General features: G+C 34.8%; 2 protein-coding genes, 1 long non-coding RNA gene and 2 pseudogenes across 9 annotated transcripts; 4 read left to right on the top strand and 1 right to left on the bottom strand.

Annotated features, from left to right (window-relative positions):
* Nucleotides 1-75,643: 75,643 nt before the first annotated feature.
* Nucleotides 75,644-159,291, top strand: COL9A1 (collagen type IX alpha 1 chain). Of its 3 annotated transcripts, XM_036219137.1 has the most exons (32): nt 95,629-95,856; nt 97,434-97,508; nt 97,840-97,875; nt 97,999-98,061; nt 104,130-104,183; nt 104,445-104,480; nt 106,389-106,412; nt 106,776-106,829; nt 108,128-108,181; nt 108,812-108,844; nt 109,569-109,625; nt 111,041-111,094; nt 115,438-115,491; nt 118,204-118,257; nt 121,178-121,231; nt 122,615-122,668; nt 122,808-122,861; nt 122,982-123,035; nt 123,462-123,515; nt 124,801-124,845; nt 125,903-125,956; nt 126,054-126,107; nt 134,826-134,879; nt 135,496-135,567; nt 136,111-136,146; nt 137,026-137,070; nt 138,442-138,474; nt 141,568-141,714; nt 141,940-141,994; nt 143,671-143,859; nt 150,420-150,497; nt 158,764-159,291. In XM_036219137.1, exons 1-32 carry the CDS (start codon nt 95,779-95,781, stop codon nt 158,946-158,948), a joined length of 2,043 nt encoding a protein of 680 aa, XP_036075030.1. In that variant the 5' UTR covers nt 95,629-95,778; the 3' UTR covers nt 158,949-159,291. The 3 variants fall into 3 exon arrangements, with proteins under 3 accessions (XP_036075035.1, XP_036075033.1, XP_036075030.1); XM_036219140.1 differs by lacking the exons at nt 95,629-95,856; nt 134,826-134,879; nt 135,496-135,567; ... (5 more) ...; nt 150,420-150,497; nt 158,764-159,291 and adding exons at nt 75,803-75,816; nt 76,336-76,409; nt 77,652-77,729; ... (2 more) ...; nt 95,148-95,231; nt 95,941-95,961 and having other exon boundaries at nt 126,054-126,064; nt 143,761-143,821; XM_036219142.1 differs by lacking the exons at nt 95,629-95,856; nt 104,130-104,183; nt 104,445-104,480; ... (24 more) ...; nt 150,420-150,497; nt 158,764-159,291 and adding exons at nt 75,644-75,816; nt 76,336-76,409; nt 77,652-77,729; ... (3 more) ...; nt 95,941-95,961; nt 98,975-99,829.
* On the top strand, nt 123,593-123,711 carry LOC118605166 (annotated as a pseudogene).
* Nucleotides 159,292-160,990: 1,699 nt separating the features above from the next.
* COL19A1 (collagen type XIX alpha 1 chain) lies at nt 160,991-457,131 on the bottom strand. 5 transcript variants are annotated; one of them, XM_016157628.2, is made up of 50 exons: nt 456,831-457,131; nt 443,950-444,076; nt 433,801-433,875; nt 432,888-432,987; nt 406,711-406,834; nt 405,177-405,452; nt 401,370-401,450; nt 395,070-395,195; nt 393,891-393,953; nt 370,604-370,648; nt 368,220-368,264; nt 327,152-327,205; nt 318,091-318,144; nt 316,457-316,492; nt 290,969-291,022; nt 257,432-257,485; nt 230,591-230,635; nt 225,452-225,514; nt 221,120-221,155; nt 220,151-220,186; nt 220,001-220,054; nt 219,270-219,323; nt 217,769-217,822; nt 216,981-217,070; nt 216,155-216,199; nt 215,967-216,044; nt 214,405-214,440; nt 214,246-214,299; nt 214,091-214,144; nt 212,786-212,827; nt 209,215-209,319; nt 209,080-209,133; nt 208,768-208,821; nt 205,222-205,275; nt 203,764-203,817; nt 201,453-201,497; nt 199,439-199,489; nt 199,316-199,360; nt 198,849-198,875; nt 195,824-195,877; nt 191,411-191,455; nt 188,171-188,215; nt 188,002-188,064; nt 183,631-183,666; nt 183,451-183,495; nt 181,065-181,235; nt 179,418-179,484; nt 174,417-174,545; nt 168,287-168,364; nt 160,991-168,108 (listed from the first exon to the last, which is right to left on the bottom strand). In XM_016157628.2, exons 1-50 carry the CDS (start codon nt 456,939-456,941, stop codon nt 167,981-167,983), a joined length of 3,516 nt encoding a protein of 1,171 aa, XP_016013114.2. In that variant the 5' UTR covers nt 456,942-457,131; the 3' UTR covers nt 160,991-167,980. The 5 variants fall into 5 exon arrangements, with proteins under 5 accessions (XP_016013114.2, XP_036075015.1, XP_036075004.1 ...); XM_036219122.1 differs by lacking the exon at nt 456,831-457,131 and adding an exon at nt 455,885-455,995; XM_036219111.1 differs by lacking the exon at nt 456,831-457,131 and adding an exon at nt 444,988-445,184.
* Nucleotides 224,169-224,287, top strand: LOC118604812 (annotated as a pseudogene).
* A 144-nt stretch (nt 457,132-457,275) lies between the features above and the next one.
* LOC107517188 lies at nt 457,276-486,550 on the top strand. The gene is made up of 4 exons (XR_001598465.2): nt 457,276-457,343; nt 465,730-465,859; nt 466,835-466,933; nt 485,899-486,550. It is a non-coding gene; the product is annotated as an uncharacterized LOC107517188 (long non-coding RNA).
* Nucleotides 486,551-486,767: the final 217 nt, after the last annotated feature.

Below are 486,767 nucleotides of genomic sequence, written 5' to 3'. Positions count from 1 at the left end.
TGATGCCTTGTAGGTTAGGCAACATGGGGAGGAGGTTTTGTATATAACCTCTGGGTTTTCTTCATTTGATTATGTATTTTTAACAATTTTAAGTGATCATTGTCCTATGCTAATCAGTCTATGTCTTGCTTTCCTGGTTCCTAATCTCTTTGTCTTTTTTTTAAATAGCCAAATACCATTTTACTATCCTCTCATAAGGGTCTTCTTTGTTGTTCGTCTTGTGATTTGAATTGTAGCCTTAAAATTGAAAGTGTTTTTCTATTATTTTTGTTCTGTCTCAGGAAAATATACTAAATATCCAGTTATTTGCATTTCTAGAATTATGCCTTCCCTAAAAATACACTCTGTGTCAAGATTACTTCCCTGTTACCTGTTCTTTTTTATGCAAATCACATTTTAAAATCATCTATGTGTAGTAATCTTGGAGGATACCAACATGAAGAAAATGAGTTGGATGGAGTTTTTTCATAATTACTTCATGATGGGATGGTGTAGTGCGGAGATATGCACATGGGGAACTACTGGAACTCAGGAGAAACATTAATCCAATTTAGGTTGGGAAAGGTCACGAGTCAGGAAAGAATTCCAGGAAAAAATGATTTCAGAAAGTTGAAAGTGAAGTAAGGCGGGGGGGGGGGGGTTGAGTGTGTGTTGGTAAAGGGGGTAGGATAAAAGAAGAAAGGGATTACTTGAAAAACCATGCAATGAGAAACTGATCTTTGCACAGAACTAAAACTAAGAGCAGTTTGACGTGTTAATTTGGGGATGTGAATCTAGTCAGCAAAGGTCACATCACGGTGAACCTTTGAAGGATTTCAAGGAAAGATCAATTTAACTAGTATTTTTGATTACCTATTCAGTGCTTACAAGAACTGTATTAGTTACTAGGGTACAACGAGGATTAAGAGTCAGTCTCAACTCTGAAGCAATTTACAGTCTAGCACCTCAAAAGTCAACAAGTTGTACTAACTAGTTACACTTGGGCACAAGGTGTTTGGGAGCCCAGAAGACGAGCACTTAACTAACCTAGAGATTTAGACAAAACTTCCTGGAAATTATTGATCCATAGAAGAATATAAAATAATCTCAAAGAAAATTAGAAAAATATCTTCTGACATGCAGACTCACTAGAGTACAGAATGCATTGATTTAATTGTCAGATTACCTAGGTTAGTGTTCTAGGTTCTGCAGTAGTACTAAGGTTCTTTGGAAATTTCATTCTAAATTTACTTCCTGTTTATCTCCTCAGGTTTTGAGACAACTTTATGCCGCTAATGAAGATTTTTGGTCATATTTAATGTACATTAAGCTAAGTCTTGTTTATGTCATTTTCTATCCAAGTCATGAGGGTTCAAAGAATGCAAGGTTTGGGATCCTTTCCATCCTATAGTTGGTTTACATTATTGAACTTTGGTATAAAATGTTTTTGAATCTTTATTAAACCACTTTAATTGGAGTATTAAACTGAAGATCAGGTTACCTCTCCCCTACACAGTTGTGCAGTCGAAGCTCAGCTAAAGATTGAGATACTAAAAGAAATGAATATTGCAAGTTTGGAAATAGCCTTATGGAAAGATGTCTACATTTATCTGTTGCTAGACATGAATTCGCAAAGAAAATAAACTTGCTTTTTCCCTTCCTAAAATACTATGACTTTTAAAATATTCCTGTTGCTTTAGTAGGTCACTATCAACTTTAAAACTTTAAATTAAAAATAAGATAGAGTCAAAATTGTTCTACGGTTTTTTCCAGGAATGCGATTCTTTTGACATTCTATACAGGAAATTCTGAGTTTCTTTTTTAATCTTTTGGTAAGAATTGGAGAATTTTCTAATTAATAGAATATTGTAATATTAGTAAAATTCCCCCTTTCTGGGGCAGTCACTCTTGACTCCATGCAAATTATAGATTTAGTCATTTGCAGACACTTGGATGTGTGCCCACAGTTCTTAAGAGTAAGTTATTTAAAAGTTATATGATCTTAACAAATATGATATGGAACATAACAAAGTTTTATTATAAAACTTCCTTCCTGGGTTAGTAACAGCTACAAACCAGAGAGAAAATGTATTACTTCATAATAATATAATATTACTTTATGATTTAATAGCCATGGAACCATGATATAAACTCAGTTACTAGTTTTTCTTCCTTGTAATTTTTTTTTTTTAACTGATAATGTTGGTTGCTTCTGAGAGGGAAACTTAGAGCCTGGGGTACTTGGTGAGGGGAGGAAAATAAGACTCTTTTATTCTATGTTTTTCTGAGTGTGAATCTAGTGAATATATTAAAGGAAAAAATATTTGAATCTATGAAAAATCAATAGTTTTAAAAGTGCTTTACTGTAGTCTTTAATAATGATATTACAGGGAAAGAAAAAAAGAAACCCTGATAGCTACATAATTAAACTACAAACAAGTTTTTTATATACATTGTGAAAGGGGCAGTGAAACAGATTCTCTGGATTTCCCAAAGACAAAGTGTCTGCTTGTATCATTTGGAGAGAATCTGTCAGACAGAAGTTATTCCTCCTACCACCATCCCACTGAATCATTCCTGTGAATTATAATTATCTCTTATTGATTGACAGTAATGAAATGATATCTGAATTATTCTCTTCCTTATAAGCTTGAAGCTTACCATGTTTTTTTTTTTTTTTAAATAATATTTATACTAGTTACCATTTGATCTGTGATAGGAAACATGTTAGGGCAATTATCTCAGTCTTCCAATGGCTCACACATTATTATCTTGAGTCCTGATCTAAGTCAGCTCCAGTCACATAGCTTCTGCTTCATATCAGACCCTGTCAATTAGATAACCTGCTGACTCCTCTAACTCATCATATCCCAAACTAGACTCACCCTGCTCTCCTTTCTCTGTTATACACAACTCTATCTTCCTCCAAATCTTCTAGTTTTTCCCTACTATCCTCTCTACTACCTCCATTTATCTAAGCCTAGAACCATACAACCATATTAGTAACTTTATGAACTAAGCACATAACCAAAAATTGAAACATCTTTTTAATATCTGTGACCTTATATATTTGCATAATTTTCTTTTCCAGCTTCCTGATCTGTAATATGGGTATTATAATATAAAGCTGCTTAATGAGGATGTTGTAAAAATTGGTTATTACAAAGATCTTTTACACCCACACAAAAAGGATAAACATTTCTAATTATTCCTGTCACTGGCAGAAGTAATGAGAAGCAGTAATAGATCGACAGATCAATTGAATTTATAATTTCAATTTGCAGATCTCCACAGAGAAAGTAAAATTAACGTTATGTTTTAAAATCTCCTCAGCAGAAAATCTCTTCTTTAGTTTGTGCATTGGGAATCTTGATGGGAACACAGTAGAAAGGGGGAAAAACTACAATATTAAGCTATTTTTTAATATTACAGTTATCATTATGCTTTGTTTCATGGTCAACAATCAAATTTATTTACCCTTAGGTTTATTTGAAATGTGACAAATTTATCTTGGGTATGGAAAAAAAAGCTGCTTTGTTTTAGGAAGTATAAATTTCATTTATTTTTTTCATTATGTCTCTAAAAGCTATTTAAATTTTTTTTCCAATTTATCCAGCACAATAAAAGCAATTGAAAATGATGTGGGTGGCTAAATACAAGAGGTCAATGAAACCAAGAACTGGTTCTTTGAAAGAGAAACAAAATTGATAAACCTTTCAGCAGACTCATCAAGAAAAAATAAAGGGGACCCAAATAAATAAAATCGGAAATGAAAGAGAAGCAACAAATGACATCACAGAAATGCAAAGGATTATAAAAAATACTATGAATAATTATATGCCAACAAATTGGACAATTTGGAAGTAACGAATACATTCCTAGGAATATATACTCCTCCAGCACTGAATCAAAAAGAAATGAAAAATCTGAACTGAATGACTACTACAAACAAAATTGAATCAGTAATCAAAACACTCCCAATAAACAAAAGTTTATTGGACCAGATGGCTTCACAGGTGAATTCAAGGAATTAATACCTACTTTTATTAAAAACTATTCCAAAAAATATAAGAGGAAGGATGGCTCCCAAACTCATTTCATGAGGCTGCCATTACTGTGATTCCAAAAGCAGACAAAGACATTATAAAAACGTATATATGCTGATATTCCTGATGAACATAATGCAAAAATCCTCAACAAAATATAAGAAAGCTGAATTCAGCAATACATTAAAAAGATCATACACCATGATCAAATGGGATTTATTCCTGGGATGCAAGTTTAGTTCAATATGCAAAATCGACGATATACCACATAAACAAAATCATATGATCATATCAATTGATGCAAAAAAAAAAAGTGTTTGACAAATCCAGCATTCATTTATGATCAAAACTCTCAGCAATGTAATAAAGGCCATATATGACAAACCCACAGCTAACATCATACTCAATGGGGAAAAGCCCAAAGTATTTTCCTTAAAGATCAGGAATAAGACAAGGAAGTTCACTTTCACCACTTTCATTCAATAGCATGGTACTGTAAATTCTAGTCATGGCAATCAACAAGAAAAAGAAATAAAAGACATCTGAATTGGAAAGGAAGAGGTAAAACTGTAATTATTTGCAGATGATATGATACCATATATAGTGAACCCTAAAAATTCAGCCCAAAAACTGTTACCACTGATAAATGATTTCTGTAAAGTAGCAGGATACAAAATTGATATTCAGGAATCGGTTACATTTTTATACATTAATAATGAGCTATCAGAAAGTGAAATTAAGAAAACAATCCCATTTACAATTGCACCCCCCCCCCAAAAAAGAAAAAAACTAGGAATAAATTTAACCAAGGTAGAAGACCTATACTTGGGAAATTATAAGACATTGAGGAAAGAAACTGAAGAAGATACAATAAATATAAGCTTATACTGTGCTCATTGATAGGAAGAATTGACATTGTTATAATGTCCATACTACCTAAAGTAACCTGTAGATTCAAAGCAATTCCTATCAAAATGCCGATGTAATTTTTCAGAGAACTAGCACAAATAATCCAAAAATGTATATGAAACTATAAGATTCTGAAGAGCCACAGTAACCTTAAGAAAGAAGAACAAAGATGGAGGTATCATCCTACCTGATATAAAACTATACTATAAGATTATGGAAATCAAAACAGCATGATACTGGAATAAAAATGGACACCCAGATCCATGGAACAGAAAAGAGAGCCCAGAAATAAACTCACGCCTATATGGTTATTTAATCTATGGTAAAGGAGGCAAGAATATACAATAGGAGTAAAGACAGCCTATTCAATAAATGCAATTGGAAAAACTGGACAGTTACATGCAAAAAAAAAAAAAATCTGGACTATCTTTTTACACCATATACAATAATAAACTCAAAATGGATTAAACACTTAAATGTTAAGACCTAAAACTACAAAACTTCTAAAAGAAACATAAGCAGTAAACTCTCTGACATTGCTCTTAGTAATATTTTTTTTCTAATATATCTTCTCAGGCAGGGCAAACAAAATAAAAATAAACCATGGGACTACACCAAACTAAAAAGTGTTTGCACAGCAAAGGAAAACATCAACAAAACAAACAACCCACTAAATGGGAGAAGATTCTTATCAATGATACTTCTGATAATAGGTTAATATCCAAAATTTATAAAGAACTCGTAAAACTCAACACCAAAAAACAAACAATCCAATTTTTAAAAAATGGGCAAAGGACTTGAATAGGCATTTCTCCAAAAAAGGACATACAGATGGCCAATAGACATATGAAAAGATGCTAAACATTACTAACCATCAGAGAAATGCAAATTAAAATCATAGTGAGATATGACTTCACATCTATCAGAATGAGTAACATCAATAAATCAACAAACAAGTGTTGGAGAGGATGTGGAAAAAAGAGAACTTCTATGCACTGTTGGTAGGATTTCAAATTGGTACAGCCACTTTGGAAAACAGTTTGGAAGTTCCTCAAAAAATTAAAACTAGAACTACCTTATGACCAATCAATTCTACTTCTAGGCATTTTTCTGAAGAAAACCAAAACACTAATTTGAAAAGATATATGCACCCTTATATTCAATGCAGTACTATTTACAATAGCCAAGATATGGAAGCAACTTAAGTGCCCATCAATAGACGATTGGATAAAAAACAGTACTACATACATACAATGGAATATTACTCAGCCATAATAAATGAAATCTTACCATTTGCAGCAACATGGGTGGAACTAAGGGTTTTACACTGTGTGAAATAAGTCAGACAGAAAGAGACAAATACCAAATGATTTCACTCATATGTGGACTCTAAAGAACAAAGTAAACAAAAAACAGAAACAGACCCATAGATACAGAGAACAAACTGATGATTGACAGATGGGGGTGCGGTTGAGGGGCTGGGTGAAAAAGGGGAAGAGATTAAGAAGTACAAATCAATAGTTATAAAATAGTCGTGAGGATGTAAAGTACAGCACAGGGAATATAGTCGATAATATTGTAATAACCAGTGTCAGGTGGGTACGAGACTGATGGGAAGATCACTTTGTAAATTATATAAATGTCTAACCAGTATGCTATACACCTGAAACTTATACAAAATTCTATTGAATGACAATTGTAATTGAAAAATAAAAATAACAAAATTACGTGCACCCGAGATTCAAGAACTTAGATGAAATAAATGAATTTCTAGAAAAACCTGAATTACCAAAATTCACTTAAGAAAAGATAAATAACCTGAATAGTACTGTATTTATCAAAGAAAGAAATTGTATTAATAGTTCAAAACCTTTCAACAAGAAAACTCCAGGCCCATATTGCTTCATTGGCATATCCTATCAAGCATATAGAAAAGAAATAATGTAACTATATACTAACTCTTGAAGAAAATGAAAGAAAAAATACTTCCCACCTCATTTTATGAAGCTAATATTACCCTGATATGAAAAATTAGACAAAAAAATTACAAGAAAACTATAAACCAATATCACCCATGAGCATAGAATCAGAAATCCTTAACAAAATATTAGCAAACTGAATCCAACAACAACATGATTAAAAGATCATGTGGCATTTATCCTGAGAATGCAAGGGTGGTTCTATATTCAAAAATCATTGTTCTCAGATAGATAAGAAAAACCATATGAATATCTCAATAGATTTAGAAGAAGCATTTAACAAAATTCAATGTTCATTAGTGATGAAACTCTCAGTGAACTGGGAATATAATGGAATTTTCTCAATCTGATAAAAACCATCTGTAAAAAAATTCTAATGCTTAATGGTGGAAGGCTAAATGTTTTCCCCTTGAATAAAAAACACAGCAAGGATGTCCACTTTAACTATTTCTATTCAGCAGGTTTATAGGCAAGAAAAGGAAATAAAAGGCATCCAGATTAGAAAGGAATAAGTAAAGTCTCTATTCATAAAATATGTTTGTATGGAAAATTTCAAAGAATCTACAAAAATGCCACAGAAATTAAGTGTGTTTAGCAAGATTGCAGGATACAAGATTAACATTAAAAAAATTGTATTTCTATATCCTAACAATGAATAATTGGAAATCGATATTTTAAAAATAATATTATTTACAGTAGCATCCCAAGCCATGTAACAATTAGGTATAGCTCTTACAAAATGTGTTAGGTCTGCATGTTTAAAAACTTCAAAACATTGATGAAATAAGTCAAAGTATACCTGAATAAATGAAGATATTAGGTACGTTAAAAAAATAAAGTGATTTGAGTGGTGAGTAAATAGATTTTGTGTATTTGTGCTTGCTTTTACAAGTTAAGGGAAAATACTGCCGATGGTTGCTTTTCTTTTTTGTTGCTTCATCACCATAGAGAATGTAACAATTAGGAGTTGACAGAGGATTTTATTAAGATATTCCATTAAAAAAATCTAATTTTTTTCTTAGTTTAAAATGATCATATGAAACTGCACTGTCAAGACTAAAATTTGTAGCTAAAAAATTTACAATTTAAGAAAAACTGCATTCGATGTTTAAGAATAGTTTTTTGAGATATAATTGACATAACTATAGTTATTTAACATGTACAATTTTATTCATTGATACTTATAAAATCATCACTATAATTAAGATAATGAATATGAACATGAAAAGTTTGCTCGTGCCTCTTTGTAATCCCTATATCTTTCCCCCTTCTCTAGGCAAGTACTGTACTGATTTATTTCATTATAGGTTAGATTGAATTTTCTAGAATTTTATATGAATGGAATCAGACAGTACACACTTTTTTGTCTGACTTCTTTCACTTAAGATAATTATTTTGAGACTCATCTACGTTGTTGCACATACCCATAGTTTGCTCCTTTTTATTATTGAATAGTAGTCCATTGTATTAGTCAGCTCTGGGTGCCGTAACAAAATACCACAGACTGGGTGGCTTAAACAACAGACATTTGTTTCTCACAGTTACGGAGGCTGAAAGTCCAAGATCAAGGTGCTGACCTATTCGGCTCCTGGTGAGAGTTTTGTTCCTAGTATATGGACAGTTGCCTTCTTTCTGTGTCTTCACATGATGGACACAGAGAAGGGAGATTTCTTTCTTTCTCTTCTTATGAGGCCACCAATTCTATTGGATTAGAGTTCCATCCTCATTATCTAATTTAACTTTAACTGCCTTCTAAAAGACCTGTCTCTAAATACAGTCACATTGAGGGTTAGGGCTTCAACAAATAAATTTGGTCTGGAGGTTGGGTGCGTAGACACGATTCTATTGATAGCATCCATTATGTAGATATACCAAACTTTATCCATTCACCTGATTTTGCATTGTTTACAGTTGTGGACTATTATTAAAAAAGTTAATATGAAAATTTTTACATGTATTTATGTGGATATATGCCTTTATTTCTTTTGGATAAATACTGCCTTAGCTACATGCCACAAATTTTGATGTTTGTTTTCATTTTCATTCTGTTCAAAATACCTTCTAATTTCCTGTTCCATTCCATCTTTGCCCTGTGGGATACTTAAAAGTGTGGTATTTAGTTTCAAAATATATGAGGATATTTGTCTACTGATTTATAATTTTATTCCATTATGGTTAGAGAATATACTTTACATAACATGAATCCTTTTAAATTTATCGACTTTTTAAATGGTCCAGAATATGGGCTATTTTCATAAATATATTGTGTGCACTTGAAAAGAATGTGTACTCTGCTATTATCGGGTGGAATATTCTAAAAATGTCACTATGTCAAGTTGATTGATAGTATTGTTGAAGTATTCTATACTCTTATTGGTTTACTGTCTACTTTTTCTATTAATTATTGAGAATTGGGTGTGAAATTTCTGATTATAATTATGGATTTGTTATTTCTGCCTGTAGTTTTAACAACTTTTGCTTCCTATGTTTTAAAGCTCTTTTATTAAGTGCATATATATTTGGGATCATTAGGTCTTCTCCATGAATTTATTCTTTTATTTTTGTGAAGTGGTCCTCCATTGTCCCTAGAGATTTTTCTACTCTGAAATCTGCTCTGTCTCATTAATGCAACCATTCCAACTTTCTTTTAATTCGTATTATCATGATATGTCATTTTTATCCTTTTACTTTTAAATTATTTATGTCTTTATATTTATAGTAAATTCCTTGAAGTTATCATATTGATATGTATTCCTTTTTTATCTAAACTGACAATCTGCCTTTTAATTGACGTGTTTACACCATTTGCATATAGTATAATTATTGACATGGTTGGGTTGAAATTTGCCATCTTGATGTTTATTTTGTCTTTGTGCCATCTATTCTTTGTCCATGCCCTTTTTTAGTACAATCCATGAGCTAGGAAGAGTTTTCACATTTTTAAAGGTATTTTTAAATTTAATTTTTTGTTTTAAGAATATGTGATGGAAATTTTAAGTGACTTATAAGGCCTAAAAAATTTACTATCTGGTCCATTGGAAAAAGTTTGCTGATCCCTGCTCTAGAATTTTGTTATTGGTCTTTTTTATATTGCCCACATCTCAATTTAACATGTTCAATATTTCCTCTAGTTTTTTGAGTAAAGTTGAATAAAGTTACTATAGCTCTTTTAATATATTGTCTACTAATCTGTATCTTGTCATCTGTATTGTTTCTTGGTTAATTTCAATGGATTGAATTTTTCTCCTTATGATAGGTTGTATTTTCCTGCTTATTTGAATGCCCGATAATTATTTATTTGATGGCCAATATTGTTAATTTTACCTTATTGAGTTTTGACTATTTTTGTGTTCCTGTACATATTCTTGAGCTTGCCTTGGGATGCAATTAAATTACTTGGAATTTAGTTGGAATCTGAATTTTTCGGGGGCTATAATGATTGTATTTATGGGGTAATCCCAATGCTTCATCTGTGCTATCCTTGAATAGGAAGACATTCATTTTACATTGAGTGTTTCTGGTATACATGTTAGCATAAAAGTTTTTTCAAGGAAGCAAACATGTTTTGCCCCTCTCTGTCTGGCATAGTACCTTGTACAAAACAGACTTCAATAAATGTACTTTACGTTTATGCTTTTGCATAATAAAACAACCATTAAGAATGCATGTTAAGATAATATTTAATTTAAAATTCTAGGAAGCCTCAGAAAAAATTTCAAATAGAATTTACCTTTTCTAATCCTTAAATAGTTAATCTATTATTTTTACACTTGCTAGATACAGTACAATAATAGGGTCATAAACTCAGTCATCCTTGAAATCAGTTAATGAATCCTTTGTAAACAAATTAATAGTCTGCTTTTCTTACATGAGGACAAGAGCATAAAATTCACTGTTAGATGATTTTTAAGTTGAAACAAAAGTATTATTACTTAGTTCATCTTCTCTTCTATCTCCACAATACAAATAAAAGCTTTGACATTCCTGAACTGATATGTTCAAGACTCCTTGAACATTAACATTTCTCTATTCTGTATTTTATTTCACTGATAACAACAAGGCTTCAAAATAGCTCTCCTCCCCTCCCACTACTCTTCCTTCTCCTTCTCTTCCTCCTCCTCCTCCTCCTCCTCCTCCTCCTCCTCCTCCTCCTTCTTCTGCTTCTCCTTCTATTTTTTTTAGCTTACTCTGGATGTCTTCTGCTTCCAGTTTATACTCCTCCAAACTATCCTACAGACTGAGTAATTTTTTAAATGCAACTTTTATTATGTTATCATGCTTATGATTAAAATTATTTGGTGGCTATCTAGGATCAATGGGAGATTTCCTGGCAGGCTTACAGAATTTGCATCTGGAATGGGAATAAAACTGGCAGAAGGAGAAAAAGTTGCCTAGAGCAAATTAAATAGAAACAGGAGGAGTGTTTAAGTAAGGTGGCTTGAGGCAGTTTTTGCAGACAGACGAACTAGTATTTGTTATTCAGTAGAGATCAAGGTTATTATTTAGACAAGAGTATTTTCAAAGTACCAAAACAATGGAATGAGCATAAAAGACAAAAATGAATTATATTTAAGAAGTAGAACCTCCCTTTGTGTAGTGGGTGTGTGTGTGTGTGTGTGTGTGTGTGTGTGTGTGTGTGTGTGTTTCGAGTTTAGAGGAGGGAGATTAGTGGATACTTGATCATTTTAGCTTATCATAGGTTGCTGGACTATTAGGCCATATCTTTATCCAGTGAAGAAAGAACACCATTTGGAGATCCTTGATTCTGAGTTGAATATAGTGACTGAATGAGATTTCGAATTGTCTTGGGGAGGGAGTGAGTAGCTCTGTGTAGGAAGAAGAGTGTAAGGTTATATGGTGGCCAGAAAGATAGACTCAGCATAGGCTGGTTAGCTGTTCAAACCCATGTCTCTCTTCTCCTGGCACACAGATAGATTAAATTTCCAGCCTTCTTTGCAATTAGAAACAACCACATGACTAAATTCTAATTAGAGGAATGTTAGTGGAGGCGATGGGTGCCACTTTCTGACCTAAGCCATCTCAAAAATTTTTTATGTATGATCTTCTCTGGCTCTCTGTTTGCTGGTTACTTATCAATCTCAGGGTAGCTTTGGAGGTTATGTAGCGAAGATGGCAGAGACTCCATCAGCCAGAATCTCTTAATGATCACTGGACAGTACATCACATATAAGCCTCCTAGAATTACCCTCTCTTCACCATCTTGACACTGCCACTAGTTGGACGTTACAGGAATATTTTATTAAACTACAGAGATTCAGAGTTTCTCTCTTATAGAAACTAGTGTTCCTTTAAATAATACACTAGATAATATTTTTAAAATCAAGTTTAAAAAATATCCACTTACTCTTTGTTTACTGTGGGTGTTTAAAATATCAAGAATTTGTGTTAAATTTATTAGGTACCCTTTTGAGATCAATTTTAATTTTCCTCTTTGACCTATAAATGCCATGTGTTGTATGTCTAGCTGTTTATATTAAACTTTCCTTCCATTTCATGAGAGTAAAATTTCCTTTGTGGGGTTGATTTTTAATATATTTTTGAATTTTATTTAACATTTTCTCCATCTAAAATTATAAACAATATTGTGTTTAATATCCTTTGCTTTCTTCTTTTCTTTCTGTCTTCCTTCTTCCACTATGTCCCCTACCTTCTTTTCTTTGTATTTGTCATCTATTAGTATTAGCTTTGTATTAAATTCGCAAAATAAATCAGGAAGGTTTTTTTTTAGTTTTATCATGTAAGATTATAAAATAATTTATTGTTGAAATCATCTGGCCTTAGAGTCCCCACCCTCCAAAAAAAATGATCTGCCTTTTTATAAATATATTTCCAACATATATAAATATGTCAAACAAATAAAGATATAGATGGAAATGAAAGAACACCCGAGCCCTCACAACCCGTCTTTGTCACATCTGAATGTTTTTTTTCTTTATGACTTTCAGTGAGATCACTGCCTTTGAAACTAATCTGATTTTTGCCTGTATTAGGAATCTTAAGCATGTTTTGATAGTTATTTTTAATTGTCATAGAATGTTTCCTTTGAAAATTTCATTGTCTTGTGATTTTTTAAAAGGTAAAAATTTTATATTAAAACAAATTATATATAATATACATATATATTTATATATAACACAACTATTGTAAGCCAAGATATGCAGGCTACATGCTAGTCATATTAGTTTTATTTAGTTACTCTAAAGGCAATATAATATACTCACCAAGAGTTCTGGCTCTTTAAAACAAATACAAAAAAACAAACAAACACAAATAAACAAACAGACAAACAAAATTTTGGTTTAATTTTTGGCTGAGCTGTGGAACTCTGGGCAAGTTGCTATCCTAAGTTTCTTCACCTGTAAAATGCTGAAAGAATGGCAATTTTATGGAGTCGTGAGCTTTGTTGTGAGCAAAAGTGTGTAAGGTGCTTGGCTCAGCATCTACTATTGCGTGGCAAGCAGTCAATTCAAAAATAACTCTTATTTGAATTTAAGAGAATTATTTTCCTAAAGATTAAATTTCTTTGAGTCCTTACATTTAGGAAATTAAATTCTGTTCATGGTGTTTTATGAATTAAGAGTATTCTCAGCTCCTAAATAGATGATAACTGATTATATTTGCCCCTATGAAAAAAGGGAAGTGCCCAATTGCTGTGTCTCTTTAAACCTCCCTCTACCACCCCTACCTCCTCCCCTCCAAGTTCTCTTTTGAATCAAGTATATGCCTGGATGGAGGGAGAGATGTCATAAAATCCTATCACTTGGTGTTGTCACCCCACAGGCTACTGTATGGAAAAAGTAGCAGGGAGTCTAGTCTTTCCCTTAGTGGAAGGAAGGGCATATATATGTTCCAGGTGCTGGTTGTTTTTTTTTTTTTTTTTTTTTTTTTTTTTCAGGTGGAAGAGGAACCGCTGAGTTTTCAGTCCTATTTAATCATCATAGACTCTCGTTTTCAGTTTCCCACTACCACACTCCCTAAATTAGGATGCTACTCTGTGCTTTAGGGCAATACTTCACAGCCTCATCAAAGTGGAAATGCAAAAACATTTATTGACCTTTTTATAACCAATGAGGCAATGTAGTTTAAAAGAAAACAAAAAATGATTCTGTTGACAATGCATCTTTTTGTCTGTTAGCCATGATGCTAGTGTGGTAATGGAGATGTGGTGGCAAACTTTCCAGGGCATTTCAGCTTTCAGGCAGATTAGTAGTTTGCCGAAATATGATTATAAAAACACTTGACTCAACAAGTTATTTCCTATAATAGTTAGCTGGGCGGAGGCTCACCAAGTTAATAACTAAACCCAACCTTCAAGTCTGTTGGCAAAGGGCATATTTCAGCTTAATTACTCTGTATCCACCCAGTAAGATAAAGTTGACTGGAAAGAGAAACATGACTCAGTAGGCACCCAGGATGCTGAAAGAGTGGCCTGCATTGAAAATATTTTGAAAGGTGAGTTGAAGTACGAAACCAGTCTTTCAGAGACTGCACAACATCAAGCCTGAGGCAGATGATTCAGGAAATAAGACTTATAAAAGAAAGAAAATCTTGTTCAAGAAAAACAGAGGGCAGAGCAAATAATCTTTGCATTATGAACATGTGAGTCAAGAGTTATGATGACTTATAAAAACTAAACACCTCCACGACTTTAGAACGTTTCCTATCTCACCATATTATTAAATGACCTGAGGTATGCAAAGCATCTAGTGCAGTGTCTGACTGCCATATAGTGTCACTAAATATGTGTTTCTTCCTTCGATTTGTGATCTTTGCTTTTTTCATTTTTTTTTAAGAGAAAGAATACTTTAAGATGTATCTCTATATAGTTTCATGCAAATTCATGTTTCTAAGGTATTAGTGTCTAAAGTCTATCCTGCTCTGTTGGTTTTACAAGTAATAATAATGAAATATGACAGCAAATTTAGTCATCTGTATCAAATTTTTGCCTTTTGGTTGAGATATTATTTGGGGGAACATTTTAGAATGAAGACCGTTAGTTCACTTTGGTATACTTATCATTATTTTGCACGCCCCCCCCCCCCAAAGTACTCATGGCCAGAACATAGACTTTTAAATATCACTGGTAACTCCAAATAGTTATTAATTTTTGAATGCTAACCTACTAGTGTTGAGATTTTTAATTCACAGCCAATCTTTCTAGTTCTTTCCCTGAGAAAATAAACGATGCTTTGAAATATTAACAAATTAGAGAAACTTTTCAGCTCTTTTACAATAAATTATTTCTCAGGCTAGAAAAAAAAGGTTCCATAAGTACCATTAAAAGTCATCTCATTCTGAATCAGGGTGACAAACACTCTCGTACATAAAACCAAATATATGTAAGGAATGGACAATCTAAAATATTTGAATGCTTCTTGTTCAACTCCACCCAGTCACCTATTTTATGTTTCCTTAACGTGTACAGGTAATGAATCTATATATTTAGGACTTTAACTTAAGTATATGAAATAACCTCAAAATAACTTTTATCAATAACTTTTAATCAAAAATCTCTCACTTGATAGTTTATTAAAGGTTTTCTCTCTAGCGTATGCTAATATTGCTATCTTCTAGAGCAAAGTATCACTAAAAAAAAATCGTGAGGATTTACTCGACTGAATATACGTAGAATTTTGACAGGCTTGATTTTAACTCTTTCGAGAATCCACTTTCCTGTTTCAGCTCCTGCTCTGTCCCAAGCCCCTCTGATCCAACACATACCCTTTTGGTCAAGTTTCACTTCAACAGATACAACCTTGTTGTTGGATCAGTCTGTTTATAGACAGGACGTAACTTGTAAGAAGGAGAAGCACTGGTGTGCCAGAAAGATTGAGGCTGCCAGCCAAGTGGCAAATCTTCCTCTTCTCTTTCTTTTGCTACCCAGTATCTGGGTTCCTGCAGAAGTAGGCCATTCTAACTCAGGAGCATGAGGAGCTGTGCCTGATAACAGGCTCTTTGTAAGGAAGAAGCAAGAATACAGGATGCAGGGTAATTGAAAGGCAGGAGGTGCTTCCCAAAGGAGGAGAAAAGAGCCAGAAAGGGTGGTTCAAAAACTTCAAGGATTTGGTAACTTCTTACCTAGAGTCATTGTGTGTGCATGTGTGCATGTGTGTGTGTGTGTGTCTGTGTGTGCATGTGGGAGCATGCCCATGTGTGAATGCATATACAGGAAGGAACTAGCATTGTGACACGTCCCCAAGCACCACTCATCAGCCTCTCTTTGAAACACAACAATAAAAACAAACTACTTTAAATAATCTCATAACAGGAAATAACACACTGGAAACTGAAGAACTGTGATGTGGAAAAATCTAAGAACTAGAACAATAGAAACTAAATAATTTATTAAAATGGTATATATAATTGAAGTTGAGAATAAATAAAAAGGGAGTTTTAGGTACACAGTTTAGTTTCTAGACATTAAACAAGATAATGAAAGCAGCTAAGTGTCAATCGCACACTAGGATTTCAAATGAATTAGTAGATTTTTAATACTCAACTCTTCAAATATAATTTTAACTTAAGTCCTTTTTGCATTGTTACTTTCTTAATTTCAAATAATGGTAGTAAAAACTGACAAAATAATAATTGCAAAGGTTTCATAAAAACAAAGGTGTTGGTAATTAGAAAAATGTAACTAGTAAAATGAATGGGTTATTGTAGAATTAAAAAGACATATTTTATATTTCACTTTAGTCAAGTTAGAGCAAGTTTCTCTTATAATTATGAGTGGAGATGTCATGTGTGTGTCTAGTTATTAGATAGACATTGGTTTTTTGTGATGTGATTTCTACTAAGAACACACAATTCTGAAAATCATATATACCCACATCTAGATAGTTATAGAAAAAGGATGGTAAAAGTAATAATATACACACAAACAATACCATGATGAAAAATGTTAAGGAACAAGGTTCTTTTCCTATTAATTTTAACTAATTTACCATCTTCACATTCTATCTTATGTCAAGACCTGCATTTTCCTTTTCTTTTTTTTAGACACAGAACACCTCTGTTGTCTTATTATGAACTCTTTCTCAAGTGGCCTTTAACTTTTTTCATTGACCTACTTCATTTTGAGATTGAATGTCAAAGAAGGAAGAAAGTGGGGAGAAACGATTTGAAGTTGTGCTGCTGCCAAAAGCAAATTTTCTCTCTTTTCCGGTTTTTCTGGTGGGAAGCCTCCTAATTATTTGTACTGCCCTTTCGGAATTAGTGGACGTGTATAAGAAACTAAAGTCCGGTGGCAGCTATTCATAAACTTATTGTTTAGGATTCGTTTATTCTGAAGAATTTGCCTTATAAATTTTGTTTATAAACTGCAACTTGCTATTCTTATATTAATTCTTTCTTTATTATTAATCTGGATTCTCACTTTTTTTTCTCTCACTTTGATTTATTATCCTTCAGCAAAGAGACTTGTCCCTCATCCACTGACCTATTTCTTCAACAGATTTTTTTTTTTTTATATTGATAACTTACTCCTAGTCAAAGGAGCGGGAAGAAGGAAAGTAGTGGTTCCATATATTAGGGAGATTTACTACTAATCCTATGACATAACGTTGTTTTGTGAATAATGTGTGAGGTATTAAACAAATTCTATTTTTGAGGTAATCAATGAATATATTGGCTAATTACACTCAAAACAATTTACAACAAACTACTAAATACTAAAATTGAACAAAAATGCCTTTATCTATATGAATCACTCAAAATAATTAATTTATAATTTTCTGTCATGCTTGTAGTGCACTCTGTGAGAGTTTTAAACCATTCAGGTAGAGGATAAAAAAGTCCTTCAGACTTTTATGTAAACTGTGAAAACTCAGGTATGAGACTGATGTTTCTGTGATTAAGCCTTGTAATTTATGTAGCTTGTTATATAATCAGTTATACGATCTTTTAGAGTAGCTGGAATAAAGGATATTAAAACAATAATCTTTCCTTTCCCAATGACTATCTTACATGTTAATCAGCATATTTTAAAAATTCCAGGAAATACTTTCCGTTGTATCTATGAGATATTTTATTATTGGATTAAAATCCTTTCAGTAGACAATAGGGACATAGAGACATGAGGCAGGGTACAGGTATTCTGCATCATAAGCCAATACTGCACTGCCAGGTAAATCTTGAAATAGACTACATTTATTTTCTACTTTGTTTTATGGTAAAAGTAGACATGTTACAAAGTTTTCACACTACATCTTATCTCAAATTCTCCATCCTGAATCAATCAAACCATCTTGTTCTTACATTCAGGACATAGGAAAATTTGTGGGGAAAAAAATTCTGTAAAACATTTCTTATTTGTAGTAATATATAATTCATATTTTCATTAAATTTCTGTTGAGTCCTTAATGTATTTTTTTGTTTTTGTTCTTCATGTGATTTTTTTTTTAGAAGGCACACCTTTAGACACTCTCTTATCATTAACCATTCCTAACTCTCACAGCTCCACAGATGACCTTGCTTTTACTTCATAGACAAAACCGAAGCACCAGTTGCGAATTCTTTTCAGTTTTATTACCATCTATAAACTTATCTGTTTCCGTGCATTTTTAACAGTTTTCTTTCTCTGTCAGTGGAAGGGGTGTCCTTTTGATGAGGGCTAACACATTCATCTGTGCTCCTGGGTCTCTGAAGTTTTTCTACCTTTGCTCCATCATTTATCCTCTCTCTTGACTTTATTTTCCACTGTTCTGTGCCACAGACCTTAGTCCTATGCCCAGCCCACAAATGAGGATGTTCCACAGGTTCAGGTCTCACTCCTTTTCTTCTCTTATGTGTACACCACAAAGGAGATTTTACCCATATCCATGGCTTCAAGCTTACATTAAAGGCATCTACGTCTGCCTCTAGCCCTGACTGCTCTCCTAAGATACCTCAGTTTTAAAAATGTTCAAAATGAATCCTTTATAATTGGGAAAATGTTTTAATAATCTTATTTCTGTATTCTTGTTATGAATGGCATTACGATTGTCTAATCTTAAAACCTAGAAATCATCTATCTCTTCCCTATTTCTGACTCTCCCACCTGTTGAATTTAATAATAATCAATAGTGCTTAATATGGGCTAGGTATCTTTCTAAGAGGATTGCATGTATCATCTCATTTAATTTTCAGAGTCACCATATTATGCAGCTGGCTATTATTATCTTCATTTTAAAGGTAAGAAAACTAGGCACTGAGAGACAAAATAACTTTCTGAGGTCACAGGGTACTAAAGTGTAGAGGTGGGATCTAAACCCAGGCAGTTTAACTACAGAGCTGGCCTTTTAACAACCACAATATTTGCCTTCCACTATGTCAGGATACTAAACATCCCTTGGATCCATTTCCTCCTATTCTTCCTCATTTTGGCTGACTTGGTTCATGGGCTTCCTCATTTCTTGCCTATGTAATTTCTTATAACTTCTCACCCCAAATCCATTTCCAAACATATGTCTGATTAATCAGTCCTAATCATATTTTCTGGAGTGTGGCTAATCTATGTCTTTTTAATCTATAGATTTGAATCTTTATTTCAGAAAAATTTATTCAGATACATATTTGATTTTTTCCTCCATTGCATGTATTTTCTTTCAGAATAGTGATTGTATGTTATTCATGTTTATCATCTTTTTGTAATTTTATGTTTGTTCCTTTCTATTTTGTTATTTTATCAAGCCTATCCTTTGTGCCTCTGACTATATATTTTATCCATATATATTTTACCTTTTCTTGATTTTAATAAGAAGTTCACCTCTGTAATAATTTCATTTTTATTACTCTATTCATTCCTGAGCTCCATAAACTCACTTTTTCATCTCCTGTTTTCTTTTCATCTAATTTTTGATCTCTTGTTAGACATTATTTTTAGGAAGGACAACTTGCTTTTAGTTTCTTTGAATTTGAAAACTATTTGTTTGAAATTGACTTTTTTTTTCTAGGAAAGGCCCTGAAATAATTCTTCTTTATTTAACTTTATTTGTTTCCTCTAATTTTTCTTCAGTATCTGTCTCCACCAGCAAATGGATATTTCAGAAAGAATAAAAGATAAAGACAGATGATGGCTTCTGAAACTAAAAAATCAATATATATAACAAGGTTTGGGAGACAATTTTGTATATTTCTTAATTTTTCCCCTAAAGCTGGATGGCCTAGCATATAGGTTTCTCATGTAGTATAGAAAGGCTATGACTTCAGCCAATGGTAGTGAAAATTTTCATAATCTATAAATGGTAAGCTTGCTTTCTGACAGTGGAAGGAAAATATGACATAAAGAAAGTCAAAGAAAACATTGCTTAGTTTCAGGCATCTAAAGGAGGGGAGAGAGGAAGGAGGGAAAGGTTTTGAGAAATGCATGTCCTCTTTTTATATCAAAGTTAGTGAAAGAAATATTAATAACCTAAGATATGCAGATGACATCATCTAACTTGCAGAAAGTAACAATGATTTAAAATGATTTCTGATGAAAGTGAAAAAAAGAAGTGCCACAACAGGACTGTATTTAAACATCAAGAAGACAAAAATCAGGACTATGGAAGAAATGCACAACTTAACATAAACAATGAAGACATAAAAATTAAAGATTTTGCTTACCTTGGTTCAGTCATCAGTTCAAATGAAGCCTGCAGCCAATAAATCAAGAGAAGGTTAAGATTCAGAAGGGCAATAACTGAATTAGGAAAGATCATCAAGAGCAAAAATATGTCATTAGAGACCAAGGTGAAGATCATCCTCACCTTTATATTCTCAATTACTATATACAAATGCAAAAAGTTGGACAGTGAAGAAGGCTAATTGGAAAAAAAAATAGATTCATTTGAAATATAGTATTGAAGGAGAGCGCTGTGGATACCTGGGACCATCAGAAAGATGAATAACTAGGTCCTAGAGCAAATTAAGCCAAGAACTTCATTAGAGGCAAAAATGAGAAAATAGAGACTGTCCTATTTCAGGCACATCATGAGAAGGTAGTGTTCTTTGGAAAAGACAGTAATGCTGAGAAAAACAGAAGGCAGTGGGAAAAGAGGAAGACTAAGTGTGAAATGGATTAACTTCATAAAAGAAGGCATAGGCAAGAGTCTACAGGATCTGAGCAGGACTGTTGAGGACAGGACATTGTGGACATCATTCATTCATAGAGTTGCCAGGAGTTGGAGTTGACTCAACGGCATGTAACACACACAGATTTGCATCTATTATTTAAATTAGGATAACAATGAGGGTGAAGGAGTAGAGGGCTCTGTCTCTGTTTCCTGCTTAGGATTCTGAGAGGAGCATACTTCTCAGACTTCCCTGCAGAAATCTGGGGCATGGCCACATCAACTGAAGCACAGCAGGCTCATATATTTAGAGGCTCTTAAGTTTACTTTCCCTATTGTCTTAATGTGTGCCCTTCCACAGGCAGACCCACTTAAAGGATTTGGGTATAGGAGGATTTATTTGGGACATGTTCCCTGGAAACAGTATTTAGGGAACATACAGGAACCCACCCAGAGTCACTTCATCACCTATGAAATTACAAGGATTCCAGAAGCCCTGCGTCAGGGAGGGGTCGAAGACCAAATATTAGAACAAAAGATGTTCCTAATGTTTTTATTGCTTAGAAATTTATAAGGGTTTTAAGAACTCTGTGGCAGGAACTGGGAGCAGAGACCAACGTGCATATTTTCTATTATCTCACAGGTGTGCTATCAAACAAGTTATCACTGTGGGCAATTGCAGTCTAATCTGCTCTGGTGCTCTGAGGAATAATTTAGAACACATCCCCTAGGATATCCCACACCAAATGTGAAGGAGCTAGAGTATTTATCACCGATGTTCCAGACAATCATTGGTTGAGGGCTGCTTCTAAAGGAGCTCCTAAAGTCTTTGGCATTTCTAGCCTGTAGTGTGTTCAGACTGAGTAACCACTGGTGGCTAGAGAAAGCCTTCAGGCAAATAAGTCAAGGCATTGGCAGAGAGAAGACAGACTGCAGACTGGTGTATATGGAAACGGTAAGTGTGGGGGATTATTAGTGGGCCTTGACAGTATCAGATACACCTGGTTTTTGAGTTCCCAAGTGGCAAGGATGCTGATTCCACATGACGTTTGGTTATGTGAGCCAATCAACTTCTCTGGTGGTAAGGCCCTGCGACACCAACGCAAAGGCAGAGAGAGGACCAAGCAGAGATGTGGAGGTCTGTAGCCAGGAGGGGCTTAAAAGAGGTTGTATGGGCATGACCAAAGCCAGAAGGACAAAGCAGGAATTTAAAAGCTATATAGCGTAACATCACAGCTCAGTTATGCTGAAAATATGTAATTTATTTCTATCTATAACAAATCTGTTTTTTTTTTCCCCCCAAAGCTCCTAGGTTCTGGTTAGTAGAAAAAAAAAATATTAACATTCAAGCCTATGACATTTAAAACTTACTCTAGCCCTATAACCTAAATAGTTTTTCCAGATAAAGTTCAGTTTCATGGAAGAGATGCTCAGTCTCTCAGGTGGCTTCCATTCCCACATCTATTACCTGTGACTCCCTCCATAGGTCATATCGAGGTACCTAGAAAGAGAGGTGCACCTTTCTTGACCTCCCAATGGTGGAGGAGTCAAGGTCTTGAGATCTGATATCCCCTTGGTCCTCTGGTTCCCAGAATGTTGTCATTTATATCCATGTAAGATTGAGCTAAGAGATGTATTTCACGTAGCCACAACCCACAAGCTACAATTAGTTATAATTCTTTACTGGTTTTGTACACACTAATACATATTTTTATCTGCTCGTTACCTCTTCCCTTCTCTCTCAACAAAGTCCCTAATTCTCCAGCCATATATATAGTCATGTGATCTTATCAAAGTTCTTCACCTGCTAATCACAGTGGTTATTAATTTAAGAGACAGTCTCGTAACCCACACTGGCCCAATCAGAGTTCTCATCAGGATTTTTCAATCTGAAATGAGAAAAAATTGAAAGAGGGTGAATGTGGAACTACAGACAACGATGCCCCTTCCTTGATGGAAAAACGGTTCTGTGAGAATGAGATCAGCATTCATTGAGAAGCAGAAATGAAAACTAGAGGAAAAGTCCTAATGAAATTCACGTTTCTGCTTCCAATCACATCCAAAGCCAACTCTACCGTTTTCCATTCTACAGTTTGGTTATGTGAGACAATCAGTTTCTTTTTTTAGAGTTTGCTTCTAATACTTGCGACCAAGACAATCAACAAGGGAAAGTTAATATTCTTGCTTTATTTGCAACTGAATAAGTATGGATGAAAATAAAATTCAGATATTCAAGAATATAAACATCTACAACTACTTTAGAAAAACAATTCAGCATTACCTGCTAAAGTGAAAAGTATGCATACATATGATCTAAGAATTCCACTCCTGGATATTCACTCTAAGAAACTTTTGCCCAACGGCACCAGGACACATGTCTAAGGATGTTTATAGCAACATTTTTTCCCTAATAATAATTTTTTAAAAATCCTCAAATTGGAAACAACCCAAATACCTTCCATATGAATATAAGAATGGGTATGTTATGGCATATAGTCATATAATTGAATATACATCGAAAATGAATATAGTACAGACACATTTATCAACATGGTAAATCTAAAAAATGTGATGCTAAATAAAGCAAATTTATTGAAGAATACAGCTACATGATTTCATTTATATAATGCTTAAAAACATATATGACTAAACAATGGGCATAATTATACATACTGCATACATGTGGTACAACTGCAAAGAAAAGAAAGGAATGATATTCATAAAATTTAGGATAGTGTTTTCTCTTATCGGGGACATAGGAAACAAAGGTTTTGGTTATGTTCTTTATCTTAAATTGTGTTATTTATGTGGGTGTTTTAACAATTATTCTTTAAATTGCACAATAAATTACACTCTTATTTATACAATGTATTTTATTAGATAAATCCAATTAATTACTTTTGAAGTAGCATATTAATAATTTAGGCCTATTTTCTGGCTTCAGATAATAAATCACAGGAAATTAGAAATATTTTAAGAATTCATTTGCGTGGACACAGTTGTCACCAACTCTGATACCAAATTGTTTTTATTTTGAGTTTCTAATTATTCTGTAACTTCAAACAAATGATACAGTACATATGGACACACTATTCAAAGCAGTCTTATCTAGAAGTCAAAATAGTGCCAACCAATTCAAATAATGGAATGATAAACCAGAGCTACTCACTATATTTTTGTCCTCTAGTGTCTTGGTTAAAGTTTTAGTTTAGTTTCTGGCTAAACACATGCAAAGCAAAATAAATGCAGGGATATTTTCAAAGAGGCAATATGATAACCTTTGCCCTTGTAAAACAGAAGATTACTCATCTTCTCTTTTAGGACCTATATTATTTCTCCATATGTGTTTGGGAACCATAGAAACTATGGTTGAAACATTGTTGGAACAAGGAAACACGGCTATTTTAAGACTATGATGATTTTGAATATAATCAACCATGAACTAGTAAGTTATATGGAATTAGATTGCCTATATATTTAGTGCTAAATGGATCCTGGCAACCTCTGATTAAATGCATTGCAATTAAACATCACATCGCCTCCAGGTGTAATTCCTCTGGGACAGCGCACAGATAAATATTTACACAAACCTGCCGCACAGCAACTCTGTTATCCTGGTAGTCCATGTGCAGAGACAAATCAAAAGTCTATAATAGGAGTATCTAGTGCCTCCTTTGGGTTTTATTTACTAAGTTTATCTTTTGAAAACTCTTTTAAAATTTGATCGTGACATATACATATACAGAAATGCATAAGACACAAGAATAGACTAAATTATTTTAAGTGGCGTAACTACCACCCAGATCAAAAAATAGAACATGGCTAGCACCCCAGAAATCCCCCATATGCCTTTCCTCATGGCAAACCCCTGAGTATCCTGGATCGGAACCACTACTCTGGTACTTTTGTTAATTCATTTTTTGCTTTCCAGTTTTGCCTGCTAACTAAGTATTCCTAAACAATATAGTTTGGTTGTGCCTGTTTTTAATCTTTACAAATAGAATCATAGAGTTTATGTTATTGCATCATTTCTTTTGATCAGCATTATGTTCCATTAGCTCCATCCATGTTATTATATCTAGGTGTTCTTGCAAACCTCCTTAATCTTATATCCTTTCTTATTATCTGCCATGCTTTGTAATCTCTACAGCACTCTAGTGATGGGAGGTACCAATAATTCTACTTCGGTGTGTATATAATTACGGTCTCCCTGGCCCTCCCAAAATATAATATTTTTTTTAAATGGTAACACTTATTGAGTATTTACTATGTACCAGGACTACATGAAACACTGTTCCTATAATATTGCTAAACTCAGAGCAATTCTATGTAGTATGTAGGTTTAGCATACCATTTTAAAATAAGAAACCCAAATTCAGAAAGACAAAGTAAGTTCTGGATATAGCTTTTCTGAGATTTGGTTATCAGGAACACAAATCCTGTTATTATTATTGTTATTATTATTATTATTATTATTATTTGCAATATTAATCATGTTAAGTGAGTAAATGAGTAAACTTGCCACTTCATAGTAGTCTCTGTTTATCTCACCAAGCTCTTGGCATTTTGCCTTAATGTTCCATTGGTGCTTACATTGTTTGTACTCACTTTAAAGTACCAGGGCTTTTTCCTAATAGTCACGCAGTGATAACTTTATCTGGTCTATGGCACCTACAGAATACTGTCTGTGAACTTCCCTTCTTGGGAGTACTAGAGAGGTGACCACCCCCGGTGTAGGAATCCAGGAGGAGGGCAGTCTAAACTAAGCAGGCAGGGCGTCAGGGTGGGAAGAGCGCAGAACTGAGGGACTATGTCTATTCTACACATGATTGCCATTATCCAGCTATATGACCTTGGGTAAGTCATTTAACCTCTTTGGGGCTCAGTTTCATGTATGAAAGGATTGGTCAGTAATTTTCAAACTGGAGTTCAAGGACCATTCAGAGTTTTGATTTTAAAGGCAGATTTTTGGGTCTTTCAGTGTAATGAAAACCTTCCAGTGTGGAATCTGTATTTTTAACAACCTCCATGAGTGATTCTGATGCTCACCACGAATGAGAATCAATGAAGCAAGCAACGGCCCAAGTCTCCTCTGATTGCAAAATTCTGGAATAAAATTTGAACTTTTGGTACCTTAGTATTTTTCATCAGAGCTAAGTGCCTACTTATTTCAAAGAGTTCTGTTTGCATTTGTTAACAAAATTAAAATCAAATCCATTAAAATTCAAGATGCTAAGTAAATACTGGCTATCATTGCTATGAGTAAACAACAATAACACAGTCTAAGGTACCAGATATCAAAACGGCTGGGGACTGTTTGGTGTTCATAAACTGAATAAAGAATGGCTGCTCCAATGGAGTTGTATCATATCATTAAGAACTATTAATGCAGTGTAGCAGGAAAAAGCAGCATTGCCTGTCTATAGGACACAGCAGTGTCAATATGACTGACAATGAAAACTATATATAGAGAGAGTGCTCTGTAGTCTTATTAGAAAAACTAAGTAGTCATTTAGACTCTAAAACAACTTTAAAAGTCAGCTTATTTAATTGTAAAATATGCTAAATATATTACCCAACAGATTGAAGACGGTCTGGTGGCTGATTTATTTTTACTTTGATATTGCATTCCTTAATGTAGTTTTCAAATTCTTTTATCTGACTATTTAGGGGGGAAAAAATCTCCTTACATTACTTAGTACTTTCCTGAGGCTATTCTTTATATTCTGAGGAACTGGAGTCACCAATTTATTGCTCACATTTTTTGTATGTGTTTTCTTTTTCACCAAGAATAAGTAACCTGAAAGTTCCGCCTTTTTCCACCTAACCTATTTCTCAAACCCACCTAAGGCAAGTGGTGCACTCATCAGTGAGAAGGCCCTGAGGGAGGTGATAACAGAATCTCCAGGAGTCTGAGTCACAAAGAAAAGCTCTCCAGGTATATTTTCTATCATTTAAATTACAAAGCTATGTCCAAAACCTGTCAAAGAGCAATTGTTCATATACTCAGTAGAAGGCTAGACACCTTTAACACGGGAGTTGTTATGCTACTGTAAAAGCACGACATTATTATTTGAAGTAAGTAGGAAACTTCAATATCAAAAGTATAAAAATGCATGGTCAAGAATGGTACTGTTTTCAAAATTATATAGACATTGATCTCTACATTAATATAGACATTATTTATTTTCTTAACCATTTTCTCTTTCCACCTTTCTCCTCTTTTTAGCCCATTAATAAGGTAAGATAAAACTGTTTAGTAATTATTTCACTTACTCTTTCTCCTCTTTTTTCATAGGAGACTTAGAAGGTAACTTGGCCTTGAATGACAGGTGCATTGATTACTTGAGAAAATGCAGGTGTTGTATTGGTGAGAAGGAAGAGCATGCTCAATGGCTTGGAATTTAAGAACATTGAGAAGTCTATCTTGGCTGAAGTAGGGTAAGTGGTAATTATGGGAAGTATAGAGAGGGCTAATCCTGGTCAAATGTCAAATGTCATGCTCAGAAGAGTATAAGAGAGAGTGAGGAACTGTCGAAGTTTTCTTTTTTCTTTTTTTTTGTGCAAATATAAATTTTTATTATTTATTTTTTAAATTGAAATAAAATTATCATAAAACATTATATCAGTTTCAGGTGTACAATATAATGATTCAATATTATATATACTGAGAAAGAATCACCACAATAAGTCTAGTTAACTTCCATCACAGTACGTAATTACAAATTTTTTTTCTTGTGATGAGAACTTTTTAATATCTTTCCTCCTACTGAAGTATTTTGAGCGGAAACTCACATGAGGTAACTGGCATTCTAGAGGATTAATCTGGCAGTAAGATGGAGTATAGCTTGCAGAGAAAAGCAAGCAGAAGTGGGGGGAGTAGCTGGGAGGATTGAAAGCAGGTCAGAGTCAAAGAAATCTTGACAAGCAACTGAGGAAAAAAGAGTCAGTCTTGAACAGAATTTGAATGAAATATCAATAGGACATGTTCGCCTATTGGATAGAGAAGAATTAGATGCAAGGTCTTCAGTCTGCCACATTTCCTTTGATCCCGCCTTCCTTCACAGTTGCCCTTTTATTTCTTTCTTAACTGCCAAACTTCTTAAAAGAGTTGTGCTGAAATGCTGTCTTTGCAATCTTACTTCTGCCCCCACCACTCTACTGAAAAGGTTCTGGCAAAGATCACCAATGACTTGACTGCTAGCTGGAGTGGCCTCTTTTTAATTTTCATTCTCTTAGCCCACTCTGGAGCATTTGGGAATGCTTGCTTGTCTCTAAATTTTAACATAATCCTTCCCAATGGCTTTTATAATATTATATTCATTTGATTCTTTCCCATACTTTCAGTTACATTTCAAAATGTTTTAAGGGCTCCTATCACTCTGTTAATGCCTTATATATTGTGGGTCCCCAAAATTTTATTTTAATCTTCTTATCACCTTATTCCCTGAACCACCCACATTACTGCCAAATTCTAACTTATCGACTTCTATAACTTTGCTTGTCATCTATAGTAAATCCCAAAGTTACAGCTTATGCCTATATGGCTCTCCTGAACTACATAATTGTGTTTCCATTGCCTTCTGGATATTTCCACATGGATAACTCATAGATATTTCAAAATTAACATGTTCAAAATTGAATTCAATATACATCCTTCAAAACTTGCTTCTCCATCTCCATACCTGTTAACAATCTTGCTGTCCAATTACTTGGCTAAGTTAAATCTATCCATGCTTTTCCATTAATATTCACATATGGTTTGTTTTGTGTCATCTTGTTGGTTCTTCATTCTCTTTGTGCCCATGGCCCTTGCCTTTGTTCAGGGCCATGTAGTTCCCTACTGAGATGCTTCCTAACTCATCCTAGTCCATCCAGTATCTCTCCAACTAGTCCTCCACACCATCGATAGATATTTTTCTAAAACCAACTATATTCTTCTACTGCTTACAAAGAGCTTCCACTCTTCCTGGCATTAGGAGAGAGTCCAAACTTTTCATTATGCATTCCAGGGGTGATCTGACTGCTAACCACTTTTCCAAACTTACTTCCCAACATTACTCAAATGCTTAGTCTCTACTTCATTTATATTGAATGACTATGTGAATACAACACTCCATTTCTTGCCTCTGTGGTTCTCACATTGTTTCTTCGGTGTTTCTCCTGAATTCTTCATCTAATAAACTCATTCTCTTATCAAAATCCAACTCAATTTATCTCAGAGACTGGTCTGTTACTTATGCTGGACCTCTCATTTCTATGGATTCAGAGCCTGCTCCTGAAATTTTCTGAGCATTCAGATTCAAGCTGATTGATTCATATCACTTACATTCACAGAATTCACAGAAATATAACTTTGAACCAATTTATTAATTTATAATGAAAAGCATAACTATGAAGCAAATTTAAAAATTCATGATCACTATAAGAAGTGAGGAAACTCTCTACGGGGAGCTACATTATAATCGGGTTGCTACTTGAGCATGAAATCAGTGCAAGAAGACTTCAGGTAGGTGATCCTAATGGTTGTTGCCGCCAATTGAGACAGCCTAATGCATCTGTCTGTGTTACAAGGATATATGTGCCAAAAAGAGAGATGGTATGTGAAAACATAGCCAATGTTAGGCCTCTCTTGGGTAATTCTAGAGACAGACTAAAAAAGTTATTACTCCCTTTTTCTAGACTTCACAGTACGCTCTGTCTCTTTTGGTCCCACACCCTTTCTCTATAGCCATGATACTTGAACATCTTAGGCTTTCTTTTTTTTCTTTTTAGCCGTGACTATCAATGTAGTTATTGTGATTGTAAAGTCTCCAATAGATCCTCCTGTCTCCCCACCTTGGGAGCTTCTAAGAATGCTTACTTGGGTTTATGCATAAGCCTTAGTCATCCCTCTATATCATCATCTGTAGCTTTCAGACATTGGTATTTCCAAAGAGGAGCAGCTCCAATTTAGAATTTTCTGCTGTCTATATAGTAATGAAATTGCATATCTATCACTTAATGACTACAGCTACCAAGATTTCTTGCCTGAGGTATAGCATCTTAAAGGTCTCCCTTAGTCCACTCTTACCCTCCTATAATCTATTCTCCATATAGCAGCTCCGAGGTATTACAGGTTTGATTCCAGACCGTCTCAATAAAGCAAAAATTGCAATAAAGCAAGTCATATGAATTTTTTGGTTTCCTAGTGCATATAAAAGTTATGGTTATGTTATGCTATAGTATATTAAGTATACAATAGCATCATGTATAAAAACAATTCACATATCATAATTAAAAAATACTTTATTGCTAAAAAAACACTAACCATCATCTGAGCCCTCAGTGAGTCATAACCATTTTGCTGGTGGAAGGTCTTGCCTTGTTGATGATGGCTGCTGACTGATCAGGGTGGTGATTACTAAAGGATGAGGTGACTGTGGCAATTTCTTAAACTAAGATAGCAATGAGTTTTGCTGAATCAATTGATTCTTACTTTCATGAGAAATTTCTCCATAGCACTCAATGCTGTTTGATAGCATTTTGCCTACAGTAGAACTTCTTCCAAGATTAGAGTCAATCCTTTCAAACACTGTCAATGCTTTATCACCTAAGTTATGTAGTATTCTAAATTCTTTGATGTCATTTCATCCGTCTTCACAGCAGCTTCACTAGGAGTAGATTCCATCAACATCAGGACTTACTGCTTTACCTTGCACTTTTATGTTATGGAGATGACGTCTTTCCTTAAACCTCATAAACCAACCTCTGTTAGCTTCTGCAGTTTCCACACCTCTCTCAGCTTTCACAAAATTGGAGAGAATTAAGGTCTTGTTCTGGATTAGGTTTTGGCTTAAGGAAGTGTTACGACAGGTTTGATCTATCCAAACAATAAAACATTTTTCATATCAGCAATAACAATGTTTCACTTTCTTATCATTCATGTGTTCACCACAATAGCACTTTTAATTTCCTTTAAGACCTTTTCCTACGTATTCACAACTTGGGTAACTGGTGCAAGAGGCCTAGCTTTCTGCTTGTCTTAGTTTTTAACATGCCTTCCTCACTATGCTTAACCATTTCTAGCTTTTGATTTAAAGTAAGAGACATGCAATTCTTCATTTCACTTGAACACTTACAGGGCATTGTGGAGTTATTCATTGACTAATTTTAATATTATTGTGTTTAAGGGAATAGGGAGACCCCAGGAGAGTGAGAGAGACAGGAAAACAATAGGTCAGCGGAGCAGTCAAAATACACATATTTATTGTCACCATCTTCTATGGGCATGGTGGCGCTCTAAAACAATTGTAATAGTAATAGTAACAGCAAAGAGTACTGATTGTAGATCACTGTAACACATAATAATAATGAGAAAGTTTGAAATATTGCGAGAATTACCAAAATGTGGCACAAAGTAAGCAAATACTGTTGTAAAAATGACACTGATAGACTTGCTTGACACAGGGTTGACACAAAGCTTCAATATGTAAAAGTGTAATATCTGCAAAGCACAATGATGTGAAGGATGCTTGTAATTATTTAAATTCATGTCAGGTCATGTCACTCCTTTGCTAAAACTTTTCTAATGGCTTCCCTCACTCAGAGAAAGTTTTTGTCTTCTGTTATTCTCTCCCTGGATGACTCTGCTCTGGCCACATTGGCCTCTTGCTGTTTTATGAACACACTAGACACACTCTCGCCTTGGACCTTTGCACTTGATGTTTCCTTGGCCTGGTATTCTCTGTCTCTGATATCTTCTTGGCCTTCCCTGCTCACTAAATTTAAAAAGCAAACTTCTTCTCTGAATTCTTTTCCTGCTTTATTTTCTTCATAGCACTTATGCCATTAATCCACCGTATGTATTTTTTTATTTGTCTATCACCTGCATCTTGGCACTAGATGATAAACTCCACAAGGTCTGAGGTTTTGTCTGTTGTGTTCTCTGCTGCATTCTCCATGAAAACTGGGACAGTGAAGGCTCTGTCACGCAGTAGGTGCTCCATAAGCATCTGTTGAATAAGCGAATCCAAGGTCTTTGGTTTCACTCTTTTCGTGAAGATGCAGATTGTTGAAAGTAATCATGAGACAGGTACTTCTCTCTCACTCTCTCTCTCTCTCTCTCTCTCTCTCTCTCTCTCTCTCTCTCTCTCTTTCTCTCTCTGTTTAGGAGGAAAAACATACTAAAGCAAGAAAGTATTTATTTTTGGTTTCTGTATTAGTCTGTGTTCCCCAGAGAAACAGAACCAATAAAATGTGTGTATATACATATATATGAATACACAAATATAGAAATATAAAGAGAGAGAGAGAGGTATGAGGGAATTTGCTCATGTGATTGTGGGGGCTGAGAAGTCCAAATCTGAAGGGTAGGGCAACATGCTAGAAACCCAGGTAAGAGTTACTCTTGCATTTTGAGTCCAAAGGCAGACTATAGACAGAATTGCCTCTTCCTCTGCGGAACCCCAGTCTGTTCTCTCTTAAGGTCTTCAATTGATTAGATAAGGCTCATCTACATTATGGAGAATAATCTGCTTTACTCTAAATTTACTGATTTTAATGTTAATGCCATCTAAAAATACCTTCATAGCAGTATCTATATAGTACTTGATCAAAAACCGGGGTGTCATGGACTAGCCAAGTTAGCACATAAAATTAACCATTACAGTTTCTCACTATTGCATCTCTGGCACTTGCATTTACCTGAAATCTACTGGGAGAGAGCCATTATTTTTGCAGCTGAATATTGCTAGTAGTTCATATTGAACCTTGTACTTGCCTTTTATTTTCATCTGTATCAGCAGAAAATGTATTAGTTTACTAGCCTACTACTTTATTAATTACTAACTTGCTCCTACCTTAGCTTACCCAATTTTTTCTGATAAATAGCTTATTTATGTTCCCATAACAATGAATTCTTAACTCATAGAGTCTTATAAACTAATTTTAATATAGATTACTTTTTGAAAGGATAGACTTTTAAAATACACATAGACAGAACTTTAGGTTTAAAAAATACATTCAAAATTATTTCATCAAAGCTATCTAAGGTTTAAAAGCAATAACAAAAAAGTATTTTGGACATGATTTGAAAGTAGGAGTTTATTTTATATTCTGTTTTCCATACAAGCCCTCAATAATATATTTTTATTTTCTGAACTGCTGTTCATCTTATCATTATTCTTAAAAATGCTTTTATCTGAGCAGTTACTGGTTGATCATCAACTCTTTTGATTATAGCCTAGCAGATGCCAGGGTCATGAATTCAATTTTCACATAGTTTAATAGCCCCGGTTGCTTTGAGGTCTGTGGCACCCCTCCTAGGCCATCTCTAGCCATTGTGCAAATTCATGTTTGGGGGCCCACAGGGCACTGTCCAAAAGAGTGGATTGGTGTGTGCAAAGCTGTAGTTGTTAATGAAACGTCAGTTGGAAATCTGTCATCCACCTCCCATTAACAGTGTGGTTCAGTAGCATACACAAAAGCACTTTGAAAAAAGAGGATGCTTTTTTTGTTGTCAATTGTTTACTTGTGTTTTCCTCCTCAAAGACAGAAGAAAAGAATTACAAGAGAAATTTTCTTTTTATATTTCTTCTCCCAGACATTCTGAATATTTCTCTAACAATTTCATGTATTTTTTCAGAGTGATTTTTTTATATGTGCATGAAAATCACGATTTCTCAGATTTTCCTTCTGAATCTTTGAGGTAGGTAGGATGTCTGTGAGATACGTGGAAATAAATATGACTTTGTCTTGTGCTTCTGGGACACTTTTAGATTAGATCATGCTTTTGGAAAGCTTTGTGATATCTGGCATACAAATAAGTAAATTTCTCACTATGTTTTCCTTTTTTTTTTTAAATGATGTTTTCAAATTATGACTAATAATCTGATAAATGGTTGGGAAAGTTTTAGTTGGGTGTTAGAAATTTCATTTATGTGTTAAATAACTTAAGGTGGTTTGAAAGGGGTGATTAAGAAATGAGAGAATGGATAATTATTTGGTATTTGAACTTTAGGTTGTGCTCTTAACAGTAATTCTTAGAACAGATCACTGTGCCCTGCTTGTTCACTGCTAACATTACAACAAAAGCACATCAGACTTTAAAGGTTTGAAGTGAGGGTACCTTATTAGTACTACCACATCAGCTAATCTCTTTCTAACTTTCTTTTTTTTTAATTTATTATATTTTTAATTTTTGATTAAGTTTATTGGGGTAACATTGGTTAATACAATTATATAGGTGTACATTAGTGTACATTATCAAGTGTACATTACCATTTGACATCTGTATATTCTATTGTATGTTTACCACCCAAAGTCCAGTTTCCTTCAGCTACCATATATTTGATCCCCTTTATCTGCTTCACCTTCCCCCTAAACCCTATATTTGACACCCTTTACCCTGTTTACCTCTCCCCTTCTCCCCCACACCACTAGTAACCACTAGTCTATAGTCTTCTGGTAACCACTAGTCTATAGTCTATGTTCATGAGTCTCTGTTTGTTCTTTCTAACTTTATGATAGAGATCTCTTCTCAGATTTTATCAAGGTTGGGTGAGAAAGAGCTCTGAACAGTTCATTTTTTTTGTTGAGAACTAAAACTCTGATGGAATCTAGAATTCTCTAATTAACACAGCTGTCCTTTTAGCAGTATTTAGATAGATCTTATCCTTTCCCACTTCAATGAAGCAAGTAACTGTTGGGACTTGCAAAAGTTCTGTGTCAGAGTTTGGTAGCATGAATTTGTAGACCATTAGCTGTGGTTCCCACAGACTCATAGCTTAGCAAACTGAGCAACATTATATCCTTGTCTTCTGCATCTGCTTTCATATTAGCACAGTTTCTTGTAACGTAGTTTTTTCTTTTTTCATTTTCAAGCTTTTCTTCATATTGTCCTTAAGTAATTAAAAATATGTTTAATTATGAATTAAAAAAATACTCTTGTAAAAAATTGAATTTCAGACGTTATAGCTAAAGCCCAAGTTCCCCGTGACCATTGCTGTTCCTGATGACGTCTCCGGAGGCAATCAATGCTGTTATCAGTTGGTGTGTCTTTTGGTGCTCTTTCTTCACGGATTTACATATATATATGTACAGGCTACATATACGTACATACTTAGGAGTACAGTATGTGTGGGAACATGCAGTTTAAAAAATGTATCACGTTGTCCTTGTTTCTAGTTTAGATCTTCAGGTGCCAAGAATATTTATTATTTGAGTTTTGCTACACTTGGTTAAATATCTCTGCAGACTTTGTCACATTCCAGACTTCCTTTTCCTTATCAGGTTCCCACACATTTCTAGTGATAGCCATTGACATTTTCATTTTATTTTGGCCCCAGGATATAGCACAATGTGGTAACACATTTGTAGTGCTCATATACCACATCTTATCACCAAACATATTCTAATCTCAGCTTGCAAACCAGGGCTGGATCAAATAAAATTGGCCAAAAAAAATGTCATTTCTATGGTTTTCAATCTTAGTCTGGTGGCCATCATGGAAGTTTTAAGTGGCATGGAATGTCAGTTAGGGGTAACTGGAAAAAAGCATTATAATTTTTAAACTTCTTCCTTTTCCTAGAGTCACAGAGGGTTTTATGACATTGGCAGTCTGATGTAATCTTGAAATGCTCATATAGAATCATTGTTTCATTGAAATGGAAAATATAGCTTGGTTCGTCAACAGTATCCCCCAGCCATCATCCTACAGGTAGATCTTGCAGTAGATTTGTTGCTAATAAAAGTTAAGGCCAACATTTGTACGTGGCGTCATATTTTAAGTGGAGTAGTAGAGTGTCATAGCCAGGAATTCTTGCTGCAAGATACCCATCTGAACCATTAGATTCTTGAATTGAGTCCGCACATTCTTTTGTTGCTGCTTTTTGATCTACTACTTCCTCTTGCCTTTGTACTGGCTTTGCCTCTCTTCCCCCCAACCCTAGCCTGCTACTTGCAATTGCTGCTCCCCTATAACTATAGAATGTACTATGCTTTGTTTTGCTGTGGTATGGATTCAAGCTCTTTCTCCAGAACTTTTCAGTTCCAGAACCTAACATGAGGAAGATTCTTACTTTGTCCTTGTTCTATCAATCTTTTGATGTGCCAATAAATTAGCCAGCCATGGTTAATCTTTGTCCAATTATGTGTGTCTTGAGTAGGGAATGAAATTACACTGTACAGTCATGGCTATCTGGACTGATTCCTTGGGTATGAAACAGTTAAAAGTAGTTTGCAGAGATAGAGGCTGTGGATGGGACAAGTACCCCCAGACATATCTGCTACTAGGAGCACCCACAACCATTCAAACAAAAAGCCCTTTGGTGAATATGACAAAGTAGATGATTCTTTTCTTTAATCTTGGAACAATGTTCAGTACATAGCACATTAGTGCAACAAACTATGTATCATTACTAGCAGAGGCGTGGTGTGATTACAATTATTGGAATGCATAATTTGATATGGCGATGATAAGATTCTTCAGAGAAGGAAAGAGGGCAACAGAACTTTCCTTCTATTTTAATTTCAATCCAGTTACAAAATTTACATTTTATCTTCAGTTTTACAAAAATATAAGTGAAAATTTTATTTTATAATTTAAGACTTTTTCATGAATTTAACTTTTTCTTTTCTGTTACTTGTAAATCTGACATTTCAGCAAGAACTTCTGATTCTACCTCTACAATATATCCTGACTTTGACCATTTCTACCATATCCACTGGTCATTGTTATTCCTCTGCTTAAAATCCTCTAATATCTAATCACTGCAATTAGACTAGTACCCAAACTCCATATCAAGGTGAACAAAAGCCCATAATCCCATCTCAGCCTATTTCCCAGACTTTATCTCCTACCACTCTCATTCCTATCTACCATGTTCTATCCTGTGTAGTCATCTACCCTTTCTTCCAACAGCTAACCTTATTCTCATCAATTATGTTTTTACTTATTTTGCTTTTTCCCTCTTTCTGGAACTCTCTCTTCCCAGATCTTGACATAGTTGGCTCCTTCTCATCTTTTTTTGGCATAAATGCAAATGCCACCTTCACATACAGATGTTCTCTGACTCTCTGAGTCAAATAGCCCCTCCTCCTCACGGCTCTTTATTTCATCATCCTTTAAATTTTCTTCATAGCTTTTTTCACCATCAAAAAACTATTATTTTATTTTTAGGTACTTGTGTTGTCTGTGTCTATCCACCACAAGGAATGTTGACGAGTGTAAGAATTTTTGTATTGTTTATTGATGTATCTTCAGTGCCCAGGATAATGTCTAGTATATGATCATCGCTCTCTAAATATTTGCTGACTAAATGAATAAAAAGAAGAAAAAGTGAATGAATATTGTCATGTTTCACCTTCATTATGTTTCTTAGAGTTATATGTATATCTGTATTAAAAAATTGGGTGGGGCACACATTTCGAAATAGGAACTCTTATTTGTCCCTGGACCTCTTTAATGCAATAACTGTAAATCAAAATCTGGTCTATATGTTTATAGACATATGTTTTAAATGTTCGTTGGAAAATTTCATAAATTACTACTATATCCGGAGAACACAATGAAGAGGCCAGCAAAATTTTTCTTGGAATCAGACAGCTGTGGGTTTGAATCCAAGGTTGGTAGCTTACTGACCTTGCCACTTTAGTCAAGTGGCTTAACGGATGTGAAATGACTGGTACAATGCTCAATAATGTGTAATAGTTGTTCTCATTGCATTGCACATCAATTTTATTAAATAAATTTGTGAGGCATTTTGTGTGTCCTCTGCAGTTGCTACTAGTAGATTAGGGTCAAGTTTGAGAAAGATGACTCATGAGAAAATTTTTAAAAATGTATGCAAACTTGACCATTCAGTTAAGATGCTGTTTCTATATAGGTACTCTTCTAAATGAGTTTCTTTATAGTAACGACTTTTATCGAGAGGCAATATATATAGCTATAAATAAGAATTTAGTATATTTTACAGTATCACATCTTATAAATTTGAGAATTTTTTAATTCAGAAGTAAAATGCACAAAGTGAAAATGAAGGTAGAGATACATAAACTTGTTTTTGAAAACAAAAAATGATTAAGTAAGTTTGTATGTTTGCTCATTAATTTATCAGAAAAATTTTCAGTGTCTATTGAAGGTAGGTATAGTGCTATATTGAAATTACAAACTCATTTGAAATGTATAAATGAATAACCTTTGTCTGTTTGAGTTCAATAAAGCATCTGGAGCAATACCTCTAAAATTGCTTTCAAACACATGCAAATTATATAAAATATATTCTGTTGCTTGGATCAAGACAATTCAACACTTGGGCAAGTCTTTTGAACAAATGGTGCTGGGGCAACTGGATATCCACATGCAAAAGAAAGAAGTTGGACTCTTACTTCATACATATAAAAGTTCATTCAAAATGGATCATTGACCTAAGAGCTACCACTATCAAATTCAGAAGAAAACATAAAAGCAGTTTTTTGTGACATTGAGTTAAACAATGGTTGCTTAGATATGACACCAAAATCAAAAGTGACAACAGAAAACATTAAAAATTAAACTACATTTAAAAACATATTTTGCTGCAAAGGATGCCTTTAAGAAAAGTGAAAAGACACACTTAAGTATGGGAAAAAGACTTAGAAATTATAAATCAGAAAAGGAACTTATAGCCAGAATATATAAAGGCTTCGTGGAACCCAAAAATGAAAAGACAAATAAGCCAATTAGAAATGGACAAGGAATGTGAATAAACATTTCTCCAAAGAAAATATACAGATGGCCAATAACCATATGAAGAGGTGCTTAACGTTATTAGGCATTAGAGAAATGAAAAGGAAAGCCACAATGAAATACCACTTCGCATACTCTAGGGTGGCTATAACAAACAAACAAACAAACAGACAAACAGACAAACAGACAGACAAATAACTTATAGAAAATAGTACTTAAACACTTGTGTATTGCTGGTGGGTTTATAAAATAGTGGAGCTGCTGTGGAAAACCTTCTTGCAGTGTCTCAAAAAGTTAAGCATGGAATTATATGACCCAGCAACTCTGCTCCTAGGAATATACCCCAAAATTTGAAAATAGAGATTCCGATACTTGTACACCTATGTTCATTATTCCAAGTATGTCAAGTATCATTATTTGTAATAGCTAAAAGCTGGAAACAACCCCAAAGACTATTAACTGAAGAATGGGTACAGAAAATGTGGTATTATTGGTATATAATAATATCATATGGTACAAAAAATATTATGTGTTTTCAGCCATTAAAAAGAATGAAGTTACCATTGGGAGAAACTGTGTAGAGGGTATGTGGAATCTTCTTGTGTTATTTCTTATAACTACATGCAAATCTACAATTATTTTAAATAAAAAACTTAATTAAAAAAAAGGAATGACGTTCTGATACATACTACACCATGGATGAACTTGAAACTATTTGTGCTACATGTGTGAAGCCAGGCCACATATTGCGTGATTTCATTTATATAAAATATCCAGAATAGGCAAATCCATAGAAACACAAAGTAGGTTAGTGCTTGCTGAGGGGAGTGGTAGAGGGTTTAGATGTCAACAGCCAGTAGGTACAGGGTTTCTTTTAATTGAGACAAATTGTCCCAAAATTAGATTGTAGTGATGGTTCCATAGCTTTGTAACTATACTGGAAAATATTGAATTGTACACTTTCAGTGCTTGAATTGTATAATATGTGAATTTTATCTCAATAATGCTGTTAAAAAATGTTTCTTGAAGTGAAAATTACCCTTGGGACTTATAAATAAGGAGTTGCATTTAAAGGCATTTAAATTACTCAGTATGCCACCAGATGGTTTCAATTAAATTCAACTAATTTATTAATCATAAGTGTATGTTCTTAATAGTTGCATACATATAAATATCTGTGTTATTCTGAAGTGGATGGAGGGGAGAACTATAGTATTCCATTACTGTTTTTTCGGCTATAATATTTATCATAAGGAAAAATAGATAATTCCAGAGAAAATAATTCTTTTCTTTTTTTTAAAATTAATTAGTTAATTAATTAATTCTTTTAAGGTGGCATTGGTTAACAAAATCCAATGTTTTATCTGTACATTTTAATAGTAAGGCATATATATATATATTTACACGGTGTGTTCAAGTCTCATAGTTAGATTTTTTTCTGCCCCTACATATTTGACCTCCTTTACCCCATCTACCTCGTCTCTCTCTCCTCCGCCCTCTCCTCTGTTAACCACTAGTCTATTGTCCATGTCTTTGAGTCTGTTTGTTTGTCCTTTCATTTGTTGCTTTTAGGTTTATATCCCACATATAAGTGATATTATGTGACTTTAACTTTTTCTGTCTGGCTTATTTCGCTTAGCATGATTATCTCAAGGGCCATCCATGTTGTTGCAAATGGTAGTATTTCATCTCTTCTATGGCTGAGTAATATTCCATTGTATATATGTATCACAGCTTCTTTACCCAATCATCTATAGTAGGACCCTTCAGTTGCTTCCATGTCCTGGCCACTGTGAACAATGCTGCTATGAACATTGGTGTGCAAATATGTTTTCAGATATGAGGTTTTCAAGTCTTTGGGGTAAATACCCAGTAGAGGAATTGCTGAATCATATGGTAGATCAATTCTTAATTTTTTGAGAAACCTCCACTCTGTTTTCCATAGTGGCTGTACCAATTTGCAGTCCCAACAGCAGTGTATGAAGGTTCCTTTTTCTCTGCATCCTCTCCAGCATTTGTTATTACTTGTCCTATTGATTATAGCTATTCTAACAGGTGTGAGATGGTATCTCATTGTGGTTTTGATTTGCATTTCCCTAATAGCTAGCGATGTTGAGCATCTTTTTATATTTGTTAGCCATTTGTATATTTGTTAGCCATTTGTATATTCTCTAGGGAGAGTGTCTGTTCAGTCTTCTGCCTGTTTTTTGATTGGATCATTTGTTTTTATTGTTGTTATTGAGTTGCATGAGTTCTTTGTATATTTTAGATATTAGGCCCTTATCGAAAAACATTTCTGTCTTTCACCACTAATTTTCTTTCCTACTCCCATGTATGCCAAATTGTAAAATTCCAGTATCTTATATATTCACATGGGAAACTATCTGGTATAAGGAAAGACTCATTAATTCTCTTTTTCTTCTTTGACCCAAAGTATTATAAAGTTTTTTTCTTTATAGTTACCATTCCCATAAGAATTTTATGTTTTATTTTATGTTTGTTTTATTTCAACTATGCAATTTTAGGCCAAGACTGGATCTCAAAGTTTTTGCCATTCTTGTGGCAATATTGAAGAAATACTTGTTTCCTATACAGCTTTAAATGTATGAATGTTGGTAGATGTCCACAAAATGTCATGAACCATCAGCAAAATAATGACTAATTTTTATGATTGCTCTTTAATTTAAAACACTTAACTATGCAAGTACATAAAATTTTTATGACTTTATCAGCCTTTTTTCTTTGATGTTGACTGCTTGAAATACAAAATCTGGAATTTAAGATATACTAATTTATTACTAGTTTCTAATCACTTATTATTGAGGTAGACTGGTTTTTACAAAAACCTTTGTTTGCAGTGTAAACAGAAGATAACTGAAAAATTTGTTAATTTTTTTCCATAAAATCACCTACATTCAATCTTAAATTCTGATATATACATATAGTAAATGTTGGTTATGTTCACTAATTTAAATTAAGCTTTATTTGATTGAATATATCTTCCCATATGTGCATAGTGATAGATCTCTATATCAGGGATGATTTATATGATGGATAAAAATTATATTTGTCATGTTAAAGTTCAAGAATACGATGTCTCGTTTCTTATAATATGTAAAATCCAGTGTTGGTATTGTCTTTATCTATTGGCAACATTATAATAAAGCTATTTTAAAACTGTTTTATAATAAGTATATTAATATTTCATAATAAGCTATGCTTACTTCAGAGTGATCTACTTTTATAAAATTGGCAGCATAAAACTTGATTTGGATCAGCTAATTTTATTCCATGACAGAGAAATACATCTTTGTCGAAAGTGGAAAATGCCCAAGATTAGTTTAAAAAGTGATATAAAGTGCAATTATTTAAAATAAAAATGAGGTGATTTATTTACCTTGTGAACTCATTTTAGCTCACTTCTAAATAAATGTTAATTTACTTTTAGGAAAGTCATGTCAGACATGTAGGCAACATATTCAGTAATAACTTGAGTAGGAATTTTTATTAAATTCTGCTTCCAGCTACTCAGCTACAGCATTTATATTCAAATGAACCAAAGTCTTATTGTAGATGAATTTAGAGAGGATAAGCTTAGAACTTAATCTTCAATAGATCATCCAGTTTGGAATTGACACTGGCAGACTGAATCTTTCCATCTCTTTGGAAAATAGAATAATTAGCGTGTGTGTGTATTCATAAATTATAAAGTTGTTCATCTTAATAGGGTTGCACAGGGGGAGGAGTAGAGAAACCAGTGAACACAATATGGCTAGTGTATCTTTTTTGTGCCTAAATGCTGTTGAGTAAGTGCTGCCAAGTTCTCTTATAACTAATTTTTCATAATCCTAAAATTATGGACTGCTAGAGTTTTAGGACTGGAAGGGAACTTAACAAGTCCCCAATATTTCTGAGCCCAGCTGCATTCTGGGAGGTGAGGCCATCCTTTTTTGTTGGCACACACCAGCTTATGGCTATGTGAACCGGGATGGGGGCTGCCATACCAAACCCTCTGCCAATGCCCACATCAAGACAATACTCCTCCTTTTTCTGTTGTCTTGGTTCATGTACATCTTTGCCAACTCTTTGGGTACAATTAACCATCATTTTCCACCGTTGAATTTCCAACAGAAGTTTGCTGGATGCGCACATGGAAAGTAATATTTAAATTTTTTTCAGAAAGATAACACAATTTTCCCTTTAGAGGCCTAGTCATTTGAATGCCAGGGCCAGAAAGCCAGCTGCATTATTAACTGAAACAAAGAAATCTGTATTAAAAAGGACTGTGAAAAGAAAAAGAGTGAGTAATGTAAGAGTGTAGAAAAAAATGAAATGTTAGGTCTTCTAATGGAAACATAATTTCCATTGAGGCTGTTGTTTGAAAATTTTCTCTTAGGAGCAAATATATGGGAAAAGAAGATGTCCTTATGAGATAAAAAGTAGATTGTCTCTTTGAAGATATCTATTACTAATAAGAAGGAAGAGGAAATTCAGGAAAGGACTCAACAGGTGTCAATAGAGAAGTTATGAAAGTATCTGGAAGAGACAGCTGTCTCTGAAGCCAAACCAAAGTACAAAGCAGGAAGAATTTTTAACAGTTCCCAGAAACATGCACAAGCCAGAAGGAAAATAACAGAGTATAAATGATTTTGAGCAAGAGAAGATTCCTAGTGACCTTGGACTTTTCTTTAAAGAATCGGGCCACCAGAGTCATTACCACTTGGTGACAGAAGGGGGTAGCAGAGAGCTATCAGGGTGACCTGGTTGAATGGAAGAATTTAGCAGGCGAGAAACACGAGGGAGAAGCTGAAAGGAGAGCCAGAAAGCCTCCCAATGATTGTTACCGACATGCTAGCTGGGTTGATTAGGTGGTTAAGATCTGCAGAAGCAGCTACCAGCATGATTCTCTAGCCATAGAACGTCTTTACTTAAAGGACCACTTAAATACCCACTTTAGCATGGCTGGGCAATGAATGGCTTAGGTTCTAAGAGAGACACCAGACTTTATCCAGAGCCTATTATTTACATTTAGTCACATTAAGGGCAAAATACCGGTAGTGATTTTAATAGTGGCAAATGAGCCTCTGTCTCTAGCTTGTGAATGTCCCCAGGCTTTCGTATAGGCTCCTTTCATTACTCAGTACCGTCTCTAGATGTTACACTCAACTTTTATTTCTGTGTTGCTGCTACTGAACTTCTATTTGTCTGATCTCAACATAATTTCAGAAGCAAGGCTGGGCAATATGAGTACTCTAAAAGGAAACTCTCCATCGTTTCTGGCCAATGCTTTTGTCATACTTGTTCCTTTAAGTATACTGGGCAGCACCACTGTCAGGACCAAGGTTAGGTTCAAGCTAGTAAGCCAAGGTAAGGAGGAGCAGGCTAGTGCTATTGTTCTAGAAAGGCACAATAGTTTAGTCTCTTTATATTCTTCTATGAAGTGCAGCACTTTTAGCGAGATAGATTAACAATTTCATCTTGTCTGCCACATGTGGGCAGCTCTGGCTCAACCATTGGCTGAAGCCAAAGGAGGTTGAAGGCTCCATAAGTGGTGGTTGGTTTGTTGTAGATGGATTCATTAGGTGCATACTGAAGACTAATAGAAGTAGTGTGCTCGAACCAGTTTGTACTGACTCCTAAAGGCCAATTGTTAGCATCTCAATTTTATCACATTGGTAGCTTGTAACTGGCCATGAAGAGGAATATTTACACCACGGAAATTGGAAAACCTTACACTTGAGCTTCCCTCCTTCCTGCCCTGAATGCTGGTTGTTAAACATTTACCAGGACACCACTGACTAGGCGCTAGGCACAGTGCTAGGTCTTAATTCTGGTATGGGCAGAAATGCGAGGATTACCTCACCCTTTCATGTTATCTCTACTTTTTTTCTTATTACAATCTCCAAAACTGCTCAGTATTATAAACTAGTACAGTGACAGGTGATCATTTTCTCACCTACCATCTGACTTTATCGTCATGGATTTTTTTTCCCAAATGCCGAATGGTTTGGATCTTGTCTGCTTAGAAGAGCAGACAAGAAAAGCAGTGTTTCCTTTGCCATTCATTAACTTGGGTGAGATAAATGCCCTCCCAAAAGATGAGTTTCTTAGTCTGTAAAATAAAGGATCTTGGTCTAACAAAACTCTGATTTTCTGAATTACAAATCTAATTTTCTTTTAAATGTCAAGTATCTATATATTTAGAAAGGGTTATCAGTCATCATTTCTAAATAATTTGCCCCACACCTCAACTTGTGCTAAACCATTTTTTGCTTCTCCAAACATGCTATATCAAGTCTCTCTGGGCATTTGTATGTAATGTTCCCTTTTACGTAATGTTCTGCCTTCCCCTCTGTGCATCTGACAAAAATCCTGCTCCTCTTTGAAAAGTCAGCTTGTGTGACCACCACTGTGAAGCATTTCAGGACTCTCTCAGGACTTTTAAATGCTCCTTTTTCCTGTTTCTCAGAGTCCCAGCAGTACTATCCCACTGGTACAGCTGGAGGCTGTGTAGTCAGGAGTCTGGCTATATGTATGGGCACTCCAGAGTTTCTCTTTCCTGGATCCATTTCCTGTTGATCCTCTTGAATTCATTTCCTCTATTCAGCTTGCCTGAGCTTTGGGTTCCGCTATGGCTTGATTTTCACTTCTCAGACCATCATTCCCCTTGGGACTTGATGTGTTAGAGGACCCCTTTGGAAACTACTTTTGTTCCTCTTTTGTTCTTGACCCCTGTAGACCATTTCTCTTACCACACTCTGGTACCTTATTCTTATTCCTGAAATACAAAGTCTAGCTACAGACCTAATTCCCTACCTGTCTGAGAGGGGAGTTCTGATAAAAACTTGGGAATTCTTTTAGGGAAGAAACTGTTCTTACAGCCATGTGTCCTCAATGACTTTATTTATGTCTGGAATGTACATGTGCTCAATGAATATTTATTAGATGAATTAATTACTGAATAAATAGGATGAGGAGAACTAGATCTAGCAGAAGATCCTACTGAGGGGCCACTAGTGAAATGTAGGTTTGATCTTACTTCTTAAATGTTGGTCACTGAGTTTGGATTTTGCCACATAAATTGTTGCTTCACAACCTTTTTTAGGGCCTCAAGAAGGATATTAAAAAACTGGATTTTTTTACCAGCAAAATAATACACAGCATATAAAAAGTGCACAGAATTTCAGTGCCTTAAAAAGTCCCCTAAAGCCCATCTGCAAATGTCAGGTAAATAACCTCTGTTACTCACATTGAAAGTTTTAAAGTCTAGATATGACATGATAAAAATAATGCTTGAAGGAAGGGTTCAGAATAGATTGGAAGGCTGGGATCTCTGAAGAGCAAGAGGATCTGGGTACAAAGTGATGAGGGGCTGAGGTAGAGTATGATCAGCATAAATGAAAGAAATGTGCAGATATAAGAAACATTGAAGAGGGAGACTAGACAGACTTGATTATCAATTTTATGGAGCTACAAAATAATAATTATTCTGTGCTCTTGAAAAAAGGTTTTTAAAGTTGTTAAAGCCTGAACTACTGATGAGACAATTGATATAACAGTCATTGGCTGTTTTTAAAGAGTGATACTGGCACATGTAAAATAAATGAATATTTCCAAATCTATTGACTCATTTGTTCAGAACAGTGAGTTTGCATGCCCGATTATTCAATGACCTAGTCATTATTGCTTTAGAAACTTAGTAGGAGAGAGCAGAAACAGGAAGTAGCTTACAACTTACCAAAATTTTAGAACTTACACCTTTCCCTCCTTCCATCCTTTACTTCCTTCCTGTCTTCTTGTCTCTTTAATATAAAGTAGAACACACTTTTGTGTAAATTACATTTTTAGACCATTTTTTTTCAAGTGAAATATATATTTTTTCTTCTGTTTGGTGCTCAATTCAAACAAAATAGCTTTTCTAAAATGTACATAATGTCATTATACTCCTATTGAGTTCTGGTTGGTAAACTTATACCTCATTAATTGCCACCTTTAATTTATGATATTGCTAGTGTGAACAGAGCATAAGTAATTCTGCCTCAAATTCATTAATAGCATGTAAGATTTAGAAGATATCAGGCTTAGCGTGAATTAAGACTCAGTATTAAGTGTGGTTTGTGAGGATAAAGCTAAATAAATTTAAGCATGCGAGAAAAGATTAATACAAGCTCAATCATCTGGAAATTCATTTTATTACACTTCCATCAGAAGATGGGCAAAGGTGATCCATCTTGCTGTTATTGGGTTTTCTACAACATTTAATCATTTCTCCTCTAATTTCTTTGTTTTCCCATTTTACTTTCCTTTGCTCTTGTTGCTGAGCAAACATTCCTCCTAAGACTTATCTCTGTGTCCTTAATCTTAGTCTTTCACTTCTATTTATGAAAACAGATTCATCTATTGTGTCCTTTCTTCTTTATGTTGCCGGTTTCTTTCTTCATTGCCTCTTTCTCATGTGTGTGCAAACAAGCTCAAGTGGGCTCAAATGGGTTCACTATCATGTCATACAATTATCCTTTCTTTATCTTACTTTTTTTTGGTGAGAGCCTGTATAGCCTACTTTTTTATTTTGCCTCAGCCCCCTGACTATTTTTGCATTAATCAAGGTGCATTATAGTTTAATGATAGGTTAATAAGTGCTGAACTCTCAGTGGCTGAGCAAAACAGAGATGTGTATCCCTTCACATCACAGCCTGATACAGGCTGGTGGGCTGCTTCTTCCTCAGTGGCAGCCCAGAGACCCAGGCTACACCTAGCTCAACATTGTCATATTAGAGTTGAGTGCTTTCTTTCAGCCACACAGCCAAGGGGGAGAATGTACATGTTGGTGATATACTTGATTTTAACTGCCTGGACCCGAAGAGACACCTATTTCCCCTTATGTTCCATTGGTGAGAGCTAGTCACATGACACCACCTTAATGCATGAGGGCTGGGAAATGTTAAAGAGCACATGGGTATTTGATGAGCACTAAGGGTTCAGCTCTATCTCCATTTCTTCGATATCATGTTTCTGTTCTCACCTCTCTGAAGGCGTGAAAGAGCAGATCATGACCTGGGTATACTCTGTGTCCAATATGCTGCGCCTGGATAACCTCCTTGTCCTTCAGGCTGCATCTAACCAATGCACTGGATGGTAGGGTTATGGATACTAATTAAATGTAAGATGTAAAATTTTAAACTCGCCTACATGGAACTGAATTGTTTAATATTCAAATTGACCAAAAAGCTATGCAATCTGCCTGAGATGTTGTTAGGATTCAGGAAAAGGAAATTTGACAGTTTTTTGAAAGCAGTGACTGGGAAAAAATAAAACCTTAAACGTTTGCACCTTTTTGGTGCAAACCGTCCAATATAGAACCTGTGTTTAGTTTTGAGAATAATGTAATTAGATATAAATAAAATTATGTAATATTTTATTGTTAAATGTAAGCTCCATAAAACTAATAAAGTGATTCTTTTGTCTTTGAATAAGCTTAGACAGTGACTTTACTTCAGTCTAGATAACAGAAGAAAACTTAATCACATTTTAAATTAAATTCAAAGATAGATCTAAAAATAATTGAAGTTTGGTGAATGCTTTTCTGCTTAGAGTGCTGTAAAACTCTCGTAATTAGATTAATGTGTTTAATTCCCCTGGAGTGTTGCAGTGACTGTGAATTGGCAGCAATCATAATGTACATCACTTCTAAACAAAGTAAATGCTCTTTAATGTCCTTTCAATGACCTCCTGAGTGGAGTTTTCAAATTCTCATAAATTCTTGAACACGTTTTTAACTCCTAGGGACTTAAACATGAATTATAATATAAAGATAGAGTTTAATTAATAATGTATGCCCATGGATAATTAAAAAGAACTCTTCTTTTATGGAAAAAATACTTTAGGTATGAAGAAAACATCTCAGATAATGTTCAGACTGCTGGAATGTGCCTGATATGTTATCTCAGACCTCTTTTGTCTTAAGACATCTCACCATAATGCATTGTTTTTAAAGACCTCTAGGGAAAGATTTCAACATCACACAGTTTAACCATCCTTTTGGTCACAGAACTAAACCTGTATATTATTGATTATACTGAACATTCTTTATTATATATTTCTTAAAGTCAAGCCTATTATGTTCTTATAATTTTTCTTATTATTACTTGTATGAATTTTTTCTTTATACATGAATACTTTCAAGTCCCTTTCGCCTCCTGGAAGACACAGCCTTTATTTGTTATGATATAGAAAATTGTTGAGAACTAAAATAATGTTCGGATTGGAAGGATATTTGTCACAAGATTTTAAAATCGCTTAATTGAAATTTCATTTGATTAGTGGTAGAGCTGGGACTACACTGATTCTCAGGCTGATAGTTTGTGCCTTCTATAATAATTTCTTCATTGTGTACACCTTTTTATGTACATAGAGTGAATGGTAAGGCTGAGTTGGGATCTAAGCAAGTAAGATTAATATCAATAACTAAAAAGTACTGTGGACAAATTGCTTAGAGGGTATACACAAAAATTTTTTTGTAATTATACATTCATTTGTGATTATTTTATTTCTATTCGTCTGACCCACTAAACTGTAAGCTCCAAGACAGTAATAATTATATTTTAAATTATATTTACAGAGCAGGCATATGGTTGCCATTTCTTAAAGAGATAGTTAATTTGGTAACTTATAATTTCTCTAATATTGTAACAACAGTTCCATAGATAATTTTCAAGCTCTGAAATTTATGAATTTTATGAAACTTTTTAAAAATAAAGTCATTCTTAAAAGTAATTGTTGAACTTTATATTTCTAAATTGCATCAGAAGAGCCACATTTTAGCACTCTCTATTGTTCTTAAGGATCTTTTTACTGCAATACTTGTTAATTGAATCACTTTAAAGTAGACAGGTGGATTGATGAGACATCTTACAAATTGGGAGTGAGTATTGATGAAGCTGTCTATCGATGTCTTTCATTGATGGCTCATTGAGTCTGCAGTTGTCTAATTATGGAGTTTAAGAGATAACTGAAGATATCACTACAAATAAATTATAGGCCTTTTTTGTTATTTGGCTTTATTTTAAATTATAGAATAATACATTAATATATTTTATACAAAAGTTAAATAAAATAGTTACAGAAAAAAACTAAAATTCCTCCTTAATAACTTTACTAAATACCATAGACTGGGTGGCTTAAATAAGAGAAATTTATTTCCTCACAGTTCTGAAGGTTAGAAGTCTGAGATAGGGTGATGGCATGGTCAGGTTCTGATAAGAGCTTTCTCCCTGGCTTGTAGATGGCTGCCTTCTCACGTGTGCTCACGTGGTAGATAGAGAGAGCAAGGTCTCTGCTGTCTCTTCTTGTAAGGGTACTAATCCCATGAAGAGGGCACCACAGTCATGACCTCATCAAAACCCAAGCACCTCCCATGGGCCCCATCTCTAAATACTATCACATCAGAGGTTAGAGCTCCAATATATGAATTTAGAAGGAATACAACTCAGCCCAGAGCATAATGTTGAAAAGTATCTGTGTAGTGTTTGCTAATTTGTATGTGTATTATGTGCCAAAATCTATCCTAAGCAATACTTGCACACATAAATATACACGTTTTACAGCAGAGGAAACTGAGGGATCTAAAGAAAACACACTGCTCATAAGTGGCAGAGCCAGGGCTTGAATTAGGAGGTTTGACCACAAAGTCTATGCCTTAAACACTACTCTATACGATGCTCTAAGTCCTTACTCTTTTTGTATAATCCTCCTCACAGGTAACGCTGTGAAGAAGTGGTAAGAATTCTTCTGAGGCCATTTATAGACCATTTTCGGCTCTTTTTGTGTGTGTGTGTCATAAAGTCCATCAGGAGAGTAATGTAGCAGTGTGTGGCATACAGAACAGGACATGCTAAGCCTTCTAGGCTGCTCTCTTCTCTGCATCCACCCCACCTGCTTAAATCCAGGCCCACCAGTCCTTCACATTTCAGCCTAGCAACACTTCATCATGGAAGCCTTCCCTATTTCCCACCCCTTTTATTCTAGAGGAAGAAAATGAAATCCAGAAAGGTAAACTGATTTTCAAGAGGCTGCCTAGCCATTTGGTATCAGAGCCAAGTCTAGGATTCGTGCCTCTTGATTTAGCTGAGAGGTCTCTTTCAGCATACCACTTTGACCTTCTGGAACTCAAACTCACTCCTTATGTATGACTCAAGGGAGAAATTTGTAAGAGTACTACAGTCTTGTAATTTGTCTAATTTTGGAGAGGTACACTTTAGATGTTGATTCTATAAACTGATTCTTTTAAAAAGCAGCAGTAAATAATAGACCCCATTCTAGTTCTCAGCACAAGGCACAAAATAAATTTTTGAAATTACTTCTGTGAAAGACAAGATCATTTAAAATGATTTTGATTTGAAGTACATGAAGGTATAGAGGCATTATTACTATACTGTTAGAAAAGCAGAGAGGACCAAATTCTCACAATAATTTAAATTAACTACATAAGTGATTTTATATTAGTTGCCTGTTGTTACAAGCACATTATCACAAACTCAGCAGCTTAAAATAACACATTTATTATTACACAATTGTAAAAGTCAGAAGTCCAGGAGGCTCAGCTGGTTCCTTTGCTATGGATGCTGTAAGTCTGAAGTAAATGTTTTGGTCAGTGTAGGATCTTACCTGGAGGCTCTAAGGGAGAATCCACTTTCAGATTCACTCAGGTTCTCAGCAGAATTCAGTTGCATGTAGGTATTGCACCGAGTTCCTCGTTTCCTGCTGATTGTTAGCTACTGATAGTGCTCTACTTCTACAGGCGTCCTGCATTCCCTGGCTTGCTGGCTTGTGGCCTTCCTTTTCCATCTTTAAAACCATTAATAGTTGGTCCAGGATTTCTCTTCGACTTTTCCTTTTGCCTTTTCTTTTCTGCTGCATCTCTCTGATTAACTCATTTTCTTCTCTCTCTTTTAAGCACCTTGCTTAATAATATATTGGGCCCAGCTGAATAATCCAGGATAATATTGCTATTGTAATGTACATAATCATACTGACAAAGTGATTATATCTTCCATTTTGCCATATAAAGTAACACTGTTCTGGGAATTAAGGTGTGGAATCTTTGGAAACTCATTATTCTGCTTGTGACAGTCCATCTTCTAGCCCTGAAGGTTCATGTCCATCCCACATAACAAAATACATTCGTCTCATTCCAAGATCCCCAAATATTTCATCTCAATACGCCATCAAGTTAAGATAAAAATCTCAACAAAATTTCATCACCTCTAAAGTCCTAGACCTACTTACCTCATTTATCTAAATCAAGTATGAGTGAAACTCTGCGTATAATTTCTTGAAACACAGCCCTCTACTTCTTTAGACCTGTGAAACTAAAGAAACAAGTTTTCTGCTCCAAACATATGATGATGTGACAGGCATTAGATAATAGTTATAGACATTCTGGTTCAGAAGAGAGAAAATGGAAAGATGAAAGGAGTTGCTGGTGGCAAATAATTTTGAAATCTGGCCATCAAACTCCATTAGATTTCCAAAGTTCTGGGGAAGAGTATCTCCTGTGGGTCTTGGCTATACCCTCTGGGCTATTGGTTCCTTCCTCAAAGTCATGCTTCCTTTTTTATGAAAAGCAGCATGTGTTTGCAACCGAGTAGTTTTATCACTTTGTTTCCTACAAGTAGAATTGTGGGGGTCTGACATTCTCTTTTCATTTTGTTCTCTCTCTGCCCTTTACAGTCCTAGCTGGTAGTGTTTTTGCTGTTATAATATTCTCAATAGCTTAGTGAGTCTCTCATGCATGTCGTGGGGGTTCACCTCGTACACAGATCTTTCCTAGATAAGCTTATCTCCATTTATGGCTCCTGCTGATATGACTGAAAGTATTTATGAATCACTCCTTTAGTTTTCTCAAATAGCCCTTTGTGAAACTGAATATTTTGACCATTTGAACTATGTAAGGTATTAGCAAAAGTTTTTACAGAAACACTTGGCCTTCTCCTCTATAACATATCTTCCTGACAAGAGTGTCTTTTTGAAGCCAGCAATGGTGGGTCAAGCCCTTCTAAGGTTTTGAATCACTGCCTATTGTTTTCTTTCTCATCTTTCTGACTGATCCAGCTTGAGAAATTTCTCTACTTTTAAGTGCTCCCGTGATTAGACTGGACACATCTTCATAATCCAAGATAATATCCCTATTTTAGGATCCACAATCTTAACTGCATTTTCAAAGTCTATTTTGTCATGCAGTATAATGTTCACGGGTTCTGTGGATTAGCATGTGGTAATCTTTGGGGGACCATTATTCTGCCTACCACAGAATATACCTTCACAAATCAAATCATGTGTAGGAACAAGAGAGGGGAGGTAGGAACTGAAGAGAAAATATCTTCTAGGAGCCAAAGGGCTCCTCAGTGTCTTAGGGACCTGAGGTTTCAGAGTAGCTACATAGGCTGGTGGCCGAGAATATAGAGCAACTGCTTAGTAGCCTGACAAAGCCAGAAAATTCTTTCTGGTTTGAATCAGAAAGGCAAACTAGGCAGCAAGGAAGCCAAAGTGGAAAAAAAAATCGATCTTCATCTTTAGTCGTCACGAACAAGTCTGATTATGAATTTAACAGTATGAGGGTAGATGGACATGGTAGCTTCATAGACCAACACTGAACTACTGCTGTTTTATGTTAACTAAGTGTTTTAATTTAGTTCTATGTTAAGAGTATTAGCATGCTTGTCTTATATTGCAGATATGAGTGAGAGCCTGGGTGTATAATAAACCAATAGCATCAAATACCCTGAAACTTTTTACTTGGAGTACTCCCATTAGAACATAGAGCCATAACAGCTACTATCACTTATCAGAGTAACAGCATGGTAATTGTATATTTATTTTTTTCTGCAGTAGAATTATTCATCTGAATCTAACCTGGTAGCTCCATAGAAGTAGCAGATATCCACAAGTAAATCATATTAAGATAGGCTATGGTACTTAAATAAGAGACTTTTGAATCCCGGAAGAGTGTGCAGAGTCCTCTAAAGACTGTCATTTCCATCTGCTCTAATTTAAATTGCATTGCCAGTGTGATGTTTAAACTATCTTGTATTAGAAAATTAATCAAAGGGACTCATTCATCTCAGTTTGCTTTTCTGTAGTGTTGGCTCGCAAGTACAGAAATATGATGAGATACCATATTTAGCTTAGCACTTAAATCCAGGTTACAAGGCTCTCAAGTATATACAGTGACTTTAGTGTGTTAATATTCCTTTTCCTGCTCTAATGGCTTGCTTTCTAAATGGGAGTCTTTCCAAATCCCTTACATAGGAGAAATAAAAGCAGTTTAGACTTTGAAATGAGCCAGCATCTAGTAGTCTGTACATGTTTAATTAGAAAGCTAAATCTTAAATAAAAATTTTATTCCAATTATCAAGAATTTGGACTTAGGCAACAGTAGTAACTGAAAGATTCCTTTTTCTTTCTTTCTTTCTTTTTTCGTGATAAAATAAAGACCAGGATCTGATGGTGAAATTGTGTGTGTGTGTGTCTGTGTGTGTGAGTTTCTCATTTATATCTTTCTTAAAGATGTAGTACCTAATACTTATACATGTTGGTATTTAAACCTTGGAATATTGTATTTGAACTCTGTCCTAGAACACCATTTAGTGTTATGTAGAAGTGACTTCTTCACATGCCATCATCGCTGGGTACAGTGTGGAATGAAGGCGGGGAATGGGAGAGAGTTTTTCTTTTTACTTACCTAAATTTATAGCCATTTAATTTTGTTTCTCCTTATCATTCCCACAGAATGGTATACATTCATCTCCTTTCCTATGTCAAAAAATCTGGGCCCAAAGTTCCATTTTATTCCAAGGTGAAGGAATTTAACTCACAGGCTTCAGAGACTTAAGAATTATGATCACTGCTTAGAATTTTGTTGGTGTCAAACAGTCTCACTTGGTGACACTTACCATCTGTTTCTTAGCATGTGGCAGGGGCCTCTCCAGTTAGTGTCCCTTAGTCACCTCGGGCACACAGCTCACATCACTTGATGGCAGGAGCCAGAAATTACTTGAGAAAACAAGAAGGTAATGATAGATTTTAAAAGTTATTTGTGGAATGATGTGAGAGGTGACTTTTTTCACATGCGCCCACCAAACCCCTTGCCTCTGCTCCAAAACCTCCAGTCAATTCTACTAACCACATGAATGCTCTCTGTGAGTGGGCTTTTTTTTTTTTTTTTTTTTGGTGGAAATTGGTGAAAGGCTTGTATTTTCTTTCCAAATTGATGCCTAGTGAAGTAGAGACACACTTGTGCATGCAGAAACCCTAGAGTAGAGGAGGCCTTGAGAATATAATCACCTGAAATTCAGCAAAGTCCTAGGAAGGGCTTTGGACTTGCAGGGCAATTCCATTTAGACCTCAGGATGTGAGGAGACTTCAGTTACGATCTGTATTATACATGTTAACACAATAATTGTTTAAACGTCGCTATCAAAACATATCATCAGATATGGTATCAGTTGAAAGATCAGATCGATAGAAGCATTATCCCTTGCAAAAGAACACAAGTGTGATCTTTGCCCTTCCTGATAGACAATTCCAGATACTATAATTCAGTCTAGGAGGACTTAGAAAAGTCAGACTCAGGTCATCTTTCTACTGCCTCTATAAATCTAATTCAAACCCTCATACCATTTATTTCCTTCCTACTTTTATGCCAATCTTACCTGAAAACCATAGAAAGCTATATTACCTTTGTCTCTCAGGGGCGGACCATTAATTACAACTTACTGCCCCTGAAGGGGAGGCTGCTGGTTGGACAACCATAGTGCGGTGTAACTATTCTTTGCCAGGTCTTTGCCAGGTCTTTGATATCAAATTGGCAATTTTGCAAGCATATTTTTTCTTCATATCATCAACATAGTCCAAAATATTTCAGGAAATCTGCAATTTCAACACTGAAGATTTGTTGTCTCTTCAGCATCTGTGAGCGCACACATCTGAGAGCAAAGGGTCTGCTACTTGTTTGCTTTTAGGCAACTGTACAGTGAAAGTAGTTTTATATATAATGGGGGCTCTGAGTTTTTAATTTCTCACTGAAAGAAAAGCATTTTGCCTCTCGCCTTGACCTACTTAGACTTTACCGAGGAGACATTGCTAGACAAACAAGAACTTGCCTTGTCTGCTGTTGAGGTGCCAGAAAAATGATGAGAAGAGCACACCAGGTCCATTTATAAAATGAAACTATTTCAAGCCACAACTAGCAGCATTCCTATTCTGATTTGCCAGACTTCATGTATTTCTGTAACATTTGAAGGAATATTTTTATAACAGATTAAAAATTTCTCTAAACTCTTAAATTTAAATGTTTTATCATTTGGTACTGTATTGGAGATATAAAAAGAGAGAATTATTATTTTTTGTGTGGTAGTCACTGGTTTATTTGAATATCACATTAAGAAATCTTATGAAATGTATAAAGTTGTGGCTATAAGTATGTTGTTTTTAGAGCTGGGTATGTCATTGATGAACTCTGCACATCTTGAAATAATTTGAAAGAGGATAACCTGAAATGGTATATTTGTTTTACCTAACTCTCCTGTGCTACCAAGTATGGAAATTAAGGAAAGAATAACACCATATTAAGAAAGACAAGGTGAATACATAGTCAATTTTTTTTTGAATTTTGGTGGAATCACTCTGTATTTAAAGTCTTAAACTTTAATGGTGAACAAATTTGATTTCAGTCAATATTATTGGCTCACTCAGTATAAATTATTATAACCTCATCCTGTTTTTTTCAGCATTTCCTATATGTTACAATTTTTTTTTTGTTAAAATATTACTTTAATAATAACATCTAACATGTACCGTGTGCTTCCACATGATGGGCATATGCTAAGCCCTTTAATGCATTATTTCACTGAATCCTTAGAGTTGGAGTCAAACTCTGGCTTAACAATTTATCCTCTGTTACTCCTCTCTCTCATTATTGGGTTGATGTGAAGATTCAGTATGCTACATTATATGCCATGTAAATCTTAGCAATTGTGATTATATCCCCATTTCACAATTTACTAGCTTTATGATCAAGTTACCTAACCTCATACAACCTGAATAATTTCATCTGTCAAATAGGCTTGATATAATCACAATTGCTAAGATTTACATGGCATATAATGTAGCATACTGAATCTTCACATCAACCCAATAATGAGAGAGAGGAGTAACAGAGGATAAATTGTTAAGCCAGAGTTTGACTCCAACTCTAAGGTTTAAGAATTAACTATGACTATTAAGTTATAAAGGTGTGCTGTTTGCTATGATGCCACTACCCACATGTCACAATTAATATTCGAATTAACATCTTTAAAAAGTTCAGCCGTTTAGTTGCATTAGCTACACTCAAGTGCACAATAGCTATATATGACTATTCGCTACTATATTGGACAGCACAGATTATAGAACATTTCCATCATTGCAGAAAATTCTATTGAAATGTGCATTAGACTTTATACTAATGTTTTCCTGATGAAATTTGAGTGAAATAATGTGGACTCCAAGAAAGGATTTGGGAAACACTTAAGTTTTATTGCCAACACATGAACCAATCATCATTTGAGGTGGACTAATTTTACTGATGACTCATTGGATTAATTTTATTTTTCTTCTCGTTATCATAAATTCCATGAGGGAAAAGTTTCTGATTTCATTCCTAAGTTCTGGAAATTTTGGATCCTTCTTTTGGATCTGTGGCTCCCTTTTCATGGGCTACTTAACTCCTAATAACTTTCCATTTGGGAATATGAAGTGTTTACAATATTTTCAAGAAGACAAGAGGTACAAAAGAGTACTAAAAATCCATTTAAAAAAAAAGGAATTCTTCCAATAGTAAATAAATTTACAGATTTCTTTGCTAAGAAAAATAATGCTGTTTAAATGAACTATTTTCCCCATATTGCATTCTATTTCATCATTTCCCCTGCATCGCATTTTATTTAGTCATTTGAAACATACTTTGTCTTTCTTATATGTTGCTCTTTTTAATGCTGTTTCAAAAATAAAATAATCCAAAAGAAATGTTCTTACCTTGAATATCTTTGTGTTTTTATATCTGTTGGGTTCCCGTCGTTTCTTGACTTTCAAATAATTAAATAAAATGAGAAAATGCAGCTTACTGACTAAATACTGATATTCTGAATACCTGTTGGATTCATTATAATTTATAAAGGTGTTCTAGATGATAATTTCAAAATTTGTTAGATGCATTTCAGATGGAGACCTGTTTCTATGGCAACATATTGGGTTTACAGACTAAAACATGATTCCAAACGGCATTAAGCAAAATTACATATGCATAGGATAAATCCTCTTTGTCCCTAGAAAACTCATTAAAAGAAAAAAAAAAAGCTAAACCAGGCCAAATCCAATTATCCAGTCACCTATAGGTTGTACTACCTGGCTCTAGAAGCAATTAATTTCAGAGCCAATATGTGCTCTCTGAGGGGAGGGGTTTCTTATCAGAGCAGTACTAGAGTGCCAGTACTAGTGAGATAAGGAAGTTGTCATTGGTAGGTTACTGTGGGAGCATCTCGACAGGGGACATGAGTGAGGCACATGAATCAGAGGTATATCTTAAGATCTGAGGCTGGGACTGAATAGTTCAGGCACCAGAGCAAAATAAGACTGAAGAGAAGAACTAGACTTAATATGGAAAAACCATTAAAGAGCACAAGGAAAAAAATGGGGCAATTTGGGACTGGGTTGATGACTGTAGGGTTTCTGAGGAGGATAGTGCTATGCTGTCCTAAGTTGCAACTGGGGAGTTTTAAAGAAAGAACTGTAAGCCATATCTCAGTGTGAAGTTTTAGCATCTGGTCAATGTTGAGAGGTAATTCTCCATGGTTCTCTTTTCTGTACATTTTATGAGTAGAGTCACTGTCTGCTTATCCTAGATTTTCTTTTCAAAGATTTTTGTATAGTGGACAGCCTTGGAAGATAGAGATAAGGTCTCTATCTGGAGCAAGGTCAAGTTTGTTTACTCTCCAGTATAATAAATATGTCTCTCTCAAAGGCAAGATCTAATAGGCTTACTGACCATTATGAAAGATTATTTGGGTTTCCTAAGCATTCCAGCAATATACCACACTATACATGCAAGTATCACCTGGCCTTCAAATCACCCTGTGGGAATTGGAGCTCAGGAAACAGGTACAAATGCTGAGACTGGGTTTAAACTATGAATAGTAAACTGTCCTTTGTCTCTCAGCCAGGAATCTCATGTCTTTTGACAGCATCTATGTATCTTTGGTAGTCTATCTTGTCAGCTTGGTAGTAGGGTAAAATTTTAGACCCTTCACAGGTCTCAACAGTCAGAATGGTTTGGAAATGATCTGATCTTCCTCAGCTTGAACCCCGAAGCAATTTAAAAGATACTATTATCACCTAGAGCATCAACCAACATTTGGCTTCAGCTTCCTCACGTTCTCTTCACTGCAGGGGAGGTGCTGGGTTGAGTAGAACCCTCGACCCTTTTGACTAGGTTTTTAAGCATTTTTTGCTGTCTTGTTTCCCAGTGTCTCTAGTGTAAAAGATAGAGAAATATAATCTGTAGTTACACATATGTGTTGGCTTGCACTGGATTTTGTATTTAGTAATAGTGCCTAGTTTTAGCCTTATTTGTCATATTTGTACATTTATGCAGAGGTGCTCAATGATTATTTTGTTGTTTTGTTTCAATTATTTATTTTTTATCATCAGTGGCCTCTGCTATCTCATTTGGATACTGACACTTACTTTGAATTGAGTTTGAGTTTTCCGCTCTTCCTTTGATTTGGCTGCTAGGAATTGCCATTCGATACATATTATATGGCTTACCTGGGCTTGATACTGTGATGAGCCACTCCTAAGAGACTGTTATGACACAACTAATATTCAAGATATGGAGGATATTTATATGACAACTGAGAAAGATTAGAATTTTAATGATAAAGTCAAAACTCTCTAAATATCAAGAAAGAAACATTATTAGATTCTGATATCACTTCCTGTTTTATACTCCTCCAGAGGATGGATGGATGTATAGATGCATAAATAAATGAACAAACAAACAAATAAATAAATAAATGTGACTCATAGTTTGCTGCTAGTAGATATAAGATGCTTTTGAGAATCTTTCAACCTGTTTTTGACTTGTTTTGTTATTGTTAAGAATTCCAAGACACCCGATCCAGGATTCTTCTGGATTATCTCCTCACCTACCTCATACCACTACAGCTGCACACACAAACGCCTAAGTTTCTGAAGAAAAAAAAAATTGTGTAAAAGTTTATACAAAATGAATACTGTAAAAGCCAATTTCTCCCCACTCAACAAACAGCTGGAGAGTTATTTCTGTTCTCATTACATTCCAGTTTCTGTGTAACAATGTAACCTTTTAAAAAATACACCAGTTAGTAGTTTTAATATGCAATTTCATTCACACTACAGAAATTTGGGAATTCTAATGGCATTGGCAATTAACTTGTCCATTTGTGCCCCGTTTTGTCTTGCTAATGTATAATGATTGGTACAAAAAAGAGCAGAGCATAGGTAAATAGGAAACACGATTTATAATTTATAATTACACATGCCTTGCATTGAATTTGTATTTAGAAATGGCTTTAACACTTTGAATTGAGTTTTTGTTCAAAAGATTGTTTAATTATTTTAGAGGATTTCATGACTCAATTTGTATCACTATTCAGAATGTCTATCAGTTCATGGGTATTATAATAGTAAAATTTGGTTTGCTTTGATTTCAGATTTTCTTTTCCTTTTTACCTCTGATAGTGCAGATGAAGCAGTAATGAGAATTTTTAAAAAATCTGGCATTACTATTAGATTATGCTAAATCCACATAGTACCTAATTTAAAGTAAAAAGAATCAAACCCTTTTCTCTCACTCTTGATTCTTTTGTGTTCTTCATCAGCTGATTGAAGAGTTCCCAGCCCTGACTCTTTATGATCATAAATACGAGTTTAAGATGCCGTGAGAGCTTTTCTTAGTCAGTTTGGGCTGCTATAACAAGTTGCCATTGACTGAATGGCTTACAAACAACAGAAACTTATTTGTTATAGTTCCGGAAGCTGGGAAATTCAAGATCAAGGTGCCAGCAGATTCAGTGTCTGATGAGAACCCAATTCCTGTTTTTATAAGGGCACTAATTCCATTCATGAAAGCTGTCCCTTCATGACTTAGTCATCCCCCAAAGTCCCCACTTCCTAATATTATCCCAATTTCAGCATAGGAATTTGAGGTGAGGGCACTAAAATTCAGTCCATTTAAGAGTTTATTTAATTTACACATGGAGTTCAAAGTAAGTCATCCTTGCTACCAGGGACTACTGCACATCTCTTAGAGAATATCTAACCTAGAGAGGCTAAATTACATCCATTATAATGTATCACGGCCAGTTGGTAAAAGTTACCTAGGAATACTCGAATACATTTTTGACAGAGATTAACATTTCGATGATTTCTCGTTTCCACGCCAACATAAAGGCTATACAGGTTTACCTCAGTAAAAGATCTTTAAAGAAAACTAAAATGCGCTACATCCTGAACCTCTCTGATATCTAAAGGTATTTAAGAGATGAAAGGAAGTGATATCCTAAAGATGGTCTATTAAACTTTTCCAGATGTCAGCAGTGTTTAGTAAACCACAATATTAGAGACTTTGAAAATAACTGAGGCCTTGAAAATTTTAGGGGTTGTTGCTGATTCTGCCACTTGTAATGCTGGTTGTCTGACACATTTAAGAGTATTTAAAAAATTGTAAAGTTGCTGAACAACCTTAAGATGGTGTGATGTAAGAGCAGACATTTAAAAAATATCAGTTAAAGGTCAGCACCCAAATGTCTACCTGGCTGCCATTCTATTGAGAGATTCTCATTGGATCCTGCCCTTAGTTGTTGCGCATTGTCAAGACTCACTGTTGTTAACACTGATGGATGTCAATTCCTTTTCTCCTCCCTTTGATGTGCACTTTTCCAGAGATCCAGTGTAAGGCAGCAAGCAGATAATAGGACTGATATGTAGGGAGATACTAGGAGTATGCAAGAATGTCAAGTAAAAAACAACAGACAAGAATTGCCTTAGGAATATCCTTGCAATGCTGTGGGTCCAAAAACATGTGCTGATTGAACTCAGATTGAATATATGCTGAGGAAAATTCTCATAGTTAAGATTTAAATTATAAACCAGCAGTTTCTTGCCCCTTTCAAAAGACAATTCTTCAATAGCAGCTTTATGATCCTGTTTCATGTGTCAGCATGTAGGATAAATCAAAATACAAAAAATATAAGCAAGAAATCATATTTATACTAGACATTATTACTCACTCCAAGGAGAAATAATTAGAAACGAAATATTTCATACATTTGAATAGCAAATTCTTTTTGCTTAAGGTCTTGGTATTTTATTTGAATACTTGAAAGGATGTTATAAAGAATCTTATGAATTTGACTTTGGGCAATTTGTAATCCATCAATTAGCTGCTGGTTGTCTTATTTGTGACCTATTTTTGATTGAATTTATATAGATTGTGATTTTTTTACTTCCATTCTTCCTCTATATTTTATTACTTGGCTTTTCTTTAGCACTTATAAAATCTCCTCTTTGTAGGTCTTCTTAAAATTTATTATTGTTGATGGACTTCAGAGTGCAAGAGGCGGAGAGTGAAATAGACTGAGCACAAGCTGTAAAGACAGACAGAACGAGGCCCGAATCTCAGCTCTACCACATACTACTAGTGTGGTCTTGGCCAGGTCACTTAATTGATCAGAGCCTATAACATAATTTCTTATGTCCTTGAGCAGGTCATTTAATTTATCAGAGCCTCAATTCCCTTATGTTATAGTATTGGGACAATGACAATCATTTTCCACAATGTTAGTAAGATTCCAGATAATACATACAATGCACAGCAGTGGCTCTTACATGATGGCTGGTGGTATCTGTCTAGCCCTCTAGATGGATTTGTTTACCATTACCAGAAAAGAATGCCTGGCCTGAAAGATGGGTCCAAAGTCTACCATACTGGATTCTGACTCTTGCTGTTTTTGGGGTAGGGGACCGTTTTAATCTGTCTGGAACTGGGATAGGAGGGTGGTGCTCAGGACACTAGATTTTCAGTGTTAAAACTGGGATAGTCCTAGGCAAACTGGAATTAGTTGGTCACTCTAGATATTTTGTTTATGTATTATTGAGGATGAAATGTGAATTTTTTGCAAAGACAATGCGTGTATGTGTGTGTGACATGAACCTAAGGCTTGAAGTTTTATAGGACAAAGAACCACTCAAACTGAGTGTCATGAGATTATGTCTCACTGCATATTACATATTGCAGGAAAAAAGTTCTTACACCTTGAGGAAAGTGTCTCAATCTAGTTGCCTTACTTGAAAATGAAACCAACTAGGAATGAAATGTAACTGCAAACAAGACTAAGCAATTGAGTAGAGACTGCTTCTGCAGTTATCACATTATTAGAACTTTCAAGCATGATTTATCTTAGTTTCTGCCCTCTAAATTTGGGTGTGATTGGGAGTCTTCAGTAATTGAAGGGTGAAAGGTTTTGTTGTTTTAAATAGGAACATACTGTATTCAGACCACCCAAACATTGATTTATTTACATACTTGGAAATTAGGAATTGAAGCAAGGAATGCCTTTTTCTATCCCAGAGCTCCCCATATATTCTGGAGTTCAAGATTAGAGTTAAAGAATCCCTTTGACTAGAAGATTTTTTTTTTACAGTTCTGTCTTGTCCAAATTATTTTCAACAGACTATGCTTCTTTGTTTTCTTGACTCAGAGTCTTATTAGCATGTAAAGATAATTTTTTTTTGTTATCCCAAATGACTTTGCTACCTCATTAGCAAGTTTAGAGATGTCACATACAAGTGGTATAAAGATAACTGGGTCAGATTGCTTGGTTAGTCCCTTGAGCAGCCCTGGGAGTCCGGTTTTAGCTTAATATTTATGTGCATGTTTATAGGAAAGGAAGAGAGAATCTGGTGAATAGCTTTGACTTTATTTTAACCTCAGATGCAATCTTTATCTTAATTAAAAAGAAAATAAATGTAGAATATATTCCAAGATCCAATAAGGATACATATACGTTTAACCACCACTAAAGCTCAGTTTTTGGACTGGCTCTATACCAGCCGTCCTCAACCTGGCTATCCTTTAGAATCATTGGAGATCGGGGTACATACAGAAATATAAACTTAGGGAAATATTATCAAAAGTCTGGGCTTGGTTGGGTTTAATTTTATTCCCTTTAATAAAAGAGAACACACACACACACACACACACACACACACTCACAGAAGTGCTAGATAATGGAGGGAAAAGAGAAATATGTTACCATTCTTAGTCTCGGGAAGCTAACTTTCTTCTTGGAAATCTTATTTTTATATGGAAGAGATAAAGAACAATTTAAAGACAGAATATAAAGCACTAAAGTGATTGCCTATTTCCATGTTGTTTAGTTTTCTGACTATAAAGGTGATAATGCCTACTGCGGAGAAGTTAGGAGTAAAGAAAAGTATAGAAAGGAATGTTATGATCACCTCTAATCCCTGAACTCTTTCTCTTTTGAGTTCCAGTGGCATCTTTCCTCTTGTCCTCAATTTCTTTCTCTGCTATGACTCTTTTATCTCAGCCCATAAATGTGGTCAGCTTTCCCCATCTCAGTTTCCTCATCACTACAGTGGGGATAATTGCACCTACCAGTTATGACTGCTGTGCGATGAAATGAATTGATATAAGTAAAATGTTTAGAACAGTAGCATGCAGTATACGCCATACAATTGTTACTTTTTAAATTATTTTTAAAAAATAAACAAAAAACCTTTTGCTATATCCTGTCTTCCTCTAAGCACTGACTTAGCCTTTCCCATTCCTTGGCTCTCTGACCTCTGTTGACACTATTCTCTGCTTGTTGTGATTAGTTTTCTGCTATGGTCTTGCAGAAACTTCTAACCTTACATCAATCTCTACTAGAGTGCTTACCGAGCTTAGCAGAATCTCCACATTCACCTCTACTTCCTCTTAGCATCTATTTGCCTTATAGCACTGGTCAATTCAAAGCCAGATCTGGTCCTTTTGACCTTTTCTGGAAATTAAAACCTGTCTTTGAAAATGAACTCTAAGCTCTAACATCTGTCGAACTTTATCTTTGAGCATCTAGGCCTAAGTCTTTCCATGTGTTTATATATACAGGCCTACTTCATTCCCAGAAAGCACTTTATTTACAGGGTTTATTCATCATCTGCCTTGTATTGACATTGTTGTTGTGTGTCTGTCTTTCCTGCTGGACAGGTGACAGTGACCCACTATATTTACTTTTGTGTCTCAAAAGCCAGTTTTACAGATGTTTGTCAAATTGAGTTCAAGTTCTGTGGGTATTGCTTCGGGCAGTTATTATTTATGGCTCTGTGTTTAAATTATTAAGGTATATGTCTTCACTTATCTGCTATATTTTTAAAGTCCTTGAGAGCAGGGAATTTGCCTTCTTCAGTTGTAATTACTATGCAGAGTTCAAAACTATGTCTTGCATATATAGTTGCTCCTGAAATATTTTTGAAACAATAATTACTTTTGTAGAGTATTTTATATTTTACCAAGTTCTCCCATATTTATTAGCTCATTGAGTCTCACAGTAATTCTCTAAGAAAGTCCCTATTTGGCAGAAAAGGAAGCAGGCTCAGTGGTGTTACAAGTCTAAGGAAAGGATACACATTGGTGGAACAGGAAGGGCTCGAGGCCGAGTATTCTGACTTGAGATGCCCCTGCTTTTCCTACTAACCTCTCCTGCCTGTGAAACTGAATGTACGTAATTTAATGTAAGTAGTTTTTCCTAGGAGTGATCAGAATGGAGAACATCTGACTGGAGGTACAGGGGAAACTTTGTGGAAGAGATGAAGCTTACTTCAGAAGGGCATGGAAGTATGGAAGGCAGATAGAAGATAAAAGATGTTTTAGAAAATATAGTACATAAAAAGTCCTGTATTAAAATTAGTCTCGCTATTTCTCATTTGAGAAAACAGTAGTACTTAGGTTTGGCAGAAAGCATTTATTTTTAAAGGGAACATGAATCACAACTATACAAATTAAAGTTGAATTTGTCACCAGTGTAACTGGACACAGAGCAACAGGAACGAATGTGGTGGGCTCTCTAGGCCACACAGCAAAACTCTGAGGCTTTTTATAATCTTCCAATTTCTTAAACATCTTTTTATGGTTATTTATAATCCAATGAGGGTCAATTAACTTGGTGTTTTTTTCCTTTATAAATAACTGCTCACAATAACACACCATGGGTCTATCACTTCATTTCCTGATATAACATCAAAGTTATTTATTTCGTGCCTTCTGTGTTTATAGTCTATATTTATGGACAACTTTATTATGGCACAAATCTGTAGCCAAATGACATTTCCCAATATTGTACCAAGAGACAGATTTCTCCTGGTTACTCCCGTGATTCTTGTAATAACATTTTACAAGTTCTTCTGGCTTTCCACGGTGTCCTGTCAGATAACATGGCTTAAAAGAACATCTACAACGATGAAATTCTTGTGGGGCTGCAATTTCTCTATCTGCTTCTGAAACCAACCCTATGTAGCAAGTTATGCTTGGTGAGGCCAATAATTCTAGGTCGTTTATTATTTTATTGCTTCTTTACTATTTTGTTCTACTTGACTGAGTAGGTCTTAGGAAACACGCCACGGGCATGCTGATTTCCATTTGAGTTGCTGCAGCTGCACTCTGCATTTTTCCCCATCTCCCTCTTGAGCTCCATTTGAAAGCTTATTTCACTGTTCAGAGCAACTTCAATTTCAAGCCTTTTTTCTGCACATAACACATCTCCCATGCCTGGCTCTGTGCCTTCGTTCTCGCGGCTTGAAGCCATCACTTAGGATGTGCTCAGGGTTCTCTTGTACCTTTATTTTTTAAACTAATGTATGTGTTTATTTGCTACTCAGCTTTTCTCCAAGGAAATGAAAGCATTGTTAGCAGCTTATGCCATTGACCCTTCCTAGCACTTTATGTAAGCTTAGTAGCCTATTACTAGTATTAAAATGAACTGTAATTTAAATGGTAGCAAGTAACTTTTTAGGTCCTAGTGAAGGCTTCTTGCCTCTTTTAACCTTGCTACTGATACTAGGGCACCTGGCGTTCCTTACGTCTCGATGGACTGCCCAAACTGAGAACTCTCTGCAGACAAAAAAAGGTTCTCCTAGAACTGTGCTACTCTATAAACGAAAGTCTTATTTACATTTTCCACGGTAGCAAATAGGTTGCTCATTTGTTTCTCAGTGGCAAAATATTAATGTGATAGGCAGCCTAATATAAGATAGTCATAAACATTGTTAGACCCATTATTTATTTATTTATTTATTTATTTATTTATTTATCAAATGGACTTTAATGATACTAATTGTAAATTAGTGATACTAATTTTCTCAACCCCTGGGTTAACAACAACACACAAATAACATTTTCAAAAAGTTAAGTCATGCCTTTGACGTAATTAAGTACACTCCTTGCATTATCATGCCTCGGAGGTTTTGCTCTCATTATTCCGACTGCCTGGTAACACTTTCTGCCTTTCTCTGCTTAGAAAATATGATTCCTTCTTCAAGGCTCAAGGTCAAATTAAAATGTCACTTCCTCTGTGAAATTCTTTTGAATCCTTCTGAACAGTATCTATTACTTTTGGTTTTCTATCTAGAACAATTTGTTTATGATTCTACTTATTTTCTTTCAGGGTTCCTTTTAGGCCAAAATGTGCTTTGCAGTTTGGGGGTGTGTGTATGTGTCCTTCTTCCTTGAGGACAGATAAGGCATTATTTGGTTCTGGAAATTTCCTTAGTACCCAGCACTGTGTTTTAAACATAGTCTTGGGTGAACATTTGACTCCCGAAGAATTTGCAAAATGATGACTGTAGTAGGGAATAAAGGAGGTATGGCAGAGATGATAAATCATTGAGGTCCTTAATCTGTGAGAGTTTAGAATCTGAGACAAATTTTGATAAAGATAGGACCACAAGAAAATGTAGAAACAATCTTTACTACTGTTATAAAAAGCACCATTAAGGTAAGTCTTTGGACACAGCTCACTCAATTAGGGCACCAGGTTGGTGACCAGTACGATGGGCAGATCTAAACAACTCTTGTTGGACTTCTTCAGCTTGGGAGTTTATAAAGAAAAGAAAAGACAAGAATAGCAAAGGCTTAGGCGCACAGTGGACTGGAAAATGTACTTAAGCATATTGTGCATTGTGTGCATGCGTGCGTGTGTGATTGTGTCTATATACTGAGAAACAGCAAATTATAAGAACATTGGCTTTACTGTCAGATAAATGTAAGCTTAGTTTTGATCTGCCATCTGGAGTTTCCCTTAGTATCTTATTTAACATCTTTGAGCCTCACTTACCTCACTTATAAAATTGCAATGATAGTGAGTTGTATGGGTTAAAGTGAATAACATTTTTTTCTTTTTTTAACATATGAAGCACAGTTCCTGGTATCCCTTGTCCCATTTTTTCCTTAACTTGCATTTCTAGAAAAAGTCCTGGAAGCCCTGAGAAGCTTTTGGACAAGAGAGAATGGGGTAATAGTAGTAGTGTGATCCTGAGCTTCTGTCATCATCCTGGTACTTCCTGTCTGTCTGCTCTTGTTTCCCTCCTGGTCCATCCTGGACTGACGACTACCTGGAATTACTGACTGTGCTAACGTGAGAGACCTTCAGGTTGTAAGGGCTCTATGGTCAGTCCTTATGAACAAAGGCTCTTCATCACCTGCCCACGTGTCAGTTGCTATTGCTACTCTTGGCATTAAAGATGCTCTTGGGGATATTTGAAATGCCAGAAAAGCAGGCGGCAGAACTGGCCTGTGTTCACCCTTTAGTGCCTCTGGAATGTCTACGTATGCCCCTGCTGCCTTGTGGTAAGGTGGTTAGTTGGAGTTTATAGTCCCACATGACTTTGGGTGAGAAAAAGAACATCTTCCAAAAACCACCAGCTGCCAGAAGAATCTCCCCCAGTTACTCAAATGTTTCTTTCTTTGTAGTTGTTTTCCTTTTTGAGGTTACAGTAGTTGGAATTAAAATTTGTCAACTTGACTTCAACGCAAAGTTCTTATACCTGGGCTTTGGTATCTATTTTTTATGTGCTGTATGATTGCTTTTAAATCTTTGTGAAAGAAAATAAGTACTTTTAGTGATATGCATTTATGGAAGCTGTAAAACTATGTAGAATATGACCACAACTTGTGCATAGAGGGAGGACTGGAAGAAAACATTCTAAAATATTAATGGTGAGTTGTCTGAGTGATCTAATCTAATCTGATCTAATCTAATCAGTAACACTTTCTGGGCAGGAAGTGTTATCTATCTTTCTATCTATCTATCTATCTATCTATCTATCTATCTATCATCTATCTATCTATCTATCTATCTATCTATCTATCTATCTATCTAATCATCTATCTATCTAATCTATGTGTGTGAGAAGCTATTTCATCGTTTCTACAATGATTAGTCTAGTTGCCTTTGTTTTGGTTCAAGATTCAGTCAATAGATTAGGTATCTCTTTCATCACTAAGTAACCATGGATTTATGCAGTTCTGTTTCCTTTTCACCAGAGAAACAGGGTGGTCACCAGTATCTTGTTGGATTGTTGCAAGGTACAAATGAGATTCTGATGATAAACATTTTTGAAAACCCACAGAACATTATGGAAGAGATGGTCGTATTGATTCTGGGGTGAGCTTAAAGGGCTTATGAAGCATAGTTTTATAGGAGGAAGAATCAAAAATGTAGCAAACAACCAAAGATTTGAGTATGGAAGGGAGTATGATTTGAGTATGGATTTGAGTAAGATTTGAGTATGGATTGATTGACTTTGATATCTATATCTGAGTTTTTCCAGTAGTCGTATATTGTCTAAGAGTTTTTAGCTTCCAGCACCACCACATCCTTTTTTTCTAAGGACATCTAAACGAAACACTATTTACTGTAGCAGAGTTGGGTAGAGTGGGAGAATTAAGAAGAGGAAAGCAAGTTGTAACGACAAGAAAATTTGTAGCTAAAACTTATTGAGTTTCCGTCACCATTTTAAGCTCTAGTTTAATTCTTATTATACTATACTATACTATAATACAGATGATTTTATTCATATTTATAGTCAAGGAAACTGAGTCACAGGGATATTAATTATGTCTCCAGGGTCCCCTAGCTAGAAAGTGGTGGGCTGAGATTTGAACTGAAGCAATCTGTCTCCAGAGCCCACACCATTAACCTTGGCGATGCCTTAAGGCTCAAATTGGGGATGACAAGGTTGGACAGAGTGGATGGTTTGCCTATTAGGGCAGAGTTAAATTTAGTTGTTCATTTAGTGTCTCTTCTTTTTCAGACTTTCATGAACAATCAGAGTGCATTGTATTGGCATATTTTTTTCTGAGAGCAGCCCTAAAATGGAATCAATTATAATACTTCAATATCTACATATGAAAAACAACCAAGAATGGAATATTTGCATAAAATCAAAGTTATCTACCTAAAGACTGGAAATCAAATTCTAGTCTGATTTCTTTGCTTAGGTTTCAAATATCAGGATTACACTGCCACCTAGTGCAGAAAAAAAACATTTTCATGGAACGTGAAAGCTAGTGACTGCATATAAAATTTTATAGGACGGAACATAAAAACAATGTTTAGTTCAGGGTTCTTTCATAAAAGAGAAAGAGTGATTTCAGAATCAAGTATCTCTTTATTTTGTTGATAAAGAATAACATGGAATTCAGGAACACACTTTGTATTCTTTGGTTGGTAAATAATAATAGTGAAGAAGAGAAACTTTCTTCATTCTGCCAAGTAAATTTCTTAATACATGTCCAGTAAGGAAATCAGTGTAATATTTTTCATGAGCACAAAAGTTCTCAGTAGCTCTTATGGGTTCAAATGCTAGTTATTTTTAAAAATGTACACGAAAAGCTACTAATGAACAAACAAAGCAAGTAAACGAACAAACTCATAGATATGAACAGCAGAGGGGAAGGCGGTAGCAGGAGGATGAAGAGGATAAAAAGGGTCAAACACATGGTGAAAGAAGGAGACTAGGTTTTGGGCGGCGAACACATAATAGAATATACAGATGTTGTATAATAAAGTTGTACACCCCCAATTTATATAATGTTATTAACCAATGTTATCCCAATAAATTTAATTAAAAATTTATTCAGCAAATACTTCTTAAACACTTACAGTTTGCAAGTCAATGTCAGTTGTAACAAAGGATGGATAGCTTAACAGAGTTGAAAACATGACCCTTCTGGGCAGCATTTTTCACTGGACCAGCAGGATTAGCATCACCAGTTAGAAATGTAAATTCTCAGACCCACTTTAAATCTCCTGAATTAGAAACCTGGATGGAGACAGTGATGCTTTCTTTTAACAAGCTGCTACAAACTGAAAATCCACAAGGTAGCAAATGTAGCAACAGCTCTTGGAAGCACGTGTGCCATAGAGGAGAATTGATTTCTCTCTTCCTTGGGGGAAATGGAAATGCTCATATTTCAGAGAAAATAAAAGTAATATGATTAAAAGCTTGGAGGTGGGGGTGGGGTTTGTGTTAAATAACAATCTTGTGTTAATGGTCCATGGCAAGAACACATTTATTTGTGAGTGATTTCAGAGAGAAATGTCTATCATCATGGGGCTCTGTTTGCTTGCTATGTATGATTAGGCTACAATTACAAGTATAAAACCAAAATAACCAGATTAAAAATAGAGCTTTGATTGTGGTGAAATTTCTTTACAGTAAAACTGAACCCAATGCAAAACTGTGGGAGTCCTAGTTTTAGCAACTCTCTGATTGTTAATTAGCTTCTCAGCCAGAGATTTCTACAATATATTTCAGTCTCTAGCTGTGGGTAATTTGCAGCATCCTCACACAACTGTTATGTGCCACTAGGCATTCTGGGTCTTTTATTTTTAAAGAAAAGATAGACAGAAGAAAGCTTAAAGCTAGATACTAGTAAAAGACTCGTTTTTAAAGTGCTGTTTATTTTAATCAATAAATAAGTAAATATAGGAGCCATGGTATCTTTAATTAATGTTCTAAGTTTATGACGACTTCACTTCAAAAGAGCACTTTCAAAATAATATAGTCGTGTTTAAACTAAGGAACTTGCCCTACTATTTTGAGTTTTATGAGGCATCCCAAACATTGTGCCCATACCAGGCAACAAGAGATAAGATATCTTTTGGCATTTTTAGTGTCTATTGTATTCTAATTCAATGTTTTTAAAACCGTGGGTTGCAACTTATCATCTAGAATTGTTGTCAATTTATTGAGTTGGTCACCATCACTACAAAATGAAATAGAATAAACAGAAATCAGAGTGCACCACATTTACATGGGTACGTATTGTCTTCTGTAACTTTTGTTTCAGTTGTGCGTATGTATACATATTGATCTAATCCATTCAATCCATCCTTCTGAAGACACATCTAAAGAAGAAACTGTTGTCCTCAAACCCTTCTCCCACGTTCTGTAACAGCCAGAATAAAGGCAAACTCTTTCAAAGGTTTAAAAGATCCTCTACTCATCTCCTTTCCAGGGTCCTCAGATTTGTCATTTTAGAAAATGATATTGCCATCTACTCGGTTGCACAAGCTCGAAACCAGGTAGTTCTACTTGCTCCTCCCCTACTCCTTTTCCAATCTACCCTATGGGTCTTACTTCTTAGTCTCATCTGAATCAGAGTTAACCTTGTCAGAGCCTTCCCTGAGCTCCTCCATCTAGATCAGCCTCTAAACCTATCCCTGCCTTTCTCAAGCACACATTGCCCTCTTTTATTTTTTTATAACACTTTCAATTGAAATTATCTTGTTTATTCTTGTAAATGTATTTAGTATCTGTCTCCCCACCAACATGTAAGTTCCGTGGTGGCAGAGACTTGGCCTTTCTCTGCTATATCTCTGCATTGAGATATGTTCAGGGCTTATGGTAGAAGAATCACCAATAAATATTTACAAGTGAAAGAGTTCCTGAAATAAACCTGGGGTTTCTAAAATATTCTTTTCTACCTTTTTGTCATGGTACTTGCTGTTGCTTCCACTCCAAATGTACTGTATCCACTTGTTCTCTTGGTAGACTTCTATTCATCCCTTAAGATTTCACCTTCTTTATGCAAAATTTCCCAGTGCCCTTGGATTGCGTTTATACTTGCTTTCAGTGATGCCACAGCCTTTTTCATTCACTATGTTGCAGTCATTTTCATATTGGACTTCCCCACTGGGCCTCGAGCTTCTTCATGGCAAGGCTATGTTTATTAATGCTTTTTATCTCCTCAACTCCTAGCACATACTTGATATACATAAGTTAGTTAATAAGTGTTTGCTGAATGATTGGGTAAACAAATGAAAGAAAGTCGATTATCAAAAAAAGATGATTATTTGTGATGGTGTTCTCTGATGTAAACTAAGTAAATAAAATTCTGGATTTATAGAAAGGGAAAGATTTGTGTGTATATATGTCATACAGAACAGTGTATGTGGAGGAAAAGATTAAAGAGAAGTAAAAGCATAATTATTCTGTATAAAATACTTCTATTTACAACATGGATCATTTTAAATATTAAGGTGTTTTCTTGTATATATGATCCAATAGGATTGACTAGATTTCATTTCCCCATGGTTTTTTAAGAACAGGACTGTCAGGTACATTGTTAATGATGAAAAAGCTTACATGCCTATGATTTTAGGATGCAACCTGATCCAGACCAGGATAGTTTAGGGCTTGCACTGTTCTCTGTGAGACTCTAATATTATGTTAGGAAATATGACTGATAGAAAATGGAGGAGGAAGGGGAAAAATTTGTCCTTAAATACATATATAAATAAAATGTATATATAAATGTGTGTATATGAAATAAAAATATCTTGACTTACATTTTTTTTTGATAGAGCTGTTGCTTGCTTTTCACCATCTTAAATAAAACAAGCTAGAAAGAAGCCAAACCACCTAGAAGCAAACCTATTTTCTTCCCCATTATTTTATCTTTTATTAAAAACTCCCTGCCTCATTTGCCTTCAGATTCTAGCTATAGAGGATTCTTTAAAGTGGGGTGGGAGGCAAAAGCAGAGATGAGATCTTTAAAACACTTAGCAAAAGTTTTTCTCAAACTCTTAATTATATATAAAAATCTGCTTCTCTTCTTTTTGCCTCAGAATAAATAATATTAGAGGATCTGTATTGCAAATAAAGAACTTCAGTAGAGAGGGTCCCTCTGGAAAATGCCCTTTCCCCCATGGATCCAGGGCTGACTTGTCTTGTGTGATTTCAGAATGTCAGGAAGGACCTACCTGTACAATTTCTCCTCTAAAGTCCTACCATTGCAGGTTCAGTTCTTTGGGTTAATAAACCACTCCATTTAAATAAGCACCAGGAGATTTACAAGAATAAGCTAGACTATAACCATTAGTAATTCTGTGACTTAGCCAAAATGGCTGCCCTAGGGAATTTTAATTTTGATAGATGGAAGGAGAATGACAGGGTCTTGTAGAAAACTCCAAAGGATGTGAGGAACTGGATATCCCTATGCCTGGAGGTGACAGGACTTTAACAAGTAGGTTATGAGTAGAAAAGGAATCATGAACAAATGATATAGATGTTCAAATTTGCCAGATTCACAGCTCATTAGGGCAAACTCTCCAGTGAGCTGAGGGGAGCAGAGAGAAAAGGAATTAAAAAAAAATAAACAAATGAAAAGAAACACTTTATTTTTCACTTAAATAAAAATTATATTAATAAGCAGACTAAAGAAATTTCAAGGAAGCAAAAACACTTTATGCTAGTTACCATGAGTTTTTAAGATTATTGAATCTTCTGACTATGAATGTCCCTGTTTTTGGATAGGTGACTCATGTCCCCCAAGATGGAGCCAGAAGCAGGGCAATTCTGAGTGGGTGGGGTGTGAGCTCACTGTCTGTCTCTGTCTCTCTCTGCTCAGGTTCTGGAGAGAGGATCAGTACGTGTGACACAGTGCTGACAAAGTCTCTCTCTACAGGTCTGTGCTCCTTGTAACTTGCTCTCCACTTGTTTATAGAGGATAGTATATTCTTTATTTCCAAGAATATTCAGCTTAGCTCTGGTAATCATAGAGTTTAAGAAGAAATAAGAACTAGGAGGCTTGATGTTACATTTTATCAATATTTCCGGCCAATAAATAGAGAGAGCTAACATGTATTGAATAATTAGCCATGCAATTTGGGACAAGTTACAAGTTACTTCATTTTCTGTGTCTCAGTTTTCTCATTTATAGATTAGGAATAGTTTTAGTCTTATTTTATAGGGTTGTGAGAGTTAAATGTCACTAGGCTTCAAGCATTTTTAACAGAGGGGCACATAACAAAATGTTAGCTATAATGATGATAATATGAGGAATAATGACTCTTCCGAGGCAAGCATTAGATTCTCCGATTTCCTCTCTTGTTTAATTCTCAAAACTGTTTTAGGTAACTATTTTCAATCTGTTTTTCAGTTAAGGCAACTGAATGACAGATTAACTAACTTGCTCAAGGATATACAACCAGTAAGGTTCAGAACAAACAGGGATTCAAAGCTAGTTGGATGGGCACCAAGGCTCCCACAAGTTCCCACATCCCTGCTTTCCAGTGAGCCCCTCTTTACCTCAGTTCTCTGAAAGCTTTCACTGTATTCCTATAGCAGCTTGCCTGGGTTTTTCTGGTGAATTTCTCCACATCCTGATTTTTTTTTTTCCTTTTCAGCAGACTTTCCCTTGCTAATCCCTCCTTCAGTGTAACCTCATTAGCTTTGGGGACACACCCCTGGCTAGGCCTGGGCTTACAAGGCTGCCTTTCCCCACCCCTTCCCTCTGCTTTGGTTTAAAGTGTCACCAGATGCCTCTGGTTCTCTCCCTTTGCTTTTAGCCCTCACAAGGGCAGGAGGAACAAAGGCTGGATCCAAAACACATCAGTCCTGGAGTGACAGTAAAGGGGTCTTGTGGGAGCACTGTCTCCCCTACAGCTCTTTCTGCATCAGGACTGTTGACAACAAAGGAAACTGGTTGGGAAAATGAAGAATTTCTGGTAAGACCTTGACAATGGAAAGAGTAGCAGGGATACTGGGCTGGGGTCCCTCGAACTGAGGGTCTGTGTTTTCGCACTGGTGATAAGATGAGAATTGATGGGGGAATTGAGAAGAGAGAGACAGACATAAGGATGAGAGAGTGAGACAGAAAAGAGCAAGCATGAGAGACAGAAGAGAGACTCAGAGAAAGAAAGAGAAAGAGACAGCCATTGAAATGGAGAGCAGAAAAACTAAGATAAAAGAAAACAGAGATAAGGAAATAGATATAGAAACAGTGAGATATATAGAAATGAGACAATGAGATAGAAAACAACAACAATTTCTTGATTGTTTTAGATTAGAAGCTGGAAGCATGAGAATTCATTAAATTTCTCAATCAGATTTTAAACTCAAAATGAACGAAATAGATGACTGAGATTTGCTCACCTACATCAATTAAGTTTACTATGTTTGAAAATATTAAAGTAGTCTCCATCTCCAAAGACTCCTGTTTGAGTCATTTTTCTTCTCTCTTCCAGGAAAATTCCAGTTTTCTTCTTCATATGCAGTTTCTTGGGACCCTGGGCATCTGCGACTGTCAAGCGTCGCCCAAGTAAGGGCCATAGTTTCTATATTTTGAAATATCACCTGTTCCCAGAAGGGATCAGGCAGGGAGGGCTGTGGCTGAGTGAGAACTGAGTGAGGCATCCATTGTCCTTCACACCTTTACTCTTCAGTTCTGCTTTGACCATGGTGTATTCTATAATTCTGTGTGTGTTGGGGGGGGTGGACGGGGAGGTCAGTGCTGAGCACAAAAAAGAAGGCCTGGCTATTTCCAAAGTTGGCAGGAAAGTCAATCCATGTGATCCAGTGCCTAGCATAGTGCCTACCTAGTTCAGATGGTGATTGAATGGATGGATGGATGGATGGATGGATGGATGGATGGATGGATAGAAGACAGTTATCTGGGGGTTGGAGGAGATATAAACAATATATTTGATTTATGGGGATGGCTGGGGCAAAGCTTTTGTACATGTAAGATGCTTTTTCTGAAGTCTAGAAAGTCTCTGTCATCAGGTGAGTCTCAGCAGGGCACTGGGGTTGAACAGTTATATTAGGCTTTCCACGGTGGTGAAAAAAAACACTGTCTCCCTGCAACCTTCCACTTGTGTAAAGAGCACCGAATTTCATTCTAGGATTCCTCATCAAATTGAACATTTAATCTTCCTCATGGTTTTCTTCTTCTCATTAATCTTCCCCATTTTAGGATGCTAGCAATAGTCTAGTTTGGACCTTTTTTTATCTCTTAGAATGAATTTATGAAATTAAATGTTCTCTATATTTGTATTTTATTCAGGATTAATGAGTTTTCTCCCTCCCCACAACCCTTTTTCTATCTAACAAAGTCTCCTAAGAACTCCATTCTCCAGAAGTCTCACTGAATTAGCTCAAAGGTGGCTCTGGATTTTCTTAGGAATTCTAAAATTTGTAGTATTTAAAGAGCATTTTCTAGCCCAAACCATCAGAAGTTTTCCAAACAAGTTTCTGATACTATGCCATTAAGAATGTCATGCAGCTTTGGTTCTAAAAGGAACAAATTCCTAATTTCCCCAAAAGGAACATTTTCCCAGCAGAAATTATTAGAGTAACTTTGTGTCTTGCCACCTTTCCAGGATGAGTCAAGATGAATGAATTATAATCTTAGAGTCATAGAGTAAAGTCAGATACACTACTTATTAACAAGCTGTTTGGTATGATATTATACTTTAATAGTTGCTCAGCTCTTCTTATTATTGATATATCACCATGAACCCCATAAGAGATGAGGGAGGATGACATATGATCTCTTTTGCAGGATTTCCTATCAATTCAAATTCTAATGGTGGAAATGAACTCTGTCCAAAGGTCAGGATTGGCCAAGATGATTTACCAGGTGAGTAGCTTTCTATAAACCTACTTGATAGATTCTTTTATTTGAGAAGGTTGTGGAAAAGAATAAAACCAATCTCATTTTAGACTTTTTATTTTGCATTCCCTTTTTATAGGATTTGACTTGATCTCTCAGTTCCAGATAGATAAAGCAGCATCCAGAAGAGCTATTCAAAGGGTAGTGGGATCAACTTCATTACAAGTGGCTTACAAATTGGGAAATAACGTAGACTTCAGGATTCCAACCAGGTGATATAAAAAAATTTTAAATCTAATTGTTTGCCTCAAATGCATTTTTTAAATGAAAAGCTAGCCAATGTTAGAGCATCTTCTCATGTTTAATGTTTCTTGGATCATGATTTTATTTAAAGATGAAGGAATTTATTTACCGACCTATCTGCAGTGCCTGAATATGTGAATGCTCTTCATGTTTTCAGTATGTAATTTACTTTCCATTCCAGGAAAAAAAAAAAAAACCACCGAGACTATTATACATTGATTCAGGACATGTTCTTATTACTTTACTCTCTGTTTTCCTGTAATTTGTCTGGTTTTAACTGAAAGGACCCTCTGTGAACAGTGCCAGAGGTTAAGCATAAATTTAACTGGGAACCACAGAGTGGTTAGAAGACTCACAATGGTGCTGTTCAAGCATCTTGGTGCTGAAATAGAACCACATATCCTGGCAGGAACCAAACATAAGCAAAACTAGAATAATGATAACAGAAGCAATGATAGTGATAATAATTTTTTTAAAATCCTGCACTTAACTTATCTCCTTCTCTGGAACTCATATCCTTTAAATTATTCATAACCAAATGTTTTAGTGTGTGTGTGTAAGTGTTGAGTCATGTCACTGTTATGAATGAGCTTCAGGGTTTTCAGTTGTATATCACCTAAATACCTTATATGTGATTATTATGATTATTTTGTGTTTTAGTGCATTGCAAAAAAATAGAATTAAGATTCGTTTGGTAGGTAGACGAGAAAATTAGGGCTTTGATAGAAATTAATATGTAAAGGTAAGTAATGATGAATCAAAACAGTAAAAGAATATTACAGAAACTAAATGTTTACAATAATTAAAATTTTGATCAAATTAGAATATTTTCATATAGTACCAGATTATAGATAGAAATTCATGTTTTGAATATATCATATTTTATAAAACAATAATAGTGCACTGTATAAACTCCTTTAATACATTTCTCAAATAGCATCAGATCTCATCCTCATCTTGACCTTGTGGTAGGGACATCATTATTCAGATTTTATAGAGGTGAAAACTGAAGCCAGAAATTTTAAGTTACTTGCCTAAGGTCACAGGGTTGGGAGGCGCTGGGAGAGATGAAATCCAGGCGGATTGGCTTCAGAGGCTGTGCTTCTAACTCCTATTCAATACTGACCCTGGAAAACAATGCGCATTTGGAAAGATTAAAGGCATGATAAGGGCTATTGATTTTTTTGCTCATAATTTCTTTTCGTGCATAGATGTGCTAGTTGTGTTCTTAAATAAACTTGAAGAACTTTTATTTTTTTTCTTCCTTTAAAAAAATAATTAAATGTGACACAAAACCCCCTAATGCTGACCTAATTTTCTCTTCTACGATTTAAGGTACAATCTGCACTGTGATTAACTCTAAGTTCAGAGATTGAGTCCATATTAGACCCCTTCCTCCTGCCCATCTTGTTTGTCGTTCTTCTCTTAAGTACCTAGAGCTATCACTTAATATATTTCATAGGCTATAACCGATGTCCCACATTCTCTATCTCTTTGACTCCTTGCCCCCACAAGCACCAAAACTCTCATTTTACTATCAAGACTTATTGAAAGATAGAATAAAAGGAGGAAGAAAAAAAGGGAAATAGAAGAATGAAATTCAAAGAGAAGGAGGAGAGCAAAAGGGCTGAGTTAGATGGGGTCCCAGATACATAACAAAATCTATTTTGGGGCAAGTTACTTAAATAATCTTTGCTTCAGTTCTCTCAGTTTAAAATTAGGAATAACAACTGTGTCAAGAGTTGCTATGGGGAGTAAATGTTAATAAATATAGAGGGCTTGAATAGAGCCTGACATGCAGTGGTATTAGTTAAGTGTTGTCCAAAAGCAGTAGAGAGCACTAGGAGAGAGTGTGTGCAGATGGGAGTCTTTTCTCCTTAGCGGATTCTTTCTTTTCAAGATGCCTTCCAAGTCCTACTCATTCAAAAACCAGTTGGTAAGAATGGCAGGGACTGGAATTGCTCTTAAATCTGCAACGAGTGTACTGTCTTGGTTTTAAAGAGAATTTCTATGCTGGAGAATACAGGCTCCACAGGAGTGAAAATAAACTATTAGCAGGATCTTTGTGGGAGTACGGCATATGGAGCTAATGTGATAGTCACAATTTACTGTTATTTACCTTTTTTATTTTTTGAAAGATTATGAAACCTTTTTTGCTGCTTTTTATTCTTTATTTTAGGCAGTGTAGTTTCACATTCTCAATTCATGCTTAAACATGTTGTGTTTGTTTGCCTTAACACATACAATCCTTCGGTTTTCTTTGGGTTAAGGTCACAAACAAATGTTTCAAGGTCTAAAGACTTCTTATCTTTTATTCAAACTCTTATGAATCTCCTTTTAAGATACTCTGTGTGGATTGTAACATAACGGAATAAATCATTCATAGGTTCAGCTTCTTTTAAATTACATATGCTGTCAAGTTTACTTATCAATATGCACAGCATATTTGCAAGAACAGAATCTCAGGTGTTCAAAAAAGACAATGGGACTGACTGTTCTATAAATTAGAATTGTGAGGGCTTTTAAATAGTCTTAAGTATATACAAATGCTGCATATATGTTTTATTAGTTTGAAACTGAAATGAATTTTCTCCTTTTATCATATTGACAAACTGTATAAGCCTAGTTTAAAATAGTAATAACATGATAATCTTGATTATGTTTATATATGCCCGTAAGCACACACACACACACACACACACACGCGCGCACACACACACACATATATGTATGTATTTAATCTTCATGTATATAAAGAAAGACAGACCAATACTCTTGAGGTAACAATATGTCTATAAGTGAATTGTACTTCTAACAATTTCAACCACCATCCCAACTAAAAAAAAAATTGGCATTATATAACTAAATTAGAAGTAAGTGGGGACATTATGTCCTTCCCTACCTTAAAGATACTATCTTTGCTCATTTAGCAGGAGAAATCGAATAAAGCACAAATTGGGACAGATCTTTCAGTAAATCTCATGATGTCTTTGCAAAAGAGTCACTCAAGCAAGTTACTGTGACTTCTAAAATCAAAACAAAACAGATTTATTTTTTATATCCTAGGGACTAATGAAATTCTACAGCCTTGTTTAGTACATATGTAAACAAATAAATAGGTAATGTAAATTTTTAAAAAAAACTTATAAGAAAAATGTTTTAAGGTAAAGAGGAGGACAAAGCATTAGGATTTACCTTCCTTCTATGAAAACCTCACACTTCAACTGTTAACTACCTTCAACAAAAAAGAAAAATAAATTTTTTAATCATCTGATTAAGTCTAGCTTATTAAGTGAAAATAATATTAAAATAATCTATTTATAATTTAAATGGACACTTGTCAAATTTTACTATTAAATAAAAGTTTTAAAACTTGTCTCCTAGCTCCAAATTAATTGAGTTCAGTTAAATAAGATGTATGAACTTCTATAAGGTTTTATATTATGCTGTCATTATTAAATCTTAGTTTCTTCCCTAGAAGTTATTTTGTAATGTGTATATTCTGAAAACTCTAAAAAATCTAAAGGATATATGACAAACAGAATCTATATTAAAAACAAATATTGAAATAGATGTGGTAGACATCTCCGTTCTGGGGAAATAGTTCTTGCATAAATTTTTCTTCTTTGGCTTCAAACTGAATCTTTTAAAATATACTTGTTAAAACCTCCTGTGCACTTGACAGACATAAAATATATTTAGGAATCATTTAAGAATGTGTATTCACAAAAGAATTCACCCAGTATTATAAGTAAAACCAAAGACCTTTTAGAAAATAATGGCTAAAAGATGTACTTGTATGATAAAAGAGTACTCGGATGAAAAGTTTCACATTTTTGTTATTTTAATAAAATTAACAAAGCATTGAAATTTGTTGAGATAGTTGACCCATTTCATTGAAGGTTTGAAAAAGTATTTGCAGTAAAGAGTTACCTTATGTTTGTTTATATTATTATAAGGGATGACAAAGTTTTATAGTTAAAGTGAAAGTAGAGATAGAAAATCTTAGGGGGAAAAATAGTAGATGATAGAGGCTCTATTCATCCCTCTGGTGACCAAATCAAGGAAACAAGGAGCAAACAGCAAGGAAAAATCTCGTGGGATCTACATGAACAAGCCATACCACTAGGGAGAAATCTAAGAAATCACGCTACAACGGCAGAAGGTAGGACGGGGCAAGGACGCGAGGCTCTCTGGTCTGAGCAGCTGAGTGAGATGGATGCTGTGGCAGCGGCAGCTGCAGACGCCTCTTAAAGGAGCTGTGCGAACTTTCGTGGTGAGGCACCTGCTGGTTCTGGGCACCAGTGACAGTTAGGCTGTGCACAGGGGGTACCAGGGACTTACAGGGAGATGCTGAGTTGTTGGAGTGAGGGCCAAGTTGAGACTTGCTCCATACAGAAGTGCTGGTGGTATCCATTGTTCCTCTGTTGAGCCCCCACCCCACCCCACCCTATCCCAGTGTGCAGAATCAGCACCGCCATAGCCAAGAGGTCATCATACTGGATAACAGAGGTCTCTCTGTCCAGAACATTCCCTGAAACTCCACCTCCCCCCAACTCGCCACCCCATCCAAGCCACATCCAGGTGTATCCTCAGCGAGTCAGGTGCTCCTTGCTGAGCAGCACCTAGGTCACACTGGTGGCAGCTGACAGCAGTTTCTGGTGTGGCCTCTTGAGGCAACTATAAGCACAGCATCTGTGGATTGCTTGCTGAAACTTAATAGGTGGCCCTGGAGGGACAGAGGCTTGGTCTAAATTTGGCCTGCAGCTGAAACCCTCTCAGGACCGTGCCATTGGACACCTACTACCCACTAATTAATCCACACTAATAAGACTGGGAGACTTAAGAGCTTTGCTTAGTACATAAAAACAAACAATTGAAGGCAGTTAAAATGGGAAGACAAAGAAGCAGAAATCATATGAGAGAACAGAACAAAGATCCAGAAATAATGGAGTCAAGCAATTTAACAGATGCAGAGTTCAAAGCACTGGTTATGAATACGCTCAATGAACTTTTGAGAAGTGTAGATAAATTCAGAAAAGATAAAAAACATAAAAATGGAAATGGAAATTATAAAAGGGAACCAGTCTGAAATGGAGAACATCTTATATGAGATGAGATGTATTTTAAATGGAATAAACAAAGTGAATAAAGAAGAGGATCAAATGACCTATATAAAGGATGGAAAAGCCAAGGACTCTCAATCAGAATGGCAAGAAAAAAGAAGCCAAGACTATAATAATATTTAAGGAGCCTATGGGACACTGTTAAAGGTAAAAATATGTCTCATCAACATACCAGAAGAAAAACAAGATGTTGAAGAGCTATTTGAAGAAATAATGATGGATGTGAAGAAAATAGACATACAACACAGGAAGCTCAGAGAATCCCCAAAACCAGGAATCCAAAGAGGCCCACAGCAGGGCACATCGTAATTAAAATGCCAAAGATTAAATACAAAGAGAGAATTTTAAAAGCAGCAAGAGAAAAGCAGATATTTACCTATAAGTGAGCATCCATAAGACTGGCAGCTGATTTCTCAAAAGAAACTATGCAGGGCAGAAGGGCTTAGCACAAAATTTTTGAAGTGATGAAGACTCAGGATTTACAACCAAGAATACTTTACCCAGCAAAGCTATCAATTGTTTGTCATACATCCAGTGACAAACAACCAGCTGCTAGTTAAACCACACTTTGAACTCCCTGGGGGCGGGAGGACATCTTAGTGTGAAGGAGCTTCTGAAGTCCGCACAGTTACTGATTCTTAAAATGCTTATGTGGGTCTAGGACATAATTATGGAGGGGAATACCCAAGCAATTATGGAAATAACAAAGAACCCTAACGTGTTATATTAAAATAAAATATTTAAAAACTGCTTTAATTAAATGGTGTCATAAACTAGTAGAGCTGATTTAGATTCCAAATGATCTCTTCTTTCATTTGTAGAAGAAATGTTGCCAACAACTTTGCAAGAATGTATTTCTTGGCTGAGATGGATTGCTGAGCAGTAGCTCTTTAAGTAGCATAACCAATAATATTGTTGGGATTATGCAGCCCTGGGAACCCTACTTAGCTTTGAGGGAGGGCTTTATTTTAATGTGTATCTTAAGATGGAGCATTAATGTACCTAGTTTTTCACACTGTAGCTTTCCTGTAGGTCTGGAATCTAAAATAGCATAATAAGAGAATATGGTAATATGCATGGTTACAGAAAACCAGATTTATATTTACTGTTTTAAAATTTTACTCAGGCATTTATATCCCAGTGGACTGCCTGAAGAATACTCCTTTTTAACTACTTTTCGGATGACTGGAAGTACACTTGAAAAGAACTGGAGCATTTGGCAGATTCAGGATTCCTCAGGGAAGGAGCAAGTTGGCGTGAAGATTAATGGCCAGACAAAATCTGTTGCATTTTCATACAAGGGACTGGATGGAAGTCTCCAAACTGCAGCCTTTTCAAAATTTCCCTCCTTGTTTGATTCCCAGTGGCATAAAGTTATGATTGGTGTGGAAAGGAGTAGTGCTACTCTTTTCGTTGACTGCAACAGAATCGAATCTTTACCTATAAAGCCAAGAGGCCAAATCAATGTCGATGGCTTTGCTGTGCTGGGAAAACTTGCAGATAATCCTCAAGTTTCTGTTCCGGTAAGTATAAAACCATATACTATGGTAGATTAAATCAAAACCAGATTGCTAAAAATTAATACCTCAGAGATATCTGGTAATCATCTGAATGTCTTAAACAATGAACAATTTTTCATCTTTTTATTCACTCAAGCACTTATTCAAAAAGCTTTCAATGTCTATTTTGTGTATAGTGTATAACAGGTAGAACTGGGCATGAGAGGAAGTTAAGTAAATGGTTTCTTGTCTGGAGGTGCTACTTGGGAGATGCTACATGACTGCCTGGAGCACCCACAGTCCTTCTGAGGCAACTTAAAAGAAACTGATAACTTCTGTGGTGCATGTTGTGTATAAATAACTAATGAAAATAGCCAAAGTATGGTTAAGATGAATGGTAGATTCAGTAAGTCAAGAATTCTGTGCTTCTTGGAAGCAACGAACCTTGATGTAGAAGGATTCAAATTAACAAAAAAGAGGAAAAAGTGTATTCTAGCTGGAAGAAAGAGCATTAAAAGAAAAAGAAGCAGAGAATAAGTAGGCCAGGGGCCCCCAACTCCCAGGCCAGAGACCAGTACCAGTCTGTGGCCTGTTATGAACAGGGCTGCACAGCAGGAGATGAGTTGCAGCAAGCCAACAAAACTTCATCTGTATTTGCAGCTGCTCCCCAGCACTAGCATCACCACCTCAGCTCCACCTCAGATCATCAGGCATTAGGTTATTGTAGGAGCACCGGTTGAGGACTGCTGAAGTAGGCCACATTCAAAGATCTGAAGACTGGCTGGTTTGGATGAAATGTGTATGTGAAAATGTGAATGAGTGTGTGAGCGTGTGAGGGGGTGAGAGCTATTAACTGTATAGTGTAAGAGATAAGGTGAGGAAGCCATGTGGTGTCTGATTCACAAGAATGAAAATTGCATAGTGGATACAATATTTATTTATTTACAAGTAGGTGTTGCATGGAATATTATAAAAGCAAAAGGATTTTTAGAGCTCTGTTCATGATTTTATGATAGATATCCATGGATATAAAGGTAAGGAATTATATGATGATACATAATTGTCCCCATCAGTACCATGTGATTCTATTTTTTTGAATTGTTAAACTTTCACTGAGCAATTCTTTAAAAGGGTATTTTATAGCAACATGACAGGAATTTTAAAAATATATCTTAGAGGACAAATGTTCTTTTGCAGGTAACTAAAGAATTTACAGCTTAATAAATACGCTATTGATGTCAATCTCTCTCTCTCTCTCTCTCTCTCTCTTTCTCTCTCCTCTCTTTTTCTCTCCCCTTCCCTCCTTACCTCTCTTGGAGCTGTTAAATTCTAGTCACAAAACTCATATCATGGAGTGTAGCAAGGGTGATACAATGATTCTGAATTGTTTCTGTGCCCTTCTCCAAATGGAAAAAGAAAAGGTTATCAGGCATCTCAGTAATGGAATAGTTCAAATAACTTATTTCCAAGGGAAGAATTGTGATTAGTGTGAAAGACAGTGTGAAATTTCTGTATTCTGTGATGGACAGGAAGTAATTTGTAACTGCCACATTGCTGTTCTAGCTTGTAGATACTTGAGAAAGTATTTCTTCAACTAATGAGTTATCACACCTCAACTGGCTGAGTTAGAAAGCCAATGGGACAACTGTTGTGCCATGTTTAAATGTTAGGCAGTAAGATCTTTGCAGTGGTACTGAAGTGGTTTTCAGACAACACCAAATTTCTGTAATAACTGTCATTTCTGGACCCTGGAGGAAGAAGAAGAAACTATAGCGTATCCCTTCATTGTGGTGAATACCAATCAAGTACTTGTAAAACTGATTTATTGGTTTATTGGCCTTGAAAAACACTTCAAGTCATTATAATTCTGAATTCTGGAAGCTAGGACGTTATTAAATTGTCTGATTGCAGGAGCGGTAGAGTCACAATATTATCCATTATGTTATAGTCTAGCTGATTGTAGGTTTTCTGCCATCTAGTCTTATAGCACAGTAGAGACCAGTTAGGACAAGTTATTTTCCATTTTATTCTGCCATATATAGGAATGCAACAAAGAACCTGGAAGCTGGTGTTATCGTTTTGCTGATAGTCCACCAAGGAACTTTTCAGTCAGTACACTGTAGCTAATGTTAAAAGTAATTGAAACAGGCATGCAAAATTTTCCCTTCATACTGAATTTCGACTCCCCCACAAAGAAACACAAGGGACATAAGCATAAAGCTTATAGGCCAAAAAACTTTATACTTACATGCAAGGACGGACAATGACAATGCCAAACTTAAACTTGTCACCAAAATGTATTCCTCAACATTCACTCTGTGTAAGAAAAAGTAGAAAACACTATGTAAGAAAAACGTATTTATGCTTTTAAAAAACATTTAATATGCTTAGTATAGCAATTTAACATTTTAAAAATTATTTTATTCCCATTAACTTATTTGATCCTTGCAACAATTTTATTAGATAGCAAATATAGGATTTTCTTGATTTCTCGGTTGAAAAAATGACCTCAAACGAGTTTCTTGGCTTGTAAGAAACAGTGTTAGGCATAAAATTTCCAATCTGCTTTATTTTCTTCTCTGCCAATTAACTTTCCTTTGATAAAAAATAAAAATATGTGTAACTACATCTTTCCTTATAAAGCTTCTTATCATTCTCATTTTGGAAGATATTTGCAATTTGCATAGAATTTTCAGAATTTACTTTGCAGGACAAACAAAATAAATCTTTCTTTCTTAAAAGAAGAAAGATCGTATAAAACATGTCTTCAGATATTCATCCTACTTGTTTATTTAGTAAACTTCCTTTGTGTGCTTATATACTGCATATACAAAGTTAAGTAAATCAAAATCTTGTATTCTTCAGTCTATAAAGGGTGAGGGGTTAAGGTAGTAAACAATGAGACTATAACATGATAAGGACCATGATAATGGATAGAAGCACATGGAAAAAAATCCTCAGATCAGGGCGGGGAGGCATGAGAGTGGAGTTCAAGGATGTTTCCTAAAGGAAACGATGTCTAAGAGGAAACCTGGGGATGAATAAGAGTTGTCCGTGGAAAGATAAGTTCCAGTGTTCTAGGTAAAGGGACTCTCATTTGGCAACTCCCAAATGTATCAATTTCTTTTTCAAGCTTTATTAATTTTCCCACACTGCTCTTCACTTTTCTAGACTAAGAATAGTTAAATACATATCATACAAGTCCACAGACAAAGGCCAAGTGCCCACAAGTTGTCCCTACACCCTTGTTTTTATTTTATGACCTATGATTTCTCACCAATTTGGCTGAAATATGAAGATTAACTGTAACTAACTGTCCCTTAGGAGATGTAGAGGGTGATGAGTAGTGGTATTTATATATTACGGGAGGTAGAAGAAGTACAATGATAGGGCACTCTTCTCTCACTTTGGAGACAGCAAATATTCCATATTACTATGCGACAAAATTTAAATTAAAATGAAATGTGCCAATAGCATGAAAACAATAAGGAAGAGCATATTTTCAATTTTTCTTCATGAAATTAGATTAATTGTAATCTTTGACATTCTGCATTAATTGAACAACTTTTCAGGATCAATACTTGATTTTCTTTAGTAAGTAAATTAAAAGCAAACATCCGTTTGAAAGGTATTAACAGATATCAAAAGGTACCTCTAGGAGCTGTGTAATAAAAAAGGCAATTGAAAACATTTGATGGAACATTAATGCTAAAAGACTCATTTACATTATACTTGTTTGTGATTTTCCCCTATCTATGCCATCTTTTGTCTCTTTTCCTTTTCTAAATTGGAAAAGGAAACCAATTTCAAGAGGTTTTCAAAAGGCTTGCAATACAGCTGCTCACGTGGTCTACAATTCAAACACCTTCTCATCATTCATGGTTATTTAGTGGCCTCAGAGCATTTAATATTTTTTCTCAATGTACTGCTGTAATACATTGTTAGTTTGATTTTAAAGCAATAAATCCCCTATTTCCTATTCTTCATTGTGCCCATATTTTAGGATGGTGCCATTTATCCCATCGCAAAGCTTAGTTTCCTGGCAGCGTATCATAAAAACATGTTATTTCATGACAGGTGTTTTATTGTTTGTTGTCATTGTGATTGCCTAGGAGAGTTATTTGGTACAGCTCTATTAGAAAACAAAGTTAGCCTTTTTCCCTTTTCAGGGATGTACACTAGGGGTTTGGGCTTCTTAGAGGAAGGATAAAAGTTTATATGGCTTTACAAATATACGATTCAACTCCTTTTTCTTTTTTCCCTATGCATATTCCAAATAAACAATGCTGAACATGGTTAATCAGACAGATATAATGCTTTTAACAATATATTTAAAATGTGTTGTTAAATAACATATAGAAAATGTGAGAACAAATAGAACCAACAAAACTGTTGGTGTAGGAACTATCTGCCCTTTTCTCTGCTCCATAGAATTAAATCATACTAACCTCCAAATGTAAAAAACAATGCAAGTTTCATGAATGATAACATAAGAAAATCCATTATGAGTTTGTGGTTAATGTTATTCCTGGCATTTAAGAAATATTCTGGGAAAGTTATGTTTTTCATGATTTAAGACATGCATAATATCTACTATGTATAGTATCTAAATCATTAAGTTTGCTTATGAAATTGTTTTTGACAAGTACACCTTTTACAAATACTCTTCCACTTGGAAGTAAGAAATACAAAAGAAAATGGAAATATTATTTGAACATATCCATAGAAAATATCTTTTATAACATTTTGGTGTGATTTGCTTGGAGCATTTTTGAACACTGACTGTCAAAACAATTTTTGGGAGATAAAACCTAGCCTGCTGCATTGTAGACCATATTAACTGGATTTTCCACTAGGTGGCAATGATAGGAGCACATATGGAAAATAGCTGCTAACATAGTTATCCACAGTCCCTTCCTCCAAGCCATCATAACTAGGATAAAAACTAAATGACGGTCAAACTTGTTTTTAATGGAAAGTTGAAAACACTAAAAATTTGTATTGGCTTCAGCTGTTCCTGTACTTTTTTTTTTTTTTTTTAATTTTAATCAGTGCTATTAGTTTTCCTATTTCTATTAAATGTGTATGGGCAGCTACTAAGCAAAAGATTAATTCAGTGGCCTTTTCCAATCTCTTAATATTATTATGTCTATGGTTAGTTTGATTACAATGTGGTGTCAATAGAATCACGAACTTTCAAAGTTAAAGGAACCACTGAATGAATCTTGTCTACACCTCTCAGTTTACGCATGAAGATATTGAAAACCCAGACAGGGGAAGGGGCTTGCCTCAACTTACAATCAAACCAGAAGAGAAATAATATTAATTTTTTCTTGATGACATTTCTTATCCATCTCTATCTATTCATTAACATTAAATGAAGATTTATTAAATATCTGCTAAGTTATAGACAGAAATTAAAGCTTAAATGGAGCTTGCATTCATACTGTGGAGAGGAGATGGATACAAATGAATAAATGAGTAAATGTATAGTATGCCAGGTGGTCATAAATGCTATGGAGAAAAATAAAGCAGGAAATTGGAGTATCTAAAGAGAGGGCCTCATTGAGAAAGGAGTTGAAGGAATTAGCATGTGAATATCTGGGGGAGGAGGATTCAAGGGAGGGAGAACATGGAATGTTGGTGTTGTCGGCTATGTTTGAAAATAGCATGGGGACCAGTGTGGCTGGAATTAGACTGAGAGAAGTAGGCAATGAGAGGTAACATGACACAGTGAGGATGGGGAAATCAGATTTCTTGCTGTAGGAGATGGGAAGCTAGCGGATGATTTTGGATAGATAATTAACACGTTCTCATTTTTAAAAAGTATCTCTTTGCCTGCTGTATTTTGAGGAGAACGGAATCGTCAACCCTCTCAAATGCTATAGATAGAGCAACAAGATGAGAACTGAGAGTTGACTGTTGGATTTAGAAACCAGTGAGGGCAATCTTGAGAAAAGATCACTGGAGTATTGAGAGTAAAAGCCAAACTTAGAAAGGGTTTATGAGAGAATGAAAGAAAGAGGAGTTGGAGGCAAGGAATATAGACAACTCTTTTGAGTTTTGTATGAAGGAGAGCATAAAACAGGCAGTTGAAGGGGTATGGCATGAGGGGAGGATTTTTTTTTAAGTGATCAGATAACTCAGGATGCCTCACCATAGTTCAGAATAAAACACTTCTTGATGCTCTACTACATCAGTCTCCTTCTGCCTCCAAGGATCAGGCATTTATTATCACATGAATCTCCTTGAAATGCTCTAAACCAGGCCATCCTTCTCCATTCCTAGTCCTATTGCAGAAAATCCTCTGATAAGAAACCAATAATTAGCTACCCAATATTATTCACATTCCTTAGCTTAGAATTTAAGGGGGGAAATTTGATGTCTCTTCTTTGTAACAACAAATCTTATGTCTTCTTTATATATCCCTTTCCACTGTTATGTCTTGTGATTGCCACCTTCTCTCTTCAGAACTCTGTTACCTTCCTCATCTGTGCTTATGAAAATCTCAATTGCTCTTCAGAGCCCTACTCACAAATGATATTTTATATAGTTCCCTCGTTGATGACCTTAGCCATATCACATATCTACTGCAATAGTATTTATTATCAAAAACATTTTTTGCCTTAGAAAATGTCCCATATACTAAACATTTTTGTGTCTTCCACAGTATTAATATCAAAGCGCATGAATGTGTTATATAAAAATATGTTGGATAAAAAGGTGAATAAATTACTACATGCCAGGTCTGCTAACTTCAAGTCTACTTCTCTTGCCTTTCACCATCTGCTCAGCCTTTAGTACAATTCAGATGACTGTCGCCTGCTCATATTTAACTACAATTCTTAGCACTGTGTCTGGAACTCCATGGCCTCATCTACATAGAGTTGGGGAAATGTCTGATTTTAAGGCAACTGAGAAGCTCAGCAATCAAGAAGCTTCACTTGGAGAACATCCCTTATGATGATACAAAACCAGTCATAAACTGAAAAGAAGAATGAGATCTGAGAATTCAAGTATTTCTTTAAATATTTCTTGCCACCAAGTAGACAAAAGCTTAATGAAACATTTCTCTTGTTAAAAAATTATCTTTAAAAAGCTAGCTTTAGGTATTTTCTATTTGGAAAATTTAATCATAATTCAGTTTGGAAAAAAAATCAAGTCTTGTGCCATTCTCATTAATATTGAACCAAGTTCCATAGTTTGTCATTAGAATTCCCTCTTAGAAGGAAAAGAGAGTTGTCTGTTATTAGTTTCTGTTTAGTTTTTATGAAGGGCTTAAATACCTTATTAACCTTTCTCTTCGACCTGGCAAAATAAGTGGAAATCACTAGTCCTATTGAAAGAGTAGAGAGTTGGGGCCAAAGTTACTAGTTTTAATGTGTTGTTAGATGGATACTATAGCTTTAAGGATGAAATTATACCTTAGTTTCCTAAAGAAAAGAACTGGATAATGCCGTTCTAGGCATATGTAAGGGACCTTGCACTCACACAACTCAGTCTCCCTATTATGGTGAAGTATTTTATGTTGAGAAGGTTGGATTGTGCTGGGGCATTTTATGTTCTGTTTAACATTTGTTTAAATTTCTCTACTTGTGGAGAGATGAATATCTTTGTTTTCCCTAGAATGGTTCCTTAGTGCATGGCTTATATTGGGACTTCAAAAATGTTGACTGAGGACTAAATTAAACTATTTGTCACATATAGTTTGTCAGTGCATATTCAAAAAGAAAAATGATTCCAGGTATGAAAATGAGAAATGTGTGAAAATTGCATTTTAGATGTATAATGAAAGTGACTTTTACCAAGGAACTCTGCCAATCTTCCTTCAAAATAATTAACATGCAAATTGGAATTCATATTGCATGCCAAAAAGCGGTTGTTGTGTAGATGATTATTAGTGCGTAGGTGGTGTTTATGTGGATGCACAGATGTCTTCAGAAACCTCTGATCTATGTCACACTATGAACAACGCAGCCCGTATTCACAGATGAATTACATTTCATTCCCCCATTATCCTGTGCTACAATTGCAGCTCATATATTTAAACAGGTGTACCAGGTTATCCAGAGAGAATCATATTTTTGAGAAAACAACTTAATGAATCACTTTGCATTCGCAATAAGCAACTTAAATGAACTATCAAAACAAAGGATATAGATTTCCTGGTAGCTGTATAATTAAAATTTCTCAAGGTGATTAAGGTATGAATTATTTTGAGAATTAAAATATTTCATATATATAATCCAGTTCTAGTTTGTATTACCAATTCACAAAGGATTTAGTGAATAAAATTGTATGAATGGTCTCTCTTATTTTGAGAGTTAGAGAGTGGGGAGACATCTTTTCTTATTCTGGTAATATTTTTATCTGGTGATTGAAAGATTGAGAGAAAAATTTACAATTCTCTTTTCTATGTGATATTTTATTATACATATAAATACAGAATTGCATATAGAAACAGCTGTCAGTTTTTGGAGGAACAATAGAAATTTTGCTTCTGTAACAAGCATGCAAATAAGGAAAGGTTTGAATTCTTATGGAAGTTTCTGAATCTAGCAGACTTTGGAGACTAGCTTACACGGTTTTAATTTCTGATAACTCTTCTTTTCTAGTCATCTTTAACAAAAATGTTCAATCATCAAAGGCCTTGGTTACCTCTTAGAAATTATAACTTATTCTGTATTCTTTGGGGAGACTGAATAGGGTAGTAGAGAAAGCCCTTATTTTAGAGTCAGGCACATTTGAAATGCTAGCTAGCTCTGCCTTTTACCAGCTGTATGACCTGTGGCAAATGATTTAACCTCTGCTCGCTTTACCCCTCTGTGATCTGCTTCAAAGAGTTGTTTGAGGCATTGCTAGATATTTAGTATTTATTAAAGAAAAGGTTGTTCCATTCTTTATTTTATCTTCCTTTTCAAATTTCCACTGCTATTTAGAACAAAACCAAAATTAAATCTCTTCCAAGCAAACAAGAGTGCTCCAATAAAAATAGTATTTGATTAAAGTAATTTCCTTACCTGCAAGACATTGTGTGGTTTGAAAAGCAGTTTTTCCGTAGGATGTCGATATACTGTTTGTTGTTAAATAGTTCACACCATGAAGACATAGATAATTTTCATACAATTTGTGGATAAATTTCCTTCTTAAAATATGTCTCGATTTAGCTTTTCACTTTCTTTTCATCCTGTTTAATGCATTTTCCAGGTGTCCACATTTTCTGGAAAAAAAGGCATGGTAAGGTTGAGAGAAACAAGAATAATGGAGAAAGAGAAGAAGACTAGGACAGTTAGAATCATAGGAGAAGAGGTGCCAGTACAGGAATGTGAAAGCTTGTTTTGTCTTATTTTCACCCTTTTGTAAAATAGAAAACATTTTTTTTTTTTTAACTTTCCCTTGATGATGGGCAGAAGGGAAGGAGTTCATCACTCATCCTCTCCAATTTCGATCTTCTATTCAGTAACCTGAACTCTGGACATTTCCAGAGCAGTGGAAAAAATGTATCTAAATGTAATTCTAGATCCAACGGATCTAGAGTCCATTTGGCCAGTAGGACGGAGTGTATATCAATATTGGATGAAAGAAAAGAGTTAATATTTAGATTTGGGACCTGAATACTTAACTATATATTTGCATAATGCCAAGAGAATCAACTGACCAAGTAACATGGATCTGATTTGAAACGCCTAGGAAGGAACTTCCTGATTCAGACCTGGCCACTTTTTCTTTGTCCTGTTTCTTTTCTGTTCCTCTCTTCTTTCTCCCTTAGCACCTGCTAAAATGTAAGAAGTTGCCAGGACATATTTGGATTTCAAGTGTCTAAAACTTTTACATTTTTTCAACCGATGAATAAAATTATACCAAATTTAAATATTTTTTTATTATTTCGTTTTCCCCTAATTCCTAGATTTCTCTCTAATTCCCACCGTTTCTGGTCTTTCCTATTTTCATTTTAAACTGTGACCACTCCATGCAGAATGTCTTCTCTAGTATGCATATTTCTTCCAGGACTAGATTTTCTTTCCTCTATTTTATCCCAGGTGCCACCTCTTTGGCTGCCTCTGTCTCTAATTTTCTCTCACGTAAATTTAGTGCATATGTCCTCAGTGGAGTTCAATAGGCCTGGGTTCCAATCCAGACTCTGACGCTTACTGGCTTGTAACTAAGACAGTTTCTTGTTCTCTCTTATTTTAATAGAATCTACCTTTTTGGGTTGGTGAGTACAGAAATACAAAGTCACTGCCAGTGATCTCTTTCCTGCCTAGGGCTATGCTGAAGCAATGCAGAGCTAAAGACATTTGCATTCAATGATCAGAGAAACTTGGGAAGGGCTCACTGCCCATTTCTAGTGGAAATTTATATTCAAGGAACAACAAAAGTACTGGTCAAAAATTCAACCTGTTCAAGCTGGTCCCCAGTCACTTAGCAATTGGATCACACTTACAAACACATCTCTTTCTTAAATGACTTGCTTCTGTTCTCCAAATAAACCTGAATTGTCTGCTCTCTTTGTCCAGTTTGAACTTCAGTGGATGCTGATCCATTGTGATCCACTGCGACCTAGCAGAGAAACTTGTCACGAACTGCCAGTCAGGATAGCGGTGAGTTCCTTTTACCATCTGCAAAGGCCTTCCACCCAGCAGACTCCTCCTCGCCCTACCTCCCCACTCTTTCTCCAAAAACTCCAGGCTTTGCCGTACAAACCAGGTAGACATTGAAGAAGTACAGGTTCCACCCCACAATCTGGTGGGTAGAAACCACCCCTGGGTGTCTGGTTCTACCTTTGGTGTGCTACACACAGTGGCACACAGGCACTCGAAGAGGTTCGAAGACAGTGAGAGGTGGGCAGAGGCAGAGTAGCCGTGCTCAGGCCTTGCCTGTGCAGCAGCGGGGAAAGGGTTAAGGGGGACTGTTGTCATTTTATCCGTCCTCCCGGCCCGCAACCTATCCTCCAATCCCCAGGACCCTCTCCAGGGCCATTCATAAACAGGAGGAACTTACGCCTCCCAGGCCGGGCACCTTTGCAACCACTACTCCCGGGGGGCGCTTTTTGAAGGCAAGTGCGACTTGTGCGCGTGCGGAGTCCGGAAGCCTAGCGGGGCTGCAGGAGGCAGAGTCTGTCCGGGAGATTAGCATAGCCTGGCGGGCATGGCCTGGACCTCACAGGAACACCGCACCCTAGGGCTACAACTGCTGTTGTCAGGGCTCTGCTTGTGCGCAGCTCAAGTAAGTTGTGCAAGAGTGCTGGGTGTGGGGGTGTGTGGGGGGAGGGGGCTCCTTCTCGCTTTCTCCCTATCTTTTCCTCTCTAGCCCAGTCAGACCCCTAACCAGGTAAACTGGGAGAGAGAAGTGCTGGCATTTTTCAAGCGCACACAGGAAAAGGTGGGGGCTCAGCCGTCTGGGGAGCCGTGCGGAAGGCTCGAATTATCCCCAGGGCTCTGGGGTCCAGCGCTCCCTCCAGCCTGGAGTATCTGCAACAAGTACTGTGGGGTCGGGGCCTCAGATGACCCCTCGGTCCAGGTCCAGGAAAGGACCAACCTGGGCCCCCAACCTGGGCTCTAAAGCTGCAGGCTCAGGTGCTGAAAGCCATAGGTGTCTCGAGACAGGGGTTTAATTTTTAGCCTGTTTGCTTCTTACCTCCCCTCCCCCTCTCCTGGTCACAGTCAAAAGCAGGCTGGAGAAGCAGGAATTCGGGCAGGCGGTGCTAAACACCCTCTCCTTCAGCCAGCGGTGGCAGCACTAGGACGTGAGTCCTAGCAGTGCCCGCAGCTGGGTGATTGGAACCCAGCAGTCTTGGCTCCCATCAAAATTTCAGCAACTTCTCAAAGGTTTCTGCGTCTCCTCCATCTCGCGCAGAAGAGGACAGGGCGGGGGCTGGTGAGCCCAGCCGGGGTTTGAGGTTTCTCTTACAAAGACCCCATTGTAACCTGTCTGGTCACTGGAGTTTAGAAAAACAAAGTTTTCCTTGATGAAAGCAGCTTTTTTCTTTCCTTCTATTTTTAAAATCAGAAGGGGAGGAGTGGGTGGGGGCACATTCTCTAAGCAATATGCTCAGACGCCACCAGTCCCTCCAACACCATCAAAGCTTAGCTGTGAGAGATAAAAGGGGTCACCTCATAGGGTCAGTCTAAAATTTGGTGTAGTTTTGAAGCAAGGTGCAAGGACCTCATGCAAGAGAGTGTCACTACAGGTAAATCTGAAATGAAGCCAGGCGCCTGCTGGGTATCAGGGCTCTTCTGCTTCACTCCTTCCCAATTTTCTTCCTCAAACATATTCCCCTCAGATTTCTACTGGGCATAGAAACATTTAAAAAATGATACTGTAACCGATCTGGTGTGCAGTACCTCCATTCCTAGCTGTTCCATTTTAGCTAAAACACTGACTTGCAATTACTGATTCAATCGAGGTATCAAATGACAACCATTTTCACTATTGAATCTCTTTTTAAAAAAAGCATCAGACCCTCCCCTTCTGTACAACCCGCTTTTGGTTTAACGCACTCTGTAGAGGCGATGGCCCCCCGTGACTCCTCTCCCCACTTTGGGGACGTAGATCATGTTCTAATCGCACAGTTTAGCCTCATTCGGAATACCGCAGAGTTGAAGCAACCTGTGCTTGCTTGGAAGTTTTGTTTATTTTATTGGGTTTTAAAAACCTGGCCTCCACAGGGACTGTCTGTGTGTGTGTAGGGGGTGGGGGGTGGGGGGTGGAAGGAGGTGAGGGCTTCAGTCCTAAGACATCACTCTCAGTATCTCCTTGCTGTCCAACATGCTCCACTAACCTATGTGTGCTGTTTTTGTCAGAGAGGTCCCCCTGGCGAACAGGGTCCTCCTGGGCCTCCAGGCCCCCCTGGAGTTCCGGGCATCGATGGCATCGACGTAAGTTTCTCTGCTCCTCCAGTCCTGTTTTTTCCTAGCCTTTCTCCAGTGGGTTGGAGGGTTTTTTTTCTTTCTTTCTTTTTTTTTTTTTGAGAGGGCCCAATGCCCCCACTGCCATAGGATTGGGCATGACTAAGAGTTGGGATTTGGATCTTAAAAGCCCGAGGATTTTTTGGAGGGGGGAGGTGGACCTCCGGCGGTCATGAACCTTCACCATTTAGCCCTTACCCTGTCCCTGATCTGAGTGGTGAACACGCGTGAGATTCTCCCACCGGGATCTCCAGTGCCTTCCACTCATATACTGCTCTTGCTTTCTCTCCTACCCCTCCAGGGTGACCGAGGTCCTAAGGGTCCCCTGGGTCCCCCGGTAAGTTGATCAACGTATTCACACTCCTCTTACTTCCTTTAGACATAGTGTGCAGTCATGTGCTTTCAAAGAGTCTCAACTTTGTATCTTTTTTTTCTTACTGCTTCTCCCTCTCCTGCCTAGGGTCCTGATGGAGAACCAGGAAAGCCAGGAGCACCAGGCAAGCCTGGAACTCCGGGTGCTGATGTGAGTAGGTGCCCGAGCAGGGTCTGCGTGTGTTTGGGGGGTGGGGGGAGGGAGACGGCAGAAGGGAGGGAGAGAAGGAGGAAGGGAGAGACTTAGAGATGTGCTGGACAGGTGCTGGGGGTGTGTGTGTGGGGGGGTGGGGAGCGGTTGAGATAGACCCAGCTATAACAGGGCTGTGGCCATGAATTTGACTAGCATGTCATGGAGGTGGCAGTTTTCTGCAAAGAGACCTGCGAGTATGTTGATATCTCGAGATTCTCTGGGGGAAGCACGCAGCGCTGGCATTTGCACCTCTCAGAAAACAGGAATGGGTACCTGGTTCGTGCCTCAGACAGTATGCTCTGTTCACCGGTGACTCTCACCTCACTTCGTGGCCCAGGGGATGCTGGGGGAGGAGGAGGAATCCTACTGGTCAGTGCTGGGACTTTGCAGCAAATTGTCTTGCTCTTGCTTTTTCACGGACACTCCCTAAATTAATTTAAGAAAAGAACTTGCAAGCAGGGAAAGGGGCAGAGTACTTCTGAATCCCCATGAAAAGAAAAAAGAAAGATGCTCTTGAAGGGTGGGACTGTGGTGAGTGGGAATGTCTGGGGTGGAGGTGTGGGGGGGGGGAGCGGGAATAGTCAACACACATGGATAGGAAATTTAAAACTAGTTTTCTCTCCTTCCATGGTGGTTTCTTAGCTGGCATCATAGACAGAAATAAGCTGCCTATTTGATGATTGGAAACAAGCAAATTTTCCCTCCGTTTTCCCATCTCTATACCCTCCTTTCCCCATCTGGGGAAAGCTCAGATACTGAGTTATATGGTAAACCTAATACTAAATAATATTTCTTCATAATAAAATTACTTCAGGACTCTCACCATCTCTCTCCATGCATTTGACTAATTCTTACTGAGATCCCAGTACAGGCGAGCCCTTGACTTTGTTGCTGGGATGCAAAGTGGTGTAACACATAGCATCTGTTTTCAGAGAACAGTCAGTGGTGCATTCAAATTATCCTTCAAGTTACACTTTATGTGGTTTCCCAAAACTAAAGACTTTTCTAACTCAAAGAAAGCACCTGAAAACCTATGTTTGGAATTTCCAAGAATTTTTGCCTAGAGTTTAAGACAGAAGCTTCATTTTGAGAAAAGAAAACTAGCTAGATTTCAGCAGTTATTAAGACATTTTCTTTATCAAGATTGTCATAATGGAAGTTTTGTCTACGCTATTTATGCTTTGCAAGATACACTTTGTTTTACATTTCAAAGCACCTATTTTGAACTTTCCATGTATGCAAAGTGACAGTGTATGAGGCCCCCAATGACTAATATTTGGAAGATACAAACCAAATATCAAACTAATATTCTTATAATGCAAACTAAAATTATATAGCTTGGCTATCAAGCTCTTTTGGAAAACATTGTGAATGACCGGAAACTATCACGTGATAAAAAAAGTCAGATAAATACAAGGCCACTAAATCAACTAATAGCCCAGTATAAGCTGGATTTATTTTTTCATACCTTTGAAACTTGGAGCTGACTTTTGTGTGAAAAGAAAATTTATAATTCAATTATTATAAATTTTTTGTGGTGCTTGAAGCACTGAAGGCACGTCTCGCTATTTTTTTTTTTTTTTTTTGCTATTGAATTGCTGTAATTTCAGGCAGAGGGCCAGACCAATCTGTGCCTTAGTTTTACGGTGCTTATGTAATGTGCTTAAATTCTTTACCATTGACTATAAGGCCATAAAGAAATGCCTGGTTTGCTTTACAAAGTAATTTCCCCACTTAAACAGAAATTTTGAATAAACATAAGAAGTATTTCAAAATTTTCCTAAGTACAATGTAAATAACAATTACAAGTATTTTTTTCTTTACGTATAGTTATAGTACAATAGTGCAGAACAAACCAAATTTCCAAAGTTAAAAATATAAGAGTAAGACTTCTAGAAATTTGATCCTGGAAGGTCCTCAGGGAGAAACTGATGAGAGCATTGAATCAGTCTCCTGGGATTGAGAAAGAAAGCAAGAGATAAAAAGAGAAAGGAAGGAGAGAAAAAGTAACAAATCCATGTATATGCCAGTATTTTAGGCAATTTACTAGAACTAAGCAAAAATTAGCTATACTAATTTGCATTTTTGTAGAACTTTTTTCTCAAGCACCTTCACAAATATTATTTCTTTTAACCTTCAACAACCTGGAAAGCAAGTTTGGCTAATATTATTCTCCACAGATAAGGAAATTGAATAATTACGAGGACAAATAGTTTCCTCAGGGACCCAGAGTTATATAGTGGCTAAGATAATGAAAGAAACCAGATTTCTTTGATTTTTAGCCTGACTCTCTTCCAGAATGTTTTGCCTCATTCAAATACAAATGAAGTTCTAAAATAGATGAATAATCAGAGAAAATAGGAAGGAAAAGAGTAATTGTGAATTTTTAGTATCTGAATTATTACCCAAAAAAATGATATGGGTAATTCAATGAATAATAAAAATAATTTATAATTGATATTTTATAATTATTTGTAAATATTTATATGGTTCATATTCACCAAATTTTGAAATGGAGCCACATGGAACTTATAAGATTCTGAGATGAAAAGTTTTCTTACTCCATCCTTTGGCTCATTTGACATTTTAAACAAATCTTTTACCCTAAATTGAGAATAGACATTGAGAATAACGAAATACTAGTAAGTAGATCAGAGTTTGCTATTTGTTTAGCCCCCAAAATAAAGGAACTGAGTAAGTAGGAAAGCTTCAATAATCTTTTCTTGATATGTGAACCCGAGTGTGTTATGTTAGTAAGACCTTAAACCTCCAACTTCTTTGTCTTCTGCTCGTTGGGTCATTGCAAAGCTGTATTTTTTGGTAATATTAACAAATAGTTAATTGGATGATGTTTGGAAGAAACTGAAAGGAACATGGTTCAAAGGTAATTATCCTTAGTTGAGTGGATTTTTGAAAGAGAAGAAAGAGTCATGGCAGCTATGCTTGTAAAATTATTCCTTGAGTCTCATGAGATGAGTCATTGGAATGCTGGAAGAAAATTATAATGAGGGCTCCTGTTCCCTGCCAAGCAGCAGCATGAAAGTTCAGAGCACAGTCAGCTCCAATATCATCTCACATAGAACTTTATCTTCCTAAATATTCATAAGAAAGCAATTCTTTCTGCTACTGATAATATTTTCCTCATTCATTTCTTTGGTAAATAAGAATTATTGCAAATTGGAATTGTGTGTGTGTAAATGTGAATGTGGAGAAAATAGGTAAATAAAATCTTTCTTTTTCCTGCTAAGACTTTAGTTTAAGTTCTTTCCCCTTATACACATGTAAAATTAGAGACATCAGAACTTGGTTATAACTTTGCACCCAAAGCACAACTGTATTATTATCATCAATAATATCAATAGAGAGACATTTTCATAGGTACTATTTGCTATCACATGCTTAGTAAATAATATTCTACTTATTCTTATAGCATCAATCTAAGATAGGAAAAAGAATTAGAATTAAATGTAGTTAAACCATACCACTTTTTTACAGGAAAATATTAGAATATCCTTCGAATATATACAACAATAATCTGTTGCAGATGTATGATTAAGATAGTGAGTTATTAAGAAATTATTCTGCAAGTTCAATGAAAGTGGAAATAATAAAACATGAGGAAGTAGTAGACATGTGAGGGGTCCATGAAGTACAGTGCTCTAGATTTTTTGTTTGTTTGTTTATATGCAGAACCCTTTCTGAATGAGGTTGAAAGCTCCTAGAGGGCAGGAAACCTGTCTTATACCTCATGTTAACTCTTCACAGCATCTAGAATAGTGCTGACTATGTAATAATGAAGATAATCAAAATAGATAACGTTTATTTAGGGTCCACTTTACCAGGCAATGTTGTAAGCCCTTTGTATGTAATATCTCATTTAATCTTCAAAATTGCCATATGAGGTAGATATTGTTATTACACCTATTTTACAAATTAGAAAGCTGGAACACTACACAGTTAAGCACCTTAAGAATGGTTGCACGGGTCATAAGTGACAGAGCTGGGATTTAAATAAAAAATAAAGATATGTGGAGGGACAAGTGTAATATCCTTCCACCAAAAAGACTAACCTAAATTAATTTTATTCCGTAGTCAGGTATTGAGTATATGTTAGATGACAGGGGCAATGTTCTAGGATTGAATGGACATGCGGCCCTTGTCCTCATGGAATTTATGCTTTTCTACACAACCATTTTATAACAGAGTTCACTGTGACATCTGACACCAAAATGTATTTTCAATTTAATTCGAATCACTCCCTAGGGATAGATGTACTTTATCATGTCCTATGGAAGGTACTACATAGGAAGTGACCTGGAAGTAGCCTCCAGGTTATCCAATCATGCATTTGGTTTTACTTTATTATTATACAGGTCAAATTCTACCATGTATAGTAGGCACTGTCTTACAACCTTGTCAGTTATTCCAGTCACAGATTGAAGATGGTTAGTGGGCTACGGGTATGGCAATTGACCAGCCTTGGTATTGGAGAAAATATACATGAAGTGGGAATTAGAGTTTCCATTGGTTAAACATGCCCCGAGGTTTACAAAATCTATGTGCCATATGTGCTTCCAGACAGTGTTCCTGGATATATGGTTCGTTTGGTGAAATACAAAAGCCAATGTTCCATGACTTATAGGTATCAACAACTAAGATATTGGGGCTTGTTCCTTAATTACAGTGTCGCAATTACACTGGGGAGACTGAAAAATCAGTCTGTCAAAAATTCTTTTGTTTGTGTGTTTAATAACTTTCTTCTTTGGTAAATTTCCAGTAATTGACATTTTGAGCTCCCTTTTTTTTTTTTACTTTCTTAAATTTGCTCTAAGGGGTTATAATGTAGGAAATTAATTGATGAAGAGAAATGCAAAAATGTTGGCCAGCGAACTAGTTTTTTATATAAATTACAGGAAAGTACTTTATTGATAATTTTGCAAACTATGATAGATTAAATATGAATTTTTAAGTAGGGTTTTCATATTTTCAAGAACTCCTTCCCTTGATGAATACCATTTGAGTCTTTTTTAAAATCTTGATAATGGGTTTTATAATATATTTATGTATGCATGCATTATGTGTACATGTACATATACATACATAATACAGATATACATATATTTATCTTTAGCAAGGTACAATTTCAAGATTACATGATAAATGACAACATCTAAAAGTGTCAGAGTAAATAAAAAATTAAAAATATAAAACATGCATCTTCACCGAATTAGAAGATTCAGGTATACACACATTTTCTATTGAGAATGATTACAAAATAAGTACTGGTAGGGAAAATGAGAATGTTTGAAGATGTCCTTTAATAACTACTTTAGTATTAAATATAATAGTTACAAATGTGTTTTATAGTAACTGGAATGGTATATATGAAAATATGTACTTAATTAGAGCTATTTTTACTAAGGAAGATAATGTAGAAATATGCATGTTCTCAAAAGTTTCACCTTTAAAAGTTAATGTTCTTAAATAAGCAATTGTCTTTGCTAGAAGATGGCTGGAGGGCTTTAGGTGACTGCAAGGCAATAATGAGACTGATTATTTTTTATTCTTATTGAAGAAACATTTTATTAACTCTTGAGATATTATCAGAGAGTTATAGAGACGTATAGTATTTTTATTTTATAAATGAAATAAGGGAAGTATGTAAACATGGGTAAGTGATAGAGCCAAGACCTGTCGTCCTATCAGATTTAGCTATTAGAATGCTGTAATTGTTTTATAATATAATTTCAAAGCAATGACAAAAAAGGCTAAATTATTGAACCCTGTGATAAACAATGCAGTTAGTAGGAAGTTAGGAATATGATATCATTTATCAACAGAAAGTAACCAAATGATGGTATGTTAAACATTACCTTTGAGTGAGAATATAGAAAGTTATTTCTTTATAAATATTTGCATCATACATAGCTAACCATCCTGTACATAATTAATAAATAAAATGAAATTATCCACTTAGTGTTTGCCTAAGGATGCTACAATAGTTCTAATATTATCTTTCTTTTTAGGGATTAACAGGACCTGATGGATCCCCTGGCTCTGTTGGACCAAGAGGACAAAAAGTAAGTCCGCCACGTGGTATTAATTGCTGGTATTAATTAGATGCTGAAGTATAATTTTATTATAGTGTTTGCAAATCAACTAACATTAATTATGGAGCAGATGAAACACACTGTTTAACTAAATTTGTGTTTTAGTTGAATTAAACTAAATTAAAAACACAAAAATTGAGTATTTTAATGATTTTAATATTTATCCAGTTTGTATATTTACATATTTATGATACAAAAAGCTAGGTACAATAAAGTTATTTTTATTTTTAGGGAGAACCTGGTGTGCCTGGATCTCGTGGATTTCCAGTAAGTGAATGTAAAGCGACAGAATTGAAAATATCCTATCTTTGGGTAAAATTCTGCCATTGTGGAATTTCTAAATGCAGTTTTGTCCATAATATACATCACATAGAAGTTTATGATTTATCTGTATAGCAAGCATTCTGACTATAAGTAGAAAAATTTTAGAGAAATTTAAATGTAAATGTAAAATACATATGTCTGTTTGCAGGTAGTATTTCCGAAGAGACATTTCCCCCTCAATCCAAGTTGATAGAAAACATTCCTTGCCTAAAAGCAGCAAATCTAAGTATTCGATGTTTAGCTCATGGCATCACATCACGTTCTTCGCAAACTGGTTTTCTCTCTAATGAAATATCAGGCATCAGATGTTATTGACCACCTAATTCTCTGGCTAGTCTTTTCCTACCCTAACATTCTGGCAGATTTATTATTTCTATCTATCTGTAGGAAGTCTAGATTCTCAGGCTGCTTTCCCTTTCTATTTTGCTCTTCATTCCTCTTTTGTTTTTGTCATTAATCTGTATTTTCCATCTTGTTTTCTATTTGCACTGTTTTCTTTGCCATATTTCAATGACTGTCAACTTTTCCATTAAAGCCTATTTTCAGAAGTGAATAGCTTGCTGGCCTTTCTTCCATATTTTTTTCAAATCAGAGCTCAACATCTTATAGAGATGGCTTTAAAAAGATGCAGTGAAATTTATCAAACATCTAGCCTCTGATAATGAAATAACTTATTGATTACTTTGGTGTTTTCAAGCATAACACTTATTTCCCAAATTGATCACATATTAAAATGTTTGAGTAGGTGTAATTTTTCAAAGAATGCCTTGGAAAAGTCCCACTTATTAAAACGCAGTACCCGTATCAAATTATTGCTTGTCTTGGCTGCCTAAATAATTATAAATAATAATATCATTATCAGAAGGTGTATATTGATTCCATTGGATGCTTTATATGGCTATTTTACAAAAGAAAGCCTAGAATGAAAGCTGACATGAATATGCAATCAGAAATAGCTGTGAATAAAACTTGTTAAAGCCAATGTAGGAGGGAAAAGAGTAATGAAGAACCTCAAGGGGGGGGGGGGGGGGCGGGACTGAACCTGGAAAGCAAAGAGAGAGAATAAGAGATTCTAGGCAGTTGATATTGTTTTATTAAATTCAACAAGCATACAGTTGGGGTTTATTACATATAAGGTCCTTGTTAGGAACTGAGGCTAGGAGGATGAGTATAATGTGGTTTCAATCCTTAATTATACACAGTTCGATGTTGCTAAAGAGATATAAAGTATAAAGGAGAGAGAGATCAAATGACTAGTTTTAAAATCAAATTCAGCATATTAAATTAGGATCCCATCATAAGTTGTTTCAGAGATGACACCATTTTGTTTTTAATATCTACTGGATTTGGTGTAAAAGAGAATGCATATCAGACTCCTTCTTCTTCCCTGCCTCTTTACGTTTAATATTTGTTTTGGGGAACATCCCAACATCATATAAATTGTAAATCAGTTCACCATACTGCTATAATATAGGTTTCTAATAAAACATGAAAATGAAAACTCTTTAAACTGTTAGGCTGTGACGTATCTCTTTGTGAGTAATGGTGAGTTCTCCTTAGGGCAAAAGTGGATGACTTGTTTACTTTGATTTTCTCTAAGAAAAAGTTTGGAAAAAATATTACTGGTTAGCTTAGACATCAAAGGAATGTCTGAGGAGCTGACACAACTTCTGCTTCCTTTAGAAGTAGAGCCATGTTTGCTTTTCTTTGCCCAGTGCTTTCTTTAGAATGAGGAACATGTATATATTTAGTGATAGCGTTTATAGTTTATTTTTGAACTGAGTTAGGCCTGTGTCTGTATTTATACCAAATATACATCATGTCATAATAATTTTTATTTCAATCTTTTAGGGCCGTGGTATTCCTGGACCCCCTGTGAGTATCATCTCTTGGTTTATTTTTATATAGTCTACAAAAATGGCCTATTTCTCAGATCCCAACATTACTCTCCAACTAACACTCTACTTAGTGGTGTTTATGGTATCCTACTTACATGCTCTTAGATGGCTACTGTGACAGAGCCCCTATTATGCTAAACAAAGTAATTTATAAACTTGAGAAATTTTCATTCTATTTTAAGTAGCTAAAATTTGTTCAAATGAGTTATTGTCTCACTGGAAACCAAAACTAGTAAAGATACATAATTTTAAGTTGGGCGTTTATCCTATTGGATATAATTTGTGATAGATTTTAAAAACATTCACAAATCACCATGTCCTTTTAATGTGTTGACTTCAGGGTCCTCCTGGGGCAGCAGGTCTTCCTGGAGAGCTTGGCCGTGTTGGACCAATTGTGAGTACCACAGCACCTTTTGACAGACATTTGCTGATTTAAAAGACAACATTATTAGGAAAGGCAAATTTCTCTAACAATATGTTTTTTCCCTGCAAATCTAAATAATGGCTAATGAATTTGATTCCAGTCCATAATACTGATGGGAACCAGGGATAATAATGCTAGCTTGTTTTTGCAAAGTTATTTTAATTTTTTTCCCAAAGTTTTCAGCTAACATTTCCTTCCCAGCTTCTAGAATTAGTAATCAAGTCAGGTAGTGTCATCTCCATTTTATAGACTCAGCCAGAGTAAGGATCCAGTGTCTTTTGTATTAGACTCTCTGAATAGAATGAGAAGTCTGTAGCCTAAAATTTTTACCATGTGTATTTATGTTAGGATCTTTACATTATAATCTAACCAATGTAATTTAACTTTAGGCAATAAAGAGCTGAACCTTATAGAAGAAATTGCTGGTAATAAGTACTTGATGTTAATATTCAATAAATCAAAAATGTTGAAGTAGTGATGTTATGTGAAGGATAGATAATTTGTAAACTCATTGGGAGTACAGCCACATATTATATACTTTTTTTCACTTTTCTATATGTGCTTAACTATTTGAAAAATTTATTTACTTAACAAATGAATGAATATGAATGATTATAAAATTAAATCTAAGATGCTTTTGATTTCTAATGGTAGAACCTTAAGAAGGAAAACATATGCCACGAGGAAACTCTGGATATTAAGACTAATTCGAATCTATTTTCATTTGAATGGCTTACTTGAATTAAGCCATCTTTAATCTTCTGTCTTAACTGAAAGAGAGTGAAGTGACAGACCAAGTGATAGCTTGTGGGTGACTAGAACCAAGGAGAGTCTGGCACTGCAGGGGTTAACCTTTCATTTCACAGCTTCAGGCTGGGTGCAAGCCTTCTTTTGCTACCAGTACATAGATAGCACTAGCAGTATTGACTGTCCAGTTCCTCTGTAAATCAACTAGAAATATATGTCGTGTTTATGGTTCGTTTTCAGGATAGACAAAGTGATCATTCTATAGAGAACTGGCTTAGCTTTTTTTCCTTAGTCTCCCTCTGCTTTGTTTAATTATTTTGGTGAGATTGGAACATTTTTATTCTTCTGGTTTTGTGGAGCTAACTGGATTATGGGCCACCCATTGATTTTGGTGGCAGGTCTATGCATGGCTGAGCTCTGTAGGGGATCTTAGTAATATTATTCTCTCATGCCTCACCAGTTTTATACACTGTGTTTTGACATGTGTATAACCATTGTGTCACAATTTTCAAATAATTTAGGGTGACCCTGGGAGAAGAGGACCACCTGGCCCCCCTGGCCCCCCGGGACCCAGTGTAAGTTATTTGCAGCTTGAATTTCTCAACATCTGAGAGTCAGGATTAAAGAAATTTCAGAACCAAAAAAGCAAATATCTGTTAATCGAGTTATCCTAAAATTCCAAAATAGCTACTTTTTTTTTTTTTTTTTTCACCTATTCAGAACATGGGTCTTTTTAGGTTAGAAGAGCAGGGGAATCATAGTAACTTAAAAGGCATTTTTCAAAGGGAATGGCTTACTCATTATTTTGAATCCTTTGATGCTTGTGATTTCTCAAAACTTGGATATATAAAAGGAACATTCTAAATGAACTAGTTTTTACAAAGGATTTACACAGTAAGAAATTACAAAATAGGAGTTTAAGTAGGAGATAATCCATATTTTTAATTTATGATTCAGAGTTCCCTATATTTTCTGTTGTCTCTCATTTCGTCTCTCTTTAATCCTCTAACAAAATCTGCTGCAAAGAAAATATACCCATGAGCCAAGTTTTTAGAATATTAGCATATTATATGCTGCTTTGTTCCTTATATTTTATTGAACAAATATATTTATTATATTTTTTTTGTCCAATGAACATTCTGTTATTTGTAGGTTTGACTTAAATATTTAACTATATTCTTAACTTTAATATTTTCCTACTTTAGGGAACGATTGGCTTTCATGATGGAGATCCATTGGTAAGATGTTTTCCTTCAACAAGATACAATTTTAAATCAAAGATCATGTAAAGAGATGAATTCTCTTTAAAATTATCTTGCTGGAATATGTTGTATTTCTGTATTTTACTTTACTCAGATGGCAGAGCAATCTATGGCACTAGTGAACTGGTGGCTTTTAAATGCTCAGACTGTAACCATTTTTCATTATAGAAATATCTTTATTTTTCCATAATCTTATTTATAACTAAGATGTATTTTATACCAGAGCACCCCAATTTTAAAAGGTAAAAGCCAAATAACTTTCTGAGACTCGTTTTACTTATAAATTAATATTCAAATGATGTTGGTAAACTACATTAAAAGCAATTTTGACCCATTCGATGAAAGAATGTGAACCTCAGGACAGAGGGAGTCCAGTGGAAGGGTGAGGGAAAAATGATCAGGTTGTGGTATAGTGGGTTACCTGAAAACATTTTATTTTTTCAATAAATTAAATCTGAAATAAGTATAGGAAAATATTAGCATTTATTAAATTTGGATGGTGGATACATGGGGAAAAGGTTAGATATATTGTCTGTAGTTTTCTGTTTAAAAATGAAATAATAAAAATGGAAAGGTTTATTCTGAGTTATTTAGTGAATATAATTGCATTGGGGTTCTGTAGCTGGAATTTGTAAAAATACATCATTTTTCATAAAGTGGAGGCTCTGGTTTATATACTCTCTGTCTCTATCTTTGGCAGTGTCCCAATTCCTGTCCACCTGGTCGCTCAGGATATCCAGGCCTACCAGGCATGAGGGTAGGAGGATAATTTCAGTATTTTATTTTCAAGAATGTTATCCATAGAAAAAACATAGCCTTTCTGTTAAGCACTGGCCTTCCTGGTGCAGAGACCTTACTTGATGGATTAGGCAAGTCTGTGTTTGCTTATTTTGTGGTTTAATCTGTGGTCCTTATTCAGTCCTAGAAGTTCCTGCTGGTGCCCCTGACAGACCTTCCTACCCGAGTCGCAGATATTTGATTACACGGTGCTTTTGTTGTTCAGGGAAGAAATATCAATAGAATGTTTTGAACTGAGAGAATTTAGAACACCAAATTAAGTTTCAAAAGTTTGCCTCCTATGAAGGAGAGGGGCAATTCTGCATATAATATATTTGAAACTATTTTTGTTAAAAAAAAAAAATGGAAAACTACAATATAGACAAAAAGAGAGACTTTCCCAAAGCATTTTTCTCTCTCTCTGCCATCATAATCACTTCAAATTTCCCATAAAACAAAACAAAAACAAAAAACAAATACTGGAGCTAAATGGCGCTCTCTCTCTCTCTAATCTGTGAGTCTGAAGTGATTTTGAAAAATCCCAGACCAACGAAGTTCTGTTATGATCTGAAAGGCCCCAAGGCACTAGTTTTTCATTTTTGGTTTTCTCTAAGTTTAGTTTTGACAGATTCCCACAACTGCAGAAGATTTATGCCTGGACTGGTGTCTTATTTTTCATAAAGACTTGCATTCTTGGCACAAGAATGGCTCTTAGAGTGAATGCACTGATGTTTGGAATGTTCTTTCATATTTGCCTCATTTTAGTGTCCAAAGTACGCATATGCTTACAACAGGTGACCTGACAAGAAAAGATAGGGATCTTTTCTCATGCTATGCAGCCTTCACTGACTGCTCTTTAGAGATTTACTTTTGCATTTAAGATAGGGTAACAAGAAGAGTCAGAAAGTTGTGCATCTGTAGACGTTCACTTCTTATTCCAGACCTTCTTTCAGCTCCAGGAAGGAAGATGGGTATAGAGGAGGCAAGAAGGGTTTTCAGAGAGCAGAGGATAACAGTAGATTTGAGCCAGGGCTGTCACATCCAGAAAGTAAGTTACTGGAAAAGAAGTTGTTTGGGATGGAGGGATCTAGGGACCAGTATGCAATATATCATGTTGCTAAACCAGGGAACGAAGGTTTGTTATGATAGAACAGCATGTTTGTATTAACTAAAACTAATATGGCAGTCACATAATACACGTGGAGTTATTAAGGTCATTTAAAGTAGTTACGCAACCTTTTTCTCAGCAGTACTTTGTCACAGATTTGGGAAAGCAAGATCGTTTTATGAGACTTCTGACTACTTCTCACACTTTCTGGGTCAAATCGAATAAAACTGTATTTTATTTGTTCATTTCTGTGTATATATTTATTTATTTATTTTTGTGTTTGATAGGGTCATAAAGGGGCTAAAGGAGAAATTGGTGAACCTGGAAGACAAGGTCACAAGGTAAGAAAAATGAGTATTTAGTGGGTAAATTGTGATTACAAGATAGTGATCATTTTTATTATAAGGAATGATAAGAAGTAATCAAACATGATATTTTACCCTTCCTTTTCAAATGATGATAGACAAGTTCTCAGTAGATGCATCAATAATCTGACTAAGCATAATATTCTAATGTTCAGTTATAAAAAATAAAGAAAGCACCATACATTTTTATTCTTTTCTGTACTGCTACCCCTTGCTTTCTCTTTCAAGTCAGGCACACTCAGCTTTTTTCCTTCATGTTTTTGATAGTCAAACATTATTCATTTTTTTATTCTACTAAAAATTTTATGACAAGTGTTACTAGCAGAAAGAGAAGTTGGCAATTGGCTGATAGTTTTTCATCTTAAGCTCTGAAATAATTTATTTGTCTATTTCTGACTTTATTTCAATATAACTTAGATTTGACTAATCTGGAAGTTTAGTCTTATGCTATGGTATGGATAGAAATATGAAATTCATGGCACAACTTGCATTGAGGCTGGCATATCCTGAAGAAAACCAAGGCTGAAATTTACAGCAAAATGGCTTACTTGCCCTTTTTTCATCTATTAGTGTAATCTCCTTTAAGTGTCTAAGAATTCTACTGTAGAGTAGAATTTTTGTCCCTGTTAATTCTATAGTATTTTCCAGAGTCAGACTATTCCTATTAATGCAGGTCCTCTAGATTTTGTTGACTATGTCCTTCTGCACCTTTATTGGGTAGTGGCAATTTATTAATATCTTCAGGTATTAATACCCTCAAACTCCTTAATAAAAATTAGTCTACTGCACAACCTCAGGCAATTAGGATAAATAAACTAATTTCTTTAATCTTATTATAGTTTTAACATTTATTTTTAAAGTTTTATTTTATTACTTAGGCTTCTAAATTTGTTATTTAATTAAGGCATTTTATTTATCTGGAATATAACAGTTGGGTTCTTAAGGTCTAATTACAGAAAACAGAAAAAAGTTGAGTAGTTTTGAAATTTTTCTGCATATCTATTCCTCTATTGAATCTTAAAATTTACAATTTTAAAAATTCAAGAAATATTTATTAAGTACCTGCTGGGTGCCAGTGTTTATTCTAAGTGAAGGAACACAGAAATGAAAAAAAAATATTTCCAATCACAGGAGACTGGCTAAAGTAAGTGTGACATATTCATATAATAGAATATTATTTTATCACAAAAATAGGTATATAAGAATATTAAATTGCACCAAAAGATATTCACGAGGTAATACCTGTAGTAAAGGAGATTTAGACTTCTGTTATTTTCGATGCCATGCACCCCTTCCTTCTTCTTTTGGTGATCCCTTTTCTTTGGGTAACTTCTACTCTCCCATCCCATGGGATCTGGTGATGAAGCTGCCAATTAGAATATCTCTCCACTCTCTCCAGGAACTCAGTATTTTTGATACCTATGTAGGTTAATTATCTGGACTCTCAAATTTGGTTTGGCCTTTAATGAGGAACCTGCAAATTGTTTTGGTATGTAAGGTAATTGGCTTAAATTTCCATTGCAGATTACTGAAAACTCCTTTAATTTATTTCACATGTTTGTGTCACTTAAAACTTTCAGTGGTGTCTTTGAAAATTGAGGTGTGAAAATAGGATGACGATAGCTTATTGAACAATAAACTTTGAAAGGGCTAATAGATGCATTGAACTATAAAATTGAAAGTAGAATGATGAAGAATTAAGAGAGTAGGGGACTGAAGTTTACATTCAAATTCACAATTCTGCCTTGAATTTGCTCAATAAATTAGTATTTTTAAAATTGATTGTGCATATAGGAATGAATAGTCAAAACTTTTTTGGTAAAATGATAAATTGCTACTTCTAAATTTGTTATTTAACTTCATGGTATTGATTAGTTGTGTGCTGGTCACCTACTGGTGAAATATTTAAATCAACACATTACTCTCAGGTTTATCAATATCCCAAACTCTGCTAATGAAAATTTATGGTGAACGTATCAATCACTTTTGTTTTTGTAATTAGGTAGGGAAATATAAGTAGCATTTAATTACACACATCTGTTGATTATCCACTCCATGAACTAGCTAATTCACCAGCTTTCCCATTGGGACTACCTCTCTTTACTGTCAATCATATGTTCTTATGGAATATAATCTGAATATAATTATGACACTAAAACCACTATCTAAGACTCTCATAATTCACTCAGAAATCAAGTATAAATTATTTAGGTATAACAGTTCTTTGTGTCATATGCTCAAAGAAAGAAAGAGACTTATTATACTTTATATTTTACATCTAATATTCTATATTAACACTTTTGTTAAATTTTCTGTATCTGTGTGTGTGTGTGTGTGTGTGTGTGTGAGAGAGAGAGAGAGAGAGAGAGAGAGAATCTCTAAATACATGGTATATAGTCTGTGGAGCAGCAAGAATATTGTGAATCAAAACATGAAATAAACAATAGAAACAGATTTTTCTTTAACACTTTTACATACTATTAAAAATGAAGAATTTTTCTCATAATTAACTCCATAATTTAAGATTCCTATTATCACAGAACTGTAGGGAAGTGTATCTATTGTAAAAAGTAAAATCCTTGTCAGAAGGAAAATAATTTTTTTTTTTTTTCAGAATCAATGCAAAATTTTTTTTCTATAAAAAAAGAGCAGTTGAATTTCCTTTTGGACTATATTAACATTTAAAAGTGCATAAGAGGTTGTAAAACTAATATCAAAAAGTCAAAACAATAATTATTTCGAAAATGTAATAGAAGATTCCATTGGCAATAGCTACTAGTCACAATACCTTAGAAAAAATGTAAGAAATATTTAACACTAAGATGAAGAAAAAAATGAAACTTTATTGATGAAAAGGAAAATAAAAAAAATTGACTAAATAGGAAGATAAACCGAATTCCAAGATGAAAAAATTCAGTATTATAAAGATTCTAATTCTCTACATATTAATCTATTAATTTAATTCAGTCTAATTACAAAGCTAGTATTTTTGTGAAGATCTGGCCAACAATCCTTAAGTTCATCTGAAAGAGTAAACATTTAGAAAAACTGAAATTTAAGAGTAATTGTAAATGAAAAATAAAGGTAAAGGAATTCTTTCTATCTGAGATTAAGATATTTTATAAAACTTCAATAATTAAAATGTGGTATTGGTAACATCATACAGCAGATCAGTAGAGTAGAATAGGAGGTCTAGAAAAAGTATGTTTAACAATTAGTATATGTTAAAGATGAATTCCCCAACCGACGTGGGGAAAATCTACTATTCAATATGTGATATTGGAGCAAGTGGCCAATTACCAGGAAAAAAGAAAAAGAGATTAATATCTTATATTTTACATCAAAATAAATTACTGATAAAGATTTCTATTTATAAAATTAAATTTTAATATTTCCACAAGTAAAATGTGGAAAAATATTGATATCTTGGGGCAGAGAAAACTTTTCTATGAATGACATCAAAGGTATAAACCATGGAAAGAAAGACTGATTTAAATCCATTTAAAAATTTGCATATGGTACAAAAGTTATAAGAAAAGTTAAAAATAAAAATCATGATTAAATAATATTATAATTTATGGAAAAATTGTATAGTATGATCATATTTTCCTAATAACCCCTTGCTACACACACATTTGGAACCTGAATGCATACTTGTTTTCCCCTGCTCCTCCCCCCATCCCTTCCACCCCTGTTTTTAGAGAAACATCTAAAACGTTACTGGTATTCAGTCATAGGCTTTCACTAATATGCAGAAATTAAGGAACAAAAAGAATAAAGAAATCGAAGACAGACTCACAATTGGGACAATTGGGTGATGGCGGTGGGCGGGGTGTGAGGGCTGGGAGAAAGGTGTAAAGGTTTAAAGAAATACAAATAAGTAATTGATAGAAGGTCACAGAGGTGGGGATCATGGCATAGGGAATGCAGTCAGCACTAATGTAATGGAGAGGTGGAGAGCCAGAGAGAAGATTGAGTAATCATGGGGATTGTTTCATAAACTGTGCAAATGCCTAGCCAATGTACTGTGTATTTGAAACTAATAAAAAAAAGATTCATACATGAGAAAAATTTTCTTATTAAAAAATGTTATTGGTATTTATAATCGAAAGGTGAATTTTGGGCGACTTTATACGTATATGTCTCTATTTTCTGAATGTTCTACAACTAATATGGATTTTCATGGAAATAACTTTTTATAGTATATTAGAATAATTCAGGGGATGCCAAGTGAATTTAGAATATGCTGGTTTCAACTGAGTCTACTTCTATGTTCATTTGCTAGAATAATACTTGGTGTGCTTTCTGTTGCTTTTTAGGGTGAAGAAGGTGACCAGGGGGAACCAGGAGAAGTTGGAGCTCAGGGACCTCCAGTAAAGTATTTTAAAAAATACATTTAACTAGATATACACATATTCTTTTCTTCATTCCATTTGGAATATTTTCTGTTTAGAATTTGGATTAACAATATTATATTAACACAATATTCTCTATTTTTCCACCAAGGCAGCATTAGAAGATTATCATTTTTTTCAAAATGGGAAGGGGCCCCCATTGTACATTCAAGCACTGTTTTAACAGAAAAATTCTACTTAAAATTACATACATTCATTTACTAGATTTCAACACTAGGCAATATGAAAGAAAATATTGAACACAAGAGGATGATATATATTTTTTTATGTTCTGTGTTACTATCATGTGATATAATGAGAAAATTTTGTGTATCCTGAATATGCAGCAGGTATATCATCTACTGGATTTAATGTAGCTTATGCCAGCATGTAATCATTATAATTAGAACATTCTTAATTGCTCAAAATCATGTCTTTTAATAAAAAGTCGATCCCTTGTGCTTTGGCACATTGTTACAATAATATGCACAGTGAGATAATTGGAGTCATAGGCATACTTCAATTTAAAATGTTTGTTAAATCAGAATTTTCATTACTTTTGCATACCAAAGTGGAATGTTACACTTTTTTTTCTTGTTACAATGAGTAATAACAATTATGAAAATAATAATTTCAGAATAGTCATTGAACATTGCAGCTAGCCAAGGCATGGATTGTGTAAAAAACAAGCTTGGGTCTCGTTCAGAGAAACTAGAGTTAGAGAAGATAAACATAGGGCTACCCTTCCTTCGCCTGCTCTGCTCTCTCTGCACAACTGGCCTTTTATAAAGGGTTCAGAGAGCTTATGGGAAATCAAGCTAAAGGAAACACTGCTGAGAATCCGTAAGAAACGGCCTCGGCTTTTAAGCCACATGAAAACTTTAAGAGAATCTGTAGGAGTCCAAAGTGTTCCAGAAACTTCCCTTCCCAGAGCCTTTGATACGAAACAATAAGGAGATAAACTGTTTGGCAGGTGGGAGATAGAGCTAGTGTAAGAGATGTATGCTTTTTTTTCTTTTTTTTTTTTAATGAAAATCTGGTAGGAACTTAAAAAGTTATTTTTAAAGCCATTTCTAAAGGATTTTGCAAGCAGCATTTAAAAAAGTGTTTTCATGGATTAAGGATCTCTGTAGATTGCTACATGACTCGGGTAGTCCATTGGGAAATATTGTTAGTGCTTGCTAACCTTCTGGTGTTTGGGAGTGAATATGCCAAACTGTTTCTGTAAGATTCACAGATTTTTACTTTTTAAATGTGAATCTATATAATCACAGATTTCTTTTTTTAAAAATACTTTTGGGAACATTTATACACAAGCTCTGCCCTTCAAAGTAGTCACCTCGAGAGACGATATGTGGCATTCTCATGTCGCTACTATGAATCAAATATTTTTGGAATTCATTTTTGTAGCATTACCTTCAAAAAAGCAGTTTTAAGCTGATATTGGAGTCATAGGCATACTTCAATTTAAAGTATATCCTAAGTGGATTTCCTAAACTGGATCATCCTGGACATTTGTTTCTCACGTCATTCTCAAATGATCTACACGGAATTTGTGACTGACCTGGATGCATAGTTGGCCATGGAATTGCCACATTTTCTCCAAGTGACAACACAAAGGAAAAAACTGGCCTACAGTTACTTTGTCTTAAGCTAGCTGCAGTGGACAGTTAGCAAGTTGTTCAGAAGTAGCTACCTCACTTTCCCGATAGAGCGTCATCCACTGTGGTTCCCAAGGGAGCTCTTAGGCTCATCCTTTACAGTAGGGTCCCCAGCCCCCAGGCTGTGGACCTATATGGTCCATGGCCTGTTAGGAACTGAGCTACACAGCAGGAGATAGGCAGCCAGCAAGGGAGCGAAGCTTCATCTGTATTTGCAGGCACTCCTTAGAGCTAGCATTGCCTAGGCCCTCAGCTCTACCTTGGATCATCAGGCATTAGATTCTCATAGGAGCACCAGTACCAGGTTCAAGAAAGGTTGGGGACCGCTGTGCAGGATCTGTTGTTGGAGCCCTGCTACTCTGCGGCCAGAGTCAAGAACATGAACATTTCAGTATTGAGAGGGGTACAAGAAATCACCCCCACATCCTCATTTTTACGATTAACCACTTCCATGCCTGAGATGGGGTGTTGCCCCTAGCTGGAGGTCGGAATGCCTTTATTATAGAAATAATGTAATGATTAGTGACTACAAGTGGTTAATGAAGACTCTTGCTCCATTTATGGGTCATAAGTTTTGTCAGTTAGCCTGGGAACCTAATAGCTTTTAACGGCCTATGTTGGGGATGAAAAATTATTTCATGATCTAAAATCACAACCGTGTTACATGTAATCAAGTTACAAACCATGAAGGAGGTGGAAATGGCAGTATATTCTGTATATGGGTTAAAAGATAAGTCAAATACATTGCCATAATTCTCTTATGCTAATGATATTTACTTTTTTTGTTGTCAGTAATTGTTCCAACTCCATGTTTGTATAAATTTTCAGAATTTTAGAAAAGGGTTACCCATCAGAAGAATTCTCCTTGAATTTTTCCCCCTAAACTAAAAATGTTCATCTATATAACGGCACTGTTTCTTAGTGTTACATTTGGTTATGATAACTTCTTTTTCTGGATCAATTTTCGTGATGAGGTAAATAAATGTGTGCTTCAATTATAATAATTTACTTTTCTTTTTTACGTTTCCAGGGAGCTCAAGGATTGAGAGGCATCACTGGTATAGCTGGGGCCAAAGGGGAAAAAGTAAGATGATCATAATAACATAATATCAAAATGTGTTAATGTTTAAATTTTTCTCCATTTAAAAATATCTTATCTTCAGCAACATCACTTTTTACTCTTTATTTGGTGCTTTGTTGAAATTTTGGTTAGGTTCTTGCATTTCTATTATAAACATAGATGATACATATGAGTATTATACACGATACTTGTCATGTATTACATATTTTAAATAGATACATAGGAATAAGCTGGGCTTTTTTTTTTTTATCACTTTATCATTATCCATAGTTTATACCAATAGCACTGATGTGGTACCTGGAGAGCGAGGTTAAGATAGACTATGACAGAAAGGGATGAGAGAGGGCAGGACACCGGCAAGGACACTAGGGGCATTAGTGGCTCTCCTGTCAAACTAATCACTGAGCTCTGCCCTCAGTAGGGACCATACACTTTTGGTCAGAGTTCACTAACCTGTTCTTCACCTGGTCTCAGACACCAGAGTCTCCTAGCATTTCCATAGCAAGACACTTTGCAAGATGTTGGGGAGATTCAAAGAGGAATAAGGACTTGAGCAAGTTTGTTATGTATTGGAAGAAAACAGATAGTTAATTACAATGAAAATGAGAGAGACATACATTTGAGGGAAAGTGGTATGAGAGAGTGAAGACTATGTGGCTAACCTTGATGAGGGAACTGGGAGGGATCACGAAGGAGGTGGCATCAGGAGAATGTCAGGCCTAGAAGGATGAGGCATTGCCATTGGCAGAGGATGGAGACCAGGGAATGCTTGCCTGAGTGAGTATCATAAGCAAAAACAATGGAAACCTGAAGGTTCTTGATGTGCTCAGGAATGGTTTGTTTGTTTGTTTGTTTGTTTGCTCTGTATGTGCATGTGCTGTATAAAGGGGTGTGTCAAGCTTCTCCAGCAGATTTTAAGAAAATGGTTACCACTTCTTAGAAAATATGTTAGGAAATCCAATTTGCAGGTACCAGAAAAAAAAAAAAGACACTTTTATCCATCATCACTTCTGATTCTCATCTCATTTTCTTTAAAAGGTTTATGGCTAATTTGTGTCATTCCATGCAGAAGCACAGAGCCTTTTATTAACGACTAAATAAGAGTAACTTGCACATTGTAGGTGCTCAGTAAATAAAAATTAAATATTTTTTAAAGAGATGCACATTTTTGTGACTTAAAAGATTTTATGAATAATTTCTTCAATTTCATTTTTTAAGCCTCTTTCTTTGTCTCTTCTAGGAATTCTCATTTTCTGCCTGCTTTCTCCTTACATTTCCTCTGGAATATTTCTTTTCTAAAAACACTGTACTTTAAAAATATGTTTATATTTTTATATTTATCTTTTCTTAAGTAACATTTTTTATGTAACTCTTCTGTTATTAAATAACGGATCCCATTCATTTTGAAGTTGCAGACACCTAGGCCTTTTATTTTTCTGGGTTTAAATCATCTCCTAATATATATGACCTCTCAGTTTGAAACCATTACTGTTCTTGAGATGCTCTTGACTCGAGGTATTTTTCTACTTGGTATTTTTCAAAATTTCTCATTTCCTTTGATTTCTGTCAAATTGCTTTTAATAATAATAATAATAAAAGCTCTTCTCATGAACTCAGACCCATGGAGTGGTTACCTAGTAACAGCAGTTTGAATCTGAGCTCCTGCTGAACAGCAATAAGAGAGAGAGAGAGGGCGAGTACATCAAAGCTGTTTCTATAATGCAAAGGCTGGGTGCCGCTCTCACAGCTCACGGTGAATGATGAATTCAAGGTCTTTTTTAGGTCTTCCAAACCTCTTCTTCCCTGGTGAATGTGGAATGCCTTCTGCTCTGTTCTAGTGTTTAGGGATCAAAGAATTTCAAGGCTCTGTGGTACCTCTGCTTCAGTTGTGTTCTGTCTTTGATTCTACCTGTGTCTGAACCTCCTATCAAAGATTTTCTAATTTTTAATTCTTACCACAGACACTGTCCATCTGGTTTTCTTGGCCTGACATCTATCCGATATTCTTTTGACTGTTTACCATTTATTTTATTGTCTCCCCCATCTCAACCCTGTTCTTTAGGAGATGGCCTGCTCGCTTCAGTTACCCTTCTGCCTTCTCATTCATTTAGTTGAAGAGAAAAAGATTTAAAGAAGTGGGTTGTATTTTGTCATGTAGCATATGTAGAGAACACTAAAAAAATCCCATAATTTTGTTTCAAAATCATATTTTAATTTTATAATGAAAATGAGGGGGATATGTACAATATATATAACCAAGTTAAAGATAATTTCAAGATAATTAGATTTATAAAACTTCGTAGTTCTTATGCTGTCATCACTTGGCAGGGTAAATTTGTTTTTAAGAGAATAGATCAACTACTGTATGCAAACGGAACTTAACATCTATTCAGGTTGGAAGAGGGGATGCTCAAATTCTTGTTACAATTCGTCCTTCCAAATCACATGGCTGGATTTCTTACTCTGATTCTTGGTAGAAATGGAAAGTCCCAGAAATCCCTCCCATGGCTATAGCAGCAGTAGAGTCCATGGCAGCTTTTTTGGATGTCTCCTTGGTCTTCACCATTAATAAGTTCCCATAGGAATCCTGAGAATCCTGGAGGGTGGCTGCCAAACCTCTTGTAGGTTTTACAAGTTCCCTAATTAAGTACCAGTGTTTTTAGTTCATATTAACAACCAAGAATGGATGCAGTGTTAACTTAAAATATCCAGAGTGGTATCAAAGATTGGGTGTTTTTGTAGGAAGAGATATAAACTAGTGTTTACATAGTTCACATGTCTTAACTACTCTTTGGAGTTCACTGATGAAGAATATATGTTACAAACACAGAACCTCCTCTTTATCTGGCTATTGAAATTCTTTAGAAAAACTGATGTGCTCCTTTAACATATATGACTAATCTGAATTTTTTTTTTTTTTCAGGGTGCTCGGGGCCTAGATGGAGAACCTGGGCCTCAAGGTATTCCTGGTGCACCTGTAAGTTTTCTTTTTACAAAACCTAATGATAGGGTTTTTTTTTTTTTTTTTTTTTTTAGCAATGATCAACAATAGATTTTTTGCTATATGTATGTGTGTGTGCAAGCATCTTTTACATCTGAGTAACTGAAGTGGAAAAATGAGCAATTGTTTTTATATGCATTAAAAATTTTTTAATTAAGGAAAACATCTCTTTCTTAGAGAAAAATGTTTCTCTGACTTCATATGGGTTTCGTCTTTCTCACAGATGAAGTTAAATTGTTAGGTTGTTATATTTGCTGTGTTTTCCTTGTGTTTTGGTTGCCAAGATGCTTAGAGTCACAGTAACTATCTCATTTCAAGTTCTAGGTAGTTCTATTCTTTGTTTTTCTATATTATTTCTGATCTCATTATTCCATATTTTGACTGCCATGTGTATATGTGTCATTATTATAGGCTGCCTTATGCTTCTTCTGGAAGAAAATAAGTAAAGTCATTCATTAATAATCACTTATACCACATAAAAAGTAGACAAATATTAGTAAACTAGAACTTCCAACTATTAAGGTTCTATGGTCTTGTGGGAAAGCCAGAATATAACTAAACCATACATTATAAGGTCAAGCACTAGAGCATATAGTAGAAATAATCCAAGCAAGAGGACGTTGGAGGAAGGTTGGTTTGGAAAACAGCAGAGTACAAGTAAGAAGAAGCACTGTTATTATGCTGGAGTAGGGGCTGTCACTCTCTGAAGTAGAAAGTTTCTGTTGAGAAGGTGAAATTGAAGGTAATGTAGAAACACATTGTGGAGAGTGTTTAATGCCAATCTAAGCAACAGGAACTGATCTGGTAATAATAGGAAGCCATTCCAGGTTTTAGAATAGTTAAACAATTTAACTAAACCTGTATTTTAGGAAGACACATCCTCTTATCTGTTGCCACCTATACCATATGTCAACATTAGCTTGATAACTTTAACAAAAACCATTATTATCAACTGAGGAATGAGATAATATGGAGAAAAGATTGTCAGTGACTCCAAACCTGCACTCATCATGATGGTCAATGAGAGTAGCTGATATGTAAACAGAGTTACTAATGTCAAAGTTACCTACAGAATGGATCTTAATTTTATTACACCTATACATCCAAAGAGCACAGAAGCGTTATGTATTTAAGATGAAATCAAAATACCTGTAAGCCTCAATGATCCCCATGGCAATATTATTTTTTGAGACAGTGTAATTTTTATAAAAATATTTCTTGAGCTGGGCATCTGAGATAGAGCAAAGCCATTGGCATGAAAGAGCAATAGTAAGATAATATGGATGGTGTTTTATAATTTTGAAAAGTCTATCGATAAGTAATTTTTGCTTATATTAACAAAATTTTATTTTCATACAGGGTGATCAAGGACAGCGAGGACCTCCAGGAGAAGTAGGGCCCAAGGGAGATAGAGTGAGTTCAAATTAATGTTATTCACTATAAGCATCGTGCTTTTCAGTGCCATCTGCTGATTTTGCTCACCTCTTTGATGTGTCCTAAGTATTGTGATAATTGAACATGTCTTGTCTATCCTTTTCCTTCTGCCCTGCAGGGGGCTCAAGGTTCTAGAGGAATTCCTGGCCTCCCTGGGTCCAAAGGAGACACGGTACGTCCTGAGCTGTAATCATCAAGCACATTTTTCAAAGTGATTATTAACTCATAATAAAACTTTAGAAAAGAATGTGATGGTTTTGGAGAGACAGTGTGTCTCTTTGTGTGTCTTTAGGGCCTGCCTGGTGTGGATGGCCGTGACGGGATACCTGGAATGCCCGGAACAAAGGTAGATGTGTGACTTAGTCTGAGAGTGAATAGGCCACCTCTGGCCTGGCCAGCCAAGCACAGCATTTCCATTACTACATTACTGAGAAATTTAGTTAGCTGGTTTGGGTTTTTTCCCCTCTTATTTTTGAATTAAGCATCGGCTCAAAATACTTATTACGATAGTATGTTTGCTTGATTTCTGGAATTTAGGAAAATTGTCCCGTTGATGAAAGTAGGCTGAAGGAAAGTGTGTATTTTGATTGAATTTATGTTTTAAGTCCTATCCCATACCCACCCTCCACCCTGAACTAGGTCACATTATAAAACTACACGTAAGGTCAGCTGTAGGGATAATCCTTTTACTTGGAAGCTCTTTGTCCTTCCTTTCCTTAAAAGAAATAGCAGTTCATATAGGCTTAATGATGTGATAAAAACTTTTTTTCAGGGTGAACCAGGGAAACCTGGGCCTCCTGGTGATGCCGGATTGCAGGGGTTACCTGTAAGTATTTATTTTTTTAAATGTTTATTGGTTTATATGCATACATTGATATACATAGATATAAATTTGGGGGAGAGGTCTATGGGAATGCCGCCCTGAATGAGCTTGATCCCATCTGATCTTGGACGCTAAGCAGGGTCGGGCTTGGTTAGTACTTGGATGGGAGAACACCTAGGAAGACCAGGTGCTCTAGGCATAAAAAATTTAAAAAATAAGGGAATGTAAGCTGTCAAAGTCCTTGCAATCTGTAAGGTCAACTAAGGGTTGCCTCGCCTAACAAACAAACAAACAAACAAATTTTGAGGAAATACACATTAAATAATCTGATAAGTTCTGGGTAATATATGATGCTATAATTTTACATTTTTACATTTACATTTTTGTACTTTTTCTCTGTTACTAATTATTTCTCTAACAACATACTAAGGTTTAATTTTACATTTTTCGTCTCTCTTCTTTCTTAGGTTCACTCAATCTTCCTTATGTCTTTTTATTAACCCTGAGCTGTGGTCCAGGGTCATATACTTTCTCCTACTTTTTACCTGTCCTGAAGTTCATGTTAGCCTGGTTGAGCCATAAGAGGGTTGAGAGTATGCTCTGGTACAGTGTGAGAGATAAGGTATTACGTTTTGATTATGTGCTATTTTAACTTATTCAAATTGATGTTTCCCTGCATTAATGTGGCTGAGAGTTCATATATATTATACTATCTGTATTCTTGGCTCTTCGGAGGCAAATGTTTCAAGTTAATCAGGAATATTTGATAATACTGAGGACCGGCCTCTAGTTTGCTATCTGACACTTTAAAAAATAATCAGTTAGAGACTATGAGGACTCCCACTAGCACCAAATCTTACACCCAGCATTCTCTTGTCATTTCATTTTTCTTTTTTTTCACTTAAGCTTAGGGCTTTTGATAAATACTTGTTTTCTTATCCTGTACATTAAATCATGCTGATAATAGCTCCCATTGATCTGGAAAATGGTACTAGATTATCATTTGGGAGTTCATCCTTAAAAAATAACTTTAGTTTAGAGGTAGAATTTGCTTTAAGGGCATTCAGATTTAACAAGCCAGATACACGCAGTAAAGTCATGCATTCTAAACTGTGGGTTGTTCTATAACTAACTGTTCAGAGTTGGGGAACTAGGAAGAATCTTCCTTGCACTAAAGCTTTGAGCTTGTCGTAATTCCCTTTTCTCCCAGACACTGTGCAGTGGACTTGGCATCTAACAGATTCTCAGATGAGGTGATTAAACTCATGTTCTGTGTGCATTCTTTCAGGGTGTACCTGGAATTCCTGGTGCAAAGGGTGTTGCTGGTGAAAAGGTAAAAAATGAAAACTTTTAAATTAATACTTTTATCGATTCCTTAATTCTTTTATTAATATATTTTATTTATCATTTTTGATATTTTCAACCTGCCTTTTATTTCATATTTGACTTTAAGGAGAAATCAAAAAAGCTTTTAGTCTTCAAATGCTAATCTCTTTCCCAGCTGCAGAAAGAATACTTGGACAAAGTGCTGTTGATTAAACTTTCTTCTCAAAAATATCATCTTTAGCTAGTACAAAACAGAAATTTTTATTGTTTTTTACCACTGGAAATAAGGAAGATAGTATTGTACCATAAAAATTATATGTCAGTGAATATTATTAAGATGATTTAGCTTGAACTAAAAAGATATTAGGCATCTTGTTCACACACCGATCAACTAGTGCTTGTATTCTGGCAATTAAAAATCACAGGTGAGAGAAAAAATTAAAGGGTTAATTTTAGCTTTACTTTAAATGAAATAGAAAAACTGTGAATAATGTAGAAAGTGGTCACTCTGCGTTAATATGACTGCAGCCCTCCAATCATACTAGTCCGTGGCTCTTTGAGCAGAGGCGTGCCCCAGTAAGTGGATGGTGAGAGACCGATTGTGGAGATGCCATCCCTAGACCTATGCTTTCTCTACAGCTTGCTGGCAGGGTTTTCTCAAGCACATACACTCATTTCCTCACGTTGGCATGATTCTTTATAATTTTAATAGTGTCAATGTCAAGTAAAAGGGTTCAGAGTAGTGTATCGGAGGTGAAAATGGTAAAGGGAAGATATATAATTAATGTAGCGAAGAAATAAAAATCTCATATTCTTGTCAGGCTAAAGACCTTTATTTTTTGACATTTTTGACACCTTTCCTATACTTCTGGGATAACAAAACAGTACCCTGAGTTAAAAAAAACTTTGACATATCCACCAAGAAAGAGATTCTATATCCTCCCACATTCTCAATGTGAAATTGAGAAATTAATGCTATTTAAATGTAAGAATACCCGGTCTGGGTAAGACAAGTTGATGATTAGTCTTACTTACTGTCTGAATTATGTTATGTTTACCTTTAGGGTAACACAGGTGCTCCAGGGAAGCCTGGTCAGTTGGGGAATTCGGGCAAACCGGTAAGATGCCACAGCTACCATTCCACACGCTATAACCTGTTGTCATCACTAAGCAAAGTAATGTTAACTATCTCTCTACCTGCCTTACTCATAACAGGGCCAACAAGGGCCACCTGGAGAGGTGGGACCCCGAGGACCACGAGGACTTCCTGTGAGTATTCCTTTTCTGTAGCACCTTCCCAAAGTGCCTTCTTAGGGCTTTGTGGGGCATTCCTCCATCTGTTCATTCATTCATTCATTCATTCATTCATTCATCCATCCATGACTACTTTCTGATGTTTGAGCATGTAGTAGTCCAGATAGACAATGAAATGGGAAATTTATTTAGATATATAACATGTTCGTTTTTCAATAAGTGGAAACAAAAATGAAGTATTTAAGGAAAGCAAGGTGACCCTTTCTGCTCTCATCCCATGTTAAAGGAAATATTCAATTGTATGGCTATACCACATTTTCTTCATTTATTCACCCATTGATGGACATTTGAGTTGTTTCCACTTTTTGGCCTTGATGAATAATGATGTGATGTACATTTTCCTCCATATTTTTGTGTAGACATATATTTTTATTTCGTTTGAATACATACCCAAGAGTGGAATTCCTGGGTCATGTGGTAAATCTATGTGTAATCTTTTAAGAAACTTCCAGACTTCTTTTAGTTGAGTTTGTAAATGTCTATTTTGCAGCAAATATAGCAATGTATGTTTCCTCACTAGATACCATTGAACACTTAGAGAGAAACTGATTCTGGAATTAAGCATATGCTCTTAAATTTAACTTTAAAAAATTCTCCCTGGCCTTCTAAGTTCTGTTTCTTTGAAAGTCTGCAAAGAAAAAGAACGCCAGGTGAGAACATAGAAGCATTTCCAAACGTCATCGTTACTTACTTCTTTAAAAGCATTTCTTGAGCATGCTGAATGAGGATTTTCATGCTTTAGAAAAGTGAAGTATTCCAGGTGTCCTGTGACATGAAAGTGTTTCGCTTCTCACAGATGCGTGTCAACTGACCTCTATCAGGTGGTTTCCAGAAGTTCCTCTATAGCCAAAGAAACTAGCTCCTGCTCCTAATTATGATCCTGGATCTCTCACTCATCACTTATTTTTTTCTTCTCTCTTGTTTGAAGCCTGTGAATTTCTAATTAGAATATGTTCTTTAAATTGACTGTCAAAGCAGTGAGGTTATTGCTAGGTCACATTTCTAAAACAATAAAGATGCTATATGACTGGTCCAGAAAGATGTAACAGTGGGGGAGAGAGGCCCTGGAACTTTGAGAGTGGTGACCATTATGTCTAGTGTTCACTTTATAGATCAGAATACTGACTATAGTTGAAGGAGCACCTGCTGTATGCCAGGATCACTGAACAAAAAAAGTGACACAGGTAAAGAGGGCTTGGCCCATCACCAGTAAGTGCCATGAATGTATAAAGTAATGAACTAGAGGCAGAACTGCAGAAGGAGGTGAGGTGGTGTGTGTGTGTGTGTGCGCGCGTGTGTGTTAACATTCTAATGAGAGAGAAAGCAGATCAGAGGAACTTATGCCTGTGTAAGGCTTGGAGCCTAATTCAGGTTTTGCTTTTTGAGTTTTTGTAAGAGTCCATATTGTTCCTGTCACTGAGGCTCAAAGTTGTGGTGTTCTTTCTCCATCACATTTCCTTTCTCCAGTAGGACCTGTTGCTTCTATTGCCCCCTTTTCAAGGTCTCTTATATATGACTCTTTTTGAAGCCCATTTGTACCACCCCGGTTCCGATCATTAACTGCTGCTGGGATTATTGCATTCATCTTCTGATTTGCTTTCCAGGGTCCAGTCCTTCCTTCCTCCACCAATGTTTCCTGACAGGATTCTCTTGGTATTATGGCTGGGACAGTATTTTGTTCTTTAGGACTCTTGTACATTGCAGGGTGTCTGGCATCTGTAACCTCCACTGCAGAATTCCAGTAATGTCTTCACAGTCATGGTAACAAACAAAAACATCTGACACAGTTCCCAAGCCCTGGAGAACGATAATACTCCCAGTCTGGACACGCTGCTGTTTTGGTCTCCCCATAGTACAGCTTCCATCATCACTTCTCTTCTCCATTTAAAAATCTTCAACGGATCTCCACTGACAATAATGGAAAGTGGAAAATCCTGAACTGTCTGTTTATCCCTTAGTTTTACTTCCCATTTTTGTCTTGCTCAAACTCTGTGTTCAAATCAAGCTGGACTCCATGCTAATTCTCAAATACCCTCTGCACTTCTTTAGCCTACCCTTTTCCTTTTGTTGTGCCCTGCAATTAGATGGCTTTCTTTTTCATGTCTCTGACTCGGTTTCCCATTTGCCTTCTTAGATAAAATTGAAATGTTAATTCTACAACGAAATTATCTCTAATTATGCCCCATCACCTAGATAGAAGTGTCCTTATTCTGAACCCCATAACCCTTGACCCCTCTTTGCCCCATGCTGTGGAAAGAGCAGGAGGGCAGACCACATCTGATCCACCTCTTTTGTCTTACATCAGGATCAGGATCTGCTATAAGGTAGTGGTCAATAAATATTTCTTGAAAAGAATTAAGTTGGAGATATAATCTTCCTATCCTGCTTATGTTGGTAATAATTGATTTCTCAGCTACTATAAATTTTTCAGAAAAGTGTCATGAGATGTTGTAACATTATAGTTCTGGAACAGAATTTCAACACCAAATCTCCTTACTGAAAGATACATTTGTTCTTTCACCCTACACCATTAAATTCAGTTTCATAGATAAGTTCACACATTTTCAATGAGCCCTCACAAGTTTGATTAATTTTTCTTGCAAATCTCAAATTGACAAGCTGAGTGGAAGTAACGAAAACATATTTCTAGTGTGTCCTACTAATGGATCAGAGATAATTGGAATACATCTTCGAAATGAAGTAGTATTCACCCTTTCCCCACCATTGTCCCACAACTTTTTTCAATGCCACAGCAAAATATATTGGAATTTTTTTGGCATCTCCAGTGATTACATGTGAGCACATATCTTCGCCACTTGGATTATACTTTTGGCTTTCTCCATCACATTTCAGTTGGTTTAGACCTGGGTCTGTGGGGCTCCTGGTTTAGAGCAGGCAAGTGGCTGGGGCCTCTAATTTGGTCATACCATGAAGTGGCTCCTGGGATACAGCAGCCTCTCTCATTTTTCCTGAAGTCCCCCACCCTGTCACTAACATCCTCAAGCACGGAGGTCCCCATATGGTGTGTCGAGTGATCTCAGCCGTCTTCTTACTCCCCAACCCTCAGGTCCTGGCATGTTACTCCTGTCAGTAATTTGTGAAAAGGCTGTGATGGTTACAGTTTAGACAGATTTCGATCTACCTCTGTGTGTGAGGGAGTATTTAAATACGTACTAGAGAGAAATAGAAACTATACGGTGGTGTGAAATTGAATAGATTTTTAAAATATCATTGTGGCAAACCTAAAAATTATTATTGTAATAGGACTAATATGATCTCCCAGGGAGAGGCACTTAGTATATACAGACCAAGTAAAGTGACTTATAATTTACCACTTCTAAAACTGGTGAGACACTGAGGATAATGTTCATCCTTTGGCTAGTTAGCATTTTGGGTAATCAGGCAAATATAAAAACCACAATGGAATAGAATCCATTTTTTTTAGGAGGGGGGTAAAGAAAATATGACAACATGAGTATGAAATTGATTTTTTTCTGTGACACTTAAAAAGTCTTACAGTTCCATTTTTAAAGGGAGATTTCCAAATAGAACTATTTGCCTGTATTTATTGAAGTGAGTTTTACAAAATAGCTCCCAGTTGAGCAGGTCCTTGAATAACATTGTTTCATTGTATGCCATTTCATGTTGATGAGATACGGTAGGAACTTAACTGTTGTTCATATCAATTAGCCTTTGGTACATTTGGTTTGATGTCCGTCCTTTCACTTAAAGTCAAAGAACCTATTGGTGATGTTCGGTGAAGACTTACTGTACTTGTCTATAAAGGTGATGCCTTCCTGGTGATCAGTGGCTTGGCAGAAACTAGAGAAATGAGGACTGGGGACTTGTTCTTCCCAAGCATGACTTGTGCTTTTAAAAATTAATTAATTAATCAATCAATCAATCAATTAATTAAATTTTATTATTAGTTTCAAGTATACAGTACATTGGTTAGGCATTTTTATAGTTTATAAAACGATTGCTGATTACTCTTTCTCTCCTCTGGCCCTCCACCTAGCTATTACATCACTGCTGACTACATTCCCTATGCCATGCTCCCTATTTCCATGACCATCAATCAACTACTAATTTGTTCTTCTTTACCCTTCACCCCGTTCTACCAGTCCCCCAACCAACCCCCCTCCTATCTGGCCATCACCAGATTGTCCTCTATATTTGTGAGTCTCTTTTTTGGTTAGTTTGTTCTGTTCCTTAGATTCCACATATAAGTGAAATCGTGTGGTATTTCTCTTTCTCTGTGATTTATTTCACTCAGCATAATAACCTCTAGATCCATCTATGTCATTGCAAATGATAGGATTTCACTTTTTTTAATGACTGAGTAATATTCCATTGTATACATGAACCAAAATTTATCCAGTCGTCTGTTGATGGACATTTAGATTGCTTCCGTATCTTGGTTATTGTAAATTGTGCTGCCATGAACATAGGGGTGCGTATATCTTTAGAAATTATTGTTTTTTTTTTGTTTTGTTTTCTTTGGATAAATGCCTGGAAGTATAATTGCTGGATCAAGAGGTATATCCATTTTTAATTTTTTGAGAAACCTCCAGACTATTTTCCATAGTGGCTGTACCAATTTGCAATCTCACTAACAGTGTATGAGGTTTCCCTTTTCTTCACATCCTCGCCAACATTTGTTCTTTGATTTACTGATAGCCATTCGAACAGATGTGAGGTGATATCTCTTGTGGTTTTAATTTGCATTTCTCTGATGATTAGTGACCTTGAGCATCTTTTCATATGCCTATCAGCCATCTGTATTTCCTCTTTGGAGAAATACCTGTTTAGGTCCTCTGCCCATTTTTTAAATAGAGTATTTTTGTTGTTGTTGTTGTTGTTGAGTTGTATGAGTTCTTTATATATTTTGGATATTAACTTCTTATCAGATGTATCATAAGCGAATATCTTCTCCCAGTCAGTTGTCTTTTTGTTTTGTTGATGGTTTCCTTTGCTGTGCAAAAACGTTTTAGTTTTATGCAGTCCCATTTGTTTATTTTTCTTTTGTTTCCCTTGCCCGAGGAGATATGTCTGAAAATAAATTACTAGTAGCAACATCAGAGAGATCACTGCTTTTGTTTTTTTTCCAGAAATTTTGATTTCGGGTCTTACATTTAAGTCTTTAATCCATTTCGAGTTTATTCTTATATATGGTGTAAGAAGATGGTTCAGTTTTTTTTTTTTTGCATGTTTCTGTCCAATTATTCCCACACCGTTTATTGAAGAGACTGTCTTTACCCATTGTATATTCATACGATTTGTGCTTTTAAAGAGACATGGGAGAGTTGAAATGCAAAGAACAATGTAATTAAACATTTGGTTTAAAAATATAATTTTCACTGATATCTTTAGTCTTTGGATGTAACTTTATATAAAAAATAATAACTCACACTTCTATATGCTTACCATGAGCCAGACACTATTCTAAGTGCTTTACATATCTAGTTAACCCTCTCAAAAACTCTATGAGATAGGTACTGTTTTTAATTCCCACTTTACAGATAAAGAAACCGAGGCACAATGAGGTTAAGTTGCATGCCCAGAGTCAGCTGATGCATGGCAGAGCCAGGTTTTTAGACCTGGCAATGGAGCGCAGCATCTGTGTCTCCCTCGAATGCTGCAACAGCTTAAGTCCAGGCTCCATGGGATGGTTTTTATTCAAAGTTAGCTTGCCAAATTCTAATGGTATCAAACATATTTAGCATATTTAAAATTTTAGTATTTATGGAGCTTTCATAGTGAGCATTTAACAAAAGTCTAAGTAAAGCTGGTGAAGGCAAACAAATACAACATAAGCCCAAACAGATTTATGAACCTACGGAACAGAATCTGGGATACAGAAGAGGAATGGGGAGATGGAGTGGTGGAAGCATCCAGTGAAATATATTTCTAAAAAACTGCTCAGGGGATTCCGATGCACACCAGAGCTGGAGATCACTGGTAGAGGATCTGTGTCTTTTTTCTTTAATTAAAAAAAAAAAAAAAATCATGACTAGATTCTTGAATAGAGATGAATGGGCAGATATTTCTGAACATGTTAGAAATACATGTGGTGGCACAGAGCATCCTGGAGAAAATTAGAACCTTTTATTATAGTCTTCACATTTATAGTAGAATTTTTGCCTTTATTCTGGTTTCCTTCCAATTCTCTTGTTAAAAGTCATAGCTCTTATTGTCATGGGGCTTGTAAATATTAAGCACTGGGCAGGACAGCCATTTCCCTACAGCCTTCCTTGTCCACAACTGAGAATATGGTTATCACCACAGCTGTTGAAAAAAAGAGATTTATCATTTATTTTAGCACACTTGTGGTTACCAGTTCATGATTAATTGCTCCTTGAAGAATTTGTTTAGTTTAATCTACATTTTTAGAGATTACTATTTATATATTGATTGCTCATGTTCACTTTAGTTACAGGTGAAATTCCAGAACTTAGAGAAAGATTATGCATGTTTTAAAAATGCATAGAAATCATAAGATGGCCATCAGAAAACTTTGCCCTAACACTTGGTTTATAGCTCTTTGGTCATTGTTGTGAAAATAAACATTACCTTTTTTTTTTTTTTTTTTTTTTTTTTAAATAGTGAGATGATTTATGTAGAAATACCTGTTTAGAATGGCCAAGGATTTATAGAATGGAAATGAAGTAAAAATGAGGAACCACGTCATGTCTATTTGTGCAGTAATAGAGGAGTAAATGCCCATAATTTCATCAGTCCTTTCCCTGGTCTTATGTGTGTTGGGCAATTCTGGGTATACAAGTTCGTCAGAGCAGGCCATCTGTACTGGGGTTCTGAGCCGTTCATATGGATGACTCAGAGACTGCCAGTGGTTGGAAAATGCTTATGAATTAAGTAATAAGAGCTCATGGAAGACAGAAAACATAAGGTTCCAGCAGAGAAAATCTTTGTCTTTGACTGGAAAAATAATTAATCTCTCCAGATATAAGAGAAAGGCTATATAATCCTTTATTTTCATTTAGCCCTTTTGTTTGTGGAAGAGAAAAAAAAAAGTACTCCATTAATCATCTTTATTTTGGATAAAATGGCATCATGGTTCATTTATTTAGAAGTGAATACTTGAAGCTGTGTCAAGAACCAAGCTTCCCCTTTCTGATATGATTAATTATTTTCCTCACCAATGACTATTAACCGTTCTGTGAATTGAAGTCATGTTAGCTCAATGGCATTTAGGATCTCACTCATGATGTAGTTCTGAAGTTCTTTGAAAATGCCAAAAGAGCAGATATACTGAAAGAATCTGTCTTGAACTTTGAAGTGCTGGCTAATTTAATGGGGTTGAACCCAGTGTTTATATTTATAGATGGATGGAAGAATCTATCAGAGTGGCTGGTTTTCATTTAGACTTACATCTTGCCAGCATCCATCCTCATTAGGGCACTGCCTCTGGCTTCCAAGCTGCTCACAAGGTTAAGAACCAATGCATCATCCAAACTCATATACTAGATAGGCTGCTTATATAAAAAATTCTAAAAGTATTTAAGAGCATTTAATTTAAATCACCTGTAAGTCATATGAAATGAACACCATGAAATTATACCTCATAGTTAGTGACCTGCAATTTGGCAAACATTTCTTAATCCTTTAGAGAAATTGAAAACTCAGAAGGTTTATGAGTCTTGACACGTTATAGATGAATGAAGAGCATACGAGTCAGATCGAGATAATTTTATCAGAAGCATTTATAAATATTAAATATTAATATGAATTTGTCATTTTAAAGAAAAACAAACTCAAAAGACTACCTTCATTTTTATAACACTATCCAGGAAATGTGATTGTTTATATTATAGCCTAAGTGTTCAGCTTAGTTGAACCATGTGTTAGAAATAAATCAAGCTTTTATCACATTGCATAAAACTGTATGCAGTTCTAGGGGAAAGAAATTGAAGAGTTCATGTGTCTCCTCAAAGGGCTTAAAGTTTCAAATAAAAAATTGAAATTGGTTCACAAAATGAAATTAGGGTGTTGATTTTGGTTTATCTTCATTATAAATTATGCTTTCTAAAGTCTATTTACTTTTTAAAGACATTTAAAACAAGAATGAGAACAAAAAATTTTTTATTTCAGGAACTCTATACATTTCTACTATCCATGTCTTTTCAAAGTTCCAGTAGTGATTGGAAGGCAAACATCTCAGTCCTGTGTCTCTTTTTTCACTCTTTTGAGGTCCAAGATTATTTGCCAGATATTGTTTTAAAATTTACTATATCCAAGAAAGTTTACTCTGTATTTTAGGCATTATATCAAATTCAGAATTAAAACACCTATACTGCAAGAACACATAGTCTAAATGAGGGGATAAAATATGTACATAAATAACCATAATATAAGTTAGATTTAGATGCTAAAAATTACTGATTGCCAGTTTATACATATCTATCAGTTGCTATTTCTATCTAATGGTCTATAATCGCAGTGACCAGCGTTAGAATGTTCACTAAAGGATGAACACTGAAGAGGCTTTAGGCATTTTACATAAAGATCTCTGCCTTTAGTCGAAGATGGGGAGAATACTTTGATGACTTATATTTAAACAATAACCTTGGTAGAATGTTATTTTCATTGACGTAGTAATCACTTGCGTTTTGGCAAACCATCCAGTTGACAATCATGTTTGTGTTTTTCTAGGGCAGTAGAGGAGAAATAGGACCAGTAGGACCCCCAGGCCTACCAGGTAAACTGGTAAGTAATGTTTGTAAGTCTCCAGCAGTTTATTCGCTTCATACAAAACATAATGTTTTTAAAAATAAGCAAGGAGAGAAGAACAATCTACAAAGGGTAATTTAATCATCTGTACTTGATTTTGATTGTTATGTGAATATGTGAAAAGGTACATGTGTAATTTCAAACTATATCTAAAACATCCTCAGAGGGTATTTTAATCAATGTGGCATATAGCATACATTTTAAAACCAGGAGAAGCATGAAGTGTTACATTTGGCCTCTGGATGTTCTTGGAATTGAGAGAACTGTGCGTGAATGCTGCCTTTTACTTCCCCAGCCGAGCTTGTTTACGCAGCAAGAGAAGCAGTACTGTTGTAGGGGACTGACTGAAAGAGCCCACTGTTGGAAAAGAGAGCATACTGGGGAATTGAGGACCTCAGAGGGGGACAAGGGGTGGGGGAACTGGTCTTTCCTCTCCTAAGCATATAGGAGAGATGCAAATTTCAGGAACAGAGTTTAACCATCCACAGTACGTTTATTTTAGATGGGAGTCAACACTCCCAATCTTGTTTGGCTTGTATGCTTTCATTGTAGCAGAAATAGTGATTCTGGGAAGTTTGTGTTTGCTTTTCAGGGTTCTCTTGGTAGCCCTGGCCTCCCTGGCTTGCCTGGCCCCCCTGGACTTCCTGGAATGAAAGGTGACAGGGTAAGAAACCTAGCCCTCCAGAAAGTCCCTTATTTGGAAGGGATTTGTACTATGTATGTTGTTAAATCAACTTTCTTTATGACCTTCCTTTTAGAAAATTCTAAACTTTCTAGAATATACTAGAAAGAGCTATCAACAGAAATACTTGAAATTACTGGGAGCTGAGATTAAGATTTTTTTTTTTTAAAAGAAGCTATTAATATGATAATTTATCAGGAGGAAAAAAAGCTGAGAAAGTAAAACAAAAATTCAGTGTAATCACACTTCCTATTTAGTTCTAAGTTTACATTCTTACAAGTCAAATGTTACATGGATGTGATCAAAGAATGCCCAGGTTGTCTAATACCTCAAGTTGAACAATTGTTGGTTTCTCCAGGTCTTACCTGTTAGGTGGTAAAGAGAGTGGGGTATTCTTTTCTGTCACATTATTTGTATTTGTATTTGTGCTTATCTACTGGTCCAACAAAGGAGGTTGGTTTATTTGAAATTACATAGATAAAAATCTTAAAATACTGAAAAATTATTATATTTTATTAATTACAGGGTGTAGTCGGTGAATCTGGTCCAAAGGGTGAACAGGTAGGTCTTATTTGACTAGTATGGAATGCAGCGTTTAATGTGCATTAATGTGCATTAATGCTTCACCAGCAGGGAGCTGGTTTATGGGTACGATTAAAAAGTTGGAGGCTAGTAGTTTTTCTTAATGTGCTTCATATTGAGTGAAACCTGGAGCTAATTTCGGTCTATAGCCTTATCTACTGTTTTAATAAACTGGAGCTAATGGCTAATTATGGCTCTGCTTCCAGAACTACACATTGTTTTTCTTTTGAAAAGGGCGAGCCTGACTCCCTCATTCACCAGACTGGTTTACTCTGATGAAGGCTTCCATAGACATATTTTAAGTTTTTCTTTATCAAGACCTTAGCAAATAAAGTATGCATATGAATTAGGGTCAGTCCTTTCTTTGGATTCCTTTTTATACCGTAAGAGCCCGTTTCCAAAGATTACCTATTATAAAATTGTGGATACAGTCAGTAATCCTAACTTTCACAGAAACTCAACCTCACCTTCTGGCTTTTCTCTAGGCCATTTTCGGATTCGGGCTAGCCACTGACAGCTAGGTTAGAGGGCCACCGAGAGCATTTTGTATATCTGCATAATGCTGGGAGCCCTGTGGGCACTTATGAATGCTTATTGGTGTTGACTGTTTAATATTGAGCCAAGGCTTTCCTTTATTGTACGTTTTTGGCTCCTTTGTTAAAGATTATTTGCTCATATATATGGGGGTTTATTTCTGAACTGTCAATTACAATGCAATGTACATATAAAGTATTACTTGAAACCTATATGATTTTATTAACCAATGTCACCTCAATACATTTAATAAAATAAATAAATAAATAAAACTGAGCCAAGGGCTATGATGTTAAAAATGTGACTTTTCGTATTAATTTTTAGGGTGCCTCTGGTGAAGAAGGTGAAGCAGGAGAAAGGGGTGAACTTGTAAGACATTGTTTTTTTTTTTCTGGTTAATGATGTAGATTTACTTATTTCAAACTGTATTACAACATATATATTTTTTCTTTTCTCTTACAACGTTATCCTTGCTGTCTTCTTTAAAGGTTAAGATGTTTCTTATATAAGCTAACAAATGACTCTCCAAGACTGCAGCCAAGATCAAGTAAAGCAAAGGGAAAACACCCCCAAAGTGACAGACCTAGCCTTAAACTTTTGAGGAACAAAATGTTCCCTTAGATAAGGTGAATTCTCTGTGGCTTTACATCTAGACATTCATGGTGATTCTCACATGACTATAGAATATAGTGCCCATCCTAGAAACAAAATCAGTTTTAATATAGTTAGCTGTGGCTTACAAGTGTGATCATAGGCAATCTCTCTAATCCAAAACCCTCCAAAGAAGTAACCTCTGTCTCCAGAGAATGCCGCTGCTAAATCTCAAGGAAGACAATAAAAACAAGAACAAGTTATCTTTACTGCCAGGACTACTAGATCTGCTGACTCATCATTATGGTTTACATAATCTAACATGACCTAATGTGGAAACTTATATTTGGTCTTTTGCGGGTTGGGGAGGGGTGATAGATTTCTCATAAATTAGTTTCAGAGGGCTTTCAGTGCAGGAAAAAATTCCAATGATGTTATTTTATTCAGATTTTGAGGATTTAGAGTTAATGTAACATCCAAATTAGGAAAATCTTTCTATTTAATTCCAAAAAGAATTATTTTAACTATATTTTTAAAACTGTTTATTTGATGGGCTAAGAGGATGTTTTAAATTATTCTATTTTGTAGTGGAAATGAATTGATGTGCTAAACTTGAGCTGAATTCATATCTAGAATTAGTGGTGGGAGATTTTCGAGGCTTTTTTTTTTTTAAGCATATAAGCATGCATATTTGGCTTGATAGACTTTTGGGAAGATCTTAAAAATATTTTTAGAGTTTCAAAAATATTTTTAGAGCTTCAAAAATAAAGTCATCAGGTTTAAATGTCTACTATGTTTTATAGCAGAATGCTAGTTTAATATCTTTTGACTTACACATATTAATTCTCGATGCTCACTACTTTAGATTTGGATAGAGTCTTGGAGAGCTCCAATTCAACCCTGCTGTTTCCCAGATAAGTTAGCAAACTGCTGGGAGGTTATACAGCTTACATAGGATCATAAAGTTAAGTAACAAATCAGGGACTGGAATCCAAATTTTGAGTCTAATGTTTTCTGTGGTGTCATGGTTTTGTTTCATTTGTTCACAGTTTTCTATAGATTTCAGCAGCACATAAAATGTCACATGTTTCTAGGAAACTGTGAAAGGTGAATACATTGTTCTAACATAATTTTGTTTTATTGATTTAGGGAGATATAGGATTACCTGGCCAAAAGGGAACTGTAAGTATAATGAACAGTAATGGTATAAGAAAATAAAAATATCAATAAAGTTGTAGAAAATTCAGTGTTCTGCTTTATGAAATCATTCTGTATAATTCAATTCTTAAAGGACTTACCTTCAAGGAAATGAATGTCTGAATTTATTCTTTAAGCAATGGATTAATCCAAAGAAAAAAACACACAATGGTGTAAATTGATTTGCTTGTTGAACTAAACATTCTAAATGGATTTTTTTTTTTCATAATATAAGTAGCTCAATGAGTATATAACGTGGCAATTTCTTCCACAAATGGGTCATTTTTAAAGAACTGACTTGTGCTTTGTGGTGACAAAAGTATAATTGAGTTTTGCTGGCAATTGTACTATTTATTGGCAAATATTTCTGTAATTTTCTTAAACTGTGTGCTCTGTTTGCAAGAGTAAGATAGAAGTGTAATGCATAAGAAAATAGAGAATTATTAGAGCTAGAAAATGATTATCTCATTCAATTTGTCTTTGTGTGGAGACTAAACTGATGTCCTTAGATATTAGATGAATTTAGAATTATAGAATCAATTAGTTGCAAGCCTGGGATAATTTCGATTTGAAAGGAATGTACATCTGATGCAATGAGAAACTTAGTATAAAGGAGAAAAAATGAAGTTTAGATCTGAATCTCAAATGTCACTAATCACCATCTTCCAGTTAGTCTTCAAGTCTTTCCTGTTTTTGGAATCTCCCCTACTCCTCTCTGTCCCTGTCCAACATGTTATCCTCACAGCAGCCAAGGTAATCTAGATAAAAAGATAAAACCCACTATTTATCCTTTCTCTGCTTTAAACCCTTCAAGAATAGCATTTTATGGAATAAAATCAGACTCTTAGCAAGATATACATAGCTTTCAATGAAGTATTCTCCGCCTTGCCAACCTCACCTTCTCACGTGTCTGGAACTTCATCTGTTTGCAGTTCTTTTTACATGGCATGCTGTGTAATGTCTCATGTTATTCTCTTAACCTGGTGCAGCCTCTTTCCTTAAAATAGCTACTCCCTACTCGATCATTTAGCTTCATCTTCAGCTCCACTATCTCCAGGAGGACTCACCAGACTTGGTTACAGTGCTCAGCCCTGGGCTCTTTACACACCACTAAGGTTGTATTAACTTATCGACTTGTATTAACTTATTGACTTATATTAACTTATCTACTTAAATACCACCTCTAAACACCATGTCACAGTCTCAAGCTTTAAGTAACATCTTTATGCCTAAGAATACTTTACAAAAACGGTTTAGGATTGAGAAAAATTTAGAGTAAATCTTGATAGAATTTAGTAACAAAAATGCTACTTCATGGTCTTGAAATAGTAATGCTCAGTGGTAAGCATTCAAGCTATAAAAGAAAAAAGTAAATGAACAGTGCAGCACTCAAAGTAAGTCCGTTTCATTTACACTTAGATATAATACTATGAATTATCTCTTGCTTTATCACCTACCTTTTTACCCTTGTCTTTTCTGACATGACTCAGGTAATACCGATGAAATACTGATTGAAGTATACTGTCCCAGAATTAAGGGAAATAGTTACCAATGGGAAGACTTTCACTGTCCTCAACGATTTCAGCGTAGACAGATTTGATAAGTAGGTGCAGTGTATTTCTACTTCAGTATACCATGCCTCAACTGAGAAAAATTTCCCCAAAGATCCGGGTCTTAATGTTCTCCTCGTCATGTTAGCCCTTGATCACTTGATCAAAAATTTCTTGTCCCTTGTTCTAACAATATTTCAGACTTTGCCAGTCAGTAAATTCACTCTGATTTGGTCTCCTTTGTTTTCTGTCTGTTCTTTAGTGTACTTCTGAATTCATTTGGCTTCTCCTCTGGGTTGTTTTAGAAGCTTTTAAAGCTTTGCACTCTAGTCACCTGACAATTCCCCAGCCTTCTGCAGCACATCCTTAGCTCTCCTAGCTGACGCTCTTTCAGGAAGTCTTTTAAGCCATAACTTCTCTATAGAGGCAATTTTGACAGGTTGACTTAAATGAATGTCAATTTTTTTTTTTTTGCATAAAGAGATTAAAAAAGCACATTTGCTGAGCACATTTCTTTAGATGTGTCTAGTGAAAGCATTGCTTCATCTCCTTCTTCCCTTCAGTTTAAAACATTTGAATGTTTGAAAGTTAGCTCTTTCTAGATAAATGTTGCACATGAAAAAAAAGCAGGATTAAATTGCCTTATGAACATTCATATCTTGAACACTAGCATTCCCTTGCTGTCTCGTGTTCTTTTATCGTCTCATTCTTATTCTATAAACAACAGTACACTGCAACTACTATGCCACAAATTCCACCAGAGGTTGTTTAAGAAAAAGTGAATTAATTTAGTCTTTGTTTTTTAAAGCAGTTATTGTACACAAGGATTCTTTTAAATGCTGTTACTGGGCTGCTTTCAGAAAGAAAATCTATGTTCTTATGCTAAGGAAACAGTTGGTTTATTTCTAACTTTTTAATATTTGCATTTTTAATTTCCTCAATACTTAAACTGTGGACTTACTCTTTTTTGTTCCAGTGTTTTAAATGTATTGATTTTAAGTGTAACATTTTAAACGTGGCATTTTAAATGTATTAATTTAGTTCCTAGGTACATATGACATCTTTAAATTCTCCAAAGAATATTATTAAAGCTAAATAACTTATATTCTTGAAATATCTTTACGTTATGCTTTCTGTTTTAATGATATACAAAGTAACATGTCTTATAAACAGTGGCCTTTTTGTGGCCAAAAATTTAACAAGCCTTATTGAAAACTAACTCGCTCTTAGGAAGTAGCTTAAAGTATGAAGAATGTGTTTTTAAAAATTTATTATTTCAATTAACATTTTGAAAATATTTTTTACCAAAAAGAAAGATTCTTTAAAATTTAGTTGAACCTAAGAGACTGGTGAGTTGTTGGGCAGTATTATGTGTCTTTACATTGAGGATGTGTAACCTGTAAACAAATACCTCTTAGGAAATAAAATGTAGTAAACTTCAAACTTTGTGTATTAATGTTGCGTTAATATTAAGTAGGCACATTACTTCTGTTTAGTCCTGGTTTGATAGTGTGCCATTTTGTTCTAGGTGGGTAACCCTGGGGAGCCTGGCTTGAGGGGGCCTGAAGGAAGTCGGGGGCTTCCTGGAATGGAAGGACCAAGAGGACCGCCTGGACCACGAGGCATGCAGGGAGAACAGGGTGTCACTGGCCTGCCTGGTATCCAAGGCCCTCCAGTGAGTGGCGGGCAGTCCCCGTGCTTTCCCTCTTTCCCTCCATCTCACAGCACTAGGGGTGGGGGCAGTCAAGCTAGACCAGATGTCAGCTTTGTAGCAGTGCGGCCAAGGTCTCCTATTGTAAATCCAGCCACCTGGTTTCTTGCCAAGTCTGTCCGTTTACCATTTAACTATGTCCTGTTTATGGTTCTGTGTATAACCTGTCTTTTTTCTTCTTGGTCACAGGGTAGAGCACCAACAGATCAGCACATTAAGCAGGTTTGCATGAGAGTCATGCAAGGTAAATAAACTGTAATGGCTTGACTTTTCATGTGCTTTAAAGGAGGGAAATTTTGAATAATATTGTCACTTCTGTTTTACCTAATTTATAGCCATCACAATCACTCATAGTTTCAAAGAAAAAGGAAAATATGACCTTCCTAGATTAGCTTAGACTTTTTTCCCCCAAGGATGTTAATTTATGAGAAAGCACACACACACACACACACACACACACACACCCCACACACTTTTTTTTTTTTCCTTCAGAACAATTCACAAGTACCTTTCTCCTCTTCAACGCCCTGCCACCTAGTGAGTACCCAGCCCTGAACTGCTCTCTCTGTAGATTCTATGAGAAGTGATTGAGAGACTCCATGCCCATGAGAAGCATAAGGACATTATGAATACTCATGTACCATCTATGTAGAAAAACAATAACTAGTATTTTACCAAAATGGTGATATATTTTCATATTTGTTAACCTTTAAACTTCTCTGTAGCTATGAAGATTCCTATTTGTTATAGCTGATTCACAATTGGTTTAGTTCTGGAACCACACTGAAAATGAAGATGTGCAAAAATACCCTGTAACTGAGGAGGTCCCGTAACACCGGCGCCTTCTACCAGGACATTATTTCATTCAGGCTGGAATCAATTCTGTCAGAAAAGAAATACTCTTCTTTGTATACTCATGAGATAGTCTAATTTGCGTTGCAGACTTTTAGAATTTTCTGAATGAAACGGTCATCTCTATATTTGAAAACCAGTATGTCTCTTTATTGCATACATTTTATCTTAAAAGGATATTTCAATTTTAAACTTCACATATCTAGAAAATTGTGATTTTATGCTCTTACTTATGTAAAATGAACTTAGAATACTCGCACTGAAACAATTTTAAAATGCCATTAGAAATGTGTTTCCAATTCATATGCTCTTTAACATCCTAAAGCTTTAAACAATGTTACACTAGAATATTTCTCGTAGAGTATTTTAATAGAAAAGTTTTCCTATTCTCCATGATTTTAGTGGATGATTCTTAATCTATTTAATGGGCCCTGAAAAAGCCCACAGTTATTAATTTTTAAGACAGACTATGACCCTTCCCAAGAAGCAGATTTTTTAAAATGCCTGTTGTCTGTTTCAAGCATGGAAAATCTTTTGAGAAGAAGTCATAAGAAGTCATGAAATCTCAGAATATTTCAGGTTACTTAGTATCTTCGAAGTAAAAATGTGAGGCTAGGTCTCAATTGGTATCTCAATACTAATTCTAGACAATGTCCTTGGCTCTTAAAAAGCTTCTGGACATCGACCTCTACCTATGTTAAGACATTCATTTTCTTCCTATCCTGGGTTTCCAGATAACAAGTCAGGATTCAGGTGACACACTCATTTATTTAGAACACCACTCACACCAAAGCCTTGCGGTTCAAGGTTTTTATCCCTATCCTCTTTTCTCAAAACAGCAGGGCCAAATATATCCAGGGAGAGCTGAACGAACAGCCCTAGTGAAGCATCTTGGCAGAGAGCCCATGGAAAAATGATCCAACTTTATTCATTTCTCACCACCAATTTTGAAGTTCTGATGACACATTTAGAAAACAGGCACTTGACATACTGCTCTTTTCATTTGAATCACTTGAATCACTTTCATGTGTCTTACTTTTCTGGGTCTTTTTGTTTATTGTCTTTTAGAACATTTTGCTGAGATGGCTGCCAGTCTCAAGCGTCCAGAGTCGGGAGCTTCTGGCCTTCCTGGAAGGCCCGGACCACCTGGTCCCCCAGGACCCCCTGGAGAAAATGGTTTCCCCGGCCAGATGGGACTTCGTGGCCTCCCAGGCATTAAAGGCCCCCCTGGTGCTCTTGGTTTGAGAGGGCCTAAAGGTAAGCTATTTTGTCCAGGTGGAACCAAGGGACACACACTTTCCATTTTCAGATGTGTTCACAGGTCCTACTGAGCTCCACCTACCTTGTGAAATAAGATGTATTATTCTTGTTTACAGTGATGGTGGTAAAGATTAGAAAACTGCTGTATGATATTCTTTTAACTTTGCTGTATGATAACAGTTGACTAAATACTAGCACTAAGGTCCCTTGATGTTTAGCACTGATCTTTGTCAATTATACAGTGCCTTAATCGCAGTTCAAAATAAAATTCATGGGACCTCATAAAGGATAATTCAGCTGTCTATTTATTTATTTGTTTGTTTGTTTGTTTATTTATTTATTTATTTATTTATTTTCGAGACCTTAAAATCATTGTAGAGCTCTTCTAAGATGACAAGCAGCCTTAGAAGATTTGTGTCTGTTAGTTAAACTAACGAAATTTGTTAGTAAGACATAAAAAAAGTACATCATGTGTTGAAGCTGCCTCTCCCTTTATTCTAAAAAGTGACATTGGAATTAGTTTTAATTGATTTTTTTTCAGCTTTGAAGTAGTCTAACTTTATTTTTTTTTTAACTTGTGAGAGAGTATGAGAGTTTATTCCTTCCCCTTTTATTTAAAGCATGTTAAGTTCTTGAATCCAGGATTTTGCAAAAAATAAAAAAAAAAAAGTAGGTCGTGAGTATGTTAGGTATTCAGCAGGATTTGCAGAAGAACTGGTTGCCTCAGATGACTTTTGCCACCTGAGGTGAGTAAATATGTCAGCTGGGGGTGTGTGTGCCCTGGAGAGGACTAAAAGTGAAGAGTTTCTATATCATTATAAGTGACTGGCAGCTCTCTGAGGACCTTCAGAGAGATGTGGCATCAAAAATAAGAGAAGGACATTTGTTTTTTTAAATGGTGGTGCTCCAATTAAGATTAAATATTATGGCGTGGGTGGTCAGAGGGGGCAAGTAAGCTGCCCTTTTGGATCTATACATGAATTGCTGATGCTTTTGGTGAACTACACCCTCAGCCAGAATAATTTCGTTAATTATATTTTTTGGCATGTGAATGTTAATAAATGAGGCCCCTTGTAAGCCTGGCACAATAGCAAAGCTTTTAGAGGCTGGTCAAAATCAAATATGGTGAGAACTCAGAGTTCATCTTAAAGAGAATTTGGATATTTTCTCTGAGAAAATCACATAACCGTTCATTTTTGTCCTGCTTTGAGCTAGAAGTACAGCAAGTCATGCTGTAGGTGCTTTCTCTATGGTTAGTCTCCATTCACTCTGCAAACCATTTCTAAGAAACTGTTCTGCCTTGGGCGATTATTGACTTGGTTGGCTCTGTTGTGCCAGAGCCCAGGGATGACTCCTCAGCTATTACAAATTCACTTTGGAGCAATAGCTCTGGAAGATTGGTCCTTGAAGCATTAGCAGCACCAGGTTCCTTGTTAGGAATGCAAATTCTCCAGTTTACCCCAGACTCACTGATTAGAAGCTCTGGAGGTGGGGCCAGGCAGTCTGCTTTCTAACAAGCCTCTAAGTGATGCCGATGCAGCTAAATGCACTCCTGTAAGGCAGTTAGTTACTATTTTCCTGTGGAAAAGGGACACCCTATAGGGACTATAGAAATCATAGTCCTATTGTGTTTGGCTAAAGGAAAGTCTTCATATTTGGGCAGAGCTTAACTTCGTTTGAGTTAGTCACAGAACTCTCCTGAAGTCACACCTTATTCCTTTAAGAAGTGAAAATGTCTCTGTGACTTGCAACACTAGGAGAGTCTGCTTAAGGCTGCGTTTCTCAGCCTGGGCTGCACACTGGAATCACCTGAGGAGCTTTAAAAATGACTCATGTCTGGGTCCCATTCCCAGAGATTCTGATTTAATTGGTCTGGGCACTAGGCTTTAAAAATACACCCCATTAAAATCTTAATGTGCAACCAGGGCTGAGAACCACTGAGAACAAAGGTGAAATGTTCAGGAAACTTTCCGAGAAGCTCTTAGCAGCATTGAATTGTGGCTGGGTCAGGCAGAGTTGGCTTTAGCAGAAGAACCTAATTTTGAGGAGAAGAAAAGTGTATTTCTATATTTGGAGCCTGGGAAATGTCTCTGCTACTACGTCCATTCATCAAGCATAGCTTAATCACATAAGGGATTTTCCCCTAAATTTTCTTCAGTGGTTTTGACATAGTCTATAATCTAGAAATGAGATAGTTATTTTTTTCTAAAAGACTTTTTCTCTCCTAGTCCTCTCCATCCCTTCATTGTCACTGGATTCCTTTAAAGCAGCATCTTCTCTCAGTTTTACCTGTTAAAATTTGGAGTATGTGCAGAAAGGAATTATTAGATTCTCTTCATCAACCTGCACTGTCACACATTTGCAAATGTATGATTCTAGGTAACTGGACTTGACTTTTCTTGTCCTACTACAAACGTTAATTAACAGTAGTATTGAGTAGAAAACATATATAGTGTTCTACAAGCTACAGATGAAATTCTCCCTGAGAATAAACACTTCACTGTTTGAGACATAAATGTTCAGCCAGTTAGAGGGGATGTATTTCATTGTTACCTATTGCGCTTTTCCCCATGCTTAGTAAAGAAGGAATGATATGAATCTTGCTCTGCCATGTAGTTACTTTGAGAACTTTTTTCTAAAGAAATTGCCACATAAATAACAAAGAAATATGTTTTACTAAAGCTTTTAACAGTACAGATTATGTCTTAATCAAATCATTGTTTCCTTCCTAAAACCTCACTCTGAAAAACACCGTAGAACATTTTTAATAGGAACTAGCAGAAATATGCTTCAAATCATAAAGCTGAAATCATATTTATAATTTTTTTGTTTTTCATCCTGTTTTATACAATATTACGCAAATGTGTTAGGGCAGAGGTCCACGCCTTATGTACATTTTATGTGTATACTCGAGTAGAAACACGAGAAATATCTAACTGGCCTTATGTTCTCTTCGTTTAGTATTAAGTCAGTCTTTTGTGTCATAAATATCATTTTTCAATGTTCATGCTGTGGATTAATTTTAAGTTCTTATGAGTAAGGCTGTATATATTTTTGGATGTTTTTGTATGAATCAGACAGACGTGCCTATATGTAAATGAAGGATTGAAAAAGGACAGTCATAACTGTGACTAACGCTTTTTAAAACTATTAATCTGCTCACATGAAGATGGACCATCAATTATAGCGTTCAGATAAATGAAGTAAATAGCAACTATGGATCAATGAGAATTCTAGTTTTAGCTACTCTGTTTAAAATGAGCTGTTTTTCTACTCAAACTATGTATTTTTCTTTATACCTTGTCTAAAGCTCATTTCATAAGCTCTTTATATGTACTTTCTGACACGATAGGCTAAAAAAGGTGGAACTTTAGTTCCTTGAGCTGCTTTTTGAACATTTCAGAAGAAGGCATGACCAGTGTTTGAAGGAGTGGATTAAACCTGGCGACTAACAGAACCAAGCTGCACACACGGTTTGCTGTGGAGCAGCAGTGTGCAGTGTGGCTCCATCTTGGATCCCATCTAAAGTTTGTTTTTCTATGACTGATAAAATACAGCATCACAGCTAAGATAGTGGTCTTATTCTTTGCAAGCAACATTATAGAGTTGGCATGGCTCCATGTGTTTAACTTCCACTATCCATGTGAAAGTTGCATTTTAATTTATAATCACCTCATATCTTCAAAAAATATGGCATATTTAAAGATTCTTCTCATTGCCAGTCTCCAGAATTATAGTGATATGACATTTAAATTACTAAGTTAACAAGAGTGCTTAAGCTGTTACTTTTTAAAATGCCAATTGTCATATCTTCCTAATAAGACCATATGGTGATGAGTATGAAAAAAATTGGCATATGTGAATATGAATTATCCTGAGCTCTATATCCTTAATATTTATGTAAATGTAAACTGTTTTGAAAATGTAGTTGATTTCATCATAAAAATATTTATATAATGACATTCACAGTTAAAGTATGATAACTATTTAAACATTCCTTCATAATCAGAGATTTTTGACTATTCGACTAATTTGTCGATGGTTGTACAGATATGCTTTCTAATTTTGTTGTGTATATGCCTTTGTTTTTAAAACTATAACAAATGATTCATTATTGGATGAAGTTGGGCCGATACAGATGTTTGGGGAAAATGATTATGTATAGAATTTATTACAAAATGCCACTGCATTTTCTAAAAGAGTAGAAAATAATATTATACTATACTAATAGGATAGGAGAATAATGCCTTCCACTAGGAGCACTAGCAGTCACTTAGGACCAGTTAACTAAGGTATTAGAGCATTTTGTTAATGAGGTTAAGTTTCTGGGTTTGGCCTCAGCAGGGGCCAGGATAATTAATGCAGTTTTGTTCTGGGACTGCTGAATCTCTAAATTTAATCAACTGTCTTGCAAATACACATGGTTGGTTGCAATCCAAAGCGTATTCCCTATAAATAATGGCTCCGTAGTGGAATGTAGGCACTTTTGACACTGCATTTTAGATTTTGGAAAGTCATTAATTTATTTTTGATAATACAAAATTTACATTGTTCAGGAATTTAAAAATGTATAAGAAGATATTTAGTAAAGAGTTTCTCTGCCAGCCCTGTCTCTTTCCCTACATTCTTTTTTTTTTTTTTTTTTAATTAAATTTTATTGTCCTTTAGTAAGTGGTCTTGACCTGGCTTTTTTCACTTAACAATATGTCATAGAGATAATTTCAAAGGGCTTCCTGATTCTTCTTCACAGCTGCAAAGTATTCCATTCGTGGAAGTGCCATTATATATTGAACCTTTTAATGGATAGCCATATTATTTTCAGTCTTCTGCCATTACAACAAGGCTGCAGCGAATAATACTGCATATATTTTATTTTTGTACAAATGTCAGTATGAGCTTTATATCTTCAAGATAAATTCTTAGAAATTAATTCCTGTGTAAAATGGTACTTCCATTTATAATTTTGATAGTACTGTCAAATTACTCTCCAAGTTACAGTCTTACCGGCAATGTGCAATAGCGTATTTTTCCACAGACTTGCTAGCATATATTTAATTAAGCTTAAAATTTTTTGCTAATCTTACAGGTTAAATAGTATTCTTGTTATTCTAAGTTTACATTGATTTTGTTATGAGAGTGAAATTGTGAAATTTTTCATATATTTAAGCTATTTTTATTTCCTTTATTGACTTTTTTCCTTCTACAGACTTCTAGCTCATGTATTCTGCTTATTTTTTATCGAGTTGTGGGCCTTTTTGTACTGACTTTAGGAACTTTTCATATTTTGAATCATAATGAAAAGGCCAATTCAAATCTGAGCTTATAAAATAATTCTCCTTTGTTTTCTTATGGTTCTTAAATTTTATTTAAAATATTTGATACATTTGTAATTTATCCTGGATTGTGGTGTGAGGAATAGATCCGACTTTTAAAAAAATGTCCAGTTGTCTACTCACTTTTCCAATACTGTTTATTAAATTATTCAACTTTTTCCCACTTTAACATGCCATCTTTCTTACAAACCAAATTCCTGCATATATGTGGGCCTGTTTTTAGACTTTCCATTCTGTTTCACTGGTCTATTCACACATCAGTACCACAACATTTTAATTAGTTTAATATTTGGTGGGATTAGTTCCATCCTTGTTGCTTTTCTTTTTGGAGTTTTTGTGGTTATTCTGTCTTATGTGTTTTTCTACACAAACTTCAGAATCACCTCTCTGGTTTAAAATAATCTGTATTTTTATTAGGATCATGATGAAAATTCAATTTAGAAAGAAATGACAACTTTAAATGATGATTTCATTCCATCTAAGAACATTTTTCAAATCTCTTTGTATCCTTTAGAAATGTTGTTCTTTTCATGATAGATTTGCATATTTCTGATTAAACTTATCCCAGGTTATTTAATATTTTAATTGCTATTATAAATGGGATCTTTTTTTCACTACGTCTTATTACTTTTTTTGTATGTTTGAAAATTATTGATTTTCATATATTAATCTTATGCCTAGATTCTTTACCGAATTCTTTAATAAATTGTTTGTAGTTTTGAGTTGATTTTCTAGGGCTTAAGATATATACTTCTAGCACCTGAAAATAGAGATAATTTTAACTCCTGGAATGGAATGATAAATATCAGTGATAAAATGGAACTGCTTACTGTGTTTCCCGTTAAGCGTCATGCTAGCTTTTGGGTTGAGACTGTATTTTTTTTTTTTAATGTGAAGAGGGTAGTCATTGATTCTTATTTTATTGACTATTGTATCAAGAATGCATGTTCAATTCTTTCGAATGTCTTTTTAGCATCTATGGATATGATCATTTGATCCTCCCCCCCCCCCCCAATCTATTATAATAACTGTTTTTGTCTCGCTACATACTATGATCTAGTTTGTGGCAACTTCATGACCATTTGGTTTCTGAGTTTTGACTTTGCTTAAAAAACACAGTTTAAGAAAACTGTATTAAAATATTTTATTTTTATAGATACATAAAATATTTAGATATATAAGTATATAGATATAGAAAAATAACACTTCTCTAATGAAATGCAGGTGACTTGGGAGAAAGGGGCGAACGTGGCCCTCCAGGAAGAGGTCCCAAAGGTTTGCCTGGAGCTACAGGTCTCCCAGGTAAGTGTTTCGTATGGCAGGATGAGGTCAAGAAATGGGTAGCGAATAATAGGTGGTTTGAATTGGATAACATTTTAAAGAATTGCTCCTTGATTACTTAAGCGTATCAAGTGATAATAATGGGCATCAATTTTTCAAGACCAACTTTAATGAAGAGTTAAGTGATTTCTAAATCATATCTGTATTCTTTGTGAGAAAATAAATGTCAGGACTTGAAATATTAATATTTTGAATAGATGCTTTTAAAAATTGTTTCAAATTCCGGCCACAATACACTTGTTATAAAATTTTGAATGAATGGGGTCCTCTCCATTTCTAGCCCTGTTGATAGTTTCTTGTTTATTTTATTTTAACTGAAAAGTCACAGCAACAGGAAAATTAATCCAAGTTTTCAAACTATTCATACTGTTCATGTTGCACAGGGAGTAACTGAAATTTTATTTTAAAAGTTCCTGTTTCAAACACCTCGACCCTCCAGAAACCCATATCCAAAAATAAACGTATAAATAAATAAGCCTGAACATTCCTACTCATAGCCACAAAGAGCAAAGCACAAGCCCCATAGCACTGCTATGTCGACTGAGGTGACAAAGTAGCCTCTATGTGAAGAGTCTGGATTCTCTCACTGGGCATCTGTTCTCTCTTTACACACTGGTTACTCTGTCCCTCAGAGTACAGGCTGCAACACATTCATCAAGCTCAACCACAGAAACAGCATAGCAGGATGGAAAGCCAGTTTAGTTTAAGAGCATGAATTTCATGACGTGCTCAGCCTTCCCGCAATCTCTCTCTTATAGCTGTTCAGGAAGGCTCCTGAGGTGAGAGGGGTTGTGTTGAAAAAGGGTGGCGCATGCTTTCACCATGGATTTGCAAAACTTGGTTTAGGGAAATTTAGAAAAAGATATGATCATTTCTAATTCTGCCACAGGCTTACATATTTAATCATTGCTATAATTGCAGCCCAAAACATCATTGCTTTCTAATTATACATTTCATTGCTCTTGGGGATTGCTTTCTCATTAAAATACATTTTTAAAATATGAATACATTTGGAGATAGCAAAAATGCTGCCTTTCTAAAACTGTGGGCCTGTCAAGATGTTTTCACAAGTTGATAAATTTTTGTTATTGAAAAAGGAAGTTTTCATGATTGGATAAGGAAAGAATCTGGTTGGAATTAAATGGGACCAAGAGAAGAATATTTTAGATAAGTCTGGATTCATTGATAGATGTTTAGAAGAGATAAAAAGGAAATGTAATTTACTGAGTGCTTTTCTCCTTTATCAACAGTAGCAATAGAAGGTTTTGAAGGTGATAAAATATCATCATTATGATTTATTTATTTATATGTGTGTAGGATAGATAACCTTACAATTTCTCCTCCCATTTTGTTGACAAATCACTTAATAGTTCTTAGACCAGTAACTTGCACTAATAGCAAGATTTTTTTTTTTTAATCAAAAAATATAGTTTCTGGTGACTTACTTTCAGAAAAATCTGTTGATAAACCACATTTTGGGTTTTAAAATGGGAAGATTGAGGAAGACCAGCTCTTCCTCAAGAGCGTGCCATGAATGGTATATCGTTCTCCACATGCAGGAACCCGCTAGGGGTTCCTGAGTTTTGACTGGAAAGGGTTTTTAAGTGCTCCTGGGCCACTGTTCTGCCCAAAAGAGGCTTGGCTGATTTGCTTTTTAGTACATCAGACATCCACGAACGGGCGAAATGGTAAGTTAGAACAAGCTCATCATTGGAGCTCTACTTGGCCCTCCTCTTGCCTCCCTTATGAAAAATTAAATTTGTCACAGCTAGTCTTAGACTTAATACTTAAATCTGATTTGTTAAAAAACATTATAGGCTCCCTTTTTTAGGGCTCCTAAGACCTACCATGTTCCTTTCTGCCTTTTGCCAGTCCTTGCCCCTTCCTTGCTTGGTACCGCTCTGAAATCTGTTCTTTGTTTTCCTATGTTTTTGTTACATTTTCATTGAGAGGATATTCGACATTATTTAGTGAAAAAACCTGAGTTCCAGATGACTTTTTAAAAATTAAGGCTGACTTTCAGAAGCATGCAGTTTTCTAAGTGTTTCAGGATATAGGCACACGGGGGCCGTATTTATTACACTCTTTGAGGCACCAGCAGGGGGCTTTGGATTTTAGGTCAGCTCACATTCTCTCTTCTCCACATAAATATGGCCAGCTAACAATTTTCCAAATCTATCGAGTTCTTGAATAAGAGCTTTTTGGGTTGTTCCTCCTCTAAAGCTAGTATTCCAAAAGTGACTGTTGAAAGTGTGGGCTCCACAATTCAGACACCCTGAGTTCAAATCTTGACTGGGTCACTTACTAGCTTTATGACATTGGGCAGGTTACTTAATTGCTCTGTGCTTCAGTTTCCCCATTTATAAAACAGTGCTGATAGTATATGCGTAATAGCGTAATTCCGAGGAATTGACCCATGTAAAGTGCTCGGGAAAGTTTCTAGCCATGGTAAGAACTCAGTAATGTTTGTTGTTATTACTATTATTAATATAACAAATTCATTGTTGCTTTTTGAGGTTGAAGGAGAGCTGGGGGCACAGCTGGACCCTAATAAAACTCTTGCAGCCTTTTTCTTCTGTTCTCAATGGGCAATAATAAGCTATTATTCTTTCAGTCAGCCCTGCCCCTAATACCTCAGACCTTCCCTCCACAAAAATCTACTTCAACTCCAAATCACAAACGCGAAGTTCTGACTGGCAGTAAATTATTTCATTGACTAATTGTCCACTGAGAGGCTGGGCCATTTTTAATTTCCCTGGTAGAGCTTGGAATGTGATTAGGAATGTGATTTCCAGTCTCTCGCAAACATAACTGTAATAGGGCTTTAGGGCCAGAGGAATCTTCAACATTACTCCACGTGGAGCTCTCTGAAACCTTCTAGATAAATATATATCTTACCTAAAAGAGCCTGCAGAACAGATATTCTACAACTTTCTTTGTTGTCTCTACTGTTGGATTTGGTACTCAAATCCTCCTGAATGGAAAAAAAGATCATTTGGTAATTCTTTGTGCTAACATACTTGATATATTTGGGGGGGAGGGGGATTGTAACCAATGCCTTCATTATCTATAAATTACCAGAATTCCTTTTTTCTTTCTGGACAGTTTTAGTTTTCCTCTCCCCTCCATATCTTTCAGTTTGTTCAATACTAAGTATTGTATGGCTACATTGCCTAATATAGATCATAGGTTATTATTATAACCATTGCATTGACTATCATTTTGGCTGCAGCGCTCTGTTGTTTAAAAAGGACACATATATCATCTAGTTTGTTTCTCACAGCTAGAAGTAGGCAAGGCAGATATTTAAGAAGTCTGGGCTTTGGAACCTGGCTGCCAGGATGTATGTGTTGCTCTCTCACTTATTTTCAGTTACTCTACCTCTTAGTGCTTCAGTTTCTCCTCTGCATAATCTACCTCATAAAGTTATTTAGGAGGATCTATGTATATGTTACTGCATGTAAAACACTTAGAATAGTGCCCGGCATATGGCTAACTAACATCCTGCAAATTTAGCTGTTATTATTATTGTAATCCCCTTTTTTTTTTTATATTTAAGGAATAGAGACTTATAAAGGTCACATGTCCTGACAAAGGTCTCTCAAGTAATAAGTAATAGAGGCAAATATTCATGCTTCCTGCGTCCAGGTTCACTTAGTGGACAAATTGATGAGCTGGCTATCCATATGATTAGTTTGTCCTTGCCACGCTAGCCACCTGACTGGTATGTCCCATAACCACTTAGTGTTTTGATTTCCTTTCTGCTTCTCTCACAGAGCTGTGTGGATCACATTAGAGACCCCTGGGGCTTTAGAATACCTCCAATCTCCCATCTACTTTTCAGTTTCTTACAAGAGAGCCCTTTAATGCTATTACCTGATTGGATTATCTCGTTAAGGGTAACTCTATGCCTGCTGCCACCGAACTCGCCTATTTGCCACTAGTTCCTTGGTACTCTGAAGATTCTAAGGAAAAATATTTAGTAATGAGTCCTGACTTCCTCTGTGTGCTTTCAAACTCATGAGGAAAAAGGAGTAAGTTAAATGAGGGGTGTGACCAGGAATGTGACCAGGTAGAGCACTGAAAATAAATGAAAATAAGTGTGACCAGGAATGTTTTTCCTTCTTGGACATGGAGGGTAGAGCTGGCTTTGTGCTGGGCCACCCTAAGTGATTTGCCTATCCAGATTTCTTGTGCAAAATTTGCATATAGGTGAGCTTTGCTTGTGACTATTGAGTGCAACTCCCTCTCCTCAAAAACAAATAAACAAATACACAAAAAACAAAGGGCACACTCAACTTAGGCTTAAGTTTAGCAGTAGTCATTTATCCTATTTCTATTTCTATTTGTTAGTTTTGGGGATCCTACATAAACAAATGACAATACATCAACTTCTTAAACATACATGCTTTGTTAAACACCACAAAAGTAAGCTCAGGGAAAGGTGAGAAGTATAAGAAAGTCCCTGGCACCATAAAAATTTTACATAACCAGTGGATAAATCAGCAAATACCCTCTTTAATGCTGAAATTTATTCGCAGGTTTTCTTTCCTTTTTTTTTTTTTTTTTTTTAAAGCCTGCATACAGTCCTTTCATTCTGTAGCCTGCATTAGATCTTTTTTTCAGAACGTTCCAGCTGGGGTTGGCTTCCGTTGATGGAACATGTCTGCCCTCTAGTGTTTGCACAGGGAATGACACAGACACGTATTTTTCAAAATCATGAAATGTTTGGGTAATGCCATTTTTACAGGACCTTGAAATTTCAGAAACCTGTAATTATTAGGCAGTTAGTATAGCTAACATGCCCATCGGGCTGATAAAGCAGAATGAGAACACTTTATATCTGTGCTTTTCTGTTCTTAAGACTTGGAAAGTAGTTTATCGATATTTGTTAATGCAGCTGTTGTACCTGAATAACTTGGACTGCGACATTATTTTGCCCTCAAATTAGGCTCTGACACAATAATTTTAGAGCACCTTTAAAAGTAAATGCCCAAGATCAGAGCTCACCAGAAACCAACAATCTGTTAAATGGAGGCTGGTTTTTTTCTCTGGCCTTTTCTACAGAGCAAAACCTCAGGGAAAAAATACTTAGTTTCTAATGCTAGGCAGAGCTCTACAAGAATTAATACTTACTCTTGGCTATTGTGTCTCTTTCTACTTCCTGGTCAATTCAGGTTCAATGAATTAAACAAAAAACACCACCTCTCTCTCTCTCTCTCTCTCTCTCTCTCTCTCTCTCTCTCTCTCCCTCCCTCCCTCCCTCCCTCCCTTCCTCCCTCCCTCTCTCATAAGCAAATCGAAAGGTGTAGAAACATGGTTAGGTTGGGTAGTGGTTAAGGATTCTTGTTTATAACTCCAACACTTTCTAGATATATGATTATGGACAATTATTTGACCTTCCTAACTCTCAGGCTCTCAGGTTACATGTGAGGAAAATGGATCAATAGTGAGCACAGTGCATGGTGTATGATAAAGGCAAAGCATTTTATAAATGTTTGATGGTGATGATGATGATGATGGTGGTGACATCACTCAAAGTTCTAAAGGGTAAATTGCTGTCTTTGTTAAAGGGAGAATTGGGCTAGACATGCTTTTCATAAAATAAGTCAAGGGTAGACAGGATGGCTTTGTCAACTTTTTCCTCAAAGGATGAATAAGAATCTGGAATGAACTCAGCAAGTGACAAAAAAACCTCTCCTAGAATATGTTGAAAAGGGGAGCTAAACTCGAAAATCTACAAAAGCTTTCCTTCTACTTTTTAATATTGTTTAGGTCTTAGAGAACACAGTCCCTGCAATTTAAGGTTTTACGCAGGAGTCTGGCTCTACAAATGTTAAACAAAAAAATTGAATTCTTTGCTAATATTATGAACTGAGATAGTTATTTAAAAACTCGGCTTCCTGGCTTCTCTTGAGAATTATCAGAGGTTCTGGCAGCACTGCCCCCTCTTCTCTCCTGGCATCTATTAGCTGGAGCCGAGCACTGCTGGTACCCACTCTCTAGTTCGCCACAGGCCTCTCCTCCCTGTTGCCTCCCCAATGCTGATGTGGAGTATCATTATCCATTCCAATTTTCATTACACTTATGCCATCGGTTTTCTTCTAGTCAAGACAGTGGGGAATTTCTGAATCTAGGGCCGTTTCTTTATGAGACTGGGAGTCAGCAAACAGTTTTTTTAAAGGACCATATTTTTTGGCTTCAGGGCCATGAGTTTTCTATCGCACCCTATAGTACAAAAGCAGCCATAGACAACATATACACAAATGACTGTGACCATGTTCTAATATAAACCATTTACAAAAACAGGAGTTGGCTCATGGGCTGCAGTTTGCCCATCCTGACCTACATTCCTTGCCTTGTCCCTGTGGTCATTTAGTTTGCAACCTTTCCTTTGGGCATTTTCCTTCCTAATCTTGATTTGATTTTAAGGTAGACCTGATATGACTCTTTGGCAACATTGCTACTGATAAAGTGCATGAAAATCACCTTTTATATGCATTTATATCTAGCCTATCTTTTAAACCTGAAATGATCAACCTTTTAGCTGCCCCCGGTGTTAGGAGATCTAAATAGGCTCTGCTAAAGGCATGGTTCTGCCTGAAGCTTATTTACAGGTGCTCTGGGTGAGGGACGGACTTCCTCAGCGGCCTTGTCTTTGTAGGAAAACACATAATCACTGCCTTCATCACAACTTAATATAGTCAAATGAAAGCTTCTGGGATAAATGAGGGGAAGTTATCTACAGCCTGGAGCTAGACATTATCAAAGATGGTTATTCTCTTAAAACTTATTCGTATTTGTATTTTGCCCTATAACATTACTTTGTATGAATCTAATTCATAAGCATAATGAAAAGAATGAGATGTATGCAAAATAGTATCTCTAACTTATCTTCCTTCTAAAAGTATATGAGGTATGTATAATAAGGTCATGTGATAAGACCAGACCACTATAATAAGACCAACAAAAGACATCTGTAATACAACCCCTAAAATAGGAAAACTAAACACCACCAGAAAGAAGGAAGGGAAACCTAAGCAGATACATAACTGAACATACAGATCTGGCTTTCACCTTTTTGGCTGAATGGCCAAATTAAGATAGCCGAGGTGGAAGAGGAGGATCTCTATAAAACTATCTTATTATCGCATATACTGTTTGCTTTACACTGGTTTCTTATCACCACCTTTGCAATAATAGTATGAAGGCATGGCTGGTGTGATAGGGTAAATGTTCAGCAGAAATCTCTCTTTGTTACGGGTGCCTGATGGGGTGAACCAAACAACTCTGAGATAATAAAAGGAAGAAATGCCCTAAAGAAACTGAGACTGGTGAAGTTCCCATTGGGGTAAGCCCCCGATGAAAAGAATGTCATGGAACTTTGTAAGGTGCATTGCACATTTCTCTAAAAGATAGTAATCAATAATACTCTCATAATCATAATAATAGTCCCCATTTATCAGATGCTTTCAGGCATAGAATTTAATTATAAGGAAGGCATTAACCCATCAGAAACTGAGAGATTAGTGACTTGCTAATGTCACCTTATCCATAAATGGCAGAGCTAGAACTTAGAGCCATCTGTCTGTCTCCAAAACCTGTTCTTCGAACCACCGAGGTATAGTTATCCCTGTCTGGATATTGATCACCATTAGAAATAAGGGATGCAGCTACTGGAGTGCTGTTCGAAAGAAATGTAATGGGAGTCACAAATTACAGCTGTGGGTAATTTTAAATCTTCTAGCAGCCACATTAAAAATGTCAAAAGAATCGGGTTAAATTAATTTCAATAATATAGTTTAACCCACGGTGTTCAAAATATTTTATCATGTAATAAATACAAAAATTATTAATGAAATATTTTACATTTTTAAAATAACATGTCTTCACAGTTCAGGTGTGTTTTACACTTACACAGTTCATCTCAGTTTGACTTGGCCACATGTCAGTGCTCAACGGACATATGTGGCTAGAGGGTACCGTACTGAGCAGCACAGCTCTGCCAATGAGAATGCGGGTTAGAGACGCTGAGGTCCTTTGCTTCTAATTTCTAAGAAACTGAAGTCCAATAAAGGAATTTTATCATCATCATCGTCATCCATCGTTTCCCAAAGCATTTAGTAAGCTCCTATGTGCACACTGGTCTGCAGGCGTCCAGTGCCTTCTGCCAGTTTGCAGCTTTGAGGATTCTCCTGTTCATGTTGCAACTTTTTGTGTGTTTTAGGTGACCCAGGTCCTGCCAGCTATGGGAGGAATGGCCGGGATGGTGAGCAAGGCCCTCCAGGGGTGGCAGGAATTCCTGGTGTGCCCGGCCCTCCTGGACCTCCGGGCCCTCCTGGTTTCTGCGAGCCAGCCTCTTGCACCATGCAGGCTGGTCAGCGAGCCTTTAGCAAAGGGCCGGATCAGTGAAAGGCTTAGTGCCTCATGGCTGTCCACATAAACCACGCCTGCAAAGCAGCTTGGAGGAGAAACACCACCCAAAGCTGGGGCAAGAGGTGACAGAGTATTACCGTCAATGTTATAACAGAAGTCTTACTTGATAATGAGATTTAGAATAATGGTGCTATTCAGTAAATCCTCTGTTCTTTCCCTTGGAGCGGAGATAGCAGAGTTATCGGTAAAAAATGTAACAAACCTCCCTTTAAATAAATTTTATAATCCTGTTCCCAGGATCTTGAACTTTAGTGCACTGTACATATGTGATACATTGTGGGCCATTGTGCCAATAAACAAAAACAACTGGTGTACCTCAGTTGCAGTAGCAGTTATTTTCATTTTTATTTAGATGTTCTCAGATTATTGTTCAGCTATTTAGAGGACTGCAAACTAGTTATGAAGAAGCCTCACTATAGCCAATAGTATTGTTGCTTAAAATACCCACTAATGTGCTCTCTTGAGAGGCAAGAAAACGCTGTACGTACCTTATGGAATGAGACTTCACAGCACACGCTGCTTTTCATGGTCAGCCTGAATTTTTGTTCAACTGTACTGTATCCAAAACCTATTAACATTTTGAGCTCTTCTATGAGAAAACAAAAAAGGAATTTAAATACCCTGCCATTCGTAAGATTTATTGATGAGATTATTTATTTTTAAAGGTTGAGGTAACATCTCTGGTTGTACCAAAGAAGAAATAAATATGGTTTCTTAATCTTTTGCATGTTTTCTTGTAAATGATTATGTTCAATAAAAAGAAGTCACTGAACTTATTTAGACACATTAACAATTTTAAATTACTAGTATTTCTACAGGCATATGTTTATATTAGTGCCTTTTTCTATAGAGAAATTAAAAATCCCTTACTCTTCTCCTGAAGGTTGCCCAGTGAAAGAAATTCATGTGTGTGTGTGTGTGTGTGTGTGTGTGTGTGTGTGTGTGGTGTGATGTGATGTGGGACAGGAGCTTTGTGAACCTTTTTGAAATTCTAACAAAAGCTATGGACCTGAACCCTAGAAAAATGCACAAATGCGTCTGCGCTAACATGTTTGCAGACTATTTCAGAAACTTCATAGACCCCCTATGTCTAGCCTTGCTCTGTTTCTAGGTTAGGAACTGCTGCCTTCATTTCAATGGTTTGTTAGCTCCTTCCTATTCAAAACTTCACTGCTGCAAAAATGAATTCTGTTTCACCATTTTCTTATACATTTCATAAAGGCAGCTCGGCTAAAGTACCGCATTCTTATCAATAAGATAGGTACTGCCTGACCACTCAAGCACTGTATTACTATTTACATAATCACATTGGCTTGCTGTTTTATAAACATCTATATAAACTATCAACAATATTTAATATATTCATTTTATATCACAGTGCATATGAGTGGCTGGTCCCAGGGCATGGCAAAAACACAGTCAATGTCTTTAGCTAGTTTATGGAACTCAATTCTCTCAAGTTAAGGGGAAGTGAGCCCTAATTGGGTTTGTGACATCATTTTCTTTCCTTGCGTGTATGTTTTACACAGTTAAAAAATTTAGTCCCAGTTTGTTTGGCCAAATCAATCATCATATAATCTGTATTTGGAATTCTTTCAAACTGCTTATGGCATCTACTGCTGCACTTCTAGCATGGATTATGCTTAAGGAGAATCATTCCAACTTGGCTCCATAAATCAGTGCCATTTTCACACAGTGAGATGGATATAGAGTAGATAATTTTTGGAAATAGAGATATCTGTTTGAACTAGTTAAAGTGATCTTTATATGAATGGCAAACCTTTTCAGGTACCGTGACACATAATCAAATAAATGCAAAGGAATTGTCTTGTATTTTCACAAAGGTGGTTTTATTTTAACTGGAGTGACATAATCAAATACAATAAAGAAATATTAGATAATCAATTAAATGTGTTTCTCAGTTCTACAATATAGTATTCATAAGAAAATTAAAAAAAATAAAATTTCAAAGAACAGCTCATTCAAATGTTTTACAAACTTGATATATAAAAGGCTGTACAATGAACTCCATAGATACTATAATCGATACTGGAAATTACTTATAAATAGATTATGTAAAACTAGCAAAATCAAAATGATGGGAACAATCCATTATAAATTCAGTTAAGTGAAATAGTTTACAGAAGCAGTAAATACTTGACTGAGACATTGCAAAGAAAAGCATCCAGCAAATCCTCTCCATGAAAGAGAGTTGATAAATGTTGAATTAGACCAAATACCTTTCTCTAGCAAAACAGAAATCTTTAAAACCTGTTGGAGATATTTTTAAAAGTTGGATTAAGTGTCACCTACAGCACTTGCTGAGAGAGAAGTGTCAGCATAATTAAAGTTAGTCAGAAACTGGCATGTTATTCGGGGGCAAATGGTTTCCGATTTATTTCTAGTCAGTGCTTCTGTGGCATTATAATATGCTTTTCATCCCAACTATCTGATAGGTTGGTTAAGAACTATGGAAATGCCTGTCTAAACACATAAATTTACTGGCATGGTTTGGGATGTCTGGTTTCTGTCTAGCAGATAAGTATGAATGAATGAATAGTCCTATCAATTAGTTGATTGATTTAATTATTTATGGACACTTTATATTTCATGCTACCTAAACAAATATTGCTGCTATTAAACATCATTAGTAAAATCTGATTTATTTGTAACCTGAAATAAACTTAATATAAATCCCTACTTTAGAAGATAACCCCTGATTAAATTATTTATTTTTTTTTGGCTATTACAGTGTCTCTGATGTATAATATCTTGGATTTAAAAATAAACCAATTTAGGAGGAAGATCACTCAAGATACATAACATCATACCAAATAATAATAACATATGACTATAAATACACATGTTCAAATACTCTTTAAATGCTTATGGGATAAAAGGGGTCAAATATAAACGATTAACTAGAGGAAGTGTAACATTTGTTAGATTATCAGAAAGAGGATGCTGATTATTTTAGTCTTAACAATATTATTAATAGTCAATAAAAAGGCAATCCATTCTAACTTTCCTCTAAACATGACTTCACATCCTGCTCTTGACTCTAAGTTTGCTTAGAATAATGAGAGAGAGAGAATAAATGAGGGAAATGCGCTTCAAGAAAGTAACTTCCTTTTCGAGATATATTTGAATTTGTCTTTGTCCTCCACGTTGAAAATTTGTGCGTGAAAAGACTTAAGAATATTCCTTAGAGAGCACCTGGTTAATTTGATATATCAAAAGGGGATCTCAAGATGAGAATAGTTAAGAAGTATGTAAATCATTTCCTCGTCTATGTAAATATATAAATCCACTGGCATGCTTTGATGTAATTAATTCCTGTTAAGGAAACATGGTATGTATTTAGCTTCTTATTTCCTATTGCCTTATCACTAATGATTAAGAGTTTATATTTATGAGAAAGTTAATTGTGATATTACTTATCTTGCTCAGGCCCCTCTACACCAATGAGTCTTAAATGATTTTAGTGCGGACATCACTTTGTGGGACCAAAGTTGCAAAGGATGGCCTGTTCTCGGACTTTGGTTTCTGCTAATAATTTTCATCTGAAATCATTAGATCAGGCTTTTTATGAGCTGCCAGGGAGATGGATTATAAAATTAATTAATATGACCTAAATATTGACTTGTGTGACAAGCTTATTGGTTCCTTGCCACCTGTGTGGCTCATGCTTGGCATGTGAGTGCTTTTGGAGCATCCTGTCATTGAGATCTAACAAAATGGAACTGAAGTGTGGTGCTTTGGCCACAAGAGGTGGTGAAGAATTGACATAGTGTTAATAACTACACCTCAGAATTCCTTGATTTAGGGTTAAATTCTTTATTGCTGAGATAAGTGACAAGCTTATTATGCATCATGAATATATAGGAATAAAGACCTCAAAGCACTATAACCACATGAGATTTAGAATAAAATTAGTGCCATTCCATTTAACATGAGTATTTTGAATTGTCTTAAATAGTTTGATGAGGTAAGACAGAGAACAAACAAAATGAGAAAAAAAAATGCATCCTAGATGTGATTTTAAAAATAAATAGTTATAAAATGTGCGATAAAACAATCCGAACTTAAATATGTAAATATGCTGAAAAATATTTATCCCTAAAATATACTTTAAATAATACAGCAAAATAAAAAATTGTAATTACCATCTTTAAACTCATAAGCTTATTATGGTCAAGCAGCACACACCCTTCTGACAAACTTAAATCTTATTGAGCTACCCTCTAAGTGTAGTGAAATTTCCTATTGTACTACTAATATTCACTTTTGACAAACTCATGAAGCAAGTAGCTAACTTGAGTTGTACCATATATCACTCACTATATGATCTGAACATGAAATTTTTTCTATTTAGATTTTCTTACACTTGGCTTTGGTTTTATAAGCCTGCTTTGTCTTTGAGGTAAATTTTTCTGTTTTGGATTTGCTTGTCTCAGTGAGTTTAATCTGTGTTCAGCTGGTTTTTTATTCAACTTAACTAAGCCGACCAGTTACTCTAGCATGATGTTTGAGTTGTAGTTCTAACTACAACATACAATAAAATTGAAGACATCCATGTGTCTTGTTTCCTGAGACTTGTAGTAGTTAAACAAATTTAATGTAATTAATGCTACCTTAACCAGCCAACTAATAAATGAATACAATGCAATGGGCTAAGCCACTTTGAAGTACCTAAGCATAAAAGATACAAATTCAATTATTTTCTGCATCTTCTTCTCTTAGAATTCTATGTAATCTCTGAGAGGAAATACAAAAGGGGGGTGCATTTCTCAACATTCCTCAACACTTGAGTGTTAAGAAAGAACATTGGGAAACACTGTGTAGACATGAAAAAATGTGAAAAATAATTTCATGGAACAAGAGTCATGAACAAATCTGCAAAACTATTATGAAAATTCACTGAAAACACAAGCATATAAGTTAACCTAGAAATTCTCAGTCTCAAGAAATTATTACCAATGTTAGGAAAATTAAAATGGTATTTTTGAAAAATAGTGTTCCTTATCTTACTTTTGTAAATAGTGATATAGTTCTAAAAAAATATAACTATTATACAAATCTAATTGTAAAATTTTAAATACCTTAAATGATAAGATTTCGAAATTGTGTAACTATAAATGGTTAACTTCTTGTATTAAGCTAAATGCTTTGTAGTTGTCTGTCAAAAGAGTATTCTGTCTAAAAGATAGAATGTTTACTTAAGTGTTTTCATGTTAATCACTAAGATATGAGGGTCATGTACAATTAAAGTTACAAATAGTAAATTTTCAAGTTAACTAGGTAGATAACTTTACTAAAGAAATGAAATTGAAAGAGCCAATAAATCGAAGGTTATTGTGACTGCTTCAAAGAGATACTTAAAATGAAAAAAATATATAAATTACCAAAACATAAATTAACGAAAATTATTTACAAAAGTAAAAAACAATAAGTGCAAAGTCAAGGGTCTGATTTAGTTGTCCACTAAACTGTTTCTACCCCTGTATTTTTGCAAGTGTTCAATTCTGATTCACACTGCTTTAAACACCATCTTGTGGACAAAAGGAGGTATATCACAGGTTCTCAACAGGTGAGAAAGACTGCAGAAAAGCTAAATCTTATTTAACTCCTAAAACATATTCATAAAAAATTATTTCATAATTCAAACATCAAATGATGACTTTTACAGACAATATATCTTAAGATAATTACTTAAGCTATATAACATAAATAACTAAAAATTTAAAGTTTCAACAATTTCATAAAATATAGAAATAAATATATGGGATTAAAGTCATTAACTAAATTATGTTTTATCACAAAGTAAAAAAATTTCAAAGGTTAAGACTAGTTGTGTTTCTGTTATGTTTAGGAAAAAATGGTTAATGTCTTCGGTAGGAAAGAACAATGAACAATTCCTTTTTTCTTTAGATTCCAAAGGCCATAAATATTAACTGAAGTCCTATCTTATTCTTTTCACAGAAATGTTTCTACCTGAAAGTGTTAAGTGATGTTGGTATAAAGTGTTTGATTGGAATTAAAACGTACGTAGTGCAAACACTTTAGTAATTATCGTCATCATGACCTATAATTATTTCATATTTAAATACTTATGTTATCTGGAGCCCAAACAGAATTCAGATAATTTGACAACTCTTCCCTGCTGTGGACATTACTGACATCTATGTGAAAGTAAACAGACATTTTGGAATGAAATAAAATGACTCAAGAGTTGGCAACCGCCAAGTTACTTAGGGGAGAATTTCCCGCCCTATTTTGGGATCTTAATTATCCACTTTCTTTTTATCAAAAAATTAAGCAAATGCCAAATCTCTACTTTATTTGGTGTTTACATTGGCTGGATCCAGGCTTTCTTGCTGCTTTGTGTTGTGTATCATATATATAGAGATGAGGCAGGAACAAGTGTTGGAAGGTAAATAAATAATACGGAAAGGTGAGAGAGGATCATTCCATGGGGACACAGCCCCACTTCTCCAGTTATGCCAAAGGCAGATTTAGTCATCTGGGTCAGTTATTAAAAAATGAGCTCGAATCATTGTGACAGCTCTACTTTGTAATACATTTCATATGCCATTATATTCTTCCTTCCACTTAAATCACCTGAATAAATCCAAATTCTTTAAACAGGATTAAACAGCCCAACATTAATGGAATTTAGAAAAAGAAAAATTCCTAAATATTCAATTTGTAAAAAAGGATGCATGGCACATTCTGTGCAATTAAAATGAACAGAAGTCATATAACAAGAAAATGAATCGAGTCTTTTGATGTATATGAAAGGATTAACTCAAAGAAAACAAAGAAAAATACTTTGCCCATTCAGTAAAAAAGTTCATGAAAACATTAAAATGATAAATACTGCTGGATTAGCAAAGAGGAATAAGGATAAACCACCTATTAATATGAAAAAATAAGCTTTGAAAACATAAAATGTTTATAGCCTTATGACAAATTCAAGTAAATTAATAAGTGGCAGATGAGTTGAAAGCTTTCAGAAAATTCAACATATTAAAGTCTGACAAATTACAAGCTCAAGATATACACATAGCACCAAGTTTAAATCTCTGTACATTTTTGGGGGATTAAATGATCATTTTAATAAAAAAATGCATATCTATATTCCAAATTGTATAAGTTTAAAACACAGCACCATTGTAGGTATTGCACAGGAAAGAAAATGAAGAAGAAAATCAATTTAAAGTTAAAAACTCTTGAAATAAATAAAATGACCTCGAAAAATAAAATAAATAACTTGGAATTGAAATATACAGCATAATTCAATAAGAAATAGCCAAAAGGTTGTACGTATGCACAGCCATGTAGACAGTACCTGACCAGCAGTTCATTCATCTATAATGAAATCTAGTTCAACTCATGGGGGCATTTGAACAATGCCTGTCTTAATTTAGGCACACTCCCTACACAACTCTGTTCACAGCTTTTTCCAATTCCAGTGGGCTTGCCTTTCTAAACTCATTTTTCGATTAACAGATAAAAGCAATCATCCTAGCTTGCTTTAGCCAAATTGGAATCTGCACTGTTCCTTGAAGAGGTGTGACCTGATTTCTGTGACAGGTGGGCTGTGGGTGACAAGCTCTCATCTGCAGGACCCACTACTTAGATTTCAGCAACATCCTCATGCCCAGTGTTCCAGAAAATCAGTTATTTCAAGCCCACAGTTTCTCAAAATAATCTATAGCTAGGCAATAAAAATACCGTTTGGCGATCTGGTTGGTGATCACTGCGTTTTCATTCCCTGTTGGAGGACATGGTCTTTTGCAGCACCTGTTGTATTCCCTGCCCTGAGTGTTAACTCTTTGGTCTGAGTGCTAGTTGTGTATTCGGTCCCATGGCTTTCCTTTGCTGCCCTGTACCTCTTGCTGCACCTTTCAAAGAAACATGACTCTCCATAAGAGCTTTCAGGCTTCATTTCATCCATGTGCATCTGCCAACACCATGCATTCATCTTCTAGAGACGGGGGCTTCTTTTCCAGTCACTACAAATCCCGTCCTTTGTTCTGATGGCTGGTTCTTGTTTTAAAGTCTGAGAGTGATGAGGTCAGAAGGATAATGGATACAGGGGCGCAAAGACCTTGCTAGACCATTTAAGCTTCAAAAGTACCAAAGACAGGTTGGTGCCTTCACCTCCAACCACCTCTTAGGGAAAATAGCTTTCTGTTTCCCAAGTGAGAAACTTGGTGAAGGTACCACAGTGTTAGGCTTTCCTTGTGAAACATATCAAGTTGGACTTTGTTCCTTCCGTTTCATGCAATAAATATTCATGCCGGTGGTGATTGCTTTGACTTGAGTTCATTATATAGTATTAACAAAATCATTTCAGTAGTTGGCTATGGTGGGTTTTTGTGCTCTCTGATAAAACAGCCTCCTGTTTTTTTTTTTCCCAAGATATAAGTCATAAAGCAAAACTCTTATTGCCTATCTATTTTTCTGCATAAGTAGGATGGATGTAAGATGGTATAAGAATTCTCCAGCTATGAAAAGTAGTCAGAAAACATTCAGCAGGAGCAATGCACTATATCAAAAAAGTTGACGAAATTTTTATCAATGGCAGTTAATTAAATACCAAGAAAACTTCAAGGTAAGTCTGAAACTTCATGATTCAGAAATCAAAGGCCAAATACAAGTTGATGAGACTACAGAATGTACATTATCATTAGTCTACTAATTCACAAGATATAATTTTCTTTTGAAGAAGAACTAATGATAAGGTTTGTTTACATATTTCATAGAAAACTATGAATAAAAATCAGTAACGGTGAAGCAAAACATATGGAATGAATTTGGGAAAATGTCTAAAAGTGCTGATACTGCAATTACTGTAGGAATAGGATTCAAATTGTTGCTTTTAATGTCTGCTTACACCGAAAAAGAAAAAAGCCACCCACATATCATGAGGGTTTGACAATATTAAGAAAGCTCCAACAGCAAGGAGATATCACCAAAAATCAAGTCTTCCTCAGGTGTGTTTATTTCCCACTTGTCCGCTGTCGGGCATGAGACACAGGATAGAGGCAATCTTCTGGGTTACATCTTCCACTAGGTCCTGGGGGCCCCTGGGGACCTGGGGCACCTGGTGAGCCTGGCGAACCGGGAGCTAATAAAATAAAAGACCCCATCAGAAATCAGATCACATATGGCTCTTTCTCCCTCACTCTAACCAACATGGATTCCTCAACACCTTCTGTAGCGACATATAAAGGCTATAGAAGAGAAGGCAATGGTTCCTGTTTTTAGAAGCTTGTTTGTATGGTGAAGATAAATATCACTATTACCTGATGTCCCAGGAAGACCTGGACTCCCTGGAAGCCCAATTCCAGGTTCCCCTCTTTCTCCCTTCTGTCCTCGGTAGCCTAAGGAAGAAATATATAAAAAGTAAAAGTGTTCTATGGCAACACAGCACAGGGAAGCATCATTTTTTTAAGTCTATGATATTTATGTAACACATTTAACATAAATAGTATATTAACTATCTGTTTCGCATTAACCACACATTAAACTGATCTGTCAAACAGATTAGATGTAATGGGCAATGAGGATCTTAGAAATATGCAAGTATTATAAAAACTTTCAGCTAGTAAAACTCATGACAGTGAGATTCTTAGCACTGAAAATGATACTTAAATAACTCAAATGAATCAATCACACCTTCTTCCATATTGCTACAACAAAGTATGTGAGCCCTCTTCAACAGGAACTCTGAGTGAGGAGTAGGTACAGGTTAATTATAAGTACACTGAGAGAGTTCTGGTTACTACATAGACATGATAATATGATAAAAAGAAGCTGGATCTTAGTCTAAGAATTAAAGAGAGTAAAAGGGACAAGGTCTAATTTTGATAAATAACAGTAAAAGTGTGAATATATGTGAATCCACTCATCTCAGGAGTCAGAGAGGACAAAATCAAGTGTTTGTTAAAATCACTATCTATAACAACATTATATTCTTTCTAAGTAAAGTTAAAACAACAACCCATGTTTTAACATGGTAGTTTGTAACTCTGAAGAATGAGGCACTTCAACAATTCTAGAAAGCGAGAGGAGACTGAAAGACCCTTCTAAACTCACTTCATCAATTTAAGATGCTGGAATCAAAAAACGAGGTCTAAGATCTCTGCACATTTTAAGATAAAATCATTTTTATTCCTGGATCTGCTTGTTGTCACCTGAGGTAGGAAGATACAGAGCAATTCGTGCCTCTGGGGGCCCTTATCCTACCTTTTAAAAAGCATAAAACAATTTTTATCTGTTTTATATACTGGTATCCACTTAAGACTGTTTAAAGGAAAGATTCTTTGGCTTTAAGAGTTTCACAGTGATGGTAAATAGAGTTTTAATATTTGACTTTTTCATATTAAAACAGTAGCTTAAAGATGGCTCCTAGTCCCAAATGAACAGAGCAGTCATGCAGAATCATGCAGACACACAGCAAGGATAGTAGGTAGGAGAAAATAACAGGCCCTCCCCTAGTCACGCCTTTCTATAAATGTGTGCTATTACAGCTGAACATGATAGAAGGCAGGATTTAATGTAGGATGTAAGAGAAATTATTTCTCATTATTGTTGAGAATTAGACATCAGTTTTGCAGTTATCATTCTCAGTCTTGAGTTGACCATACAGCGCACACCTGATTATCCAAATAATATTAGAATGTAATCGCCATACCATTATTTCTTGGCCTTGGAGGTGTGACCTGACTATAAATGTGAAAATAGTGGAAAATAGGGTATACATTCAGGACAAATTTTGAGGTACATAATGGAAATATATCCAATGGGAAATTTTTACACATTTATGTCTGAAAACTGTTACAGATTCTCAGTACAGTCCTAGATCCTAGAGAGAACCGTAGCTTGAACATGTGGCACAATATCCTATGTTGATGCATAGTCAGCTTTAAAATATTACCAGGATTTCTTTTACATACATAACTTCCATTTAACACATGTAAACAATCAGGAAAAATATCTGTACTTAGGGTCATTTGAAAGCAACATTCCAAATCTATTATTTAAACATTTCTACAGTAAAATAACATTTACTACCTGAGGTATATTTGATAGTAGAACCTAGGTTTTACTATTACAGAAAGACTGTAAAATTGATCCTCGAGCTATCCCAGTAGGTGCTTAAAATCATAGGCTTAAAAAATGAGGAAGAAATAAAAATAACTAAAGATACATGAACTTTCCATTAACAAGAGAGTTAACAAGACTATAACACAATTCCAAATGAAGACCATATCTGCTCAATCCTACATATTTAAATTTAGTTCTCAAATTTTAACATAATGAAAAAATACATTATTCCACGTGGATTTAAGTACAAAACAAGGACAAATAGTTTGTATATTTGTATAGTGGGATAACATTCACACTTCTGTAGAATGTAATAATTTATTTGCACAAATCTCTCAGCTCATTGGATTTATAACAACCTCCTATTACTAATAGATAAAGTTGTTGAACTGCACAAGCCCATAAGTGCTTTCTACTCTCAAATTTTCTAAGGCGGCTCCAAACTCATTCTTCATGAAGGCTGTCATAAAGCTACAGGGTCTGCTTTTATAATTACTTCACAACAAAACTTCAGATAGGAATGCTGATAAAGTCAGTAACAGCTTTGCTACTTCCTAGAATTATGCCTCACTAGAAACTTGGAAGAGACTGAAAGCCTGGTCTATCTGCAAGTGGACATGTATCTTCATGGGTTATAAATATGCAGGGTGACAGTTTGATATCACTGTAGCTTATGCAGGAAAAGAGAAATCAAACAAAAGCAGTGTCCTAATCTGAAGCATCTAGTAAGTCACTGAAGAAATTTGGTGCTTGCTGTAGTTTTTCAGGTAGTAGACTGTACTTATTTCTAGTACAGAGATTTCCATTTCAACTCTAGGGATTTACTTCCAGCATTGCAAATCTGTGCATCCATAAGCATACTGGACAAATGAGGCCAGTAAAGGAGTGTTACTTGCATTTTTGGAGAAACAATTCTTCATGTAGATGCCTCCTGCAAGCCTCACAAGTTGTTTGGGCTCCCTGCTCGCCTACTTCTCAGTCATAGCCCCCTTCACTCATTCACACACACACACACACACACACACACACACACACACACCCTTCCCATTTCCTAAGCCCCTTACTGCTAATAAAGTTGAAAGGTCAAATCTATATCAGTCACATGAACTACCTTATGGGCTACTGGCTTACAAATAATGGGGTTCCTTTATTATAAATCAATAACAACTCAACTTAAGAAGTTCAAAAATAGTATTTTGAAAGTATCCTTTCAAAATTGATGAGGGCACATGGAATGGCTGGATCTGTGTTCTCCTATCTCCACATCAACTCAGTGTGTGGGATTCTTTCTGAATGGACAGGGCTTTCAAGTGTGGCATCTGTTCTTTAGGATTTTCACAGAGGTGGAGAACCAATTGTTTGCGAAAAGTTTAAATAAAGTTCTTTCTCATAAAACTCACCCAAGAGGCAAAGTCTTACTAGGAAAATTTGCCTCTCTTGCTTATATATGGGAACCCAGATGGATCATGCTTCTTGGGGCTTCTTTAATTCTAATGTAGCACATTCTTGCTCACCTCCAGCAGCACGAGCAATCAGGCCCTCTACTGTAGACCTGAGGTAGGAACTCATACCAAAGAAAATTCTCAGTGCACAGTGGGAAGGCAATAATCAGAAATTCATGGAATGGTTAAAATATAAAACTGTCTGGAAATGCTTTTGAATTTTAAAAAGATGCCTACTATCGCCTCCTTTGAGAATTTATAAAAAAACAAAACAAAACACAAATGTGATGACCAAACTCATTGGTCTTTATTTTCACTGCAAGATCAGGGTGCTGAAAGAGGGTCCACCAGTTTCCATTATCAGAACCTTGACAGGAGCAGTACCTCTCTTTTTTAACTTTGATCATAGTCTCACATCGATTCTCTCCTTGGTCTCTCTGTTTCCTGCTTCTCAGAATTAGCACAGGAAATTTATGAAACCCCTTAAAATTTTGTTCTTCCCTCAAGATAGTAAGATAATAAAGGACTCATTCTGTAGTGCAATTTCAAACCAAATCACTTTATTTCAAATGAAAATGATTTTCTTTCCTGAAAAGCACTTAAAAATTCCTAGAAATTTCAGAGGAACCACCAACAAACAAAATTCGTGAGTGGGCAGAACACACTGCTGCTCAGTGCCCACATTTTGTTTCCCTTTCTGTGCTGTATTTCTCACTTCAACCTTTTCTCAAACTCAGCGATGAAGAGGTCTAATTCAGCCAATAACATCTGAGGTTTCACGGTCACTATGGCAACAGTTTTATATGTGTTTTTTTCTTTCCCTTTCAAGAAAACTTTTAAATCCAGTGGAGTAGAGCTTCTGATCACTTCATATCTATTTACCTATGAGAGAAAAACCCTTCAGTTCCTTGAGAACTCCTGGAGAGGCACCAAAAACAAAACTAGGGCCCCTTGTTTTCCTTTTTACAGTCAAATTTCTCTGTGGCTTTAGAGAGGATTATCAGTATAGTGTGACGGTAGCCAAATATTCCTTAAAAATGAATCCCGTATTTTGCAAGTTTTATTTTTCTGTTGCATTTCTGGCATTCAGCAAATACTGGAAAGGAGATATCACATAAACGTAGAGGAGCCACCTAACTGAGTTACAGTCAAGATACATCTGCTGTCAGAAACCCTCTGGTGAGACCAAAGTTTTGTCAAGTTTACTGACCCTTGGTTTTAAAAAAGTTGAAAATCATTTTGGGGAAGTCTTTCAAATTCAAGAAATGCATTTGAAATCCCTATCAGGAGCAGAAGTAGTCTGTAAGATCTTAGCAGAACAATGACATTGTGGACTTAGCATTGCCTCTGACTGAGAGCCTACCAGAAGGGTCTTCCCTACGTGGAAGGGAGCCTGGAGACTGGTGTTTGTTTAGACAAGTGACTCCCGTTCCAGAACAATTTTCCTTGATATCTTGACTTTCCACTGTTATCCTCTTAGACTGTCGCTGTTTGAAGCATCTGTCCAAGGTTTTTCTCCTACTGGTGTCAACAGTACCTACTCTTCATGTCATTTGAGGCATTGGATATCTTCAGATGGGCTTTCAAGCTCCTCGTTCCAGTCTCATAAACTCTGACTTCAAAACAGACCCAACTAGTGAAAGATGATAATTAACCACCCTCTATACAACAGTGTACACATGGAAGGCTACCCCTGATTCTACACATTTTCTTCCAGCTATTGCCAGACCTATCTCTGAATTAAAGGGAGGTTGACTACACTGTTTAGTTTATGTGAACTAGCATGATTTTAGTGTCATTGTTTTATACTGTGCTGACTAAGCCAGAGGACTTGCCACTCTCAATTCTAAGTTAGGAACCTAACAGACCCTGTAATTGGGGACAGTTGTTGCTCTTTCAGATGAAGGAGACCACGTTGATCACTTTGGGGCACTTCCTACAGAAAATAAGGATTGATGTTGCAGAGAAGCAGCAGGAAGGAAAGTGAACTAGTGAAAGAAAAATACTTCTCTGCATATATGGCATTTTGGACTGTATTACTACGTAATTTTGGTGTTAACTTTTTCTTTTCTCCTTTACATAAGCTTTTGATTATTTCAAGGAGGGCTCTTGAGCTCCTCTATGGTAACACTGGTCTTATCTTTCATGGCATGTACTCATTGGATTTATTATTTCCTTGTCAGAGTTGTGAATCCTCTAAACCAGGGTCTACTTGGCCCCTTTGCTGATTGCTAACGTATTTCTAGAAAATGGCCTTGTCAGATTAATTTAGTCAAGATACATCCAAGATCTTGTCTCCTGTAAAGCTGTTGGGTTTTTGTTGTTGTTGTTGTTTTGCTAATTTAAAATCTTGTTTTAAAAATTTTAAAAACCCTATGAGAAATTCTTTAAAATTCAAAAGTTACCATCTACAAGCTCTATTAGAAGAAGGAATCTAAAATTTCTCACAAATATATTTTGGTCCAAAATCACCATTTATAGTAGTGTCTCTTAAAACTTTTTCTTCAGTTTCTTTAAGATACTAAGATGATTCTTGTTGTCTACTTACATCAATAGGGAGACATGAACAACTCTGAGATTCCCAGATAATAATTATATATAAGCACATAATTTTACTGTTATTATCACATTATCAAAATACATTTAGATTAGCAGATAATTATCAGTCAGTTTTAGATCTGAAGAAGTAATAATTTATTTCAGAATGTCAAATAGTAATGAGATATTCTATATTAAATCATTTTCTATCTATCTATCTATCTATCTATTTATCTATCTATCTATCTATCATCTATCATCTATCTATTGTGTTAACTATGATTAGCATGTTATAAATATGGAGCATTAAAGAACTGGTAAACAAATGTTATACCTGAAGACTTACCTTGGGGTCCAGGGTCTCCTGGTGGCCCAGGTAACCCATCCTTTCCCGGTGGACCAGGTCTCCCATGAGCTTGAGCAGCCAACATCGCTGCTGGTAGCTTGAGCTGGGATAGGAATACAGCCATCCTCTCTTCATTTATGAAAAAAAAAAATAATATACATGTTATGGAAATACTTTTATGTTAAAATTTTCCAAATTTTTTTACATAAAATTCAACAAGAAAAAAAATGTTTCTTAATTTAAGCACATCTAATTTACTCACTAGTCTGATTGCTGAGAGAGCATTTTTGATTGGTTAAATAAAATGGACTGCACAAAGTTGTTGGACTATAGATGCAGACCAGTTATGCTGATCAGAGGATCTGAGAATTTTCAGTGCTTCAGAGATGCAGCCAATCTAATGGACATGAAAATAACCTAGGATCTAATTAACCTTTGGTAGTGACTTGTGAAGAGAATTTAGGTTTATTTTTTTTTTTAAATGGTTTTAACAATAAATTTAAGATACTTTCCAACGATGTTGTGAATGTATGCGTGGTGATTTAAAAATGTTCGTAAATTCTTTGTCAATCCATACAAAATGGAATTCATTCTTGAGTGTGGGCTGGAAATTACTATTCATTTCTTATGAATAGGAAAAAGCAAAATGGACAGTGTACAACTAGGGAGACTAAGTCTTAAAAGGCCTTGTGGCTTCCTGGCTGCTACCTTTCTTACACTGCTCATCCTGGGCAAAGCAAACTGCTAGTTAGTGAGGAGCCTCAGAAAGTCCTGTGGCGAGACCCACATGAGGATGAACTAAATAAACCTACGAACAGCCATGTGAATAAATTTAGAAGTGGATCTTCCAGTCTCAGTCAAGTGTTCAGATGACTTTAGCTGTGGCTGAAATCCTGACTGCAACTTCATTATAGTCCATTATAAATACAATCTATATTGTATTCTTTATTTAAACTTGCTTGGTCTGTTTATGATTTGTGTACTCACATTTAACAAATCTAATATATATACAACTGGATTTAAATATAAAACTGAAGGAAGGCATATCCTTGACATGACAAAAAAAAAATCAACCACATTGTTTCTGTTTTTCCTTTTTACATATTTTCTTCAAAAAACAAATTCAAATGATTTCATTTGTAAAACTAACTTACACACAATTTTTCAAAGATACACTAGCGTGCAATAAGAAATAAATCTTTAATGTGAAAAAATCAGCATAGGTTTGGTGCAGACAAATCTTTCAGAAAATGTTTACTGCTTAAATTAGTGTTTTTTTGCAAGTAAGAGCAAAACAGCAGAAACAATCTAGAAATTATAGCTGTCCGTTAGAAAAAACAAAGGCCAAATCATACAGTCTGCACCCTTTCTCTGGGTGCAGAATGACTGACAGTGATGCTGGGAGACCAACGAGGATCCGAAGAATCATTCCTAAGAGTGATATTAAATCACTAGCCCTCTAGTAAAACTTTCTATTACCTATTAACATCTGCCTGGGACATGTTTAGTTGATGTTAATACATTTGTTTTCAGTAATAATAGATAGAACAAATTTGTAATTAATATATATTTATAATTTTAGAAATTATCACATTAAATGTAGTTATACCTTCATGATATAAAATTATAAGCTGTGTTTTATAAAAACATAAAATTAAATAATTATAGTTTGAAATTTTACATTTTATTTGTTTTGAACTTAAAAGATATATATTTTAGTACAATTTTTCTTAATTTGAGACATCTCTGAGTACCGTTAGTGTCTAAACACAATCATTCACAGTACTAATGTTTGCTCTTTAATGTATGAATTACAGTTACAAGTTATTTTCTTTGGGTGGTTTTTAATGTTTTTAGTAAAACAGAAATTTCTTTTAAATAATTACTTCTAGAGTAAATTGTTTAGTTTTAAGATACACTCAGAAATAGTCATTTAGCGTAAAGGTAACTATAACTACTGCTTCTCAACCCTACTCTAAAGCTCTATTTAAAATAATATTTCTCAGTCTCTATATAAATTGTAAAGACCTGTATTCTTTATTGCTTTTTTTCCTTTGTCAGGGATCTTTTGTTAATGAAATTGTTTTTGGCTATGCTTTCTAATAAGGCATAAAACTGAAGACCAGATAGAAGGAAGCTTGCAGAAACCAAACTCACATATTGCATCTGCCAAGGCAAACCCGCAACAACCACTCTAACAAATGAGACCAATGGCTTGCTTTCCTTGGAGAATTGGCTCATTATATAATGCAGACATTAATATGAATGTGATGATAAATTACATTATAGGGAGAAGAAGGGATATTCAGATGTCATTTGGCCCATGTTTCCCTTTTATTTTACAGATTAAATTTGTAAATATTTTCAAAGAGAGAAATTCATCTTTTCTCCTAATGCCCATTCAAATGTTTAATTGCCCATTTTCTTGGTATAGCTCAACTTATTTTCTTTTGTTACCTGTTATGGAAATAGAGAATAGTTGAGTACTTCCCTTGGGAAATCAGTCATATACTTGAAAATACAGTTACTTCTTAGCCTAAGGTTAAATAACTTTTACTCATAGGCTTGTAATCTGTTTTGTAAATTCCTTTTTGTTTCCCTATTCCAGGGCTTTTCCGTATCTCGTAAATGTGAAAACCAAAATCAGATACAGTTCTCTCCTAAGGGGCAAAAATGTGACAATAGTAATCCTTTTTCATATCTTAATAACTATTTTCTAATTTCTTTTTAACTGTTAATTCGACAGCATCATTTGATAAATTCATATTCAGTTTTTGGTTCATCACGACCCAAAGGTTTTTACTGCTACGTTTAACCCTGGTCCAATCCTTTGCCCCCTCTGTAAACATGTTGCTGTGAAATGTTACTATGGGTTAAGATGGCAGATCGAAAACATGCATCTGCTTTAACTCTCTCCTGAATCCCTGCAAAGCAATAATAGTAAGATATTTTTAAAGGCACAAAACCACAGAAATAGTGGGACTATGAAAGGAGACAACAAAATTTCAGAAGCTGAGACTCAGATAGCTGAATGACAGATGACTTAGCAGATTCCAGAAAATCAAACCATTACACTAGAAGCTGAGGGACAACCCTGTTTTAAACTACAAAATTCTTAAAAGGCTCAGCAACTGACAGTGCAAGTTACATCAGGAAGTGGGGGGGGGTAAAAAAGGAAAACTAAAATAATGAGAATTGATTGAAAGCTGTTTAAGAAGTAGTTGTAGCAATCCCTGTCTCTGCTCTATACAGCTGGGTAGCTGCCCCTCCCCAAGGCTAGCAAAAGACTGAAGGTTTATTATTATGCTAAGTGAAATAAATCAGACAGAGAAAGACAAATACCATATGATTTCATTTATACATGGAATCTAAAGAACAAAACAAACAAACAAAAACGGAAACAGACTCATAAATACAGAAAACTGGTGACTGCCAGATGGGAGGGGAGTTTGAGAGAGAGAAAAAGGTAAAGAGATTAAGTACAAATTGGTAGTTACAAAATAGTCATGGGAATATAAAGTACAGCATTTTGTAATCTTATTCCTTGCAAATTCAACAATATATTTATAGTTTAGCAAAGGAAATATACTTTGCAAAATAAGCAGGAACCATGAGAGCCAATATGGATTTATTTTATAAAGACAAGTAACTCCCACTTTAGTAAGTTCACAAGTGAGGGGAAAGACCTTGATTTTAACAGATCATTTGACAAAATCATGTGATATCCTTGTGAACATATAAAGGAATAGTAGAGTGGATTTTAGGACAACTATATAAATTCAGAGCTCATTAAAACAAAAGATTAGCAGAAGATTTACAAATGGGCAGGAGGACTGCAATGGCATTTGGAAAGGTCTAACCCTTGACTCTTTTTTATTCAAAATTTCAATCAACAGTTAGAATGATGACATGCTTATAAAATTTAGAGATGACACAAAGTTATGAGGGTCAGCCAAACTGCCCTAGGGGACAACATTCCAAAAGATATCTTTAGGTTGGAACAATGCATGGACCTGAACCACCTGAAATTTAATAAGAATCAAAATTACACACTTAGATTTTTAATATGAAAACAGCGTATAATGAGAAATACCTAATTTTAAAGAGTTTGCATAAGAAAGATCCAGGGTTGTTAATTAAAAACTCAAAATGAATCAACAGTGTGATACGGATGCTTTTTTTTTTTTTTTTAAGAAACGCTATCTTAGGTGGCATTGAGTTGTCTATATCAGGGGTAAAAAACTTTATCTGCAAAAGGTCAGATAGTAAATATTTAAGGCTTTACAAGATCTACAGCCCCTGTCAATACTAGATTCTGCTGCCCCAGCATGAAAGCAGCCAGAGAAAGTACATAAAAGAATGAGTGTGACTCTCCTCCAATAAAACTTTCTTTATGAGCACAAATTTGAATTTCAGATCATTTTCACATGTCATGAAATATTCTTTTGGTTTAAAAAAAAACATGTAAAAATATACCTCCCCTCCAAAAAAAAAAAAAAAAAAAAAAAGTAAAACCCATTCTGAGCTTGTGAGCCATATAAAAGCAGGTAGCAGGTGGATTGGCTGGCTGGTGGGCCATAGTTTGCTAAACTCTGCCCTAGACAAAATACTCTTGAGTGAATGAGGGTCATGTAAAATTTAAGTATTTCTGAATGGCAATGATGGGGGAAGGACTAGGTACACTTACTCCATAGAAGAGAAAAACTAAGGAGGAGCCCCATGGATATTGAAAACTACTTGAAAGGCTGTCATGCAGATCGAGGAAGATAATTTACCTGTGCTGTTTCGAAGACCAGGTATGTTGAGAGGAAGTTACAGGGAGGAAAGTTTAACTCAGCATAAAGAAGAATTTTCAATCAAATAGAGCTGCCCCATCATAAAACAGTTCGCCTCTTATGGTCATTGTTGCATGACCATCTTTTGAAAAGGTTGCTGAAGGGACAGTCCACGGTAAAAAAGAATTAGTGAAAGATTCAGAAATGTTTATCAAGAAAATCTAACCTTCAAAAATCCTTAGAACTTCTTGATTAATATACTTCTTTATTTCTTCAAATGAAACCACATCAGCCTAAAGGAGAAAAAAAAAAAAGGTCTGCTAAAATAGAGCATAGCACAAATGAATAAAGAATAGAAAGGTTGGGTTGGTGTGCATACCTGAAGCTTCTGTAGAGATACATTTATCAAGAAAAATGCTTTTGGCAATTGACTATATTAGGCAATAAATATCTTTTGTTTTGATCAAATGCTAGGAAAAAGTTGAAGCACGTAATTGCTTTAAAAGCTGCGGCTGGAATCATAACCAGTGATGTGAACATGTTTTCTATTGAATGAAGAGACACGGCTTCATACAATTAGGAAAGACATTTCCTACTGCTTAACTTTCTGAGGTTACAGAATTTGAAAGACAACTAATGCATTGGAAGAGAACTAATCCACTGGAAGAGAAATAATCCAGTATGCCGAATTATTCCTTAAAATGTTTTATTCATTGGATAGAGCTTACTAAGTTTTACCCATTTCATGGTAAAATTCTGTAATTTATCCTTTGCAAGTATATTTATATTAAGCAATTTTTTAAGAGAAAATGTAACTAGGTAAATGATGTCAGTTGAGATTTTAACCTCGACAAATAAATTTACATGGATTTGACAAAGAATCTAACATTTATAATAGTAATGTTTAACTATACCTTGATATTTTAAAGGGGAGCTATTATTTTTCATGATGGTTAGGGTTCCAAAATATTTTATTTTTCTTTGTATTTGGTAGTTATTATCCAGGTGTATGTGTGGCATTAAAGATAATGTGATGGGCTCAGAAAGTGATGATTCCATGTAGGACAAAATAGTTCCAAGAATACCCTATTTCAACATTTCGTTTTCACTATGTTTGGCACACGTGCACTGGAAATTAATGCATCCAAAACCAATTATTGACACAGCACTGCGACTTCATTCTATAGGCTTTATTTAAGTAGAACTTAGGGAGAGTGGGTAAAAATAAAAAAAGTATGAAACTTGTGAGAATGCTCAGTTTGGCCCTATATCTGGTATTGACTGATTATCTCAGGACAGCATGTCCTTCACACCATGACCTCACCCTGAGACTCTCTTTCTGACATGAATATTTTCAGATTAAGTTCCTCTATGGACCAGCCATCTACCAAGGCTCCTGAGGATATTAAAGAAGACATGAGCTTCTTTAATTGAACACTCTTTCTCGGTCCAACTGGTTTCCACTTCAAAGCACTATTCAGGACAAATTCAACAAAATGGAATTTTAATATGAAACAGACACATGTATTTTCTGTGTAGTGTAAGGAGACATAATAGATAGCATTTAAGAGTATGGCTTTAGAATCAGTTGAACCTGTGTCTAATCCACTAAATAACTGGGACCTTGGATAAGTCAACTCAGTTTTTACATTTGTAAAAGTGGAATGAAAGGACGTCTATCCTCCCAGGTTAATTGTGAGGATCCAGTGAGGTAATGTATATAGTAAGTGCTTAGTGGAGGATGTGGTACATAACTCAAAGTAAATGTCAGTCATTGCCACCCTTGCAGAGACCAGTTTCATTCATTTTATTTGGAAAAGGGATACATGGTCAATACCAGCCAGGAGCTCCTGGAGCTCTTGGCACCACTTACCGGAGTGCCAGGGATGCCTGGATTGCCCGGAGGGCCTCGGTGCCCAGGGGACCCAACAGCGCCCTTGTTTCCTGGTGGTCCCACAGGACCTATGGCCCCTTTCATGCCTGGAAGGCCTGGTTTTCCCTGTTCACCTTGTGGGCCTCTGTCTCCTGGAATTCCCTGATCACCCTGTTAAGGAAAAAATTAACCACAAAGAATGATTTCTTCTAAAACCGCAATCGCTGTGGTTAAAAGCAAAGGTTCTGGCTTCATATTCACACTAATTGGGACCTTGGATAAGTGAAGTAAACTCTCTGTGCCCTAGCTGCCTCTCTCATAAAGTGAGGATATTAATAGTATCCACTAAGTTGGGTGATGCTGAGAAATAAATGAGTTAACTCAAATAAAGCTCTTAGAACAAGTCTGGCATGTTGAAAACACTCGACAAAGTTAGTGACAATGTCAGCTGTACTCAGTTTCCAGTCTAGAATAATGACTTTTGAAAGTCAGTAGTAGCTGTCATTTCTGGCCTGGATCTCCTTTGCGACAATAAAAGATTACCAAGATTTCATCATTGAGGTTTTTCACTCAGGAAAACTTCAAGACACTCAAAATAACTCCTAAATCATGTGCTTTCTTCCTTTCCTTCCTTTCCTTTCCTTCCTTTCCTTCCTTTCCTTTCCTTTCCTTTCCTTTCCTTTCCTTTCCTTCCTTCCTTTCCTTTCCTTTCCTTTCCTTTCCTTTCCTTTCCTTTCCTTTCCTTTCCTTTCCTTTCCTTTCCTTTCCTTTCCTTCCTTTCCTTTCCTTTTCCCTTTTCTTTTCTGCTAGCTCATGTATGCTTGATCTTCATTAGATTCTGTGGGCTGGTTTATGTACATGTGTTTTATATGTGTTCTCGTGTGTGTGTGTGTGTGAGAGAGAGAGAGAGAGAGAGAGAGAGAGAGAGAGAGAGAACAGAGAAACGGAGAGATATTGAGATCATGGTAGATGTTTCTTTTATAGATATTCAGTTTTACAGCTCCACAAGGTAATTTCCACACCAAATATGATAGAATGATGTATGTCACTGTATTATTCTTTTATTTGTGAGTACTCTGAAAAAGGTTAAACTCTATTTCTCTTGATTAAAAAAATAATGGAAAAAAATGAACAATTACAGCAATCTATTTGATCATGGAATGAAGAGTTTAGAAAGAAGCCATGTAGAAAGAAGAAAAAACAGATGGACCTAATTTCAATATTACTATTTTACTTATAAAAATATCTGCATACAAGTATGTCAGCCCAGCTCACAGTTGGAGAAATATTTTAGATGCCCAACACAAAAAAATAAATAAAAGAAATACTAGCACACTTTGATCAATACCCTGATCGTGTGCAAAATAAAAATAATCTTTAACACTTTAAAATTATTTTATAGTTTAGGCACAAGGATGTTCACTATAGATGTTAATATTATGAAAACCGAAAAGAACCTAAATAACGAAAAAAGAGAACTGGGTAAGTGAAATATCCAAACAGTGGAATAACATATAGTCATTAAAAGGTAGCTGTAGATCTATATTTTCGGATATGGGGATATCATCATTATGTATTTTTATGGAAAACAATCATTTACAAAAAACACATGAGCTCATTTTTGGAAAAATATATATTCATTTGTATTGATATGTTAAGTATATGTGTATGTGATATGCAAGAATTAGAGAGATAGAAGTATTTCCAAAATATCAATAGTGTCTGTCCTTGTGTACTGGTATAAGGTAGACTTTTCCTTTTTTTCATTTATAGTATCTCTATTTTCATATTTTCTTCAGTTATCATGCATTATTTATGGATAATAAGTAAAAATTAGTAAACTATATACCAGTACATGAACATGCATCTGCATGAGCACACACAAACACACACAGAGACAGACAGACAGACACACACACACACACACACACACACACACACACTCTCTCTCTCTCTCTCTGTCTCCCTCTCTCTTTATCTCTCTCTCTCTCTCTCTAGCAGCCCTGACTAGAATTCCACTAAATAACCAGATGCTTGCATAAACTGTTATGATGCAATGGCTTCACTTCAACTAGAAAATGTTCTGAGGTTGAGAAATCTTACTCTAGGTAAAAAGAACATGGATGATGGTTGTAATAGGGGTATGTATGTGAGACAGAAGGATGATAAAAGCTTTCTAAACTGACTTAGAAACTAGACTTAGCTGTGTGTGAAAAGCCAACAATGTAGGTTGTCCTAATTGTTCTATTTTATGCCTAGCAGAGACCTAGGATCACATGCATACTGGGAGGTTAGCAGTGATCTACATACATAATTGTGTAACTCAGACGATGGGACAGTTATAGCAGACAGACTTAAATAATGATCAAAACAGCAAGACACATACCCGTTCTCCTTTGGGGCCTCTGTCTCCAGGCTTACCCATGATGCCCTGAAAAACATATGTCAACACTAAAAATCATTGCTTGCTGAGGTTTGTCATCAATCTGCTTGAATAGATATCCTGGCAGGTATTCTGGATGAGGTTTTGCATTAGAACATTTATTTTAAATGGTATTTTCCATACCTGAGCACCTGGCAATCCATCTTTTCCATTTATTCCCTGTAAAGACAAACAACGATTAATATTTCTAATTCTGCACTAATTGGCATGGTTAATCACAGAAAAAGGGTAAGGTTCCAAGAACTTAATCATGCTTCTACTGAGATTTTGGTGAAGCGGTGTGGTGAAATGGAAAACAAAAGTGATAGACTCAGATGAGCCCCAAGTTTACACTCTGACTCCATCGATAGACGCAGATGAGCCCCGAGTAAGTTTACACTCTGACTCCATCGATAGACGCAGATGAGCCCCAAGTAAGTTTACACTCTGACTCCGTCACTTAAAAGTTTCATTTACTTCAGGCAATTTACTTAACCTTAATAGCATCAGCTTCCTCGTTTATAAAGTGAGGATAAAATAATGGCCTTAAAACTGAGGATTGACTGAAGCAACAGAAGACACCCAGCTTACTGTAAACAAGCAACAGGATCACTTTTCTTACTCTGTTAGGTACGTCCTGAGTAATCGGAGGGTGCTCACGGCGCTGGTGTGTGGCACATATTGTTATCTCCTAACAATTTTCCAATACAGAGAGTTATTCTCAGTAAAGGTCTCAGTTGCTGCTGGGGAAATTTCATAACATGGCCAGAGCATGATCTTAATATGAAATAAACAGTCACCCAGGGAATGACTGTTATTTTTCAGTTGGAAATATGAAAGAAAAGTAAGAAATTGTTAATCATATTTTTTTGAGAGTGTTAAATAGTGTATTTTTATTAGTAAACTGGAAGTTTCCTGAACTTGACAAGGCAGTTCTGGAGGTGATAATAAAGTCCAGTCCTACTCGGAGATTTATAAGACTGGGGGAGCTGCTGGCTGGGAAGTGTGAGGAGGAAAAGCACTTGGGGGTCAAAATCAAACACCTAGGGTCTAACAGCAGATGTGTTTTTGAGATTTGATTTGAAGAGGGAGATCAAGGTGAAGAAAACGATTTTGTAGCCAGCAGGCAATTGCACGGACGTGCTCCTCTGAAAAGCCTAGGAGACTTTTATTGTGCTGGAATGAATTCTATGAGGATGGAGTTGCAGACAACCGCATGTTTTCACTGCTGTAAATTACACTAAAATCTGCCACAGTTGAGAGCCCAACCATAGTCCCCCAACCTCTCCGAAACATCCTGGGAATGATATAGACTACTTTAACTAAAAACATGTTACTCGAAGTGCACAGTTCAAAAAATTTATGACATCCAGGAACACAAGCAATAAAGATAAAGCTGATTAAGGAGAAAATTTGAAAAAAACAATCGTGTCACTTGAATAAAAGAAGATAAATCTAGCATAAAAATAGAATTCTGTCTTTGGTAACAATATAAGAAAGGAAATAATCCTTACGGTCTTTTCTTTTTTGAGGTCTCTTATAATTCACCGAAGACTATATAATTCACACAAAATGTGTGCTTTCTTTTGTATATGGACATGTTGCGAACTTGCTTTTCACAGGGAAGTACCGATTGCTGAGATTTTTACAATAACCTACGTGTACTTACCCCTTTCTCTCCTCATCTCACTTATCTGGAAGAATCCGTTCCCAGGAACAAGAAACTTTCTATCCACTGCATGCTTGCATCTGAGCAGCGGGACTGTGGTTGAAGAAAACCATCCATCCTTGCTCATTCATTCCAGTCTAAACCCAGGGCCGCAGGTCGGAAGCAGCCCTACGCATTCTTAGGCCACCTTCCTGACTTGACTCTCCCCTTCCTTCTCTCCAAAAGTACCGTTTCACATATTTTCCCTTCTTTTCAAATGTCCAGCATTATCACCCCATCCCTCCTGCTAAGGTGATGACCTTGATTCTTCTTTCGGTGAGAAAATAAACAGAAGAGAATTACCTTACACGTTCTCTACCAGAACCACCAACTACATGCATTTGTACTTGGACTTCTGCCTCTCAGCCTCTGCCCCCGCTTAAGAGAAATGAACTGCCCCGTTCCTCACTGAGGGAATTTCCACTTCTGAGTAGAATACAATTCTTCTCCCCCTACTCAAAGTTATCCCCATTCCCTTGTATCATCAAAATGTCCCCTCTCAACTGGATCCTTCTTCTCGAGACATTAAGCTGCTGTAATCTCTCCCACCAATGACCTTCACATTTTTAAAGACAGTGGAGAATTGTCAGTTCTCCTGTTTATCTCATCTCTATGTTTATCACTCCGTCACACCTTTCACTTAAAACACTTGACATTCAGGAAACCTCATTTGCCTAGTTTTCTTCATATATCATTGGCTGCACCTTTTCAGTCTTTTCATCAGACCCTCTTCCTAACAGCTGAAGTGCTCTCTCCCTTTCTTTATCCATGTGACTTCACTTCTTCCAGGCTTGGGTTTAAAAACTCAAATTTGTCTCTGGTCACTCCATTAATTCCAGATGCTTATTTGACTTAATTCTATTGCTTGCCTGACATTTCCACTTGGATACCTACTAATGCTTTAAGATGAACATGTCCAAAACAGACAATTGTTGGTTTTCCTTCCCAAACCCATCTCCAGTCCTTCCCATGACACCAAACACACCATATTCTGACAGGGGTACTCAGACCCCAAACCATAGCTTGATTTGTCTCCTCTTATCAGTCCACATCTAGTCCTTCAGCAAGTATAATTGGCAGTACCCTAGATTCTCCTACTCCTCATGGCCTCCCTGTTCTCACCATCGTTATTTCTCATGGGGATTGTAGCAGTTTGTCCTCACTGTTTTGTCTGCTTTTGCCTATAGCCTGCTCTCCACACAATAGTTAGAGTCCTCTTAAAACGCAGTCCAGCCATTTCTTCACCACTCTAAGAAGTTACCATTGTGCTTCAAATGAAACCCAAACTCCATTCATGGACTAGAATTTCCTTGTAGCCTGGCCACTGCCTATTTCTCCGTCGATGTCTTTACTATTCTTCTTTAGCTTAAAGTTCATTCCGAACTTTATGTCTTTTGCCGTTCTTTCAGTGAACTCTCCTGGCCACACTCTCCTGACCATCTCCTTTTCTTGAAACAATGTGTCCCCACCCCAAGCTCCCTATGGCTTGATCTCTCACTTCATGCAGGTTTTGTTCAAATGGCATGCCTTTTTTAAACATCCTATTTAAATGCTACTCTAGTACTTCACCCTGCTTAGATCTTCTTCTACCTGAAATTGTGCGTGTGTATTTATTTGTTTGTTGTCTGTGTCTCTATATTAGAATGTCAACCTACGAATTGCTAGCATTCAGAACAGTGTCTAGAATGCAGTAGGTGCTCAAGAAGTACTGTGGGATGGACATATTGCTTTTTGCTTAATCTCTTGGGAAACCAATGGCAAGCATTTATAAAATGGCTTATAGGGCTTGGAAACAGGAAGTTGGTAAGAGGAGGTGAAGGGGGAAGCAGGGAAATGAAACTAATATTTATTGAGCACTTCCCATGGGCAGGCACTGAAAATGCTTACCATATGTCATGTTACTTAAGTGACTCACAAAACTCTTTAAGTCATAATTCATATCCAGATCTTCCTAATCCTAGATTATAGATGCTTCTCATTTTTCCATGTTGTCTTTTCTGGGGAGATGGTAGCCAGAGAATGCACAACCGTGAAGGTTCTATAGAGATATCAAACCAGCCTCATGAACGCTATGCTTCTTGTTCGCCCCCTACTTCTCCTAACAGCAGCCCCTTCTCAGACATGCCACAGCAAATAAATGAGCAAAGAGAGTAGTGACCTTCTATAAAGAATAAACCTGAGATTGGGGTACATCTTATTCATCTTTATAGCCCCTCCCTCAGGGGTCAACACATCCTTAGCAAACAGCAGGGACTAGATGAATATATGTTGAACTAAATTAGTGGGAATGATTGTTACAATGTCACAGCAATACTATATATCAGTAGCCAAGAGCTCCTTAGGACGTAAGGGGATGATATATTTGGCAGCAATGATTTACAAAAGTATAAGGACAAGGTCCATAAATAAAGAAGGTAATCTGAGAAAATAGCTTCTACTTTAGTCTTTGGCTTAACACGCAGGTATTATATCTGTGAGTCTTCAGCTTCTTTATATTTTAGGATGTGCCAGGCCATTTAATTTTTTATCTCCACCATGAACATTAAAGAAATAGTCTAATTTCCTGGCACTTAAAAGAAAAAAATTCTTACCTTTCTCTTTATTGTGTAAGACATAAAGATACCTCATAAAGAGCTGGGACACTCAGTGAGAACCACACCCCGAAAAACCCATTTGCAGGACCTGCTCTTACTTCCTTGGAAACTGCTTATTCTTTTAAATCTCAGATTTTCTGAGGACATAAGTAAAGAGGCAATGCTTAGAACATTTCTCAAACTAGAAAATTTTAAACAGTAAAAAGTACTTACTGGCTTTCCTGAGGGTCCCTCTGGCCCAGGGAAACCTATATCTCCAATAGGTCCTCTCTCACCCTATAGACATGTCCACAGACAAATAAGTATTAATTGCCAGGAAAGCTTTAAGACATAATGCAGTATAACACAGGTATAACTGTTAAGTAGATAATTAGCAACTCACCGGTTCCCCTGGAACACCCGGAGGCCCTGGAGCTCCAGGTTTCCCCTGAGAAATCAAATCAAAGAGAAATGTTAGGAGCCAAATTACTGAATGATGTCACATGCTCCCACTCACCAACTGTGCTGCCAGCGCTGTGGATCTCTACACCAAAACGCACTCCTAATGGACCAGAGTCTGTGGGGACCCACCCTCCGCTCTGCAGGCTCTAAGGCACAGGCTGGAGTACAGCTCTCTGAATGTGCCTATGCGTGTGTGGTGGAGGGGAGGATAATATTTTTGAAAATATTAAATGAACGTATCCTTATTTCTGGAAATCCCTCTGGTGCCAATTTGACTGGCAGTTCTTTACTTTAGAAGGTGGGAGGGCACAGAGAGGCAAAGAAATCTTTCCTAGACTTTGAGTTTCACAAGAGGATTTTTAAGTTTATAGTAAGATAGCCTGAAAAAGGGCATGTTTGATTTGAAATCTGTTTCGCTGAAAGAGAGACAGGTTGATTCATTCCAATACTCATCAATAGATGTGTTCTGGAGAACTGACACTAGAAAAAATCCTGGGGTAGAGAGACCACAGAGAGGAACAAGTGAGGAAGATGGTCCAGTAGAGAGAGACTGGAAGAGAAAAAGTGCTAAAGTGTCCAGATTGGGCTTAAAGATGTTGCCTTTGAGAGAGAACTGTCTCCTGTCGCTTGGACCTCAGGTTGGGAAAGGCAATGTGAAGATGTAGGTGTAGGGCTGAGACTGTAGAAATCACAGTAGGTTGCAAGAAAATCGGAAAAAGGAGGGACTTTTCCCCACTTGCTGTTTAGAATTCTGGACGGAGACTCTCACATGTACAGATATGACTGAGCAGTGAAACTGGGCAGAGACCGGCCTGAGAGAGCACCCCGGACTTCCCACAGCTTGTGTGGGCAAGCAGGAGCTCCCGAAGGTCCTGAGTGCCGTGCTGGAGGATGTGAAGAGCTGAGAAGGCCAATGTCCAAAAGGGTCTTTACGTGAGACCCGGGGGTGCAGAGTATTTGGGCCGCGAGATCTGAGACAAAAAGATTGGGGACTTGATAGCAGTCAGCAGCAGTCCCAAAGGTCAGCTAGTGCCAGCAGAGAATTCAGAGAGCTGAAGGGTGGGGGCGGAGAGCCAGGGGCCCCATTCACCGCCAGAACTTACAGACACTTCCTTCTGCCATCCTGGGAGGAAGGGGGAGAAAGCAGCCCTGGAGAAATCCCTGGATAGGCTCAAATATACTAGAAGGGATCATCTGGTCTGTTCTAGGAAGAACAGGATTGATTACCCTTCGTACTCAGCAGAAGTGACCGTGATGGATCTGACTAGGTAGGTCTCATCACTGCTTCATTCAGAACAACCACCTTTAAAAATGTTTTATTGTGGTAAGCTATGCATAACATAAAATCTACCATTTTAAACATTTTAAGTGTACAAATCCGTGGTTACTATTATATAATTCAGAGGTTACTATTTTAAGTGTACGATTCGGTGGTTTTTAATAAACTTAATGGTGGTTAACTATTAAGTACAGTCACACTCTTGTGTAAGTATTCCCACTACTTCCAGAATCTTTTAACTATTTTATTTTCCGAGCCACAGTAAGGTCTAGTTATAAAAAGCTGTGTTTTTAATCACAGTGTTATATATTTGCAATGTGCAAAATTTTTACCCTTTCTTGATTTTTGTAATTGTCATTTTATTCTCTTAATTATGACATAAGAAAGCTTTGTTTTACTTCTCATGTCAATCATGCTGCAGCTTTCAAAAATATGTTCGGAATTATACATTTGGATCACCTTTTAAGCCTGTCATTCGTCTTTTAAATACTTTCGATGGCTGCAAATAGTTTTTCTCTGAAGAAAGACTTAATTCAGGGTAATAGCCAAAAGTAATTTGAAGTCACACCTGGGCAAACACAGTTGCACATTAGCTTACAATGTGAAAACAAAAACAGGGTGTGCATGAATATAAGGGGGGCAGGTCGTAAGGGGAAATTCTGGAAACAGGGTTTCAAATATGTTGCAGGCACTGAAGTGAGGGGGGAAGGTGGGAAGGAATGGGTATGAACCAATATCCAGAGAGGATACCTTTTTTTTCTCCTTAGTGATTATTTTAAAATTTGCGATTAAAGTTGACATTCGATATTATTTTGTATTAGTTTCAGGTGAAGAAGAATATTTTCTCGTATAAAAAATTCTGAAGTACTTGCTAAAGAAAATATTTTCATGTTACTTTTCAATCGTACTAATATTTTCACTTGGTTTAGAACAACTAACTATAGGGATGCCATCCTCTGTAAATGATGGCTTTCTGTGGACGATGGATAGATTTTAATTTTCTTATTAGATTTAGCAACTAAATAGAGTGAAGGAGCATGAGGGGTGGTGGTCGACAGTGGTGAACAGCAGTGAGCGGTGGTAGGTGGCTCTGGGTGGTGTTGGGTATCAGTGGATGTCAATGGGTAGTGGTGGGGCCTTGCTTATCTTTCTCATGTTCAAGCTCATGGTTTCCACTGACTTTCTTACCCTGTGCCTACCCTGCAGGCGTACCTAGTAAGAGGATTATTGGGCTCTTATTCATAAAGCATGACCACAAAATTTTAATTAGAGCATCATGAATGAAGATCAGAATGATCCCCAGGGCTCAGAGAAATGACTTCAACCTTTCCTGGAGCACTTCCTATTTATTTGAAAAGACCTTGATGAGATTAAAACATTTGACACCAGAGAGCAACAAAAATGATTGAGAGGATTGAAGGGCTAGTTTATGGGGAAACATTAGCAGCAATAAAGCTCTGTTAATGCTGGGCTGGGAGAAAACTCAGGCAGATTACAGCTTAATACAAAGAACCTGAAGTACGGCCTGAGGATGAGACCTTTACCTTTTGGTGAGCAAGAAACCGTGATATATGACACGAACAGAGAAACCAAACAAGATCCTCAATGCTGTGCTCATACGTTGATGTATCATCACAGGTAACTGAGCTCCTCCCACCCCACTTAAGTGAGTTCGGGAAGAAAAAAGAACAAAGACAAAAAAAATGTTTTTAAAGGTGAAAATAAAGGAGCATGTTTGAGGAAGAGAACAAGTAGTTTTATTTTTTAAACTGGAGATTTCAGGAACCTAATGTCATGAGAGTTATGGTATGCTCCCCAGCCCTTCTGGATACCTCGCTGTAGGTTTATTGTGGAGACAGAACTCTTTACCTGCAAAAATAATGTATGATCATCTGGACTTACCGATATGCCGGCTAATCCTGGAGGACCTGCTGGGCCTCGATCTCCCTGTTGGGATTAAAAAAAAATTGGTACTCATAATGATATATATATAAAATCTTTACCTATAAAATTAATGCCTGAATGATCATTTTGATTTGGTAAAGTTTTTCTTTGGACTTGATAAACATTAACAATATCAGCTGGTATGAAACTAGAGGGAATGGAAAAAAAATAAGTAGCCAACTAAATCTGTTAAGCTTTCTTTCTTTATATATAAAATAAAGCAAATAATCTTAATGAAAACAAGCATTCATGTTGTCATTTGTGACCTTTTTTTAATTATGACTCTATACATACTTACAGATAACATTAGTTGATATTTTTATTCCACATGTTCAAAAGTAATTCATTAACAATACTTAAAAGGGTAAGCATATTGAAGTCTACTTAAAAGCTTTTCCTACACTTGTCTCATTGGACGTTTAGAACAAGAGATTTTGTAGGTCTCCTCGTTAGGCCAATTAAAGATCTCTTGAATTGCTCTGAACAGGAGAGTGACTCAACATTTTTTCCAAAGGCAATGTGATATTTTAGGTAAAGCTGACAGTGCTAAAAGTACTAATGATTATATATGGGACAATAAAATGGCAATTTTTGTTGAGCAGAACCTACATTAAAAAGCTTCATAACCTCCTTCAGGGACATAAAAGACGATTAAATGGAGAGACATGTTTTGTTCTTGGAGGGCAAGATGATGTTGTAAAGGTGTCACTGCTACCCAAACTAATTTTTAAATTTAATGCAATTCTTATTAAATTGCAGCTTGATCGAATGACACTAAAGTTCACTTGGGATAATAAATAAATGAGAGAATAAAGGAAATAAATTTAAAGAAAAATAAGATTAGCAACATCCATATTTAAACATCTAATAAAGCTGTAACAATTCAATAATGGAATATTGGCATAAGATTAAGCAGTAAATCAACACAATATAATAGAAACCATAGAGACAGACCAACATTTATAATAGGATTTTAGTAGGGATGTATTATTCAAAAAATAGTGCTAATAACTGAAAAATTTCTTTGAAAAAAGCTTGAGTCCTCTCTTTTTATTATACTCCATGTATATATCATGCAGATTATATAAAAAATAAAGTAATATGAAGTATAAAAGAACTAGAAGAAGATATCTGATTTTGGTTGAGAATAAGAATAAAAGTCATTTAGAGCATAAAAGCAAAATGAGAAATTATAAAAGAATTTTACATTTGATTACATAAAAGTCATATTTACATATGCAATAAGATTAAACATAAATACAAAAGGCAGAGACCAACTAGGATAAAAACTCCAACATATAAGATAAAGGTAATACCTTTAATATATAAAGCGTAGCTGGAGTCAAATAGAAAAAGAACTAATAGACAAGTGGACAAATGATGTAAACAGGTATTTCTTGTTGGTTTCACTCTGCTCTTTTTGAATTATGAGATTTTACCCTTGAAATAAATATACTGGAACTTTTCATTCAATGAAAACATTTGCATATCTGATAAAGATTAATGTTAAGAGAACTCTCCGACAAGATGGTCCTTTCAACTTTTGAGTCTCTGAGATCTTTGAACTACTCTCTAATGATTTGGTTTCTTATTTCCATATTACACTTGTAACCTTGTCAATAAAATAACGGATGCCCCACCCTATAATTTCAATTTAATTTATTCCATCCTTGGACCACTATCTCCTATCTTTATAACATACTCTCTTGAGTACATAAATGCCCAAATCTTTTAATGCCACAAAGACCTCTAATCCATTGATGGTACAAATTTTTCATTATCCTTCACTCCCTGGATGGCCTCTCTCCCTTATTTATCCAGTTTAAATTCCATGGTTACTTGTTACAATGACTCCCTTGTGCATACTGTTAACTCTTTGATCTGTTGTTTGTTGCAGCCAGTACTCACTTGTCAAAACTGGAACCCTGTTTAAATACGACAGCTGGCTGCACACTCCCTCTCTTCTAGAAGATCTATTCCTTAAATCTCCAACCTCTTCTCCCTACCTCACTCTCAGATAATAACCTTGCTTCCTTCATTGCAGAAAATTTTAGCCATCAAAATAGAACTTCAATAGACTCCAACAAATTCATCTTCCCACACATCAGCATCTGGACCCCTGTGCTCTGTTTTCCCACCTGTTACCACAGAGAAATTACCCAGACTCCTCTCTGAAGCCAAACTCTCCATTTATGCAGTAGGTCCCCTTCCCTTTTATCTATGTAGGGACACTTTTCCAGCAATTCTTCCCTTTCCCTTATATCATCCCCCCCCACCCTTTTCTATTGAATTATCCCTTAATACAATTCTGGTATTTTTATGGTCTTAAAATTCATTTCATAAAACCTTGCCTTACTTCCTCCAGTAGCCAATGGCCCATTTCTTTGCATTCCTTTCAGCGAAACTCCTTAAAGATTGTTTATACTCTATTTGCTATCTCTAATTTTTTTTCCATTCTCTTTTAAACTCATTCAAGTGCAGCAGTTGCTCCTACCAATACAGTGAATTGCTAATACTTACTCAGGTGATACACAGCTCTACATTGCTAAATCCAATGGCCAATACTTGATTATCCTACTTGACCCCATCCCTACCATACTTGACCTATTTGCAGTATTTGAGAAAGGTGATCACTTCTTTCTCCTTGATACATTATTTGCACTTGGTTTCCAGGGGACCTAGTTCCCCTTCTACTTCCCTGGTGGCTTTATCTTAGTCTCTCTCCCTCCCTGGTTCCTCCTTTTCTTCCTGATCTCTTAATGTGCTCAGGGCATAGTCCTTGATCCTCTTCCCTTTTTAAAAAGTCTAATGTCATTCCTTTGGTGACCAGCCATATCCAATCTCCTGACTTTAAAATAGTATCTATATGCTTAGGACAACCAAATTTATATCTCCACTTGGAGTTTATTTTTAAACTCCATACTTTTATATCATACTTGCAAATTCGGCCTCATGTCTAAAATTAAATTCCTGATCATTCTCATCTTTTCCAAACAGGCTCAGCCTTTAGCTTTACTCAGTTCCATTGCTGACCACCCCATCATGCCAGTTGATGAGGTCAAAAAACTTGGAGTCATCCTTGACTCTTCTTTATTCTTCCATACCCATGTCAAATCAATCAGAAAATCCTGTGCCTTCTGACACCACAACGTATCCAGAATCCAGCCACATCTCACTGTCTCCACCATTTCTACTCTGATCTCTGCCAACATCACTCCCACCTGTATTATAGGAATTGTCTTCTAAGCATCTTCGCTGCTTCTACCTTTGTTCTCTAGCTGTAGGCTCTGTCACTCTTCTACTCTGAAGCCACCACTGGCTCCATATTTTACTGAGAGTGAAAGATAAAAAGTCCTGACAATAGCTAATAAGCCTCTTTATTAATCTACTCAAACTACTTGTGGTGAAGGAGCAGATGTACTTATTTATTTTCTAAGACATCATGAATCAAGGTGCGTCTACTGATCAAATAGTTTGGATATCATGGCAACATCAAATTCAGACAAGTTTTTAAAGGCTTACTCTCAATCTCTGCACTTATCTTGCCATCGAACCCATAACAAAGAGTTTGCAGACTGGCACCGGTCCTCTACTGGACACATTTTAAAAGGCATTGCTCTGCATGACTCCATGACAGGGCTATTCCTCACCTCCACCTCAGCTCTCTAAACTCATCTCCCACCACACTCCCCTTACTCACTGCCTTGGTCTCCTTGGACGTAGCAGGAAAGTTCATGTCTCAGGGCATATAGACCTACTCTTTCCTTTTTTTTTTTTTTTTGAATTTTATATATTTAACATGTACCACTTGATGATTTGACATATGTACATACTGTGAAATAATTACCACAATCAAGCTAATTAACACCTTTATCACCTCACAGAGCCACCATCGTGTGTGTGTGTGTGTGTGTGTGTGTGTGTGTGTGTGTGGTGAGAATACTCAGCAAGTTTCAAGTATACATACAGTATTGTTACCAATCATCACCATGTTATACATCAGATCTTTGGAACATATTCCTCTTGCCTGGAACATTCTCTTTCAAGTCTTTGCTTAGATCCTGTCTTCTCAGACCACCCTATTTAAAAATCACCACACTCCCCTTCAGCACTCCTGATGCTCTTTAACCTGCTCTACTTTTTCTTTCTTCCCATAGCACTTACCAACAATGTTATTTAGTTATTTGTGTTTATTCGTTTAGTTTCTGTATCCTCTTCTTAGAATACAAGTTCCATGAGGGCAGAGATTTTTGTCTGGTTTGTTCCCTCTTATATTCCCAAACCTACAACAGTTCCTGGTATAACAGGAGGTGCTCAGTAAACATTTCTGAATGTTGAATCAGCGGATGCATTTGTAACCCCTGTACTTACCTTTATACCTGGAAATCCTTCTAGTCCCGGCAGCCCCATCGCACCAGGTTCTCCCTGTTAAATGTGAACATAAGAGATGCAATAGCAGTGACCAAAAGGTTTTTAAGCATTGGTTTCCAAAGCAAAGATATTTTTTGCCTAAAAAAAAAATACTCCCTCGAACACTGGTAATTTAGCAAGTAAACTGTATGCTCTATTTTCAAGCATCTGTTCTGGCATTTGGTGTTTAGAAATAGTTTGAGAATAAAGCTATTCCCTGGAGAAGTATGAATCTATTTTCTGATTAATTGTTTTTATTCTGATTAAGAATCTAATCAGAACGAATCTCTCTAGTCAGTGATAACTCCAACTGTGATAAGAATTAAAAGGAAAGGCTGGACTTTAATAAAGTTAGTCAATTTGTGAGGTACCTGGAGCTGCTAGTTTACTGGAGAATAAGACCAAACACTCTAAGAGAAAATAAAGCTCTCAAAGCAGAATTTATAATCCTTCAGTATTTTCTGTAGTTGGATATGAACTGTGAATGCTTCAGAGGATGATCCCATCTCCAATGATTTTAAGTTATTGATCAAGGTGAGTCACTGAGAGGAGATGGATAAGCATTTCCATTAAAAAAAATCTTTTATATATTCTAATGTGTGGTCTCATGCTGACTGGAGACTAATTGGTCCTCAAGGAACACAGAAAAGTTAGCGTGAGGGAAGCTGCTAACTTTGAACAAATAAACATTAGGGCTTTTAAATAAAGAGATAAAGTGAGTAGACTATGACTTGATAATTTTTATGCTTCAGAAATCTTTTTCAATGTCCACTAATATGTAACTTGTCAATCAAAAAAAAAAAAGTTTAGATTCTATTCTGCATAAAGCTATAAAAGAGTCCCAAAGTCATTGACAAAGGAAATAAGCTCATTGTTCTCTTTGTTTACAATCCCAATAATCCTTAGGATAGAGAAAGGTGCTCAGCCATTCAATCAATATTTATTGAAAGTAGCTAATAATTAGATATTTAGTTGAAAGCCACTTATACATTGGATACCAAAAGAATGAAATGGAACACCTCAGAAGATAACCAATTTAATTACAGGTAATTTTCATCTATGAGGGTTAACTGAGCAGATTAGAAATGGTGGTGCAGATCTGGTGCCACGGGGTTTGAAGAATAGAATAAATCTATTCCCATTCACCTCAACACGACTTTTCTGTTTTCTCCTCCGTGACCTAAAATCCTACCATTTTGAGATCATTTCTATGGTATAAGGTGTTATTTCTCCATACTGGGCAACTGATGTGAAATAAAGGAAGTTGCATCATGGTTCTGACAAAGAGCCCAAAAGAGTGATTTCCATGTTTTATCTAAGATAAACCCGAAGGTTTACACGAAATTTAACTTCATAATTCCATTTCTGTTTTTGTGCTCCAGCCACTTACTTCACATCTCTAAAAGCAAGGAACATCCTTCAATTACTCTTTATTCTTTGTTCTCTGTTGTGGCTAAGAAATTTGAAGCTTAATCTCTTTAAATTCTACTCAAATATGTCCACACTTTTGTTGCCACCCATTTTCTAATCTAAGTGTATTACAATTTATCTTTTATTATAATGCTTTTAAAAAAGTGTTCTCACCTTAATCTGCAGTTATTAATGTAAAAACTTGAATGTTTCAGAAAAACTAATGAGACGTTTAGGTGTCCCTAGGTGATTTAGAGGTAATGTTTGGTGTGTATGTGTGTATATGAGAAGGAAAGACCAGGAAGAAATTTCTATCAACAAGGTGAAAGAAAATAAAAATGACAATAAAGGATATAGTGGTGAAAACATAAAAAATGTTACAGATAAAGCAAGGGCAAAATGAGTAACAAAACAAAGGAAACTTCTTAACAACATACTTGGTTTGAAAAATACTAACTGGTCAAACTCACACTTTCATAGGAAAACAAATTGGCTTTTAATATATATTGCCCCATAACAAAAAATAGCTCTTTAATTTAGCTCCTTTGAAAATATATTTAGATTTAAAAGAATACTTTTTTATGGCTTACTCTTCTGCTCATTTAAAATTAATTCATCTAGTTTTACCAAACTGTACTGTAATAAAAGGGGCTTAAATTTTTTTCACATGGCAATGGAAAGTGGTTTGAAAGTTTACTTCTTTTGTTTCACATACATCTGAGCTTCAAGTATATACCTAAAAGTTAAAAGGGTATACAAATCAAATACGAAGGATGCAACGAACATATGCTTAAAAAGGACATGGCAGGAAAAACTGCCAAGGTATAAAGGGAATCTAATTGAATTTGGTAGAACTTTTACAGTGATGCTCCATGGCTGAGAAGGAGGCTTGAGAACAACTATCATCTTCTGGGTGGCTGAGGACATGATCTCTTTTTGTGCTGAGTGTTAACCGCCTGATACATTACTCCTAATAGGTGGGTTTACAGCAGCACATCACATGTCTTACAGAATAACTGCATAAAATTCAAAGCAAATAAACAGTCTCTTTTCTTTTCCTTCCTACCTTCCTACTTTCCTTCCGTCCTTCCAGCCTCCCCTTCCCTTCCCTTCCCTTCCCTTCCCTTCCCTTCCCTTCCCTTCCCTTCCCTTCCCTTCCCTTCCTTCCTTCCTTCCTTTTGGTTGAGGAGATGGCTGACAGATTAAGGAATTTATTTCTAGTAAGTATTTCTCTTTTACAATCTATTTAACATTGAATCAATTATCAAAATTATTCTATTAAAATACAAAGTGTCCCATTTATCAGGAGCTTTATATTTGCCTTCCTCCATCACAGAGTGATTTTTAAAACACAGTGATGAAAGAGACAAACGTCAAGGGCAGTGACAACATGAGCACTGATGCAGCTTAAAAATCAAAAGCACATCGCTGGCATTTCTTTGCTGGTCTGCCGGCTGCTTCCAACATGTTAATGGATGAACATCTAAGACGGCAGGCACCTTTGCCTGATGTTCTACTTTCAAACTTTAATAAAGACTTCTTTTCTAAATGACACAAAACATGAGACTATACATACCACTAGGCCAGGATCTCCTTTTGGACCCTATAAGAAAAAAAAAAGGCATTCATATTTAAAACAATGACTGAAACAAAATTACGAAATATGAAGCATTTTTGTCCAATTTGCTTGGATACACGTAAAGCTATTTTCAACTTTTGTTTTGCTACAGTTTGGATTTTCAGAATAAGATGAAGGAAAATAATTTGATAGAACTACCATGACTGTGATGCCTGGACATGAATTCAGTTCTTAGGTTTTCAGTGCAAAAAGTGACACTGCTATGCATAATGCTATTTTTTATTATTTTGACTGGGTGTATTTTCTTAATTTTATTTAATTGGTTTCGTTTATTTTCTCCTGTATAAAATTTTGGTTATATTTATAAAATGTATTTTTTTTTAGTGAACTTAGGAGCTGTTTTGTTTTGTTTTAATTGTGGATGCTCCACTAAAGTATGCTTGATGGCAAACAGCTGTACTCACCGGGGGGCCGGGGGGACCTGGATAACTGGGCACATTCACACCTCCCTTCAAAAAAAAAGATTATAAGGATTTATATTAATTTATAACTGGAAAATGATTTTACATAATTATAAAAGTAAATACCTGGATTTTATATAAACTGCTCATTCCAGTTCCTTCATTGAATGGTACACCCTTGGGAAAGAAATGAGATTTAAAATTAAGTTAATAGTTAGCATCTCTATCTCTTTATCAAAAGATATTTTTCCTATTCTATTTTAGAAGTGAGTTTAATACTATAAGGAAAGTAATACAATGTTTCTTCTTTGGCTTTCAAAAGCAAATAGAGAGGAAAAAATGAAAAGGAGTGCAGTGATCTATACCTGGAACACACAGACACTTTCAGTGGGGGTGTGATTAATGTTCTGGTTTGACAGAGGAGACCCTAATGCATTCAGAGGAAATATTATTTGTGCACTAAAATTCACCTTCTAAATTGCCAATTTATGCTAACTGTTTACAGCCTGCTGACCTGCAGGCTATAACGCAGTAGTGCTGATGAAGGTGCGAATAGGGAACAATTTGGCTACTGAAAAGTAATTTTTTCCACAGTCTCTTCAAACTAAATAGAAAATTAAGGTTAAATGGGGGAGATGATGTTACAACCCCGTGTGGATATTTCTACAAAAATATATTCTTTAGGACAATAGGGAATAAAAACTTCCTAATAAAATTGACCTGTGGGTAAAGTCTTAGATTAGAGTAAATAACACTTAAAGAGAACTAATTCGAGTCTTTAAAAAATCATATATTTTGGCATTCAGGAACATTTACATATGAAAACTTTAGTTAAGAATTTTTTATCATTAAAAAAAAATTCCCATAGAACCAATACTCTACATTGCCCTTTTTATGATTTCCAAAATTGAAGAAGCCATCATTTCATTGTTTTTGGATAATGGTGGTCAATGAACATGACTTGCATACATCTTCAAAACACTAGCGATGGAAGAAAAAGGCTTCATTCATTTATTCCTTTATTATTTCATTCATTCATTAGACAATTGCTGAATATCTACTATATTTTAGTGTGCTAAACCCTAAAGAGATGAAGTATAATTTTGTCTGAGATTTCCACCACCCCATCCCCAGAAAGAGAAGTTTCTCCCCCAAAAGACAACATTTAATCTGTCTTAAAGAATAAATAGCTTTGGAGAATTCAGGAGAAAGAGGGAGATTTCTTAAGCCCTTATAAAACATAGATCCCTTTTGTCAGCTCATGTTATATTTTGCTATTTTGTCCACTGGGGAGGGAATGCATTTTAGGACTCCAGCTCCAGATGCTTCCTTGTGAAGGGAGAGGGTCAGTAAACAAAATGAACAGGTTTAGAAAAACAGAACATAAATCTCTTCATTTATGTGGGCAGAACCTATATTTGCATGCAGACTAATAACATATCTGTGTTGTCTTCAGAAAGTCACAGATAAATCCTGCCCCTTCTCAGGTGAGTTTGGCTTCTTAAACTAGGTAGGGTGGAAGAGAACATTTGGCCTGGACCAAAGCTCTCCTGCAATTTGAGCATGGCCCCACATGAGGGCAGACTTGCTACAGAGAGAAGTACCTCATCTCTCTCTCCACAGCCTCCCTGGCAAAATGCACATCTGTCACAATCATGAGCATAAAAACATTGATGGCTCTTGTACATTTATTCACTAGGTGCTATGTATATAGAATTTCATTGCATCTCAAACATCATGGATGGTAATGAACACATATAGCATAATACTAAATTTCAGACCAATTCACATTGCTGGAAAGGATCTCTTTAAAGTCCCTTTCTTTTCTATGAGCAAGGGTCACTGAAGTTTAATGACTTTCTCAGGGTCCCTCAGGCAGGAAGTGGAGATTTGGGGCACATACCCAGGTCTCTTCAGTCAATAGTAAGGAGAACCATAGTATGCAAATCTGAGCACTTCACATTGGAACTGAGCCAAAGGAGAAAACCAGGTCTCCTCAAAGCTACACTTCTTTTTTATATTTATACATAAAACTCAGACAACTTTTATCCTTGAGGACATCTAAATGTCATCTGATCTCTGAGATACAGAAGTCTTAAGCAGACACATGAATTTAAGTTTTAAACCTGAAACAACTCACAGGCGGTCCAGGTGGTCCAGGTCTCCCAGGGGGTCCCTCACTGCCCTGTAAGGGATATTTAGACCAAAATCAATGGTTTAGACATTTCTATTCCAGGTTTATGAACCAGACTGCTTCCTCAGAGAGCCATATTCTAAAATCAATATGGCTTGTCATTTTGTTTTGGCCTTGCAACGTCTTTTTCAGCTTGGCTTTTCTTTCACCTGGGAAAATATGTTACTAGACCACAGGCAAGGTAAATGTCTTTTCCCACGACCATTTAAATTCTTACCGTGGGAGCCCTAGGGATGAGCTTATTATCAGATGGAGCCAGACAATGCAGGTGATTGTGTCATGGACTTCAAGTGCTATTGGGGGCACTTCGCCTATGTGGGGGTGCAGAGAGGAGTTCCTACAAGCAAGGGAACGGCTATGAGCTATGGCTCTTTGAGTCGGCCCCTCACTTTAGCCTCATTTCTACACCTTCAACTTTTGGAAACCAGAGGGGCCACATAAATTGACCAAAGTAGAAAATCACAACCTGTTTTGTGCCTGCAGGACAAGATACTTCTTTCACTTCCTAAGTTAATATTAGACTTTATCACCAAGTCAGGCACATCCCACTGAACAGAAGTGAGTATGGTATGATGCTTTTTAAGAAAAATGTTCTATGTGATTTAAACAGCTTCAGACATTGCACTTATAGGAGAAACAGACTGAAAATTAAATTTATAAAAAAAATGAATTCAAGTTGAAATTTGAAAAATGGGTTTCAGTTTTATTTTTATAAAACATAGACTACTTATGGGTCTTAATAAGCAGAGGCATTATAGTCCCTTTGGTGCCTTTAATCAGTTCTTCCTGCAACTTTTCTTTTAGAATTATAGCCTCATAAAATCTTTTAAGCCTCTCAACATCAGCTGCAATGGCAAGAAGTTCACTAAAAAGGAATTCGGAGAGAGCAAAATTCCTATTTACCATGCCCAAGAATTCTGAGGGATTTCAACCCATTTCCAGAAATTTAATGAAGAATTACATTCCAATCTCTCCTATCTTTTTTTTTTTTAGCAACAAAAAAAACGTATCTTAGAACCTTTCGTTTGTATCTTGATCAATAAAAATAAACTGTAAAGTTTTTCTTGTAATCTATCTGACTGAGAATGAGTGACAGACAACGAGTGTATTGTATTTTTCCCTAACTGCTTTGGTGGTGGCTATCTCTCTAAGACATGTCATATTTTGTTGACTGCTGCCAGTGTCCTTCAGAGAATTATGTCATAGTTCTCATGAACTAAGAGAGGACAACAAACAAGGAAAAATATGTGCCTATTGAAAAGACTTTTTTTTTCCTGGCACAATTAAAAGTCATATTTTTATACTTGATTGTGCCTCAAAGCTCATCTCAGTGTAGAACTCCCAATAACTTCAAAAAGGCAAATTTCTGACTGAATAATTTCCACAGAGAACAGAGAAAAAAGATTGGTAGGGTTAGGCAAGTTCCTCAGAATATGATCAGAAAAAAAATGTGCTGAGACTATTTAGAATAAGCCCATTGTTTCCTTTCCATTTTGGGGGGATTTCTTTGCCCCTTGATACCATTTTGCCCCATTTTGGTCATTTCAGGGTGAAAGCCACTCAAGTGTCTCATGTGGACTTTTGATGCTACTTCGCTAATCTGAAGAGCTAGTCTTATTTCACTCATTTGCTGGCACTGTCTGGCTTCACACTGTGATGTCGATTTAGATCCTAAATCGGGTAAATTTATGAAGCCCTGAGGTCTCCCTGTCTGAGTCTCTTGTACTGCTGGTCCTCCCTTCTGACTATAGCAACCCATTTGTCCAATCAACTGGATTCACCAGGAAACAAGTTGTCCTGGTTCCTTCCTGAATTCCCCTTATAACTATCAAAGGACAGAACTTCGATTTTCCCAGCATGCTCTTCTCTTATTGGACTCCTGGTCCTGATGGCCAGAATGCAGTCTGAAGCCTTGACTCCTGTGGCTGCAGCTCCCCGATACAAACCACCTTATCTGCACCTCATCAGAAGGTGTCCCCCACCCCATCCTTCTACAGACCTAGATGCCCAGGACCCTGAATCCAGCTTGGACTTTGCTATATGGCACCAGTATTCTATTCATCTTTTCCTCTAGGAACATATCTCTTGTATTCCTTCGGACTAATTATTGGACTTATTATGTCCTTCCAAGCCCACTATCAGACATCACTGCCACTTTTAGGCTTCACTTGATTTTATGGACCTCTCTGTAAATGGTCTTATCTTTCCCCTACTCCAAGCCCCAGTTCAAACACTATGTGCGTCTTTCCCTCTGTACCTTGTCACCCTTTGTTCCTGCAGGACCAGGATGTCCAGTTCTTCCCATCAAGCCCTGTAAAACCAAAATCCAAGTTTGTTACAAAAAAAATAATTAAGTGGTGAAAGAGTATTGGAAGTTGGTCTAAAACTGATACATTTTGAAGGTCATTTAATCCTAATTAAATCAGTCCTACAAGCTTATATTTCTTCAGGGTGATACAGCAGCTGTATCCTGCTGATAAGCTCTTGCAAGGGTAAAATTTGTATTTGTGGTAGCTTTTCACCTTGGCCAACCACATTTAATGACCTTAATTGGAACCTTTTGATACATTTAAGAATTCAGACTTGCTGTTTAAATGGAAATTTACATAACATTATGCTTTCCTAAATGAGCTATAATTTCGGTAGCAATCAACATTTTACATACTTCAAGACACAGTAGAATTAACAACGTGTATATTGACTTATGAGATCTGTATTTTACCAATGGAAAATAAAATTTAATTTTAATTCTTTTTTGAGAATAGAGTTAGTTGTAATTTTTATGGTTCTTTTCACAACTCTTTCTCTTAACTTTAATTTTAGTCTACAATTTAAAGCCAGATTTGTTCTGCATAACCATGGTGAAAGCATAAAGGATAAAATTTGAATTATGGCAAATCCATAATTCAAAACATTAGGGAACACGATTACATTCCTACTTGTGTGGTAAATGCCATTTGCACAGGAACTCTAAGAAGGGAAGAATTAGAAAAGTTAAGACTTGAGTAGGGTTGCTATATTTACCAAATAAAAATACAATATTTGGGACAAATTTATGCTAAAAATTATTTATTTATATGAAATTCAAATTTAACGGCACGTCCTGTATTTTAACTGGCAACCCCAGACTTGAACTCTACTTTAATGCGAGATAGAGTTTAGCAAGTAGAAAAGGAAGAGATCTTGTTTAGGAAAACAGTATAACCAAAGACATGAAGGGCACAATGTTATGTCTGAGAGGCAGTGAAAAAAAGTGCTGACTAAAATAGAGGTATTTTAATTCATAGATTGGAATAAAGATAAATTAAATCTGATAATATTTAATCCATTTCTTTTCTCTAGAAAATAAATTCTGAGTTTATGGTGCTTAAGAAATAAAGGTATAACCATCTGAATATCTCTTCCAAATGTTAATACCAAAAAATCATAACTGAGAAATAGAATGCTCTTTTACATCCAACTTCTATCCAAATAGACTAGCTTAACTGCAGACTGATTTCTGGTCTGATAGAATTCTGATGACAAATCTCCACAACTCTGAGCAACCTTTGTACCACTAAATGAAAATCTCAGATGGTAGATGCTACTTTTCCAAGCAACAGCTAGATAATCTACATAGAGGCACAGAGAACATAGGCAATGAGAAACATTAGTTCACCTTTCATCATTTCATCAGATATCAACTGTGAGCAGAACAGTTTTAGCAAATACTTACGGGTGGTCCAGTTGGGCCTGGAGCACCTGGAATGCCTGGGATTCCTTGAAGACCCTAGAAGAGACAGTTCCTACCATAAAAGCTGTTATGTCATTGAAAACGAGGTAGGTAAGTTAATTGACTATTTTGATTTGAAAATTAAACATTTATGTTGACTAATCAAAAAACATGATATATGCCATCAACAAATAGCCATTTTCAAAGAGTAAGGATGGTGAGCTTAAACACTGTGACATGGAATCTGGAACAAACAAAATTTAATGTGTTTGGTGATTCATTGAGCATTTCTGATCTCATGAAGCCACATTCAACAACAGCATTGCTGAGTATCTAGACCTGCTAAGGCATGAAAATATAAATTTCAGATTGGTAGAATGCCATCAAAGAATATATAATTACACTAATGCTTCATTCAGCTAGTGGAAAATGGAATGTGTTTTATGGTATAATATTTAGTTTAGGAGGCTAGTTCATTATAAGAATTTTGCTCACTGGTAAATTTAAATTTGGGATCCTTTAATGGTTTAAGCATGAAAGTTAATGGGTATCTTCTTCCTCGCCTCCTTAGATTTGTAGAATAATACTAATTATGCTGGATAGGGTTTAAGATGTTGATACATTCCTATATTCAGGGAAGAACTGGCAAGATTAGCTAGTAACTCGAGGAATTAATTTTGTTCCTTTACCAAGTATGTCAACAACAGTTAAATAAACTACATAAAATTCATAATACAAAATATTTCACAACTATTAAAATCACATTTAGGCAAACTACTGGATAACATAGAAAAATAAAAGTTACAAAACTTTACAAAGAATAGGGCCCAAATTCTTAAAAAAAATTATAAATGCACTTTATAAAAGATGAGAATGATAAATAGAGAGTCGCCATGTCTTATCTGGAAACTAGTGTCAGATATGTTTCAGAGCCCTGAATTTTCAGACTTTTTATAAACATTATTGGCTCTTTTTATTCTCCTACCATTAATTTGTTTTGTAGTGTATAAGTGGAAAGAACAAATTTCATTTGAGAACGATACCCCTAAATGTCTTCAGATTATAAATGCTATATCACAAATTGCTTTATCTCAAAATACCCATATTTTCATAAAATTCTCAATGTACATGTACAAGATATGCATGTACATATGTATTCTTTTTTCTACTTTAAGTTTCAACACTTAAACAGTCTAGAGATACTGAGTGAGTCTTTAGGTAGTCTAGTTCATAAGCTTGGGACTCGTTAACATTTGATGACCATATTAAACTTTAAAATAAACCTCAGTTCATAAATTAAAAAAAAAAATCATTCTCAGCAGTCTTTCTCTGAACAAGCTGAAATTTTGTAGTAAGGGTAAAAGTTACTACAGATGCATAAAGGGCAATAAGATAATTTTAGAAGACATTAAAGAAGATGAATACATATTAAAGAGCATGACAGTCACTTTAGCATATAGTGCCAACCAAAATACAAATTAAAATTTATTGCATAGATATTCAGGGATTACTAAGTCCTTTTTCCTTCTCTGATATCTTGGTTTTGCAAGACCCAGCTCAGTTGCTATCGAGAATATTTATTTTTCCTTTGCGATAATTAATGCCTGATGATATTTTTATGTTTTATTTATCAATTATTATCCTGAAATATTGTAGGAAGGTCTGCATTCCAAGCAACTATTCAGTCTATGAGAGGTGTTTTCTATTAGCGGCTTACAAGTTACCACCGTGAGCTGTGAAACAACACCTGCAAAAACTGTAGAGGATAATGTCACTTTTCTGAGAGCAATGAACAGGCAACTCCTCTAAGTTCCCAAATGAATTAAATTGAAGACATAATAATTAGAAGTCCTCAAAGAGAGGGGTGTCCCTCTTTATCTTTTCCACTGAGAGTAGAACAAACATTTGAGATTTGGTATGATTAGATATTATGTACACACTAAAATAGTACAGTTTATTGGCCAGTTGGAAATGCACATATTCTTGGTCAGTTTTATTCACTCCAGTCAACAAGTTATAGTTTCAGGCAGTATTTGAGTCCAAGTAGAAGACAAGATAATATTGAATATTTCCCATCTGTCTAAGAGGCAAATGCCGCATGCCCTATTCCCCGCAAAAGGCCCAACTGAACTAGTATGTTACTTTAGGTTTATTCATATTATTTATGTGATGTGAAGAAACAACTGAAAAGAATCTCTTTCTGAACTTGCTGGAATTCGCCATATAACAAGAGTCTTGTGCAAAGCTTTTGTACTCTATTAAAGAATCCATAAGGTGTACTTAAGAAAGAACACACTAAAATAGTGGAAGAATAATAACAATGTATTTCAGTTCACCAAGAGAGCCAAGTATCCTGTTAAATCAATAAAAATTAACTTATAATAAATTTAATTTAGAGTCACTTATAAAAACCTGAATTCCACTTATTTCCCGGTCTTTTTGTTACTACCTTCTCAATTTCCTTTAAGCCTACCTCTTGAATCTAGACAGTTAAAAGCTGTTAGACTATTAAAATCAGATATCATGCTTGCACTTCAGTGAAACTTTCTGTGGGGCATGAAGAAGCAAAAGCTCAATAACTTATTTAGAAAATAAAATGCCTTTACAGTTTTATTTTTGGATGAAAATAAATGTTATATTTCTTTGTTCTTCAACTTTTACCTTAGAAAAAAAGGCCAATCCTCAGTTTTCTAGAACGGAATCAATATAATTAAAAACAATAACATGATAATAATTTAAAATGTGAAATATAACTCCAAATCAAAAATAGATCTATTTCATATCATTATGATTTTCTGCACTAACATCAAGGTTAACACATGCCAGATGGCTTACTTACTTTCATTAAGAATTATTAGTATTGAAGCTGTTTGAACTAACAACAATTCATCATCCTAATTGGTTTTTCTAGTGTTAATCTGAATTATGAGAGAAAAGAATGATATCCTGAGAATCACCATGGCTTAGAGTCAGAAATTTAATACCAACATCCCAAAGGCACATTTGACTTTGAACCTTAGTTCAGGGGTTGGCAGCTGATTTAAGCTAGTTCAATCAGACCCTTTTCTCCCAAGTTTGAAAGTTGAGGAGAGTCACAGACAAACCAATGTTATCGAAGTTGAGTCATGTTACAGTGGGGTCCCAGGAAAGTCCTAATGAGTTCGGGGCTGCCCTTATCCCTAGGCTGGTTGTTAACTATTCCTTCAATTCTACTAGCTACCTGGGGATATTTGTCAGTATATTTTCCCTTCCTCCATCCCCTTGCTTTTATTTTGAGAGAGCTGGAGTTATCTGCTACATGAAAACGGAAACATAGTAACTGATATGTGAACTTTGTTTTAATTTGCTCATCTCGAAAACCCAACCACTGATAATTAACATCAACATGTTATTATTCAAAATGTGTTAACATTCGAAAAGACCAACTCAAGTCTTTGTTTTTATTTGTTTTAGCATTAAACATGAGCTCTAGAAAAACTGGTGCCCTTCTTCTGTTGAGTCATGTAAAGAGAATCAATAGGACTACATCATCAGAGAATTATCTTTTACCTCGTCACCTTTCTCCCCAGGTATCCCAGGGTAGCCCCGCTCTCCTTTGCTTCCCTAAAAAGACAATAAATTCAGTTAGTATACTCATTCATTTTGTCATCTTTTGGAACAATGAAAATATCTCTTCTCAGGATACTCAGGGCATATAATTTGGACAGTCAGGAAACAAATAAATGACACTTGCAAGTGGCTTCACACCACTCTTCCAAAATAATTTTATATTAAGCAGTGCATTTACAAAAAAAAATGGGTTTCTTTTTTCACACTGAATTGAAAATTGTACAAAGGAGAGTGAAAGGGAGACTTCCTTACCTTTGGTCCCTCTCTGCCTGGATTTCCTGGAGGACCCCGTGGCCCCATGTCGCCCTAGAGGAGAGGCGGTAACATGTGAGAGAAGGTACTATGCGTTACCTATGGGACCCATCAATACTGAGCCTGCCTTCTTACCTTCCGGGCTATTGAATCGTACTTTCCGGGCTCACCAGCACCTCCTTCTTCTCCTTTGTTGCTTTTCAGCCCAGGAACACTTGCATGGCAGTTGCCACAAAAGTTCTAATGGGTATAAAGATAAGATGACTGAGAGATTCATCAAAGTCATCTATAAAAGTGAAGTTTGATCAGATTCGAAGTTCTATTTGAACTTTTGTCAGAGATGAGTGATATAGCAATTGCTATGTCAGTGCTTTCAGAAACTCTATCCAATTTGAAAAGACTACTTTTTTATGAGGTAAAAATCACTTATGAAGCTAGTCAATGATATCTGTGTATGATATTGGTGAGCTGTTTAAAAAGTAAAATACCTCCATGATGACATTTAAGGGAAAAATTCTAAATAAATAAGGAAAAGATGCATAAGTCAAGAATATAGACTGAGTTTCAGTTGCTTAGCAGCATGTTTAAAAAAGGGAGATGATAATAAAGTTTGGAACAACCAGCAAGATAACAGAGCTCATACGACCAGTAGCATAAATCATTGAGAGAGAAAGAAAGAAAGAAAAAGCTATGAAGAAAGGATTTCTTTTTTTGAGAACGAAATTAGAGAACCCTACACACAGTTTTCCAACATTTTATTTGCCAGCAAAGGACTCATGTGAGAAATAATTACTTGAGTGACTTGAACTTGATTTCTATGTCAAATCCAAGTACAGAGAGACAAATCTAAGTGGAATTACCTTTCCATTGCCATCTCTGTAACCTTTAGCTGATCTGGAAAGGCTTGAATTTAAGTGTCTGAGCTCACGAGATAAACTTCTTATCACCGAAGGAAAGAATCTTCAAACGTGAAAAGGGAACTGAAGCTTGCTATCGATAAGGTTAGCAAAAAAGGCCATGGCCATTCATGTTCAATAGTTTTGACCCAGTGATTATCAGCATAAGTCTAATTTCTAAGAAAGTCTCTTGGAAGACTAATTTTGTATAATATTGAAAATATTCTAAGGTAATTTGTCTAAAAAAGTGCTGGGCTAAAGAGTTCTCTTCATGGTGGTTCCTCTTAGAGCTGAGATATATAAAAGGGAGCTAAAGTGTTCAACATTTCCCAAACTAATTTTACCACCAGGCTCTTTTCATGGAGCTAATGTGTTGGTAAAGGAGTTTAAAAAAATACATATATAATTGTATACCACCACTTATGATATCTGAAAAATTACGAAAGGGGAAGGAGAGCAGGGGAGAGAGAGAGAGTTAGCGAGCCTTAAGGACTTAAGAGAACCAAAAAATTTTCCATATTAAAAAAAGCATAAAGTAGATGAATTATTGTATCTGTTGACATATAAGTGTGGCATATCAATATGGAGCAAAACTTTGGCATATTGACATATAGCAATATTTTAGAATGGATTGTTCAATTGATTGTTTTAATAAAATATTTAAAAATGATAATCATTTGAGTCAATAAAATTTTCTAAGAGCCATTTCAAACTGACCTCATTTTCTTTAGGGGTACCAGAATAGTCAATTAGGGAGAACTAGATTTCATTCAGGTTCTTGAAAAAATGTCTTTAGATTTTCATATGAAGAGAATAAAGATGCACCAATTATAAGCCAAAGCGCAATTTCATTCAAAGAGGGAACGATACACAGATGAACCTACAGGAAGGTCTTTGATGGGATATCATTGAGCTTGGAATTATCTCAGTTCTTTTCAACATCTTAATCAAAGATACTTTTGAAAACAGAAAGCATAAGTTTTGCTAAAGACTCAAGACAGAGGAGAGTTCATGTGTTGGGTAACAGGATCAGGATTTAAAATGGCATTATCAAGTTGGCTAGACAGATCCAATCCCCAGTCTACATTCCTGTATTTAGATTTCGCTTTGGGGAACGACATGCTTCCATGTTCTATTAAATACAGTTTGTTGGGACTATCAGTCAAGGTGCTTAGCCTGCCTCTTGCCAATCAGCTTTCCTGGCTCTCAGAACCTCCGCCGAGATGATGCTAGAACCAGAACAACGGCAGAGAGCATTCATTAAAGAGATGCTGCCCTGGCGAAACTATTAATTACGTCCACTTCTGAGACCCCTAGAGTTCTGGTTCCTCTCTTTGTCAGAACCTCTTCAGAGTCTTTTTGTCTATTCTGTGAGCCACTCCACATTGTATCAGGATATTCATTCCTGCTTAAGTGCATACATGTTTGATCCTTAGAGTAAATAACCTTAACTATTCTGGAATTGTATAACTCTTACAATGCTGCCAGGATTCAATACTACTGCCCTTGTTAAAAACCTAAAACAATGTCTGAGGACTTAAATTCCTGTGTAATGTTACAGTTACTAGCTGTGTCATTCTTAGTAAGTTACTTAACTGCTCAGAAGTTCAGTCTCTCATCTACAGAATGCAGATATTACCACAGCCTAAAATCATAACATTATTGTGAAAATTAAGTAAGATAATATAAGTAATGCAGCTCATTACCTGGCATGTAGTTGTAACTCAGTAAATATAAGATCTTCCTGAAATTCCCACAAATATTCTTTTCCAACTAAAAATATAACCTTTTGATGGTCTTAAAAACCCCTCTAATACAGTTTTATATTCATATTTACATTTATATATCTATTTCAAAACTTTAATCACCTAACAAATACATATACTAGAATTCCTGAGTCTTTTCTGTTTAATCCAATAAATATTCCTGCCTACCTACTATTATGTAAGTCATTGTGCAAAACACTGAGCTAAATGTTAAAAATATAAAATAAATTACATATACATATATATAGCTCAAGTGTATATGTGTGTATAAATGTATACATTGTCCTTCTATATAAAGACAGATAAAACACATAAGGTTTGAGTATAATGGAAAGGGACAGATTTTCATCTGGGTTCACTCACTTTTAGCATACCATAAAGAAACATGCAAATACTTAGCATTATGTGTCCAATTATCATTCTCCCCCATCTATTTTACTAATAAAATATAGGAAGTATTAGGGAAAAAATTATAGCAAGATGGAAATAGGTAGAGATACTTTTGATTTCACAGAGTAACAGGTATTGTGGCAATTGTCAGCTTTGGAATTTTGGAGCTCATTTTATAAATTCCATGACATCCAAACAGACTTGCAAGCTAGCTGTTTATTGAGCAGAACTGGTTTTCATTCTGGGACTGGCCAGGGCAAATACAGGGAGGAAGATTAGTTTACTCAGTGGTGAAACAGGGTGGGTAAACACCCATTAAGAGAAAGCTGCTCCCCCAGAGGACAGAAGGATCTCCTCCAGGGAGTTAGTGACATGATTCCTTCCCTGTAGCTCATCTAAGAACTACCACCTTCCCCACACTCCAACTGTCTACTCCTAAAATAAAAGAATGGTAAAGAAGAGAGTGGAGGGATTAGTATAAATGGTACAAGGTACACAAAGACACATATCCCTTTTTTTCATCTTATAGATGTTCTGACATTTAAAAATTGAACTTTAGTTCATGTTAAGCAATTAACTCAATTTCTGGCAAAGAGTTTCTTTCAGATTTTTCTTGGAAATTAACACATAGTTTCTTATATAGCAGCAAAGTACCTTGAGTAAAGCACCCATGTCTCCCAAGAGAGGAAGTGCAATCTGTGGTTAAGGAGAAAGAAACAAAACAAATATGTGTATTTACACAAACATAAATTTTTGAGAAAAAGTCCTTATTTTTCTACTATGAATACATCAAACATGCATATAATTGCTTTGATTCTGCATCTCTATTTTATATTTTCATGACATGGCAACCTTTATGCCAGCCCTAATATATAATTGGTTTTATACTTGATCTTGGCCAAAAGGCTGAGAAGTGATTTCTTGTTGCTTTTAAATAATACATAAAGGTAAATTATTTATTAAAAGGAAATCAGCTCTCTGCCAGGCAAATTGTCGGGCTGTTGAGAAATACGAAAAGGACAGAATGAATTTGCCTTAAAGTTCTTTCTCACTGAAGTTCAAAAGAGCTTAAGTGTGGCTTAAGTGATGGGCAAGACAGATACTGAGGGAACGCAGGCAATGTTTTGGCCTCATGTCTTAAATTGTCTCACAGAGACACTATAAAAACCCAAGTAACACTTTACAAAATTCCCAGATTATGCACACATGATTCACTCAGTGGTGGGGTTAAAGTAAAGCTGAAATACGCCTCTGAATGTAGCTTATAAAGGCACATAAGCCCCAACCAGTGTGGGAAGAAGAAAGATTTGTGAGGCTTAGAACTGAGATGCCAGATTTGGATTTTATTACATGAAACTCTTAATACAATGTCATGTACCATATGGCCTCTTAAATTATAACTGCCGATTCTGAGGCTATTTAAAGGGATTTCACTGTCGCTCAAAGTAAGGTTTAACCTAAAATAAAACTTCAGAACACACATTTAGTGTCTAAACCCATTTTTTAAAGAGCCCACTCAAGCCAGTTTCTGTAATTTTATCATTTCAACATTTTTAAAGCCACAGAATCAATGGATATATACCATATTGTAAGTGACTTACCTGCAAAATTCTTTTTAGAGAAATGAAATTCATTTAGTCACTAGCATTAGAAAGGATAGAAATTGTGGTTATATATTTTAACTCAATTTTTTTCCATGGGATTGAGATGTTATATGCCAGGGCTCAGCTTGGGGCATATAACATATACCTTTAGAAAATAAGTGTTCGTCAAACACACAAAAAGTGCTGATGCAGCTTGAAATTTTTTTTCCCCTCTACAAAATAATGGAGACAAACAAAATCACCAAGCAGTCACTGAGCATTTTAATTAGTTTGGACCGCAAAACTTGCTTGGTAGGCTGTTTGGCTTCTGGGTGTATTTAATGATACATAAATCAGGCACAGTCTGTTGACATACCGGGTCACCTGGGGGGCCTGGCAGACCTGGCTTTCCATCTTTCCCTGGAGCTCCCTGAAAACAGAAACACCATGTTCAAATCTTTGCACAGTGGTACAGGTGCAGATTAAAAAGGGTGGGTTGGGGTGGGAAGAGTAGGACAAGATGGTCCTTACATCATTTCCTGGGGTTCCTGGAGTTCCTGGCAATCCAGGGAGACCTCGAGGACCCTGGAAAAGGGCAAAACAGTTACTTATGAGGACAGTCTTTCAGAAATTTCCCCCATGTAAGCAAGCTGGATTTGCTGTGCCAGATAACTTGGTTAAGTAGCTTACCTGAATACCTGGCTCTCCAGCTGGTCCTTGGGAGCCCTGAGAAGAATGAGATCCAATGATCAGAATTTTGCCAGGAATGTCCATAAATTATCCAAGTAGGATAAAGGGCTAAGTATTGTAATTTATTTAGTGGAACAACAGGGCCTGCCACCTGTACCCTCTGAAAACTCTGCAAAGTCAGCCAAGACTTTTGGGTGATAGGTAAACACTTACCCAGATGCCTCTTTCTGGAAACATCGACATGACTGCTCAGATGCCTGGGATATCTCTCTCAGTACCATCATCTGTCCCTGTACCTCCATGAATGCACAAACAATGCATTCAGATTCTATCTGTTCAGAAATTGACTGCTCACAGAGCAACTGGCTCAAGGCTTCCTTTCCCTTCTGCTTTCTACTTTGCCTTATTTCTCTATCTGAAGAAATTGCCAGAACAAGTGTTCAGTGACAGGAATAGGAACCTGTCAATTACTTATTCTTTTCTACGTTAGCATATTGAAATTTAGGGTAACTAAAACGAGCTGGGAGATTATCAGTGAACCTAATGATGATAGCTCTAACAGTAGTATATAACCATGGACCACTAAATAAAGAATTCACAACCTAAATAAGTAAAGAGCTGATTTTCCAGCAGCTGGCTTCAGTAATTGCTCACAGACATTTCCTTTCTTATTTTTTAAATAAATATTCATATCACTGTAATTGTCAAAACTACTTTTTGCTCACTTGTCCTTAAGTTATTATTTTTATTTTTTTGTTTCCACTGCTTTCTCTCTTCAAATAATTTCCTGATTTACTTTTTTAACTTTTTTTAATCTCCCATCTCTAATAGTCTTTTTTATTCTTGTCTTGGAAAGTCAAACACCAGTCACACACAACATAACTATCCACTATTTACACCTTATTTTAGCTCTCATTACAAGACCAATTTCCCAAATTAATGTCATTAAAATAAGAATGTCCATTTTTCTTGTCCCAGAATATTTATTTTTTTATGGTAAATAAAAACTTTATTAGTAAATAAATATACATACAGTGGTCATTATTATCAGATGCTGTCCTTATAGCTAAAACATGTAAAAAAAAACTGTCCATCTTTTATCTTAACTATTAAAAACAACTTCTATTCCTTCTCTTTTAAGATACTAGAGATTTCTGATGTCATCTGGTTTATACGTGCTTCACTTTGAATATTAACTTTTTATTTTATTCTAGTTAAAAACAAGCAGTAATATGTAATAACCAAATATTGCACATTCTTATAATCTTATATTCACTTGTACTTCTTTACAGAATAGAAGAATAAAGGGTTAAATCACTACTTCTACTCCAAAATCAGCATTTGTGCAATCAGCATCTGTCAGTCAATAAACAGTGAGTACCCTCTCTGTGCTTAGTTATGTGACCTCAGTTCCCTTTAATTCTCTTCCTCTGACTAGTGTTTACTTGTATTTCCACCTCTGAGTATTTTATTCTTTTCTCCTTATTCAAATTTGTCACTGGAATTTATTTCACAATGTTGGATTCAACTAGGTTTCAAAAACTCAGTTGAATTTCACTTACTGTTCGGCCAGGAATTCCTACCCCGGGTGGGCCTATGTCACCTGGGGAACCATGGACACCTGGCAGTCCTCTTTCACCCTGTGTGATGAGATGCTTCTGTTAGTGCAAGGCTCAAAGCATGTGAATTTTCTGGCTACATTTTATTACTTATTAATTCTTTAAAAGTTTTTCCTATAATATTTTTATACCTTTGGCCCACGTGGTCCAGGTGCTCCAGGATTTCCATCTAATCCCTAAAAGAAAAAAAAAAAAAAAAAAGGAGAATACATCATTTCTTTTTCTAAAATGGCTAAACACATCTTAGAAGTCATAACTCAAAAATGTTTCATTGCTCTTCATCTTTCTTGAATAAACATTTTTCTGTAAAAGAATAATAAACAAGGAATATAAATTTCACTAGGTTATGGATTTTATATAGTTATGTTAAAATATAAGATGTTTTCATCTTTCAAATGAGGCATCTTTTACTGAAAACTATTATTAATAATTATATAAAAATTCAAAGAGGATCAGAAAAAAGGTATATGAAACAAGGCATATTGGTAATTTAGATTTTCCAGTTATTCCGTTTTGTTTGTCCTGGAAATAGCCTGGGTCACAAGGACATTTTCTGCAAATGACCACCTGTGGCCATACTCGCAGAGCCTCTGGAAGGAAAACAGAAGGCAGTACTTCTGTGTTAACATAGTGTCCTAGGAAGGCTTATGGTTTAAAACAAGTGCTCCTTACTAGGCTCCATAGGTCCCTAAAGAAGCCATGCCTTTTACATTGAAAACCTGTGACTCTTCTGAAATTGGCTATAAAATGATGTGTGTGTGCATTTTCTTCAGAAGAGAGGCCTTTGCTTGTATCGAATTTCCAAAGAGATTACATCTTTCATCTGAAGAATAAGAGGCATATTTATTTCTCTGCAGACCTAAATGTGTTCCTATCCTGGGATCTGAAACTGGGAACACACCAATAGTAATTAATAAACTTTTAAGGGAAATAAATCAGAAAAGGGCTGGTACTTACTGGTTCTCCTGGCAGGCTTTTCCCTGGAGGACCAGCCTCACCTTTTGGACCTGGAAGCCCAGGAGGGCCTAGAATCCCACCTGGATCTCCCTGAGGAAAACAAGGTATGATTCTTACTTCATCGCTCAGTTCATGGTGAGAAACGTGGAAGGAGTAGTTCCCATTTTTTTAAGTGTTAATAGAGCCAATTAAACTTCCTTCTCTCATTCATTCCCTGTTTACTGAATGCCTAATTCATGCCAAGCACTGTACTAGTTATCTTCAATGCTTTTAGATTTTTTTTAGAGTTATGTTAACAATGAATTTAGCAGTATCGTGACATAGGCATAAGTATAAATATATGTACAAAAAGGTGCTTATTCATAAAGTTCTTTAGCTGATTTTTATGTTTTCTTTAAGTTAGCCACCAGTCATGGTTCAACATTAATATACTATTTCCACGTAGACATCAAGAAACAGGACCTGAAAAACTGAGACTTCTTAGGTCTATACCAGAGTTGGGTACCTGAGCATGAAAAACTTTCCAAGTCCTGAGACCTTCCTCTCTAAGTTAGTTCATTTTGTCCGATTGTGTTTCAATGCCAGAACAAGGGCTGCCACAAGTGTACAACTTCGGATTGGGGTGGGGGGAGGTATTGTTCACACCATAGTTTATGTGACTGTCTAGCCCCTGCACTATCCTGGCAACCTACTCCTGTTCTTTCACTCTCTCAATGCCCTTAAGGCCCTCTGTCTCTTTCTCTTATCTAGCTACTTAATATACAAAATGAATAAAATGGAAGCAATACCTTTTCTCCTTTAATGCCTTGTTTTCCTGGGATACCATGTTCTCCTGGCAATCCCTAAAAATGTTGGAATTAAAAGGAAAGAACAATTAGAACATCTCTTATTATAGTAACATTATCTGTGACTCTTGGTCAGGAGAACCGAATTTTAACAATATAAAGTGTATGGGGATGAGTTTATTTTTGTTAGAAGAGGAACAAACTTTAGTGCAAATGTGTGGCTTGTTTCATGTGAAGTAACCAGGATGTAATGCGAAAGAAACTAAGTAAGACTTGAACTAAACGCACCATTCATATTTACTGCCAAGAAGAGGTGGGAGGATGGTGGTTAGTAGCATCACATAATTCAGAAAGACAATGGGGTAAATAGGAAAATATGCTTTTACATATGGTTTAGCAACAGGGGTTCTTTCTCTTTTGGTTTTGTTCTTTTTCTTAGCTCTAGCCACTATCACTTAACCTCACTTCTTGATCATACTGTGGGTCCATCTGTGCCACCAACATTTTCTCCCTTTTTATAAGATCTCTTCACTAGGTACATCTGTAATAGTTCATTAAGTGGCTTGGGGAGGCCACTTAATGAAAGTACCAAGCAGAACAAATGAGCTGAAATATAGATCTCCAGAGCATGGATAATAGAGGAGAATAGAGCAAGAGGTCATGGGGCAATTCTCAAGATGATGGGAAAAGGAGAGATTCTAATGTTGCATGGAGGGTACTGAAATTGTGGCTAGAAAGAGATTAGTTTCCAAAAAGTTGTGGCCAAGCATTTTTCTCATTTTGCTCAAGTGAGGAGTGATGGTGAGTCTCAGCTCTCAAGTTTTCAGAAGGTTAGGGAGGTTGTCCGAGGCATAAAAGGCTTACCTGGGGGTGTGAAGAGAGAGAGAGAGAGAGAGAGAGAGAGAGAGAGAGAGAGAGAGAGAGAGAGAGAGAGAGAGAGAGAGAGAGAGGGAGAGAGACTGACTATGAGAATGAATAGTGGGTTCAGTAAAGCTAAGCCATAATGCAACCTCCTTTCTCCAACTGTATTATACAAATATTTTCAAACAAAAGACTTGCTCTTTTTGGAGGTTCTCAACAGAAAACAGCAACAGAAACTTTGGAAGTGTCTTTTTGGATGAAGAATGAAAACAAAAACCAAGCATAATGGAAATGCTTGCTTTCTCTCTTGGTTTTCCTCATTTCTTTTGTTGTTTTCAATGTCCTTTACTACTAACATGACTGACAAGCATGTCCACTTGATAATTTTGGTAACTTGACCTCCAAAAATCAATTTATTAGGTTAGTGATAGTCAACAGGACCTCACATGACTATACAAAGGTACTAGCCTTTCCAATAACTTCTGACATTAGGTGTGATCAGTTTTAGAGATAGAGATGATCTATGTCTTTGGAAAATGTAGTATAATTCAGTCACATGAATAGATGGCGACATTCTTTAAAACACATCTCAGTCTCAATTTAATTTCCAAAGATCAAAGATACCTGCAGCTACTATACGTACAATATCTCCTGGTGGTCCTCTGGGTCCCATAGAGCCTGCGGGTCCTTGCTGACCCTAAAATAGAAGGTCATATGTACTTTAACTTTGCTTAAAAAAATTGTGCCTGAATATAACATAAAACATGGTGTGACCTTTAGCTGCAGAAATATTGACTTTCCACCGTTCAACCTTCTCTGTATAATACTGAAATGTGCTTTGGGCTTACAAAGATAGTGTTTAAATGTTCTTATTTAAATGGGTCTGTTGTCACCAACAGCTGAGGCCTGGCTAACTTGCCTTACCTGTAGGAGTGCATCACCTTAATGTCTTCTACACCTCCCAGCAGCTGGTCTCCCTTGGGACACTCCCCTGGAGTACCACATGGGGAACCTGAACATCTCAGGGGCACACCATTTTGTCTTGGAAATTGAACCCTGAATCTTGTCCACTTTAAGAATATAGTTCAGGGCCATAGGTTTAGCTTACATTGTTTAGTCTTAAAGTTTTTAGGGATGCTATTGTGAACATGTTCTGGAAAAGAGTTTTAAAATCCTATTGCAAACTAAAAGACATAGTTACTACATGCGTAATAAATGCAGCAAGTGGAGAGAAATCACCATGGAAACAAAGTAAAGTAAGTCTCTGAGAATATCTGTAAAGAAAATGAGTGGCACCAGAACACCTCGTTTTACACAGAAATGGCTGTAACTCCAAAATTATTTCCTCATTTATTTTAGTCATTTCTTATATACCTTTATTCCTGGGCTTCCTATTAAACCAGGGGGACCAAGATCTCCAGGTTCACCCTAAACATATGGGTGAAAAGAAAAGAGGACCCAGTTACTTCAATTTTCACAATCTCATTAGGTTGGAGATGCATTTGAAGAATGTCAGGAGATTACCTTTATTCCTTGTGATCCTATTATCCCAGGTTCTCCCTATAAATAAAATAATCACCATATATATAATGCTTAAATTCAGATGAAGATGAGCATCTTCAATATTTGAATTCATTTGTGTTTCCACTGATGAACATACAATAAAGGAGGAAATTACGGAAGAGCTGATGAAGTCAAGGAGGGTTCATTCTAAAACTATTTAAAATACTTATTGCTAATAAAAAGCAATTTCTTATTTTCTTTATTCTTTATAACAGTTTTTTCTCTCGTCACATTTGACACTGTAATCATCATGTTCTATTAGCAATCACTGCATTCTCCAATTAGATGACAAATTATTATAACAAATTATTGTTATGATTTGCCACTAGCTAATCTTATATTTCAGAGAATTAAAAGTTCAGATGAGGGGCAAAGAATAGTAGAATTTAAGTTGCTATGTCATGGTGAATACAAAGTATCTACTATCAGATACATGTACTTAATAAAAAAAAAACAGAAAAGAATAAAATTTGCACAAAAGAGGACAATATTGGCTATACTGAGTTTGCTTTTCTTATTTTCCATGACTTATTATTGATCTGTTTGATAAAATTATCCTGTTTGATAAATCTAACTTGAATAATGAACAGAAGTTTTGAAAAACTGTGTCTTATATTTTAATTTTGTATTTTAGATATCCTAAGTGGGTATATTTCAAAACATTCATGTCCAATCACGAATAGTAATGGGTTAAAGAAAATATACACTCCAAACAAAATGTTAAAGTGTCATCACATGATAAAACTTAACAAGGTTTAAAATTTCTCATTTATCAAGATAAAAGAGTCAAAATACACAGAGGAAAAAGTAAAACACTCAGGGAGCTTATTTTATCAAATCTATTAGACTCTAAAGTAAACATACCAGAAATCAGAGAGAGAAAAAAATCAATGAAGTAGAAAACAAGATAGCGATAAAACATCTACTTACTTTATCTCCCTTTTCACCTTTTGTAAAAGGTTCCCCCTAGGAAAATGGGTAGAAAACAGAATCAATTATAAACACTTTTAGAAATAAAACTCTCCAGAACTGAATGTGGATATCCTGTAGGCCAAACTCAGACTTCCACTGCCAACAAGCCTCTAAAATGATCCCAAATGTCACTTAGTCCTTGTGCAGCTTAAAGGGAGCATATATGAGAATTAATTTTAAAAATCTTCCATATTTCCAAATGAATAATAAGTTAACCATTCTAATACTATTTCGAGAATCCTGAGTGGTTGATATATTGAAATGGTGCCCAAGGCCAAAGCTTCCTTTTGCATAGTTCACATGGAAGATGATCTCTCTCTCTCTCTCTCTCTCTCTCTCTCTCTCTCTCTCTCTCTCTCTCTCTCTCTCTCTCTCTCTCTCCCCCCTCTCCCTCCTTCCCTCCTTCCTCTTCCTCCTCCTCCTCCTTCTTCTCTCTCTCTCTTCCTTTCTCTCTCTCTCACACACACACGTACATGTACATGCGTGCACACACACACACACAGAAACACACATAGGCTTTCTCTTACTAACTTCTGTTCTTGAAATTACATGTACATGATCTCATTTATTCTTACAACGATGCTGTGAGGAAGATATTGTCTCATTTCAAACATGAGGAAAGAGACTCAGAAAGATTCTGAGTAATTGAGTTACTTTCCCTAAAAGAGCACTCACACACTTTATGTTGCTTTGTTCATCTTGCCTATGAACTCTGTAAATATTAGGATATAATTCATCTTGACTCTCATTGCATCTTTGGTGTAACTGTTGGTGCCCAATAAGAGTTTAGTAAACTAGGGAATTTAAAGTTATGCAGATTATCACAACAGCTGACATTTATTAAATTCTTACAATGTATCAAGCACTGTTCTAATCACATATATATTAACATAGTTAATCTCCAATGGAGTAGGAACTAATAGTATATCCATTTACAGATGAGGAAACTGAGACACAGAGAAGTTAAGTAATTTCCCCAAGGTACATAGCCAGTGAGATGTTGGTTGTTCAGGATTCAAACTCAGGCAGCCTGACTTCGATCCCAGGCTTTGGTTGCTCAGTCTATTTGATTTGATTTGTAATTTCATTTATTTATTATGCGAATTAGGTGAATTGACAATAAGGTAGAAGCCATAAATTTAAAAAATTTTCTTTTGCATATGAAGGTCACGAGAAAGTATAAGAACCATTACAGTCGATAATACTACTCTAGAGGGTCCTCTTAGGGATTGCCATTCTTTGAAACAAATCACTAATGGGAAATAAATGGTTACTAAATGAACCTGTTTTTCACTGCATGTCCTATGAGGTAGAGACTATACAGTTCACCTTTTCTCCCCCTGCAGTTACATAGGGCCATGCAGCTAGTTTTGGCAATGAAATGTGTTTCTTGCAGGCTGAGGCAGTGATAAGCCCATTCACACTTTGCTGTCACTTACTTTTCCTACAGTGGTGACTAAGAAGGTTGTGTATGTCAGATGGCTTAGCTATATGGTGGTAGTCAGCCTGGTAACTGAGTGTAGTGTAGAGCAGAACCCCCACTTCTCTCAGCTGGGCATGCAGCATGAGGAAGAAATAACTTTTCTTGGGTTAAGCCACAGAAATTTCAGGATTAATTTGTTACTTGGTGTAACGTAGCCTACTCTGACTAATATGCCAACAGGATTAAATCTCTTATTATTGGTTCATTTCTACCCATTAGATTAGAGTTTTACTTATATTCTTGTCTATCAGGCTTAATTCTAAAAAATCGATTTGATTTTTAAGATAGGAGATGATATTAATTAGATATAAGCAATGGGCCATATTGCTTATATAACTGCTTGTTTCTGCTTATAACACACTGCTTATGTCATTGATCATTTAGGGCCACTATGAAGCCACATTGACTAAAGTAACTGGTTTTAGAAGAACCAAGAAACTGGTTGTCTAGAAATTTGATATCTAGTCCTAGCTCCAATGGCTACTACCTGGGTCAAGTCACTCACCTTTTAGAACCTCTCTTTATAAAAGCATGGGGTCCAACTAGATGATCTCTTAAATGTATTTAGTACTGATATGTTACACATCTAGTCAAATTCTAAATGTCCAGTAGTGTGGGACAAACTGCCCTTCAGGGTAGGTGGTTCAGAATTGAATATGATGAATTATCAGGATGAATTATTTGGGCCTTCTGGTTATTATGCAAAGCCAAGTTCAGATCCTGCTCTGGAATAGACAGGTTGAGACAACAAATAACTAAACTTCTCTGCATAATAATGCAAAAAAAAAAATGTGCTTTTTTTTTGTGTGGGGGCGGTTAGGGAGGAAGGCGGGCAAAGATGTATCAGGGAGGTGGTATAACTAAGGAATCGAGAGGGAACCCACAAGGAGATGTTAAAGGAAAAGAAGCTTATTCTCCTGGGTAAGACAGATAGAGCTAAAGGTCACGTCACTGGGGTAGGTGGGATGCTCCCAAAAGTTGGTGCTAGGAGAGACAGTTAGGGAGAATCTCCCAGGAGCTGTGAAATTCTCCAACTTTTGCTACTCAAGGATGACCAATCGGCCAAGAACAGGAGCATCACCTGGGAGCTTGGGAGGAATGCAGCCTCACAGACTCCACCACAGATTTACTGAGTTAGTATCAGCATTTCGAAAAGATCCTCAGATGATTCAAGTGCACATTCACATTTGAGAAGCACATACTCTGAAATTTCTCCTTTCTGCTCTACTACATGTCCTTGCTTTTCTAGCAGAAGTTTAGTCAATCTTACTGCCAGGTCTGCCATGTGTCAAGTAGAAATTAAGAGAAGGTGAGTGTTATGGTTCAAGGTTTGAGGGGAGACAGTGGAAACCTTGAGAAGCAGTTAAGAGTTGGCAAGATGTGCCAAAAAGTGTGGAGCATCAGAAGTGAGTGAGTAGATGGAAGGGGCAGCAACAGCCAGACTGGATTTGTGGAACATATGAGTTTCCCAGACATTCTTGGAAATAATCAGCTGGGGAAGCCGGTTAAAGAGTGTGACTTCCTACCTACCACCATGTCACCCTGAACAAGCCCGATCCTGTCTGATCTCGGAAGCTAAGCAGGGTTGGGTCTGGTTAGTACTTGGATGAGAGACCTCCTAGGAAGACCGGGTGCTGTAAGTATGAAAAATAAAAAATAAGAGATTGTCAGCTGACAGGTTCCTTGCAATCTGTAAGGTCAACCAACGGTTGCCTCACCTAAAAAAAAAAAAAAAAAAAAAAGAGTGTTATTTCCTGCAGTTGATTACGGAGACTTGGACTGCATAATAAGGGCAAATATGAACCCTGAAAGTAGGAGAGCTTGGGGTACATGGATAACAGCTTTCGTTTTAAAGCCGCCTGAAAATTTATTGTCATTGCCGAGTTGCCTAATTTTTAAATTGAAACACAGGGAAAGTTTGGCTTTGCAATAGTAAATATTTTAATATTGTTCCTGTTTGTCATGTGAGCATTTTAGTGATCTCTTAATTCATTATTTCTGGTAAGGAAACAGTTAAAAGTGATTTTTTGAAAGTATTACCTTTTTTAAAAAAAAAAACAAAGATGAAACATTTGTTAAGTCTGACTTAGGGCTGCCATAAGGTTTTTTGTTGTTATTATTTTTTAGCAGCATTAAAATTTTTATTTCTGTAACTAGGATTCATTTAATCTCTGTAGGTGGTCCTACTTGAATATAAATGATACTGTAGGTTTTTTCCTCCTACCAAAAGAACTAAGTTTTGAAATAAACTTGCCTCAGAAATACTGAAAAGTGGCTTGAGAAGCCACTTTGATCTTAAACCAAAAAAAGAAAATAAGGCAGGAAGTATACTGAGAGCAGTTGTTTGAGCAGATAGATACATGTTTTGGATTTTTTTTAGATAAATTAGTCCTGGTTTTTTGGTATATTGATCTCATTTTTCATTTTAGCTATAATGTTTAGTTATAGCAGAGCAGCTTAGTGATTTTTAAACCCCGAGTTCTAGAATCAGCCTACTTAAGTATGATTCATAGCTCCAACACTTACTGTGTGAACTTAGGTAAGTTACTTAGCTCCCTGTGCCTCAGTTCCCTCATCTGAATAATGGGAGTGATAGCTCACATTTTTTTTTTTGTTATTAACATTAATGGATTAAGTGAGTTTACACTCATAAAATATTAAGTGCCTCAAATAGAGTACTTGCTCAAATATCTCATCTATTGTTTGCAGGGGCAACCAAGGTATATAGAACTGAGGTTGATTTGGAAAAATATTTTTAATTCTGTGTTTTGGATATTCTTTCTGTTCCCTAAAGCTAAAATACTTACAGATTCTCCTTTTTGACCTTTAGGGCCAATGGACCCTGGAAATCCTGGTTGTCCAGTTTCACCCTTTCAAAAAAAAGGAGAAGAGAGATTTTGCATGAGGTCAGATGAGTACTGTTGTGACTATGAGAGTCAGAGTAATTGTGCTCCTTCTCACCGCAGAATTTATCTGTTATCTTCCAGGAGACAATGACAAGTTCTGAATGGAGTTAGGTTATTTGCATAGTAATGTGTTTGAAAGCAATTCACAACACCTTTAGGTCTTTTAGAAATCCATAATATTCATTGTATTTAAAACAAAGTTAATTATTTTTCAAGAAAGAACATCTAGAGGAGAAAAAAATATATAATTTTGTACCAAAAAAAGAATTTTTTGTGATCTTAAAGACATCAGATTGTTTAACTAACACAATAATCCAGACTCATTTTATTTCAGACACTTCTTTTTTTAGATGGGGGGAGGTGGAAGGAGGGGAGTGGAGAGACATGAAGAAAAATGAGTTTCTCAGCTGTTTCCAGCATTTACATTGCCGCTTTAATGATTGGCTGCGGACAAAGAAGGCATTCTTGTTGATGTGCTGACAGCAGCAGCTTGGAAATGTTTAAGATGTCTTAGATCTTGAAGAGGGATCTGTATGTGACATATAAAGAATACTTTGAAAAAATATAACTTTACAAATAATACTTGTGGAAAGGAAATATATCACTAATCAGACATTAGAGGAGTCTCAGCATTGTGCTTCTTTTTAATGTTTACCAAAATCCTTAGATATCGCATAATCGTATATCAAATAAAAATAGCTACTAGAAGTTATGTAATATTGATTTTTTTGTCCCCAACCTCAAGAGCATTTTTGCAAAATGAGGGTTCTGGGTATATACCTTTGTCACCTGTCTTGTCTATTTTTTATTTTGTATAAAAGGAATACAGAAAACATAAAGCTGAATATGTCAAAGCTCCATGTCTCAGGCACCCAAAATTAAAGAAAAAAATTACAATTAAAAAAAAAAACTCCTATATTTCTCTCTCTATTCCTGTCTCAGAGGAAGGCACTCTCTTAAATCTGGCACTCATATTTTTAGTCTGTAGTTTTTTACTTTTATTGCATATATGAAATCATAAATGATATATTATTTTGAATATTTTAAACAAATTCCATACACAGTTTTATCTTGTATATAACATTTCGAGGTTTTTTTTTCAATCGACATTGTTTCAAAGCTGTTTCTATTGATTTATATAGATCTAGTTCATTTGTTGTAAGCTTTGAATAGCATTATATAATGTTAATGTACCAGAGTTCACCCAAGTCCCATTGATGGGCATTTGGATTGTCTCTAGTTTTTCTCTATTATAAACAAGGCTACAATGAACATCTCTATACCTGCACCCTTGTATAGGTGTATTTATCTGTTTATTTTGAAGCCTGGAACAGTCTACCCAAAGTGCTCTAAGTACAAATAAAGAGAGGGAAAAATTGATGGATACATAAAAAGACCAATTGCTGTTAGTTTAAAAAAGGAAATAAACATTTGGCCTCATACGAGCATTTGGGTACACAGCGTGACCTTTTTATTACCTATCTGGTAGGTGTTAAAATCCCCAGTGAAAAGGTGTGAAGGAAACATATCCCTAGTAGTTAGACAGATTTGTATAAAATAAAAGTATAATTCAGGGAAGGTGTCTAGAAAGTATTATAAAATTGACAACTGCCCAATACCAAAGGGAAAAGGGGAAGGATATACATGGAGGAAGAGTAATTATATTTACAGCTCATATTCATTGCACTGATGTAAATATATCTCCAATGGAAAGCGGATGGTGGACCCAGCAGAAGCTTTAATCCATCTCTTTGAATGGTACTTGGGTGTGTGGTTGGGTGTGGTTTAGGGACCAATTCCTTCATATAAAATTCTGCAGACAAAAGGATTTCATACCTGATTCTTAGACACATATGGAGTTTTTCATATTTAAAATATGGTTTATTTAGTTCAGTGATTTCCCATTGTGAATACTAGTTGAAAGAGAAGTGATGAATTTACTTAGCTTCAAGAAAGGCTGTTCTTTAATTTGACACTTTCAATGCTATTTTAAAAGCTTGGTACTTTTGTGGCTTTATCTCTTCTCTCTGACAGTAGGCCCCAAAAGACCCCTGCTAATTTCTCAGGAGTCCTAAATATTCTGCACTTTATTCCACTGTCTTAATAAAGAAGCAGTTCTCCCCAACCAATTTGCAAAGACATTATTCCTTCATCATATTCTGTCAGTCTCAGGCAAGCTACAGAGCAGAGATCATCATTTCAATACTGGCAGATCGGTCATGTGAATGCCATCATCTCAATTGCCATTTATTATTAATAGCCGCTAGTGTTCCTTAGTACCTTAGTGCTCTTGCTATAGAAGTGGCTGCTAAATCAGGAGTGATTTGTGTGTAGATTCTACTACTGTTGGTATTTGTTCTGATGTGTCATTGTAATGTTGGGTTCCAAATGGTACATTGGTTTTGTATTTCTGTTTCACCAGTCAGCACACTGAGAAGTGATGCATAATACAATGATAACTCATTTATGTGTTGAAATTGCACTCCTGGTTAAATCTATTATTCTACAACATAAATTGAGTCCCTTCCCTGTCAAAATTATAGCAGAAGATGCAAAGAGGAGCAAGTCCAGGTGTTAAGGATGATAATAACTATTAATACCAAACAGATAAATGAGACCTCATGAGAAAAAAGCTTGAGTAGATGTACAGAAAGAAACAAATCTTTAGTTGGGCCTTAATATGGGTCAAAATATTGTGCTTTTTTGGATAAGTTAATTTCATCTCACTTGATTTTAATCCTGCTATCAACTTTGTGTAGATGCAAGCATGCCCATTTTACAAATGAGGAAACTGATATTCAGATAAAGTGATTTTTCCAAGGAGACAAAACTATTAATGGCATAAGTAACTTAATGGCGCAACTTAATGGTTCTCAATCCTGGCTGCCTATTGGCATCACCTGAAGCACTTTTGATCAACGAGAGGTATGGGCTCTGCCCCAGATCGGAGTCTCTAGGGATGGAGCCTGAGCACTGCTTTTTTCTAAAAGGTCTCCAGGTAATTCCGAGGTTCAGAACCATGTGGTCTACCACAGAGGCAAGCAAATCTGTGAGAGCAGCTGAAAGAGCTTTAAATTCTCACTATAGTGACCTATGAACTGCATAATTAAGAAAACTAATGTATTGATTCAGAACAGATACTAAGTGGATGTATATTGGTAGAAGTGATGTCACTTCGAGCAAGTGCTATGCTTATGTTTTTTAGTTTATTTTATACATTATTTATCAGTAGAGTCTTTCTCCTATTAATTAGAGTTCTCACAAATCATTTCATATGTACATTTATATTAGGTACTGCATCAAGGTCCTCTCAGACTCTTCTAGGTTATTTCTTTGGGTGGGAGGAGGGAACAGATATGCCACTGGCTTTTCTAATTCTACTTAAGATTCTGAAGCAATTAAGAAAGATTTTGAGCATTATAAAATGTCCTTAGAGTTTGAAATACACCTGTTTTACAGAATCAAATTTCTCATCATTGAGGTCTTAAGAATTTCTAAGTAACATATGTTTCCTAATGAACATAGCAAAACAGAAGCCAGCTGTTTTGTTTCAAGAAATGAATCATCACCTAAATACTTTAAAAGTGCCACAACTCTCTTCTTGGCTCAGCTGTCCTATGTGACAAGCTCTGTGGCTTTCTTTTGCTTCCTCCCACCCCCCTTAGCTTGCAGGTGTCCAGTAATAATTGCTCAAAATGTAATGTGTTCGCTATGGTGGTGGAGGAATTCTAAAAACTATTTGGTTACAGGAAATAATGCTAATGTTCTAGCTGTATAATCCAAGACACACAAATGACTTATTATTGCTGTATAATAGATATTTTTGGATGTCTTTTTAAGAATGTCAAGGTTTTATTTATTTATTTCTTTGCAGAAAATTTCATTTTCAATGGTCAATCTAAAAAAAGTTTCCACTTTCTGTTGAGATGATCTTTTAGCAGTATTTTCTGGTGAAGGATGTATAATCTTTTGACTAGATTGGTTGCACTGATTTATAAGGTACAGAAGTCATATTTTCTTGGATTCATGTTGAAATACCCTGCCCTCGATCAAGAGAATTTTCCTGGGTGAATGAATGAAAGTAGCACTCACAGACCACATTCCCTCAGAGTATTTTCAAACCTACCCATCTCTGTCTGTAGGTTTAATGTGCATTGTTTTTTCCTGACAACGGCACATTCACACTGAATCCAAGGTCATCACAATTTCAGAACCAAACGGGAGTGAAACATCTTTTTGAGTGGGCAAGTGAATCTGTCATCTTTACAGCTAATATAATTAAACCTGTGAATGATGACAAGAATGAACTGGAAATTCATCAGCATTTTAATTTTGAAACTATTTTGAAATAATTATTGGCTAAGCCATGACTACATTATAAAACCTCACCCCCCCCCCCCCCAAAAAAAAAAAAATAAATGCTCCTATAACAGCTTATGTTTGGGCACTTAAGAAAACATAAAAATAGTGAGCCTGAACCTAATGCATTTTGTCAAAGGGGTCTTCAGGTTGTTTTTACCACCTACATGGACATTTGAAACATCAAATTATAAACAGAGGTTTGTGTCCTAATTTCATTTACCTTGTTACAGCTATTTACTCTCAAGGTGTCCTTTTCCTTGTAGCCAACTGCTACTCAGTAGTCTTCACTGAGAAGCAGCTTCAGGAAACAGTCCTGCTGCCTGGTCGGGAGGTCAGTGGAGGCTGTGCCCACTGCTGGCTTTGTGGACTTGCCACAGATGAAACCCTCATGTGGCAACAGGACTGCTTCTGACTTAAAAATGTATGAATTGGTGTAAAACTCTGGATGTTATTAACTTTGAAAATATGATGGGGATGTAAAGTACAGCACAGGGAATATAGTCAATAATACTGTAATAGCTATAGTGCCAGGTGGGTACTAGACTAATAGGGGAGTGGGGGATCACTTCGTAAATTATATAAATGTGTAACCACTATGCTATACACTTGAAACTAATATAAAATAATATTGAATGTCAGCTCTAATTGAAAAATAAAAATTAAAAAAAATCTGATTACCTTCTCTCCTTTTGGGCCACCAGCTTCATGCTCACCAAGGTTTCCCTAGGTAAACATAAAACAAATAAAAATACAAAATATTTATTTTTAATATATTCAGTCTCTATTTTAAAAATATAGTCAGATAATAGTATTGTAATGGCTTCTTATGGATACTATTTTAGTCACTTTGTCTTTCTCACTTTCTGTTAAACATTCCTGAAAAACTCCAACTTCAGAGAACCTATCTTGTCTGTGACTTCCTCCCAGGAGATAATTCTGAAGAAATAGCACATCTCAACAGGAATCATCACTACTCCAGATTAATGCTTGACAACCTCACATGGTCCCCAACCACTCCACAGATAGGACTTTCTAATGTTCTTAATGATATCTTTGTTGTTCAGTATAATGGACATTCTGTTATTTGACCTCTTTGCTGAGCTTGCCGCTCTCTTGATTTATGTGACACCTCACTCTCCTGGTTTTTTCCCATATCCCCGACCTTTCTCCCTCTTTGCTCATCTAACTGGTCAAGGCAAGACTTCCTCAGGACTCTATGTAGCCTCTTTTCTTTTGCGACTCAACATATTCTCCCAGGTACTCTTACCTACTTGTATGACTCAAAGGTCAGCTACCACAAAAAGACAGACAAATTTATAAAGCCAGCATATATCCCCTTCTGAGTTTTGACCAATATATATAATTCTGTACTTGATGTATTTACTTACAAATTCTAGAAGAAATTCATATTTAACAAGTTCAAAACTGAATTTAATAAAGACACACATATGTGAGAGAGATATATGAGAGAATTATATCATGCTATTCACATTCATTAGTCCAGAAATGGGAGAATGAGACTTCTTCTTAGGGTATGTAGTTTGACTTGTTAAAATGAGCACTAATTTTATTTTGCAATTGAAAAAAATCAAGAAAAGAAAGAAAATGTGAATTCATCCTCTTGCTTTCACAGAGCTCTTCCTTCAATCTGAGTATCATTCTTAACGTTGCCTTCCTCCTTACTTCTCTGGTATAATCAGTCTACGATGTCTTTGTCTCTAAAATCTCTTCTCTTCATGCTACCCGCCTTCACTCTGGGAAGGCCACCATCATGTCTTGCCAGGATCATTGCAATAGCTCTCTAATTGGCCCTCTATGACCCACTCTTGCTCCCCCAAAATACACATTCTCTAAATAAGGTCAGAGCGGTATCTTTAAAAGACATTCTGACTTTCTTCTTTCTAAACCTTGACAAAGCCATCAAAATCCTGCGTGACCTGAACTCATTTTCTTCTCCAGCATCATCTTGACCACTCTTCTCCCACAGAAGTTCCAGCCGTAATTGCCTTTTCTCAGCTTCCCACATGGACCAAGATTCTTCCCATTTCATCCTCTAGATCACCACTCTATTCTCACCTCTTTGTCCAGCTAGCAAGTACTCATCCCTCAGGTCTCAACTATTATAAAATGCCATTCACCGAAGCCTCCTGTGGGTCTCCCAGGCAGGTTCCCCTCTCATTATCCTCTCAATGGACATTGTGTTCTTCTTTCCTAATGCTAACATTTTTATTTTTGTGTTTATTTAAAAAACTTTGCTCCCCTTGCAGTAGAATGTAAGCTCTATGGTGACCTGGAATTGAATGCTCACCTCACACCTAGAGCAATACCAAACACACAGGAAGCATCTCCTAAATATTTGTTGATTAAATAAATATTTGTTGATTCTAATTTATGCATTTTTTCTCATTAAAGTTTTTTTTTTTTAATTAAAAACACGTGTTGGTAGAAAAAAGTACAGAAATGTTTAAACAACAAAAATACACAAAGGTCACTGTTACTATAGTTTAACATTTTAAATGTGCCTTTTATGTTACTAATGCTACGCCAATTAAAAACATGCAGGTTAGAACTGCTGTTATTGGTCTTGAGACAGATATTCTCTCATTTTTCCTACTTAACTTTGATCTGAGATATCTAAATTGAAAATAAAAATTATATCCCCAAAATCCTAAGCTACAAGCGATCTCAAGAAAAATGAGGTATGAGACTCTAAGATACACCACACACCACACACACGCACACCACACACACACACACACACACACACACAGAGAATTGGCACTTACAAAACGGTAGGTTGCTTAGAAGCAACCTGCACAGAAATATATAAATTTTAGAAATTTCCTGAAAATACTAGCTATCTGAGCATGGTCCCAATCTGAGTGTACAACCCATCGGTGTCTCTCCCTGGGTGTGGTTATGCTCGGACATTTTTGGGGGAAGCTGGGACATACTTTGATCTAAGATGTGAGTTGTCCAGAGACAGACAGCCTTTTGATTGAGCGGCCCCATATTCTTGGTGTGCAGAGCAGAAGAGCACCCAAAGTGCATTGGGTGAGTGCAAATCACAGTGCAGAACCTCGGTTTAGATTCCCCTCCCCAACAAATGAGAAAATTGATGCTGTCAGAGATGCTGTGGTTGAAATGGAGAAAGGCCTCTGTAGCACTAAGTCGTACTGTTCTATCCATATTCTCTGTTCTAAAATCTTGATTTTTCTGTTGGCTTTCACACCCAGAAAAACAACAGGGCCATTTATTGCCTAGCAGAGCACCACAGGTTTGCTACGCTCAGTAGGTAGGCCAGAAAATTCATCTAAGCAAGGACCCTCAGTGCCCTCTACTGGTGTTCTCCACTCTTGGGCTAACAAGACTCAAGGCAGATTTGAACTTGAACTTCAATAGCATTTATTCATTGACATGTGAGATTCTCCTCTCCACTTTCTCCAAGCTAACTGCAACAGATATTTACTTGGCTCTACAGAAATATAAGGTACGATTCTTGTGTTTCTGGAACCTGCAGTTCTGCCTCAGATTCTATTCTCATTTTACTAAGTCATTTTAAACCCTGGTGCTGTTATTTGAATGGGTTCTTACAAGCCTTTTGAATAAATGAAACAGCTATATAGTTTTGAATGTGTTTATTTAAAAGTCCCTGGTGAAGTGGTGAGGGTTGTGTGTGTGGGGGGGTGCTAATTGGCCTGCGCATTTCAAGAATTCTGGGATGTCAGAACATGCCCTTTGTTCTCTTGTAAGAAATGGTGAATGGGACTTTGGAGCTTATAGTCAGACAAGTAGAAAGACTCAAGTTATTCCAATTCCCATGAAGAAGGTATTCTCTGGAAATAAGGGAATATATTTAGATATGTACTGGTTGAACCATAGGAGACAGCCATTTTCATAAGCTCTAAAGAATCAAATTCCAGCAATTTCCTGTGGTTCAATATAATGAAAGAGACCAAGGACATAAACCCCTACCAGGACATGGGGTCAGTAAAAATCCCCCAGTTTAGGTTCTGGGGAACTTTCTGTAAAATCCTAAACACGAGGGGATACAAAATTAAAAAAACAAAAACAAAAACAGATTATCTGTCATGGACTGAATTGTGTCCCTCCCTCATGATTCACTTGTTGAAGTCTTAACCTTCAGTGCTTCAGAATGTGACCTTAGTCAGAAATAAGTTCTTTGCACATGTAATTATTTAAGATGAGGTCATACTAGAGTAGGGTATACCCCTCTAATTTAATTTGACTGTGTCCTTAATAAAAACAAACTTTGAACGCAGAGACGTGCACACAGGGAGGATGCCATGTGAAGAAGGGTGTTATGCTGCTACAAGCCAAGGAAATACCAGAAGCCAGAAGGAAGTCCTGGAACACATCCCTCCCTAGCACCTTCAGAGAGAACACGACCATGCTGACATCTTCATCTTGGACTTCCAGCCTCTAGAACTGTGAGACAATAAATTTCTGATGTTTAACCTACTCAGTTTGTGACACTTTATTACAGTATCCCTGAGAAGTTAAAATGAAAAATGTGGCACAAGAAGGCATACTCTCTTGAAAATAAGACCTACAGCTGGCTCTAAGTCTAACCTCTCAGTTACTTGCAAGAAAACATTTCACCAGCTCCAAGTGTGGTAGAACACACAGGGGTGGGAAAAGATAAGGTGAGTTTCCAGGTTCTCTGTAATAAAACTAAGATCCAAAAAGCCATATGTCTGTGCCTAAATCTATAATGTTCCCCCAAACTAGTGGATCCCCGGGTATAGGAGAGACAGGCAGTATTAAAATTTTATTTCTAAATCTTCCTGGTCTAGAGGGTTGCCTCCAGCATTCCCAAGGAAGCTTTCACTTTCTGTGTCATCGTTGGGTTTAACTCATGGCTTAGAGAGACATTGACTATTTGATTTTGGGGAAGGATTTTCTGTCCTTTCTAGTTTGTGGATATTAAAATGAAGTTGTGATTTGATACTTGAAAGGAAAAATAGATTATTTTGCTAGCAAATTGTTTTTTTTTTCTTTTTTTGTCAGCAATTTAGAGAAGTGAACACTAGAATTGGTTGCTGGGAGGCACAGCATCAATCTCCAACAGCTAAGACTGATTCTCTGCAAATTTCACTGAATGTACTGATGTAAGATAATATACAACCATGCATTTTCAATGTGGATCTTTAAAAACAATATCAAATGTAAAACCCGCCAGTACATGGCCTCCACAGATAACACTTTTTTCTCCATCTGGAATATTGTAAGGGGCTCTGGATCTGATGGTGTTTGCAGTTGACAGAGCCTATCGTAGTTTTATTAAAACTCCCAGAGCTGGAGACAATGAAGAGCAACTTGCTGGTTAGTGAGCAGATTTTCCTTAAGGGGAAGAATGTGCTCAGCATTGCTGCTTCTTTGCAAACAACTTCTCGAAATGGGAGCAGCTGTTTTGCAAATTATTTTTGTGATGGAGAGGGAAATCTACCTTTTGTTCTTTGCATCCTCAAGTGGGCATGCAAAAATACACATATGCACACTTAGGTAATCTTCCTGACCTCAGTCTCTCTCTCTGTTCCTCACTTTTTTTTTTTTTTTTCCATATTTGCTTTTTGATTTGTGGTGCAAGGGGTGAGAGCTTTTTAGGCCTGAGCTTCTTCTGATGACATAAGGGAAAAATAACACTTGTACAGGGACCAAGGAGCAATTCCTATGCCTTTGAGGATTTCTGGGATGAGGGGATGAACCATGGGCTCTTTTAGTTTAGAAGAGCCTTGAAGGGATGTGCAGGAGCAGTCTGCTGCTCATCCTCCCATGGGTAGCTGCTTCAGCGGGCTGCTTGACTCCTGGCGCTGCTTCAAGCTTAGGAGCTGAGGCCAGAACTCTAGTGCAGACATTACATAAATCAATGCCAATTTAAACAGGAAGATTATTTTAACCTTGGAATGTCACTTTTTATATCTCAATCCAGGGTGCATTATTTAATCTTCAGGAAAGTTTCACTCTCCCCCGACCCTCTTTCTTCTGTGCTCATTTGCTACAGCCAGACTATCAGGCATGTGATGAATTGCAAAATGAAACAATCTCAGTATCTTAAAACAGATGAGGGGGAAGGTGGGGGACACTGCCAGATGAAAACATGTATCACACACACCTTTTATTTGTAAAGCCGAAAGTTAGCGGAGGAGGTTACCATCCAGAAACACTGGTCTGTGTAGGTACCGGGAAGGCGGGCCATGCCTGTCTATCCATCCTGGTGGGACCTCAGTGTAACAGCTCTCATTACTTGCAGAAGGAAACAGAGTGAAGTGCATTTGGGAAGTTTTCTTCCACTAATTTTAGATGAGTCTAAAGCCCTCTAATGATAAGTGCTTATGATGCATCATTTGGGGAAGAAAAGCCATAGTCTTTTTTTTATCGTTATGCTCCAGCATTAAAGCCACATTTTGAGATCATGTGGACTAAATACCTGTGAGCCTCTATCCTGTAATGGCTCTAAGGGCAGCTGGAGTTCTTTTAGGTGAGATGATTTAGCAAAGTTCAAAGTACTGGTTTACCACTGGCGAGACTCTCCATTTGCCTGCTCTGGTCAGACACCCCCCCGGCCCCCCCCGCCCCACCACCCGCCCAGACTTTTTTTTGAAATATAATCTTAAAGTTTAAAAATTTACATTCCCAACTTTAGACTAAAATATAAATGCTCCATATATCTTCATTTAAGGTAAAACTGACTCATCGGCAAGAAAAACTATATATACAAGTAGTGTTGGGAGACTTGTAAAGATATGAGCTTTAAAAGTTTTGCAAGGAATAGCAAATATTTAAGTAGCTGAGTAGCAACTTGGTAAATTTTATACCAAGGGTGAAAGTAATATAGTGTTCTTTAAGTTTTTCTAGCTGACACTGTGACATCAGAGCCAACTCATTCTCATTACTTTGAAGCTTTTATGATAAATCTTATTTTGTAGTAGTTGTCATTATGGAAAAGCATTGTATCTTTATTGATTAATTTTAGACATGTTCCACTTACTTTTGTTCACTTGTGCCAAGCCCCAATGTTCTAGAAAAGCTAGAATAGATCTATTCAGAAAATGTTTAATTATACCCCATTCTTCCTAATATAATTCTCCCAGGAAAATCTAAGTAAATGAGAGAAGTTAAGATTGAATCACTAAAATAACAAACTTTCTACACTCTTGAAATACAACCACAAATAATCTAAATCTTTATGCTGAACTTAACCTGATGAAAAAAGAATTGGGGTTTTAAAAATTAATTAGCTTGTCATTTAATGAACACTTTTCTGAGCACCTGCTATCTTCAAGGTCTCTGCTGGCACACAGTACCTCTTTGAAATTTCCAAACAAAGAGGGATAGCAGTAGTCAAGAATTTGTAGGAATGGAAAGCAAGAACACAGAGGAAAGACATAAAGGAGTGTCTCTAGATTTGTTTTACTGTAGTGGCATAATTATTCACCAGCATCGTATCGATGATAAGCTACTTTGTATAAAACAGACCCTAGTCGGTGGAGAAAATGCCTCATATCAAGTGATCAGACCCTAAATATTTATTATTGATTGATGAGTCAATCAACAGCCTCATTTAGGTCTCTGAGTCTTAGTTCATTGTCAGCCCACATTCTTTTCCCTTCCTTGTGCTTCTTTAGAGATTAGGAAGCAAAATTGTCTTGCCTTTTGCCACTTTCACATCAGGATTCCATCCATTCTAATTGTAATTTAAAAAGCTTGGGGAAGTTAAAAGTGGCTCCTCCTTGAAAGGTAGGGGACCCCCAATTTCGACCTATGGTATGTAAATGTTTGCTTGAAATTTTAGTGTAGCACCTACTGGTTTTGAAATGAAATCTATCACCTATTGTACTACCTGGAGCTTCATAGTAGCAAACAATCTCTTTCTGTCCTCAGAGAAATTAGATATACGATATTATCAATGGTGAAACATGATTTCTGCTTTAAATTTTTGCATGAAGTTTTGCAAACTTTGAAGTAATTTTTTTTATATAGATAATACCTTGGTTTTGAAAAAAATAGTGGGTGAAATATTTTTTTAAAACATTTTCAGTATGGAAAGATGTTAAGAATATGTGATCATGTGTCAAAGTCTGAGCAGTTAAGAATTAAAGCATTTTTTTGTTTTCAAAAATATAATCACATAAAAATCTCTGTATATAATATGTGAAAAGAGAAGCCATACCCTGTTATAATATCCACCAAGAGTCTGTTATACTCCTGTGTTCCAGGAGGTCCCTGTATTATAAACAAATCAATGAAAAATAGCTATGCATTTACCAAAACAACGTGTATTTAAAAACTACATCTAAGAACTCTTGAAATCTTATAGTTAAGAAAAAAGTAAGAGTCTTTTTCGTTAAGTATTCCAATTAACAGATAATTACAGAGGCATTCACTCATCAGATTCCTAAAGGTATTTTGAGGTTAAATCCTGAATGAATACAGGGGTCCTAATTGGGAAGATGTAACATTTTACCAGAAGGTCAGCCATCAGTATATTCTTTATTAAAAATAACTATACCCATAAAACTCCTCCAGGGAAGAGACTGTAGTTTCAGTTTATTTTTGATACTTTTTACAGGGCCTTAATCAATGTATTATAGAAATGTGAAACCATATGTTATTAACTTAGAAAATATCGAAGAGTATGCTTTCTTTTGCTTTACCCTTTTGAATTAGCTGGGTGAAGATGGGCTGCACATCGACTTTCAGGCCAGAAAAAGATGTCTGCTCTAAAACCTCAGACTTAAGACATTTAAATACTCCTAGTTTTAGTTGACATGGAAATATTCACTAAGCACTGTGCTGAGCTTTGGGAAGATAGAAAAGATGTAAAGGCATTTGTCAGGAAGAAATAAAGAGGAGGTTTTTTGTTTGTTTGTTTTTTCTTTTTTTCCTGCGTTTTTCAGGCATTACATTTTGGGGAGCGGGCCAAAGGACACTACAAACCTTTGGACTATTTTAAATCAAATAGTTCAAGCCAAAAGAGTCAGCTATCACAGAAAAGAGACTGCATATTTCATCTAGACCTCAAAAGCTCCTAGGAGGAGTGAAAATAGAGGCAAAATTCTTTACATTTTACTTCGGAAGACAAAGATTATGATCAAGCAAATCAAACATTACTATTATACAAGATTATTTTTTTAAAAAGGCAATGAAAGCTTGGAAAATTTTAAGGAACCACTGATAGCTACACTCACTGATATAGGTAACACCTTAAGTATATCAAAAAATTAATGATGTTTAACTTTTATGACTGGTATTTCTTATCAACGGCTTGTGACTAAAGATATTTTCTTTGCATTGTGCCACTAAATATAGAGGACACAAAGATGTAGTGATGGATGTCTCAAAGCAGGTTGGTATAACTCTTAAGAAAATAATAGGCCTCATGAGTAATGGAGCCGCTTGTGATTGGAAAGACAAATGATGCTGTTACCTTGCTGAAATAAAAACAAAGCTAATGTCAGAAAAGAACTCTCATGGCATTACATATTTTTCATGTTCTTTTCCTACCAGCCAGCTTTGTCTAAAGTATTCTAGGTCAGTTAGATGAAGTAATGAGGAAAGCAATCACCGAGCGGGAGGTTGTTGCACAAAGTTTCTAGTCAAGGAGATGCAAGTTAAAAACTCATTCTTGAAACTCAGGAGACGTGAGATTCCATACACATTGATCTTCCTACAACTATATAATGAGGCTAGAAATTTTAGATACTACATGTACTATCATTAATAAGTAACTTAGAGATATATGCATAGTAAGTGTTTTGTGAACTGTGAATGTGTGTTAATAATAGGGTAAATTAGATCAAAGAATAGTGATGTGGTGGGTAAATTTAGCTTCATACACATTCATTCTAATAATTGGGGCTCCCAAATATAGTAGAACAATTAATAATACAGTCTCTAACATAGAGCAAAATTTTCAATCAAATAATAGCAAATACTTATATAGTACTTATTGTGTGTCAGGTATTATACCAGGGTTTTTACACAGATTAATTCATTTAATCCCCACAATGACACCATGAGGTATGTACCGTCATGACTTCCAATTCAACAATACAGAAAATGAGGATTAGAAACTGTTAACTGGCCCAAGCTGACACACTGGTAAGAGGCAGGGCTAATATTTAATGTAGGCAGCCTGGACCCAAATTCAGTTTTCATCTACTTCTACTATCTTAACTTAAAAGCAGACTCTTAGCCTAAAATAATTTTTGCAGGAATTTTTTTTTTTTTTTTTTTATCATGCAGACCGTGCCTTCAAGGATACTGGGTGATCACTCTTCCATGTTCTACTCCCCATACTGAAACTAAAAAAAAAAAAATAAATAAATCAACAAAACTTGTACTTGGCACTTCTTATGAGCCAGCACTGTGCTTGGTGCAAGAAGGGAGGAAATAAGCACTTTGCCTTTAGATGTAGTCTTACTGAACGTCCAAGGGAGGCCCTTCTATCTATTCCTGTATCTTCCATTACTTCATGCTACCTCTCAAGACATGATAGGGATATTATGTCTGGATATTCCACCCCCCCCACCTCCCACCCTCCAAAAATTCCTCTCAATCCACAACTGTACTCAAAATGCATCCTATCTGATTTTGCGGAGGTGGGGAGAGCAGGTGGTCAAAGCATATGAGAAGATAGAGCCTTCAAAGGGGCTCTGGTAAAAGAAGCAGGACAGTGGACAGTTTGACAGAGTTGCATGGCATACAACAGATAGCAATATGGACGAGAATGGTAAAAATAATAAGATGATGCTAATTAAAAACTGGGTAAGAATTGGGTCTGATCTTTTACAAACTGGTTATCATCTGCAGGGTATAGGTGTTTTCCATAAACACAGAATATAGTTCTCATCTGGAACCTTGACCTTGCTCTTGAGCATACCGTTAGGGTTAGGGTAGGAGAGCTCATTGCCACTCCTCTCTCTAATAACAATAACAAAGGATAGCTCACTGAACAGAGCTACTGGCCAATAGAAAAGTTTTAACAATATTATTCAGATAGCCACAAGATTAATAAACCTATAAAAGTTGTTTCTACATTTTCATATGTTTGGTTCTTGTTATAAAATATCATATCCACAAAATAACGCTCCAATCTAAAATTGGAGTCAATCTAAAATTGTAGGCTCTACTACTTAGTTGGCTGATGAGTATGATGACATTTTCTTCCTTTTTCTTTTAGTCACTGAGATACTCTTGGTACCACAAATTTCAAGGTTAATGTAAGGGATTTATAGTTAACAGTCTGCCCTGCAGGCAATACCTTACACAAACTCTCCCAGAGGGCTGAAGAAACCCTGAAGCCACAGAAAGAAGATACCCGTATGAGTCCTCAGGCAGTCTAACGGTACACTGACTGCAGCCAGTGTAGCAATGACTCACTGGGTTGTTCTGAAACTGTCAGTAACAAACAACTTCAATCAATGTGGAGATGGTGACCACAGAAAAACACTATGCACATAAATGCCAAGAGCAACTCTGTTTACTGTCTGAAAAACAATACAGACATTGGGGTCTTGGAATTGGTGGCTGTCTTACAGCCACATCCCCAAGAGATGAGCTATTTTTCTATTTTCTATTCTGGTACAAAGCACGATTGGAGAAGATCCAAGGAATCATTTGTTTCCGAGTTTAGCAAGAGCTGTCAGTCTTGTAGACTATCAATCAACTCTGCGGAAGGAGAAGTTAAAGACTCGTGATAAGTGACAGGTCTCCTGGCATCACAGTTATAGTAGATGCTCCAGGGCACTTGAGAGGTCACTTTCTCTGAAGCTTGCAATTATAAGGACTCGTCAAAAAGATGCATAGATGGCCCAGGCTGAATGTAGAAGAGAAGCCAGCTATGGAGGGCACATCAGCCTTGGCTAATCCTCTCAGGAGCTCTACTACGAAAACCATTTGAAGGTTTACAGAAAGGAAAAATGTCCTAAATATCTTGCTCATCATAGTGACCTGAAATATAGCTATATAGAAAATCATGGCTATATAATGTCTATCTTTCATGCTGTTTTACTTTATTTGTATTGAGTTGGGGAACATAGGACATCTGGATTAACGTGATGAGTACACAATTATAGAGCAGCTTTAAAATGCTCATGAACTCTAGGGAGATACACCTGTTCAGAATCCAACTATCTCAGGTGTAATTATCTGAGAGGTCCATAAACCTGGAGTGGAGAAAAGATCCTGATGTTGTTTCCTACTGCAAAGAACCATATTTAGTGTGAAGAAGTGAATTAAAGCTTGGAGAGTGTATATGCTCAGCAATAGTTTAAAAGGATTTTTTTTTTTTCACTAAAATCTTGTTAGATAGATAGAGGTGGAAAATAGAGAAATATCATGATGTCTGCCACCAGATGCATGGTGTGAAAATGAGGAGTTGTTTGCGTTATCATCTTCTTAGTAGATTTCAGTTTGGGCTACAGATTCCCAAAGTTTGAGAGATGGGAAGAGTTCTCAGTTAAAACCCATACTTCTTCAGTCCTGGTCTTGGCTGCACTTCCATTTTTCATATAGTTCATGTAGCACGCTTACCTCGAAGAACTCAACTTTAGCCTTTTCTTTTTTTCCTTCCCTGTAAACTCTGTGCAAGACAAGTTTGTGTTTTGAACCAGCTTTTAGCACACCCTCGATATTCTGAATCAAGATCTCCCTGGCTCCTCGGTTAACCACTCCACTCTCTCTCTCTGATCCTCCCTCCTGAGCTATTTTCCTTTCTCCCTTTTCTCTACACACATCCTTTAGTTTTTCATAACTGGTGACTAGCTTCCTCGAGCCTTCTGGTTGCCACTTCTCTCCAGGCACCATTGCTCTTCACTCTCTTATTAGGAACTCCCTGCAGGATTCACAAATACATATTTTCAGGTTACATATAACTAACTATCTTCCAGCCCTGTAGGTTTCCAATTAACTTCAGTAGCAAGTTACTTACTTTTGTCATTACTTTGAAATGACAAACACCTCTGTGAAGAAAGTTGTATTAATCAATTTCTTCAAAACATGCTAAAAAATAGCTTTGCTATAAGAACAGAATAGAAAGCTCGTTACTGGAAAGTTATTTGGGCTAATTTAAAAAAAAAACATTTTCAATTTTCTAATGGCTAGTATAAAAAGAGAGAGAGATCAGTAATTATTTTTCCCTTGGTATTAAAAAAATACATCATTAGGAAGGCTAAACTCATTCATAGGAATGGTAAGATAAAGCATCTTTCAATATTCAATAATCTTGGAAAAATTAATATCTGAATGAGTTTTCCTCACATATACATTTCCATCTACAACATTATATATAACTTGGTAAAGCACATTTACACTGATTCTAGTGGCTCATGTACATGTCTGTTTTCCCAGTTAGAATGAAAATTCCTTGAAGGCAAGGAGTTTCCATCTTTTTTATCCTATCACTACACAGGATAGGGTACATAGTAGCTCTTCCCTCCCCTAAATGTTCACTGAACTCAGTAGAATCATTACTCTTACAAGAAAAATTCTGAAGGGAAAGCCAGTTTCTGGCTTGTTGGCTTCAGTTAGAAGTGGCAGCAAACAGAGAAGAGGTCCTGCTGCTTTCAAACTCAGGGGTGACAGGGCCAGCAGATTCAGATGGATCTAGGAATCTGGCTAAATACTGAAAACAAAACTGCAGCAAGCTTCAGTGGAGCAGAAGAGCACTTACGAGTGGACTGTTGACCAGAATTACAACATAGAAAGCTGTATTCTAACTCTGAGAGAAAAATCAATAATACTCTTTTAGATAGAAAATATTTGGGAAATCAATCCCATTTTCTTTTATCTTAAATATTTGCTCAAAATGAAATTTTCAGTGTCTCTTGGGATTTAATTGTGTAAATTAAACAGTTGCATTTTTATAATGGATTTTTTTTTGAGAATGTTTCTGCTACAATATTTTTTTATGACCAAGGAGATGCCAACACTCCCTTCCTCTACTCCAAAACTGCTGAAAATGCTCAAACAATAAAATATGATTTTTGAAACCAAAAGGTTCATTAATGTTTATATTGTTTACATTTCAATACAGAAACCTCAAGTTCTCCTTTTTGGGATTACTAGGGGAATAGGGGCCAGATAGCATGTATTAGGTGAAATCGAGGGTTCTTGGGAAGGAGTTCTTGTTCATTAAAGTATCTTACCTGCTTTCCGGTTTATGCCTAAAACTCCATAAAGAAAGTTTGATTGATTTGGCACTGGGTTTTTTCACCAGCTCAAATTCAAATGTTCCTGGGAGATATAATACTGATGCTTCACATTTACATAGCTTAGGATAATTCTAAAAGTATTTTTACTTATATGTCTTGAATGGCAGGGTGATGTGATTGCAGAACACATTATTTCATTTGACTTTTATAATAACTAAGTGAGGTAGGTATAATTATATTCCCCATCTGACATGGAGAAACTAGAGACCTGCCCAACCCAAATCATATAATAAAGAAATGGTAGAACCAAGTTTAAGAGTTGTTCTACTCTAATATATCTTAAGAATTATGTATTAAGTGTTTCTTGAGAACAAGTTGGATGATACAGAAAGGAGAAGAGTAAAGGGATGGTACTGGGGAGTAGAGGCAGGAAAAGATAGCGCTGAGGTAGGAAAGGGGTACAGAAAAGAGAGGATGAAAATCCTGAAGACTGATTCTTTGCCTATACCACCATCAGGCCTAGCACTCTGATTTTCTGGTGTGATGGTCTTAGAAATAGAGCAACTTCTTTTGAATCGAGTATTGAAGTTAATTCTGACTATTAGGAGTGGGAACTCAAATAGAATTAAACTCAGGGAAAGCTTAGATTTCAAGCTAATCAGAAGGGAATGTTTCATTTGTTTGGCTAATACACAAAGACACAATCACGAAATTTGAAACACTCTCATCCTTAAATTGGTTTTTTTCAAGTGTTTTTGTTCACATTGAAAATAAAATCTAACTAGTTTTTCTAGATGATGAATATGTCAATAAATATATTTAGATCAACATTCTTAGTTGCATAATTTTTTTTTAAAAAGACTTGAATGGAAAAAAAAATAGAAAGGAGGGGAGCAAAACAGAAGAAAAAGTTACATGAAGATGATAAAGATAGAATCAGGAAAAGTATCAACACTTTTACTTTAGAAATGGCAGGCCCTGCACTAAGTCCTGGGAGAGTAGGACAAAAACAATGAGCAAATGGCAGAGAATGATAAAACGAGATAATGATAATAACATTGATAAATAACAATAGTTATCCCTTGAAAATAATAACTGTGTGGCAGGTACATATATTATTATAATCCAATGATGTGAGCATTATCTTTCTTTTACACATAACAAAAGGTTAATCATCTTATCCAAGGTCATACAAGTAGACAAAAGCCAGGTTTCAGCTCATAGCTCTGATCTTTTAACTCTTTCCTTTGTCTGCCTCACAGTTAGTGGGGTGACATATAGGAAAATAAAATATCCATCATCCTAAAGTTGCTTTAAAAAATCAAGCAGGACATTCTACAGTAAGAGGTCACAGAATCCCTTAGTAGGATACAGAACCAATAAGGGCCATGCAAAGAGAGCACTGGGACACGGTGCAGATACATATTTTCAAAGATTTGGATGACAAGGAGAGATGAAGAGAAAGTGACCAACCTGAGAGGAGGGTAAGGATAAAAGAGAAGAACCACATGCAGACACAGAGAACTGTTAAAATCATGGAGGGCTCAGATTAGAGAGAAAGAGAGAGATTTCTGAGAGAGAAAAGGAAGAAGCTGGCAATCTTAATCACCATCTTAGTTAACTTTTGAAGACCAAATGACACCAAATGAGGCCTAAAGAGTCACAGTATTTATGAGATAGGAAAAGGATAAATAAAAGTGTCCATAGTTGGTAGAAAAAAAGACTGACTAACCAAGAGAGTAATAATATTGTTTGGGGATGATTTCGATAGGCCGAAATTCCTGTGAGCATGAAATTGCAATGAAGAACAGCTGTGGGAAGCTGTCACACTTAATAGAGAAAATGAAATACCCTTCGAACAAGAATACAATAGAGCCATTGTATTTGTTCTAGAGGAGAGATTTCTGTATTAGCATTCTGGGAATCTGAAAGATTTCAGTAATACAATACACTGGTTTAAGCTTCCGTCAAGGACACTTTTTAGGGACTTCCTCTAAAAAAAGTAATAGAAGTTTTGTTAGAAGCCAGCAGCCACACGTTCATTCTTGGTTAATCTCTGGAAATTCTTCATGGCACTTTGATCCATGATCTTCTCTTGTGTCAGCCAGTTTTCCCCTGACAGTGGCATACACCTGCACCATGCTTTGAGAGATCGATAGCTCTTGAGTGTCTCAGTCTAAGATATTACCAGCATCCTTGGTTCAGAAGTTCAGAAGCAGTGCTATTAACAGGTGAGGAATTGCAGCAAAGGCATCTTCTGAATCTTGAATGAGAATTTTTCACATCTGCCACTTTGGACATTTTTCAAACTATTCCCCTGTGTATTCCAGGAAGTACTGAGCTGGGCTTGTCTCCTCTGGCCTGCATACTGAGCTGTGTAATTGAGGGAACTCAGGCATAGGCAGTTTATGGTTGTATGAATAAGCAAAATACTCAATATGTGACCTGATTGTTTTCCAAAATTGCACAGTCTCTGGTTTTATTTGTCATTTTGGAATAGGAGTGGGAGGATGAGACTGTGACAGTGAACGCATTCAATGGGTATAATTAACTCATTCCATAAAAGCAGATTTTCTAAATTATGCTATGATGCTCATAAATTTTTAACACTTTATGTTCCACAGGGGGAAAATTTTTTTTAAAGGTCCTTATTTTCCTTGCTTGATTTATGAAAGAAATCAATTGAATTGGCGTAAAGCCACTGCATTATTGATAGCATGGGATATTTCTGACTGATTTCCATGGCGCGATGGTTAGGAAAAAAGATTCCTCACCTAATGCTGCTAGTACACTTATCCATCCATAAAATGGTTTGTACTCATCGCTCCCCAGTATGTCCTGCTAAAGGAAAAATATTATTTGTCAGCTTCCTGCAATGTAAGGAGCAGTAGGAATTTTGAGAGTGCCTTGCCACCCCACAGAAGCAACATCATTGACCCAGTACAAGGTGATAAAAGCTACAGGGGCATAAAAACTAGTAAGAATGGAGATGTGTGAAACAAATTATTTGTATCCAGTGGTGTCCCCAAAAGCTCACCACCAACAAAAACTATACCTGGGAAACTGTGCCTCCACCCCCTTGCCCGACCTCAGGAATCTCTCAATATGCCCCCAAATCAAGGGAGACGTTGGCTTATACAGCATGCACCTATCAATAACTTTGAGTTTCTGTTTACTGTAATTAAGTAATAACATCCACTCTCTTTAAAAATGTTGGTTGAATGACGGTCCTTGCTGTATGGAGAAAATGCAGTTTCCAAGACAAACTGCTGTGATTTAAGATATCCAGGTTGGTGGCACTGGTTTATACTCTGCTAAGTTACACAGAAACCAAGAGAATGTGCAAAATTTGAATAGTCGGGGACATTCTGAACAGCTCTGGAAAAGAAGCAAAATTATCGATCCATAGGTTTTATTTTGGGGTGGTTGTAGTCTCCACTTTCAACCTTAAGGTGTGACATCAAGGGTTCTCTCTGATCTATCAGTTATACTAATGATAACTCTACAAAAGACAACTTTTGGCTCAAGTGAACCCGATGGTTATAGAGGGTGCACGCAGGGAAGTTCTAGGAAAAAAAAAATACTTGATGATTACGTTTTTAAAATACCTAGGCTTATTCTACAAAAGGACATTCTAGGCCAGTGAAGAAGTACTTTGTTAATCTAATAAGATGGTTTTCCTGTTTCTTCAAATAAATTTGGAATATTTCAAGTGTGCTGAAAACCACAAAATTATACAATAAATATCCGTGAATCCACAATCCAGTGTTGTCAAACCCTACCTATCTGCCATATTTGCTTCAGATCTTTTTACTTTTTAACAAAAATACAGATATAGCTAGAGCCCTTCAAGTCTTATTTTTTTCCAAATTCCCTTCCATGTTTCAGATCCCCAAATAATGCTGAAAATTTGTTGCTTCTTTAGTCACATAATTTCTTTTGATCAAAATAGTTTCCTATCAAGCTGTAGTTGTGCAGAGAAAACTGACCACATGGATTTAGCTAAGCCCCTTATTTTCCAAGGCCCAGAGTTTTCTTATTGTGAAAGTGAAGATAATTTTTTCTTGCCTACTTCTCAGAGTTATATATTGGTAAAATTAAATACTGTATGGAGATGCTTTTGGAAACTACATCATCAAATACAAATTAAAGATTATTTAGGAAATGAGTCTCCCTTTCTGAATATTTTCTCAAAGGCCAATCAGATTTATTAAAACCTACGTTTACCCATCACAAAGAAATGATGTTTAATCTATGTACTGGCCCAACTAATAACAAATTTGGTGACCATATCAAGGATTTCAAATATCCTGTTCCACCATTGCCATGTATAATGTGTGTCAGTTCAGATGTCTCACTAGTTAGTTTCAATAACATAATTCAAGATAAAAAAAGTAGACAGTGGCTATAAGATAAAATGTTTTTTCTCTAGAGTGTAGCTATAATTAGGAAAAACTCAGAAAGTCAGAAGGTGTCTACTAATGTCCCACTGCTGCCGTTCATAGGGAGAGAAGTAATTAGGGAATTGAACCCAAGTGCTAGTTTTCAAATTCTCAACCTGATATCCCCAGCTGCCTGTGGCAACACAAGGTGACTCTGGAATTTTAGAAATGTTGGCAACAGCTGTTTTGTCTGAGACCATGACCCTAGTGGGGGACAAATGGCAATTAAATGATTAACTGGCCATGTCTTCATTTTATTGGTCTTATGTATCCTCATTTTAAATCTGAGGAAGTCATCTTATTTTTATTAAGAAATGAAATTACTATTCCCATTGACTCAAATAAATGGTTAGGTTCATTTTCTCTGAAGATATCATTCAGTACATGGCCTTTAGTCATTTAATAGACCCAAGAGACTAAAATTCTTAGCTGAAAGGAAAACTGAGAAATATGACAAAACCCTGATCGGTTCCAGGCTTCTGAAAGGGATGTAAAGAATATGAATTAGATTCCCATTGAGACATCAGGAGACTCAAAATTCATGTAGTTACATACTGGGGGTTTTAACAAGAATTCAGTGTTTTAATCGACTTTTTTTTGTCATCCACTTTATTCTGCAGTCCAAAATGTGTTTGGGGTACTAACTTGTTTTAGAGGTGGGCCTTGCTATATGCTGAAAACAATAACTTTGCACCATGAGTTCTTGGTGTATAGTAAATAAAGTTAGAGATGGAAGACAAAATTTGGAGATATTGATGGATAATGGGGTTCAGGTACAAAAAGGCATTAGTTTTATGGTGTTTTGAGGGCATACATGTTCATTGCTAGGACTGTTTACTTGATCCAACCCACAGCTTGTCAGAAAGAAAGTATCAGGTCTAGCTATGGAAAAAAAGAAAAAATTGACTTATTTGTGATTAGAGTCTCCATCTTTAATGAATAATGTTGCATCCACTGGATTCGGGCAAGACTGAAATTAAATGGGTTACTATCAAGGCTTTGTCAGTTTTCTTGTTTTCTCTCAGCAAACAAGTCTATTCCTTATCTGTGTAAAGACTAAAAATGATGTGCTAAAAATGATGTTACCTTTAGAATTATCAGAAGGAATAATAATTTCATTACATCAAAATAAAGATCTAATCATTTCAGATGAAAACATATGAAGACTTACAAAAGGGAGATGTGACCTGTCGATTATTTTCCTAACCACTTATTACTGTCCCCCACCCCAATCCCCTCTTCTGCTCTCATAAGGCCTTACATGATAAAAGCCATTGAGCTTCAAAACCTTTACTGGCACTATTCTTCTCCTAGCTCCTTTATGTTTATTGACTACATTGAGCTCCTTCCAACCTCAGGCCCTTTGCATGTCCTGATCTTTCTGGTCAGAAGGTTCTTACTCTGGCTCTTACATGGCTAGCTCCTTCTCAAGTAATATCATGTAGATACTCAGAGATGCCACCCGAACCACTTTATCTACAGTAACAACTCATCTTTGCAAGTCACTCTCACATTATTACCCAGTTTATTCCCCTATAGCACCTCATACTAAATTGAAATTGTTTTCTCTGCCTATTGAGTTATTAACCATTGCTCCCCTTCCCACACATTAGAGTGTAAGTTACAGAAGGCAGAGGCCTTGTCTGTACTTCGTTGCTTTGTTTTTTTTAAAATCACTGTATACTCAATGCTTATAATAATAATTAACACGTGGTAGATGATCAATAAGTATTTGTTGACTAAATGAATTCAATTTCACACCCTAAATTTACTCTTTTAACTGTGTACACTGCTGTACAAACATAACTGTCAAGAGTGTGCAATGGCTCATGCTTTAGACGTGAAAGAAGTTTTTCTACACTGCGGTTAAAACTAAAATAGAAATAACAATGTTGCATAGGTTTTAAATTATATTGTTTTAGAAAAGAAGCTAAATCCCATTGGAATCAGCTTCCATGAAATTAACACTGTGGAGTTTACCAACCTTTTACAATAGATGGGCATTTTAAAGATCCATGAGCTAAAGGTTTTCACTTCAAGGCAGCGTCAAATGATGGCACTGAAAATGACTGCTGATGAACAAGCATTTGCATTTAAGTACAGGATAAGCAGAAAATGCAACAAATCCTAAAAGTCAATTTTGAAATCATGAAGATTTATAATTAAGCCTCAAACACTGAAAAATGTCCATGCCTTGGACATCTTCGGAAGGGCTGTGAAGCGTCATTCTTTGCTTAGAGCTTTTCCAGTGAAAACGGTAGAGGGAGCTGCTGCCCCACGTTACAAATTTCTTAAATATGTTTTCAACATAAATTGCTATGCACTGAAATGTGACACATTTGAGCCCACTGCTCAATTCTCATACTGCAATAATGAAACAATGCACAAAAACAATACCAGAAAAAAAAAAAGAGAAAGGAAATCAAGAGCCCTGCCTGTAACAGAAAGAAGTAATAACACATTTTAAAATTAATGTGGTTTTTAATAAACACTTTTTACAGTGATGATGAATGAGAAGTAAAGTTAATATCAAATGGGTGGGCTAATATATACTTCCTTTAATGGCTCATTAGTTAAATTCGCCTGCCTTCCCTCCTGCTCTGCCTCATTTCCAGCTGCTTTCCTCTCTTTTGTAAAGCAACTTAAAACCAGAATGTTTTGAAATAAACTAAGTCATTTCAAGTCTTGAGACTTTCCAGGTCTCATTATCATAACATAAGGCCACTATTTTCTGTTGCTTATGCTACTCGGATAACTGGAAGGCTTTAAAGAAAAAGAAATTTTTATTAGAGTGTGAGAGATAGTAGTTGAGACTTAGAGAACATCATAACTAATAAAATGCAACAACTCAGATAGTGGGTGAACAAACCCTACAAGCAAGGAAGAAGCTACAAATCAGAGGAGAAAAAAACACATCACTGAATACTGAGACTCAGTTGTTATTATTGCCTGATTGTGACTTTTACGTATCTCTTCATGAGTAGATTTACATACCTAGAATAAGTATTTCATATATACAGCATGCAGTCTCTCATTTTAGCAATTCATTGAGATGGTCAAATTTTTGTTAACTGAATTTTGAGAAATTTATAGAGAAAAAATGTGTTTGTTCCATTACATATTCAAGACAATCTCTTCTATCTACAATATGATATGAATGAATGAAAGATAGTAATGGATTTAAGTATATTTAGATAGAGCTTTATATTTACAAGAAAGTTCTTTCACATACATGGCATTTGATTTGTCCAGCAACTGTGTGAAGTAGATGTGGCAGGTACTACCATTTCAAATTCATAGAAAAGGAAAACGAGACATGGAAAGGTCAAGTGAATTGACCAAGGACACATGAGTGAGGGATTAGGTTCTTCACTGTCTTCTTAAATTGTTCTGCTGTCCTGAGGCACTGCAGTGCCATGAATTACCATGGAAAAATCAAAACACTTTCCGTGCCTGATGTTTAAGTCAGGTTGATCCTAGACAAATTGTACACTAGGAAGCTTGTCTTTCATACCTGTGATCTAGTAGAATAAAGGTTCGTTTAAGGATCAGTTCCTGGGTTTTAATTCTGGCTCCCTCCACTTGCGTTATCTTGAGCAAGTTACCTGATTTTTCTAAGCATCCTTTATGCCATAATAAAATGAAGATAATTTCTACTTCTCAGCATAGCTGTGAGGATTACTTAAGGCAATGGCAACAGTGTACCTTAAGCAGAGCTAGTGCTGTAATATACTTTCTTCTATCCCTCTCTTTTTAACCCGTTTCTTCAGGAGTTAGTGCTATATCCTTCCCCAGGGAGATGCTTAATGCTCTCAGGTTTCCTCTTGAAAAACTGTTCTCAATCATAATCTTAGTGTATTTGCATATTTATCAATCTAAGACATCTCTACTTAATCGTTTCCCTCCAATGAAGAATATTCATTTAAAACAAGATGGCAGAAGTTATTTGGGGACATTTAGGAGCTTTTTCCTTTGTATAGGTCACATCAGCTCTGCTTGTTAATAAAAAATCTGACCAATATTTTATAAAAAATATATGTTTATCTAAAAGGGTTGTAGCTAATTCTGTTAACCAGTTTAATTGCTCTTGAATTACAAACATTCTGATTAAGAATAATTTTATTACATGAAAATTACATGTATGTAAATTTCAATTAAGTCTTCCCCAAAGAGAAGAAAAATTGCTATGAAATACAGGGAGATGAGGAGCTAAACAGCAGTGACTTTGATGAAATACTAATTCACAAAGATAATTTAATAACATTAGTTCAATAGGTCTACTATTAGTAAATAGTTCACATTAGAACTTTTTTTCCTTAGGAAATGTACTCTCTCAGGGGAAAGAAGTTGTCCTTCCACAAATATATACATACTAAATGAAAAGTTGCGGGAAATTAATCTTTGTCAACAACTCATCTTTTTGGTACGAATGTTTTTTTTTTTTTTTTTTTAGAAAGTGAGAAAACACAAATTTGGCTTCAGAATAAAGAATTGCAAGTAGAGGGATTAATTAAAATGTTTTAGTTATATGAGTTGCTTCAGGCCATTAGAGACTTTTCAGTTCTATTTCTAAAAAATCTCACTGGCACTCCCTAAATAACAATACTGTTTTTAACATCTCTAAAGCCCCAAAAGGAAGAACATTTTCTTGAAGAAACTGAGCAAAGGATGCTGTTATCAAAGGATCTTTGCTTCCTAATAATGCCTGTTCTCCTGTGATTCTTATCAGATAATGGCTGTTGGTCAAAATAAAATTTTCCTCTGCCCCTAACTTTTCTAAAGACTAACTGCCTAAACACACATGCTAAAATTATATACCATTCACTCATTTGAGGGATATTACTGATTATTTGATTGTTGTTTGATAAAAGATAAAATTAATATATTTTTATATTTCAAATTGTCATAATAAGTTCTAACATATGCTTTAGGAATCTCGCATGCAAGCCACTAGGGTGAGTCACACACCATCTCCCAATCTCAACTGGAAGTTTGTTAGCTCCGACAAAACTTTTCCTCTTTTTCTTACACCTTCCTGCTGTAAAGTAGGGCTCATGTCGCATAAGTTACAATGTTGAAAAACACAAATGAATGAAAAACAATATTTTGACTTAAAAATGTTCATAAGTAAAGGGCGATGTCTCTTAAGCTAGATAGAAATTGTAAAAAAAAAAAAAATCATACAAGCAGCTCCATGGACATCCTAACATAGATTAAAACAAAACAAAACAAAATAAAAACCTCTGCTGATACTTTAAAAATAGTAAATAGTATATCTGCATGAATCTTGCTTATTATTCTCTCAACAATCCAGCCCCACTGTGCCACCAGAGTGACGTAATGAAATGTGGACATGGGGCTTTCCTCTTAGAAGTCTTCATAAATGTCATATTGCTGCATGGCTTGTGGGGATTGATGTGAGGTTTGTCAAAATCTTGCCTGGACTTGACTTATCAGTTCTGTGTTTCAGAACTGTCTGGGCTACCCTCCTGTCCCCAGTTCCCAGAGGCTCAGCACTCCATACTTTTGTTCAGGCTTTTTCTTCTGCCAGCAGTACTTGGCCTGCTGTCTCCTTCCCCTCTATTTCTTTCACTAGATAAACTTTCTTAACTCTTTTTTTTTTTTAACAGCTTTATTGAGATATAATTGATCTACAAAGAACTGTGCATATTGAATGTGTACAATTTGATGAGTTTGGACAAATGCAAACACCCATGATACAATAACCAAAAGTAAGCTGACATATTTAACACCTCTCAGAGTTTCCTTAAGTCCCTGAGTTTTTGTTTGTTTGTTTGTTTGTTTGTTTTTATAGTAAGAACATCTAACATGAGATCTACTCTCAACAAATTTTGAAGTAACATTACATTATTAACTATAGGCCCTATATTGTACAGGGGAAATCTAGAATTTATTAATCTTGCATAATTGAAACTTTATACCTATTGAATAACAATTCCCCATTTCTACCTTCTCCTAACCTCTGGCAACTATCACTGTATTCTCTGCTTCTATGAATTTGACTATTTTAGAAATCTTATGTAAATGGAATCATACAGAATTTGTCCTTCTTTCTGTGACTGGATTATTTCACTCAATATAACGTCTTCCAGGTTCAGCCATACTGTCATAACTGAGAGAACTTCCTTTTTTTTCCTAAGGCTCAATTTTTATGGTACAATTGTCAATTTCTGAAGGATATCACCCCAACCATTATCTTTCTACATTCTCTTCCTCTGTTTGCATTCTGTAAACTAAACTAGATTCCCTAGAGGACAAGGACAATATCTTATTCCTTTTGAAAGTCCAGCCTCTAACATAGTGTTAGGCACATAGCAGGTCTTAAGTAAATGTTTGTGAAACAAACAATTTTAATTAGGAACAATTTATTTTTGTGAACTTGTTTTCTTAAAATATTAGTTAATATGATCCTGAAAGGACAGCTTTCAAAGAACTATGTTTATTTCTAACATTTGGGAAATAAGTCTTCTTGCTAAAGTATATTATTTTAGAAAAGTCAAACATGAAGGTGGCATACAATAATATGGGGAGTCAGTTATTTTACCCTCCTTTTCAAAGCTGCCCACAGGTAATTCCTATAAATATGAGTAGGTACTTCATAGATTTTTCTGTAGCATGTTGGTACGCACATCATCAATTCAACTAAGCATGTGAACAACTTAAAAAAAAAAAATCCAAAAGCTGACACAAACCATACTGCAAGTTTTTGTTTGTCTGTTTTTGTTTTTTAATAATACTTGTATTAGAAAAAAGATACTTTGGTCAACTAGAGGAGATATCCCAGAATTAAAAAGACAAAGATTTTCCATGAAACATAATTCCTAAACATAAAATGAGCTGATGGTATAGTTCCATATTTTTTCTTTTTGAACAAAAGCTGACCTATGAATAAAATAACATTTTTTTTTGCATAGATTTCCCCCCTTATCTTTATAGTCTAAGAAATTGGCATTTTATTATATTATAAAAGATAATAAACAACTTTTAAATACTGTGTACTCAGGATTTAATGACCAGTGTGTATCAGACACATAGCTGAGTTTAAATTCTAAATCCAATACTTGAAATAAAATAACTACCTCTCTCTCCTAAACATTCTGACAATAAAGAGAAACCTGTGGAACTGAATATTAAAAATTCTTTCATATAGTTGCATATTTCTTAATTTTCTAAATTCTCCAGTCAACTCATTTTATATATAGTTGAGAACTCATTCCAGGATTTGGTGTAATCCTTTTCTCTTCTAGATATTTGGCAAGCTTATCATAAAGGCCTTCATCATTTAAATTCTTCCTTTGAGACAACAATTATCCTGTCTAGAAAGCAGCATCGTTCATTTAGAAAACGATATAAAGGTCTAATCTTGCTTGTTAGCATTTGCCAGCTTTTCGTCTTAGTAGAAGACAATTATTGAAAATCCTACAATGTGTTCCTTGTTTTGCCAGAAAATTTTGGGGAAAAAATCAACAAAGCCGATTCCTTCAAAAACTTCGTTCCAGGATGCCTGATTTATGCCTCTTTTTTTCTCCACTTACTCAATATCATTTGACACCAGTACATTGCTAATAGAACAATTCCCTGGCTAATGGAATTGTTGTTGATATGAAATGAACAACAAGACTGCAGTCATGTTCATTTTTGCACATGACACACCTTATTAGATCCCTAAGGTGCTAGGTCTAGTGGTGATTTAGGGTGGTTCTAGTTTTTAAAAACTTCCCTTATTTGCTGGTCTTCGTTTTCTCATCTACAAAATATATTTTTGTTTACTCATTCACTAAATAATTAATAACCACATGCTTCATGCCAGAAACTGTCCTAGGCAATGACGATAACACAGAAGTCCAAAAAAATTCACAGTGCAAGTGGGCAGACAGATAAGGAAAATAACCATTACAAAACAATGTGCTATATCTGTAGGAGGTATAACACAGGATTGTGGAAGATGACACATACATACTGAGAGCCCTGGCAAAGGCTATGTAGGAGAAGTGATGAAGGTAGAGGGATGCTCAGCAGGTGGGATGTACAAGGCTGGAGCTCAAGAGGAATGTCTAAGTTGATATAAAAGACTGAGAATCTTTATCCATGCAACATATAGCTGGGGTAAGAGGGAATGTTGTTAATGAAGGAGACCAAAATAGATGGTCTCAGAGGTAGGAGAAAAAAAAAATCAATGTCACTCAGGAGAACGGAGAGTTTCAAAGAGAGGGCAGCCAACAGTGTAAGTTCCTATACAGAGATGAGATAAGATGAAGCCTGAAAAGTGCCCGAGGAGTCTCACACTTCTGAGATTACTGGTGACTATAGACAGAGGAGTGTCAGTGTAGTGGTTTGGACACAAACCAGACTCTAGTGTATTGAAGAGCCAGCAGAACTACAAAAAATGGAATACTTTTTCTAGAAGCCTGAGGTAAAAGAAAAGATCAACTAATTGGTTAGAAGATCTTTATAGCTCTCTTTAGCAACAATGGTCTCTAAAATTCTATTAACAAAACAGTTGCATCGAGAAAAATGGGTATGCTTCCCCAGATATCTAACTTACTACCAGCCTTGATGTTAAAAAATCGAGGAGATAGACTCAGGTGGGTTCAGAACAAGATTCATTTATTTGGAGACTTGTCTTGGGGTGCTCATTCAGGTAGTACACTTTTTCCTACCATGTAATGAAGATACAGGTGAGGCGTGCGGACAGCTATTGGCCTCCCTTCTTTCTTTATTTGTGTGCTGGTGGGAGGTATAAGGATTACAACCATTTTAAACAGTAGAAAGATGGAAATTATTATCGACCAGGGAGTAAAATAACCCTTTAAATAGACACACAGAAATAGAGATTCTCAAAAACAGAAACAAAAATAGTCATCCTACTGATTACTCACAGGTGGTCCTGGGGGGCCTGGTTTTCCTGGAGGGCCTGTTTTTCCTCGTCTTCCCTTGAAACCAAAGAGAAACAGACAATAGGTGATGTGATTCCATTTTATTTTAAGACAATATTAAATGGCAATGTTAAAGACAATAAAAATTAACTGAAACTTAAAAACAATTTAAGTCCATATGACCTTTAAACATCAATGAAGTCTAAGTTCTGGGCCATATCTTAATAACCAAGATGAGAAAAATAGAGCCTGGAATGAATAAATCTTAACTGCCATTAGCAGCCCTTTTTAAATGCTGTCTAACCTGATAACTCTAGTAAAGTAATAGAAAGTATCCAAAAGATGGTCTAAGATTGCTATTTTTTCTAACAAGTCTGTGGGTTCAGATGCAATAATACTTGCATTTGACATCTTAATTTGGTGTTTCTCAAAGAATGGTCAGAAGTCTAATTTTATAGGAGTTACCTGAAGGTGAGGGTGGATGTTTAACATGCATATTCCTAGGCTCCATCCTAGAATTCCTGGTTTGAATCTCTGGAGAAAGGCACCACGAATGTGCTTTTAAAAAAACACTTCAGGTGATTCTCATGCTCACTAAAGTCTAAAAAGCACTTCCCTAAACCATATCATAATTATATATGTTGTATAAAGCACATTGACTCATTCTTTTCTTCCTTTTGGATGGTGAAGTTGTTTTATAAGTGAACTCTATATATATATATATATATATATATATATATATTCTCCTTACTTATTAATCTTCATTATTATATAACCAAATGTTAATTCTTCCAAGTTCATAACCACCTAATTTCTAATTGCAAGGGTTAGAAAAATAAGATTGCACTAACATCTCTAAATAACTGTGTATATAATATCATTTAAAGAGCAGTTATTTATTGTAAATTTATTTTCTTAAATTTCCCCCCTTTCTAATAGAGGGAAGTAAGCTTGGATATTGAAAACACATGCTCTGAATGAGAAGCATTTCCAAGCATGTTTTCTAAATACAGTCGCCCTAATTCATAGTTACTAATAACTTTATTTTATTACCATATTGGTAGTATATTAATTCACATTAAGGCTTGTTGCTACTGAAAAAGTACAAGTATTGAGTTGATCTTTCGACGCTTTTTTGGGAGAATTGTAAGCATAAATATGAAAAGGTCAATTTCGTTCACTAATTTTCTTGCTCTAAAAGTGTCGGCAAAGTTACTTAATCTCTCTGGTTTTCATCTAGGCTTGGAGAGAGGTAGGAAGTCCGGTGCCAGCTGAATCCATGAATAAGCCTGGGAAGTAAGTATGCACATACTACACTGTGGTTGGGTGAGAAATGCTCCCACTATGGCGGATGACAAGTCCCGTGCATGCCGTCGAGGACTTCACATAAACACAGCAGCTGTTGCAGAGATGGTCCTAGCTAACACCTACAGCACAGATTTTAAAACATTTCACTAAAAACAAATGCCATTAGTGGTATTTTCATGTACCTTTTATTTTAGAAATCTGAGTCTTAGGATTCTTTTGGGGGACAGTAAGATTGGAATAAATCTATAATGTAATATTCTGTATACAGAAAAATATTCTACACATGTACACCATTTTCTAGTCTTGTAGTTCACACATTCTGAAAATCATTATATTGGGTCTTTTAGTAAATGTAAGTCAATTAGTCCCTGAGGATTAATCAATGATAAAAAGTTTACTTAGAAAGTGGAAGCACTGTAATTTAATTCACAAGAGGACAAAGAAATAAAATCAATGGCATTCGAGTGGGTGACTGGTTCTTACTTTTAGGTTGAGGTATGTTAAAACCATAGGATCAACTTTTATGTGCATTCTCCCTTCTTTAAAGGAGACACATATATTGATTTAGGCAGGAAGTGGGGAAAATGAGGCTATTGATTAAATTTTATCACAGAGTTAATGTTTAAGAAAAACCAAGTATCAGACATTGTAACATAACATTGGCATGTTTCCAGATGAGGAGTAAAAAACATCCACGATTGAGTATGCAACGGTCAAACATCCAAGTTCTTGTACACCATGGCTAATTTACACAATCATTCAAGTCAGCCTTGCAACTGTCAGAGTACACCAATGTGTATGCTGAAGGAGTGCTGATTTTTTTTATGGATCCTTGCAAAGAGTGGATATGAAGGTAAGATATTTTTAAGGTTCTTAATTTTTGGAACATATTGTGTGCAGATAACTTCAGCTGGCATGTTATTTCAATTTAAATGTGGTTTCTAGTCTTGAGTGTCCAGTAACACCTAAAGCAGATTCAAATAATTTTTTTTAAGGCATCCCCTACAAAGGAACACAGTCACTATTTTCTTAGCCATCCTACCAAATATATAATAGGAACAGGGTTGACCTTAAATCCTGTCTCAGTGACCTAGAGAGGTGGCTCTGACAGGACAGAGCAGAAGGGTGAATGGATGAGAAACAGGGGTGGAAACTTCAGAACATCAGAGAAATACTGGGGCCATAATTTCTGTCAATAGAATAGTTCAAGCCCACTCTCAGACATTATCTGTCTTCCAAGGAGCCCTGGGAATTAATTCCTTTATCTTCTGTCCCATTCGAGGCCTCCAGCTACACTAAATATAGTTTCACAGACTCCTGTTCCGCCAAAGGACCTTTCTTTTCACTTAAAAGCTTTAGGGAAAGGCAAAAGCCTACCTAAGAGAGCAGATTTCTGGTAGGGTAAATTTTATTATTTAAGCCAGGATAATTTGAGGAGTATTTTATTATCAATATTTATGCCAAGTCAACAGGCGTAGACCACAGCTCTCATCCTAGGGCTAAAATCAGATTCCTCTATTCGTGTGAAGAAAGTGTAATCTGTGAATCTCTGTTCTTTTCTCTTCGTCCCAGGGCTCTGAGGAATTAGACAAGGATACCTGGGGCTGCTGATGGTAGTTCCAGGGAAGCACCTGATGGGAGGAATGGATGTTGCATATTTGTTTTCACTTTTGTCTCCTTTTATTTCAGTCCCTTAAGTGCAGGGCTTACTACAGACCCACTGTAATGGGAGACAAAAAAGTAGGGACTTGGATGTGGGGATAAAAGTCCTGGTAGAGAACAGATGAGTGCTGAACTGGGAGTGGCCTTCCTCGTTAGGATATCTGTTCCCGGGTTGCCATTTGTTTGTGAGCGACACTGATAAATTGGAGTCTGGCTGAATCTCCAAATGGATGGAGACTTACTGTTCCAGCATAATTACAACTGGGCTAATCCAACACATTTTTTTTTTTTTCCTGAAAACTGGAATATAATGCACAAAACACAAATTTACCATATCAGGTTGCCTTAGAAACCTCAGTACTCAACATGTTAGTTTCTTGTTTGGCAACAATGTAAAGGTTATCGAACATTAGTTTAGATATCTGTCTAGTGATTTAAGGCCAGTGGTGCTCAAACCTGATTGTGCCTTGGCATCACCCAGAGGGCTAATTAAAGCAGGTTGCTGTCCCCACTTTCTGAGTTTCTGATTCAGTAGGTCTGGGGATGGATCTGAGAATTTGTATTTCTAACAAGTTCCCAGTAACGCTGATGCTGCTGGCCTGGAGACTACACTTTATAGACGCTTGCTCTAAACCCCAAGCTATTTCATATTTAATGTCAGGGATTCTTGTAGAGCCTCTAATTTCTTGTAAATCTTATAGCTCAGAACAAAAGAGTTCAATTGGTTTTGTGATTATAGTAACTTTGAGACTAAAAAGCCCATTGTCACATTCAGGAGCACCAGGACTGGAATCCTGACTTTTCTCTTATGGAAACTTTTAGTGTCGAGATACAATTGCTGTAAAATTGGTACTTACACTTTGCAACAGGTTTGTTAAAGATTAAAAAAGGAGATAATATATAAAATTCCTACCACATACACCCATTAGGACGAGTCCTTTAAAAAAGAAACAAAATAAGTGTTGGTGAGGATATGGAGAAATTGGAATGCTTGTGCACTGCTGGTGAAATTGTAAAATGGTGCAAGTGCATCAGAAAACACCACGCAGGTTCTTAAAAAAATTAAAATATTACTACCATATGATTCAGAAGTACCACTTCTGGTTATATATCCAAAAGAACTGAAGGCATGGGCTTGAAGAGATATATGCATACCCATGTTCACAGAAGCACTATTCGGAATAGCCAAGAGGTGGAAACAATCCAAATGCCCACTAACAGATGACTGTATAAATAAAATATGGTGAGTACATACAGTGGAATATTATTCAACCTTAAAAAGGAAAGAAATACTGTTATATAGTACAACATAGATAAACCTTGACAACGTTGTGTTAATTGAAATGAGCACAGTGAAATAAGTCACCAAAAGAAAAATACTGTATGATTCCACTTATACGAGGTACTTAAGAGTAGCCAAATTTATAGACACAGAAAGTAGAAGGGTGGTTACCAGGGGTTAAGAGTAGGGGGAAAGGGAGATTTACTGTTTAATGGGTATGGCGTTTTAGTTTTACAAGATAAAAAAGTTCTGGAGATCTGTTTCACAGTAACATGAATGTCCTTAACGCTACTGAACTGTACACTAGAAAATGGTTAAGATAATAAATTTTATGTTTTTATCACAATTTAAAAAACAACAACACTGCTACCACAATGTCCAAATACATGGTGGTAATAAATGTTAGTTCCTTTCCTCTCTGTCCTTCTACCACCCTTTATGTAATTCTCTACTTTTTTCTTTTAAAAAAGGTCTGATAACGTATCAAGAAAACCTCCTAAAATACATATTATGCATTGGTTAAAAAAGCATAATGAACTCTAACTCTGCATATAAATTTTTCATCCAAAATAACAGTCAAAATTCCCATTAAGAGTAGAAATTAAAAAAAAAAATGGTAGGTTATTTTATTCAATGGAATAGTAAACAGCAATAAAAATGAACGGACTGGAACTATCTTCAATGGTATGGATGGATCCTAGGAAAATAATGTTGATTGATTTATATAAGGAACAATAACAGGCAAAACTAATCTATGCTGTTAGTAGTTATAATAGGTTACTGATGCAGTTCAAGCTCACTTACAGTGGGAGTGACTGCAAGAGAGCATGAGAGGGGTTTTGGGGCTGGCGATGCTGATATTCTATTTCTTGCACTGTGTGCTGGTTACACAGTAGTGTTCAATTTGTGAAAAATCTTCAAGCTGTATCTTTATGACACATACATTTTTTTTTCTGAATATATGTTATACTTCAATAAAAATTTTAAAAAATGAAACCAGGAGAGTACCACAATGAAATGATTTTATTGGAATTATCTAATGATTTCATCCTTCTGCATTTACTGTGTGCAAGGTCACAGAGGGTCACTATTGTGAGGAACAAGAAAAAAAAAAAAAAGAAAAACAAGGCTATTTAAATAAATGACATCTACAAATTTTCAGCAGCAAAAATAACCTGACGCTTCCAGGATGACTTGCAGAATGACAGCACGTGTATCTTAAATTAGCCACTTGATTTATAAACATTTGGTCCTCCAGGAGCATTAAGGAGAGAAGAATGTAAATAATGGACTACTGTGATTATCTGACAGATGGTTTTTGTTGTTGATGAGGATGATGATGATAAAGACAGGGTTATAGCAGTAATCGGACTTAAATAAAGGATGGTCTGCATACTCCAAACCCACAGGAGAGACATGTGTGTAAGTATTCTCTCTAAATTTCCAGGTCTTGCTAATACAGCTGGCTCCTCTCAAATATTTCCTTGTTCCCATGTATGTATTTAGCACACTCTTAGACATCAGCTCAGCCTGAACAAGGTATCAAAGAAATGTCAAGGAAGAGGAGACAGGACCTTGACTGGCACCCACAACTGTGAATGAGGTGTTAATTACACAGGAAAACATTACAGACTATCTGGGAAGTTTAGTTTTCTTTTTTTACATTGTAAGCGGAAATAAGATTTATGACAGATGTTGTAAAAAGTTACATTTTGAAATCAATGATATGTGAAAAATGGAAATGGAATACTTCTGTGAGCAATGCATAATATTCTAAGTGCATTTTATTTCTTAACAGATATTTAAAAACACATCGACGACAGCAACAACACTAGTCATAAAGGTTTCATTATTTCAGGGATCAGACAAGTGGCTCTTGTAAAGACATGGGAAGAGGATGTAATTCAGCATGAACAAACGATTTGAAATAGGTTTTGAGCTGAGGAAAAATGAACCCACGCTGTGATGCTATTCTCAATATTGCCTTCCTCATTTAGGTTGAGATCTCAAAATTTGCACAAATTTCCCCATCTGTCTGTCCTTTTCCTTCTTTTTCTTGGATGGACTCTACGAGTAACTAACGTGGCTTTTTGAAACAAGTTAGAAGTTGCAATATTATCATCGAACCCTCCTCAGCTGCAATTGAATAAATGATTATCAGAATAATGGTAATACTTCATCAGAACATAGGGCTGTGCTAAATGGTCTGATTTGTTGCCCGTAATGTCTATAGTCACTATTTGAATTCCTGTTATCATGTTGATACTAATTTGGTCATGAAAATTAGTATAGTCAAGATCTCTTAACCCCTTTTGACTGGATATATCCCAACAATCAACTTTTCCTCTTATTCCCTGAGCCGTTCATGTTATACTAGGTAACATAAGAAAGGTCTATGACTAGTGATTATTAAATGGTTACCATTTATCAAGTGCTTGCCATGGTGCAGGAATAAGTGCTAAGAACTGATTTACATGATTTCATTTAATCCTTTTGAAATTACTGTGGGTAGGTGGTACCGTTTCCATTTGTCAGACAAAAAAAAAAAAAAAGGTTAAACATCTAGCTCCAAATCACTTGTCTCTTAATTGGCGGGGCCAAAATTTAAACCCAAGTGTATCTGATCCTAAAAAACCTATAATCTTCAGGATTAGGGTATCCTTGGTGGGTATTTAGGTTACTTTCCCAATTTATACTAATTTGCTGCTGAAATTGTTGAGGTTCTCTTGTTTTCTCACAACCAAGCCAGATTCTTAAATGACCCACTTGCTTGTAACTTTGCCCTTGGAATTTGGGTCTTCCTAGTTCTCACTTGCTACACTGATTCCTACTTTCCTTCTCCTCAGAATCCACTCTGACTTCTGTAGGCCTGCCGACATGCCAACCACAACCTTCCATCTAGCTTTGTCTGGGCTCTTGATTCCCTTGCCAAACCACCAATTCTCTTAGTCCTGATTTCTGGCTATGTTTTCTGTGCCTGCCATTGACAGTCTCTGCCAAAGCCCTTGATTCGTCTCGGTATCATGGGTGAGGCCGTGGTAGGGTGTGGCTATCCAATTTCCTAAATATGCTGTGATACATTTAAAAATCTTTGTGCCACATTAAGAGTGTGGTTGCTGGAAGTGCACTGTGAAGTGTGCTTTCCTTTTTGGAAGTTCACAGCAGGCAGGCTCCCACACTGGAGAAGAGGAATCAGGCCCTATACACTGTCTCCCTTGTCTGAGAATTATGCCATATCTCCAAGCACTTTCATAATGTGTCATGAATGCAGAGTTCTCCTTTGGTATTATTAAAGGAACTGTTATATTTTTAGACTTAGAGGAGATAAAATCTACATGTAGAGGGACACGTAATGCACATAAACTGACAGCGTCTTGTTTAATAGAAATGTTAACAGGAAAATCGTGGTGATGTTCCTCAGCACACTTCAAACAGGTCAGAGTCTAGGCCTGTGAAACAGGACAAACTCAGACTTGCCAGTCAGCATTGGGACAAAGAAATCATTAATGACATTTACAGTTTGATTTCAATTAAAGTGAAGTTACAGAGTATATTTTTCAACATTTCTGAATTGTTTAATTTAAAAGATAAAATGTATCCTCAATGGGTAGAATTTTAGACTTTCATTTTCAATGTCAAGAATCAGATTGACTGGCAACATATAAATTCATAGGAATACATTTTGCAGCTATTCAGTAACTGCTTGGTAAGTGAAGAGAATTCCGGAGGCTCTGTAAGATGAAACTATAAAGGTCACCCAATTTTGAAGCAGAAGAATTTTCAGTGCATAATTCTCAATTCATTAATTTGAATTTAATAGGGTAAATTGCATTTGGATTTTTAAATGCTGACTTCAGAATCAAATCCTATCAGAAAGATGAATAAATTTATTCCGTAAAAGTTTACTGCCTGTGTTTTGCATATAGTGCTAAGGGAAATCACATGACAATGGCTAAGATCTGGATCTTGCCTTCAAGGTAGAAAAAAGGCAGTTATGCACAACAGCTATTGATAGACTTGTTCATATCTTCCCTTTAGGAGGGGGAGGAAGGCAGTGGGGTCACCGATGGGAGGGAAATGTGGGCAAAGGAAGCCATCTATACACCCTCAGCAAAAGATGAGGCACTAAACCCTGAAAAGTCCCCTCAAATAGGAATAGATTTCTCTGGATGCTTTTGAACTGACATAGATGTGAGTGTCCTCTTTGATTCCTTTCTCCTCTGAGACTTATCACCCGTCTTTCCATCGAGTGTGTTCAGAGGCATTTCCCAGCTCAGAGATCCCTCCTCAAGCATGATTGATTTAAGTAACGGGAAACCGTATTAATGACCTTCAAAAACTGAACACTTGGGGACATGCCATTATACAAATACCAGGTATATTTTTTCTTGATCTGAATACTTTTCATTTCCTTAAACTTAACATTCAATGTCAGTTGAAACTGTGACTGGGTAAAAGCAATTTGAAGTCTTCCTCATCAATCTATCTCTTTCTCCTTTAGTTCCAACTTTTCCCAGCATATGGTTTAAGGTTTACTGGGAAAGCTGGTGACCCAGCTTCAACTGCAGGTCATTTAATAAATTCTTTTTATGTTCTCCTCTGACTTTTCCATCTCCAATAGGAAATTATCCTGAAGGCAGAAATCCCAGTTATATCTTGTTCTCTGTATCCTTCCACACGTATGTAGTCCATACATACATCATGTATATATACATCTAAATACATGATAAAACCTAAACAAATCAGCTTTCTCAACTACAAAAATTCTTCATTACAACTGTTAAACTCCTCATTTGTTCACCTCCACCTTTTCACCATGTTTTTGTAGAACACTTTCCCCACTCTCTGCTGGCACAGGTTCGGATTGATTCATTAATTCATTTGACAAGAATCTATTGAGTCCTCACTATGGCAAAGCCCTTTTTTATGCACTGGAAATATTCTGAACCTTGTCCTTGTAGAGCTTAAATTCCAATAGGGACAATCATAGTAATAGATAACACACAGCTTTACTCTCTGCCAGACACTACCCTAAGCAATTTACATCTATTTATTCATTAAGTTTTCAAAATATCTTTGAGATAGTTCTGTTTTATAGATAAGGCAACCGAGTGATAAAGCAACTTGCCTAAGGTCACATGACTAGTAAGTAGCAGAGTTGGGATTTAAATCCAAGCAATTTAGCTGTGTTGTCTCTGATCATTATCATTATACCATATATACTGCATATCTGATAACTATTGAATAACCATAAGAATTTAAACAAAATAAAGCAGGGAAAAGGATATAGTTGTATAGGGATGTGTGCAGTTTTTTAAAAAAAAATCAGGGGCAGCCTAAGTAGACATCTGAACCAAGTGAGTCTGTGGGACATGCAAGGTCTGAGAAAGAGCATTCATCAGAGGGAACATCAAAAACAAAGTGGCTTGTTCAAGGAACAGCAAGAAACATAGGTGGCTAGAGAGAAGCAAGCCAGTGAGTGGGTGATAGGCAGGCCATATTATGCTGAGCCTTGTAGATTATGGGAAGGGTTCTGAGTTTTATTATTTTCGTTGTGATGAGTAACAATTGGATGTTTTATCTTTAAGGGGTCACTAATAGAAGTTGATCTAAGTACCTGCCTCTGTAGATAAAAGGCAGGGAGGTAAAACTGTAAACTTATCACTCAATACAGAGGCTCAATAGAACTGTTTTTAGGCTATCTGACTTGGATTACTTCTGGCAACATTTCCTTCCATTTATGAAGATAATCGGGAATTGATTATCTGTATAGCATCTTGTGGAAGCTGACTGTATGTGCCAAACATGATTCTGGATAACTCTGTGAAGATGTTTTTTTTTTTTTTTTGGATGAAATTAACATTTAAATTAGTGGCCTTTGAATAAAACACATTGTCCTCCATAGGGTAGGTAAGTCTTATCTAATCAGTTGAAGGTCTGAATAGAACAGAGATTGACCTCTCCCAGACAAGAAGTAATTATGTCAGCAGACAGATTTTGGACCCAAACTGTAACTCTTCATCGGGTCTCCAGCCTGCCAGCCTATGCTATAGATTTTGGATTTATCAAGCCTCCACAATATGGGAACCAAGTCCATAAATCTTTCTTATGTATACATTGGTCGTGTTTCTCTGGAGAACCTTGTCTAATATAAATTTCCATTTACGCACACGAAATATTTTTTACCTTCCATTAACATTCTATGTTATTAAATATAATATCTAATATTCTCTGATATTTATCCACTCCATTGTTTTGGAGTGAGAAGAAAAGATATATAAGGAAGTTAGATATAGCTTTCTTCGCCGTGAACTATGGTTTTAAAATAGATAAAGCTGCATTGTCTAAGTAATCCTACAAGACTTATAAAAGGATATTAATAATTTAATGAACTTGTACTCAAGGGGAAAAACGTTCTTGAAAGATGTCAGGATAAATTTTCAAGGGAAAGACCTAATTACCAGTGTCTGAAGCATATGTCATCACATTTAGAAAACAAGAACTAGTCCCTGTGGACAGAATGGTAAGTTGTATTTTAAAGCTTTAACTACTCCGGTTAATATGTATGATTAATGAGCAATATGTCATATTGGCTGGCCTAACTCAAATGAACTTGCAGGGGAGAAAAAGAATGATTAAACTAATACACAGAAATATGCAAATGTAGTTTATAGTCTCTTATGTTATGATCAACCAATAACTTAGAATCTTTACTGAGAAATAATGCCATAGTTTGAACATCTTTTAAAATATAGATTCTAAGCTACAAAGATCTCTAAATAGAGGACTGAAGGTCCCAATGACTTTACAAATGACAACTCTGAAAGGCTAATGAAAGAAAAAAAGCCTTCAATGTTGGATCATGACTGTGAAATCAACAGCTAAGAAAAAATATATAAACTTAGGTGGTCATATTATTCTTTTTCTTACATATAATAAAGTATTTTTCCTTGATGATTATTTCAAAAAAAATATTGAATAAATAAGAGTTAAGTCCCTTTAAAGGAAAGAACACATGTAGGTGAGGTCTATATGGTATGAAGGCAAAGAGAAAAATCTCATCACATGTGTATGTGATTCTAAACATAAAATTATTTGATAATATTCACATGCTCATTTAGATGTATGGGTGCCTATAGATAGAACATGAGTTTAAATCCTTCAGAAACATTAAAAACTAAAACTCTAAGAGGTAATGTTGGAAAAAATAAAAATCACAAATTTGTTTGCTACCTTAATGAGAAATTAACTGCCAGAGAAGAACACAAATGAGTGGGAAAATAAACAAGTAATCTTATATCAATGATTAGCATTTGTGTTTTTATTAAGTATTTACCATATGCTGAATATTAGGTATAAAAAAAATTAGACACAAATGCTATCTTTGAGGGACTTATAGTCTGATATTGGACTATTTATCTTCCTTCTGTAAATCCCCCTCCCCCACCCACACAGACAAAATTAAGGTTGCTCAAAGAGATCTGAGAAAAGAGAATGTAGTTCATCACTATTTTCAAGAGTTGGAAGTTGTATTAAACTTACTCATATGTAGTTTTGCATGATTAGAGTAGTAATATTTCTACTTTGGTATACTTTATGTAGTGCACTTGTTGTCCATGGTTATGTTTTTATATTATAGAAAAGTACTATTCAGTTGAGATGAATACAGATTCTGACTGAATACAGATTCATAATTATGACACAAAAGTTACTCATTGGCTTAAACAATAAACCTAGGCTAGAAAAGAGTATGCATTGTATTGAAAAACCAGAGACCTGACCACTAGCATCTTTTCTTTTATTTATTACCTTAGCTAAGCAAACCTGACCAGGTCACATAATTTCTCAGCCTTAGTTATTTCCACCTTAAAAAAAAAAAAAAAGGAATACAAAGATTCCTTCCTAAAAACAGTCATCTGAAATACATGAACACCTGAGAAGTATTTACTTTAAGATAAATATGCAACTTTGAAAAGAGCTTTCTATAATCTTTTCCCCATTATTAGACTATAAACTCTTTAAAGGCAGGGACAGTGCCTGACATTGAGTGAGTTCTCCATAAATGCCTGTAGAGAAGGTCTCAAGCTTTCCCAGAGAGGTTGAACTGTACAGGAGAATGGAGAAGGTGGTCAAATACATTCTGATGCAGAGCTAGTCAATCAGTTATATTTGTCTTGGTGACAAATACCAAGATGAAATCTAACTTAAATACTTTTTTGGAAATTTAGTATTATTGAGGTTGATGTACTGGTCTAAAATAAAGTGTTAAGTAGAATATACTGACATGTCGACATGGCTGACTTATGGGTAAGATATGTCCACAGAAATGTTTTTCGGACAACAGTAATATGTAGTCATCAGCTATCTAGTTCTCTTTTCCTCTGAACATTGGTAAGAATTGGCAGGATGGCAGGAAGGGTTAGGATTGAAATTCCAAATGTAAACAGCATTTTTCCTAAGGAGGTGGTATTTATAGCTTTGGCTCCAGTCTCTAAATGAAATGAGTATTCTAGATTTTACAAAGGATGGACTAGGGCCCTTATTCAGAATAAAAGCCAAATTCCTTACACACACACACACACACACACACACACACACACACACACACAAATAAATAAGTCATTTTGAGTATTTTGAAATTTGTAAAAATTATTTTTGTATGTATTCTTTAACCAGTTTTTTGGTACTTAATATTATTTTTTTAAGCTCTATCTTTGTGGCGAGAGGGAAGAGGGAAAGGTGGGGAGAGAGAGAGAGAGAGAAAGAGATAGAGAAACATTTCCAAAGAAAAGTATTTCCAAAGTAACAAAATACAGAAGTACAAGAAGTGCAAGGATATTTATTATATTATAAGGCAAAGTCTCAACTGTTTTTTTCAGGTTTTCTATTGTGCAGTCTACTGTTGTTTAAAGATATCTAACAATCCAAGGAATCCAGGAATTTAGCAGCATTTTATTTTTTTCTGCTAGAAAAATCTTTATCCTGTAAAATGTCAATTAAATTAACACATGGTAAGTGTCGCAATAGCATAACTCACTTCTAATATTTCAATTTATGCAGCTAAGTTTTAAAACACCTAACTGGGGATCATAAGGGACTTTCAGTTACATAAAACATTAGTGGTTTCTCTAACAGCACAGTAATGGCAAATATTTTTAAATGGCATTTAAAATGCAAACTGAGCAGGCTGAAATTAAATCTGGGTCTACTGATCCAAAGTATCAGTTTCTTAGAGCTTTGAAACAGGGTATCCATTTACAATATGTTAGATATAGGGTGACCTTAAAAGAGCCTTCTGTCATATTTTATAACATCAAGTAATAGGAGAAAGAATGAAGAATCCTTATGAAACATTTGCAGTCCATAAAACATTTCAAAAAAATACTTGTCAACCCATGTTATAAATAGTTTAGTTCTGATGTGCTGCTGGATTTTATAAGTGCCTCTACAATGACAAAGAGAAGAAACTCTCGAAACTGTTCTAGAATAGCATTAGAAGTAGAAATATGTGTGTGGGGGGGGGGGGAGGAGGGAATTAAAGTAAAAGTTTACTCATCTAGCACTTTATTAAATGAAAAAGTCCACCAAATGACTCCCATAATGTAGTTCTAACTGACTTCGATGACCCAGAAGTTAGCTAATCAGGTGCTTTTGAACTAATAAAGAGATGCTGTTCCTCCTGGTGGTTGCAGCCCTAGAGGCTCACAGTGGGCCACTGGGGCACTGGCTGGATTTTAGCTCCCAAACGCCATTGGCTGGTTGCACTGTGCTAAGAGTCTCTGGGATTCTAAAAAAAAAAACCAAAAAACAAAAAACAAAAAACAAACAAACAAAAAAAAACTAAATCTTTTCCATGGCTTTAGGCCTAGGAAATTTTATTTTACTCAAAAATTAATATTGTAAGCATGATAATTAGTGGTTATTGAGCACCTGCTATGTGATAGGTCCTGTACTGGTTATTTTACATACTTTTTTTTCTAATCATCATTTTGGGATCATCGTTAGTATAATTTCCTCTGTATAACTGAAGAAACTGAAGACCAGAGAGCCTGGGGAGCATTCCCTAGGTCACAGAACCAGGGCTCTCCCAGGAGTCTGCCTGACTCCAGAATCCATGACTTTTGAAGTTTACGTTGCTGAAGTGATATAAGATTAACATTTTATTAATAAAAAGTTCAAGGAGCCAGATTTCCATATGACGTACAAACCGATCAAATGATGAATGGCCTTCCCACCACTGGCCAGGTTTGTGGGTTGCTTTGGCTAGCACCACCAAGGACATTTCTACGGCAGCAAGAGCAGCATCTCTACCCACAAGCTAGTGTTCATGTGCACAAGTTGCTTCGGTCAGGGGAGGAAAGGAAAGTTAAAGGGGTTTAACTTTCCAAAGCGGCCTCAGACAGATAGGAGGCTGGGCAAAAATAAATAGGCAGAGAGGCTTCTATACCAGTATTGGTATGGCCTCCGATGTCACCCATTTCACTTTACATTGGTTAAACTATTTTAACCAATATTATATTGTATTCTACTTCTTAAAAGTCTGATTGTGACCCATTAAGTTGATTTCTGACCTCTTGATAATGGATCATGAAAGAAATTTAACATTGGGTGGTGAACACAAAATGCAATATTCAGATGATTGTACACTCAAAGCCTATATAACTTTATTAACCAATGTCACTCCCATTAAATGTAATTTAAAAAAAAGAAAAAGAAAAACATATCACCTGTGCGACAAGAACTTAGAGATAAACTTAGGTTTGAACCTGATTATCAACTTCTTGTTCTGTGACCCTGAACAAGTCACTCTAACTTCTTTAAGCCTCATTGTCTTCATGAAAAGTGGAGATAATAATCCTTAACAGAGGAGGATGTTTGAATAATCTGAATAATACTGAATTACTACACATATAATTTTACTGCTATAATATTGCATATATTGTTATTTCTATAATATAGCACTAAAAACTAATGAGATGGTCCAAAATTTTGCAATTTTGTGACCAAGTCAGCTTTACCCATGCATGTTTTGCACCTAAAGGAAGCCAGTCAGCAAGAGCCTAAACTCAGCCACAATGTTATCTTCACAGAACTGTACTTGGATACCTTCAACTGCATCTTGTTTGCCTGTCTATATACCTAAATCCAACACAAAAATATGCCCTTTACTGTGAGCTCTAGCGTGTTAAACCCTTCATGTAAAATAGATTCCTCAGATATTAAAAGGGTAAGTCAGAGTACTGTTCATACTTTATCCATTAACTTCCATTCTATCTCCTCCTATCCAAAGAGAAAAACAAGAGTGTGAGAGAAAAGGGCTCTTCCCTCTTAGAATACTTTTTCAGAATTCCATTTACAAAATCACTTTTAGCCATATTGGTTTTCTTGATGTGCATATAGATTTCAGAATAATTAATTTAGTTAGCCAGAAATAAAGCAGAAATAAAGAAAAGCCAGTAAGTTACCCTTACTTTACATAAAATATGAATGCCTGCATTCTAAGTCCTGGTATCGTATACTGTATGGCTGAGGACTCATTGCATATTTTAATTGTTCATTCTTAGAGTTGACATAGGTAAGTACACATTTCTCTTAATAATTATAATTTAAACTATTTTTAAAAAGCTTAATTAGTAACACTTAAATAAAAGAAATTTTTCTGCTGGTGATAAAGTGTTTGTTATAAGAATTATCTTTTAGTCGATGTAATTCACTAAGTCACTGCTTCCCTAACTCTATGACAGAGAACTAGTTTTTTAAATTTTCAATTTCTTGTAGACCAAGTAATTTTATAAACTATAATAAAACTGAATTGCTAGAAAAAATGAAATATGGGCATAGAAATTATAAGACCTAATGTTTATTATTGGATTCAGTAGACAAAAAATTATACGATAATATAATCAGAGGGAAAAGAAAAAAATTACAAAACTGTACACACTGTTGAAAGTGGTTGTACATGCTGAGAATAAAAATTCACTATTATGCTTGCACTTACAATGAAACAAATGTTATGAGTGAAACAGTGATTCTCCATACTGAGTGCCTATAAACACTCTTTGAGCAATTAACACTATTATATCAGTATTTAAAGTTTTAGAGTAAAAAATGAACTTGCTTTTTGCTTGTTAATGTATCTAACCTAAGTCAGATTTGCAACAACACTATTTGTAAGGCATAATTTTATCTATAGTGCTTCATTGTTTTGTTGTAGTGACATTCAATATAGAAATAAGTTTAGCAGAGGTTATGTTGAAGGGAATAAAATAAGAGATTCCAAACTGACTTCAGCAAACTCAGAAGAATATTCTTTATAATTTTTATAAAAATGGTGTAAGTGAGCCTATATTTTCAAAATTCATCTTTGATCTTTCATCAGTAGTCAGTTCCAGAAATCTGCCCTACAGATTTTTAATGTAAATTATTTTTCAATGAGAGATATGAATTTGGCATTCCTATTATGGAATTCCTATATATGAATTTTCTTTTTGGTGAAAAATAAAATTCTATCAAATATTAAAAATATTTGATGATAATTTCACTGATGTGGAATATCAAGATCATTTATTTCTTGTATAATTGTAAAACTATGAGACTATATTATAACAATATGTAGAAACTTCAGTGTTTGCTCTTCGGTTGCATTTTTTCTTTGCATTGAAGTATTGATATTATTTAAAAAATACTGAAGATGTAAGGCAAATTAACAAGTCTGTTTATCAAACTGTCCAAATTACATTTTTTGAAATGTGAGAAGAAAATTTTTTTCTCCCTATTTCCTCCACTTTACAATCCCTGGTAACCCTTATAGTCTGTTTCCAAGTTCTGCTTTTTCTAGATTCCCCATTAAGTGATTTCATAGGGTATTTGTCTTTGTTTGACTTTGTTCACTTAGCATAATGCCCTGATCTGAATAGAAGATTATCCATTCATGGACATTTAGGTTGTTTTCATATCTTAGCTATTGTGAATAATGCTATGATAAACAAAAAGTGCAGATATCTTTTTGAGATTCTGTTTTCATTTCCCTTGGATATACACACAGAAGTGGGACTGTTGGATCATATGGTAGTTCTATTTTTAATTTTTTAAGGAACCTTCATACTGTTTTACATAGTGACTGCACTAATTTACATACCCACCAAGAGTGCAGAAGGATTCTCTTTCTCAGGATCCTTGCTAACAATTGTGCTCTCTTGTCTTTTTGATGACAGCCGTTCTAACAGGTGTGAGGTGATATTTCCCTGTGATTTTGACTTGCACTTCCCTGATGACTAGTGATGTTGAGCCGCTGGTTTCTTAACTTTCAGAAAACAATGAGTTTTTCTGTAATTTTAACACTCTTGGTAAAATTTTTCTCCTCAACGACTATTATACCTGAGAATGCAACGATAGTTGTTTTGATGTTTTTTCCATATCGCCTCAAAATTTTAAAACCCCAAATTTAACATATTAATGTTTAGAAATTCACAATTTTTACCATGTCATTAAGCCTATTGTTTCATTCAGCTGACATCTCTTCATTAGCAAGACTTTTTTTTTTAAATTTTCTTTTAAATACAGTCGCTATATAATATTATATTAGTTTCAGGTGTACAATATAGTGGTCTGACATTTATATACCTAAAAATGTGATCACCAGCAGTCTAGCAATCTCTTGTAGCAAGACTTTCTTGGTGAAGGAGGCAGTGTTGGTTTACACTCTGATGCAAGCTCCCTAATCCGGGTAACTGCTCCAGAATGCTTCCCTAACACTGCTTGCTGTACCATCAGAACATGTTTCTACACAAAATTTGAACTCTAAGTCAGATCTGTTGAAAATGTAATCCTTCATATTGTTTTACAGCTCAGAGCTGGTTATATTTGTTGGCAAAGAAGCTGAAGAAAAAATTCTTCCTTATATTACCATTATCTATAATTGCACATCATCTATAATCGCTTATGTAGCAAGAGAATTACCACTGAGCATTATCTGCGCATTGTCAAGATACAGTAAAACTTTTTTGCTAGTTTTATTTGCTCTTTGAGTTGGTATTAGCTATTTTTTGTTGTTGTTGCTAACATTTTATTTTTCCATGTAAAGATTACACTACTCAAAAATATGCTTTTTTTTTTTTTATGGTGACGTTGGTTAACAAAATCCAATAAGTTTCAGCTGTACACTTTAACGATAAGGCATATACATATTTACACTGTATGTTTACCTCCCATAGTTAGATTTCTTTCTGTCACCACATATTTGACCCCTTATACCCCATCTACCTCCCCCATCCTTCCCTACCCCCTACCCTCTATAGACTAGTAAACCAATAGTCTGTTGTCCATGTCCATGAGTCTCTGTTTCTTCTGTTCATTTGTTGCTTTTAGGTTTATATCCCACATATAAATGATATTATGTGATTTTCAACTTTTTCTGTCTGGCCTATTTTGCATAGCATGATTATCTCGAGGTCCATCCATGTTGTCGCAAATGGCAGTATTTAATTTTTTCTTATGGCTGAGTAATATTCCATTGTATATATGTGCCGCAGCTTCTTTAGCCAGTCATCTATCATAGGACACTTCAGTTGCTTCCATGTCCTGGCCACTGTGAATAATGCTGCTATGAACATCAGTGTGCAAATATCTTTTTGGATATGGGTTTTCAAGTCTTTGGGGTAAATACCCAGTAAATCAATTCTTAGTTTTTTTGAGGAACCTCCATACTGTTTTCCATAGTGGCTGTACCAATTTGCAGTTCCACCAGCAGTGTATAAGGGTTTATTTTTCTCCGCATCCTCTCCAATATTTGGTGTTACTTGTCCTGTTGATTATAGGTATTCTAAAAGGTGTGAGATGGTATCTCATTGTGATTGTGATTTGCATTTCCCTAATAGCTGGCTATGTTGAGAATCTTTTCATATATTTATCGGCCATTTGTATGTCCTCTAGGGAGAAGTGTCTGTTCAGGTCCTCTGCTCATGTTTTGATTGGATCATTTGTTTTGTTGTTGTTGTTATTGAGTTGTATGAGTTCTTTGTATATTTTGGATATTAGGCCCTTATTGGAGATGTTGCTTGCAAATATATTTTCTCATTTGGATGGTTCTCTCTTTACCTTGTTGATGATTTCTTTTGCTGAGCAGAAGCTTTTGAATTTGATGTAGTCACATACATTTATTTTAGCTTTTACTTCCCTTGCTTTTGAAGTCAAATTCATAAAATCCTCTTTAAGTCCAAGGTCCTTCAGTTTAGTTTCTATGTTTTCTTCTATGCATTTTATTATTTCAGGGTAGCAGCTATTTTTTAATGTCAAGCAATGAAAACTTTGCCACATATTCACTCAATATTTCCAAGCAAATATCTTTGATGTTATCTTTTACTAATGCCTCAAGGAAGTATGTTCGTTTTTGTCTCAGCGATCTTAAAGCACTATTATAAAACACCTAAAAAGTGCTAATGCTTAAATATAAAGTACTGAACATTTGTTTCAATTGGGTTTTTAAGTCAATGTTCACTATTTCAAAATTCTTTTGATTTTGAACTTATTTATATTTTATTTGTAAATGTTGTTTATATTTTGATGGCTTCATTGCTCTATTAGTCAGTCCATCTCTACAAGTAACATGTTATAATTTAATACTTCACCACTAATTAACTGAACTCAATGTATGAATGACCATACTTCCTAATAAAACTAGCATCAAATTTTTTGATTTTCATTTCTTTGGAATCACTTCCATGGCCATCAGTTAGTTTATTTCTGCTGAAAATATATGCCAAAAAAAAAAAATCCTGTTCTGCCATTACTTAGTGTGAAAAATATTATAAATTTTATTTCCCTAAATTGACAAAAATTAAAATAATTAAAAATAAGAATTTATAAAAATAAATGATTACATTTTATCAGATTTTTATGTATTGCAATTGACAAGCTAACCTGAAAATGTCACATGTTGCATTGTGGCCCTACTGTTTACGATTTGTAGGTAGTTAGCACCCTTGTGACTCTTCCTTTTAAATCCTTTTAACTAGGTGGACAGTAATCTACACTTAAAAAGAAAGCAAACAGGGTCAGTTATTGGGAATATGAGATAAGGCAAGGTCTACTTTCTCGGACCTTGTCCCCCATACCTCTTTCCCCATCACATACTTCTCCCACGGATGTTGTAGGTATATTGTCTGTGATGGTCTTGTTTCATTGGCTGACTCTTCCTCATCTAATTAACCATCTGTCTTAGTGTCTCTAGAAAGTGATGATGCTGACATTTTTGTAACAGAATCAAATTAAGTAAAACTATTTTAAATCATAGAATATTATCTAAGAGTGTACTAATTTTTTTCAAGGGAAATCTATAGGACTTCTAAAATCTGAACATGAACAGTAATAAGATTTGAGAAAGTTTCACATATTTGTTCATCTTTATAATATTGTATTACTGCTAGAAAATGTGTCTAATTGTTGGAAATGATGTGGCAGAAAAAGAAAGCCAATAAATTGTTTGTTTTTAAGAAAAGACATTATAGGTAATTGGATTTGAAATTGAATAGCAAGATATAAAGAGGAAGGATAGAGATGGAACCATGAGGAAGATAATTAGGAATGGTATAACTCTTAAGAATAAAAGATTAAAAAATGAAAGCTTCATCCCACTAAATGCCATGGAGAATTCACCTATTTTATTTTTGATTCATTTTTTCTTATACTAGATATTATCTAATAAAAGTATATTAGATACACTTAAGTCACGCAATTTTGACAAAATTTAAAAAAAGGACTAGTGCACCATTATCACTATTAAATTAGAAGCATAACTTCTTTTGCATTAGAAATTTTCATGCCATCCTTGTTTTACTTTGAAAAGGTTTTTATCTCTATGGCAACCAATGCAAAGAAATACACCATGCATTCATTTCCATCAGCTCCCAAAGAAAATATTTTAAGTCCATAGTACGTTAGCAGTATATTATACAAAATTTATAACTATAACCACAAGGATTTATTGATAAAAAGATGCAGGCAAGATCACTTACATGGTAAATCAGTGCCTTGATATTTCCTAGCTTGGGAATTAAGCATACTTAATTACTGTGCTTTTGAAATTTTTATATCATTTAAGAAAAAATAAATGACAGTTTACAAAATGCACAGAGTTATAAAAAGTGAAAACTGTCAAGAGCAATAAAGATAAGAACAATTTAATTTTGGTGATATGATACTCTGACATCATTTACATTATACCAATAAAACAAAGTTTTCCAATAAGTTAAAATTGCATTCTAGCAAAATAGATATATAAAACAAAATAAATGAATTCAGATAAACAGCTGATAATAGAAATGCTCTTCTAAGGTACTACTGGTAATTCACAAAAGATAAGAAGCATACACAGATGGGTAAAGAGAAATGCCTGCATTTTTACCAGCTGCCTGAAGAATCTTGCAAAACTCTGAAATTGCAATAATAGACCTTTTCTTTTCCCAATGCCCTGCCCCCTCCACCTTTTTTTAGTTTGGCTTCCTCTACTTCTATATTTCTACCTTTACTTGACTGAATAGGGCTTGCTATTGATGAAGTAAGGAGTAGCTATCTGAAAACTACGAATGATCTTGAGATCAATGCCTCTTACAAAGAGCAAAAGTTTTATTAAATTATATCTACACTGAAAATTTCATTCTGTCTGAAATAATATAATGCTTTGATTCCTATTTTGCCCCAGAGTGGCTATCCATGGCCCTCCTCTCTTCCTATGTGTCTCCAGGGTAGAGATGCAGACCCATATTTGACCCATGTGTGACTTCTCTAACCTCCTCTGGTTCTTCTGGATTATTATTGTTTCCTCTTGCTTGCCACTTCAATTTCTCCCTATTCATTGACTTCCTTGACTTAGTTTATGGATATACTCAATTACAAAAAAAAAAAAAAAAAAATTTCTCCGACCTCTCCAACAGTGATGTTATGCCATTTCTCTTTATATCTCCACTTTTGAATATTTCCTAATCCCCAACATTCTCAAAACCAAGTATACTCCCAACACCCAACCCTGAAATGTCATGTCCGATTCTACACAGCACAGCCATTCTTAGAAACCAGAGTCGTTCAAGATCACCAATGGCTTTGCCTCAGACCCCATTTATCCCTGATGTCTCTAAAGCATTTCCAATTAGAAGACCATCCCTTCCTTTTAAAAAATGTTATTTTATTCTATTTGTCTATACTTTTAACTTTCTCATTCACCTCTCTACCCCCTTATATATATATGCTTACCCTAATTTCAAGGTTCTGCCTTCGGTTCTTTTCTTTCTAGTCTCTCCCTTGGCCGTCCTACCTACTCCAGTGGCTTCAATTAACACCCCAAAATTGATGACTCCCTAATAGTATATTCTGTCCTTTTCCTTATGATCTCAGTACAGCTTTAAAGTGCTGGTGCATTTCCATTTGCAGATCCTTTCAGCAGCTCCAACGCTATTGGCTGGAAATGGACTCATCTTGCAAAAAAAAAAAAAAAAAAAAATTTTTTTTTCCTCCAGCGTTTTCTACTTTAGTTAAAGGCACTAAGACCATTTCAGATTTAATACGTCAGTAATCACTTTTGATACATAAGTCCATTGCCTTCTCTCTCTGCTCATTCTTTCTTCTTAATATCTAATAAAATAATATCTGGTAATTTTATTTTGTTTTTATAGGCATGGCTTTAGCCTTTTACTACTCACTGAAAGAATAGTTGTTATCTGCTTCAGTATAACACACACACACACACACACACACACACACACACACACAGTCTCTCTGCCTTTCTTCTCTGTCTGTCTCTGTCTCTGTTTCTGTCTCTCCCTCGTGGTAAGGTTAATATCAAAGTTTTCATTATGTCCTCGCTTCTGCTCAAAAGCCATTGAGGATGTTGCTTTGGCAACATTAATGGTAATGTTTTATTCCACCTCTGGTGCAGGTGCAGCTTATGTCAGGTTTGGTTGGTACCCAGCTACCCTGGGTGTTGGCTGCTAAGGGCTTCTGCCTGCACCCTTCTCCAGAGGCTTGCCTTAGTCTATAGGAGCTACCTTGCCTCTATCCCCACCCAATGTGGTTGGTGGGTATCAAATCTAGCCACTTGCTCCAAGGCAGGATAAATTCTGTGGTGTTCCAGAGTGCCTTGTGGGAGCAGGCTGAGACTAGACTTCTGAAAGCACATTTTTGCCTGTATTATTCCTCTTCTTTTTTCTGCTTCTCTCACTTCCAGTTTTCTTCAGAAAATCACATGCACAAGAATCCCATCTTAGATTCTGCTTTTAGGAAAATCCAACCTGAGCAAATTTCTATGATAGCTCACACAGAACAGGCACTCGATTTTGCAAAGTAAATCACGTTTATTTTCAATAGCTCTACTCTCCTCCTGCAAAGTGAAATAGCACATATTAAAAAAAAAAAAAACTAAAGTGCTCTAAAATTAAATTTGCTTTGAGAATTCTATGCTATCACCTGAGGTAACTCAAAATACTATGGACTTTTACAAAGTTAAAGTCTTACATTATTTATTAGAAATATAATTCGCTGGCTTTAAAAGTCATTAGGCCATAAAAAATGTTTCATGTTCTAAATGTTTTGCATTTCCGAAAACTTATATGTTAATATTTTCCAAATTGATTAATAACTTGTAATTAATTATTGGTTTTGGCAGCCATCCACGTATATATTCAGTGTGTCCCAAATGGATAAATAACTTTGTACTTGACATTTCCAGTGGTAAATGTACCAAAGAGCTACTAATGTGTTCAGTGTAATGTTCTGAATAAAGATACTGATGCAGGAGCATTAGCATATTGCCACTTTGGCGGAAAGTGTCTTCTCCTTTTGCATTCTCTTTAAGTGTTTCTGTGGCTAAGTAGGTAATATTTATAAGACTTTTTCATAGAATACCTGTCACCAGAGTGCTTCGAAAGTGCTTCTGGCTTAATCCCATAATATATCTGAGGATTAAATTGTGATGAAACAGATAAATTTAGATTAGAATCTTGAGTGACTGAAGTCACAAATTAACCTAATCCTACAGATGGATAGAGTGGCTCTGACTCCCACCCCAGGTCCCCACTGACCAGACAATGCTGGTTCCCAACTGTTGGTACAGGATAAACAGGGCATGGGGACAGACTGTGCACTCTTTATAATATGTGGAGACCGCAAAAGGACCAAGAGTACCTATCTACATTTGTCCCCTATAACGTGTGGCCTTAATTAGAAAAATAAAGTGGCTCTGGGTAAATTCTCAATATTCTCCATTTAAAGACATGCAAATCTGGATTTTGCTATGAGACCACAAAATAGACAATGGTTATTCTTCATATAGAATAAAGAGATTAACAGCTGTGCAACCCTACAAAATTGTTAAATGTTTCTGGACCTCAGTTTCCTTATTTGGTGGATTGGAATAATACTACAGTTCCTTTTCAGCTCTAAAATGTAAAAAAATTGATGCCTCTGAAATGGACCTTCCTCCCAGGCCCATCCCTCTGAAGTAGCTCCCAGTCTCTCCAATTCTCAGGGTGTCTCCAGTTTAACAGTGGTCCCCAACATTTTTGGCACCAGGGACCGGTACTCCTAAGAGAATCTAATGCCTGATGATCTGATGTGGAGCTGAGGTCATGATGCTAGTGCTGGGAAGTGGCTGCAAATACAGATGAAGCTTTGTTTGCTTGCCTACAGCTCACCTCCGGCTGTGCAGCCTTGTTCTTAACAGTACTGGTCCATGGCCCAGGGGTTGGGGATCCCTGGATTAAAGGAATGCCCATGAAATAACGTGCATCTCCCACAGCAGACACCAATTCTGGGTCTATTCATATAAAACTCTAAGCCATGAAGATTGAGCATTTTATTTGAAAAACGGGAAATATTTCCTCTTTATTCATTCAAATAACAGAGATAGTTTATAGGACTATTCTGTTACAATACAAATAGTGTCATTTCGCCCTTCATTTAAATAGATAAGAACCTCAGCTCCTTGTGGATTAACAATTTATATACAGATTAACTGAAACAAAACCATCGGTTGCCATCTTTTTCTTGTTATAGCCTTCCCAGGGCCCTTGGTGTCTTGGCTTCAAGTGCACTCACTGCAAAGACTAGCTAATTAGAGTGAGGTTTGCCACAATGAACTATGGGCAAAACTTCATCTAGGAGATGGCCTATTCTCACAAAGTCTGGGCTGCATCTACTGCATCTCTTTTTTACTTGATTCAAATTACACTGAGCTAGACATTATCTCCCAACATCTTGTTCCTTTGATTTATCTTTCTCACCAATCACAGAGCGTGAGGCAAAAGTGGAGAATTCTTGTCCTTGCTACATAATTACTCCCTTGTGGACATCCGTTTGACATTAACATGCATTAGCCCCTTTCCCCTCTTTCTGCTTTACTCCATTGCTTCAGAAACTATAATTGATGCAGCTTTGGAGGACACGAAACTAGAGTGATAAGGAGTAACTGGGTTCAAGAAATTAGGAGAAAATTATGAAGTGCAAATTTTCAGATAAAGCAGACCAAGGTCATTCCTTGAATTTTTTTCAATGTTCTCTGAAACTCTGGTAGAAGTTAGACTACAATATATTTTTCTCCCCAGGTGGCTAATTTAACTCAATATAAGTTTTCTCAATTATATAATTGTTAATTTAATAGTCTCATAGTTAAATTGAGGGATAACAAGATAATCCTACATGTTAAGTGAGTTTCTAGAGAGACAACAAGTAAAGGCAAAGCCAGTAATATTGGGCATTAAAACAATAGCAAAGGTTCCCCAAAGTCTGCTATGAGGCTCTGCAAACAGGAATGCAGGGATAAATGTAGATTTGAGCATTTTTATCCCTTGAATCTCACTGGTTTTGTAAATTCTAGTAAGCTGTTGGGGGAAAGTTGCATAGCCCTTGGGACCTGAACAGGGTATACAATTTCCTAGTTATTCACCTGGAAATGTCAGATAAGATCAAAGTTAATATCTCTTGTAAATTCTCAAGGTATCCTCAGGGAGATATCTTTAGGAAATTTCATAGGAAGTAAATTTGAAGTTTAAAACATGTGCAATAAACATGAACCACTAGTTGTGGCATGCAGGACCTCTAAAATATTATTTACATGTATATTTACACATTTATCTGTGGATCCTTGCTGAAGAAGATGCTCTTCCCATATTTATGTTCTACCTAGGATCAGGATTAAAATTATTATTTAAAATAATTTGTTGAGTTTTTCCTGTTAGCAATACAAATTCTTGGTATAAAACACTAGTCATTGCTTTAGTGAGTGAGCAGAACTATGGATACACTCACTGTGCATTTTATGTCGATGTCAGTTTTAACACATAAAGATAAGACAATCTTATAGTTCCCCTCTCATTTTAATGAGCAAGCAACCAAATTACTTTCTGAGCTGAAAATTTATCACTATTCATTCTTTTCCTCACAAGGCAAATCTCCAAAATTCAGGCCCATGTAAAATAATTTAATTGCAACTACAGATGATTGTTAGTGGTTTCTACCAGACTCTGAACTTGGTTCATTGAAAATATAAGGTCATCTTATAGCTATGAAATTAGCACTGTGGAATAAGCTACCCTAAAGTGAGAAGAATTTTTTTTTTTTTTTTTTTTTTTTTAACGATATGGAAGCCAGTTCTGACTTGCTTTGCTGGCTTGCTCTGTTCTATGAAGCTTTCACTGACTATGGCTAGGCTATCAGGGTATAATTTCACATGAAAAATATATCAAGCCCCACAAAAACAAATGAGCTTATGGAAAACTTTGCTTAGATGAGTCCCATAGTATGTGCTGATTTCATAGAAGCAGCGAGTCCTAATGAGATTGATATAACTTAGGAATTATTAAAACATAATTTATGTTACTTGTATCATCTTAGATAAAGCACACAAATTAGTTCAGAAACAAATAAGCCAAAAGAAAAACAAAGCATTTTTCCATGAACATCCTGGTGAATTTACACATGATCAGCACAGTTTATGCACTAAACAATCATTAAGGCCTCAGCTACTACACCATGAGCACACCGACCCTCATCGCCGTTTCTTTAAGGAAAAGACCATAGTCTACTTCATATTTGCAAAATTTTTTAGATACTTAATTTCATTATGAAGTTGGATCAACACAGGGCCTCATTAAGCTTCTGAGGTATTAGAATGTGGGCGAGAATTCAGGTAAAAATTAAATAAAATTAGTTCAGTGGAGTGGAAGTGAAAACAGTCATTTTTCCTTAAATAATTTTTGTTGACCAATTAGACATTCTCTTTAATCAAGTCCTAATACCAGGCTGGGGATGAGAATCGTGACAATGCTAACATCACTCAGCATACTTCTCATAATAGCTCTGTGAGATAGAGATTATTAGAATCTTCATTTAATGAGTGAGGAAGCTGAGGCACAGAGAGGCTGAGGAATTTGCCTAAGATAACACAGTGAATGAGTGGTAAAGCAGGGATTTAAATTCAGGCAGTCTGGCCCTAGAGCCTATGTTGCAGCCTCCATGTTATACCGCATGTTGCTTGTACCCCAAGAAGCCAGCAGACATACTGCCTGCTCTGTCCTCCAAGACTTTAGTAGGATTGACTATCAGATTCCCACCTTGTTGAAGAAATATGACCCAGTGCCTTTGCCATTAAGCCTGGGCTGGTGTGAAGAGATGAATCCTGATAGAGGTGTTCTCCTTGTCGTTTAGAATGCAAGGAATCCCAACCCCAGAAACAGGCTTCAAAGCTAGCTTGGGGCAAGCACTTCAAAGGAAAGTAAAATCTGCACAAAAATGTTGAAAGGAGGGTTGGTTGCCTGGAGATGTATTTTTTAAAAAAGGATGGTTTTTGCCTGGAGAGAAAAATAAAAAGGCATGGGCAGAGAAGCTAAACTGAGAGCACAGTAGAGGAGTAAATGTAAGGAATTTTAAACACAAAATTTCTGTTTAGGATCCAGCAACAGAGTGCGAGAGTGATGTGTCATTTTAGTACAATCAAATTTCTCTTTGGGAAGGTAACTATAGTGGATTCACCAATAAATGTTTTTCAGAGACCTAGAGTGATCTCTTTAAAAAAGGCTATGGTAGTTTCATAGCAACACTGAGATTATTCAAACAAGTACTTCATGCCATGATAAAAGAGAAATACGAGATTATGTTAAAATAATTTTTTAAACTATTTTGTAAGATTTTATTAAGAATATTAAAATATCTGATAAGGAATCTATATCTTAGAGGGAATGTTCATAAATGCCAATTCTTTTGAGATGTTTCATGTAAATGTCTATGAACATGCTTAGCTGTCTGAAATCCTCCTCTTTTCACTAAGATAGTTTTCTGGGCATCCATCTAGTTAGTGTCCTTATCCCTCTACCAGATTGTTCATACTGCCTCTCCTTCCGCACAATTCACGCCCTAATTCTCTCACACATTTTCTTACAATTATTTATTCCAATGCTCTCCAGTTATTCAACTAAAACTGCTCTCTCAGCTGGACCAATGCTAGTCACTTCTTCTCTTATTCGTCATCTCTCCCTTTACTTCGTTCTAGATTTTAATCCCTTGAACCCTTCTTGTATCTTAAAACTCTCTTCTGTTGATTTCTCAGCCCTGCAGTGTGTTGGTTCCCTTCCTGGTCCTCCTCCGTCCTCATCACGAGCTAAACATCTTCTCAGCCTCAAGGTAGGTGACTGCCCACAGTGTGCTCCTTCACTGCTATCTAATACATTCTCATCTGTGGCTTAGGGTCACTATCCAACATTAGTTGAATTTTAAGAACTGTGTTAATTTTAAAGGATATGACACTCAAAAATGTTTCAGACAAATGTTTTACTTGCAGGACTTTAAAAAGGCAACGAAGTGGGGGAAAAAAAGTTTAATGGCACATAAAAGATTCAAAGAAGAAAATCAGAAGGTTAAGAAAAACAAAGCTCACTAATTTCAGATATATGTCACCACCAAACATTGTGGAGGTTAAAAGCACTTTTAGAGTTTGAGAAACTTACTACTACTATATTTTCTTAAATGAACACTTTATAATCTGAGATTTAGCAGCATAAAAGATAATGAAAGGAATAAAATTAACTAATGAAAAATTCAAACAGAACTTTGGTGTGCTACTTGGAAAAAAATAATAGTCTTTTTGTGTTTATTGAAAACTCTACACAAAAATAAAAATGCATTTATTAATCATAATTCTTATGCCTTAAAAATAATAGTGGTAATATTAACAAGTTTCTACAATGTTTAGTATTTTTCAAAGTATGTTTACAAGTGATACCCATGTTTGAAACTCACAATTATGAGATATTGGTAGAGTAGAAATTACTATCTACTTAATCATCGAGGAAAACCAACGAGTCAATAATTCGTTTAATTAAATTAAATGCTCAGCTTTTTTAAGGCCTAGGAGTGAGGTGCTTAAGATTTGCTACATATTTTATAAACTTAATGATAGTCATTCCTTCCTGGTCAAACAGTTATATTCAAAACATATAAGTTTCTTGACAATGGGTCAATACAAAGGATTTTAAATTCATAGATTTTTTTTTGTTTTCTATTATAAACTTTAATGAAATGAAAAATCATTGGTCTCAGTTTTCAGTATATGTATATGTATGCATGTTGTTGGTATGTGTGTATATATATATATATACACATAAATATATATATATTTATATGTCTAAAAGAGCTGAGTACGACCTAACTCTTGCATAGGGAAGAAATAGTGGCACTAATAAGGACCTAAACATAAATAGGTAAGAATGCTCATTTCTTAAATTAATTTGCTTCCATTTCAAGTAGCTTATAAAGCCGAATAAATCATTGAGTATATTTGGAAATAATCATTTGTAAACATGGATAATGTCAATCATACCTGCTCTGGCCACTCTCCTCGATAAATACAATTATAGAAGAGCACTAGCAATAATGACAATCCATGCCTAACGGCATATTTAAAATTCTATTACATTCTTTAGTTTCTAACACCATATTACTCTTGATAGAAGATAAAATAAAAGTAATATAAAATTATCTGAGTTATTCATATTTATAAATGGAATAAATTTGCATAAAATTGGTTGAACTTTACAAATTGAATACATTCCTCTATAATTACCATGAAGAATACATAAGTTTAATTTATTCTTTAACCCACCTTCTGAAATGGAAGCTTTGCTAAAGTGTAATTTCAATTTGAAGCATTATTATTTTTAAAAAGCCTCATTTTAATATTTTTTCAGTTCCTCTAGTCTTACAAAGACTCGTAATTATCCTACAAGCCAAATTAAGAGATGTGGGTGGGAAGAAGGCAGATTTCAAATGTATTTGTACATGATTTGATTATCATGCCACAAAAATATGAATGGTAGACAAAATGGCAGGCTTTGTTGGTGTTACGTAGAGTTGTCAGGCCTTATTCTAGTCAGGATTTATTAATGATCTGAATGAAGACTTAGAGAGTAGGCTTATTAAAATTTAAGGTGATGTTAAGCAGGAGATATTTCATTGGGAAAAATCCTAATATAATAGTATTAGGGACTAAAATCTAAAAGATGAAGTTTAACAATGACAAGGATCAGTTCCAACTCACATTCAGAAAAGCAAGCACACAACAGGGCGAGTGAAGCTCTGTCTGACTCGGCAGAAGTTTTCACAAAAACAAGAGGCGAAGCACTGGACTGACTGCAAGTCAGTATTAGTCAAAGTGCAATGTTATTATGCCCTTAAAACCTTGTTAAGAGGATAGATCTCAGGTTGAATATTTTTCACACACACGCACACACACAGCTCTGCCATGTCAAACCACCTAGGGAATATATAAATTTTGGGGGGATTGAAATTAAATATCTGTTATTATTATTATTATTTTCTACTTTATTGAGTTATAGTTGACAATTAAAAATTGTATGTATTTAGGGTGTATAACTTGATAATCTGATATACATTGTGAAATATTCATCACAACTAAGCTAATTAACATATCTATCATTTAACATAGCTACCTTTTTTATGTGTGGTGAAAACACTTAAGACTTATCTTTTTAGCAAACGTCAAGTATACAATATAATATTGTTAACCTATAGTCACCATGCTGTACATGAGATCTCCAGAACTTCCCTTGCATAACTGAAACTTTGTACCGCTTTGCCAATATCTTCCGATATTCCCCTCCCTCAACCTCTGGTAACCACCATTCTACTTTCTGATCCTATTAATTAGACATTTTTAGACTCTACGTGTAAGTGAGAAGGTTCAGCATTGGTCTTTCTATGCCTGGATTATTTACTTAACATAACGTCTTCCATGTTCATCCACACCGACACATCCTTGCTGGCAGGACTTTCTTCTTTTCTAAGGCCAAATAATATTCCATTGTGCGCATCTATACATACTTTTTTCTTTATGCATCCATTTGTCAATGGACACATTCTTTTTTCATGTCTTCGCCATTATTAATAATGCTGCCATGAACATGGGAGTGTAGATATCCCTACTCTACCTGTAGAAATTGTTACATTTTGTGTTTCTTACAATTCTAACAGGTGTGATATCTCACTGGGGTTTTGCTTTGCTTTGCCCTGATGATTACTTTTTCATATACCTGCTGACCATTTGTATGTCTACCTTTGACAAATGTCTATTCAGGTCCTCTGCCCATTTTTTAATTGGGTTATTGCTCTCTTTGCTATCGAGTTACCTGAGTTCCTTATATATCTTGGATATCACCTAGAGAGTATAACATCATCAGTTTCCAGGAAGGGGTAGTTACTAGAAGGAAAATATTTCTTAGATGTCGAAGACAGAAATTAGTTCAGAAACATGGCCCTGGATGCAATAGACATCTTGGCTATCACTGTGAGAAAACAGGATAAGAAGCCTGGAAATTAACTTCACAAGGTCATTTCATCAATTCCTGTCCCCCCCATCCCCCGCCCCTTGCCCCCCAGTGGGTTAAATGCTCAAGACAGCTACAAAAACATAAATCTAGGAAAGAAATTTTTAAGTTTTTTCCTGAGGTGGATTAATGAACTCTTAAATGAAAAGAGGCTGTAGAGCAAGGGAAACTACAATTATACACATAGGTGTTGAAAGTAGAACCCAAATGTGACTACTTTGTAAATAAAAGTATCAGCATAGTGCCAGTTACTAGCAATGTACCCTATCCTAGTTGCTTAAATATTTCAGTTTCTCTATGAAGAGAATGTTCAGTCCCATTCCTGACACCCCCTGAAGGCTCAGGATTGTTTCCTAGGAAAGACTATCAGAATGTTAGAGGGTCAGAAATTCATATGAGAAGAGAAAGAGTTAAAAGAATTGAAATTTTATTAACCTGAGAGATAAACCTTGGTAAAATACACCATTGGTCCTCAAATATTTGAAGGACTGACATGTTTGCAGCAACAGACTTATTTGCCAGATGGCAGGACTGGAAGTAATAAAAAAAAAATTGACTAAAAGACAGATTTGGTGTTATACACTGAGACAATAAAAGATAGTGTGGGATTAAGAGACAGAAGCCCCAAATTTAAGGCCTGGTTCTACTTTTTTATTAGCTTTGATTTTAGACAAGTCACCTAAACTCTGTGAGTCACAGAATCCTCCCTGTAAGGTCAGAAGTTAATAATAATCATATAAGAAAGGATACATAAAATATTTTGAGACTTAAAATTGATCTAAAAGAGTAATAATAATAAACCACAAGAATTGGGTACCCCATTGCTAAAAGCGTTCAGGAGAAGCTGAGTGATTATTACTGCAGGGATTCTTTTAACTAAGGATAATAACGCTTACCCAGACTAGGGATGAAAGATAATTGCTATACTCGCAATTGTGAGTACAATTTATTAATATTCTGTATAGTTTATCTCAAAAGCAGTAAATAGTAATGATAGAATTACAGAATCAGTAATGTCAATAATTTAATTTGGCTAAAGAATGTAGTTAATATCCACAATCCACAGAATTCATGAATAGGCTGGAATTCCACAAAGATACTCGTCAACTTAACTCTGCAAATATCAGCATAACTAAAAACCCCCAAATATAACCAAATATGCTCTAGATCAAATTACAGTTAATTCATTTCACCCAAACTATATCTCTACATTTGTGCTGCCAATCTTGAAAATATATAGAATTTTCTGGATTGTTTTTTGTCAAATTCTCTAATTTCAGTCTTTGGATAGTTGATACTCTCCTTATGCCCATCTGCTTGCTATATTTTGGTTTTATTTTTATTAGTGTTCAGAAATAAGTAACCCCTGAGCTAGCAATGCTTGCCAGTTGTTCCAAGTTTACTTACCCTCTGACCCTCCTTTCCAGGTGGACCTTGGGGTCCTTGAATCCCCAGAGAACTCTATGAATAAAAAAACACACATGTTAATAGACTGTTTCATGTACACCCGGCTCACAAAGACTGTTGTGGAAATTAATATCTAGTTTACTAATTAAATAAAATTTTAAAAGTGATTTGAATTCTTCCAAAGTTAGGCTATGTAATATATTAATAATGATGAACTGTCCTCCTTTTACTGGTTTATCTTGATAGTTAACTCCAAGGAAGAAAAAAAAAGTAATTCCAAGCCAGGTGTGAGGCCCACTGTCCACTTCCAATGATGACTCCCACATGGTCAGAACCACATTTCACCAAACTACCATAAATAAATGCTAACAATATTTGCAAGCAGAAAAAAAAAAAATCTCTTTATATATTTAAACTCTGTAAATACATCTATATTTTTGATTGATAGCTCTGTATAGATCCTCTAAGAAACTAAGAAAACACATGATTATGATGTTACTTTCAACATGTGTATTCATAACATTTAATTTTTAGTATCATAGACATTATTTAATAATTTTTCATAATATTATCAAGTGGTAGGGAAAATAATCATTTTTCAGATCATAAAAAAGGCCCATGAAATCCCAGCTGTTGTTAATCGGGAAGTCAACTCTTCCTGATTCTTACAGATAGTTATTGTTATATGGGAGTTCTAGTTCTTCGTGACAATCAAAATGATATTGCTAGCTTTAAAAAATCTTCAGGAGTTAGTGCTAAGTTGTTACTTCTTCTGAAAGCTTTGTCTTAGTTTCTCCTAATGTTTCCTTCTTCCCTATTCAAACTTTATGTGGGAGATTTAGGCCCATTTTCTTCTCAGTCTACATTCTCTTGCCAGTGGGCTTTGAATTCTCTAGGCCAATAATTCTAGATTTATAACCCTGGTTTATTTTCTAATTCAATTGTCCACATATCCAATTGTCTGCTTGACCAGACTCACTCCTTTTTCTTTAAAAGTCATGGCTACCTTAAAACTAAAATACCAGATGTGCTTGAGATGACCTATAATTATCTATCATGTATATTCTCATTTTTCATAGAAACCAAATTTTCAAAATGTTTTAACATGCATAATTTTACTATCTAATTTTATTTTGAATAGAAAAAAGTTATAGACATTTTAATTTTTTATTCAGATAGGTTTCATTTGATTAAAGTTGTCATAATTTAGCATAAATTATGGAAACTAATTTTTAAAAAACATTAGTACAAAAAATTCTACATGTATCAATAATCTTCAGTATTCCCTCAAATCTGACTCCTCCACAAAATACTAATCAAATGTATGTATTTATTACTTTCATTTCTTTTATCTACTTTTGAAAAATTTAATGTTATAAGGACATGTGGGGCCTATGTTTTATTGATTTTGATAGAAATAAAAACCAGGGAATGAAAAAAGTGATTAGTTCTGTTTGTTGCTATAAAAAATACCCGCCAAATGTTATGTAACTAAGGAAAGTTGGCTAATTAGGCCAACTTTAGGATGGTAAATTCCTAAAGTGTATAAGAAAAAAAATGTTAAAAATAAAAAATACCAAGAATTAATTACAATATAATAACAAGGATCTGTATCATTATTTAACAGACTGACACAATCTTGGCTCTACATTAAACTCTTCTCTTTTACCCTTGGGAAACTAGTGTCATTTCATGAATAGTCAAACTTATATATAACATTTTTGATATCCATCCAAATGCTGACAGCTCTTTCAGTGTTTTTTAAAAGAGCTACTAAAACATATACACACCAAACATTCATCAAGAGATTACTATTAATTTTGAGCCACATATAATAAAAATTCCACTTCCTTTACAATTTTTCCTTTGAAAAAATTATATAACAAAAGCATACATAACACAAAAACATTAAACTTGATTTAAAATGTGTTCAATGGATTAAAAACTATTTTTGAGAACCTTCTGTGTGCAATGTCCAGATAACAAGATAAAGTATGTTCACCTACATAAACCCACTTACATGCCTCCTGAATGTTCATGATTCTGAATCCTCTCTCCACCCTTTTCCTTTCTTAAGTCTAGGAATTCAGTGAAAAAATGGGAAATTATTTTTAATCTCCAATGGATTACTCACTATTTGAATTATTCATGACCCATGTTAAATCTTAGCCACATTGTATTCGTGTTCGGAACATTTTTGAGCTGTATTTACCAAACATTAGTTGACATGTACATAGAAAAATGACATTGATATTGTCATTAATAAAACACAGGCCAATCAACTATAGAAAAATTATATTTTTAAAAAATTAAAATTTGTAGATGACTTATTATTTATAATTATCCAGCTCATTCTTCCTCTCATTTAGTAAAATAAAAAAAAAATACTTATTACTTACTATGAAAGTTATACATATACCTAAGCCCCAGCTTACTTAAATTAAACTTGGGTAGGGCTACGCATTTGTCTCAGAACCCTCCCACAATTCTTTCTTATTCTAACCTTATAAATGTCATTATTTGAATATTTTACTCTTCCTCTTAGTTGACTACGATTTCTAGAGGACAGAGGATCATTTTTTTTTTAATCTTCTATCACACTTATAGAAGAGATTCAATAAACAGCAAATTGAATTGTAAGGAAGAAAATACTGAAATAGAATAACACTGGTTGGTGGTGGTGGTAGAAAACAGAGTTCTGCTCTACATATAATATTTATTTTCAAAATGTGGACTTGGACTTAAATACCATATTGAAGAGCTTTCAGTCTTATCTGCGTTCCTCATCTAAAGCGATTCCTCCAGTCTCTGATATCTAAGGATAAAACTGCCTACTGTTCATTTAATAATAGATCATTTACAACCTACAACATCATCTCTATTACAGATCTTATTTAAATATTTGACCACTACTTGAGGTTTTATAGACATATATCATTTTTCTAGTTAGGGAATCATATCCTAAGTGTCTTTGTGCACAAAACATATTTGGATAATTGGTACATTATTTTCTTTTCTGATTTAATTTGCCAAAGAATAATGCCTATCCACTTCTACTTTTTTATCTATTTAATTTGCTGTGAAAATGACTGTAAACTGGGTTATTCCTAAAATTTCACAAACATAAAGATTTATTGTCTTTCAGAAAGAGAAACTTGAGAATATATTTACGATATTCAAGATATAAATATCTGCATATGTCTGTCAGGAATTCTGGACATTAAAAATGTTCACCAAGAAAGGAATTCGTAAGGCTGTATCTCTTTTGGCTAGGATAAAAATATGCAAAAATAGCCCAATCCAGAACACCATTTTAAGTTCCAGTGGATAGCTATTACAGTGTGTTATATTTCATATAGCTCTCTCTGGACAATCTGCTGATTATTTAAGACCAGCTAGAGCTTATCATCATGCAAGCTCATGTAAATATTTAACTGGGAAATTACTTAGAATTAACTGGTTCAGAACAAAATTTTGAAGTGTTTAACAAATACAGCAGATGTTTAGTAGAATTAATAGGGTAGGTTAATTGCATTGGACACATTTTTATTTGTGAAAAGAGGCAAGATATATTCATAACTTCTCAATCAAAGAAAGAAGCTGAAGTAAAAGAGGGAAGTTTCATTTTCATGTATGATTTGCACTTCCTTGCCAGGAATGCTACAGAACATATGATACCTAAAACTGACTTCAACAAAAATGTTATGCAAGTAAGTGTATTTTAAGTGTTATGATTATTGCTTTAGAATATGCATCATAGACTTGAAACATAAAATTAAACAAAAACTGAATAAATTCTTAAAATTCCACTAGAGTATTTTCTGTGTTTCAAATAGACTACATAAAAATTAAAATTGAAAACAGAGTTTATTTGTTTTAAGAGAAAATTTCATGCCTTTAATACGAGAACAATGGGAACAAACTATAAGTTGGAGACATCACAACAAATAACAAAAAGCAAATAGGTAAAAATATAACAGACAGATAGTCCAGTTATGGGAAAAGATTTTTATATTAGTTCTGAGAAGTAGCATTTAAAACTTTTTATGTTAATAAATTAAAAGAGCAACCAGTTTTATGTTATTTCACAGAATTATAATGACACAAAAAAAGAATTTCCTGGGATCTTTGGAAACATGGCAGAGTGAGAGACGTCCCTAGATCTCTCCCTTTGAAACAATAATAAGTTGAACATCTAAAACTCAACAAGAAAAACACCCAAACTGCACACCAGCACATCTGAGCATGGGATCTGTGCAAAAGAGCTACTATAGGTCAGAACCTTGAGTGTCGGGCAGTGGACTGGGAGAAATGAAGACGCTGTCTTTCACAGCCAGAACTCCCTGTAGGAGGAGGGGGAGCAAAGAAAGTGTGTTGACTTCCCTAAACAGCCATGCCTAAGAGTGCTGTGAGCTCCATGCGGCTGGCGGCAGTGCCCAATCATCAGGGCAGAAGGCAGAGAAACGGAGATGGCAGAAAAGTGGGGACGGCAGAGAAACAACAGTTGATTTTTACCAGTCATTGTTGCAAAACAGAAGCTGAGCCACAGCCCTCAACCCTGAACCCAGAGGGCACCTCCTCCCATTTCCTCGAAGACTAAACACTGCAGAGCCCCAGGAGAATCTGAGGAAACGCTACCGAAACTGTCACTTACATGGACAGGAACTGAAACTGAGGGTAGTGAGACTGATTAAACATCTATAAGGGAAAAAAAAGACATTATTAAGACTTTATATAAAGCAGAGATCCAAGAGGCTTAGATGCTATCTACTGGAAACCAAAAGAAAAACACCTTCTTTGCAACAGGCTAGGGACCATTCTATAATAAATCTTCTTTCTGGAAAACAAACAAACAAAGAAACAAAAACCAAACACACTTCCATTTATGACCAGGCAGAGGAACAGTCCAAAAAACATCATGAACAACCATGGTGACAAGGCATCTCAGAAAGAAAGAGAAAAATCTCCAGAAAATAAGCTTACAGACATAGAAATATATGACTTAAATGACAGAGAATTCAGGATGGTCCTTCTGAAAGAACTTGATTAGATTCAAAATGAATCATATCAACAATTTCAGAAACTGAAAAAACAACTAGATGAGCAGAATGAGTTCTTTAGCAAGGAGATTGAAACCCTCAAAAAAAACCAAATAGACCTTCTGGATATAAATGATACACTGCGAAAGTTGAAAAATGAAATAACAAGCTTGGAAAACAGAGTTGACCAAATGGAGGAAAGGATCAGTGATATCAAAGACAGAAATCTAGAAATAAATCAGAAGGAAGAAGAGAGAAACTGAAGAATGAAAAATACTGAAAGAGAAATACGAAAACTAGCAGATACCATCAGGAGAGGAAACATAAGAATAATGGGACTTTTCAGAGAGGAGGAAAAGGAACAGGGATTAGAAAGCATTTTCAGATAAATACTTCACGAGAATTTCCCGAATCTAAGGAATGAACTGTAGCTTGGACTTCAAGAAGTCAATAGAACACTCAATTATCTCAACCCAAAAAGGCCTTCACCAAGACACATTGTATTAAAATTGTCAAAAATCAATGACAAAGACAAAATTCTCAGGTCAGCCAGGGGAAAGAAGACGGTAACTTATAAAGAAAAAACCCATTAGATTATCCTCGGACTTCGCAGCACAAACCTTACAAGTCAGAAAGTAGTGGAATCAAATATTCAAACTATTAAATGAAAGGAACTACTAGCCATGAATACTGTATCCAGCTAAGCTCTCCTTTAGATAGGAAGAAGAAATAAAGACTTTCCCAGACATACAAAAATTGAGAGAATTCTCCACTATGAGGCCTGCACTATAGGAAATACTGAAAGGGGTCGGCTCACCTAAAACAAAATGACAAAAAAAAAAAAGCATAATTAGGAGTAAGGTGACTAGTAGGCTGATAAAAGCAGAGGAGTGCAACCCTTACTAGGAACAGGGCATTATAAACTTAAAATAAGAAGAAATTTGCTATAGCAAGATAGTAATAAACATTCAGCATACATAGGGACAAATTGAGACAACAGTGACTGAAAAGGGGAGGATTTAAAGATCCAAATTCTCAAAGGGGAATGGAGATAAGACACACGCAGAAGAAAATGGATGACTGCATATATATATATATATATATATATACACACACACACACACACACACACACACACACACACACACTATCCTTTACATATTTGTAATGGTAACCACATGCCAAAGATTCAGAACTGAAGTATATAGCATAAAACAAAAAGGACCATAGAGAAAACTGACAAAAGCCAACCAAAAAAAAAACAAAAACAAAACAGAAACACAAGGACAAAGAAGCAATGGAAACACTGAGCTACCAGAAAGCAAAAGATAAAATGGCTATAAAAAGACCTCATATTTCAATAATCACCCTAAATGTAAATGGACTGAATTCACCAATAAAAAGACACAAAGTTGCAGATTGGATTAAAAAAACAAAACCCAATCATATGCTGCCTCCAAGAGACACATTTCAGTTCCAAAGACAAATATAGACTCAAAGTGAAAGGGTGGAAAATAATATTTCAAGCAAATGATATTTAGAGAAAAGTAGGAGTAGTGGTACTAATATCAGATGAAATAGACTTCAAAATAAAAAAAGGTAAAGAAAGATACTGAGGGACACTTCATAATGACAAAGGGAATCACACACCAAGAAGACATAACACTTATTAATATCTATGCTCCCAATCAGGGAATCCCGAACTATGCGAAGCAATTACTAACAGAACTAAAGGGAGAAACAGACCAAAACATTATCATGGTAGGGGACCTAAATACGCCACTGTCAGATATGGACAGATCATCCAAACAGAAAATTAATAAGGAAATAACATCCTTAAATGATACATTAGACCAACTAGACATAATTGACATTTATAGAGCCTTCCATATCAAAACAGCTGCTTATACATTCTTCTCTAGTGCACATAGAATATTCTCAAGGATTGACCACATATTGGGACACAGAGATAGCCTCAACAAATATAAGAGGATTGAAATCATACCAACCATATTCTCTGATCATAATGCTTTGAAATTAGAGATCAACTATAAAAAGGAAGTGGAAAGAACCACAAATATAAGGAGATTAAACAACATATTACTGAAGAATAACAACATACTACTGAAGAATAAAAAGAGAGATACATAGAAACCAATGATAATAATAGTACAACATCTCGAAACTTTTGGGACATGGTAAAAGTGGTCATAAGTGGAAAATCCATATCATTACAGGCTTATCTCTGAAAACAAGAATGAGCTCAAATAAATAATCTAACACTTCATCTTAAAAAACTAGAAAAGGAAGAACAAATGAAGCCTAAAGCCAGCAGAAGAAAATAAATCTTCAAAATTAGAGCAGAGTTAAATGAAATTGACAACAACAACAACAACAACAACAACAACAAACAAATGTAACAAAGAGCTGGTCCTTTGAGAAGGTTAATAAAATTGACAACTGATAACTCCCTGGCTAGACTAATAAAGAAAAAAGACAAAGGACACAAATAAACAAAATCAGGGATGAAAAATGGGAAATTATGACTGACATCACAGAAATCCAAGAATACTATGAAAAAGTATAGAACATCAAATTTAATAATCTAGAAGAAATGGACCAGTACTTAGAAAGATACAACCTTCCTAGACTGAACCAAGAGCTGGAAAATCTAAATAGACTGATCAGCAGTATGGAATTGAAACAATCATCAAACCCTACCAAAAAGTAAGAGTCCAGTACCAGATGGCTTCACCAGTGAATTCTTCTAAATATTCAAAGATTTAATGCCTATTCTTCTCAAACTCTTCCAAAAGGTTGAAGAGGAGGCAATACTTTCCAACTCATTTTATGAGGCCAATATTACTCTGATACCAAAACTTGGTAAAGATAACACAAAAAAAGGAAACTACAGATCAATATCTCTCATGAACACAGATGCAAAAACTCTAAATAAGATACTAGTGAACTGAATATAGCAATATATTAAAAAGATTATACACCATGATCAAGTGGGCTTCACCCCAGGGACACAGGGATGGTTCAACATAGACGAATCAATTAACGTGATACACCACATAAACAAATTAAAAATAAGAATCATATGATCATGTCAGTAGATGCAGAAAAAGTCTTTGACAAGATGCGGCCTCTGCTTATGAAAAAAACACTTAACAAAATTGATATACAAGGAAAGTACCTTAACATAATAAAGGCCATATATGACAAATCCTTAGCCAACATTATACTTAATGATAAAAAACTGAAAACTTTCCTTCTAAGATCAGGAACAAGGCAAAGCTGTCCACTATTGCCACTCTTGTTCAATATAACATTGGATGTCCTAGTGAGTACAATCAGATATGAGAAAGATATAAAAGGTTTCCAAATAGGAAATGGATGACATGATTTTCTATGTAGAAAATCCTAAAGACTCCATAAGAACACTACTAGAAACAATAATCAAATATAATAAAATCTCTGGATACAAAAATAAATGTTCAGAAATCCATAGTTTTCCTATACTCTAATAATGAAATATCAGAAAAAGAAGTGGAAAAAAATAATTCCTTTTGAAATTGTAACAAAAAGAATAAAATATCTAGGAATAAATTTAACGAAACAAGTGAAGGACCTAAATAATGAAAACTATAATACCCTATTAAAAGAAATCAAAGAAGATACAAAGAAATGGAAAGATATTTTATGTTCTTGGACTAGAAGAATCAACATAGCTAAAATGACCATATTACCCTAAAGCATTATACAGATTTAATACAATCCCCATCAAAATCTTATAGCATTTTTTAAAGAAATAGAACAAAAAAATCACCAGATTTGTATGGAAGCACAAAAGACCCAGACTGCCAAAGCCATCCTGAGAAAAAAGAATGAGGCTGGGGGCATCATGCTGCCCAACTTCAAATTATACTATAAAGTAACAGTAATCAAAACGGCATGGTATTGGCAGCAAAACAGACTGATGGACCAGTGGAACAGAATTGAGAGTCCAGAAGTAAACCCATATTTATATGGGCAAATAATTATCAACAAAAAAAACAAAAACATACAGTGGAGAAAGGAAAGCCTCTTCAATTTATGGTGCTGGGAAAACTGGAAAGCTATTTGCAAAAGAATGAAACTAGACTGTTGTCTATCACTGCACACCAAAATTAACTCAAAATGGGTTAAAGACCTAGATATAAGACCTGAAACAATAAAACACATAGAAGAAAACATAGGAACTAAACTGAAGGACCTTGGACTTAAAGAGGATTTTATGAATTTGACTTCAAAAGCAAGGAAAGTAAAAGCTAAAATAAATGAATAGGACTACATCAAATTCAAAAGCTTCTGCTCAGTGAAAAAAATCATCAGCAAGGTAAAGAGAGAACCATCCACTTGGGAAAATATATTTGCAAGTAACACCTCCGATAAGGGCCTAATATCCAAAATATACAAAGAACTCATACAACTCAATAACAACAACAACAAAAAACCAAATGATCCAATCAAACAATGGGCAGAGAACCTGAACAGACACTTCTCCCTAGAGGACACACAAATGGCCAATAAATATATGAAAAGATGCTCAACACCGCTAGTTATTAGGGAAATGCAAATCAAAACCGTAATGAGATACCATCCCTTACCTGTTAGAATAGCTAGAATCAACAGGACAAGTAATACCAAATGCTGGAGAGGCTATGGAGAAAGAGGAACCTTCATACACTGCTGATGGGACTGCAAATTGGTACGGTCACTATGGAAAACAATATGACGGTTCCTCAAAAAACTAAGAATTGATCTACCATATGATCCAGCAATCCCTTTACTGGGTATTTACCCCACAGACTTGAAAACCCATATCCAAAAAGATATTTGTGCACCAATGTTCATAGTAGCATTATTTGCAGTGGCCAGGACATGGAAGCAACTGAAGTGTCCTACGATAGATGATTGGCTAAAGAAGCTATGGTACATATATACAATGGAATATTACTCAGCCATAGAAGAGATGAAATACTGCCATTTGCTATAACATGGATTGACCTCGAGATAATCATGCTAAGCAAAATAAGCCAGACAGAAAAAGTTGAAAATCACATGATATCACTTATATGTGGGCTATAAACCTAAAAACAACAAATGAGCAGGACAAACAAAAGAGACTCATGGATGTGGACTACAGACTAGTGGTTACTAGAGAGCTATAGACATGTTTATTAGTGGGGTAGGGGAGAAGGAGGGAGGTAGATGGAATAAAGAGGGTCAAATATAGGGGGATGGGGAGGGTGAAGTGGGTAAAGGGGATCAAATACATGGTAGCTGAAGGAAACTGGACTTTGGGTGGTAACATACAATAGAATATACAGATGTCAAATTATAATGTACACCTGAAAATTACATAATTGTATTAACCAATGTTACCCCAATAAACTTAAAAAATAATAAAACAAAATAACGTGACAGAAAAGCTAGAAAGCTGGCAGTCATAGCCTAGCAAAAAAGGAATTTCCCTTTGCATGTGTAAGTGTTCAGAAAAAGAATTCTATGTTATATGTAAAAAAAATCTATTATTTTTTCATAAGCAGTTGTCAATGCACATTAGGAAATAGATGATGTCTTTGAAATAAAAAATAGAATCTCTTCCATATACTATAAAAGCTCTTACAAAACTATCCACTAACTGACAAGAAAAGAATAAGAAGAGCTGTGACTAGAAATAAAACACTGTAAAATATTTGTGTGGACAAGAATGTTTCAGTTATTATCATAAACAAGTTCTATGACTGGATGGACAATTTTATCCTACCTTCGACAGTTTAAAAAAATAGAGGTCATGTGTGGTGCTTTCAAAACTTAATTTTATTCGAAAGCCCTGGCAGCATTTTAGACAAGAGACATATGAATTATGATTGTTCCATGTGGTTGCAAGGGCACATTTTAATAATAATCTTTTTCCATGTTTTTTGAACTCAGAAATCATATCTCTTTTTATTATACAGATTCTGAAATAGCATGTTCTCAGCTCTACTGATTCAGCAATAATACTAGCTAGATATGTTATAAATTGAAGGTATAATCTATAAATTTAGAACGCTATGGGACATGTAAGTCTTTCAAACTTTCTTCCAACAATGATTTTTGTACCTTTTTGAGACACTCCATTTCATAAGTTGTATACATCCTCAGTTCCTTTCCATTTTGCAAATTATGTAGCACAGTGGATTGCATTTAATGGGTGTTCAATGGATGAATGACTGCTAAGATTCTGATTCTTTACACTTTTGGTACTTCTGCTATAGTGAGAACATTAATTGCCATAGCTACAGAAATTCCAATTTAGAAACATATTATTCATCAACAAATCTCACTTGATATCAAAATAATTCAAGTTATTTTTAATTCTTACATGGCAGTATTGCAAAATAGATGCTATACTTTCACATGGAGGAATTTACCATTCATTAGAGGAAGAAATATAACCTGAATTCTTTAATTTATCTCATTGATGAGGATTAAGTACTTAGTTTTTCAAAAAACAACATAATGGAAGAAATTAAAGTATTCAATCAAATCATTTATTAATAAGTAATAGAATCAATCAAATTACTTAAAATGCTATAGCATTTAAAATAATGTAGTTTCATATTTGGTAATTATCCTTGATTCTTTATTTGTCCTAAGTAATTCTATATTTTGGTCATTTCATATTTTTCATTATTCTTGACTATGAAAAACTATGTAGATTTGCCTTATTTTGGCCCTAACCTAATAAATGAAATGGTTTGATTTCTGTTAACTCAAGGTTCTGTTGACAAGCAAAAATATTGATAGGTCATGGTCTGTCAAATCTATTTGTATCATCTGTCTTAATGATTTATGTGAGGACAAATATGACTGATTCAGTTTTAATGATTAGTCTGATCAAATAACAGTCTATTTTTGAGTTGGCTTTGCCATAGGTCAGTGGTCATATGGAAACATGGCTCCACTGCACAAAGAAAGAATAATCTAAACATAGGTTGTTTTTAAATGTCACCTGACATCTTCCAAGAAATGGATAACATGATAGAAACGTAGTTTGAAATTTAATACCATCAATAACTTTTACATATGGGCTATGTAATATAAATGATTAGACTAAAGGAAACTTAATATAGGAATTTTAGGGTTAAAACATAAATCAATACAGAGCTATTCATACACCACAATTAAAGACCTAGGCATTCAATGTAGACAATTGTGAAGATAGTTTATAAACTATTAGGCTAAGTGAGTTGCAATTGAGTAAGATGGCAAAAACCAAGCTTTTAAGAGAAGGAAATACTCCAAAATGTAAAAAATTTTAAAATATTAAAAACATATATTAAAGTACTTTTTTCTTTTTAAATTCTTTCTGCTGGCCTTCATCCTTTCTTCCAGAAGCATCTGTTTTTCTCAGGAGGATTAAGATTGTAATACCATAAGACAATGGAAAAGTCAGTGTTCATCTTTTTGATATCCAAGAAAGCTTTGTTGAGTTCACACATAATAGTAGCCTGGAAGTTAGGCTCTATTAATAGAAGAGTGTTTCTAAATATCAACTACCTCACCACAACAGATCAAGAAATGTTCTCATAGATTTTAAAGTTTAACCAGGAATCACTGGGCACAGAGGAAAGAGCAGATGTAAGGGTACCTCGACCAAACCAATGTAAAAAAGCCCTTCCCTTTGGCTTTTCTCAATAAAAGGTTTCGGGAGAAGAATGGTGAATCAGTCAGACACCAGTCTTTCTGCTTTCCCTCTTTTTGGGAAACCAAGAGGAAGAAGGCATTAAATTTCTCAGTAGTAACACTGACGCTAGAAGACAATCGTGTAAAATCTTCAGAATTATGATGAAAATAATTTTTGACCAAGAATTCTATACCAAGACAAACTACCCATCAAGTATGAGAGTAGAATAAACATTTTTAAATATACAAAATCTCAAAAATTTTCAATCCCTTTCATAATTTCTTACTAATTTGCTTGAAAATGTATTCACATAAAAGAATGAATAAAACCAAGAAAGGAGATGACAAGGAAACCAGAGGGAAAAAAAAATAAAGAGAGTCACAGGATGAGAACTTTTTAGTTAGCCTAAAAAGCTACCAGCCAAGGATGAAATAAAAGATCTGAATAGCTCTCTCCTCAAATCAGAGACTCAATGAGAGATTTGAAAAATAAGGAAGGTGATTACAGGAAAAACACAAAGGCAGTTGGAAATCCCCCGGCAACACACACACACACACACACACACACACACACACACACACACTCACACAAACTATTCAAGAAAGAGAAAGTATACTACTTGGCTCTGCAAATATCAATATTTACACAGTTATAAAAATGTGGACATTTTATATCTTTAAATAAAAAATAAAACTATAACTCTATCAATCATTCACCTGTAGCCGGGCATCTAGATTATTTCCATTCTTTTCTATTTCAAACAATGCTGAAATAAATAGCCTTGTATGTGCATAATTTCATAAATGAGTGAGACTATCTGTAGCTATATTTTGACAGACAGTATCAAACTGTCCTCCATGAAGACTGTATCTAGATATATACCTCAAAATTTATGGGCAGAATTTATGGGTGTGTTTCTCCACATTTTTCTCCAGGTACTGTGCTTTCAAACTTTTTGATCCTTGACAATATTTTATTTTTATTATGGTAAGAATACTTAACATGAAGTCTATCCTCTTAACAAATTTTTAAGTGCACAATAGAATATTGTTAAATATAGGCAAAAGGTTGTGTAGCAGGTTTCTAGAATTTATTAACCTTGTATAATTGAAATTCCATACCTGTTAAATGGCAGCTCTCTAGTTTCTCTCTCAAGCTTTGGGAAATTACCATTCTACTCTCTGTTTCTATGAATTTGACTATTTTATCTACTTCACATGAATGGAATCCTATGATACTTGTCCTTCTATGTCAGGCTTATTTCACTTAGCTAATGCCCTGCAGGTTCATTCATATTGTCGAATATGGCAAAGTTTCCTTCTTTTTTTTAAGGCTGAATAATATTCCATTGTATATATAGACCACATTTTTATAAAAATTCATTCATCCATCAATGAACATTTAGGTTGTTTCCATAACTTGGCTGTTTTGCCACAAGCATATGAAAAGATACTCAACATCATTAATTATCTATGAAATTCCAGTCAAAACCATAATGAGGTATCACTTCACATCTATTAGGATGACTATTATTAAAAAAAAAAAAGATAAGTATTGGCAAGGATGTGAAAAGATTGGAAGACTCGTACACTGTTGATGGGGATGTAAAATGGTGTTGCTGCTATAAAAAACAGTATGGAGGTTTCTAGGGGGAAAAAAAAAACACTATATGATCCAAAATAATTGAAACCATTACAATCTTATAAGTCAAAACTAGTATCTTAGAGCCATCGTAGTTTACATTTCTCTTATGAAGAGCGACTTTAGATGTCTTTTTATATGTTCAAGGGCCATCTTATTCTTTCTTTTCTATAAACTCTGTTCACAGCCTTATGCAATTTTTTTTAAACTGGGTTATTGGTCTTTTTAAAAATTTTGATTTGTAGGAGTCTCTCTATATATTAGGGAAGCTAGTCCTTTACTATAATATGAGTTGTAAATATTTTTTACCTAATTGTCATTTGCCTTTATAATTTTTTTTGCCATAAGGAATTATCTGTTCATGTAGTCAAATTTACTACTTTCATATTTATTTTTTGGGCTTTTTATATTTAAAAAGTTATTCTTTATTAATTACTTTTTAAATTTCTATATTTCCCATAGGATTTCCCTGGTTTCATTTTTCACTTTTTAAATTTCAATCCATCTTATATGTTCATTGGTATAGAGGTCATGAAAAAATCCAACTTTGTGATTTTCCAAATGCTATATGATTATCCCCAGTCTATTTATTGAAATATGATGTATATTATTATATTCTTTTCAGAACTATGCTTGTTTTTAACTATGTAAATTTACTGATTTTAAAAGTATTAAAATTTTATTTAAAACAAATGGAGTCTCATAGTTCACTTATTGCATGCAGATTCAAATTCAGCATCTGAAATAGCAAGGAACTGCCCTTTCTCCCGAAGTGTCAATATTAAGCATTTTTAGGAAAGAAAATTTTGCTATTAAGTTTTAAAATGATAGTTTAGAATTCTGATGAAAACAGTTCGAAATATCTTTTGAAACAGAAGCAAACTATAAACAGAAAGGCAAAAAGAGATATTCTCAAATCATTCATCTAACAAAAGGTATATAAATTATCTCCTTGTCAAATGAGCTGATGGTAGGTTTTCTAAAACATAAATCTTCTCTGGGGCTAAACATAAATCTTTCTAGGGCCTTAAGGACCAACTCCACTATATTTCTGCATGGAGTCAATAAAAATAGCTTTAGAGTATAGAAAGCCTTATATTTTAATCAACAAATTCATTTACATGTCTTTTGCCCACAAACTTAGAAAATAGATTGATTTAAAAATAATCAACTTCCTTCCATCTACTGGCCCACTAGTATTCTAAAAATCTTAATATTGAGCTGCATCACCAGTTTCAGAAAGTTAACAATAGTTAAATATGAATTATGAAACATTTTAGACTAATAGTATTAACTCGAATCCAGGCAATTCAGAGAAAGACCATATTAATAACTTTGATTTTAATATATGAGAAATTTAAAATAATCCTAAATCAAATTACCTATCAATTATTATGCTACAGAACATATATTTATTCTAGTAAGAACAGAAAGAGAAATTACGCTTTATGGGCATTTAACAAGAACTTGTATATTTCATTCACTTAAAAAGGGATGGTTATAGTTCCTTAGGAATTTTAGTAAAACAGAATTATTTAGTTGAGTCTGTGATTTAAATGTATTTCAAGTAAGTAACTATTTAAATTACAGCATAAGAATTCTAGTAAAAAGTTATTGTCTCTAAAATAACTAAATATTTTTGTGTAGTGCCAAAAAACCACAGTTGTATAAATACTTGCAGTCTATTTATATACTAATTGCAAATGATCAGTGTACAAATGGTTAACTTGAACCAACTGGTTGCTTTTTCTTAAATCAAATAGCTTCTAAGAAGGCAACGACAATGAGCGCTGTTTATTTGTGTTCCCAGGACCTAGCACAGTATCTGACACACAAGTTAGCATTCAAATGACTGTGTAGGTAAAAAGGAAGGAGGAGAGGAGGGACGAGACCATATTATCTACTGAACTGATGATTTTTGTATTTTGTATATGCTAATTTAGGAAAAATATATTTCAAGGCTTCCCTTTTATGAATACTATATGATCTCTTGTGCATGTGTTAATTTGTGTGTCATTTGATTTAAAAATGACCAGCTCTGAGATTTTCTCTCAGTTGCATGTGGTATTTAAGGTAGTTTTCATAGAGTGAAATCTGTGTTCTCTCTGTGCCTAATTTTCACTTAAACTGGATTTATCTGGGCCTCAAGAAATTGGCATTTAATGTAGCATTTAGTAAGCATGGCTAAGACATTTCTGCTGTTGACTGACTAACCTTTGGCCTCTGTGTGTGTACACATTTGGTGCCATCTGGATGAGTATTTAATAACTCCCCAAAGAGACAGGGCCAGAACAACACAGTCATTTTCCTGGGAACTAAAATTAGTGGATGTAAAGTAGTATTTTTCTACCTTCCTCCACCTGTCTCATCTGACATGACAAGCAAAGGCCAAAAGAGAAAAAAGGGAAGGAGGCAGAGGCATTAGCCAACTTCCTCACTCCAATAATGCCTTGCATCATTTAGAGATTTTAGCAAAATTTTAATGTAAAAAACGGAAGTATATTTATTTGAGGAGAAGCTGATAATAGTAATAATATAAAACATATACATAATTTTAAGAAGGTATATAGAAACACACTACATTTACATAAAATTAAGCTTTAATAAATGACAAGAAACCAAGGAATTTGTACTTTTTATAGCTGCATATATAAATGTAAAGACTTATAGATATATTGAAGTGTAAGGGAAAAGCTAATGTATAATGCCATAATTCAAATAATATGAATAAACCATAAAACTTTACCTTTGTTTTGATGTGGTTTTAGCTTACATAAATACAGTCATGCACCACATAATGACGTTTCAGGCAGTGAGGGACCACATTTACCACAGTGGCACCATAAGGTTATAATAGAGCTGAAAAATTCCTATCACCTAGTGACATTTTAGCCATCGTAATGTCTTAGCTCAGCACATTACTCATGTGTTTGTGGTGATGGAGGTACAAACAAACCTACTGCATTGCCAGTCACGTAAAAGTACAGCACAAATAGTACATAATACTTGATAATGATAATAAATGACTGTGTTAGTGGTTTATGTACTTACTATGCTATGTTTTTATGGTTCTTTTAGAGTGTACTCTCTCTACTTATTAAAAAACGTTTGCTGTAAAATAGTATGCCTTATTACATGGACAGCAGTCTCATCTCCTGCTTACTTTGTCTCTTGATTGCACCATTTTCTCTTGTGCTTAATTTAATGTTGTGTTGTTTTGTATAGTAACATGATGTATTGTGTGTAGTTTAGGACCAATAGGCTATGTCATGTAGCCCAGGTGGGTAGCAGGCTGTACCATCTAGGTGTGTGTAAGTGTACTTTATGATGTTCACACAATGACAAAATTGCCTGACTAATTTCTCAGAATATATGACCGTCAGCAGCACAGGGCTGTAAATATCTGCTTTGTAAATTATAATATCAACAGAAGAGACATTCTAAATTCATCAGTAACTCACTTTCCCCCTAGCTTTATTGAGATAAAATTGACATACCACATTTTATAAGTTTAAAGTGTACAACCTGATGATTTTATACATGTACACATAGTGAAACAATTGCCATAATAAGGATAATCAACATCTCCATCATCTCACATAAATATCTTTTTGTATGGTGACATCATTTAAGATCTAGCCTCTTAGTAACTTTCAAAAATATAATACGGTACTGTTAACAATAGTCACCATGCTATACATTATATCCCCAGAGCTTACTCAATCTTATACCTAGAATATTGTACCCTTTCACCAACATCTCTATTTCCATTATTCTCCACCCCTGGCAACCATCACTCTACTATTTCTATAAACTTAGATTTTTTTAGTTCTGCATACAGGTGAGAAAATGTGAACATTTATATATATACACACAATTGTGATGATATATGTGTGTGTGTGTGTGTGTGTGTGTGTGTGTGTGTGTATATATATATTCCTTATCCATTCATTTGTCGATGGACACTTGGTTGATTTAATGTCCTTGTCATTGTGAATAATGCTGGAATGAACATGAACTGCAGATATCTCTTTGAGATATTCATTGCATTTCTTTTGGATATATATGCAGAAGAGGGATTGCTAGATCATATGGTAGTTCTATTTTTAATTTTTAAAATAACTTTTATACTGTTTTTCGTAGGGGCTACACCAATTTATATTTCCACCAACACTGCACAAGAGTTCCCTTTAATCTATACCCTCACCAACACCATTTTCTCTTGTTTTTTTTTTTTTTTTTTAACAGCCATTCTGACAGGTGTGAGGTGATATCTCATCATGGTTTTGATTTGTATTTCTCCAATGATTAGTGAAGTGCACCTTTTCATGTACTTGTTGGATGTTCATATGTCTTTTTTGGGAAAAAAAAGTCTAGGCACTTATTTGTATCTGTGTGTGGTCTTTTTTTTTTTCTATTGAGTTATATGGATTCCTTATATATTTTGGATATTAACCCCTTATCGGATACATGCTGTGTAAATATTATCTCATATTTCATATGTTTCATTTTCATTTTTTTGCTCATTTCTTTCATTGTGCAGAAACTTTTGAGTTTGATGTAGTCCCACTTAGTTTTGCTTTTATTGCTTGTGCTCATAGTGTCATAGTCAAAAATCTCATTGCCAAGACCAATGTCAAGTGTATTTTCCCTATGTTTTCTTTTAGGAGTTTTATAGTTTCAGCTTTTACATTTAAGTCTTTTATCCATTTCAAGTTAATTTTTGTGAGCGATGTGGTATAAGATATGGGTCCAATTCATTCCTTTGTATGTGATTATGTAGTTTTCCAAAAAACATTTATTAAAGAGAGTATCTTTTCTTCATTGAGTATTCTTGTCTCCCTGGCCCAATATTAGTTCACTATATATGCATAGGTCTATTTCTGGGCTCCCAACTAGGTTACAGTGGTCTATATGTACATGTTTATGACATTACCATATTGTTTTTGATTAAAATAGCTTTGTAACATAGTTGAACTCAGGAAGTGTGATGCCTCTAGCTTTGTTATTCTGATCTAGTTTTGGCAATAAAGGCTCTTTTGTGGTTCTACATAAATTTTAGGATTGTTTTTCCGCAAAGCCTCTCTCTTGCTGACCTGCAGTGCATACAGAAAGTCATCATGGGGTGGAGGTGGGGATGTATGCATGAAGGACAGGTAGCTTTGGGGATGTCTGTGAACCACTTGGAGGAGGGGATCTGCAGGTGAGACATCTCTGGTGGGGTTACTGATGAAATCTCCGAAATGGTTAATAGATTCATGTTCTTTGCTGCCCTCTGAGAGCCCTGGTGCTATTCTCCCAGCTGTTCCCCACAGCCATTAATTAACATTACTGTGGTGATCATTTTGCAATCTAAACATACATAAGTTCACTACATTACACACTTAAAACTTATACAATGTTATGTGTCAATTATACCTCAATAAACCTGGAAAAAATAAAACAGGAAGAGAATACTTCTTTAAACAAAATTATATGCATATCTCAAAAAAAATAAGCTTAGGTATTTGAATATTAGCTCTGTCACTTACCATCTTTGCAAACTTGGGCAAGTTACTTAGATTTTCTAGTCTTCAGTTCCCTCACCTATTACATAGTAATAAACATTTTCTATTTCACAAGATTGTTTAAGGAATGGTTTATATAACACATAGTAAAGCACTCAATAAATGTTTGCCATTTATTATTATTATTATTATTACTTAGAATATAATAACATGTGTTGTTTTTAAAAGTAGTTATCAGTTTGATATATGAAAAGAGGATAAGGAAAGAATGATCGATTGATCAAATTAAATCAGTCTTAAAAACTCATATTTATTTCTTTGGAACATAAAAGTTGCACGTACTATAAGCTATTTAATAACTTACTATGTTTACACAATTAGTAAAGAGCTAATTAGTGAATTTGTTATCTAAAAGAGGCTTAAAATACACCAAAGTGATTTGATTAAACTTATTATTTTCAACCAGCTGTGTTCATGGAAAATATGTCTAGCAAGAGATACATGGAATGAGTTTATGGTGGTAAGCATAGATTTTCCTTCCTTTTTTTTTTAAAAAAAAAATTCAACTGCATTCTCACTTTTTGAGATAAAAGGAATTTTATTCTTCTTACCACACTTCCAAAAATTCTTTTTTTGTTAAAAAAGAATTTAGAGAAGATTCTTAGATACTGTTTTACAAACTACTTTCCATACATTCTACTTATATATTCATAAACTTATTCTTGAGCTAATCTTTTGTTAGAATAATCTGTAAAGGGTACAAATTAAAGGGAGTAACTGGGAAGATTTGCACATTGCCATTGTATTGAAAAGCATAATTCAATTTTTGTCAAGCGCAGATAGGCTGACAGAAGACTTAAAGGTTAAAAATGGATATATCTTTTGACCCAGCAAATACACTTCTGGGTATTTATCCAAAGAAAACCAAAACAATAGTTCATAAAGATCTATGCACTCCAATATTCATGGCAGCACAATTTACAATAGCCAAAATATGGAAGCAACCTAAATGCCCATCAACGGACAATTGGATAAAGAAATCATGGTTCATATATACATGGTTCATATATACTCAGCCATTAAAAAAATGAAATCCTACCATTTGCAATGACATGGATGGACCTAGAGGTTATTATGCTGAGTGAAATAAGTCAGACAGAGAAAGATAAATACCATTAGATTTCACTTACATGAGGAATCTAAGGAACAAAAAGAACAAACTAATTAAAAACAGACTCACAAATATAGTGGACAATTTAGTGATGGACAGAGGGGATGGGGATTGGGAGGCTTGGAGAATGGGTGAAGAGTTAGAGAAGTACAAATTAGTAGTTGATAGTTGGTCATGTGGGTGGGAAACATGGTGGAGGGAATGCAGTTAGCATTAATATGATGGCTAGGTGGAGTGCCAAGAGAGGCAGGTAGCAATTGGGGTGATCGTTTTATGAACTATATAGATGTCTAACCAATGTACTGTATACTTGAAATTAATTTAAATACATTTTTAAAACTTCAATATTATAAAGATGTCAATTTTCTTAAAAAAAAAGGTTGAAGGATACAAGTGACAGATCATGCCATAATTATTACTCTAATCTTACAGGATCTAGATTTCCCTTTCCCTCCCTTCTTCTTTCCTTCTCTTCCTTTCCTTTCCTTTCCTTTCCTTTCCTTTCCTTTCCTTTCCTTTCCTTTCCTTTCCTTTCCTTTCCTTTCCTTTCCTTTCCTTTCTTTTCCTTTTTCCTTTCCTTTCCTTTCCTCCTTCCCCCTTCTTCTTCCACCTCCTTCTTCTTTTTAGCTTTTTTTCTGAGGCAGTCAATTGGAGTTGCCTCCATATGATCCATGAACATGGATCTATAGAAAGTTTCAAATGCTATCAAAGGGATCAAAAATGGGAATGTCATTTCTTCAAATAAAAAGAGAGTTTAGTGCACACTGTATTTGCAAACTACAGCACTGTTTTGATTGGCTTTCTCAATAAGAGATTTCCTGTATGTTGGAGAAGAAGTAAAGTTGTATTGCTCACTGGCAGTGAGAATACTTCAAGGTGTGGAAAAGATAAAATCAAGAGTAAGAGTTATTGTGGTTGAATTTAATTAACAAAACTGTTTCTAGGACTCTAGTCTATGTTTAATATCATTTCCTCAACTTTGCTTCTCCTTATTTGTTTTACTAAACTTGGCCTTTCTTACTCCTTTATTCATTTCCTCCACTAAGACACAATTATATACAATCAGTTATAAAAAAAGAATATAAATTTAAACACAGTTTATTTAAAATGGATAGTTTTATATATTGGATTTTTAAAAATGGAATGGGTCTACATGATTTTTAAAATTTAAAATAATAGCCAAAGCATGGTAATCCACAGGGACATGAAAATAACAGCAAAAAACACAATCCTTCATAAAGAAAAAATGTTCTACATCAAAAAGGATTGATTTTACTTATTGCCCTGAATCAGTAAACTCACTGTTTTAGCGAGCTCAGTAACTATTTCTCTCAATTTCTCATTAAGCAAAATATGAATAAAAGTAAAATAAATATAGTGTGTATGTGTTAGAGGGGAAAAAGTGTTCAACTTTTTCCCCTATTAATTTGGGGCAGTTCAGCTCTGCATCCTTAGACAGACTTTGTAATTCTTGCCAATGCTTGCGGTCCTGCTCAAGAAAGGATTGTTAATGGACTTGCTAGTGGTTTGTAAATGTGGAGATAGAAGTTCATTTTCTACAACCAAGAAATCAGGAAGCAAATCACAGGTATTAATAGGGAATCTGGCATTTTCTGGAAGCTTCTTAAAGTAATCAGGTTGGGTTTTTTTGATATAAATACTGAAGTAATGAATAATTCCAAAATGCTTGCTCAAGCTCTGAAAGAGGAAGCTGAGGAAAAAAGTATTTGACATGCTTTCAGAGCATTAGTTCTTGAACTTGGCTGCACACTGGAACTGCTTGGGAAAAATTTAAAACAACCAGACATTCTGACTTTATTGGTATATGGTGCAGCCTGGGAACTGGATTTTTTTAAAGCACTGCAAGTGATTCCAATGTGCGGTAGAGACAAAGCACTGATCTATGGAATGAAGCAGAGAGGCTGTAGCATAACTGGGGACTGGGTGCTAAGCCCTTGTGATACAAAGTGTAGTCTGAGGACCAGTAACATCTGCAACCTGTAGTCACAAATGTAGAATCTCAGGCTCCCATCACAGCTTATGGAATAAAATATGCATTTGAACAAGGGTCCTAAATGTTCCTCTGCACATTAAATTTTGAGAAGCATTAAGGCACCTGAGCCCACAGGAGTCCTTGAATGGCTAGGTTAAGGCTATAACTAAAGGTACCTTCCTAGCCCTAATCTCCTCCACTTAACCAAGTAGGCTTCAACTTTAATTTAATTTTACTAGTATGTCTCCCTGATGGAAAGAGATATTACTTTATTACCATACATTGAGTTGGATTTGAGATGAAAGGCGGACTTCTTCATAAGTCTAAAGGAATTTTCCACATTAAAAAAAAAAATCTTGTTCCATTATCGTGCCCATAAACAGTGGCTTTCAACTCTGGCTGCATATTTAGAACTACCCGGAGTGCTTTTTAAATATACTGGTTCCACATCATAGCTATTGAATTATAATTTATGGAGGTGGAGGTGCACATTGGTGTATTTTAAAGCTCTCCAATGGAGATTCGTGTGAGCTAGCTTTGAGAATCACTATGGATGAAGTCTAAGTTTACTGACTCCTATATGTCAGTGCCTCAATTAATTCAAATATAGTGAGGTCATTCATGTTGGCTTCCTTGAAGGCTGTTATCAATCACTTCATAAAATGTATCAATCTGCATTATAAGATCAATTAAATATTTAATGCATGGTAAGCTTGTATTCATTTCAGTTCATCCCTATTTCATAGTTAACAGTTGATTATCTACATTAATAAAGTAATGACAATTATATAAATAGTCATACCCAAATGATATGAACATTTTACTTTATGAAATAAAACATTCATTTCACAGACTTTTTATCTTGACATATCTTTATATAAGTATAAAAATTAGCTTGTACTCCCTCAGTACCGTCTGGCTGAACAGTGTGAAGAGACACCTATGGAGTGCTACTTGGAAAGAAGACACCGACTGCCATTAAAAATCCACGAAATAGATAGAGTCCAATACAGTTTTCTGGCTGCATATCAGGTGAAATGATACACATAGTTTGCATTTTGTCCTCAAACACGATTTGAAAACAATGAGAAAATCAGATAATTAAAGAGGCTGAACATATAACTTAGTTGAAGAAAAAAGAGAAAAATGTGACAAGTAAAATGAGCAGTCTTAACTGTACATCACTGCCAAATGATTTTAAAAATAAACTGCACATACTATTAAAAAGTTGAATAATACGCAGTTAACACCTCCTTTCAAACAGTTTTTACTCTTTTTTTTTTTGAAAACAAAAGCATCAAGCACTGAACTCATTGCAAATTTGGGTATTCCTAAGTAAGTCATCTGTATGGTTCCTTAGATTTTTCCCATTTATAAATAAATATTTGTCCTTAAAGTAAGCATTGAAAAGATTATTTGTGTAGGATATTATTAAGGTATTGTTCAGAATGACTTTTCAAGAACAAAAATAAATATGAATGGTATCAAAGCCACACAGCCTTTTGAGATTCCTGTGCTGCCCTGTGGGGAAGGGCTCCGTCTACATGCTAGAAGACTTCTTTGAACCTGACTTTCTATAATCAGGACAGGTACTTGAAAACTTATGATTTAAATTCTTAATTTATGTCATTAGGTAATACCAACATTAAATTCAAGAAACTTCAGGCTACAGATGGTCTTATTTAAAAAACCTTCTTCTTCTTCATTAGGCTTAGAGTCATTCTTAAATCAAATCTTTAAGTTAAATGAGAATTCTTAATGGCCTATAAAGAAAATCTATAATAGTAAATTGTATCTAAATATAAAAGCATTACATATTTATGATTAAACGCTTAATAAATGATGAACCATTTAAATGAGAATAATCCCATTATGTGCACATTATAACCTTTTTCATAAATCTGTTACTGAAATATTGCCATTTTATCATTTGCTAATTTTAGAAGCAAATCACATAGAAAAAAGAAAACAATGGTCTCAGGCAGGTTTTGGGGAATGTAACAATCAGATTAAATAGGTAGCTGTTTTTACCCACTGGGTGATTGTAGTTTATTTTGTTCTTTCACAGTTTTTAGAGCAAGTAGAACTGTCTCTGCTTCCATTAACTTTAAAAACCATGTTAAGAATGTATAATCAAATATTTAAGAGGCAAAATTATGGACCATTTGGACGGTAGAGAAAATTGCTTAGGCTAGGTACTACTTCCAAACTTTTCTAGCAACTACCAGCATAACCTTGGGTTAAGTACTTCACTCTTGTGAATAGATGCCCCATCTTTAACATTTGGATTTACTCTAAGGTCACTTTCAATTCTCAAAGAGCCCTATGGCTTAAATTCTGGTTTAGTCATGATGTGGTGTAAATAATAAACAGGATAATGTATTTTAATTTTGAATATTAATTTCAAGAATACTTACAGTTAAGGCTGGTGGTCCTGGAGGTCCTACATCTCCCTAAAATAGATTAAAGAAGAGCTGCGATTACCAACGGTGCCCTTTTGAACATATTATTTATCAATTTTCTGAATGAATAGAAGCAAACTTAGACAAATCTTGAACAAAAGAAAAATAGAATTTTATCTTGACAGAAGTCTCTGCACAGTGAAAAATGTATCATGTGCTTTTAGTTCTCATGATAGAAATATCACCTTGTGCACCCCACGCTTTTTGCAGAACTTGTTTTGAAAAGCTAAAATAATCTAATTTCTATTCTTTTGTCTACTAATCTAAAATTAGAAAAAATATCTCCTCAAATATGGTTACTTGCCAATGGAACAGCTGGGAAGTGTCATAATGACAGATCATTTTTCTGACAAAGTTAGTATGAGGATCAGCAGAAATAATAAGTAGATGTCCCCACTTCATGCCTCCCAGCTGCAAGAAGTGGTCTCGTTGCCCCTTCTAAAGCTCTGCTGAATTGGCATTGTGCTTGCCATCAATTGTAAGAGGCTTTGCCTATATTTACGTATTTTTAAATACTAAAGTTGCTTTGCTGACCTATGTGAATACAAATTACCAGGTGGACATATTGACAAACTATTCAAAATGTTTAAAAAATGGTTCAACTGAAAGTTCACAATCTTCTAGATACGTCACCTAAATGCCTATTGTATCAGCACCCCTACTTAATTCATAAGACCTGTTAGTCATTAAGCCCAAGCATCACTGCTATAATCCTTGTTTAAGTGGACACAATGGAGACCACATGTTATGTGGCATGGCACGCAGGGATGTTGTATTCTCATGTGGAGACTATCTTTAAAGCTTTCTCTTTTCTCATCTATTATAGTCACCTCAAAAGTTAAGACATAGCATTTTGTAATCATTATTTTAGGGAACAACTAAATAAAAATAACCAATAATTGTTAAGGAACATTAATGTAGCTTAAACCACTCACTGAGGACCAATTTGCAAGACCAGATTTAATGCAGAGGTAAATATAGAAGACAGACAAAAATTTCTAAATGAACTGATAGCAGAGAACAAAATCTAGTACAAAACAGCCATACCTACAATTCTCATCAAACTGGGATCATCCAATAACTTTATGCCAAACAACTCTTGCTTTTACTATTTCTTAATTGTCTTTTCAAGGTCAATTGCCAATATGCCATTATAAAATCGCACGTGAGAAAAGGTGGCAGGAAATGAAACATTTAGACTAAGACTGAGATACAAAGGTAGCCTCCTTTTCCCAAAGGTCACCTGCTTCACCATCACAGTGGCAGCTTAGTGTCACTGGCAAAGTTCCCCAATACAGGACACGGTTGCTAATTTGGTGATGAAACGCCTCATGTGGTTAAGCAAAGGAGAGAAAAGGGAAATCTTATAAATACAAATTCATGTTGACTAGCAATTGTGTATTTAGTCTCTTCGAACTAATTAAATAAACCAAAAAGGCTTTTCTTGTTCAGAGGCTTTTAACATAATAGCCTTTGGTTAATTTTGACAAAATTAACTTTCGGCAGTTAAACTATCCATGAAAAGTACTACAGAGGTTCTCAGGGTTTTCTTAAGAAAAGACTGGCACTTTACTGGGTAAATATAATACCTTTTCTCCTTTTGGACCTGGCGGACCACGAGAACCCAAGTCACCTTTCAAACCCTGTACAAAAAAAACATAACCAATGTGATTTCTATATACAGTTCACAAAAAGCTTCGATTTCCAACAAGTCATTAGTCACAAAATAAATCATAATTTACTGAACTCCCAAATCCCATTCTTCAGTGTGTGTTATAGAGAGAAATAGAGAAAACTGGCACTAAAATGACAAGCAACATCTGCGCTGTGGTGGGTACAGATACATTAAATCAGTGTGAGTCCTCGATACTGCATATTTGTGCAACTTTGCTTCCTGCTAAAATTACATTAATTCACCATCTGGGAGAACATCATTTAGATCTATATGAGCTTTTAAGTATCCACTTTGGATTAAATTTGAGGATGTGGTAAATATCTCTGATTTAGCATTGATTTGGCCTTTATGAAACTTGCCCCTAAAATTCAAGATTTAAATAAAAAACATTTTTATGTCTCTTTCAAAAAATATAATTGTGGGGGGAAAAGAAATAAAAGATGTATTCTTTTCAGATCATGCACAAAGCTGGGGCTGAACTGTAATCTCTTTTCTGTTTTAAAGTATCTTCTAATTCTCTAATCCTATCTCTTTTTTTTTAAACCTGAGTTTATAAAAATATCAAATGAAACTATATAAGACATAACATGTCAGATAAATATATTCATAAATCTTCTAGACTCTTGGGTGTTTTCATAGGTATTCAGCTGCTCTTACTCAGAAATGACAGCTTTCAGATTACCACAATAGATTTCACTAGAGATCAGGTCTACAGCTGAATGTATTCATAGTGTAAATAGAAAGTTTGATAGTCACAACTTGACTATGTGGCAAATAGGAAAAAAATGTGTTTCCTTATCCTTCATTTAACACATTGAATGAGGGAAGAGCAATAATGGAAAAAAGAAATAGTCTGAAGCCAGACAATGCATAGTAAATCTAGGTGTCTTACTGCTCCTAGCAGAGGAGCCAGCTCTGACATTTTGTAGTGAACAATGCCAAATGCTATTACCTGTAGCTACTCAATATAGAAGCAAATGATAATTTAAAGGGACAGAAAAGAGCCGGATACTCAAAATCTTGTTGCAGAGAGTATATGAAAATTGTAGTCTTACATATAAAAAAATTAATAAAATGGCAAAACAAAAAACCTTTCTAGTTGCATAATACCTTTGTGGGGGAAATTTATAGCTATGTTTCTTCCATTATTACCTTGCAGTATTTATAGAACAAGGATTAACAAAAAATTAAATCATATTTGAGATGTGATATTCTCTTATTTTTTGAAACATTCATTCCTTCCCAAATCAAGCAACACATTATTTAGATATGCCTCTGGTATAAAATTTGGCACCGACAAATTCTGAACACTTGGGGGAAGAAAACTGCCAGTTCTGTGAGTAGATTTTATTCTTAGTTCACTTATTCATTCATCCATTTATTCAATAAACATTTATTATATACCTTGTATGCAGTCACTCTCTAGCTGTTAGACTTGCACTGTCCAATACAGTAGCCATGAGCCACATGTAGCTTTTGAGTCCTTGAAATGTGAATTGAAATATGCTGTGAGTGTAAAATACTATTGGATTTTTGATAATTAGTATAAAAAATGTAAAATACACATTCATAATTTGTATGTTGATTATATATTGAAATTATAACATTTTGGATATGGGATTAAATGAAATATATCATTAAAAGTAGTTTCACCCCTTTCTTTTTACTTTTCTAATGTGGCTATTAGAAATGTAATATATTTGCATTTCTCTTGAATTTGTAATATTATATTTTAAGATAATATTATATACAAAATATTATATATTATATAACAATATATTACTATTAGATGGTATTAATAGGGATACAAAAAAGAACAAGAAGTTGACAAAGACTGTCTTTGACCAAACTTTAGTCAGGCTCCTCTGAGCCTCAACCTTGGTCCCCATCCTATCCTGTCTTTGGCCTGTCTAGCCCAGTTTAAGCAAGAATCTTGCTTAGTCAGTTTAGAGAGAATCCCCCACCTTTGATATCTGATCAAGTTTCTCATCATCCACCTTTGATATCTTTGGCCTGCCTTTTGCAAGAATCCTGGTAAGTCAGTGTAGCAAGAATGTCCCTACCCTTAATGTCTGCTCTTAGTAATTTTCCATTTACTGATTCATCACTCTGCAGACTGGCTATAAATCCCCACTTGTCCTGGCTATATTCAGGGTTGAGCCCAATCTTTCTTCTCTATTGCTATATTCTATGTAATAGTCTTGAATAAAAAATCTTCCTTATCACTGTAACGAGAATCAGAATAACTTTTTCCTTTACAAAATCAAGATTCCTGCCCTTATGGAACTCATGTTATAAGAGAAAGTTGACTCACAAGAAACAAGTTAACAGGCTGAATGTGACAAATGTGAAGGAAGAGATTGCTGCTACTTCAGTTGGCGTGGTCAGAAACGGCCTCTTTGTGGAGGTGACATTTGTTATTTCAAAAGATCCAGCCATGCAATGATCCTGGGGAAAAGCCCTGGGATAAGGGGGAATAGCTAGCACAAAGGGCCCCAGCGAGGTGAAGCATGAGTGAGTAAGTAAGGAGCAGGAGATTAAGTCAAATTAGCCAGGTGACATGGCACAGAGAATTGCAGATCACAGGAAGGAGTACAATGGGAAGACACTTATTGTTTTAAGCATGGAAATGATATGAGATGACTCTGTTTCAACAACAACAACAACAACAACAACAACAACAACAACAAAGTCAAGAGAGCAAGATGGCCGAGATAGGGTGGTGACAGCGGAGATGGAGAGAAGTGGTAGAATTGGGTCAAAATAAAAAACAGAACTTGCAGATATGCTGAAAGTGGAGACAGGGGCAAGAAGGCAACAAGGTTGATTTGCAGTTGGCTTAGATAACTGGCTAGGAGACTGTTCCATTTACTTAGTAGAGAAATTTATAAAAAGAGGTGTTTTCCCTTCTCGTATGTGTAACGCTACCCAGAGAAAAGACAAACCTGAAGAAATGGCTGAAAAAGATATCAACTATCCATTTAATCAACAGACAATATTAAATATCTATAAATATACAGGACTAAAACCTATGAACATACGAATATAAAAACATTTTTTTTTAATGGAAGGAAACATTAAACACAATATTTAGGAAAAGGTTAACTCTGGGGCCAGCATGGATGTACCCAATATTGAATGTACCCATTCGATGTTGAATTCAATATTGAATTCTAGGTATACCCATGTTCCAGTTATTACTATGATTTATGATCATCATGTATGTTATGTTACAAAAATATTTTTAGGCTTAAAATACTACATTAAAATTTTTTCATGCCTGAAAAATTGACCCTAACTGTAACTTCTGGGAAGGAAGTTAATGACAAGTGATTCCATACCTATTCCTGGTTCATTCGACTATGGTCAAGGAGGGGGAGAAGGCAGTGGGGGAATAATGCAATCAATTACAAGTTGATGTGCATATGGAGTGCTATTAGACAAGTATATAGCAGGTGTGAAGGAAACAGTTCCCAGGGATGCCTAATTCTACTGGAGGTGCTCAAAACTCCAGCACAGCAGAGTTGGAAAAGGAGTGGCATTTTATGCATAACCCCGAGTGTGTTATTTAAGCTTCCCTATATTCCCTATAAAGTAGATATAAATAACAGTTATCTTGAAAGGTTGTTCTGAGAATCATATATTTTAAAAATACTTATCACATGGTAGGTACTTAATAAATGCTGCTTTTGCTTTTCAAGTCCAAGTTTAAAGGATAATTAATAGTTCATTCTGTTTAGTTTTGTACTCAGTTGATGGATATAAAACAACTTGTTTTAACTCACAGAGGATAAAATGCAATTGAGAAGTGCTGCATTCGTCAAGCTTCTACTATTATGGCCACTGAAGTGGGCCCATGTAACTCATGTCTTTCTGTGACAAAGTACAATGTTTTTAAGGCCATGGCATCATAATAGGCTCTCAGAAACACATCTGTAATGCTTTGCTCAAGTGTAATTTTTCTCCTTGTGTCACACTGGTGCTGCTATCAATGGTTATTGAGTACTGGGGAGAAAAAGACACAGCACTCACCATAAAGCATAAAGAATCAAATGGAACAGACTCTGAATTCAATATTGAATAAGGTAGGCATCTATTATCAAGGTTCTCAATAAAATTCATGTGTATAAAGATTCTCAAAAGCACAGTATTTGATTTCGTATGTTATGCAGAAACAGAAACTCTTCTAAAGGCTAGAGGAAAGCCGAAGGACAGAATTACAGTCAGAATTATAAAAGCAGGTAGACTTGAAATTAATTTTTATTGGAAGACCCACTACTTATGGTATGTAGCATCTTTAAAAATCAGAAGATGATACAAAATAATGCTATTTGTTAAATTTTAACCCATCAATTAATTCTTTACTCCTCTTCCCTCACTGCATTTTATTCCCTAGCAATGGCACCAGCTGTCACCAGCTGATATCTCGGCTTTGTGATTTCAATATTTTTGTATTCAGTATTACAGATTGCATTGGTATAAAGAGATTAACATGATTATTTTAGGAACACCAGATCCTGTCATTCTGAAAAGGGAGGTTTGAAAGACAATAATAAAAATGCAGAGAAAGAGACTAAACTCAGTGATTGAAATTTGCTTCTTTAAGATTGTATGATGCCACAAAAATAAATGAAAAGATATTTCTATTAGAAATAAGTGTGTTTTGCTTAACCCAGTTTCTGAAAATGGCAAATGTTTATATTGCTCTTACTGCATATGAGACATTGTTCTACATGCTCTACATATGATAACTATGTAATTCTCAGGAAAAAAGCCTATGACTTAGGTGCTTTTAACATTAAGATCCTATTGTGCTAATGAGGAAACTGAGTCACAGAGAGAATAAGTAATGTACCGAGTAGTATGACAGCTAGCCAGTGGCAGAGCTGGAATTTGAACCCATATAGTCTGGCTTCAAAAGGGACACTAACAACTTTATAAGATTCCCTTTCAAGTCCATTGTTGAATGCATCTCATAGTAGGTCATGATAAAAATCATTTAAATATTAACTAGAATGTTTGTAAAGCTGAGGTCTTGTATTTTGAAGAACAAATTCTAGCAATGCAAATTTCTGACAATTTCAATGTATGTTTACTACAATATCTTTAGTCTAATACTCAAATAACTTGGAGATCAAGACAAAGTTTACACACACACACACACACACACACACACACACACACACACACATAATCTAGGATGCATTGAAAAAGGTATCAGAACTTTTTTTTGTCTTAATGACTAAGGTCTGCTACTGATATTTAGTTGGTAAGTCTCAAGGATGCTAAACTTTTTACTCTTGTAAGACAGTCTCAGTCCCACATGGCAAAGAAATGTCTTGCCCAAAATGCCAACAGTGTCTCATAGAGAAAGACTTAACTGCTGCATACTCCCCCTTTAAATAAGTTTTACACTTTATAAAGTGAGCTTGCCAATATTGTGGTAAAGCTGGCACAGAAGAAGCTATTAAATACATTTATATCAAGGTATATGTAATATGAAAGAATAAAGAATTTTAAAAGGCTTTTGAATTCATTTTGTAGGAATATTAAATTCTTCCAATTTTCTCTGACTTAGAAAAGTAGTAGAATGAGCTGGGCCCATTGAGGTGATTCGCTATGCATTCTAACAGGATATTTCTGAAGTTATAAACCCTATCATGGCTTGATTCTAATTCAAATTGAAATCGCTATTATAATACCCTTCATTCCCTAAGAATGTGTGCCTGCACTTATTGAAAGTCAGAGTGAACTGTCATAAATGCTGAATGATTTTAGTTTGCAGTCAGTTTATTTTAGCGTTGAAAAATAGGCAGTGACAAATGTCGCATAATTTAGTGGGAAAATAAGAAACTTTTCAGTTAAACATGTAGGATTAAAGGCTGACTTTACCGTTTTCTAAAAAGTTGCTTAATTTCTCAAGCCTTTATTCCTTGCCTCTGAAATAGGCTAGCTAGTTAGTCTAGGGTAAGGATCGAATTTCAAATTCCTCATGAAAACAGTTGCTGGACTATAGCACAAGATTAACACCACCACAACCAATGATGTAACAACAGAGCACTTGATTCTTTACTCCTAGTGATAGTAAAGGGGAAATAAGAAAACTTCCATTACTTTTCTTATTTCTCAGTAGTCATTACTCCTAAGTATCTTTGGCAAAATTAAGGAAAGGAAAATAATATCACCTATGTATTAACTAAGTAACCAAGTGAGAAAGTTAGTTAATGTGCTTTGTCATGCTTTACGATGTACCTAATGAGCTACATGAAACAATAATGATACTAAAGAAATGATACCCTGTTATTGGGGCATGTGAAGGACTCTTCCAAGATCTTTCTCAAAGAGGAAAGCTCATACTGCCCACTAGGCTGTGTGCTCTCTCCGCAAGTAGATCTATTCAGCCTTGGGACTCATACAATGGCTGCCAGAGTGTTTGGGCATGTAATAGGCACTCAAATATATGTGTGTCTCAGTTGATTAATTCTAAAAAGCCAAGTCACTTTAGACACCAATAAGAAAAATTTCCGAAGCACTAAGGTAATATGAGTATGTTTCAGGTTCCAATCCCTCAATTCTCTTTCCATTTTTATTCAAATATTTGGAAAAATTTATGCTCTATTTCAATTCTAACATTATCTTAATGAACTTCTAAAAATATACTTTTTTCCTCTTTCTCAGAGAGTCCACATATATGTAGCTTGGTTATATTTTGCAGCACCGTAGGTAATTTCTTTCAACACTCCTACGTTACTTGCAAAATAACATCCTTCTCACGATGAATGGTCAAATCCTTGGGTTCTTTTTGAGTTTTCACTGCAATCAAGTGCCAAATTGTATATATATTTTACCTCTGCAACATCACTACTTGTGTCCTCCCTTCTATCTCTGTTATCCTTAGGCTCTAATATTTTAGACCATTATAATAATCTCTCAATTTTTAAAATGCAACTTCAGCAAATAATTACTGAGAGCTCAATTGCTCCAAATATTTACTAAGTACTAGGGATTCCATGAAGAGTATGATAAAAGAATAAAAACACACAGGCAAAGGCCCCGGTTCTCTCCATTTTATAGAATACACTGTACAAAAAATCTTCTTTTAACACTGCTTGGGCCATAGCTCCCTTCTGTTCAGAATAAGAAGGAAAAATACATAGGACTTTCCATATTCTGGCTCCAGATGTATTCCTATTTTATTTTCTCCACAGTGCCTTACACTTACTTATAGCAGGAATTCCAGAAACTTGAAAAAATGCTTTAAATTTTGCCACGCTTTTCAAATTTATAATCTTAATAATCTCTTTGTAGAAAATCATAGTGATGGGAACTTGAGAATCTATTCATAGTCCATCACTTTACAGACTTTGAAAAGTGATTTTTCTCAGCTCGTGACAGAACTGGGATATAAACTGAGCTCTGGTTTTCCCCTCCAGAACTCTTACTATCACACCAGGTACCTCCAAACACAGGGCTAGTGAGATGAATCAGAAGCTCATTTAAATGTATGGGCCAACAGCTATGACATTCTATGCCCCTGATGTACCAAAAGGAGATAGAGAAGAGGTCGACTCCTCTAGCTGTAAGCCATTGGTGCCATTCCCTTTCTCTGGTGTATAAAAATGACTTTGAAGGGGAGAGGAACAAGAATGAGGGGCATATGAAAGATGTAAATGGGACTTCTCAGGAAGTAAACAAGAGTAAAGCCACAGGGGTCAGGCCTCCTGCCAGTGTTAACTACTTAGGTATTCCTCTTTTGGAAGCACCCCTTCCCCAGGTATCCCTCTAATTTTGTTCAGTGGCCTCAAGGATTGTAATGATGTCTCCCTTCCCACTGTAATGATCTACCACAGGATGGGTTTCATAACACCTTTGCAGCATTAAGGAATCAAATCTAGCTTTCTTATTCTTTATCCACAAAGCAAATAGTGTGGCTCTTCAGAACCTTCAAAAACATTTCTATGCATGTGAAAAAAAGAAAATCAGGAAAAACCATTTTCATTTTGGACACTTTCTCCAGTAAAGTTATTTTATCTTTAGTAAATGGTGAATTTGATGACCTGAAATAAGATTAATCTACATTTCAGAAGAAAACCCAGATGTAGGCTATCCCTCAAATTTCATAAGAATCGAAATGAAGCTCTGCGGGGAAAACTGTCCTACGGGAAAGGGGAGGAGACGGCAGGACTGCAGGCAAGAGTATCTGTGAGGCTGAAGAACTGGCGCCGGGGAGGGTGAGCAACACAGATACTCATTTCCCTTCTTTTCTTCCCTTTATTTGCATCACTGTGATCCTACCTATATAGACTCTTTAGAAGATGGAGATTTAGGGTAGAATAAAAAGTGAACCCTGGGTAAGAACACAGACCATAGTAGAATGAAAGAAGAAAAAAGATAGATAAAAGAAGACTAGAAAAAATGCAGGCCAGAAATAGCAAGGGAGAAAGGTCTGTTAAGGGCAATGCAAGCATGAAATACAGTTGACTCTTGAACAACATGGGTTTGAACCTCGTAGATCCACTTACCCATGAATTTTCTTCAATAAATACCAGTACTATTTCTGATCTGTGGCTGGGAGGCTGCAATGCAGAGGGCCAACTGTATGCATTGATGTACGCACACCATTTTATATAAGGGACTTGAGTATCTGAGGATTTTGACAGCCGTGTGGGGGTTCTGGAACCATCTAAGCTTTTGGTGAGTCAAAAGTTATATGCAAATTTTCGACTATGTGGGGGTCAGTGCCTCTAACTGCTGCATTGTTCAAGGGTCAATTGTATATAAAACCAAGGAACTACTTGTAATGAAATTAAAAATACTGAGCCTCTACTGTGCCATGTGAAAATTTGTCTTGATTCTTGATATTGCTGGCTGGCTAAGTCTTTCAAGATAGTCCAATCTTACTAGGATTAGACAGCCAGCATATTTCAGTAGCAAAATGTAATCAAAATGTTAGAAAAAAAGAGAGTTAGGCTCACATTTTGTCCATTAATGCCAGCCACACCTGGATCTCCTTTTTCTCCTTGTTCACCCTAGAAAGAAAAAATTTATACAATGAAAGATGTTATATATAAGAACCTTGACTAAGAAAAAACAAGAGAGTTGTTACATTGTTTGGATACTTATAACAATGTGATTACTTTGCTAATCCCTTGAAAAATATCTTTATTGAAAAAACAATTCTGAGTTCTAAAACCAAAGAGAAGTTTAAAAGTTCAATGAAAAGCTGCATAAAAATGATTAGAGTAGAAACAGAACAAGGATTATTTATTTATACTTCTATACAACAAAGAACTTTCTGGAGGGCAATTTGGCAATACATATCAAAGGTCTTGAATCTGTTCATTTCATTTGGCTCAGTGATTTCATTTCTAAGAATGTATCCTAAGGAAATAATCAGAGATGAAAGTTTTAGATGCTAAGACTTAGAGTGCAATGCTATTTATAGTAGTGAAAGAAAGAGAGAGAGAGACAGTGAGAGAGACAGAGAGATAGAGAGAGACAGAGACAAAGAGAGACAGAGACAGAGATACAGAGTGTGTGTGAGAGAGAGAGATATCCTAAGTGTGCAATAATAGGAAACTGGTTTAAAATTATGGTTTATACATATAATGGAATATGATGTGGCCATTAAAATCATGTTTATAAATTTTATTTTAAACTATAGGAAAATGTTCATGATGTAGAAATAAGGTACAATTAATGGATTGACAAATTCAGAGAATAAACATTAACCACTACTTATTTTTATTACATTAAAGTTACAAATGTTCAAAATAGCCACTAATACCATTGTTGAGGACACATACCCATAGCGACATATATTTTTGTTTGATTACTATCTGAAAGGTGTATACTTTCATTGGCAAACTCTGCATATCTACGGTATAATTTAAAATTTTTTAATACCTGTTCACTTATCTACCTACCTGTGTATCCATCTACCTATGCATCTTAGAAACAACATGGTTAACCTATTCATTCTATGATTATGGCTAGTTTTTTTTTTTTTCCTTCACTATACTCTTCAGTGTTTTCTATTTTTAAAAAAATAATAAATACGCATTATCTGTATAATCAGTAATGTGTTTAAAAATAAAAGAACATAATATATATAGAAAAAACTCATCCAAGTCCCCACGTCTATCACATGTCACTATGTAGAGCGGGTGTGGGTTGTAGGCATGTGTGTGTGTAAGAGGGGAAAGAATAGTGGTCGTGCCACTGGTGTGATTTTTACTATCTTCTTTATCATTTTCGTTCATTTTTTTCCTAAAAAATGAACACATTTTGATTTGTAAAAAAAAAAAAAAAGGAAAAGAAAAGCAAGCACCTGATTTTAACAGAAAATACATTATATACTCTACAAACAGATATACACATGCACAGTCCCAATCATTTAAGACTATGTATTATTACTATATGGAAAATACAGGATGATGAAGTAAAAATAACTTGATTACTGAAATATAAGCAATATATATAACATACGGGATAAACAAAAGTACATACAAACACGTTCAAGTTCAAATGAAGCTGAAAATTTTAAATTAAAAATGGAAGAGATACTCTAGAGCTGGGCTGTTCAATGTGTCTGCCGCTAGATGCATGTGGCTATTTACATTTAAATTAACTATAATTTAAAACTCAGTACCTCAGTTGTTCTAGCCACATTTCAAGGGCTCAACAGTACTTTTAGAATAAAATATTTCCGTCACAGAAAATTTCATTGCACAGTACCAATCTAGAAGATACCATTTTTAACAGAAAGCAAACTAAGAATTAAGAGGCTCAAAAATACACAGAAGAAAAAAAATCTGCCTTGTAAGGGGATCAGAAATAATATAGTATCTAGAGGGTGACATAAAGTGTGTTTAGTACAGGTTATTAAAATAAATTTAAATTTTTACACAAGAAGACAAATATAATTCCAAGGGCATCATCATTAACTTTCAGAATGTAACTAAAAATGGATACAGTCTTTATGCAAAATTAATCGTCCTCATCAGTGGAAATATAAGTAACTCTATATATTAAAGAGGTATGTGCCTACAAGAAAATCTGCAAGCTTGATAGTGGTAATAAAAGTTAAATAATAATAATAGAATATAGTTGATATTCTGATGAGGTTTACATTGGATGGCAAGAGGATAAGACATATAGCAGAAGGCTAAAGAAGAAACATGCTGTTTACGTTTGATCACTGGAGATAATCTGCAATGGATTTCTAAAAGTACAATTTTTAATTTAAAAAGTATAGGTCAACATGATCAAATAATGTTCATAAAAAAACCAAGTCATTTACTTTATTATCATTGTTACCAAACTCTTGTATAATGTTTACTATGTGTCAAGCACTGCTTTAAGCATCTTGCAATTCTATGACAATATAGGATAAAGGTATGATCATTATCCTTTTACAGATGAAGGAATTGAAGACAGGTTAAGTAACTTGCCCAGGGTCACACAACTTTTAAGAAGCAGGACCCTGATTCAACCCAGTGTGGCTCTTAAAACTATTAAGCTCATTTGTTTTTTGAAATGGCTCAGGGATAATACAAAATATATAGTCTAGATTTCTTCAAAGTAGGAGCCAAAGTCTCTTACAATGCACCTCAGAGTAGGAAACAGAAATATAGACCAAATAATGTTACTATTGGTGAGTATGTAACTGGCAGAGAAATGGTACCCACGGGATTGATCTCTCTTGATCTTTCTCTCTCACCTATCAGGTTCTTTTAATCTTGGCATTATTGACAATTCTGTTGGGAGCTGTCCTGTACATTGTAGGATGGTCAGCATTATCCCCAGCCTCTATTCACTAGAGGCAAGTAGCCAGCCTCTCTCCCAACCCCTCTGCCCTTAATCCTGACAAATACAAATGTCTCTAGATATTAGCAAATTTCTCATAGAGGGTAAAATTGCCTCCAGTTGAGAACTACAGATATATTATGTATTATAAAGATATATGTAACAGATTTCATAATATGAAATGTTACCAAAGACTGAAACAATATGCTATAATGAACAAAATGGACTTTATTAAGAATAAATGTGCAATCCTGTATTTAAGTGAATTCTGGATGTTTTAGAGAGCCCATTTAAAAATAAAATTAAGAAACAGAAAAAAATAAGTGAACATTTCTCAGAGCTTTTGGTGAGTGAGATGTCTCTAAGCATGGAAACAAAAGAAGAAATTCATAATGGAAAAAAATTACATATTTGACAAAATATTAATGATATAAGCCAACAATATTATAAACTACACTGAAAAGCAAATGACAAAATAGGAAAAAAGTATTTTGTGGCTTAATAGTTAACATTATTAACATACAGGGTTTTTATCATTCATAAGAAAAAAATAATATCTCAATTGGTAAATAAGCAAAGGACACTCCCAGCAATTTACTCCAAGGAATACAAAAGAAATGCCAAATGACAATTAATAATATTTTAACTGGTATTAATTCATCTGGTTATATATAGAAAAAAAGTGAGCTCTAAAAGATCTTCATTGCAAATTCTATCATTCTTTGGAAAAAAAAAAGCAGTGGGAGTTCTATATCCAGACAGGGGGAAAAAAAAAAAAAAAGAAGATATTCAAGCCTTATATACTAAATAAATCCTAAACAAAAGAAAGTTGACAATAGTAACCAATAGTTCCTTTTTTCTCCATTGAGAAGAAAATAAATAAAAACAAAATGACAGCATTAAAGATTTAAGCTAGAATTAAAGAAAATTTATTTGCCATCAGAGATTGTTAGAGAGTAGATACATTAGATTGTTCCTCAGTGTTTGGATAAGTTCAAAAGCAGAAAAGATTTAAAAACAAAACCAACAGAACATTTCTGGAGAGTTCTTTGAAAAACCAATAAATCATTCTGGTCTGACAAAAATTTAAATGCAATCCAAACTAAAGGGGATAAATGGGAATTAGATTACATTTAACATTTTTCTAATGCTTATTCTTTGATGAAACTAATTTCAAAACTATATCAAAAGTTAATGTTCTTCCAAAAGAAAACTGCAATACTTTAGTATTCAAAATATTACATTCAGGAAATAGTAAACATCTTTTATAGAGTCTGAATTAATCCATTATTATCTACAATGCAGGTAGTTATTAACATTACTAATGCTTCAATAGATACTAGCAATAATATACTAGCTTCTATTCCACATACATTATTATATGCCAGACTCTATGCTAAGCACTTCACATAGTAAGGGCGTATTGTAATTCTAGCAGTAACTATAAAGTGGGCATTCTCATCCCCATTTATTCATGATAAATCAACAGCTCAGAGGACATATGTAACTTTCACATAGTCAAAGAACTCTTATGATCCCAAGTTATTTGCTCAATTACTTTGATCTCACAGGGACTTTCATTCAATCATTCTGTCTAATTTAACCCTGTACCACATGCCCTAGGCCTACCTCAGTTTTCAGCTCAAGCTGTGGTGGTGTTCAGTTCCTATGGAGCCTTCGATGCTGTCAAGATTTCATCTCAAACTCAACTCTCCTTCCTATCTTTGTTTTTCTACCTCTAGGATTTTTTTGAAGCTGGGGAATTTGTTCATCCCTAGAAAGGCAGCCTGGAAGGGGTGGGGTGTGTAGGGCCCCTGGAAGCGGTCTTCCACTAAAGTGTGGCAGGAGTTGGTGGATTGTGTCCTTCCAACCCTGCAGAGACAACTACAGGGCATATTCCACATGGTTCCACAGAGGGTTCCTGGCACGAGTCAGGCCCAGTTGCCTACAATGATAAACAGCTAAAAATGCACCCTTTTATTTACTTTTTCTTGTTTACTGACTTATTCTCCCTGTTCCCTTACACCTGTTTCTTGAGGATCCTCTCAAATAAATTACATGCCCCAAAGGATTGTCTTAAAACTTGTTTCAGGAACACCCAAGTAACTTCACTTTTGTCCATATTTGTGATCTATCACTTTAACTGCTCCCTTGCCACCAAACGAGCTTTCCCTTAATGCCCTGAAATCTATTAATTTGCTTATACCCATACCACTATTTCCTGTATTCTTATACATGGAAGAATTGATTCATCCTCTTTTTAATACTAATCCCTCAACCTCTGCTTTCAATCCCATCCTGTTCTCTCTTCTTATGGAATTTGTTTACATTTACACTCCTTCTTCCAAATTCTCAACATCCTTCCTTCTTTCCAACTACAGTGAAACATGCTATTGAATCTTTTATTGAAACAAAAATCTCTCACTTGCATCACCTGTCAGTTTCTGCTTCATCGTCCTCCTTCCATTTTCAGATAAACTTATTGAAGCAGACTCCCCATACTTTTTGCCTTCATTCCATTACCTCTCACTCACTTTAAAGTCCACTCCAGATTGACTCGTACCCTCCCTGCTCCTCAAAGACTTTCATGCCAAGGTCTCAGGTGACCACCATCAGAAACCTTTTGGTCTTTTTTCTTCTTTGAGTCATCAGTAGCATTTGAAATCTTTTCGACCCAGTCCCCTCTGAGCAATACTTGCTTGCTGAGACACTATATTCCTTTGGTTTTTATTCTACTTTTACAGCTGCATTTCCTTCCCTATCCCCACCCTCCCTGCTGGATCCTCTAAGTTTTTCTGGACCATAGGGGATCTGTTCCAGGTTCTTATGTTGTCCTTTTTAATAGACTTTCCCCAGGTATCCCCTTCACTTTTATAGTTATAGTGATCACCTATATGCTAATAAGTCTCAAATTCCTACTTCTAGGCTAGATACCTTTTTATTTTAAACAGTTTTATTAAGGTATAATTTATATGCCAAAATATTGACATGTATTACATATATAGTTCAATGGGTTTTATACAAGAGTACAACCATCACCACAATTCAGGATTAAAACACCTCCGCCACCTGGAAAAGTTCTCTTATGCCGATTTGTAGCCAGTTGCCCCTCATGTTTACAACTTAGACAACTGCTGATAGCTTTATATTTCTACATTTTTGGTTTTTCTTACAAATTTCATATAAATAGAACTATATAACATACAGGCTTTTTTGGTCTCACTTCTTTGACACAGTATAATGGTTTCGAGGTTTACCCATGTTGTTACATGGACGAGTAGTTCATTTCTTATTTCTAAGTAGTTCTAAGTAGTTCCTTGTATGGATATACTACATTTTGTTTATCCACTCCCTAGGTACTCATTTTTAGCTATTCTAAATAATGCTGCTATGGACAATGACATATACATTTTACGTGGATGTATTTTTTATTTCTTTTGGGTAAATAAATACCGAGGAGTATAACTGTCAGGTCATATAATAAGTGTAAGTTTAACTTTTTAGGAAACTTCTAAACCAATTTCCAAAGTCCCTGTATCATTTTACATTCTCATAATCAGTGTATAAGGGTTTTCAATTTCTTCTAATGCTCACCAACAGTTGCTATTGTCAATTTTATTACAGCCATTCTAATTGGGGTGTAATGGTTTTAATGGCAGTTTTAATTTGCATTTTGTTAATAATTAATGATTTTTTTCATGTCTTTATTAGCCATTCACATATTTTCTATGATAAAGTATCCATTTAAATATTTTTCCCATTTTAAATTAATTTGCCTGTATTATTATTGAATTGTAAAAGTTCTTTATATGTGGCTTATCTTTTCATCTTCTTAGTAGAGTCTTTCAAAAAAGAAGCATTTTACATTTTGATAAACTCTTATCAACATTTTTTTTATGGATTGTCTTTCATGTTGTATCTAAGAATTCATTCATAAATAAATTTAGTTATTTATAAATAAATGGACAAATGAAATGGATAATATGTGTTAAAAATCTTTTTTTTTTTTTTTTTTTGGAAATGAATATCTAATTGTACCAATAGTTTTGTTGGAAATTATTCATTATCTGCTGGATTGTTCTTGTAAATGAAAATGAAAATGTTATCCATATATATATGGGGGGTTATTTCTGAACATTATTTTTTTCCATTGATCTATTTGTCTCTCCTTACACTACTCTACATTTTCTTGATAACTTTATCTTTATGATAAATGTTAAAATTGGGTAGTATTAGTCCAGTTTTTTTCAAAGTTGGCTCTACCAGCTTATTTATATTTCTTTATGACTTTTATTTTTATTTCATTTTTATAAGAATGAAAGAAGGAAATCATTAAAGATGTCTGCTATTCCCATTTTCACAATAAGGAAGTGGAGTCTGAGATAAGACACCCAACCCAGTTCTCTCTTCAGAAAACCCTATTGACCCCCAAGTGCAGTTCCCATCAGGCTGCTGCATCTGTGACTCCTGACCTTCTAAAGCACCCCCATGATAAGTTTTCTTCACTAAGGGGTGGGTGGTGTTTTTTGGAATTCTTAATATAGAGGTGCACTTAAATGAATGTCAGATTCGCTAATGCATCACCTTTTCTGATTTTGCCTCTTTTGAGTCTTTATCCACTTGTTTTGGTTTAATCAAAGAGATTAAACCACTTTGTTGGACTTTAAGCTCTATCTCTCAAGAGTTTTAATTGTCTCTGCACAGCTTCCCATTTGCAACATAGGAAAAGATTAAAGATGAAGAGCAGTAATGAGCTTGATGAGGTTTAATAGGATTTGCTCAAGACAGTGCTCTTCCCTAGTCCTGCAGAGAATAACTATAATACTCGGCTTGTCTGTTCCAGATCAAAGCCTTTCTCCTTGCTTCTCTCTACTGGCAGTTCTGTACAAGCCCTGGGTTTAAAGGGGCAATGCTAGAATATAAACTACAAGAGGGCTGGGTCTGCAATTATTTATTCACTGCTTTATCTCCAGCTCTTAGTACAGGAGCTGCACTATAGTAGTTCGCCAATTATGAATGCATAAATTAATAGAATGAATCTTGAAAATCTGATTAAAGCAGTTCATCTCCCATCTAAGTACTAACCAGGCCTAACCCTACTTGTCTAATCACTATATTGTAGACCTAAAACTAATATAATATTGTATATCAACTGTAATTAATAAATTTAAAAAAATTTTTAAAGAAACTTATTTGCATTGTGTCTGAAAATTCTTTTGACTTGATAGGCCCACAGCACTGGAGGCCAAGATTGCCAGGACGGCATTTTGCTCTCCTATGAAACTCGGAATATATTCTCTGCCCCTCTAGCTCTGGGAGGCCATCATGGTGATTCAGGAAAAGAATATGTGAATATAAAAATAAATACAAGTATAAATGTAAATACAGATATTCATAAATTCTTCTTGAATTGAAATTTAATGCAGTGTCCCATTAACCCCATTTTAAAACTGAAGAAAGAGGCATAGCATCTAAGTTGATTATTTAAAGCCCTTAGTGGGCGATTTGCAGGACAGGTATTAAGCTGAAAGACATAAAGCCTTTACTACTCAGATTTCTCCTAAGAGTAAGTGAACTGCCCATATGGCTTAAATCACATTTAATGTAATTTTGGTATAATGGATATCCATGTGAAGAAGAAGAAGAAGAAGAAGAAGAAGAAGAAACTTTGGTCCAGAAATATCATCCTATATGAAAATTAACTTAAATGAATTTTAGAGTCATATGTAAACACTAAAGTTATAAAATTTCTAGAATAAAACATAGAAGAAATCCTTTGCAATACTGAGTTAAGCAAAGGCTTCTATTTTGTTATTTAATTTCTATATGTCTTACATCTTTTTCACTCTTTTGTTCTTTCTTTACTGCCATCATTTTGTTCAAAAAATATTTTTAGCATGCTATTTTAGTCTTCACTTATGCATATTCAGCTTTTTTTGAGATTTTAAAACTGTTTGCTCTAGCACTTATAATATGCATCTGTAACTTATCATAATCTATCTATTCCAGTTAAAACTCACTTAATTTCATTAAACTATAGTAAATTTGTTCCAATGAAGCTTCATTTCCTTCTCTTTCTATGTACTATTATTGTCATATATATTTGTTACAAACCTAACAATACAGTGTTAGGGTTTTCTTTAAAATATGCTTTTAAAGAAATTAATAGAAGAGAATACAGACATACATATTTACATATTTACACACACAGAGAATCTTTCACATTGACCCATATACTTAGAATTTCCAGTACTTTTCATTCCCTCCTATGAATTCAAGTTACTGTTTGCAATTATTTATTTTTAGTCTGGAAGATTTTCTTTAGTAACTCTTATAGGTCATGCATGCTAGCAAAGAATTCATTTTATGTCTTGTTGTTTGGGAATCTATTTTTGCCTTCATCTTTGAAAGATATTTTCACTGGATATAGAAATCTTGGTTGAGAATTTCTTTTTGAAGATGTAATTTTACTGCTTTCTGCCTTCCACTGTTTCTGAAGAGACATTAGCTGTTATTCTCACTGTTATTCCACGTATATGATGTATTTTTCTTGGCGCTTTCAAGATTTACTGTTTGTCTTTGAGTTTTTAGCAGTTTGACTATGATGTTTCTGGATGTGATTCTCTTTGTGTTTATCCTACGTAGGATCTACTGAGCTTCTTGGATCTACAAAATAATGTTTTTTATCAAATGTAGAAAGTTTATGGCTCTTGTTTGTCTTGTTTATTTCTCTCCCCTCCTCCTAAGACTGCCATTGCATACACTGGCTTCCTTGGAACCCAAATAGTTTAGTCAACATCCAATGGTTTAGACAGAGTTGTATTCTAGAACCTCAAGTCCATAAGGCTTCCACCCTTTTCTGATGAATTTGTGGGTAGGCTAAAGAACACATTCAATGTTAAAGCCCTTTCTGAGGTCCTCTTTGTTTTCTTCCTTTTGCTGGGCTTATTCAGAGAAGCCCCTTTTCCTAAATGTTGTAAAGTAAAAAAAAAAAAAAAAAGTCCCTTTGTCTAATGTGTGTGTGTATGTACACACACACATACACATATATATATATATTACTACTAACCCACATATATAGATTACCTAACAAAAGAAGTTACAAAAGAGAACTTTTCTAAAAAATTTCTTTTCTAACAAAAATATAACTGCGACTTACTATCTTAAGATAGCTTACAATAGACAATAATTTACTACTTTGTTATTGATGATGATGATAAAGTATTGCTCTCTGGCGGCTAAATATATCCTGAGAAACGTAATAGATTTTCAAAAACTGACAAGCTAGAGCTTAAGGTTCCAATCGTGATCTAGTGAACTGAGTCTAGCACTTGGAAATAGGAAGTCTCAGTGTAATAACATGTCCATATGAATCTACAGTCTTTTCTATTATTGGTTTTTTTGGATTTTTAACATAAAAACAAATAACTTCTAAACCTACTGAAATAGTATTGTAACAATGTTGAGATAAATAAATAAAAAGTATGTGTGTGTGTGTGTGTGTGTGTGTGTGTGTTACATTCATCCAGATTCTTTTAAAAGGATGACTTCACACACTGGATGAATAAAATAAAGGCTGAGACAATTTTGTGTTCAGAGACCAATCCCCATGCGTTTTGTGTGTGTGTGTGTGTGTGTGTGTGTGTGTGGCAACCCTTGGTTGACCTCATAGGTTTCAAGGACCTTGTCAGCTTACAATCCCTTATATATTTTTTTAAAATTTATTTTTATGCCTATAGAACCTGGTCTTACTAGGTGGTCTCCCATTCAAATACTAACCAGGTCTGACCCTACTTAGGTCCCAAGATCAGAAGGGGTCAGGCTTATTCAGGGAAGCATAGCCCTACACTTCCCCCTGCTTTTTAAAGCCTCAAAAGACTATCTTGATAAACTTATCTGTTATGTCACAAATTGTTTGAAATTCTTTTATCTAAATGGATTAGAGCAAAGATTGCTTGCCTAATTGCTTTTGTGACATTAACCTAATTAAGTTATCCCTCCTCAGTGAAGAAAGAATGTAATCTAACAAAATACCTTCTATAAAATCAGCTTATATCAATTTCCTTTAGTAACTAAAAATGTAGATATATTAATAATTATAGATTATAAGTTTATTTTGGTCTATATTTTGTATATGAAGAACAAATCCACTTTCAAGAAACACTCTCACTGATATATCACAAGTTATTTCCAAGATCTAGCTGATGGTCAATTACTTTGAATAATTTTAAACACAAAAATGTTAACAAAATGGAAGAATTTAGATAGTCGTTGGAGTTAAAAATAGCAAAAAGCAATCTTTGCTTTGATTTGCTAACTAACTCATTGGATAATTCTGGTTAAACAAGCACATGGTTTTACATAAGCTCAAGCCATCCATTATTAAGCTTCCCTAGTCTTGGTAATCCAGTTTACTTGGCTAATGGTTGTGTCAAAGAAAGCCACCCAATTGACATCTGTATGCAGTCTAGGATTCAAGGCTCTCTTCTAGAAAGCTAGACCTTTGAGAAATCTATTAGGCAACAGTCATTTATGTTAATGTAGTCTCAGAAATTTCAGGATCCCGAAAAAATGATTTTGTGGTTCAGGGACCAAGGAGACATTCAAAAAATTGTTGCTATGACTTCTACAGATATTAATACATGTCAGTAAATAAATAGTCCACCCACAGAAATGGTCCCAATGTACCATGTTGGCAAGATCACATGTCACCCTTCCTACCTAGCTTAAAATTGTGGTCATTACATTAAAAATGACAGATAATAAGACCCAAGGTATTTTCAGTGAGAATGAGTGAATTTTGTTTTAAAATGAGGGAGGCAACATAGCAGAAATAAATTCTGACAAATGTAGTATACCAAGAGGGCTCTTCTCTAGGGAACCCAGGCCTCAGGTGATATCTGAGTAGTGTCTAGAGCACAGGCAGGTAATGGCAGAATGTGAGATGTGCTAATGTAGGCCCATTCCTCAGAATCATTAGGTTGGTCTGCCTCTTCTCAGATGTACAGAGGCAGAGGTGCACAGGAGGTCTCCCCCAAATATTTCTTGAATGAAATTCAATCAGAAAGAATTTTGAATAAAATAATGGCATTATAAGTGACAGTCCCTAAAGCTAATTTGGAACTGGTGCCATATCTAGAATGAATTCTCAGAATGCCAAATCATCTGTGTAGTATTGTGAAAATTTCCAAATTACGGCAATATGCAAAATAATATTTCAGGACTTTTCCAAAATTCTCCATTCCATTTCAGTATGCTGATGAGGAAAGGAGATGAAATTTTATACTCATCTGAGAGAATCAATTCAGTTTGATGCAACTGCTGCCTGGGAATCCAGTGAGGATGATACATCTAGAAAGAAATTCTCCACACTCATCACAGGCAAATCACAACTAGGTCCAATGACTCATTGCTTTCATGGCTGTCTCTAACTTGTTCTTTGTTTGACCAGGATGCATGGACTAGAGAGTTTTCTTCTTTGTTTTAGCATTAAATACTTTATAACTTTTCTATGAGGTCTTACTCTATTAGAGCTAGCAAGATGTAAAGATTGAAGAATTTAACACCAGTAAAATCAATCTTTCTGGGCTTTGGTTGCCTTATCGGTAAATTTGACCTAAAAATATCATCTATTTCTTGGCATTATTTTGAACATCTGTGTGAGGAAGTTGTTTATAAACTGCCCATAAATATTACTTACTTTGGTTAAAATCAAAACATGTATGAATTAATATAAACTTACAAAACTGATCATTGCACTGTGGTTATATAAATGACAATCCTTATTCTTAGAAAATATACAATGAAGTATTTAGGGGTAAAGAGCCATGATTTAAGCAACTTAATCTCAAATTATGTAGAAAAAATTATATATTTATTTGTATATAATTACATATAGACACTATATACATAGATATACATACATATATATGGAAAGAGAGAAAAGGAGAACACAAATGATCTATGATATGGGGTAAAGGACATATGAATATTTTCTATACTAATTGTATCTTTAAAACTTTTGCTAATATCATTATTATAAAGTTTGTGGCTTAATTTTACACATTGAACCTTGACTGATTCTAATTATACATGCAATTATACATGCAAGATCAGAAAATGTCTTAAACTACTTTAGAATCTCAAATCCCATAATAAGCAATATTAGTCTCATTAAATTCTTGAAAGTCTTATGTAATCATAAGTCTACTTCACTAAGGCAGTATTTAGTAATCAGAGAAACTGATCACATGACAACTCTATGTAATACCTTATGCTAAGCACTGGGGATACAGATTCAATGCTGCTAGTTGGAGAAGGCAAGCCTTTGATCACTGACAAACAAGCTCACAACTTGAGGGCCACAGGAATTCAGTGGTGATGTAAGTAGTATGGGCAATTGTAGTTAGGAAGCCTTTGTGTTAGATGTGAAAACTAAGTTAGGCCTTGAAATATAGTTAGGACTGAAATAATGTGCAGGAGCCTGGAATGTTTATCCTAACAGATAAAGAGGATAAAGCTGTCAAAGATGCCTGGTTCATGTCAAAGGGATTCAGAAGCTAACTGGAAGAAGTACTACTGACCAAAAATGGGATAATTTGAGAATCTATAAGGATAACAACAATGGATTTAAACAGGCTCATAATACTAAAAAGCAAATAAAATAAAACTTAATTGGTAACCACTAGAAGATACTAGAGAATCGAATCATTATGTTGAAAACTGGTATGTCAATGGAAAGAATTAAGCATTGAGCAGGACTTTCCTTTGTGAACCATACCGCTGGGTAATCAGAGAGTAGATGAGGGGAAGTGCCTCCTTAGAGATATAGTCAAGCCAATGAACGTAGAGGGAATGATAAAATTGAAATATCTCCATTTTGGGAGGGGAGAGGAGGAAAACTAAAAAAATAAAATGTTAAAAAAATAATTAAAAAATTAAAATTAAAAAAAAAAACTGCCATTTTGCAATCCTAAAAGAGTTAATGGGTGTAGATATTCATGATCAATGGTTGCCGTCATCACAGAAAAGAGATTTTCTAACGTTAAGCCACTTTGGATAAAACACCACACCACTTATGAAGTAAATAGTCTTGTCAAAAGCATCAAACCTAAATCTGATCTAACTACTCATTTAAAGGGAACACAGAAAAAAGAGGAACATATTAAATTACACCATAGAGGTGTAATCAAATCCAGACAGGAAAAGTCTTTGGGATAAAACAATCTTGATTCTTTAACAAATAAAATAATAAAAACAAACAACAAAACAACAGAGTAGAGCAGGATATTACAGGTTAATAGATATTTAAGAGCACAGCAACCAACTTGAATGTGTGTGCCTTTATTTGAATCCTGACTAAAGCAAATCGTTTTTAAAAATTTTATGATTTTTATTATACTATTGGAAATCTGAAAAACAAATTACTATTAATGAAATTAAGAAATTACTGTTAAGATTTTAAGTGTGATAATAATACAGTAATTATATTAAAAAAATCTTATCATTTAGAGATAAATATTGAGCTGTTCATAGAGGAAGCATATGCTGTCTGGGGCTACATCACCATACTACAGAAAAAAGTCTAGCTAAAACAAGATTGGCCATGAATTGAAGCCAGCTGATATATACATAGGGATTCATTACCCTACTCTATATACTACAGTATTTGTTTGATATCGTCCTTAATAACTTCTTTAATATGTCTGAGCACAGGTTCTTTATTTTACATAAAGATATTTTTCATGCCCATAGATATGTTATTTATAAATATTCATAATTAACCTTTTTGATGCCTAAATAAGCATCTGATTAAAGGGTAAAATCCTAGAAATGAAGACAAAAGTTACTCATTCACAATTGATGTCTAGTATTGATATAAGATCTTATATGCATGAGCCACTATTCTCAGAGTTTTAACTCATTTACCTTACCACCACACCATGGATTAGGTACTATTATTTTCTCCATTTTCAAATGAAGAAACAGAGGTAGAGAAAGGTCAAGTATCCAGACACAGCTAATAAGTGGCAGAGCCAGTGTTTGGACCTGGACAGTTCTATTGTAAGGCTCAGGCTCTTAAACTTTAGCCTACATTTAATTCTACAACTAATTATTGGGCAAGTTCCCACGTTATGGGCAGGATTTAGATCAAAAGAAATGAGGGAAGGTTACTCCAGAACATGGGAAAGGTAAAAGTAAAGGCACAAATATAAGAACCAGTAAGTCACTTGGTTTGAGAAAAGCACAGGATTCTGAAGAGAAACACTACGAAATGAGGTTGGAAAGTCAGACAAGATTAGGCTATAAAAGACGATAAAGGGCAAATTAGCAGTGTTGGGACAGCCTCCTGTAACCACTGGGGAGGCACTGACTCTCTGGGCAGAAGATTGACAAACTGATACTACTTTTAGGAGATTAATGGAACTAAACCTGTAAGGACAAATTATTGGGAGGGTTGAAATTAGAGGTAGGAATTCAGTTAAGAGGCTATTCCAGCAGTCTAGGCAAAAGCAAGTCTAGAATTTAGAATAATGGCATAGGAATGAAAAAGGAGGGCAACTGTGAGACATGAGATGCTCCAGAAGGAAGAGACAAGAGAGAAATAAGTTAACAAAAATGACAAGTTTGGGGCCTAGGCAAAGCTTGAAAGGATGATGATATCATCACCACAAATAGAAAAGAGCAAATGCAGGAAGAAAAGCAGATGTGAGAGAAAAAGGATTTTGTTTTGAACATACTGAAACAAAGGAATAAACAAGACATCCAAGAGGATAGGTCTAGTAGATAATGAGGTAAAGTGGACCCAAGCCAGGAGAGAACTCAGTAAAACATAGATTTTGGACTCATCCTTCTGAGAGGTGATGGTTGATCTGATAAGACAAATTGAGACTGCTGAGGGAAAAAAGGAAGGTAGTTTCATTTAAATCTCCAACAATATTATGAGTCTCTTAATACATGGTTGTTGTTTTCTATTATTATTTTTTTTCTTCCTCAAGAGCATCTACCACAGAACTCAGTAAACTCTCTTATCTGGTTCATGATGAGATATTAGAGGTACTAGGATTCTTTTCATAAGCAGTGTTTTGATCTCCCAAATAATCCCAGTGCAGCATTTATTTATTGGTAGTGAGGATGGTTTGCTTTCTTACTATCTCATCTGGGAACCAAGTACAGGGAAAGGCCAAATCTTAAAACTAAACTTGTAGTAGAGGACTAAAGACCATTTTCACATCATTCAGACATGCAACTATATTTATCTTCTGACCTGTGTTACTCAAATAGCGATATATTATGATTCACTATTGAATTGTTAGTCAAGTCCAGCCAATATGAGAAGTCAAGTCCTGCCTCTAATATAATAAATCACTGATAAATAAGGCTGTGGTGGAGAATGAACCTGTAAGAACGGGGAAAAGAAAACTGCTGACAACGCTGCACTTTTGCACATTTAAATAATTTATAATTTAAGTTTTAAAATTCCTTTAAAAACTAAAGATCTGTTTCTTACAGCAAGGCCAATAGCAAACCATTTTGCAGCCTTTCCAGAACCTATATGAGTCCGAATAAAGCTTTAAAAATCCAAATAATTATTTTTTCCATTTACTCAGTTTATTCTTCCCATGTCAGAAATTGATGTTCATACTTAATTTCAAACTTTTCACATTTTCATTTGCTGAAAATGGGCTGGAAAGCCCACTATTTGACTGGATTATATAGGGACTTTTATATTAACAATTCTGTTCTTTAAGGGTTCTCTACAGGAGAAGAAAGAATTTAGTCAGAGAGATCCTGAGTAAGCACAGCTGGGAATCCTTATCAACAATCAGAAACCAACCCCCACAAGGCAATTAAACACAGCTGGGAGGCCTTTTGTTAAATCAAGTCTTGGAAGCCAGTGAATGGAAGAGCTATGATGCAAATGGCAGTGCTTACTCTCTAACTTTTAGAAAACTTCACAAGCTCATAAGCACATAGATGATTCTACGTGTTAACAGCCACTTTTCTCTTTGTGAAACCAACTAGGCAATCCTTTTAAGAATTTTAAGCCAGTAGTGTGAGATTTATTTTAAATTTATTTCAACCATTACTGCTGATGCTTTTCAGTAGCAAATAAAGACTTTTCCTACAATGTAGCCTTGTATCTGGGCCACAGGTAAGTGCAATTTTCACTGGGTCAAGGTGTTGTTTGTACTTCTAAAATGAGAGAAAACAGGGGAAAAAAATTTAGAGATAGGGTTGTTAGTTAATAGAATTCCATTTTTCTAACTTCATTTTCGGGAAAGACTATAAAATGAAATAACAAGACATAGAGTGGGGGGGTTTGTGTGTGTGTGTGTGTGTGTGTGTGTGTGTGTGTGTGTGTGTGTGTGTGTGTGTGTGTGTGTGTTATGATGATGTAGCTAGGGTGCACTGTAAATAAGACTCAGTTATAATCACTGAATGTCCATAGGCCTTGAGTGAACACCTCTGGGGTGGTGCCTTTTGATTTTCAACCATCAAATTATTATTATTGTTCTAATATAAGCGAAGTCCTAGTATTGGAGAGGATTTCTAATGGACAACTGTATTCAAATCTCTACACATTTCCCAACTGCTGCTACAGTTAAAGCTGGGATGGCTCAGTGTTAGAGTTGCAAAGCTCAGTGGCTTACTGTGTAATTCCAAAGTGGGCAGTACAGATCAGCACTGGTTTCAAAATAAGTATTCCCTGAAGAATGTTTAAGAAGTTATAGCTTCTTACACTGTGAAGTCGGAGTGTTCACCCAGGCAGCAGAGTGCTGATTCTAGATAGGAATCCAGGTGTTGAGCACATTATGTAGTTGGGTTTGTAGATTAAAATGACCACTTCGAATTACAGTTGTTGTGCAAGAATCTCTGAGGGACATCATTAAAATGCAAAATTCCAAGGCACATGTGTAGACTCCTTCTCCAGGTGATCTAGGGATTCAAGGCATTTTAAGCACCCAGGAGGTTATGGTGTAGGGGAACTGCACACCACATTATGTAAAACACTGGATATAATTTATACTCGATGATTCTCATTAAAATGTATCCACTGATAGGTAACAATTAATAACCTCGGCTTAAACTAAAATACACATACCATCACATATCTGACCCATAAAAGGAGGATTGTTCAATATACGGTAATCTGTGACACTAAACACTTTTGCTGACAGCTATTATTTTTGACACTTTTCTATATGTTATTTGAAACTAAAAACAATTAATTGTAAAATTTGTTTTCTTCCAGCTTTAGTAGACTCTTACGGAAAAAAATTACACTTCTATTTTCATTTTTCTTAACTAAGCAAGACAAACACATTCAAGCTCTAGGTTACTAGAGAAAACTCTCTAAGTAGAATATGACATGAAGAGAATGTGTTTTAATGAGGCTCTGAACTATGTTTTCCAAAGACCCTAATGGGCCATTGGAGTTGTTATAATCTATTAAATTCAATTTATGTAGGTGGAAAGTCCTTAAATATGCATTTTATGATAATATTCTTTTTAAGATGTCCCCTGATATATATTATACACCCTAATGAACCATAATGACTATTAACACAAGCAAAATAAATACTATGCATTTTTAAATGGCCTAAACTTTCAAAGATTCCCAGGACTTTTTTGAGTGACATTTTTGAAATAAGGGAAAACTTTACAATTTTCTAGACAAAGAAATAAATGTTTAAGAACTTTTAAAAGTTTTCAGTAATGGTGAAGGAAACTCAGTTTCCAGGCTCCATGTCTCTACATTCCACTCTCTATAATGATTTTCAAGTGGTCCTAGTTTTTCTGATTAAACTCTCCCTCTAATAGACGTGAATGCAAAGTCTCCTAGCCTTCTCTCAACCTTTGTCTCCTTTTCTAATGGTGCTAAACTCACCATTGGACCATGAACCTCTGGATGGCAGGAAGGGTGTTTCTATTAGAAAGAATGAATCAAAAAAATGATTATAATGTCTCCCCGTTTGGCATTAGTCACTCCCCATTGATTCACTTAGAGTGTCTTCCACTGTACTGTCAGAACCTTGCTAACTTAAACAAGTTTGCTGAGCTACAGATTCCAAAAGCATCCCACACAACAAAACTCTGGTTAAATAACTTAAGCCTTATACTATCAAAACTTCAATAGTGAGTAATTCATTTTCAGGTCTTCTAAAGCTCAAAGAAATAATCTCTCCCTTTAAAGACATGACCTGAGATATAGTTTATGTTTTGACCCCAACTACAAGTAGGAAGACCTGTACTTATCTGAATTAAATCTAAAAATATTTCCCTCAGATCCTACCGGTTCTTAAATAGAGCCCTTAAATTAACTCCAGGAAAATTAATAATATGCATAACACACTGGATATTTTATTTGCATTAATTCCATCTTTAAAGTGAAGAAAATCATCAATCTCCTATGAAAAAGGTTTTAGGTTGGTCTTAGATAAATCCGCAGGATCATTCAATACTCAATGAGAGTAGACAAATGGGTAAAATGTCCCCAAGGAAACAAAGACTGTCCCCAAAACTATAAACTCAACTAAATTGTCATCAAAGTATAAAGAGGAAAAAAAATTGTGGGGCTCTCCACATACTCTACATATTTATTTTCATAAACTTGTGAGAAGAAAACTAGAAGGCAAGCATCAGGCAAACAAGAGAATAATACAGAAACTGTAGCAAAGGACTGACAATGAACACAAATTCCATTTAGCTTTAAGACTAAAAGAAAAAAGAAAAATTAAGTATTGTAGCTAGAACAAAGTAAACATTATAATACTGAAAAATATTGAAATTCCCTAACAAAAATAGAAGGGAGAGAAAAAGAGAGTGGCGACAGGGGTGTTTTAATTCCTTTATCTTTTATGATAAGGCATTAAAAGATTGTCTTTAAAACCAATAAATTAAGTAACCAAAGATTAGCATATCAATACTACCTAGATAAAAACTAAGAAAAATATCATTGATTGAAGTCAGACAATAGCAGGGATAGTTTCAAGCATACAGTTCATTGGTTGGACATTTATATTGTTCATAAAATGATTCCCTCAATTGCTCCCTTCCTCCTCTAGCCCTCCATTTCGTCATCGTATTAACGTTAACTGCATTCCCTGTGCCGTGCTCCCCATCCTCGTGCCCAACTATCAACTACTAATTTGTATTTCTTTAACCCTTCACTCCATTCTCCCAGCCCCCGAACCCCTCTCCCCTCTGTCTGTCACCAAATTGTCCACTATATTTGTGAGTCTGTTTTTGATTAGTTTATTCTTTTTGTTCCTTAGATTCCACACGTAAGTGAAATTACATGGTATTTATCTTTTTCTGCCTGACTTATTTCATTCAGCATAATAATTTCTAGGTACATCCATGTTGTTGCAAACAGTAGGATTTCATTTTTTTAAATGGCTGAGTAATATTCCATTGTATATGAACCATAATTATTTTTTCCAATTGTCTGTCGATGGGCATTTAGGTTGCTTCCATATTTTGGCTATTGTAAATTGTGCTGCCATGAATATTGGAGTGCATAGATCTTTATGAACTATTGTTTTGGTTTTCTTTGGATAAATACCCAGAAGTGTGCAATTGTTGGGTCAAAAGGGATATTCATTTTTAATTTTTTGAGAAACTTCCATAGTTTTCCATAGCCGCTGTACCAATTTGCAATCCCACCAACAATGCATGAGGGTTTCCTTTCCTCCGCTTCCTCGCCAACACTTGCTGTTTTTTGATTTATTGATGGTAGCCATTCTGACAGCTGTGAGAAGATATCTCATTGTGGTTTTAATTTTCATTTCTCTGGTGATTAGTAACCTTGAACATCTTTTCATATGTCTGTTAGTCATCTGTACTTCCTCTTTGGAAAAGTATCTGTTCAGGTCTTCTGCCCATTTTTAAATTAAATTGTTTGTTTTTTTCCTGTTGAGTTGCATAAGTTCTTTATAAATTTTGGATAATTAAACCCTTATCAGATGTATCATTAACAAATATCTTCTCCCAAACAGTTGGTGGTCTTTTTGTTTTGTTGATGGTTTCCCTTGCTGTACAAAAACTTTTTAGTTTGATATAGTCCCATTTGTTTATTTTTCTTTCGTTTCCCTTGCCTGAGCATATATATCTGAAAAGAAATTCCTGTTAATAATATCAGAGAGTTTACTGCCTATGTTTTCTTCTAAAAGTTTTATGGTTTCAGGTCTTACATTTAAGTCTTTAATCCATTTTGAGTCTATTCTTGTATACTGTATAAGATGGTTCAGCTTCTTTTTTTACATATATCTGTTCAATTTTTACACAATTTATTGAAGAGATTGTCTTTACTCCATTGTATATTCTTACTTCCTTTGTCATATATTAAGTGAGCATATAAGCATGGATTTACTTCTGGGTTCTCTATTCTGTTCCATTGATCAATGTGTCTGTTTTTATGCCAGTACCATGTTATTTTGATTACTGTAGCTTTGTAGTATAGTTTGATATCAGGTAGTGTGATACCTACAACTTTGTTCTTATTTCTCAAGATTGCCATGGCTATTCAGGATTTTTTATGGCTTCATATAAATTTTAGGATTATTTGTTCTAGCTCTATGAAAAATGCCATTGGTATTTGGATAGGGATTGCACTGAATCTATAGATTGCTTTGGGTAGCATGGCCATTTTAACAATGTTGATTCTTCCTACCCATGAACAGGGTATATGCTTCCATTTATTTGTATCTTCTTCAATTTCTTTCTTCAATGACATAATTTTCTAAAAACAGGTCTTCTATCTTCTTGATTAATTTGATTCCCAGGTATTTTATAGTTTTTGATGCAATTGTAAATGGGACTGTTTTCTTAATTTCTCTTTCTGAAAGTTCATCATTGATGTATAAAAATGCTACTGACTTCGAATATTTATTTTGTAACCTGATACTTTACTGAATTCATTGATCAGTTCTAGCAGTTTTTTGGTGGAATCTTTAGGGTTTTTCTATATAGTATCATGTCATTGAAGAAGTCAAAATATAGTAATTCTGTCATTTCAGAGAAGGAAATCAACAGATACTGAGTGGAGAAATAAAGAACTTAGTTTATTTTATGACTATAACCAGGGAAACAAAAATTTGCTAAAATTTGAGGAAAAACACAAAACAACAAAGCAATTAAAGAAAACAAACTATGAAATATTTAATAGATACTAAAAATATATGGAATGTATGTATCTGTAGATGTGTGTAATATAATTTATAGTAGCATATTTATACATATATTTTATAAATATAAAATTTATAAATATAAACCACTTTTAATATTAAATAAATATAACATTCAAAAATGTAAAATATTTCATAGCTATAAAACAGTTTTTAAATGTAAAGAATACATGTAATGTAAGTTATGACATTAAGGATAAAACTCTTCTTTCCTCACTTTTTAAAATCTCTTCTCTGGATACCAGAAATTGTTATCAACTTTGTATCCTTCCAATTTTTTCTCCAAACCCATAATCATAACTGGATGTGCACGCGCGCGCGCACACACACACACACACACACACACACACTATGGATTTTGTCTTTTTCTTGTTTTAAAAATTGGTTATATGATATATACATTTTTCTGCATTTTTATTTTCTTCTTCAATATTACCTTCTATAAATCAATATAGATTACCTGATACAGTCCTAATTTATTCTGTTCCGTAATACTATATGATATAATATACCATAATTTATTCAAGTATTTTCTTGTTATGACTATTCACTGTTTCCAGTTTTCTGCTACTACAAATTATGTTGTAATAAATGTCATTATATGCCTGTGATATACTTTATATAGATCAGAATCTCAAGAAAGAGTTTTCTAGGTAAAAGTATTATGCAATTTAAAAAATGTTTAAATAGACGTTGTTAAATTGCTTTCCAAAAGAAGCTATAATTCTCTGCATACCATCAGCAATGTATGGGAATGCCTTTGTCCTTAAATCATATCCAGCAACAGGTGCCACGGTGATACATGTAAAGTCATAGCTCATAATTGCTTTAAATTACGTATCACTTACTACTAATGAATCTGAGGCCTTTTATATTTGTTAATATTTTGGATTTTCTCTGTAGTAACTACATATTCATATATTTTTTTCACTTTAAAAAATTAAATTGTTCATCTTTTCTCAACAATTTTTATAAACTCTCTGAAAAGTACAAATGTTAACTAGTTGCCTGTTAATTTTATTATAACTCTACCAGAACTATCATTTTGTAATTAATTTTTATTATAGTTATATACCATTAAAATGTTTAATTTTTATATGTCAACTCCATCTGTCTTTTACTCTACAGTCTCTGGGTTTAAAATCTTGGTTAGATATACTCTTGTCCGTAGGTTGTACAAATGCAAAATACACATTGTTTTTTTTTTTTTTTAACATAAATCTTTCATCCATCTTGAATTTATTTTTGTATAGAGTATAAGATATTTTTCATATGGATAGTCAGTAGAACCAGCACATCTATGGAATAATCCATCCTTTCTCATCTAATTAAAACACAAAACTTTTATTAAATTAAATTCTCATAACTTCTTGGATTTATTTCTAGACTTTGAATTTTATTCTACCTATCTTTATACTACATATTGCAATATTTATGTTATGGTGACTTTATAGAATGTTATAATGTCTGGTAAAACAAGTCCAACCTTACTATTGTTCTTTCTCAAAAAAATTTTGACTATTTTCAGGTATTTATTTGTCCAAATAAACTTTAAGTAATTTTATCCAACTTCAAAACAAATTTTAAAACATATCAGAATCCCTACTGTATTACATTAAATTTACATATTAATTGTGAATTAATGATTTTTCTAATATTGTAACTTTACAAAAAGGGTATCTATATTCATTTAGATCTTGTTTCATATATCCTTTCATTTTCTTTATAGATATTATGTTCCTTTCTTGTTCAAATTTTCCCAAAATTCCTATTGCTTTTACTAATGTTAATAGATGAGCTCCTTTTACATTTCTAGATGTTTATCTCTGGTGTCTAACCAACTAACCAAATTCTCTTATCAATTAAAAATTTGTCCTACTGAAGTCTCTTTGGTATTCAATCTATATAAGTAAAAAGGAATAGATTTAGCTCTTTTTTTCAATGTATATAAGTTATTTAACTTTCTTGTGAAGCACTGATGCTGGCAATTTTACCTACTTGGGTCTTAATGTTGCTTATTTAATTTCCAATCTAGTTCCCTTCCCCCCTTTTTTTAAAGAATATTCATACTTGGACTTTAGTAAAAATATTTATCAATTCCTATTTTACTTGGAGATTTGATTATGAAAGATTATTGCTTACTAACAAAAGCTTCGGCATTTATTTATATAATCACATGACTTTTATACTCCAACTGGTTGATGTTGTATTATGTTGATATAATTCCTTAACTTTAATCACCCTTAACTTCCTAATTTAACCCTGTCTGATCTTTCTTTAGCCGAACTGTTAAATTCTATTTGACAATATTTTATTTTTTAAATGTATATCTATATTCATAAATAAAATTTGGTTATGGTTTTCATTTTATTTCTTATTAGATTTGATATTAAAATTATGCTGACTTCTTTGAAGTTGTCCATCTTTTCTTTAGCCTAGAACAGTCCAAATAAAATTGGCCTGATAAAACCTGCCGAAAAAAACAATTAGTTTTGATCCTTTATTCAATGGTAGATCTTGAATCATCTCTCTAATTTCTTCTACAATAATTACTGTAATCATTCTTTCCAATCATTCTTGCTCAATTTTTACTTTTTTTGAAGAAATCATACATTTTTCTAGGTTATCAAATTTGTTTTGTTAGAAGTATACATAGTAGTCACTCAGAATTCTTTTAGTTCATACACTATGTGGTCAAATTTATATTCATAAATTTCTTATTTCTAATATGTCTCACTTCTATTTTCTATTTTCTGTTTTTTTAACTGAATTTTATTGATTTATTTTATTGGTCATTTTATTAAATCAGCTTTTGAATTTGTTTATGCTTTTTACAACTTTAAAAATTTGTTTCATCACTTTTAGTGATTATATTTATTAATTCCCTTCTTTTATATCATTTTGGTATATTTGTTGCTCTTTTTACTATTGTATAAGATAAAAATTTATTTTCTTTATTTTTATACTTCTTTCTCTATAATAAACAAGTTTTATACTATATATTTTTATCCTCAGTATAACTTTAAAAATTTTTTATTAAAGTATAGTTAGCATATAATATTATATTAGTTTCAGATGTACAACAAGTGATTCAGAATTTACGGAGCACCATTTACAATAGCTAAAATATGAAAGCAACTTAGATGTCCATCATATATATATAGTTTAGCAATAAAAAAGAATGAAGTGCCATTTGTGACAACACGGATGGATCTAAAAAGTAAAGCATTTTTATGTTTCATATTTTTTGATATAAAGTATTTCCTTGTTCATTGACTTCTATGAATTTATCTTTTCATCTATACTTTAATTCAAGAGTTTTATTTAGGAATGTTTTTCTTCATTTCTCAGTTTTTTATTATTGTTTATCCAGAAATATGTCTTACAAAATGTCTGCTTTTTGAACTTTTTTTTTTGACAAGGAATCATAAATTTTTCTAAATATTCTATGAACATACAAAATAATTATCTATTGAATAAATAATTCTCTGTATCTGTTTCTCTCTATATAAATACAGATATGACAAGCAATCAACATAAATAAATGGAGATATAGCAAAAACTGCAAATGTCAGCTCAAATTATACCTGAAAGTTCTTATTTCCTCTTTTCAAGAACCAAAGAAGAAATGACAGCAGCAAGGCCTTATGTTAACTCACATACTAATAGGAGATAACACATAGAATCCTTGAGAATTCTTATGACAATTTGAGGCGGGAGAACACACACAAAAAAGACCGGACATCTGGCTAGATTGTTGGAATTTATATCAGCAAAATTGGGGTTTCTTTTATAAGTATGATTATTAGCAGGCAAAGCCAGGAATTCACCATTTACACTTTATGGTCAAATGCTAAGTTTTAGTTTGGCTACATTTCTTGCTTTCTTTTCTTTCTTTAACCAAAAAAAAGGATAAAATAATTTAGATTAAGTTGCCTTGGACCTTCACTAGTAGAATAAACCTAGACCAGAAGCCAGATCCATTTACTCTCTCAGGCTAAAACTTTCAGTTTCTATAAATAGCAAGAATAAAGAAAACAGAGAGATTCAGAAATTCCTAGGCAGTGCCAAGCAAAAATTTTAACTAAAGTCTCATTTAAGCCAGCATGAGTCTTTAAAAGGGAAATTAGCCCCTCTAATCTTTTGTCTGGAGACTTTACTTAGGTCTTTTAGTGGGTAGATTCTTCTAGAAATATCAAAGTCACTATCATAATGATTGCTTGCTTGGGAGTCAGGTGGTACCTCTACCAGGGGAGAATGAGCTAAACATACCGTCAACTAAACTCTGAGGGAACCTCTTGATGTTATTTCCTGGTAATTTTCCTTGTTGAGTGCTCTACCTGAAGCTGTGATTTAGTCAGTTTTTTAAAAGTTATTTTTGTTTTTCCTCTGGTGGTCACTGCTTTTCATTTTTCCTCTGGTGGTCACTGCTTTTCATTTTCATTTTCAATACACCCCATTTGGTTCTCTATATATCTCTTACTTTGTTCCACTCTGTGCCTTTGAATGAGTTATTTCATTTGCCTCATCTTTGTTCTGGAGAACTCCTACCTATGCTTCAAGATTCACTAATGAATCCTTACCCAAATCGCTCCCCTTTGCCTGGCAGAGCTATACACTCCCTCCTCTTCCTTCCCACAGCATCCCTTCTCAGCCATCAAACACTTCATACATACTCTTTGAAAGAATGTTTTGTCTCTTTCATCTCTGTTACCCTAGTGGTGAATATACTATCTGGTACAGAGTAGATAGTAAGGAATCAAATAAATGGATGATTGAACAAACAAATGTGTTCTAAAACCAGGCATGATTTTTGAAGAAAATTTCAGTATCATGTTGGGTTATAACTGACATCAAATTGCTTTTGATAAAATGAAAGCATTTTAATTTACTGACTCTAAATAACCACCTTTGAGACCAAGGCATACCTTAAGATAGGAAAGGACAAATTAAGGATAAATACTAAGAGCTTATGAAAATTAGTCACTGACATGAGTTGCTGAGATCTTGGAGAGGGAAAAGCCAAGACCCAGTAACATATTCTCAGTTAAAAAATATGTAAGAGTACTGAGTAAATTGGATATTGATCCATGGCAAAATTCTAATTATTAAACAAATTGGTTTTAAGCTACTAGTAGAATATGATTATCAAGAGAGTATATTGTGTCAAAAAACAAAAATCATGCAGATGTTATGAGATTGGTTTATTCAATTCAGTAAGACTTTTAACAAAATTTCTTAAGATGTACTGGATAAATATGAGTTAAATTGATGTGAGTTAAGTGAGTAAGTAGTTAAATAAAGATACTCATTTTAACTTCATCCATATTTAGCTGTCACTTAGAAAGAGTACTCCAGTCGTGTGCCACGGAGCTGTGCTCCAGGTCTTGTTTTATTCAATATTATATTCAATAAATATCAGTTACTCAAAGACCCAGAATTTATGTATACAAAATTCATGGCAGTTACACAGTCGAGAATAGATGTCAGATGTAATAGATGTCAGAATAAAGAGTTAATAAGCTGACTAGTAGGAACACAAGGTTAAAAGCCCTCAAATAAAAGTTGGCACATATGAAAGTAAATGCTCATATTTTAATTCAAGAAAACAACTGTGTGACAGTAGTACAGACCCTTTATATTTTGAGATTCATTCTAGCTCTAAATAGTTGTGATTCCGGAGGTAATCTGCCTAGCTCTCTCCTTGTACAGATGAAATCTTGCAATCAGCTGGAGTTGGAGCCAGGATTAGGACTCAGCTCTACTAAATCCAAGTTTCTTCATTCTATTACACTGCCTGTATTAGTTCCTGCTCAAAACACACTAGAAGAACTCTGTCCACTTGTGAACATTGCACTGACAGTACACTGATGAGCCAGCAGCACCTCGAGATTAAGGCCGTGAGAAATATGATGGACCTATAAACCAGGAAGCACAATGGAAAAACCTGAAATAGTAATATGGTTTAGAAGAACACACTGGCTATCTTCAACTCTCCAAAAGGTCATCAGTCACTTGGAAGAAGGAATAATCTGAGAATATGTTCTTACAACGGTTAGAACTGAGCTCAATTGGCCAAAATAACAGGAAATAGATTTTGGCTTAAAATTAAGAATTTAGAATTATCTGTGATTAGCATTAATGCATAGAGCCTGGATGTCCAGCTGTCAGAATCTGAGTAACAGTAGAGAGTCAATGTAGATGACTTCCAAAGTTCCCTCTAACCTAAGGAAGAGCCCTTAATTTGACCAGAGTCTACTGGGTGCTATTGTGTGACTCAGCCCTGTGATTTTTACCAAGATGTCAACTCCATGAATCATCTGTACACACAAGTAAACCTTAAGTGGGAGGAAAGATCACTATCAGTGAGTTCCTGGAATACAGCCAGTGGGTGAAGCCTGCATTGCCACCCTCCTCCCCAGGGCTGGACAAGTGCAGGTACTTAACATTCCATCATATGTTTGCCCAAAGCATTAATATTTTATCATTTTATCTTCATTTTGATCAACAGAACATGAAGAATAAAGGAAAAATGTGGAAAAGACAAAGCAAATGTGAATTGCTTTCTGTATCTTCTCTCATTTGTCCTCGACTGCTATTAGAACAGATCATTGATGGGGAATTACTTATATGGCTTAAAGGGGATTGTGAAGATTAGCAAGGAAAAATAAGAACCAAGGATAATTTCTGTAAGATAGTAAACTATGAAAGCAATAGCTGATCATAAGTCCAGACGGTAACTTGTCACACAGTCGTTGTACAACATCCACTTAGAACAGCAGCTGCACTAACACCTCTGTTTTCTGTGCAGTGGAATTCTGCTATTTAAATCTGGTGGGACACACTTGTTCAGCAATTACTATATACAGTGAATTGCTTTTACATTGAATGTGAAAGAAGTTCACATGCCAGTGGCTTCTAAATAAAAACGCACCTGTCACCTAATATTTGGTGACATTGAACTAATTATCTTTCTACCATCTGGAAGGCACCTCTGACAAAGAGATTCAGTGAATAAAGTATATTTATTAACTGAGATTTAGTGAAAACTGGAATGATGAATATTTGATGATTATTTTAGGCAGAAGAAATTGCTAAATTAATTTTTAAATCCATTTCATTAAAAAGAAAATTTTAAACCACATACTTTTTATAAATTCAAATCTCTGTTACCACATGTAGGATCGCCTTTATCTTACTCTTATTTTAAAATGCAGTCTCATTCAGGAATGCTCAGGTGTGAAGGAAGAATTACATAATAGATTTTTTCCCTTGTTTTTGAGTACAAAAAAAAACACTCTCTAGTTACCTGTTCATGAATTCATATATTTATATGAAAATTTTTTTCTTTCTTAGAGCTGCCCGATATAAAATTAAAAGAAAGTAACCTGAAAATAGGATCAGGCTTGGGTGGGATGAAAGTGAAACAGCTGGAAAAGAAAACAGTGGGGGTGAGAAGATGAAGGAGAAGCTAAGGAAAGGGTGCACAAGGGAGCGTGGAGGAAGTTGCATCTATGGTGTAGACAGACCCTAAGAAAGAGGCCAAGGGGTACTAAAACATAAGAGTGGAAACATGAAACAATGCCAGAGCCTGAAGTGAAGAAACAGGATCATTGGAATAAAGATCAAAATAAAAGCAAAATTAAGACAAATTATAAGCACTCTTTTAGAATACTCAGTACTGATTAGGAAAAACTATCAAAAGTTGTCTTAATCCTTATATAAATGAGAATCATGCTTTTTCTACTTGCCTCTTATTATGTGCCTCCAAATTTCCATATTTCTTTGTCCTTAAATTACATAAAAGTGTCACTGAATAAATTTCCTAACAAAAACCATCTTAATTTCACTACAGTCAACAGTTCCAAGATTCCACTGTAATTGCAACTAAACAACATGACAGAAGAATCAATAGACAACCTTTAACACTACTGCAAAATTAAGAAGGCGTCATAATATCTGGTATTAAAAGAACTATATTATTTCATTTTGTTGAATAAAGAACTAAAAAGTGCCTGCCAAAGGCAATGTGTTTCACAAATAATAAAAAATAGAAATGTTAACTATTTTATTCTCTGAATATTTTAGTATATTACCAAATATATCAATATTTTATATAATTTTTCAAACACAATTCCAAGGGTCATACATATAAAATTATTATTGATTTCTAGCTCTATTTCATAAATTCAATAGCAAGTAGGGTTGATACCAAGTTGAATCAAAAAAGTACGGCAGATATTGAATCAAATGAATCAAAAGAATAATTATTAAATACTTCAGGAGGCTGAAAAGAAACATAAATTAACCTTGTCTGCACTACTCTCCTCCAGTATTGGATTAATTAATTGCACTATTCTATGTGCTAGGCATCATGGTGAATGTTGGAGATAAAAACATAAACAGGCATATATGGCTCCTGCTCTCATAAAGCTTCTATCTAACTGGTGGAAACAGAAAAACAAACAAACAAACAAAACCCCTATGTCAGTAAATTTATAATTATAAATTGTGATAAGTGCTATCAAGGTGAAGTGTAGTGTTAAAGGTATAATGAGAAATTATAACAAAAGGGACTGATTTTGATTGACGCATCAAGGAAGAATCCTCTGAGAAAATGACTTTTAAGATGTGATAAGTGGATAGAGGTTAGCCAAATGAAGAGAAAAGTATATTGAGCAGTGTAAACACCAATGGACAGTTTTGAGGTGGAAGAGAACTTGGTGAGTTCAAATAACTAAAAAGGTTGGTTTGGCTGCAGCTGCAGGGGAAAAGGGCAGAGTGGGGAAAGATGAGTTTAGAAAGGCAAGTACAGGCCACACCATGCAGAACTTCGTAGGATGCGTTAAGGATGTGAGATTTTAACTTAATAGGAAGCAACGAATTGTTTTAAACACAAGAGCCACATGATTAGTTTTATGAAGTTCCATCTTCTGTAATTTGGAGAATGGATGAGAGAAGAGCAAGAGTGAAAGCATGGCGATTGGCCAGGATGTGACTAATAAATGACTATGATTTGGTATTGAGAGAGGTAGAGAGAAATGGATAGATTTAAACTATAATTTAGAAATAAAAATGATTTTGGACAGAAATTTCAGAGTATTGTTCAATAATAATAATGGTCTTTTCCTTAATTTTAATTAGAATTCCTTAATATGATACTTTTATTATCATATATATGACGTTCCTTAGGAAGTGTAACATTTTTGCAACTCTCTAAGTGAGTTTGGTCTGTACTTTTCTTTCTATATTGATCAATAATATTTTCCTATCAAGGACCTCATGCTTGCTTTGAATACTGGTGTATTAAAGTTTTCTTCTTCAATAATCAATGTCCCCCAGCTACTCCCCTATTGCTGTTGTCTCCTTCACAGTCAGGTCTGGGGAGGGTTTTCTGAATGCTCTCAGTTGTAATTTACTCTTCAACATACTCTAACTTGGCATCTATCCTCATTATTCCACAAAAATTACCTTTGCCAAAGTCACCAGTGACCTATAGGGACAATTTTACATGCTCATCTAGGGAGATAATGAGTTAGGGCCCTGGAGTTGCTTCTTACTCTTTCACCTTCTGTATCCATTTCCTCACCTGTAGAAAGGGGATAATAACAGCAGAAGGTTGTTGAGAGGATTAAATAAAATAATTCGTTTAAGCTCATGGAAGAAAAATTCCTGCATGTAGTAAATATTCAACTAAATATTAGCTACTGCTAATATTATCTTATTTGACTTCTAAGTATCATTTTGAACATTTAAACACTCACTTTCTTAAACACCTTCTTCTACTTAGTAACACATTCTACTGATTTTCCCTGTACTTCTCCGATGCATCTTTCCATACTCTTCTTCCTCTACTCAACTTCTGAATGTTTATGTTTCTCCACTCACAGTCAGAGGCCTTCTTCTACTTCTCACCTCTCTCCTCTTATAATCTCACCCACTCCCATTGCTAGGTGCTCACCATCCCCCATTTGTAACTACAGTATAGACTTTTTTTCTGAACTCCAGGTTCAGGTCTAATGAGATGGCTTACAAGCTTGTCAAATTCACGGTATAAACCCCCATCTGAATTTGTTCCTCCTACAATGTACAATGGCCAGAAATGTGATCGTAATCTATCCCCAGCTTCTCTTTCATCCCCAAATCAACCAAATCATTGGATGCTATCTCCAAATTACATCTCAAGTCTATCCAGTTCTCTCCATCTCTGCCAAAATCACAAGCTCTAATTATCTCTTGCCTGACTACTGCCAAGGTCTCCTAAGGTGTCAATCCACATTTACCCTTTCTACCTTGCACCTTTCACCAATCTACAGTGACATGAAACAAGAAGAGAATTTTAAAAATTGTAATGCAGAAGCCAAAATCATTATATGTATGTCCTATGATACTATCATATATATTTCATTGCTTTCAACAGAAAAGCTAATAGAATTAATAAAATTTGCAAGTAGAACCAGTAAGAAAATTGAGTAAACTGACAAAATACTTAATAAAGATACAAAAATCAAGAGCTTTCTCATACATCAGCTATAATCACAGTCCTATGGCTGCTTTATGTTCTTCTCACCCCACACACCTTTCCATGTATGCACTGTTTGTGAGTCAGCTGAGTTGGCTGCAGGGCTTTAGAGACACAGGTGACTAGAACACAGGTGAGTCAATTAGATTCTCTATATTCAGGATGGGGACATGAGACACAGTGACTATTATTAGTCCTGAGTATACAAAAGTATGCAAACTGAAGGATGAGGCTGTCATTCTGGAGTGGTCATTTAATACTCAGTTTACCCATAAGGAAGCAGAGTCAGGTTGCAAGACAAGCAAGAGAACATAGCAGTTTCACAGAGAGATCATGAGCCAGAGAAGAAAAGAGAGAAAGCAGAACTGTTTAGGTTCTTAAAGGCTTTTTTAGTTTCTGATTCCAACCCATCTGAGGCTCAGCCACACTTGACTAAATCCCAAATCAATATTTAACAAAAAAACAATCAAAATACCAATGATACCTATATAGTGGAACTAGGTAAATTGAGACTAAATTCATAAGAAGACAAAAGTAAAAACAAGCATGTATTCAGCATATTACTATGTGCCAGGCACTGGTTAGGATACTTTCCATGATGATATCCTTTAAGTTTTCTATAAACCCAATAGGTATCCTTATTGTTCCCAGTTCAAAGATGAAGACAAAGACAGAGTGGGTAACTATCCAAATTTAACCGTTTAGCAGACAGCACTATAAATGAGTAAAAATATGCAAGAAAACATTTGAAAGGAAGAGTAATAAAACTGATGTTAGTGCTAGATGTTAAAATATATTATAAAAGTGAAAATAATTAAAATAGAGACAGCAATATAGTAATTAACAGACAGAATACATATACCTAAAGCAACCTTCATATATAAAAATTAGTATATGATAAAAACAGCATCATGAACAAATATTTAAGGAAATTATTATCATACGTGGTATTGGGGGGAAAGTTAAATTTCATCTTCATCTTACGATAGTCACCAAAATAAATTTGATGTTGAAGAAAGGGTTAAAAGATATAAAAACAAAACTAGAATACGAGTGAATATTAAACTGATTTCTTGAAGCATAGGAATTCAAAACATAGAGGTAATTAAGAAAATCAGAAAAGACTCAAATCGAACAAGAAATTTAGAATTTATATTTCTCAAAAAACAATAAGCATTAAAAGCGAATCTTAATATGAGAATAACATTTGTAACATATATGATATAGGATTATTATCTGGGGTGTGCATGTGTGTAAATACTTAATGTAATGTTAAGAAATAAATAAAAAGTTAAACAATTTTTAAATGGAACATTTAAAGCTAGTGCAGGTAGAATAAGGTTGCAACCACTACTTGCAAATGTATAAACTGATTTTTTAAAAAAGAACTTTAAAGAAAGTAATTTGAATATATATATCAAGAATCTTAAAAATTTCCATAGTCATCAACTCAATAATTCTAATTACTGAAATCCAGTTTAAAGGAAAAAGAAGGGATGTGTTTAAAGACGCTTGCCAAAGTATGCTAATTCTGCATGATATGTATTAGCTAAAAAAAAAAAAATTAAAAACAAAAAAATAGGAAAGACAAATCTCTAACAATGGAATGACCAAATAAAATATTATATAGCCATATAGGGAAATATTATGCAGTTAGTAAAAAATTAAAGGCCATTTAATATTCATGATATATTATAGCCCTTGGTGGTTATTCTCCTCTTTTTCATGTCTCTCCTCTTTTTTTTTTTTTGGCATTTCACTTTTCCTATAATGGCTGTTAAATGATGCAACAGTAGAGGGTTAAACATATTTCATACAATCTAGAGTTATTCGCTAACACTTTTAAGAACCAAGAAAGTGGTGCATAATCAGTAATGACTAATGTTAAGCCTCTAGCTTGGCTGTGGGATTACCATCCCTTCCCAATTGCCTGCTACCATGGCTAATTGAAAGTTGGCATGGTTACTCTCATACCAATTGGAACTGAACACACAGATAAATTTCTGTGATTTTTGAAATCACAGTTATTATTCTGCTCCATCTGTTCTCTTCATTTTTCAAATCAGCTGTCAAATCAAACAAGTAACTCCTTCCTAAAAGTTGTAGAAGTTTTACATATTAGCAGGGTAAACGAAGCAATATATAACATGTTGATGATCAGAATTCTACAAGGTGAACCAAGAGAGAATTCACAGGAAGTAAGGTGACATGTTGACAGTGATGATGGGAAAGTGCTATATTTATAATAACAGCATTTAAAATATTTGCATTAATTTTGAATACTAGGTGTAATTGCCACAAGTTTTAATAGTAAAATTCTAAAAATTCATTTCAATTTTGACCTGCTTTTTCCAGTTGTTCTAGACTCAGTTTTACTTTAGCTAAAATTAACGGTTATATGAGACTATATAAAAGTACTAATAATTCCCTAATTTTTTGATATATTATTCTATTCCCATTCTAATTAAGAATGTAATTTTTCCATATTTTTATTATTCATAAAGCATCTCTATCACTTCAAATATGAAAATATCTTTTGACACATCTATAAGCTCTACTATATAAACATAATTTTAAGAATTAAAATTACACTGTAAGTCATGGAAGAAGGAGAAGAATAAATATCCTAACATCTAAATCTATTCAACTTTTTTACTCTGAAGTGGAGTTTAAGTATCATATTAAAATAAGAAAAAGTTTGTCTCATTTGTGTTCAATTTATTATAAAAGTGACCTCATTTTTACCCCTTCACATATCCATACTTTGCAGCCGAATATCATCAAGAGGTGGCATCTATTTTCCCATTCCTTGAATGTGGGCTGGTTTTGAGACTTGTTTTAGCCAACTGAATGTGGCATGCTAGTTCTGAGCAGGGGACATCAAGAGGCCTTATATGCTCTGCTTGCTCTCTTTGGATCCCTGTCTTTATCTTAAGAACAAGACCAAGATATTCATTGGAGGATGAGTAGACATGTTATCTGTCAGAGCCAATCTAGACCAGCCATTCTTAGCCAATCTGCCTGTTGAGAAGAAATATATAAGCAAAAGATCAATTGAGACTAGAGAATCAATGAGCTAAGCCCAGTCCAAATTGCTAACCCATAGAATTACAACTTAGGTAAATGAAACTTGTTTTTAGCCACTATATTTTGGGGTAATTTATTACATGATAGTAACTAACTAACATATCCTCTTGTCTTTTGCTTACTTGTTGAGAAATAAAATTAGGAGGTAATATTAGGCAACTAAAAATTATATATAATTATATAAAATCTATTTTCACAAACTATCAATATTCAATTTTTTTTTTTTTTTACATATTTTGGCTGTTGAGAAGATTAACACCAATGAGTACCTTTTACTTATGAGGTACTATGTAATACCTACAACAATCCCAAGAAGTAGGAATTATCTTTATTTTATAGAAAAGGAGACAGGTAAAAAAAAAATGTTAAGATTCACATAGCAATCATGACAGAGCTGGACTGGAACATGGAACACAGGAATATATAAATCCATTTATTCTACGATAAGTCATCATCAGGTCCACAAGTCAAGTCTAGGCTCTTTTTGTAGTTGTATTTTAGAAACTAGGAATGTGTGCTCTCTACTGAATGACCTAGATGCTGCCTTCCAAATTTTCTGAAGAATGCTTTATGTATATGATATGACTTATTAACTTGGGCCTCTTCTCATTCTCTAACAAATTTTAAATGACCAAAATATCATAGTTACCTTTTAAAAGTCTCAATTCAAATTTTATATGTAATTACTATAACAACCGAATGAAAAAGTGACTAATGTAAAAATACATTCTAGTGTAAAGGTCTTGATTTATTTGTTACCATAATTGTTATTTCTGGTAACAAATGATTGCAATTGATTGCCTGATTGACTATAATCTCATAGTATTTGATGCTAAAAGTCAATATTTTACTTATTTACTGGCAGGCAAACATTTATTTGTGGTGCTAGTATAAAAATAGTAAACATCTAACTTTTATTGCTATGAATTAAGTATGAAATTTTAATCAATTTATGAGAAATAAAGCTGCCAATCATGCTTATTAACCTAGTATTTATGTATCAGTACTACAGGGTGCTGATACATTTTTAATACTGAAAACAAAAAGCAACAAAATAACAGGAAATGGAGTCAGTGTTGCTTCTCTTTAGTAATGACTTGACCAGAAACTAAAATGAATGATTAAGCTATAAAATAAATAAGATCATTTTCTAGGAAGCATTTCCATTTCACCTACCAGATCTTCAAAAGCAACTACCAAAGGCAAAAGACTACACATCATACATAAAATCAACACTAAGTCTAAATATATTTTATTTTAGTTTGGCCTATGAAAATTTAAATTATGTTATCTGAAAATTTCCCTATGTTGACTGTTTATAGAAGAAATGCACATGATTGGATATATGGCTTATAAATAACCTCAGATAATTTTGGAGTAGTAAAGTATACTTGTTCTTTACCATAAATTGTTACAGACATTTTAATAATTTTATTCATTTGAATATCACATTTTATACAGAATCCCAAAATTATACTGGTTAAATAAATCATCTAAGAAGAATAATCAATGGAAGAAAAGCTCCAGTGAATTCTGTCAGGTAAAAATATTTGCAACAGCCATAAAACCATAGTAATAAATATTTAACAGAATTTTCTGATTTAAATAAATATCTTATATTATGCAGCATTTTAGGACCTAGATAACACTCTGGTAACAGAACAATAAAAACCATAATTTTCACTGGAAATTTACAACAATTTTTCAAAGTTTTAAGAGGTGAATTAAAGACAGAACCATATGCATTTATTTGTTTTGTAATTGTGTTTACTGTTATTAGTTTAACTAAGAGTAGAAGAAAAGACCAGTAATCAAGATGATCAAAGTAGGTAATGCCTATAAGTTTAAACAATAATAAGCCAGAACCTGCTTCACCATGAACACTCTTAGCTACAGAAATGTCAAATGTTGGATACTGTCCATATCCCCTTCATGGTTCATGAAGAAAAGCTCATTTGATTGTTCTTTTTTCCTTTTCACTAAACTTAAGTGATCTTTAAGAGACCAGATCATTTTAATTCCTCAAATGGAAAAGTTCCGCACTAGTGGAAACATTTTAGATCCTTGTAATGATTTGCCACTAAATGTGCCCATGTTAACTTAAATGCCACTCTTGAGTGAATTGAAATTGACATTTTATCTAGAAAATATAGGAAAAACGTTAGGAAAAGTGTGGCATAGGTAGCAGTTGCCACTTGTTTCTCTCTCATGATCAAATGATATTTAACAATAAAATTCAGTAGAATCACATTTAACACTGAAGAAATTAATTTTTAAACTTCAGGGCTGGAATGACACCATAAAAGAATGACAATTTAAAAAGCAAACTAAATCACATTATTTGAAGCAATTAGTAATATTAAAAATATTAAATACTATAACAAAGCAAATATTTACATCTGCTTTTTTATTTGCTGCTTCTTTTCATAAATGTAACCAAATAATACTCCTATTTTCACAAGGACTACAAATAAAAACTTGGGCTCAGGGTTTATGAATGATGATTACTTCCATGAACCTATGCTAAATGACCTTTTTCCAATGTGATGTTCAGAGTTTTAGTTCATACATTTACATTTGATCATTTAACAAGTCTGACTGCATCATTGCTAGGAAGATTGACAATATGAGGATAACGGTCACCACAAGCGTAGACTCTCCATTTTGTTCACTGAGTAGTTGCCCACACAACACCTACAAAAATATTAAAGGAACCTAAGGAAAATCCCCCAAGGAAGGGATGTTTAAGATCACTCCCATAGGAACAGAGATGCCAGAATATGGACCTTAGCTAGGGGGACTATTCCTCAGCCAGAGTATAGATCTCATTCCTCCTGCCTCATGAACAGTGCTATTAGAATCAATGCTCATAATTAGAGATGATGCTCACCTGACTTTGCCAGCCAGGAATGGAAAGCTGAGATGAGGTCACTTCTACATGTCTAAATGATAAATAAGACCAGGATAAACCTGGAAATAGCTGTCTTTTGGGAGAGCCCTGACAGTATAAGTAACTTATTTTTGAGAGAATGAACCACCCCTTTGAATTATTTTTACTCAAGGACTGACTTGGCTGAATTGTGTTTGCCCAGATATTATCTGAGTTTTTGCCATTGTAAATCGCTATCAACTGAGGAATATACTTTCAAATGAGGTCCTCTATACTTGTTTAAGTTTCATGGGTTCTCTGGACTAAAATCAGCATGTTTAACACATTAAGGAACCTCTTCATCTGGCTTAAGAGTTGAACTGGCCGGAAGGCTAGTTTTCCAGCCATAATGAAAAGCAGCAGATTTCTCTACTTGGTTTATACTGAATTAAAGAAATAACAACTGAAAATCATCAGATAGTATTTCATTTTTGACAGTTGATATAATTTTTCTTTTTTTGCTCAGTAGCCATGTGTTTTTGGTAGATATGACTTCTCTGAAAAACTTCCTGAATTATTTTATTTTGAGACTAATTAATTTTGTCATTTAAAACAGTCAAACTTTAAATACCATGAAGGCCACAATAAGGTAATTAAAGAAGAAAAGTAGGTTTTATAGTACCTATGTACTCAGTTTTCTACAAAGAACAAAAATTCAAATTAGATGGTTTTTGTTCATAAAACAACTTATGTTGTAAACAGTTTAAGAATATCATGCTGGTGTCACATGAAAGTGAGTGCTTCACATTTCTTATTTAACTAATCTAGAAAGAAAAAGTTTATAATCTAGAAAAAAAAAGATGACCTCAGTTATTTATTTTATGGAAAATATATGTGGTTAAAATCAGAATGCATAACATATAACACTGAAAAAATAATATATTTGATATATGGTAAATAATAGAGAATGTATTTTTAACATAAGGGTTATGTGAATCTTACATCTGACTATAGACCATTTGCATTCTAACTTCCATTCAAGTGTTGTCTTTTTGTAGCTTTATTTCTTCCAGATATCTCAGTCGTTCTCCATAAATATTTTCACCTTATAGTGAAATTGACTACTTGAAAGTAAATGTTCATCAATATGAGAAATTAGAAGGGAAATCTTTGAAGTCATATATATTGAATGTTTTTCAATACCTCAGAGCCTGTGAGAATCAATTTGTTACTGAGTAATACCAACTATATATAAAAATATCAAAATAACCACTAATATTTTAGTGAGATGCTGACTTTAAATTACAAGGAACATATCTGTTTTTCTTGATTATTCTCACTAATTCCTATAGGTAAAATTCCATTAAATAAAACAGGAATATGTGTTAATAAAGTATTTATTTAAAGGCATGGCCTTGCAATAACTTATTCTAAAGCAAAAACATTCTCGGGATTTTTAAGAAGAGCAACTCACTTTTAAATGTCATCACTTAATAGAATTATCCTCAGTTATGATTATATGACTATCTATCCTTTTTTCTCCCTCCCAGTTCTATGAGCAAAATAATTATTCAGTAGTTTTACAACATGTGTAGTTTATCTTATAATTATAGTAAATGCCCATTCTGTCTACAAACACTTATTGAAGAAGCAAATAATTGATCACCACCCAGAAAACTAAATAGAGGCGATACTTTCTAATTTGAGATGATCTCGTCCCCTCTCTAGACCTCCTTCTTGCTGTCCAATTACTTGACATCTTATTAAATAAAGGAATGGCATTTTTTTTTGTTCTATTTAAAAATAAAGGTAGAGTTATAAAATGCAGAATAATTCAAAACAATTGCCTAAAGGGAAATTTTGACTAAATTACTTCCCAATCTCTGTACTTTCAGTGGAAAGCTGCAAATGTGTAAAACAATGGCTGCTAGACAGTTAGGTTAAATGCTTCCCTCAGCTCCTATCTGGCCCTCTCCATAAGGTTTTCTTTGCCACTGGGGCTGTTAACCATTAACCATGTGTGGTTTAAGGAGTCCACTATAACTCAATATAAAATATTGCACAACCTATGTTGTTTTCCTACATCTTGCCCCTACCATTTAAACCATCCGTATATTAAACTCCTTCAAACTATTCTGAGTGTTCCATCTCTTTTCTGTTGAACCTTATTACAGTTAGTTCTTACTTATGACCTCAGGAAAATTTCACTAATAAACCAGGTGTATATATAAACAAAGCATTTATTTAACGACTTGGACATCTAGTGTATCAATGATGCTATAACAAAAATATAATGCTTAGTAAATGTCTGAATCATTTACATATTGATGGAATGTATTTAACAAGAAATGTCTAGATATAACTACTATCTGAACATGTTTAGAAAGATTTCTGACACACATTAATATATGAAGTTTACCTTAATTGAAGGAAATATTTTCAATCATTTCTATAAAATTATCGAATTGCTTATATGAAAGCACAAAACAGGTTAGATATTCCACTTCAAAATATTTTCAAGAACATAATTTATTTTTACAAATGTGTATGTAAAGAGAGATATTTACCTTTTCACCAATTTCTCCTTTGCTGCCTTTAAAACCTTGCTCTCCCTGCAGGAGAGAAATGTATATAAGAATAGGAAACTACTTTTAACACATATAATTATTATTATAATAATGATAACATGTCTAACATTGAAAAAATCAATAATTATAAAGAATATTTCTAATATGTAAGCTCTAAACCAATATTAATTTATATAAAATTTAAATATTGCTAAATACCGAAGGGACAATTTTCTAGAGTACAAGCAGCTTCACTACTTCCAATGCAATTTAATCTTCATAAAACTTAATTTCCCCATGTATAGTACCTTTCTCATAGATGTTTCTAGAATTGAAAGCATCAACAAAGTGCCTGGCATAGACTAAGTCAGCCATTATTGTCATTAATAGTATTTATTTCACTAGATTCAGTAGAAACATCCTCCTCAAAGTGATTTCTACAGAACACTGTTTCAGTGAGAGTTGCATGAGGGACGAGTTCAGTTTGAACTCTCGAGTTCTGGCTCCAACTCCAATACCAGTGTCATGCTGTTCACCACCTAGATCGCCTGCCTCTCAGCCTCAGGAAGGGGACTGGCTCCCGAACGACCACCATATTTATTCTCAGTGGTATAAGTCCCCTGTTCTTCAGCTAAACCCTCTCTGATCTGACAAGCTTATTTTCCCACTTAATTTTGCACAGATATTTATACTACTGATGTCTTATTATATAGTCAACAAATATTCATTGAACACCAAATATATGTCAGACACTCGTGACAACATAGCCAGCAAGTAAGTCTCCAGGATGGGTCATATTCACCCCTCCACCCCTAAGAAGCACTCAGTAAACATTTCCTGAGTGCACCAAGATAAGGATGAAGGGTTTCTTATCTCTAAGTTCTTTTCCGTAATGCTTCAATGAGGTAACACTTAATATGATTAAAATTTGTGTTTTAAAAAAAGAAATGCCAGCTTTTTATTATATGTACAGTCTCCTTATGTATACTCTATATATAATACATAAAATCAACTATATGTATTCGTGTATATGTAAATATACAAACATGATTAAATAATTATTTCTGCTTCATCTACCCTCAAAAAAGGTATCATGAAAGAAAATAGGTTAGTATTTGGGTATATATGCCACTGAATGCATGTTCTATCTGTTTTTCTACCATTTTTTCCTAAAATATAGACTTTAACTTGATCTGTTAATTCAAGCTGACATCGAAGCCACTAAACACGCCCAGTACATTAGCCACAGTGAGAGCATGATGCAGCCACCACAAACAGCTGCTGGAAAGTCCAAAACTATTTCCCAACAGATAAATCTGCACATCCCTTGGCTTGCAACTTGACTCTCAGATGCAGCACATGCTGTATCAATGGGTTTTGTCTAGAATTGCTGTGAAAAAATTCAGGAGCTGCCATTTCATCACCACTGGTTCAATCTTATTATCTTTATCAAGCCAAGTAAAGGAAGATTTTTCAAAAGTTATATCTATCAATAAGTGCATTTCTTTCTTAGTGGTAATTTTTAGCTAGAGAAAAACCTAGATGTAATAGTAACTTCTTGACATCTTGTTGCTAAGACCTATAAGACCTCTCCAGAGCATAGAAAGGATGTACTTGGCTACAGTGGGCATCTAGGATTGCATCGATAATGCTCCTCCTATGGTAGGATTATCTGAGTGGTATAACTACAGCTGGCCCCAGCTAAAGTGGCTCCCTACCTCTCCAGGAAATTGGAATAGACCAGTCTCTGTGTTTCTAGTAATGCCAGTCATATATATCAATACCTCTTCCCAAGAGGAGAAAGCAGCCTTTGGACAGTAAAAGGGTATAAGAGAAGCTCACCTTGGTTAAGAGAAAGATACTAGACACAGAAAGAAGGAGCCTAGCCAATTCAAAAATCCCTGTCTATTGTAAATTTAACATTTTGAAGAGATTAGTTGTAGCATCTTTGTAGTATTTAATATTTTATGTCATTGTAATTATGTTTAGCTCAACCTGGAATATACAAAAAGGAAGATAAATACAACCAAAGGTAGTAAAAACTGTTCCATTCTTCATTTTAGATTGACAAATAACAATGAAGACATTTCCAGAGCAGCTATGTACACTCCCATGGCACCCAGCAAGCACAACTGTTGAGTTCTCTGGAGGAGAGAGTTGCTAAAGCTCTGAGAAAGCTCTCTCCTAGTGTGGTTGGCCCCTTTGAGAAGGGCTTTCTTCCATGGGTTCTCTTTGGAAAAATCTGTCAGTGGCTTTCTGAAAGAGGCTTTCTTCCAGGAAATTAAGTTTCATCAAATACATTTTCTGAACCTTTACCGTATTATGTACAAATTCAGTTCTTAAGATGTTAAAATTCTTATAGGAAACATTCAAAAACTCTTTACCTTCTGGCCAGGTAAGCTTGGAGCCCCATGTAAACCATTTCCACCCTAAAAGAATAAAAGTTATTAGCCATTAAAAAAAAAGAAAGAAAGAAAATTTTTTTGCAGTCCTTAACAACTAACTCTAACGTGACAGGGAAAGATAGCCTATTACTGAATGTCTATTAAGTGCAGGGGCTTTCCATCTGTCCCTTATCTCGCAAATCCAGGACCAGTACTTCCATTTACCAAAGAAGAAAGCGGAAGCTCTGAGAGGTTCAATAACATGCCCAAGGTCCCTCAGCTAGAGATTTGAATTGAGGTCTCTGACTCTACAGTCCATTATTTCCCACATGCTATTTAGTATCCTTCTTTTCATTTTCTCAGTTTCAAACTTCTGGGCACATTAAAGTCTGAGCCAGGGACTATTCTTACAACAAAGCTATCAGGTAGGCACTATTGTTATGATTATGTTATTACAGATGATTACACAATTAATAGGAGATAGAATTGAAATTTGAACTCACATACATCAGCTTTGTGCACCTAACCACTACCCTACACTCACTCATGGAAAAGATTTAATTCTGGCTTCTAAATGATCTCTTGCCTAAAAACTGAAGCTAGCTAGCTAGCTAGCTAGCTATTCTCTCTCTCCCTCTCTCTCTCTCTCCCTCTCTCTCTCTCTCTCTCTCTCTCTCTCTCTCATCTATCATCTACCTATCAATCATCTATCATCTATCTACACACACATATGCATGTTTACTTTCTTGCTTTTATCTGTTGAATGCTTTTAGACCAATTTAGAAGACATACTCAATGTCATTTTACTTGAAACAATTATTTGGGAGAGGTTTTAGTTGCTTCCATTCATCTGATTTCTGTCTTGCGTAAAAAGGTTTCTAGCACATGCCCATCAGTTTCCATTACTGGAATTCATGGGTCATCTCTTTGACAAGTCTGGTTTGTGACACCAGCATACCAGTTAGAATAAGATACTCCTGGGAGGATGTGCATATTCTCGAAGGGGGCTTAGGAATTTGCCTGCCAATAGAAATTGACTTCAGCTCCTGAGTCTTCAGGTGTAGACAGGTTAAAATAAACTCATGATCCTACTGACCTGCATTATTTTTAGCAAACATTTATAATTAACTTATAAGGCAATAGTTTTTTAAGTATTACCTAGAATAAAGTTAGATATCATTTCTTAGAATTCCTTATATAAAATTCAAATATACAAAGAAAACTATCGCATCTTTAAACCTTAAAGTAACAATAATATAGTATGTCTAATTCTAAAGCAATCTTTATTTTTCATTAATTAATTCATTTTTGGAAAGTTTTAATCATTTTCATCAGAGGTGTGCTGCTGTATACATGCATGCTTATTTTAAAGACTTATGCTTTTCTTAGATTAAATTACCTAAATGTTCCCCAGAATAACTGCTATCATCATACTACATACTAAACACTAAAGGCAAAACATTGTTGCTAGTGTAATTAACTATTGAAGCATCAATAAAATATTATGTACTTATCTACATAATAAATATTTGTATTACTACAATTTTTTGTTATATTTCTAGACCTCAGGCATCACACAAAGATGTTAGAAACTTCCAATTTCATTTGATCAAGTAATAGTAAAAGTACATTTGATGCCAGGGAACGTTCCATGGAAATTAATACTCTGCTACTCACAGCAGGAATATGTTCACTTGTCTATAAAGAGCAGAATTATTTTCATCAGGTGGTCCAATATAATGTTTTATATCATATTACAAGTTACACATAATAGCAAGATATAACATGTAATCCAGTAACAAACACTGATAACAGTATACATTGCCAAAAATTTTTTTTGGAAAAAAAAGTAGTGACAATATCTCCTCTTTTTCTTTGCTCACAGCCTACTCCTAGGTCCCTTGTGCTCTGAGTCCTGGCACCTAAAGTCTGACCTTTAGCATACGTCAGGTTAGGGTTACACCCAGACAAACTGTTAATTGGATACTATAATTCTCTAAAGCTGTGATATTAAGAATTCTCTCTTTAAAAACCTGTGTTTAATAAACACGGGGTTTTTGTTGCAATTTAAATGTGTTTTTCTATGGCCAGTGTTATTTGGTCTCTGCTCTTTCTTGACAAAAAATTTGTAAACATAACTCTAAGCTCCAAGATAGATAACCCAGTGGACACCACTGCTCACTCTGATAGGATATGAGTCAGTGTCGCTGTCACACTAACATGTGGAAGACTCTGAGGTACTGTTAAAACTTTTGAAGCTTAAAGTTTGCAACTCTGGTATTCAGAAACATATTTTTGTCCTCACTGATTTTCTTGAAGTTACCAGAAATGTCTTACCTACAAACTTATAATCATTTAAAATTGTTTGTCATTTTTCTACTCCTCGAGGGATAACTTAGCATATTTGTTTTTGTTTCTATCTCAAAAAAAGAGAGCTGTATTAACTAGCATAAAAACTAAAAGAGAAAATAGTCTTTGAGAACAAAATGTTGTCTAACAGATGATGCCTCTGTCAGGACTTTATTTAAAACCTAATTGATGTCAACAGAATAAGTCCTCCTTCATGCTCACTCTGAAGTGCAGTTTTAAAGCTCTGGTGCCTCATGCACGTTGGATTAAATTAAATTCTACACAATAAATGTCTACCTAAGATTACTGGATGGGCAGATATTAGTTGCTTTGTCTGAACTACATTGTTTCTCCTTCCTCTCAGTCTCAGCATGAGATAAAAAGAAGACGCTTCTCCTCTGGCTTCCAATCAGTGTTTTAGACCATAATTAAAACAAAATTATCATTGATGTTTCCCACAGCAACCAAAACTTTTAAAACTTGTTTCCGAGGCATATGCTTCCTATTACAGGATTTCCATCAAAGGCCCTGTGTCTCTCTCCTGTTACGAATTCAAGCTACAGATGGGCAAATGAATAAATGAATAATGTAAAGCAGGGAAAAATCTTAATGCTGCTGCTGATAGCACTGCTGCCATGTTATTACTATAATACCGAGCATGTCTTCAACTTTATGGTGCAATCAAAAGCATCCTTTCTAGAATTCAAAGTAATCCCTTTGAGAAGCTTTTGAAGGAAAAAAAAAAAAAAACGGGTATAATATAGGACTAGCTGGTGGCTTTCTGAAAAACTGATCGAAGTATTTCATTTTACCTCCCTTTTATCACTGCACATATCCTTGAAGTAAATACTGCTAGGCATAAAAGATAAATTAATAGTTTTCCTGATTCCTTTGACACTGGAATCAATGTCTTATTATGCAGGGAATACATGTCATCTGAAGGACACTTGATAAGGAATCACACTCCCAGAGCTAGTACCAATAAAGCTAGTACCAATGAGACCAAAGAAAAGTAGATTAAGTAGTAAACAAAAATTTGCTAATAACTAGATCTAAACTCAGAAAATAGAAAGTTATGTATTGGGTTGCGGTGTTTCTTTTCTTTACACATTCAGCTTTTGATTAAAAAGTCCGAGATCCTATTATAACATTGTTTCTATATTTAAAAAATTAATGTTACCTATCATATCACATATGTTTTCCAGGAACATAATCTTTTGTATGAATTTAGTATGTTTGGAAATATATCAATATTTTACCACTAATTCATATTAATTAAGAAAAAATTTACTTTAGTGTTAATGTTGAGTAAAATAGTTGGAAGAAACATCTGAAATGGAATTCTAGAATTCTAGCATAAAAGCCAGTAAAAGAGGTAGCCAAAAGTAAATCTGATTCTGATTTCATTTTTGACTACAGTCTTGCTTTATTCAGTACATAATCTTTGAAAATTTAATTTTCATATGGTTCTTAAATTGTTGGCACTAGAATATTTAGGGAAATAAAGTATTTAACTCCTATTTTTTCCAGATACCGCATACAATTTTATATCAAGGAAGAGTTTTTGAATTCTTTATATTTGCTAAATCTTTAACGCAGCTAACACATAGGGATACATTATTACATTCATGCTCAGGAGACAAATTTAAAACATTCTTAATCATAAAATAAATAAGATGCTACTATTACTTATTTTTATGGGTCATTTCAAAGAAGGGGAATCCAGCCCACCAAATGTAACATATGGCTGATATGTTACTAATCATAGTAATGTATGTATGGGGAGTTAGTAACAACAGAACTCAACGTCTAGTATCTCAAAACCTTCTAACCCAAGTGTGTAAGCACATGCAGGTGCTCATATCTAGGAAACAAGAAGGATGGGTATTCTTGATTATAGGGACAAGTAGAAATTCATACACTTATATTTACCACATCCACCAAAGAATCTGTTGAGTATTGACTCTACTTAAAGCTTCTTAAAGTTAATTGCTGTTTAATTGCAGAGAGCAAAACAACAAACAAAAATTCTAGGTATGGATACTAAAACAATGTTTTCTGAACCCAAATTAACCTTCCCCAAATTTCTGCCCATTGGTCTTATTTCACATGGGAAAAAAAAAATCTATGAGTTACTGTACATGACATCTCTTTGTGTCACTATTGAGCCTTTTATTCAGTAAAACAATCACTTTTTAAATGATAGTTTGTGTATTTACCCCCCCCAAAAAAAAACTGAAAACATTTATCCACAAAGATATATACACCCCAATGTTCACAGAAACATTATTCATGATGACCAAGACATGGAAGCAACCAAGGTATCCTATGATAGATGACTGCATAAAGAAGATGTGATACACATACACAATGGAATATTACTCAACCAGCCATAAGAAAAGATGAAAAACTGCCATCTGCAACAACATGGATGGATCCTGAGATAATTGTGCTAAATGAAATAAGTCAGACAGAAAAAGTTAAAAACCATATGATTTCACTCATATGTGGGCTATAAAACTGAAAGCAATAAACAAACCTAACAAACGAACAGATAATTCATGGACACAGACTGTGTTGTAATGGTTACCAGAGGGAAGGAGGAGGGGAGAGGTAGATAGGAGTTAAAAGGGGTCAAATATTTAGTCATGAAAGAAAATCTAAATTTGGGTGGTGAGCACACAATGTAATACATATGACAATGTTGAATTGTACACTTAAAACTTATTTAATTTTGTTAATCAATGTCACCTCCAATAATTTTTAATTTAATAAACAAACAAACAAACAAATAAATAAATAATAGTTTGGAGTCCCTTGATATTATGGTCACTGTTCTCTGGGCACATACTGGTCAGCCAATATTAAGTCTTTTAAAATGTAGCACTCAGAATTCAGCATATCATTCCAGAATCAGTCTCATCCTCACAGAATAGGGAGCAAGACTATTACACACACACACACACACACACACACACACACACACACACTACCTTGTTCTGAATATTATACTGCCTCCATTAATGCAACTTGCTTTTTTAGTGCTAAATTGTTTACATAAGTTGAGCTTGTGGTCAGCTACAACCATTATGATTTCCTTTCAAAGGGGATATATTTTACAATCCTGTATGAAATTAATTGAATACAAATTATTCAATTATTTAAATTAAATAAGCTATTTAAATTAAAAAATAAAGTTGAAATAGTTTAAAGAGGTAAACATTTCTTTTCATATATAGCAAAGTTAGGGGATTGAGCCTTGGCCAATGTTGTAGAACCCATTACAAACCTGGGCTCCTATGTAATTGCAATGATTTTCTTAAAGTAAGTTTGCCAAGAACAAGTGTTTGGGCTTTTTGTTTTATTATTAGACTGGCTGTAAGAAAGTTTTTAAGTAAACCTGAAACTTCCTAGAAGTACTAGGGAAATAGAAGACACTCAATATGAATCATCTACTGAAATATCTAAAGTATAGAAATTAAAGTCTGAATCAAGTATTCTAACCTGTGAAAGATGATTTAAGATATTAAGAGGATGGTGTCATCCGTAAGCTCCTAATTGAGGAAAGTGAGATACCAGTAACTGCAAACTATTTCCTGTCCAAAGTATTCCTCGTGATGAGTAATTTATAGTTCTACTCCATATCAATTACTTCTACTGTAGCTTAAATGCACTGAAGTCATTGGTTACTTATCTTTAGCCTTGAAGTAAATGGTTGCAAAGATATGGAGAAAGAGCATGTCTTAATACTGTTACAAGAAAGTCGGAAGATTTTAAAACCTAGTTTGGAAAAAAAAAAAAAGAGAGAAAAATAACCTGAATATTTATGCTTGAGAGGGAAAGGAGAATGTCATTTCTCCAAGAGAAAAAGGGAAGCAAATTCTAGAGCTGCACACATTTCTATTACATTTCATTCTAGGAAGCAATGTCTATAAGCTTTGCTATGTAGATAAGAGAGACTCTTACCCTCCTACTCCCCTCAAGCATGCTTTTGCAGAAAGTACAGAAGACATGCACTGAAGTATTGCTGCCATTGGGGGCCTTTTCCAATCTGCCCCACTCAGCAGAGTTTTCTAATAATTATCCTCTATTTCTTCCTTCTATTAGCCTAGGGCTAAGTCCACTTGAGTTCTGAACAACTCAACAAATGTTTATCCAGAACCAATCAGGTGCCATATGTGGGGCCAGGTGCCAGGGATTCAGGGGTGAGAGAAATACCAAGTCCTTGTTCTTCTGGAGCTCATACTGGGGACAAAGACACAAACTATATTGGTAATGTAAATAACATGCTATGTGAGCAGGGTGAATGGGGCTGTTAAATCTGTTGGTGGCCAGGGAGACTTCATGAAAAAGATGAAATTTTTCTTGAGTTTTGAATTTAGTAATCTGGGAAAATTGTCTGTGATTATCCTCTCAATTTTCTACCTAACAGTTTCATTCAGTACCTACACTGGCACAGTTGTCCCTGACTTGGCTAGCTAAAAGCTCCTTTAGACAGAGCGGCTTTAGGAGAACTCTAATATCTGAAATTATAGATATCTGTATAAAATACCAATTACATCTTGAAGTTCACTGTATCTCAGCAATCTACATCAAGAACAAAATAATTAGCTACTAAACTATGCAGAGAAACAGAGATTATATGATCTGAGTTATGGAAATATTTTAATATTTATGTGCTAGATTCTCACAGTACATTAAACCAAATAGGAACATTTACAGACTAGGTTCTTGAAATCTGGCTAACTGTTTAGCAAATAAAAGTCAAGTGCCTGGGTGCCAGAGCTACTGCATGTGTCGAGCTTGTCATCCATCTGTTGTGTTCTCTGCCAACTGCTCTACTTGGGGTGCGAGTGGAAGGCATTAGAAGGGAATAGGAAACCATTAAGAAATAAAATTAACTACAGAGTGAGCAAGCTTCTTTTTCTTTTTCCTGTCCTTCTATTACCTCTGTCCTTCTCATGTTTCTGCTTATTTTAGTGTTATATTGCAACAATAAACTACCCAGAGATAAGACAATTAAATGAGACTTCCTTCATGTAAAGGAAGTTATTTTTCATGAATAATTCAAATATCATTCTTGTAACTTTTGTAAGTGAAGCCAACAAGTGGGCTGATGAAATTGAGTTCTTTGTGGTCATTTTTTTTTTCTGTGAATTTTGGCTATGGTAAAGAAGTTCCATCCTATATCCAGATTTGGCTATACTTTCACTTATTGTGAAATGGTCTGAAAGCAGAAATATACAGATGAGACTCTGTTTAAGAGATATTTTCTCTAATATAGATCTCCTACTTGTTTTTTAACCTTGAAATTTCACAGGAAGGAAATATCTCATTGTTAGAATAAAACTGAATTGTCCTTTTTCCTCTTCCTCATTAGTTTTGATTGCAACAATAAATTGTCACATATAAATAGGCATTTTAACTTTATTTTTAACTTTTTTAAATTGGGAAGGACTCTGAAACTAATTTTAATTCTAAATTTCAATGGAAAATTAGATGAAACTAGATAATACAGAGAGAAAGTCAAATGACTTCTAAAAATTCTCTGGTTTTTTCAATAAACACCTATAAGTTTCTGAGTTTCTGAGACATTAATGCTACATCTGGACCAGAGCTGTCACAGAGTTCATTATAATTCATAACAGCTACCAGCCTTGTCTGCACTTTCATAAACTGCAAAGCATCTGCCTTTATTTCCAGAAGCTCCAGTCTTCTCATAAAATGTCTTTTTAAAAGGAAAATCGAGATTCAAAGACTGCAGTCATTTCATTTTCCAACAGAAAAGAAATACAAAGATAGTTAGGGAACAATGGTTCTGCCCAGTTCAGTCCCATCTCCCTAAAAGACAAGACTTCAGAGTTTATGTTGAAAAGACCCATCACACAAAGCATCTTGTAATGAGAATAGTTAGCCCAGCTATTTTCAAGACAAGCAAATAGGCGACTCTCTCACCGTGTTATCAGATATACTTAAGTGTACTTAATGCATACGGCTTTTTACCTCTAGAAGTTTGATATATATTTTTTTCATAAAGTCATGGTACTAGGTTAAACACTTTAGTTTTTGATTAAATAAATATAGATTTTTATTATATATGTAATATTTTGTGGAAACATAGAGAATTTTTTAAGTTGGGTGTAGAAGAAAGGTTAATCTGGAGAGCATGGCCATGACTAGCCTGACCGGAGGTGGGCATGCAGGGAAAAAATAAAGATCTCCAGAAAGTCAGGTAGGTATGGGAAGTTTAAAAGCATATTTCAAATATAATTTGGAAACCAAACAAAATAAAAGCATAGTTTTCATAATACTTATTTTGAAAGTTAAACCTAGACAAATCCTTTTACTTGGTGAAAAACACAAGATGATGATTTTTAATAGGTGGACACAATTTTTCTGAGGATGGGACAGCCAGAATCTCTAAGGTTTGGTAGACGTATAAAGGGATCCACAGATTTTAAGGGAAGGGACACAGCCTTTTTCGGAGCAGAATGTAGGAATCTCTTTGTACTGTTCCCTCTGTAGGCTGCAGGCAGATGAATTTATCTAATTTGAAACTGTCTGTGCAAAGGAAATCTGGTTACTTGAGCTACCTCAAGTAATATGGTAGAGCTGCAAGAGCTATGGATTCATGTGGATATAGATTCAAATTCTCATTCCACCATTTGTTAGATACGAAACTTTGGAGAAGTTTTAATTCTAAGTCTTAGTTTCTTAATCTGTGAAATAGGGATGACAACTCTTACTTCATAGAGATATTGTGAGGAATTAATAAACTGATATAAATAAGTCCCTTGACAATGTTTAGCTCATAATAATTATTGTGTAAATGGCTGCTATTATTATCATTATAAAAGTTTATACTAAAATATATTTTGGTTAAATAAAAAATTCATTGGTTTGCTAAGATCTAGTATGTATTAAGAGGTCAAAGTTATCTAAGATATGTGACTTTTAACATTTTTCCACTAAATATATTTTGAATAAATAATGTAAATTCCCTCAAATTAATTCTAATTTAATCTCATAGTAAACCAGAGTTTAGAATACTAGAATCGTCAAACTGTTTTCTTTCAAAATTGTATCTATTGTTAACCAAATCTTTATATATCAGGCACTGAGCTGGCACTTTCATAATCTCATTTAATCTTTAAGACAAAACTAGAAGCAGGCACAATATAATTCCCATTTTATAAAACAGAAAAGTTAGAAGAAACCAAGAGACACGCCCTAAAGAAACAGAAACTAAGAGACATGTCCTAAATTATAGAGTGTGGCTTTGAGCGGGGATTTAAACCGAGCCCGTCTAATATTTGAATGGTACAATAGTGATGGCTATCATTTACTGCATACCTACACCGTGAGAGGCAAATTTAATTTAGTAAAATTTATTTTTCTGTTAAAGTAAACATTTAGGATAAATTCTAGATAACTTAGCAGACATAAAATTGGTTTTAGCATAAACTGAGTTCTATATTCAATTTTTATTATCATATTATTAGAATTTAAGATTATTGTAAAATAATTATTCCTATTTTTTTTAAATCCCCACTTTTCAAAAAACATATCTGATACATGACATACATAAGTGACATAGAGAATGAGGCAATTTTTCATTTGAAATATTCAGGTAATGAATATAAGCATATTTTGAGTGTTATGTTTGGAGGTAACACAGTGAGCAGAATTTGTTCCCTGCATCCAAATCTTCATCTCATTTTCCCTCTGCATACAATGAGGATATGAGTTGTGAGTGCCTGTGTGCATGTATGTGTGTGTGCATGTGTGTAATTTTATTTACATAGTCATTCATTTTTCTTGGAAATTAGGCCATCCAATTTACTTATTTGACTTAACATGGCTTCTGTCCAGCTAAGCTTACCAAAAGTGACCAAATGCCTGATAACTAATAACACTTGCTCTATGGAATAGATTTTCTTATATGAACCCAGAACAGAAAATTTACCAAATCCCTTAAGCAAAATCCTAGCTGTGCTGAATAAATGTAAAAGGACATTTACTTTTCTGTGATGTGTTGGCAGTAAGGCTGTATATCAGGATAGAATGTCTAGTGCAAGTTTGTATCAGATGATGAATATTATAATTACAAAACAACATAATTAAATGTTACAGTTCTTCAATTTCAAAGTCTTCATGACTCCACATTCCATAAATTGATTTCATAATATAGTGTGTTTAGTGTACTATTTTTCTCCTGGGCCTCAGAAGAATAATACCACCTCTGTAAACTAATACTTATAGGGCCTTGACATTAAAAAATTTGCTATCACCTAGCCCAACTTCAAAGTATAGGTTTATTTTAGAATAATGGGATTTATATGCAAATTACTTAATTTATTACTGTATCACATTGGACATAAGTAAGTGCAGCTAATATACAAATTCTATTCTACACTGCTCAGAATATGCCTCACTCCATTATTATAAATCAGTTTTTGAGTTTAAATACTAAACCTTAAAAAATAAAGAACTTCACTTTGAGAATATTATACCTGAGATATATGTTTGATGGCATTCTGAATGTTCTTGCTCCAAGTAAGACAATTCATCTTTTTTTTATTTTATCTTTTAACAGAATACTTAAGCACTTTTAATTATAAGCTCAGGGATATTGTATGAATACTCTGGCAGATGCATATGAATCACATTAAGCCAACTGTAGGAGATATAGCTCTGAAGATACATAATACTTTAAGAATTAATGAGTTTTCTTTGGAAACTTACTCAGAAAAATCAATCAAGTTATTTTCATTATAAAACAATGAAAGTATTTTATCCCAAACATAAGTGCTTATCCTTACAACTTTAATTTAATTTTTTTTTAAATTTTAAGAATTTAAAATATTTGATATATCTTCATTGGAGTCAAATATTTATAACTTTTTAACCATACCATCAGATAACATAGTAACTTTCCTGTTATTTAGATTTTGTATATATTTATTAGTTATTTTAAATAAATAGTAACCTGGAGATTATAAAAGTGAGAAAAACATTTTTAAGGTGGTACTTTTTCACTCGTGATGTTACATCCCTTTAACAACTAAATGGAGTGACAGGTTAGAAGCAGACCTAGCAATGCCAGTGGCTCTACCTTGAGGAGAGGATATGGTCAGACTTAGTGATTCCACAGATGTTAGTAGGGTATCAGCCACTATGGAGAGTCAGTGAAGATGCATGAAACCAAGATCCAAGAGCTAAACATAGACTGATACCGAGTTTAGCACCACTGGAAGCTGCGTGAATTCTCAAATTGTCTGTGAGGTTCTTTAAGAAAGACTCAAATAAATTGGCCCCAAAGAAAACTGCTCGAGAAAACATGAGAGGGTGTTTGCCAGGACAATTTTTGTGTTCATTTTAAACCACACTATTTACAGCTTCTCTTTGGTCACATTAGCTTTTAAGTTCCCTGAAGACAATGTCTTTATATAGATACTGAAGCTCATTGATTTTGTGAGACTCACTTCATCACCATTTTGGCCAAATGGTCCCCAAGGGCTGAAACTTCCAATTCCCAGAATTACTAGGTTCAACTAGTTTACCAGTAGCTGGTATATTTCATTATATTAACTAAAGTTTTACTGTAAATATAGTATAGGAAAAATCATCATATAAAATTCTTTCTACAAATTTAGGCTTCTGGGGAAAAAAAATAACTCAAAATTTTAATTCTGAGTAATGTTTGTCTCCACTACAATGTCTTGTTCCAATTCCTTCACTTTGCCCCAAATGCCATTTCTTTTCTAAGAAACTATTTTTTTTTTTTCCTAGAGAATTTCTTAGTCTACCTACCTAACTTTCTGGCCTGTTGCTTTCTAACTCTCATGGCCCTTGATTGAGATTCATTTGACTCACTTTTGACTGGGGCGAGCTTGTTGATTATTTCACCTAGTTCTTATACTGAATCCAATCTATTGATCTCACCTTTTCAGGAGCTGAGAGTCTCCTCCACAGCCTCTCGGTAGCAATTTATACCTGACTTTCCCAAATAGTATCCCAGGGAGGTAGGTCACTTTGGAATACTGAACTTAATAAATTCTGTTTCAAAGTATTCCAGAAGAACTTTATTCTGCTTTCCCATAACTCATTGTGTAAACTTATATAAAACTAACTTTACAAAAAATGTAAAGAAATCCAATAATCTATTTTATAGTACAAGTACTCCAGTGATTCTGTATATCACTTTTTAAAAAAAGTTCCTGTTTTCAAAGTAATTGGAGAAATCCCAATGATCTGAAATCTAAACAATCAGATTGCTATGATATATTTCAGAAAGAGGTTGGTTGGATAAGGGTATAAGGCAAATTTAGATTGGGACAATCCCTTTAGGAATTACAGGAAGTGTTGAGTAGTATTCTCTAGGAGAAAAGGCATTTTGAAGGCATTAGACCATTTTAAACAAGCGTTTGAAGGAGATTTTACTTATGATGGGTTCTTCAATGAATGTCATCAGCGAGCTTAAGCAAGAAAATAGTAACCCACAGAAACACTAACTTGCAGCAAGATATCGTTGTTCAACAAAGTTTGTTGGATTTACTGAGTTTAGCATTTATACTACTATAGGAGTAAAAAAATTGCATATCAGGCTGAATAATTTCTAAAAAAAAAAAAAAAAAGGGCAGTATCAGTGAAGCAGTCAGATATGAGACAAGTTTAAGGACTCAAAACATATCTGTCTGACGATTTCTGAACCTCCTACCACTTCGGCTTCAGTTATTCCCATGGCAACTTTAGGTAAATAACCACAGGGTCATGGTCTTCTAGATAAGGAGATAATTAGTGCAGTTAGAATGACTACAGAAACTTACACTAAACTTATTTTAGTGAAGAGAATTTCCTAGCATTAACTTGTGAAACTAATAATCATATTATATATATGTATGTGTGTGTGTGTGTATAACACACATGTAATAAAAAATAAGGTAACTGCAGTTTAATTTATAAATATAACACTTATTTTAAGTTTCTATAAAAATTGAATTGGATAAGATGCTGAACTATAACACTAACCCCGTAAGAAAAATTATTTAGAATCATCTTTATAGTATTAGAGAAGATGATGTGAAAATCAACCATCTTATGAGATAAATATGATATTCGTAGCATTTTATTGATTAAAATATATTTCTTATATTTTATTTATAAAACTTCATATGGTACTAGATTAATTTAAATGTTTATGTCTACACTGAAGTATGTATTAAAAGATACTATACCATACATAAAATAGAGAAATCGAGACGCTTCGGTGCTCTTATGAGAAGGGCCAGTGTAGCAGCGGTCAGCAAGTTTTTTCTGCAAATGGCCAGATGGTAAATACTTTAGATTTTGTGGGCCATATAATCTCTGACCCAATTACTTCGCTGCTGTGTAGCACAAAAGCAGACTTAGACAATATGAAAACAAATGAGTGTCATGTTCCAGTAAAACTTTATTTACAAAATCGGACAGCAGGAGTTTTTGGAAGCCCTGCTACAGGGCCACAGGTCACTGAACCCTGAACGGTCAGACTTATTCTATATATTTTCCCTTCCATCTGATCCAAACTTATAAAACAAACTAAGTTTGTATCAGATATCAAATCAGTGTACCTTTTCCCCTGGAATTCTAGGAACACCAAATCTACCTTGAATACCAACTGTACCATAAAATATAGAAATGCTCATTAGGAGGTTTTTTCCAAAGGTGTATTAATTGCTAATGGTGTCAAAGAGGGTCTAGCTTTTCATAGATGAGATGCTTTTGCTTGCAACAAAAGCAAAGTTCCTTCCTCATATTGTTAACAAGTCATTAAACTATACTTCTGACAATTAATAATTTATCAAAAAATTAAGAATTAAGAAATATCGAAGTGCTAATTGGAACTAAAACTAGACATTCTCCACACAGACACATGTAAATCAGCTTTGTCATTTCTTTTATATTTATCAGAGGTAAGGAGTGATTCTGTTGCTATTCCCTCAGCTAATACCTGATTCTTTCAACTCAAATAAGTCATGAAATTTCAGACTCTAAGGAGCCCATATTTGTTTCACGCAATGTGCCTGACCTTCCATTACATCCTCCAGGAAAAACCCTGAAGCTGAGTCAATCCAATTCTCAGCTTTGCTCTCCCACCTAAACTGGAAAAATCTGCTCAATGAGGCTGATGAGTTGCCAATGTTTGTCTTGATGGCTCTATCATGAATTTATCCTTGGAACAATGGAAAATAATATAAGTTTCTCGAATGAGTTTCTCTATCACTTATGCTTGGTAGATATGAAGAAATACATTAGAATTTTAGGAGTATATAATGCCACCACGACACACATTGTAGGTAAGTTTCAGATTTAAGGCACGCAAATTTCAACTTTGATTACCTAAAGATTAGAAGAGATTACATTTAGGGTAAAATTGATACAAAAACAGAAAGAATCTGTCAACTAGTCCAATATTGGATTAGAAAAAATGAAGAAACATTCTTTATTTCTTAATTGACATACACAAAAACTCAAAAACATAATGTTAAATTCTACTTCTGTGAGGATTACTATTATTACTAAGGTAAAATATTCCTTCTTTTAAAAAATTATGAACATATTTTAACTTAATTATTTTTTTACTGGTGTGATATGACTGAGGAATGAGCATATAAGTAACTTCAGATTGCAAAGACAATAAAGGGAAACTCATTAGTACTCTCTGGGATAACACACTATACCATTCGAAATGGAAACCTCCACATAGTGAGATTGGAGGATGGGGTAGTAGCAAGGGATCAATACCAAAGTTTTTGACTATAGAGTCAAGTAAGCTAACTTATTCCTTTTAAATTTTTTGATTTCCTTTAAAAGTATATTAGCAAAGCAATCATTTCATAAAGCCTATACTTTTTGAGAAATTAACTGGATATGTGAAAGATAATACAGAAATAAACTAGAAATTTATTCCCAAAATAGAGCTCAGATCACACTCCTTAAGTTCAGGAACACTGAAATTGAGCTGCTATTTTATAAAACTCTGAGAGAATTTCAGTTCTGAAGTGGGTTGAGGGTATTAACAAGGGTCTCAAAGAACTGAGAAATTAATGTGGTTGCTAAGTAATTAGGTTGCCAACTAAACTTGTTAAGAAAAGGAAATTAAAAGATTCAGAAAATTATAATAATTGAGTCTGAAAAGTGTTAATTATTATTTCAAATAATCTCATCCAGAGTTTAGTCTTAGACAGAGGGCATGGTTAGAATGGTTTGATTAGATGTTTTGATATAGAATACTGATCACATCTAGGTGTTGAAATACAAGCAGTATTTGGATTTCAAATCATCTTACTCCATGAGAAAGTGTCATCATGCTCATATAAAATTTAAAAAGCAGTAAATGGATTAATGAAGCATAACAGTAGGGATGAGAAAATAGGCAAGTAAAGATAAACATTAAATCATATCACAACTTGTGGCTTTTTCCCAAATATTTCTGATTTTTCATTAATTAATTGGCAATATCAAACTAAAATTAGTCAGACGGTCACTATGTGAAAAGAACTTTTGCTTTCTAAAGGAAAAAAAGGTGTTACAACAACAGTGAATAATAAAACAGTCCTTTATGACTTATCTGGCTCTTTCTTTGCAAATTGACCCTTTGCTCTGCTTGGCAGGGTTCTCTAAGCAATTGGGGCATTGAATTTATAGGTTCTAGAAACAGCTACATTGATTAAACTTTCCCTGAGGTATAGTGTTCATTCATTCATTCAACATATTTTTCAGCTCCTATTACGTGCTATTCTATGTATAGTGCTCACAGAACTCCAATTCTAATGGGGAAACAGACATATAAAGATAAAGTGTCAGGTGACACTAATAATGCTGAGAACGAGGATAGAGGTGGAATGAAAGAATGATTTCATAGAGAGATGTCAGAATAGAATTTTAAACTCATTTCTGAGCAAGAGCCTACCTAATATAAAGGAGAGTGCCAAGTGAATAGCAAAGAGAACATCGCAGGTATATGTAACCTGGTGCAAAGATCTTGGAGTAGGAATAAACAAAGGGAGAGGGTAGGGAATGATACAGGGAGTGGGGAGTCAGGCATGAAGAGCTCTACACAGTCTATGAAACCCTACAAAGCATGCTTAGAGGTTCAGCATTTATCTTAAGTGATACAGAAAACTATTAGTGCATTTAGACCCAGACAGAACAGGATTTACATGATTCTTCAGAACACTTGTCTAACTCATAATGTATGGGCATAAATAAAAGTAAATTTGCTCTTTATAAAGCTGCTGCAGATTACGGTAAAGATTTTCAAAATTTAAAACCTTTAGAAATATTATAATGAGTAATACATAATTTGAAAAAAGATTTGGAAATTGTATTCTTAAGACTTTTCTCAATTTTATCTCATTACATTAAAAGTAAAATGCACAAGATTAGTAATATATATCTTATAGTTAATAAAAAAAAGTAAATTATAATTGCCTCTGGATGGTTCTTAACCAACATTATCTAAGCATAACAATGCAAGGACTCTCTTCAAAATCTAGTACACTACATCTAAAAAATTAGTCTTGTGAAATAGTACTGGAAACAAAAGACAGATTTGAATGAAATATTTACATCATTGAATAATCTTTAAAATAAATTAATGATCAATAAGTTAATAATATTTACTAAAAGTAGCATATAACTACTCATGATATTTATATACTAAAACATTTAATCAATTGAAAATTGTAAGGAATTATCTCACAAATGAAGATTTCTTTGTTTTTTGGTCAAGTCACATAAGAAAATAAATTCAACCTAAAAAGATTATCTGCCCTCTCCTTCAATATGTGAACAATTACACTCTGGATAGGAAAGCAGAGGAAACATCTTTGTTGAATATCTATTATGTGCCAGTTTCTGATACTAAGTGTTTTTTATACAGTTTATTGTACTCATTCACAATGAACCAGTGACTAGGTGTTTTCAAAGCAAGTAAGAGGTGAATAGGATTCAATCCCAAGTGGTTCCAGCTTCAAAGTGGTATTCCTTATATTCTGTCTTATACCTCCCCTAAATATACTTTCTAGATCTTATAGACAAAAAGGAAAACCTTGAGATCAACATTGAGTTCCCTTAATAACACTTTACTTCTGGTCATTTCACACAACTATCTATTCAATATGCCTTACAGCAAAATGACTTTCGATTTCAAGCTATTCAAGCATATTTTGTGCACCTATTCTAGTAATGAAAATTACATACAAGACTTAAACACAAAGGAATGCCATCTTTATTTATTGCACATTAAAGTTGCAGGATCACATGGTACAACTGGGATAGACTCATCGCCAACTCCTTAAAATGAGACAATACATCCATGTGTATTATAAGTGCCAGGAAAGCTGAAAACATTCATGGCCATGATCATCTGAAGTCATATTTACAAAGTAAGAGTTATGCTGGTTTAATCAAATGCTGACATTTTTATAAAAAAATAAAAGGAAGTATATAGGTTAATTATTTGTTTTGTAGGTAATCAATTAATTTTATCCCAGCTGTTTCTGCCATTAAAACTTTTGCCACTATGAATTTTGTGTAGTCTGGAAGTTAAGACAAATGTTAATATTTTAAAAATATATCATAGATGGAAAGATGCATAATATACTAGCTCTAAGATACATTTTTGTGTATTTTATAATTTCCCATACAATAAATTTGCTAATAATTATTATTTTTACCAGTTCCTTCCTTCCTCATTCTTTTTGTTCCTATAGAAGGACGGAAGCCTCTTTGAATAAATCATCACTAGATTAGAAACTCAATAAGAACAAGTCCTGTGCCTTCTCACTGAACTTAAGCCACTTTTTGTTATAATAGGAACTCAATAAACAGTTGTTGAATGAATGAATGAATGAATGAATGAAATACAAATGGATATTTAGATGTTAAAGTAGGAAATATTTACTTATGATTAAAGTGTTTGAACAAAAGAATGAGTCTTTAAAAAATATATGCTCTAACAAGAATAACTCAGTACTTAATCTTTTTAAAAAATCATTTAAAGGTGATTTGATGATTTTCTTAATAATTAGGATCATATTTCTCATGCAGAAATGTTTTTAAAAGGGACAAGGATATTTAAAAGTATTTTATCCCTTCTAAAACTGACATATGAAATTTGTTTCTATGCCAAAAATCTTAGATTGATAGAATTTATAAGTCAAAGAATAAGAAGGTTGAGTTAAGAAATGTTAATGCATATCACATCACAATCACCAACAATTAAGCCACATATGCCTTTTCAAAGCACTTTTGTGTCAGTCTTAAGATGTATGTAGAACTGTTAGGTGAAACACCCACCTTTACAAATGAGGGAAATGAAGCCTGAAGGACTGGATGGCTTAGCCAAATTCACAGTGCTAGCTAACCTGAGAAGAGTTAGGATTAATCCAGAGATCTTTCTACTCTATAAATCCTCTTAATTCTATTAACTTGGGCACATCATTTTACTTATACATGTTTCCCTCAGCTGCAAAATGAGGTTAAAAATATTAGGTTGACATTTTTATGAGGTTATGAAGGTTAAATAAGATATTACGGTGCAAGGACCATGATCAAAGAACACAGATAATTACTACTGAAGTGCTTTTAAAATATAGAGCAACCATCAAAATGCATACAATGCATATTGGCTAGGAGGACACTAGAGGTAACAGGCTTGGAATCAGATTCCAGTTTGACTATTTACCAGATAGCCTTGGGCAACAATTTAACCTCCCTAAATCTCAATTTGGCCTTCTGTAAAATAGTAACACTGATACATAACATGAAGAGTTGTAAGGATCAAAAAGATAACATTTATAACACTCTTCCCAGTATCTGGCATTTGGTAAGCACTCAAAAAAATACTAGCTATTGCTATTATAATTTATATGTTCAGTTTGAAGAGGTTCACAGACCTAGATATTGTTTAATTATTTTAAATTTTCATATAATGCTATCAAAAGCAAAGGTATCCTGGAGTACCTATATTCATAAAGCAAATATCGACAGACATAAAAGGAGAGATCGACAGTAATACAGTAATTGTAGGGGACTTTAATACTCCACTGACATCGATAGGTCATCTAGACAGAAAATCGATAAGAAAATAGCAGCTTTAAATGACATATTAGATAGATGGATTTAATTGTTATTTTTAGATCATTTCACCCCAAGAAGCTGAATATACATTCTTTTCAAGTGCACACAGAACATTTTCCAGGATTAACCATATGTTAGGCCACAAAACAAGTCTCCAAAATGTAAGAAGATTGAAATCATATCAAGCATCTTCTCTCACCAAAATGGTATGAAACTAGAAATCAATTACAAGAAGAAAACTGAAAAACACACAAACACATGGAGACTACATAACATGCTACTAAAAAAAAACAAAAAACAAAAAACATGTTAATGACAAGATCAAAGACAAAAATCAAAAGATACATTGAGACAAATGAAAACAAAAACACAATGACCCAAAATCTGTGGGACATGAAGAAAGCAGTTCGAAGGAGGGAAATTCATAGCAATACAAAAAAAGAAGAAGAAGAAAAAAGAAAAAGGAAGAAAGAAAAAAGAAAGAAAAGGCAAAATCTTTAATAAACAAACTAATCTTACCTTAAAGGAATTAGAAAAAGAACAACAAACAAAGTTCAAAGGGAGCAAGAGAAAGGAACTAAAGATCAAAGCAAAAATAAATGAAATAGTTTTTTAAAAAGCAGTGCAAAAGATCAATGAAACCAAGAGCTGGTTCTTTGAAAAGATAAACAAAATTGATAAACCTTTAACAAGACTCATCAAGAAAAAGAGAGGACCCAAAAAAATAAAGTCAAAAATGAAAGAGGAGAAGTGACAATTGACACCACAGAAATACAAAGAGTTATAAGAAATTACTATGAACAATTATTTGCCAACAAATTGGACAATCTGGAAAAATGGATAAATTCTAAAAACATACACTCTTCCAAGACTGAGGCAAGAAGAAACAGAAAATATGAACAGAATAAAACTATTAATGAAATTGAATCAATAATCAAAAAACTCCCAAAAAAGAAAAGTCTTGGATAGAACAGTTTCACGAGTCAATCTTACCAAACACTAAAAGAAGAATTGACACCTACCCTTCTCAAACTATTCCAAAAATTCAAGAGGAGGGAAAGCTCCAAAGCTCATTTTACAAAGCCAACATCAACCTGATTCCCAAACCAGACAAAAACACTACAAAAAAAGAAAATATAGGCTAATATCCCTGGTGAACACAGGTGCAAAAATCCTCAACAAAACATTAGCAAACTGAATTCAGCAATACATTAAAAAGATCCTACACCATGATCAAGTGGGATTTATTCCTGGGATGCAAGATTGGTTCAATATCTGCAAATCAATTACTGTGATATACCACAGAAGCAAAATGAAGGGTAAAAATCATATGATCATATCAATTGATACAAAAAAAGTATTTGACAAAATCCAGCATCATTTATAATAAAACTCTCAGCAAAGTGAGAATAGAGGGAATATCATAAAGACCCACAACTAACATCATATTCAACAGGGAAAAGTTAAAATGTTTTATTGAAGATCACTTCAAGAAAGTGGTCCCCTTTCACCAGTTTTAGTCAACATAGAATTGGAAGTCTTAGCCACAGCAATCAGATAAGAAAAAGAAATAAAAGGCATCCAAACTGGAAAGGAAAAAGTAAAACCATCATTATTTGCAGATGACATGATATTATATGTAGAGAACCCTAAAAAAATGCCACTGAAACACTAGTAGAACTGATAAATGAATTCAGTAAAATAATAAAATAAAAAACAAATATCCAGAAATCAGTTGCATGTTTATACACCAATAATGAACTACCAGAAAGAGAAATTAAGAAAAAAAAAAATCCCATTTATGATTGGATCAAAATAAATAAATAAATAAAATACCTAGAAATACATTTAACTGAGAAGGTAAAAGATTTGCATTTAGAAAAGTATAAGACATTGAAGAAATAATTTTAAGATGACACGAATAAATGGAAGCATATATGTGCTCATAAATGGAAGAATTAAGATTGTTAAAATGTTCTTACTACCCAAAGCAATCTATAGATTCGGTGCAATCTCTATCAAAACACCGATGGCATTTTTCATAGAACTAGAATAAATAACCCTAAAATTAATAAGAAACCACAAAAGACCCCAAATAACCAAAGCAATCTTGAGAATGAAGAACAAAGCCAGAGGTATCACACCATCCGATATTAAACTATACTATAATCCTATAGTAATCAAAATGGCGTGGTACTGGCATAAAAGCAGATACATAGATCAGTGAAACAGAATAGAGAGCCCAGAAATAAACCCATGCCCGTATGGTCAATCTATGACAAAGGAGGCAAGATATACAATGAAGTAAAGACAATCTATTCAATAAATGGTGTTGGGAAAACTGGACAGATGCATTCAAAAAAATGAAACTAGACTACTTTCTTATACCATATATAAGAATAAACTCAAAATGGATTAAAGACTTAAATGTAAGACCCCAAACTATAAAACTCCTAGAAAAAGAAAGAGGCAGTAAACTCTCTGGCATTACTCTTAGTAATATTTTTGTTGATATACTTTCTTGAGCAAGAGAAACAACAGAAAAAAAATAAACAAATAGGTCTACAACAAACTAAGAAGTTTTTGCACAGCAAAGGAAACCATCAACAAAATGAAAAAACAAACTACTGATTGGGAGAAGATATTTGCCAACAATACGTCTGATAAGGGATTAATATCCAAAATTTATAAAGAACACAAACAACTTAATACCAAAAAAAATTAACAATCCAATTAAAAAATGGGCAGAGGACCTGAATAGACATTTCTCCAATAAGGAAATACAGATAGTCAATAGACATATGAAAAGTTGCTCAATGTCACTAATCATCAGAGAAATGCAAATTAAAAACCACAAAGAGATATCACCTCACGCGTGTCAAAATGACCAGCACCAATAAATCAACAAACAAATGTTGGTGAGGATGTAGAGAAAAGGAAATTCTCTCACACTATTGGCAAAATTGCAAATTGATGCAGCCACTATGGATAACAGTATGGAAGTTTCTCAAAAAGGTAAAAATAGAACTACCTTATGACTCAAAAATTCCACTTGTAGGTATTTATCCAAAGAAACCCAAACACTAAGTCGAAAAGATATATGCATCCCTATGTTCATGGCAGCATTATTTATAATAGCCCAGATATAGAAGCAACCTAAGTGCCCATCAATAGACAACTGGATAAAAAAGAGTTAGTATATATATATACAATAGAATATTACTCAGCCATACAAAAGAATGAAATCTTACCATTTGTGACAACATAGATGACCTAGAGAGCATTATACTAAGTGAAAGAAGTCATACAGAAAAAGACAAATACTGTATGATCTCACTTACACATAGATACAGAGAGCAGACTGATGGTTGCCAGGGAGAGGAGGGATTGAGAGAGGTGAAAGAAATGGGTGAACAAGGTATAACTTTATTAATTTAAAGAAGAATCTTCAGCGGGGATCCATCAGTAGACAAGAGAAACAAGAGTTCAAGTATTTGAAAAAGAGAATGCTAAAGAAGGCTAGGGCACAACTTTAAACTTTCTTGCTTCACAATTTTGCTTACAGCTTACAGGTACAAAGATTTGCGCTTTCAGAGCTTTTCACATTTTAGTCTAACCTTGTAATAATTCAAAAACAGACATGAATGCTAATGTCTTCCTTATTTCAGTGATCAGGATTTAAATATTGCCCTTGGTAGCATTTAACAGAAATGTGCATTTGTATGGGACATAGGAAAAGGAGATGGACACCTTTTAAAGTCACTTTTGAACAAATCCGCTTTCATCCTGACAGTGTTTGGTGGTATCTTACCGGTTCTCCTTTATCCCCTTTCTGACCAGGCGAGCCCGGCACTCCTGGTAATCCTGCTTCTCCCTGAGCAAAAATGAATTTTTGTGGTATCAAACATTCTGTCACATTGAGCTAAAGACAAATAGTTTATAATATGATGCTGATAATAGTAAGATAAAGCGTTGCCCCCTTCATAGTTGATGCTGGGCCCTCCGCTGGAATGCCCTTCTTCCCTTGTTCATGAGGCTCACTACTCTTCCTCATTGTCTCCTCCACGAGGTTTTCCATGGACTAGGAAACGTGCTGCTCCTCTGAGGTTCCCCTGCATCTCGTACTTGCCTTTCAGTTGAGTTTACTATACAGCATTAGCCACTAGAGGAAATGTAAGGTTCCTCTAAAGTCTCACCTCACCTCTGTCCCCACTCCTCCAGCCAGAACTGATGTGGTAGGAGGATGTACTAAGTCACAGTGCTAGGGGACAACCTGCTGTAGGTACTAGGACAAGGTTTCCTTTCCCTTTTCCTTTCCTCGAGTGTGGGCTTAGAAGAAAGCCATCAAGAGACCACTTGGCCTACTTTTAGCACAGGCTCCATGACTGCCATTAACACCCACAAAAGAAGTTCGTGTAGGCCCATGGGCCCAGCTTTCCTGACTAGGGAACTATATGTGTGCAAGCAAAACAAATTCTTTGAGTAATAACAGAGTCCTTCTACATATTTCCCATACAACTTATGGCAGAGGGAGAGAAATAGTTAGATATTGGGGGGGGGGGCACTGGATAAATAGTCTCCATACGACAAAGAAATACTATGTAGAGTGTCTTTGTATATGTGCCTCAGAGCAGGCACTGTGTTTCCTTCAACTGTGAATTCCCAGAATTGAAGCCTACTCTTGGCACATGTTAAGTACTCAATACTCATCTGTTGTACAGTTTGGTTCCCCATTTATCTTCCTATTCATTCTAATTCACACATTGAAAAAAAGGTCAGATGGACTCAGAACTATGCAGATAAAAATCCAGGAAATCTCTTCCCCAAACCCCTTTTTCTCTCAACCTACCCCAGTGACTGAGTGGCTTAGGCATTTGGTTCAACTAGCACTAAATGGCGAGACACATTCAGTGCACCAGAGCCACATTCAAGGGCCCTGGCTCACCATGTGGAGTGGCTTTTCAGTGAGCATAGATTAAAACTAGCATACCTTGTTTGGAATGCACTGGCACTGGTCTTTAAGTTCCTGCTTTGCTGGCAGATATGCAGACATTTTGCTGGCATGAGCGGGTAGTGATAATGATGCAGTACTTCCAAAGCCATCCCGCTCTGGGCACTAAAATCCAAAAAGAGGCTTTAGGAAAAGGGGTCAATTCCAAATATTCTGACATTCCAAATACCAGCTCCTACCAAACTAGGGATGACTAGGGTAAGTTACCTGTAAGAACTACCATCTAATTAAGCAAAAGTTGACACTAGAATGTGAAAGTTTATAACACCTTTCCTCTTTCTCTAGGTCTCCTATGTGTTTTATTACACTGACAACACACTAGAAATGCATTAAGATGTGACTTTAGGACAAATACAGTAATAACAAGCATTTAAAATAATTGCAGTTACAATAAAATCATTTGTAAGTAACATCTATATACATGATTTGGGGACAAAATTTAAAATAAAATAATGTAATTTGAACCTTTAAAACATCAATTACTCCAACAAGACGATGGTAAAGGTATGTAAAAGTAGAAAATAAATTCTTTTCACACTGTATGATGCTATATATTTAATAAAGTATATCTCATTCCAGTCCACTGTCCTTTAAAGTTATTAAAAAGTCTCCACTGTTACAGACAAGTGGCAAATTTTATACTTATCCAATGGGTTCAGAACATGTAGGAGAACATGAAGGGACATTTGATTGCAAAGCAATTAACCTTTTTTTCTCTTAAAAAGTCACCCATATAGAGAGAGTAGAGAAGATAAATGTATCCTCTCCTCTCATCACCATTTACCAGACCCCTTCCTCACCAAGGTACGTAAGTTCATGAATTTGCAATTTCATAACTTTGAATTTGCAATTCAGGGGAAGGGGTTCACACATTATTTTGTATATTACAAATTATATATATGTGTAAAAATATTGTCAGGATATTAAACTAAAAGATTGTCTAGTTTATTAATGGTGGGGAGATCATGGTTGATATTACTTTCTTCTTTGGATTTGGCTATATTTTCAAAGTTTTCTCTAATAAACATGCTTTCAAAAGAACAACAAAAAATTTTTTGAAAAATAGGTAGTACACTAATGCTTGTGAAAACAATAAAAACTATAAGAAAAATAGCACCCAGAAATACTATGACTAGTTTCCGTTCTCCCCACTTGGTCCATCACAATGACTCCAGATTGAATGATTAGCTATTTAGTTATCTTAATAAGTTTCCAAGTCTAAAAATCACCTTGGAAACATGATTTTCATCAAAATAGTCCATTTATCCATGATTTGATATGATTTGCCAGCCATTACCTGCCCTGTGGGTTCCCAATCAGGTAACCAAGACCCAGTTGGAGTCCACAGTTTTGCTCTGGATAATTAATTCACTATTTTAAATTGGAGATTTAAGTGACTAAAAGTATGTCTCAGGCTTCACTACAAAACTCTCCACAATCTCTAAAAAGTGCCTAAAGGGAACATAAAATGTATAAGTAAGGACTCCTACCCTTGTAAAACCTCTGGTTTTGATTTGACACATATTTAATTAATTGGTTCTCAATATTTTAATAACATTTCTCATTTATTTTCAGCAAATGTTCCTGATTTCTTCCTTCTGTTTGTATTTGTTCTTCATCATGTTTGTAGTTATGAAATGTAACTGCTTCAGAAACAGAAAATCTAATCAATAGAAGCAAAGAAGTATGTTTATAGATTATTTTGCATAAACTTCACCTTTGACTATGCTATAAAATATTAATTTTAATAAGAAACATATCTTATTTGAAATTCCAGGACAAAATTAGATTTTTAAGCAAGTACACTAAAGTTTTCTGAATTCAACACATTTTTCAAAAAAAAGTTGATGTCTGAATTATAGCAGATGCACTTAAACGGCTTTTATATAATTATCTATCCTCCAAACTATACATTCCCATTTGTAAAATGTAGCACATTTGTTTCTATTTTCTGTTAATCATTAACACAATTGTGTTATAATTATCAGCAGGAAAATGAGCAGTGTTTTGTTATTTTTTTTCCATAGGTAGAGATGAATCCCTATCTTATTTTCTACTCATCGAAATTAAATCCTAAATAATCTTCTTAAAACATGATTAAAATATTTTCACAATTTGTGAGGTCATGTCACTGCTTTTAATTATTAAACTATTCCATCAAATCCATCACCTACATGTCCTTAAACACTTTTCTCATAATTCTATCTGAAAATGCCCATTAGTGATGGTACAGAGTAGCAACTACTGGTCAAGAATATAATATTTGGATATACCAACACATCATTATGTTACTTTTCAATCATAGAAAAGCAGAATTATTTTAAAAAAAAACTTTTAGGAAATTAAATCTTCAAGATTTAAATGTAAGGCTCCAGAAAGTCTAGGTATTTCAAGTCTGTAGATTGGTATTCTAAATTATCTTTTTAGATATTTATAGAAAGACATTTGGCTGGCTTTCATTTTACTTGGAATAAAAGCCATAAACTGGTTTGGAGATATGCTCTATAAAACCAAGTTACATAAGCAAATATAAAAGTTCGAAAGACTTATCTATGCTTTGAATCAGTTGGTCACATTATTATTCTACTACCCATAGAGAGTGATAAAAATTAGAAATATTTTTGACTTACTAAATTATTGATAAATTTTCATATTATTTTTGATAATTATAGAATTTCTGGGAAATCTAAGATACAAAGGAAAACATTTTGCTCTTCTACTCTTACTTTTTGTATGCTCTTTCTGTAAGATTTTTTTTAGAATTTGTTCCTTTCAAACATCTTTTTGTCCCATCTAACTCCTTTAGTAGGTGACAAGTCAAGTCATAAAACAATGTTTTGACCTCCTTCTACAAAGCAATAAGGAATTTTTTTTAAAAAAGTATAAAAGTATAACTCCCCTGAATGAGTTTAAAAGGTAGTAGAATAAACTAAAAATAAATACGACTATATTTAATAATATTAGATGGCACACAATGAGAGATACAGAACTATTGAATGTGGAATTTTTTTGGAATGAAAGACTGGTAGAAGAAAGTAATAATTGTATAATAAGGTTAGGAATATTAAAAATGAGAGGTTAAGAAAGAAAAAAATGGTGTAGATGATAGAGGCTCTGTTCAATCCTCTGGCGTCCAAATCAAAGTTGTTAAAGAAACAAGGAGCAGCAGCAATGAAAAACTGCCTAAGATTTGGATGAACAAGGCATACAACTATGGAGAAATCCAAGAAAGCACTCTGCAACGGCAGAAGGTAGGATGAGGCAAGGATATGGGGCTGCCTGGTCCTGAGTGGCTGAGTGAGATGGAGACTACACCAGTGGCAGCGGCAGACACCTCTTAAAGGGGCCATGTCCACAAGCAGATTTTCATGGTGGTGGACCTGCTCGCTCTGAGCACCAGTGCCCGTTCGGCTGTGCAGAGGGGGAATCAAGGACTTACAGGGAGACATTTTCTGAGTGAGGGCTCAGGTGAGACTCACTTGGTACAGAAGAGCTGACAGTATCCATTGTTCCCTGTTGAGCCCTACCCACTTCCAGTTTGCAGGCACAGGGTCCCCACAGCTGTAACATCATCAAACTGCATAACAGAGGTCACTCTGCCCAGAGGATTCCCTGAAACCCTGCCTCCCCCAACTCCCGGTCCTACCTAAGCCACATCCAGGAATATCCTCAGTGAATCAGGTGCTCCTTACCGAGACTCACACTGGAGGCAGCCTCAGTTTCTGGTGTGGCCTTTTGAGGTAACTATAAACACAGCATCTTTGGATTGCTTGCTGAATCTTAACAGGTGGCCCCAGAGAGGTAGAGGCTTGGGCTAAATTTGGCCTGCAGCAGAAGTCCTCTCAGGACTGTGCCACGGGACACCTATTTCACAAATCCACACTAATAAGACCAGGAGACTTAGGAGGTTTGCTTAGTACATAGGAATAGATACCGAAAGGCAGCCAAATTGGGAAGTCAAAGAAGCAGAAACCATAAAACAGAACAGAGGTCCTGATATAATGGAGTCAAGTAATCTAACAAGTGCAGAGTTCAAAACACAAGTTATAAAGATGGTCAATGAACTTTAGGGAAGTATAAATAAATTCAGTGAGAACTTCAACAAAGAGATATAAAAAAAACATAAAAATGGAAGTAGAAATTATAAAAGGGAACCAATCTGAAATGAAGAACACATTATCTGAGATGAAAAGTATATTAAATGGAATAAACAAAGCTAATAAAGGAGAGGATTACATGCCCCATCTAGAGGACAGGGAAGCCAATCAGGATACTCAATCAGAATGGTAAGAAGAAAGATGCCAAGACTATACAAATATAAGGAGGATATGAGACACTATTAAGGCTCCAAATACTCATCTGATTTGTGTAACAGAGGAAAATCACGATGTTGAACAACTGTTTGAAGAAATAATGATGGAAAACTTCCCTAACCTGGTGAAGGAAATGGACAAAAAACACCAGGAAGTTCAGAGAATTCCAAAAATCAGGGATCCAAAGGGGCCCACACCAAGACACATCATAATTAAAATGCCAAAGGCTAAATACAAAGAAGAATATTAAAGGCAGCAAGTTACCTACAAGGGAGCACCCATAAGACTGGCAGCTGATTTCTCAAAAGAAACTATGTAGGACAGAAGAGCTTAGCACAAAATATTCAGCATGATGAAGACCCAGGATCTATAACCAAGAATTATTTATCTAGCCAAGCTATCAATTAGAGTTGAAGGACAGATAAAGAGCTTCTCAGACAAAAATAAACTAAAGAAATTTATCACCACCAAGCCAGAATTACAGGAAATGTTGGAGGGACTTCTTTAAAAGATAAAACATATCAAAAACAGGAATAAATAATGGTAACAACTACATTCCTATCAATAAGCACCTTAAATGGAAAAGAATTAAGTGCTCCAACCAAAAGATAGAATGGCTGAAAGGATAAGAAAACAAGACCCCTGCATATGAAAAGGAAGGGAATGGAAAAAGATATTGCTTTGATGAATCTATAAGTTATTTAAGTAATACAGAGAAAGATAAACACTATATGATTTCACTTATATGTGGAATTTAAGGAATAAAAAGAACTAATAAAAAAAAAGATTCACAAATATAGTGGACAATTTGGTGATGGACAGAGGGGAGGGGAGTTTGGGGAATGGGGTGAAGGGTTAAAGAAGTAGAAATTAGTAGTTGATGGATGGTCATGGGGACAGGGAGCATGGTATAGGGAATGCAATTAGTATTAATACATTGGCTACGTGGAGGGTCAGGGGAGGGAGGAAGCAATTGGGGGATCATTTTGCTAACTATATAGATGTCTAACCAATGTACTGTTGCTTGAAACTAATTAAAAGTTTTTTTTTTTTAATGTAAAAAATAGTTTTTAAAAGTCTGAAGAAGTAAAGTAAACCATTTACAATGTTTTATTAAGAACAGATCAATAATCTAAGAAAACATTGTGATTTTACCAGAAAACTAAATTCTAGATTTGTAGCAGAGTACTTTTGAAATTGAGTCATTTTTGAAATTCTTATAAATAAATCCTTTCAATCTTAAAAAAAAAAATGAGAGGCTAAGAAACTGGATTTATATTTTGTTGCCAATAGTAATGACAAAAGGCTTTGAAAAAGATGAATAGAAGACAGGGAATGTTCCTTATTCATGTCTGTTAGCCTTGTTCCTTAGCACAGTGTCTAGAAGATAAGTGTTTTTGAATAATAAATGTTTAGTTAAAAAAAAAGTAAATATACAAAGCAGTGATTCAGACACTTATTCTGTTAAAGCTGCAAAGAAAAAAAGCTAGAAGACAAGGAAGGTAGTTGACACAATAATGCAACAAACCAGGCACGAGGCAAAGGTGAACCATGGCAATAATAGAAATAAGGAAGATGCAGATAAAAGATCTATCAGGAAGGAAGAGTATCCAGGATTGGAGATAGGCTAGAAGAGGGAAATGAGTGGGAAGAAGGTAAGATTACAATTTTTTAAACCTCTGTAACTGGGAAATGATGATGCTACTTTTGGAACACATTTAGGGAGAAAGGCATAAATTCTCCTTTACTTATGTTGAGCCCAAACTGAAGACATAATTCCCAAAGTTCAGGATGAAACACTGGAATTAAAATTATGAAATGAAACTATGGGAAGGTTCTAAGAGGGGTCTCTTACTTGGAATGAATTATTCACCTTCAGTGACATTCAGTGTTGCCCTACACTTGGACTCTATGGACTAGGCAACTGGCATTGTACATTCTTTACACACCGAGAAAATGAACTTACCTTAGTATCTGATATTTCACAGCAAGTTTCTTGAGCTATGAAGTTTGAGTTACAGTAGATTTTAAATTGGTGAAGTTCAATCTATTAAAAAATTAGTAATAAGATATATCATTAATTTTTTTGAAAATCACATTTAGGCACTTAAAACCATGATAATTTAACTGATAAGATAAAAGAACCTAGTAGAAATAAATTACTAATGGATATTTTTAATATTTTTTATTAATTTAGGATCATGATTTTCTGTCCTGAGAAATAGACACAGATCCAGTTATTGAGATCAGTCTACATGTAAAGGAAATCAGGTAATAAAAGCAATTGCAAACCTTGGTTAGTTGTTTCAAACAATAAAAAAAGAAATATTTAATTAATGAGAGGTACTGCTTTGCACTACAATAAAGCATATGACCACAAAATGAGGACTATTTCATAATAAAAAATCCTGGGGGAAAAAGTAAAGTCAAAGGTACGACACATAATGGAAAGGCTTTATCTGTAGTTTCAGACCTATCAGAGGCATGGAAACAGATGCTCACTTGCCAATATGGATTCTGTAAGACCTATGGATTTTATATTGTATTGGCCTAGCCTTGAGCAGGATTCACAACCTTCTTACAAAAAATAATTGTTTCCTTTTATTTGCTCAGCAGAGTCACGTTTTTTGGCATTTGGATATAAAATTAAAAGTAGTTCAAGGAAAATACAATCATGCTTTTAAATGCAAGATCAAAAGACTATATAAGAGCAAATAAATAATATATGCTAGTAATAAAACTGCAATATGATAAATGCTTGGGATACTTTAGTTTATGGTTGAAAATTTAATAATTTAATTAATAATTAATCATATGATGATATGACATAAAATAGGCCAAAGACAACATCGCTGCTTCCCCACTCCTCCTCCTTCCTGCCTTTCTCTCTCCTGCCTCTCTCAACCTGTCTCTCAAAATAACAGTGTTAGATTATGCATTACTTTGGGGTCAGTAAATACTTTTTACAGAAAGGCCCAACTATAATATTATAATAATGAATTCTATGATAATAGAAAGCAGATATTTGCAATTAGTTTTAAATCCCTACCCCAACACCAAAAAAGCAAAAAGTTAAAAAGCTGTAACTATTAGTCTACAATGAGGAACAAAATCAATCGATCTCATAGCAAGCATTAAGAACTCTAGACACCTTGAGAATTCATGAACAATATAATATTTGCAGTCAATGAAAAATTATGAGATCAAATGGAAAATTATTTATATTCTATAACTTTTTGCAAGGTTATTGAAGTTAACTTTTGTTTATAAAGTTTAAACACACTGTCTTACACAGTTTAATGAAATACCAGGCCATAATATATTCATTATGTAGACTGAAGGATGAGGATGCCAATTAATTAATATTCTTCTTAACTAAAACTTATTTATCATCATCATTGTTATCAAAATAGCCAATAAATACTAAAATTCTATTATGTGCCATCCACTGTGCTAAGCCCTTCATATGAATTATTTTACTTTAACTAAAGATAGATCATCGATTTTTGACAGATTAGAACCTAATCAGGTACCCATGACATTGAAACTACAATCAGCCTCATTTAATCATGCTTCCGTTATTCATTAGTTATTTTAGAACCCTTCATTGACACAGTGCTTTAGAATGAGAATGTTTAGGGATAAGTCTTTTACTTGCCCTTGTCATACAGGATTTGTTAAAAAAAAAAAAAATGCTTTATATCAGTTTTGTCACCTCTCTCACAGAAGCATAGTATATGTAAAATAAAACCCAATCATCAGAATTTTTTTCAATAACATACATTCTGACTAAATAAAAACATTTTCACATTGCAATAGATCTCATGACTCACAGAGCTTGTAAAAAGATAACAAAAAATTAGTCTACTTAAAATTTTGGTAGGACAAAGAATCTTTAAAAATAAAATACTATGTATTTTGTTTAACTTAAACAGCGACTATCTCCTAAAAAAGCTGCTTCATTGCAGTATGCCTTTAATTTTATCCTCAAATGAACCGATTTCATATTGAACTATGAAACTACTATAACATTATAATTTTCACATTATGTCTTTTCATAAGGACACACCTGACATTCTTCAGCCATAGGTTCTGGGATTAATTCTTTCCTTGGATGAGAAGTTAATGAGACTCAGCCTTCAGAGGGTGAGCTCTGAGCCCGAGCCCTGCTCTTACAATAACTTGTTCCTCTCTCATTGCTGTTCCTCCTCTAAAGGTTATGAATTTATCTCAGTGCACTCTTGTTGTCACTAGTCCTATAAGGAGCAGATTCCAGTTCTAAACTCCAGTACTTGCTGCAGGTACTACTGCCACTGCTACCTCTGCTACTAGAATTTCCTGAAGCTGACTTCCTATCTACCTCTACTCCACCTACTGCTGGAAGTCTCTGTTGTTCTAGCTGCTGGTCTCCACTTCCTGCCTTGCCTTTGGGAAAACCTTTCAAAAGGTCTGTCTAATACTGTACTGTTGTTACAATTGGCAGTCACCATTTACTGGCATCTAATAAACATTCCATTAGCCTTCAAGGTATTTGAGAGCAGGAATAGAAGATTGCTGCTGTTTTAAAAAAAAAAAAAAAAAATTTCCCCCCACTCTTTTCTCTTATACCAGGGTTGAATTTCCATGTCTGGCCCTGAATAAATAAATGAATTTACAGAGAACTGACCATGTACCAGGCACTATGGCGCATACTCTATACAATTATAATGAGTAACTACCAACACTATTTTATAATGGAGGATACTGAGACTCAGATAAATTAACAGCTAACAAGATAAATTAGCAGATCATAACAGTTAAGCAGATGAGGGAGGATTTGCAACCACATCTATCTGGTCTCTAAGCTAGCTCACTCTTCTTTATGCCATGATGTCTTGTCTCTAGGACTGGCTTCTGCTCTGGTCTATATTGTTAATAATCACTGAACCCTCATCATAACATTCTCATTGATATGTTCACTATCTCTAAGGGAAGATAGTTTAAAAATAATATTTTTTAAACAAAATATGGTTGTGTGTTATATGAGCTGGCTAAATACACATTTGCACAGAATTGTACTTTTGAAATAAAATTGAACTTTTAAATGCTTTGGGTTAACAGCAATCTCAATTCCTATTGGTAGCTTGCATTCAGATTATTTTTATGGGTTTCCCAAATATTCTACCCACAAGAAAATGTGCAGTCATCAAACTTAGATATAGCTCACTTTCTTTATGACCTCCTTCTCTAAGGAGATCAGTAATAAATCTTTATCATCTGAGGATCAAATGTAATTTTTAAAGGACCTTAACATCTGAAAGGGTTTAACTAACCAGTTTTTCTCATCCAATTGACCTAATGATACAATTAGTGGCCATGTTTCAGTCTATTAGAACCCTGAAAAATCATTATAAGCTTATGAAAAATAGTCTGTAATACAAAGCATTGCTAGTCTGAGGATGAATAAATAGCCTATTGTTCTTGAATGAAAACATCAGATAATCTGGAACCATTTAAAGTTCATCTTTTTCCAGTCTTTTCTATTCAAAACATATGAGCTTACACCAAGCTTACTTTTTGTACTATATTTCACTTTTACTAAAATTTAATTTTAATAACCTTATTTTTAAGGCAGGACCTAATTCTTTTAAATTCACAAGTTGTAAAAATGGTTGAAAATAGGAGATAATATATATATACATGCAATTGGAAATACACAGCTATCTTTCACATATCTGACGACAAATTAAATAGAAATTTGACTAGTTCTTTCACAACCAACATCGCAACTCACATCCACAGGCTTGCCATCTGAAGCTCGTGCAGCGATAACAGTCCTTCCTTGAAAGTCCACAGCCTCCTTTTCATCAGTATGCCGGCTTGCAATTAAATTACAATCCATGTAGACTGAAATGCCCTGAGATTGTATACTGATGCCAAGTTTATGCCACTGACGATCAAACAAAGAACGGAGTTCTCGATTTTTAAAAATGTAATTCAATACATCTCCCTCGGCAGCTTGGAACATAAATTCCACCACCTTCTTACCGCCATCAACCACTATCGAAACCTACAAAAATGCAAATTGTATTTAAATATTTTTAAATCAATGTTCTAAATTATTAAAGCACACAAATAAAAACTCAAGGCACATGTCAATATAACTGAGGCACGTAGTAAAATGTTTTAGATGACACCTGTGCCCTCCAGATTTGTTAACATAAAAGAACAGCAAATATTCAACTACAAAATGGTTTAAATATGGGGTATACAGGTGAATGCAATATGCTCCTTTCTTGAGAGAACATTTAAGAGTATATATGTGTATCTGTGTGTACGTATTTCTGTATGAGTAATTTAAGAATTAAATGTTAATAATTTGAAAAGAATTAAGAATATCATCACTTCCTTAGCATGGAAACTGAGATCAACTTCTTTAATGTTTGATGATTTGCATGGTGTAGACAGAACACATTTTCATGGAAGAGATACTATGCGTTTGGTTCATCTTCCCATCACAAAATTGTGACTGTATTAACAAGACCAGTGAAACAAAAAACATTCCAACGGATATGTATACAGGTAAACACAAACATAGGGTGCCAATAAGGAATACTGAGGTTCATCTTCCCTCACTGGAGCACCTGCACCCCCTCCTTTCTGCCAAAGCCCATCTCTTCCACTAATATTCCTAGATTCTCGCCTTCCCCAGACCTCGTTTTTGGGAGCTGTCCTTTCCATGCTCCCATAGACCCCATCCAAATCTGAGCTTACCTCTACTACTGCTTCATCACACTGTGATTATGCTCTAGTATGTTGTTTACCTAGATAACATCCCCTTAGACCTTATGTTCCTGAGAATGGGAATTATGCTTTCTAAATCTCTGTCACTAACTAGCCTAGAGCATGTGTTCAATAAATTTTTATTGATGGACTCAGTATTAATGTTTCACCTCTTAGTTCCCTAAGGATTTTCAGGTGAAAAAATAAACAGCTTTCAAAAATAATACATAATATCAGAAATGATCACAGATAAAGGAGTTATTCGTGAAGTGGACTTACTGCCAATGAAGCATTTGTGAAGGAAGGGAAGTTTGAATGTTTTTAGACAAAACATGAACTTAGAAATAAAAAGAAAAACTAATATTGCCTTATCAATCAGGCTCTTATATTATATAGACTTCAGCAAGATCATTCTATGAGAATTCTTGAATTTCCTTGTTGATGATTCCTTTAAAAGACAGAATATTCATATACTAGATCTGCCCCCAGATTTGTGTACAGTTCAAAGATCCACCTGGCCTGAGCACAACTCTCTGGTTCCTTACCTGTGGCATATTCTGCTGGTTTAAAACCTGCCATAGAAACCATCGTTCCTTTTTGGTGCTTCTTCGTACACGAAACATGGCTGCTATGGCGTACTCCTCAGGAAAGCCCTTGGGAAATATCTCACTGTGGGAGAAAAGAAAGAACTTTTGTGTGAAAACGGAAGATGGCAAGGAAAGAAAATCTATGCATGAAGTCCTATGTAGCACAATATCTCAGGGATATTTTTCTCAATGAATTTATCATTCATTATGCATTATTTATTTAATAATAGTTTCAGGTATACAGTACAATGGTTAGACATTTATATAGTTTTTAAAGTGATTCCCCCTGATTACTCTAGCATCAATCTAGCTCTATGCATAGCAGTTACAATACTATTGACTATATTCCCTATGCTGTACTCTGTGTCCCCATGACTATTTTGTAACTACTAATTTGTACCTTTTCAGCCCTTCACCTTTTTCAACCATCCCCCTAAGGCCCTTCCCCTCTGGAAATATAATAATCTACCTTTTGGATATATGGAAGCAACATGCCTACATTAGCTATGTAATTTTTATATTTGTTCTTTCCCTTTTTAAATCTTCAGGTATGGTTGTTAAAGCTTGGGATGTGTGAAAGCAAGACAGAGGGCTACAATACAATATTGTCCTACTGCCTTACTCAACAACATGTTCCAACAGAGGAGGATCTCAGAATTTTCTGCAGTCTGGCAAACAGTAGAGATTTATAAAGGAAACAAATAGTACCCCTCAGTTTTGTCAATATAGAAAAGTACAAAGCATATCAAAGAACACTGCAATCAAATAAATGTATATATTCAAAAGAAGAAGCTTTATTATATTAAGGTCTTGCAAATGAGTTGCTAATACTGAATTCCTAGTATCAATTTAAGACTGATGCTAAATGAAACAGAAGTTTGTTTGTTTCTCATTTCTATAGAAAAGAAAATAAGCAAATGTTTTCTAGGTACTAGAGAGAAGCCAAAAGACAATCCAACTATCCTGCCTCAATCTTCTGTCAAAATACTCGTCTCCCTGCACCCATGAAAAAACTCAAGGAAAAAATTAGCAATAAACTTATCTCATGTTTAGACTTTCACTGGAAAACAAGGAGAAATACATTCCTCCGAGCTAACTTTTAAATTTATCTACCTTGTATGTAAAGACTGTAAGGCAGGACTTTTGTTTTTCTTTATAAAATCATGAGAAACAATAGGTAAGAATGGTCTTAAGGACTAACATAGCCAGAAGTTGTTTATATAAATAAAGCAACATGCATTCACATGGTAACTGCTAACTTTGAATACCACACTCAGACAACTGACTACTGAAACTGACTACCAAACTGTCATGAAGAATTCTTAAATTTTGGTTATACTATTTGTGTTAGAGACAAAGTCACATGTTGGTAGGGAAATCAGGAAAAAATATGAAAAAGCTGTGCTGGCCTAAAATTCTTGTTTACTTACTTAAACACACAGACACATTTATGTATATATATGTATGTATTATATATGTATGTAGGTTCTATTTTTATTTTCTTTGGGAATATATTAAAAAAGGGCAACCAATTTTATTATATATATGTTATTATATCTCCTCTTAAGTGAGCAAGTGATTAGCAAATTATTTGTTTTTCATCCAATCAGATAAAAGCTTCTAAAATTGTGTTTTCTCTGGAAAGTCACCAGTATTAAAGTAAATTTTATAATGACTATTACCGTACTGGTTTAAATAATGTTCATTTAAAAACAAACAAAACAACCACATAATGCCTGCCATTTCTCTTTGGGACCACCTATAAACCTGAAAGGTGGACAAGGGTAGAGGTGAGAGGTAACACCAAAACATAAACTTCAAGTGGAAATTTTGAACTAGAAAGTTGCATCAAATGACTTTTAAAAAGAAAACCTCAACCCACACAGCAGGTACCCCAACCATCATATGCGATAATGTGTCTCCACCTTCCTTCTAATTTCCTACCTCCTTTATTTCACTCTTGACCTTGATGCTTTTAGGATCATATCTTTAGCTCATGTTCTAAAATTTGACATACTATTTCCTGAGAGGTTTTCTTCCATTCATTGTATTGAGCATGTCTTCCCATATGAGCTGTGTATTACTGAAGATATTTTTATATGTTTATTAAATTATTCTCTCCATATCATTTTCTCTTATCCTCTCTTTAAACAATTGTTAAACTCTAGTTTTCTTACCCTTTTTCTTATATTTTTCCATTTCTTTATTATTCTACTTTCTGAGATAATTCCTTGATTCATTTTCCAATCCTTCTGTTCAACATCAATTTTTGTTAATTTTTTTATTTCCAAAATTCTTTTTTGTTCTCTCTTGCAAAATATCCTGAATGCAGTATTTTTAATCTCCGACATTATTAGGTGGGCTTTTAAATGCTCTTCCCTGCATCCTTGAATGTCTGCATTTCATCTAGGTTAATTTTTCCTGTTTGATAGTTTGGCTTCTCCCATGTTGGAAGCTATGCTCTAATTTCCAGTGAGTCATTGTAGTCCATATATGTTTAGAATAAAGCAGTGAAACTTTAATTGTAAATCGTATGCATGCTGGTATAGTGTGTCAATGAATCAGATTCATTGTACAGCATGATCGCCTGGTGGATTTCATTAAGAGTCCCTTATATGTTAATGTAGGGAGATTATTTCTCTAGAGACATTCAATTTCTTCAAGAAGTGTCTTATTTCCCACTTTAGAATAAATAGAATCTTTCTATTTACCTCTTTCCTATAGATAAAGGGTATTCACATGGCTGAAGACATTCTGGAAGCATGGTGGGTGTTTGGGGAGGTCTGATAATTTATTATAAATTTTACTTTATCCCTCTATCTTTGGTGCTCCCCACCCCCATTTAGAGGTTCTCTATCTTAATCTCTCTCAATAATAAACCTCTCACCTCTTGTCTAGCTGAGTGAGGAAAGAGAAGTAACCTGGAGGTCTCACTACATTCCCTAACACACACACACACACACACACACACACACACACACACACACACACACACACACACCAGCTTCTGCAGAGGTTGGTTCCTCATAGACATAAGTCTCTCAAGTGTCTGATGAAGTAAACTGGCCCTCATCTCACCAGTATTCCATGACCTTCAATACATAGGTTCTAACTTCTTTCTATCTGTTGAGTCAGTTATCAGTCTTCCAATTGCTTTCTGTCTTCTGAGAATGTATTGTAATCTTTCTTTATCTGTTGCTTCATCTCCCAATATACAGTCATTTTTGAATTTAAGAAGGCAAAAATTCCTTTTAAATCTTCAATATCTCCCTTTCCAATGTCTCCTTTTTCTTGGTTTACAAATACATGTATGTCTTCCCCCTGCTATAAAACAGAAAAAACTTTCCTCAACCTTGCTACACCATCTATCCACCTTGCTTCCCATCTATCCACCAAACTTCTTAAATGAATATTCTGAATATCTACATTGCCACAATCCACTAAGCCCTAATCTTCCCACATTCTTAAAGCACCCCAACCAACAAATCTACCACCTCTTCTCAGTCCTCATTCCCCTAAATCCTTCTGAAGGCTTTAACACTAAAGACAACCTTTATTCACTGTTATAAACCAAATCACAACCACATAGCTATGAGGCCCAGTCAAGAAACTTGAATGTAAGCTCAATGAGGTTCTTTGTCTATCCCATTCACCTTTTTATTCCCAGCATATAGAATAGTGCTTGCACAAGATAGGTACTCAATAAATATTAAGTAAATCAGTAAATGACTGAATTTAGGTATAAGCAATCTAAAAACAAAACAAAACAACAAAACACCTGGCCCTCTCGGTCTGGCTTTAGTTTTTCCATTTTAGATAGAAATGTGCATATAAGAAAATGTTTACTTTCCTGTTAAGTCTTCTATAGGAAAAAAAAAATACAGCAAGTGAGTTAGGAACAGCAACTGATACTGTCCTCATGAAGCAGACACATGTATGGACTAAAGAAACTGAGAGCCCAGCTCATCTACGGGGGTATTTGTTATTTAGTTCCAGCCAACTGTTACCATTTGAGACCGTGGGTCCAGTATTGCTAGATCATCTCATTTCTCAAGACAAACAAAATAAATATTCACATTTTTATCAAAAAAGTTTAGAGTTTTAATTTTGGTAATTAATTCTGGTTTTGAATAAACATTGGCCATATCAACAATGTCCAAACCAAACAAAAACAGTGACGGCTAGGTGACAACCTTGGATCTACACAAATGTTTGCTGAATATCCACCATGTGTACAGCACTGTGAGGCTTATAAAGATGGAAAAAGGAAGGTTCTTACCCTAATTGTTTCTTAAGAGTTGTTGTGACAGGGAAAACATCCACAGAACACATAAATAAGTGATATAAATTAGAAGAGAGTAAGGAAATGTAGCGGGTGGCCAAATTAGAATTCGAGATGTGAATGGAAATCCTGGTGTTAAGAATGGGACAACTTTTAAAATCCTATTTTGTCCTTTTATATTAATTGAGCCTTACTTAATGACAACATATGGCCTATCTTAGAGAATGTTCTATGTACACTTAAGAAGAATATGTATTTTGTTGTTGGGTGAGATGTTCTATATAGTTTGTTAGGTTTAATTGTTTTCCATATTCTTTCAAGTCATCTATTTCTAAATTGATCTTCTGTCTAATGTTCTATCAATTTCGAAAACACAGTATTGAAGTCTCTAACTATTACTATTGAATTAACTATTTCTTCAATTCTGTCAGTTTTTGCTTCATGAATTTCAGGGCTTTGTTGTTGGGTGCATATATGTTTATAACTATTACACTGTCTTGATAGATTGACACTTATCATTATCAAAATGCCTTTTCCTGTCTCTTTTAAAAGTTTTTTCTTAAAGTCTATTTTGTCTGATATTAGCTCTACAGACTGACTTATGTCTCACAAAAATGCCTATGTTGAAGCCCAGTCCCCAATATAGGAGTATTTAGATATGAGACATTTGGGAAATAATTAGGTTTGCATGAAATCACAAGAATGGGGTTAGTGCCCTTTTAGGAGAGATTCAAGAGTGTTCATACATGCTCGCCTTCTCTGCCATGGGAAGACAGAGAAGGTGGCTATCTGTAAGCCAGAACAAGAACCCTTACCAGAACCTGAACATGCCTGCACCCTGATATTAAGCTTCTAGCCTCCAGAACTCTAAGAAACTCTTTGTTGTTTAACCTACCCAGTCTATGGTATCTTGTTATGAAAGCACAGGCTAAGACAATTAGTATAGCTACTCAAGGTCTCTTTCAATATCTATTTTCATGATATAGCTTTATATCTCTACTTTTAAAGAATCTATTTTTACTTTCACTCTAAATATAACATGTATCTCTTTTGGGCAGCAAATAGTTGAATTCTGTATTCTTTTTAATTCATCCTGCAAATTTTTACCCTTTTATTTAAGTGTTTCATATTTACATTTAATAGAATTATTGCTAAGGTAGGACTTATGTTTGCTATTTTCCTATTTGTTTTATACATATCTTATGTCTTTTTTTAGTTTATTCTTCTATTATGGTCTTCTTTCATGTTGAATAGCTATTTTCTAGTATGCCATTTTACTTCCCTTGTTTCTTGAGTTATTTTCCCTGAGGATTACAATTAATGTCTTAAATTTATAATATTGTAGTTCAGATTGATACCAATTTAATTTCAAAAATATATTAACATGTTACTCCTATATAGCAGTTTCCTCTCCTTTCCTTTGTGTTGTTACATAAACTGTAATTTTAAATTTTATGTGCATATAAACATAGATTTATAATTACTACTAAATAGCTTATAAAACTATATTTTAAATATAAGAAGAGAATGAAAAAGTAGCAAATGAAATAACTTATTCTGCTTTTTATATTAATCTATGCAATTTATTTTACTAGTGCTCTTTATTTCTTTGTGTGGATTTGAATTACTGTCCAGTTTGCTTTCATTCAGCCTGAAGAACTTCCTTCAAGATTTCTTGTAGGGTCAATTTGCAAGTGATAAATTCTGTCAGTTTTTATCTAGAAATGTCTTAGTTTCATCTTCATTTCTTAAGAATAGTTTTGCTGGATATAGAATTATTGAATGGTATGATTTTTCCTTTAAAACTTTTGACTATATCATTCCACTTTCTGGCTTCCATGATTTTTGATGGGAAATTAGTTTAATCTCACTGAGAATCCCATTGTACATGTTGAACCACCCTCTCTCAGTCCTAACAAGATTCTCTGTCTTTTGGCAGTTATTAAGTGTGGAGCTCTCTTCCTATCTGGAGTTTCTGGAGCTTCTTAAATATATAGATTAATGATTTTCATCAAAGTTTAGAAGTTTTCAGTCATTATTTCTTCAAATATTCTTTCTGTTCCTTTCTTTCCTCTCTTGAGTCTCCTATCATGCTTATGTTCGTATGTTTGATGATGTCACACAGGTCTCTGAGGCTTTGTTCATTTTCCCTCATTCTATTTGTTCCTGTTCCTCATACTAGACCATGTCAATTAACTTATCTTCAAGTTCCCTGATTCTTTCTTCTGCCACCTCAAATCTCTTCTTGAACCCTATTATAAATTTTTAATTTTTGTTATTGCAATTTTCAACTGCCAAATTTTGATTGGCTTCTTAATAATTTCTATATATTTATTGGTATTTTCTATTTAGTGAGATATCAAATAGAAATACTTTCATTAGTTCACTAGATAATTTCCTTTAGTTATTTGAACATATTATTTCATTTTATTTTTAATAATTTTTTAATTTTTCAATTACAGTTGGTGTACAATATTATATGTTTCAGGTGTATAACATGATTAGACATTTATATAACTTACAAATCTAGTGCCCATTTGATACCACACACAGTTATTACAATATTATTGACTATATTCCTTATGCTTATATTATTGACTATATTCCTTATACTTTACATCCCCATGCCTATTTTCTTACTAATTGGTACTTCTCAATTCTTCCCCCTTTTCACCCACTACCTAAACCCCCTCTCATCTGGCAACTATCAAAATATTATCTGTATGTATGTTTGTTCTTTTTTATTTGCTTATTTTGTTCTTTAGAATCCACATATAAGTGAAATTATATAGCATTTTTCTTTCTTTGTCTGACTTACTTTACTCAGCATAACACCCTCTAGATCCATCCATGTTTTTGCAGATGATGAGATTTCATTCTTTTCTATGGCTGAGTAATATTCTATTGTGTGTGTGCGTGTGTGTGTGTGTGTGTGTGTGTGTGTGTGTGTGTATACCATCTCTTCTTTATCCATTCATCTATTGATGGAAACCCAGGTGGCCTCCACATCTTGGCTATTGTAAATGATTATGCAATGAATATGTGGATTTACATATCCATTCGAAATAGTGTTTTGGTTTGTTTGGATAAATACCCAGAAGTGGAATTACTGGGTCTTTCTTTATCTCTTGTGACAGCCTTTGTTTTAAAATCTACTTTGTCTAGTATAAGTATTTCTACCCTAGCTTTTTGTTTGTTTTTCATTTCAATTTTTATGAAATATTTTTTTCCACCCCTTTACTTAAGTCTCTGTGTGTCTTTCAATCTGCACTACATCTGTTGTAGGCAGCATATGTAAGGGTTTTGTTTTCTTATCCATTCAGCAATCTTATCTTTTGATTAGAGCATTTAATTCATTTACATTGAAAGTAATTGTTGTTAGATAAGTAGTTATTGCCATTTTATTATTCATATTTTTAATCTTTTTTCTTTCCTCTTCTTCTTAAAGAAGTTCCTCTAACATTTCTTGTAATACTAGTTTGGTATTTGCAAACTCTTTTAGCTTTTTCTTGTCTGGGAAGTTTTTACCTGTCCTTCCATTCTAAATGATAGCTTTGCAGGATAGAGTAATCTTGGTTGTAGGTCCTTGCTTTTCATCACCTTGAATATCTCTTGCCACTCCCTTCTGGCCTGCAAAGTTTCTTTTGAGAAATCAGCTGACAGTCTTATGGGAGCTCCCTTGTAGGTAACTAGACACTTTTCTCCTTCTGTCTTTAAGATTGTCTTTAACTTTTGATATTTGAATTATGATGTGTCTTGGTGTGGGCCCCTTTTGGTTCAGCTTCTTTGAGACTCCCTGTGCTTCCTATGCTTGTATTGTCTATTTCCTTCACCAGGTTAGGGAAGTTTTCCATCATTATTTCTTCAAATAAGTTTTCAATTTATCGCTCTCTTCTCCTTCTGGTACCCCTGTGATGTGAGTGTTGATACAGTTGGTGTTGTCCCAGAAGCCCCTTAAACTATCCTCATTTTTTGGATTATTTTTTCTTGTTGCTCTTCTGATTGGATGTTTCATGCTACTTTATCTTCTATATCACTGATTCAGCTCTCTACTTTAGCTAATCTACCGTCGATTCCCTCTAACATATTCTTCATTTCAGTTATTTTAGTCTTCACTTACGACTAGTTCTTTATGTTTTCTATCTCCACTTCCAGGTTTTCTATCTCTGTTTAAATTCCCACTGAGTTCATCTACTCTTCTCCTAAGTTCATTGAGCATCCTATAACCAGTGTTTTGAACTCTGCATATGGTAGATCGCTTGTCTCCATTTTATTTAGTTCTTTCTTTGGGAGCTTTGTTCTGTATTTTTATTTGAATATATTTTAAATAGCTGATTTAAAGTCATTGCCAAGTAAGTCCAATGTCCAGGTTTCCTCAGGAACAGTTTCTATTAACTGCTCTTTATCTGTGTATGGGCTATACTTTGTTTCTTTGAATTTCTTGTAGTTTTTTAAATTAAAAAGTGGACATTTTAAATAATTTAACATAGCAACTCTCAGAATCAGATTATCTTCCACCTATTAATGCTTCGTTGCTGTTGCTGTTTGTTATTTTTATTGTCATTGCTGTTGCTGCTGTTCATTTGCTTAGTTACTTTTCTGAACTAATTTTGTAAAGTGTGCACTCTTTCATACATAACAACTGGAGTCCCTGGTCAGTTAGTTTAGTGGTCAGCTAAGTGCCTTTGACTTAGAAGCATCACAGCCTCTGATGAGGGCTATGTGTAAATATTGGAGAATGCCTTTAATGCTCAGGCAGGCAGTTTACAACTCTTCTTAGCTTTCACTTTAAGCTTGTTCGGAGCTTCAAAGTTGGCCAAAGATATGAGCTTAGGGCCTTTTCATATGTTTCCTGGGTTTCTACAAAGCCCTGTGCATACACACAGGTGTCTGGATTCCCACAGATATGTTGGAACTTTCTAATGCTTTCGATGTACATCTCCTTTCCCAACTTTTTAAAAAATTTTTTTTGGTTTCTTCTCATTTGCCCCAATTGTAATTGCTGTCTTGGACAGCTGTGATGTTACACACTTGCTACTAATTATTTTCAACAAATGACAGAGCTGACTGTTTTAACTCAGGCAGCTCCGAGTGAGGTCAAATAAAGACAGGCTCTATGAGTGGGAGTTTTCGAGTAACAACCAGTCAGGTAAAATAATTCTCTGGAAATGAAGCTTTTATTGACCTGCAAACCCATTCTTCCTCCTCCAATTATTGGTAGACTGCTAGTTTGCACTTATGATTATGAAGCTGTTGGTTTTCAAGCCTGCTATTATGCTAAGTAGAGAGATATGTAAATAGGACAAGCTATTAAGCCAGGAAGTTTGCTGTTCTTACTGAGAGTCAGTGTTTTTCTTGAATAAACACTCATTTTGATGGTTGCAAGCCCATGGCTGATTTCCAGAGTTCTAATAATACTGGTTTTGACCATTTTTGCCTTTGTTTTCATTGCTTTTATAGAAGGGTACAGTTTATGAGTTCCTTACTTTGCCATTCCTGCTGATATCATCAGTAATATCTGTTTGGACCTTCCAGTTCATCACAACTACAAGTTTCATACAGCCAAGAGAGTCATCTGAGTGAACTCCTCATGAAACAGAACCATGTAGATGAATTCTGTTCATATTTCTGATTCAAAAAATCATGAGAAGTAATAAATTGCTTTAAGTCACTAAGTTTTGAAGTAGTTTTTTACAAAACACCTTTCACCTTACTTTCTACTTAGGATTATATTCATATAGGCACCTGTCACCCCCCTTCATGAGACTGAAAACTCTTTGAACACAAGGCATTATATCTATATTTACATCAACCACAAAGCCTAAATGCAGTGCCAAGAGGGTACCCTATAACTATTTGTTAAACAAATGATCCAGCAAATAAAATAAAGATTTAATGTTGATATAATTCTTCAATCTACATGTACTAAAATTAAATACAATTATTTTTCAACAATTTAAATCTCATTCTAAAATTAAAAATATTTATATCTCATGAAAGGTTCTTTCTGTGACAAAAATAATAAAGCAAAATAATGATAATTAATAATTATAAGATATAATACAGTCTTAAAATAATTCATTAAAATAAATTTAGTTATTTTTAAAGAAAAATTATTTTTAGCCTGTTTATAATGAATGAAAATCCTTATAATTAATATATTTCCCTTTCAGAAATTCAAATTCTATTTTCAAGGCCAAAAATTATTTTACTTGCCAAGACTACAATTTTTGAAGAAAAATTTTTATATTTTAAAAATTATGTTATAAAATCTGTCTACTCTTACAGACTGTGTTCCTTGTTTATACCACACAAGCACACTTAATTTGACACAGAAAGTTTCTCAGGGCCTTGCCAAAGTTTCTATTATAAAATAGGCTATATTGGATTACTGGTTTGTTACCAGAGAGATATAATGACAGCTTGCTATGTCTAAGATATCCATGCTCAAATATTTTTGAATGGAGTGTAATTTCCTATGAGAAATCCTATCCATTGCTTATTCAGTGATACTCCCATTAAGAAAAATATTGTTGATCCTTCTTGCCGAGCTCATTCATATATATATTTCACTAGAATTTCTCAATAGAATATTTTTCACCTTCCCTCCACTTTATACACATTATATCTAATTCAATGCTTAAACGGAAAATTCATCCACATAAATTCATATTAACCTACATCTGAAGAGGTTGAAGTTTCATGAAATTTAAGTGTAATTAATCTCTTATTTACCATTGTCTATTTATTATCATATTAACAAAAGTCAGGTAAATATTCACGGACAAGTGAGTACAGAGGTATAGCAAATTTATGAATTGTTTAATCTAAACTCAATGTTTAAAATGCAACTAAGTAAAAGTCATAAAGAGCCAAACTGAAGTTATTTCAAATTATCCAAAGGTGCCAAAAAACTTGCTACCTATGGAATTCTCTTTACACTGACTGGACCCTGAGAGGACCAGCTCTAGATATAATTTGGAGTGTCTCTAAAGCCTTGTAACTCACGTATTTTAAACTCCTTTGAACTTGTCATTTATTTCAATATTGAAAACGTCTAGAACGTAGTTTTCATCTGCTCTCTGATGTTCTCTATAATAGCCCTCTGTTAATCACAAAGTAGAAGAAAATGCTATTAAAAGGTAGGGGAAGTGGCAAAAGGTCAAAAGTGGAGCTCCTTATATTGACCAACAACAACAGAGGTGATATCCAGAACTGAGAACCGATACCAGTTGGATTTGGACCCCAATAAAAAACTGACTTCATAAAGATGTTGCAATGCTTCCTTCTTGGGGTTAAAATCAAAAGAGATTTGTGTTTTCTTCTTTATATTTTTCTCTACTTTCCCAATTTTTGCCATGAGCATAAATTATATTAATGATCTTTTTTTTTTTTTAAAACACCACTATTCAGTTTAGGAAAAATAATCCTAACCTTTAAGATGACCTATAAATTAACCTTATATTCTTCCAGAATAAAGATGAGAATAAACGCTAACAAATATCATTCTTGCTACTACATGAGGTAAAAAAATATGTCATAAAAGTTTATAACTCCCAACCTATTGCATTCATGAGTAACTTGCTGAAACATTTAAAAAAAGATGAAAGAGACTTCAAGTGAAAATATACTTTTTTCAATATTTTCATCATATACTTCAAACAGAATATCTAATTACAAAGTATTAGTACCCATGTTGGTGGAGTTAGATAAATAAATTAACATCTTATTAATCATGAATAAGTCACTATAGCAAGTTATGAATAGATTATATTTATCTAAATAGCATATTAACTACATTGTCTAGATTTTCTCTCCTGAGAGACTAATGAAAATTATTTTCTGGTCAAAATTTATTTAAAATCTCTAGGAAATACAAATAAAATGATGATGTCTGAAAGATATCTGTATTATAGGAAAGATCTTGGAATGAGATAGAATAAGTATTTAATCACTTTATGTATGTATAATTGTTATTAAACAGGATTCAACAGCCACTGTCTTCTGCATATGTGGTTTTGATTTCAGAGATACCACATCCTCCCTAACTATGAAATACTTTCACATACAAGCCAAAGCACCTAATGGTTTTGATTTCAGAGATACCACATCCTCCCTAACTATGAAGTACTTTCACTGACAAGCCAAAACTCTACTATTAGAGTTTTCTTCCCCTCTGGAAAATGCATGTATTTATAAAATTCAAACTCTGTTACCATTAAAATGGTCCCTAAAAATTGGACACACATTACTAATGATTGTCTAATAATTAATTCTCACCTTGGAACACACAGAACTGGGATCTATGGGGATTATTATAAAACAGTGGTTCTCAACATTTTGGCACCAGGGACTGGTGCTCTTATGAGAATCTAATGCCTGATGATCTGAGGTGGAGCTGAGGTGGTGATGCTAGGGCTGGGGAGTGGCTGCAAATATGTATGAAACTTTGCTCGATTGCCTGCCACTCACCTCCTGCTGTGCGACCTGGTTCCTAACAGGCCATGGAATGATACTGTTCCATGGCCTAGGTGTTGGGGACCCCTGCTATAAAGCAAGAATATTTAAATGAGGAAGGCAGAGAAGGGGAGGAATAAATCCCGTGCAGGAAACACCCCTGAGATGGCCAGACCAAGATGAGATGCCACTGTCAAGAGCCCTGGGCAGCAAAAGTATCACCTTAAGCCACTGGAAGTTTGGAAGGGAAGTTCCAAAAAGAAGGAGATAATACCAAAGGGGAGATGCAACCAAGATCAACTCTGACTATTTCCCTCACCTGTGACATGGACTCACATACCTAAGTCTTTGCTCAGCATCTCCACTTGAGTATTAAAAGCATCTCTAATTAACAAAAGTTGAACTTTTTGTTTCCTACCAAACACATCTCTTTCTAAGGATCCCACATATCAATAAAAGGCATGGCCATTCACCCAGCCAAATACCTAATAGTCATTCTTAATTCTTGTCTTTCCTTTATTATCCCCCACCCATCCAACCCACTGGCAAGTCTTACTGTTTGTACCACCAAAATAGATCCTGATTCTGTTCACTTCTCTTCAGCTTCAATATACTCCCTAGTCTAAGGTACTAACATCTCTCCCTGAGACTCCTGGTACATTGTCCTGATTGTTCTCCCTTTTTTCCCTCCCTTTAAGTCTGTCCTGCATACAGCAGCTATAATGAGCTTTTAAAATGTAAATCAGACCAGGTCCCTCCCTTACTTATAAGCTTCCTACAGTGTCCCATGGGTCCTAGAATAAAATGCACATGGCTCACAAGGCCTTATGTGCTCTGACTTCTGCTTTCCACTGACACATCATCTCCTATTTCAGTCTCTGTGTGGCACCCATGCTCCAATTACAATGACCTGAATTTTGTTCCTTGAACACACCAGGCTCACTTAGGTCTTGGGCTTTGTACTTCCTGTTTCCTCTCCTGGGATGGCCCTTCCCAGAAGTCTTCACTTAAATGGCTTCTCCTCGCTATTCAGGTCTCAGCTCTAATGTCACTTCCTCTGAAAGGTCTATAGTTGTCCTCACCTGAGTCACTACCCAACATTCTGCTTTATTTCCTTTATAGGGTTATAACTATCCACCTTTTTAAAAAATGTACTGATTTATACATATATTGCCTGTAACCAGTGACTAGAATGTGATTTCCATGAAAATAGGGGCTTTGCCAGATTTGTTGCTCTAAATCAAGCATCTAGACTGTTCATGAAAATCTGTTCTATTCATGGAAAAATTCGTGATGATGACTATGACCTATCTTAATAGCATAAATTTTTAATAGTATAAATAGTATTGTATAGTATACTTAATAGTATAAAAGTAAAATTTATGTTAGTTTGCATAAGACCTTATGAGACTGCTACATCACATTCAGTAGGAAAGCAGCAGAAGGAAAAGTCAAGCTCTATGCACTTCTACAGCAGGTTAATCAAAAAGCTGACACAAAACAAATCCAGGGACAAACACAATCAATATCCTTACTTTCAAAATGAAGTTTAAAATCTCTACAGGCTATATCGTAAAATAGAATAGCTGCTCTACGATTTCGCCTTGGAAATGTTTGTTATAAGACACCACACATAATAGTTCCCTATGGTTCTACACTCCTAAAGCTGAAAAGAACCTCAATAGTGATTAGATCAATGTTCTAATTTCTTAAATGAGAAATTAAAGCCACAGAAACTAAATAACTGCCCCACCATCACTCTGACAGATAGAGGTCAGGACAGGACTTGAACTCGGAACTCCTAATCCCAAGGTTAGTTTTTTTCCGACATATCAAGTTGCTTTCATACTCTGGATTAAGAATAAAATTTCTCTCTTTGTTACTGACCTGACTTAAAACTAATGTTTTTAAGACCATGAGGGAGAAAAAACTCTATTTTTCTGAATATGGCATGGGTCGAGGGTATAAATAAATATTAAACATTAATTTCAAGAAATGAACAAATATTTAAAATGTTTACACTTATACTATAATAGTAACAATAACAATAAATCATATTTTGGGCTCTGAGCAAAGATTTCATTATGACATTTGCATATCTTAGGTAACTAGTAGCCCTGAGAGGTAGATTATTACAGTTCTTTTCCATAATGATATTTTGAGCACAGATCAGGAAGTATTGCAAACCACACAGTAATACCTTTAAAACAAGGATACTGTCTGTTAGGTATTAGGAAAGATATGCATGCTATAGAAGGAGATAGCCAATCAGGAATATTTTCTACATATTCCTTAGGGATCAATTCTTAGAAAAATTAGCATTTTTCACCAAGCATTTTTTAAAAATAAGTGCATTTTCAGAAGTAGTGAGAATTATAAAAACAGTATATATACTATTATGAGAACTATACAAACATACCAATAAGTATGTAATGTGAAGAAAAGTATGAAGCAGTCTGATAAAAAATGTTCCTGTGTTTATCCCACTCATGAGACACAATAAGAAGTGCCTGAAGAGAATAAATTTGGCTTTTTCACACTCTCAGATGAAGAATGAAACATGCAAGCATGGTGAAGCCAGGGAAAATCATAAATCTTAAAAATAATTCACTCTTTCAAAATACACATCAGTATTTATTTAAAAACTATTTTACAGGGAGATGAAATCAAGGAGTAGATCTCATTTATTCTGTATAACTAGACACTGGTTGTTGGTTGTCAAGAAAAATAAAGATCATAACAAAACTATAAATTTATTTATTAGTGTATTAAGTAATTGGTAATTTCATTATAAAGCAAGTTCAATTTGATGTATTTGTTCAATATTTCTAAAAGAACCATAGTTTGTAATGTGACAAGTAACCTGTCTTATGAACAGAAAAAAAAAGAGAGAGACAAAACCAAACTACAGAATAAGAGGACGAGGAAGAAAAACCAAAGACTACCAGTTTCTTCTTTGTTCTTTTACTTAACTAAATAATAAGAAATGTGTTGCAAGGAGTTAAGTATGTAAAAATTAAAATAAAATAAAAAGATTTACAAATTTTCACAATTTCAGTACCCATACACTGAAAAGCAAGTAGACATAATTATTTTAGATAAATTTCATTTTGTAAATTGTGTAAAAAATTGAGTGTGATATACATGTAGACAGCAAAGTGTTTAAAAAGTTATTTCTAATTATAACAGTTCCAGGGGTGATTTTTCAACCACCTCATAGCATAAACCTTGAAGCAAAGCACCCCTTTTTTTAAAAGTGCTATTTTGGTAGAGCCGAAGTAAATTTTCCAGATTGTATTTAGCAAGCCCAACCTCTCTATATATTTTTTGCTTTTAAAATCAAATGGTTAAATGGAAAAAATTCTATTTTTAAATATCAAGAACTGGCTTCCAAATTAATTTTTCCATTCTAAATAACCGTGAGGCAGGGTTTATGAAGAGCTTCCGTATTTACAAGTATCAATGAGGCCTTTGACTTGCTGAATATCTTCCAGGAAGAGAAATAAGATACAAGTTACATTTCCTGAGAGTGAAGTGAGAGATGCTTGGAGTTTATAGTAACTCATTTCTTTCCCAGCTGACATCCACCATCACCTGTCACATTACAGGCAATTTGGCCAGCAGGGCCTAGAGGCTTTGTCTGAAATGCCTTCCCCACAAGCTGGGTGATGATATTTAAGTTCCACAGCCACAGAGACACTGAAATCCTAGCCTTTTTGTGTTTGCTGATGGGATTCGGACAGATAGGTTGTTAATGGGAAAACAAAGCTTGAATGACTCTCTAATAATCTTTCTCCTGTTATGGTTGGTACTTGTTCATTGTGACACTGTAAATGACGTCTCATTGAAAACAAGCCCTACTGATAGACAGCATTCAGATAATAAAAATTGAGGATGGACTAGAAAAGTTGCTCTTCAGAAAGACCTTGAAGGATAGCTTTTTCAGGTGTGCCCCACCTAAAAAATGATGAAATAATTTCTGGGTCAAACCCAACCCCACCCCCAAGAGGTCCTCTGAATTCTGAAGGGCGCTTACTGATTCTAAGGGCTTGGTACCCACTTCAGAATCAGCCCAGGAGTCCCAGACCTAACTGAAAGCTGTGATTTTCCCAATGGCATATATTCAGCTTTTTTTTTTTTTCTAGAATGTAATTCTATTGCTCCAACACCTTTACTTTTTTAAAAACAGCTATGGTGAGGTGTAACATAAACTGGTTTCTCTCCAGATCATAGAAATCTTTTACCTTTCACTTTACTGTTTTTCTACGAATAAAGTTCAATGCCCTTAGGCTGGCATGTAGACCTTTTCAGAAAAGCACCATAACCTGCCCTTTCAGTCTCCTCCACTCCTCACCTCCGACTCTCTCCCCACCTGTGTTCACTAACCGCATGGGATTTCTCACCAAATTGCCTTGACCTTTGAAACCACCATGATACTTCCGCTAACTACCACACACTGTCTCCTTGACTCACCTGGCAAATTTGTACTTATCGTTCAAGCTTCTACTTTTGCATCTCTATGAAGCTTTTCCTGGTTTCCTCAAAATAGCTTTGTCTATTTTTCCAGAGTCCGTAATAGATAATATCTAAAGATTGCTAGTACATTCTATAATAGCTCATTGTTTAGATATCTGTCTTCCCAGACAGAAATAGCTTGATGGCAGGAATTATGTCTTTATCCATCCTTAAATCTTTAGTGTCTGACACACAGTGAGTATTGAGTATAATGTGGAAATTGAATGAAACACTTGTTAGAATTTCTTCTTTCACTGGCATCAAAGCCAAATGCAGAAATAACAGTGACAATATGTCATTAAATACTTTTTCAATATAGCTCTCGCATGTAAAGGGAGTGTTATATTCTTATTATGAGTAAACTAGAAGAGAGATAGGCAATGTGAAGGTAATATGATTGCCTAGTATCCTAGTATCCATAAGCTTTTGAACCCCACAGAGGCAGGAATGCCAAGAATTGATTGAATTATATTTGTTAAGTACACTGTCAAGCTCTGTGCCTAAGTATCACTGCCTTGGGGTCCAAAAGACAGTTAGAGGGTCATCGAACTCATGCCACCACCCTCCGAGGCACACACCCTCACTCACACTCAACCATAAGCCATGGTGCAACTCTGGCACCTGAGGGTGAGGACAAGCAGCCATGAGTAGTGGTTAGCAGGGTCCCATAGAGCAGTATTTTCATGGAGGGGACTCACACCAAAGGCAGGGGAGACATGAATTGACAAGATTAGAACACAACAAAAATATGTTTGCTTTTGGATATGAGCACATGTGTTATATTCTTGGGGCTCCCAGAAGTAATGAGAGTAACATTTAAGAGGGAGCTGAGGTTTCTACAGTTGTACAGGCAGAGGTTCTATAGTTGTACAGGTAGGAATCATAACAATTTAGGAACTGATGTTAATATGACATCATTTTAACCTACAACTTAATGTGGCCTGGGAACATTTAGATTATCTGAGCCAGAATGAGATCAGCATTATATAAAAAGTATTTTAAAAGTATATTGGACCACAAAAAGAGAGATTTGCCTGAGGACATCAGTGAAGTCTGTGTTTGCAAGGTAGAATGTATACTAAGCTTTCCAGGATATGTAGGATTTCAACTGGCAGAAATATTGGGCAGAATATGACAGAGGGAAATGGGTACAAGAAGGCAGTTTAGAGTAACTCTTATGTTGTTGGCATTGGAGACTGGACAGTGGTCACCAGTAACTTTGAAAGAGAAATTGCCATAGTGTTCAAGAAGTCTTAGATGTGAGTGGGTTAAGGGATGTGCGAGGAAGTAAATGTAGTCAGTAACATTATTCCTTTGGGAAGTATGGGAGTAAAACCAACTGTCTAGGGAAAATGTTTCTAGAACAGGGAATTATTAAGTATATATCTGTAGACTAAGAGGCCAGGATGTGTAGAGAGGGACATTGAAAACAGAAGAGCAAGGGGGTTCATGGGTGGATCAAGGTCTTAGAGGAAGCTGACCAGGAGATTAAGAGCACAAGTGAAGTGGTTAATATTTGATAACAGGAGTCACCTCTAGAAAGGACAGCCGAAGCAGAGAAATTCTGTGGTAGAGAGCGAAAGTTGAGATGGTTCAAATAAGAATAACCTGGGTACAAAACATCTGGTCAATTCAATCGCCTAGTCAACCAACCAGATGTTAATTCTACATGGCATTATCAGGTGCATCATATTAATTAAAATTTTCACTGAATCTGTGATTGCTTTCCAATTACACAGGTACAGCCATGGTGAGAAGAATTATTGAAGTCGATTATTTGAATGTTATTTTTATTTTAAGATTATAAAAATTTCAACTAATCTTGAACAAATGCTTTTTAGGAAATGTAAGTACTGACTAAAATGAGGCAGTGGACAAGGTGTACCAAGCTTATATGAGTCATATAAAAAAACATAAGCAGCTTTTGGGCTACCATGCTTATTTTCTGATTAGCCTTTGTGGCTAAGTCAAAAGAACTAAAATGATAATAAATTAATGATTTATTAGTGACACAATAATCCTTCCTAGACTGATACACATTTCAAAGCTTATCACTGAAATCCTAATTATATCTTACTCTACGGTTTTGTGTCTAGGAATGAGGATTAGACTATCCAATGCTATTTTATGAAACATAATCTCATCAATCTACGAAAACAACTGCAGAGTTGTTATAAAGTTATATTTAAGTATTAGTATAATGAAACATCATGCTAATTAACTCATGTCAATTATCTGTCTAATTCATAAATTTATCATGTTTCAATTTAGGTTTACAACCGCTATAAGAACCATACATTTGCAACTACTGAAGGTGAATAACTAATTAATCCTCGCAGCATTTTTATGGGCCAAATAAGATTTAAGATGACTGAAGTACATGCTTACACGCTTTCTTTCTTTTGTATACTCTCTAAAAACCTGCATTGCACACTCTACAGATAGGTACATAAAACCCCCACCCCAGCAAAAACTCCGATGTTCCTTATAAGATTCGATTCATTGGATTAAAAGAATGAGTAAAGAAAGAAATCTAACATGATCCAACAGCAGAAGTAGATTAATCAATGCCTGTCAAGGCCTAAGTAATTTTATTACTTTAGGATGACATTTGCATTATTATGAGCCCTAAGTAGTACATTTAACTGGTAACTCATTACTCTCAAGGTAAATGGCATAAGGACATTTTAAGATAAAATAATTCACATATAATTAACCATAATAAAATAGGAAATGAACTCCAGAGATCTGCTATATAACGTTGTACCTATAGTCAACAATAATATACCGTACACTTTAAAAATTTGTTAAGATGGTAGATATATTAAATGATCTTTCTGAAGTAAAACAAAAACAAAATAAAAAAAAGTGATATAATGATCATATGCCTATGATCAATTACTGATACTTTTTAATTTTCCCCAGCAATATTGAATTATATGAAATCTGAAAAGAGAAAATCACAACTTAAAAATTTGATGGTGATAATATCAAATGTTTTTGAAATTGGTAAATGAAAATACTGAACTGATAATATTTCATATTATATTACATTTTAGTAATGTTAGAGAAGATCATCAAGAGGATGGGGACTTAGATTGACCCACAAGCTGGACCCTGGCAATCAGAGGCTCTCCTCCCATCCTTGGGATGTACTTTCTGCCACCATTTCCACATCTGGAGCCATTTATGATGCAGCCTTGAGAGAGTAATGTGTGCTTGAGATGATGTGAACTATATATGCCACTGAACCCATTAAGGCCTCTACACAGCAGGTCCTCACATAACGTCATTCTGTTCAATGCTGTTTCATTATAACACTGATGAGAGAAAAAAAATCGATTCCCAGACAGGGACACTGTCTACGGGAGTTTACTTTCTCCCTTGTCTGTGTGGGTTTCCTCTAGATACTCCAGTTTCCTCCCACATCCCAAAGACGTGTATGTTAGGTGAACTGGCCCAGTCTGAGTGTGGGTATGTGTGTGCTCCCTAAGATGGAACGGCGTCCTGTCCAGAGTGGATCCCACTTTGCACTCTGAGTTGTCAGGATAGGCTCTGGCCACCTAGAACCTTAAACTACAATAAGCTGGTTGGAAAATAATTATCTTTCTTGTCTTACTTAAATATAGCTATAGCTCATGTTTATTTCAATGTTTAATATTATAATTGTTTTTAGGTCTTTACTTAGCAGTCTGGTGATGTTTTTGTGACCAGAAAGATGCCATATGAACTTAATTCGTTATTATATCAATTAGCCTATGGTAAAATTGTTATATATATATATATATATATATATATATATATATATATATATATATTTTTTTTTTTTTTTTAACAAAGTCAGTTTCTAACAATCCATCAATGATGTTAAATGATGACTACTGTATAACCTTTAAGGTCCTGTGGGGTGGGTATGGTAGTCTCCTTTTGCAGCGGTCTGAGATAAGCCTCATATATAAGTTCCCCTGCTTATTAAACCTTCCACCTACCAATCTGGAGTGATCTGCCTCTTTCTCGCATTTCTCCTTACACTTCATATGTGGGGGCCAGTTTCAGATTTTACCTGGAGAACCCCCAATGTTGGGAACCAAGTAGCTATTTCTATACAAAGCAATTTGTTATTAAAACATTAACATCTCTGAATTTTCTAGAGAAATAGGCTCTTGTGATGAAGAAAATAGTTCCATGCATTTTAAAATCTGTGTAATGATACTCATAAAATTCAGTTTTATCTAATATATTTAATTTGACTAAATTGTACTTTTTAAAGAACTCAGTAATTGTGAACTTATCAGGCTTTTCATCTTAAGAATGTATGACTTACTAACTTACATCACATTTTTGTAAACTATAATTAAGGACAAACTGATGACATAAGAGTTATGTGTAATAGTCAATCTCATATAAACAGCTGTACAACTTTTTAACTAAGTCAGATTTCCTTATATGAGAAATTTACTATCTACAAAATAATAGAATGCCCCAAATGAAAACACAAGGGATGCAAATCAGTTATTCTCTATAGTTTAATTGAATTGTGAAGCAATCCTCCTAAAATATTCAGCAATATCAGAGTTCTGAACATAATTTTGAGCTTTGAAATTTAACTGGTTTTGAGAACTTGGAGAGGTCCAAAGAAGAGCAATAAAAATGAAACATAGATTAGAAAAGAGATCCTTAAGAGGGAAGGAACAGAATTTAAAAATCAGTTTGTGTGTGATACCTAAGAAAGCTCAGTCTTTATGAGAGATGGAGTGGGATTGAGTCCTATAGCTCATGCTTGAATGACAGAAGGCAATACATCTCAGTTTCTTCTTGAGTCAAGGCAAGAGAGAAGTATAGCTTCTCCTTGCACTGTTTATCTCTCCAACAGGGTCCAGAAAAGCAAGATTAGACCCATGTTATTTCACCAGTGTAATTCCAGAGCCTAGTAAAGTACCCAGTCCATAGTGATGCTCAATAAATGCTTGTTGAATAAAAGGGTGAGCTCTAGACTAGACTACATTCATTTTGGTGACTTATCAAATGCTACATCTTACTCATCCTTCAGCAGAAGAGAAATGTTTCAGGAACCCCTAATACTTACATAGCAAGCTGCAGCTTTTATTTGTAAATGCTACTGAAGATATTCGGTAATATGCAGAATAGATGAATAAAGCAATGATAGAACATAATTAGAAGTATATATCAAGATCTTAAAAAGTGAGCTAGGGATTCCACTTCAGAAAAATCAGTCTTATGGAAATAATCCTAAAAACAGAGAAAAACAACTTTCTAGTACGTTGCAGTGTCATTTATAATAATAAAAATCTGGAGGTAGTGTAAAAGTCTGGGTAGAAAAGACATGTCCATGGGGTAAATCATTCAACAGTAGCAAAGACAAGGTACAGGTCATTCTGCAATAGATGTATGTAACAACTTTCCCACATTCAGGATTGTTTCCAAGGGAACTGTTAAGGTCTGGAAAAACTTGAAAAACTAAAAACTCCTAAAAAACACTACACACCTTCTAAATACATAATTTTGGGTTTCCTAGTTGCTGAGAATTATGTTTATAAAAACATAAAATGCAAATAAAAATATCTTCTACCAGCTCTTTTTTTCCATGTAATTGTGAAACCAAATAGTCTCTGCTCCTGGAAAGCAACCACCAATTTAATGAAAGACAGAGAGAGAAGGCTCCCTCTTCTCTGGAGGTTTATCTATCTCTAACAAAAGCTGAGGGGACAAGGTCTGTTATTAACGCCACTGTATCTAGCTACTCTAACCAAGCTCATAAAATCTTATTAATGTTAATTTGTATTGATTATTTTTCTCATATAGCTTTATTCTCTCCCCACCCCCCACCCCCCGCCAATTCTTAGGAACTGTTTCAGTTACAAAAACCACCAGCTCACAGGAATCATCCTAAATCAGACACGCTACAGACTTGAAACACACATAAACACTTCCTTCTATCCCCTTCTGCTAATGGGTCATAGCACTCTGATTTGCTGAACTGAAAATGGACTCAGAATCCTTCTCAACATAGTATTCAAGATAACCACTAGGTACCAATCATAGCTTCTGAGAGATAAGACTCTTTACCAAACTCAATTCAATAATAAATCAGGAAATTCACTTCCCTGGTACATTTGATTGATTCCCTCATTGGCCAGTCAAAATAAGAGTAGATTGCCCTTTAGAATCAACAGTTTAGAAATTCAATATTCATAAACTCATCTAAAATATTCAACTACTAAGACATTTTTATGTAAAATGTTTCTATAGAAGCAACTAATGACATATAAGGACTATATTACACCAAGAAAATAAGGTTCTCTGTAGTATATACATGTTTTATGTTTATGTATATTTTCTTTCAAGACTTCATTATTTTGCCCTAATAATCATCAAAACACAATTTAAAAATAAGCAGAGTATGGTAATCTGGGATGTAGTTCTCAATATGTATAAAAATAATGATTTCTTTCTTTCACATAACTAGGAATACCTGTATGTGCAGGAAGCCAAGGAACTTTCCTCTTAAAAGATAATTCTAGAAAACTAGGTAGCATGCCACCCAGACTCATTTAAAACCCCCAAACATCATTTGCTATCTCAAAGAATAATAAAAAAAAAATGGACATGAATTTAAAACAAAACCAAACATATAAAGCCCCTCAGATATTCTCTGAGCCTTTAAGTGTACAATAACATTTATTTGAAAGGTCCCTTACAAGAGCAGCTTTTGGGATCCCCACATTAAGCCAGGCTTAAGGCCTTAAGTGTGCCCAATAGATAAGTATCTGACCAACATACTCATCAGATCTCTCACCGCATAAATCTCACCCGGAAGATGCCAGAGTAATATAAACAAGCTCAGGCACAGAAAGAATCGCCATTTTCCATATAAAATAGCATCTGCTTTTTCCCATGCTGATTCTGCAAGGCAGTTTATTTACAAATATATAAATAGCTGCAACTTTACTCCCGTCTCATCGAAAAATCAAAATGGCATCATGCAAGAGAAGCATCCTAGCATACTTGGCTCAATGAGTGAAATTAAGTGGAGATGAGCCAAGCCACTTGACACTTGCTAGTCAGCTTAACCAGATATCCTCCAGTTTCTTGCAGTGGAGAAACCAGGGTTCTGCTGCGCAGAGTCAGAGAACTCACTTGCATTGATTATCTGGGATCACAAAGTGCTTTAGAGCCAAAGGTCAAGAAATAAATTTCAAGTTGTACCTAATATTGATTATGATACCTATTCAAGAGGGAATAGCACTGTCTAAATGTGGCACTAAGTTTTCCAATACAACTACTTAAAATTAGCTAAATCTTCTTATATATACAGGCTCAATGAATTTTAAAAGATTTTCACTCCGATCCTTTAGTTAGCAAGCCAGAATAACAGGAGTTTAAATCATTAGGAAGAGGACAAGATATAAAATGCATCTTAATTTTAGTAAGAATTTGTTGCCTTTCTTAAATTCATTAAAGTTGTCTACTAGTAGTTAAGCAACATCTAAACCAATACATATGAAATATATATGATACATAATGACTTTACTGCATATGAAATACCCAAACATGGAACTGCCTTGTCCTGCGGATTTAGTGCCTACACATGAAACCACCTGAAAGCCACCCACGACAGCAAAGGTCTGTACAGTTATGTCTGCTGAAGTGCCCCACCATTATATCTCCCAATAGCAAATCACTTTCTTTAATACCCTCATTTCTTACCAATTAATGAGCAGTTTACTTTTAAGAAACCATAACATTAAGCTAAAATTTCTAAAGTTATCACAAAATAGAAGGCTTAAAAGAAACTTTTCTCACGCACAAAAAATAGTGAGTTAGAAACATGGTCTTTTATGGAGCATCTGAGGAGAGACAATGAGATGATTAATGCCACTTCCCTTTGAAAATTCAAATGCGGAGACTCAACACCCCTGTCTGGTTGCTTAAATATTAGGCTACCCAACAGGAAGTGAAAAAATTTATGTATACTTTCACACAAAAACAGCTGTGCTGCATTTTAAACCAAACAGAATTTTGATTCTTTTTTTCATTGCAGTATATTCACACACTGGAATGTTCATCTAAGACTCAAAGACTAAGTACCATGGCCATATACACTATATTTGCCTTTTTGATGACTCAAGCTTTCTGAATTACTTATCCATCCTCCAATTACATATAGCCAAGCATATGGAAATTTATTATTTCCCTGTATAGTTGCTGACTAATTGTCAATATTTAAATGTCAAGTGGTTCATTATTTAATCCCAGGTTTGTCAGCAGGAAAAGAATAGCAATGATAACAAAGGAAACCTTTGGTAAACCCATTTTGAATTGAAATGAGTATCAAGACCAAAAATAAAACTGAAAAAAAAAAAACCCAAACAGTTTTTCTTTACTATTTACTCTATACATTATATAATATGAATACCTAAGGGCTCTAAGTTCTTTTATTTTAATTTATCATGAAGCTTATCTTGTAAATAAAGCATATAGAAATATGATAAATCAGCCTTTTGTCTCTAAGTCTGTATCATACCTTATGTGTTAAAGTTTACATTACAAAATCTAATTTTGGTCATGTCTATGTTAAACAAAAATAATATTTCTTTGAAAACAAATTATTCTATAAAGATGATGCCTCTATCTGTACTTGGCATTTCCACCATAGAGCAAGATCAGATTGCAAAGATTATTAAAAACAACAAATATACAAACAGAACATTTACTACAGCATTCAAGTGAGCATAAAAATATTGAGATTTTTTTTTATTTTTTAACAAATTATTTAAAATCTCCTTAGAAAATAGTTTATGTAAATGGTTAAACAGTTAATGAAAAGAGTTAAAATGTAAAGAAAAACTATTTTACTTACATGGTATCTCTAATAAGAAGTGCACTTCCCAATTTGAAACAGGTTTTATCACCTTCACAAAATGCACGTCTCAAAGAAAAGCTTTCTCCTAGGTCAAAACCTGTAAAACGTGACAAATGATTTAATCCAGTAGTTTCATTACATTTAGTAAACTCACAGAGATATTGATTTTTAAATAGGATTTTTTGTTGTCCTTATCTATAGACTGATTTATTTCAAACAAAATCCTGCTGTTTGGGATCAGCAAAATTTCTCTACTTCATTTTTCTCCTTTTAGGATAAAAGAAGATAAAGTGGTTTCAAAGGGCTCAAATATTAATTCTCTTTAGCCTAGGGAATTACCTAAGTAAATAAGCAGAGTAGTTCATTGTAGCAGCTCGAATAGTTAAAGACAGAAAGTTAGTTAAATAAAAAATATTACCACTTTAGAAGACTGTATGCTGATACAGGGAGATGCTTAGACTTCAAATAGAATATATGTATTATGATTGTGTGCATGCATGTGCGTGTGGTGGTAGTAAGGGGAAAGAGAGTGAGAGGAGAATGAACAGAATGAAAGGAAGAAAGAGAAAAAGATAGAAATGATATACCAAAATGGGAATCATGACTATATTTGGGTAGTGAGATTTTCTGCTGCATAAATTTTTTTTTTCAAAATTTCTACAATGTATACAGCTTTTATGATTTTAAATAACCTTTTTTCTCCAAGAGTTTGAGTTGTTGCTGGTGTTCACTTAAACAATATAGAACTCTGTTTTCAGCATATTTTCAACATTATCCATATTCTTTGCTTTTAATTTTTTTGTACTGTTATCATTTTAAACTACAATGTCAAGGAATCACCTACAATATGTTACATGTTTAGTGATAATTTTACACATAATTCTTCTCTGTAAAGGATTATAACACTTACCTGGAACTTCAAGCTTATCTCTGTTGTCTTGTATAAACTGATGTCCCTCTGTTCTTAGTACAGGACATTGTTTTTCTATTAAAAAAAAAAGTATTGAGGATTTGCACTACATTTTCTATCAATTTTTTCAAATACAATACAATACAATCAAAAACTTAAAAAAATGGAAATTAAACCATTATTAAATTTCTATAAAATGAGAATGAGTATTACCTACCCAATAGTGTGTTTATAAAGATTATATGTACATATATGTGAATTGCTCAGAACAATGCCTAGTATGCAGTGTATGTTTGTTAGTGTTAACTATTATTATTATTATTATTTTTAACATTCTAATTGTTGGTATATATTTCACATTAGGAAAGTAGCTAGCTTTAGTATCATTTAATTTTCACAGGCCAAGTATATTCCAATTTTAAAACAAGCAAACTATTATTATATTTTAATATAACTTTAATGCAGATTTTGGTGTCAAATGATATTAGATTAAAGCAGAAAGGGATGGCTGTGGACCAATTGTTCCTCCATCCCACCCAAAGTCATATTTTGAGGCCTTAATCCACAATATGATGGTATTTGGAGGTGGGGCCTTGTGAGGTAATTCGTTTTGGAAGAGGTCATGCAGTAGAGAACCCGTGACAATGCTGATGTCCTTATAAGGGGATAGAGAAACAGAAGACCCTTTTCTTTCTCTACCATGTAAGAAAACCAGAAAAAGGGCCCTCGCCACAACTTCTCCATGTTAGCACCCTGAACATGGACTCCCCAGCCTCCTGAAATGTGTGAAATAAATTTTGATGGTTAAGCCACTCAGTCTATAGTATCCTCGTTAGAGCAGCCTGAACTGACAAAGGCAGTAACATAGATGGAAGTTATTAAAATGAAATTAAAAAGCAAAAACATAAATGTCTTTGCTATATAAAAGTGCCATACAATGAAAAAGAAAAAAAAAAAAAGAGAGAGAGAGAGAAAGTCATTGAGAAGGTATTATGTGCCAAAACGATAATAATCAAAGAAATAAAAGATAAAGTTTGTCTCCACTCACAGAGAATTTACACATTCAATACTACCACAACACACTCATATAGTAATGTAAATTCATACACTAATTTTTTTTTATTACCTGGAGTATGTTTAAATCTAATTCAGGCTAGATTCTGGGAATGTTATAGTCAGTTCAGAAAATTAGACAAAATTGCAGCTAATTTTTAGAATATGCACTGGTAACTGTACAACTGGAGAGACTTTCTTAAACTGAATTAAATAAATGTCTTGGCATTATGCAATCCAATCTCAATTTTCCACATCTAAAATTCATGTTTGGGTTTAATGACCTAAAAGTTTTTAATATAGATAAAAGATAAACTGCTTAAAACCAAATTGGTCGCCTGCTCTATGGAAAGTGAAACTACGGATTCTCTGGTTTAACTGCTGATCCCCTCAGCCTTTTCTTTAATATATATATATCACAGAGTTCAAGGGTGGTGACAGGGCATCATCTTGATAGATCTAACCAAAAAAATAAATCAGATTCTAAATAGCACTACCACTTAATCAGATTTAAAAGCTTCTCTACACATAAATGAAAGTATAGCACTGAATAATTTTAGAGATTACTTAGCTTCTTTGGAAATTCCTATCTCAGAGATCTTAACATAACTGCAGATCTTAAATAATAGTAAAATTGGACATTCTATAAACTACCAATTTTTAAATTTGAATTCAGTCCTTTTTATAAAAACCAAGCATCTTATCAAGATCTCTGTACTGAAAACTAAAGAACATTGTTGAGAGGCATTAAATCCTTAAATAACTGAAGGAATAAATCAGGTATTTATACTGGAAGACTCAGTATTATTAGGATGTAGATTTTTCACCAAGATTCAGTGCAATATCAATTAAAATCCCAATAGGGTGTGTGTGTCTGTGTATCTGTGAAAATTGACAAGCTGATTCTCAAATTTATATGGAACTATTTAAAAAAAAAACTAAGATTGCTAAGGCAAAATTGAAGAACAAGCTGGAAAACTTACATAATCAGATACTAGGAATTTTATAATGTGGGGCTTATGGGTACACATATAGATAAACAGATCAATTAAACAGTAGAGTCTAAAAACAGACCCATGAACATATGATCTCCTTATTTACCACAGAAGGGCCACTGATATTCAATGAAAAAAAGGATGGTCTTTTCAATCTGTGGTTCTGAGTCAATTAGATTTCTATATAGAAAAACACTGACCCTCGACCCTTACCTCGGACCACACATAAAAATAAATTAGAAATGATCTTAGACCTAAATTTGAAAGGTAAAACAATACAGGACTAGAGAAAAATATAAAATCTTCATGAACTTGAAGTAGCAAAGTTTTCCTGCAAGAGATACAGAATGCATTAATTATAAAAGATTGATAAATTGGACTTCATTAAAATCAAAATCTTTATTAATCAAAAGACAACATTAAAAGAGTGAGAAGACAAGCCACAGATTAGGAGCCAGACTACTGCAACACATATACCCAATAAAGTATCATATGCAGAATATACTAAGAACTCTCACAAATCTGTAAGAAAAAGATTAAAAACCCTATTCTGAAAATGTGCAAAGAAACTTAAGCACGTCACAAAAGAGAATATCCAAATTGTCTACTAGCATATGAAAGGGTGCTTAACATCAGTAATGAGGGAAATGCAAAGTAAAACCACAATGAGATACTACTAAATGAATAAAAACTAAAGAATTGACAACACTAAGTGTTTTTGAGGATATAGAGAAAGGATGACTCTCCTACATTGCTGAGGGAGTGGAAATCTGTACAACCACTTTAGAAAACTGTTTGGCAGCATATACTAAAGCTAAATATACCTGAACTCTATGACCTGGAAATTCAATGACTCAAAAGAAACGAATACAAAAAATGAGTGTAAATGTCCTTTTTGGAAGAGAACACTCATTGAAGCATTACTCATAATAGTCTAAAACTGGAAATAACCCAAATGTCTGTTGGCGAGAGAATAAACTGTGATATATACAATGAAAAACTATACAGTAATAATAAAAAAAAAGAACGAATCACTGATACATGCAACAACCTGGATGATTCTTATAATGTTTAATGGAAAAAAATATCATTCCCAAAAGAACACTTACTACATAATTCCATTTACACAATGTTCAAGAGGTTGTGCAACTAATCTATGTCAAAGTACTAGTTAGTTTAGTGAGCTTTCAACTGGGATCCAATGCAGGAAAACCTAGGATTCTGTAAATGTTCTATATTTTGATCTGAGTGGCAGTTACACAGATGTATAAATATGTATAAAAATTCATTGCACTCTACATGGAAGATTAGTTGACCTTCGTGTGTGTAATACATCAACAAAATACAACATGTCTGTAAGAATATACTTTAAGCTAAAAATGATTCTTGCAAAACAAAACATATAATGAATGATCATATTGATACAAAATTCTTAATCCTTTTAGTAAACCTAGTTAAGTCTTTTCTTTCTGACTTTCTTTGGAGAATGACCCTCTCCCTCAAATTTAAATAATTTCCTTGAAACTGGTGACTCAGGTCCTCTGGCTATTGATAAGGGTCATTGAAACTCAGCGTTCTCCTTGGCCCATTTTAAGGCAGGAATGGCTTTAGGCCAAAACAGGGCCCTTGGAATCTGAGAAAGCAGGGGATCTTTAACCCAAGTTTTTTTTTTTTTTCTTTTTTGATTGGCAAAACAAAATTCAAGACTATACAACTGAACTTCCTACTATGATGACACTTCAATAAGGAGGGGAAGGAATGCTGGCCAACTGCCAAGTGGAAACCAGTATATATCTTAAATTCTTCCAGGGACTTAATGAATATTTGATATCAAAGTAATTAACCTGTCACTTTGAAATGAATTCAATATTTCCAGCAACATATATAAAAATATTTCTCCAAGTAAGTCCTTCAGTTTATGAAAATCAAATACTGTGCCATACATTTGGAATATGTGCTTTATTGTGAAAAGCCAAACAAAACAAATGAAAACTAAATGTTAATTATTTGGGGGTGAGATACAGGGCACAATAATCTAAATGCATGAGTTTTAAGGATCCACTGCATAAGAATGACAAGGTAGCAGAAGTGGCTATCACAAGTTGAATGTTACTTCTTTGAGCATTGACATATGCATTTTAGCATAAAGCAAAGCACACTTGTTGAGTAAATGTGCATTCATCTTGAGGAACCATTGATGAGACCCGAATAGCCAAACATCCTGTCAGGAGAATCGCTGCAGCAGTGCCATTTCAAAGGCTCTCTGCAATGTTTCAAAAAGTAATTTCTAAAATTTTACCACAAAAGATGCATTGCTTAGGAACCTTCAATCAACAGAACTTTTGAAAAGAAAATGGAAACATCTTTAACAAATTCATGCTAAGATGTTGTTAGTGATTGTCAGACCCACTTTCTCCCTAACTTGGCTTAAAAGATCTGGGCAATTTATAGGGTTGGAGCAATACTGAAAGGAGGCAAAGGAAACACAAAGGAAGGTGGCTAGGTCGGATTTGAGTAGATTATCTAGATTTTATCTAGATTACCTACAAAAGAAAACATACATTTTTAAAAGATTTTTACCCTTCTCTCCCTCCAAAAATCAGAATCCCAAGGACCTAAGAACAAATCATTCAAGAGAATTTATGTGACTTTCCCCCAGATCACATAACTTTGCCATTGAGTGGCAAAGTTAAAATAAAACACAAATTTCCTATAGTCCAACTTTTTTCTCTATCCTGATCACTGTATCTTGAAGCCATATTCTAAAAAAAAACAATAGAGCACCTAAAAAATTCTCCTCAATTTTTTAGTAGAAATGCATTTTATTTTCATTCCTAGTTTGAAACTTTTCTTTTTTTAAAATCACTTTTCTCCTTAATCTCTAAATCTTTGTACTGTTCTTACCTGCTGATTTGGCTTTCTATTGTACACAATCTAGTAAGCATTCTAGTATTGAGATTAGATCCCATGTCTTTTGAAGCACGTTTGTCTTATCATTGTTCTGGTATTTTTTATACCCACTCATATAAAAGTCTTCAGTTTAATAGAGCATTCACCAAAAACATACTGAATTCCCCCTTTCACCTCTCAAAAAACTAAGAAGCCCAGACCAGTTAAAATCTGTTCTTTAATTTTTTCATTTTTTTTCAACTAATTTAATACATAAAAGATATATGAGTGTTGCAGATGTTCATACTGAAAATGGACCAGTCACTCTCTATGGCCAGAGGCCTCTGACCTTAGGAAAAGCAAGAAAGTGAGGTCATTCCTCATGCACTACAAAGGGGAAAATTAAATTAAAGGCATCATAAAAAATAGATGTAAACATGTTCTACTACATTCTTTATAGTTTGTTGAGGGTTCTTGGTATTGCTTAAGCTATTTATATATCTCTTTACTAATTACAGAGAAAGAAAATATATAATTTGTCTAGTGGAGATATATTTTTTATTTCAACTTTGCTAAAGTATATGTATATATTTATATACATTTGTACTTAACTAAGAATGTATTATGAGCAATATGGAATTACAATATTCAATTAACTGTGAATTAAGGCTTGTCGAAAGCTCTTTAGGGAAGATTTGTTACTGAATACTATAACTGGTAACAGTCCTGGAGGGCAAGGACTGAACATCTCCCATGAGGTCTCGCATTTATTGCTTTGATGAATTTACCAAAGTTCAAGGTATAGCCTTTGACACTGCAGGCTTAGGAGTCAGATTTGACAACACAAGAAGAAGCACAGATCCATTTCTCAGTGGCATGTGCCCCATTGCCTCCTCCTCCTCACTCGCTGGACTTCAATCTCCTGACCTTTTTGTTATTTCTCCCACATGCTGAGCATGTCCAGCTTCAGGGGCTTGGTATGTGCTGCTTTCCAGGGGTTTGCATGCCTCTCTCTGTCTTCATGTCTCTGCTTAAATGTCCCTACATGAGGGCAGCTTTTCTTGACCACTCTATATGAGAAAACAACCTCTCCTGTCTTCACATCATGTAGGATTGCTCAATATAGCAAATAAAAATATAAAATGTGCAATTAAATTTGAATGTCTGATAAATAACAAAAATATTTTTAGTATAAGTATACCCCATGCAATATTTGGAACATACTTAAACTAAAAAATGTTCATTACTTATCTGACCTTCAAGTTAACTGGGCGTCCTGTATTTCATTCATATTGCAACCTTACTAGCATGCCCATCTTCTGTGAGGCCTGATATGATGGTAGCTTGTATTAAAGAGGTGACAAAAAAGATTGAAATGGGAAGGAATTGAGATATAAGAATCAACAGGACGTGATAATGGATTGAATGCAGGGAGGAGCGAGAGTTGGCTTGCTTAGTAAAACTTGAGTTTACTGAAATGAATCCCACCAGAGGAAGAAAAGATTTGGCTGAGAATAAATTAATCTGTGTTGAGAGAGAAGGAATTTGAAATGTCAAGTATGAGATGCCATTAAAAAACTTAAATGAAATTATTGAATAGTCAGTTAGAAATATGGGTATGAAACTCAAAGAAAGGTCCAGGCTGTGAAGTAAATTTGGGACCAATTGACAGATAAGTCATATTTAAAGCCATGGGGATGAATGAGAGTACATAAACAATGTGATCAGAAGAGGAGGATTATCCCCTGAGAAATTACACCTCTTGTCCATTTTTTTCCTGCTTTGTTTTTCCTATTCATATTCTCAAGAGTATACACATTATGAAATTATTACTACCTGTAAAATTATAAGTGAAATCTGTCTTGTTTTGTAGATGCTCTATTTATCATTCTTTTTTTCCTAACATTATTAAGGAAATATTAACGGTATTAAGGAAAATTGGTTTCTTTACCTTAAGTGACAAAACTCATGATAGCATTTGTTTGCCTCAAGATTAGAGTCAGTGAATATGAAGAGCAGCAATTTACCACAGATATAGAAATGGTTCGTTTTTCTTTCATAAACAGATCAAAATAAGAGCTTTTGGGTGTTTCACATTTTTTTTAAAAAAAGGTTAAAACATACTTCCTGCTGGACAGAGGCGGAGCAGGCCTTTTCATTTTATTGTTACTAGTTGCCCTCACGACCCCCTGTTTATGTTGTACTTTGACTATACCTCTGATAAGGGACTACAGAGTATTCTAGATTGGGATAAAAACACTGGTTAACAAAAATGGGTAAAGCACACTGGACCAGAATATAACAAAAATAATATAGAAAAATGACCAAAAAGTGGGGGGAGCAAAGACATTTTAACAGAAAGGTCACAAAAATTTCATGGCTTTTTTTGTATCCAAAGCAGCCGTATCTTCACTTAACAAGCTTTCCTCCACTTAGGACTTACAAAGTACATTTGTCAGTAGTAGGATGCTTACATAGGACCATATTAAGCATGGAATTCTTGAAAGCACAAAATAAATTTCTCTATATGACACTGTACTTTCTACTCTGAATTTCAAAGTGTGATGTTTACCAATTAGTAAAAGCCAGATTTAATAATGGATTTCCTTGCAATTACTAGAAAACTAGTTTTAAGGGGTTTATGTGTATAGTTTGAGGCCCAAATTTATAATCGACTCAATCTATAATTTAACTTAAAGTTATACCATAAATAAAAGAAATATTATAATTTAAATTGCATTTTATCATATCTTTATTCAGTCTTATCTTTTTGTTTTGTTTTGTATTTTGCTTCTTTTCCTTACTTAAGTTTATTTTATTATTACTTTTGGCAATAATTCAATACTTTGCCTTAGAATAGGTTAAGAAAAGGAAAAGGAGGAACTTTTACTTATTTGATACACAAGCTTCTATCATTGAAGAAGTTTTGAGTAACTGATTAAAGCAAGTTTCAAGATGATTTACATGATATATAATTTTTCATAGAATTCTCTTCTCCATCCTCTTTTGACAACTGAGCTGAAACTGCTACATTCAAATAGGTTTTCTGCAGCATGAAAATATGCAAATATGCCTTATCTCATAATCTGAACATAACAGTAAAATTGATGAAAAATATTAAATGAATTCTTAACACTTTCATGATTTTAATATTCAAGTTGTTATTGAATAGCTCCATATTACTCTTAAATTCTGTCCCAACTGGGACAATATCCCTAGTAATCATTAAACACACCATAGATGTAAGAAAAGCAATTAAAAGACTCGATTTATCCTTCATATATTTAGGTTTAACAGTAGACTGTTGACAACTTCACAGACTTCAGAGCTGAAACCCTAGCCTCTCTCTCAGATTGGTTATATTTTATTTTTAGATGTAATCACTTCCCTCCGGTAAATGGTTGGTGACCACACACACAGGTCTGCACACGAGGAAACTAAAACGGGAAACTTGTGCTGTGAATCAGCTACACAAGACACAAGAAGAGCCCCCTATCAGGCCGTGTCTAGCGTGTCATCTTCTTCAATAATCCTATGATAGCACTGTGCTGACATTTTAATAAATGCAAGTGATACTTGAAGTTAAGCAATGGCCATTGCATATTCGGTATGTGTTTCTTCATGAGTACCTTCTACCAAATGGCATAATAAAAATCAACTCTTCATTTTGTTCTTAATTTCTTTTTAGTGCTTTATGTTATGTGGACCATGTTAGAATTCAGATTAATTTTGAATTCACACTCCTAGGAAATTTTTTTCAGAAAGATTAATTTGGTAAAGTAAATTGGGCAAGAATACATGCATTTCGATAGTCCTACATACAATATAACTTGATTAAAGAACTGAGATACCAAAGCCAGAAAAACAAAACATTCAGGGGAATCCCAAGCTGGGAAAGTTTCAGTTTTGCAAGATGATTACGTTCCAGAGATCTGCTGTACCACACTGTGCCTATAGTTAACAACACTGTATTAAACTCTTAGAAATCTATTAAGAGGGTAGATCACATGTTAAGTGTTCTTACCACAATAAAGAAAACATTATAAAAGGTGAAAAATAAAATAAAGCAATAGAAGGAACCTGGTAGCATAAGATGCAAGACAACTAGCTGAGAAAATATAAAAGAAAAAGAAATGTCAGTTAATTATGCTAAAGGTGAATGTTCCTCCAAGTGTCTTCCTCAGACATGATGCATTAGATTTACCTAGGGAGATTGTTAAAGATATAAATGACTGAATCCCACCCCAGCCTGTCCTGCAAGCTGGGGGTTGGGAATCAATAACCTCTGATGGTTCTTATACTATAATCAGAAAACCATTTATGTCGATCCTTCAAATCATTATTATCAAGAACTAGCATGTGCCAAAAAACTGTGTCCTACTTAGTCAAAGGTTCATTTTCTTTGCTTATCAAAAAAAGTCCCCCTAATTAAACTGCAAATTTTAGTACCTACTATGTCTCTTAATAGGAAGATCATAAAGAAATTCAGAAGAGTAGCAACATTCTTAGCAAATGGCTTTTTCAGTGTATCTAGTTCAACTCTGAATTATAAGGTACACCTAGATCAGTAACTTACACATACTCAATGTTCAAGAGAAATCTTTCAAATTAGCCACATAATCATTTATAAAAGTTAGAGGTGAAAGTAACTGTTTCAAATTGCCTTCATGACCCTTGGAAATTTTATGACATTGATAATTACAAATAAATATTATGCATTCAATTCAAAAAGTGCTCTAATGACTGTTAATCTTTTCATCTGAGATACTACAAAATTGATATATAATTAAAGCACATTTCCTTTTATATCTCCTATTCTGTTTTTCGCTTTTCTCTAATTAAGATTAGATATGTCTCCAGTTAATCCTAATTGGCAATGGGTTTCTACAGTTATAATTTAAATAACTTGAATAACTTATAACTTAAAGAGGAAAGGAAGAATTATTACAAAGAGGAACAAAAATATATCTATATTTATAAATATCAATGTAAGAAAGGAAAGGCTAGGCTAGTAGAATATGCATATAAAAAATGAGGTAATTTTCGAAATTCTCAATGTGCAACATGAAGGTCATGGGGGAAACAATGAACTATTTATTTTGTACTAGTGGATTTTATCTGCGGCCTCTTCAACTTTAACAAGAATCATTTTCATGTTTTTAAAACTAATTTAACATTTGGTGACTGGAAAAGAGGTGGCCTGGACGGATACCTGGCTTATCCCTGACAGTCACAGAACTGGAAACAGGAAGCAGGAACACTGCCACCCAGAGCCAGAGTTTCCAAGAGCCAGCGTGCCTCATCGTGCCTCGAAACCATGTGAACAACTGACCGCAGATCTGCAACAGAACAAAATATTTCAATTGAGCTTATTATACAATCCTTTTCATAAGTATTGCCAGAATATCCTCATCACCAAAGAGAACACATATATGTTTACATTACATATAATTATATACAGACAGTTGTCCCTTAATATCCATGGGGGATTGGTTCCAGGACCCCTGAGGATAATAAAATCTTTGAATGCTCAAGTCTTTACATAAAATGGTATAATATTTGCATACGACCTACATTTAATATAGCTAAAACAGAGTATGCCTACACATCATTTCATTTACATGAATTAAGCATAGGTGCTCAGAGAGTGGCAAATTCAAATTTTGCTTTTTGGGACTTTCTAAGATTTCTTTTCCAAATATTTTAAATCCAAAATTGGTTGAATTTGCAGATATGAAACCTGGAGATACTGAGAGCTGACTATAATTGGATATTGATTATATGTGTAGTTATATATATAACAATATATATTTTAATGTGTATGAAAGAACACTGAATATATTTTTAGATTAGTTCCTAATTAATTATCAATACCCATACAGCCTCTTATCACTTAAATTTTCTCTCCTTTTATATTTTTTAAAGTCATACCACTTACAATGATTTATCTATATATGTATATATACATTTTGAAGATATAAATCAAAAGCAAACAAATTGCAAAAAGATAATATTTTATAAATACACACCCAGTGGGGTGCTGGTAATTGTTTAAAAACATGCACTCAGAAAAATAAAAAAATAAAACATTTATAAAAGCACTTTATGCTGACTGCAGTACTTCACTGTACATAATTTTCATGAGACATACCTTAAAATTATAAATAAAACACATTGTTTATCAAAATTCAATGAGGAAAACAAAAAATAACTCTAGATATTTATATCAGAAATAGAAATAAGTGCTTACAAAATCATTGCAAGTGCTAGAGAAACAGAAGTCAAGAAAGAATATTACCCTCAAATCAGAAAACTCCAGAGGACTACTGATGAACCCAGAGTTGCCTATACTTCTGAATGCAGAGAATGAGAATAGAACATGAAGATATATACATAAATATGTATACATATATGCACATATAATTTTAAATCCTGGCAAAATACACATAAAATTTACTATTGTCTGTTTTGGTGCCATTAAACACCTTCACATGGATAGGTAACAATCAACACTATCCATAACTTTTCATCTTGCAAAACTAAAACTCTGTACCTATTAAACAATAAGTTCTTGTTTCTCGGCCCCCTGCCAACCCCAGCAACCACCATTCTACTTCGCCTTTATGAATCTGACTACTCTAGGTACCTAATGTAAGTAGAATCATATAGTACTTAACCTTTTGTGACTTTATTTCACTTAGCATAATGTCCTCAAGGTTCATTCATGTTATAGCATGTGTTACAATTTCTTTCCCTGTTAAGGCTAAGATTATACTGTATGTATATACCAATTTTGTTTATCCATTCTGATGGATAAGCTCTGATGGACACTTGGTTGCTCCCACCTTTGGGCTATTGTGAATAATGCTGCTATTAATATATACAAATACCTGTTCAAGTCCCTGCTTTCGAGTCTTTTGAGTGCATATCCAGAAATGGAATTACCAGATCACATTATAATTCTATTTTTAATATTTTGAGGAATCACCATACTGTTTTCACAGCAGCTGAACCATTTTACATCCCCACCAACAATACACAATGGTTCCAACTTCTCTACATTCTCATCAATATCACTTTTTTTTTGATAGCAGCCTTCACGATGGGTGTGAGATGGTATCTGATTGTAGTTTTGACTTTCATTTCCCTAAGAATTAGTGATGTTGAGACCTTTGTGTGTTTATTAGCAATTTTTATATCTTCTTTTTAGAAATGTGTATTTAAATCCTTGCCACTTTTCAATCTATTTTTTTTTTTTTTTTGCTGTTGAGTTGTAGAAGTTTTTTACACATTCTGGTTATCAACTCCTTATCAGACATATTATTTGCAAATATTTTCTTCCATGTTGTAAATTACCTTTTTACTCTGTTGATTGTGTCTTTTGCTGCACATTTATCTTTTTATGTAATCCAAATTATCTATTGTTTTCTTTTTTCGACTGTTCTTTTGGTGTCATATACAATTATTTATATTTTTAATTTTATTTTCTCTTCTCAATAATAATTCTCCACATTTTGGCTTTACTGATCTCTACGTTTTCTAGAAACTTAACCATGTTGTTATCAGATTAAATAATCACTGCTACTGGAGTAATTACTACACATGTGAAAAGTAATTTTTCATTCTATTTAAAGAATAAAAAATATGTGCGATGCCTATCTCACTTGAGCCAGTTAATGGTATATTTAGCATTAATGTGTTACCTCCCATATCATTTGTTTTTCTGAACGTATACCACTTTATAGGTATTAAAGTAAAAAATTTATTACATAGAATCCCTGTAATAGAAAACTTAAACATTACTTAAATTTTTATAATGAAATAACATGGAAATAAATTGCAAGTAAAAATACAATGGCTCCCTCAGTTTATTTGACAATTTCAGTATTATTAGAATAGCTATTCTAAAAGTTCTAAATATGCAAATAATATTATATCATATATTTGCCACCATTCAAAGTCTACTCAAGAGTGAAATATAAAAGAGCCATCATATCAATGCCTAAATGTTGTCAATAGACACTCTTTAGAAAACTAAAGCCACCATCTTTGGTATTCTGTATGTGCCAAACACTGTAAGATCAGCATTTTAAAGTAATTTCAAAGTTTTAGATATCTGTGGATGAATAGTTAGAAGCAGCAACTGCACTATTAAAACCATATGTGTGGTTCTAAATATCAAACAGCTGATTTTATGCCTTATTTCTTTTGAACTCGCTCATCTAGACATAGCCCTAATCTTTATATGACTTTGCAAATTTATCCTATTATTTCAATTTAACTGTTAAAGCAATTAATTCTTTGTCAATGAAATAAACTAAAAATATTGATTTAACTTCCAGAGAGATCCTTGATCGTTTGCACTTTTAACCAAAGTGATTTTTATTAGTTGATAAATTAGCTGTGTGGTATAGTGGTTAAAACCATGGTTTTATGTCTGGTCTCTGTCTCTTACGTATTTTCACTAAGAGACATTTATTCACCTAAAAACTAGGAATAGTACTAGAAATAAATTATTTAATATTAGGAAAGAGTAGAGAAGCTTGAACACAGTAGTGTTCAAGAAAATAACTGCTGTTATAAATATTTATTGTATATATTCATAAATAATTAGTAAAAATTTAGTTATATTTATCTCCTCAGCCTGAGATTAATATTAACATAGAAACAATGAAGAAGTGCTAAAGCATCCTAAAAATTTATCTTCATTGAAGTTGTGGCCCTTGTTCCAGCAGCAAAGAACCAGAGAGCTATACAGCCACAAGCATGTGAGTTCATTTTGAAGTCTCCCAACTATTTCCTTGAGCCAGAGGATAATCGTACTTGGCTTCAACCTCATTTATCCAAAAGGTTTGAAGACTAACATGTTATGGTTAGTTGACTAAATGTTCTAGTTACTAAAGAATTGCTATTCCACCACTCCACTGAAGTGTCTATGGTGAAGTTCGGCAAGATCTTGAAAGAAGAATCCTTTTCTGTCCCCAGCTAAGTGGCATTTCTAATAGCTGACCACTCCCTCTTCCTTGAAACCCTTTCTCATTTGCCTCTGCCCTCACACTCTCTGAGATTTTCTTCTAAATCCCCATCTCAGATCTTTTCTCTCCCTGATTTTTTAACACTGAGATCTGTGGGTTCTCCTCTCCTATCTCTTTACAATGCCCCTCTAGGTGAAGTCACCATTCTCTTGGCTTTAAATAGTATGTCAGATGAGGAAGCTAAGATTTATATTTCCAGTCCAGTCCTCCTCTCTGAACTTTTTGTATCCAGCTGCCTACTCGATATTCCCTCTCAGATGTTTCACAGAAATCTACAGCTATCGTACAAATTAAACACTTGATTTTCAACCATAATTGTTTGCTTTCATGCTTTCTCATCTGAATAAATAGCACCTATCAAAATGTTCAAACTAGAAACCTAAGCATCACATTGATTCTTCTGCCTTCCTTATCACCACCTCCCACATCTAAACCATCAACTGGTCATGCCAGTGTTACCCCGAACACATTTTAAATCCATCCACTGCTCTCCATTTCTCTGCCATTATCCTAGTTGAGGTCCCCTGACCTAGACTCTTCAACAGCTTCCTTAACTAATTTCCCTCATCTGTTATCAGGGTCTTAGCCAAATTCACTCTTTATATAACACTAGAGAGTTTTTCTTGAAATCAAAGTTGGATCATGTCATCTCCCTGCTTCGAACCCTTTAATGGTTTCCTATTGTACTTCAAATGTAATCCGAAAGATTTTCAATGGCCTAGAAGCCCTAAATCTGGCCCCTACCCACCTCTCCAATCTCACGTGGTACCATTCTCTTCACTAATGTCTTATTTCTCAAATTCCCTGGCTCTCCAATCTCAGGGCTTTTGTGCATGCTATTTCCTCATCCAGGAACATACTAGATCATGTTCGCCCTACATCTTTCAATTTAAATGTCACTGTGTGGAAAGCCCCTGCCCGATCGTGCCCTGGACCCATTATTCTCTAGCTCAGACTATTTGTCTGTGTAAATGTTTATTGCCCTCACTTAACTCTTAAGCTCCTTGACAGCAGGAACTATGGCGGTTTGGTCCATCAGTGTATCCTGGGCACCTATTAATATACCTGAAAAAGCAGTGACTCAATAAATATTAGCTGAATTTAAAAAGTAAGAGACTGCCAATTTTCAAATCTTGAGATAACAGTGAACTACATTTATCTTTGAATCTGCAGTGACACTAATTTAATCTTTATTTTATAGTTACCTTTAATTTTTTTATTTTTCAATTTCAGTTGGCATACAATATCATGTTAGTTTCAAGTATACAATATAGCAATTAGATATTTATACAACTTACAAAGTGATCAACCTGATAAATCTAGTACCCATCTGACACCACACAAAGAACAGTATCGGTGACTATATTCCTTATGCTGGATTTTACATCTGACTATTTTGTAACTACCAATTTGTACATCATAATCCCTTCCCCTTTTTCATTCAGCCCCCAAACCCTCCTCCCATCTGGCAACCATCAAAACATCCTCTATATCTATGAGTTTGTTTCTTTTTTGTTTATTTCGTTCTTTAGAATCCAGAGATCACATGGCACTTGTCTCAATCTGACTTACTCCACTCAACATTACCCTCTACCCATCTATGTTGTTGCAGATGGCGAGATTCCATTTTTTATACTTAAATAATATTCTATTGTATATATTTTACAATTCTTAAGGTATTTCAGAATTTTATAATATTTCAAGGGTCATTAAAATTAACATCCTTCCTTGATTCATTTCTAAAATATGTTTACCATTGGACATTTCTGTTATTCCAATCCTGATTAAATAGAGATGTACTCCACTCAGGTATGACTATTTGAAAAAAGTTTTTATCAAATTCTCAAAATGAATTGTGTATACATTAAAAACAAAACAAAACAAAACCTTTTCCAGATCTTTAACCTCTGCGGCGGGTTGTTGCAGGGTTGATATCAACAACATTATAAAGGGCAAAACTTCCTTGGGGTCTTCCTGGTCTTTCATGAAGATCCTTTTTATTCTCCCCAGATACCTGCTGTTCTCAGGCTGCTTCTTGCTGCCCTGGACCTGCCTCTGGTGCCTTACCTGAATTTCTCAATTCTTGGCTTCATCCACAATCTCTTTCCTCATCAAAAAATACCTATTATCTATCCTGTCCCTTGGATCCCAGCTAGGTGATTATCAAAATAGTTTTATAAATGAATCTAAGCCAATGTTATCACAGTTTAATGTGTTGTCCTTCCAGGTAAGATCTAAACTTTAACACAGACCTTTCCCAATGGATTGAACAATGTAGATTCTTGGGGTAATGTCCACGAGTGCTGATGTTTAAGACCCTCAAATCATTTTCCAAACTTGCACAAAGATGGATCATGATACATTTTAAGAAGGATTTGGAGAATATTGGTCACACAGTCTCATTTTCTGCAGTAGAATTTCTTTTATACACCGTATTTTATTTTAATACTCATAATAACTTGAGAGGTGGGCACAGCTGCCCCTCACATTAGCAGGGTATAGGGAAAGAGGTATACATACCATATATCTAAATATTTGAAAGTTAAAAAGAAAAACTAATAAGACAGATAAGAAATATGTGTTTTCTCCTTTTATCTGGGCAATTATACCTTCAGAAAGACCTGAAAACCAAGGTTAAGTTTAAAATTGAACAGAGCAGACTGCAAAAGATACACTGGACTCGGGCCTGGACCAAAGTTCATTCCTCATTTTTTCCCATTCCTGGCTCTGTCTGCACCACAAGGGGCCTCAATTACTTATGGAACATGCCAAGAAGTCTAAGCTCTGTGTTCGGCACGTGCATACAGCCACTCCTTGACCACCCCTGTGGGCCTAGGTGTGTTCACATCAGCAGCATGTTATGCCCCTGGGAAGAGGACCCAAGGAAGAGGTCTGCTGGATCCTGCAAGAGCACTATGAGTCATTTGGTCAGAGAATTTCAGGATCTTGGGTACTCAGAGCCTGGTTTAGAAGCTCAGGTTTTGGGCAGGCAAGTTTTCTTACCTCTCTGGTACTTTAGATAAGAGGGCCCAGAGCATGAATCCTCTTGCCCAGGCCTAAGAGTGGTACTTTAGACAAGAATCAGATCTTTCACCTACACAAAATTCACAGAGAAGATCCCACAACCTGGGATTTAAGTCTAGGTTGGCTTGACTAAAAAGTCTTTGCTGTTACATTATATTTAGTATCAGAATCTGAGGCGGACTTATCACATTCCTAAATATTTCCTTTTAAAATTTCAGCTATTCTCTATCAAGATTCTACCCAGACCCCAGACGGTTCCTTCCCAGCATTACGAAGTACTAAATCATAATTGTGAGTGTGCCCAGCACTGGTAGTCGTGAGTAGATAACATTGCTGGAGACTATGAACCTCTAAAACCATCCAGACAGCCCTGCCTGTAACTGAGTTCTCATTGCCATGTCAACAAAAAGATGACAGCTGCCTAAAGGCTTGACTTCTATGTCTAAACTGTTACTCTCACTGTCCTTTGCCAACCAGAATGGTCTGGGAAACTGATTGGGTTAAAGGAATTAGGGGGAAAAGTCACTATCCCTGAAACTTCCTTAATCTAGCTCTTGAAATCCTATAATGCCACTATCAAAACTAAGAATGCTTTAATTAGTACATGGATTTTTTAAAATCCCTTATTAATCTAGGTTTATGTATGGACAGCACTAAAAAAGAACAGAAAGGAATACTGGGACACATTAATCTTTCATTCCACTGATAGAACGAGGTTCCTACTATGCTACTATGTGCCATTAGGGACACAGTGGTCACTGAAGATACAGCAGTGAGCCAATTAGGGGAAGTCTGTGGTGTCACTCTGGTCAGGAAGACCAAACATAAACACACACATACATTATCTTTGAGAGACAGACACTAGGAAGCAACAGAAAGCAGAATGAATAAATAAAATGATGGAATGGTGGGCTTGTTAGATAAGATATTTAGGAGCCATCTGAAAGTCAATCAAACCACATTTGCCTACGGAATATAAATAATTTTATTGCTATGCCATCTAACATTTTATAAGGATCATTTTGCATTTTTGAAATTTGGTATTATATAAAAGGTCAGAGCATTAGATCTAATAGCAAAAAAATTAAAATAAAATAAAATAGCATAAAGAGACAAGTGAAAGAAGAAAAAGAGAGGAGAAAATAAAAAGAGAATATTGATTCATTATACATAGGCTGTTAAATGAGTAACACAACATTTTGACTTTCAAAAAAGTAAGCTTAATTTCTTAAATGACTGAAAGAAGCCATGTTTTCAGAGCATTCATTATAAAGAGAAATGCTGTATAACTGGGTAGGCAGTCAATTTTTAAATTAAACCTTCTTGACTACCCTCTAATATGCCTATACATAATTCCACCAAGAAAATCTGGTCATACTGTTATAAAGTGACATATCTTGTAAATAAGCAAAAACAACAGGTATCACACATCTGTTCTTTTACCAATCTTTAGGATCTATCTTTAGTGAAGCTCTACTAGAGTCTATAAACTACTGGAGAAAACTGACTGCCAAGTCATACCTGTGGAGTCAAGACTCCAAGTCAAGAATAGGACAAATATCCTCAGAATTTAGGATTAGATCTAGCATTATTTCACAATTTTCTCATTGACTGTTGTAATGAAACTGAAGTTAGTTTGAGAAGTCTCTCAAACTTAGGTTTCTGCCCTCTTTATATGCTACAGATACCTCTTGACTTTCATATTTTAAATACAGGCATTATCATTCACTTAGCCTAAGTTGAAAATTTCAAAATCACTTTCAATGCACTCTTTACCTTCCACATTGAATTTCTATTAAAGTCTATCAAACCTACTTTTAAAATGTCTTTTGAATCCACATTAACTTTCTTATCTTCACAAAACTGCCGTAGTTCATGCCCTTATCGTTTCTAATTTGGAAAAGTACAACAGTCTAATTAGACACCTTCCCTCCAATCTTGTTCCTCTTAACTCCATATCCTTACTGGTCAAGAATTCCATTTCTAAAACAAAGATCGAATCACTTTAGTGTTTGTTTTATTAAAGTCTCCTGGTAGCTTTTCATTGCTTGCTTTTCAGAGAAGCACTCCAGGCTCTTTTACAGTGGAGCCTCAATTCATCTCTCCAGTCTGGTGCCCTGCTACCTCCTCCAAACAAACTCCATTCCATCAAACTATTCACAATTCCCAAAACATGCCAGGCTTCTGCACATGCTGTTTTGGCTGCGATAATGTCTTCCCAATTCTCTCTCCATTTGGAATTACTCTGCTTTCCACATGCAATTCAAATGCCATATCCTCTATGAAGTCTGTGAGAACCATCACAGATAGTGTTCATTACTCACTGCCTTGTGATTCAACAGAGCTCATTACCCATCTCTGCTTCAGCACCATCTACATTGCATTATAGTTACTTATGTGTATTCTGTATCTTCTCTATATTGAACATATTGGAGAAAAAAATATATTTTATCATTTGGGTTTTGTTTAAACTTGGCATTTAGTAGACACTCATTTGATCAATTCATAGGATCAATATAGTCTCAGGCAATATATTTGGACTAAAATTAAACAAATGAAAGGTTGGAACTGTTAAGTAATATATTTGGATATGCACTTAACATTCATAGAAAGCTATGAATAAAATAAAAATATAGGGAAATATAGGAAAAATTACTAAAAGAAGGCTCAGTGAACATAATTTCAGGGATTTTGTGGGACAAATATATATATATATATATATATATATATATATATATATATATATATCAAAGTTGCTCTCTTCCTTCACAGAAAAAATATTTCCTGTTTCTTAATGTTTCTACTCCTTTAAAACTGATCTACTACATCACTTTTTCTCAAAGTTTCATGTTATTTCTCCTGTCGCTTCAAAACTAGTGCCTACTTCCCAGAGAGTCTCTAAGTTTAGGCTCCCCTTGAGCTTGCTTAACCAATTCTCTCTCTCTCCTCGACAACTTGTTTGTTTTACTGACTTGTTTCTCTGAACTAGTTGTCTCCATCAACTATTTAGAAACTATTCTGAATCTCAGCCATCATGATGGACACACATTTTTTTTCAGATTTCAATACTTCATCTCCACTTTCCCAAATATATCTATACCAATGATACGATACCACTTAAAATTTTAAATGAATATATATGTATAGTTTTTCCTAATTTATTAACTTTTTCTAATTGTTCAATTTGAAGGGCTCTACTAGCTTTCTGATCTAACAATCTTACAATTTAATGAGTATCTATCTGATTTCTTTCAAAGAGGGAGCTATCATAACCCTATGCATAGATAAGAGACCTATTGTTCCACTCTTGAATTCACCATCTATCAATTTCCAAATTCAATATTCAATTTCCTTATGATTACCTCACTATTGGCCTACAAAATAATACCCCAAAGAGCGCCTTGCCTCTCAGTCTCTCCTTTCCAATCTCTCCTTGGCAGGTGTTATCTTGCTCTCCTCATCTCAGGTTTCACCCCGGCTTGGATTCTCTGTCTTACCAGGCACATGACTGCTCACTCCCACCTCTAAGCCTTAACACATGCCATTCCTTCTGGCTAGAATGCCTTCTCTTTTGCTCTCTTCTGCTAAGCCTTGTTATTCTCTGCCTCTTTATGATATATGTTCTCAATGTGGCTTGCCTTAAATAATCCAATTGTAGTTCTATTCATTCTACTTTTTTTCCAGCATCCTTTCCAGGTTATATACTAGCATCTCTCTAGTCCTGCTAATTTGTATTCCTGTATAGTTTTTATTCTTTACTTGAATTTATACGTATGAAACCAACTAGCAATACAACAGGTGTTACACATCTTCTCCTTCTATATCTTCTCCTGCCACTAAAACCATCCACTCTGTGTACCCACTGGGCATTTCTGTCTGCTAGAAAAAAAAAAAAATGAACCAAAATTTCAGCAGGAGAGATTATACTAGAGGACCAGAACAAAGATGGATATTTTCCATTTCTGGAGAATATCATGGGCTCCCATCTGTTTTAGATGGTTTCCTTGGATGACGATTCAGATACAGAGATAGTGCCCAAACTGTGATAATAATCACATTTGAACTTTTTTCACCTTTTTGCTCTTTCTCTGACTTGTTTCTATCAGGTTCAGGCTCACTCCGCTGCTCTATTACCCACCTTCACCCTGCTTTCCCAGGAAAGCCCACTTAGATTCCTTATCAGTCTGAGAGATCAGGCTGAGGCTGGACAAAATCTCATGGAAGAACCTACCAATTACTTTCTTCATATTCTATCCCCCAGGGAGAGAATGAATTTTTTTCCAGCCCTGGGAATTACCCTTCCTCTTTTCTACTCCGGAGAGGTATTCCTACTCAAAGAACCATGTCATCCCTCCTCAAGAACAGGCTTTTAGGTGCGTCTTGCACCATCTGAATACCAAATATCTCAGCTCCTCCTTTATAGGCACATCTCAAAGATTTCTACTTAGAGCGGGTCCTACAGTTTTCACGCACCAGCGACAGGATGCTGAAAGACCACACATTTGAGCGGTTTTTAAACACCGCTGAAAGAATGACAGCAGTGCTTGATTTAGGCGGAAAAAGAAGCACCATTGCTCTCTTTTGGGGCGGGGGGGGGGAGGGAGGAGTAGGTGTGGGGATGTTAGAGCAGTTTTATTTAATTCCCTCCAGTATTAGGCAGATATAAGTTATCTAGAACTTTCGGACCATCCTCCCATCTTGATTCTCCTCAGACTTCTCCAAGCAGGAGATGGGACGAAGATCTTGGAATTGGAAGTGGAAGCAGGAAGCACAATTTTTCCCTTTACCCTTCCATTTACCAACCTCAAGCTGTGGCTCACTCACTGCTGCAATTCTTGGATGGTTCAATTTAAACTCTACTCATTTCCAGGGTTCTGTGTTCTCCACTTTTCGATTCCCAGCTCACTGCCCCCTAAGGCTGGCAACGTGGTCTAGTACCCTGCTCTCTCCCACCCTCTCATCTATCTGTGTCGCTCTGGGCCTCTGAGGCTCCCGTAACCTGGCCTGTCCACCAGCTCACCTGCCCACCAACTCGCATGCTCCCTTCCCCCCTCCCTCAATAACATGTCTGGGGCAGGATTCGCTTACACGCCCGCCTGCTCAGAAGGAGCAAGCGTGCCCAGCGGCGGCAGCATGCTTGGTTCCAGGCCAACAAACTTCTTCGGGACCCTGCAGCGCCCTAGCCGGGCTGCGCGACGCCGCCTCGCTTCTCACGGCCGCCGCGGCGTCGGCGCCGGCGCACTGACGGCGGTGGCGCTGGCGGCCACCGCGGCGGAGGCGGGGAGCGCGTTCTCCCAGCGCCGGGCTGGGACGTTCCCGCGGCGGTGGCGCTCTGGCCCGCCGCACTGCGCGTGCTGCAGGGTAATTAAGGAGCAGGGCCGGAGGCTCCCGGACGAGCCTGGGGTGGAGAAGCCGGGAGTCCTGGGATCCCGCGCCCGCCTCCCAACCCCTCGCGAAGCCGCACTTGGGAGAAACACCCGCAGCTCGGAATAAGTAATCTGAGCCGGAGAGCGAGGCACCGGAACCTGTCTCCTCGCTTCCCGGGGTAACATCTCTAGACATAGACCAAAAAATAACATCTAGCGGCATGAATTTATATTGGATTTGTTTTATGCAATTAACTCCGTGGATATTTTTTATTCCGTATTTGATGTCTGTTCTCGCCTGCATCGGCAGTGCTTATAGTTCTGCTTTTCAATCACACATAGCCAGAAGAACCACCTAGAACTAAAGTATAAAGCATATAGCCTGCGTTATGTGTACATATGAACACGAACTACATTTTATGTGACATATTAAAGTGGCCATATCGCGGCAAATGTTTTCAGTCCCATCATGAAGCTACCTAGGGAATGCGTAATTGCAGGTGTGCATTATTTATCCACCAAAACATATTTACATGTGCAGCACAGTTTTTCCATTTTCTTGAAAAGCAGATGCACGCAAATGACCAGAAACATGAGCAGATGACATAGACCCGGCATGTGAGCGAGAGATGAAGTGAAAGGGCCGGTCGCAAAGCTGCGCAGCTTACCTTGAATATGTGTTTGAGCCCCTCAGAGGCGCAGTGGAGTCCCAGCAGGGCTGCCGCACCGCCGAGCAGTGGCCCGAGTGAGCTCCCTGTGAGTGGGGAAGGGGGACGCATCTCTGCCCTTATTAGTCTTCTCCCAGTGTGACCCTCCCACTCGGCGAGGACGGAGGACTCTGCAAGACAGAACTCTGCCAACTCATGCACAGGTTTTCCTTAATTACAGCAATGTCGCCTTAGAGCTGAGAATAATGCCTTTTAGGTTTATGTTTTATTAGCAGTTTCAACAAACAGAATGACGGTTGGATGCCAGGTGCTCAGAGTTTCTCACTTCTGATTACGAAGTGTCTTCAAAGTATTCTATGTGACATACATTCATTCACAGGTAGATAATTGGTATTTTAACAGTTGAACTAAAAGGGATATCATTTATGTTTCATCTTTCACTTTTATCTCAGGAGTTTTTATAAAGTCAATCAAAAGAGAACCTGCCTGTTCTAATCACGCTCACGTATCCAGGTTTGTATTGCTTGGTTTTTCTCTCTGCAAAAAAACTATTTTGTAATTTTAAATGTATCTTTCCATGGATTGATGCTACAAACCTTGAATTTTTAACTCTTTGGGATGACTTTGAACATGTGAAGGTGACATTTTTCTGCAGATCTCTGTGTAGGGGTGTATGTGTGTGCAGAGTTTATATATATGGGTATATATACACATATAGGTATATAGACATATATAGTTAGTGTATATATATATTTGTAGGTGTAAATACATAAATAAAAGCAGGCTGACAAAAAAATTAAATGTTAAGAAAAATTTTAGGAGATAGCTGGTTTTCACTTTATCGAAGTGAAACTGTTACAGAATCAACTAGTGGTTTTCAACCTTGTCTTTCATCTTAATCAAAATACCCGCAGTTTTAGAGCCTTGCATCCAGTGATGCAAAGCATGTTTATATGTCAGGATTTAAAACCTCCTGATATGTTTTCTTCTCATGTGATTTTCATCACTAATTTTTGGTTGACCGTGGAAACAGGCCAAGGAGGGAGGATATCATATGAGTCACGCTGCTCAAATGGCCATTTGAAAACATGATCTAACTTTCATTAGACTTTTGGTGATCATTCACTAATTTTTTTAAAAACTATTATCCCTGTTTGAATTCTTTTTTCTCTCTAAGCAATTGTATTTTATCTTTTAATTGTTAGTGAATTGAAAAAAAGAATATCCAGGCTTTATTTCTCTGATAGACTATAAAATTCACTTTATTTACATTTGATTGGTACTATTTAAATTACGACTTTAAAATTACCCAACCGGAAGTCCAAAAATTTTGTCTCTAAATTGTGCTTTAATACAAATAAACCAACTTCATTTTAGCATTATTTTCGTAAACATTTTAGCAATTTCATAATCTTTAAGAAGTTTATGAATTAGCCAAATGCTTATACTTTTGCTTGTATCTTAAGGTTCTCCTTTCCCTACTCACAACATTGAACTAAATAAGATATAGTGAGAAACGAATAAATAAAATTTAAAATTATTATCTGTTACTTTGTTCCTAGAAATACCAACATCCCCATATCAATAAATATTCCTGTGGTTTCCTTTCAGTATAGGATTCAAATCCAGGCTGGTTAAATAACCACAAACTATTATAGCTCTAGGTATTGGTCCTTTATCCACTACTTTTTTTTTTTTTAATTTTAAAGTGACTTCAAGTGGAAAGCGCCCCTAACCAGAAGCCTTTTATCTTACCCAAATAAAATTATAAATGATCAGTCTTTCCACTTGCTTCTTCTGAAGCTATTGCTGGTGAACGAACATCTGAAAATAACAGGGGAATATGACAGGACTTTGAATTCTGGCAAACAGCTTGCAGGGCTTCTAACACTCAATCTAGCTGTGTGTATGTGTGTTCTTAAATTTAAAAGATTCCAAAAACAAACTGCTTTCAACATTTATACTCCATGGAAGACAACGCTTAACTATTTTTATGCCAGTAAAGTAAATGAGGGATAAATTCCATTCAACATGTTTTTAAAAAACTGTTCCATCTTTGTAATGCCCTACTTGCATAATTTAAATGATTTAAAATGAACACTGTACCAGATTTTGATAAGTGCTCCATAATATATTTAAAGAATGTGTTTTTCCTAAGCCTCACTTTCTCATCTCTTGTTTTATGGCTATTTCTTTCTTTCTTTCTTTCTTTCTTTTTTTTTCTTCCTATACTTCTTTACTCCAAGTCATGTTGCTTTTCTTTTTCCCCTTTGTAATGTATTTCACTTCTCTCCCCCTTCATAGTTTCCATTTTCCAAGAAGAATTTCAGCATTGCCCCCAGCTAATTTCTTAGTTACCAAAGCATAAAAGTGTTCATTCTTTATTGAATTTATGGGGCAGAGCTATACATGACTTCCATACATATCCCATGAAAATACTTCATTGCATCAATAGTGGATGAACAGACATTACTGTTAACTGTAATTACCAAATCTGACTTGTCATCACTAGCATGCACTTCCCATTCTATTCCTTTTTAGGCCAGTACTGTGGATGATAGTCTGAGGAGTAAAAGAAAATCATATTAGTTCTAAATTTTTAGTCATTATCAAAAGTAAGTTAGGACATTTTTAAATTTTAAATTCTATTTTTACTGTTGTTTCCGAAAATAATTTTCTTCATAGAGAAAATAATATTCCACTGGTGGTTACGTTTGCTTCCATTCCTGGAAGACATTCTAGCTCATGACATTGACTCAGCTAAGAAATCAGAGGAAGAAGTGATCATAGATATGACTTTCACTCAGTTTATTAGACCCTCTTCCTAGGGATCGGTGACTCTGACAGGAAATATGGTAAAAGACTAACACCTGACTAGGGAAAATGTTTATTAATACATATCCAGTTCTCAAAAATAATTTTTTAAAAGGAGAAATAAAAATACCTCAATTTAAAAAGTGGGAAAAAATGTGAAGAGGCAATTCATAAAGAAATACAAATGGTCAATAAATGCTTGAAAAAAAATTCAATTTAATAAGTATTCAAAGAAATGCACATTTATAACAAAACGGGTTTTCCCCTACCTATTTTGCTAGCATTAATATTAATGATTATATGCAGTGTTGACATAAATGAGGAGCATTCTCAGTACCTCTAAAAGAGGCACAATATAGTTGTCTTTCTAAATTAGCCATGCGTATTACAAGCTTAAAAAAAATGTACATAGAGTCTGCTTCATAAACTTCTCTAAAATAGTACCTTATTTCTGAATTAGGATGATGGAAGATTTTGATTTCTTCCTTTAATTAATATGTAATATGTAAAGTTTCTACAGTGAACATATATTACTGTCATAATAAAAATATAACAAATATGAACAAGTGTGGTATTTTATGTATCTCCAACAAATTCATGAAGCAGTGATGTCAAGAAAGCTGAGAAATTTGCCTTTCGAGTCCTCTTTTCAATCATTTCCAGCAGGAATCTTCCAGGTATAAATTAGTATGTAACTTAAAACATTTAACCTTAGTGTAATGATTGCACTAGGAAAAAGATATTAATTAAACTGTTCACTCATTCAACACATGTTTTTGAATGCATCTGAAGCAAAGCACTACAGAATATACAAAGATAGATTGAACGTGGGCCCCACCTCCTGGAGTTAGCATTTTGTAAGAAAGAGAAGATGTGTGCATATATAATGATAATATGAAAAGAAAATACAAAATACAATAGACAAAATAGATTAAAAATACTGGAAGAGTTCAAAGGAGAGGGGAACTATGTTCATATGTGGAAGCTTCAGGGTCAGAAAATTTCAGTGAACAAAATACAACCATATTTTTTTGTCAGTCAACATAAATACGTACAAATCATCATAGAACCATAGTACTGGAAGGAGCACTGTAATTAAATATTTATTTGCAAAATGATGAGTTTACTTTTTCTATTATAAATATTTGTTGAAAAATTAGCAGAGAACAAGCCCATTTCTTTCCTTATTCAGATGAGGAACAGGAAGTTTTTTTATTTCCTACTGAATTCAAGGCCCTAAACAGTATAACTTCCATTTACTCTCTTCAGTTCCCTTAAATGTAGATTAAAGCACAACCAGATTAATAAAGTGTAACCACAGAATGAACATGTCTCATAATTTCTCCACACTCTCATGTTGCTGCCTCAATTTGAAAATCGAAGTGGCTATTAAAATTCTGCCAATCATTAAAGGCTTATTCCAGGTCTTATCTATAACAGAATTCCTTTCCTGGCCTCCTTCCACCAACAAACCCTCTCCTGCTTCTGAACAGCAAAGCACAATTGAATCTTGAAGAAAAATCTACTTTGCTCTGCCTTGTTTAACAAACATTTCTGTATTTGTCTCTCTGACTTGATTGTAAACTCCTTAAGGACTATAATGTGTCTTCTCATTTTTAATAATACCCAGAGCACCTAATACAATAAGTTATTTTTTCTTGATACAATCTTCAAATATTTGTTGATGTGAGGCTTGTAGAGGTTAAGTAACTTGAGGACATACAATTTTCTTTTCTTTTTTAATTAAGTTTATTGGGATAACTTTGGTTAATACAATTATATAATTTTCAGATGTACATTATCATTTGACATCTGTGTATTCTATTGTGTGTTTACTGCCCAAAGCCCAGTTTCTTTCGGCTACCATATATTTGATCCCCTTTACCCACTTCGCCCTCCCCCTAAACCCTATATTTGCCCCCCTTTACCCCATCGTATGGTAGATCAATTCTTAGTTTTTTGAAGAACCTCCATAATGTTTCACTTAGTGGCTGTATCAATTTGCAGTCCCACCAGCAGTGTATGAGGGTTGCTTTTTCTCTGTATCCTCGCCAACATTTGTTATTACTTGTCCTGTTTATTATAGCTATTCTGACAGGTGCGATATAGTATCTCACTGTGGTTTTGATTTGCATTTCCCTAATAGTTAGCGATGTTGAGCATCTTTTCATATATTTGGCCATTCGTATGTCCTCTAGGGAGAAGTAAGTGTCTGTTCAAGTCTTCTGCCCATCTTTTGTTTGGATCATTTGTGGTTTTTTTATTGTGATTGAGTTGTATGAGTTCTTTGTATATTTTGGATTTTAGGCCCTTATTGGAGATGTTGCTTGCAAATATATTTTCCCTTTCAATTGGTCATCTCTTTATCTTGTTGATGATTTCTTTTGCAGAACAGAAGCTTTTTAGTTTGATGTAGTCCCATTCATTTAGTTTAGTTTTATTTATAAAAGCCTCCTTAAGTCCAAGGTCCTTGAGTTTAGTTCCTGTTTTCTTCTATGTATTTTATTGTTTCACATCTTATATTTAGGTCCTTAATTCATTTTGAGTTAATTTTGGTGTGTGGTGATAAACAACAGTTCAGTTTCAATCCTTTGCAGGTAGCTTTCCAGTTTTCCCAGCATCATTTTTTGAAGAGGCTTTTCTTTCTCCACTGTATGTATTTGGCTTCTTTGTCAAAAATTATTTGCCCATTTAAATATGGGTTTACTTCTGGACTCTCGATTCTGTTCCACTGGTCTCTGTGTCTATTTTTCTGCCAATACTTTGCCATTTTGATTATTGTCACTTTATAGTATAATTTGAAGTCAGGCAGTGTGATGCCTCTAGCCTCATTCTTTTTTCTTAGGACGGCTTTGGCAGTTCGGGATCTTTTGTGCTTCCATACAAATCTGATAATTTTTTGTTCTATTTTTTAAAAAAATGCCAGTAAGATTTTGATGGGGATTGCATTAAATCTATGTAATGCTTTAGGTAATATGGTCACTTTAACTATGTTCATTCTTTCAATTCAAGAACACAGACTATCTTTCCATTTCTTTGTATCTTCTTTCATTTCTTTTAATAGGGTCTTATAGTTTTCATTATATAGGTCTCTTACTTGTTTCATTAAATTTATTCTTAGGTATCTTATTCTTTTTGTTACAATTGCAAAACAAATTATTTTTTCCACTTCTTTTTCTGATACTTCATTATTATAGTATAGAAAACTATGGATTTTTGAACATTGATTTTGTATCCAGGGACTTTACTATATTTGCTTATTGTTTCTAGTAGTGTTCTTGTGGAGTCTTTAGGGTTTTTCATATAGAGAATCATGTCATCTGCAAATAGTGACAGTTTGACTTTTTTGTTTCCTATTTGGATGCCTTTTATATCTTTCTCTTGTCTGATTGCTCTTGCTAGGACTTCCAATGTTATATTGAATAACAGTGGTGATAGCGGACAGCCTTGTCTTGTTCCTGATCTTAGAGGGAAGGTTTTTAGTTTTTCACCATTAAGTATAATGTTGGCTGAGGGTTTGTCATAGATGGTCTTTATTATGTTAAGGTGCTTTCCTTATACTGATTTTGTTAAATGTTTTGATCATAAATGGATGCTGTTATCTTGTTGAAGGCTTTTTCTGCATCTATTGATATGATCATATGATTTTTATTTTTTAATTTGTTTATGTGGTGTATCACATTAATTGATTTGCACATGTCAAACCATCCCTGTGCCCCTGGGATGAAGCCCACTTGATCGTGGTGTATAATCCTTTTAATATGTTGCTGTATTAGGTTTGCTAGTATCTCACTTTGGATTTTTGCATCTGTGTTCATGAGAGATATTGATCTGTAGTTTTCTTTTTTGTGTTATCTTTACCAGGTTTTGGTAGCAGAGTAATATTTGCCTCATAAAATGAGTTGGGAAGTATTGCCTCCTCTTCGATTTTTGGAAGAGTTTGAGGAGAATAGGTATTAAATCTTCTTTGAATGTGTGGTAGAATTCACTGGTGAAGCCATCTGATCCTGGAATTTTACATTTTGGTAGGTTTTTGATGATTGTTGCAATTTCCATACTGCTGATCGGTCTATTTAGATTTTCCAGTTCTTCTTGATTCAGTCTAGGAAGATTGCATTTTTCTAAGTACTGGTCCATTTCTTCTATGTTATTAAATTTGGTATTCTATACTTTTTCATAGTATTCTTGTATGATCCTTTGTATTTCTGCAATGTCAGTTGTAATTTCCCCTCTTTTATCACTGATTTTATTTATTTGTGTCCTTTCTCTTTTTTCTTTAGTGAGTCTAGCCAGGGATTTGTCAATTTTATTAACCTTCTCAAAGGACCAGCTCTTTGTTGCATTTTTTTCCCTATCTTTCTGTTTGTTTGTTTTCAATTTCATTTAATTCTGATCTAATTTTGATTCTTTCTTTCTTTCTGGAAAGACTTTAGACTTCATTTGTTCTTCCTTTTCTAGTTTTTTAAGATGAAGCATTAGATTGTTTATTTGGGCTCATTCTTGTTTTTGGAGATTAGGCCTGTAATCACATGTACTTTCCTTTATGACCGCTTTGCCATGTCCCCAAAATTTTGAAATGTCGTACTATCATTATCATTCATTTCTATGTATCTCTTGATCTCTCTTTTTATTTTGTCTCTGACCCAGTTATTCTTCAGTAGTATGTTGTTTAATCTTCATGTATTTGTGTTTCTTCCTGATTTCTTTCTGCAGTTGATCTCTAGTTTCAAAGCATTATGATCAGAGAATATGGTTTTTATGATTTCAACGCTTTTATATTTGTTGAGACTATCCCTGTGTCCCAATATGTGGTCGATTCTTGAGAATGTTCTATGTGCACTAGAGAAGAATGTATAAGCAGCTGGTTTGGGGTGGAAGGCTCTGTAAATGTCAATTAGAGGATATACAGTTTTCTAATGACAAGTATTGACCGGATCTGCGAGTTTGTGTGGAAAAATGGTAGATTCATTTTGGTATTATATCTGAGGGAATCAAATTTCTATGCTACTAAGGTAATCACAGGATAACTTGTTCTCACCTATAAAAGGCCCTCAGAACAGGAACAGGAACTCAGGACAGCAACATGTCAAGACAGAACTCTTATTAGTTCAAATGTCCTCCTCATTCTTCCTCTTCATTTCTTATCCAAAACTAAGGTAAATTTTTATACCCAAGAATTAAAACACAACTCTATTCAACCTATTATTTTTAGACCATAAAAAATTACATAACTAAACTTTGTTCTAACTCCTGTTTTTAAATAATCACTCCTAGTTTTTTTAAAAAAAATTTAAATATGATAGTAATTCAACATTGGTAATTTGTTAATAGTTAACATTCTGCAAACACCTATTTGCAACCCTACATCACCCAATAGATTGGCTAAATGAGTGCTCAAGGCAAAGCAGAAGCCTCGAAGTTACATGTCAACAAACATATCTATCCTTACAAGATAAAAATATATGAAATAAACCTGTATGTTTAAGACAGGAATCAATTTTAATTAAGAGAAAAAATTAAATTAGTTGAACTAAAAATTATTTTATTTATTCAGGTGTTGTGCTACCACATGTTTTAGTCTGTACTGACTTAAAAGAGAAAAATTCCAAAATAGTGAACTAGCTAAAGTGCTTTGCTTAGTTGACTATTCAGCTAAAACAAGGTAAGATAAATTTGACCAGACTCTGTTCACTATCAGAGGTGACAGATTTACCTATTTTCTGATAGTTGAGGACATTCTTGCTGTCAAATTATTTTACCATAAACCCATTTTTACCCATCTTAAATGTAAACTTTTATGTTTATAAAACCCCTTTTAAGTAATTGTGAGAAGGCATAAAATATAGCTAGTGAAGGAAATAATGATAGCTCATAAATCTATACTTATTTTTAAGCACTTCAGTTGTTAACAAAAAACTATAGAATATTTTTTTTCTTTTCCTTTATAGAGCAGTTCTTTATTTTTAATAAAAACCTCACGATGTTTAATGTTTCGATAGCTATATTTAAAGCCACAATCTTTTATCAAAAGACTTGCTTGCACTGGCTGCCAAACAGCTTACTCTCACATTAATCCAATCCCTAGCTGTGATCACTGCTCAGCTGGTTCTATTGTGGTGCCGTTACTCAGTTTTGGCCCCAGCCCTGGGGATGCTGGCTACATCAGGAGGTGGGTGCCATCTGAAGCAGAGGAAGAATCTGTTTTCTTCACCAAGGTCAGTGTAATGGTGGTGGTTTCTGTTAGAATGATAATCTCGTAGTAGGTGACATAAATGGTGTGCTCAGGCAGTGTTCAGCTTCTTTATTCCATGTATCATTAGCTGTTGCTGCATAATATCCTATTCCAAAACTCAGTAGCTAAAAACAATAACCATTTCTTATTGTTTATGAGTCTGTCGATGGAAGTTCATCTGGTCTAGCCTGGGTTTGACTGATCTCAGCTGTGTTCTCTTGTTTGTTTGCATCAGCTGGAAGGTCAGAAGGTTGGCTGGTGATAAGGTGACTCAATTGAAACAAGTCATCTCTCCTCTATGTGACCTTTCAGGAGCACAGGGTTAAAGACAGAGTGGAAGCCTACAAGGCATCATGTGCTTAGGCTCAGAACTGGCACACAGTCACTTCTACCACACTCTATCGGCCAAAGCAAGTCACAGTCCAGGTCAGAGTCAAAGTTTCGCCCCATAATGGGAGAAGCTTCAAAGTCATCACAAAGAGCACAGGTATAAGAGGGTCGATAACTGGGGCCACCAGTAATTTTGCATGCTTGGAAAGATGTCTTCATTCAGCTCCCACCAGTGGTATGTCCCATGTCTTCTTCTGGATACCTGTTGCCTCTAGAATTGCCACTAAGCAACCGCCAATGCAGCTCTACGAGTCCTATCCCTCAGTTAATTCCAACCACTCTCACTTGGAAATTGAAGAGATCTTTTACTTCACTGTCTCCTAGAAGTGTAGAAAACTGGGATGTGTGTGTGCCTGTCCCTTCCTTCTTAGAAACCCAAGACTATAGTTTGCATATGTCTTGCTAGTTCAGGGAAATCCAAAAGGTTCCGGTCTTCAGAATCTAAAGAGAAGTTAATTTCGTCATCAGTCTTCAGAAAGTCTCACCACACCCCAGGAGAGATATATCTGGAAGCCCAAATAGGGTGAAGAGGGACTCTTTGACAGTTCTTTAATTCTTTCTCTTCCAGAAGAACTCCTTTATTTTGCATCTCTTATGGCTTTGCTGATGGCAAAGATTATCAAGCCAGTTGAGCCTTCTTCAAGAATGAGTGACCTGAAAAGCTAAGGTACCAGAACGTTTCTCCTTTTGCATCTGACTTTTGGGAATTTAGTATACGTATATGTAAACTGTTTGATCTCTATTCAATAATATGGATGTGATGTGATAAAAAGTTGCTAGGGGAAGGTATAAGGGACAATTTTAAATGAGATAACCATAGAAGTACTCTCTAAGGTGGTGATGTTAGAGCTCAGACCTGAATGCCAAGAGGGAGCCAGCTCCGCAAATGTCAGAGGAAGAGAGCAGCCAGTGCAAAGGCTCTGGGCTGGCAGAGCTAGGCTTGTTCAATGAATGTAAAAAGACCTTCATGCCTGGAAAGGGGTGAGCAAAAGAAGACATGGTAAGAGGTGCTGTAGCCTGGGGCCAGGTCCTGCAGGGCCCTTTAAGCCCCAATAAAAAGTTTATATTTTACTTTATAAAAGTAGAAAAGTATTGGGGGCTGGGGATTGAGCAGGGGAATACAAACTGATTATTAGTTTAATAAGATGATTCTGGTTTCTCTGGGATTGTAGCAAGGCACAAGTAGAAATGACCAGTTCTCAGGCTGTTGTATCCAGGCAAGAGATGATGGTGGCTGCAGCGAGAATGGTAGTTGTAGAAGGAAAGAAGTAAATAAATTCAAGACACGTTTTTGAGGTAAATTCAACAAGACTTACTAAGGGCTGGAGGGAGGGCCAAGGGGAACACAGAAGCACACAACAAGCCTTTATTCCAAGGACACGAGAGACCCTAAAAGTCCTCTGAACCAACCACGTTTCTATGCCATTTTAATCAATGAAAATTAAATTAAAAGTTGCTTGGTGTTCAAATGCTCATCCTTTGGAGAAAAGGGGAAAGGGAGAACTTCCTGTGTAAATGATTCACACACCCATGTGTCGTGATTTGTTTTAGAGTGCCAAGAAAGAGTGTAAGCCTTCCCAAGTGATTCCCTATCACATTGTGGGGGGAGGGATACAACGCACTAGAATTACATGAGCTTCTCAAGATTAAACAGACTGAAGCAAATTCTGAAAATCAAAGCAGGATTTTCTCACAGAATGTACAATATTAATAACTCTTTTTCATTCTTAAACCTTAACAGAAGTTGCCATAGCCCTGAATAACCCTTGTCCAACAACTTTAGATAAACTGAGGAAAGAAGAGGAGACAGTGGGGAAAGTAAAAGGGGATTCCAGAGAAAGAACTTAAGTAAGGGACTTCTTTGCTTTTCTTGAATCATAAGTATAATTATGAACACAGAGAAACTTACAGATATACAGAAACAAAGGATAAAATTAAACACTACATTTCAGTGTTTTATGGGCCTAGTAACATAAATCAAACCTAAAAATCCTGTGTTGATCTAATGTTTAGGCTTCTTTCAGACTTAAGCTCCTTGCATAAGACTTGGCAAAATACTATTTTTAATAATCCAGTGATATAAATCTTGAATCTTTTTTTAAGTTACGTAAAGACCGTATACACTCACATAGTTCCCTAATAAAACAGGATGTTACTTGAGTGGCTGAGGCCTGTGCCACTACTCAATACAGCATCTTCAGTCATTAAAGTGTTCAGGTCTGTGAAAAATATAGAGACTTCTATGATGTTATGTTGCAATCAGTGGAGAGAAAAATATTAGGGCTTGATTTCCTAACATTTCTTTCTTTATATATTAATCTTTCAATATTTTGGAGGTTGTGGGTTTATTTTGGGAAAAGAGAAGAAGAAAATAACCCTGTTATAAAAAGCTGGTATTTGTATAATTCTCAAAATATTGCATCCCAGTAGTGTTCATATGAACAAGACTGAATTTAAAGTAACAATTATTTGTATTTCAAAATCATATACATGCACTCTGACCCATAATTTTGAAAATATTTACAGAGTAAGACATATTTTTTAAATGATAAAAAAGTAAATCAAATCTTAGGCCTTTCTGTGTCTTTCATCTTAATGAGTTTTTCCAAGGGTGTGGTCTTCAAAGGGAAAACTCTGGGATAGCTCCTGCCTCTGAGACAAAGAACCTTTTCACTTGATTGTATACAGAGGGTGTAAAAAAACAAATAGAGTGATCTGATAATTTACATATAAATGGGCACACTTTCAAGAGTGAAAGAAGACTCTATGAATATTATTGTAGGGCAATGGTAGAAATGCCCATGTGATGGCCTTAGATTTAAAGCATACAGTAAATCAACAAAATGTCAACAGCGGGAAAGAGCCTAGTGTATATACTTTTATATTTAGGATTTATTTTTCAGGAATCAGTTATGAATGAATGAAGCCCCTGATCACTCCTCCATTACTATAAGTATTTATATAACTATTAATTTGCTACCTTCTCTACAGGGCCTACAACTCTCTCAGTGCTTATGCTGCTGTACTATGTGTCTTACAGTTCTAAAATATCTCTCTGGATGCTTGCAAGAGTTAAAATGCTTCAAAGTGCCTTTTATCAGAGTGTAACTTGTGCTCTAAGCAAAACCGAGTCTCTTATCCTAACATCTGTTTGTTGCATGTTTAAGGTAATATTATAGTTACTAATACTATTGTCCATTTTTTTTGTGTGTGATTTATATTGGCACCCATAAAAGTGACTTAATTAGTAAAACAGGTACTTTTCTTACAAAAAATGTCAAAACTTCAATCCTATATTATGTCATCACATGTCGTGTAAAAATAATGAACTTTTTAAATGGATGTGTGTGTATATTCTTCATAGAATGCTGAATGGATTGTTGAGCTTAAGGAATCCTCATAAAGATAGATTGTTTACTATAAAAAAAGATTGGATGGCATGAACAAGAGAGATCAGATGCTCTGTAATACTAAGGAGAACACATGTCCAAATTGACTCCTTATAAAAAGCGGGGGGGGGGGGGGGGTGGCATTTATAAGTTGCAGCTGACTTTGGTTAATACCTTGGTAATTTACAAGGTTGGAGCATCTGGCTTTGTGTTTTATTTGGAGATGCAAGAGAAAATATAGTCTTTCTTCATTAAATAACCAAGGAGCTCTAATGACACAGAGCTTTATATACAGTAGGATATATACATACATACACACATACATACTACATACATATATAAATACATACATACATATACACATATGTTTATTGAGTTCCTTCCACTGTTTTTACTTCTTGGGAAACCACCATTAACAGGACAAATAAGATTTTATGCTGCTTACATGAATTGTGATAGAAAAGTTAATTGAGGTAGAGATAGCTACAAATACTTCCATCAATACTTCTGATTTAACTAGTAGCAGATATGTATAAAAATTCTCCTAGGAGAAAAAATTTGTGGCAGAAATTTTTTTTTATGTTCTAACTGGAAGATTGAATTTAATTTTTGTAAATAATTATCTCATAATGGCTTAGAAGAGTTAAAAACCTCCTGAAAATGTTGCCTTGTTGTGCATTCAACATTCATTTATTCAACAAATATTTATTGAGTGCTACCATGTTCCAGACACTACTGTAGTCATTGAGGTACAGAAATGAACAAAATAAATTTTCTCATAAAGCTTATATCTCAAGGGAAGAGATGGATAGTAACTGTAAAAATAACAAATAATTACATAGTATGTCCAATGGTGACACATGTAATAGAAGAAAGTAAAGCAAGGAAGGAGATAGTGCCAGAATGCTGGGGTTAAGACAAGGCATGGGTCAGAGGCCTCACTGAAAAGATAACAGAGCAGAAACCCAAAAGAAGTAAGGGAGTAAATATGGGAGACACGTGTGGGGAAGAATATTTTAGACAGAAGGAAAAGTTAGTGTAAAAGTCCTGAATTAGCAATGTGCTTAATGTATTTAAGGAGCACCACAAATACTAGTGGTACGAAGTGGAGCAAGCAAAGGGAGAGAAGAAATGATGTCCAATAGATTGGGCTGCCTCTAATTGCTGCAAAGTAGTCTACTATTGAAGAAATGCTGGCAAAAGAAAGAGATGTTAATTTGAAGAATATTGGACATTTAGAAAGAACTGCTGTACTCTATTTTAGTCTATTTATCCTATTAAATTCTTTCTAGGCTTTTTATTTCTCATTCTTGTGATAAAAATGTGTCATCTTCAGGCTATGTGTATAAAATAAGATTTCTAAAATAACTTCACTTGACTGAGGTTTTTTTTAAATTTCTTTTTTGGCAAACGATACAACAACCCCTCATTGAAGTGTCATTCAGAGGAGAATTTGTGAAAAATAAAGCAAGAATATTTATTCCAATTCTGGAAATCATTCTTTGTTAAGTTACTAGACAAGTGAAAGACTTGATTTTCTGGCTGATTCGCTATATGAGGAAAAACATATTCTCTTTCTCTCCCGCGTATGTATGTAACTATGTATATGTAATGTTCATACTTCTATTTTGCAACTATCTATCTCCAGCATGTGAGGAACCTAATTATGTGTCAAATGGTATAAAATATTTTAAAAATCTCTACTAATTGGCAGGTGGATTATGGATTGGTGGGGAGGAATATAATGGATTTTTTTTTTTTCAGGATTAAGAAAAAGCACTAAGGAAGAGAAGGGGGGAAAAAACCTCCAGAAGCAAATAATATTTCTCTTTTATATATGTTAATCTATATCTGATTCTGCTATCTATTTATACTTAGGTTTATAAATTTTTAATTGTCCATGAAAAGATGTTTTTCCTGTCCTTATGATTAAAACCTTAGGCATCATAGAGTAATAGTTAAAAGCTTTGAGGTCAGGTAGACCTGAGTGTGAATTCCACCTTTGCCAGTTTCAGGTAGGAAACCTAATCTCACTCTAAATGCCTACCACACAGAGAAATTACAAGTATTACCTGAACAAGATGAAACATTCAGAACAGTATCTAATATATAGAAATGCTCAGAAGAGCATAGTAATCATCGTTTCTTAACTACTGTCTATTCTGTGAGTTCCCATGTTCCGCCAATCACCATTTCTATTAATCCTTCATCAGAGACTATGATTTCTATCACTTAATCTGTATTTCTAATACAATTAACTAAATCAGTCATTTATTAATTTCACCAATACGTCTTAAGCACACGCTCTGAATTCTTCTAGGAAACAAAGACAGCAGTGAAAAAGAGAGAATTACTAATAAGCACTCAGTATGCCAATTGCCTTGAATACTAAATTTAAATAAAATATCTATTCAGTATCTAGCAGAGTGTCAAACATTGAGAATATTCCAAAGTAGCCATAGACTTAGCCTTGTAGAATTAGAAAAGAACCTAGAGATAATCTTTCATAAACCCTTTACTTTTAAATAAAAGTTTGTGGCTAAGCATGGCTCAATATTGCAAGGTGATGCTTCAAGTAGCATGAACAAAGTAGTTTTGTTTATCACAATAACAGATCTATTTGGTAGATGAGAAACAATGACATAAGGACTTGATATTGTCCAATGCTAGAAAGGTCATTAGAGTTCGAGGTGGGACTAGAAGATATTGGAGTTAATAGACATGAACTTTAAAATAACTATGAATAACATGTCCAAACATCAGATGAAAAAATGGAAAGCTTTTAACAAAAACTTAATTATATGAAAAATAATCAAGTGGGAATTCTAAAAGAAAAAAAAACCACCACAAAAATTGAAGTTAACTCAATAAATAATTATAGCAGTAAATTAGACACAGTAGAAGAGAAGGTTGGTAAAACTGGAAGAAAAGTCAGTAGAAATAATTAGAAGTTGAAAACTGATGAATAGAAAATAGCCAGGAAGTCATCTGGACAAAATGAAATATCTAACGTATGTATAATTAGAGTCCTAAAAAGAGAAGATATAGAGAATATGTCAACAGTATATTTGAAGATATAATGGCCAATGCTTTTCCAAGACTAATGAAAGACATAAATATTCAAGAAGTCCTATGAAACCAAAGAAGAAAAAAGCAAAGAAAACCACATCTAGAAACATCATACTAAAGCTGCAGAAAATTAAAAGCATTCGGAGGAATTAAAAAAAAAAAATTCAAAAGAGTAACATAAGATTTATAGCTTATTTCTCAAAAGAACTAATGCAAGACAGAGACAATGGAATAAAACCTTACTAAATACTTTTAATATTTAAAATAAATAACTGCTAAAATAAAATTTCAAACTCTAAAATTATATTTGAAACCAAAGAGAAAATAAAAGTATATCCAAATAACAAAAGGAAGATATTTCATCGCCAACACATCTTAACAGAAAATACTAAAGAAAGTTTTTCAGAAAAAAAGAAAATTATCCTAGATGGCAGCACAAAAATTCAGGAAAAAAGAAACAAATGGAGAAGGTAAACAAGTAGATAAAACTAAATGTATTTTGACTGACAAAACCAAACTTAATGTATGTTTCAGTTAAATGTGTGGGTGTATAAATATCCATATTCTATAAATCTATATCTATATCTATATTTATATCTATATCTATCTATATCTATACATATGAGGAGGGAGGTAAATAAGCTCATTGAATTGTTCGAGAGGTAGATAAAGGACTAAATTTTATGTGACTGTAATAAAGTATTCACATTATAATCTCTAGGATATTCAATGAAAAAATACCAAAATAATATATAATAAATGGAATAACAAAGGAGAAATAGAATTTAGAAATACTTTATTAATCTGAAGAAGACAAGAAAAGAATAAGAATAAACGATATAAGGATTAGAAAGAATTAGAACTCTCATTTTTCATAGATAACATAATTGAATAGTAAAAAATTCAAAAGAATTTTTATATACTACCAGAAGTAATAAGTAAATTCAGCAATGTTGTGATCAGTATATAAACATTATTTTTATTTCTATACTGGCAACATATAATTATAAAATAAAATTTTCTTTTTTAAAAACCAATTACAATAGCAATAAACATAAAATATACAGGAATAATTTTAATAAGGTTGTACAACTTCTATACAGAAAATTATAAAACATTATAGAGGTCATCTTAAATACCTAAATAAATAGTGGTATATACCATATATGATTTGATACATTTGCTATTGTAAAGTTTCCCACAAATTAATCTATTTCAATGTTATCCCAACCAAAATCTCAGAAGTTGTTTTTTAAGTATGCATCAATCAACAAGCTGTTTTCAAAATGTATATAGAAATGCAAAGAACAAAAGCAATCTTGAAGAAGATGGTGAAAGTTGGACTTATACTTGTAAATATCAATTTATTGTAAAACTACAGTAAATAAGATTGTGAGGTACGGGTGCAAAGTTAGACAACTAGGCCAGAATGGAGGCTCTAAAGACAAAACCACGTGTATGAGATTTATGTCAAAAGTGGCATGCAGGATGGTAGAAAAAGGAGAGTATAAAAATATATTTTCAATAAATGGTGAGGAAATGACTCCTACATAAATCATATTTTTTAAAAAATTCATTTCCAACTGGATTATAGATCTAAATATAAACATAAAAATAACACTTTTAGAGGATAATATAGTAAAACATACTCATTACCTAATGGTAAGCATTTTAAATAGAACACAAAAAAACATACTAATTAAAAAATGAAAACTTTGCTTTATATTTAATGTAATTTTCCATTTAAAAAGTTTAATCTTTCTAATTAAATTCTCTATATTTCTTACTACCCAGTGCTTTGTTCAAAATATATATCATTAAAATTTTTGTTGAGTATCATTTAATCTTTCGCTTTCGTTTAATGATCCTTTCTTTTTTTCTAAAACTTTCCTTTAATTTATGAAATATTTTAAGGGTGTAACAAACTTTTTAAATGGATTGTTTATATTCTTGTTTATAAGCTCACCCATCAGACAGCATGCTCCATTTCCATATAATCTTTGCAACAATATTTTGAAAAAAATCTAAAGCTAAATCTCTTTTACCCTCATTATTAATAAACCATAGGTAATAAAATTCTAGAATTTGAAAGACGAATGAACAGATTACATTGGATAATGTCTGTACAGTCCAAAAATGTTTAATTCTTTCCCTATAGTCACTAATATGGTTAATGTCATGGCCAAGTGAAAAGCCAGGATTTTTCATACTCAGAACAGTGTTTTCTTTTTATGCACTTTTTAAATTTTTTTTCTGCGAGATGGTTTTATTGTTCTTCTAATTATATTCCACCCCTACGCACACCCTGATTCTCATGGGCTTGGGGAGGCCGTCCCAGTAGAGACTCTCTATTTTTATACATTTTATCCACTAATAAAAATTCCTAACTACATTATGGGTATTTGGAAAACAGAATGATGCCTGATACTTCCACCATTTTGACATACTCTTATTTTTAAATATATATTTGTTATTAGAGATAATAGTAATATCAATAAAATCTTAAAATGGAATTTTTTCTTTAAGGATAAAAACAAACATTTTGTTTGGGTTCTAATAACATTTTTATAACAGCTGCATAATATGCCAACAATTAGGTATAGTTAATCATTCTCCTATTTTGGAATGTTTAAGTGATTTCCTCTTTTTTACTGTTAAAAATCATGATGAACATATTTGTGAATCTAGAGTTTTCCAGATTTGAGTTTACTTCCTTAAGTTATGTCCCCCTATATTTCTACTTTCTCATTACTCTTTCCACACACTGCGAAATTCCAAAAACTTTACAATAGCACCATCAATATAAAACATGCTATTTCAATAGTAAGAAAAGGTTCTTTTTTATTTATACAAGTCATTTATATGATTTATCTTAAATTAACTGAAAATAAAATAAACATTTCCATATGTTTCTGTTTTTCCTCCTTTGTAAACTTTCTGTTCATATCTTTTCTATGTCAATATATATTTTACTGAGCTTTTTGCCCTATATATTATCTATCAATTATTATCAAGAAGGATTCTGCATCTGTTACATTTGCTAATATTTTTTCTTAGTTTTTACTTTAGCCTCTGCTACAATTTCCACTACAAAATAACCTGGTTATAAAAAATTAAAATTTTTACTAAATCTACCAAGAAGAAAAAGCAACTAATAACTCTTATGGCTAGTAGATTTTCCATCCTTTTCTTATTTTAAACAATGATTTAAAGGTGTTTGTGAGTGTTCCTTTTCATTATGAAAATGTTATCCTTCAGTTGTGTCACAGTAGAGTTTATGAAGTTCAATTTCATCCTTATTTTATGTTTTTGTTATGTTTTTTATATTATATTTTGTTTTTACATTTTATATTTTGTGTTTTAATATCCCAGAGATTCCAGGCAAATATCTATGGGTAAATTAACTGGCCCTTTGCTAGTAGTAATAACATGAATTTACATTCAAGGCTAATTCATTTATATGTGCATCAGGATTGCAAATTTACATATATCACAAGTGGGATGTGCATATAATGTGACTACATTTCTCTATAACTGGTCTAATCTTCATGACCTCACTCATTCACTAGGAAGTAGGGTTGAAATATTAAATTTAGCCCAAAATGACTCAAATATTAGTCCATCCAATTATGTGGAAGACTGTTAGCATAATCCTAAAGTAATTCTGCAACATTGTCTCATTCTCCTTTCTTCACCTTTCTTCACCTTTCTTCAAGATGGTATTTAATGTGTGAGAGAGAAATGGGAATCGTCTCATGGCATTGGAGAAGAAAAGAAATGCAGACCTCATGTTGGTCCTTGGATAGTCACTGATTGACCAACCTCTAAAGTTTGTCATTTATTGGTTGTGATAATAAAAAAAAAAAATTAAAAACCAATATAGCATGGGCACTTATGAATATAGACACTGGGTATAAACAGCCAGTACTGTCATATTATGCACGCTGAATGAATCACAGTTCTGCACCTGCTGTTAGTGTCTGATGCTAATAAATCCCTTGTCCATCTCATCTCAGCTTAGTCAGGATCCATTGGCTTCTTCCAGCTGACTTCGTATCTCTCCAATCTGGTATTGAAGATTCCTGTCCTGCCTTTGATTCCCTGTACAAACCCCTAGACAGAGGGGGTAGGCTTCCACTACATCATAGCTTTTTCCTTCCAAGGAAGGCATCTTCTCTCCTCCACCTCTTTGCCTGGAACTATAATGGTGAATTTCATGTTGGAGAGAAAACTGGCCTACCAATAAGGGAAAAAGAAAAACGAGAACTCATTTTAAAATTTTCTATTTTTGTTAGTCATTTAGAACTTGAATCAAGTATTATATGCAGAAGAGACAATAGTAGGTTGAAGTTATCTAGCAGTAAGTAGACTACAATAATCTGCATTTGAAAGTAAGGTAGACATTTGTTATTTTTGTATTCAGCATCTTTCTTCTGGTAGTATCATATGTTTTTCCTTTTAAGAAACTTCTCTTCCCTACATTCAGTCTGTGTAGCTTGGATGAAGATGACAGTAGCTCTCTGATCCTGGCATGGGCACATGACTTAGGCTTAGCAGTCCCTGAGTTTTCCATGATGTTAGTCAATGAATTCCCTTTTTTGTTTTAGTCAATTTGAATTTAAATTTCTATTACTTGTAAACGAAGACTGCTGACTAATACAGACTGTAATGTTTCTATTTTGTACTAGATTTTAGCCTCTCTTATAGTTTATTTAAATTCTTTCCAGAAGACTAAATTCAGATTTATAAGGAAATCTTTTATATGCCATTCATCCATGTAAAAGAAATGGAGTTTCCATTTATTCTTTTTCAAGAGATATTATTGTAATTGGGTGAAGAATAGTGTCTTACATGCTGTGCATATGGAAAAAAAAAAAGAAAGAAAAAAACAGTAATAATTTGACCAGAAACTACATATTAACCTCTATTGGCCACCTCACTTCCAGTGGCAAAAGGCAATAATTTTTTGCTGCTTCAAACATGAATACAAAACTAGTGATTGAAATTCTACCATTAGCCAGAATAATAAACTATAATATTTTAAATATGGTAGTAAATGTAAATTACATTTAAAATATATAATGGCAGGCCGATCAATGACTTGAAAGCCTTTAGTAATATTTGCTTACAAATGATTTAAAATTTTTATTCTAGAACACTTTTATATATTTTTAGAAGATTATGGGCCAACTTATTAACTTTTAATAGCAGCTACAGCCTTTAACCATTACAAAAATTGTCTTTGTTTAGATTAGGTTTTTATAAATTCTGCAAAAATAAAGATTTTATTTTTAATACTACAACCATAAAGACATGTGGTGCCTCCAGATTATAAACATAATTACCAGCAAAATGGAAGAGTACTTGAGTATCTTGGAAATAATTATATTTGTCTTTAAAATATATCATGCTTTCTACCTTTGGTGTTTTTTGTTTGTTTGTTTGTTTGGTTGTTTTTTTTTGGTGGGGCTGACCAGAGATAGTCTAGTTGAATTATTACCAAAATTTTTTAGACAGGTTCAATGCAATTCATTATGTAATTGTAACATGTACATTATGTATTAAACTATGTACACTTCGTTTTGAAAATTAGATATGCTTGACCTGTTTCAAAGAATGCTTTGTTTAAAACAATTCTAAGTAGTCTCATTAGGAATAAAAATAGAAAGTTTTCATAGCTCCTTAGTGCTATTTATATTTTCAAAAGATAGCAAAAGAAATAAAAGTTTTAATAAAATGGAGACTATGCTATCATCAAAATTTTAATATGAGAAAGCTAGCTAGCATTATAAAAATAAACTAAGTTTGAAAATCAGCCTTTTATTATTTAAGTAGTATATAAATATTACTATATTTTATATATAATATATGATATTACTTGTATATTATATATGATATGTTATATATTACTTGAAATAATATACATTATATATACTTGGACTAAACACTGAGTGTCTATATTCATTAAGAAAGCAACACACTGCTTTCTTCTTATGCCATCTAATTCACTCAGCAGTGTATAATAAACAATAGCTCATATTTTTCTTTAATAAAAATTGACTGTGAGAGTTGGAACTTTCTTTTCATGAATAATTGATATAAACAACCCTTCATGACTTACAAGTTATGCTTTATTGGAGCAGCAAAATTAGCACCACTTCAAATTTCAAATTTTCTTTAAAAGAAAAAGAATTTAGAAAATATAATAAAATATAGCATTTTTATTTTTGTGGGATTTGTGTGTGTGTGTGTGTTAAGCACGATCCTGAAACTTTTAACAAAAATAAATCCACACAAGTGGTTTTTATCCAAGCCAAAATGTTACATTAAACAAATCATTTCAAGTAAAACTTATTTGCCCACACTTTTTAGCATAAATGTAAAGGAAATCTTTCCTGCTTGTCTAAAATGTTGTTGACAGCATTTTTTTTTTTTAGTCTACTGATATTTTTTTTAATGTGACCCAAGCCTCTTTGACTTACACAAGGCTATCTGATAATTTATCAAGAGTACACATCTGGGAATCCCCCTACACCAACCTGATTACCCTTTTCTGTTTAATCTCTTTTGTAATATTGTTCCATCCTCTTTAGTTTTTTGTACAAGAACCACTTTCCAAGCAAATGACAATTAATTTATTTTGCATTCTCAATATTCTGTATTCCCAGATCTATTTGAATACTTATTAAAGGAATAAAAAGGTTCATAGGTGAACAAAAAATTAAAAGTCAAAGTTTATCGTCTTGGCTCTGTCAACTTATATGTCAGTGACATTAGATAAACCATCTAAACTCTCTGGGTCTCAGCTTCCTAAAATGTAATAGAGTTGGATTCGATAATATCTTAGCTTTTCCAGACCTATAGAATCCTAAGAGGGCTACAGCCAAACAAACACTTTTAGGGCAAGCAATCTTAAAATATATACTCTATTCTAATGTTTCCTAGCTGTATGAAAATGAAACTCCCTGATTTAACATTTCTTTTCTACCCTATTTAAAATCCAGTAATATCTTCTATAATATCTTTTTTTTCACATCTATATGATGCCAGTAATAAATAAATTTAATATGTTTATGAGCTTTGGTAATGCAGATTCCATTCAGGTTTCTGTATCTTTAATATCTCCCTTAGTGATTGCAGACAATATGGATTCAGTACCTATTTATGAAGTAAATGGTTAAAGAATGCTCATCTTTAATCTTTTTTCTTATCTACTTTATAAGGTCTTAACTTTTCATTTTCCTTTTTCAATTTATATTGCCAATTCCAACTATACAAGGCTCCAACATGCTGAATCCATATCTCTATTGGTAATATAAAAAAAATTAAGTTTAAATGCAGGTAATTATTGACTCTTGAGCCTTGCAAATAATCATAATTTACTTTCCTAAATCAAGCATACCAATGTAGGATGAATAATTATATTTTGGTGTCTAATTCCTGCTTTAGCATAACTGAGCCTACACACATCTGCTACTCACAGATGAAATTATAGAAAATGATTAAAAATAAAAGTAAGAAAAATTTTTAAAAATGATCTGAGAAGAAATTCAAACATGAGAATTAAGACATTGGCATTTTTCTTTTAAAACTGAAAAACATAAAAGACATGTATAGTGAAGAGAAAAGGATACTACAGGAAAAAATTATCTGAGAAAGAATATATAAAAAAATGTTTCTCAAGTCCAACTTTAAAAATCTAGACAATTGGAAATTAATCTATTGGAATTGGCTGTCTTATCCCAATTTGTTCCATATTTCTTCTCTTGTATCAAAGCAACAAGAGGAAGTGAAAATGTTTTGGACTAATGAGTAGAGAATAATGTGGCAATACTTCTAAATATTAGTGTTCAAATAGAATAGAAAAAATACACTAGAATATGCCATTAATGAATTACTGACTAACTGAGAAAAGAGTGAGATAGAAGACCTTGAGAAAATGAACTTTCAGGGTATATGGAGAAGTTTGAAGCACATGACCTCAAAGTCAGGGATGTAGTTGAATAATAATGCTTTGGACATATTTTAAAAACTGAGATTTAAGAGGAGGCAATTTTGTGAACAGCAGGTTAAAATATAAGAAATTCAGAGCCTGGCTGATGATAGAGAAGTAAAAAGAGAAAGAGAATGTGTGGAAGACGTCGCACATATTAGCAACAGTGTGAATGTGGCAGCCTGCTTACATCATGGAAATAGATACAGAGTGAAGAAATGGGAAAGAATTCATTCTAGGAAACACAGGTGGCAACACAATAGAGTTTTAGAGGACAAGAGTCACCAAAACGGTCTTGTGGAAATACCATAGGTCTGATGGGAATTTAGAGGGCCTGGTTCTGAGAGTCTCAGTCCAAAATCAAAATAATTGAGTGACCATAAGCAAGCCTAGAATCATTAAGTGATATACAATTCAGATTTTATTTACTCAGTTCTGAGCCAGGCACAAGCAGAAATGGGAAGAATGAGACAGGGAACACAGGGATGAGTGAGGGTTGAATATGTCCTCAGGGAGCTTATATTCTAAAGGAATAAAACAATATGACAAGAGCTTTCTTGTTCTGAATAGAAAGATATGAGTATTAACTAGCACACTGTGAGTCTTAAATAAAAAAGCAGTTCATTCTCCCTTTGGGGAGCAGAAAAGAAATGTTTTTAACTGGCTTAAAATATGGCATAAGCAAATGCTGAGAAGTGATAAAATGCACAGTCGTTTCGGGGCTTAGTGAGAAGATTGATGTTAACCTAAGTGTAGGGAGTTGTGCATATGACTCTAAATAGAGGGCAGAGGTCAGGACTCACAAGAAATGTCATCCTTTATTCTTTTGGTACATGACTGCAACTACGAAATTTTTAATTAAAATTATCAATTAAAATTATTAATCTTATCTGTTAATTTCAAAAAAAAAATATATATATATATCACATTTCCTGATTTTAAACTATATTACAAAGGCTGTGGTAATTAAAACATCATGGTGCTGGAATAAAAATAACCACATAGACCAATGGAACAGAATATAAACTCCTTCATATATGGTCAACTAATACTTGACAAAGGAGCCAAGGACACTCAAAAGGGAAAGGAAGGTGTCCTCAACAAATAGTGCCAGGAAAACTGGATAACCACATGCATAAAAATAAAATCGGACCTCTATTTTATACCAGTCACAAAAATTAACTTGAAATGGAATAGAGACTTGAACATAAGACCTGATACCATAAAACTCCTAGAAGAAAACATAGGAAAGAAGCTCTTTGAAATTGGTCTCTGCAATGATTTTTTTTTCAATATGACACCATACACAAATATCAAGTTCAAGAAAATTTTAATGCAAAATAAATTTATAAAGAAAATAAATAAAAATGAATATTTAATGACCATGAAAAAGAAACTATAAGATAGCAAAAGCAACCAACTTTAAAAATCTCTCTTGCCTCTTAAAACATAAAGCACAAGTAAAATTCACTGGCTAGAAGATACTGAAGCAAATAGTTTTTTGAGAGTGAAAAAGATGATAACACATTTATATAGCTAAGAATAGAACTGGCAATACCTAAGATAAAATTACAAGGACTATAAATCGTTATCCTTTAGGGTATACTGCGGGACTAGGAATAAAATTACTTGTGATTTATACTTATTATTTTGATATTTCTAAGGGTGTTTTTTCTTTTTACTCCTTATACCTGCTTTGCCCAACCTTACTATGGCATTTGGAAAATACGTTCTATAAAATAAATTTACCACATGAGTATGATCTATGTTCAGTGTCTCAGTAACAAATATTCCTTATTAATACATAATATTAAAGTACAGCTTGTTATGAAAACATTTTTGAGTCCCAAATCACCACTATTTCAGAGCAAACAGCCACAGGAAGTAGAAGAAAATATAGTCAGCCGTGAATGTGGAGTGAGATATTTCATCAGCCCAATGAAACAGTGGGCTCTGCTGAGAGGCACCATGTTTATAAAACACAATAGCCAAGAAACATCTGTGTAGCACAGCATAGCAGTATTCCAAGAATACAATGAGAAAAAGAGATGCTTTCTCTGAGGTCACCTATTAAGAGATCTTAAGCTCCATCTAGAAAGAAAATGGTGTTGAAGAGAGACAATGATCTAGATAGATGTGTAATAAAAGTTTAATTTTAAGAAGTGTTTCAGCCTTTATTGTCTACTTTGGTTGTTTATACTGATCAAATTCACTGGATAATCACTCAATTCTATAGGCAGCTTTGAGTTATAAATGGACATAAGCTGTTTACCTGGAGCAAAAATGAACGAGTTGTGCACTGTGGGACTGACCCAGGAATTCAAAATGGGAGTTGATCAGAACAAAATATTCTAAAAAACCTGATGTAAAAGTATTGTCAAAGTTGCAGTGACACATGAGTGGAGATAATGCCAAAAACAACTAATATAAAGAGAAAAACGAATTTCTTGCTGAAATTTTGAGATTTGTGGAATCTGAATGGAATGGAATAGACACACACACACACACACACACACACACACACACACACACAATGTTTCATTATTAATCTCTTGAGTTTGAGTTTCCAAGCAGGCAAATTGTAAAGCTGGCCTTGGTGAGAAGGTGATAATCTAAAACAACAAGAGGAGCAGAATCGGAGTAGATTAATAATAATATGGAATAAATGCATGACTCATAATTATTTGCATTTCCTGTCCTTAACTTCCTGATCTTGATTCTTTAACCACGTTAAGGAAATTCCGAAGAAAATGATGGTAAATGAAGGGAAAGCTGCTGTTGGCACATATTCTGATTCCATCTGTTGATTACAGTCTTATATTCACATCTTTAACCTGGCTGGACTGTGCCCCACCAATAGAATATCTGTGAACTTCATTTCTGACCTCAAACTTCTCCATAACCATTCTGGTCAACTTTGATTCCTTACAAAGAGCAATGATACATTTTCTACTATTAAATCCTAACACCTCTGTGAGTTTGCCAAAGTGGTTATTTAACCTGTCCTGTCCTATGCAGAGAGTCAGCAGAACAGAGTTCAGCCTGAGCTGTGGGAGTTTGAGAAATCACTTACTTTCTTTGTGCTTCAATTTACTCATCTATAAAAAGGAGACAAACATAGAACCTCCCTCAAAGGGTTGTTGTGGGGTTTAAGGTAGTTCATATAAAGTTCTTAGAGCTGTGACTGGTATATAATAGATGCTAAATAAATATGAGCTATTTGTACACAATTTAGAGTTAAATCTAATTTTACATACCAGTTTCCTGGAAACTTACTAGCTGTGTACTCTGGGATAATCCCTTCATTTATCCTACCCTCAGTTTCCTCATTGGTAATACAGAGATTTATGAAAAAAGTAAAAACAGATCTCACAGAGGTGTCGTGAAGATTTAATGGGATAAAACTGTCATGGCTCTTTGTAATCTATAAGGACTGAAAATTGACCAAGGTAGTTGAGAAGTTTTGGTGTCAGAAGTCACATATATGTACATGTGCTAACCTATCTACACATGGTGTGTACTGATTCTGACTCTAGGAGTATGTTCCAGACTAGTACAGTAATAAGTCAATACAGAACTAACTGATCCTAACCCATCAGGCTAACAAAGCTGTTCCTACCATGAAAAATGAAAATATTAAAAATTATACCTCTGAAAAAGTTACACATTGACAATAGGTTTGTATTTCAATATGAGCATCATTCCCACTTATGTGATAATACTGTAATCAAATATTGGGAAAAGCTAATAAAATACGACGAAATGTCAACTGTAAAATTAATTTTAGTGGGACGAATTTGAGAAATAGAAAGAGGTTGGCCAGGAGTAAAGCCATCCTGATAATTAGAGATCAAAATGGTCTCACTGAGTATAACTGATGCCAGATAGAGGTCATTGACTAGCATTCTAAATTATCTTGAATTAGAAAGTGAATAACGTTCAAAAATCAATGGAGAAACTAAAGACTTTCAGCTAGGCAACATAAGCAACGATGGATTACACTTTAACGACAAACACTTTCTTCAAGTCTCCAAATACTTGATAATTGTGACAAGCAGAGGCAGAAATGAGTAAAAAGTTGAGGAAGAAACACAGCTTTACATCTGGCAAAAAGACAGATATGGTTTTCTTATAAACCAGGCAGGAAATGAAAGTCTTACCCTGAGGCCAGTGGCACTTTTTCCTCAGGGTAAGTGATTGCCCCAGGATTGAGTCCAGACAAAGACATCCATGACTGGATGTAGCAATACCTGGGCAGGTCTTTGTTCCACAGTCCTTTTGCCAAGTGTTCTGACTCAGTCATCCTTTAACCCCATGCAGTGTCCTGGCCTATTTTGCACATTGTCATCAGTAAATAATTTGTGATGAATGAATTTTTGTATACGTCTGACCTACTAATTTATTGACTATAAATGAAAAAAAATCATATTTTCTATTTCTTTATTTTCATTATAATGTATGCAAATAATAAACATAATTGAAGACAATTGTTCAAATTTAATTGAGAGAGTTTTATTTATATTCTTGAGAAGTTACTTTATCATCATAACACATTATTGACCTCTCATTGACTAACAAAATTGTTAAACAAGACAGTTTATAACAATGATAAGAAATAAACAGCAACGATATATAAGTTGACCATTTTCCTGTGCTTAAGTTTTATCTAAAAACAGAAATTATTAATCAAGGGTCTTATATTCTTATTTAACATTGCCACTGACTCACTAATTTCTCTAGGCTAATATCATTTTCTATACATAGTGCAACAGAATTGGCAAGCATATTAAATGTGTACTACATGAGATCATACATCGTATAGTCTTAACCTGGATGTATGGCATGCTCATCATAGACAGCTGCTAGGAAAGAGACAATGATCATTTTTCCTGAATGCCTTAATTATAGTGGTAGAAAACCCCGTTGCTTAGAGAATTAGAATTATGGTCAAATCCTTACTCTTCCACTTATTAACCTTGGGGAGTTATTCACCTGAGTACCAAATTCCTTGTATGTAAAACAGAGATAATTTATTTATACCTTCTTTGATTAGTTCAAAAAATAAAAAAGAAAACTTACGTCAAGTGCTTAAATCAGTGCCTGGCACATGGAATATGCTTATCTGTGAGCTTTTTCTAGTTCTCTTTCTCTCTTTTCTTCCTTCTGCTCTTCTATCCACAGATCCTGAGTGGAAGATGAGGACAATGAAGTTATTCAGAAAAGGGAGTCGAAACTACTATGATGATGGAAGGAATAGCAACAACTATGTGTCGTTCATGGCTTTTCTAATGCCTTCCCAAAAGTGAATTTAGTCTTCCTACTTATACTTTATTCTCACCTTGTTAGGTAAGGTGGCTTGTTTTGATAGAGTAAAGACCAAAGTGTTAATTCTAGTCAAGTTTGACTAGCTGTGGAACACTGAGTATTTCCCTTAAATACTTCTCTAGGATTTAATTCCTTTAACATTAATAAGTCTAACAATTTTACGGGTGTTGAATAAGGGCTAAGAGGTCGGGCAAGAAATAACTAAGCCAATAAACAAGAAAATAATGCCTCCTACTTCCTAAAAAATTCTATGGAAGCAAAAATAGAGAGGTCAAATATGATACTCATCCTTAATTAAATCATAAAATACATCCTTAATTAAGCCCTTAATTCTAACTAAACCTCTTGATGCACTGACAACTATAGAGCACCATCTAGTTTTGGCCATTAGAACTGCAACCGAGTCTTCTGATTTTCTAAGATCTGTGAAGTAAAGTCTCTGAGGAGCGAAGACAGATAAACACACTTTTTAGTGTTTTAAAATTTTTAATTATTACAATTCTAATTACAGCCATTGATTTCCTATTCTCTCAGAAAAATAACCATGCTTTTCTAAAGCTGATGTTCATTTGACATATTAGAGTTTCTTATGAATAAATAAATGATCCATGGTTAAATATGAATATAAAACAGATCATTATATCAAAGTTTTATGTATATTTAAAACAATGTCAGTGCTTCTGTTATGAACTTATTTTTTTTCCAGAGCATATGAATCAGTTGTA

This window comes from Rousettus aegyptiacus, unplaced genomic scaffold, assembly GCF_014176215.1.
Source record: "Rousettus aegyptiacus isolate mRouAeg1 unplaced genomic scaffold, mRouAeg1.p scaffold_m13_p_1, whole genome shotgun sequence".
Taxonomy (NCBI): domain Eukaryota; kingdom Metazoa; phylum Chordata; class Mammalia; order Chiroptera; family Pteropodidae; genus Rousettus; species Rousettus aegyptiacus.
Note: the sequence above shows the minus strand (reverse complement) of the source record. Positions and strands in the feature narration are given on the sequence as shown.

What these genes read in the sequence shown, in the direction of transcription:
- COL19A1 (XM_036219111.1), bottom strand. Translation starts at nt 445,146, where the DNA reads ATGTATACATATTTATGTATATATCTTCATGTTCTATTCTCATTCTCT. An exon ending in CAGGCCCCCCAGGTGACCCG is followed by an intron (nt 212,828 to 214,090) that starts GTATGTCAACAG and finishes CCTTAACCACAG; the next exon opens with ATTGCACTTCCTCTCTTGGG. An exon ending in CGGGTGTTCCAGGGGAACCG is followed by an intron (nt 188,065 to 188,170) that starts GTGAGTTGCTAA and finishes ACATGTCTATAG; the next exon opens with GGTGAGAGAGGACCTATTGG.
- COL9A1 (XM_036219137.1), top strand. Translation starts at nt 95,779, where the DNA reads ATGGCCTGGACCTCACAGGAACACCGCACCCTAGGGCTACAACTGCTG. An exon ending in CAGGCCTACCAGGTAAACTG is followed by an intron (nt 134,880 to 135,495) that starts GTAAGTAATGTT and finishes TTTGCTTTTCAG; the next exon opens with GGTTCTCTTGGTAGCCCTGG. An exon ending in CTGGTATCCAAGGCCCTCCA is followed by an intron (nt 141,715 to 141,939) that starts GTGAGTGGCGGG and finishes TCTTGGTCACAG; the next exon opens with GGTAGAGCACCAACAGATCA.